General features: G+C 44.6%; 2 protein-coding genes and 2 pseudogenes across 2 annotated transcripts; 3 read left to right on the forward strand and 1 right to left on the reverse strand.

The window, feature by feature from the left end:
- Positions 1 to 157,989: 157,989 nt before the first annotated feature.
- On the forward strand, positions 157,990 to 460,235 carry LOC147706713 (solute carrier family 22 member 7-like). Its single transcript, XM_086925117.1, has 10 exons — positions 157,990 to 158,425; positions 249,059 to 249,162; positions 296,026 to 296,180; positions 299,853 to 300,021; positions 308,894 to 309,017; positions 350,490 to 350,599; positions 350,708 to 350,922; positions 434,108 to 434,216; positions 458,433 to 458,639; positions 459,910 to 460,235. The coding sequence occupies exons 1-10, from the start codon at positions 158,000 to 158,002 to the stop codon at positions 459,968 to 459,970; spliced, it is 1,680 nt and encodes a 559-aa protein (XP_086781243.1). The 5' UTR covers positions 157,990 to 157,999; the 3' UTR covers positions 459,971 to 460,235.
- A 101,279-nt stretch (positions 460,236 to 561,514) lies between these two features.
- On the reverse strand, positions 561,515 to 562,036 carry LOC147706714 (epidermal differentiation-specific protein-like). The gene has a single exon (XM_086925571.1). It carries the CDS (start codon positions 562,034 to 562,036, stop codon positions 561,515 to 561,517), a length of 522 nt encoding a protein of 173 aa, XP_086781697.1.
- A 9,989-nt stretch (positions 562,037 to 572,025) lies between these two features.
- On the forward strand, positions 572,026 to 572,718 carry LOC147706715 (18S ribosomal RNA; annotated as a pseudogene; the record flags this gene model as incomplete).
- Positions 572,719 to 574,566: 1,848 nt separating this feature from the next.
- Positions 574,567 to 574,719, forward strand: LOC147706716 (5.8S ribosomal RNA; annotated as a pseudogene).
- The last annotated feature ends 1,997 nt before the right edge of the window (positions 574,720 to 576,716 follow it).

Here is a 576,716-nt window from a genome sequence, read left to right on the forward strand (position 1 = left end):
GTTGTCAGGCAACTTGGATCCAGTTTTAAATCTGGCTGCTAATACAATATCCGCTACCACCTCACCACATGGCAAAAAAAGTCCACCACTAGTAGGTCAAAGAGGGGATGAATTGGTAAATGCCGCAGTGTTACAAGTTGACCCCAGATCTGCGGGTTCTGTGGACCCATTCAGCCCTATTCGTGATATGGACACCGAGACTGTGGAGGAGCTGCAGATGTCAGTCAAAGACATGCTAAATCTGATTTTAGATGAGGTGAGGGAGGTGAAAAGGTTCCAAAAAGCTGAACTGGCTTCAATACACCAGCGATTGGATAAAATTGAAGATTTAGTGTCCACTTTCCTTGCTCATCAGCAAGAGGCTGAGGGCAGAATTTCTAATTTGTGGGATCAAATGACATAGGTTAAGAAAGATGTCAAAGTTATGTTCAAGACCTCAAGGGCATTGGAAACAAAACTGGACGATCTGGAAAATTACAATTGAAGATCTAATCTCAGAATAGTGGGGGTTCCAGAAGGAATAGAGGGATCCAATATGGTTCACTCGGTCACCTCTTTTCTACAACAAAAAGTGATTCCAGAATTTAAGAGTGACTTAACGATTACTCGAGCTCATCGGATCCCGGCCCAGCCGTTCCCTAACTCCACACTCCCCCGCACAATTCTGTTAATCTTCTCAGATGTCTGGATAAAAGAAACAATTTTGTCCAAAGCTATTCAACAGAGAGTGTTCGCAGTAAATGAAACTATTAAATGCCGAATCTTCTCCGATATGTCCGCAACCGCGGCTCGTAAAAGGAAGGAGTTTGTTAAAATTCTCCATTTGTTTAAAGCCAAGGGAGCCCAAGCCATGATTACCCAGCTATCGAAATTGAAAGTTTTGGTTAAGGGCAAATTTTATATCTTGTCAGATGTCGATTAAGCGCAAGAGCTGCTTAGGGAGATTTTGCATGATCAGAAGGGCTAGATATTGTTAAGCTATCTAAATATTTTTTTTTTTTATTTTTTTTTTAATTTGAGATGCTTAAGATGTGTCCTTAGTAGGTCATGGAGCAGGAGGGGTGAGGGGCAAGGGGTCCGAGGGTTAAGGGGTGTAATAACACAACACCTCAATGTTAGGGGCTAAGTCTCTGTGGCTAGCGTGGGGTAGGGAAGTAGGAGTAGGAAAAGGGCCACAGGATGGGAGGGGCTGTGGGGGTTGGGGGTACGGGTGGGGAGGAGGAAAAAAGAACTAAAAAAAATGAAGTCCTTGGTGCTATTTTTGGCAGTTTTTTTTTTTTTTTGGCTAGGGGTTTTTTCGCCGGTTTGCAAGTGACAAAAGAAAAGGGTGGATAGACAGAGATTGTGTAATGTTTCCGTAATGTTTTCTCCAAAGATTATATGATTTTGAATGTCTACTAGAATGGGTCTGAAAATAATTTCCTTTAACGTTAAAGGTTTAAATAATAAGAGAAAAATGTGAGCTATAGAAATGTGGATCAAGACTGAAAACCTAGCTATAATATTGTTACAGGAGACTAATATTCCAGTTACAAAACTCGAATAGTTTTCTGTGTTTAAATCATGGGCTTCATATCGAGGCTTTTCCTAGTTTACTGAGTCTCAGCGGGAAGTTGCGCTTTTCCCAAATAAGAATATATACGCTGAAATTATACAGACAGAAGAAGAAGGTTCAGGTCGTTGGTGCTGGGCTACATGTAAAATTAAAAATAGACAAAGACCTATTACCTTTGTCAGTTTCTATGCTCCAGTAGATGATAACCTTGGGATTCATGAGGACCTGTTTCAATTTTTACTGATGGTGGGAGGGGATATTGCTATTGGAGGCGATTTCAATATTCTTTTGAATTCAAAGTTGGATTCTACTACTTATTTAAAAAAGCAGCTTAAACCTAAATCATTCGGATCTATTTCCAATAACATGACAGTACTTGATCTTTGTAACCCATGGCGTACGCAAAACCCATTACAAAAAGAGTATTCTTGCTGGTCAGGTAGCTTTAAGTCCTCCTCCCACATCAATTTTTTTCTTGTTTCTAGACAACTTAATTTCTGCTATCAGAAAACTTTGCATAATGGGTGTTCTGACCACGCAATACTATCCATTGAGTTTGCTTTGGGGGAAAACACGAAAGTCCCCAAACGATGGGTGTTCAATAAAACATATTTGTATGATGAAGCATAGGTTGCATCATTAAAATTAGAGATTACAGATTTCATTGCCTGTAACATTGAAACGGCTCCCCTTAATGTTGTCTGGGATTCCTTGAAGGCCTTTATTCGGGGTATAGTTATAGGGAAAGATGCAGCAAAACTGTCTGCTGCTCGGAATATAAAGAACTCGCTCCAACAAAAAATACAGGTTCTAATGGACCTAAGGCAGCAGAACCCCTCTGGAAGTGTTCAAAATCAATTAAATGAAGCTAAGCGGGAACTTAGAGCAAATTATTTTGCTGAGTGAAGAGATTTTTTGTAGGCAATCGCAAAACATTTACCAAGAAAGCAATTTTATAGGGAAATTTTCAGCTTGGCAGGCTAGAGAACAAGCCGCCGCAAATTTGATTTGTTCCTTAAAGTGCCCAGTTACTCATATTGAGACATCAGAGTCGGCTGAGATCGGGATGATAATGCTTTCCCATTACAATAAGATTTATAGTCGGCAACTTAATATAGACCATCAAAAGTTAACTGATTTTTTAGGTAAATATGCACTCCCTACTCTCTCCCAAACAGACCAATCGATAATGGCGACCCCATTTACTAGAGAGGAAATAGAGCTGGTGGTGAAAGACCTTCCAAAAGGTAAGGCTTGTGGCCCTGATGGGCTCCCTGCCGAGTTTTTAAAGGTTTTTTTCAGTTTCTTTTCCGATCTCTTTTTGCAATTATTAAATTCTATGTTGGATGGCGGTTCAATTCCAGACTTCTTTCGGGAAGGAACCGTGGTGAGCTTTTTGAAGAAGGGGAAAGAAGCTAAAGATCCTAATTCATATAGACCTATCACATTATTAAATTCTTATTACAAAATTTCCTCAAAACTATTATCAACACGTTTTAGTTTTATTTCAGCAGATTTGATCCATCCTGATCAACATGGTTTCATCGCAGGTCGACAATTGATACACATTTTTTGATTGAGGCCTTAGATTATTTTGAGACACGGGGGGTCCCTGCATTCATTCTGTTATTAGATGCGGAAAAAGCTTTTGATTTGGTGGTTTGGGGGACACTTTTCATTATTTTACAGCATTTTGAGATCCCGGAAATAATCACAAACTATTCAGTATCTTTACACGGGTGCCAAAGCCAACGTCATTATCAATACAGCCATGGTGTGCTCAGTGTTAGTTAAGCGGGGCACGAGGCAAGGATGCCCATTGTCACCTGTTCTTTTTGCATTTTTTATTGAACCACTTGCAGTTGCAATTCGGAATTGTGTAAATATTTCTCCCCCCGTTATCTCTATGGTCAAGATTAAATTATATGCCGACGACATTATGTTGTTAATAAAACCTGACATGCAATCTCAAGTACAGGCTCTGCAGATTTTTGAAGAATTCGAGGCTTTGGGGGGATATCGGATCAATAAAAAGAAAACGGAAATTCTGGTATGTGGTGGTATAGATCCAGAACTTCATCCTGACATAGGCAGCTGTATCAATAATAGGCCCAAAAGATATCTAGGAGTTTTTTTCTCTGCTTCAGTTAAAGATCTGTATACACTTAATTTTGATCCTCTTCTTCAAAAAGTTCGTAAAATGCTCGCACAGTGGAATTCATTGCCATTTTCTATTCTTGGCCGGGGCGCACTGATAAAAATGTCCGTCCTCCCCTTATTTAATTTTTTGTTCTCCACCATCTCCTGTTTTTTGCCCGTCGGATTTTTTTCTAAAGTGGAATTTTTGTTCTCAGCCTTTGTTTGGGCAAAAAAGACACCTCGAATCGCAATAGGAACTCTTTATGAGGATACGGATGAAGGAGGTCTTTCCCTACCAAATCTTAGGGATTATTACATTGCATATTTTGTACAGTATCTGGCAAGATTTAAAAACCAAACCCACGGTCAGAATTTATTTATAATTTTTTTTAAATTTAATTTGCCTTGAGATTCAGATACCCTCTCCCCTTCAGGTACTTAAATCACCCAAATTTGTACGCTATAAGACATTGACCTTTGTTTTTTAACCAGTTGGCTGCTAGTGGTTTTCCCCTCCTGTGCTGGAAAGTAAGATTTATCATTGTTCATGACAAGGTCAGCTCGTCATGAGCACAGCTCCACTGTGCCTCATGACGAGCTGAGCTCGTCATGAGCAGGGAAGGGGTTAAGAGACGATGTGCCATGCTTAAAAGATACTCTTTTCCCCTCTTTAATTTAACAACTCCCCTGATCAGTGTATTTTCATTCATAGGGATTAAAATAGGACCAGCGATAGTCCTCATCCTGGGATCCTCACCCTCCGCCTGGGACGACTCCTGGTGGCCCCCCGCCCTAGGCAGCGCACCCAAACCAACAGACCACGCACGCAACCTGGGCTTCATCCTGGACTCCTCCCTCTCCATGACCAGACAAGTCAACGCCGTCTCCTCGTCGTGCTTCAATATCCTGCGCATGCTACGTAAGATCTTCCGGTGGGTCCCCACCGAGACCAGGAAGACGGTCACCCAGGCCCTTGTCACCAGCCGTCTGGACTACGGCAACACCCCCTACGCCGGAACCACCGCCAAACTCCAGAAGAGACTCCAGCGGATCCAGAACGCCTCAGCACGACTCATCCTGGACATCCCCCGTCGCAGCCACATCTCCGGACACCTGAGAGATCTGCATTGGCTCCCGGTCAACAAGAGAATCACCTTCCGTCTCCTCACCCACGCACACAAAGCCCTACACAGCCAAGGCCCAGGATACCTCAACAGCCGCCTCAACTTCTACGCTCCCAAACGCCAGCTTCGTTCGACCAGCCACGCCCTCGCCGCCGTTCCCCGCATCTGCAGAGCGACCACAGGGGGACGGTCCTTCTCCTACCACGCCACCAAGACATGGAACTCCCTCCCCACCCACCTCCGCCTGACCCAGGACCACCTCGCCTTCAGGAAGCAACTCAAGACCTGGTTGTTCGAGCAGTAGCGGATCCCCCCCCCCCAGCGCCTTGAGACCCTCTGGGTAAGTAGTGCGCTATATAAATACGATGATTGATTGATAGTGAATCGTGGATAACCCTGACAGAGATGGCACGTTTAATCCATTGGAATTTTTTGATTATAGGTTCTTATAATTGGATTTATAAAATTTTGGGGCAAATGGACCCAACGCAGATTAGTCAACCTACCCAATTGACTAATGATCTTTTTGTGGATTCACGGGTAAGGAAACCCGGGGAATGGAAATGCTGTTTAGCGCAGAGTAGGGAGGGGGATTTAAGTTTAAACGCAATTAGAAAATGGCAGGAACAAAAAAATCATGGGCTATCTCTGAATATTTGGAAGACCATTAATAAATTCAACTTTAGCGTATTAGGGGGAGCCAACTGGTGCAGAATGTTATTTTTCAGTAAATGGCTTCTGTATCGTACACCGTCGGCCATTGCTAAAATGTATACCAATAATCCACCAAACTGCTTCACATGTTCAGAATATGCTCCGGCCAACTGGTCTCACATAATGGTCTATTGTTCTAAAATTAAGGCATTCTGGGATGGAATCTTTATTTTTCTTCAAACTTATTATAAGATCATGATTTTCTTGAATGTTAAATTAATTTTGTATGGTTTCAATCCCGATCTTAAGCTTCCAGACCAGTTGGCAAAAATTGTATATATTGCAATGGCGGTGGATAGATTGCTGCTATTGCAGAATTGGCTTTCAGACCAGATTCCCTCTGTGCAGGAATGGCTTCAGAAAATAAAAAGAGTTAGAAAAAGCGAACAAATCTATGCTCAAAGGAGTGGAGGGGTGAAAAAATTTGAAAAAATTTGGGGATCATATTTTGAATAATTATTTATAAGATTTTGTAGATCAAAATGAATGTCAATGGATGTTTGTATTCCACGGCTGACCATGTTTTCTGAATATGAAATTTGCTAAATTTGTTTTTGTGTAATGATTAATGGTGTCACTAAAGGACTTCAATTAAAAAAAAGGATGAGAGCAGAAGGGAGGGTTTCAAGTATACGGGTTTAATAGGCGCTCTCGCAAAGTAAACGTGAGTGTGTATAGCTCGATAATCATGGTGCAGGCAGGGAGAGGAGACCCTTACAAACCCCTCAATAGCAGTGCATAAAAAATTTACACTCTTACAACATGAATACAAAATCCTGCGCACTCAAAATAAATCACAACACAATGTTTTAAATAAATTCAAGTTAGCAAAAAAAGAAAGTCTTGTCCAGCGTCGTTGTCAGTACACGAAATCAGTCGCCACAAGTTATGTCAAAATTCATGCTACAGATTATCACTCTTCAATCCATGGGCTTCCAAAAAGAGAATCTCCATTTACCAACGTAACCACGGGTGCGTGTGTTACGGGGTCCTGCGGCTAAATCGCCCTCGCGCTACTGGCGTCTGAAACCCGTGGGTACGTTGGTTAATGGAGATTCTCTTTTTGGAAGCCCACGAATTCGAGTGATATGTATTGAACCTTGGATTGAAGAGTGATAATCTATAGCGTGAATTTCAACATAACTTGTGGCGACTGATTTCGTGTACTTACAATACAAGGTTACCCTTCCGGGTTGGAATTATCACCGGAACTGGGCCTAGGAATTTACATCTCAGCAATTAATCCCTGAAGAGTTGTGGTGTCTGTTTATGTACAGTCCCACAACGAAACACGTGTCGGCTGGCTGTTTATAAATCATCCTATCTGCTGATCTAAATAAAAGGAGTGATACAAGAACCTCCAAATTACAACGACGCTGGACAAGACTTTCTTTTTGTGCTAACTTGAATTTATTTAAAACATTGTGTTGTGATTTATTTTGAGTGCGCAGGATTTTGTATTAAAAAAAAAAAAGGATAATTACCTCGGGAGAGAAGCAAGACCTGTTAAGTACACAATCCATATATAATACAGATGCTCGCCCCACCTTCATTCTGTCAGAGTGAAGACATTTTCTCAGCAAATTCCTCTTGTGTCCCTCAATTTAACTGATTGTCTTAAAAAGTTTGTCACAGCAAATGAAGTCAGATGATCTTGGGCCATTTGTAAATATAAGGGAGCTTCTGTCGCATGTCTAAAATTGGCCTTTTTAAGCAGTGTTATTTAAAAACGACACCTGGGCATTGAATAAAATGGGCATAACAATACAAAATGAAGGGTGTCCTGTGGAGATCGTTGATCGCAGCCGCAGGGACCTTTTGACTCATCTAAATTTGTAAAACCAGGCGGCTCTGCTAGCTGGTGGTGTAAAAAGTTGAGCCTAAAACGTGTTAATAAAAATCTATCATGGGCATTGTGTATAAGGGCTAGATAAGGCTCCATTCCTACACAGGACCTTACGAGAGCATGTGCCTTCACTGATTGTTTGTTACTGTCCCTAACTTCTCGTGCAATGGCTTTATTTTTTTTGTTATGCAGGACGGTGTCAGAAACAGATCCTCACACCCGATGCTTTCCAAGCATTCCTTAACGTACTTGAGCCAAGGGATAGTCATTCCTTTCTCCCTTCCCATACAGTCCATAATTATCTGTTTCGTCAGACTGGCTTCTGGGGTGACCCAAATCTTTAGCAAGGCAATCAGTGGCCTACTCCCCACCCTATCTGCTAAAAAATCACTGCCAATTCATTGTGGATAATATGAGAAGAAACACACTGGGGGATTTTGAGGAGCCTTCTTAAATATTTGTTTTCCTCAATTTGGAGTTTAGACACATCCACCGTCCCCCACAGTTCTGCCCCATAAGCCACTTTTGAGTAACAAATGCAATTGCATAAAACCATCATCTTCTCTGGCGACCATCGCCCCAATCTGCGGCCAAAATTCATTATAGCTCCTGAGCTAGAAAGTAGTTTGTTACATCGTTCCTCAATCAGTGGTTTAAAATGTAAGCCCTTATCAAATAAAATTCCCAGGTAAGAGAAGGACTGAACCTTCGCTAAACTAAAAGTACCTATTTTATAGTTAAAAATTGTACTCCCACTTTTTGGGACCACTTCCATAACATACGATTTAGACAGGTTAGCAGTTAAGTATAAACCGTTCATGAAATCCACAAACCCATCAATGAGACGCTGCAGTCCAAGTGGTGTGCGTGCCAACCGGACCGCAACGTCTGCATAGAGCAGGACAGGGATCGCTCTGCTTCCTATTCTGGGTAAGTCCACGTTTAGTTTAGTTAGGGATTGTTCCAGACCATTAATGTACAAAGAAAACAAGAAAGGGGCCAGAATACACCCCTGCCTGACCCCACTAGTACAATCAAAAGGCTCAGTGTTATCTCCTTCCAAGTTGTACCTCACTTTAGCCGATGTATTCCTGTGTAGGGCTCTCAAGATGTTAATCAGGTCGGTGTCTACCCCTAGATTGAACATTATGGCCCACAACTTCACCCTATTCATACAATCGAAAGCAGCGGCCAGGTCCATAAATGCTAGATAAACCTTTTCCTTATGGGCCACCATGTGTTTTGATGAGTAGATAATGATGGCATCATTATCTAAAGAGTATGATTACAGGGAGAAATATATGGTAAAGGCTGCATGGAAAATCCTGGGAGGAAAAGGAAGGGGTGATAATAAATGTCTGGTGGACGAATTCCAAGGTTGGACTAAGACATATCTTCAACAAAAGGCTGAATGAATGTCATATGCCATTAGTGTGCACGTTTATTTGTATTGTTTATGTTGTTTAGTTATGTGTATTTTTTATGCTATAATTGTATTTGTTGCTAATTTTCATTTGCATTTTTTTGTTATTTTAGGAGTCAGCATATGTATTTTTTTTTAAATATATTAAAGAAGTAATTTGTTTATTATAATATTACAGTGATTAAATATATTTAAAATAGATTAGTTATGTGATATTTGTTTTTAAAAGAAATGTAATGTATTTATTTTGAAGTGTGGAACTCCAAATTATTTTTTTTAACTGTTCGTTATGGCATGTACAGGGGGTTTTCTTGGACAGTGTTTTAGAGGTATGCTACTGTATATACTGAATGCATGTGTCTGTGTATATATATATATATTCAAACCAAAGTCTGGTCCCTCCTACTCCAGCGAGAGGAAAACACAGCAGGTACGGACCAGCAAAGTACTCCAATGAAATAAGGAAGCACAGGTTCAAAGTTCCATTATTTACTCACATTCACCAAGATGAAACAGATGAGTGTCTGCCCCAGACGTGTTTCAATCGCCACAGCGATCTTGATCACCGGTCGCCAGTAGGTAGTTATAGTTAGGACCTAGTTTCCATAGGAAAAACGTTTTTTCTTTCCCAATAACTTTGGCGCCAGTTGAAGAATCTTCGTGAAAGTTTAAAAAAATGTGGCCAGCTCCGGTCAGCTTCTGCCTTGTAAGTTTCTGGGTGAATCGTCAAGCGGGGGCTGAGAAAAAACGCATTTTTCCATGTTAATTTCCGTAGGAAACTTTAGACAAAGCTACAGCCCAAACTGCTTAACGGAATTATACCAAATTTGGCAACAGAAAGAGCCCTTTTTGTTAAATGGTGTAAATCTGTTCAGTAATTGCTGAGAATTTAGAAAAAGAAAGTTTTGATATCTGAGCATCGAGGAGGGTTTGCGCAGCCTCCCTGGCACAAGCTACATTCTGATTGGCTGCCAACACTCCAAACCAGGAAATGTTGGCAGCCATTTTGTGACTTGCTTACCAAGTCAGAAGATAAGTGTGGAAAAAAGGATGAAAAAGAAGAATAGGGGGCAGGGCAGTAACATCGTGACCCCATAGGCCTGCAAAGGGGGTCCCACAAGGACCCCAGGCCTCCCATAATTTTTTTATTTTTATAAAATGAATTTGAAATTGCGCTGGGTGTGCAACTTCTGCCGTGAAGTTGCAAAAAAAACAAGCAGGGGTTTCCACACTTAATTTTTCAAAGCCCCCGGGTGAGCCAGGTCCTGGGGGCACTCAGCAAATAATTAAGGGGGCCAGTGCGGCCACCCACAGACCCAGGGCCTCGGGACTGCCACCTCCCCAGGGCAGAAACAAAAAAATTCATGGGGGGTCTCAAACTCCACAAGCTGACCTGGGGACACCACCTCCCCAGGGCTTTGATAATGAACTGCAGGGGGCACGCGGTGTCCCCCGCAGCAGATCATCTCCACGAGGCTCTGTTTTAAAATGAAAATTATGTGTGTGGGGGAAAGTGTATCCACCACACTCCCATGAGACCACCACCTCCCGGGGCACTTAAAATTGAAATTCGGGGGTTCGTAACAGACCCTCAAGCCATGGGGACCCCCACCTCCCCATGCCTGTGGAAATATTGGAAGGGGGCTATGCAGCCCTCATCCTGGAGCCCATAGTGGCCCTGAGCACCACTACCCACCACAGCCAGCTCCTGTAATGTCCCATCGGTGCCTGCACAGTTGCATCACTTGCACTCCTACGGCACACCATTGTCATGCTTTTTTGCGCATTTCCACAAGCCTGACAACGACAAACTGATGTTGGCTGTTGAAAGTGGGCGTCCACGTGAGTTTAGGCCTATGGTAAGGATAGGGTGGACACAGATGTACAGTTGATGCCTGGCTAAAGTCACGCTGTGAGTAGGGCTAGGCATGTGCTCATGCTGCGGCAATACAGATACACACAACACTTGGCATGTTTGGGCCAAGACCCCGAGTCGTCTTGCGCTCCTTCATTTCTCCATTCATGTGAGCCCGCCCCCCGGGTTACAGCTACATTGCAACATTGTCGATTGTGTGCCAGGTGGCACGACACTAAAACACAGACACACGCATTTGTTACTCCCTTGTCGAGCCCAGAACTGAACCATGGTCAGAGCCCTGGACGAATTGTGCACACCCCTACGCTGTACTGACATACACCAGCTCTGCCCACTCTGCTTATGCTCACAGGGGGGGGACAAAGCTACATATCCAAGGTCTTTCTAAGAGGTAACATGGTTGCATCTGCTGTCCACAGCACAATGTAATGTGGTAGGGCCCGGGGCCATCATGCATACATAATGAACAGACAGGCACAGTTATATAGATAGTGGAACTGGCTACGGGCATGTGCGCCCGGCCCCTCACAGGCATCATCGCAGGGTGCACACCCACTCAGCTCTGGTGGCACTAACTCAGTGCAGCTCAAGTCATCGCCAAGTGGCGGGAGGCTTGTGTCAGCCAAAATGCCTCGGCTGCCACTAAGTCTGTGTTCCTCAAGTCATCGCCACGTGGTGGGAGGCCCATGTCGGCCAAAGTGTCTCGGCTGCCACCAACTCTGTGTATTTCAAGTCATCGCCACGTGGCGGGAGGCGTGTGTTGACCAAAGTATCTCAGCTGCCACCAACTCTGTGCACCTCAAGTCATGGGCCTTATATGATTGAATATCGTGGTGCGGACGCCATCATGTCACCTCCGGCAGTGGGGATTTGTAATGTAGTAGGTCCCTAGGCCCTCCTGCATAAATAATAACCACAAAGACACACCCAGATAGAGAGTGAAAATGGCATTGAGCATGTGCGCCTAGCCCCCTTTTTTGGCAGGGTCACATGTCCTGTGATGCCTGTGCTGGATGGGTGCGGTGTGGGTGTAAACCAGCCCTGAGGGATAGGCTGTGGCATGCTGACAACTAGACCTGTGATCAGGAGATCACTACAGGGAAAACTTGGGACATGTAGCATTGTAGTTTCGTCCCTGTAAGCGTAAGCAGAGTGGGCTGGCCTAGTGTATGCCAATCCCGCATAGGGGTGTGAACAATGACCCCTGGGGCTCTGGGCTTGGTCCCGTCCTTGGCTGGACAAGGAAGTAACTAATGGATGTGTTGAAGTGTCGGCGCGACTTGGAGTGCAATTGATAATGTTGCACACTGTGACTCAAGTCCCAGGACATGAGCAATATGGACATAAGGGGGACTCACTGACCCTACATACATTCCATACTGCTACACTTGAATAATCATAGACATCTGTGTCAATTTTAATGTTTAATGCCCATTCAACGGAGTGTTGTCTTAAGGCATTTTCTTCTCTTGGTTTTGGTATAGCCAGTACTATGAAGTCATCCAATCACTCCACCAATTCCCAAGCACTTATAAATTCACCATGCACTCTCCTTGCAGTACTCTAATCATTCAGTCAGTACCCATATACTCATTTAATGACCCAGACACTAACACATGCACTGTTACAATCCTACGTACACTACCCATGCAGTCCTCTAACAAATTACACACTACTCATTCGCTCCTTCAATTACCCAGGTGGTACTCACGTAGTTCAGCAATCACCCTGTCACTCCCCATGTACTCCTCCAATCACCCAGCCAGTATTAGGTACTTATCCAGTCACTCCGCCAATTCCCAAGAACTTATAAATTCACCATGCACTCTCCTTGCAGTAATCGAATCATTAAGTCAGAACCCATGTACTCATGCTATAAAAGATGATCATATAAGGTGTTAATAATTAGCTTTCTTTTATTAGTTTGTACAAAGGTAACGTTAAATGATGCCACATATTTTAAGATTGAATGGTGAAATAAGATGCTGTAAATTAGGCTTCTATGTGTAGGCTGAACAAAGGTATAGTTGAATGATGCCATATAATTTTAGATACAAAGGTGAAGATGTAGAATAAATGTGTGGTTTTAAATGTGCTCTGTATAGGAGCGGCATACCGCCCCTCACCGGACGCACAGCTATGTTTTACTAGCATTACACAAATGCCAATGAACAGATGTATTTTTCTTCCAAGTTCGTTTATTTTATCAGCGTCATCAAAAATGAATCATTCCTTTCTGCTTTCTGCGCAGATCACAAGAGAGGCGCTTACGACTTCACCACCATTCTAAAAGGTACAGCATTGCTTATCATAGCTTTATCCTGCACCCCGAGGGCGTGCGTAAATTTGATCCACAATCATCAGTTTCATTTACCCAATGCATTTCGGGTCATTCTTCGACCCTTCGTCAGGGGTTTGATTATCTAAAATTAAAAACACATCATTTTAGAAGCTCGTTTTACCCAATATCTTTCATCATGTTATTTACACATCTGTGCTCCCCTTCCTCCCCAAATCAACGTTTTCCCGCTATTAAGCATAAACAATGCTACTCCTATGTGTAAGTGCCAGTGCCTTCCAAGCAATATTTCCCTTATGCATCTCCTCTAATGTTGTCCCTGGCATTCATGACGTGAACCTCTCCCCTAATTTCAGTACCTGACTACCTGGCCCACAATGCACCATTCCCTCATTCCTAAGTACCTATTATCTTACATGTTAACCGCACCGTTCGTTCTTCGCTGGTTTCCTACTTCAGTACCAACCATTATTGCTCCGCCCACCCTTAGATGTCACTTAAAACGTTGATTCAACATCCCACGATATTCAAAACCTATGCCCCACCGTAAGTGTACTAAAAGATTATTGTTTAACAACTAAAACATTCTCCAAGTATGTGTTCCTCATATTTTGAAAACATGATGTAAACCAATGTTATTCCATTGTCTCTCTTGTGACGTTTTTTTTCTCTTCAAGTATGCCGCTCCTATACAGAGCATTTCAAGTAAACAGTGTGGTTTGGGCTGTCCATGCATTCCGGGGAGCACGCAAATGGAAGTGAATACAGAGGAATAAATGAGAAACACATGCAAAGGAAAGGTGTGCACCATGTCATTCATACAGTGGTTTTAAAAGTGATCATAAAAGGTGTTGTTAATTACTCTTCTTTCTTAAGTTTGTTGAGAGTTATACTTTAATGATGTCACATATTTGTAGATAGAATGGTCAATATGTAGCTCAAAGGTAAATAGCCACATATTAGCCTTGCAGGCATGTTGTACTTATCTACTTAACTAGATAATATGTAATGACTGATCTATGTGTTCAGATTGTATTTATACAGTTAAATGTATGCTTAGTGAACTATTGAGAGGTGCCTGACCGATTAGAGGAGTGCAAAGGTAGTGAGTAGGTGATTTTAAAGCTACTTGAGTAATGATTGCCTTATTCCATATTGTGCAATCACCTAGTTAGTATCCAAGCACTCATGAGATCACTCCGCCACTACCTAAACAGTTATGATTTCACTCAGGCACTACCAATACACTCTCCCAGTCAGCCAAGCAATACCCATGTAGTCATGCAGTAAGCCAAGCACTTATAAATTCGCCATGCACTCTCCTTGCAGTAGTCTAATCATTTAGTCAATCGACCCTTCCACAGACAGCTCTTATCGAGGTTTCGTTTTAATTTGATACACCTAACTTTGGGTGAATTTCCAACCCGGGGCAAGCCGGAAAACTGTAACCCTTGTAAATGTGATAACTTTTCAGCCCAGAATACGATGCATTTCGTCATGTTTTGTGATTTTTATCAAGAAATGAGGGATAAATATCTGCTACCGTTGTTGAAAGAGGCTGGCTTTATACAAGTTAGACCAGCTCTCTTATATTTACAAATGTTAAGTTGTCCACAGGTCATGTTTTGTGTTGCTTGTTTTCTGGTGGCTGCGGTCCGGAAAAAGAATACATTAGATAGACTGGTAAATGCGATGTAGGGGAAAAATTCTTTTATTGACTTGTCTTCCTTTATTTACCTGGCACTTTGCACTTTGTATATATAGGATGAGATCGGTCTGCTAGATGCACTAAGTGATGAAATGTGTATTATGTCCATATGAACTACCTCTATTGTAAATTATATTTTTAGCCTGAATTTTAATGAAACTGTTAATCTTTCTATTTTACGCAACCAGACATCAGAATGTATTGTGATTACGTACATTTTTCTTTTTCTTATTACACTGTACATAAAATTCATGACTGATTTATGTAAATAACGATGTGTATATATATGTATATATGTTCATGACTGTCTTTTTATGATTTTAAATAATCGAAATAAAATGCTTGACTGACATTGTCAGTAACCATGTACTCATGTAATGACCCAAAGACTAAGACATGCACTGCTACAATCCCCTGTGCACTACCCTTGTAGTTCTCTAATCACCTACACACTACTCCTTCTGTCCTTCAATTTCAAAGGAAATACCCGCGCAGTCCAGCAATCACCCTGTCACTCCCCATGCACTCCTCCAATCACCCAGCCAGTACTATGTACTTATCCAATCACTCTGCTAATACCCAAGCAATTATAAATTCACCATGCACTCTCCTTGCAGTACTCTAATAATTGAGTCAGTACCCGTGTACTCATCCAATGACCCAGGCACTAACCATGCAGTGCTACAAACACATATGCACTACCCATTCAGTCCTCGAATCACCTAAACACTACTCATTCACTCCTTCAATTACCCAGGTACTACCCATACACTCCACCAATCACCCAACCATTATCCATACACTCATTCGATCATGCCGCCACTACCCAAACATTCATAAAATAACAATGCAGTACCCTTCAACGTTTCCAATCACCCACACAGTGTCCTTGCTCTCATGCAATCACTCAGGTAATTTTTTTTTTTAACCAATATATGAGGTTCCAAAGGAACCGTTTTTTTTTCTTTTTCTTTTTTGTGAATTTAAAAAAGAAATTGTATTTTTAAACCTTTTTTCTTTTTTTCTTTTTTGTGTGTTTTTTAAGAACATAACAAAATTAAAAAACAGCAATTAACCTGTTTCACAAAATGAAAAGCACATTATAAAAAAAATAACATTTATGAGCTTTTATGGCAGCTGTAACAACATCGATGCATTGATCTGCAAGCAGAGTTTGGTGTCACAGTTTTTACAGCTGATCGCCACTTCAAAAAGTTCAGGGATGATGCGGGCCTTGGCGCTGGAGGAAATTGCTGCGAGAGGTAGAAGGGGTGTTTGGGTCTTGTTTTGCCACCTAATTAAGTTCTCTTCTCCTCTCCTCTCTAGCCAGGTGAACGGGGTGCAGAGTTTCCAGGTGCTTTTTCATGCTGCTGGTTTCGAATGAGTATTCTTTCTGACCCTACAGATAAAATGCGTTAGCAGATTGTGCAAGTGAACTTACGGGTGTTCACTTTTTTCTCACCCTCTGGTACTGAGAAGAAAGCCCATACAATACTTTCCTTTGTCTTCTTCACTGGACTTTGCCCGCCCACCATCCTGTTGGTAAAAGGGACTGCCCGCCATAAGGGCAGGGGTCGCGTGGGCAGCATTAGGATGCGCCCTCCACAGTGGTGGGTGCATCCTGCATTCCTACCACAGTGGTGGGTGCATCCTGCATGGAATGGATGGAAAAATCTTGAAGAATGTACAAACTGAAAACCAGTTTTTGTCTGCATAGCATCAGCAGCAACGCTTGCTATCAGAGTGCATGTGTTTCATGCTCGATCGATTGAGCTAGCCGGATCAGGCAACAAAAAGTATAAAATAGTTATGTAAATAGTTATTTAATAAAATGTTTTACCCTGTTACTTTGCTGGTGTGTTGTATATATTTATAATATTTGCATAGAGTTTATCGTTATTTTGGGCGGGGTGGGTGGTGGAGCCGAGCTGTCTTGCAGCCTTCATGGTGTGGAGCTCAGTTCATCTCACTAGTTTCGTATTTCTCATGAAGGGTTGTTCCTAATGTTTCTATTTTAGCGAGGTCAAAAAGAGATCCCATTAGTGGCCTTCTGATTTTGCTCGATTACTTTTGTTTTTTTACACGATTTTTCACTATCTGCAAAGACTAAACAGAGTATTGCGACTCTGTGGTTGTTTGTAAATAGAGAATGAACCAAAGAGAATCAATTCTAAAACAGTAAATGCTTGGATAACAATCAATCAAATGGAGAGACAAGCAGGCACGACGGATTACAACGCTGGCAAAGGCCTGCGTTAACTACCCTTCACTATCTGCAAAGAGAGAGTACTACTAAGAGAAAAGAGGGGGGGGGCAGCGTTCAAAGCACATCAGCGTGCATAAACACGAAAATGTTTTTACCTATCACGTACTTGACATTTGACAGCTTTTGATATTTGCTATTAAAAAACCATTGAAATTCACAGAAAAAACCATAGGTTTTAGGCCATATATAGTTAGGGATTAGCATTTACAAAACCTTAATTTACTCGCACAAAACCATTGAAATTCGCATATATACTTAGATGCAATAACTATATATCGCGCACCCGCAATCCACTGCTGATGATGTCACATATTACATCATTCATGACATGATGCCCACAAGTAATGGCTTTCGTAAATGTGCAACTTGTAGGGTTTGCAACTTTGGAGCCAACACTGCCCCATATAGCACCCCATTTAAAACCAAAGAAATACCAATCAGGGGTAAATATGACTGCCGCACTGAGTACGCTATATATGTTCTCACCTGCACATGCGGCTTACGCTATGTAGGCAATACAAAAAATCCAGTGTACATGCGTATCCTGCAGCACATTCGTGCAATCATTAATAGTGACCCAGCTTACCCGGTCGCCAGACACTTTAAAATTAGTCACAAAAAAGATGTAAATTGTTTGACTTATTTTGTCATCGATCAGGCACCGACATCGAAGCGAGGTGGGGACAGGGATAAAGCTTTAAGGCAGTTAGAGACTAGATACATTCTGAATCTCAACAGTAAACATCCAAATGGCCTTAATGACAGGGAGGATATGCACACCTTCCTATAAAATTGAATAAATGCTATCTATCCTGTATCCCATCTCAGTATGTTGACATATGTGGTACTTGGGTCCATTCAACCACCAGTGAATGTCATTTATCAGAATACACGATCCAATAACTATTAAGAAGTATCCTCTATGCAAATAATATATAACCTGCAATTTTATCTCTCTCCATCTTTATCACTTTTTTTAAACCTTCATATTCCTTGGTTGCACTTCAATCACTCAGTACACTTACATTTGGGATTTATGCTTTCATTACATCTGGTTGTCTAACCTCGCTACAATCAGCATAGCACTAGCACTTTATTTAAAGTATGGTCACATACAGAACAACATGACATCAAGATGTGATATTTTAGACATCGCATGATGACAATATTATAGCTGGTCACACTAGTAATATAGTTATTTCTTTGAAAAATTGCCATTTGCACATTTATTTTTAGCATAATATTTATTTATTGATGCAATATAATTATGAATTGACCCTCTCTTTTTATACATGGTCTTTTATAAAAAATTTAACATATTTAAATGTTATTTATTCGTTGCAATGGAGTTATATATTGTAATACTATATTGATGTGTATATATATGTTTGTACTAGTTGTAGTGTCTTCCTTATCATGCTGCTAGTTCTAAATTTGCACAAGCTAAAAACGCATTTATGCAGTTATACTTGTTTGTTGTAAATAGAACCAAATTGAAAGTTCTACTTTATCGTGCAAAAGAAAATATGCTATCAACAGTTTAAAGACATCCTTAGAAAGCTACCAATTGTTTGTTTCTATCACCCTACACGATTAGTTTTTTCTCCATGTCTATTGTTAGAACACGTGGTGGTATCACGAAAGAGGGAAAAAAATCGAGTGTGTGCTCTATTTAAAGTGACCACAACTGCATTTCCGTTATGTGATTAAGGGCAGTCCCTGCCAGAAACGCGTCATGCCTGCTGAAACTGCTAAAATGGATAATAAACGCTCGTTTTAACACTCAGGAAGTCGTGTGGTGGTCCTTACCTTCTGTGGTCTCGACTGGCGAGCAGATATTGCTTTGTATATATATATATATATACATATATTGTTTCCAAGCATTCCTTAACCTCCAGAGACGGCAATAAAGAACAAGCGAACTCCTCTTTGTGGCAATAAAGAAACTCTTTATTTCTCTCTTCTGCCTGCCATGATGCTTTTCGGGTGATACAACACCTTGATCTCATGCGGCTGGCTTTCCAGAAAGACTATTTTTATATTTGCTGAACCCGTGTCAAGTGATAAAACAACATGGTAAATAGACTGCATTCTTATACAATGGAAGATAGTGCATTCGGTAAGTGTATACCATTGAGGATTGTACCTAAGTACTTTATAGTCACAATGTATCCGAATACCAGATGCACAGAATGATCATGAGTGTCATAAAAAGGTTATCTATATATAATCAAACCATTTTTATGTGTTCATACTCAACCACTTCCATGTATTGTTTTCAACAGATGAAACATTGTATTGAACTTACAATTATACATAGGAATAACCTGGAACTTCAGAAGGACACTAAAATGAATAAATATATGAATATATAAATATATATATGAATATAAGAAATAACTGTATATATACCAAGTTAAAATATACATCTGTACCCATCATGTCAGCTTAAGTGCAATTGGACTACTCATAAATACATCAAGTGTCGAGCTGATATATCTTCAGGTAAGGCATGTACAATACATAAGGGGTCCTAATTCTAGAAAACCCCCAATAAATCTATCCATGGGATCACTCTAGTAGATCTTTAAGATTTAAACATCCTGAGAATCTACGTAAGTTTGTATGTACTTCATGTCAAAAACTTTACAACACGCCCTAAAATGAATGGTGCTACCTAAAAGCAATACCTCAAAAATGTGCAAAAATTGCAGGAAATTGCAAAGTGCTGCTAATGTGCAAATACCCTAGAATCTAAAAGTCTTATAAAAGCAGGACCTATTTGAATTCATATAGATACTGAGGTTCTACAAAGATGTGTCATCTAATCTTATGAAACAATTTAATGTAATCGAATATCTTAATAGATAGGTAGTCACGAGGTAGGTGTTAAGACTTAAAGCAAATACATAAATACATAGATAAATACTAAGAATGGTCAGGAAAACTGAATTCAAGTTTACTTAATCTAATACATGGACAAAATCCACATCTGGATGTGCACGGTTACAGACAAGTGTACAGATCTTCTGTGGTATTTAAACCAAAAGGGGCCTTGCGGTCCAGTTTTATTATTGCCAGAAACCGGTCCCAGGATGCTTGTTTCCGGTCCAGGGAAGAAATGGTTTGGCAGTTCGGGCTGGACTGTTCCCATGAGGCACAGGGTCAGACTAATTTGCATATGGCCATGTCTGAACTGGGGTGGCAGAGTGGGCTAAAGAATGGTGATGGATTAAACCCAGATCAGTTGACTAGGGGTGAGTGTTTGATTTGCTCAAACACTCCGTCCATCATCCCCTTTTGTATCACTTTGTTCGCCCTAAGTTGGCAGGGTATGCTCAGACGTGAGTCCCTTGCTCACTTTTCCACTGGATTCAAGCTAGCCTGGCTGATGACGGCTGCAATGCCAGAAACCGGTCCCAGGATGCTTTTTTCCGGTTCCAGGGAAGACATGGCTTGGCAGTTCGGGCTGGACTGTTCCCTTGAGGCACAGGGTCAAACTGATTTGCAATTCAAAGAGGCTTTATTCGAGTGAATCTCATAAAAGCACAATACATACATAAATTTGAAACGTGATTAAATAGATGCCACATTCACATGAGAATCAATTACAATACATAGGAAACGTTCTATTATTAGGCAGGTCTGCAGTTGTCTCAGCATTCTTTCTCTATTGCCCCCCATCATGATGGCATTAATCACAAAGTAAGTTAGACATTGGAGATCATTTTTGTGTACAGCCTTAAAATGACGGGCCACCGGATAGGTGGTATCATTGTTCACAATGGCTCTTAAGTGTTGGAGAATTTGGGCATGTACTTGGAGCTTGGTGCTGCCCATATAGTTGAGGCCACACGTGCATCATAGACCGCATACTCTGTACGACGTGTATAATGCCCCCTTATCTGTACGTCTTCAGAACTGAATGGTGTTGTATAATGTGTTAGTTTAAAGCCAAATTTACAGGCTCTACAGAAAGTACATTTGTACAATCCCTATTCCCTTCTTGGGTTGGAGCCAAGTGCCACTAGATATTGTCTCTTTGTTACTTCTAACCAATTGCCTTCTCATGGACACCGCACGTCTGAAAGTAATGGATGGTTTGGTAGGTAAGCAAGGCGCAAATGTTGCATCTGTTCTTAGTATGGGCCAGTTTTTATTGATAATAGCCTTTAACTGCCTGTGTTGTCTATTGAACATAGTGATAAGAAGGGGAGCCTTGTCCTCATCCCCCTCTGTTCTGTCTCAGGGGGCCTGTTAACTACTCCCAACAGAGAAGATCTTGTTCTCAGTGCGGCCTTATCACTAGCTTCCTTAAGAACAGACTCACTTTATCCTCTAGCTTTAAATCTGGATAGAGCCTCTTGAGTACATGTAGTGGCCTCCTTATTAGTGCTAAAAATCCTTTTCAATCTTAGGAGTTCCCCGTAGGGGGTGCTCCTAATGAGGTGGCTGGGGTGTGAGTTAGACGCATGTAAGGTGGCGTTCCCCGCAGTAGGTTTTCTATATAATGTGGACTCCAACTTATCTCCTGATACATAGATAGCATTGTCCAGGAATCCTACCTGTGTGTGACTGATGTGCGGAGTGAATCTAAGTTTAATGTTGTTATTGTTCAATTCAGCTTTTAATGATTCTGCACTATCCAGGTCACCCATCTATATATATATATATATAAAAGAAGTTAATAAAAATAAAACATTGGATTAAGGCACATTATAGTTAGAAATTAGCATTGAAATAACCTTTGAAATTTACTGAAAAAAACCATAGGTTTCAGGGACGTTATAGCTAGAAATTAGCATTTAAAAAACCTTAGAAATTAACTGAAAAAACACAGGTTTCAGGGACGTTATAGTTAGTTGGTCATTTCACTCGTACAAAACCAGAGAAATTCGCCTATTATAGTTAGTTCAGCTAACTATAACTCGTGCCCCTACTATGCACTGCTGACGACGTCACATATTACAACATTCCTGACATGGTCAGTGACATCACTGCTGACATCTCACATGACATCACTGATGACATCATCCACATGATAATCTGATGTACTGCCTCACATCCTAATATAACCTTTGATACACCCACTCTAAAATACAGACTACCATTTTCGAAACCATAGACACACCAATACCAGTTACTCCATACCCACTCACTGATTCCTAGGTCTACACACATGTCCACTCATTCATCCATACAGTTACTCATACATGCAGTCACTCATCAATACAGCACTATCATATGCACTCATACACCTATACAGACATTCACACACCTCCACTCATCCATAGAGATACTCACTTACCTAGTTAGTCATGCAAATAATCAATCACACTCCCATGTACTCACCTAAACAGTTATACACACACCACAGCGGTCTATTGGAAGTCAGTGTCCATCACCAAGGGTAGCCTCTACTTGGCTTTCATAGACCTGAAAACAGCGTTCAATGATATTCCACGTGCCAAACTCTGGGGGGTCCTATTGGACATGGGTTTTTCTAGCTATTTGCTGCAATTCATCATCAAGCCCCGCGAGGAAAATTATGCAAGGATTCGGTGGGGGAACCAGGGTCAATTGACAGGGAGGGTACCAGTCAATAGAGGGGTGCGGCTGGGTTGTGTGATGGCTCCGACACTGTTCTCCCTCTTTATAAATGGGGTGGTGGACCATTTGAGGGAGGACCCTGCGGATGCCCCTGTACTTGCCGGGGAGAAAACCCCCACACTCCTCTTTGCGGATGATACCCTCCTGATGTCCAAGACCCCTAAGGGTCTCCAAAAATTGCTTGACCGCTTCAGCGTTTTTTGTAAAGACCGTGGGTTAACGGTTAACACCACGAAAACGAAGCTGATGGTATTATCTGCTAAAAGAAATTCTAGTAAAGTTTATCTCTCCTTAAATGGGTCATCTTTAGAGGTGGTGGATGAATTCGACTACCTTGGGGTCAGGCTATGTAACAACATGAGATGGGACTCCCATATATGAAAAATGGTCCTAAACCTTAAAAGGGTCTCTGGAGCCATATTGAAGAATCAGCGCCTCTCTATTAGTAGACCAGTAGCCCCTGCCCTGGCAGTTTACCAGGGAAAAGCTCTAGCCTCTGCAGTTTATGGCTCTGAACTGTGGGGTGCCGAGAACACTAAGGCATTGGTAACTGCAGAGAACAAGTTTATGAGAGATGTAGTTTCACTTCCTCCCTCGACCCCTTTGAAATCTTTATTCCTTGACATGGGTAAAAGATCAATTTCAGAAATAGTTCGACTCCGCCCTTTGCTATTCTGGGTGCGCCTTAGAAGGACCCCTGAATTAGCAAAATATGCTCTAGTGTTGGACGAGTTAATTATCTTGAATGCATCCAACAAAATAAAGTGGCTCAATATTCTAAAGAAGCTGGTAGAGTCTGTAGGTCTGGCTGAGTGCTGGGCCTCACAGTCCCCCCCCTGCTAAACAAATTGTTAATAAATCATACTGGGACTGGGTATAGGCCAAGGACCTCAATACTACAAGTTGGGGACCTTTGACAAAGAACTTTCTTGAACATAAACCCTCCAGAAAGCTAGAACCATTCCTGGACTTTATCCAGACCCCTGGAGATAGAACTTTGTTCCTGAAATTAAGATATGGTACCCACCCCCTCAAAAAATTTACGGAAGGGTGGAAGGGTAGGAGGGTGCATGACATAAATTGTCCAGGTTGTCCATGTCTGGAAGAATCCCTTGGCCACTTCTTGTTCGCATGTAAAGCCTATAATCAGGTTAGAGCAGCTCTGCGTATTATTTTAACTAATACTACCCCTTTGTATATTGTTCTGGGGTCGCTAAGTACCTTGCCAGTGCTTGGTTTATCCGGTCAAGGTTGTTATGTAATGTCTGATCAGATTTATACCAAGAATGTATTCCCTCTATTTTTAACCTGTTTGTAGTGATGATTTTTAATGGAATTGTAGTAATACTTGGTAAATTGTCTCATTTATTTTATGCCTGTACATTTATGATATATTTATCATGATGTATGTAATATGTGACATCATCACCAATGGATTGTGGGCGCGAGAGTTACAGTTAGTACAACTAACTATAACGGAGGAATTTCAATGGTTTTGTATGAGTGAAATGTCCAGCTAACTATAACACCCCTGAAACCTATGGTTTTTTCAGTGAATTTCTAAGGTTTTTTAAATGCTATTCCTAACTATAACATGTCTGAAACCTATGGTTTTTTCAGTGAATTTCTAAGGTTTTGTAAATGACAATTTCTAAATGTAATAATTTTTATTTTTTTATACTGATTTTCTACATTTTTTTAAACAATTTATTTTTAGATATTTTATTTTTTAAATTACATTATAATTACATTATACACTTCACGAACTGGCCAGGAACAGGGAAGGATTGCTGTTTGCTTTACAGCACATCACTAGGAGCCTGCTGCTTTTAACGTTGCTGCTAGCGGAACCCGCTCCGCGGGTCCCGCGTCGCCCTAGGACCTGGGCTAAGGATTACCTCGCTGTGGACCGGGACTGAGGGCTGCGAGCGTCGGGGTGTGGACTCCGTGTCCCAGGAGCCCAAGGAAACCCCGCGCCCGTGTCACCTGGGCTGCTCTCCCTCAGCGTCCCGCCCCCTGCCTCTGGGTAGAGATAAAGTGCCCCGCTTGCTTTTAGAACGCGGGACACTTCACGAACTGGCCAGGAACAGGGAAGGATTGCTGTTTGCTTTACAGCACATCACTAGGAGCCTGCTGCTTTTAACGTTGCTGCTAGCGGAACCCGCTCCGCGGGTCCCGCGTCGCCCTAGGACCTGGGCTAAGGATTACCTCGCTGTGGACCGGGACTGAGGGCTGCGAGCGTTGGGGTGTGGACTCCGTGTCCCAGGAGCCCAAGGAAACCCCGCGCCCGTGTCACCTGGGCTGCTCTCCCTCAGCGTCCCGCCCCTGCCTCTGGGTAGAGATAAAGTGCCCCGCTTGCTTTTAGAACGCGGGACACTTCACGAACTGGCCAGGAACAGGGAAGGATTGCTGTTTGCTTTACAGCACATCACTAGGAGCCTGCTGCTTTTAACGTTGCTGCTAGCGGAACCCGCTCCGCGGGTCCCGCGTCGCCCTAGGACCTGGGCTAAGGATTACCTCGCTGTGGACCGGGACTGAGGGCTGCGAGCGTCGGGGTGTGGACTCCGTGTCCCAGGAGCCCAAGGAAACCCCGCGCCCGTGTCACCTGGGCTGCTCTCCCTCAGCGTCCCGCCCCCTGCCTCTGGGTAGAGATAAAGTGCCCCGCTTGCTTTTAGAACGCGGGACACTTCACGAACTGGCCAGGAACAGGGAAGGATTGCTGTTTGCTTTACAGCACATCACTAGGAGCCTGCTGCTTTTAACGTTGCTGCTAGCGGAACCCGCTCCGCGGGTCCCGCGTCGCCCTAGGACCTGGGCTAAGGATTACCTCGCTGTGGACCGGGACTGAGGGCTGCGAGCGTCGGGGTGTGGACTCCGTGTCCCAGGAGCCCAAGGAAACCCCGCGCCCGTGTCACCTGGGCTGCTCTCCCTCAGCGTCCCGCCTCCACACCTGATTGGAGGAAGAGCCCTATAACGACTGTAGAGACCTGCTGCGCGGGAGCGCGCGGGAGCGCCCGGGGCTAAGCCCGGGCAAAGGGCGGGCCCTCTAAGGCCCTCGTAGGCCTGAGGAGGCTGGGCAGGGCCATCCCCCTAACAACCGCTGCAAGTGGACCCCGTCTTGCCACATCTGGGTCATGACTACTGAGGAGGATACCCCAGGGAGAAAGGTCAGTCTGCGAAATGGGTCTCTGGAGAACTACTTCCAAAAAAAGAGTGAGGGTGATGAGGATTCTACATTAGCAAAGCGTAGGGCAGAGCGTCGCCGTTCTGTCGAGAGTATGAAGCATAAACCTCTCTTGGATAGCTCCTCGCATGCCACAAATCAGGAAGTAGGTTCTATACACTTGAATGAGGCCAACGCTAGTTTAGAAGACGTCCCTCTACTGTTCCGCGATTTTGCATCCACACCTTCTTTACTTGAGGATAATATTACAATTGTTTCTCCTACCCCTGGTCCTAGCCGCACTAAGATAACACCTAAACCTAGGAAACAGAAACCTAAGCCTCCACCTGCGGTACAGATTCATCGCCCTCCACCAAGTAAAAAAAGGAGGAAACATAGGGAGGCCCTAGGCAAAACTAAAACCTCGCTTTTAGATTTTGGGAATAAGGCTCAAACCCCCCTTTTAAATGAGATTACCTTAGTAGATGCCCAGGACTCCACACCCTTAGTAGATCCAACACTGATTTGTAGCTTACCTGAAGCAGCCGCACAGGTTGGGACTCCAGACAGTATTACTAGAAATATTGTAAGGGACATCACACCTTCCCCCACACTGATGGGAAACTTGGAGTTTATGTTAAGATCTCTCCTTGTACCTATCAATGAGTCGATTAAAAAGGTGGAAATTAGACTCACCATATTGGAAGCTGCTATGACTAGTTTAGCTACTTTGGCAAAAACTCAAGGGAGTGGGGTGGTGCAACCTACATCTGTAATAAGGCCCCCCCACACGAATGTCCAAAAGACCCCACATGTGTTAGCCCAGTCGACCAAGGAAACAATACAAACTCTAGGCAGAGCTGTCCCTCCCCCTGAAAACCCAAAACCTCCTAAAAATGTCAGGTTACCTGATGTTGAACTAGGTGGTGCCCCAAACACATCAAACCCTAAGGCCCCGACAAGCATCAGTCAGGATGAACAAGGGGAAAATAGTAAAAATAGAGTAACACGCAAAAAGGTGCCGCCAGTGGAGATTCCCCCTGAAGCGGTGCCCTTTGTGGTGGTACTAACAGGGGTTCCCCAGTTAACTGATAACAAGAAAGAGGGATATGTAGACCTGAAGAATAAAATCATTCATTGGCTAAGAACGTACAGACCGATAGCGCCGAATATAGATGGAGATATAGTCCACGTTAGGCGCATTAACTGGTTGGGCTCTAGAACTAAAGACCTGGAGGGGGATTTAGTTGTGATTAACTTTAGAGACCCTCGGGCAGTCGACTACATTCTAAACTGGTCATCAGGAAATGGGGGAACTTGTATAATCCCTCGGGCCCTTACATATTTTTACCCCAGGCAAGAGGATGCTCCTTTTAAATATCCAAACAAGTCTTATTCCCTTAGACCTCCGCTTATACCGCTTATACTGCCCCATAACAACAATTATAATTATTTTGGGCAACATTTTCCCCTACCACCGGTTCAGTTCTCTGCCTGGTCTACTGTCCCCTACAGGCATACGACGAACCATGGTAATAGGATGAACCATCTGAGGCCTTTCACTCCACTGGACACTTACAATCGGTTTTCCCAGCTTTCTAGGCTGGAGGATTGTGATTGATGTTCAGCTCCTGGGGGGGTGGTCTGTGAACCTCTGGGTGGGGGGGCTTCGATAAGAGCTCATGGCAGTATAGATACAGGAGACGACTGCCCCCTTCTAGTCCAAACTGTTAGCACATGTGACATTATAGAGGCTCCTCCTCCCGTTGGGCCAATGTCTAGTGTGGTTGGTCGCCCCACAACATCTACTCTCCGGGTTCAGGAGGGGGGGGGACGTAAGAACAGGGCGGACAGGATAGGTGTAAATGGGGGGGAGTTAACCTTAGCACCCAATGGTCGGCAGGTAATAAATTTCCTTTCATGGAACATTGCGGGGCTAAAAAGGAAGCTCGATATCCCAGAATGGCACACGTTTATTGAGAGGTTTGATGTCTGCCTTTTTCAGGAGACTTGGTGCCTATTACCCTTACATAAATCAGGGTACACTACTTATTTCTTGCCAGCAGTAAGTAAGGGGAAGGGCAGACCGCGGGTGGCCTTATGGTATGGATTAAAGTGGAATTAAATTGGGAAGCCACATCTCATAACCTTGAGTGTAATGACATACTCCATCTTTCCCTTAAGGGGAAGTCAGTAGGTACCAGGTTTGACATCTTTAATGTCTATGCGAGAGGGACACCTGGGGATTCGGCTTCTTTGACATTAGCAGCCCTGGACTCCGCCCTAGACAATTGCCCTTCAGCAGCAAAAATTATTGTGGGGGGGGATTTTAACTGCACGTTTGAACCCCTCCTCGGGGATGATCCACTGGGTATCGAAGAGGAGGATTCAAAATGGTCCATCCCAAGTTTATCTCTGCCCCCCATCAGGAAGTGGTCGGCTAGGGCAATTCAAATTAATACACTGACCAGGGTCCATAAGCTCAGAGCCCTCAATGGTAGGACTAAATCCGATCAGGCTGGGGCACTGACCTTTAATAGGCTCACCGGGCCATCTCGTATTGACTACATCCTAATGGATATTAGTTTTTGGCCGGAGCTTATAGATATGGAAGTCCTCCCAACCCAGGATAGTGACCACAACCCCTTGTGCTGTAAGTTCTATTGGGGCACTCTTAAAGATAAGAGGCTGATTGGTTCCATAAAATCATCCAAAGAGATTATCCCCTATAGCAACAACCGTAGATTAAAATGGGATAAGGCAAAACTTAAGGAGGAAGATCTCGGGGCGATAAAGCAGTTGGTGGAGGGTTTGACCTCCGAGCTGGAAGACGGGTTGGACGAACATAAGACCAGCAGGGTATTATACCCCCCTCTCGCCTCAGTATATAAAGATACAATTGATCATGTTGGTAACTATTTTATCTCGAAAGGGAAAGATAATAGGGTGACTTTTAACCCCCCCGCTACTAGTAAACCCTGGTATACGCTTTTGTGTAAGGGCAAAAGGATTCAGCTAACAAAAGCCCTGATCTTGGGGGATCCTTCGATGGTTAGAGCGGCCAGGAAGGATTACCTCAAAGTTCAATTAATGGCCAAAAGTGAGTGGGAGGAACAGCATTGGCAGGACTTATCCAATGCCGTGAAAAGTAGGAACCCGAATCTCTTTTGGGACCTGATCAATGGTTCTAGATGTAGGAAAACGCAACCCTTGGCTGTCCATATAACCAGCCAGCAATGGTTTGACCATTTCTCATTATTGTATGGTGGTAATGAGGAAACGCCCAGCCGTGAGGTAGTTAGTCTGAGGGATGGCGATCTCATAGGGGCGGACGAGCCTCCTTTCACGACTATAGAAGTAGTGTTGGCGATTAGGCATCTAATCCCGAAGAAGGCAGCGGGACAAGACGGGATCCCCGGAGATTTGTTGATAGCAGAGCCACAGGCTTGGGCAAAATTAATTGCCACAATTATGAATTTGATCTCCAGGGGTCACCAGGTTCCTGACTCCTGGAAGGGGGCGGAGGTAGTAACTGTGTACAAGAAGGGGGCAAGAGAGGACCCTGCGAATTACAGGCCTATTAGTCTGATTGATATAATTCAGAAAGTAGTCGGCAGGGTCATCATTTCAAGAGTAGGAGATTGGATAGAGGGGGACAGTATCCTCTCGCACCTACAGGCGGGTTTTAGAAGAAAGGTAGGCACGATGGACCAGGTCTTTCGCTTTTTTGTTATCTACTGGAAGGAAGTCACCATCAAGAAAGGTAGTTTATATATGGCCTTCATAGATCTCAAGACTGCATTCGACCTGGTCCCCCGTGCAAAATTATGGGAGATTTTAGGTGAGATGGGATTCCCGAGTGGTCTCCTGACCCTTGTCATAAGGCTCCACGAGGGGAACTATGCAAGGGTTAGATGGGGATCCCAGGGGAATCTGACAGAGAAAATCCCTGTGCGAAGAGGAGTACGCCAGGGCTGTGTTATGGCTCCGACTCTCTTCTCCCTTTTTGTGAATGGAGTGGTGGACCACCTGAAGGGGGAGGAGTCGGATGCCCCATCCCTGGCGGGGGAAAGAATCCCCACTCTCCTCTTCGCCGACGACACCATATTAATCTCCAAATCCCCGGTGGGCTTACAAAAACTCTTGAATCAGTTCAGCTCCTTTTGCACCGCCCGAGGCTTAACCATCAATACCTCAAAAACTAAACTGATGGCATTTTCCCCCTCTAAAAGATTTAAAAATAACTTCCTGTTGAACGATGTCCCCTTGGAGTTGGTCGAGTCCTTTGACTACCTTGGAGTCAGGATAAACAGCCGTATGACATGGAAGGATCACTTGGCCAAAATGCTACTCAACCATCAAAGGGTATCGGGGATGGTCCTGAGGGAATTCCGTGAATCCAGCAGTAAACCTATCTCCCCGGCGATGGCCATTTATGAGGGCCAGATCCTCCCAGCTGCACTATACGGCGCTGAACTATGGGGGTTTGAAAACGTATCTGATCTAACGACTGCGGAAAATAAATTTTTAAGGAAGGTGGTGGCTCTCCCTGCTTCCACCCCATTAGTTCCCCTGAGACTAGATCTGGGCAGGAGAGCACTAAAGGACCTGGTAAGACTACGCCCGTTGCTCTACTGGACCCGCCTAAGAAGGACGGAAGAACTTGCTAAATATGCTGAGGGGCTGGATGATCTCCTCCTATTGGATACCGGAAAAAAAATTGGATGGCTGTACAAACTGAAGGACTTAGTGCTCAAGTTAGGCCTAAGAGACGCTTGGGAGACACAATCGCCGCCACCAAAGGATGCGATCAAAAAGCTATACTGGGACTGGGTTCAGAGCAACATGTGGAGGGACCTGGGAGGGGGCACTCTTACGGACCAATTTTTGCTATTTAAATGCACGAGGAAATTAGAGCCCTTCCTGGACTTGATAACCAAACCCCTTGATCGTGCTCTATATATAAAATTGCGTTATGGGACGCTCCCGGTGCATGACTTCACGTCGAGATGGACTAATTCTGGTACCCCCCTGCGTTCTTGCCCTGGATGTGCTGCACCAACTGAGTCTGTGGCCCACGTTTTTTTTGCCTGCCCTGCTTATAAAGGGGCGCGCAAATCTTGGCTGAAACCTGTGTGCAGAGAATTGGGTCTGAGGTGCCACAGATCAGCTCTTCGGGTCCTCTCTACAGACTCCCCATCTCCCTTTATGATTTGTGGGGTAGCAAAGTTCTTGGGAAGTGCATGGATGACACGATCCCGCCTATTGAAACTGCAGCCAGGGAGCTTAATGGACTGACGGTGTGTCCGCTAGTATTACATCGGCGTTGGAGTTGCAACTCTTTTTATTGTATCTTAAATATTTTATATCTGTTGGAAATGTATTGTATATGTTTCTTTTATGGTGACTAAGTCGCCGAATAAAGATATTCAGTGTGTGAAATCACATTATACATTACATTACAAAATATACTTTCTCAGAATAAATTACTTTAGTTTAAATACTTTACAAATAGGAAATAGTCTTTTAAGTACAGTAGTTACAGTTGTTGTAATGCGCTACACAATTTCAGACACAATGCAACATTGAGGTCAATGTGTATTTCTAGTAAAATGCCTTTAGTTACTTTTTGGATTACTTTTCTAACCACAGGACTGGATCCTAGATTCAGTCCTGGGACATCTCCTGTAAGCAGTCGAGTAAAAGTGTTTTGGTTACAGTAGTGATTTTTAAGGAATATTATTGTATTTTAAAAGTTGACAGAAACTTTTTCACATAGATTCACCAATGTTATCCTATGGGAGGAAATTCACTTAGCAGGTCAGTAGTGTTAACATTACTTTTTCTTACTCAGTGGAGGCTCCTGGATCCTGCACGGGTGCTCCTCCTGTAAACAGCTGATAGAATGCGTTTAAGTCATACAGGCAATTTTTGAGGAATATTTTTAGTTTGTGAAAATAGACAGACATTTTTCTGGTGAAAACCAGAAAATGGATTCCTATGGAAGGAAATATAAGTTACTGGTAAGTATGGTTAGAACTACTTTTCAGGATCAGTACTGGGCTCAAAGATGCAGCACTGATAACAGATGAGTAAATCGGAATTCATTGTTCGGCTGATTTTAGGTGAATATTTTAACGTTCCAAAACTCCACACTTAGAAGAATTTCCAAGTGAAACCAGTCAATGTTAGCCTATGGAAGGAAATTTGAATTACTGGTAAGTATGGTTAGAATTACTTTTCAGGATAAGTTCTGGGCTCAAAGATGCAGCACTGAGGTCTCTCCTGATAACAGTTGAGTAAATCGGAATTCGTTGTTCGACTGATTTTATGTGAATATTTTAAAGTTCCAAAACTCCACACTTAGAAGAATTTCGAAGTGAAACCACTCAATGTTACCCTATGGAAGGAAATTCACTTAGCAGGTAAGTAGTGTTATTGTTACTTTTTCTTAATCAGTGGTGTATCCTGGATCCAGCACTGGTGCATCTCCTGTAAACAGTTGAAAGAATGTGTTTAATCAATGGATTCCTATGGAAGGAAATACAAGTTACTGGTAAGTAACTCTGAGGTACTCTGAAACTTGGTTGAAGGAATTAGCTGTCTATTTTGTACAGAAAATTACCTCTATTCAATATTCCCTCCAGGCCACTTTCCAGCAGCATACGACAAGTCTGGCATGTCCCCTGCCAGATCACGGCCCCTTTCTGTCCAAATTTCCCCCATTAGATCTAGAGAGCTCTCTTGCTATTCTGACAAGTCTCAAATCTGGATCTCCACTGGATCCTTGCCCTGCAAAGTGTCTAGCAAACATGGCACCTGTTCTTAATGACTTGATAAACCCCATCTTGAATCTGTCACTCTCTTCTGGGATAGTTCCCAAAGCTTGGAAGAGTGCCATGATCTTACCACTTATAAAAAAAACGGCGCTCGACCCTGCAGTTCATGCAAACTACAGACCCATCTCCTTACTCCCTGCTCTGGCGAAAGTGACAGAAAGGTTTGCTCACAGATCTATTTCCGATTTTATCGAAGAAAGGGGTCTGTTGCATGGTACTCAATCCGGCTTCCGTGCAAATTTTAGCACGGAGACCGCGCTCCTTGAAGTCACAGATGCCATCAGGGAGGAGTTGGATGCTGGTAAAAAAGTGGTACTGATTATGCTGGATCTGTCGGCGGCGTTCGACACCGTTCCCCACGTACTTCTTCTTTCCAGACTTTGGGACTTTGGTCTGCGGGGAACGGTGTGGAACTGGCTCAAGTCCTTCCTAGCCGACCGCCGGCAGACAATCTGGGCGCCACCTTTCTCTGCTGAAATGTCACCGCTTGAAGTGGGGGTCCCGCAAGGTTCCATCTTAAGCCCCCTCCTGTTTAACATCTTTATGGCCCCCCTGGCGGTGACGGCGGAGTCTTTTGGCGCCCGGATTGTCAGCTATGCTGATGACACCCAGCTCCTCTTTGTAAGTAACAGGGATGGTCAGTTTGATGGTGTCCAGGTCAACGGATGTTTGAGTGCTATTTTTGAGTGGTTTGGATGCCATGGGCTGAAGTGCAACGCCGACAAGTCGGAGTTGCTCTTCTTTGGCTGTACATCTGAACCCGACTGGAAAACTTGGTGGCCGAAAGACATGTCTCCTCCCACTAGCTCGTCTGCGAAAGCCAAAAATCTGGGAGTGGTGATTGACAACAAGCTATCTTTCGGACCACATATCTCATCTCTCACTGGGAAATGTTTCGGCATCCTGCGGATGCTTCGCAAATTTCTCCCCCTAGTCTCTATCCAGCACAGACAAATTATTGTCCAGGCACTGATTTGTTCCAGGCTGGATTATGCAAACATTCTGTTTTTGGGACTTCCTAAATATCTGGTCAGGCGTTTGCAAATCGCCCAGAATTCTGCAGCCCGAGCCATTTTTGGCCTTCCAAGGAAAGCCAGAGCTACGGATCTTCTTGCCACATTGCATTGGCTACCAGTTGCAAAAAGGATTTTATTTAAAACACTGACCACGACTTTCAAGGCCCTGCATGGCATAGGCCCCAAATATATCTCCAAGCGACTGTCTTGGTATACCCCTCTCAGATCTCTTAGATCCTCGTCCTTATCAAAAATGAGTGTTCCCACTATCAAACGGGCAAGAGTAGGAGGACGGTCTTTTCGGCACTTAGCCCCTCATGCATGGAATGATCTTCCAATCTCTTTAAGACAGACTTCCAGTCTTCTGTCTTTCCGCAAGGCCCTTAAGACTTGGCTCTTCCCGTAATCTTTGAGGCTGTTTTTATGTCTCTATGCTCTTTTGGTGTTATGTTTTTTTTTTTTTTCCCCATCTTCGGTTGGGAGTCTTCGTCAAAGCGCCGGGATATTCCAGTGGAGTGGCCGTGCGCTATAGAAGTGTACAAATAACATAACATAACATAACAAGTATGGTTAGAATTACTTTTCAGGGTCAGTGCTGGGCTAAAAGAAGCAGCACCAAGGTCATTTCTGATAAAAGGTGAGTAAATCGGAATTCGTAGTTCGGCTGATTTAAAGGAATATTTGTATGTTTCTAAAATCAACACTTAGAAACTTTTCTGCTGAAAACCACACAATGGATTCCTATGTAAGGAAATACAAGTTACTGTAAGTATGCTTAGAATTTGTTTCAGGGTCAGTGCTGGGCTAAAAGATGCCACACTGGGTTCTGTCCTGATAACAGATGAGTAAATCGGAATTCGTAGTTCGGCTGATTTTAGAGGAATATTTGTAAAATGGTGAAGGAAGGGGGCGGGGCCTGACGTGACATGTGTGCAAACACGCCCTGTGGCACGTTTTAAGTTGCAGGATTAAGTGCCCCTGAATCCTGAGGTCCCCTGGGGGCCAACTAGCCCACCAGGTACCTCCAATATGCGCCAGGAGGCTGCGTTGCAGAGAGGTGTTCAGAGGCCATGCCCCTTTTTACAACACTCTGCAACGCAGCTCCGTGGCACTTATTGGAGGTAGCTTGTGGGCTAGTTTGCCCCAGGCACCCTCAGTATTGACAAGGAATTAATTCCCCAACCTAAACCACGTCACAGGGCGTGTTTGCACACATGTGAACTCAGGCTCCGCCCCCTCCCTTCACCATTGGCGCATTTTAAGTTGGGGGATTAACTCCCCTTGAATACTGAGGGTCCCTAGGGTGCAACTAGCCCACCAGCTACCTCCAGTAATTGCCAGAGAGCTGCTTTGCAGAGAGGTGTAAAAAGGGGCGTGGCCTCAGAACACCACTCTGCAACGCAGCTCCCTGGCGCATACTGGAGGTACCTGGTGGGCTAGTTGGCCCCCAGGGACCCCCAGTATTCAAGGGGAATTTGTTCCCCCTCTGCAAACGAGCCAGGGGGGCGTGTTTGCAGAGTGTTGCAATAAGGGGGTGTGGCCTCTGGCCTGATCCTGTTTTTTTATTTTTTTTTATTTTGTGAAGGGGGGCTGTGTAGCTTAATAAAGGTCGATGGTGGGCTAGTTGCACCCCAGGAACCCTCAGTATTCAAGGGGAGTTAAACCCAAAAATTAAAACGCGCCACAGGGCGCATTTGCACAGTGGTGAAGGGAGGGGCGGGGCCTGTGTTGACATGTGTGCAAACACACCCTGTGGCGCGGTTTAAGTTGGGGAATTAATGCCTCTTCAATCCTGTGGGTCCCTGGGGGCCAACTAGACCACCAGGTACCTCCAGTAAGCGCCACAGAGCTGCGTTGCAGAGGCAGAGTGTTGTAAAAAGGGGCGTGGCCTCTGATCACCTCTCTGCAACGCAGCTCTCTGGTGCATAATGGAGGTACCTGGTGGGCTAGTTGGCCCCAAGGGACTCTCAAGATTGAGGAGGAATTAATTCTCCAATTTAAAATGCGTCACCTGGCATGTTTACAGACATGTCACCTCAGGCCACGCCCCCTTCCTTCACCATTGTGCAAACGCGCCCTGTTGCGAGTTGTAAGTTGAGGAATAATTCTCTTTCAATACTGAGGGTCCCTGAGGGTCAACTAGCCCAACAGATATCTCCAGTATGCACCAAGGAGCTTTGTTGCAGACAGGTGTTCAGAGACCATGCCCCTTTTTACACCTGTTTGCAACGTAGCTCTGTGGCACTTATTGGAGGTACCTAATGTGCTAGTTGGACCCTAGGGACCCTCAGGATTCAAGGGGACTTGATCTCCCAACCTAAAACTACCACAGAGCGTGTTTACACAGTGGTGAAGTGAGGGAACGGGGCCTGAAGTGACGTGTGCAAACACGCCCTGTGGCGCATTTTAAGTTGGAGACATTTTTATTTTTTTTTTTATTTATTGAAGTTTTGTGTAGCGCTAGCTGGACCCAGGGGTATCAGAGCTCTGCACAGCAAATAGAGATAGGCAGCAAGGAAACTAAACTTAGAAAAACAGGAATCAGGAACAACAGGTATGAAAATAGAGTTTGTAAAACAGCAACTTGAGCGCAATATGGGACGGAGTTCAAGAGCGAATCAATCGGCTCTGGATTCAGAGAAATATCGGACTTCACCATCTGGCGTGGGGTTCTCCTTAAGCACCGGAGCGTTCAAGGAAGAGGGCTTTGAGTAGCGATTTGAATTGTGGGAAGGAGGCGGTCATTCTGATAGGGGGGAAGGCGTTCCAGATCCTGGGAGCATTCCCCGCAAAGGATTTATTTGAGGTATTGCGTTTCTGTGATTTCAGAGGGATGAGTAGTAGTGTGTTGGAGCTTCTGAGGTGCCTGGATTGACCCGCCCTTTTGAGTTTGGTGGCCAGGTATTCTGGTTTGCCTGTATGCAGGGCATTATGTGTGAGGCAGGCTGTGCGGAAGTTGGCTCGTTGGTCTATCGGGAGCCATTTCAGTTCTTTGAGTGCCGGAGAGATGTGGTCATATTTCTTTGTTCCTGTGACCATTCTTGCTGCTGCATTGAGGGTGGAGGTGAGAGGTCCGAGGTGCGACTTGGCTGTTCTGGTCAGTACAGCGATGCCATAGTCAATTCTGGAGAGCACAAGTGCCTGAGTCACCTGTTTCAGATCTTTGGGGGGGAGGAAGTTTTTAATTTTATAGAGAAGTTTCAGGTTCATGAATGCGCTTTTGGCGTTTTAGAGATGTGTTTATTTATGGCCAGTTTGGGGTCGAGAGTGATTCCTAGGGATTTTGCGGAGTCCGTTGGCGTTATAGAGACATTGAGGGCATTTAAGGCTTTGAGCCATTCCACTATTTGTGGGTTTTCATCTTTGTTCGAGATTAGGAGTCCGCCCGTTTTCTCTTCATTCAGTTTGAGGTGGTTGGCTGAGAGCCAGTGTTGGACCTCCATGAGTGTAGCATTTAATCTGTGAATGTCTGCGATCGAAGTGGTTTCCAAATAGAGTTGAGTGACTGAAAAAAACATAGGTTTCAGAGGCGTTATAGTTAGCTGGAGATTTCATTCATACAAAACCATTGAAATTCCCCTGTTATAGTTAGTTCAACTAACTTTAACTTGTGCGCCCGCAATGCACTGCTGATGACGTCACATATTACATCATTCATGACATGGTCAGTGACATCACTCATGACATCACTGATGACATCTCTCAAATAACATCACTGATGACATCATTAATGACATCATCCTTGTGATAGAGTGGCAGATTTCCTCTCACCCCAATATAATCTTTGATACACACATTCAAAAATAGAAAATAAAATTTTCAAAAAAATGGACATACCAATACCAGTTACAACAACCTATTCAGTAATGCCGAGATCTACATACACATCCACTCATTCACCAACAGTCCTATATAGTCACCAATAAATGTACTCACTCATCATATGTACTCATACACCTATACATCCTGTTACACACCACCACTCATTCATAGAGTTACTCACACACATAGTCACTCATGCTAATAAAGAATCAAACATCCATAAACTTGCATATACAGTTATACACACACCACTACACATACTTACTCTCTTAAAAAATCACTTATAGAAACACATACTTATTCATACAGCAACTCTTCCAATCTCTCACTCTCAGATATACTCACTTATATGCACCAATACTCACATATACTAGTTTAAAACATATGTAGTTACTCATAAAGACACTATTGTGACAGTCATTCACTCACTAACACACCCATACACACACTAATGCACCCACACAGTCCTGCACACATGTTGTCTTCAACACATACAAACAGTGAGTCACTCATTCATGCATCTATGCACTAAGTAACACCCCCCACCGAACCATTCAGACACTCATACTGATACACAAAAAATACAACTAATAGCACATATAGACACTCATGTAGCGACTCACCAACCCATGCAACCACTTATACATAAAGTGAGAGACTGATACAGATATTTACATATTTAACCATTACTCACTAACCCATGTATTCACTAAGATACACTTAATCAGTCAGTTATACAATACATTTTACAAAAAGAACATCCATTTAGACACCTATTTACCCATTTATTCTTCCATCGACCTTGAGATTTACATATATAAAAATATTTAATTTTCAGAAATACACACATTCACTGGATGATGTCATCAGTGATGTCATCAGTGATTTCATTTGAGATGTCATCAGTGATGTCATGAGTGATGTCACTGACCATGTCATGAGTGATGTAATATGTGACATCATCAGCAGTGCATTGAGGGCGCACGAGTTATAGATAGCTGAACTAACTATAAACGGGGAATTTCAATAGTTTTGTACGAGTGAAATGTCCAGCTAACTATAACACACCTGAAACCTATGGTTTTTTCAGTGACTATATATATATATATATATATATATATATATATATATATATATATATATATATATATATATATATATATATATATATATATTGTAGCTTCAAGGTTGTCCACCTTTGAGTAGCACACGAGCAGCAGCTTGATTTATGTGTAGGTGAGGACGGGGATCCACTTGTAGATGCCGCTCCGTAATGGATCTGCCCGACGCGTTTCGAAGCTCCATATGCTTCTCTTCAGGGGCTTTAACGGAAGCGGTGTACACAACGGCTAACCCACTTCTCCATTTTGCATATGACACACCCACCAATGGGAGGCTCAAATGAGACTGTGTATTATAGGAAGTGTGGTGCGGAAAGCACATAATCAAGTCCTGTATGGACCCCGCAAGTGGGCCCGTCCTCGATCCCGTGTACGGCTGCTGTTTCACTTCTGTGACCCCAAAGGATGACGGGGTGGTGCATACTCCGAGGCTAGACGCGGCCGCGGAGCAGGGCGTAAAATAAAAGACCCTCCTGCCTGATTCCTGTGGTCCGTCCCTTCATTTCTGACATTTGGTTGTTGAAGGATTGTTGCTGTCATATATATATATATATATATATATATATATATATATATATATATATATATATATATATATATATTCACTGAAAAAACCATAGGTTATAGACCATATATAGTTAGGAATTAGCATTTACAAAACCTTGAAAATTCACTGAAAAAACCATAGGTTATAGACCATATATAGTTAGGAATTAGCATTTACAAAACCTTATTTTACTCACACAAAACCATATGAAATTTCATATATAGTTAGTTGCACTAACTATATATCGCGCACTCGCAATCCACTGCTGATCATGTCACATATTACATCATTCATGACATGATCAGTGACATCACTGATGACATCACTGATGACATCACTGATGACATCTCAAATGACATCACTGATGACATCACTGTTGACATCTCATTTGCCATTACTGATCACATCTCTGATGACATCATTCATGTGATAATACGGTGAACCTCTTCAGACTCTAATATATTCTTAGATACACTCAGAGTAAATAGAAGCTCACAGACTGTCACTAATCCATGGAGTTACTCACACACCTAGTCAGTCATGTAAAGAATCAATCACACTTCCATTTCCTCAACTATACAGTTATACACACCTTACTTATTCAAACATATACTAACACATATTTACTCTGTTATACAATCCCTGATACAAGTTCACAATGATCCATACAGCCACTCACACATTCACTGGCTCTTATGCACAGTTTTTTATATATGTCAACTCTCACATGTACTGTGTTTTACATATGTACTTACTTTGACATGTAGCACTGAGATATCCATTCACTCAACCATCAATACAGCTGTTTCCACATACAGTTTTGAACCCATACATCTAGTGAATCAACTGCTCCCACATCTATGCACATAGTCACACACCTCACAGCCACCCACACACACACTCACTCTCTCATACAAATACTTGGGCAACCTATCATTAACCCATATACTTAATCATTATGCTACTGATCAACACATGCAGCAGTTTACAGAACAACAGATATAATGATGCACAAATTAAGACAGTTTAGTCACTAACCCATGCACTTAGTGACACACATTTAATCACTCACTCATACAGTCAGTCATGCACCTACTAAATCCTTCATCCAGACACTTATACATCCACTCATTCTTCAATATGTAAGACATATTTTGACTTTTCAGAAACATACAGTCACTGGATGTTGTCTTCAGTGATGTCATCAGTGATGTCATCAGTGATGTCATCAGTGATGTCACTGATCATGTCATGAATGATGTAATATGTGACATGATCAGCAGTGGATTGCGGGTGCGCGATATATAGTTAGTGCAACTAACTATATATGAAATTTCAATGGTTTTGTATGAGTAAAATAAGGTTTTGTAAATGCTAATTCCTAACTATATATGGTCTATAACCTATGGTTTTTTCAGTGAATTTTCAAGGTTTTGTAAATGCTAATTCCTAACTATATATGGTCTATAACCTATGTTTTTTTCAGTGAATTTCATTGTTTTTTTAAAAGCTAATATCTATAGCTGTAAAATGTATTTTTCTTTAAATCCAAAAATATATTTTATATGTTTATGATTAATTTTTTTTAAATATTTTTTTTTGTTCGCTCCCGGTTCACGAACCGGGAAGCTTTCCGTTAGCTCAATTTCATGCCGCGACCCGGTCCGCTAACCGGTAAACGTTCAGTTTGCGTAACTGCCGCGTCAGAAATCAACATCGTGACGCGTCGCGGAAGCGCGACATATCACGTTGCCGCAAAATGCGTCTTATGACGCGCCGCGTTAGCGCACCCGGAAGTGCTCCGGACCGCGAACGAGGTGCGAAACGCAGCTTTCCGGAAGCGAACCGGAGCGCGGCGCGCAGCGCGTAACGTTAGCGGAACAGGTCATGCGACTTGTTCATAAAACTTTTCATTGGTTCATTTCACTTTTGGTTTCCTAATGATGTAAGACTAGGTCATGTGACCTAAAAATAAGACTTTTCATTGGTTTAGAACTATTTTTTTTCCCAAATGATGAAAGCCCCCACCTTTTTTCTCACTCTGACTTTCAACTTTGAGAAAGGAAGATCTATTTTGGAAAATGGCTTCACTAGTTGCTTCAGCTGCTGGATCCCCACCACCACCACCACCACCTCCTCACAAGAGAGGACCACCTCCACAGTTCCTGGGAAACCCAGAGGAGGAAGAGGATGAAGAAGAAGAAGAAGAGGAAGATCAGGCACCACAATTTTTAAAAGAGTTGCCCTGGGTATCTTAAAAAAAAACTAGTTTTATTTGGCGGTTTTTTTCTATTCCAGCAGGAAAGAAAAAAGTGAATGCACGTTATGTGACGTGCCTAATTTGCAAGGATGAATTATCTAGAGGCACTGAAAAGAAATATAGTTATGGGAACCACACTATGCATCTTCATATGCAGAGGTGGCATCCTCTGAATTATAGCCGGGCAGAGATGCGTGACCTGCAAGATAATCCTCCACCTTCTGCGGCCAGGACATCATCAGAAATATCACTGTCGGTTGCAGAAGAACGAGATACAGTGCCAAATATTCAAAAAAAAATTGTACATATGAAAATTGTTTGCTTATATTGTGGCGCATTATTTTCATGTGCGAATATGAGTGTTAAATTAGTTAATTTAGCATATGAAAAACACCAATGCCCTAAACGCCAGAAGAAATAATTTTTTTTTTTGCTCTTGTTGAGACGTTTTCAATACCTGTTTTTTGTTCTTTCCCTTTCAAAAAAAACAAAAAAAACATAAAATTGTTCAAAAAATTCAAAAAAAACAAATAATGTTCAAAAAAGAAAAAAAAATATAAAACAACAAAAACATTAAAAAAAAGTTCTTTTCAGAACTACCTCCCCTTTATACAAAAATTGCTAGAAAGTGTAACACTCTGGCAAGCTGTTTTTTTTTAGTTCGCTTTCCGATTCGCTCGCCGGTACGCGAACCGGGAGCTAACCCCAAATTTTTTTTAAAAAAAATAAAGGAGTAAGTACAAGGGAAGTAAACAGAGAGTAATGTTAAAAGAAAGACAGCTATAGGGACTAAACCAGAGATGTTGTTTAATAGATTTATTTACCGAAGAAAAGATGGAAGAGGATATAATTGTGGAAAACAAAATAGATAAGGAAGTGAAAGAATCAAGCATTGAAAATGCAATAGGTCACACAATATAAGAGTTTGTCCTTTTGGTTTTGCAAATGGATGAGTGGCGTTGCGTGGATGAGTGGCATTGCGTGGATGATTGGCATTGCGTGGATGATTGGCGTTGCGTGGATGAGTGGCGTTGCGTGGATTAGTGGCGTTGCGTGGATGAGTTGCGTGTGTGAGTGGCGTTGCGTGTGTGAGTGGCGTTGCGTGTGTGAGTGGCGTTGCGTGTGTGAGTGGCGTTGCGTGTGTGAGTGGCGTTGTGTGTGTGAGTGGCGTTGCGTGTGTGAGTGGCGTTGCGTATGTGAGTGGCGTTAGTGTGGGGAGGGGGGGGACGAGAAATGCACACGGCGGACAGGGGAGGGGACGGAGCGGGGAGAACAGAATGAGGGTGTAAAGCAGCTGGGGCCTTTGAAGTGAAGCTAATCTTCACTTCAAAGGTGTGGGAGGAGTGCGGCTGAGGGAACAGACGGCGATTTGGTAATGTGCACACGCATTTTAGGTCAATGCAATTGCGCATTGACCTAAAAGCCACGGGCACAGCTCCAAATTTACACATTTAGTTAAACTTTGTTTAAAGCTCTATAGTCTGAAGCCCTATAGTAGGTGAATGTGATAGAAATGTAACGAAAAGAGTAGAAAACATTTACCTTATAATTCTTGCTAACTTATTCACTTTTTTTCATACTTTCAATCTGTGAAAGAGAGAACAAACATTTGAAAAATATTAAAACATGAATTTAAAAATTAGAAAAGACAAGGGAAAAGGTTGAAGGACAAACAGTTTTTCAACAACTTTGACATTTACAGAAGCCTCTGCTTCTCTAGGCCCCCTACACAGTCCTAAAGATATATATTTTAAACTAACAGTATCTTGATGCTGATGAAGTGAAGCCTATTTTGGAACATGGTGCATCTTTTGCACTGCTGATGTCTCACAACAGTGATGCAATGGCAGCGCAAAAGAGATGTAAAGCCATCATAAAATTGTCCCTAACATTTTAAATGATTGTTTCAGGATGCAAATAAGATGTGTCTTTTCCAGAGGTTTGTTTGAGGTGAGGCCTACTCAGGTTTCAAAATAAAACAGTACCCAGAAGTGCAGCACTGTATGCATTAACTTTGACACTTACAGAAGCCTCAGTTTCTCCATGTCTACCTCACATTTCTAAATGTATATCATAAGTACAAAAAGTAGAGAATTTATTATACATGTTAAATGGTTTATTTTTGCTGTTCTCAGAATGTATCAAATTTCACTAAAATCAGTGACTTGAAGGTATTCATCATGTAACAGCGGGGAAAAAAAACACAATCAAAATGATTGTGTTTAAAAAACCCCATACAACATAAGAAATCAGAATTCAAAACTCCTTAAAATTAACTTACTTTCCATGACGTCGAAGGATGTCCTATGAACAGCTTACACTCTGTTGTGCTGTTAATATTTTCAGCCCGCCACTTTCTGAAAGAAAACCTCCATCGTTTTGAAAAATATGTTACATACGATAAAAGACTTCTCACATTCTACCACATGTTTCCACATGGCCAAATCATGTTAGAGCGATTTACAACTCTTGGAATTCTTGTAAGCAAATCCCATCATTTTCTATTTTCGCAACTTTCAGAAAGAAAACGTTTAAGATTACTTTCACAATACTGGACTATTAATATCTTACCCTTGTTGCTCACTCATGTTCTACATTTCCTATGACACTGATACTGCTTACTATGAAGCAGAGTTATTTTTGAATTTTTAAAATGACATTATGATCAAAAGTTTGGATAAATAATCTAGACAGCATTGCAGACTTACATTCCCTCTACTCCATGAACCTCTTGAAATTGCTCAGAACAAATCCCGAGATTCTGTCCCTAAAATTTTGGTTTTAAAAACACCAGGTAAGAATTTTTAAGGTCAAAAGTCAATTTCTTTTTGAAAGTTAAAGCAGAATCGTTGCAGAATGACCAGCCGTTTCTGGACTTTAAATACGTTGTGTAATGTCCTGATGTTGTTGTAGGACCGTCATGAAATATAATTGCTGCAGTTACAAAAGTCTTTCCTGATATTGACAACTGCGAAGCAACAACATTTTTCATTAAAGTTGTCAATTTTGTTCCATCAGTCCTACATCATTGGAACATTAAAATGACATACAGGCCATATCTTCGTAAAAATAAGGTTGACATCATTTCAGATTTACATTGGCTACACTCCATGTTGTGATCAGCTGCTTTTACTAGCTTATGAAAGGACACTGATTTACAGTCTGGCAAAGTTAAATATATAAATCTTTCAGAATCTACACTAGTAGTACTTGATAGCCTACAATTCTCGCAGTCATGCTGCCATTGATAAGAAAGGCCAAATAGATAATCTACATCTACACCCTCATCTTGCAATACATCAAGCATATACATTAAAAACTCCTGACAATCCTGCTGAATATTTTCAGAGAATTCTGTTTGACCTGAACATTCGTCTAACAGAAAACGAATTTCAGACACACTTTCTACTCTCGTTTTATCAGCACTACATTTCTCTAACACAGAATTCAACAAACAGCATAAACTTTGTTCCGAATTGATCACAATCTGTTCTTTGAAAGTCTCTAGTGAAAAGAGAACATTAACCACTACATTAGCATAGCAGTTGACACCAGAACTATTTTCAAATTTAAAACCAACAACATCTTCAACAGAATCCATTTTCTTTCTGCTTATAATTTCAGGTTCATCAACTTTTCATCTTTTTGGTATAACCTCCCTACTATTGGTCACATTTCTTCGTTTCCGGCCTACCACACGTTTCTCAAACAAAGGATATTGAGGCAAATGTGGCGCATACTCTCTTCTTAACCTATTGTATTCCTTAACACAATCTAGATCTGCACAAATGTTTGTGACATCACAGTCAATCAAGTACAATCCCGATAAAGTTCTAACTCGTGACAATGCCACATATGCCATACCCTCCTTGAACACAGAACTGCCAATATTCACTAAAGCACTATCTACACTTAAACCTTGCGATTTATGGATTGTCACCGCATATGCCAAGCAAACAGGAAACTGCTTACGGCGCACATATAAGTCTTTTACAAGAAAAAATCTAGCAGAAGAATGACCAATTAGCTGTACTTCCTCAATGCCATCAAATTTAATTTTTAAAAATTCAATACCATCTCTATTTCTGTATTTTTCAAAATCAACAACATTACCCATTGATCCATTTACCAGACCTCTTTCAACATGTAAATTCCTTCTCAAAATGATACGACAATTTAAACACACATTCAGAGTCTTTTCAAAACCCGCAGTTTTAGATATAGTCTTCTCTAATGAATCCAATTTAGATTTCAAATTCTCAGACAAAATAATTGTTGCTCCCATATGCTCTATTTTGTCAATAGCTTCAAGTTTCACAATCTCTTGTTTTTCTAAATTCAACATTTTGTTGTTGAAGATGGCACATTCTGCAAGAGTTGGCATCAAACATATTCCAGATTTCTTCTCAGTAATTTTCTTAAAAATATTCTCAGGCACAATGTCTTGTTCTGGATATAAATTTGACAGTAATCGTGCATGTAAAGCTTCTTTCGCATACTCGGTCACTTTTCCAATTCTAACATCCTGTAAAATATTCTTGTAATCTTCATCCTTCGCCTGACGCATATTTTCATGCAGTTCAGCGTAATTGAAGTTTAACCATATATTGACATTGCCAATGCTCCCAAGGCACTTCCTGGTATCTTCATGCGTGAGTATTTTGAACACAGGTTGTCCTTTCACTGGAGTTAGCTGCAGAAGATCTCCGAAAACAATGATGTGTTTGCCACCAAATAACACATCATACTCTGTTTTAAGAACTTCTTGCATTCTCAAATGCACAAAGGCAAGCATGAGATTTGAAACCATGCTTACTTCGTCAATGATAAGAAGTTTCATTTTCCTCAAGACTCTTGAAACTTCACAACAAGCATCTCCAGATAACTTGTGGTATTGTAATTTGTTGTCATGCTCCACTGGCAACATCAGTAGACGATGCAAAGTAATACCTTTAATGTTATGTGCTGCCAGTCCAGTTGGAGCGGTGACAACACAAGACAGCGATGACTCAGTCCTTTCCTGCAAATAACAAGAAATTGCTTTAATGAGAAAACTTTTTCCAGTTCCCGCTTCTCCACTCACGTACAATCGGACAGGCTTCAACGACGTACATGAGCACTCTTTCTTCTCATGATTTAATCCATGCTCAATTTCCTTGGTAACTTCGTCATATATTTTCCTCTGCTCAACGTTGAATTGTCTTTCCAAGTCTTGTAAGTTAACCGCATCCTCCTGAGCATGTGCCATGGCTCTTTCTACTTCATTCATGGCAGTGGCGGCTTCATTTTCGATAACAGGTCCTCCTAGTGGATCCTGACTCAATGAAACAGTACTCTGACTGTCCTGAGAACTGTCTCTAGCAATCTCGGCTGCAATCGTTGATTCCTGCTCGATTTCCAAAGTCAACATTTCTAGATATTTGGGAAAAGCAGAACATTCTATGGTTTCCTTGGCGGCATTGAAAGAGTCTTCATAACAAAGAAAATCTCCAAGCAGTTCTTCTTTTGCACGCCAAGGCTTGAAAAGTTGCAAGAGTGCTAAATAGAAAAACTCTTTTTTTTCTGGAGATTCGCCACTCAATTTTCGATGGTTTACCAAGTGGCATTTTCTTTGCTTGACCAGACATCCCTCACTTCCAATTACAGCATACACTCCTTTCTCAATATCTTCTTTGATGTTCCTCTTGAATATGTAATTTTGAAGAAGCTCATATAGACAAACATTCTCGAGGTGACTTCTTCGATTTGGATAATATGTATCCAACATGTTGGTCTTCAAAATGTCGGTACTGTTTGGCTCCTTTTCTGCCAAATACTCAATTTCCCGAACAGGTTTTAGAACTCGATTTCGCGTTGCAGCAAGACCAAGACTCGCCCAAACGATACTCCTGGATTTGGCATAGAGACTTGCTGAAGACAAGCGGTCAGAACATTCGTAAGCTCCGATTTCTCGATGCGACAACATCTTCAAACTGAAACTGTACAACTTCTTGCTGAGGCTCTTTTCATGGGAAATATCCTCCCACATATCCTTCAATTCTGTCTTTTCTTTTTTGGTGATGTAAGATGTCACATACCGAGCCACAGCCATACAGTTGTCAGCCACAAACTGTATATCCATGTTAGCATTCCACATGGACAAAATCACAGGGTTGTAGTCGTTAATGTACTTGGACTCTTCGTTTCTTTTCAAATTGTATGTGTTTTTGGGTGTTTTCCTCATCACATTATGTCGCAGTGAAGACATCAAACTGTTTACTCTTCCTTTAGAAATCACCGGTCGTTGAAAGTTGAAACGACATTTGGTGTAGAACTTGTCCTTGTTTCTGAATTTACGACGACAGTACTTTCCACAACGATGGCTTTGGAAACGTAGAACTTGTTCTCTTAGGCTTTTCTTCTCCTTTGCGTTTGGAACAGCACACGTAGAATACTGTTCTATGAAACTCATCACTAAGTCATCCGGATCTGTTCCAAATTTAGGTGCATCCTTGATCCATAGCAGCATATGTATATGAGGAGCACCTCTTGCTTGGTACTCCTTTCTCCAGAAAAAATCCAACACCTCTCCAAGAGGTGGATTCTTCTTATTCATGATGAAAGACATCATAGCTTCAAATCTATGATTGAAGTACCTGCATACATTCACTGGATCCAAAGAGCACAGTTCTCCGGGTGTCTTGAATTCAATATTTTCAATGTTTCCATTTGCCTCTCATAGAAATTCAAGTAAGTCTTCCCAGCTATACTCGGCACAGCTGAGAGTGAGGAACCATGTCGGAGTTCCTAAGTTCCTCAGCATACATTTTAAATCACCATGACGACGGTACCAGTACTCATTAGTACCATGCTGACACGCCATGAGATTAATTAGGTGAGAATCCAAAATACTGTCTTGGACAATGACTTTATCCATGAAGTCCCTTGCCGAGATGTTTCGCATCTGTATACCACTTTTCAAGATGTGGTTCACTGCATATGACAGTCCTGACAGATCGCTTTCAAACAGGAGATGAAACAAATAGGGAATGCATTGTCGAAACCTAGCATCTTCTGCATACAATCGTAAAGTCCGGTATTCTGAAGCAGGAATTTGAACAGGTCGCTCATCATATCGTCCTCCTCGACCTGTGGGAAATAGCTGTGGGAAACACCGAGCTTCCAAACTTTCCTCCCAAACACTAATGGGACTCCCTTTGGCTTGTTTCATTTGAAACAACTCAATAGCATTCCCCATAGCTTCCTTGGAATGCAAAGGATGAACACTATAATGTTCATAAATTTCTTCCTTTTTAGAGGCTTCTACTTTTTCAATTTGACCAGGACACAAATCGCTATCCTCTTCCTCACTTACTTCCTCTTCTTCAACATATATATTCTTATAGTACTTATTTTTTTTTTTTAAATACAATGTTGCATTTTTGACTTTCCTAACATCCACTAAATCTTGCCATATTTTCTTACTCTTTGTCCGAACACCATTAACTATGATAACTAGAGGTTCCTCTTCCACTTTCTCTACTCCAATTGTGTTAATGTTTTTGTTCAAATCTAGAGGCAAATAAACAACTCTTCCCTTTAATCCTCTCTGTAAATCTGATGGAGGCAACTTCCCTGTCTTTGGCTCCATTCTTACAATAGCTTGAAAGGGATGCACACTTTGAATCAAAATAGATTCATAAGTATTTAAATCCTTCAATTCAGAAGGAATCTCTACCAAATCCAGATTATTATGAACCGCCCTAGCTGGCATCTGGTTTTGGTTTAATTTGTTACAACAATAAGTACACACACGTTGATCCGATCCCAAATCAAAACAATTTTCTACCATCAAGTATGTTGCGAAATCCGTCCATTCACTATTAATTTATTTCTGAAAATTATCTGTACTGGAAACCTGTACATTATCTTCAACATTACCCTCTTCTTCTGGGTCAATTTGAACATTCTCCTCTTTACTTCCAAAGTAACAAAACTCAATTTCTTCACAAATATTATTCACATCTATTTCAGAACCATGGAAAAGAGCAGCACATAATTGTTTAAGCATAATAGCTGGACTCTTAGCATACTACAACATTCTAATTAATTTCTTCACTTTATTATGATGCACTGCTAGCATCCTAAAATGATGAAAAACACTCTGGCATACTCTCCTGGAAAGACAAGCCAGTGAATGACCATGCAAACCTGTCACTTCTCTCACTCTGCAAGGATCTAATTCTTGCAACAACTTCATTTTCTGCTTCAAACTTTTCCTATTAAATGTCCGTACAAAATCACAAAGCAAATCGATTGAATCCTGTTGCACACTGCAAATACTACTACACTTCCAGGTGTACACAGGACCCTTAGGACGTCTTCCTAAAACCTCATTACCTAACACCTCTTCTGTCTCTGTTGTTACAAGTTTTTCTTTTTCAACTGGACATCCATCTTTCACTTCATAAGCTCGACCACTGGTGTCAACTGCATGCACCAAATCATTATCCTGGAAATAACTCTCCTCATTAAAAAACGCCTCAGAACTTGAACTATGCATCCAGTCTCCTGAGAAAACATCACAAAAATTACTATGATTAATTATTCTCTTCCATCTACTATTAGTTTTGAAATCATAAATTACCTTGTTTACCTTCCTAATTCTGTTGACTATCAAAATAAATAACTTTCGTTTAATTTCAAAAGCTTGATCAATAACTTTCTCAACTTTTTTTTTTCTCTTATAAAAAACCACTTTCTGTTGACCTTTGTTAATATTTTTTAACAAATTGCCAATTATCCTGTTGCGGAACATTCGTTTACGAATGTCCCTAAACTGTTCTTTCCTTCTGCTATCATGCACAGAGTTATCTCTTGCTCTAGCAGTAACATTTTTGATTGGCCCTTCCTTTCCGTTTAAATTGCTTCTCTTTTTCTGGACTGAAACATTTTCTGTAGAAATACTTTTTTACTACAAATTTTTCTTATGAATGTTTTCGTGGTCTTACCCGGTGCTTTCTTGGTGCCTTGACAAGTTTTTTTTGTAGAGGACTGCTGCAGTAATTGATGGACCTGCTGTCTTTGACGTCTTGTAGCCTTTCTAATTCGATTCTTAGTTGGCATTTTCAAATTTTGAAATAATCTGCAGTTGAATCTGTGCTAAAATATAATAAAAAATGTTATTAATCACTATTACCAAACAGTAAATCAATAACAGTCATCAAAAACTTAACACCCTGCTTGTTATTTTAACATAGAATAATTTTTAGTGCATTGGCAAATTTAGAAATCACAAATAGTAGCAATTGCTAATTGTTTTACCTGTGTTGTTTTATATGTGATTCTGAACTAATTTTACGAGCATATTTGATTATTTTCATAAAGACACTACACACATACTATTTGTGAACTATTGTTTAATTTTAAATGAAATGGTTTACATTTTTACTACATAGGCTCAAGCAGATCTGCTTCCCACCCTATATCATACAATTCTAACAAATCAGCATTCTCATCATATTCTTCATCATCCTCAGGATTTAAATGATCTAAAGGATCTACTTCCACTGACGTTTCAATGACAAGTTCAACGATAAGATGGAGATCAACTGATTGCTCATTATCACTCATGCTTGATGTTGTCGTTATCTTTAAAAAAAGAGAACAACAATGAGATGTTGGAGACTAAGACACAAATCTCAGAGGCTAGAATAGTAAAATTGTTTAACAAGAGAATCATATTGCAGCTATTATTTAGCCATGTCCAGCGATGCTGAAGAGGTGAGGCCTATGTCTAAGTCTTCAGTAAACAGGACTCATCTCTTCTTAACCTAGGATAAGCCTCACCGACTCTGTGTCCCCTACACATACTTAAATGTATAGGGACAGATTTATATTAACTGACACATCCCCAGGAATGCACCAGTTAATGTGCACCACTGCTCTGCTACCCATGGTGTGCCACATTTACATTGTGGAACACCATTGAATAAAAACAGCACTGATGCGTCACGCATCGGTGCCACAAAAGCAACACATTGCACAAGTCACGTCGTAAACACGACATGTCTACTGCAATGCACAAGAGGAAGCCACACATTGCATGGTGCTTCACTCCTTATGCCTGTTTCAAACAGCCATAAGGATTTGATTCAGGATTGCTATAAAGCTGACTCAGTGAAATCTTCTAAATTTCACTGTGTTACTTTTACAGGGCTTTCATGCAAATGAATGCACACCCTGCAACAAAACACCTATATGAAACCTGACGCAAGTTTCATGTGGCACAGGACTTTACAGCATGACACATCTGTCTAGATGCATCAAGTTGAAAATATGTCGGCACATAGCAAATCTTTTGCACCACCGCTGCAGAGTACAGAGGAGATAATACATGTGAAGGCCTACCAATGAAGTAAGTCATGTCCACTTCACTCTTGATCAAAGGCCAGACCTCTTTTGTGTCCGTGGACAGACCTAAACTTCAATTGCACAATGTTATTCATAAACTTACGAAACACAGGTGATGTAATTGAAAAATGTGGAGTTTCTTTTCCTCATTGCACAATCACATCACCTGTGTTTCCTAAGTGACTTAAAATGCCCTAAGACACATGAAAGTGTTTTTTTAAAGCCTTTGCACCATTTTTGGATCACTTTTAACATGGCTATGTAAGTCAAATAATCAAAATCTAAATTTGCCAAGCACAGGTGGGAGCATATTTACAAGGAACGTGGACCACGGGGAAAGGTCTTAAATTAAAATGGGAAAAATAACATCAGAGACACTTGAATGCCTTATAAATATGCCCCAAACAACCTATGAAGCTCTAGCAGTACATATCCAGAAATGTAATTGATTTAAAAAAAAATGTTTTTAAACACAACATATAAATCAATAGTATACCTACATTCAAGAGGAAATGACTTAAAATGTCCTTAAGACACATGAAAGGGGTTTTTGATTGACCTTGCACCATTTTTTGGGACACTTTTAACATGGCTATGTAACTCAGAGAATCAAAATCTAAAACAGCGTTCAATGATATTCCACGTGCCAAACTCTGGGGGGTCCTATTGGACATGGGTTTTCCTAGCTATTTGCTGCAATTCATCATCAAGCCCCACGAGGATAATTATGCAAGGATTCGGTGGGGGAACCAGGGTCAATTTGCAGGGAGGGTACCAGTCAATAGAGTGGTGCGGCTGGGTTGTGTGATGGCTCCGACACTGTTCTCCCTCTTTATAAATGGGGTGGTGGACCATTTGAGGGAGGACCCTGCGGATGCCCCTGTCCTTGCCGGGGAGAAAACCCCCACACTCCTCTTTGCGGATGATACCCTCCTGATGTCCAAGACCCCTAAGGGCCGGGAAACCCTTTGTGGGTATCTGTGCGCATTATAAGTGTAAGAAATAAATAAATAATAAATAAGGGTCTCCAAAAATTGCTTGACCGCTTCAGCGTTTTTTGTAAAGACCGTGGGTTAACGGTTAACACCACGAAAACGAAGCTGATGGTATTATCTGCTAAAAGAAATTCTAGTAAAGTTTATCTCTCCTTAAATGGGTCATCTTTAGAGGTGGTGGATGAATTCGACTACCTTGGGGTCAGGCTATGTAACAACATGAGATGGGACTCCCATATATGAAAAATGGTCCTAAACCTTAAAAGGGTCTCTGGAGCCATATTGAAGAATCAGCGCCTCTCTATTAGTAGACCAGTAGCCCCTGCCCTGGCAGTTTACCAGGGAAAAGCTCTAGCCTCTGCAGTTTATGGCTCTGAACTGTGGAGTGCCGAGAACACTAAGGCATTGGTAACTGCAGAGAACAAGTTTATGAGAGATGTAGTTTCACTTCCTCCCTCGACCCCTTTGAAACCTTTATTCCTTGACATGGGTAAAAGATCAATTTCAGAAATAGTTCGACTCCGCCCTTTGCTATTCTGGGTGCGCCTTAGAAGGACCCCTGAATTAGCAAAATATGCTCTAGTGTTGGACGAGTTAATTATCTTGAATGCATCCAACGAAATAAAGTGGCTCAATATTCTAAAGAAGCTGGTAGAGTCTGTAGGTCTGGCTGAGTGCTGGGCCTCACAGTCCCCCCCCTGCTAAACAAATTGTTAAAAAATCATACTGGGACTGGGTATAGGCCAAGGACCTCAATACTACAAGTTGGGGACCTTTGACAAAGAACTTTCTTGAACATAAACCCTCCAGAAAGCTAGAACCATTCCTGGACTTTATCCAGACCCCTGGAGATAGAACTTTGTTCCTGAAATTAAGATATGGTACCCACCCCCTCAAAAAATTTACGGAAGGGTGGAAGGGTAGGAGGGTGCATGACATAAATTGTCCAGGTTGTCCAAGTCTGGAAGAATCCCTTGGCCACTTCTTCTTCGCATGTAAAGCCTATAATCAGGTTACAGCAGCTCTGCGTATTATTTTAACTAATACTACCCCTTTGTATATTGTTCTGGGGTCGCTAAGTACCTTGCCAGTGCTTGGTTTATCCGGTCAAGGTTGTTATGTAATGTCTGATCAGATTTATACCAAGAATGTATTCCCTCTATTTTTAACCTGTTTGTAGTGATGATTTTTAATGGAATTGTAGTAATACTTGGTAAATTGTCTCATTTATTTTATGCCTGTACATTTATGATATATTTATCATGATGTATGTAATATGTGACATCATCACCAATGGATTGTGGGCGCGAGAGTTACAGTTAGTACAACTAACTATAACGGAGGAATTTCAATGGTTTTGTATGAGTGAAATGTTCAGCTAACTATAACACCCCTGAAACCTATGGTTTTTTCACTGAATTTCTAAGGTTTTTTAAATGCTATTCCTAACTATAACATGTCTGAAACCTATGGTTTTTTCAGTGAATTTCTAAGGTTTTGTAAATGACAATTTTTAAATGTAATAATTTTTATTTTTTTATACTGATTTTCTACATTTTTTTAAACAATTTATTTTTAGATATTTTATGTTTTAAATTACATTATAATTACATTATACATTACATTACAAAATATAATTTCTCAGAATAAATTACTTTAGTTTAAATACTTTACAAATAGGCAATAGTCTTCTAAGTACAGTAGTTACAGTTGTTGTAATGCGCTACACAATTTCAGACACAATGCAACATTGAGGCCAATGTGTATTTCTAGTAAAATGCCTTTAGTTACTTTTTGGATTACTTTTCTAACCACAGGACTGGATCCTAGATTCAGTCCTGGGACATCTCCTGTAAGCAGTCGAGTAAAAGTGTTTTGGTTACAGTAGTGATTTTTAAGGAATATTATTGTATTTTAAAAGTTGACAGAAACTTTTTCACATAGATTCACCAATGTTATCCTATGGGAGGAAATTCACTTAGCAGGTCAGTAATGTTAACATTACTTTTTCTTACTCAGTGGAGGCTCCTGGATCCTGCACGGGTGCTCCTCCTGTAAACAGCTGATAGAATGCGTTTAAGTCATACAGGCAATTTTTAAGGAATATTTTTAGTTTGTGAAAATAGACAGAAATTTTTCTGGTGAAAACCAGAAAATGGATTCCTATGGAAGGAAATATAAGTTACTGGTAAGTATGGTTAGAACTACTTTTCAGGATCAGTACTGGGCTCAAAGATGCAGCACTGATAACAGATGAGTAAATCGGAATTCGTTGTTCGGCTGATTTTAGGTGAATATTTTAACGTTCCAAAACTCCACACTTAGAAGAATTTCCAAGTGAAACCAGTCAATGTTAGCCTATGGAAGGAAATTTGAATTACTGGTAAGTATGGTTAGAATTACTTTTCGGGATAAGTTCTGGGCTCAAAGATGCAGCACTGAGGTCTCTCCTGATAACAGTTGAGTAAATCGGAATTCGTTGTTCGACTGATTTTATGTGAATATTTTAAAGTTCCAAAACTCCACACTTAGAAGAATTTCGAAGTGAAACCACTCAATGTTACCCTATGGAAGGAAATTCACTTAGCAGGTAAGTAGTGGTATCTTTTTCTTAATCAGTGGTGTATCCTGGATCCAGCACTGGTGCATCTCATGTAAACAGTTGAAAGAATGTGTTTAATCAATGGATTCCTATGGAAGGAAATACAAGTTACTGGTAAGTATGGTTAGAATTACTTTTCAGGGTCAGTGCTGGGCTAAAAGAAGCAGCACCAAGGTCATTTCTGATAACAGGTGAGTAAATCGGAATTCGTAGTTCGGCTGATTTTAAAGGAATATTTGTATGTTTCTAAAATCAACACTTAGAAACTTTTCTGCTGAAAACCACACAATGGATTCCTATGTAAGGAAATACAAGTTACTGTAAGTATGCTTAGAATTTGTTTCAGGGTCAGTGCTGGGCTAAAAGATGCCACACTGGGTTCTGTCCTGATAACAGATGAGTAAATCGGAATTCGTAGTTCGGCTGATTTTAGAGGAATATTTGTACAATGGTGAAGGAAGGGGGCGGGGCCTGACCTGACATGTGTGCAAACACGCCCTGTGGCACGTTTTAAGTTGCAGGATTAAGTGCCCCTGAATCCTGAGGTCCCCTGGGGGCCAACTAGCCCACCAGGTACCTCCAATATGCGCCAGGAGGCTGCGTTGCAGAGAGGTGTTCAGAGGCCATGCCCCTTTTTACAACACTCTGCAACGCAGCTCCGTGGCACTTATTGGAGGTAGCTTGTGGGCTAGTTTGCCCCAGGCACCCTCAGTATTGACAAGGAATTAATTCCCCAACTTAAACCACGTCACAGGGCGTGTTTGCACACATGTGAACTCAGGCTCCGCCCCCTCCCTTCACCATTGGCACGTTTTAAGTTGGGGGATTTACTCCCCTTGAATGCTGAGGGTCCCTAGGGTGCAACTAGCCCACCAGCTACCTCCAGTAATTGCCAGAGAGCTGCTTTGCAGAGAGGTGTAAAAAGGGGCGTGGCCTCAGAACACCACTCTGCAACGCAGCTCCCTGGCGCATACTGGAGGTACCTGGTGGGCTAGTTGGCCCCCAGGGACCCCCAGTATTCAAGGGGAATTTGGTCTCCCTCTGCAAACGAGCCAGGGGGGCGTGTTTGCAGAGTGTTGCAATAAGGGGGTGTGGCCTCTGGCCTGATCCTGTTTTTTTATTTTTTTTATTTTGTGAAGGGGGGCTGTGTAGCCTAATAAAGGTCGCTGGTGGGCTAGTTGCACCCCAGGAACCCTCAGTATTCAAGGGGAGTTAAACCCCAAAATTAAAACGCGCCACAGGGCGCATTTGCACAGTGGTGAAGGGAGGGGCGGGGCCTGTGTTGACATGCGTGCAAACACACCCTGTGGCGTGGTTTAAGTTGGGGAATTAATGCCTCTTCAATCCTTTGGGTCCCTGGGGGCCAACTAGACCACCAGGTACCTCCAGTAAGCGCCACGGAGCTGCGTTGCAGAGGCAGAGTGTTGTAAAAAGGGGCGTGGCCTCTGATCACCTCTCTGCAACGCAGCTCTCTGGTGCATAATGGAGGTACCTGGTGGGCTACTTGGCCCCAAGGGACTCTCAAGATTGAGGAGGAATTAATTCTCCAATTTAAAATGCGTCACCTGGCATGTTTACAGACATGTCACCTCAGGCCACGCCCCCTTCCTTCACCATTGTGCAAACGCGCCCTGTTGCGAGTTGTAAGTTGAGGAATAATTCTCTTTCAATACTGAGGGTCCCTGAGGGTCAACTAGCCCAACAGATATCTCCAGTATGCACCAAGGAGCTTTGTTGCAGACAGGTGTTCAGAGACCATGCCCCTTTTTACACCTGTTTGCAACGTAGCTCTGTGGCACTTATTGGAGGTACCTAGTGTGCTAGTTGGACCCTAGGGACCCTCAGGATTCAAGGGGACTTGATCTCCCAACCTAAAACGACCACAGAGCGTGTTTACACAGTGGTGAAGTGAGGGAACGGGGCCTGAAGTGACGTGTGCAAACACGCCCTGTGGAGCATTTTAAGTTGGAGACATTTTTTTTATTTTTTTATTTATTGAAGTTTTGTGTAGCGCTAGCTGGACCCAGGGGTATCAGAGCTCTGCACAGCAAATAGAGATAGGCAGCAAGGAAACTAAACTTAGAAAAACAGGAATCAGGAACAACAGGTAGGAAAATAGAGTCTGTAAAACAGCAACTTGAGCGCAATATGGGACGGAGTTCAAGAGCGAATCAATCGGCTCTGGATTCAGAGAAATATCGGACTTCACCATCTGGCGTGGGGTTCTCCTTAAGCACAGGAGCGTTCAAGGAAGAGGGCTTTGAGTAGCGATTTGAATTGTGGGAAGGAGGCGGTCATTCTGATAGGGGGGGAAGGCGTTCCAGATCCTGGGAGCATTCCCCGCAAAGGATTTATTTGAGGTATTGCGTTTCTGTGATTTCAGAGGGATGAGTAGTAGTGTGTTGGAGCTTCTGAGGTGCCTGGATTGACCCGCCCTTTTGAGTTTGGTGGCCAGGTATTCTGGTTTGCCTGTATGCAGGGCATTATGTGTGAGGCAGGCTGTGCGGAAATTGGCTCGTTGGTCTATCAGGAGCCATTTCAGTTCCTTGAGTGCCGGAGAGATGTGGTCATATTTCTTTGTTCCTGTGACCATTCTTGCTGCTGCATTGAGGGTGGAGGTGAGAGGTCCGAGGTGCGACTTGGCTGTTCTGGTCAGTACAGCGATGCCATAGTCAATTCTGGAGAGCACAAGTGCCTGAGTCACCTGTTTCAGATCTTTGGGGGGGAGGAAGTTTTTAATTTTATAGAGAAGTTTCAGGTTCATGAATGCGCTTTTGGCGTTTTAGAGATGTGTTTATTCATGGCCAGTTTGGGGTCGAGAGTGATTCCTAGGGATTTTGCGGAGTCCGTTGGCGTTATAGAGACATTGAGGGCATTTAAGGCTTTGAGCCATTCCACTATTTGTGGGTTTTCATCTTTGTTCGAGATTAGGAGTACGCCCGTTTTCTCTTCATTCAGTTTGAGGTGGTTGGCTGAGAGCCAGTGTTGGACCTCCATGAGTGTAGCATTTAATCTGTGAATGTCTGCGATCGAAGTGGTTTCCAAATAGAGTTGAGTGACTGAAAAAAACATAGGTTTCAGAGGCATTATAGTTAGCTGGAGATTTCATTCATACAAAACCATTGAAATTCCCCTGTTATAGTTAGTTCAACTAACTTTAACTTGTGCGCCCGCAATGCACTGCTGATGACGTCACATATTACATCATTCATGACATGGTCAGTGACATCACTCATGACATCACTGATGACATCTCTCAAATAACATCACTGATGACATCATTAATGACATCATCCTTGTGATAGAGTGGCAGATTTCCTCTCACCCCAATATAACCTTTGATACACACATTCAAAAATAGAAAATAAAATTTTCAAACAAATGGACATACCAATACCAGTTACAACAACCTATTCAGTAATTCCGAGATCTACATACACATCCACTCATTCACCAACAGTCCTATATAGTCACTAATACATGTACTCACTCATCATATGTACTCATACACCTATACATCCTGTTACACACCACCACGCATTCATAGAGTTACTCACACACATAGTCACTCATGCTAATAAAGAATCAAACATCCATACACTTGCATATACAGTTATACACACACCACTACACATACTTACTCTCTTAAATAATCACTTATAGAAACACATACTTATTCATACAGCAACTCTTCCAATCTCTCACTCTCAGATATACTCACTTATATGCACCAATACTCACATATACTAGTTTAAAACATATGTAGTTACTCATAAAGACACTATTGTGACAGTCATTCACTCACTAACACACCCATACACACACTAATGCACCCACACAGTCCTGCACACATGTTGTCTTCAACACATACAAACAGTGAGTCACTCATTCATGCATCTATGCACTAAGTAACACCCCCCACCGAACCATTCAGACACTCATACTGATACACAAAAAAACAACTAATAACACATATAGACACTCATGTAGCGACTCACCAACCCATGCAACCACTTATACATAAAGTGAGAGACTGATACAGATATTTACATATTTAACCATTACTCACTAACCCATGTATTCACTAAGATACACTTAATCAGTCAGTTATACAATAAATTTTACAAAAAGAACATCCATTTAGACACCTATTTACCCATTTATTCTTCCATCGACCTTGAGATTTACATATATAAAAATATTTAATTTTCAGAAATACACACATTCACTGGATGATGTCATCAGTGATGTCATCAGTGATTTCATTTGAGATGTCATCAGTGATGTCATGAGTGATGTCACTGACCATGTCATGAGTGATGTAATATGTGACATCATCAGCAGTGCATTGAGGGCGCACGAGTTATAGATAGCTGAACTAACTATAAACGGGGAATTTCAATAGTTTTGTACGAGTGAAATGTCCAGCTAACTATAACACACCTGAAACCTATGGTTTTTTCAGTGACTATATATATATATATATATATATATATATATATATATATATATATATATTTTCCATTGCCGGTTCCTTTTGCCACTCAAACAGCGCTCAAAACGGGTGCGGCGCCCTGCAGCTGAACCACGCTGCTAATACATTTCTCACAGCTCCCTCGACGAAGGAAACAATTGGGTCGCACTCCACGGGTTGTATTTTGCAATTTTTTTATTTTTTCATTACATTCCACAGGCAGTTGTTACGATCTACGCGTTTCGGTATTTCAAATACCTTGCTCTTGAAATACCGAAACGCGTAGATCGTAACAACTGCCTGTGGAATGTAATGAAAAAATAAAAAAATTGCAAAATACAACCCGTGGAGTGCGACCCAATTGTTTCCTTCGTCGAGGGAGCTGTGAGAAATATATTGTAGCTTCAAGGTTGTCCACCTTTGAGTAGCACACGAGCAGCAGCTTGATTTATGTGTAGGTGAGGACGGGGATCCACTTGTAGATGCCGCTCCGTAATGGATCTGCCCGACGCGTTTCGAAGCTCCATATGCTTCTCTTCAGGGGCTTTAACGGAAGCGGTGTACGCAACGGCTAACCCACTTCTCCATTTTGCATATGACACACCCACCAATGGGAGGCTCAAATGAGACTGTGTATTATAGGAAGTGTGGTGCGGAAAGCACATAATCAAGTCCTGTATGGACCCCGCAAGTGGGCCCGTCCTCGATCCCGTGTACGGCTGCTGTTTCACTTCTGTGACCCCAAAAGGATGACGGGGTGGTGCATACTCCGAGGCTGGACGCGGCCGCGGAGCAGGGCGTAAAATAAAAGACCCTCCTGCCTGATTCCTGTGGTCCGTCCCTTCATTTCTGACATTTGGTTGTTGAAGGATTGTTGCTGTCATATATATATATATATATATATATATATATATATATATATATATATATATATATTACCTACTGGCGGTCGCCAGTAGGTAGTTATAGTTAGGATTTTTTTCAATATTAAATCTCAAAATTCTATTTGGAATAACTTTGGCCCCGGTTGACGAATCTGCCTGAAAATTTCCTCAAATCGGCCTCGTCGAGCTCTGGTCCTTTGGGGGGGATGCGTCAAGCGGGGGCCGAGATAAAAGGGGGGTCCCAAAACGTGTTTTCCCCATGTTAATTTCTATAGGGCGGTCGACTTCACTTTTAGCCCGAACGGCTGAATGGATTTTCACCAAACTCCGCAAAATTGTAGGGACTGGTAGCCCGATGTGCCTTTGCTATGTCTCAAGATATGTGCTTCAGTGGATTTTGATTAATTTAGGTTCAAAGAAATATATATATCTATGGCAGCGCCCCGGTACGCGCTGCCGGGAGCGCTCGGGCGCGCTCGGGCGCGCCACGCGACTTGCGCGCAGAAAGCTGATTGGTTCTTGGGTGTCTGTAAACATTCGAAACAGTCCGGAGTGGCCGCCATCTTGTCTCTCGGTAAGATCGAGAGACAAGAGGTGGCAATAACGAAAGGGGAAATGAATAAAAGGGGGCAGGGTAGACACCCCCTGACCTCCTAGATTTGAAGTGGGTGGCTGAAAAGGCCCATATAAAGCAAAAAAAATAATAATAATAATAATTTTCGCGGGTTTCGCGCCCGGTACGCGAACCGGGCAGCGCTCTGGGAAGCGGAACAAAGAGTAAAAAAGAAAGACAGGGTGTAAAAATGTTAGCAATTTTGTTATAAATGGAAGGCAGTTCTGAAAAGAACTGTTTTTTTATTCTTTTTCTTCTTTTTTATATTTTTTTATTAATTTTCTGAACAATTTTTTGATTTTTTGAAAATTATTTTGAGTTTTTTTAGGGGAAATAACAAAAAAGCAGGGTTTGAACATGTCTCAACAGGAGCAAAAAAAAATAAAAAGGATTCATTGTTTTCTCTTCTTGTTGCATTTATGATTTTCTCCAGCTCGGTTAATCAAAGTAATACTCTTTTCTCCAAAAGAAATAGTTCCTCCACAATATATACAAACTATTTTGTAGTTTTCAAAAGGACTTTGAATATTGGGGACCATTTCTCGGCCTTCTGGCCGGCGAATGATGTTTGTCCACTGGAGGTGCTGGGGATGACATTTGGGGGGTTGGCAGCAAGATCCCTTACTTGTGCTTGGGAAAGTTTATTAGGATGCCACCGCTCCATGTGGCGAATCATTGTATGATTCCCAAAGCTGTCAAGAAATACAGCTTGGGGTTGCCACGAGAAAGTACATGTTTACATATCAAACAAGACACCTTGGGTGCATTGACCTTCTTTTGTCCAGGTGGAATTTTAAAAAATTGCCATATGTAGTGCTCTTTAATATGGCTCTGCCTTGTTGTTTCTGGCAGGAACTGCTGCCTTACTTGCTCTTCCTCCTCCTCTTCGTCCTCATTATCTTCCTCTCTACCAAAGTCCAGTGTTGGAGGTGGTCCTTTTGGTGGTGGTGGTGGTGGTGGTTGCTGAGAAGCACCAGCTGCAGCTATTACAGAAGCCATTGTCAAAAACAGGTCTTTCTCTCAGGAAGTAGAAAGTAAGAATGAGGTAAAAAGGTGGGGGCTTTCATCATTTCGAAAAAAAAAATGTTCTGAACCAGTGAAAAGTGTTATTTTCAGGTCACATGACCTGTTACGCTTACGTTATGCGCCCTGCGCTGCGCCCCGGAGCGCTTCCGGGGCGCTGCGTGTCGCGCTCGGTAGCGTTCCGGATCGCTTCCGGGTGCGCTAACGCAGCGCGTCATAAGACGCATCACGCGGCTACGCGATAGGTCACACTTATGCGACACGTCACGATGTTGTTTTCGATTGCGTCAGTTGCGCTAACGGAACGTTTCCTGGGGCGCGAACCGGGGCGCGATCAAAAGTTACGCTAACGGGGCGCACCCCGGGGCACGCACCGGAGGCGTACCGAAGCAAAAATTTAAAAAAAAAAAAAAAACTTTCATACATCCAAAAACAAATATTAAATACATAGAAAAAATAGTATTCACACAGTTTAGTTACTATCCAATATATTTAGTGACACACTACAAATTAGTCAAGTAAACAGTCAATCACACTGCTACTAAATCCTCCATCCAGACACTTATACATCCACTTATTCTTCAATGCGGATTGCTATATATATATATATATATATTCAATGACAAAACAATAGGTTTTAGACCATATATAGATAGGAATTAGCATGTAAAAAACCTTTAAAGTTGATATTTTACTCACACAAAACCATTGAAATATGCATAGAAAATATAGTATTCATTATAAAGAATATATTTTACAGCTATATATATTTGCTATTAAAAAACCATTGAAATTCACTAAAAAACCAAACCATAGGTTAGAGACCATATATAGTTAGGAATTTGCATTTACAAAACCTTGAAAATTCACTGAAAAAACCATAGGTTTCACACCAGTTATAGTTAGGAATTAGCATTTAAAAAACCTATTAAATTCACTGAAAAAACCATAGGTTTCACACCAGTTATGGTTAGCTGGAAATGTTACTGATATAAAACCATTGAAATTCCATGTTATAGTTAGTTGGACTCACTATAACATGCGCGTGTAATGCACTGCTGATGACGTCACATAACACATCACTCATGACATGGTCAGTGACATCACTCATGACATCACTGATGACACCATCCAGTGAATGTGTGTCTTTCTGATAAATAAATATGTTTTATATATGTATATGTAAAGGTCGATGGAAGAATAAATGTTTAAATAAGTATTTCAATGAATGTTTTTTAAAAAAAAAAATTGATTGGTTAACTGGCTTATTAAGTGTATCTTAGTAAATACATATATTAGCGAGTAATGTTTAAATATTTAAATATATGTATCAGTGTTTCACTTTGTGTATAATTGGCTGCATGGGTTGGTGAGTAGCTACATGTGTGTGTATATGGGTTATTAGATGTTTTTTTAGTATCAGTATGAGTGTCTGTATGGTTTGGTGGGGGTATTACTTAGCATATAGATGCATCAATGACTGACTCACTGTATGTGTTTTGAAGACAGCATATGTGCAGGACTGGTTTGGTGGATGAGTGTGTATAAGTGTGTTAGTGAGTGAATGACTGTCTCACTAGTGTCTTTATCAGTAACGACATATGTTTTAATCTAGTATATGTGAGTATTGATGTTTATAAGTGAGTATATGTGAGATTGTAAGAGTTCCTGTTTAAATAAGTATGTGTTTCTATAAGTAATTGTTTAAGAGAGTGAGTATGTGTAAGTTTCCTTAGAAGTAAGGTGGTAGTGTGTGTATAGCTGTATATGCAAATTAATGATGCTCAATAGTTTATTTGCATGTGTGATTATGTGTGTGAGTAACTTTTGGATGACTGTCGGTGTGTAATAGGATGTATAGGTGTTTCACTACATATGATGAGTGAATATATGTATGAGTGACTATGTAGAACTGTTGGTGAATGAGTGGATGTGTATCTAGATGGTGGAATTACTGAATTGGTTGTTGTAACTGGTATGGGTATCACCACTTTTTTGGAAAATGTTAGTTTCTATTTTTGAATATATTTTTCAAGGGTTACTTTACAGTGAAAGGAGGTCTGTCACTCTGTCATAAGGATGGTGTCATCAGTGATGTCATGAGTGATGTCACTGACCATGTCATGAGTGATGTAATATGTGACGTCATCAGCAGTGCATTACACGCGCAAGTTATAGTGAGTCCAACTAACTATAATGTGGAATTTCAATGGTTTTATGTCAGTAAAATTTCCAGCTAACTATAACTGGTGTGAAACCTATGGTTTTTTCAGTGAATATATATATAGTTATATTCAGATTTCACCTGTACAAAACCATCGAAATTTAGCAGTTGTAGTTAACTGAGCTAGCTATAATGTATGCCCCCGCAATGCGCTGCTTATGACCTCATATATTACATCACTCATGACATGGTCATTGATTATACTGATGACATCTCAAATTACATCACAGACATCATCATCATCCAGTGATTGTGAGGGTTTTCTGAACGTTTATGAGAGTTAATCATATATACTAATGTACTACAAAAGTTAAATTAGTATACTTTGTGTACTACTAATGAGTATTACTATTTCTAATACATATATAATGTGAGTATTTGTGTGACTGTGTGCATCTGTGTGTCAGTGGGTGTGTGAGTGGCTTCATGAGCATGCGAGTGGGTTTTCCAGTGACTGTATGGTTGAATAAGTGGGTGGGTGAGTAGCCGTATGGGTGAATAAGTGGGTATGTGAGTAGCTGCATGGGTGAGTGAGTAACTGTGTGAGTGGTTGTATGGGTGTATGAGTGGATACATGAGTGGATACATGAGTGGCTGTATCAGTGACTAAGTGACTGTGTGAGTGGCTGAGTGAGTGTCTGCATGGATGTATGAGTGATTGAATGGGTGAGTGGGAGCTGTTGAGACAATATGGGTGAGTGGGTGGGTATTTGAGTGGCTGCATAGGTGAGTGGGTGAGCCTGTGACTAGCTCTACGGATGAGTGAATGGGTATGGGAGTGGTTGTATAGGTGTTTGAGTGGGTATATGAGTGGTTGTGTGGGTATCTGAGTGGATGAAATCATCAGTGATGTAATTTGTGATGTCAATCAGTGATTTCATCAGTGATGTCACTGACCATGTCATGAGTGATGTAATATGTGAGGTCATAAGAAGTACATTGCTCGGACGTGAGCTATAGTTAGCTCAGTTAACTCTAACTGCTTAATTTCTATGTTTTTGGGCGAGTGAAACCTATGAATAAATATAACGCCCCTGTAACCTGTGTTTTTTTCAACAAAATTTGAAGATTTTTTGTATTCTATTTTCCAATTATTTCCTAACTATAACGTCCCTGCAACCTTTCTTTTTTTTCAGTAAATAGATTTTGTATTCAATTTCCTGACTGTAACCTGTAACCTTTGAGAGTGAGTGTGTGAGTGGCTTTATAGGAAAGTGCGATAGTGTGAGATAGTGTGAGTAGATGTATGGGTCAGTCACTGGGTGTGTGAGTGGTTGTATGGATTTGTGAGTGGTTGTCTGTAAGTGTGAGTATGAGAGTAGTTTTGAGGGTGTGTGAGTGGGTGTGTGAGTGTTTTGTGGGTTAGTGATCGGGTGTGTGAGTGACTATGGGTGTGTGAGTGGCTGTGTATGTCTGTGAGTGAATGTGCGAGTAGCAGAACCAGTATGTGAGGGAGTGTCTATATGGGGTCAGTAGCTGTGTGAGTGACTTGGCCAGAAGGGAATGTCAGCTGCCCCTTTATCCAACAAGAGTCCCAGTTTTGCACAAAATGTCTACCCAACTAGAGTTCTTTCTGCTGGGCAATTAGTAAGTACTACCTTGTTGTTTAAATGGCTAGTGGTTATTATACAATACAGCTGCATAATGGACCACAAGGGAGTGTCTCCAGTGACCTTGTGTGCATTTAGTATTGGCATTGTTACTGTTCACATGCCACTTCATGCAGTAATCTGTGATATCAGGAATCCTGGTATAGAGAAGACAATAACACTACAAAGAGGTGAATCTCCACCAAATAAAGGCACTTCCTCTTAAATATATAAAGTAAGTGCTTCTTTGTTTGGTGGAGATTTCCTCATATTCTTTGATATCAAGAACTCATCAGTAAAATCTGTCAGAAATGTGCTTGTGGGCCATTTTGTAAACTGCCGATTATCCTGGCAAAATGAGGGAAGACCTTTGTATACTACTAACGTGGAGGGGGTGTTGTCAAACAAGCAGATCTCCCAGACAATTTCTCACATTTGCCTACTTGTAGTCATTTAAAGGGATACCCATGGAGTTTGGTCACATCACGAGAGGACAAGAATGAGCCCACTCATCACTGTCACTACAGATTGTGCACTAATAGAGCAATGATGCATTCACCTCTATCTTTAAACAAATCTAATGTCTCTGTAGTGAGCTGTTTGGATTCTTCAGTCCTGTCATGGCACTTGCTGAACCATTGCCATTTATAAATTGTTATTGCTCATATTGCTTCATATTTGTAGAATTTGTTTTAAATCGCAAATCCAGTGCAACTTGTACTGATACGTACTTTACGGCAGTGCAAAACACATGTTTGAAGTACTGGATCCCCATCGACAAAGAGCCAATGCCAGACTCCAACTATCCCAGAAGCAAATACCCTTCGAGGGAATGTCAAGACCCCTGGAACACTTGCCCTGAGTGGCTCATCTGTTCTGAAATTGTCTCTCCAAGTTGCCTGCTCCTGACAGTGAGGACTTTGATGCACGACACCTGGCTGACCCATCTGCTCTGTACCCGGGCCCCACCAGCCCCGGCCACAATGAACCAGCTGTGCTCCCATGGTCCTGCATTCCTTGCAACATCCTCACTTCAGTGGGACCTACCGGACTTACTATAAGCCCTCCTGTGCAGTGTCTTTCCAGGTTGCTCCCTTCATTATAGCGCATCAGCTACCAATACCTTCAGCACCCTGTTCCCATCTGAATCCGGAATTCTCCCAATCTTCTGCTGCTGGAACTTTGGACCTGGTCCTGTTATTGATCTAAAACGAGATGGTGAACTTTGTGAAAGCATTGCCTGATTTTATATGCATTTTTCTGCTTTCCCCCATTGACTTCAAAGGTGCATAATTGCGCACAAAAGTGATATATATTCTGAACTCGTAAAAATCGCAACTCTGAATGTACTTACTTTTAAAAAGAAGTTCTTGGTCTTAAAAAATACATCAAAATGCATATTATTATTTATTAAATGGTCTCAGAACTATTCTTGAGTGTGTGTATCATTTATTGCCTCTTTGGGTAGAACAAATGCTTAGCACTACCCTCCGATAAGCGTAACTGCTCGCCAACACTACCACAAATAGAGCATTATTATTATCTACTGTTGCATCAATATGCAAATAAGGTACTCACTGGACCCCCTGCACAGTGTACTTCCTTTTAGTACACTATACAGAGAGCCAGGTTCCTACACTGACCCTCTTCTGGAATATATATGTTTAAACTACTGACGGTCTCCAGTAGGTAGTTATAGTTAGAACCTAGTGGAGCATTTTTTCATTTGCCAATACCTTTGGTGCATTTTGAGGAATCCTAAGGAAATTTTAAAAGTGAATATGATGCTCACTTCAGCTGCTGTCTTAAATGTTTCATGGTGATCCGTCAAGCAGGGACTGAGAAAGAAGACGGGGTCCCAAAGTGCATTTTTCCCATGTTATACCCCAATGGTACTTTAGACATAGCTACAACCCAAACTGCTGAACGTAATTACACTATATTTGGCAGGAAGGTAGATATTGGTCCAAGGAAGTGTCTTTTGTGATTTGGTGTAAATCTGTTCAGTAGTTTTAGCCATTTTAAACATAATCCAAATGTCTATACATAGGGACGCCAAGGCTTTGTGACCCCGGCCAATCTTGTGCTGAGATCTGATTCGCTGCTAACACTTTAAACCAGGAAGCGTTGTCAGCCATCTTGGTATTCGGCTAAAGATTTTAAAAAAATAGCAGGGGGCAGGGTAGGAATACCCTTACCTCCTAAGACTCATGCGGGGGCGGAACCCTGCAGGCCTAAAAAAGTAATTTTTTCAGTTTCATTTTTAACAATGGCCACATTAGATCTGCAGCTCACACCAAATTATTTATTTAAAAGAAGCGTGGTTTCCTGTGCTTCTTTCCTAATAGGCCCTTAGGTGGGACAGCTCCTCTTATGTAAAGGAGGGGGTGCACGGCCCCCTCCTATGGCTTATCATAAGCCTCGGGGACCGCCACCTCTCTGGGGCACCGTCATATATCTGTCCAGGAGGGGCCGGTAGGCCCGCTGAATGCCCTGGGAGCTTTCACCTCCCAAATGCAAGTGTAGTTAAGTTAATACAGAGGAGCCTATATGGCCCCTGTAATCCCGGGGACTGCCACCTTCCCGGTGGACCATAGGTAAGTCAATGCGGGGGTCATTGTGGCACCCCTGAAGCCCTAGGGACTGCACCTTACTGGGGCTGAAAAAAAGTGAAATGTGGGGACCACCACCCCACCCCCAGGGCAAATATTTAAGATGGAGGAGGGCAGGCTCTGCTTCCTCCCACAGTGCCCACCCTCGGGAAGTAAATGTTTTCTTTTGCTTAGTGGAAGCAAAAGGAAACAACTCCACTTTCTTACAGTAGGAGGATGGGCACACACTGCCTCACATCCCAGCACTCAGTTTGCCCCGATGCATCATAGTAAATGCAGTGCAGGATAAAACTTACTTCGGTGACAGGCTTTAGTTTTTCACCCTTGATGGTGTAACCAGGGCTGTGTATCTCTAGACCCCTGTTTCAGGATAGTGGCCCTTCCTCAGAAGGGTGCAACATATTCTTTTTGGAGGCTGTTGGAAATGCTCCCCAAAGTCTTCTCAGGTCTCTGTAACATTCTCTGCGCGCAGGTCATAAACTCAAGGGAGACATTTCTTTGTTCTACACTACTTTTGCTCTCTACTGATGAAGGGCTAAACCCAGAAACAAATTCTAGGGATAGCACCACTACCTGCACCAATTTTGGTGACGAACTACAGCAATTTTCAAAGTAAGCGTACTGCATTTACCAAGATGCAATGGGGAGAACTGTGCTGGGATGAGAATCAGTGTGCTCCCTCCCCCCTTGTGTTTGATAGGCTCCCTTGAGCCAATGAGCTGACGAGCTCTCCTGGGCTGCATTGTGTGCCTGTGGAGTGGTACTGTGACCTGTGAAGACTTGGGCACCATTTCAGCAACCCCTGATGACTTTTCTATGTTCTACACTACTTTTGCTCTCTACTGATGAAGGGCTAAACCCAAAAACACATGTCTAAAAATAGCAGCACCACCTACACCAATTTTGATGAAGAACTACAGCAACTTTGAAAGTAAGTGTACTGCATTTACCAAGTTGTAATGGGGAGAACTGTGCTGGGATGAGGAGTGTGCTTCCTCCTCTCCTGTATAACCTTCTTCAAGCCAGAGCTGTCAAACAGCTCCAGCTTGCAGAAAGCAGTGTTTTCATCTGTTTCTCTGCATGCAAATATGCGTGCAGAGAAACAGATGAAAACATTGCTGTGACAGACAAGGTGCACTCAGAATAAAGAGGCTGGTCCCAGGAATGGTGTCACCGGGGTCAAAAATGGTCCAGGGAGGGGGTCTGTGTGTGTCCCCTCCACATAATGTAATGGCCAAGGCCTGGGGGATGGGGCCCCGGGGCCAAACTCCCCACGCAAAATCAAGGGTAAAAAAATGTCCGCCCTGGAGGAAGTTCCCGGAGTCCCCTGCACCTTTCTTAACCACTGTGCAAAGGGGCCTCCTGTTGCACACCTTGTTGGGGGATGAAGTCCCCTTGGCTAGTAAGGGTCTTCGTGGGCCAATAACCCCTCCTGTTACCTCCAGTAAGTCCCACCCAGTAAGATTGCTGAGAGCTCGCAGGAGGCCCTGCCCCCTTTCTTTGGCACTCTGCAAATGCACCTCCTGGTGCAGTACTGGTTGGGTGATGAAGTCCACTGAGATTCTGATGGGCATTGGTGGCAAACTACCCCTTCTGTTACCTCCAGTACATCTCACACAGTGGGATTACTGAGAGCTCATAGGAGGACCCACCCTCTTTCTCCACCACTCTGTAAACATGTCTCCTGGTTTACTACTTACTGGGGGATGAAGTCCCTTTGGATGTTGAGGGTATTTGGGGGCCAAGCAGATCTCCCGTTACCAGCAGTAAGTCCCACACAGCAGGATTGTTGAAAGCTTGAGGGAGGCCCACCCCCTTTCTCCAACACTCTGCAAGGGCACCACCTGACACACTACAGGTTGAGGGATAAAGTCCCCTTGGCTGCTGAGGGTCTTTTAGGGCCAAGAGGCCTTCCTGTTACCAGCTGTATATCCCACACAGCGGGATTGAAGGAGATCTGTTCGTAGGTCCCATCCCCTTTCTCCACCATGCTGCAAAGGAGGCTAGTAGTTAAAAACTATATTCATTCAGGGACATTATAGTTAAACTCAGATTTCACTTGTACAAAACCATAGAAATTCAGCAGTTATAGTTACCAGAGCTAACTATAACTTAGAAACCCCACAATGCACTGCTTATGACCTCACATATTACATCAATCATGACATGGTCAGTGATATCAATGATGACATCACTGATGACATCTAAAATGACATCACAAACAGAACCAATCACACCCCATACAACCTCTTTTACTCACACTCACACCCCACACCACCACTTATATACCCACTCACAAACCCATGCAAGTACTCACACACCCACCTACTCCTCCATAGAGCTACTCACACTCCCACATACTCACTCATGCAGCCTCTAATACAACCAATCACTCACCCACACAGCCACTCCTTCAACCAGTCACTCAACCACACAGTCATAAACTCACCCATACAGCTACTCACACACAGACTTATTCACCTGTACAGCCACTCACACACCTATGCAGCCTCTCAACACAGCCACTCACTCACCCATAAAGCACTCACACAGTTACACACCCAGACAACCACGTACATACCCTTCACACATTCATACAAGCACTCACATATTTGCTCACTCACCCGTACTGTCATTCACACAGAAACTCAACATCCAATGCAACAATGTATACACAAACTCACCTAACCAAACACTCACTCAAACAGCCACTCACTCACCCATACAGCCACAAGTACACCCATACAGCCACTAGCATACCCATTCACTCACTCATGCAGACATTCAGATACCCACTCTGCCACCCATACAGCCACTCACACAGCCACTAACTCACCCATCCAGCCATTGACACACCCACTCACTCACCATCATAGTCACTCACACACCCACTCACCCACATAAATACTCACATAACTACTTATACACCCCTTACCCACCCATATAGCCACTCACACACCCTAAAAACCACTCACACACTCACTCACACATCCATACAACTACTCAGATGCCTACCCACTTACCCATACAACTGCTAACATAACCACTCACACACCAATACAACTTGTATCATAACCACTCACACACCTACAGACCTATTCAGAAATCCAGTCATTCGCCCATGCAGTCACTCGTGCATGAACTCATAGACCAATACAGCCACTCACATACCCACTCACACACTGATACAGTCACACGCCCACACAGAACACAAATGTTTGAGATAATATCACTCATAAGTAGTACAACTAGCATAGAAATGTAACTTTTGCAGTAGCTCAGTATACATGTTTAACAACCATCAGACAGTGATGTCACTGACCGTGTCATGAGTGATGTAATTTGTGACATCATAAGCAGTGCATTGCGGGGGTAAAACTTATAGTTAGCTAAGGTATATACATGCTTAATACTTAACGGTGAAATACTTTTAAATTGTAAAGGCATGCATGGCAATGTTTTTCATGGTATAGACATGCATGGTGAAAACTAAAGCTATGTTATAACTGCGTTGTTAATGCATGAGTGGTAATGGCATGTGTGTTGCCGTCATACAACCCCAGGTTGCTAGTTTGAGGGCCCCAGCTAGCTTCTTTACCTGTCTTGGCTGATGAGCTCAGGCAGAGGCTGTTTTGAGAGTGTTCCCTGCCTTTGACATGCTGGCACCTCTGCTGTGAGTCTGAGCCCACTGGACCCGGAGTCAGCACCCCACCCGCAGCGTGGTGGAGGATGAGTAGATACATGGGAGGAGGGCTGTCACTTCCTGTTTGCCATTTTGGGGGTCATTGTGAAATCTGCAGGAGATAGGGGAACTGCTTCAGCATACATCTCTGCATTCAATGTTTATAGTTCTCAAAACACAGCTGCCACATGTCCAGTTTCTTTTGATGACCAGATAGTGGTATCAGAGATCACTTAGTGAGGTCTCATAGCCTGAGAGGAAGGCTGCAGCAGGGGTCTTGTTCGGTTAATATTCTGTAATGAATTGTAGAAGTTAATGTATACACTAAGGGATACACAATGTGACATCATGTAAGACAGAGAGATTCTGCTTCTTAAAGGTTCAAGCTGGTGATTAACAGCTGTGAACTTGTGCACGCTCAACCAGCAACAACTTCAAATTGTATTTGTTTGACTGTTGCTGCACTTTATTCTGTGGTTTGTTTTCAAATAATTTAGACAAAGGTTGGGAAAGTGAACCAGCACTTGCGCCGAGCAGCGGTGAGAGCTCATACCTGTTTGAATTGATGGAAGGATTTCCACAATAATAAGCAATTCTACCAGTGCAGTTATCTGAAGGGTTCGTACCACACTTTGTACAGCTGGAGCTGGGTGGACAATACTGATGAGACAAGCAGGCTTGCAGTCCCAATACTTCCAATAAATTCCTCTTTGAAGTTTTGCAGGGATTCTGCACATACACAGAACTATGTGCAGTAAACCTGGACCTCAGTGTGTATTGGTGTACCACAAAACCCACCTTAGTACCCAGAACACTAATCCGACTAGCTACAGTGTTTCATTTGTTCTCCGTACTACAGCAAAGCTACCAATGTTAGACATCCTAGAACATGTCACTCCATCCCTCTCAGGAATCGCGGGAAGAAGAATACTCTTTTGTTCATACACTACATGAGTAATAGAGACACTGTATTGTTTAAAATGTTTATTTTAACTAACATGCTCTACAATGCAGTATACTAGCCAACACAAGCAGCGAAATTCAGAACAACAATATAAAGAGCATGGTTACTGTTAGAATTAAACACAGCAAACACTTGATGAAGAAGAGCTGGTTTATTCACATCTTGGTCGCTCGCACTCGCCAGCCTCACACCAACGTTCTAACACAGATGCCTCACCAACATTCCATGGGTCTGATAACACCGAAAGGGGAAGGGGTGATGGAATGTACCATTACCGCTATAATTGTTAAAGGAGATTACAACACATCTCCCTCTGTACAGGAAATAACAACAGTTAAGGAACAGTCCTCTGGGGGAGGAAAAGATACTTAAGCAGCCTTAAGTTACATAGTCTTTTTGCCAACTTGGTCGCTGGCGCACCCTGGTTTCTCTGGTCGCTTGAATGTCAGGCAGATTAACATCCTGGTTTTCCTCACCGTTGGCCATTGGAACACACACATCGGGGCAGGCACTTACACTGTCTATGCTCCATGTGCTTCCATCTTCCAGCACCAGCGAGTTATTGTTCACTCTCTGTACTCTTGCTGGTTTGGAGAAAGAGGACACGTTTGCACGTCCAATAACAGGTCTTCTGACTACTACCCATTGTCCAACATGGAACTTCCTGCTAGTGGTGCCCCATTTCTGGTTGTACCTGGTTTTGTAATCCACCTGATGTAATTCCACTTTGTCTTTCACAGACTTCCTGTCCACCCACACCGGGCTACCCCCATTCAACCAGTTGGGGTTGAGCTTAGACCCCGGATTCCTCCCTTTAAGGGATACGAACGGCGATACTCATGTCACAGCATTAGGGGAGGAATGATATGACCACAGTGTTTTTCTAACAGCTTCCTCTACCGGTTCATGCATTGAAACAGCCATTTGAATTGAGTTCTTCAACATCCTGTTTGCCCTTTCCACCATGCCATTAGCTTTGGGACAGTAAAAAGGTGTTCTTATATGTGAGATGGCTAACTCTGACAAGAACTTTTTCATTGTATCTGACGTAAATTGAACGCCATTATCTGTCACCAGGGTGCTCGGTATACCTTCTGTAGCAAACAGCTCCTTCAAAAATTCTATCAAGTCCTGTGTAGTTATTGAAGGGACACTTTTGGTACTGATCCAATGAGAGTGGTAATCTATAATTACAAACATAAATCTCTGGTTGGTATTAAGTAAGCTCATGGGACCTATTATATCAATCCCCAACTTGTCCCATGGTTTACTCGGTACTTCTACTGGAATGAATGGTGCCATGTGTATTAATTTAGATATGTCACATCTACCACACGCTTCACAGTCTTTTACCATGCTCTCCACCAACCCATTCATCCTAGGGAACCAATAATGTTGTCTGACCTTACTCTTCGTCATGCTTCTTCCAGGATGACCTTCATGTGCTAACGCTATGATCCTGTCTTTCATGCCACCCGCAGGAATAACTTTGTTCCCTCTCCATACCTAACCATTCATGTTGGATAACTCATTTCTCACTGTCCAATACGGTTTAAGGTTTTCAGCTAACTCAGTGTTATGTTCTGGCCACCCTTCCTCAATCAACTTCCTCAATTCCTTTAACACCTGGTCACTTTGGGATTCATTCTCCCACTCCTTCTTACTGATTGCCGGGTGTTCAACTGCAAGAATAGCTTCCTCTGGTGGACCACCCACGTTGTCTTCTCCCTGTATTGGCAACCTTGACATGCAGTCTGCTATGGTGTTTTTTTCACCGGCCACATAACACATGGTGAAATTGTAACCTTGCAATGCCAGAATCCATTTAGCAATGCGTGGAGTGGCCCTCTCAATGTTCTTAGTAGAGAATAAGGGAATTAACGGCTTATGGTCAGACCTCAGTGTAAAGGGGATTCCCCAAAGGAAGAATTTAAAGTGATTTATTGCCCAATAACACACTAGGGCTTCCCTTTCAATGGTAGAGTAATTAGACTCTGAATCCTTCAGTGCCCTGGAAGCGAAAGCAATTACTCTCTCGCATCCACCAATCCTTTGAGTAAAGGATGCCCCCAGGCCCTTGCTACTGGCATCTGTAGTCAGTGTGTTTTTTTCATTGGGATCAAACATGCCTAAGGTGGGTGCTTTGGCAATGGCTGACTTTACATACTTGAATTCCTTTTGGCACTCACCATTCCACACAAAGGTACTACCCTTTTTCAAAAGTTCCCTCATAGTGCTTGTGTGACTAGAAAAGTTTTCGATGAACTTAGTCATGTACTCCACTAATCCCAGGAAGGATCTGAGCTCCTCCTTGTTAGAGGGAGCGGGTGCTAACATTACTGCATCCACCAGGCTAGTTTTAGGCTTAATTCCTTCGCCTGATATGGTGTGCTCTAGGTAAGTTACAGACTTGACCCCTATCTTGCACTTGTCCTTTTGAGTAGTAAAACCATCTTTACTCAATTTGCACAAAACTTCTCTTAAGTTCAAGTTGTGCTCACCCTCTGAGTCTCCATAAATTAGTATATCGTCCTGGAAGCACAGGACTTTACCCAGGCCTTCAAGGATGTGCTGCATAACGCGTTGGAAAACCGCTGCCGCAGACGCCAACCCGAATGGCATACGGTTATATTGGAATGCCCCAAATGGCGTAATGAAGGAAGTTAGGCTTTTTGACTCTGGATGTAGGGCAACCTGATGGTATGCCGCCGAGAGGTACAAAACACTGAAGAATTTCGCCCCTTTCAACACACTGAGCATCTCATTTATTCTAGGGAGAGGATGCCTCTCTACCCAGATGTTAGCATTGAGATCCCTGAGATCCACACACAGACAAATCCATTTGCCACCTCCCTTTGAAGCTACCACAATGGGGGCGAGCCACTCAGAGCTCTCAATCTTTTCAATCACGCCAATGGATTCCAATTTCTCCAGTTCTTTTTTTAAAGAATCTCTCGCCACTAACGGCACGGATCTAGCTTTATGTACCGTAGGCTTGTAATGCTTCTTCAGTTTTATCTTAGGGAGGAACCCTTTCAATAATCCTAACTCACTTGAAAATACCTCAGGGTAATCCTCGCACACCTCACTACCTATGCTTGGTTGTTCTATCAAGTACACTGGCTCGGGAGCATTAGGGTCTAATTTGATGCCTAGGTCTTTTTGATGTTTCCATCCCAGTAAACACGAACCTTTCTCAGTTAAATACACTTTTCCCACAGTGACTCTATCCTTGAATCTGATGTGCATAATGACCATTCCTACCAAGGGTATGGTATCACGATTGTATCCTCCTGGGTTGATGTCTGGGGGCAACAGTTCATATTCTTTGTCAACAGACCTTGTTTTAAATGTAGTTTCATTTATAAGTGTGTAGGGTGAAAAGGAATCTGCATATACATTGTAGGACACATTGTCAAGCATGATCTCACATTCTGGGTAAATACAGTCTGAACTCTCAAGTAATTCGTTAACCTGGAATACAATGTCCCCTCTGGGCTCCTCGTCATCCAAAATAACTTGGGTCACCTCTTTTTTCATTTCATGACATACCTTGGTAAAATGTCCCCTTTTGTTGCACTTCCTACACATAACTCCCCTTGCTGGACACTTCACACTATTAGCTAGGTGATTAGGATTTCCACAATGGAAGCATTTCAACTTTTGGGTTTCATCCATCAGAAAGGAACTCCCTTTTTGTACATATTTGCCTTTGTCATGCTTATTGGACACTTTCAGTATTTCTTCTTCACACACATGTTTCACTTCAACAGCATCCTTCATCTCATTCATGCAGAATGCCGTGTGCTCGATGCTTTTTGCTATATCCAAAGCTTGTTTCAAATTTGGGGCATCTGCTAGTAACTTTTCTTGTATCTTTTTATCTGAAGTGCACCTAACCAATTGGTCTCTGATCAGAGAATCAGTGAGGTTACCAAAATCACAAGTGGAAGACAAACCTCTAAGGACCAATATGTAATTCACTAATCTCTCATACTTTCCTTGAGACCTTGAAAATAATTTGTGTTGTTCCAACACTACGTTAATTTTCTTCCCAAACTGTGCATTAGTTTCCTCAAAGCAACTTGGTATACATCTGGTGGAGCATCGCCATCCACACCTCCTCCACTGCTTTCATTTACAATTTCAGGTAAATTATCATAAATCTCTCTAGCTTCCCCCAGTTATGTAACAAAATGTGCAACTTCCTAACCGATGAGAACCTGTTGCCTCCTATAGCTATTAAATAGGACTCAAAAATCCTTTCCCAATTTTTCGTGGGAGTGAGAGGTTCACCGTCCTCATTTAGGAAGGGAGGTGGTTGTGACATTGACATTGCTGTAGCCATTTAATGAATAAGGTTTGGAATGTGTGCCAAAGTGTAAGTATATGAACAGGTGCGGTGGCTGAAACTTTTCCTTGGTACAACTCTTCACCCACGTATAATACCTTAAATCAAATACCTAACACATGGGTATGCATAATAACTCTGGGTATGTAGAAGGGTACACACAACCTGTATATCTCCACCTTCGCTGAATAAGACTGTTCCAGGTTGATAATTTAGCATCAAGATACATATAAATTCTTTCACACCCACAGTTTCCAATGTCAATAGCCACCTCGAACTTAAAAGTCTTAACAGTCTTACAATAGCTGTGCCCATCAGCGTGATTAGCAAGAAGGGGATCCTGACAGGCTTCCTAGATATAAGCTGTGCCTGTCAGCGTGGTAAAAATAAAATGTTCTTTTCTTCACTTAGACACCAATAGGCTTCTTATTTGCTGTGCCTATCAGCGTGTAGCCTTCTCAGCAATACTCAGGCTCCCTTCAGGAGAATGCTAAACTGACACCCAAACAGGTGCTTAATGTGTCACACCTGCGCCACGGCTCACACACTGGGCGCCCTCTCGTGACCTAAGAACCTACGCGCCCTCCTCGGCTTAACAGCACAGCTGACACACGCCGGAGCGCTAATACGGCTGGAATAGCTGACTGGCTTCAGTATTGTGTCACAGGCTGTTACCGGTACAGCTGACAGGCTTCCACTCAATACTTCTCAATCAAGTCTCCTCGCAAGACTTGTTCACGAAGAGAAGAAAAACGGCTGCACTGATACTTTGGCACCGTAAAACTTGAATAATCAGAATCCGTGATAACTTCGGCTAAATCGCCAATCTTACAGTAACGTGTCTCGCAGTAGCGGTCGTTACTCGTAAAGCGTCACCAACTGACAGTTCACGGAGCGGGGCCAGTCCGGTCACAACAATTAAATGCTGGCCTCAAATTACAATAGCACCTTCCGTGCTTGCAGTTAGGTTAGACACCTCAAGGAACAAAGCATCACTAAAAATGCGAAGCAGTCTATAAGCGCACACTGTTCGCCGGCGGTCTCTCACAATCGCTTAACGATGTTATCATTACGCTTTCATTTCCTTCTTGACTCACGGTTAACTTCTCGGATCGGTGTCATGGCTCACGGCAGTGCTGAATTAACGGGGAAAGACCAGGACCTGCCCCCCGCGCAGCCCCGTTGCCAAATTGTTAGAATTAAACACAGCAAACACTTGATGAAGAAGAGCTGGTTTATTAACGTCTTGGTCTCTCGCACTCGCCAGCCTCACACCAACGTTCTAACACAGACGCCTCACCAACATTCCATGGGTCTGATAACACCGAAAGGGGAAGGGGTGATGGAATGTACCATTACCGCTATAATTGTTAAAGGAGATTACAACAGTTACAATTCCATAAAGCACAAACGGGGGAATCATTTTATAATGATAGTGGAAACAGGGCTACAGCTCCTTACCACCCTCCCCATGCTACAAGCTAGTTTATTATAATTATAGAAGACCTCTAGGCTTTGTCAGGGGGACCCCATACCTCTAAGTTTAGATGCAAGGAATCACATCTATGGACACGCACAGCTCTTGTTCGTTAGAATGAATCTCTCCAAGTGCCTTTTCATGCATGCAATTCCATATTAAAAGCACTCGACTTTCAATAGTGCAGCTGTGCTCTATGTTGTGTCTATGGGCGCGGGACTGATCAAAGTGAATCAACAGCATACATTGTTTTTCGACCTTGAACACGCTGTGCAGACTAGGAGTATGGTGTACCTCTAAATGTGTGAAGGGCAGGCACTTCTCGTGCACAAACGCATTAGCAGTTTATCCACAAGAATATAGGCATGTAGTAACATGAGCAAAAGCGGCAAGATGTCTGCAAAGCATAATCAAACTTATGCTAACTCAGCAATGTATGCAGTTAATTCTATGACCTTCCTACAGAAGGTGTAGGTTCATGCAATTTAAGGTTGCTCATCCCCCCACACCCTGATGAAGACCCTCCCTGATGGTTCTAAGTATTCACAATTATAGGGTCGAAACGTTGATGCTCCTCAGTTGTCTGGACAAAAGCTAAATGTTCTCAATGTATCAATTGTTACTCGGGTCCTGTGGTTCACTGGTTTTCAGCAATTGATTGTAATAATGAACAAATCCAGCTAATTCCATTGAAAGGACATTAATACACAACACAAGATTCCAGATTTGTTAAAGCAAAGTCTAGGATTGGGAACACAGGGGCAGATTTACAAGCTCCTTGCGCCACTTTTGCGTCACTTTTCTCATGTTAAAAATGCCAGAAACGTGGTGCAAGGGGCTTGTAAATCTGCCCCACAGTGATCTGCTAACACAGAGCGACAGGGAAATCGCATATCAAAGATTGCAAAGCGCAGTGGAAGCTGCCGCCTTGCAGAGATCTTGAATAGTATGGCCCATGCTGAGCAGCAGAAGCACCATCATCAATTGCGCCTACTGCCCCTGAACCAGATTAGGTGCGTGTAAACGTTAAGTTGACATGGCACAGAACTCCACAGCTCAGATTTACTAACATTTTGCGTCGTGGTTGCACCATTTTTTGGCATTGCCACAACCCAAAATCCTAGTCCACATTTGCAAAGCCACCCAAGGGTCACTTTGTGTGTCCTTGTGTCGCTGGACTGTTCCCATCAGGAGCAGGCTCAAGGCTGATTTGCATATAGCTGGGTCCAAACTTGGGTGACATAGTGGAACAAAAACTATGGATTGGGATGCGGCCTGAGTGACAGCCAGTGGCTGAGATTCATTCAAACATTCTATCCATTACATTGTTGCGGATGTACGTCAGTACAACGCGGTCAAAATGATCGCGGTACTTAACCACGCAGCCATTACAACGCAAGTCGTTACAAAGACTTGCGTTGGAGGGTGCTGGATTGTGGATTAGTTTAATTTTCTATTCCAACTCCAGCCCACATAACAGTAGGGAAGGTGTTGGAATAGAAAATCAAACTATTCCTTTACCAAGAGCGCCCTCCAGCGCAAGTTGTAGTAACGACTTGCGTTGTAATGGCTGCGTAGTAAAGGACACGCTGTGTAAACACTGCGTCGTAAAGGATGTTTACCCATTGTTGCAGTTGTGGCTTCGTAGAAGACAGCACATCCCTCACTCCCCTTGCTCTTTCTCCTCAGGTCAGTGGTAAACTTGGCGATAGCTTTCTCTCCATCTTTTTAGTGGTTCTTGCAGTGCTACCCAGTGAACAAAATGACTCCTTTGAGACAGGTTCTCAACTAAGGGACTGCACGTGGAGCTCATAAAGAGGCAGCCATCTTGGCCATGTTCCAATTCTGCCTGCCCCTCATTCAGTTAGCCACCCACCCAGGCCGATTTTTAGTGACCACTGTCAGTTATACCCATAGTATGGCAAGTGTCCCCCTCAAAGAGCTCTGCCGGGTCTTCAGTGTTCTATCCACCTAAGAGTGGGCATGGAAATGAGTGAGACAGGGACTGACCAGTACTTAAACGCTGATTTTGGCCAACGATATATTTTGCAAGTGTACACAACACACTTGTTTAAGTAACTTGCACCAGCTCACAGGCGTGATTTTGCATCCAATTCATACTTCTTTGGCAAATAATAGGAAAAAATGTTATTCCAATGTAGAAGGGGACATGAGGTGGAATCTGGAGGTAAGTCACCCTTCTACTGCATAACATTCAATGCATCCCTCATCCAGTCCATCTTTATTTCCTGGTATTCTGGGATTTGTAGTTCTGTTTATCCAATAAGCATGATGGCTGTGCAGACAAGTTGGGAAAGCCAACAACTTGACATGGAGAGCTGAGTCAGAGCCGAGGCAAGGGTCTGGTTTGGCTCCAAGCCAAGCCCAGAAAATATTTGCTACTATGCAACAAACATCAATAAGTTGCTTCAAAATTAAAAAAAAGTATGGGCCAGATGTATCAAGGCTTTTGCGACTCGCAAAGGCCAAAATTCGCAGAATTTTGGCCTTTGCGACTCGCAAACGGCCTTTTAGCATTTTTTCATATGTATGAAAAAATCGCAATTTAAGGAATCGCAATAATTTGCGATTCCTCATTTTGCCATAGCATTTAAGGAATCGCAAATTTTGCGATTCCTTAAATGATATGTATGAAACATTTTTAAATTGCGATTTTGTGTTAAGAAATCGCAAATTACCACCAACTTGTAGTTGGTGGTAATTTGAGATTTCTCTTAAAAATGCCCTATTTGGCATTTGTGAGGGTGGCATGTGACACACATACATGCCCATAGGGCATGTATGTGTGCCACATGCACACACATGTAGATTTCAGAGGTGCAGTAGGGTGTCTTTGAGACACCCCTGCACCCTTGAAATAATTCTCAAATTGCGATTAGCAAAATGCGAATTCGCAAATAAAGAATAATAAGGAATCGCTAAAAAATAGCGATTTTGTACATACATTCCGATTTGCGATTTCTAAATAGCGATTCGCAAAAAATCGCTATTTAGAAATCGCAAATCGGAATCTTGATACATCTGGCCCTATATTCTTTAACATGCATATTTGTTTCTATTCTTGAGATTACACACCTGGATTGAGAAGTATATATTAAAAGTGACAGCTTTTAAACATTAACTGAAAAGCATTCCTGCCTCAGTCCTCTCAACAATGCCATTAGTGAACTAAGAGGCAAGTCAGCTGTCATGTGAACCCTGTGTATATGTGGTGTAGATTTGTATAGCCACAGCCTACTCGCATATTTAAAGGCTCTCTCAAATGTATTAATGAAGTAAAATAAGTGTTGGTAAAGTATAATATTTGCCTAGGATCACACAATTTTGTCTAGCTGCAAATCAGGATTTTTTGCTTTACTCTGTGCAATTCGGCCACTAGATGAGTATTTGTTTCTCTCTTGTCCATTTTACATTTTTATTTAGAGGTGCATGAGGTGACAGGCTGAGTGGCTGGACTGGTCACTTGAGAACCTGGCTCGATTTGGGCTTGAGAAGTCAAGGGGACCTCGAGCCAGAGCCCAGAGACCACATATTCCATGAGAGGGCTCTGGGGCAGCTCCTGCATAAATACATAGATCAAGCCAAGGTCAGTTGCAGTCACTTTCCTTTCAATCTGCTGTACCCCATGGACATCACACTAATAGTGGCTACTTTATCTGAGTGACCTTGTGTTTTGCCCTTGAATGCTTACTCTGAACTTAACTGGGTGGGAGGGTATTGACTCATCACACTTACAACCAGGGGATTCACACATATTTCTTCAGCATCACAGAGCACGAGTGGAAAAATGATTTACACGCAATTTTCAATACAAAAATATAAATGGAAAGAGGAAAAAGTTAGAGGTGCACTCCAAAAACTGCCTAGCATTCAGACAAAGGCCACCACAGCTTCAAATACAAACTATTTTGTTGCTTAATATTTTGAACACTAATCTTCCACCGAAATCCATTTATGCTTAAAAAATATGCATATATGAAAACGAGTGACACAGACATGAAATTACAGGTAAATACCAGAATTATATTGTGAACGTCTTTAATAAAGTCAAAATAAGGTTTTAAGAGATGAACTAGGAGCATTGAACAAGCTACAGGACAATATAGATCATTCCTTTAGTAGCAGAACTGAACAGGCCACCTAAGCAGCCCCTTCGTCTTGATACCATGTTCTGCTGCAGTGGTTTGTTGCAGTAAATGATTTTCAGGTTGTAGATTAGGGTGGGGATAGAATTGGAGGGATTGGATCTGCACCTAAACCCAGGACTCCCAGAGTGGCTCCAAGGGCTAGTCTTCTAGGCTCCTGTTCTGACCCACAGGGATATAACAGACTCAAAGCCATCTCAATCAGAACCCAGACCCAGATACTCAAAGCCATCTCAATCAGAACCCTGATCCAGCTGGAGAATGCCTCTGCACTCCAAGTGGTGCCCCTCAGGTGTTGGATGCTTGGTGTAGAGAGTTTTTGGGCTCTTTGTGACGTTGAATGGGCCTGATGGTTCCAAAGCCGTGTTGCTCACACAGGTCGCCAATTTGAAGTTCTGTTAATATAAATCTTTATGCTACACCATTGACTGCTAATAGGGAGCACCCCAGCGAAGCTCCGGCCCACCCGCCTGGGACGACAACAGGATCTTCATGCTACAGCACTGACTGTTCGTAGGGAGAACCACTGCAAAGCTCACCCGCTTGGGATGACAACAGGATCTTTATGCTACAGCATTGAGGACTCGTAGGGAGCACCACAGTGAAGCTCCGGCCCACCCGCCTGGGATAACAACAGCATCTTCATGCTACAGAGACGACCATCTCTGCTCCTTGTTAGCTCTACAAACATGAACGGGACTCTGTGCTGGATTGAGAAGGTAACTTTTCAGCGGGACTAACGTGGTTCCTATGTTATGTTATGTTATGTTAATAGCACTTATAAAGCACACGTACACCCTTAGGTTTCATGGCGCTGAGTACTGAAGGCCCTTGCGACCGGGTTGCTAGGCATAGGCGATGAGTTATTGGGTGTGAGCTTGCTCGAATAGCCATGTCTTCAGCGACTTTCTGAAGCTGAGGAGGTTGTCACAGCATCTGAGTGCCAGAGGGAGGGAGTTCCAAAATCTGAGGGCCAGATGGGAAAATGGCAGCCTCCCAAACGTTTTCGTCTGAAAGATGGAGTGGTGAGCAGAAAGTGGTGGGCTGACCGTAGGCTTCGGCGCGGGGTATATTTGGTAATCATACAGCTGATAAATCTGAGGCCTTTGCCGTGCAGAGCCTTAAAGGCTAAGCAGCCGGTCTTGAAGGATACACGGTGAGCTATCGGGAGCCAGTGAAGTTGTGCTAAGCATGGTCTAGCTGACACCCAATCTAGCCGTGAGAGTATTAATGCTATCACCACCTGAGTTAAAGCAGAGTGGGTCAGCAGGTGTGCAATTTTTCTGATTTTCTGTAGCTGGTGAACGCTGGAAGAGATCACAGCACCCACCTGCCCACGAAGCGAGAGGTTGGCATTAATGGTGACCCCTAGACTTTTCATGGAGGGGGAAGGGGTGGGAGGGGGCCAGAGTTCTGGCAGCCAAAATTGCGGGCCCCAGCTGTTCTTGTTGTTCCCAGGCAGCACCAACTCCGTCTTTCCCGGGTTAAGTTTCAGATGGTTAACGTCCATCCAACGCTGGATATGAAGCATGGTGGATTGAAACTCACTCACGGCGTTAGGAGAGCCGAGAGGGAAAATAATCTGAAGGTCATCAGCATCATTGAAGACAGTGATGTTTCTATTTTTTAGTGAACGTATCAGAGGTCTCATGTAGAGATTAAAGAGCATCAGGGACAAAGAGGAGCCTTGTAGGACCCCACAGGTGGAGGTGAGTTTAGGAGCAGTAAAGTTTCCAAGCCTGACTGCCTGAGTGCGATCAGCGAGGAAGGATTTGATCCACTCCAGTGCGGGGCCTCGCAGGCCTGCTTGCTCGACACAGTTGATTAAGATGGTGTGGTCAACCGTGTCGAACGCAGCCGACAAGTCCAGGAACACCAAAGCTTGATGGTCCCCCCTGTCTGCGTTAGCTCTGAGAGTGTCCAGGACTGCCAGGATCACAGCCTCCATGGAATGCGCCGGACGAAAGCCAGCTTGGTTAGGCTCTAAATAGTCAGAGCATTCGATAAAGTTAGACTCGCAACTAGCAACATGGGCATCCAAGATTTTTGCCAGGTAGGGGGGGAGGGAGATAGGACGGTAGTTGACAGGGTTGCTGGAATCTGCCCCTGGTTTCTTTAAAAGGGGAACTACCGTGGCATGCTTGAAGGTGCTAGGGACCTTGCCTTGGGCCAGTGACTCGTTGAGGAAAGGAAGCACGCTCTGAGGCAGGGCGGTGAATATCTCTTTAGAGACGTGCGTGGGACAACGATCGTCGGGAGAGCCAGATTTGACACGGGTCAGAAGTGCAGATAAGGTTTTGGTACATATGGGTTGAAGAGTGTCGAGAGTACTTTGGTTTTTTGAGATAACTTCCAGTGGTTCCCATTTGGTAGTATTGGGGAGGCTGGCTTTAATAGAGGTCATTTTATCAAGGAAGAAATGATTTAAGGAATTGCAAAGTTCTTGGGTGGGGTTTGCATCGGCGAGGTTCTTGTGTCGTTACATAAACCGTTTACGATTTTGAAAATTTCTTTGGATTTGTTGTGGGCGTTGAGTAATTTAGAGGAGAAGTATGCTTATTTAGTGGACGAGATAGCTATTTAGTAATCTCTACGGGGGATAATAAAAAAGTTCTCTGTCTTCAACTGAGTAACTTAATCTCCATTTCGTCTCGGTTTGGCGCAGTGCGAGTCTTTGTTGTTTAACGTCAGTGGAAAACCATTTATGCGCCTCGAATTGCGGGCACAAGAGAATTTAACAATGGGTGCGTGAATGTTAAATTCTCTTGTGCCCGCAATTCGAGGCGCATAAATGGTTATTCTGCGACTTTTCCCTCCATGGAGTTGAAGTTGTGGCAGAAAGTGGGTACCGAGTCCTCCAGTGTTTTCACAAAGCCGGATTTATCTAAAGAGTTCCACTTCCTAGTTTCACCCCCCGCCGAGGGTGTGAGCTTTTTGTGGGCGCTGGCTCAGATAGTGAATTGTATCAGATGGTGATCTGACCAAATATACGGGGAAATATGTGAGATGGAGATTGAGGTATTATGAGTCCATATGTGGTCCAGAATATGTCCCTTTTCGTGGGTGGGGTTGTTAACATGTTGGACGAGATTTAAATTAGATAGGAGTTCAGTTAATTCTGCAGCATGTGGACTCCCCGAGGTGTCGTTAAACCAATAGTTCATATCCCTGACCAGGAGCACCTTAGCGTGATTTATCACTAGTGTGGCCATTTGGTCACTTAAGGTCATAGGGAAGGTGGGCATTGCCTGGAGGGGGTGGTAGATAAGGACTATCACCAAGGAGCCTGTCTCAGAGTTTAATTTTATGACCAAATTCTCTGCTTCTGGGAGTACAAGTGGGGTCAGAGCAGTGAATTTGAGGTTTTTATTGATTATGGCAGCGACCCCTCCTCCCGCCTTCCCTGATTCACGGTTGGCCGACAAGATGTAGTAGTCGGATAGGAGAGCTGCTAAGATATCGGGCAAGGAGTCCAGGGTAAACCAGGTTTCAGTAAGAAGAGGACATCTGGTTTGTCCGACGTAAGCATCATAAAGATGTCTAGTTGATGTTTTGTCAGAGACCGTGTGTTGAGATAGTTAAAACGAAGAAGGGTTTGCTTAATATCCGTGATATTGGTAGCTACAGGGGGGTGTGGGGTAGGGGCAAAGGGGGTGCAACGAACTGTATGGGATGTTGCAATGCTGTTCGATATAATTCGGCCGAGGGTGGTAAGGGCTAGAGGAGGGCAGGATTCCCGTGGCGATCTGAGTGCTTTTAGCTTTTCAGAAGTGTAGCTAACAGTTTGGGCATAGTCCATGGCCCCTGGGTACGGCCGGGCGCGGGCGGGCGCAGACGTGTTTGCCTTTGGCGTGCCACCGGCGCTGCGCACGACCGCTGCGCGTTCTGGGTGTGAGCTGATATTTAATCCCCCGAGAGGAACAAGGGGGCGTTGAGGTTCCGTGACGATTTGAACCCGTGTTTTTAACATTGTCGTGAATTCATAATTTTGGTATTTTGACATGTTGTCGTGTTTTGGTTGCAACAGTGATTCCCGGTTGGAGGACTCATGTCTGGTTCCTCCGATTGGAACTCCTCTTTATGATCTGTACTGTAAGTTCGGTGTGGGTCCTATATCTTATAACGAGGTATGGATCCGATATACAGAGAAAGACGGTGTCCTTAGTTGGCCACTGCATGGTAGTTTTGAACCCGAAATTCTTGATAATTTAGAAAGAAAATTGTTTAAGAAGAAAGCCCGGCCGGCAATGTTTGATTCTTTCCGTTACTGGCGAAAAGAATCTAAACAGAGAGAAACTAAAAAGTTAATGAAAGAACAGAAAGAGCAAGAGTTGACTTTAGAACAGTCTGCCAAGCAACTGCAACTCAACGAATCTGAGAAAGCGATGGAGGTGGCCAATAGAGAGCGTAATCTAGCGATAGACAAGTGCTATCCTGCTTTGCCATCGAGTACAGCTAAGATAGTAGAGGACCCCGAAAATGATCCCCTGTTGTCTTACTTGTTGAGGTCACCCCCACCGTATGCACAGGGTGCTACGGCTCCACCTTTACCGAATGTTCAATTACCGGTTGCTGGACAGCTTGGTATTCCTGCTCCTGCTCCCCTGAATCAAGCTCCTGTACTTCCTGTGGTCAATATTAATGTTCCTCCGGCACCCCCTCTTCCAGGGTTGCCAGCTCCTTTGCCTGTGCCTGTACCGCCCATACCTGTTGTTTCACAAGCTGTTTTGCCTGCTACTCCTACTGTCGCTGTCTCTCCTGTTCCGACTACTACTCTCCTTCAAACTTCTGCAAGCTATATGACTCCGCTTTCTGTTCGTCGGAGAATCACTGATTCTGTTACTAATATTCTATTTCCCTTTTACAAAACCTTGATTAGGAGTCCTGTCTCTGACTCCGTTCAAAGACGTAGTCAACTTCCTAGTAGTGAAGAACGTGGAATATTAGACTCCACTGCCCTTAGATGGATTTCGAAAGTTGGAAGATATAGTGTGCGAGATGTATTAGATACATTTATGCAGTGGAAGGAACCGACACAACGTTATGTGTTTGATGTCATGTGTTCCCTTTTACGTGAAGAATGGGAAGAGCTCGAATCTGAACAGGTACCAGATGAATTAATCCAGGTTCAAAAAAAATTCGCTGCAGGTATGATAGTTGGTCAGGAGATAAAAGAAGCTATGGAATTAATTTTAGATTTTAGATTCGATCCTTCCCTTCGTTCACCAAGAGAGTTAGAAAAACGCAGTACGAAGCAGAATCGACAATATCCTATGAGGGAGGTTCCTCCAATTTGGCGTGAAGCTGTTCAAGCTGACGCAGTCCGTGGTATTGCAGCCGCTCCGGCGCAATTCCAGAGAGTGTGGATACACATTCCGTGGAAGCGAGCCGAAGTGTTAGCAGTGAAACAGGCCTTGCCAGATCCTCGTAAGAATCCAGCCGGATACTACAAAGAGTTAGCGCAGACAGTTGAAGCTTGTGTAATGAATTTGGCGGACATTGACATGTTATTTGGCAATGTAGAACCACAACCAATTTGGGCTAAAATTCGTAAAGAAAATCATCCAGTTGCCCTAGGTGGTGATTGGGCAGCTATAATAGCGGCAGATGGTCAACAAATAGGTGGTTCCAAACCCGAACCTCTAATTGCTGATTTGCCCGGTAGAATAATCGATTTAATGAAGACTCTGATGCCAGCATTGCGTGTTAACTGGGACAAGTTGTCCGCATGCCGGCAGAAGAAGGACGAAAGTGTCTCCGACTTTTTCACAAGGTTTGAAGAAACTTTCGTAGATCACAGTGGTCAGGATATGAGCACGGAAGGAGGACAGAGACTATTTGTTGATAAATTTGTGCACAATCTGTTACCAGAGCTCAGTAATGAATTGAAAGATTCTGAAAGTGCGTGGGCTGTCTCTACGACTGCGCAAATACTTGCAACTGCCCAGTATTATGAAAATAGGGATAAAGAAGAGAAGGAAAAGTCAGATAAGAAAACGAAAGATTTAAAAACAAAAGTTCTTTTGCAGCAAGCATATCCGCCCGCACGAATCAGACTAACACACAGCAAGGGTCATATCAAAGGACAGATTATGGTTCTCAGAGACCGCAATATCAATGGAATCAGTGTGCTTACTGCAAAAAGGAAGGTCATTATAAAAATGAGTGTCCAGTATTAGCACAAAATAATGCTGCAGCAGCTCAGAGAGGTCGTGGTGGTTCTACGCAAAATTCTAGAGGTCGAGGACGAGGTGCTATGCCTCCACAAACGAATGATCGCCCTTCTAATTATTTTGATCAGCGAAATGGACAGTCTGCCCAACAAAATAGATCTCAACAGTATCACGTTGAAGACTACTGTGAAGTTAGTGAGGAATTTCAGCAAAACGAGTACTAGGACAGCCATGGACAAAGAGAGGGAGTAGTATCAGTTCCAGTAGATCAGAGTGGGCCTTATGTTGCAGTAGCAACATCAGGTGTAGTCGAACCGTTTCTGTTGGATACTGGTGCAGCAAAAAGTTCTATCATTCATGCGAAACTCCCTGGCGCACCTTTGTCTGGCTTAACAAATGTTTCTGTAGGTTTTTCAGGCGCCCCCGTTTACAACCCCGTATCTGGTCCTTTGTCTATTTCTGTTGGACCCCGTCAATTGAAAGCACCCTTGATTCTGACGACTGGTTGTAATGAAAATCTGCTTGGTTTAGACTTGTTAAAACGCCTGTACGCGACATTGTACTGTTCTCCGGCAGGAGTACAGCTTACATTGGGCAAGAGTATCATCTCTCCGATGTACTTGTCGATGGATGCGCTCCCACCAGAGCTGCGTTCTCTCCCTGATACTCTTTGGGCGACTGGTCCTAACGATGTAGGTCTCTTAGAAATTCCACCATATGTAGTCACTTTGAAAGCGAATGTCAAATTTCCACGAATCCCACAATACAAAATCTCTAGTGAAGGTGAACGTGCGCTTTTATTGATCGTGCAAGATTTGATCAAGAAAGACGTAGTAGAAGGAACAAGAGGAAATGTCTGTAATAGTCCTGTATTGCCAATTCTGAAACGCACTGATCCTTCAAAGCCTCCAGTCTATAGATTTGTAATCGATCTTAGAGAGGTTAACAAAATTGTGATTCCGCAGTTTCCTGTGGTTCCAGACATTACTGCATTGTTAACGTTGATTCCTGCTACAGCCACATGGTTCTCAGTTATCGACTTGAAGAATGCCTTTTTCAGCATTCCGATAGCCGAGGAAAGCAGAGATATTTTCGGCTTCTCTCTAGGAGGTCGAAGCTTCAGGTTTAAACGTGCTCCACAAGGCTATTGTGAGAGCCCATCCATTTACAGCCAGGCATTAAAAAGTCAGTTAGATTCCTTTGTACTTCCTACTGGTTCTGCTTTAGTGCAATATGTCGATGATCTTCTAGTGGCTGCCGATGACAAGGAAACTTGCAAAGCAGCTACAATTTCCTTATTGCATCATTTGTCTAGTTTGAATCACAAGGTGTCACCTTCGAAAATGCAATACTGTTGTCAAGAAGTGACCTACCTAGGTCATCTCTTGTCAAAGGAGGGAAGAAAGTTGACCCCAGAGAGAATAAAAGCAATTACACAGATGAATGTTCCTAGCACACAGAGAGAAGTGCGTGCCTTTTTAGGTATTACCTCATACTGTAGGCAATGGATCCCAAATTTTTCTCTTTTGGCAAAACCATTGGTGGCCTTGACTGGAAAAGGTGTTCCGAGTCCGGTGCCATGGTCTGCCGAATGTCAGCAGAGTTTTTCTGAGTTACGAAATGCACTGTGTTCAGCTCCTGTGTTGGCTACACCTGACTACAGTAAACCATTTACGCTCTATGTGCACGAGAGAGAAGGTTGCGCATTGAGTGTTCTGACGCAAAGATTTGGTGACAAACAACGCCCTTGTGCGTATTTTTCATCAACACTAGATCCGGTAGCCAGAGCGTTACCTAGTTGTTTGAGAGCTACAGCAGCAGCTGCAGCTTCCATTCGACAATCTGCTGGTTTGGTGATGAACAACATGCTAGTAGTCATGGTTCCTCATGCTGTGGACACACTCATGAACCGAACCAAGACACAGCACCTTACCAGTGCTAGATTATCAGGCTACGAGCTGACACTGCTAGCAAGTCATATTCAGATCAAAAGATGCAATGTATTAAATCCAGCAACATTTTCGCCGACTAGTCAGGAGTTGAGTGATTCAGAACCACATGACTGTTGTTTCAGAACCGAGGAAGAGACAAAAGGACGAATTGATCTTAAAGACACTCCGTTATCAGATCCAGATGGCACGTTGTATGTTGATGGGTCTTGTTTTAAATTGGAGAACGGTGATGTGACAGCTGCTTACGCAGTAACGACTTTGAGTACGATTGTGGAGACTGCAAGAGTGAGTCAGAATTCTGCCCAAGCTGCAGAATTGATCGCGTTGACGAGAGCGTGTGTTTTAGCTAAGGGAAAGAGAGTGAATGTGTTCACAGATAGTCAGTACGCGTTCGGCGTGGCCCATAGTTTTGGCCGTTTGTGGAAAGAGAGAGGTTTCATTATGTCCCATGGGACTAAGATTCAACATGGTCAGCTAGTTAATGACTTGTTGGAATCTCTAACCTTGCCGACTGAAGTTGCGATTGTAAAGTGCAGTGCTCATCGAGCAATCAAGGATGATGTTGGTCGTGGAAATGCTTTTGCTGATGAGACCGCTAAACAGACAGCTAGAAATATGATGAGTAGAATGTATGTTGCAACGTCTGCAAGATGGATTACTGAGTCTGGAATGTGTGAGGATACAGTGGAAAGTGTGAAAGAAATTCAGAAAGAGGCAACTGAGGAGGAAAAGCTTGCATGGAAAGAGAATACGGGTAAATTGGACTCGAGTGGATGTTGGATTGATTTGTCAGAACAGCAGCGTTGGATGTTGCCTGATGCGTACGTGCTTGCAGTAGTAACGATGGCGCATGGAGCAGCGCACATCAGTTCTAAGGGGATTTGTAAGATGTTGGCTCCAGTCTGGAAGAATGATGGGATTAGTAAATGTGCAGAACGAGTGGTGAGAATTTGCATGATATGCCTGATGCATAATCCTGGCAAGGGAATCCCCACACCCGCTGGTCACTTCGCTCCTCCTTCCTGCCCATTTGAAGTGATTCAGTTAGATTTCATTCACATGGATCGTTGCAATAATCTAAAGTACGTCCTATTGGTAGTCTGTGCTTTTTCTAGATGGATCGAAGCCTACCCACTAAAGGACAATACTGCCTTGTCCACTGCCAAAATCCTTCTCAAGGAATATTTCCCCAGGTTCGGCATGCCACGGATTGTATGGTCAGATAACGGAAGTGAATTCGTAGGGAAAGTTCTGCAGAGTGTGTGTGCCGGTTTAGGGATAAAACAGAAATTCCACAGTGCGAATCACCCCCAGTCTGCTGGTTTAGCTGAGGGTTACAATGGCACCCTCAAACTAAAACTTGCTAAGATACAGGCCTCCACGGGTTTATCCTGGCCGGATGCACTACCTTTGGCTCTGTTGTCCACAAGAGCGACTGTACATTCTCGAGTAGGGCTTAGCCCTTATGAGATTGTATTTGGTCGACCTGCGAATATTTGGGGGGTACCTAGACCGAAGGAGTTTAAGCAGCTGGAATATCCAATGTTAATTGATTACCTTTTTGACTTGACTGCTAAATTGAGTCTTATTCACCAACAGGTTTTCGATGCATTGCCAAAGCCACCGGAGAGTCCAGGTCATCAGCTGAAACCCGGTGACCAAGTGGTCATAAGAAATTTTGGACGGACGAGAAACCTCCAACCCAAATTCGTCCGACCATTCCAGGTCTTGTTGGCAACAAGGACTGCTATACGTGTGGCTGGCAGAAGGAACTGGATCCATGCAACGCACGCTAAACGTGTACCCCTTCCACTTCCTTATGACAACTGGGTGAAAAGAGGAATCGGTGCTTCTGAAACTGAACAAGTCCCCAAATACATCCCTTTCAGCGATGCAGAACTGATCACTGATTCACCGAACTCTGACTCCCCTTCTGAAACTGCACCTTTGAACTCCGAACATTTGTCCTCTGCATCAAAAGAACATTTGCCATCTGCGAACTTGAACATTGCAACGCCTGCTGAAAATACACTGTTTCTGGATCAAACAGCTCCAGGAAAATTGAGATACAACTTACGATCTCACACAAAGGACAAATAAAGCAGGAAACTGCCTATTTTACATATTTGAATTTTGATACATTGCCTCCAGCCAGGAAGTTTGCTAATATTTTGTATTGTTATGTTGTTTTAAATTGCCTTGCCGTCTGGGTAGCCGTAGGGTCGTGGCTGTGTGCCTAATTGAATCTGCGGGGGTCAGACACAAGGTCGATCTTTCTATTAGTTCTGGGAACTCCCAGGGCTGATAGAGGCATTTTCAACTACGTACACATCATCAGTGGTCGCGAGCGGTTGTAGAAGATGGAGCTTCCTGAGCTGCACCGAGAGAATGTAATTTATGTTCGCAGAAATAGACTTTACAAGATTCTTCATAACAAATGTTTTCTGATGCAATGTGCAATTACGTTTTTGATTGTTTTAATAACGTTGGTGGGTGGAATCGTCTTTGGTGTCCATTTGATTTTGTCACCGATAACAGCTACAGTACCTCCCCTTGATCCCGTTTCTTCCACTGTTGCTTCTTACCATTCTTTTCACTTGTTTCCTGAACATGAGCAAGCTCGACGCTCAGAGTTCATAAATAACACTTTTGTACAACTCTTGCATCAACACCAACTGGTAGTTAACACAACAGACTGCTGGGTATGTGGTTTGATACTGCATACTATGGATAAAGGCATTCCCTATCTGGTTTTGCCTTTTAGCTATAATGGATCATTTCAAGCCTTTCAGACCATTTTTGTCTATGCCCTTGAGACCTATCCTCCGCGTCCACCACGTTCCACTAAATATAACTCTGCCAATAAAGCTTTAGTCAAGGGAATCATTGACATGATTAAAGACGTTAATAACACCCCATCTTACCCTAGAGATGAATTACGGGTATATTTGAGTTGGAATTCTACAGAGTATCGCATTAGTTTGGGTGAAAGCAAGCGTAAGAGCTCCGCTCCAGTCTGGGTCGTACCTCATCGAGGTCAAGTCTGTTTGCAAGGTAATGGGAGAAATCCAAGAGCTCAGCTAGGGAAGAGTGAGTGCGTTGAGACTTACGTGTATCCGTCAAACTCTTCCCCTGCCTTTCTGACTGCTAGGGGTACCTACTTCATTTGTCAGGATAGAGCGTATACATGGCTGCCTGCTGACTTTTCAGGTTCATGTTATATTGCTCGACTGTTGCCTCCAACGTACACTGCTTCCCCAGATTATCACAAGACCAGAGTAGCAAGAGGTGTTTTCAGCGAGGAAGATACCGCTGGTCAGGAAGCTGGAGACTTCTTCAAAGGTTTCCTTCCGTTCTGGGGGCCTATGGCCAATAGTAGAAATCTACGTCAGCTAACACGGGTAGTTGAATCTACTATTACAGAAACTGCTGGTGCCCTTAGTAACTTAACAGCTGAGCTCCAGGCGGATCGTCTCATGACGTTGCAGAACCGTATGGTTCTAGACGTAATACTTGCAGATCGAGGTGGGGTATGCAGAATGAATCAATCGAGCTGCTGTGTTTTTATTCCAAATAATGCTCCGACTGTATACGAAGCGATCTCTAAGCTACACAAGATTTCCGACTCTATTCACGTAGACAAGGGAAACTGGTCCTTAATGGAGTGGTTTTGGACTCTACTATCAGCGTGGGGATGGAAGGTTCTGATGGTTGTTGGTATCATCCTAGTATTCCTGTTCTCGTGCTGCCTTATTATCCAATGTGGTCCCGCTTTGTGTAGTCTCTCTGCTGCAACCTGTCTTAGAAAACCACCTGCGTTTGGAGACAAGGTACGAGAAAGGATGATGATGCAACAACATGTCACTGACCTGATGAACATCGAAATAGACTCTGACATAGACTGAGTAATTGCCTATGTAAGGGCAAAAGGAGGGTCTGAGGTTCCGTGACAATTTGAACCCGTGTTTTCAACATTGTCGTGAATTCATAATTTCGGTATCAGTGAACCGCAAATGATCCATTTAGCATACCCTGGTGTTTTCGCTATGCTACGAGCAAGAGCACTCCTGTTATGAACACATTTCTGATCTACCCATGGCATCCATCTTAGATTACGGCAGCCATTTTGTATTCTTGCCCTCACATAGTCAATGGACACGCAGTGACCTCTTTTCACTTAAGGACACGTAAGCTTTAGCGGGCGATTCACCTTGCAACTGACACGTGCACTTTAGGTCAGAAAACTCTGTGGCTGCATGACTCGGCAGAAGCTGCCTCCTCTGCCTGAGGCCAGTCCTGCTATACTGGTTCTCGTGTTCGTTGGCCTGATCATGATTAGGCGGCCAAAGCTGGTAGCCTTGCCCATTTACGACCCACAAACATCTCCTATCCTGCTTTTCTATCTTCTGCACCTGGCTCTGCTCCTTTCCTTCTGGGCCTTTATTAGGGGGAGGTAACGAAATTTACGATGAGGCGGTCCGGCTCTTGAATGAAAAGTTGACATGGGATTATGATGGAATAGTGGGAACCCCTCATTCGTAATGTTTTGACATCAGATATTGTTGACGATTCCTGTGTAACGCCAAATATTTATTGTTTAGGACACAAAGGTTTAGAAATGTACTAAGCATGTAAAGAATTTGCCCCAAGCCTAAAATTTAGTATTTAAGGAGCAACCCACTTTGTACAAATCGAACAGGCTCCTAGATTCTGCCTGTGTGTAGTTTCTGTGACTTCTGTGTCCCTGCAGTAATAAACCTTTGGTCTTTGACGCCACCATCGAGAAGCCCGTGTTTCTGTTTATTTGTGCACCGAGACAGGTAGAACTCCGGGGTCTTCGGGTGTTATCCCTGACACCTCTGGACGGAACTAAAAAGTCCAGAACTCCAGCGTGGTTGAGGGAAGCATTGCAGAGAGGGGCGTGTCTCGCTCTACCGGTCAGCCCTCCACACAAACAACAAGCAGCTGCGGTGGACCGGGGTCGGAGCAGGAGGCGTGCGACGAGAAAGGTAGGCTGAAACAGCTACTGTCCCAGGAGTGAGTTTAAAACAATTGTCCCAGGAAAAATAAAGATTTTAAAAGTGCACAGAGCATCCACAACACAAGGCGCAGCCAGCCGTAGCGGGACTCGCAGAGCTTCAATCGCGCGTCCCTAGGCTGAGTACCCTTTTGTATGTTTCTGGCAGGGGGGCGTGTCTCGCTCTACCGGTCCGTCCGCCACACAAACAGCAAGCAGCTGCGGTGGTCCGGGGTCGGAGCGGGAGGCGTGCGGCGAGAAAGGTAGGCTGAAACAGCTACTGTCCCAGGCGTGAGTTTAAAAGAATTGTCCCAGGAAAAATAAAGATTTTAAAAGTGCACAGAGCATCCACAACACAAGGCGCAGCCAGCAGTAGTGCAACTCGCGCTACCGCCTTTATATGATAAATTGGGTTATTAGTAGAGCGGGGTGAAAAACCTGTTCAATTAGCAACCAAAATCTCTTTTGGGTGAAACATAAGCAAACCCCAAATTAATCTGTGCTTCACCCTCTAGTAGCTTGGTACAAAGCACTAATTTAGAGGAAATGTGTAAAATATTTATTCAGCACTTCATACAGTAATAAAGTTAAAACGCAACACAGAAAAAATGCTTCACCAATTAAAAAAAAATAGAGTATCATATAATAGATTATTGGAGACCAAAACACCAAAAATCCAATCAGTAGAACCTGGGAGATGCAATTTCAAATTTTGAAATAAAAAATAGTGTTCTCACATGGAGAGAGCGAGAGATAAAGTACCCAGTTGCATTCCCCCAAATATTCACTTACTCACAAAAGGGCAACTGGGCGAGAGAAGGAAGGGCGTATTCCACTTTGGATCCTACCGGGGTATCCAAAGATATTGGAGTAGACACCTCATTCACTTCATCGTGACTTGCTTCATCATTGGTGTGAGAAGTTAGCCTGGCATATGATGTCCACTAGTTCTAGTGGGCACCTTGCACCAGTCTAATCGACCCTTATTGATGGTGGTTGTAAAGTCAACCTTATGGAAAGGTATCCTAGTGGTAGCATGAACCAGCAGTCTTCAGGCTAAGACTTCAGTAGGTGAGTTAAGCAAGTTGTTTTACCATATACTAGCAGCCCGTCCCGACCTTGTTTGGGAGCAATCAGGCTTTAGGGCCCCCCGCCCACCCCGACATTATCCGTGGGTCCCCTGGAGTAGCAGCCCGTCCCGACCTTGGCTTCAGCGCCCCTGCCAGCCCCGACATTGTCCGTGGGTCTCCTGGAGCCTTACCTCATCCGCCGCGCCTCCCCACGCTCCTGAGTTCACCGGTCCGCCGCTCCTCCCTGCCTGTCCGCCGCTCCGCCCAGCCTGTCCGCCGATCCTCACCCTCCTACCCGCCTGTCTGCCGCTCCTCCCCGCGCTGATGTGCGCCGCTCCTCCTCGCGCTCCTGGACGCCGCTCCTCCCCGCGCTCCTGATGTCAGCACGCACGTCGCGGCCGACGCTACTTCCATGGGACTACTTTTTTTTTCTCCTAAATTATTAAAATAATTTATATTTTTTACATTTATATAGCCTATGTCCATCTGCACACCCTGACAATTACAACAATGTATCGGGTGTGTGGATTGGCGCTGTGGTTCCCGAGTTTACCCGCCTCAAAGGTTCAAAGTTCTTCCTTTATAATAGTAGTATAGATAATCCCTTGAATACCAAATGAAAGGACACCACACAAGGTATATATCAAATATATCTGTATTTGATCTAAACACAACCACTCTGCGCTCTTTATGAGGTCAGAGGTAAAAATGCAATACAAGTCACACAGTTAATATATGATAAGTTGCACAAATCTATGTTATGCCCTAGGACCATCACAAACCATATACTAAGAAAGTGGCATAAGTACCACGTGCGAGTTAGAAAGCAGGACTAGGGCCTGTAGGATCGCTGGGGTTGCTTTAAACAACCAAAGGCTAAGGGAGTAGGAGACCCACGGGAGCCGCGTGCATTGTCTAAACACAGGTGCGGCTTCCCATTGACTTTCTATGGAGTTCGTAAAAGTTACAAAGTTTCAGTTTAAGGACACTTCCGGATGGACTAGGATGGAACCCTTTTGATCTAGGACACTTCGAGAGTCAAGACCCACGGGAGCACCGGAGTACTCATGTTACCTCACCCAGGGAAGCCGGGTGCATAGGTGTTTTTTCGTGTCGAGTTTGGTTGTCATTTTCTATGGAGAGCTGCAAAGAAGTGCTGCAGGCGACCAGAGGAAAAGTGTCCAGGTGGATCCAAGGGTGGATCAGAGATGTGAAGAACCTGAAAGCAGAGGGGACAGAGTCTGGGTCACTAGCCAGTGACCAGGAAGGAACCAGGAAGGAACCAGGCGATGTTGGGTGCCTTGCAGGTGAAGAAGGTGAGCTTGTCTCTTCAGCCACGAGGTCCAGGAGGCATCGACGATGACCAGGAGCTGGATCCCAGCTGTCCCACAATGGATCTAGATGACTGCGGCGTCGGTATCCGGATTGGACCCAACAAGCCTTGGCAACCGCAACCCACACAGGATGTCAAGATTGCCTCTGTTGCAGACCAGCAAGATCTGTGGCACTTCCCCTTTTCAGAGAAGCTGGAGCAAGCCGGGAGCAACCAGGGTAGTAAGTTAGATTCAAGATGGCATCTTCAGGGGGCTCACTAGCTAATGGGCAATTAACTCGGAAGACACATCAAGCACAAATGTAAAGGCGGGGCACACAGGACACTCGCGAAATGTGGGGGCCTGAGCTTCGGTGCAAATGGTGCTCAGGGCTGGGGCTTCCCGTACTCCTATGCACAACTTACTGAGGCTTCAAAAAAGGAGTGCAGGTAGAAAAATGCAGGATGTCCAAGATGTCTGGTCCCACGTCTCTCCTGTCCGTCACGTGTCTCAGCTTTGCTGTGGTTGTGGGTTGGGGTCAGAGAAGTCTGGGAGTCACATAGTCTTTGGGTTGTGACTGGAGCCTTGAAACTGCAGACTGGCGAAGTTGCTGTTGGTGCCTGTTAACACAGGGTGGTCACTCCTTGACCACAAGGGAGATGTCTTCCGTCTTCCAGTCAGAATTGAATGTCGAAGGTCCAAGATATGTCTTACAAAGATTCATCCAGGATAATCTAAAGTCCTGGGGACACAGATCCTATACTTATACTAAGAAAGGGGGCTGGATTACCTGACTAGGTCCCCTTTCCCTTTGTCCAGTTTCATGCCAGAGCTGGGGCTGGAGGGCCCCAGCACTGGTTTGAACTGGGCTATGCATGGAGCACCTTGTGTGCCCCCGGCAGTGTCTAGATGCATTCACTGAATGCAGCCCTCCCTGCCCCAATACACAAAACCCCTGTCTAGGGTGGTGCCAGTACCTACCTGGACAGGAAACCTATTGTCCAGGCCTCCCCTGCCTGAGTTTCATCCAGCAGCAGGAGGTCAGACTCGTGTCTGTGGCAGCAGCATCCATTATGTGATGCTGAGGCTCTGTTTAACTTTAACCGGGTAAAGCAGTAACTTACATGTCTTTCCCATCTAGAAGGGTGGAATACTACCCCCGCCCCCACAATTAGCGAGGGGTAGTATTCCAAAGTGTTTGACACCTTACACGACATGTTTTTATAAAGCCAAACCAAAGTTAGCATTAACCGTGAGGATTATAATGCACTTAAGAATACATGGTATGGCTATATCATAGAACAGCTATAAGGAGATGGTTCCGAAAGCTGCAGAGGGGCTCAGCTCATGCTAGGGCACCCTCTCACATAAAACCAAGCACTCTGCCTCCAGGATTGTCGAGGCCTACCATAGGAGTGGCTTATAGGTGTATATGTGACTATATGTAAAGGTAGATATAGGAAGACTATATCTAAGTAAGCGGTGATTACACCACCTTACCCAGGCTGTGTGAACAGACCTGTGGTGTCAGTTTGGAGGGCAAACCAGGGGTGGCACAATACATGCTGCAGCCCCTGGTAGGCCTAGGGGGCACCTATGCCCTAGGTACCTATGGTACAATATACAGGGGCTCACAAGGGTGACCCAGTAACCAATCTGGTAAAGTGCATAGTATCAATTTAGAGAGAGAAAATCTGGGCTGTGGGTCTGATTAGCAGGCCCACAGCCACATTAAAGTTGAAAAACCAGAGAATCACAGCAAAAAGGGGGGTGACCATAGGAAGCAGACCGTACTCTCTTACACAACCCTCCCAAACGCAGGGACATTAAACTAACCTTGACCAGTTGAGTCTTCATGTTCTAAGTGGAGATATCTGGAGAGTTCATCTGCATTGGCATGGTCAGTCCCAGGTCTATGTTCCACTGTAAAGTCCTTCCTCTGTAGGGAAATGGACCAACTAAGCAGTTTGGGATTTTCACCCTTCATCTGATTTAGCCACAAGAGGGGCTTATGATCTGTCTGAATCTTGAAGTGAGTACCAAACAAGTATGGACTCAGCTTCTTCATGGCCCAAACCACAGCAAAGGCCTCCCTCTCAATATCTGACCAACGTTTCTCTCTAGGGGTCAGCCTTCTGCTAATAAAAGCTACTGGCTGGTCTTGACCATCTTTATTCAGTTATGAAAGCACAACACCTACCCCCAACTCAGAAGCATCTGTTTGGGCAATAAATTCTTTGGAGTAGTCTGGACTTTGCATAATAGGAACAGTTCACATTGCCTGCTTCAGGTCATCAAATGCCTTTTGACAGCTTACTGTCCACCAAACTTTCTTTGGCATCTTCTTGGAAGTTAAGTCATTCAGGGGTGTCTCTATGGAACCATACCCCTTACCAATTTTCCTGTTAAACCCAGTCAGGCCCAAGAAAGCTCTGACCTGAGTCTGGGTGGTTGGAGCAGTCCAGTCCATTATGGTCTGGATTTTGTTCTGCAATGGTTGAACATGGCCTCCACCCACAAGGTGGCCCAAGTATACAGCCTGACTCCGCCCTATCTGGCATTCGGTAGCCTTGATAGTTAGGCCTGCGTTTTGCAGGGCCTCCAAAACATTCTTTAGGTGGATCAGGTGATCTTCCCAAGTGGAGCTAAAGACAGCAATATCACCTAGATAAGCTGCACAGTAGTCATCCAGACCTGGGAGGACTTGGTTCACCAACCTTTGGAATGTGGCAGGTACATTTTTCAAACCAAAGGGCATCACCACAAATTGATAATGCCCACCAGGGGTTGAAAATGCTGTCTTTGGCTTTGCATCATCAGCTAGTCTGATCTGCCAGTAGCCAGCTGCCAAGTCAAATGTACTCAATAACTTGGCAGATGCCAATCGGTCAATGAGTTCATCTGCCCTTGGTATTGGATGGGCATCTGTCCTAGTGACAGCATTGAGGCCTCTGTAATCCACGCAAAACCTTATCTCTCTCTTACCATCTTGGATGTGAGGTTTAGGCACCAGGACTACTGGACTTGCCCAAGGGCTCTCTGAGGGCTCAATGACTCCCAAATCCAACATCTTTTGGACCTCTGTCCTTACACAGTCCCTGTCATGATCAGATTGCCTGTAAATCTTACTTTTAATAGGCAGACTGTCCCCAGTGTCCACTTCATGAGTGCACCAGGTAGTCTGACTTGGAGTCAGAGAAAACATATGTCTATTGGACTGTAGAACTTGTCTGCAGTCCTGCTGCTGTTGGTCAGTGAGGCTGCCTGCCAAGGCTACACTATCAACTGAACCATCATCAGGGTTCTGAGAAATCCGGTCTGGTAGAGGGTCACTCTCTTCCTCCTGTCCCTCATCTTTAGCCATGAGCAAACCCATGTCTGCCCTGTCAACACATGGTTTCAATCTGTTGACATGAAGCACCCTGTGGGGGCTCCTTGTGAGTTCCAAGGTCAACCAAGTAGGTGACTTCTCCCTTCTGTTCAATAACAGTGAGGGATCCACTCCACTTGTCTCGGACAGCTGCTGGGGCCACAGGCTCCAACACCCACACTTTCTGTCCTGGCTGATAAACAGTCAGCACAGCCTTTTGGTCATGCCAGGCCTTTTGCAATTCCTGACTAGCCTCAAGGTTTTTAGATGCCTTTTTCATGTACTCGGCCAACCCTAAGCGGAGACCAAGTACATAATCCACAATGTTCTGTTTGAGAGGTTTGAGAGGTAACTCCAATCCCTCCTTCATCAGTCAAAGGGGTCCTCTTACAGGATGCCCAAACAGAAGTTCAAAAGGGCTGTACCCAACCCCCTTCTGTGGGAACGCTCTGTAAGCAAACAAAAGGCAGGGCAGCAGTATGTCCCATCTCCGCCTAAGCTTTTCAGGGAGACCCTTAATCATGCCCTTTAATGTCTTGTTGAATCTCTCAACCAGACCATTGCACTGTGGATGATAGGGTGTGGTGAACTTGTAGTTCACTCCACACTCTTTCCACATAGCAGTCAAATATCCAGACATAAAGTTTGCATCTCGGTCTGAGACAACCTCCTTCGGGAAAACCCACTCTTGAGAAAACTCCCAGGAGGGCTCTTGCTACAACAGGTGCTGTTGTGGTCCTTATGAGAATTGCTTCTGGGTATCTGGCGGCATGATCCACTACCACCAGAATAAACCTGTGCCCAGATGCTGTTTGGGGATCCATTGGTCCAACAATGTCAATCCCTGCAGGTTCAAAGGGAGCCCCCACCACAGGTAGTGCTATTAGGGGGGCTTTGTGGTGCCACCTGATTTGCCACTGGCTTGGCAGGTGACACAGGAGTGACAAAACTCCTTGGTATCTTCTGACATATGAGGCCAGTGAAAGTGAGGAACAATTCTGTCCCAAGTCTTGTTCTGGCCAAGATGTCCTGCAAGGGGAATATCATGGGCTAGTGTGAGAAGGAAGCCCCTGAATGCCAAAGGTATGACCAACCTCCCGGAAGCTCCAGGCTTGGGGTCTCTAGCCTCTGAATACAGGAGCCCATCATCCCAATAGCATTTGTGGGTCCCACTAGCATTCCCAGCAGCCTCAGCAGCAGCTTTCTGTCTGAGGGGTTCAAGAGAAGGGCAGTCTAACTGTGCCTGCCTCAGATCTGCCCTGGAGGGTCCCCCTGTCCCAAGTAACTCAACCCGATCAGGCTCAAGCTCTTCTAGGACAGTTTCCTCCTGGGTCAATCAGCTTCATGTGAATGCTGATCCTCTTCCTGAGGCAAGGTGGAAGGCACTGCCTTAACCCTACTGCTTCTCCTCCTGGTAGGCCACTGGTCCTTGTTCCAGAATCCAGTGCTTGTTCAGTGTTGCAATTTCTGACCTGTGACCTAGTCACAGCAAGGACATGTGATGAGATTCCTAACATTTCTGCATGGGTCCTATACTCCACTTCAGTCCAAGCTGAAGTCTCCAGGTCATTTCCAAGCAAGCATTCTACAAGGAGGTCTGAGCTAACCACAACTTTTTTGAGGACAGTTACCCCTTCCCAGGAGAAATTAACAATTGCCATACTGTGAGTGGTAGTGACATTGCTAGCATTGGTCACTAGGTAATATTTACCTAGTATGATCTGTCCAGGGTACACAAAGCCAGGTGTCACCATTGTGACACTAACACATGTGTCCCTGTAGGCCTGAGCCACTTTGTCATTAATTAAAGGAGTTTGTCTGTACTTGCCCAAGTTATTGGAACTCAGAGTAGAGGACATGGGTATGTCCCCGTCACAGATCAAAACAGCTTGAGTTGGTATTCTGACAAGGCCAGAATCCATCTCCGTTTTCAGGGTTAACCCTACTACACCCTTCTGTTGAGAACCACCACTTGGAGCTGAACTCGGGGGAACAGTTGCCTTAGGTGCAATGGTGGCTGGAGCTGTCTCCTTTTTGGCATAGTCACTGGTCCAGTGAGTATTGACTTTACAAATCTTGCACCAAGATTTCTTTGGGCCTTCTTTCTTCTTAGATTGTAGGGAACCCCCACCATTGGAAGCTTTTAGGGGACCTTGTGAAGTCTTCTGGTCTTTTGCTTTCTCCCCTCCCTTTTGGTCTTGCTCCTTCTGATCACCACCTTGGTTCTGTACCTTCTGCTTCACCCTGGTTCTGACCCATTTGTCTGCCTTCTTTCCCAATTCTTGGGGAGAGGTCAGATCAGAGTCAACCTGGTGCTGATGCAATAACTGGTTCTGACAGCTGTTAAGGATTTGTTCTCTCACTATCAATTCATACAATCCTGTATAGTCAGTAACTTTACTGCCCAGTGACCAGCCCTCCAGAGCCTTAGTTGCACAATCTACAAAATCAGTCAATTTCTGAGTCTGTGTCTTTTGGGTATCCCTGAACAGCAACCTGTACTGCTCAGTGGTTAGGCCATATCCATCTATCAGAGCACTCTTCAGGACATAGTAATTGTTGGCATCCTGTTCATTAACTGTCAGGAGCTTATCTCTACCTTTGTCTGCAAAGCAGAGCCACAAGATTGCTGCCCACTGACTTTTGGGAACCTGCTGTACTTTGCAAGCCTTCTCCAAAACAGTTATTCATTTGTGGATGTCATCCGCAATCTGATAGGGAGGGACAATCTTGTTCAGGTTTCTATGGTCATTAAACCGTTGCCTATCTCTAGGAATTATTCTGCCACCAGTGAGCTTACTTAACTTTTTCTCTCTTTCAAGAGCTAGGGTCTCTTTTGCAAGGGCAACTTCTTGCCTCTTGACCCTCAGCTTGACCTCTTTCATTCTAGCTTTTTGCTCTCTCCTCTGAGGGGAAGTCATCCTCCTCTGAGCAGAGGAATTGGACCCTACTGAGGAATCAGAATGCTCAGAGCCAATGGAAAGTGACCTGCACCTTCTGTTTCCTGGGTTAGGCCTACTGGGATGAGTGGAGGGGGGGCCTCACTTGGCCCTCTCCACCTCCAGATAGTCCTAAATTGCCCAGGTCAGTGTCATCCACTGCATCCTGGTCATCATCCTCATCAGAGTCAACTGGATCTTCCCCAGTTGTATTCTCGTCTGTTGAGAGGTGGCCCCCCTCTCTACCCCCTGTGATTACCTGGATCTGATGCATTCTCTACATCATGAGCCACTAAGATATCTACCAGGTGGTTAAAGGTTGTACTCTGTCCTTGTCTCAACTTTCTGACTACACACAAGCTTCTCAGTTCTTGAAAAGTGAATGAGTCATACTTAGAAGGCTCCCTCTGGGTGTCCTCTTGAGGAGGTCCACCAGGTCCTGCTTCCAAGGACATTTTCTTGTGAGGTGTGGTGTGTGCACCTACCTACACTAAATGGTTTCCTACTAGAACCTCTCTAGGAGTTGTAGTCAGGGTGTGCTAAGCCCTTACCATCTACAACAACTAAGTTCAGTAGAACTTATGTATATAAGACTTGATTTATATGTACCTACAGGTACCTTGATATGATCTTTCCGATGATATTACAAGAGTATTTGGTAAAACAAATTGCAAGCTTTTATCCCAACCGCTGCACACCAATGTGAGAAGTTGGCCTGGCATATGATGTCCACTAGTTCTAGTGGGCCGGCACCTTGCACCAGTCTAATCAACCCTTATTGATGGTGGTTGTAAAGTCAACCTTATAGAAAGCTATCCTATTGGTAGCATGAACCAGCATTCTTCAGGCTAAGACTTTAGTAGGCGAATTAAAGTTGTTTTACCATATATAATCCCTTCAATAGCAAATGAAAGGACACCACACAATGTATATATCAAATATGTATGTATTTGCCCCTCTGCGCTCTTTATGAGGTCAGAGGTAAAAATACAATACAAGTCACACAGTTAATATACAATAAGTTGCACAGTATACGTTATGCCCTAGTGGCCTCACAAACCATATACTAAGAAAGTGGTATAAGTACCACGTGAGACTTAGAAAGCAGGCCTAGGGCCTGTAGAATCGCTGGGGCTACACTAAACAACCAACGGTTTGGAAGTAGGAGACCCATGGGAGCCGCGTACAGTGTCTAAACACAGGTGCGGGTTCCCATTGACTTTCTATGGAGTTCGTAAAAGTTACAAAGTTACAGTTTAAGGACACTTCCGGATGGACTAGGATGGAACCCTTTTAAACTAGGACACTTCGAGAGTCAAGACCCACGGGAGCACCGGAGTATTCGTGTTACCTCACCCAGGGAAGCCGGGTGCATAGGTGTCTTTTCGTGTCGGGTTTCGTCGTCATTTTCTATGGAGAGCTGCAAAGAAGTGCTGCAGGCGACCAGAGGAAAAGTGTCCGGGTGGATCCAAGGGTGGATCAGAGATGTGAAGAACGTAAAAGCAGAGGAGACAGAGTCTGGGTCACTAGCCAGTGACCAGGAAGGAACCAGGCGATGTGGAGTGCTTTGCAGGTGAAGGAGGTGAGCTTGTCTCTTTAGCCACGAGGTCCAGGAGGCATCGATGATGACCAGGCACTGGATTCGTGCTGTCCCACAATGGATCTAGATGACCGCAGCGTTGGTATCCGAATTGGACCCACAAGCCTTGTCAACCGCAACCCACACAGGATGTCGAGATTGGCTCTGTTGCAGACCAGCAAGGTCTGTGGCACTTCTCCTTTTCAGAAAAGCTGGAGCAAGCATAAAGCAACCAGGATAGCAAGTTAGATTCAAGATGGCATCTTCAGGGGGCTCACTAGCCAATGGACACATGTAAAGGATTGCTAGTGTGTGTGGTGTGTGCAAACTGAGTGGTCCTGAGGCGGAAAGCCAGGGCAGTGAGTGAAAACTGCTAATTTGTCTTTTTTAAAAATTGCTAAGCTGACGTTTTTAACTTGCAATAGGAATTTTATTGAACATCACTTACCCTGTTTGTTATTAACTTTGGAGATTCTTTAGTCACCATTTCGCAATAGCGGGTTATTTTCCCTCATCTACGGGCACAAACCGGAGCTAAATCGGCCCACTTGACCTTCATTCCCGCCCCCACCGCAGCCGAGTAGATGCTGCCTGGGGTCCCGCCATCTTGAGTAAGGAGCAGGAGCAGGGCGAGCAGACTAGTGCTAGGCCCCTCCCCCCCTCACCAGTACAAAATGGTACCCCCTCCAAGGATGCGCAGCGGACGGGCACAGCGGGCGCGCCGGCGGCACGCCGAAGGCGCGGCAAAGGATAGCCCATCTTCACCCGTCTGCGCCCGTCCATGACGGGCCGGGACCAGGGGCCACAACCCCTGCCCCATCACCCAGCGATACATCTAATAGGCCAAGAATCTCAGTCACATATTCCAGCAGTGACCTAAAAAAACTCAACACTATAGCCGTAACAAATGCAGCGTCCTGTGCACAAGTAGGACCCTTAAACACTATGGGCCCCTTCTGCTGCCAGATTTGCAGATGGGATAGTAACACCTGGTACTGCCCCACGCCAATAAACACCTCAAATCTCAACATCAACTGTGTTTATTTTAATGCGAGATCCCTACCCAAACACGCGATCGAAATATGGGACACCTTGAATGAAAACAAACCTGATCTAGCCTTCATTACCGAGACCTGGCTGGACAGTCATAGTACCCCAGACATTTCGACAGCACTCCCCGAAGAGTACAAAATACTGAACCTGAATAGAGTAAATAAGAGAGGAGGGGGGTAGCCATACTAGTCAAAGAATCTCTCACCTGTAGGCAGGAGGCCATCACACAGGTCGGCAACCATGAAGCCATGGCGTTTTCAGTGTCCATAAACACGAATATATTATTCAGCGGTGTGGTCATTTACAATCCACCTGGGAGCACGTCAGAGTTTAGCACCCAGCTCCTCGCACAAATCATGCCGGTCTATCTCAAAAACAAAAACGTTTTGATCCTAGGAGATTTTAACATACATTATGACAATAGCAACAACCCACTAGTCAAACACTTAGCAGACGACATGGAATTATTACAATTGACACAGAAAATTGAACAACCGACACATTTCTAACATAGGATCCACCCTCGTTAACGATATAAAACCACTGACATGGACAGATCACTACATGATTGAGTTCACCATCAATCTGCCCGTCAAAAACACCAGACCACTGGCTCAGGCTGCGGCAAAAACCAGGAGCTGGAAGAAGTTCTCGGTAGAGAAATTCCAACAACATTTCGACCACACAAACACTGCAGGAACCTCTACCGACCATGAAATAGGCCAACTGCAGAACAACATTATGAATGCACTGGAACACTGCTCAGTGCTATGCTCCAACCACAAACCCAGACGAGCATTGTCAGAAAAATTGTACGGGCCTGAATTAAAGTTACAAAAGAGGAAATGCACAACACTCGAACACAAATGGAGACTAATGAAAATCCAAAATGCCAGAATTATGTATAAAAAGGAACTCAAGATTTACAATAAAGCCATCAGGAAAGCGAAAAAAGAATATTTTACACGTAGAATAACTGACAACAAAAACTCATCCAAAGAATTGCTTAAAATAGTTAAAGAACTTTGCAGCCCTACAAATCTCTTGTCTAACCTGACCCCATCACAAGAAGGATGTGATAAAATAAGCAACTTTTTTGCGAGAAAATAGACAAAATCTATACCTCTTTCTCCAACAATGACCTGGAACACGCCGAGCAATATTGGCTACCCACCCCGTAGGCAGGTTGTTCCAGTTTTGGCCCCTTCTCGGAGGAAGAAGTGAGTAAGGTCATGTTAGAAATTAAATCAGGCTCCCCGCTGGATCCTTGCCCGCATCACATTTTCTCGCAACTAACCCCGATAATTTGTCCGGCAGTGACACGTGTACTCAACCTCTCACTCAACATAGCTGAATTCCCAACAATTTGGAAAAACGCAGTAGTCACCCCGTGTGATAAAAAAAGCTAGTGCAGACATTAACAACCCCGCCAATTACCGGCCCATATCGCAACTACCCTATTTATCGAAAGTTTTAGAAAAACTGGTAAATAGACAGCTTTCTAACTTCCTTGAAATTAACAACTTATTGGATGTCTCCCAGACAGGTTTTAGGGCAAATAACAACACCGAGACAACACTCTTGGCTGTGCTGGACAATATCAGAACACAGGTGGATCGGGGGAAAACAATCGCCCTGATATTATTAGACCTTTCAGCGGCGTTTGATACCGTACCACACAACCTGCTACTAGGAACCCTTGCGCAAAAGGAATTCGGGTAAAAGCATTAAGCTGGCTCGAATCCTTTTTGTCAGACAGAACACAATCCGTGCGTCTGGGCAACTTTTCATCTCCCCTCTGGAACATCAAATATGGGGTCCCACAGGGGGCCTCACTAAGTTCAACATTATTCAACGTATATGTATCATCTCTGGCAGATATAGGGAGAAAGTGGGGTTTCGATATTTGCTCATATGCGGATGATACCCAACTAATGGTAACCCTAGACGGAGAAGAGGACCCGAAAAATAGGTTGCTAAACTGTCTCACTGAACTATCAAGCTAGATGTACAGTCATTGTCTAAAGCTTAATGCAGACAATTCAGAAGTCCTCCTGTTCGGTGGATCACAACAGCTATGGGACAACAGCTGGTGGCCCGTTGCCCTGGGTACCCCTCCCAACCCAACACTGACAGCAAGGAATCTAGGAGTCCTCATTGATAACGCCATGTCCATGAAAAACCACGTGTCAGCAATCTGTGGCAAGGGCTTTGCACTGTTAAAAATGCTCAGAAGAGTCTTTCCATGGATCCCCATTGAGTGCCGAAAGATTCTAGTCCAGTCACTGCTAATGAGCAGGCTGGACTATGGAAACTCCCTGTTTGTGGGCATGGCAGATTACCTGTTCACAAAATTACAATTAGTGCAGAATGCGGCAGCAAAGGCAATCTGCAACAGGAAAAAGTATGACCCAGCCAAGAGCTGCTTGAGAGACCTTCATTGGCTTCCAATGAGGCAAAGAGCCTCCTTCAAAATGCTATGCATAACACATAGGGTACTGTACAACACCGGCCCCCACATCCTAAAAAACAGGATTAAGTTTTATGCACCCACCAGGAATCTTCGCTCTCAATCAACAGCAAGAGCGACAACTACTCGAGTTAAAAGAGCCAGGATGGGAGGGCGGGCCTTCTCCCATCTGGCCGCAACCAGATGGAACGATCTGCCCATGGATCTTAGTCTCACGGACTGCCACGTGACCTTCAGAAAAAAATTAAAAAACATTCTTTTCCCTAAACCCGACTAACTCCGTATGACTTATGTTCTAGCCCATCACTTACTTCAGAAATCCTAGCACCGTGATATCCTATCTAGGATGAATGATTGCACTTTAGAAACAACAAAAAGAAAGAAAGAAGAAAGAAAGAAAGGCAGGGCCCACGGGACACTCGCGGAGTGTGGGGGCCTGAGCTTCAGTGCAAATGGTGCTCCAGGCTGGGGCTTCTTGTAGCCCAATGGGCAACTTACTGAGGCTTCAGAAAAGGAGTGCAGGTAGTAAAATGCAGGATTTCCAAGATGTCCGGTCGCACGTCTCTCATGGCTGACACGTGTTTCAGCTTTACTTTGGATGTGGGTCGGGTCAGATAAGTCTGAAAGTCTAGTTCTTGAGTCGCAGAGTCTTTGGGTTCTGACGGGAGCCTTGAAACTGCAGACCAGTGAAGTTGCTGTTGGTGCCTGTTTGCACAGGGTGGTCACTCCTTGACCATAAGGGAGATGTCTTCCATCTTCCAGTCAGAATGGAATGTTGAAGGTCCAAGATGTGTCTTACAAAGATTTGTCCAGGATAATCTAAGGTCCTGGGGACACAGCTCCTATACTTATACTAAGAAAGAGTGCTGGATTACCTGACTAGGTCCCTCCTATGGGTGGACCTGAGAAGGGGGAGGTTACACCCCTTTCCCTTTGTCCAGTTTCACGCCAGAGCTGGGGCTGGAGTGCCCCAGCACTGGTTTGAACCGGGCTATGCATGGTGCATCTTGTGTGCCCCAGGCAGTGTCTAGATGCATTCACTGAATGCAGCCCTCTCTGCCCCAATACACAAAACCCCTGTCTGGGGAAGTGCCAGCACCTCCCTGGACAGGAAACCTATTGTCCAGGCCTCCCCTGCTGGAGTTTCGTCCAGCAGCAGGAGGTCAGACTCGTTTCTGTGGCAGCAGCATCCATTTTGTGATTCTTAGGCTCTGTTTAACTTTAACCGGGTAAAGCAGTAACTTACATGTCTTTTCCCTCTAGAAGGGTGGAATGCTACCACCGCCGCCCGAATTGGCAGGGGGGTAGTATTCCTAAGTGTTTGACACCTTACACGACATACAAACTGCACAGGTTTCGGGAATCAAAGCATAGATGCCCTCACACGTCCTAATATCCCTTTTTATCAAAATCAAAGGTGCAAAGAGGGCTTGAGGCACAATCCCCTATAACTCCAATGAATGGGAAGCTGGTCGTGACACAACCGATTTGCCCAAAATACAACAAACAAAAAGTAGCCTAGCACACTTTACAAGCAAATAGTAACAATTATACAATCAAAACACAAAATTATTCCAAAGAAGAGTCAATGTTGTGATTATTTTCGATTTCATCCTTTTTTTAAAACCTTTTGAATCCACCAACGCGTTTCGTCCATACACAGACTTCTTCAGGGCTTGCAGTATGTATCTATGGCACTGTTATATAATTATTCCCCATGTATTTAGATCAAGTGGTTTTTAAAATCAATTTGTAAAGTCCCACATTGAGATCTGTTATGCTCCAAGTAACGTTTCCAGCTGAATGTGTATCCGAATATAGTGTTATTCCGGCAGTACGATCATCCACGATGTAGGGCAGGGCAATCCAGGCATATCTGTCAGTGAAATCTTGCAGGGGGCCGGAACCATATCTTGCTCTTGTATATAACCCACATGAGAGGTTTTTAATAACACATTTTAGACTCAACAGGATTCACCATGTGTTATCAAACCCCTCAGGGTTTACTGAGTCAGTTGATTCAAAGGGACCCTACGGCTGCGATCAATGATCTCCGCAGGATTCCCTTCATTTTGTATTATTATGCCTATTTTATTTAATGCCCAGGCGCCGTTTTTTAAGAGGAATTTTACAGAAAGGTAATTTTAGATCCGCAAGAGACACGCTGGTCTGTTTAAAAGTATCAAAAGATCCCCTGATTTTATTGTGTGTGACTACCTTTTTAAGAACTTCTGCCAGATTGAGGTCCAGTATTGAAATATGACGACTGTTATCGAATTGAGAGGAGGGAAAATTGTTTTGCTTCCAAGCTATCTTTATGAATTATGTGAATCATTGTGTCGCTAACTGTGATTTTTTTTTTATGGTATCACTGGATGAAAGGTCGGTACATTTTATGAATTGTATTTTTAATGTTGTACTTTTATGGTGTTATCTAAACGCCAAATAAAGTTATTGATGATGAACTAATCTGATATGCACCTAAAGTGACTTGTGTAAATTTAGTCAGTGAACAGCTGGCTGTGGATCTGATTAGCAGGCCCACAGCCACACTAAAGTTGAAAAACCAGAGAATCACAGCAAAAAGTGGGGGTGACCATAGGAAGCAGACCCCATTCTCCTACAATCGGTACCTATCCACAACCTGGTAGGGTGGTACCCTAAGGGAGGACTCAGTCAAAAAGAACCGGAGTTGGTAAAAATGTTCTCCTGATGTTCAGGGATCCAGACTGGAGGAGGACAATTAAAATTACCTTGCGGTATACCCAAAAGTATTACTCTTTTTTTGTAGGGTAACAGGGGTATAAAAAATGATCTACGGTTTTAATTGAGATTTAGTTTCTCAACTGACCCTGAGTTTCCAATGCTAACATGTTTTGGCCCATACCAAGAGCCAGTCCGGGTTGGGCCTTCGTCAGGGCTGAGTGTGTATCCCTGCCTAACTAAGCACTCATTCCATTCACATTCCTGAGGCATAAGGCTCTCAACTGAGTCTGGGCTCAATCAGTCAAAAAAACCTAAAATCAAAGAAAACAAGCAAATTATTATAAAGCAGGGGGTGGGAAGGAAAAGGTAATGTGACAGGTTTATGTTCCTGTCGTGAGGAAGTGTTTTTTTCTAAGTATCCCCTAACCTAATAATAATAATACAAGCATTTGTAAAGCGCACAGCTACCTCTGGAGAGGAGTCCCGGGGCTGGGGGCCATCGTGAAGATTAAGCAAGCTGTTGCCCAGAGTCACATGGTGCTGGGCTAACCTGCCCTCGGCACCAGGGATCGAACCATGGGCCCGTGTTCTGGAGTCAGCCACCTTGGCTTCTGCACCACAACTCTTCTAAGCTTAGAGGACCGACTAGTTATTTCCTGCCAGTTATGGATTCCCCACTGACTTGGTTGGGTGATGGCTTCCTATCCTGGTTGTCAACACCTCTGAAACCTGTGCGGTGCAAGAGCAGTGATCATAAGTGAGAGGAGTGTAACAATAGGGTTTCCTTAACGGTGATTAATTACATACACCACCTGGAAAATGGTGGGCTAGGTACTGTATAAAGGTCCCTAAACAATGGCATAAAACATTTCATTAAAAATTTGTAATCAGGGATGACGTGTATATGCATGCATTGTAATATGGTTGTCTAGTGCTTAGCTCACCCTTCTGGTTCAAGGGTCATGCATATCTGGCGCACTGTGCTATCCTACAGTCAACCTCTTGTACAAAGGAAGACATAAATGTGGTGCTATCAGAACACAAAAGAATGTCATAACCTTTCCTTATGATTCTGTTAAACTTTCTTTGATTTTGCAGACAGTCGCAATAACGTGGTCGTATCAATTATATGTATCGGTTAAATAGTCTATTGCACCTCATGCTTGGTTAGTTGAGCCGCATACAAATGGGATAAAGAGTGTGATTGGTTATACCTCATTACATCATATTTACATCTTTGTAGTTCCAACCCCTACTCAAGGTGCTTCGAGTCCATGAACCTCTCCCATTGTCAAAAGACGGTTATCCATTCAGGTTTTTTAGCTTTTGCACATCCACTACGACTCCAGCACTCTCCACGCACTCACCGCCGGACGATCTTGCACCTGCTGCCTGGCCGCCCCGAAATGTACCCAAGGACCCTTCTCCTGCTGGAACTGCAGCTTCACCAGCATCCGGCCCGCCAACCCACCCAACATGGAAACCAACTTCCTCAGATGTATCCTGCTCAACACCCGCTCTGCCCGCAAACACGCCGTTGAACTTTGGGATCTACTCAACACCAACGCCCCAGACTTTGCCTTCCTGACTGAGACCTGGCTGACCCCCTCCTCATCACCTGACATCGCCATAGCCATCCCGGAAGGCTATAAGATCACCCACAAGGACCGCAGCAATGGAATAGGAGGAGGAATTGCCATTGTCCAGAGAAATACTCTCAAAATCTTGACACACACCGACGACACCCTCAGCATTGCCGAACACCTGCACTTCCAGATCCACACCGACCCCAACACTACCCTCAGAGGCACCCTCATCTACAGACCCCCAGGACTCCGACCGCAGTTCTGCGACCCCATCACCGACCTCATCAGAACACACGCCCTCGCCTCCACGGACTACATCCTCCTCTTTGAGAACAACAACAACGCCAAATCCTCCACCCTGATCAAAAACCTCGGCAACCTCGGACTCAGACAACTCGTCACAGCATCCACACACTCCGCTGGCCACACTCTTGACCCCATCTTCTCAGCGAGCAGCTACGTCTTCTTCGAATTCACCACCCTACTCCACTGGACCAACCACCGCTGCATGCACTTCACCTTCTGGAAACCCACCGCACACCACCGCACCCAGTAGATGCCTCGCCACAGCTGGGGAAAGATCACCGAGGACCAGCTAACCGCCACCCTTGCCCAGAACCCACCCGCAGACCCAACCGACCAAGACGCTGCAGCGCACAGCCTCAGACAATGGATCAACGACTGCGCCAACACCCTTGCCCCGCTAAAGAAACCCCCATACACCCACACAAGCAAGAGAGCCAGCTGGTTCACCGAAGACCTCCAGGCCTCCAAGAGAACCTGCCGAAAACTCGAAAAAAACTGGACCTGCAAAAGAACACCAGAAAGCTACACAGCCCACAGGAACGAAACTCGCCAACACCACCAACTCATCAGATCTGCCAAAAGGACCGCCTTCAGAGACCGCCTAGACAACAACGCACACAACAGCAAAGAGCTCTTCAGAATCGTGAAGGAACTCTCCAACCCCAGCTCCAACACCAACGACATCCCACCGTCACAAGACCTGTGTGACTCGCTGGCCACCTTCTTCCATCGCAAGACATCCACAACACCTTCGACGCCGTCACTACCCCGGCAACAGCCCACACCCACGCTCCCACGACCACCACCCACACCAACCGCCTGCGTGCCTGGACCAACATCAACAACAGCGACACCATCAAGATCATGAACACCGTCCACTCCAGATCCCCCGAAGACCCCTGCCCACACCACATCTGGAACAAAGCCAGCAGCACCATTGCACCCCACCTCCGGAAAACCATCAACATCTCGTTCGAGACAGCGACCTTCCTGGAGAGCTGGAAGCATGTAGAGATCAATGCCCTACTAAAGAAACCCAAGGCGGACCCCAAAGCCCTCAGAACATTCGACCCATCTCCCTACTCCCGTTCCCAGCGAAGTAACGTTCCCTGCTGAATATGTATCCGAATATAGTGTGATTCCAGCAGTACGATCATCCACGATGTAGGGCAGCCCTACATCGTGGATGATCGTACTGCCGGAATCACACTATATTCGGATACATATTCGGCAGGGAACGTTACTTGGAGCATAACAGACCTCAATGTGGGACATTACAAACTGATTTTAAAAACCACTTCGTCTAAATACATGGGGAATAATTATATAACAGCGCCACAAATACATACTGCAAGCCCTGAAGAAGACCGTGTATGGACGAACGCGTTGGCGGATTCAAAAGGTTTTAAAAAAAGAAAAATAAAGAATGAAATCGAAAACAATCACAACATCATGGCGAAGGTCGTCGAAAAGGCTGTCAACATACTTCTAACCAGCTTTCTCGAAGAGAACAACATCCTGGACCCATCCCAGTCAGGGTTCCACAGCAACCACAGCTCCAAAACTGCCCTCACCACCGCCGCCGCCGATATCAGGAACATGCCCGACAACGGAGAAACCGCGGCCCTCATCCTCCTGGACCTGTCAGCCGCTTTTGACACAGTCTGCCACCGCACACTAAGATTCCGAAAAGGGGGTGGTGATGGACAGAGCATCTGAATTAAGCAGAATACTACTACCCAGTCAAAAGATCAGGGCTTGATCCATCACCGATTTTTAGCTCACTGCACCATCCCAGCTCAGAACCTGGCTACATGCAAATTAGTCTGACCCTGGCCCAGTGCATCATGGGAACAGGGCAGTCCAAACTACCAAGACAATTCTTTAACTGGAAAGGAAACAAGCTTCCGGGGACCGGTTTCTGGCATTACAGCCGTCTTCGGCCCGGTTTGCTTGAATCCTGATGGTGCAGTGAGCAAGGGACTCACATCTGAGCATACCCTTCCACGCTTGTGGTGGACAACACGATTCCGAAAAGGGGGTGGTGATGGACAGAGCATCTGAATTAAGCAGAATACTACTACCCAGTCAACAGATCAGGGCTTGATCCATCACCTTTTTTTAGCTCACTGCACCATCCCAGCTCAGAACCTGGCTACATGCAAATTAGTCGGTCCCTGGCCCAGTGCATCATGGGAACAGGGCAGACCAAACTACCAAGCCAATTCTTTAACTGGAAAGGAAACAAGCTTCCGGGGACCGGTTTCTGGCATTACAGCCGTCTTCGGTCCGGCTTGCTTGAATCCTGATGGTGCAGTGAGCAAGGGACTCACATCTGAGCATACCCTTCCACGCTTGTGGTGGACAAAACGATTCCGAAAAGGGGGTGGTGATGGACAGAGCATCTGAATTAAGCAGAATACTACTACCCAGTCAACAGATCAGGGCTTGATCCATCACCGTTTTTTAGCTCACTGCACCATCCCAGCTCAGAACCTGGCTACATGCAAATTAGTCTGTCCCTGGCCCAGTGCATCATGGGAACAGGGCAGACCAAACTACGAAGCCAATTCTTTAACTGGAAAGGAAACAAGCTTCCGGGGACCGGTTTCTGGCATTACAGCCGTCTTCGGCCCGGCTTGCTTGAATCCTGATGGTGCAGTGAGCAAGGGACTCACATCTGAGCATACCCTTCCACGCTTGTGGTGGACAAAACAATTCCGAAAAGGGGGTGGTGATGGACAGAGCATCTGAATTAAGCAGAATACTACTACCCAGTCAACAGATCAGGGCTTTATCCATCACCGTTTTTTAGCTCACTGCACCATCCCAGCTCAGAACCTGGCTGCATGCAAATTAGTCTGTCCCTGGCCCAGTGCATCATGGGAACAGGGCAGACCAAACTACCAAGCCAATTCTTTAACTGGAAAGGAAACAAGCTTCCGGGGACCGGTTTCTGTCATTACAGCCGTCTTCGGCCCGGCTTGCTTGAATCCTGATGGTGCAGTGAGCAAGAGACTCACATCTGAGCATACCCTTCCACGCTTGTGGTGGACAAAACGATTCCGAAAAGGGGGTGGTGATGGACAGAGCATCTGAACTAAGCAGAATACTACTACCCAGTCAACAGATCAGGGCTTGATCCATCACCGTTTTTTAGCTCACTGCACCATCCCAGCTCAGAACCTGGCTACATGCAAATTAGTCTGTCCCTGGCCCAGTGCATCATGGGAACAGGGCAGACCAAACTACCAAGCCAATTCTTTAACTGGAAAGGAAACAAGCTTCCGGGGACCGGTTTCTGGCATTACAGCCGTCTTCGGCTCGGCTTGCTTGAATCCTGATGGTGCAGTGAGCAAGAGACTCACATCTGCGCATACCCTTCCACGCTTGTGGTGGACAAAACGATTCCAAAAAGGGGGTGGTGATGGACAGAGCATCTGAATTAAGCAGAATACTACTACCCAGTCAACAGATCAGGGCTTGATCCATCACCGTTTTTTAGCTCACTGCACCATCCCAGCTCAGAACCTGGCTACATGCAAATTAGTCTGTCTCTGGCCCAGTACATCATGGGAACAGGGCAGACCAAACTACCAAGCCAATTCTTTAACTGGAAAGGAAACAAGCTTCCGGGGACCGGTTTCTGGCATTACAGCCGTCTTCGGCCCGGCTTGCTTGAATCCTGATGGTGCAGTGAGCAAGGGACTCACATCTGAGCATACCCTTCCACGCTTGTGGTGGACAAAACAATTCTGACACAATAAGAGCCCCTGTCTCGTGGCGGCCATATTGGGTGAGGGGGTCTCATCGCGCGCTCTAGTCCTCTTTCTACTCGCTAGGCGTGCATATAGGCAGGTAAATCTTGCAGCGCGTCCTATTCCAGCGTCAGCGCCATACCTGCAGCTGCCAAAGGGCAGCTCCTCGTTTTAATTACCCGTTTTGTCGTTTATTTTAAATTTTGTTTGGACACTTATCCCCTGTTTTTAGCAGCCTGGCCTTGCATACTCCCACTGCTGTCATTCTACTTGCACCATAATTGTGTGAAATCCACCGCACTTTGCGGGTCCTCTGCCCCTGTCTCGTGGCGGCCATATTGGGTGAGGGGGTCTCATCGCGCGCTCTAGTCCTCTTTCTACTCGCTAGGCGTGCATATAGGCAGCCATGCTGACGCGCAGCGGCCACGCGCAGCGGGGACGCCGGACTGGCGCCGGAGTTACGCCAGAGTTCAGCCCGTCTGTGCCCGTCCGGGCCCAGACGGGCACAGGGCTGGTCCCCCTGTCCGACTCACGGGTGTTATCTCCGGCTTGCATCAGGTACACGAGGGATGAACTCATGCTTTGGCGGTCGCCGAAACTCGCAGCATGTAGGTATGTTCACGAGGGAGGACAACCGTTCCTGCCCTGTGGGGTCAGTAATCCGGGTCAGGAAACGGCCAAAGACAGTTGCGTGTTATCAATGGCCCTGTTGAACTGTCGGTCCCTCCCCAGTCATGCGACATAAATTATTTCCCTCATTCTCGATCATAAGTTGGATGTGTTGTTCTTAACAGAAACCTGGATCTCTTCCTGCTCCGGCCCGGATATGGTCAGAGCACTTCCACCAGGCTTTCTCATATTTCACCTAGATAGACCAGTGGGGCGGGGAGGTGGAATTGCCGTCCTTTACATGGATAGGTTAACCTGTAGGGTTCAGGATGGAGGGATGAGCGACTGCGAGAGCTGTCAGTTCTCTCTACGGTTGTCGCCTACCGCTTCCTTGGCAGGCCTCCTTGTTTACCGCCCACCTGGGATCATGGGCAATTTCCTCAACTCCTTTCTAGAAACGGTTGCGCTTCTTGCCTCTTCCACAGTCAACTTTGTGGCACTGGGTGACTTTAACATCCATTTTGATGACCCCTCTGACTCGCTGGCAGTAGATCTTCAGTGTGATCTGAAAGCATTCGAGATTAACCTGGTCAATTCGGGTGCAACGCACGGGAAGGGACATTTGCTCGACCCTATTTTTTCGAACTCGGAACGCCTCAAACTACTGCCTGCGCTGGTTCTGCCCTGGACAGACCATTTTATGATTCCGGCCCTGTGGTAGTTTGATGTCCCAGCGGCACCAACACCTAGAGTATACACGGTGGAAAGAGCCTGGTCTAGGCTCCCAGTGGACACCTGGGCGGTACACTTGGAGGCGTCTCGTCCCCCCCCCCGGGCCTGACCCGTCAGTAGCTGATGCGAACGTAAACACCTGGCTGACCAACTCGCTCGATGCTATCCTCCCTAAGAAAAGACTACTCACCAGGGGTAAGAGAGTGGGCTCAGCTCCCTGGTACACGCCAGAGCTCAGAACATTGAGGAAGGGCTGCAAGAGGCGGGAGCGGATTTGGAAGAAGGACTGGGGCGAAGTGAGCCGGAGAGAATATCGGGCAGCTCTTAATACCTACAAATCCGCCATCCGGGTAGCGAAATCTAAGTTCTTTGAGGAGAGAATAGGTCTCTCTTCCAACTCCTCGAAAGAGTCGTTTAAGGTCATTAGAGAACTTTTGAAAACTCCCGAACCTCCGGTCATTCACGACAACCCGCATGAGAAATGCTCAGAACAAGCCTCGTTCTTTAAATCCAAGATAGAAAACATCTTGGCGTCCCTCCCTCGGTTAGCTCAGGAGCCATCCTCTGTATGTAACCCTGGGTCTCAGCCTGGGGTGAGGACAGCAGAGCTGTACTCCTTTGGACCATTCACGGTGGACGAAGCTCTTGGGGTCCTGGTGACCGTGAAGAGTGGGTCTCCGAGAGATCCGGTACCGATGAAATACCTGAAGCAGGTAGCTTCTACCATCGGCGGCCCAGTGACGGACCTTATAAATCTATCCTTCACCCAAGGAGTGGTGCCTCCCAGCTGGAAGGGAGCGGTAGTTAAGGCCCTCCTGAAGAAGCCCAGCCTGGATCCCGCCGACCTTGCTAATTGTAGGCCTATTTCCCTGCTCCCCGGCCTTAGCAAGGTGGCGGAGAAACTTGTGAATAGGCGCCTTTCGGGTTTTCTGGAATCCAACTCCCTTTTGGGTGACTCCCAAATGGGTTTTCGCCCTGGCCAGGGCACGGACACTGCCCTGCTGGCAGTCGTGGAAAATGCCAGGAGCATTTTGGATTCAGGGGGATCGGTGGCAGTGATCCTCCTGGACCTTAGTGCGGCATTTGACACCGTAGACCATCAGGTGTTACTCCAGCAGCTGTCGGGGTGGGGGTCTCCGGGCTGGCCCTGAAATGGCTCGCGTCCTTCCTAGAAGATCGGACGTTTGAGGTCTGGGAAGGCCACGAGAAGTCAACATCGGTTCCTCCCCAGTGTGGTGTGCCACAGGGCTCATCGCTGAGCCCCACATTGTTTAACATTTATATGGCCCCACTGGAGAGTGTGGTACTGCCACTGGGTATTAAGATCATCAGCTATGCGGATGATACCCAGTTGGTGGTAGGGCTCCCCCAGCCGGCAAACCAACCCGACCTGCTGCACACATGCTTAGCCAAGATCTTCACCTGGATGTGCAACTCAGCACTTAAACTCAACGGTTCAAAAACCGAACTGATGATGCTGGGGAACTCCCCTCCCTCCTTGTCCCCAAGTAGCTGGCCTAGCTGTCTGGGAGCGCCACCTACCCCAAAACAGGAGATTAAGAGCTTGGGGGTGTGGCTGGAGCAGGACCTCTCCTTTAAGACACACGCAAAAAAGTCCGCAGGCGTGTGTTTCGGCCTGCTCCGGTCAGCCCGGAAGATCCTACCCCTCCTCCCGATGGCCACTAGGAGGTTACTAATCCAGGGGCTCATCATTTCACGGCTGGATTACAGCAACGCGCTGTTTCTGGGGGCTCCAGAACCAACTCTAAACAAATTGCAACAAGTGCAAAACGCCGCCGCCAGGCTTTTGACGGACCTCCCCAGGTGGCAGTCAGCCCGACCCGCGCTGAAGGCGCTCCACTGGCTCCCTGTGAGAGAGAGGGTGAAGTTTAAAGCACTCTGCATGGCCCATAAAATCTTGCAGGGAAAAGGGCCACCTATCCTACGGAGTATGGTTCAATCTTACAAGGCCCCTCGCGCCCTCCGCTCAGACCACCAACATCTCTTGCAAGTCGCGAGAGTAAGAAAAGCCAGGACTGGCGGCAGAAGATTCTCCGTCAACGTGACAGCATTATGGAATTCCCTTCCGCTTGCCCTGCGCTCTGAAACTGGTACCTTGCGATTTCGCAAACTCCTAAAGACCCATCTGTTCCCTGCTTAACGCTTTCTCTGCTATGGTGTGTACTCTGGACGAGCGCTGGGATGCCCAAGGGTAACCACGCGCTATACAAGACTCAATAATAATAATAATAATAATAAGAGCATGCCTCCACAATGCCGGAATCCAAGAGAAGGCCCTGGATGGACCACCTCCTTCCTCTCCGGTAGAACCCAGAGCGTCCGTCTCCCCCCTTCCGCTCCGAAGCCACCGAGATCATCTGCGGCGTACCCCAAGGCTCATCTCTCAGCCCAATGTTGTTCAACGTCTACATGGCACCACTCGCCCACGTCGCCCGACAGCACGACCTAAACATCATCTCCTACACCGACGATACCCAGCTGATCCTCTCGCTCACCAAGGAGCCCCACACCGCCAAAACCAACCTCCATGAAGGAATGAAGGCCATCGCCGACTGGATGAGGAACAGCCGTCTGAAGCTGAACTCGGACAAAACAGAGGTCCTCATCCTCGGCTCCACCCCCTTGGCCTGGATCGACTCCTGGTGTCCGACGGCACTAGGAGCCCCCCCCTACACCCACCAACCACGCACGAAAACTAGGGATCATCCTCGACTCCACACTCACCATGACAAAGGAGGTCAACTCAGTCTCCTCCTCCTGCTTCAACACCCTCCGCATGCTTCGCAAGATCTTCAAGTGGATCCCCACCGAAACTAGAAGTACAGTCACCCAGGCCCTCGTCAGTAGCAGACTGGACTACGGCAACGCACTCTACGCAGGAGCCCCGGCCAAACTCCTGAAACGACTCCAACGCATCCAGAACGCCTCAGCATGCCTGATCCTCGTCATCTCCCGCTGCAGCCACATCACACCCCACCCGAAAGACCTGCACTGGCTCCCCATCAACAAGAGGATAAACTTCAAGCTCCTCACCCACGCACACAAGGCACTCCACAACACCGGACCAGCGTACCTCAACAGATGACTCAGCCTCTACACCCCGCCTGCCAGCTCTGCTCCGCAGACCACACCCTCACCACCGTCCCCCGCATCTGAAGAATGACCGCCGGCGGCAGATCATTCTCCCACCTTGCCGCCAAGACGTGGAACACCACCCCCATCTGCCTACGGCAGACCCAAGACCTTCTAACCTTCAGGAGACTCCTCAAGACCTGGCTCTTCGAACAGTAGCAGCACCCCCCCCCCCAGCGCCTTGAGACCCTCACGGGTATGTAGTGCGCTTTACAAATGCTATGATTGATTTATTTAATGTTCCCAACAAAAACTGAATTGTTTATGCTCGCTGGACCTCCTTCTCTTTGGAAAGCAATTTCCAGAGAGAGGCATCTGTGCGCAATGGGGCTTTGGAGAGGTCAAATTGCATATTTAAAGGCTCCCGCCAGCAGTAGCATTCATTATCAAGGGGGATATTCTCAAGAACGTGTGATAACCTTTGCAAAATTAGCTTAACACAACTTTTAACATCGCAGTCTATTGTGGGAAAATAACGCTGTGTTAACTAAGTATTCACAACACGGAGGCACCATGCAATAGGCCAATGACAACGCGTTAACTGTCCGCGATAAAGTCAACGACATGCTGCCAAAATGCGCAAAAAAAGTTGCGATGGGGCCAATCGCGATACAAAAAGCAGGGAAAACCAGTGACAGGCCTGCAAATCCCACACGCCATGCGAGAAAAAGCACTATAAAAGCAACAAAAGAACACACCAAAAACATTTCAAAGTGCGCAGCAACATGGATGCACCCAGACCAAGTGTCAGGGCGAACCCCACAAGCCCCACAGACCGCCAGCCAGCAAGGAACAACAGGGTCGGGGAAGGCCAAGGAGAAGAGGGAGAGGAAGACGGGGTGCAGTCCGCAGGAAAACCAGATCAGAATCACAGTGGCGACAGAATGCTACCATCAACTGACCCACAATAAGACAAACGTGAATGCATTTGGAGTGTTGAGGAGGTCAATGGCATGATGTGAAAAGCCAAGCACAAACCCGCTGCCAACAGGAAGGCAGCAACGGCGACGGGAGGTGAGAGTCCTGTGCCACAGAAGGAGCTGGAGGAAACGGAGGCTACAGTCAACAGTGTGGAGACGGTGCAAGGATTTGGGAGTCCGGACACAGCTCGATACGACCTGACACAATATCAACAGTGTGAGTAACCACCAGGGACTGGTGGGACAAGGGGAGATGGGCACAATGGCACACATGCACAATGATTCATAGCACACTGCACACCCACAATTACCCTGGATCATGTCCCTGATCCCCGTGGCACACTGCAGCACACACACATAGCAATAACTGCACATCCACATTGACGACAATGTGGTACAATGTGCAACCCGGACACTGCAGTTCAGAGGACACAACGGGGTCTGCTCATGCGCAGAACAGGCCAATTACATCTAACATATCAGGAAACTGTGACATGGAAATGTACGCGTACAACCTCACACCCGTCATGTAGTCAAATGTCCACTGTCACGCATCAAAATACAGCACCTCCCAAACAGTCACAATGTACATTGTCATACAGTCTGCATGTAAACTAGAACAATGCAGCAACATACATGTCAACACAATATCAATATGCTTCTCCCCTTCACATTGCAGAGGGACACACAACACCACCAGCAGAGCAGACCAGACCAGACCAGACAACTCATCAGTGATGCTGGAGCGGACCACCACACCTCCGACATCGACGCCCTACAACAGCTCATGGACATTCGGTGGAACCAACTCCCAGGAGCAGGGCAGCCAAGCTACATAGAAGAGTGCCCAGCCCCTACACAGACCACACAGCAGGAAGCACCAAGCCTACCTCACAACACTTTACCGAGGTACACATGGGATTCCAATGCCAGGTGTCAGATTGCCAAAAGGAGGTGGCCGAACAGGTACGAGTGGCGTCAGAGCTCATGGAAGCCGAACTAGATCACATACGTGGGCGTCTAATTCCCATCAGGGACCACCTACACCCCACAAAGGAGACCCACACAGCGACAGAGACACATGCATTTGCACATTTCTTTACTTAACCACACCCAGACCCCCGCAATTATCATACACACACGCCCACTCTGGACCTGCGTGCGACATCCCAGTCCACTCCTTCTACGTATTGAGTGGGTGACGACAAAGCTACATGTCCAAGATCTTACCCGCTGCCTGCGGCGACATGGTTGCGTCCGCTGTACATAGCACAATGTAATGTTGTAGGGCACGGGGCCATCAATCACACATCATGACCACACCGACACACACAGATAGTTTGTGGAACTGGCTACGGGTACATGCTCCCGACCCCTTTATTGACATGGCCACATGTACAGTGATGCCTGTTCTCTTTGAGGAGAATCAACGTCACCCTTCCCTTGTTGGCTGGTTTTATTGCAATGAACTCCATACTGTCAATCTCCTTTTCTGCTTGATGTTACAATTTGCCGAGATTGTTGAACATGTGCGTGTTCTTATCTTTGAATTTGTCTCTATCTAGAGAGACCACTTTTTCAAAGGCTAAAACAGCTAGGGGCATTGCACACCTGGGAAGATTAAACTGTTGTTTTTTTGTAGTCTAGTGATTAGGCAGTGTTTATGTCCTCGTTTGTGGGCAGTCTGGGTTTTTCTTTAAAGAAAACCACTAAGCCGATTTGGAGTAAGAATTCAGCCAGTTCTAGTCTCGGATTATAGAGGTCTGGTTGTGGGGTAGGAACAAAACCCACCCCCTTGCATAATACCTTCATTTGAAGGTCATAAATGGTATCTTTACTCAAATGTACTACTCCCTTGTAGTTCTGATGGTCCCTGGTTGGGGATTGTGATCTGACTCCTCCTGGGCTTGTGTCTGCCGCTCTGCCCTCACTCATTTCGCCCAGTGTCCCTATTGCGAGTAAGTTAAATAAAAATCGCGCTTAGAAGCACAAAGTGCCAACTGTGGTTATCTGGTCACGTCGGACAGGGCAAAGTTACAAGTTCAGACCAACCACGATGGAATGTGGGCCTGATACAGGAATCAAGTTAGGCCCACTGAACAAAGTGCCTTAAATCCTCATTGCAGATCATTGCGCAATCTCACGTCATGGCTATGATGCGAAGCTCTGCATCGTCATTGAGGAGGCTGTCAAAGAGGGGCTCATGATGCAAAGTCCTGTGTTGCAGCTGTGTCGTGCATCGGTAGCTCCAAAGAATCTGCGGGGCTACAATGCAGAGTCTGAAGTCATCATTGAGGATGCCGTCGACCAGGGCCTTGTGATGAGAAGGCCTGCGTCGAGGATGCATCGCGCAGTGGTGACTCTGAGGAGATTGTGGACTGCAATGCGAGATCCGGCATCTGGAATGCATCACGCTGTGGTGGTTCTGAAGTGGAGCTGCTCGGAGATGCGTTGACTGCATTAGTTCGGACCACAGCTGGGCTGGCAGAGCACTTTCAGGCCCCCTTCCAAGGAACCAGGACTGGGCGGCACCACTTGGGGGCAAGATTCACAGCAGACTGAGTCCAGGTGCTAGATTTGTGGTGGAAGAGACTTTTTTGTCTCTGAGGATCCGATCAGTAGGCCAGCCAACTAGCCCTTAGAGTCACTTGGTGGTCCTGGGTTCAAGATGAAGGTCCAGTCTTTTTACTGAGGCAGCAAGGTAGCAGGGCAGCAGGACAATCATGCAGCAGTCCTTCTTTCAGAATGGCTCAGTAGTTCTTGTATTTTTTTACAGGCCCAGAGGTGTGCTGAAGAGTTGGGTCAAAGAGTACATTAATTTTAGAAGGTGCCAATGTTGAAGTAGGAGAAGGTGCTGGAGGTTTTCACCACCAAAGGTGTTTGGGACTTCCTGCCTTTCTGCCCTGTTCCCAGATTGTCTGGGGTCACAAAAGACTGGTGTCAAACCCTTTGTGAGTGTGCTTTTGTGATGAACAGATCTGGTAGGTGATAGCTCCTTCCCCAGATCAAGTTAGAGATAGCCCATCCTGCAAACATTTAGTCTCTGTTGTCTCACAGTCTGGGAGCAATACACAAAGACAAACTGCTAGCTACACCTAGTTGTGTGACCCAGGATACAAGCTGCGGGCACCAAATTGCTGGGACTAAACAATGTCAACTTTCTAAGAGTGGAACTTTCAGAAGTATGACTTAAAACCTGCCTTTACCATTATAGAGGGTTTTAAATAACAATCCTTTAGACACCAAACTCGCCATTCCTACCTGCTGTCAATTGAGAGTTAGCCCTTAGTATCTGTAATTAGGTATCCCAATGTTATCCAATGAGAAAGATAAGCCTAACAGTAGTGAAAATGAATTTAAGGTATTTTCACTACCAGAACATGCAAAAATTAAAAGTACATGATTACCTATTTAAATTCAATGCACCCTGCCCTATGAACTATGTAGGGCCTACCCTACCCTAGGAGTGACTAGTAGGTATTAAAAAGGAAGGGTAAGGCCTGACAAAATGCTTGTCAGGACGAAAAGGCAGTTTAAAACTGCATACACAGGCAGCAATGGCAGGCCCGAAGCATGTTTAAAAGGCTACTTTAGAGGTTGGCAAAAAAGTGCTGCAGGCTCACTAGTAGCATTTAATTTACAGGTCCTAGGTACATCTAAGTCCAGTTTACTGGAGACTTAAATATACTTTGTGTGCCAATTGGGTTCAAACCACTTTTATTATAATTAAAGGAGAGAGCAAAAGCACTTTAGCACCAGTCAGCAATGGTAAATTGTGAAGAGTCCTAAAAGTCAACAAAAACGGATTAAGAAAACTGAAAAATGTAGTAAAAAATGTGGTAAGGAGACAGACTAGTGCTGTCTCTTCCCCAAAACAAAAGTTGTTAAAAAAACGATTTTCCTTTTCTGTCATTACTGTCTTTGCCGGTGGTTGTTACAGTTTAAAATTGTAGTTTTAACCTGCCTGTGATTGCATATTTTATCCCTTGTTTTGTGTTTTAAACTTGTGGTTTTCCCTGCCCATGATTGCTTCAATTTAACATGTTGAATTGTGGAATTTGCAGTCCAAACTCTGTATATTATCCCTCTCATTCCTGGTGATAATTTAGTTTTCCCTCCAAATTTCTCCTTTGCTCTGTGCTAAAACCTGTATGTTAAAACAGTGCACCCCGGTCACCATTTTGTGATCACAAGCCTGTGAAACCTGCCCCCCTGCCTCCCCCCACCCACAACAACAGGGATATTCTACATCAGAGGGTGCTTTTGTGAGCTGTTTAAACTGTGTTTACTAGGGACTGTACACTTTGTTTTTTGGCCAGGAGAGGGAGTAAAGTTTTATTCAAACAGTATTGTTACATTTCAAGTTAGTGTGGCCTATACCTGCAGAAGTCCAAAGTGTGGATTGAGCCTGTCTGTCTCCTAGGAGATTCTGAACAGGAGAAGCAGCTTCCAACTCCCTGACCAGCAAACCTTGTCTGAGGTCGCTGGGACCTTATATCGTCTGCTAGTGGTTGGTACATGTGTGCACTGATTGGTGGTTGTATCTGGTGTTTCTATTGGATTAGAGTTAGTGTCCCATTGGTTGGGTATTTGAGGGTTCTGATTGATTAGGGTTTCTAGTGTGATTGGTGGCTGGACTAGTTGTGGGACTAAGAGTAGGGTTAGGCTTTCTATTGGAAGTAGGGACTAGGGCTACCTGTGCCATTGGTTGTTTGGACTTGGGTTGGGACTACTGGTAGGGGTAGGGCCTCTATTGGATGTAGAGATCAGGGTTTTTTAACTGAATGGGTGCTTGGACTAGGGCTAAGATTGGCTGTAAAGTCCTGGTCTCCTATTGGTTCTAGATTTTAGGGCTAGTGTTGTGATTGGATAGTGTTAAGGCTAGGGTTCCCATTGGCTGAAGGGGTCACCTGATTACTAGGGCTACAAAAGGCCAGGCTTAGGGCGTCTCAGCCCGGGCGTCGAGACTAAGGGCAGAGAGGACAAGGGCAGTTGCTCGTGTGAGCCTTTTCGAGACGGACCAGGGCCAGAAATGCAGCCGATTTTCCCATTTAGCAATACCCAGTCCACACCGTCCACATCCACAAACTTATGGTACTTATGGACCGATATATTTATCACCTTCTTCTAGTTTAGCATTTCCAATGCACTACCCTATTTCTCAGCCTATACTTCGCTCAATATATCTTCTAGCCCAACCTTCTGACTCATCTCAAACTTCTTTCTACCACTCTTTCCAATACACTACCCTATCTCTCATCCTATACATCTATCAATATATCCTCTGAATCCACTCTCATTTATCCAAAACCCCATACCTCTTCTATGATCCCCAAAATAACCCTTTCTAGACTCTCTCCTACTGTACCCCTCCTTGCATCATCTGACACCTCTTTTACTATACCGATCCCATAAAACTCTTCCCTCTGACTCCTCCCTTCCAAAACTCCTTTTTACTTATCCAAAAGCCTCCTCCTACTGCTAAAAACAAAAATATATATATATATATCTTTCACTCTTTTATCCCTCCACTATCCTTCTCAATCAAAATTAACAAACTAAATTTGTTCACTTTAAAAATTCCATATTCAACTATACTAATTCACCACAAGTCCTTTATGGGTTCCGGAGTAGCGTGCTACTCGCCAGAAAAGTGCTTCAACACCAATCAGTGGTAACAAGCGCTATATGAATGCAAATCTTTCTTCCCCTTCGATCCCTCCTCTATCCTTCTCACTCCAAATAAATGACTAATATCCACCACTGAAATTACTCTATATTTCACCATACTAATTCACTACTAATCTCTCCTGAATAGCGTGTGTCAACACCCCAGCAGGGGTAACAAGCGCTATATAAATACAAACCTTTTTTCCCCCCTCTATCTTTCTGCTATCATTTAAAATACAAATAACTAACTAACCTATCCACCACTTAAAATGTACTTGCATGTTTCACTCTACTAATTTAGCACTAATCCTCTATGGGTCCCGGAGTAGCGTGCTACTCGCCGAAAAATCGATTCGACGCCTCGTCAGGGGTAGTAGGCGCTATATAAAAGCAATTACAATACAATACAATACAGACATGGAAAGTCCACAGCAGTGAGTCCCATGTAAGGGGATGGAAGTGTGTGTTTCAAGACAGGATGTGCAAGTATCCTTTTCAGTCCACAAGCTATGATCGTTACATTTATCCTCCTTCCAGGGACACCCCTAGATTGGGCGGGGGTGCAGGAGAACAGTTTTCTGCACCAGAGAAAATGTTTTCCTTAGCGAAAAAAAAAATTAAAAAATGCAGAGACAGGTCCCCGGGGAGGCCGGGGGGACTTTTGGAAACCTGCGCAGGTGCAGTGTATCTAGATACTACCGGGAGTGTTTGTTAATTATAAAAAACACAAAAACACCAGAAAAAGCAAAAACATTAAGGGGCAGATTTATGAGGCCCTTGCGCCACGTTTACGCCGCTGTTGCGTCACGCAAGGCGGCGTAAACGTGGCGCATCCCTACGAACGATTTACAACGTGACGCATCTAGGCAGATGTGTCACGTTGTAAAGCCCTGCGCCACTTGTGGGCGTTCCGGCACAGGGTGGGCGTTCCGGGGCAGATGCGCCTCGCAAAAGTGGCTGAGTGAAATCTATGAGATTTCACTCAGTCACTTTTAAGCCAATGCTGCGTCAAAAGCCTGCGCCTGCTTGAAGCAGGCGTAGGTCTTGACGCAGCATTGTTAAAATGGGGCACCCCCGAGCCTTGCTGGAGCTGCGTCAACTTGGCGCATTGCTGGAGCAACTCCAGCAATGCGCCACATTTCCGGCACAGATGCGTCACGCATCTGTGCCGTTTTTGCACCATGGTGCGCCGCATTATAAATGCGGCGCACCATGGCTGGCGGAGCTGTGGCGCACTGTGGCGCATGTTAACTGGCGCATCCCTGGGGATGCGCCAGTTAACATGAATCTGCCCCAATGTGTTCATTCAAGTAGAGCTGCACACCTCTTCAAGCACTTTCATGTTTTTGTCATGGATGCTGCCCACGGAGCATCAGAGGCACAAACTGCAGAATCCCGGCGCTCCTTGCATTAGACAAGCAGAGCCGAGTGATCTGCACCCTATCGCCCGGGGCAGAGTTCACGCCCCGGGGGCTGCGGCTGCACCTGCCTCGGGGTCCAGGTTGTACCCGGGCCTGAGACGTCCGAGAAAACGAAGAAGAAAAGAGAAATCTTGCTGATCAGGAGAAGGAAGGTTAAATATTATTTTCGACTGCTCCTGGCGGGTCCCAAAGTCCAGAGGGGGCTGTATAAAGCCCTGGAGCAAGGAAGATGAAACCAACATCCCCCCGAGGTGACAGACACTACCGGCCGCGGCCAAGCTGTAAGTAATCCATCTATCTAACTATTCATTCATGCGCCCCATAGTCACCCCCGCCGTCTATGTATCACTCGTCCGTCCATGCGTGCGTGTGCTGGGATTTCTGTAGCGCCACCGACACCTAAAAGGCGTCGGATCGCTGCACGGGGTCGAAGGCAGAGAGAAAGAGAGCGTCAGAGGGCTTTTAGGCGCGGACTGTAGGGCGTGGGGTGCACAGTTTGTGTGTCATCATTTAGTGTGTTTAAAGAGGCCGGTTCAGCTTTCTCCTAGATTCAAGGACGGGGCGCCATCCAAACACAAGCCACCCACCCACCCTTCATCTGTGCATACATGCACACACACACCCATCCACCCTTCATCTGTGCATACATGCACACACCCATCCATCAATCCTTCATCTGTGCATACATGGACACACACACCCATCCACCCTTCATCTGTGCATACATGCACACACCCATCCATCCACCCTTCATCTGTGCATACATGCACACACCCATCCATCCACCCTTCATCTGTGCACACATGCACACACCCACCCATCCACCCTTCATCCATGCATACATGCACACACCCACCCATCCACCCTTCATCCATACATACATGCATACACCCACCCATCCACCCTTCATCTGTGCATACATGCACACACCCATCCATCAACCCTTCATCTGTGCATACATGCACACACCCATCCATCCACCCTTCATCTGTGCATACATGCACACACCCACCCATCCACCCTTCAACCATGCATACATGCACACACCCACCCATCCACCCTTCATCCATACATACATGCACACACCCACCCATCCACCCTTCATCTGTGCATACATGGACACACACACCCATCCACCCTTCATCTGTGCATACATGCACACACCCACCCATCCACCCTTCATCCATGCATACATGCACACACCCACCCATCCACCCTTCATCCATACATACATGCATACACCCACCCATCCACCCTTCATCTGTGCATACATGCACACACCCATCCATCAACCCTTCATCTGTGCATACATGCACACACCCATCCATCCACCCTTCATCTGTGCACACATGCACACACCCACCCATCCACCCTTCATCCATGCATACATGCACACACCCATCTATCAATCCTTCATCTGTGCATACATGGACACACACACCCATCCACCCTTCATCTGTGCATACATGCACACACCCACCCATCCACCCTTCATCCATGCATACATGCACACACCCACCCATCCACCCTTCATCCATACATACATGCACACACCCACCCATCCACCCTTCATCTGTGCATACATGCACACACCCATCCATCAACCCTTCATCTGTGCATACATGCACACACCCATCCATCCACCCTTCATCTGTGCATACATGCACACACCCATCCATCCACCCTTCATCTGTGCACACATGCACACACCCACCCATCCACCCTTCATCCATGCATACATGCACACACCCATCCATCAATCCTTCATCTGTGCATACATGGACACACACACCCATCCACCCTTCATCTGTGCATACATGCACACACACACCCATCAATCCTTCATCTGTGCATACATGCACACACACACCCATCCACCCTTCATCTGTGCATACATGCACACACACAGCCATCCACCCTTCATCTGTGCATACATGCACACACCCATCCATCAATCCTTCATCTGTGCATACATGCACACACACACACACACACCCATCCACCCTTCATCTGTGCATACATGCACACACCCATCCATCAATCCTTCATCTGTGCTTACATGCACACACACACCCATCCACCCTTCATCTGTGCATACATGCACACACCCATCCATCAATCCTTCATCTGTGCATACATGCACACACACACCCATCCACCCTTCATCTGTGCATACAAGCACACACCCACCCATCCACCCTTCATCCATGCATAAATGCACACACCCACCCACCAACCCTTAATCCGTGCATACATGCACACACCCATCCATCAACCCTTCATCTGTGCATACATGCCCACACCCACCCGTCCACCCTTCATCTGTGCATGCATGCAGACACCCACCCACCCATCCACCCTTCTTCCATGCATACATGCACACACTCACCCATCCACCCTTCATCTGTGCATACATGCACACACCCACCCGTCCACCCTTCATCTGTGCATACAAGCACACACACACCCATCCACCCTTCATCAGTGCATACAAGCACACACCCACCCATCCACCCTTAATCTGTGCATACAAGCACACACCCACCCATCCACCCTTCTTCCATGCATACATGCACACACACATCCATCCACCCTTCATCAGTGCATACAAGCACACACCCACCCATCCACCCTTAATCTGTGCATACATGCTCACACACACCCATCCACCCTTCATCAGTGCATACAAGCACACACCCACCCATCCACCCTTAATCTGTGCATACATGCACACACCCATCCATCAACCCTTCATCTGTGCATACATGCGCACACACACCCATCCACCCTTCATCTGTGCATACATGCACACACCCATCCATCAACCCTTCATCTGTGCATACATGCACACACCCACCCATGCACCCTTCATCCATGCATAAATGCACACACCCACCCACCCACCCTTAATCCGTGCATACATGCACACACCCATCCATCAACCCTTCATCTGTGCATACATGCACACACCCACCCGTCCACCCTTCATCTGTGCATACATGCGCACACACACCCATCCACCCTTCATCTGTGCATACATGCACACACCCATCCATCAACCCTTCATCTGTGCATACATGCACACACCCAACCATCCACCCTTCATCCATGCATAAATTCACACACCCACCCATCCACCCTTCATCAGTGCATTCATGCACACACACACACCCATCCACCCTTCATCTGTGCATACATGCACACACCCATCCATCAATCCTTCATCTGTGCATACATGCACACACACACACCCATCCACCCTTCATCTGTGCATACATGCACACACCCACCCATCCACCCTTCATCTGTGCATACATGCACACACACACCCATCCACCCTTCATCTGTGCATACAAGCACACACCCACCCATCCACCCTTCATCAGTGCATACAAGCACACACCCACCCATCCACCCTTAATCTGTGCATACATGCTCACACACACCCATCCACCCTTCATCAGTGCATAAAAGCACACACCCACCCATCCACCCTTAATCTGTGCATACATGCACACACCCATCCATCAACCCTTCATCTGTGCATACATGCGCACACACACCCATCCACCCTTCATCTGTGCATACATGCACACACCCATCCATCAACCATTCATCTGTGCATACATGCACACACCCACCCATCCACCCTTCATCCATGCATAAATGCACACACCCACCCACCCACCCTTAATCCGTGCATACATGCACACACCCATCCATCAACCCTTCATCTGTGCATACATGCACACACCCACCCGTCCACCCTTCATCAGTGCATACATGCACACACACACCCATCCACCCTTCATCCATGCATAAATGCACACACCCACCCATCCATCCTTCATCTATGCATAAATGCACACACCCACCCATCCACCCTTTATCTGTGCATACATGCACACATCCACCCACCCAACCTTAATCTCTGCATACATGCACACACCCACCCATCCACCCTTCATCAGTGCATACATGCACACACCCACCCATCCACCCTTCATCCATGCATACATGCACACACCCACCCATCAACCCTTCATCTGTGCATACATGCACACACCCACCCAGCCACCCTTCATCCATGCATAAATGCACACACTCACCCATCAACCCTTCATCAGTGCATACATGCACACACCCACCCATCCACCCTTCATCCATGCATAAATGCACACACCCACCCATCCACCCTTCATCCATGCATACAATACATACATGCACACATGAACACACCCAGCCATCCACCCTTCAACCATGCATACATGAACACATCCACCCATCCATCCATCCATACCCATCCATCCACCCAATCCATCCATCCATGCATACATCCATACCCATCCATCCACCCAATCCATCCATACTAATCCATCCACCGAATCAATCCACCCAATCCATCCATCCATCCATCCATCCATATCCATCCATCCACCCAATCCATCCACTCCATCCATCCATCCATCCATCCATCCATACCCATCCATCCACCCAATCCTTCTATCCATACCCATCCATCCATCCATAGCCATCCATCCACCAAATCCATCCATCCATCCATCCATCCATCCATCCATCCATCCATCCATCCATCCATCCATACCCATCCATCCTCCCAATCCATCCACCCAATCCATCCATCCATCCAACCATCCATACCCATCCATCCACCCAATCCATCCATCCATACCCATTCATCCATCCATACCCATCCATCCATCCATACCCATCCATCCATACCCATCCATCCACCCAATTCATCCATCCATCCATCCATACCCATCCATCCACCCAATCCATCCATCCATTCATCCACCCATACCCATCCATCCACCCAATCCATCCATCCATTCATCCATACCCATCCATCCACCCAATCCATCCATCCATTCATCCAACCATACCCATCCATCTATCTGTCCATCCATCCACTCTCCCAATCACTTATCCATCTCTGCATCCATCCATCCATACATCATCGATCCATCCATCCACCAGTACCCACCCATCTGTCCATCCATTCAATACTCAATCATCCATTCCATATCCACTCATCCGTCCATCCAGGGGCCGATCCTTACACCCATGATCCATCCATCCACCAAACAACCGTACCCACTCACCCACCTATACATCAAGCCATCAGTCCATCTGTCTGGCCTTCCTACCCACATCCATCTGTCTATCCATCAATTATCCTCCAGCTCAAAGCAGGGCCCCCACTCCACCAAACACCCCTCTCGCACCGGCCACTAGTGGAAACCCACTGTCAGAAACCCTTCTTTCCATAACCAGTGGCACTCCTCTTTAATCCCCTCCACTACTAGAAGCCTTACTAGCCGCTCTACTAGTGCTACTAGCCCTACCCATCATTATCGGTACCACCGCCACCTACCCTAGTCTGCAGCTCACCTCTACTCTGCGTCTCACCATTGCACTGTTAGCAGCCCCCCCTCAGCTCCACCTTTCTGCTCACTCCCCACTGCCATGGGACATCACTTCCACTGCAAGGCTTCCCTTTCTACCTGCTGCTCCCTCTCTATGACCCCAAGAATAGGGTGCACACCCTACTCACAAGATCTTCTCACCACTGACAAGTGTCTCTCTCTCTATGGCCCCAAGAGTAGGGTGCACTCACCTCTCTCTACTGTCAGCTGCTTCCCTGTCCATGACCACAAGTTTTTTTTATAAAAACGGTACCAGCCCTCTCTGAACAATGGTCGCTCTCTCACCTGTACACTGTGACCATCTCTCCCTGTACCCTGTGCCCAGCTCTCCCTGTATTCTGTGACCATCTCTCCCTGACTCTGTAACCAGCTCTCCCTATACTTTGAAACCAGCTCTCCCTGTACACTGTAACCAGCTCTCCCTGTACACTGTGCCCAGCTCTCCCTGTACATTGTGACCAGCTCTCCCTGTACCCTGAGACTAGCTCTCCCTGACTCTGTAACCAGCTCTCCCTGTACTCTGTGACCAGCTCTCCCTGTGTCATTTGACCAGCTCTCCTGTACTCTGTGACCAGCTCTCCCTGTACCCTGAGACTAGCTCTCCCTGTACTCTGTGCCCAGCTCTCCCTGTACTCTGTGCCCAGCTCTCCTTGTACTCTGTGCCCAGCTCTCCCTGTACTCTGTGCCCAGCTCTCCTTGTACTCTGTGCCTAGCTCTGAAGGACTGGGTTCTTTAAGACCCAGCGGTGCCAGGGGACAACACCTGAAACCTTCGTGGGTAACCTGCTCCGGCGTACGAATGACAGAGACACGGGACACTTCCTTCGGCGTCAAAGATTCAAGGTTTATTTACTGCAGGGAAACACAGAAGTCACAGGAAGTACAACGAGTGTAGTTCGGGGAGACTGCTTCAAATTGTTTCTGTGGATCGCTCCTTTTATACAGAATTCTCCCATAGGTTTGCATAGCACACAAAGGTTTACAACCCGGTTCCCACAATTGTCCCCGAGAGGGGTCGCTTTTGTCACTTTGATACTCATAAGGTCCGGAACATAAGTGCGGAAACATTTGGCGGTTCCCAACTGTAAAAACCCATCTTCCCACCATTAGTACATTCCAATCAGCAGTAAAACAGATCGAAGAAGGAACAAGGACAGGTGCAGAGGAAGATGGAAACAGTGGGGAGATTGGAAAAGGGTGTAAAAGGGGAGGTATCGGGAAACACGAGCTACAGGCATCAAAGGGACATGTCTAATGAGATGCACGGCTGAGACAATAAACCGGCACAGCGAGATGAGCCTCGAGCAGGGCCATCTGCCTTACAGTATCATCCCCCTCATCATAAAGACACTTACAAAGGACATGTGTCTTCCGCAAATATCTTGGGAGCCCAAGGGTCGCGAAGCGGACAACGACCGTTCGCTGGCTACTTGAGGGCAAGAGACAAAATGGATGCCGTATCTAAGATGGAACCCGTGGGTACAGATGAAAAACCCACGTAACAAACGAACGGTTTAAGTTAGCACAGCGAAACTGCGCACACTTACTAAACTCGTCATTTGCGGTTCGTAGATACCAGACTCGACCATATTCGTGCGAGTCGAAAACACCACTTACAATTGTCACGGAACCTCAGACGCTCCTTTTGCCCTCATGTAGGCAAGCACTAGTCGGAATCATACTCGATATTCATCAGACCATCTAGATGTTGCTGTAGCATAGCTCTGTCCAACCGAGTTCCATTGGTAACAGGCGGCTGTCTCATACACGTTGTAGCACAGAGGCCACATAAGGCAGGACCACACTGCACACAAAGGCAACACGTGAACAGGAACGCCACAACGACTCCGATGATCATCAGAATCTTCCAACCCCAAGTCGACATCAGGCCCCAAAACCACCCAAGTAGCGTCCAATCCCCTACATCCACGTGTATGGATTCAGAGATTTTATGCAACTTTGAGATGGCTTGATAGACAGTCGGAGCATTATCAGGAATGAAAATACAGCAGCTCGAATGGATCACCTTACATACCCCACCACGATCTGCTAAGATCACGTCTAAAACCATACGGTTTTGTAACGTCATAAGTCTATCCGCCTGAAGTTCTGTGGTGATATTACCAAGGGCACTGGCAGTAATATTAGCTGTCGATTCTACCACTCGAGTCAACTGTCTCAGGTTCCTACTATTAACCATAGGTCCCCAAAACGGGAGGAAACCCTTGAAAAAGTCTCCTGCCTCTTGACCGGCAGTATCCTCTTCGCTAATTACGCCTCTCACAACTCTAGTCGTGTGATAATCTGCATCTACAGTGAACGTCGGAGGCAACAAGTTTGCGATAAAACATGAGCCCATGAAGTCAGAGGGCAACCATGCATACGCACGATCATGACAGACAAAGTAGGTACCCTTGGCAGCCAGAAACACAGGGGACGAGATCATCGGCAGCATGTAATTTTCAGTGCAAGCACTCTCTCCAAGTCGGGCTTTCGATCTTCGGCCACGACCCATTAGACAAAAATTACCAATGTGGGGTACGACCCATATCGGAGGCGAGCTTTTAAGCTGTTTATCACTCGTGAGCGCACTGTACTCGGCCTTACTCAGGACCCTATAGGCTTGTACCTCTTCCACTGGAATGAGCGATGGCTCATAGATATCTCTATCTAAGTCTTCTATCGCTATAGACAAAGGCTTATAGTACGAGCCAGGGCCAAGGTAGGGAGAACGTGGCTCTCGATTGGGGTGAGAATCTAGTGCGCTTCGAAACATTGTTTGAAATGCTCGAGCAGACCCTTGGGAACTATACGGTAACACCAGATATGGAATTCCCTTATCCGTAGTATGTGGCATCAACCCACACACCCAACAATTAGTAGTGTTAACCACTAACTGATGCTGGTGAAGGAGCTGAATAAAGGAATTGTTGCGGAATTCTGCACGTCTAGCCTGCTCGTGTTCGGGTAAGAAGTGAAAAGAATGGGGAGATGCAACAGTGGTAGGTTTAGGATCAGGGGTAGGAGTAGGTATGGCAGGAGATAAGAAACAAGACATCATGTAATACACCCCACCCGCCAATAATGCAGAAACAGTCAAAAGCAATACGAATATTTGGAACATAAAACATTTGGTACGACTAAGCTGTTGCAACTTGAACCTTTGCGCCTGAGCTTCTTCCAAGTCCATCAGCTTCGAAAATGCCATCCCCTACGACCGTCCGCAACGTTTCTTGACGCACTTCGTTCTGTGTAGCAGTAGTCAATCCCTAGGAGTTCCCAGGAACCGACTGTCTTTAACCTAGCGTCAAGACCTACTAACCAGAAGGAAGTACACGCGCGGCCCTACGGCCTTTATTCACAATTATGTGTATGCAAAGTGTCTCTCAGCTGTGGAAGCAAAAATATGAGGAACGAAACTCAATGTATATATACAAAAATAATTACAATGATACGAGTGTTCAAACTGATCGTGGAAAACGGGATAATGCAATTGGCAAGGGACAAGACAGGATCGTTTATTAGTCTTTAGTGCTGGATCGCAAAAAGTATCGGGTTTTCCCAGGACGTGTCTGCTCGTCAAACAAAGGATCCGTTGAAGAGACAGCGTCCTGTTGATCAGCTGAATGTTCTGGTCTTGAGTCTTTTGATGACAAATGTTCAACAATGTCTTTCTGCTGCACTGAGGATTCTCCGACAGGTTGTGCGTCGCTGAAAGGTACAAACGCCGGCAATCCTTTGGTTTCAGTTAATGCAATGCCTCTCCTCACCCACGAGTCTGCCGGCAACGGAATAGGGACTTTTTTGGTATGGGTGGCATGCACCCAGTTTTTCCGACCCTCTAGACGAACAGCAGTTCTCGTGGCAAGGAGGACCTGGAAGGGTCCAGTGAATCTGGGCTCCAAATTCTTCTTGCGCGAGAAATTTCGCGTCACCACCCAGTCTCCGGGCTGGAGCTGGTGGCCTGGACCCTCCGTCTGCGTCGGCAATGCTTCGTAAACCTGTTGGTGAATTAACCTCAGTTTAGCAGTCAAGTCATGAAGATAATCGATCAACATTGGATACTCAAGATCACAGAACACACCCGGCCTAGGGACCCCCCAAACATTTGCAGGACGACCGAACACTATTTCATAGGGACTGAGCCCTACTCAGGAGTGTACGGTTGCCCTTGTTGACAGTAGTGCTAAGGGTAAAGCGTCAGGCCACGAGAGACCAGTCGTGGCCTGAATCTTCGCTAGCTTTAGTTTAAGGGTGCCGTTATACCCTTCAACCAAACCAGCTGACTGGGGATGATTGGCGCTATGGAATTTTTGATTAATTCCAAGGCCCTTACACACACTCTTCATCACACTCCCCACAAACTCACTTCCGTTATCCGACCACACAACCCGAGGCATTCCGTACCGAGGAAAGTATTCCTTCAGTAGGATTTTCGCAGTTGACAAAGCAGTGTTGTCCTTAAGAGGGTAGGCTTCAATCCATCGGGAGAACGCGCAAACCACGACTAAAACGTATTTCAGGTTATTGCATCGCTCCATATGGATGAAGTCTAGTTGGATCACCTCAAAGGGACATGAAGGGGGAGCAAAACTACCAGGAGGAGTTGGGGTTCCCTTACCAGTATTGTACAACATACATACCATACAATTCTTGACCAAGCGTTCAGCACATTTCGTGATACCATCATTCTTCCACACAGGAGACAACAACTTACAGATACCTTTCGCGCTAATATGTGCTAACCCATGTGCCATTGTCACAACAGCCAGCACATACGCATCAGGCAACATCCATCTTTTCTGGTCCGACAAATCAATCCAACAACCATTTACATCCAACTTTCCCGTACTTTCTTTCCACTTCGTCTTTTCAGTCTCGGTGGCCTCATTCTGAATTGCTTTCACACTCTCGATAGTGTCCTCACACATACTCGATTCTGTAGGCCACCTAACCGAACTCGTCACATACATTCGAGTGCTAAGGTTCCGGGCAGACTCCTTAGCAATCTCATCCGCAAACGCATTACCACGACCAACATCATCCGTCACCTTACGATGCGCACTACATTTAACAATCGCTACTTGCTTAGGCAACGTAAGTGCATCCAAAAGATCATTCACAAGCTGACCATGCTGAATCTTCGTACCATGCGATGTCAGAAAACCTCTCTCTCTCCACAACCGTCCAAAGCTATGGGCGACGCCAAAAGCGTATTGGCTGTCGGTAAACACATTCACGCGTTTCCCTTTCGCTAACACACACGCTCTAGTGAGAGCGATCAGTTCTGCAGCTTGGGCCGAATTCTGATTTAATCTTGCAGTCTCAACAACAGTATTCAACGTTACAACAGCATATGCAGTAGTCACATCACCATTCGGCAGTTTAAAACATGAACCATCCACATACAGCGTTCCATCTGGGTCTTCCAAAGGAGTGTTTTTAAGGTCCACTCGACCTTTTGTTTCTTCCTCTGTTCTCAAATAACAGTTGTGTTCTGTTATTTCATCTGACTCTGAGCTAATTGGTAACAAGGTCGCCGGATTCAGAACATTGCAACGTTTTATCTGAATGTGGCTTGCCAGCAGCGTCAGCTCGTACCCAGACAATCTCGCACTCGTCAAGTGCTGGGTTTTCGTACGATTCAAAAGAGTATCGACTGCATGCGGAACCATCACCTTAAGCATATTATCCATGACCAATCCTGCTGATTGTCGGATGGACACCGCAGCTGCCGCTGTTGCTCTCAAACAACTCAGCAATGCTCTAGCTACCGGGTCCAAGGTCGAGGAAAAATATACACATGGACGTTGCTTACCACCAAAAGGTTGCGTTAAGACGCTCAACGCACAACCTTCCCTCTCGTGAACATATAATGTAAACGGCTTACTGTAGTCAGGAGTACCTAACACAGGAGCCGAACACAATGAATTACGTAATTCAGAAAAACTTTTCTGACATTCTTCCGTCCATGGCAAAGGAGTTGAAACATCCTTGCACGTGAGAGCTACCAATGGTTTCGCTAGCAATGAAAAATTTGGAATCCATTGCCTGCAGTACGACATGATACCTAGAAAGGCACGCACATCTCTTTGGGTTGTTGGCACAGCCATTCGCGCAATTGCTGCAATTCTCTCTGGGGTCAACCGCCTTCCCTCCTTTGACAATAAGTGACCTAGATAGGTTACTTCTTGACAACAATATTGGAGTTTAGAAGGTGACACCTTGTGATTTAACTCGCAGAGATGTTGCAGCAGCGACACCGTAGCAATTTTGCAAATGTCCTGAGTATCTGCAGCTACCAATAAGTCGTCGACGTATTGGATTAAGGCCGCACCAGCCGGCAATGTAAACGCATCCAGTTGACCCTTCAAGGCTTGACTGTAAATCGACGGACTTTCACAGTAGCCCTGAGGAGCGCGTTTGAACCGGAAGCTGCGTCCACCAAGAGAGAAACCGAAAAGGTCCCTGCTCTCTTCTGCAATGGGAATGCTGAAGAACGCATTCTTCAAATCAATCACCGAAAACCAAGATGCAGAAGCTGGAATCAGAGTCAGTAGTGCCGTGATGTCGGGCACAACGGGGAACTGAGGAATCACAATTTTATTTACCTCCCGTAAATCGATAACAAAACGATAAACAGGTGGTTTCGAAGGATCAGTACGTTTAAGAATGGGCAGTACAGGGCTGTTGCACACGTTCCCCCGTGTTTCTTCAATTACGTCTTTCTCGATCAAATCATAGATGATCGCTAACAATGCTCGTTCACCATCAAGAGAGATACGATACTGGGGAATACGTGGCAACCGCACATTAGATTTCAACTGAACAACATAAGGGGAGATGTCAAGCAGGCCCACGTCATTGGGACCTGTTGCCCACAAAGATGCAGGAAGAGAACTCAATTCCGGTGGAAGCTTATCGAGAGACAAGTACATGGAGAGACAACCCTCTCTCCCAACGTAAGCTTTACACCCGCAGGAGAACAATACAGAGTTGCATACAAGCGTTTTAGCAAATCCAGGCCCAAAAGATTTTCACCACAACCCGTAGTCAAAATCAACGGAGCTTCTAGCTCACGGGGCCCAATTGTAAGGGGCAAAGGGCGCGAAACTGGATTGCTAACGGGGGCGCCAGAGAATCCAACGGAAACATTTGTTAAGCCAGACAAAGGTGCGCCAGGGAGTTTCGAACGCTTTATGGAACTTTTCGCTGCACCAGTGTCCAACAGAAAAGGCTCAACGACGCCCGATGTAGCAACTGCGACGTAAGGCCCTCTCTGATCAACCGGAACTGATACCACTCCCTCTCCTTGTCTATGGCTGTCCTAGTAATTACTGTCGTCAGTTCCCTGATCGACGTAATAATCGTCTACATTGTACTGCGCAGATCGTCCTTGCGATGATCCACGTTGATCAAAACAATTATCGGAATTTGATGAGTTATCTGAACGGTCATTCTGAGCACCACGACCTCTACCGCGTGATGTCTGCTGCGAACCACCACGACCTCCTCTAGATGAATTACCGCTGTTACGATCGTTTAGAGCAGGACAATTGAATTTCAAATGACCCTCCTGTCTACAATAGGCACATTGATTGTACCCCAATGAAGATCTTTGGGAAGAGGAGTCATTTCGGGATTGTGATCGATTCGATTGTGGCTGCGATCTATTTTGCTGCGAAGCATTCTGATTCGAACGCGGAGGATAGGCCTGCTGTAACAATACTTTAGTTTTGAGTTCTTTCGTCTTTTTATCGGCGCGGTCGTTCTCTTCTTTTTCTCTGTTCTCATAATACTGTGCCGTAGCCAATATTTGAGCCGAGGTGGAAACGGCCCACACACTTTCCGAATTTTTCAATTTATTGCTCAAATCGGGCAATAAGTTAGAGACAAATTTATCTACGAACAACCGCTGACCACCCTCAGTGCTCATATCCTGACCACTATGATCGATGAATGCCTCCTCGAATCTCGTAAAGAAGTCGGAAACACTCTCGTCCTTCTTCTGTCTACATGCTGACAATTTGTCCCAATTCACTCTCATGGCTGGCATAAGAGTTTTCATTAACGTTATTATTCTTTGAGGAAGAGCAGCAATCAACTGTTCAGGCTTAGCCCCACCAACTTGTCGCGTATCGGCCGCAGTAAGAGCAGCCCAATCGCCACCTAATTCGTTTGCGTGATCTTCGTGCCGAATCTTAGCCCATACCGGTTGTGGTACAATATTTCCAAACAGCATGTCAATATCGGCAAGATTCATTACCGTAGCGTCTACGAGCTGCGATAATTCCTTGTAATACCCAGCAGGATTCTTGCGAGGGTCAGGCAAAGATTGCTTCACCTGCAACACTTCTGAGCGTTTCCATGGGAGATGTATCCAAACTCTCTGAAAGAACGGCAAGATCGGGGGGTTTGCCCCAGGATTACCTGGCATGCACACTGGTGGAACTTCTCGCATAGGAAACTGACCAGACTCATCTGGCTGTCTTTCAACATCTTCAACAAAGAGGGCTTGAGGTATAGGAGTGGGACGGAAAGATAGCAACCGTTCAACAGCACGTCGAACATTGGTATCCACTATCAGTCCAGTCGAGAACTGAAGCTGTAGGTCAGACAAAGCGGTCAGCACCTCGTCAGGTGCATCGGCCGATATCTGATCACGAAGAACCTTACACATTTCTTCGAACACGAATCTTTGAGTTGGTATATTAAATTGACAAAACGTATCGAGTACGACACGTGGCGGATTTCTAAGAGGATATGTCATCCAACCCATTGCCATATTATATAGCGAAGCGCGTTCCCTGTTACCAGGAAGCTGACTACGTCTCTGAGGACCATCTGAACCAGCAGACCCAAGAACAGGTCCGAGAGAATGAAAGAAGCTAGCCGCAAGAGGAGAAGTACGACTACGAGTAGAGGGAGAAGTATAGGACACAGGACTAACAAGCGAAGGAGTAGAGACAGAAGCAACAGCAGGAGTTAACAGAGCAGGAGCAGTAGCGGGAGCAGGAGTATGTGGAAGCGGAGGAGCAGTAGGGATAGCAACAGGCAAAGGAGCAGGAACAGTCGGAAGAACGGGTGCAGGTTGAGGAACAGGCGGAGGAAGAATAGGTGGAAGAATAGGTACAGGGGGAACCACAGGAGCTGCGGTACCCTGTACATACGGGGGTGGCGACTTCATAAGATAGGACATTAAAGGATCCTCAACTATTTCTTCCTTCTTTTCCGACTCCGTAGGCAAAGCAGGATAGCATTTATCTATAGTCATGCGCTGTAGTCTATCAAACACTTCCTTTTCCTTAACCTCCTTGTCACGCTGAAATTGCTCTGCTTTCTTTACAATGGTAGCAACACCATCTCTCTGATTTCGTTTAGTCTGTCTGATTTCTTTCTGTCGGGCTTCTTTACGCCACAACCGAAAGGCATCAAACATGGCCGGCCTTGACTTTTTCTCGAACAATTTAGCCTCTAAGTTATCTAAGATCGGGGTCTCAAAGCTACCATGAGGTGGCCAACTAAGGACACCGTCCTTCTTAGTATAGCGAATCCAATAATCATTAAAAGTAATCGGGCCTAGCCCATGTTTGCTGTATAGTTCATAAGTCGGAGTTCCAACCGGAGGTATCGGGCACGAGTCCTCCAGTCGGGAATCCGCACCGCAACGTCTGAAACAACTTAACAAAGTACTACGACCAGGCATCTTGCACACTAGCCGAGTTTCACAAACGTCAAGGGTTACGGGATTTACCACGTCCCAGCAAAAAGAGAAAACCCTCGGTTTTTGGCGGCTGCAGTCGTCAAACAACACAACAAAGTACCAAGAACCACAAATGCAATGGAACCATGCAACCACTAAGCAACCACAACCAAGAACTCTGGGAGCGACCCACAAATACTTAACTCAAAGATCGATGGCGTCACCAGGAAGGCCGTCAGTCGTCTCGCTCTACCAAGGTCTACGCCAGGTGCCAAAACAGGTCTACAGTCAGGGCAGCAGTCCGTCACAGCCGTCAGGAGGCGGGAATCTTCGCGGGAAAAGTCTTCGGGCCACTTGTTTCGACAACAGGATCGATGAAGCGGAGTGCACCTTCCCTCGGAGATTTCACACGAAGTTCCTCACGATCGTCGGGCTTGGACCGGTACCACTGATGCAGCCCCACGTTGGGCGCCAACTGAAGGACTGGGTTCTTTAAGACCCAGCGGTGCCAGGGGACAACACCTGAAACCTTCGTGGGTAACCTGCTCCGGCGTACGAATGACAGAGACACGGGACACTTCCTTCGGCGTCAAAGATTCAAGGTTTATTTACTGCAGGGAAACACAGAAGTCACAGGAAGTACAACGAGTGTAGTTCGGGGAGACTGCTTCAAATTGTTTCTGTGGATCGCTCCTTTTATACAGAATTCTCCCATAGGTTTGCATAGCACACAAAGGTTTACAACCCGGTTCCCACAATTGTCCCCGAGAGGGGTCGCTTTGGTCACTTTGATACTCATAAGGTCCGGAACATAAGTGCAGAAACATTTGGTGGTTCCCAACTGTAAAAACCCATCTTCCCACCATTAGTACATTCCAATCAGCAGTAAAACAGATCGAAGAAGGAACAAGGACAGGTGCAGAGGAAGATAGAAACAGTGGGGAGATTGGAAAAGGGTGTAAAAGGGGAGGTATCGGGAAACACGAGCTACAGGCATCAAAGGGACGTGTCTAATGAGATGCACGGCTGAGACAATAAACCGGCACAGCGAGATGAGCCTCGAGCAGGGCCATCTGCCTTACAGTATCATCCCCCTCATCATAAAGACACTTACAAAGGACATGTGTCTTCCACAAATATCTTGGGAGCCCCAGGGTCGCGAAGCGGACAACGACCGTTCGCTGGCTACTTGAGGGCAAGAGACAAAATGGATGCCGTATCTAAGATGGAACCCGTGGGTACAGATGAAAAACCCACGTAACAAACGAACGGTTTAAGTTAGCACAGCGAAACTGCGCACACTTACTAAACTCGTCATTTGCGGTTCGTAGATACCAGACTCGACCATATTCGTGCGAGTCGAAAACACCACTTACAATTGTCACGGAACCTCAGCTCTCCTTGTACTCTGTGCCCAGCTCTCCCTGTACTCTGTGCCCAGCTCTCCTTGTACTCTGTGCCCAGCTCTCCTTGTACAATGTGCCCAGCTCTCCTTGTACTCTGTGCCCAGCTCTCCTTGTACTCTGTGCCCAGCTCTCCCTGTACTCTGTGCCCAGCTCTCCTTGTACTCTGTGCCCAGCTCTCCTTGTACTCTGTGCCCAGCTCTCCCTGTACTCTGTGCCCAGCTCTCCCTGTACCCTATGACCGGCTCTCCCTGAACTTTGTGCCCAGCTCATTCTGTACTCTGTGCCCAGCTCTCCTTGTACTCTGTGCCCAGCTCTCCCTGTACCCTGTGACCAGCTCTCCCTGTATTCTGTGACCATATCTCCCTGACTCTGTAACCAGCTCTCCCTATACTTGTAACCAGCTCTCCCTGTACACTGTAACCAGCTCTCCCTGTACACTGTGCCCAGCTCTCCCTGTACATTGTGACCAGCTCTCTCTGTACCCTGAGACTAGCTCTCCCTGACTCTGTAATCAGCTCTCCCTGTACTCTGTGAACAGCTCTCCCTGTGTCATTTGACCAGCTCTCCCTTACTCTGTGACCAGCTCTCCCTGTACCCTGAGACTAGCTCTCCCTGACTCTGTAACCAGCTCTCCCTGACTCTGTAACCAGCTCTCCCTGATTCTGTGCCCAGCTCTCCTTGTACTCTGTGCCCAGCTCTCCTTGTACTCTGTGCCCAGCTCTCCTTGTACTCTGTGCCCAGCTCTCCCTGTACTCTGTGCCCAGCTCTCCCTGTACTCTGTGCCCAGCTCTCCCTGTACTCTGTGCCCAGCTCTCCTTGTACTCTGTGCCCATCTCTCCTTGTACTCTGTGCCCAGCTCTCCCTGTACTCTGTGCCCAGCTCTCCTTGTACTCTGTGCCCAGCTCTCCCTGTACTCTGTGCCCAGCTCTCCTTGTACTCTGTGCCCAGCTCTCCTTGTACTCTGTGCCCAGCTCTCCTTGTACTCTGTGCCCAGCTCTCCTTGTACTCTGTGCCCAGCTCTCCTTGTACTCTGTGCCCAGCTCTCCCTGTACTCTGTGCCCAGCTCTCCCTGTACTCTGTGCCCAGCTCTCCCTGTACTCTGTGCCCAGCTCTCCTTGTACTCTGTGCCCAGCTCTCCCTGTATTCTGTGCCCAGCTCTCCTTGTACTCTGTGCCCAGCTCTCCCTGAACTCTGTGCCCAGCTCTCCTTGTACTCTGTGCCCAGCTCTCCTTGTACTCTGTGCCCAGCTCTCCTTGTACTCTGTGCCCAGCTCTCCTTGTACTCTGTGCCCAGCTCTCCCTGTACTCTGTGCCCAGCTCTCCTTGTACTCTGTGCCCAGCTCTCCTTGTACTCTGTGCCCAGCTCTCCTTGTACTCTGTGCCCAGCTCTCCTTGTACTCTGTGACAGCTCTCCCTGTATCTTGGGACCAGCATTTCTTGGACACTGTGCCATCACTTATGGCAGTGAATCTATGAGGGGGAGGGACGCTTCCTTAGTAGATGGAACGGTAGCAAAGGCGCTACGTATGATCTTTGGCCTTCCTAGGTATACATTGCCCGCTCACATGAGACTAGAATTTGGGCTACCTAAAGAAGAGCTGGCACGTAAAGAAACCTACATAAAAAGCTGGCAGAAAGTAAGCAGGGGTGATCCGAAAACTCTTAAATGCTCCCCTGTGGAAGGAACTTCAAGATAAAGAAACATGCCCCGCAAGGCTGTACTTGGAGGCCGCCATCGACGACCTTGGCTTACGGCAATTATGGGATCTCCCAGGCTCCCCAGCAGGCTTCAAAATGGTGGTCAACAAGACAGTCCGAAAAGAATCATTGCTGCAGGACAAAGCCGTCCTATCAAAGCGAGCCCACGGCTGGCCGACAGTTCAATCGTACATGAAGCTCTAGCCCCAAGCTTATCTACAGACAGGCTTTACCAAAAAAATAAAAGAGAAGTTCCTGAAATTGCCGTCAGCGTCCCACAACTAGCAACAACATGCCGACTTTGCGGGAATGGTAAAGAAAACACAGTTCACCTGATCGCCATCTGCAGCAAACTCATTCAAGAACGTCGCTCCTTCTTGAGACCACTTTTCAACACCCGTAAGATACGGACCTGCAGGCAAGCGGTGCTCGCTTGTTTCAAAGGCGATGATATCCAACTGAGCTGCCGAATGGTAAAATTCCTAGAAACAGCGGAGGCCCGCTTGAAAATGTTGTAGGAAACCCACAAAACTTAGTAGCACCGTGAAGGACGAGAGGATCAATCTACTGGTTCCCCTGAACAGCAAGCTCTAGCAGGCCACTTTGACTTTGCCTATACTGAATAACACTGACCATATAACAGGGATACTCCGAACTGTTATTATAATGAATCACTTTTGCTTGTATTTTTTTTTTTTACGTCTTTTTTTTTAACGCAAACAGGTTTTTTATCGAAGGGGCACTCTCAAAAATGTTCTTATTGCATCTACACTTTACTACATTACCCCTAAGCTGGCAACTAGGACAAACTTACTGCACATCCTATCATGTTAAACAAGCTGTCCAAACCGCATTTATGCTTATTTTAACTTTGTTGCTGCTATCGCAGTATGTTTGTTATGGAAAGAATTATTGTCTTAATAATAATAATAATAATAATAATACTGGATTTTATACAGCGCAAACAGCTACCTCGCGAGGAGGTGTCCCGGCGCTAGTAGATCACTGATAACCTTAGGCATACAAAATATGGGAGCTATCGTGGCTGGGAGAAAAGCCAGGTCTTTAGTAATTTCCTAAAGCAGGGTTCGGAGGGGGCCTGTTGAATAACTTGTGGCAAGGAGTTCCACAGAGCGGCGACGTTGGCTGAAAAGGTCCGACCGCCTAGCCGGGCCTTCTTTGCCCGCGGGATGACCAGTTGGACACGGTCATTGGATCGTAGTGCACGGCTTTGAAAGTATCTAGGAAGGCGGTTTTTCAGGTATTGTGGGCAGGAGCCATACAGAGATCTGAACGCAAGTGTCAGAGCTTTGAATTTTATCCTGTTGGCTACTGGTAGCCAATGCAGGGTTCGAAGATGCGGAGAGACTGACTGCTTGAAAGGGATTCGCAGTACCAGTCTCGCAGCCGCATTTTGAACTACCTGAAGCCTATGAGTCAGGTATTTTGGTAGGCCCAGGTATAAACCATTGGCATAATCCAGCCGTGAGGTGACAGTCGCGTGAACAACCGTTTTTCTACAACTCTCCGGTAGGAGCCTTAGGATTTTTCGGAGGTTTCTCAGCTTGCTGAGACAGCATCCGGCCACTTGTTGGACATGGGATGAAAAGGACATGTTGTCATCCCATCTCACTCCAAGATTTTTTGCCGAGTGACTTGGTGAGGGGGGCGGGCCCATCTCCGTGGGCCACCAGAGCTCATGGGCGGGGAGGGGACCCTTGCTGAAGAAGATGACTTCGGTTTTATTGGCATTCAACTTTAATTTATTAGTGTTCATCCAGTGTGCTATATCCTGGAGACAACCTTTGAAATTTGAGAAAGAATCATGTGTCATCTCCGAGTACGGAAATACCAACTGGGTGTCATCGGCATAAGAAATTGCCTTGACACCCCAGTTGGCAATTAACGTAAAAAGAGGAGCCAGGTAGATGTTGAACAGAAGGGGGCTGAGGGCCGATCCCTGCGGGACTCCACAGCCAAGAATTTTGGGCGTGGAAGAGAACGTCCCAAGTGTTACCTTCTGCGTTCTAAGCGATAGGTAGGAGTTTATCCACCCTAGTGCTCTGTCCTGAATGCCTATCTCTGCGAGCCGACTGAGTAGGCTGGCGTGGTCCACCGTGTCGAAGGCGGCCGATAGATCCAGGAGTACCAGCATTGCAGAGTCTCCTGCATCCATCGACCACCTCACTGACTCGGCTACCTCTATGAGCGCTGTTTCCGTACTGAAACCGGGTCGGAAACCCGATTGAGTTTCATGTAGGATGTTGTTGGTTTCCACAAATTTACTCAATTGTCGCTGTATAATTTTTTCCAGCATTTTTCCCGGGGCAGCTAATAGGGATATTGGGCGGAGATTCGTCAGGTCGTCAGGGTCCCCATTGGGTTTCTTCTTTAGGGGTAGAAGAGTGGCATGTTTCCAGACGTCAGGGAAAATGCCCGAAGCAATTGAAGAATTCCAAATACATTGAAGTATCGGGGCTACCGTACAAATTAATACGTATGAATTTGACTCATGTTTTATTAATTGAACTTTTTTCTATATTGTAAAGGTTTTAAATAACCATGTACAATAAAGTTTTACCTCTCTTGTCTCTTTACAGTCACTGCGGGCAGGAGAGGGTGTCAACCGTCTGCCATTATCTTTCTGTACTCACTTAGCAGCCAGAGGCAGCACTCCCAGTCTAGTAATCTCTCTCCACACAGTTTTAGGTCAAAGGCAGTAAATATGTGTTTGCCCTTATCTCTCTTCACTCTCTGTGGTAACAGAGGCTGTTTCCAAAGGCTGTCCTCAACTAAAATTCAATCACTGAGGGGCAATAGGTATCGTCCATTACGTGCCCTCATCTCTTTGCACTCAGCGAGGGGCTAGAGGCAGTGCCCTCTTTCCACCATTTTTTCTTTCCAGTCGCTGTTGGATCAGTGGTGGTGCCCAGAAGATGCCCTTATATCTCTGCACTAAGTGTGGGATAGACTCAGTGAGGGCTGTGTGACCTCTTAGTGAGCTGACTGGTGGTGCCCACTGTCAGACCTTATCTCTCTGCACTCACTGTGGTCCAGATATGGTGGCCATTGTTTTGGCCTCATTTCAACGCTCTCACTGAGTGGGGGGTAATGGTGCCCATTCTCTGGTTCCATGTCTCTACCCTAACGTTGGTGTTAGAGGCAGTATATGCCTTCTAGCCTCATCTCTCTGTCCTCTGTACATGTATAGAAGCAACACCCATTGTCTGCCATCTTTTTTCAACAATCTTAAAGTCTTTTGAGGAATTTTCCACTGACTGGCCCTCTGTGAGTGCAAAGAGATGGAGGAACAGCGTTTACAATGCAACTTTTACAAAGAAGTACCTTTACGACGCAACCATTACAACGCAAGTCATTACCACGACTTGCGCTGGGGGCGCTCTAAGATAGGGAATAGTTATAATTTACTATCCAACACCTTCCCTACTATCCACGGGGACTGGAGTTGGAATAGTAAATTAAACTATTCACTATCCAGCGCCCCCCAAGGCAAGTCGTTGTAACGACTTGCGTTGTAAAATTTGCGTTGTAAAGGCATGCGTTGTAAAAGCATGCGTTGTAACAACGCATATCCAAAGAGATGTGTGCCACAGTGTGCACTGAAAACAACATCACTTGATTTCCCATCGTCCATCTGCACAGGGATGTGCCTCATCCCTTTCCCAGGACCAACTTGATGGCAGCCACCGCGCAGACGCACGCAACAGGCACACCACTGGAACATTGAAGGCAAGCCTCACTCACACAGTCCTGTAACCACCTACACAACTCTTACATGCAAACTCCTCAACACCGGCTCACTCACCAAGCATGCCACAGGGATCTGGGACCTGATGCACTACATCGTTCTGGACATATTTATTCTCATGGAACTCTGGCAGAACACCATATTGCACCTGCCCTTGCCGCAGTCATCTCCCTGGCTACAAAATCGCCAAGCAAGGCAGACTTCAGAAGCCCAGAGGCAGCCTCGCCCTCATCAATAAGAATACCATCAGCTGCACCACCTCCATGAACACATTATCTACAACATGGAACCCTATTGTTTAAGTTCTAAGACAGAGCCAACTTCACCCTAAGTTGCACTCTTACCTACAGACCACTGGGACCTCGCATTAACTTCACCAACACCATCATGGAATTTGTCTTCCTCAAGAGTAGCAATTATACTGTACTCATAGACCTGAACTTCCACATAGAAGGCTACACAAACCCCAACTCAAAAGCACTCACAGAAGCCCTTGGAAGCCAGAGCCTCACCCAAAGTTGTAAAGGGGCTTGCCCACGTCGTCGAGCACCTCCTGGACTTTATTTTCACCACCTTCATCAGCATTCCGGTCTCCTGGACAGACCATGCCCCCAGCAAGTTCAGCATCAATGTTCAGAGCCAATGCACACTTATCACCGCCAGACCAGTCAACAAAACTGGAACAGCTTCACTGACAAGGACCGGAACACCGTACTTAATACCCACTGAGCTAAACAAGGCAACAGCCTCCCCAAGGCCATCAACAATTCACGCTATTGAATCACCTCCTTTGCAGACTCCCTGGCTCCCCTCAAACACAGCAATACAACAGGATCTAGACCCTAGGCTAGTTGGTACATGGAGGAACGTAGCCCAATGAAACATCACTGCAAATAACTGGGGCTCAAATGGAGAATAAGTCAGGAACATGCAGACAGGGGCACATCCAAATTCACCCTGAGACTCTACCACCATATGATCCAGACCACCAACAGCTATGCTCTGGCAGACCGCAACACTGCCAGTACCAACAGAAGCTAAGAAATCTTAGCCAACTCGATCACCCCTCAACAATCTCTTTCAATTCTTCAGCACCAGATTCACTACCATTTATTGCAACTTGAACTCATGAAACAGAAATGTCAGACCATGCTAAATGCTCCTGGTCTCGTATAAAGAAACAATGCTAACCACATGGACCAAAATCAAACAGAGGAAATCGCTGCCACCATGAAGTCCACCCACTCAGTGGCACCATCAAAAGTTTGCCCCACCATACCTACTCCAGAGGACTGCAACCCAGCAACACCATGCTTGTACCCATTTTAAATGCCTCCACCTCTTCTGTAACTTTCCCAAACACTTGGAAAACCCAACTCTCCTCTCATTACTAAAGAAACCCTCTATGGACCCTTCAACACTCACCAATGAGAGACCAATCTCCCTGCTACCATTCCCAGCCAAGGTCTTGGAGAAAACCATCAACAGATCCCTCACCAAATACCTCAATGACCACCAACTTCTTAACACCACCCAGTCTGTTTTCAAGCCTAATCCCAGCACAGAAACTTCCCTTATTGCTGCTACGGATGACATGTAAGTGTCTCTGCCTGGTAGAGACACAGCAGCCCTCAACCTCTTGGACCTCCCTGCATTGTTTGACCAGGTCTCCCATCCCATCCTCATCAAACGCCTACACAATATTAGAATTCAAGGACACACACTCCAATGGATCAGCTCGGACGTTCCCAGTCCGTTAGCCTGGACCACACCCCCCGAACGCCAGTGACCTCATCTGCAAAGATCCTCCGTGAGTCTGACCCTCTTTAATTCTTACATGATCCCTCCGGCTAGCATCATTTGCTCTCACATCAACATCTTCTCCTATGTTGATGATACACAGCTCATTCTCTCCTTCATGGACAAGATGCCCAGTACCCGCATCAAGTTCAATGCCTGATTGAAGTTGCCCTCTGGAGAAGACTAGCATTCTAAAGCCGAACACAGACAAGACTGATATCATGATCTTCACGAAGAGCACTTCACTATGGAACTCCACCTGGTGTACAGCAGAGCTAGGACCAACAATGCCAAGAACCTCAGGATCGTCATCAAAAGCAAACTTAACATGACCACGCATCACCGGCTCATGCTTCCATACCCTTGGAGATGCTAAGAAAGGTTTCCCAATTCCTCCCAATCAGCCTCTGTAAAAGTATCTCACACACACTTGCCACAAGTAAACTGGACTACAGGAACTCCCTTTATAACAGGATCAACAAAAACTCACCAGAAGGCTGAGGCCATTCAGAACTTGGAGGGAAAAATCATTTGAAAACTCCCATGCCACACTCACACCACACCTGAAGGAACTCCACTGGAGCATCACATACAAATGAGCACCCTTCACCCACACTTTATATAACAATTGCCCAGCATACCTCAACAATCACAGCTGCTTTCATAAACCTTCCAGACACCTCCACTCATTTGTACTCCTATTTGCATGCATCCCAGGCATGGAAAACCAGATTCTGCAGTTAAGTCTTCTCCCACATCACTCCTTAAGCGTGGAATGACCTGCCACTACACAAAACAGCCTCCATCGCATTTCTTTAATTCTGCTATAAGCTGAAGGCAAGGTGTTTTGAATAGTCCCCCAAGGCTCAACGTTTTGCTAGACTAACACCACAGCACCATGATACACCCCAGGGTGATAATGCGCTTTAAATATCTGCATATAATTACTGTCCAATTTCTGCCCCTATTTCTCTGTTCCCATCATGGGGGCCCAAAGTGGCCAGTCACAAGCAGTCGCTTTAGTCTATCCTTTTTTTTCTGCCTCTCTGAAGACCAGAAGCTATACCCACTGTCTCGCTTTATCTCCCTACCCTCACTATTGGGCCAGGGAAGGTGACCAATGTCTGTCCTAATTTCTCTTCTCTTTCTGTTGGGCTAGAGGCTCCCCTTATCTTTGAGCCTTCACTGCAGGGTGAGCGGTGGCCGTCCCTCTCTCCTCACATCTTTCTGCACTGCCTAAAGGGCAGGACAGTACTGACTGTCTAACCTCATCTTGCCGCATTCACTGCATGGAAACAGGCAGAGCTTATTGTCTGTTTTCATCACTCTGTCCTCACTGCAAGCCAGTGCACACTGTGTGCCCTCATATCGGCCATTCCCTGGTCTTCACACTTTATGCACACAACATTAACTAGATGCAATGTGCTGGACCGTCACACACAGAGAAAGAGGAATGAGGAAATCACTTTTTTAGAGGTTTTGTGGCAAAGTTAAGATGTTTGAAAAACTGCCCTCACCCACAATAATGTGTGGCATGCTTCATCATTGCACTGCTAAACACACCCCTGTGCAGACCAGCACATGGGGCGGAGCAATAGGGAGGGGGAAACAATACAAACACATAGAAGAGTGGGGATCAAGCAAAGAATAAGTGCAGACAAACAAATATAAACTATAACTAACTCAGGGATATTCAAATGCCTAATCTAAAAAAACAATTTCCTCACTCCTACTTCTCTGTGTGTGACTAGTCAGTTATAGAGGAGGTCGAAGTAGGAGTTACCCTCCTCCCCCTTTTTTGTGCGGCACGCAATCTGCTGGGTGCCAGCCAGCCATTGCAGTGTTACTTGGGTCCTGGGATGTGGGAGTCTCTTTGCACCACAGTTATGGCAGATCAAGTTCCATGTAGGAGACCCATTTTCTCAGGAATTAAACACCCTTCCCAAGGGACAGGCCTAGAAGGGAGGAGTTTTGATACTGTCCAGGTAGGGGCTTCAGTCAGACCTCATAAGTGGGTGCAGTCCCTCTCTGGCCTAAAATCCCTGACTGTGACAACCAGACTTCAGACGGGAATGTCCTGTGACCCTGTGGAATATCTCTGACTTATTGGGGTGGTGATAAAGAAGGATGTCTCTGACATTTTACCTTTTCTTCCTCCCTTCACAGTGGGGTTTTGCTCTTAATAAAGTCCTCTGACCTTTCACCTCTAGCTTTCCCTCTTTGGAATACTGCTCTGGATAAAGTTCTCAATTATTTTCTTTACAACTCTGGGGCATATTACCAAGCCTGGCGATATTAGATTATCGCCGCTTTAGCGGCCGTTTTTGACCGCTAAGTGGCGATAATTACATCGCTCTATTAGCAAGCTGTCGCTAACTAATGTTAACGACAGCTTTGAGGCGATAGCGAGCGGTTTGGGGCCCGCTTTGCATGTCAGCGATATTTATCGTTAATGAAATGCAAAGTGGGCGTACCCAACCTGTTAGCGACTGAAAGCAGACACTAACATCGCTATCGCCTACTAGCAAGGCAGGCGTAGCGATGGAAATATATCTCCAAAACCTAACACCTGCTCAGACCAGTTCTTAGCTATTATATCCAATGGGAGGTGGATATAATGGCTAAGACCCTGTTAGCGTAAATGCGTGAATATCGCTGTATTCTCTGCGATATTCACGGATTTCGCCGCTATTGTGGGGAATTTTATTGCATTTGAGATAAACGTTGCTAATAGCATGTTATCTCAGCGATAAAATCCTGCAATGCTTGGCAATAGAACAATTGTCACTAAGCCTATTCAGCAATAAATATTGCTAGTTGTTGGTAATATGCCCCTCAGTCTCTTCCTCTGATCTCCACTGGATTCAGATCCCCTCCGTCTCTCTTCTCCTCCTCTGATGTCTACCTCTCTCTCTCTCTTCCTTAGGGTGCAGTATGGTTCTGGATAAGTTCTCTGATATTTCTCCTCTCCTTTATTTGCCCCGCAGTGGATTCTGCTCAGGATGAAGTTCGAGGACCTCCTCCAACACACTGGGGGCTTTGGAAAGTTCCAAATCTTGATTTTGTTATGCCTGGCAATTCCCAGGATCAACCTCCCTTTCCACTACCTGCTGAACAACTTTGTGGCCGTGGTGCCTCCTCACCGGTGTACTCTCTCTGATCAGGGTGAGATTGGGAACCTCACGGAGGCGGAGCTGCTCCTCATCAACATCCCCAGAGAGTCAGATGGGACCTTCAGCTCCTGCAAGATGTACAGAGAGCCCCAGTGGCACCTGCTGGAGAACTCCACCTGGAGAAGACCCAGGGACTACATAGGGGGACCACCCAGTGACTCCACCTGGAGACCACCCAAAGCATCCACCCTGCAGAGCTGCCAGCATGGCTGGGCCTATGACCACTCCCAGTTCACCTCTACGATAGCCACACAGGTAAGAGCTGATCTGATTAGTACAGGTCTTATACACACAGTGTCTATGGAAGCTTGGCAAGCATTGCATGGGAAACACCCATTACAACAACGGCCTTTTCACGCACTGCCATCGCAACGCGTCTTTAGCATCGCAGGAGGCTTTACATCGCATGCTTTTAGAACGCATGCAATGACAACGTGTGGGAAAGATGATGGATTATGACAGATGTAAGATGACGCGTTGAGGATTTTGATGCAACATGAGGCATGTTTTAAAACATATTGGCAAAGGCTGGCACTATAGTGGATCAATGGATGAAGAATGGATGTTTGGATGCAAGGATGAAAGGGTGGATGGATGAAGGATGGATGGATGAAGGATGGATGTATGGATGGAAGGATGAAAGGGTGGGTGGATGAAGGATGGATGTATGGATGAATTATGGGTGTATGGATGGATGTGTGAAAAGGTGAGTGGATGAATGATGGGTGGATGTATGGATGTATGGATGGAAGGGTGGATGGGTGGAGGGTGGATGTATGGATGGAAGGATAATAGGGCGGATGGAAGAAGGATGGATGTATGGATGGAAGGATGAAAGGGTGGGTGGATGAAGGATGGATGTATGGATGAATAAAAGGTTGCATGGATGAATGATGGCTGGATGGATTTATGTGTGAAAAGGTGAGCGGATGAATGATGGGTGGAAGGATGGATGAATGGATGGAAGGGTGGATGGGTGAAGGATGGATGTATGAATGAAAGGATGACAGGGCGGATGGATGAAGGATGGATGTATGGATGGAAGGATGAAAGGGTGAATGAATGAAGGATGGATGGATGAAGGATGGATGTATGGATGCAAGGATGAAAGGGTGGATGGATGAAGGATGGATGGATGAAGGATGGATGTATGGATGGAAGGATGAAAGGGTGGATAGATGAAGGATGGATGTATGAAGGATGGATGGATGGATGAAGGATGGATGTATGGATGGAAGGATGACAGGGCGGATGGAAGAAGGATGTATGTATGGATGGAAGGATGACAGGGTGGATGGATGAAGGATGGATGGTGGATGGATGGAAGGATGAAAGGGTCAATGAATGAAGGGTCGATGGATGGATGTGTGAAAGGGTGGGTGGAAGCCCAGTTGCAGGATAGAACCCCTGAATTGGTGGGCAAATTGTGCAAGACACATGCTACAGGCACTCTGAAAATTCTGGAAGGGGGTACCACTCCAAGTGGGAGGGTACGGAGCCCTGAGGAGGAGGCACAGGTGTGGGAAAGCCCAGCCCAGTCGCCAGTCCAGCCTCCGGGTATAGGTCCGGTGCTGGTGGGTCAGTGTCATTTACATTTACGTGTCGGACCTTGCTAAAACCATCAAAGCACACGGGATGAGCCTAACCTCCTATGCCGATGATACCCAACTTGTTTTGGCTATCAAAGGGGACGGAGAACTAGTGGCAGAAAAATTCAAGAAAGGACTTGTAGACATAGGAGAATGGATGGCCACCAACTGCCTTAAATTAAACTCAGAAAAAACCGAGGTGCTTATTTTCGGACCCCTTCGCCCAGCCTGGCCATCAAGCTGGTGGCCAGATGCCTTTGGCACCCCTCCCACCCCCACTGCCAAAGTCAGGAACCTCGGAATCATCTTCGATGAAGGTCTAAATTTCATGCATCATGCCAATAAAACAGTCTCCGCAGCACACCTAAAATTGAAGATGATAAGGAAAATACGTCCTTTCCTTCCGGAATCAGCCATTAAAACATTGGTCACCTCTCTTGTCCTCTCTGCTCTGGATCACTGTAACGGCCTTCTCCTCAATGCCCAATCCAGAGTAGTATCCAAACTACAGACTATCCAGAACGCAGCAGCACGTCTGCTCTCGGGTAAAACAAAATACGAATCAATATCCAAAAGTATAAAGGAGTACCACTGGCTCACCATTCGAAACAGAATCCATTTCAAATCCCTCTGTATCGTGTTCAAGGCGCTCAACAACCAAGGACCCCACTTTCTGAAAGAACAGCTACAACGATACAGACCTAGCAGAGTTCTACGCTCAACTACTCTGTCAACTGGTCGTTCCTCGCACAAAAACAGCATCCTGGGGCGATCGTCGCTTTTTGGTGGCTGCCCCAAAGCTCTGGAACACGCTACCCCTAAACATCAGGGAGAGCTCCTCCCTCCTCCAATTCCGCAAGCTCCTAAAAACTTGGCTCTTCGATCAATAACTGCTCCTTCCTCACGCTAATTATCACAAATAACTGGTTTTATTAGCGCCAAGACGCCTGAGGGTATATGATGCGCTTTACAAATACCAAAAATAAATAAATAAATAAATAAATAAGTCATACCTGACCTGACAGGAGGGAGAGTGGACAAAGGGTGCCAAGCCCCTGGGGCTACTGACCCCGCTCTCTGACACCACTGAGATGTGAGAGCCCTGAGAGGCATTAGGACTGGGTCTCATCACTGACTACTGTCAGTGGCTACTGTGGCTTTCTGTTTGCCTGTTGGGACACACCTGTGAGCAAGCTAAGGGTAGGTGCTGCACAGATGGTGTCCACAGGTGAGGAGAAGGGTTCCACATGGGTTAGCTTGGTGGACAGAGGGACTCAAAAAAAGGTTCAGATTGGCGTAGAACTGGAATATGCCCCTGCTGTTGTGGGCCAGGGTCCATGTTCTATCGCCCAAAGCAGGGAATCCCATCAAGGTAGTGATTGGTCTACCCTGCGTTTTGGCTGTAAGGGGTTGTGTTGGACTTGGCCCTTTTTGCAGGGTCATTCCTAAAACTTTTTGCCTTCTTCCTATATTTTTCCTGAGCTGATATTGGCTGTTTTATGACTCTGGGCACTTTAACACTGCTGATCAGTGCTAAAGTGCATATGCTCTCTATTGTAAATTGATGTATTGTTTGGTGACTCCATGATTGGGTTATTTGATTTTCTTGTCAGACCCTAGGACAATGCACCATGTGTGCCCAGAGATTGTAAATTAAATGCTGCTGGTGGGCTTGCAGCACTGGTTGTGTCACCCACAGAAGCGCCTTGTAAAGTGTGTCTCAGGCCTGCCATTGCAGAGCCTACATGCAACGTAGTACTGCCATTACGACTTGGTAAGTGCACCCACTTGCCTGTCCCTAAACATTCCCTTTTCTTCATATCAGACACCCCTAAGGCTTCCAGGTCAGGGGGGACACCCTGAACCTGGCCCTCCAACCTAGGGTCTAAACCCTCCAGTTGAACTGGGGTCAGAGGCGCGGACTCCCTCTCTCTGCAACCCCTTCCAGAGTGCTGCACCTTCCCCGGGGTGGTAGCCCCAGAAAACAAACCGGTCAGGACACTGTTTACAGTTGTCCCACACTCCAGGCCAGACAACACCTAAACCTGGCTTCCTAACCCAGGGACCAACCCCTGTGGTTGAACTCTTGCCCAGTGCACCAGTCCAGGACTTCATTGGGAGCACATATGCCCCCCAAGTGTGACACACAACTCATGTGTCAACCCCTATCCATCTGACAGTGCATGAAGTTCCCCAGGAAAGAAGTGGTGTCACCATGGTCATTTAGCGGTGACTCAGCCCTTCTGGCTGGCCCCTGATGTTAGAATTGGGGGTCTCTGGTTGGCGCAGGTATGTACTTGCGACAAGCAGGGACCCTCTCCTCTAAGTCAGGGCAAAGGATTACTCCCAGAAATAACCCCTGCTCACCCTCTAGGTAGTGTGGCGCAAGCAGTCTAGGCTAAACTCTGGAGTACATAGGGTTAAACATTTGCAGTATGTCACACAACAATCACCAACCCACCACACAATGACACCAGACTGTATTCTTGTAAAAAAATATATCTCCTTTATATATTTTCAAAGCAGGCTTGTAAATACAGTCTTTCAGAATTCAAATAGCGGTTCCAGTTTACTTTTGTTTAAGTTGCCACAGTTCTTTTTAGTAATGTTCAAGTCTTTACATGCACTTCTGAATGCTTTCTCACTTCCTTTCAGGTCTGTGCGCTCCGTAGCGCTCTTGGTACGTTGTGTACGGCTCTTGGGACAAGCCCTCCTAAACCTCACGCTTCTCGCGTGAGCTGGCGTACGCCGAGAGTACTGTGAAGGGCAGATACGAGACGTACCATCCACCGTGTTGACAGCGCACTGTTCCCAGCAAGATAGGAGCGTACTCAATGTACAATAGCAGCGTACGGTCTAAGTTCCAAATCGACGCGCACCACTGGCGTACAGTTCTGTTTTAAAACCAGACGCGGACAGTCAGAGCTGGCAGTGCGGAGCGTACTAGCAGGGTACGGTGCGCACAAGCTCTCAGAGAAATGCACACTCTCAGCGCACACTACGGGCTCAGTTCACTTAGGTATTAAGATACGCCCGGTGTTTTGTGCAACGTGGAAGCGGACAGTCAGGATGGGCATACAATTGGGGGCACACAGCGCGGGCTGAAATGCTGCTCGCTTAGCACACAATACCTTCGTGTCCTTGAAGCTTCGGTGCGGCTGATGCCAGGCAGACGTCCCTCGTTGCGGTGCCTTCCAGGAGGGTGACGCGGCACGGAGACCACAGGAGCACTAATCTCGAGGTTGGCGGTGTTCAGGGGACACAGGCTTACAGGCAGGGGCTGCATCTTGGGTTCGCCTGGAGAGGGGTGCAGCGGATGTCGAGGGTTTCTGCAGGGCTCTTTCCTCCCGATGGGCACACGTACTGAAGTCCGTCTTCTCTTTACTTTCCACGGCGCGGGGGCAGCAGAAGGTGGTGATCGGACCGGACAGGTCCTCTGCTTTGCGTTGTTTCTTCCGGTTGGGGAAGCAGTCACGGTGATGGGGTCAGACAGGGCTGACCTTTGCGGTGCGAGCTGCGACGGCAGGAATTTACGGTGCTTGGCAGGACAGGGGTTAGCACAGGTCCTTTAGGGCGGTGATGCAGAGTCGACAATACACAGCAGCTGTTCCTCTTCCAGACGGGGGTAGCGCCCACTGTTCCTGGGGCGCAGTTCAGGGGGCAAGTTCTCTTCCAAGCCCTTGGAGATAGGTTGAAAAGCACAAGTTCTTTGTAGATAAAAATGCAGCAAGTCTTTAAAAGTTCCTCTCTGCTCTCCTTTGGCAGAAAGGTCACCACTGCAGGCCAGTCCCCAGGAGAGGGACAGTCTTCCTCCTCACAGCTTTCCCGGTGCCTCCTCCTCAGGCAGAGCTTCTTCTTGGCTTCAAGCAGATCTAATTTACAAGGAGCAGGGCTCCTACTTTTATACCCCATTTCCTTTGTCTTCTCAGGCCAGGGGGGCCTCTGCATAATTCCTTTCAGTCTCTGAGCACTTGATGGGTGTACTCTGGCTGTTGCTTTCAGTGTGAGGGCAGGCACATCAGACGCTCCACTGGGAGGCGGAGCCAGCATTGTGGTGGCAGAGCACAGCCTGATTAGAAGTCCAGGGCCACTCCTACCTCCCACTAAGGTGTAATCCTTGCATTCACCACCTGTCATCCCCCAGCCCTGTCACTCACACATCCCAGACAGTCAGATACACATACTAGCAGAGGCGGGCTGAAATGGTTAGGCAAGCAAATGCTAACTTTCTAAAAGTAGCATTTGCAAACACAGGATATTAAAATAACCTTTACTAAAAGATGTATTTTATTATTCTGAGTTCAGGCATACTAAACATGACTCTCTACCATGTTCCCTGAGCCTGCTGGGATTATCGAGTGTAATAATTCCAGCAGCCCATTCTGGCCTAAAGGGAGCAGGTAGCCTTACAATAGTGAAAAACGAATTTGGCAGTAATTCACTATTAGGACATGCCACACACCTCAACGCATGTCCTACCTTACACTTACAATGCACCCTGCCCTAGGGCCTACCATAGGGGTGACTAATATGAAGTTAAGGGAAGATTTAGGGGCTGGCAAGTGTGTGCACTTGCCCAGCCAGCATGACAGTACCAGACTGCACGCAGGTTCTGCAATGGCAGACCCTAGACACATTTTACAAGGCTGCTTCTGTGGGTGGCGCAACCAGCGCTGCAGGCCCACTAGCAGTATTGGCATTCACAAGCCCTGGCACTCCTGGGGCACTTTACTGTGGACTGGCAGTAAATCCAATGAACCAATCAGGTATACCAATCACAGATACACGTTGTACAGGGAGAGCATATGCACTTTAGCACTGGTCAGCAGTGGTAAAGTGCCCAGAGTCATTAAACCAAACAAAATCAGGTCAGAGGAAATATAGGAGGAAAAAGGCAAAAAGTTTAGGGATGACCCAGCAGCAAGGGCCAAGTGCAACACAACCCCCTTCCAGCCAAAACGCAGGGTAGACCAATCACTACCTTGATGGTCTTCACTGCTTTGGGCGATAGAACAAGGACCTGGCCCGCAACTGCAGGGGCAGACTCCAGTTCTACTCCAAACTGAACCTTTTTCAATTCCTCTGGGTATGCTCTCAGGGTCCACACAGCCAACCCGTGTGGAACCCTTCTCTTCACCCGTGGACACCACCTGTGCAGCCTCTAACCTTAACTTGCTCACAGGTGTGTCCCAACAGACAGTCACCAAATCACAGTGGCCACTGACAGTAGTCAGGGCTGAGACCCAGGCCTCATGCCTCTCAGGGATCCCAAACCTCGGTGGCCTCAGAGAGTGGGGGGCAGTAGCCCCAGGTGCTTGGCACCCTTTGTCCACTCTCCCTCCTGTCAGGTCAGGTATGTCATCCTGGCACTGACCCACCAGCTCCAGGCCTGTACCTGGCGGCTGGACCAAAGACTGGGGTGGCCTCTCCCACACCCGGTCCTCCTCCTTGGGGCTCTGTACATTCCCACCTGGAGTGGTACCCCCTTCCAGAATTGTCAGGGCACCTGTGGCAGGTGACCTGCACAATTCGCCCACCAGTTCAGGGGTGCTATCCTGCAACTGGGGCACCAGGTCAGGGGGGACACCCTGCACCTGTCCCTTAAACCTAGGGTCTAGACGCTCTAGTTGAACCGGGGTCAGAGGCGAGGACTTCCTCCCTCTGCACCCCCTCCCAGAGTACTGCCCACTCCCAACTGGGGTGGTTCCCCTAGAAGCGACATGGGCCAGGACACTGATTACAGTGGTCCTGCCCTCCAGGCCAGACAACACCTGAACCTGGCTCTCCAACTCAGGGACCCAACCCTGCAGTTGAACACTTGCCTGGCGCACCAGGACTTCCCGGGGAGCACGCATGCCCCCCCTGAGGGTGGCACATAGCTCATGTGCCGTGCGACAGTCTGCCTGGCGCAGATCTCCCAACCCCTGTCCATCTGACAGTGCGGGAAGATCCCCCAGGACAGAAGTGGTGTCCCCATGGTCATTCACTGGGGACGCAGCCCTGCTGGCTGGCCCCTGACCCACTGGTTCTTTCACTGGGGACTCCTTCCCCCTCTCGCCCCTCCTTCTGGACTTCTGCACCCTCCCAACTGGAGTGGTACTGCCAGACACCAGAACTACTGGAGCTCTGTTTACAGAGCCTCCACGTTCTCTAGCCACTGGGGGATCCCCCTCAGCGGGTGACTCATCCAGACAGCCTAGGCTCCCCATCTGGTGTTCCCTTAAAGAACCATCCAGGCTCTGAGGCTGAGGTTGGGCACTACCGGGACAAAACCCATTCTCACTCCTTCCCCTTAAGGACAGGACGTGAGGCCCTACACCCCTCTCACTACTACAGGACCTAGCTGGGCTACTCTGCGCCACTTCCACCACTCTGGGCTGGAAGTTACCTGAGCCACTCCCCACAGGATCACACACCAATGCCTCTCCAGACCCTCTGGAATCCACCACAAGGTCTGCCTCCAATGTGAGCTCCCTGGGGTCAGAGAACTCACTCTCAAACAGGTGTTGGCGTAGCTCTGGAAAACTGGGACTTAAAGTATGCTCTCCCACAATTGGATTACACAGCCCCCTAGCAGGGTTAACCAAACTATCCTCCACCTCTCCATCCAGCGCTTCACACACATACTCCACACCATCTTTCTGAGACTGGCCAGACAGTAGCGGACTGTCTCTGTCACACAACCCACACTTTTCCGGGCGGTCTTTACACTCACCCACCAGGACCTCAACAATGGGGGAATCCCTCCCACCACTAGGACCATGAACTCCTACGCCAGCTACCCTATTCCCTTCAGGGACGCTGCGCACTACTGGAGCTACTTCATGCCCTTGAACCTCCTGATGTAAGTTAACCCCCTCCAAGTCAGGTGCCTTATCTCTAGGTGCGCGCACTATGCTGTCAGCACTAGATACCTTAATGTTGCTGCCACCATCTGAGCTGGACTCCACCTCCAACTCAGCAAAGCTCAATCTCTGAGCTACACATATTTCTTGTTGCTGGGCTGAAGCCCTCCTGGCCTCAAGCCCCTCGAGCTCCATGTCAAGTTTCCTCATTCTTAAGTCACGGGCAAGCTGCATTTTCATTTCTTCCAGGGCCAACTTCTTGGTTTCTAGCTCCAGTTGCCCATTTATTTCCAGCTCTGCCAACTTCAATTCATGATCTCGGGTTGCCTGTCTGTCCGCCAGCTCCTCTGGCGACAGACCTTGGCCAGAAAAACTGCTACCCAATGGGGAGGTTGCACCCCTCCACTCTGGAGTCAGGGGTCCCTCCAGCTGCTGTTCTGCATCCTCAAATTAAATATCCTTTCCAGGGGCATTCCTTGCCTTGACCCAGGCCCTCAGCGCCTTTTGGAACTGCTCTCTTCTGGAGAGTCCGGTCATGGAAATGTTCAAATATTTGCAGAAGCTCTTTAGCTGTTTTCCGGTATAGTTTTCTAGTTTCTCCCAATCACAGTCAATGGACGAAATGGATGCTGCCTTTTCCATTTTCACTGACACAGGCATGACTTCAAAAACACATGGAGATCTCTTCTAGCAAATCATAAATCAAAAAAAAGTCTGTGGCTTAAGTTACTGGACTGTCATGACTATGCAATGGTCAATAATCACTGTATGGACACTGCAAATGTAAATTCGTGATCTTCACCGCTGCCGCCAATGTTAGAATTGGGGGTCTCTGGTTGGCGCAGGTATGTACTTGCAACAAGCAGGGACCCTCTCCTCTAAGTCAGGGCAAAGGATTACTCCCAGAAATAACCCCTGCTCACCCTCTAGGTAGTGTGGCGCAAGCAGTCTAGGCTAAACTCTGGAGTACTTAGGGTAAAATATTTGCAGTATGTCACACAACAACCACCAACCCACCACACAATGACACCAGACTGTATTCTTGTAAAAAATATATCTCCTTTATATATTTTCAAAGCAGGCTTGTACATACAGTCTTTCAGAATTCAAATAGTGGTTCCAGTTTACTTTTGTTTAAGTTGCCACAGTTCTTTTTAGTAATGTTCAAGTCTTTACATGCACTTCTGAATACTTTCTCACTTCCTTTCAGGTCTGTGCGCTCCGTAGCACTCTTGGTACGTTGTGTACGGCTCTTGGGACAAGCCCTCTTAAACCTCACGCTTCTTGCGTGAGCTGGCGTACGTCAAGAGTACTGTGAAGGGCAGATACGAGACGTACCATCCACCGTGTTGACAGCGCACTGTTCCCAGCAAGATAGGAGCGTACTCAATGTACAATAGCAGCGTACGGTCTAAGTTCCAAATCGACGCGCACCACTGGCGTACAGTTCTGTTTTAAAACCAGACGTGGACAGTCAGAGCTGGCAGTGCGGAGCGTACTAGCAGGGTACGGTGCACACAAGCTCTCAGAGAAATGCACACTCTCAGCGCACACTACGGGCTCAGTTCACTTAGGTATTAGGATACGCCCGGTGTTCTGTGCAACGTGGAAGCGGACAGTCAGGATGGACATACAATTGGGGGCACACAGCGCGGGCTGAAATACCGCTCGCTTAGCACACAATACCTTCGTGTCCTTGATGCTTCGGTGCGGCTGATGCCAGGCAGACGTCCCTCGTTGTGGTGCCTTCCAGGAGGGTGACGCGGCACAGAGACCACAGGAGCACTAATCTCGTGGTTGGCGGTGTTCAGGGGACACAGGCTTACAGGCAGGGGCTGCGTCTTGGGTTCGCCTGGAGAGGGGTGCAGCGGATGTCGAGGGTTTCTGCAGGGCTCTTTCCTCCCGATGGGCACACGTACTGAAGTCCGTCTTCTCTTTACTTTCCACGGCGCGTGGCAGCAGAAGGTGGTGATCAGACCGGACAGGTCCTCTGCTTTGCGTTGTTTCTACCGGTCGGGGAAGCAGTCACGGTGCTGGGGTCAGACAGGGCTGACCTTTGCGGCGGCAGGAATTTACGGTGCTTGGCAGGACAGGGGTTAGCACAGGTCCTTTAGGGCGGTGATGCAGAGTCGACAATACACAGCAGCTGTTCCTCTTCCAGACGGGGATAGCGCCCACTGTTCCTGGGGCGCAGTTCAGGGGGCAAGTTCTCTTCCAAGCCCTTGGAGATAGGTTGAAAAGCACAAGTTCTTTGTAGATAAAAATGCAGCAAGTCTTTAAAAGTTCCTCTCTGCTCTCCTTTGGCAGCAAGGTCACCACTGCAGGCCAGTCCCCAGGAGAGGGACAGTCTTCCTCCTCACAGCTTTCCCGGTGCCTCCTCCTCAGGCAGAGCTTCTTCTTGGCTTCAAGCAGATCTAATTTACAAGGAGCAGGGCTCCTACTTTTATACCCCATTTCCTTTGTCTTCTCAGGCCAGGGGGGCCTCTGCATAATTCCTTTCAGTCTCTGAGCACTTGATGGGTGTACTCTGGCTGTTGCTTTCAGTGTGAGGGCAGGCACATCAGACGCTCCACAGGGAGGCGGAGCCAGCATTGTGGTGGCAGAGCACAGCCTGATTAGAAGTCCAGGGCCACTCCTACCTCCCACTAAGGTGTAATCCTTGCATTCACCACCTGTCATCCCCCAGCCCTGTCACTCACACATCCCAGACAGTCAGATACACATACTAGCAGAGGCGGGCTGAAATGGTTAGGCAAGCAAATGCTAACTTTCTAAAAGTAGCATTTGCAAACACAGGATATTAAAATAACCTTTACAAAAAGATGTATTTTATTATTCTGAGTTCAGGCATACTAAACATGACTCTCTACCATGTTCCCTGAGCCTGCTGGGATTATAGAGTGTAATAATTCCAGCAGTTCATTCTGGCCTAAAGGGAGCAGGTAGCCTTACAATAGTGAAAAACGAATTTGGCAGTAACTCACTATTAGGACATGCCACACACCTCAGAGCATGTCCTACCTTACACTTACAATGCACCCTGCCCTAGGGCCTACCATAGGGGTGACTAATATGAAGTTAAGGGAAGATTTAGGGGCTGGCAAGTGTGTGCACTTGCCCAGCCAGCATGACAGTACCAGACTGCACGCAGGTTCTGCAATGGCAGACCCTAGACACATTTTACAAGGCTGCTTCTGTGGGTGGCGCAACCAGCGCTGCAGGCCCACTAGCAGTATTGGCCTTCACAAGCCCTGGCACTCCTGGTGCACTTTACTGGGGACTGACAGTAAATCCAATGAACCAATCAGGTATACCAATCACAGATACACGTTGTACAGGGAGAGCATATGCACTTTAGCACTGGTCAGCAGTGGTAAAGTGCCCAGAGTCATTAAACCAAACAAAATCAGGTCAGAGGAAATATAGGAGGAAAAAGGCAAAAAGTTTAGGGATGACCCAGCAGGAAGGGCCAAGTCCAACACTGACTCACTGGTTCTCCCACTGGGGACTCTTTCCCCCTCTGACCCCTCAATCTAGACCTCTGTACCCTACACTTAGGAGTGGCACTGCAAGGCACCAGAACTGATGGAGGCCGGCATACAGCCATTCTCAGTTCACTAGACACTAGGGGATCCCCCTCAACGGATGGCCCATCAGGACAGACTAGGCTCTTCACCTGGTGTTCCTTTAAAGAACCATCCAGGCTCTGAGGCTGAGGTCCGGCTATATCTAGACGTAACCCATTCTCCTTCCTCACCCTTAAAGACAGGTCGTGAGGCCCTACACCCCTCCCACTACCATGGGACCTAGCTGGGCTACTCTGAACCACTTCCACCACTCTGGGTTGGAAGATACCTGAGCCATTCTCCTTAGGGTCACTCCCCAATACCTCTTCAGGCCCTCTGGAATTTACCAAAAGATCTGCCTCCTATGTGAGCTCCCTGGTGTCAGGAAACTCACTCTCCACCAGGTGTTGGCATAGCTCTGGAAAACAGGGGCTTAGAATCTGCTCTCCCACAATTGGATCACACAGCCCCCTACAAGGGTTAACCAAACTATCCTTCACTTCACTGTTCAGTGCCTTGCTCACATACTCGACACCACTCTCCTGAGATATGCAAGACAGTATCTGTCATTCAACCCACACTCTTCTAGGCAGTCTCCTCATTCACACACCAGTACTTCAACCATGGAGGAACCCCTCTCCCTACTGCTCTCATCTAGAGTCAGTGGAGTGTCCCTCCCAACACTAGGACCATGAAACTATGTGCCAGTGCCCCACTCTAGTTCCAGGACCTTGCATACCACTGTAGCTACCTGAGATCCTTGAACCTCCTGGTGTATGTTAACCCCCTCCTACACTAAAACACCCATGGCACAAAGTAGATGAGGATGTGGTACGTGGTGTGTGGCACAATATGTTCCTCTGTGGTTTGCTTCTTGTTAATGTGTTGCTTTAGTTTAATTGCGTTTCTGGGTGCCAGTGGGTAGCTCCCTCTGACCCTGGGGAGTTGGACTTGAAATAGCGGAGATGCAGGGTTAACTTAATAACACTGTTCCCGACTGGCACCCCTTAGGAGACGTAGTCTCACAATAGTTTTCAAATTTAATTCCACTTGTGAAAATAAGGATAATACAAAAACTCGTTTTATCTTCTTCTAATTCAAATGTTCATCTTTAATTGTATCAATTCCATTGTTGCTTCACAATGTTTATGATGTATTCATATCTTTTTTTCTTGGCACGAATTACATTTCCTTCATGTACATTGTTCTTATTCAGAAATATACGTCCCTATGAATTTCGGGACTGCGCCCTTCTTCAGGGAGAATATATTTGATCTGAAAATTAAAAAGGGGATACTGTACTGTAACCAGGTATGTCTGTTCTCCCACAAAATAGTACAAAACTAGGTAATCTCAAGCTTACTTGCCGGTAGTGACTCGTAGAAAAAATGCAAGCATACACCGCAGTGTATAAAATGAATAGTGAAAGTGAAGGTGAACTCAGTGCTACTAAAGATATGTACCAGTTTGTGCTCGTATTATGTCAAGTCAAAGAATGCCTGTTCAGACTATGGTCTAACTAGTGTTCACCAAGAAGTGGTGTAATAAAGTTATTCAACTGGTTTGGAACAATACTGGTACATACGCGGTGGTAAGGTGAAACAACGTACATTAAAGGGTACTGGTGAAACACGTGCTTATGTGTACGCAAGTAAGTTAGTAAATCGTCGAGAAACGGCCAAAGTGAACAACATTGGTTGAAAAGTGCTGATGAAAACACATGTTCGTGTGTGCATGAGTGGACCGGTAACGTATTGTAAAAAACGGCAAAAAGTGAAAAAACATGCTTGTGTAAGCGCAAATGGATATGTGAATCGTCATGAAACGGCGAAAGTGAACAACGTTTGTTTAAAAAGTGTTGGTGACAACGCATACTCGTATGTGTACGAGTGGATTGATGTCTTATCCTAAAACGGCGAAAAGTGACGGCATGCGCCGTGAGACGATATGAGACAATGATAGCGTTTCGCATAAGCATGCATCGATATCGTGGGTTCTGGGACCCATGATGCCGTAATCTTAGCACGTATAGACTTTTCTTGTATACTGTCCTGGGGCAGTGTTCGAAGTCGTCGGTGTGTGTTTACAGCGTAACGGCGAGTTAAGTGCTGGCTTCCTGGGTGATGAAAACCAAAAATGGACAAGGAAACGTCGGCCATCTTGAAGTGGTGGTTTTTCGAACTTCAAAACCATGAAATCTAGTATGCGAGAAAATTTATGTAGTGACTCTAGCTGGAGATCTGTGAAAGTTGAACAGGGTAGTACACCTATATGTGCTGGATATTCTTCATTTGTGTAAGTGAGACTTATAAAAAGATGATAATAAAATAATGAAAAGAAAAAAAATTAAAAGCATGGTGGAAAAAACATAAGTGAATAAAAACTCTCTCTAGGAGTCTGGATGAGGTGGAACAACAAAATCAGCATGCTGAGACATTCAAGAAAATAAACTTTTAGGAAACAACTGTCTTCCATCCAATCATTAAGTCCCTTTGGATGACCAGCATCCAGTTTCTTTATCCAGAACATTTCACGTTGTAATATTCTTTTTCTGTTGTCTGTACCCTGTTTGATAGGGACAACCTCCAAAATCAGGAATCTTAGTTGACTTATATTGTGTTTATGGGTTGTGAAATGTGCAGCCACTGGTGATTTCATGACTTTGTTCCTGATGGTACTCTTATGCTCTGTGGGGCGAACTTTTATTTTTCTTTCTGTCTTAACCACATATGGGAGGCCACACAGATATTTGAGTAAATAAACAAGGTTTTTAGTCTCACATGTTGCGTTAGTGAATAATTTAATTTGTTTACCAGATGTGGGATGGTTCAAATTGTTTCCTTGGATGACGTTGTTGCAGTGACTGCAGTTCAAACATGGTTTAGTTCCCATGTATGTAACACCTTTTCGTCGAGGCTTTGCCTCTAGTAGGTCTTTGATGTTCTTAGATCGTTGATATGCGAATAATGGCGTGTGATTGAAGATCCCATTGAAATCCGGTTAATTTTTTTAACATTTGCCAGTTTTTCAAAATGATTTTTTTTCACTTGCTGACTTTTAGTTGAGAATTTTGACACAAATACTGGTCTGTTTGTTGTCATTAGAGGATAGTAAGTTATTCCGGTTTGTGGCTTCCGCCCATTCTTTCGCTGTGTTCAACACTGAGTTTGGGTATTTGCTGTCCTTGAATCTCGCCCACATTCTGTCTTGATTCTTTGTGTATTCGCTTGATTTTGAGGAAATCCTTTTTATTCTAAGTAATTGCAAATATGGTAAATGTTTCTTCAAGGACATGGGATGACAGCTGTTAAAATGTAATGAATTGTTCCTGTCAGTAGTCTTGGTGTAAACATCTATTTCTATCCTGTTGTTATGACAGGTCACTAACACATCCAGAAATGGCAATCTCTCCATGCTAACAGAATGTATGAACTGGATTTGATTGTCTATGTTGTTGATAAAGGTGATAAATTCATTTATCTCCTCAGGTGGACCACTCCATATTAAAAAAATGTTGTCTATGTAAAGCCAACATGTCAATATACGAGTTTTTGTATTATCCTTATTTCCACAAGTGGAATTAACTTTGTAAACTATTGTGAGACTACGTCTCCTAAGGAGTGCCAGTCGGAAACAGTGTTATTAAGTTAACATTGCATCGCCGCTACAAACTAGATGAGGATCATTTCTATGACCTACTGCACGCACAAAAGCCCCAGTTGCCCCCTAACATGGATGCAGCATTAAACATTTTCCAGAACTGGCTTACTCATGCCTTGGACAGCTGTATTCCAGCCAAGCTCAGTCACAGGGAAAAAACTCAGTCCAACCTATGGTTTAAAGAGTCCCTGACCATTGCAAGAAAAAACTGCAAGTGGCCTGAACGAGCATGGAGATGCTCATATGACCCAAGAGCCAAAAGTCAGTATCGCATATTGATTAAGGTCTATCACAAGTTGATTTAGAAGTCCAGGGCGATTTATGTTGCCTCCAAAATAAAAGAAAGCAGCAATCCTTCAAAAACTATATATTCCCTTCTCAATGACATGAGGAACCCGAAGTCGGCAGCCAAACCTTCCATCAATTCAACTACTACTATCTATCTATATAAACTTCTCAACCTCAAGTGATAACATGCGAAGGACGGAAGGGAAAAGGGAAAATGTGAAAGGTGAAGGAAAGACACTTTCCGCATTTCCTTTAGTAAATCTCGCAGAGGTCGACTCCCTCTGTAATAAAACCAAATCAGGCTCTCTAGCTGACCCTATGAAACTGGACCAGTTCTGTAAATTGCAAAACTATCTATCGCTGGTCTGTCGTGAGCTGATTAACCTATCCCTGACCATGGCGTCAGTACCTCTTGCATGAAAGCATGCCAAAGTTGCCCTGTTATTAAAAAACCCTCTTTGAACGCACCCAAACCTTAAAACTACCACCCTATATCCCGGCCCCATTTTTGGCTAAAGCCACTGATTCCTATGTGAATTCCATCTTCACGAAGTTCATAGAATCCAATGAGATTTTAGACTCCTCACGAAATGGTTTCAGGCCGCGCCACAGCACCAAATCCGCCTTGCTGGTGGTGACGGAGCAATTATGCAACACTTTGGATGAAGGAAACTCCGCGGCTTTGATTCTCATCGTCCTAAGCGACGCATTTGATATGGCATCTCATGAGATCTTACTGCGTCGCTTGCAAGAGATAGGTATAGGTGGCATGGCCCTGGCCTGGCCAAGATCATTTCTTGATGACAGGACCTTTCAGGTTACTGCACCCCCTTACTGCTCTCGGGAATATGCAGTTCGTTAAGGAGTTCCACAGGGATCGATGCTGAGTCCTCCACTCTTTAATATTTACTTACAACTGCTGGCAGCAGTGGCAAAATACAGAGTGAAGTAGTGTGGCTCACTGGTTAGAGGCGGCAGACCCGAGAGCAGAGGACGGCCCGGGACCAGGGTTCGATTCCCGGCGCGGCAGGTTTCTGGACCAGGGTCAGCGGACTCGATAATTCTCTCGCCTCGGTGCCCACTCTGATCAGTGATCACACTCGGCAACTCTGGGCATTAGCTTGCCTCATCTTCACTAACGGCCCCACCAGACCGCCGGGGATGCCTGGTCTCACCCTGGAGATACCCATTAAGGGACCATCTCTCAGGGAAGCCAGGAAGGGTTTCGCAGCGGTCGAAGCGCCTTGGGACCCTACGGGTAAGTAGTGCGCTATATAAATGCCTATACATTTACATTAGTATCCTACACTGATGTCACCCAATTGGTTATATCTTTTTCCAAAAACCGCTAGCATAACCTCACCAAATTTCAGGAAGATATGATGGTGTAGCAGACTGGATGACAGTTAATTGCCTACAGCTGAATGCTAGCAAGTCTGAAATTCTGCTGCGAGGGAACAACAGCCATTTGTGGATAGAACAATGGTGGACAGGTGCGCTGGGGCCCACGCCCCTCCCCAAGGAGGCTGTGAAAAATGTGGGTGTTTGAGTGGATAGTCTTCTGTCCTTCTAAGCTCCTTCAAAAGCGGTTTCAGGGGAATGCTTTGGGCTTCTACGTGGACTCAAGCCCTTGTTAGGGTTTTTTGACCCGCAAACTTGTCAAATCATTATCCAATCGACGATTTTATCATGACTGGGTTACTGTAACTCCTTATTTACGCTCAAATAAAGTTGGGATTCAGTACTTACAGAGGGTACAAAAAACAGTAGCACAATCTCTTTGCACTCTTCCTAAATTTTACTCCATATCAAAGCACATTCCTAAGTTACATTGCTGGCAATTGATAAGAGAATTAATTTTAAGACCTTGTGCTTTGCTCACAAAATTCTTACCCTACAAGCGCCTCCTATTCTTTCTGATCTGCTAGTGCCATATTCACCCGACTCAAGCTGCACCTAGCACGCTTCCCCCGAGTCAAAAGAGCAAGAGCCGGGGTCGTTCTTTTAAGGCGTTGGCAAAAACACGCTGTAACTCTCTACCTGTGTCCATCAGAAGTATCCAGAAGTCTGGCTTTTCATGAAATAATTCACACTTCCCATGCTTTTCCAGCCATGCACTGTATAAATTGTTTAACGTAACATAACATAACATAACATAACAAAATATAACATAACATGTGTAATTGTGTACCTTGAAGTGAGACTTACATCTAATTTGTATAATTGTGCGTCAATGAGTGAGAGTTCCACCTAATTAATGTGATTGTGCCCTTGTGGGTGGGAGCCACACCTAAAGGGTTAGACTGTGCTCCAATCAGTGAAAGTGACATCAAACATGTGGCTTTTGATCCAAGGAGTAAAACTCATTGCTGATGAGTGTGGCTTGAGGTGTCTGAGAATGTGCAGTTATTGAAGGTGTTGCTAAAAGACACCGTGGTTTGGGATAGAAACTTAGGGGCTGATTACAATCTTATTCAAAAAGCATTCTGACTTAATTTGTTCCGGAATGCTTTCCTAATGTATCGGATTGGGGGAGTCCAACCGAGCGATTCGGATGCATCCGGATGCTTCCGGATACAAGTCGGTCGGACTCCCATTGACTTCAATGGGAGCCTGTGTTCCAAACGTGAACACAGGCTCCCATTGCAGTAAGGGGTCGGTGGGGGGGTGCCTGCCACACTGTGCATGGTTGTGAAGAGGGGACCCATGGGTAACCCCACAGGCCTGATTCAGAGTGCCCGTGTGAAGGGGGGCCTTCTAATGGCCCCCAAAGTCCGATTCTGCCAGCCGTTTCAATCCGGGAAACCTGAATTGGAATCGCTGTCCGAATCAGTCATCGGAATCGCTCGCTCGGAAACCGAGTCCATAGAGCTGTAAGATCCGGCTCTGGAAAGGCTCAACCTGTCTGAATGCCTTTCGGAACCAATTCTAACAGCCCTTATGGTTTCCGGCCATCGTAATCCATTGTTAGGAACTGGGTACAATTCGGTCGGAAACAAGGCTTCCGAATTAGATTTGGTAAGCCCTAATCCTATTCAGAGGCCTTCCAAAGGAGATTGTAATCGACCCCTTAGTCGTGCGTTTATCTGCTATCCTTAAATGTAAAGAAGCAGTGGTTAGTTCTGTGGAGAGTTGTGCTAGTGGTTGTTGCTTTAATACTTAATATACTGAAGGAGTGAAGCAGCACTCTATCATCTGAAGGCATGTGCTAGACGTTAATACTGTATAGGAGTACACACATAGGGCCCGATTCACAGAACTAACTTAAGACAAAATCCTAAACTTACTACTTTTGGTATTCACAGAAGTTAGGATTTTGTCTTAAGTTTGTATTAAGACTGACTTAAGACAGACTTAAGTTAGGATTTTGTCTTAAGTCTGTCTTAAGTTTGTCTTAAGACAAACTTAAGATAAAATCCTAACTTCTTTGAATACCAATAGTAGTAAGTTTAGGATTTTGTCTTAAGTTAGTTCTCTGAATCGGCCCCTAAGTTAATAATCTAGAGAGTTGTGTTAGTGGTTAATGCTCTAATACGTAATATACTGAAGCAGTGGAGCAGTACTCTATAATCTGAAGATATGTGTATAGGAGTACATAAATAGTTAATAATCTGGAGAGTTGTGTTCGTGGTTAATACTCTATATGTGTAGAGAAGTAGTTAATACTCTGGGGAGTTATGTTAGTGGTTAATTCCCTAATACTTAATATACTGAAGAATTGGAGCAGTACTATATAATCCAAAGGTTTATATCAGTAGTCAATTCTTTATAGGACTACTGAGGTAGTTAATACTCCAGAGAGTTGTGTTAGTGGTTAATCCTCAAATATGTAATATAGTAAAGTAGTGGAGCAGTACTCTGTAATCTGAAGGTATGTGCTAGTAGTTTTTACTCTATAAGAGGACATAAGTAGTTAATACTCTAGAGAGCTATGTTGTGGTTAATGTTCTAATGCTGAATTTACAGAAGGAGTGGAGCAGTACTCTATAATCTGAAGGTATGTGCTAGAAGTTAATACTCTATAGTAATACATAGGTAGTTAATACTCTAGAAAGATATGTTAATGGTCAATACTCCATAGGAGAACTTAAGTAGATAATACTTTGGAAGTTGTGTTAGTAGTTAATGCTCTAATACCTAAAATACTGAAGGAGGGAAGCAGTGCTCTATAGTCTGGAGGTATGTGCTAGTAGTTAATACTGTATTAATAATAATAATAATAATAGGCATTCTTGTAGAGCGCAATGGTGACGCACAACGGCGTGTCCCCGCGCTTAGATGCGAGCGTGTTCAGAGGAAGATCAGAGGGAAGGCCCGCTATCTGGCAAAGAGAAATGTTTTCAGCTCAGCCCTGAAGATAGACTCTGATGGTTCCAGGCGCAGCGTTACCGGGAGTTTATTCCAGCAGGATGCGGCAAGGTACCTAAAGGATCTGCCACCCATCCTCGCTCTGGACACCTTTGGAATAGTTAGGCGCCCTGAGCCAGAGGATCTTAGCGTACGGGATGGCTCGTATTGTGTCAAGAGATCCTGAAGTGGAGAGGGTGCCCTGCCGTTGATGATCCTATGGCAGGTGCAGAGGGCCTTGAATTCTATCCTGCTCCTGACAGGAAGCCAGTGCAAGGCTTGGAGCGCGGCTTTAGAGGCTGATCTTCTCGGTAGTCTGAGGACTAGCCGAGCAGCGGCGTTTTGCAAGACCTGAAGGCGGCTCAGGTTCTTCTCAGGGATTCCCAGGTAGAGAAGGTTGCCATAGTCCAACCTGGACGTGACTAGAGCATGCACCAGTGTTCTGCGGGCTTTGGTGGGAAGGAACTCCAGAACCTTCCTGAGGGTCTTGAGGATCCCAAAACAGGTGCCAACCACCCGGTTGACCTGGGTGCCAAAGGTTAGATCGGAGTCGAACCAGACCCCTAGATTCCTCGCCTCCAGGCAGGGGGTGGGTGCCATTCCCAAGCAAGGAGGCCACCACGCCGACGTCCACGCCGCTCGGTCTCCCCCTACCACCAGCACCTCGGTCTTGTTGCCGTTAAGTTTAAGGCAGTTGGCAGACATCCAGGCAGCAAGATCTTGCATGCATGCTCTGAAGATGTCTGCCGCAAGGCCGGGTGCACGCGATAGGGAGATGACCAGCTGCGTGTCGTCAGCGTATGACACCAAGCGCAGACCGTAGCTCTCCACTATGGAGGCGACTGGGGCCACATATAGATTAAAAAGCGTTGGGCTTAGGGACGAGCCCTGTGGTACCCCTTGGTCCAATGCCATTCGCCTGGAATAGCAGTCGCCCTGCCTGACTTGGAAGCCACGGCCCGATAAGAACGACTGGATCCATTTTAGCGCTGCATCACCCAGCCCTGCCTTGTTCAGACACTGTAGCAAGATGGAATGTGCCACAGTGTCGAACGCGGCGCTGAGGTCCAGCAGGATCAGGGCCATAGTGTGGCCCTCGTCGACCCCCTGCCTGATGGATTCGGAAGCCATGAGGAGTGCCGACTCCGTCGAATGTCGAGGTCTGAATCCGAATTGGGTGGGGTGAAGGAGACTAGACTCTTCCACAAACTGCATTAGCTGCCGATTCACCAACTTCTCAGCCACTTTCGAGAAGTAAGGAAGGAGGGAAATGGGGCGCAGGTTCTCCAGCTTCTCGAAGCTAATATTAGGCTTCTTGCGAAGGGGGAGCACAACTGCTTGTTTCCATTCCCAGGGCACAGTGCTGGACCTGAAGGAAATGTCCAGCATGTGCCTGATATATGGTTCTAATGTTGTCAGGCTGTCCCCCAGCCGTTTAGGAGATGCTGGGTCCCGTGGGGAACCTGATTTCACTGATCTACATATGTTGATCAGGTCTTCAGCTGGTGGGGTGAAGAAATTAAGCAGCAGATTGTGACCATCTACCTCTCTAACTGATGCCTCAACTTTTCCATCTATCGCTGGTTGGGCAGGGAAGGCGGAGTATATTTTGGACACTTTGTCGCTGAAGTAGTCGGCAATGCGATTACAAGCAGCCAGAGAGCAATCCTCTGGTCCTGCTGTGGATTCGGAGACAGCAAGAGATTTGTATACACAGAACAGCTCTTTTGCTGAGTTCTCTGCATCCAAAATTCTCTCTGCGTAGTGGGCAGTTTTTGTTATCCTGATAAGATTATGATATTCTCGTCGGTGAGTGAGATATTTCTCTCTCGCCTGACTGTCATAGGCTACCCTCCACTGCCTCTCCGCTCGCTTACACTCCCTCTTGGCACCACGCAATTCTTCGTTAAACCATGGTGCCGATCTCTGTTTACGACCACCCTTTTTAAGATGGTTTAAAGGGGCCGTTTGGTCCAGCGCAGCCGTGATTCTTTCATTAAGCAGTTTATTTACCGAATCCACATCATCGTCTACAGGGGGGCCATAGGCTGTAAGAGCCTCATTAAATTTGGGCAGGGAAAACCTAGCCCATTTGCGCCTGAGATAGTTAAGGGGAGTGGGAGCGGTGACCTTATTCTTAGGGAGAGAAATTTCAAAAGGCACCAAGAAATGGTCAGTCCACGGGAGAGGCACTGGAGGAGCCACCCTAACATCCTCCCAGTTAGCAAAGACTGGGTCAAGCAAATGACCATGTTGGTGTGTTGGAAGGTGGCCCTTCAGCTCTAATTGTAGTGCTTGGAGATCATGCCGGAACTCCATCACTCCCTTGTCTAGTGAATCTTCGAGGTGCATGTTAAGGTCTCCGAGCAGCAGAAACTTATCCCTCCGCAGCGCCATCTCAGTGGCACACTCTATGAGGGTGCCCTTAAACCTTGCCAAGGGGCCCGGGGGGCGGTAGACTAAATAACCTTTCACAGTTGTACCCCCATTGATTTTTATCGTAAACATCCCCACCTCACTTGCCGCCAGCTGAACTGACTCAATTTGACAGGCGAGGTTGTGTTTAAATGCAAGCGCTATGCCTCCTCCTCTGCCCTCAGGTCTATCTAGTCTTACCATCAGATAGTCATCCGGTAATGCCTGAATGATGTCAGGGTCAGAGTGTGTGTCCAGCCATGTTTCTGTTAGAAATAGCAGGTCCAATTGTCTGTCCACGAGGAGGTCGTGGATGTCGAACTTATGGCGGCGCAACGACCTCACATTGAGCAGGCCGCACAACAGGGTGGGGCTGTTCCGAGTATCTGCCATTACCGTGCGGAACCGATATTGGCAGAATATGCAGCCTGTGTCCCCCCCTGCATGCATAGTGTGGAGGCCGTGACTGCAAGTGACGGAGGCCAGATTCAGCAGTTCGTCCCTACTCCACTGGATCCGGTTGACAGGACCAGGGGGTGTGGCCCTTGGCCGTGTCCGGTCGCGGACGGGCGCAGACGGGCTTGGCTTAGGCGCGGCTTCGGCGCGCGCCCAGCGTGCCCGCTGCGCACGTCCGCTGCGCTTCCTAGGCCAGGGTACCATTTTGTATAGACAGGGGCGGGCGGGTCTGAGCACTAGAGTGCTCGCCCAGCTCGTCCCCCTCACCCAAGATGGCGGGACCGGTGAGGAGGGATCGGGGGTTCGCGCCCTGCTAGCTACAATATAAGTTTAAAACACAATGGGGCAGTATTATACACGCAGTCTGTATATACACAAGGCAACAATTTTAAAATATTTTTAAAAAGATAGCAGCAATTCCGAGCCTAAAACCGTCCCGGCTTTCCGCCTCAGGACATCACTCTTACCGCGCTCACAATCGAGTACATAAGTAGTTAATACTCTGTGGGCATGAGCTAGTTATTAGCACTCTTTAGTGCTCCGAGTTGTTAATACTCTGAAGGTATTGACTAGCCGGTTACAGTGTGAATGAGCGCGCTGGAAGTTTGCACTCAAGTGCAGTGCACTCAGAGGTAATACTACTGTTTACTGCTGTGAAGAACTGCACTGGAAATTAAACTAGTAATAAATACTCTGCAGGCTGCACTGACTAGTTACTTTAAAAAAAAGTATCTAATAAACATGTGGCAGGATCACATCACAAAAGAAATGTGAAACGTCCTTGAGGAAATAAATATCACACAGGATTGCAAAACTGGACTGATTATTGTCCCAAAATTCCACCTCCCGTTGTCAATATAGGAAACAAGGTTATGCTTTACAGGAATGTGCAAATAAACAATTTCTGGTAAAATTGCTGCTGTGCCTACTAGAACCTTGAAATGTAGCAAGCATATTTCAGGATAATTTTAATTACTAAGAACCAGCATCCATATTTCTTTATAAAATACATCACTAACATTCCTTTATGCTTATGTAAAATAATAATGCTATGATTCATGGGACTATGGGGCCAATTCCGACCTAAGTCCGTCCGACATCGGCCAGGAGCTGTAACTGACGGACCTGCTGTCGTCGGTTACAGCCCTGCTAGTACGATGCGTTCGTATGCTTAACAATACAGGCATGCATCCCGAGCGGAATGCATGTCTGCATTGTTAAAAGCAGGGGTACAGTTCATCCCTGCACCCTGTAGCCGGCAACCCAAGGTGCCTGCCATCGGGTGCAGGGATCAATGGAGGAGCACCATAGGTGCCCCTCCACCGTCATCCGGCAGCCTCACACCCATGGGGGCCCTGCTGGAGGCCCACAGAGACAGCTTCTGACTGCCTTTTCATGCCGGACACACCGGCATGAAAAGGCAGTGAAAAGCTGCCATCGTACTCCCTCGGTCGTAAAGAGGCAACCGGGGGAGTACTGAGGGATTTCCAGTCTGCAGACAGGCTATCGGAGCCTGTCGTCCGCAATCCGGAAATCCTAGTCAAATTCCTTTCCGACCGAGCCCATCGGAATGGGTCGTCGGAAAGGAATCCGGCCCACACATTTCGGTTTGGTCGGAAGGGCTCCGACCATCGTTCGGTGCCCTTCCGACCGAAATCGGAATCGGCCCCTAAGTGTTTACTTTTCACATAATTAATACTTTGGAAGAATGTACAAACAGTTAATACTCATTAAATGAGCACTGGTAGTTACAACTTAAGAGGTTTATGCCCCTATTTAATATGATTGAGCAATGCAAAAGTAGATCACACACTCCAGGTGTGCACTGATGATTGATACTTTGGAGTAGTATGTTAGCATTTAGAGTCATAGTGGTTATTACTTTGGAGTAGTGCATGAGTAGATGATATTATTCTGATGAGCGCTAGTGAATAATATGGTATTGGTGTGGTACTGTAATTAGTACTCTTGAGAGGTACACTTCTAGTTAATACTGTGAAGAGTGCGCTAGTTAACACACTGGCGATGTGTGCAAGTAGTTAATACTCTGGTGGTGAGGACTAGCACCTATGTCTTAAGGAATGCACTGTTAGTTAATGCCATATATGTGGTTGCAGATAAACAATAATGAGAAGAACCTGTTTATACTTAATGCTCTGTAGTAGTGTGCTAGATGTTGATACACTGGAGTGTACTAGAAATTAATTATTGGCCTTTGTGGAACTCCGCAAAGTGCTGGAAAAAGTCTGCCGTACTCCGCGGAGTTCCGCCAGCGGCGCAGTCTGTTAAGTCATGCTGCTCGCACTGATTTTTAGAACTAGGAGTTTGTTCCACACTGTAAAATCAGGAACTCCACGCTCCACGTGGAGCACAGAGTGGGGAAAACTCTGCAAACTCCACCAATGGAGCAGAATTCTTCACATATCGCTAGTTAATTCGCTATAGGAGTGTACTGTTAATTGACTCTCAGTAGATATGAGTCAATATTTTAAAGGCATGTACTAATAATTATTAACCTGCTATGTGTGCGTTGGATGCGTGTACTGGTGATTAATTCTCTGGAGGTAGGCAATACTAGTTATTATTCTTCATTTAGTAGCTGGTGATCAGTACTGTGGAGGAATGTGCTACTAGCTAATATTTGTGTGATTTACACTAATAGGTATTAGTCTGGAGATATATACAAGTAATTAGTTATCTGGTGTTGTGTGCTAGCACCTGATACCACAGAGGTATGGATTAGTAGTTAAAACTCAGCTGAATTCTCTGGTGATGAATACTTTGTAAGTATGTCCTTGTTGATAATACTTGAATGCATGCACTTGTAGAACAGGACAGAGTCAGTCACTCTTCCTCCTTCATTAACACTGCTTCCTTCAGGAGGAAAATGGATAGATTTAGATGAATAGACAGGGGTGAGCAAGGAACGGGGGATAAGACAGGGTGTTATAGTTTCTCGCTTTGCATTTACTTAGTGCAAGAAGAAGCAAGGAAAGAGAAAGATCAGGAATGTAATAGGAGGTTATAGTTTGTTACTCTGTATATCTCTTTTGCAAGAGAGTGAGAGGGAAGGGAGACAGCAGTGATGTTACAGTGAGTTACGTTGTATTTATACAATACAAGAGGACACAAAGAGAAGTTTGTGTGTGTGGTATCTTACCTTCTTCTCTACTCTGTCCTTTCTTTGTGTCCTTTACTTTGCTACTCAGCCAGTCTCTGGGATGTCATGGAATGTTGCCTCTGTGTATGTTTAAGTGTATCTGTCAGTTTATCTATGTAGGCTGAGCAGAAGGGTGCTGCTCCCGGTGGGGCTTCCAATGCTGTACTTGATTACATGGATTAATATGTTGTTTATCCTACTTCAACTCCTGTAACTTTCTTCCCAAGAATAAACCTAGAACTTGGATACAGCTATAACAGAGTCATTTTATTTTTATGGAATTTTTATGGCATTTCACACTGGCGACAAGCTGAAAAAAAGACCCATTTTGAAAGAAAGGGACTTCACTGAATTTAAAGAGGTCATCATTGCAACTAAAGACAAGAAAATTAACATTTAAAAATTACTTTCTTGCGTCTGGGTGCCCCACCGGTGTCTGAATTCAACTTACAGCCTCAACCCAGAGCATTTTCATAAACATTGCTGAAGCAATCTTACTTCTAATTTATCTGCAACACGCTCTGGCACATACCTAAAGGACTACCTGGTCTGCTGCTGGTAAGTCAGCTTACTTATGAATGACTGGTCTGCTGGTGACTATCCTCTGTGTGCCTGAGCACATCTGCAGTTCAAATGCTTTCTACTTATAAGAGCGCTACTTGGACTGCGTGGGAGTCTGTGTCTTAAGTAATGGATTACATGTTATTTTGCCTCACAAGGAAACAAGGCATTTATATTTTAATCAACCGTTTTCTGCTGACCTGCTTGGTCAAGCTACTTACGTCAGTGACTATGTCATGCAATGGACATTGTACTTTGTGAGAAGTGACAAGTTTAAGCTTCTGTTTATCCATATATCCCATGAATATGTTGCTTTGTACTCTAACAACATTTCCTGATGGGTATTTATTTGTTGGAGGAACTTTGCCCGATTCTTTATTAAGCGAGCGCAGCACTCTTCATAACTGTCACCGCATCTTTTAAACTTTTCACACACGCTCTTAAGGCTCCTTACCTCTCAAACTTGAGGAAGTTGGAAACCTGTTCATAGAAGGATCCTCGCGTTGTTCCTCAAGAGATCTTTTGTGACGTTTGTGTCACAAGCTGCTGGTGGGCGCTGCACTGCATAAATGTGCCGTGAGCCACTCAGAGCGACGTAAACGAAGTGCTGCCATGTTTTGGTTGGGTACAACAGCAGCGTCAAGGCAGTCGGATCTTCTTGATGCCAACCACGTCTGATGTGAGAAGTGCGAGAGGTGGAGACATCCTTCATTCTTGCGTTTTGTTTATTTCAACGGTTTTGTCTGCTACTGGCGAGGGTCATCCTTATCGAATGGCGTACCGACTAGACTGTTAAGGTTCAGCGGGACAGGTGAGGTGTTTGTTCCCAGAATCAAGAGAGCCCGGATGGGTGGGCGCTCGTTTCGTTACCTTGCTGCCAAGTTGTGGAACACGCTCCCTCAGACACTCCGGCTGGAGTGCTCTGAGTCGGTCTTCCGGGAAGGTCAGAAGATGCATCTATTTCCTGCTTTTTAAATTGTTTTGTTGGTTTGAGCTGTTGTTTCTTTCTGCTACCTTAGCACGGGGGACACACTGTCCTCAGTGTAACCAGGCGCTTTACAAATGTAACTATTATTATTATTATTAAGGGTTGCAGAGGTTGCTTTGCAGTCCGATGATGAGTGGCAGATTGTTTTTTATATGTTTTCCTTTTGGCCGACATCTTTATGTCAGAGTTGACTTTGACTGTGTTGCTATTCTTCAAGGAGTTCCTCTCACACTTGGATTGACTGCAACCTGCTGTTTAAACGAAAGTCCCACCTTCCTAAGGACTTTGCCTGGACTGGTGACTTTGCTTCCCCTAGTGCCTGGGAGCGCTTTTTTTTGCCTCCTGGGGAGGGGTTTATGTGCCTGAGAAGCGCTTCTCCTTCTCCTAGTAGCCCTGGGCTGGGCACCGAGTGCTGTATTTTGTTTGCTGGTTCTATATTTTAATCATCCCCCATGCGCAGGTGCCCACCCTGCATCTTTGTGTGCTGTTTCTACTATAATACAGGTGCCCACACTGTTTTAATATTTATTTTTCGGGAGCCTACCCCGGATTACTGCCGTCGGCTGCTTCCCCCCCCCTCCGGGTTGCTGCGCTGCCTACGACAACCAGGAAGTGCCTCCGCGCCGAAAGGAAGCGGACGGGAGCCCACCCAGCGCTCATGTCCCGAGGAGAAGAGGTCAGAAGTCCCGCCCCCGCAGGCGCGGCGCGAGGAGAAGAGGGCTGCTGAAGGTGCAGGCGGGACTCCGGTGTTGGAAGAGAGCCCCGGGCTGCCCAAAGAAGAAGCCAGCAGCCAGCGCATCCCACGGGGCTCCTAAGAGTGAGGGAGATCCCCATGGTGACCAGCAGAGAAGGAATCCCAACGAGAGCCCCGCCACCGTGTACCGGCCACCAGAGGAGCCCCATGAGGAGGGCTCCCCATGCAGCCCCCACCCAGGAGCAGACCAGTAAGGAGGGGTCTTGGGGTTGTTCCGGCTGGTTCTTTGAGCGGCTCCACTTTAATAGTGGGCCGCTCCGAAGTCCTGGGGATGTTTTGCTTTTTCGAATCCCCCGAGCGGGACTCCGACGATGGGGGCCTATTTGTTCAGAGAACCACGACTCCAACGTTGGTGGTAGCATTTCTTTAGAGCCCATGACGCTCCACATGATTTGGGGGCACTATTTTAGTTAGAGCCCGAGCGGCCCCTACAGCCACGGGGGCACTGTTGTTTTGAGCCTGAGAGGCTCCAACATTGCTTGGACACACTTTTTGTTGATCAGAGCCTGCGAGGCTCCCACGTCTTTGTGATATCAGTTGTTTCAGAGCCCACGATACTCCCACATTGTTCTTGAGCACAGTTGTTTATTGAGAGCCCCAGAAGAAGAGCCAGGAGGCACGCTGATGCCAGGTTCAGTTCCCCAGCTGCCCAGCACTTACTGGGCAGCTGCTACGTTTAGGCCCTGAGAACTGTTGCGCATTCTTCTTTGGCTGCCTGCGCAGCCAGTCCAGACATTCTGGACATTGGGCCTGTGAGCTCCTGAGAGGCCAAGTTGGCCTGGGGTCAGTTCTGTGATCTTTTGCGCTAATGGGATTTCTGCATAATATGTATTGCCTTTTTGCCTATACCCCTAAATGTATTTTTATGCTTAGGAGGTTGTGTTTCCTACTATAGGTTTTACTAGTGAGTTCATGTTTCCCTGCGTGATATATGCATAAGGTGGTTAAGATTGCGTAGTGTGTACTTACCTTTTACCAGTGGTTACTGGTTGTGTGCTACATTTGCTATTTGGTGCTACAGTTATTATTTGTTCTAAAAGTGCTTATTCCTGACAGTGGTCCATGTGGCCCTGTCCCTTGTATATAATCCCCAGTAAATTCTGCCCGTGCCAGTGGCACAGTGTAAATTGTGTGTTTATTATCTCATGTGTTTGGTATAATACAAAGGCTATTTTATATATAACCTTGTGTGGAGTTTCCTTTGTGGTGGGCCTTGGGTGTTGTTGCTGGGTGCACGCGCAAACACTTTACACATTGCCTCCGGGATAAGCCTGACTGCTCGTGCCAAGCTACCAAGGGGGTGAGCAGGGGTTATCTTGGCGGGACACTTCCTTGCCCTGACAAGAGTGGTGGTTTCTGCCTGGCTTTGGCGCAAGCCTTAGCCAACCAGAAATCCCCATTTCTAACATTGGTTGTCAGCGGTGGGAATTGGTCTTGCGTTTGCGCTATACCGCAGCGACAGCTGACTGCACCACAAAACTCTGCATTTTAGATCAACACATTTGGGGGATTATTGTTTTTTTTTTAAGTTCCATTATTTCTTCTCCTAAATGTGTCCTTTGTGAATTGTGTACTCCTGTTTTAGCTCAGACACCTAGGTTCTTTGTGTCCACCAAAATGGAGCCTGCTTTTGATTTCTGTGGTCTGTTTAGATACAGTAAGTTGGAGTTGGTAAGGTTCTGTGAAGAGAGAGACATAGAGATGGGTGAGTCAGACAACCAGTCCGAACTAAGGAACAGCCTGATCCTATGGCAAAAGGATCAATGAGATCTTGAGAGCAGAGAGGAGGAAGAAAAAGGCACTGCCTGGACGCCAGTAGATAGTGAAGACCCCACAGATAGGGAGTCCCTTGCTGGGTCCAGTGTCAGGAGCAGCACCCCATCCCTTTTCCTGTCCCCGGAGGAATGGGTAGATAGGAGGGAAGAAAGGGAGCACCAGCTGGCTTTGGAACAGCTCAGATTAGAGCATGCCAAGGAGATGGCGCAGCTGGGTGTTAAGGAGAAAAAGCTAGAGACTGAGAGGGTCTTAGCACAGGAGAGGATAGAGGAGGCTGAGAGGGTCTTCACTAGAGAGAAATTAGCTCTGGAGGGTAGACTATCCCCTGCGCGCAGTTATACATTTTTGGATTCCCCAGGGAGGGTTGAGTCCATTGGTGGCAGTGATATAGACTTCAGTGCAGGAAGTCCCATTCCCAGTTCCCAGAGTATGGTACCTATTTCTCCAGGAGAGGAGAATAGGTTGAAATTAAGGGACAGTAGGAAACTGTCTCACCAATCTTGGGAGGAGTTTGTGGATGAATGTGAGGATACACTGTTTGATTGAGTAAGAGTTCACACACAATCTGATTTTGACAAACTCTGTGATCTGGTTCTCCAAGAACAGCTGATCAGTTGTTGTTTGCCGGGGTTGCGCCAACACCTTTTGGGGTGTGGATTGTCTGAGGCATTTGAGCTTGCAGATGAAGCAGACCGCTGGGAAAGGGCCAGAGGTTCTGGAGAGTCATTAGTCAGTGATTCCAAAAGTAGTGTTTCAGGTATCTTTCAGCCCAGAGTGGTGGAAGAGGTTCAGAGTAGCCCAGCTAGGTCCCAGAGTAGTGAGAGAGGTGTAGGGGCTCACGACCTGTCTCAGTGGAGTAGGAGTGAGTGTGTGACCGAGAGTCCCCAGACGCCCGAAGCCCTGTCTCAGAGCCTGGATGGTTCCTTTAAGGGAACACCAGGTTGGGGACCTAAGCTGTCCTGTTAGTGCATTTGAGGAGGATCTCCTAGTGTATAGAGGACCTGGAGCATCTGTAAACAGAGCTCCAGTGGTTCTAGTGTCCGGCAGTGCCACTCCAGTTGGGAGGGCACAGACGCCCGATGTGAGGAGTGAATGGTGGATGTGTTCCCCAGTGAAAGAACCAGTGGAACAGGGACTAGCCAGTTGGGCTAGATTCCCTTGGGGGACCCGGGTGACACCACTTCTGTTCTGGAGGATCTTCGCGCACTGTCAGATGGCATGGGGACGGGAGAGCTGCACCAGACAGACGGTCACACAACATATGAGTCATGTGATAGCCTCAGGGGGATGGTGTGTAAGTCGCCAGAAGTCCTGGAATGCCAGGCAAGTATTCCACCAAAGGTTTTAGACAAAAGGTTGGGAGGCCAGGTTCAGGATCCGACTGACCTGGAGAGAAGGACGTCTGTAAACAGTGTCCTGACCGGTTCATCTTCCAGGGGTACCACTCTAGTTGGGAGGGTGCAGAACTCAGGAAGGGGGTGCAGAGGGTGGGAGTCCTTGCCTCAGACCCTGGTGCAACCTAAGGGGTTAAACCCTATGTTGGGTGAGTGGTGTTCTATGGGTACCCCTCAAAGGAGGAGAGGGCAGAACCCTAGAAGGAGGGGTAGGGTAGGAGAGCCTCACACAAGACTCCTGGTCCGCCTGAGGGTGTAGAGCCTAGGCTGGAGAACCAGTGGCAGTCTAGCCCTGTCCCGAGGAGAGGAAGAGTGGAGAATGTACCAGGGGTTACTACTACCCCCTCTGTGCATAGGCAAGGACCAGTAGACCTGGGTGGGCCAGGGCCTGGTCCTGGTTCCGGACAGCTTGGGAGTACCAGTGGGGTAGCCCAGTTGTTCCAGACAGTGTTTTTAGAAGGAGCCCCATGGGTTCACCGTGGCGTAGAACAGGAGGGTGTCCCTGCAGTTGCTGGCCTGCGTCCGTGTTCTATCGCCCAAAGCAGGGAAGCCCAGCAGAGTGGTGATTGGTCTACCCTGCGTTTTGGCTGGAAGGGGGTTGTGTTGGACTTGGCCCTTCTGGCAGGTTCACCCCTAAACTTTTTGCTTTTATATGCGACCTGGTGCTAGCTATTTTTGGCTTCTGCGCACTTTACCACTGTGTCCCAGGGTAAAGTGTGTGCGTGTGGTGAGGTTGGCCTGCCCTCCCATCGGAATGCATGGGGAATGTGAGTGTCCATGGTAGTTCCTGATGCGTGGGGAGTGCAGGGTCGAGTTTGGTATGTGCACACTCGTGAGATTGAATGCTGCGCGATGATGTGTGTGACATTAATGTGTTTAGTGTGGAAGTGCCAGGGGATACTAGACGTGTGTCAAAGTAGCCTTGTGCACAGCGTTTTCACTCAAAGGAGTGTACATCAAAAAGCTTGTTGAAATCTTGTTTAGTTCAATGATTTATACACAAAAAAAATGTCCATGGTGTAGCAATGAAAGAAATTGACCAAATGAAGCATAAGTTTTAGTTCATTGTTCGATTTGTGTTCAAATCATGATGAAAAGAGTTTATATCCAAGGACAATGTTGAAATTCACAAGATCCAGGACATGAGATAACACACTTCAAATTCCATGAAATTACAAGTCCCAATGCATTTCGGGCTTATAGACAAAGCCCTTCATCAGGGGATCTAGAAAAACGACATAAACCATGTTTTAGACCTATGTGTAAGGCAAAACAATAGGCATAGTACTTGCTCAAGCAAGGGGGTGGTAAAAGAAGCCATGCGCAAAAATACACCCAAAATAAGGCACTTGATTCAAGGAAAGCCAGGTAGTGCAAAGCGAAGTGATGAAAAAACGGACCTGCATACATGCCTGCAAGCACAAATCTAGCGTGTGTCACAAAATCCAAACGAAAAGTGAAATGTGGAATGTGGTCAAAATAGTAGAAATGGTGACTGACATGAGTTAAAACGAGTGCGCGGTGCAGCAATGAAAGCATTAGATCATCCAACAAAGTTGCCATAGTTATCGAAATGAGAAAACATGCAGGTGACCAAGAAGTAGAAGTGTAAACAACGAGCATGCTCGGTAGAGCTTACGAAGTGGGTGGATGGTAAAGCGTCATCGCCGGTAGCTGCAAAAAATGCAGAAACGAGGCTTAGGCAATGTCGGCAATCCGGTGATATCAAAGTAAAACCAAAACGAGCGCGTCTCTTACCGATAGAAGCAATGCAGACGTGAAGCGGGTGAACACGGTGCCTTGCGGAGAATGAATGTCAACGTTGGAGTGACGCCCAAGCTTATACGTGAAAAGAGAGGAAGTCCCGAGCCAAGAGAGTAGAAAGTGTAAAAGGACCCAAATATATGTGCCCGTGGTCGGCCATTTGTGAGTGGTGTAAAAAATAAAACTATGAGTGGAAAAAAGGTGGCCAAAAGGTCCAATAAAAGCAACTTATCAAACTGGAGGCAACATGGTTACACACAAGAAATTCATAAATATTGTCACTGTGACTGACATGCCAAGTTCCAAAAAAAATGAATGACCTGAATGTGTGCAAACGAACGAAATGAAAACATTGCAGAAATATCAAGAGACAATACAGAATGCACATATGATAGTCTGTTCAAAGAAAACAAGCAAGTTCAAATTTATCATTGAGACCCAAGGGGGTCAGAGTCTGCATAAACCAAATCCAATGCATCTCGCGTTGAGACAAGTGTTTGTTGCAATCCCTATCTGGACGTACATCTATAACTTCAAGTACCCCACATCTCAGTTGTGCAATATTATGTTTTAGGTTGCGCCAGTGTTCAGCAATAGGGGAACTCGTGGTCTGGGTCCTGATCCGACTCTTGTGTTCATTAATCCTTACCCTTAAAGGTCTCTCAGTTTTACCTATGTAGTAAAGACCACATGGACACTTGATGTAGTACACTAGATGGTGACTAGTGCAAGTAGCGTTGAATTTGAGATGAATAGGTTTACCAGATCTAGGATGGTGAATCATGTTGCCCTTGACCATGTTGCTACAGTTAGAACAGTTCATACAGATCATCAAACCTTTGTACGTGACCTGGGGAGTTGGTTGAGTGTTCAAAATCTCCTTGAGATTTTTAGCTCTTCTATAAGCAAACATAGGTGTATGTTGAAATAGATCTTTAAAATCCACTTCCGACTGTAGAAGAGACCATCTGTTGGTTATAATGCTTTTCAACTGTGGTGATTGTGTAGAATAAGTAGAAACAAATACTTCTCTCTTGGTTGTTGATGCCTTCATGGTTTTTGTTAAGAGCTGTTCACGTGTCACTGCTCGAATTCTAGTCTCAGCTTCTTGGATGACTGAAGGGGGGTAACCCCTTGCAATGTATTTCTCTTTGTGTTGTTCAATCGTGTGCATGCCTTTTTGCTCATCAGAGTGTATGCGCTTGATGCGCAAGAATTGACTGTATGGAAGGTGGCGTTTAAGTGACCATGGGTGAAAGCTCTGGTATGCCAGAGCGTTGTTTCTGTCTGTGGTTTTGGTGAACAGAGAGGTGATGATGTTAGAGTCTTGTATCGTGATTGACACATCAAGAAATGGAATACTCATTGCTGCAATTTGAGAGGTGAATTGAATCCTAGGATGTATGGTGTTAAGCTCTTTGATCTTAGTCTCGAGTATATGGCGTGGACCTCGCCAAATGATAAGGATGTCGTCGATGTACCTCTTGAAAAGAAGTAGATGATCAATCCAATCATTGTTAGATAGAATGTGCTCAGTTTCAAATTTCATCATAAAGATGTTGGCGTAGCTGGGAGCTCCCGGAAAACCCATACTGGTTCCATTGGATTGCAAAAAGAAAGTGCTCTTCCATTGGAAGTAACTGTGAAATAAGCAGAACTGTAAAATCTCCAATAGGAACACTCTATTTGCTCTCAGTTCATCAGTTTTTAGAAGTGCCCATTCAATGGCCTCGATGCCTTCAGAGTGAGGAATGGAGGTATACAAAGCTACCACATCAACAGTGCTTAGCCAGATTTCTTCGCCTGTTGGGATATCAATGGAAGAGAGGATGTTGAGCAAATGTGTGGTATCTTGCACATCAGTGTCGCTGGATTTGACAATGGGTTGCAGGAAAGTGTCCAGATATCTTCACCGAGAGTCATGAATGGAGTCACATCCAGAAACAATAGGTCTCAAGGGTGGATCCCTCAAAGATTTGTGTATCTTTGGAAGCATGTATAGACGTGGTCTACGTGGAAACTTGTTGAAGAGATAATCCTTAGTTTTGACCGTGATCCATTTCATTTCTAAGGCCTTGTTGAGAATTTTGTCAAGTACTCTCAAGAATTCGTTTGTGGGGTCTTCAGGCAATGGAAGGTATGTAGATGTGTCAGATAACATCAGTTCAATTTTTTGCTCGTAATGCTGTTTATCCATGATCACGAGAGCGCCACCTTTGTCAGCCTGCGTGAAATGGAGATCAGTATTGTCTTTGAGTGAACGTAAAGCATCTTTTTCTCTCTTAGACAAGTTGTGTTTGGATCGAGTGGTAGGCGATAGTTTGGCAATGTCTTGTTTGGCTAAAGACTCAAAAAGATCTATGGACTTATGTGAGATCGGTGATATAAAGGAACTCTTGGGTTTAAATTCAAGAAGTTCAGAAGTATCCTGGCTGGAACCAGAAGATTCAATGGTGGAAAAAAATTATCGCAACCTGAGTTTTCTCGTGAATCTAAATAATTCAACCTGAGAATCTAAATTTCTCGCCTGGTTGGTTGGTACAAAGGAACAACCTCGATTTATTACCGTCATTTGAGTATGAGTCAATTCTTTTGATGATATATTAACCACTAGTGTTTCTTCTTCCTGGATGGTTTTCCCGTGTCCGGACCCTCTGCGGGTTTTTGCGGGCCGGTTTTCGTAGGTGGTTCGTTTGCGGCTGGACTGGTGGATAAAAAATCCTTTGTAGAAGATGAGGTGCCTTGTGCCGGATCACTGATGGAAACTGTCGAGACAGGAGGTCTGGACATTTGGGTGTCGGTGACGGAAGCGACGCTCTCATCTGAAGACGCCATGTCGGATTTCTTCTGCCAAGTTCTTTTCTGTGCATAGACTTCAGCCCAGGAGTAGACCTCATCTAGTTTATAGTCGATGGTGTCTCGACGAAATTTTCTAATTTTTCTCTCATGAAGATCTTTAGCATAGGAGTCTAATTTGGTATTGATATTTTCAAGAGTGGAATTCCAAGACTCAGTCTCCATGCGTTGAGTCAGGGTGGTCTGTAGTTCTTTGATTTCAGTCTCTAAGCCAATAAGCACTTGTGAAAGTTCTTCCACTATTAGTAAAATGAGATCAAGCGAGCATTTATTTAGAACCGCATACCACTTTTCCATGAATTTTTTATTCATTTTAAACAGCATGGGCTTGATTGCGAGACGTAGTCCACGAGGGATTCTACTGAACCGATGGTACTGGATGAGCGTTGTGGCATGCAGACGTTGGTTAATTTCACGTCGCATGAGGTATTCTAATTGTTTGATTTGTTGTTGCACTGGACCTGAGGTCACATCAAATTTCCTCACCTCCTTGATGAGGTCATATATGCCTGAAGCTTCTTCAGAGGTGTAAGCTTTTGTCTGTGCCTTGTTCTCTGTAAGATGAGCTATGTCGTCAAATGACGCCATGTTTATCAGTAGGAAAAATTGTTAGAGAGGTGGTGCAAAACGGTTGCGATGCAGAAACTGGAACATCCAAAAGAAGAGCAACCTGTATGCCCTCAAGTACATAAAATGTTCAAAATTGAAACCAATGAAAATCCTCTATCTCTAAACAAGATTTCAACAAGCTTTTTGATGTACACTCCTTTGAGTGAAAACGCTGTGCACAAGGCTACTTTGACACACGTCTTGTATCCCCTGGCATTTATCGAGAAAGGGTTTTGCAGGACCCTTTTCCTTGTGGCACGCATTGGTCTAACCTTGATAGAGGATTTTCATTGGTTTCAATTTTGAACATTTTATGTACTTGAGGGCATACAGGTTGCTCTTCTTTTGGATGTTCCAGTTTCTGCATCGCAACCGTTTTGCACCACCTCTCTAACAATTTTTCCTACTGATAAACATGGCGTCATTCGACGACATAGCTCATCTTACAGAGAACAAGGCACAGACAAAAGCTTACACCTCTGAAGAAGCTTCAGGCATATATGACCTCATCAAGGAGGTGAGGAAATTTGATGTGACCTCAGGTCCAGTGCAACAACAAATCAAACAATTAGAATACCTCATGCGACGTGAAATTAACCAACGTCTGCATGCCACAACGCTCATCCAGTACCATCGGTTCAGTAGAATCCCTCGTGGACTACGTCTCGCAATCAAGCCCATGCTGTTTAAAATGAATAAAAAATTCATGGAAAAGTGGTATGCGGTTCTAAATAAATGCTCGCTTGATCTCATTTTACTAATAGTGGAAGAACTTTCACAAGTGCTTATTGGCTTAGAGACTGAAATCAAAGAACTACAGACCACCCTGACTCAACGCATGGAGACTGAGTCTTGGAATTCCACTCTTGAAAATATCAATACCAAATTAGACTCCTATGCTAAAGATCTTCATGAGAGAAAAATTAGAAAATTTCGTCGAGACACCATCGACTATAAACTAGATGAGGTCTACTCCTGGGCTGAAGTCTATGCACAGAAAAGAACTTGGCAGAAGAAATCCGACATGGCGTCTTCAGATGAGAGCGTCGCTTCCGTCACCGACACCCAAATGTCCAGACCTCCTGTCTCGACAGTTTCCATCAGTGATCCGGCACAAGGCACCTCATCTTCTACAAAGAATTTTTTATCCACCAGTCCAGCCGCAAACGAACCACCTACGAAAACCGGCCCGCAAAAACCCGCAGAGGGTCCGGACACGGGAAAACCATCCAGGAAGAAGAAACACTAGTGGTTAATATATCATCAAAAGAATTGACTCATACTCAAATGACAGTATTAAATCGAGGTTGTTCCTTTGTACCAACCAACCAGGCGAGAAATTTAGATTCTCAGGTTGAATTATTTAGATTCACGAGAAAACTCAGGTTGCGATACTTTTTTTCCACCATTGAATCTTCTGGTTCCAGCCAGGATACTTCTGAACTTCTTGAATTTAAACCCAAGAGTTCCTTTATATCACCGATCTCACATAAGTCCATAGATCTTTTTGAGTCTTTAGCCAAACAAGACATTGCCAAACTATCGCCTACCACTCGATCCAAACACAACTTGTCTAAGAGAGAAAAAGATGCTTTACGTTCACTCAAAGACAATACTGATCTCCATTTCACGCAGGCTGACAAAGGTGGCGCTCTCGTGATCATGGATAAACAGCATTACGAGCAAAAAATTGAACTGATGTTATCTGACACATCTACATACCTTCCATTGCCTGCGGATCCCACAAACGAATTCTTGAGAGTACTTGACAAAATTCTCAACAAGGCCTTAGAAATGAAATGGATCACGGTCAAAACTAAGGATTATCTCTTCAACAAGTTTCCACGTAGACCACGTCTATACATGCTTCCAAAGATACACAAATCTTTGAGGGATCCACCCTTGAGACCTATTGTTTCTGGATGTGACTCCATTCATGACTCTCTGGGAAGATATCTGGACACTTTCCTGCAACCCATTGTCAAATCCAGCGACACTTATGTGCAAGATACCACACATTTGCTCAACATCCTCTCTTCCATTGATATCCCAACAGGCGAAGAAATCTGGCTAAGCACTGTTGATGTGGTAGCTTTGTATACCTCCATTCCTCACTCTGAAGGCATCGAGGCCATTGAATGGGCACTTCTAAAAACTGATGAACTGAGAGCAAATAGAGTGTTCCTATTGGAGATTTTACAGTTCTGCTTATTTCACAGTTACTTCCAATGGAAGAGCACTTTCTTTTTGCAATCCAATGAAACCAGTATGGGTTTTCCGGGAGCTCCCAGCTACGCCAACATCTTTATGATGAAATTTGAAACTGAGCACATTCTATCTAACAATGATTGGATTGATCATCTACTTCTTTTCAAGAGGTACATCGACGACATCCTTATCATTTGGCGAGGTCCACGCCATATACTCGAGACTAAGATCAAAGAGCTTAACACCATACATCCTAGGATTCAATTCACCTCTCAAATTGCAGCAATGAGTATTCCATTTCTTGATGTGTCAATCACGATACAAGACTCTAACATCATCACCTCTCTGTTCACCAAAACCACAGACAGAAACAACGCTCTGGCATACCAGAGCTTTCACCCATGGTCACTTAAACGCCACCTTCCATACAGTCAATTCTTGCGCATCAAGCGCATACACTCTGATGAGCAAAAAGGCATGCACTCGATTGAACAACACAAAGAGAAATACATTGCAAGGGGTTACCCCCCTTCAGTCATCCAAGAAGCTGAGACTAGAATTCGAGCAGTGACACGTGAACAGCTCTTAACAAAAACCATGAAGGCATCAACAACCAAGAGAGAAGTATTTGTTTCTACTTATTCTACACAATCACCACAGTTGAAAAGCATTATAACCAACAGATGGTCTCTTCTACAGTCGGAAGTGGATTTTAAAGATCTATTTCAACATACACCTATGTTTGCTTATAGAAGAGCTAAAAATCTCAAGGAGATTTTGAACACTCAACCAACTCCCCAGGTCACGTACAAAGGTTTGATGATCTGTATGAACTGTTCTAACTGTAGCAACATGGTCAAGGGCAACATGATTCACCATCCTAGATCTGGTAAACCTATTCATCTCAAATTCAACGCTACTTGCACTAGTCACCATCTAGTGTACTACATCAAGTGTCCATGTGGTCTTTACTACATAGGTAAAACTGAGAGACCTTTAAGGGTAAGGATTAATGAACACAAGAGTCGGATCAGGACCCAGACCACGAGTTCCCCTATTGCTGAACACTGGCGCAACCTAAAACATAATATTGCACAACTGAGATGTGGGGTACTTGAAGTTATAGATGTACGTCCAGATAGGGATTGCAACAAACACTTGTCTCAACGCGAGATGCATTGGATTTGGTTTATGCAGACTCTGACCCCCTTGGGTCTCAATGATAAATTTGAACTTGCTTGTTTTCTTTGAACAGACTATCATATGTGAATTCTGTATTGTCTCTTGATATTTCTGCAATGTTTTCATTTCGTTCGTTTGCACACATTCAGGTCATTCACTTTTTTTGGAACTTGGCATGTCAGTCACAGTGACAATATTTATGAATTTCTTGTGTGTAACCATGTTGCCTCCAGTTTGATAAGTTGCTTTTATTGGACCTTTTGGCCACTTTTTTTCCACTCATAGTTTTATTTTTTACACCACTCACAAATGGCCGACCACGGGCACATATATTTGGGTCCTTTTACACTTTCTACTCTCTTGGCTCGGGACTTCCTCTCTTTTCACGTATAAGCTTGGGCGTCACTCCAACGTTGACATTCATTCTCCGCAAGGCACCGTGTTCACACGCTTCACGTCTGCATTGCTTCTATCGGTAAGAGACGCGCTCGTTTTGGTTTTACTTTGATATCACCGGATTGCCGACATTGCCTAAGCCTCGTTTCTGCATTTTTTGCAGCTACCGGCGATGACGCTTTACCATCCACCCACTTCGTAAGCTCTACCGAGCATGCTCGTTGTTTACACTTCTACTTCTTGGTCACCTGCATGTTTTCTCATTTCGATAACTATGGCAACTTTGTTGGGTGATCTAATGCTTTCCTTGCTGCACCGCGCACTCGTTTTAACTCATGTCAGTCACCATTTCTACTATTTTGACCACATTCCACATTTCACTTTTCGTTTGGATTTTGTGACTCACGCTAGATTTGTGCTTGCAGGCATGTATGCAGGTCCGTTTTTTCATCACTTCGCTTTGCACTACCTGGCTTTCCTTGAATCAAGTGCCTTATTTTGGGTGTATTTTTGCGCATGGCTTCTTTTACCACCCCCTTGCTTGAGCAAGTACTATGCCTATTGTTTTGCCTTACACATAGGTCTAAAACATGGTTTATGTCGTTTTTCTAGATCCCCTGATGAAGGGCTTTGTCTATAAGCCCGAAATGCATTGGGACTTGTAATTTCATGGAATTTGAAGTGTGTTATCTCATGTCCTGGATCTTGTGAATTTCAACATTGTCCTTGGATATAAACTCTTTTCATCATGATTTGAACACAAATCGAACAATGAACTAAAACTTATGCTTCATTTGGTCAATTTCTTTCATTGCTACACCATGGACATTTTTTTTTGTGTATAAATCATTGAACTAAACAAGATTTCAACAAGCTTTTTGATGTACACTCCTTTGAGTGAAAACGCTGTGCACAAGGCTACTTTGACACACGTCTAGTATCCCCTGGCATTTATCGAGAAAGGGTTTTGCAGGACCCTTTTCCTTGTGGCACGCATTGGTCTAACCTTGATAGAGGATTTTCATTGGTTTCAATTTTGAACATTTTATGTACTTGAGTGCATACAGGTTGCTCTTCTTTTAGTGTGGAAGTGCCACTTCCAGAAGTTGTCATGTGTGTGTAATAAAGGTGAAGTGACTGTCTGGCTTATGATTGGCTGGAGCTGGCTGGGGAGCCTGGCTCCAGGAGTCAGGATGGGTCTGCCCCGGTGGTGAATAGGGAGATTTACATCCAGATGGGTGGGAGGAGTGCACTTGGGACCTGAATAGGGCTGGGCCTTCCCTACACAATGCTGGCTCTGCCCCCTGTTGTGCGACTGATGTCCCTAGCCTGTCCAGTGAATGGGGATAGGGGCTGAGCACAACAGAGTGCTCCAGAACCAGCTGCGTCTGGTTTTCCCCCACCCTGCACCCTAAAACAAAGGGATTATGTGTATATAAGAGGGGCTGTGACCCCATGAAAATGTCCTTGCTGATCCTAACTTGAGGGGGGCCTTCTGCTGCTGCTGGGCACCAGGAGGACCGCCACAGGGGACTGCCTCCCTGCCTGGAAGGCCTTGTGAGCTGGCCCCTGGGCCCAGCCTTTGCCTGCCCCCCCGCCTTCCTTAGGACTTTGCCTGGACTGGTGACTTTGCTTCCACTTGCGCCTGGGAGTGCTTTATTGTGCCTGAGAAGCACTTCTCCGTCTCCTAGAAGCCCTGGGCTGGGCACCAAGTGCTGCATTTTGTTCGCTGGTTTTATATTTTAATTATTAATACGGGTGCCCACCCAGTTTTAATATTTATTTTTTGAAAGCCATAAAGCCATATTTGTTCAGAGCCCCGCGGCTCCAACGTTGGTGGTAGCATTTCTTTAGAGCCCACAAGGCTCCACCTGATTTGGGGGCACTGTTTTAGTTAGAGCCCGAGTGGCTCCTACATCCATGGTGGCACTGTTGTTTCGTGCCTGAGAGGCTCCAACATTGCTTGGAAAACATTTTTGTTAATCAGAGCCTGCGAGGCTCCCACGTGTTTGTGATATTGGTTGTTTCAGAGCCGACAAGGCTCCCACGTTGTTCTTGGGCACAGTTGTTTATTGAGAGCCCCAAATGAAGAGCCAGGAGGCACGCTGATGCCAGGCTCAGTCCCCAGCTGCCCAGCACTTAGTGGGCAGCTGCTACGTTTAGGCCCTGAGAACTGTTGCACATTCTTCTTTGGCTGCCTGCGCAGCCAGCCCAGACATTCTGGACATTGGGCCTGTGAGCTCCTGAGAGGCCAAGTTGGCCTGGGGTCAGTTCTGTGATCTTTTGCGCTAATTTGATTTCTGCATAATATTCAATGCCTTTTTGCCTTTACCCCTAAATGTATTTTTATGCTTAGGAGGTTGTGTTTCCTAGTATAGGTTGTACTAGTGAGTTCATGTTTCCCTGCATGATATATGCCTAAGGTGGTTAGGATTGCGTAGTGTGTACTTACCTTTCACCAGTAGTTACTGGTTGTGTGCTACATTTGCTATTTGGGGCTACAGTTATTATTTTTTTTTAAAAGTGCTATTTCTACCAAGTGCTAGTTCTAAAAGTGCTTATTCCTGGCAGTGGTCCATGTGGCCCTGTTCCGTGTATATAATCCCCTGTAAATTCTGCCCGTGTCAGTGGCACAGTGTTAATTTGTGTGTTTATTATCTAATGTGTTTGGTATAATACAAAGGCAATTTTTATATATAACCTTGTGTGGAGTTTCCTTTGTGGTGGGTCTTGGGTGTTGTTGTTGGGTGCGCACGCAAATGCTTTACACATTGCCTCCGGGGTAAGCCTGACTGCTCGTGCCAAGCTACCAAGGAGGTGAGCAGGGGTTATCTTGGCGGGTGACTTCCTTGCCCTGACAAGAGTGGTGGTTTCTGCCTGGCTTTGGCGCATGCCTTAGCCAACCAGAAATCCCCATTTCTAACAAACATGTCTCAGGCCTGCCATTGCAGCCTGTGTGTGAAGTTTTAAAATTTCATTGTGACCTGGCAAAATAAACCTTTCATCAGGTTTTCACCTGGCCCAAACCTTCCATTTTAATATCAGCCACCCCTAGGGTAGTCCTTCGACAGCTCTGAGTGCAGGGTGCAATGTATTAAAAAAGTAGGACATTACATTTTAAGTTTTACATGTCTCAGTAGTAAAATACTTTTACATTCGTTTTTACCACTGCAAGGCCCAGCTCTCCCATAAGATAACATGGGAGTTACCTTATTACATTAAATATGTTGTAATTTTCAAATGGGAACATTTAACAAGTTCATGCTTGGTGTCTTTTAAACTGTTATTATAATTCCTAACTTATGATGCATTCAAATTATACATAACAATTTAAAAAATGCCACTGTTAGAAAGTTTGTATTTTCCTGCCTAAGGCATTTAGTGCCTGCAGCCTGTCTCTGGTCACATGGCTGGGTGTAGGTGACAGTTAGGCTTTGTGAGGGTTGAACAAAAGCAGAAATACAGGAGGTGGGCGACCTACTTACAAGACAACTTCAGCAAGGCCCTTCCTCAGGGGGAACCTCCAGGTGGTCAGGAAATTGACGGCGTGGGAGGCCCTAGACAGGAGCATTTTAGAAGCACTTGACGTCTACTCACCCTGGGCAGCTAAGGCTTCCAAAAGACAAGCTAAATCCGCCCCCTGGTTCGGAGACGAACTGAGACGGCGGAAAGCCTCCTGTAAACACCTTGGGCCTCATTTATGAGGCCTTGCGTCAGTTTTCCGCTGCGGATGCGTCACTTTTTGTGACGCATCTGCGACGTAAAACATGCGCCTTGTTGCGCCATATTTAAAAAGTGACGCATCTAGGTAGATGCGTCACTTTTTAAACCCCTGCGCCACATTATACCTGCGTCAGGTATAATGTATGCAGAGGGGGCGTTCCCCCGCAAAAAGCCTCGTAATAGTGACGCAGTGAAATCTATGAGATTTCACTGCGTCACTTTTAGGATGCTGTTGCATCAAAATCTTGCGCCTGCCTCACAGCAGGCGTAAGACTGATGCAAGCCCTTTCACATGGGGCTTTCCCCATGTGAAAGGACGCATTGCTGGAGATGCGTCACTTTTGTGACACACTCCAGCAATGCGTCACTTTTGCGCTTACAGATGCGTCAGAAATACTGACGTATCTGTAAGTCCTTGCGACATGATGCGTCATACATTAAATATGACGCATCATTGGTGTCGCAAGGAGTGCGCAGTGAAAAGTGACGCATCGCTGTGTTCACGCAGCGATGCGTCACTTTTCATAAATGAGGCCCCTTGAGAGAAGGTGGAGAAGGGATTTTTTGGCCCAGATGAAGGCTGAATATAAAGTGAGCCTTAAACTCTACCACTCCCTCATTAGGAAGACCCGGGCTTCCTATTATAAGGAGAGAACTGAGGGAGCAGAAAACTCAGTCAAAGAGCTGTTTACTGTCTATAAGGAGATATCTTCCTTGGATAAGATCTTGGCCCCAACTGCAGGCTCGGTGGAATCCTGCAACCGGATTTCAGAGTTTTTTGCCCAGAAGGTGAAGAAAATCTACTCCACCTTCCCGGTCTCTGCAAGGGAGGGGTGTGCAAGGACTGATGCTTCCATTGATTTGAAGGGAGAAGAGATTCTGGATACTCTTAGCATCCCTAATTCTGAGATCCTAATGAGGATAGCCAGTAACATCAAGGCAGGTTCTCCCAGTGACCCTGCTAGGCCTAGGGTGCTAAAAGGTAGTATGGAACTTCTTGAACCCAGTATTAGGCATCTGTTAGAGCTCTCCTTTAGCTCAGGCATGGTACCTAAAAGATGGAAAGAAGCGGTGGTTCTCCCATTGAGGAAGAAGCTGAATGTCAACATGGACCAGTTAGATAACTTACGCCCCATCTCGCTACTCCTCTATTTTGCGAAGAAAATTGTAGAGCAGGTGGTGAACATCCAGCTAACATCTCATATTGGTAAACATGATTTTCTCCATCCCACTCAGTCTGGTTTTCGCGCACTGTATTTGACGGAATCTGCTTTGCTCCTCTCCACTGAGATAATTCGGAAGTATGTTGATGAGGGTCAGACGGCAGCCTTAATTTTACTAAATCTGAGTGCCGCTTTTGACACTGTTGCTCACTGTACGTTGCTCCAGTGTCTCCAGAAGAGAGGGGTGGGCGGGAAGGCATTGGCATGGATGGAATCCTTTCTGCAGGATCACAGCTTTCGGGTGGCACAGGGATTGTATCGGTCAAAGTGTATCATGCTTAATCAGGGGGTGCCACAGGGGTCCACCCTCAGCCTGACCCTGTTTAATCTTTATGTTGCCCCAGTGGCAGACATTACCAGAAGGTACGGGGTCAAAGCAGTGTCTTACGCTGATGACACGCAGCTAGCCTTAATGTCTTAACACTATCGGATGAAAAGGCGGCCTCCAACTTTAACTCCTGCATGCAAGAACTGGCAGTATGGATGGGGAGAACTGCCTTAAACTGAACGGGAGAAAGACAGAGGTTCTGCTTGTTGGTAAGGCACCCTCTGTATGGACATTGGCATGGTGGCCTCAGACCCTGGGTCCCGCCCCGGCTCATGGTGAGCAAGTCAAGAACTTAGGGGTGTGGGTGGACCCCAAGCTCTCGTTTGAGCTTCAGGCGAGGCGAGTGGCAGGGAATTGTTTTGGTATCTTGCGGAGCTTGCGTAAGACCTTGGACATCCTGCCTACTGGAGCTGGTCCATGCCTTAGTAACTTCAAGGCTGGACTACGGGAATGTGCTCTACCTGGGGGCCAATGTTAGCTGTTTACAAAGGCTTCAGCATATACAGAACGCAGCAGCTCGCCTGGTACTGACGCTGCTCAGGAAGAGACTCTCAAAGAAGGCGTTAGTTGCTCTCCATTGGCTCCCAATTAAGGAGCGAATCCAGTTCAAAGCTCTCTGTGTGTGCCATCAAATCCTACAAAGGAAGGGGCTCGCATATCTACATAATCTTCTGAGTTTGTATGTCCCCTCCCGCCAACTAAGATCTAGTGGGATGGGACAGGTTACTGTCCCTAGAGTCAGGACGGTAAGGATGGGCGGGCGCTCCTTCAGGTTTGTGGCAGCTCAGCAATGGAATAGACTCCTGTGGGGGCTTTGGATGGAGACATCGGAGGTGACCTTCCGTAAAAAGCTGAAAACTTTCCTTTTTCCAAATGAGTAGCTTCTGATGCTGCTCCCCGACGGGGAGGTGACCTGAGAATGATGTTTTTCTTTGCTTATGTGCCGCAGCGCGGGGACACACTAGTAACGTGTAACCAAGCGCTTTATAAATGTCATTATCATCATCATATTCCTACTAGACAGCCACATACAATCGGGAGCTTAGTTGTAGCTAGATGGGCCATCACTAGCAGGATGGGAGGGTGGAGCTGGGCATAGCCCTACTTACACTTGAACAGGCTGTGCCCTGCCACCACACAAAGGGGGTCATTATGATGGCATGCAAATCGCCACTGCCTAACCGGCGGTGGCGATCCAGCCGCCATAAAACCCCGCCCGACCACCAATTACCCCCGCCATATTACCATGGCGGGGGTACCGCGGAGGATGGAAAGTCCGTCCGCCACATTTCTGCCGGTCGGCAATCATCATGATTGCCGGCTGGGTGGAACTCAGGCATTATATGGTGGCGGTGTCTGGAAGACACCACCATTCATATTAAGATACCTGGAGGTGAAGGGCTTTCTATGGTGGCATTGAAATGCATGTAGGAACTGCTTTTCTGGCCCCCGGAGGGATGGTAGGAGGTGGGGGGGGGGGTGAATGGCTGCACTTGGGGGGTACCTATGATACCCCCACTCACTGCCATACACAATGTAGCAGGCACTGCGCGCTGCCTGTCACGTTGTGCATGGAAATGCACAACATGTATTTCTGGCATTGTGGCGGGTGCTGCTCACTCCAGCACCTGCGGCAATATTGACAATGCGGGATGTGACGCCAGGGTGGTGGTCGCATCCTAATTGGTGGTGTGGGACCGCCGCACGGCTGGCTACACCGCTAGGTTGGCGGGCAGATTAAAGTGCGCCCTCCATCATAATGCGACCCTTAGTCTCCGTAACCCCTGTCGTTAGTCTGAAGCAAGGACAGGGAAGGCAGGATGCCTGGGGACTTCAAAGGGAAACCCCAGGAAGCTTCTACCAATTCACAGGAAGAGCCTGCTATAAGTACTGGACTGGACCCAGACACCTACACTTCTGGACCTTTAAATACTCTTCAGGAAGAAGGGCTGAGGTACTCCTGAAAGGACTGCCTCTCTGCTGGACTGCTGCTCTGAAGGACTGCTACCCTGCTGTGCTGACCGGCTGCCTAATGCTCTCTTGCCTGAGTCATAAGGACTTGACATGTTGAACCCAAACTCCAAGGGCTGGGTGGCTGGCCTGTGGTATGAGCCTTAGATGACAGAAGGCTCCTACATCATCAACCCCATCAACCCAGTCTTGAATTTCTGAAATGGAAACAAAATATAGAGTTTAGAAGTAGTAGATATATGCACATCTCTGAAATTGTGTGTACACATATGAGCATGTGAATTATAGAACATTTTTCAGTCACTTCTTTTTTGCACATACAATGCATTGAAAGTCAATAGGTAATAACAGTTGTTCTACAATACAGTTCTGGAATCTGTGTAGATCCACAAACTTCCACCCACCCTGCATTTCCCTAAGTCTCCCAATAAAAATGGTACATCACTTGTGTGGGTAAGCCTAGTGCCCCCAACAGGAAACGGCCCAAAATTCAACGTGAATAAACCACATTTTTACAATGAAAACAGACACTTTTTTTGCAAATAGCCTAGCTGTGAATTGTTAACCCTAGCTCCACCTGCACCTAGGGGAACCTAACATACACATTTTCCTCATATTTCTGTGATCGAAAAATCAGGAATCTCTGTGGATCCAAAACATTCCACCCACCCTGCATATCCCAAAGTCTTCCAATGAAAATGGTACCTCACTTGTGGGAGTAGGCATAGTGCCCACAACAGGAAACGTGCCAAAACACAAGGTGGACACACCACATTTTACAGTGAAAACTGACCCTTTTTTTTGCAAAGTGCCTAGCTATAGATTTTGAACCTTAGCTCTGCCGGTACCTAGGGAAACCTAGCACACCTATACATTTTTGAAGACTAAACACCCAGGGTAATCCAGGATGGGTTGACTTTTGTGGCTTTCACCAGGTTCTCTTGCCCAGAATCCCTGGCACACCTCAAACGTTCTAAAAAAAAACCTAATTTTCTTCACATTTCTGTGAATGAAAGTTCTTGAATCTGTGCAGATCCACAAACTTACACCCACCCCACATTCCCGAATGTTTACAGATAATAATGGTACCTCACTTGTGTGGCTAGGCCTAGTGCCAGTGACAAGAAACAGTAAACAACGTAACGTGGACACATCCCATTTTTCCACTTATACTGACCTTTTTATTTGCAAATTGTCTAGCTGGAGATTTTGAACCCTAGCTCACCTGGCACCTAAGGAAACCTAGCAAACCTATACAATTTTGAAAACTAGACTCCCATGGGAATCCAGGAGGGGGTAAATTGTGTGGCTCTCACCATTGTCTGTGCCCCAGAATTCCTTGCAAATCTCAAACTTTGTAAAAAACACATTTTCCTCTGATTTCTGTGATGGGAAGTGCTGGAATCTGTATGGATTCACAGACTTCCATCCACCCCGCATTCCCCAAAGTTTTCAGATAAAAATGATACCTCACTTGTTAGGGTTGGCCTAGTGTCCGCCACAGGAAATGGGCCAAAACGCTACGTAGACACACCACATTTTTAAAGTAAAAACTTTTTTGCAAATTGCCTGGCTGGAGATTTTGATCCTTAGCTCTGCCAGCACTTAGGGAAACCTAGTAAATCTATACATTTGTTAAAACTAGACATCCAGGGGTATCCAGGGTGGGGTGATGTGTGTGGCTCTCACCAGCATCTGTTACCCAGAATCCCTTGCAAACCTCAAAATTTGTAAAAAGAAAACACATTTTCCTCACATTTCGTGATGGAAAGTTCTGGATTCCGCATGGATCCACAAAATTCCACCCACCCCACATTTCCCAAAGTCTTCCAGTAAACATGGTACCTCACTTGTGTGGGTAGGTCTGGTGCCCTAAAAAGGAAATGGGCCAAAAGGCAAAGTGGACTCACCATATTTTTATAGTGAAAACTGACCCTTTCTTTTACAAAGTGCCTAGCTGTGGATTTTGAACCCTAGCTCTGCCGGCACCTAGGGAAACCGACCAAACCGATACATTTCTGAAGACTAGACACCCAGGAGAATCCAGGATGGGGTGGGTTGTGTGGCTCTCACCAGGTTCTGTTGCCCAGAATGCCTTGCAAATCTCGAACATTGTAAAAAAGAAAACATTTTCCTCACATTTCTGTGATGGAAAGTTCTGGAATCTGTGTGCATACACAAACTTCCACCCACATCCCATTCTTCAAAGTCTCCCAATAAAAATGGTACCTCACTTGTGTGGGTGAGCAGGAAAGGGCCCAAAAAGTATTGTGGATACATCAAAATGACCTATCACAAAATTACCTGGTTTTACAATGGGGGTCACCTGGGTTTTTAACCCCGGGCTCGGTGGCCATCTAAGGAAACCTACCAAACCCACACGTTCATGAAAACTAGAAACCCGGGGTCACGGGAGGGGGTGCATGCTAGTAAAAAGCACCACTCCTGCTTTTGTCCTGGGGCCCGATATTGCAACACTGCAAACTGGCCCCCAGTGACAAACCTGCCCCCCACAGCCAGGAAACTGGCCTACTCCCGCCGGCCCACCGGGAAAGTACCCGCTATGGGCAGTCCAGCCCGGCAGCCAAGCACCATTCTTGAACACAGCCAGCCAAGCACCAGCCCACATACACCGCCAGCCAAACGCCACTCCATGCCCACCACAAGACAAGCACCAATCTACGCACACCGACATCTAGCGTGAGCCCACCCACACCCTTACCCAATTGCAGGTACACTCATACCGCCAGCAAAATACCAGCCTAAGTTCAGTACACGTAGACCGTCAGTAAAACTCCAGTTTACATACACACCAAATTTCCCTGGTTTCTAGTGGTTTTCTGCTCTCACTTGGGAGCAGATGAGAATAAAAATATCACTAAATCAATCAATCAATCAATCAGGGTTTTCTGAAGCGTGCTACTCACCCGTGAGGGATTCAAGGCACTGTGGGGGTATTGTGCAGCAACCGTCTTAGCCAAAAAGGCATGTCTTGAGGCTGTTCCTGAATGCTTGCAGAGTGGGGGATCGTCTGATGCTGAGCGGGAGTTCATTCCAGGTCTTTGCCACGATGTAGGAGTAGGCTCTTCCTCCCCTTCCGGCTCTGTGGATGCAAGGGATTTTGGCAAGGGTGAGGTCAGCAGAGTGGATGCTTATCTTGGGTGCGTAGAAGGAGCCTATCTCACTGAGGTATTTGGGTCCGGTGTTGTAGAGGGATTTGTAGGCACAAGTGAGTAGCTTGAAGGTCACTCTCTTCTCGATGGGGAGCCAGTGGAGGTCTCGTAGTTGCTGGGTTATGTGGTCTTGTTGTGGGATGCCGAGGACAAGCCTGGCCCTGGTGTTCTGGATGGTCTGGAGTTTGCGGAGTAGGTCTTTGTTGGTACCGGCGTAGAGGGCATTTCTTTAGTCTAATCTACTGGTTATAAGTGCGTGGATGAAGACCTTTCTGGATTTTGGGGGGATCCATTTAAAGTTCTTGTGGAGGTTGTTGAAGTATGTGGAGGATACAGCGTTGATCTGTAGGGCCATGATGAGGGAGGAGTTGAGTGTGATGCTGAGGTTGCTGGCGTGGTCCGTGGGTGTGGGGGATTGCCAAGGGCAGTCGGCCATCAGGTGTTGTCCCATGCGGTGGGGGTAGATCTGAGGACGAGGACTTTTGTCTTCTCCGAGTTGAGCTGAGTATGGTGAAGGAGTGTATGAGTTGGGTATCTTCACTGTAGGATACTAAGCTGAGTCCATGCTTTCTGACGATGGCAGCGAGGGGGGCCATGTAGATGTTGAAGAGCGTGGGGCTGAGTGATGATCCTTGGGGTACTCCGCAGTTGATCTCTGTGGGTTCAGAGAGGAAGGGTGGGAATCTGATTCTTGGGAGACTGAAACAGCCAAAATGTGGGCAAAAAAAGGGAGCAACCCTTGCCTATGGGGCTTCTCATTGGCAAGCCCAAAAACATATCCCTGGTGCCTAGTGGGCTTTCTGCCCCAATAGGGGGCAGAGAAATGGCTATTACCCTGGTCAGCATTTCCATGGGGCAGAAAGCCTTTTTTGACGGTGGGGGCATTAGCATGCCCATTCTGGGTAGTCCCTACATAAAAAAGCAATATTCCATGTGCCTAGTGGGCTTTCTGCCCCCCCGGGGGCAGATAAGGGACTATTGCCCCATCTGCCTTCCGTGGAGGCAAAAAGGCTGTGGAATTTTTTGGGTGGGGGTATGGAGGCATTGGCATGCCCAATTTGGGCAGCCCCCATCTCTAAGTATAAAAATCCCTGGTGCCTAGTGGGCTTTGATCAGGGGCTATTGCCCCCATCTACCTCCTGGGGGGAAAGAAAAACTGTGGGATGTTTGAGGAGGGTGGGGGCATTGGCATGCCCATTTTGGGCAGCCCACACCCCTATATGAATGTGTCCTTGTGTAACGATATTGGGGCTCATGTAAAGCTCTCTGATACTGGTAAGTTGGAGTATTACCAAGCTCTCACCTGAAAACCAGGATCGTCTGCAGGGGCGCTGCTAGATCTCTAACCCAGCCGGAACACCTCTCAATGCTGATGATGAAACAGACGCCTTGGCAGGTGTCCCTAAGGGGAAGGGGAATTGGACAGAGAAAGTAACAAGAAACTGAAGACTTGCACTGCGTGGTTTGTTCAGAACTCGTGAGAGGCATTTATCTTCAGTTACCTATGAATCAACCATAAAAGGAAATGTAGCACCTTTCACTCAAACCTATTCACAAGGCTTCTAGTAACTATTATAAATATGGGTACCTTCTATTCTTAGGGGGTCGAGGTCTGGTGACACCTAGTTGAATGCACGACCCTTTCTTATCAAACACTATGCTAAACATAATAGATAGAGATTAGTCTGAGAGTAATATAATAACATTGTTATGCATAATCTTCTAAACCACTTGAAGCCTACCTTTTACTGACTGTAAATATACTATGCATGGACCTCAAATGAAATCACATGGTATGTATGAAAACTTCTCAAGCACTTAATAAGTTATCCTCATTTGCACATTACACTCATGTACAATTGTTAACTTTCTCAGGACTAGTGCTTAGAAATTAAAAAAACAATTGCTCTTTGACTGGTAAGGGTTAATCCGTCTTGTACCTTAATTCAAGAAAAAAACGGTCTTCCAAGAAACAAGAAAACAGAGTTTCACTCTTAGCTGTCAAACGCTAAGTATGTTCCCAAAGAATGTCCTCGCTAGAGCAGTCCTTTCTTCTGAGCCGGCTCAAGACCTGCTTGAAGTTCACATCAATCTGCTTTGAGATAACAGTGCATAGTACATAATATGTGCATAAACCATACTTAAGCACAAGCCAAGACTGGAACAATGGGCTGTACAGAACAGTGTTACACAAGCATTGGCAAGTTCAAGTTCAGGAATTTGTATAGCGCACTACTCACCCAGAGGGTCTCAAGGCGCTTGAGGGAGGGTGGGTGCATTACTTATCGAATAGCCAGGTTTTTAGTTGCTTTCTGAAGGACAGCAATGAACACTACCAAATGTTGTCACACAAGCCATTGGTAAATACAAACCTAACAAGCTGCAACATGATTACCGGGTGACAAGAGGAGAATGCCAAGAGACATGATTAAGGGGAGCACCACACAAATGACGGCAAATCACGCAAGCTATGGCAGAGGCGAGGGGTTTCCTGACAGATAACGGACATCTTTGGGTTTGGTTCACGCTATGTAAAGTTTTTTTTTTAAAAGATACGATATAAAAAACAATCTTTGGCATCTAGTGGGCTTTTTGCCACCCAGTGGGGGCAGATTGGCGGCTACTGAACCCACCTGCCCCCTTGGGGGACAAAAAGACTGATTTTCCCAAAATTATTTTGGGTGGAGAAAAGGCCTTTGCCCAAGAGGCTGCTCCCTCATACCTGGTGTCCAGTGGGTGGATCTCTGCTTGAGGATATTCCTCCTTGTGCGATCCCCAAGGACTGAGATAGCCCCCTGAGTACATTGAAAGTGAAACTGAAATGAGCCTATCAGCTCATTTCAGTTTCGGTTTTGCTGGAATTATGTCAATGCGACGTGTGCACTGATCGTCATTTCAGGAAAACCATGGGAACAAAGTGTACAAAACCGGGAGTAGGGGGTCTAAGGGAAACTTTTTTAGACCTGCACGGATAAATTCCCCAACACAACTGTTACAAAACAACAAGTTATCCACGGTCCTGGCAAGCTTATAGAAGCTCTGAGAACATACAGCACAAGCAGAGACTCTCAGTCATACATATGGAGAATCCTTTAATAAGGACGGAATCCCAGCACCCTCCGAAGTGGCATGTTTCATCATCTGGGATCCCCTCTTGGTTTAAACACCTAGTACAGTCAAGGGCTACAACCCTCTGACTGTGATGAACGAGCTCAGGGATGTTTTTTAGATACTATTTAGTTGTAGGATCTACTAAAATCCTTCAGATGTACAGCGCTATAGTATTGGAGTGATGGATGAAGTGCAAAATGGGACGTGATATGTGATCTAAAATTGACTACCAAGTGAAAAAAGACCTTTATTAATTGACTCCTGGTGTCGAAGTTAAAAACAGTGATTTTGCAGTTGAGAAATAGTAACTGCATTTGTCCAGAAAACAGGTCTACATGTCCTCATACGTCGCTCCTGTAAGCATACAACAAATAACAACCAGGAAGCACTTCTGGAACCACCAACACCGTGTAGGTTGAATATGTACCATCACACTACTAAGAGTTCGTATAACAATTTTCTTCACTCGTTCACTGTTACCCAATAGCATAGAACATCTACGTCCTGACTAAGGCCACAATCCCATTGAGATTATAATGGCTGAAACATGTAGATCACATATCACTCCCCCCTTTTGTACTGCGTCCATATAAAGATATGATGATGATATTTTTGTCATTGATATTTTGGTTGCTATATTTTTGTATCGCAATATCTAGGGGGTAGATATTCTGTCAGTGAACCATTTTGTTCAGTGGGCCTAACTGGGTCCCTGTAGCTGGCCCATCCTCCATTGCGATTAGCCAGAACATGTGACTTTGTCCTGGTCCAGCACGACCAGATATCCACAGTTGGAGCTTATTGAGTTTTAGCAATATTTCTACTGAAATCTTTAAAACTGCTTCTCTCTGGATCTACTGATTAGATTTATGGCATGGTGGACTGTTTTTTTTGCTGAAAATAACTCTTTTTTTCTAATCTGGGGTGGAATTTCGTTTATGTGATCTGTTTACGTTAATATTGTTTGAAGTGTTGCACAAATACTTTACACTTTGCCTCTAAATTAAGCCTGACTGCTCTGTGACAAACTACAAGATGGTTAAGTAGAGGTTAATATCGGGTTAGCTTGTGCCTCACCCTGCCAAGGATTGTGGTTGCGCTTGACCATGGTTCACACCCCCCATCAACCAACAACCCAATTGCTCACATATCGCAATGATAGCAGAAGGTAGACTATTTAGAAACATATGACAGTCATCATAGATCTGTAATTTCAACCAGTTTTGAAGTTTGTGATCTGTGTTTAATCCTATTTGTAGAACTCATCATAATTAGTTTAAAGATGAAAGTCTTTGTGCTTTTTCTGAAGCCAATCAAATTACTGATTGATTTGTAATTTATATGTCATGAAGTTTTAAGAAGCACAATCAATCAAAAACACTTTCAGTGATTACTTAGTGATTGCTTAGTTCAGAAATTATTATGGGAATGTCACATATGTTGTGACTGTTTCCCTCCATAGTTCTATAATTTTTTTTATTCCAATCACTCGCATTTGGACATTTTTCTTTTAGTTTTAGGTTCTTAAACACATACAGAACAGGTTTCATTTTAGCTACAGTTTTCATTTTACTTGGTCTGTCCAGCTTAGTTACCTTTGGAGCGGATACTGTATGGTATTATGACAGAAAGACTATAAGGCCTGACTCAATTTTAAGAAGGCCAAGGCTCCATTTTGTATTCCTGCATAATCATCAACATGTCTGCCTTCCACACAGATGGTGTCTGTCGTTATCATTCTAGTGAACCTGTGACAGTGTCAAGTCATTCAGACATAGACATCAACTAGACACCTGATGCAACATCAGTCTGAAACAAGTGCCTTGCTATCTCTATTTCAAGGTCAAATAAGAACAATAGCCAACATAATGTAGCTGAAAGTTTCAAATGGTTACCTTATTTGTTTAAAAGAATGTATTTTGCAGAAGCATCTTGATGCTCATTAGCTATAACAGACATTCCTAAAGTACAGTTGGAAATGCCATCTTAGATAAGATATAGAGTCAATTACGATGCCGTTCGGAAAGGCTATGAATCAGATTTGGGTTTGCCGAATCCGACTTGGAACCCTTGTTTCCGACCAAATTGTACACAGTTCTGAACGAACATGTTCCAAAAGGCATTCGGACAAGTTGAGTCAGTCAGTCAGTCAGTCAAGAAACTTTATTCGGTTAATTAAAACCATAAAAGCAGTACATGTTACATAAAATCAATTTAAAAAGTACAATTAAACAGGTATAGAAAATTGATTGCTACTCCTTCATAAAACACAGAAAAAAGGCGTTCTTTTTCTAGGAAGAGTCGATAAATGTGGGGAACACCTATATCAGCATGTATGAAACATTCTCACCAGAGTTTATACAAAAGTCAGATTTGGAGATTAGTTAAGTTTGGAGATTAGTTAATGCGGCGGCTCTTAGTTTGTTTCTTCTGGCGGCTGCAACCAAAAAACAAGCTACGCCGTATGTAACCCGCACCGAGTTCAACATCTGAAGATATAATAAAGCTGGCCGTACCTGGACAAAATTCAAGTGTTTCAGAATAGGAACGAGAAATTTTTTCCGGGGCACCAGGTAATGCTCGCAGAACATGACTAGGTGCAAAGTGTCCTGTGTGGAAAAACAATCACAGGTACAGGGGGGGGAATTTTCAGGGGTGCCCCATTCTGTATACGAGCCAAGGACAAGATGGATCAGGTTGAACCTGAACCTTATGAGCAGGAAGCGATGATAAGGCTTAGTGACATATTTTAAATAAGGTTCCATAGCTGTGGATGTGGAAAGTTGAAAAAGTAATCTCACCGTAGGCTTACAAAGTTCAACCGTTTCCCTTTCTGATTCCATCAAAATTCGAAAGTGCTGCTTCACCCACTTTACATCCTCTTTTTTAAGATTTTGTGGAAGAGAGTACATCTCCGGGCGCCCTAGCCTTGCGCATGCCGCTCTAACGTACGCCAGCCACGGTATATTGTGAGCTTTGTCCAGAGACATACAATCTTTAAGGATGCAATGATTCAAACTGATTTCCTCATTGGTCCAGGTTTTAATCCAGCATAACACTGGGGACATTTTTAAGAGATCAGAGACATATCCCATGCCTATTTCATTGTGAATTGAATGTGTGGGAGAAGATTTCGGCAGTGACAACAGAGCTCGTATAAAATTGTTTTCAGCAATTTGTATGCCTGGGGTTGAAACGTAGCCCCATATGTCTGCCCCATAGGATGCGATTGCCACGCATTTGGCTCTGTAGATCCTGGTCATGGCTTCCATGGGTCTCGAGCCCAGTCTTTTGGAAAAACTCAGAAGTGCTGTAGTGGATCTGATGACTCCATTCTCCTTAAGTTTCATTTGGGCCTTCCAGGTTCCTCTCTCGTCAAAGGTGACGCCCAAATAACAAAAGGAAGGGACCCTCTGTATTAGCGAGTTATTATAGCTAAAGGATCTAATCTTCGTGTGCTTCTTTCGTGAGCCTACGTCCATGACATGGGATTTAGCAGTATTAATTTTTAGGTCGAGGGCTTCCATGAAAAGGCCAAAGTGGTCCAAGAGTCTTTGCAGGCCTGTGCCAGTCCGAGCTATAAGGACAGCGTCGTCCGCGTATAGGAGGACCGGAATAGGTACCCCCCCCATACGCGGCATGTCCATGGTGGCTGAGTTCAAAGATTTCCCCAAGGAATTGATATACAGTGTAAAAAGGAGAGGGGCCAGGATGCAGCCTTGTCTGACCCCTCTCCCTGATCTGAACTTTGCTGTACACCTTCCATCCCTCGTTGCCCTAACGGACGCAAACAAATTTAAATGGAGGTCGTGCAGAAAATTAACCAAAGTAGTGTCCAAGCCCAGGTTACGCAAAATAATCCACAGTTTAGAGCGATTGACCGAATCAAAAGCGGAAGATAAATCCATAAACCCCAAATAAAGAAGCCCCCCCTTCACCACGGTATATTTGCTAATGATAAGATGAAGGTTTAAACATTGGTCCATCGTTCCTCTATGTGCTCTAAAGCCATACTGCAAGTCTGAAAGGATCCTGCTCTCCTCCAACCAATCCCCCAGTCTTTGCAGGATGACTCTGCCTAGGATCTTAACGGCAGAGTCCAACAGGGAGATTGGTCTGTAGCATGCCGGGTCACCCCTGTTCCCTTTCTTAAATATAGGCACAATTATAGAGGTGGACCAGGAAGATGGGAAGCCAGCTACGGGTATCGCATTAAAAACGTTGGTTAAAATCTTTGACCAGAATTGTGGGTACTGGATGTAGAGATCTGCAGGGACCCCGTCGGGTCCCACGGCCTTGTGTTTGCTTGTGTCTCTTATCGCCCTTTCAACCTCCATGGTGTTAAACTCCATAACCAAGTTGGATGAATCATGGACATTGGCAGGTGAAGCAGGAACTGTAAATTCATAGATTTTTTCAAAATGGGCTAGCCATCTATTGTCCTCTATGACACAGTCTAAATCCGATTTCTCGTTTTCAGAAAAAAAGGGCTGATTTACAATGGCCCAAAACTTTTTGCTGTCTCTCAACACATCCGTGGATAAGAGGCTCTCCCAAGCTTCCTCCTTAATTCGGGTTTTACGATTAAGAACTGCAGATTTATATTCCTTCCTTGAATTGGCCACTAATAGTCTATCTCTGGGTTTTTGTTTTATGGCTTTCATCAGGGCACTATGTTTTTGCGAGCATTCATTGTTAAACCATTTGTGGGTCTTCGTGTTCCTTTGCCCGACTGACCCTCGCACCAGGTTCTTGCCGATCCTTGCACAGATCTCCTCATATGCGGCCAGGACATCGGGGCCCCCGGCGGTTGAGTCTAAACACACTGCCATATTAGCCTCAGACTCTTGGGCAAGGGAATGAAAGAATTGATCAGGGACAATTGTCTCCCATTTTAGGCGCCTTCCCTGATCTTTAGACTTCAGGTCCTTTGGAGCTGCCACGCCTTTCGGTCTCCCAGACCGAAAACAGTCTATGTCCAAAGTCAGGAGGACAGGATAATGATCACTGGAAATAACAGTGACCACCCTGTACTCACGTGCCCTTGCCAGTGCCCCGTTTGAGACAAAAATTTAGTCTATGACGGTGTTAGCGTCTCTCCCTACGAAGGTTGGGGCTCTAGGATCATTGATATTTTGGTCAAGTTCATAGAGGTTTAAGTTGGCTAAAAGGGTCTCAAGATACTCGCCCTCGTTTGTGTGCTCAAAGTGGGGAATGGCTTCAGTCGGTATGCCCCCAAATTTATCGTTGTAGCAACCACCCTCACAGGGGTGGATGTTAAAATCCCCCAGGATTACCAGCTCTGGAGCGGTAGCGCAATCAAGTCTATAGACTGACAGAAAATTTAGCAAAGAAATCAAATGTTCGTTCACGGTGGAGGACTCCTTGGAATTATAGAAATTAATCAGTAAAAAGGTCTTTGAATCAGGTAGGGTCCACTCCACCGCTAGCGTGTTAGTTGGTGCTGTATCTAATGTTTTTAAAAACCCCTGCCAGTTCCAGGGAGCACAGTGTGAGTAGACCGCCCTTTGCTCTCCCTCTAGCTCCTGGTGCTGCAGGTATGGAAAAGCTGCAGAAACCATCCAAAGAAAAACTAGATGTGGTATCCCATGTTTCTTGGATTCCAAGGATATGATATTGTTTAATAAATCCTTGTCATATAGGGTCTGAAGCCTTTGCATTTAGTCCCGCCACATTCCAGGTAAGGAATTTGCATAGTACTAAGTCTATGTTAGGGGCAATGGGTATAACCACGCCCCGACTCTCACTCTCCACCAAGCTGTTTCCGGGTGTAAAAGATGAATTGTCTATGGTCGAGTCCACCGTTGTAACATCCTTACGCGAAGAGATTGAACTAGTCCGGGTGCTCCGTCCCCCTGGGGAGCCCTGTACTCGTCAATCCACCCAATCTGTGGTTGACAGACAATCAAAGCGATTCGCTATAGGGAAGTGCAAGGGGTTAGGTGGACCATTTAACGGCTGGTAGTATGGATAGGGTTGGATGAGATGGGGACCGTAAGAGGGGCCACCTTGCCGTGGTCTACTTCCTCTACTTCTCACCAAGTTCCAACCCCCGTCCCAACCCTCCTCCCTGACAGGGGGTTGTGTATCCCAGGGAAAATTAGATCTCTGTCTGGGTATGCGGTCATATGGACCTTTAAGCCAGCTCCAGCGTTTGTCCGCTTGGTTGTGGGGGAGATAAAAATACGAGAGAGGTCTAGCAGTCACCGTACTCGCCTGATACCTGGGGGCCCCGCTACTGCAGATAAAGTCTACAACCTCCGGGTTCTCGAAAGTGACCACCACACAATCCCCTGGCAGATTTTTTCTGTTGCCACCTACCCAAGGAGCCCTCTCTATCATTAGGATGTTGCTTGGTATGTTTGGCGGAAGGGGATAATTATTAGCTAGCCAGTGACATACTTTATTTTTGAGAGCCTGGTATGATTCTTGTTCTAATGAGGAAATTTCAGTGACTCCAGTAAGGATGACCACGAAGGGCGCGGCATCCGGGGGGAGGTGAATATTTCTACGAGCCATACCCTTGGCTTTATCGTGTGTGTCAAGTTTTGGGGCCTGAGATAAACCATCACTGGATGTAGCCTGGGGGGTTGAATTGTTTTTGGATGGAATCTGTGCTGAGTCTGTTTTCTTAGTTTGGTCTGCTACAGGGGGTTTAGATTCAGAGCCAGCCTGATTTGGAGTATTGCTGAGATTCTTGGCCGTCATTTTATTGGTCTCCAACACTTTGTTGGCAACCGCCGGGGTCTTTACGGATTTGGTTAGATTAGTGACCTGGGTGGGTTTATTATTTAAAGTGAAGCTGGGGGCACTTATGTCCTTATGTATATTTTTTAAAACCGTTTCCAGGCAGCGTAATCTAACCTCTATGGGTTCTAGCAATGTTTTTAGCATATTAAAGATTGCGGTGTTATTTATGCTTATACCAGACTCCTCCTGAGGTGGTGTTATTAATGAATTACCTATGGCTCCACTAACTTCCAAAATTTCTTCCAGACTTTGATCGATTATGGTATCATCTGGGAGGCTCAGTAGTAAACCAGGCTTATTAGGAAGTGAACCCTCTGTGGGGCTAGGTGGAGCGACTAGCGGTTTTTCCGTATTAGGGAGGTTAGGAAGAGTAATGGCCTTCTTTCCTTTCGGGATAGATGATTTGATGGCTTTACGTTTTTGCTTGGGGATTGCCCCTTCTAACCGGCCCCTTTCTTTTGTGGTGACTATAGGGTTACCGATATTTGACTCGCTGAGTTGCGTTCCACTCTCAGTCAAGATGTTAAGGTTAGGTGAGGCCTCCAAATCCTGAACAATATTTGAGGCATCCAAATCCCCGTCACCTCCTGGATTATGTACTAGGACCTGAATATCTGTCCGCGGGTCATTTTTTGGTGTCTGAGCCTGAGCAATAAGGCCAAGGGAGGAACGCTTGGCCATGGCCAGGTCTTGGGAGACTCTCCTGTCCATAAGTATTATCCCTTCATCAATTAATGCGTGTGTACGGGTGATGAACTCATCCAGGGTCCCTGTAAGCTTTTTTTACACCTGCAGCGGCCATGCTTCTGGTTTCACGGCAGGACATAACCCGTATGTTCTAAATAGAATGAGGATTGAGAGCTATATGTACCCAGCCAAGATTTGTAGCCCAGCCCGGCCTCCTCGGGCCTCTGAGGGCGACAGAGGGCCCGCCCTTTGCCCGGGCTTAGCCCCGGGCGCTCCCGCGCTCCCGCGCAGCGTGGGTCGCCGCTTCTTATAGGCGTCAATAGATGTAATTATGCGGGGCGGGGCGGTCAGGGAGAGCGGGCCAGGTGACTTGGCCTCGGGATTGCCGGGACTCCTGGGAGAGCGAGTCCCGGTCCCAGCGCTCGCAGCCCTGTCACTCACACACTCACCCAGCAGGGGCCAACACTTGAATGGGCAGCGTCGGCGAAGCGGGACCCGCAAAGCGGGTTCCGCGAGTTGCAGTCAAATCCTTCCCTTGAGCAGCAGCAAATCCTTCCTTTGGCAGCAGGGCAAAAGTCTGTGTGGCGTCCCGTTTGGAAGCTCGGGCGGAGTCCTTTTCAGCAATTATGCGGGGCGGGGCGGTCAGGGAGAGCGGGCCAGGTGACTTGGCCTCGGGATTGCCGGGACTCCTGGGAGAGCGAGTCCCAGCGCTCGCAGCCCTGTCACTCACACACTCACCCAGCAGAGGCCAACACTTGAATGGGCAGCGTCGGCGAAGCGGGACCCGCGAAGCGGGTTCCGCGAGTTGCAGGCAAATCCTTCCCTTGAGCAGCAGCAAATCCTTCCTTTGGCAGCAGGGCAAAAGTCTGTGTGGCGTCCCGTTTGGAAGCTCGGGCGGAGTCCTTTTCAGCAATTATGCGGGGCGGGGCGGTCAGGGAGAGCGGGCCAGGTGACTTGGCCTCGGGATTGCCGGGACTCCTGGGAGAGCGAGTCCCGGTCCCAGCGCTCGCAGCCCTGTCACTCACACACTCACCCAGCAGGGGCCAACACTTGAATGGGCAGCGTCGGCGAAGCGGGACCCGCGAAGCGGGTTCCGCGAGTTGCAGGCAAATCCTTCCCTTGAGCAGCAGCAAATCCTTCCTTTGGCAGCAGGGCAAAGTCTGTGTGGCGTCCCGTTTGGAAGCTCGGGCGGAGTCCTTTTCAGCAATTATGCGGGGGGGGGGCGGTCAGGGAGAGCGGGCCAGGTGACTTGGCCTCGGGATTGCCGGGACTCCTGGGAGAGCGAGTCCCGGTCCCAGCGCTCGCAGCCCTGTCACTCACACACTCACCCAGCAGGGGCCAACACTTGAATGGGCAGCGTCGGCGAAGCGGGACCCGCAAAGCGGGTTCCGCGAGTTGCAGTCAAATCCTTCCCTTGAGCAGCAGCAAATCCTTCCTTTGGCAGCACGGCAAAAAAAAGCTCAGCTCGTCATCAGCCACGGGGGGCGTGTGTGGATGACGAGCTGAGCTCGTCATCTAACGCAGCTTTTTGAAAAAAGCTGCGTAGCGCGAAAATTACCGCAGCAGCGATGAGGTAAAATACCCACATTAGGGGCGTTTACAGGAGTATATGTTAGTAACTAATGGACTATACCCCATACATGACCACTTCCTGTAGGGAGGTCGGAAATCCTGACCCCATAGTCCCTATTTCACAAAAAATCAAGATGTTGGAAACTCCCTTGGCTGTTCACTTCAGGTAGCCTTCTTAGGGGTGTGACTAGCCTGTGAGTGAAACACCTCCTGAATATATAATTTCCCACCTGCTCTGGTACCAAATAGGCCCCAGGAGAGGGAGCGGCATTCTCTAGGTCTGGGGGTAAGCCAAGCTCATACATAAAAGACGATAGAGGCTTTGAAGCCTCTGTCCTTGATATCCTTAATCGTTAGCCATATTGCTGGAGAATGTGAGAACACCTTCTGCTAAGCAAACATTGCTCCTGACCTCTGAGAGTGCAGGCTCTCCCTTGTAGGGGTCAGAAACTTGTCTGTGATGGCAGGTTAGAAGGTACCAGTCAGCCAACACATTAAGGGGGTAATTACAATGACTTCTGCCCATCTGCCATCGTATTGTATTTGGTAACGCCTGCCGACAAGGTGGCTGATCCACAGGGCAAATTACGATGCTGCTACCACTATGGCGGTCACATTGCCCATGTTTTGTATTGTGGTGGGTGCTGTGCTCTGCAGTACCCACCGCAAGACAAAACTGACACCCCACACATATACCTGCACTATGTGGCAAGCACCATGCAGTGCCTCCCACATAGTTAAGGGATATGTTGGGGGGCAACATAGGTTCCCCCAGTGCCTATGTCCCTGGCAGTTAAGGGGGCCTGCTATGGGCCCCTAAATCTGCTTCCACCTGCCCTTTTGCAGCAGAATGACCAGCAGAAAAGGATATTGTAATCCCTATGGCGGTTCATGACAGGCACCACCACCATTATGGGACTACAGGGAGGTCTGACAGGCGGTTAGAAATAGACCGCCTGTCGGGACCGTGGAGGCGGAGTTTCTGACCATCACCCATCCAGAAGCCATTATAATATGGCAGATGGAGATCCCTGTACCAATGGCGATGAGACCACCACTGACAGCCTGCTGGTGGTGGTCTCCACACCATTGCAATCAGGCCCTTTGTGACTAGTACTGTTACAGGGGGCACCTCTAAGGTGGTCTCTAGGGGCATGTCTACATAAATCCGATACTGGAAACATTATGGATTTATTAAGACAAGGTGTTTGACACCAAACATCATTATTTTCAATGAAATCATTATGTAGGTCTGTTACTTGTAATGACCAGTGCCCAGTAGATGCTTTAAAATGGCTTCCTGCTCACTTACAATGACTAGCAATGAATGTAGTCTCATTTTTTTTCTTTTTTTTTCCTCATATATCCTTAAATATGCATTAGATTCAAGGATCACAGATAGCCTTTTCCAAGGGGGCTTCCGGTCACTCCTTACGGAGAGATGAAATGTTTCAGGACTCCGGGAAAGCTGCCCATCGGCTTTGTTGTGAAAAGACCAACCCTGACCTTGATTCTTGGGAGGTTCTTGCACCACTAGTATTCCCAATCTTTGGGGTTTATTTATAGCATATTTTTGTAATCATTGGACTGAGCAACACAAAAAAAAAAGTCTCAACCCGTGCCCTCCCCCAACCCAAACATTGTGTGTGAGAGACCTGTGTACCTACAATTCAATGTACTGATTTACCTTAACTGGTGTTAGAACTCTGACTCTGAAAATCCGACCTAAATCCCAGAACTCCTCCCCACCCAGTTAACCCAAATTTCCCAAATGGCAGTTTTCTTACGCTTAGTACCAGTTCGCTCCAATTTTGCTACCCTTTGGATGGAATTTATCCATTCGTCTTCCGTTGGAGGGCAAACTAAAATCCATTTAATGCACAATTCTCTTCGTGCCAAGAGTATCAGAGTAAAAAACAATGCTCTATATTTTTTTGTTAGAAACCCCCGATTAAAACCTTTGGTAAGATCCCAAATATTATAGCCACCGTTGTTAACCTTATTTCAAAACCCATAATATTTTAAATAGTCTTACCTATTTTCTGCCAAAACTGGAAAACTACCGGGCAGCTCCAGAACATATGTACCTCGTTTGGTTTTCCTTCTCCACATTTTGGACACTTCTTGGTTTCTTGCCTCCCCAGTTTCTGAGGTGTCTAGTAGGCTTTATGTACTGTGAAGAGGGGATTTCTTTTTTAACGGTACAACATTTAAATATGACCATAAAAACGACATAGATACTTGCCCAATTATGTCGAGGTCTTCGCCCAGCACGTCCTTTTTCCAAATCTCGTAACATTCAACCTGTGTATCCTCTCCATTTTGGGCTAATAGCCAGTACCACTCTGCTACTTCTTTTGCTTTTGTTTTATAGCTGCACATTTTTGAAGTCAGTCCCGAATTACCTTGTAGCTCTTTGCCCATTGCTCTTGTCCATCTGCTCATCTGATAGTATCTGAATTTTGATACAGAGTCCTCACATGCCGCCGAGAAATGGGGCCAGGAAATCAGTTTTTTGCTTCTGAAATCAGTTGACCCCAGGTTGTGATACCGTTTAAGCGGAGAGGGGTTGCAAGAACATCTTTCAAGCATAAAGGTGTTCCAGGGGAATCCCAGACGGGGGCTGCCTCGTTATAGTACGGAATTTTTAACAAACATCTAACATGGTACCATAGCTTTGTAGCAGAGACAAGAATCTTTAGTTTGACCTATTTGAAATATTTTGGGTGCCCAAATTTTAGTAAGAAACACCCTGCTTGTTGGGAAAATTCTGCTGTGAGGGCCATATAAAGAGGAGAGAAGAATTTGCTTTCCAATAATAGTTGTCTAAAAAATTTTAAGTGGAAAGCACAAAAATAATGAAATAGGTCAGGGGTTGCTATACCACCGTAAGCTTTTTTTTTCCTACGTTTTTTAAGGCGATTCTAGGGGGCTCATTAGGATGACGGGCGGACTTTGCCCGCCCATCATCCAGTCGTGTGTATGGACCGCCCGCCATAAGGGCGGGGTCCCGTCGGGGGTATTAGGATGCGCCCGCCACAGTGGCAGGCGCATCCTGTATCTTTAGCATTACGGCGGGCGGTGCTGAAAGCACCACCTCCGCAATGCTAAAGATACTTGTTGTGCATTACAAAGCACAACGTGACAGGCACTGCACAGTGCCTGCCACGTTGTACTTTGCAATGCTGGGGGGTACCATAGGTACCCCCCATGTGCACCCCCCACCCCAACGGAGTCCCGCAACGAGCCCCCGCAGGGTGTCTCCGCATGCCTTTCCTTGGCGGCAATGCATTGGAAAATGCCCATGCTAATATGGCTGGCGGTGTCTGATAGACACCGCCACCATATTAAACCTTTTCCGCCCCGGCCGCAAGGCGACTGACGGAACCGCGGTCCCCCCCGCCATAATACTGGTCATTCCAGGTAGGATGGTGGGCGGATCGTTCCCGCCAGGCCAGCGGTGGCTACCGCCAGCCTGGCGGGGGCGATCCGCCCGCCATCCTAATGGGCCCCTAGGTTTTTTGTTTCCCCAAATAAAACTTGAAAAAAGGCCCTGCACCTTTTTGAACCATGCTTTTGGAAAGTCCAGGGGAATAGAGTTAAATAGGAAGGTATACTTTGGCAAAATCAACATTTTCAACAAATTTGATTTGCCTAGTAGAGAAAGTTTGAGTCCACCCAAAGATTGTAACTGTGATCTTACTTTTTTTGTAACTTTTTCGAATGTAACCGCTGGAATTTTTTTCAATATTGTGAACTATTTGGATACCCAGATATCTTATTTCTTTTTTTGTGAACATACTCCTGTGATTAATATTCCACTTCATTAATTCCGTTTTTTGTTGATTAATGCTGTACCCAGAAACCTTGCCAAAGTTTTCTAAATTGGACCATATCTCTGGAAGTGACCTTTCTAGATCGCCGGTTAAAAATTATAAGGTCGTCTGCCCAAAGTCCGATTTTTTTAACCCAGCCATTACAACTGAAATGGATGATGTTTTGGCACTCTCTCAGAATATAAGCTAGAGGCTCGAAATAGATATTGAAAACTAAAGGTGACAGGGGACACCCCTCTCTTGTACCCCTACCTATTTGAATTGACCTAGTTAATTTCCCATTGATGAGAATTTTAGCCATAGGGTACTTATACATGGCTTTAATTGCCGACAAAAGATTATCGCCTAAGTCAAAATGTTGAATTACTTTAAATAGGAAAACCCAATTGACCCTGTCAAAAGCCTTGGCAGCATCGAATGTCATTGCTGCCAAAGGAAGGTTATAGGTCTGTGCCATGTTTATCTCTGCAATTAGGTCATGCGTCAATTCACTAAGTTGTCTCCCTTTAATAAATCCTTTTTGGTCTGGGTGTATTAGGCTACTCATTATTCTATTCAACCGTTTAGTGATTATCTGGGAGAAGGTCTTAAGATCACAATTTAAAAGTGGGATGGGTCACAAAGTCTAAGTCTAGTTTTTTTTCTGGTTTTAATAAAATTGTTATTGTGGTCTCATCCCAAGAAGCAGGGGGCCTCAGGCCTTCAATGATTCAAGAATTGAAAAGCTGAAGGAGGAAGGGGGCCAATTTGTCCTTTAGGCTAATGTATACTTCATTGGGGATTGAATCGGGACGGCTGCTTTTCCCCTTGTTAGAGAGTTGATTGACTGAAATAACTCTTCTTTTGATACGGGGAGGTAATTGTTTTTTTTCATCTTTGTGTAGGGAGGGAAGAAACCTGACAGAAATTCCTCAATCCTGGCTTCTTCCAGCAGGGACTCATCTGTGTATAAACTCTAAAAGAATTGGACGAAGGCCTCTTCTATTTCGGAATCATCTGAGATGATGTTACCAGTACTCAGGCATCGGAGGTCCTTAATCCAATTTCTTGTTTGGTCTATTTTGGTTTTCCACGCTAAGAGTTTACTACAATGCTCGCCATACTTATGGTGTGACAATTGGCTGGCGTCCCACTTTTTTTAATTTGAATTTCTAAGTAATCTGCGAGTTTATGTTTCACACTGTCTAATTCTCTGAGAAGAATGGTATTCCCTTGATCTTGTTCTAGTTGTTCCTGCAATAGATGAACTTCCACTTCCAATTCATGGGATTTCTCTTTCACCTTTTTAGCCTGGAGGAACGATATAGCTGTTAAGGATCCTCTTAAGAAAGCTTTGTAAGTGTCCCAAATAATTTGGGGAGATGCTGAATTTACATTGTTTTCAAAAAATTCCTTTGTCTCCCCCTTCAGCTTCTCAATTACTTCCCCATCTTGTAATAATACTCAATTGATTGTCCTTCACCTCGGGGGAGAGCTTACTCCCACTTCCTGTTCGAAAATAACTGCCGAGTGGTCGGAGAGGTGTTCCGGGACATGTCTGACTAAAATGATATTTCTGCTTAAAGAGATATAAGTCAAGAAGAAATCGATTCTGGAGCGGTGTCCAGTGTCCACACTTTTTTATTAAAAATGGTAAAACTTGCCCCCAGATGTCTTATAAACCTTAAACTTCTCTCTCCATATATCCACTAGCCCGATGTATGACATTATTTGTCGCAGGGCCGTTCTCATTTTTTGAGTGATGGAGCCTGCTCTAAATGATGTGGAATCTTGCTTTGGGTCGAGGACCATGTTGACAACTCCCCCCATTATAATCTGATCCTTCACATTTACCAGATGGTGAAGTATTGTATATCGGGTAGTTGTGTCATCTATATTTAGCCCGTAGTAACTTACAAAGGTTGTCCACATGTCCTCTATCTTTACTCTGGCGATGACCCACCTCCACCGAGGGTCAACCCAGCATTCCCCTAACATAGCCTGGGCTGATTTTTTAAGTAAGATGGCCACTCCTTTTACTGTGCAAGATTGTGTTGTACAAACACGGTGTTCAATCCACTTTTGCTGTTTCACAACCCCCTCCCATTCCTCTTTAAGTAAGTGTGATTCTTGGACCAGGATGACATTACACTCTGACAACTTTAAGTATTCTAATATTCTGTTCCTTCTAGAAAGAACCCTTAACCCGTTGACATTCCAAGACATGGTTCGTATTTTGTTTATTTTCCCCTTATTCATAGGGGCAGACCTCGGACATACTGAAAACCCTGCCATCAACTATAGTTTATCCACAGGCCTTCAAGCCTACAAACCACCTTTGACTAAAAAAGAATGAATGAGGACAATTCTGTTACATTTTTTCCCACTTGCTCCCCCACCCTGTGCATAGTATTTCTGCTTTTTCCATTATATCTGAATGGACACCCACCCACCCCTGGGGAGCCCTCCTTTATTTTTAGTAGAGGTAAGATTGTGAACCTCTAGTTTTCTTTTGTTTAGGCTCTCTCTTGGTCTGGTACGACACATTTACACCTTAAACTATTCACTTGGTTGTGCTCTTAATTTTATCAATTAGAGTGTTTGCCTCTTCAGGGTCCCTAAAATTGTACATTTTATTGTTGCACATGACTTTGAGTGAAGCAGGGAACCGTAGGTTTGCTGTGGAGTTCCTGCATCGATTTCCCTAACCCCCAATGTTTATCCAGAGTTATGTTGGAGATATCTGACCTTATGCGGAATGACCAGTCGGCTCTCTTGTACACACCTGCTTTTAGACCTGCAGCCAGGATTTTTTCTTTAAGAACATATGTTTTAAAATTCACTAATATCCTTCTTGGATTTTTTTCCCAGGTTTTTTAAAGTATGGGTCACGATGAATTCTTTGTATATCATCATCCAAGATTTGTTTCTCTACATCTGGGTGTAATTCTGCAAGCAGATTAAGTACAAAGAATCTGATATCCCCGCACTCCATATCCTCAGGAATATTCAGGAGCCTGAAGTTATTTCTCTGTGCGTTATTTTCCAAGCTTATTTTTATTTCCAGCAGTATTTTATCACCTTTCTTTATTATTTGAATATCCCATGTATTTTCATCAACTTGCTTTTTAAGTTCTTCTACGGCTGATTCCACTGCCACTACTCTTTCAGATATCTCATTCATTTTAGCCTCAAGAGTGTCACAAACCATTTGTATTTTCATTTGGTTACTCTCTGAAATAGCGAATTTATCCCTTAATTATTTTAAGAGTATCGTTAGCAAATCCTCAGTAGCGGAATTTGCACCCATACCGCTCATTGATATTGTTTTCTCCTATTGTTCCGAGTCAGCTACGACCTTTAAGTTTCCTTGTAAGGAATTTGGTTGTGCACTTTCCGCGCTGATGACTGGCATCGATATTTCATTAGATTGAGACTCCATATTATCATTTTCTCCAGGAGGGGAAGGTATAATACCACTAGCTCCAACGTCAAATAAAGGAGCCAGGGGGTCGTACCTATTCTTTAGGCCTATAGGCTCTGTGATGTCAGAATTTTGGATGGACTGCAAAGTCAGTTAACCCAATCCGCGGAGGATAATAGGGCATTGAGAGATTAAATAAAAAGGTCCCAACAAGAGAATCATATGATTGAAACTAAAATGGAGGAGCTGCTGGCCGGAGGTTATTCGGAATCAAGTCGGGGCTCCGCTTCAGAGGTTGTGACGCAAGTGATTCACTCAGTTGCGCCGGTTGTTCCATTGGCTAACCCTGAAAGGTTTGGGGGGATCCACACAAGGCACAGATATTCCTGACCCAGTGTTCGTTGCATTTTTTGTGTAGACCTGTGGTGTTTAAGGATGACAGGGTGAAGGTTGTGTTCATGCTGTCCTACATGAGCGGTGATGCGGCTGCCTGGTCGATGCCTCTGATTTCCAGAGACGACCCAGCATTGTACAACTTTGATGTGTTTAAGAAGGAATTTTTACACATTTTTGATCGAAGAACGGCAGAACAAGCTACAGATAATGAACTCTTGGATCTGAAACAGGGAAACCGGGAATTGATAGCATATATTGCTCAATTTAACAAGCATTGTGTGTAAACGGAGTGGCCAGAAAGTAACCGTTCCGCTATCTTTTACCGTGGATTACAAGATGAATTAAAAGACGCTCTGGCGCAGATTCCTAAAAGGCCACGGGAGTTATCGGAACTGATTGACCTGGTTTTGCAGCTGGAACATAGACTGTCTGAAAGGAAGTCAGAAAAGAGGAAAGATTTTCGGCCCTACTTTCCCCGGCTAGACCGAGCAAAGGGTGAGATTTCAAAAACTGAAAACGTCATTGGGGAAGAACCCATGCAGATTGGCTCAATTAGAGGACCTTTGTCCAAGGAGGAAAAAGAAAAAAGATGAGCTAATAATTTGTGCCTTTATTGTGGCGTATCAGGTCATTTTGTGAAAGACTGTCCCAAAAAATCCCAAATTCAGTGTGGGTTTAAAAGCCAGATCCCACCAGTAGAGGGAGTTGCTCTGGTGGAAAAAACAAGAGAAACCGACTCCTGAAATACAACAGTTGATAAACTCTCTTCAATCGGCAGCGCCCCATTTAACAGTATCATTTGTCATGAGGTTTGGAACCAGAGAGGTTGAGGAGGTATCGGTAATGATCGACTCTGGGGCCACCGGAAATTTTTGTGACCTGACTTATGCAAAGGAAATGGGCATTCATGCATTAAAGAAAAAGCAAAGTGAGGTAGTTAAGGCTGTGGACGGCACCAACCTCACGTCCGGACTAATCACTGAAGAAACGGAAACCTTGGAGTTGGTGGGACTTTAGGGCCATCATGAATTCCTGCGTTTCAATTTAATCGATGCGCCGCAGTTCCAATTAATATTGGGATTGCCTTGGCTTACGGAGCATAACCCCAAAATTGACTGGGAAAGCAGATCGGTGGAGATGACTTTAGAACACTGTCGCAGAAATTGTTACTCGACAAATACACAGAAAATGGTGAGCTCCCCTGCTCGTTAATTGGCTCCACTTACACGCCAAGTGTGTGTTTTGGAAACAAAAGAAATTCCTGTTGAGTATCAGGACTTGGCCAGTGTTTTTGATAAGGCTAATGCGGAGAAACTTCCACTACGCCGGGAGTACGATTGCAAAATTGAATTAGAACCAGGTGCCAAGTTGCCGTGCAGTCGAATTAATGCACTTACTGATGCGGAGAATCAGTTCCTGAAAAAATACTTGGAGGATTATCTAAAAATTGGATTCATACGACCATCGCAATCGCCTGTTTCCTCGCCACTTTTTTTTCGCCCGAAAAAGGACGGCTAGTTACGCCCCTATATTGACTACCGAGCATTGAATTTTGTGACCATCAAAAACCGCTATCCACTACCTCTTATCTCTCAGTTGTTGGATCAGGTGAAGGGGGCGAGGGTTTATACGAAGCTGGATCTTTGCGGCGCCTATCATCTGGTGAGAGTTGCTGAGGGTGAGGAGTGGAAAATGGCGTTTCGCACAAAGTATGGTCTCTACGAATACCAGGTGATGCCTTTTGGGTTGAGCAATGCTCCGGCAGCTTTCCAACACTTTGTGAATGATGTATTAAGAGAATTCTTGGATCGAGTGGCGATCGTCTATATTGATGACAACCTGATTTTCTCAGATTGCATTGAGAATCACATCCCCCATGTGAGAGCCATCTTCCAGAAGCTGTTAGAGAATCATCTATACGTCAAGCTGGAGAAGTGTTCATTCCATGTGAGTCAAGTGGAATTCTTGGGGTTCATCTTGTCCGCAGAGAGGGTGGCTATGGACCCATCCAAGGTGCTGGCAATTCAGGATAGGTTATCTCCCAGGAATGTGAAGGACATTCAGAGTTTCCTTGGCTTTGCCAATTTCTACAGGAGGTTTATTCCAGACTTCTCTACCAAGGTCCAACCTATCACGCAACTTCTAAGAAAAGGGAAGGTGTTTATCTGGTCAGATGAAGCGGAGGAAGCTTTTCAGTTTTTGAAAAGAGCGTTTGTCTCAGCGCCAATTTTGATGCATCCAATTCCGGAGGAGGAGTTTTTTGTGGAAACCGATGCTTCCGAATTCGCCACTGGTGGAATTTTGTCGCAAAGAAATAAGCTGACCGGGCAACTCCATCCTGTGGCTTTTCGTTCAAGGAAGTTATCAGAGACCGAGTTTAATTACTCCATCGCGGATAGGGAACTGTTGGCAGTCAAGGAGGCTTTTCAAGACTGGCGTCATTATTTACTGGGGGCTAAGCAAAAGGTGACAGTGTATACTGACCATCGAAACCTGCAATTTCTGAAGTCAGCTAAAACTCTTACCCCGCGCCAACTGAGGTGGTCTCTGTATTTCTCTGAGTTCGACTTCGTCATCACATACAAACCGGGAGTAAAGTATGGGAAGGCAGACGCTTTATCCCGAATGAACTGTTCGGAGGACAAGAGAATTCCAGTGGAGGAACCAATGATTCCATTAGAGAAAATTGTGGGAATAATCAATTTGGAAGATTTCACTAAGGAAATTCAGCAGCATTGTCCTCTTCAGGATCTGGAAAAATGGGCAGCAGATGATAAGAGAAAATCCATAAAAAATTCTCTGCCGTACTATGATGACGCTTTGTATTTACCCACCTGTGAGTTGCAACAAAAGGCTTTAGAGGGCTGTCATGATGATCTGATGCCGGGTCACAAGGGGACTAAGAAGACCTTGCAGTTGATAAAAAGACATTTTTGGTGGCCTGGTATGGCAGCTCAAGTGGGGCAGTATGTCGCAACCTGTGAATTATGTATAAAGAGTAAACCAACTAGAAAATCCCCGCAGGGACTTCTACAACCACTTCCTAATGCTCCAGGTCCCTGGCACACAGTGTCATTAGATTTGATAGTAGATTTGCCACGCAGCCAGGGGTAGACAGCTATTCTAGTACTGGTAGACACATTCTCTAAAATGAGTCACTTTGTCCCCTTAGAAAAGATTCCTACCGCTCCTCAGTTGGTAAGCTTATTCAATCAGCATGTGGTTCGTGCTCACAGTATTCCGCAAATCATAGTTTCTGATAGAGGAGCTCAGTTTGTGTGTAAGTTCTGGAAAAAGTATATGCATACTTTAAGTGTGGACACGCGTCTCTCCACCAGTTTCCATCCTGAGACTTATGGCCAGACTGAACGTGTAAATCAGGAGCTGGAACAATATCTAAGACTGTAATTGATGGAGCAGGAAGGGAATTGGTTGGACCTGCTGTGGTCGGCTGAGTTCGCTTATAATAATGTGTGAGGAGGAACTTACTGATGTATCCCCGTGGGCGTTTAAACCCAGTTGTTCATCGATGGATCAAACATGTCGGTCGGACACCGAGAGTCCCGATCCCAACTCTGAAACTCCATGCCGTCTTTCCGTGTTCCTACAGGGAGCCAACGGTAGTCAGGACCCGGAAGGGGTTGGACATGACCCGGGAGGTACACCTAGAGAACCAATGAAAAGCAGAGATTTAGTGGAAGAAGGGGCGTCGGGTTGGAAGGTGGAATCAACGGAGAAGACGCCAGCGGAGGAGACGGAAACCATTCGACGGATCCAGACCAGCGTGCCAGGGCTCCGGAACGAAGACGGCGCCGAAGAGGAATCGGACGAACCGTGGTGTGAGGACTGGTGGAGTCCCCCGGAGGATGCTGGAGAGCGGCCGTGACTCTGGAGAGTTACGGCAGGGCCGGTGAGTGGGGTGTTACAAGGGACTGAGGGTAGAATACGGAACGGTGGTGTTAGAAAACCGGTATTCTGATTTAATGAATGTACAACTCAGTTATCCTGACATATTGTTTTTTCTGCATCTAGAAGTTTGATGTAACTGGTGAACCTTTGTATTTCAAGACAGTCGAACAACCTCTTAAAGCGGATATTGGTTTCTTCATATAAACGTTGATTACGCATCCAAATAGGATGTGGTGATCATGTTTCTTTATTTTTGTACCTATTACCGACTGGATTAGTTTATGACTATTGTAGGTCGTGACAGCCCACATTTGTTTCAATCATTTTTAAGTTCCCGTAAATTTTGGTTAAATCACACGGATCTCCCAAGAAACAAACACTGTGGTGTGGTGATGGTAAAATCCTGTACCTTTACGTAGAATCAGTGATCTGACGGCCCCTTTCCTTTCCGCTTCTTTTATGAGCCTCCGGGGAAATCCTGAGGACGAGGAGCCGGGAAACACACCTGCAACAGCCCTCCTTGGAGAAGAAGAAACGCCGGAAGATATTTATACTGATTCACGAACCTTTGTTCCTCAATCTGTTATTATTAAACAACCTATTCGAAACTATCTTCAGCCTCCACGCCTGTTTATCCGACCTGCGCTCCCACAAGTGGTGTCAGAAGTGGGATCTGAAGGCGCAATAGAGGCCGCACTTACCAAAATGGCGGAGAATCAAAAACACCTGGGAAAGGTGATGGAGCGGTTCCTGACTGTGGTAGAGGAGGACCGAGCGAAAATACAACAAGTTCTAACAGGACAAGGACAAACTCAGGAGACAGCGCTGGGTAAATTAACGGAGGTATTGGGACAACAGAGAGGTCCTACTACTTTGCCCTCAGTAGTATTGCAGAGATACGTAAGTGGAGAAGACCCCGATTTTTTCTTTACTAACTTTGAGAGAATGGCAGCCGCAGCGTCATGGCCTGTGGACAAGTGGGGCCAGTATCTAGGACCCTTACTATCGGGCGACTTACAAGCGGCTTATCAAGCAGCAACGATACAAGGAGGTGTCGCCTATGCGGATATAAAAAAATGTATCATGGAACGATTAGGAATTGACGATGAATCATATAGACAAAAATTTCGTCAAATGAAGGAAGGTCCCCAAGAGACACCCGAGCCTTATATTTCAGGGTAAAAGATATGGCCGATAGATGGTTAAAACCTGCAACCACCGACAAAGACGGCATCATGGCAAAAATTTATCTGGAACAGTACTTGACATTTCTTCACCCTCCTATACAGAAATGGGTTCGACAGCAAGCTAATCTCACCCTTGAGACGGCCGTGGACATTGCTAGTGCATATAGTAGGGCCCAAGAGCTTCAAAAAAACAATGACTATACGGGGAAAAACAGTGGACCCGTACTTCATCGACCCCCTCGCCCACCTCCACAAAAGAAACCTGAACCTATAGCCATTGTACCTGGGTCACCCATAATTCGAGCTCCTATGGGACCACAGTGCTTCCAATGTGGAGGGATGGGCCATATTGCAAGATTTTGTCCTCAAAAAGAGAAAGAAGAACCCATGGAAATTGGTGTGGTTCGTAATTATTATTGTTCTTCCTCAGAGAGAAAACAACCTCCATATCATTGCACTATATCTGTAAACGGACAAAGAGTAACAGCCTTAGCAGATACTGGATGCCTACACAGTGTGGTTCGACCGCAAGACTTGGGTTCACACATTGGTCCTGTTGATAGAGCAGTGGCAATAAGATGTGTACATGGTGATACGAAGCCTCATCCAACTGCACAAGTAAGAATACGGCATCCGAAAGATGAGGGTACTACTTTGACTGTTGGATTAATTCCTCAGTTACCCGAACAAGCTATCCTTGGGACTGATTATCCAAAGCTAGATCAGCTATTACAAGATAAGCCACACCAGGAGGAGGAGTGGTTATCGACTGCTCCATTTTCACAAGAGGAAGGGAAAGAATGGCCAGAAGCAAAAGTGCGGAAAAGTAAACGACAGAGACGAGCGGAGAAAAATAAAAACCATATTGCATTGCCGATAACTGTAGACGAAAATCCATGGGAAACAGACAGAAGTTTCCATGCAGCACAACAGGAAGATCCAGCGCTACAGGGAGCCTGGAATCAAGCACTGAACGAAGAGGACCCCGAACATGTATGTCCATATTTCTTTAAGAAACAGGGTTTGCTATACAGAAAGGGAAGTCCAACACAAAAAGCCCAATTACTAGTTCCTGGACCATTTAGGGAAAAGGTCTTATATCTGGCTCATAGTCATTTGCTTGGGGGACATTTCGGAGCCGAAAAAACAGAAAAACAAATTTTAGATCTTTTCTACTGGCCAGGAATATATCAACAGGTAAAGCGGTATTGTAGAGAGTGTCCTATATGTCAACGTAACAGTAGATATCACCCACCCAGGGCCCCCTTGCAACCCCTCCCAATAATAAGTGAGCCCTTTAGCAGAGTAGGCATGGACATCATAGGCCCCTTGTTACCCTCACGTTGTGAATGTAGGTATGTCCTTGTTATCGTGGATTATGCCACTCGTTTTCCAGAAGCTCTACCCCTGAGGAAACCAGATACCACCAACGTGGCGAAGGCCATGATTACTGTCTTTACTAGAGTAGGGTTTCCGAAGGAGGTCATAACCGATCAGGGGACCCCTTTTGTATCTCGACTGATGAAACAGGTGTGTTCCCAGTTAGGAATTAAACAAATACGCACATCGGCCTATCATCCTCAAACGGATGGCCTAGTCGAGAGGTACAACTCCACTATCAAAACTACTTTAAAAAAACTTTTAGCTTTGGAAACAAGGAGATGGGAAGATATGCTACCTTTGGCTTTGTTTGCCATTAGATGCAAAGAACAAAAAAGTACGGGGTACTCACCCTTTGAGTTATTCTATGGTCACAAACCCCGGACTCTACTAGAGATGGCACAAGAACGGTGGGAAACAGAACCGCACAATTCAAAACCTATCACTGAGTATGTGTCAAATCTCCGAACCCATTTGAGTCAGATAAGGACAATTGTTAGAAACAATTTGGAAGAAGCTCAAACAGCTCAAAAGAGGCAGTATGATAAAGGAGCTAAAGCGAGGTCATTTCAAGTAGGAGATCCTGTATTATTGGTGATGCCCTCCTCTGACCATAAGTTGTTAGGACAATGGCAAGGACCATATATTGTACTAGAGAAAGTGACTCCAGTGACTTACCACATTGAGTTAGACTCAATTCGACATGTGACCCAAGTGTATCATGTCAATTTACTAAAAAGATGGGAAGGGCCTATCCCAAACGATGTGAACCTGGCAGGGTTAGAAGCCGCTTCCTTTGATCAGTGTATAGACCCAGATTTGTCTGTATCCTTCCGAGAACGATTGACACAGGTGTTACAACCGTTACAAGATACATTCTCCACTACTCCAGGCAGGACTACCTTTATAGAACATGCAATAAGAACGACACCAGGGAAATGTGTTCGGTTACGACCTTATCGAATCCCTGAAGCACGTAGACAGACTATAAGGGAAGAAATACAGAAAATGCTACAAATGGACATTATCGAACCTTCCATGAGTGAATGGAATTCCCCAATCGTTCTCGTTCCAAAACCTGACGGGTCAGTACGATTTTGTATTGACTTCAGGGAAGTAAACAAAATATCTGAGTTTGATACTTATCCCCTACCACGAGTCGATGAGATGGTAGAAAGAATCGATCAAGCCAAATATATCAGTACTCTTGATCTATGCAAAGGGTACTGGCAAATTCCCCTTCGCGAAGAAGACCAAGAGAAAACAGACTTTTCTACACCTGATGGGTTCTACACCTGATGGGTTATATCAGTTTAAGTTGGGTTACATGGAGCGCCAGCCACTTTTCAGAGGGCTATGAACGTGATCTTGCGGCCACATGAACAATATGCGGGTGCTTACATTGATGATATAATCATTTACAGTGAGACATGGGAACAACACTTGAGTCATCTTTATAATGTAGTCCAGGCTTTAGGGAAATACGGTTTGCGGATTAATCCTGCCAAAAGCCATCTTGCATCACAAACTGTGAGGTATTTAGGATACTTGTTAGGTGAAGGAGTGATTAGGCCACAAGCCTCCAAACTCACAGCAATCACACAAGTTCCCTTACCACAGACCAAAAAAGATTTGAGAGCCTTTTTAGGGCTGTTGGGATATTATCGAAGATTTATTCCACAGTTTTCACAGAAGGCAGCCCCTTTGACCAATTTGTTGCAGAAAAATTGCAAGACTGAAGAAATCCTCAAACATCCTCCCCCCGAAGTCAGACAAGCTTTCGAATCCCTTAAAAAAACTTTGACATCAGAATCCGTTTTAATCAGCCCAAACTATTCTCTTTCCTTCATCCTACAAACAGACGCCTCAGACTTGGGTATTGGGGCAGTCCTATCACAAGAGACGGCACAGGGAGAAAAACCCATCTATACATAAGTCGCAAATTGTTCCCAAGAGAACAAAATTATGCTACCATAGAGAAGGAAGCTTTGGCCATCAAATGGGCTATAGAATCTCTGAGATACTATCTAGAAGGTAGGGAGTTCACTCTATACACCGACCACGCTCCCTTGGAATGGTTGGCTAGGAATATGGGACATAATGAGAGAGTGCTCAGATGGTTTCTTGCTCTTCAGCCTTATCGTTTTTGTACCAAGCACAGGAAGGGTAAAGACCAAGGCAATGCTGACTTTTTGTCTCGTTTCCCTCAAGAATCAACCCTAAGTAGTAAGACAGCAAGGGAAAGGGGATGTGAGGAGGAACTTACCGATGTATCCCGTGGGCGTTTAAACCAAGTTGTTCATCGATGGATCAAACATGTCGGTCGGACACCGAGAGTCCCGATCCCAACTCTGAAACTCCATGCCGTCTTTCCGTGTTCCTACAGGGAGCCAACGGTAGTCAGGACCCGGAAGGGGTTGGACATGACCCGGGAGGTACACCTAGAGAACCAATGAAAAGCCGAGATTTCGTGGAAGAAGGGGCGTCGGGTTGGAAGGTGGAATCAACGGAGAAGACGCCAGCGGAGGAGACGGAAACCATTCGACGGATCCAGACCAGCGTGCCAGGGCTCCGGAACGAAGACGGCGCCGAAGAGGAATCGGACGAACCGTGGTGTGAGGACTGGTGGAGTGTCCCGGAGGATGCTGGAGAGCGGCCGTGACTCTGGAGAGTTACGGCAGGGCGGGTGAGTGGGGTGTTACAAGGGACTGAGGGTAGAATACGGAACGGTGGTGTTAGAAAACCGGTATTCTGATTTAATGAATGTACAACTCAGTTATCCTGACATATTGTTTTTTCTGCATCTAGAATTTTGATGTAACTGGTGAACCTTTGTATTTCAAGACAGTCGAACAACCTCTTAAAGCGGATATTGGTTTCTTCATATAAACGTCGATTACGCATCCAAACAGGATGTGGTGATCATGTTTCTTTATTTTTGTACCTATTACCGACTGTATTAGTTTATGACTATTGTAGGTCGTGACAGCCCACATTTGTTTCAATCATTTTTAAGTTCCCGTAAATTTGGGTTAAATCACACGGATCTCCCAAGAAACAAACACTGTGGTGTGGTGATGGTAAAATCCTGTACCTTTACGTAGAATCAGTGATCTGACGGCCCCTTTATTTTCCGCTTCTTTTATGAGCCTCCGGGGAAATCCTGAGGACTCCGAAGACGAGGAGCCGGGAAACACACCTGCAACAGCCCTCCTTTGAGAAGAAGAAACGCCGGAAGATATTCATACTGATTCACGAACCTTTGTTCCTCAATCTGTTATTATTAAACAACCTATTCGAAACTATCTTCAGCCTCCACGCCTGTTTATCCGACCTGCGCTCCCACATATTGCTATACACGCATCCACAAGGTTCACTCCATGTTACTTGAATTATGGTTGGCACCCAACTTTGATGTTAGGAAAACTGACTGAAGAAAGCCCAGCTGTGGTGGAGTGGATAGCGGGCATAAAAAGGTCTTATCAGCAAGCACAGGCGAACCTTACCAAGGCAAAGCTATCATATAAACAGCAGGCAGACAAAAAGAGACGAGTGGGTGTGGAGTTTGCAGTTGGGGATCAGGCCTGGTTATCCACCAAACATTTAAAACTGAAGGGTAATCGGAAGTTTCAGCCAAGGTTTATTGGGCCATTTAAGGTTCAAAAGATAATAAATCCAGTGACAGTGAAATTACAACTTCCAAGTAGTTTAAAAATTCACCCAACTTTTTCACATTTCCCTGTTAAAAAGAAATCCACCCCCACGTCCGGTATAAAGGGAAACCAGCTTCAATCAGAATAGAGTTTGAGGAGGAATTTGAGGTCAGCAGAATCTTAGACTCAAAGATTGCTAGGAAAAACCTGTACTACTTGGTAGAATGGAAGGGTTTTGGTCCGGAAGAAAGGTCTTGGGAACCCTCAGATAATGTTCATGCTCCAAGATTAGTGAGGCTTTTCCATAAAACTTACCCTACTAAACCAAAACTGGGAGGGGGCCCTTTGGAGGGAGGTAATGTCAGGAACCTAATTGCAGTTACGGGATCAGAGGGTGAGGCACAGAGGAAGCGTCATAGACCTGAAAGGGTAAAGGTATTGCCACGCTGGAAGAAGAGTTTCATTGTGTCCAAATTAATGTTTAGACAGTGTTTGCGGTCACTAGTGATTACCACCAGCATGGCCGCCAAATGTTCCGAACTCGCTGTTCAGAAATCGCAGTCTAGCGGTAGTGGTCGTGTGACTGCCGAGACGCTTAAGAACTGTGAAGAAATTTACAACTGCGCACTTCATCTGAATTATGCACTGGGAGCATGCGTTTCATGAAGCCTGCAGTTCGTCGTGAGCAAGTTAGTTTTGAATCTGTTCGTGAAAAGTTATTTCTCTGAAGACACTTCCAGCACCAACTGTCAATTATCGCATGCGCAACGAGGGAGCAGAAAACAACCTAGCAGCGGATTTGTCACTGGCTTATCCTCGAGTTGAGCAGCAACTTGGGGAACCGTGAGTTAACCGACAAGCTAGTATTTAGCTTAGTGCACCTCCTGCCGGAGTTATATGACTTTTGCACTTTGTGAAAGCTTCACTCTGCAAATTTCGTTTTTGAAGACTTGTGCAAGTATCCAAGTATTTTGGTGTGTTTTCATTAGTGACTGCAGCATTAGTTGTTTCTTTACAAACATTTTACAGTAGTTGAAGAAGTATTCAACAGGACCCCTTTATTCCGCAACAGTTTAGACATTATTGGTAAGTCTAGGTACAGGTCTGGGTTCGGGAGTGTAGAGGGTCAGCTCACCATTGGTAAAACTTATGTGTGTTTGCAGACGCAGTATACCTAACCACAGAGTAGAGACGTCAGTCTAAACTGCAAGGGAGAGAAGCTACAAGCCAGGCTTTGCAGGTAAAACAAGTCTCTAGTGGGTTTTGATATTCAGTATACATTGTATGCAGGTGTTAAGTGTTGTCTTTATACAGGTGCAGTATACAACTTCACCCGCGAAGACAGAAGACCTGAGAAGCAAGTTCTCTATCTGGCAGTCTCCCTCTCTGTCCCCTTCCCCTTTCCCCGCTGCTTCAGCAGTGGCCTAGAATTTATTTTCGGGCGACTTCTGAGGTGGTTGGGCATTGGGAGCATCGTCGGCTTCAATGGATTTCGAGTGCGGTATCTGACAGTGGACTCCATTGAAGTGTAGGGTGTAGGCAATATATCTTGGACTTTGAAATATGATCTGAGTGAAGGGGTGACACGGGAACTTCCTGAACTCGCCTTCAACTGTTTCTTCTGTCTTTTGCTTGTAGGAGTCTTTCCTGGAGGAGCCTTTTTATTCTGCAATGTGGTCGATGTGGCTGAATTTTGAGTAGGTTTTAAAGTCTTGGTTCGGAATGTTCTTATTTCTTTAGGTGTTAACACAAAGTCTCTGTTGCCCGGCTCGGGAGGTGATTGGGATAGGGGGAAAATTCCAGACACATGGAAGGGAGCAGAAATTATTACTATTTTTAAAAAGGGTGATAGAAGCGATCCAGCTAACTATCGCCCTATAAGTCTTATCAATATAACACAAAAAATCTTCGCTTGGCATATTTTAAATCGTATTAATATATGGTTGGAAGATGAGTTAGTTCTCACTAAATATCAATCTGGGTTCAGAACGAAAACAGGAACCATTGGTCAAGTACTAAGGTTTTGCTGTTTGTACTGGAAATACATCACTCTCCGCAAGGGCCATTTGTATTTGGCATTTGTCGAACTGCGGGCGGCGTTTGATTTAATCCCACGTAAACATTTGTGGGAATCTCTCAAACGCCATGGACTTCAGGTAGACCTACTTAACCTAGTTATTAGATTGCACACGGATACCTATGCAAGAGTCAGATGGGGCCCAACTGGGGAGTTAAGAAAACCAATTCCAATACAGAGGGGTGTACGTCAGGGGTGTGTATTGGCCCCAACCTTATTCTCCTTATTTGTAAACGACATCCTGTCCTATATGGAAGAGTGCGACAATGATTCCCAAAGATTGAGGGGTGAACGGGTTTCATCGCTCCTGTTTGCGGACGACACTATGCTTATCTCCCGAACACCCCGGGGTCTCCAGAACTTGCTGCACAGGTTCCAGTCCTACTGTAATTCCAAAGGCCTTGAAATTAATGTTAAAAAAACAAAATATATGGCGTTGAACCCGCATAAAAAGTTTAGGAAGAATTTAACATTAAATGAATAGAAGCTTGATTATGTGAAGAATTGTACCTACTTAGGCGTATCACTCGATTCTAATCAATCATGGAGATCACAGCTAGAAAAGAGTAAGATAGTTTTTAAACAAAACTGTCTTCCAATCCTTAAAAGACATACTAAATGCTTGAGCAAAGCAGTAACCCCATCCCTTGAGATTTTTAAATATAAGGTTCAATCAGCAGCACTATACGGGGCAGAATTGTGGGGCCCCTCGTGTAGAAGTGCATTTGAAACAGCAGAGAACAAGTTTTTCAGGGGGTTGTTAAAACTGCCTGTAAATACCCCTTTAACCCTGCTCATTCTGGACCTTAACATGAAGCGTATTGATCATCATGCAATACTGAGACCCTTAATGTTGTGGGTTAGACTGTGGACAACTCCCGAATTATCCAGCTATAAGGAAAATTTGAAAGCAGTAATGGATCTTGACCGCTGCAACAAAGTCTACTGGCTTAAACACATCAGAATTTGGATGCAAAGATTGGTTTATCCCATTATTGGAAGGACCCATTGGCCCTGAACTCTAATGCAAAGAAAATTGTTAAACTTTCCTTTTGGACATATGTGAGCTATGAGTCTGTCTATGTAAAAGCCCATGGCCCCATAACAACAAATTTCATAATGTTCAAAGATACTGCATTATTTGAATTGTTCTTAGATGAGATCAGTCCGCCAATGGCAAAAACCTTGTATATGAAATTCCGATATGGCGCACTTAGGACCAATGTGAATGAAAAGAGCTGGTCAAAATCGAGATGTAATCTTTGCACTGTATGTACTCATCAGGCGAGGGAAGATGATTTGCATGTATTACTGTTTTGCCCAAGTTGCGTGTCACCACGGAAAAAGTGGATATTGCCTCTTTGTCATAGGATTGGTTCAAGATCACACAAAGAGGCAGGAAGAATTCTGAAGTCTGACATGAGCCAGGTTGTAGTCTTTGGTGTCAGTAGATTCCTCCTTGCTGTTAACTTTATTAGGATCAAATTGGGTCTCCATTTTTAATGAAAAACTCTTATATTGAATACAAGGTGGACTCGTTAAAATTAACAGTTAAATTAAGTTGCAGGGTATTTATTGACATTGCATGTTAACTCGCCCAGCCATATGAAATAACTAATTGATACCAAATTGTTTTTAAATAAAAAAAATTTCAATCATGTACTAGCAGTTACTTGTTTAATCAAATCTTTTTAATTTTGTTGTTTTAACCTGTATTTATTATCTTAACTTGTGCGTATAATTTACGCTCTTAGAAGATTGCTTGACATGAAAGTGTACGTAAACAACATCCATGAATTTTGTGATAATGAGCTTCGTAACCTGCAGTGAAACTTGTTCTTCGGCTTATGTTTCTTTTTAAATTCCTCTCTTGTGCATGTACAGAAGTTGTAATGTAATGATTTTTATGTATCTTTTATGATGCTTAATGCGTCGTAATAAAGATTGAATTGATTGATTGATTGATTGATTGATTGATTGATTGGGATAGGCCTCAGATATCCTTATTTCTGAGGGTATATCTATTCGGCTTGTTAAGCCCTGCTCCTAACCCCTCCTGACTTTCTTGGGAGGTGCCTGGCTCAGTCAGCGGTGTTATTTACGAGGTCTGAGAGTTCGACAAGTTCCTGCTAATTAAGGTTCTCTAGATAGTGTATTTAGCCCAGCTCACAGTTACCAAGAAGGTGGCGAGAAATATTTCCTAACCAGGCTACCTGTTTAGCGTCCCCCCCCCGAGAGCAGTCTTAATAGGCAATCGACAAAAAGGCTCCAACAAAAAAAGAGAACCTTCCCGACTCTCTTCTAGCAGTCTGTCAGACCTGCCCTGTTGCTCCGGTTCACCAATGTAGCAAGCAGGCTTCTCTGGAGGGTGTAGAGCGATCCCTCCCGTTGCGTCCGACCGCCAGCAGGATGCAACCTCGCCGAGTCCGCTGGCAGGCTGCCCCGCCTCCCAGCTCCAAACGCCGAGCACCTAGTGTCAGGTGCAGGATGCCTCCGGCACCGCAAAGCTCCTTCTGCAGCCCTCACTAAGGCACTACAAACGGTACGGGGGTGCACACAGCTTGCAGAAAATCATCAGAGGCTCGAAATCATCAAAAAAGGTGAGTACAACCCACTGAATTTGCATTATGTGTACCTCGCCGAGAGAGAGCCTCCGACCGCCGCTATCCAACAGCCGACATTTTCCCAGTAATGTCAATTCCTCAATGAATGAAAGTAGTATCATGCAGATGTGACCTCACATGTAATATAATGAACCTTGATATAGGGCTCTGAAGCCCTACTGTAGGGGTGACTTACATATAGTGCATGTAGTGTACTTTGGCGTTGCACACAGGGAATGGGCAATGTCGTATTTTCAGAATGGTTTGCACAATTTCATGCATCCTGTAATGGCAGTCAGCATGCAGTTTGTGTGTGTCCCTTAGGGTGGCATAATACATGCTAAAGCCCTTAGGGCCCCTTCCCTAGTACCCATGCCTTGCATATCAGTGGTACTATTTACCAGCGACTTACAGGTAGGCTTGGGCATGAAATATCCCTCCCCTTGTGGAGTTTGCAGAGAATTTCCCCCTCTGGGCTCCACGCAGAGCTTTGAGTTCCAAAAAACTCTGCATAGTGGGAAGAGCAGAGTTTTTCCTCTTCCATGGCTCGCCAACATTCAGTTGGCGAGCACGAGTGAGAAAAATCTTACTCCAGACCACCTCCTGGCAACATTTCTCCATGCAGACTGTCCCAGCTGGTCTCTATCACTCATGTTGAGGTACCTCCTACTTGCGTTGAGAAAGCTGCGGATCAAGTAGAATTTCTACTCCAGTGGCAGAAAGACGGAGCACCCTTTTGTGCTGTACATGGTGCCATCTGGGCTGATTTTGCAGTGCTGGATAAACACCTGGGGTTAAAAGTCTGCACATATCGCACTCCACCCTGTGTAGCGCGGCAGAGTTTTTTAGTCACTTTGTGGAGTTCTGCGTGAACTCCACCCAGGCCTACTTACAGGGGTGCTAAAATCCTTGCCAATTGGGTTCTAATTTACAGTTGTTTTGTTTTAAGGAAAGAACTCTGGCACTGGCACAGGGTTAGCAGGGATCCAGTGCACTTCAAGTCAATAGGGAAAGAAGGTTTGGGTGACCATGTCAAAAAGAGGAACTTTCATAGACCAGATCACTGATGCAGATCAAAGATCAAGATGTGCACAGCACCAGACTCCATCTTAACTGAAGAAGCCTCCAGCAAGGCGCTTTGAAGCTCTGCAAAGTATTCCATTCTGTTATGTTTCCTACAGGTACCCTGATATAGTCACAGGGAGTGAATACACCTTTCACCTACATTTCCCCTGCCATTATACTACATAACAGTTCTTAGTACTGACTTTTTACCTAGTTACTGTAAAGCCTAAATGACTTTGTATTTTCTCCGAAAACCAGCCTCATTCATTATGCATGAGGATTCTTGGAATCTCAGCGGGACTACCATCTCCTCTATAATAACTATGTGTAAGGGTTATTCCTTCTGTCATCCTAGTTTGACATGACACAGCCAGGTATATCTCCTGAGGGTACCACTTTGAGTATATAAACACTATGGGGTCCATTTGGATGGCGGGTGGACTTAGTCCGCCCGCCATCCCATCGGTAATCGGGACCGCCCGCCAAAAGATCGGGGGAACCGCCAGGGTATTAGGATGCGCCCGCCACTGTGGCGGGCTCATCCTGTATTTTTAGCATTGTGGCGGGCGGTGCTCTCAGCACCGCCCGTCACAATGCTAAAAATGCACTTTTACATTATAAACAAAGTGGCAGGCACCGCGCGGTACCTGCTGCTTTGTTTATGCAAATGGAGGGGGGTACCCCCCACGTGTGCACACCCCACCTCTCCTTCACTCTGGGGGCCCACAGGGGGCCCCCCAGAGTGAAGACTGCATGCCTTTCCGTGGTAGCATCGCGGGGGGAATTCGAATGCGGATGTCGGGCGGATTGTCCCAGCCAGGCTGGCGGTAGCCACCGCCAGCCTGGCGGGGGCAGTCCGCCTGACATCCTAATGGGCCCCTATATCTTTGCTGAGACAGGGAGAGGAGAAAAGGACTTCCATGCTGACACACTGATGCAAGACGCTGTGGTTCCTGCACGCAGACACTCCAGCTCGCAGAGGTCTGACATCCCTCGTGGGGAGTCCTTCTCGAGACCAAGATGCGGTCCCACAGTCTCTTAATTCAGGTAATGGGGTTGGCTTTATCCTAGGGGGATTCTTAACTCAAAACCTTTATACATGCAAGGTACATCTAGTTAGGGTTGCATCGTAGGAGGATGCATTATTACTGTCATGTACCTTTATACTTGCCTGTATTCCTTGTTTTAGCACGATGGTAGGAATCTACCATCTTTTTACTCTGTTGGTGCTTCAGTGTTTATTCTCTGTTTTTCTCTGAGACGAAATGAGAACCAGTAACTGAGCGAAAAGTACCGTACGGTTTTCACGATCCCTAATGGGACAAAGTTGTCATGTTGGATAGTTGCCAAGAACTATTCTCTCCTTGGTAAGAGGGGTTCATAGTGGCACTGTGAGCTAGTTTGGTATACAGGCTATTATACTCGGTGGGGGTGTCTGAAACCTGTCTGGACACCAATCCCGCAGTGTATGTTGTCTAAATGCGCAGATCCTGTATAGGTTTAAAGGAACTACACAACAATTCTTCCTTCACTAACTGGAGCCAGCATTGTACTCACACAGATGCAATCTCCTAGCTCTTATACTCAAAATAAGGTACAAACTACTTCAAACAGACAACAAATCCTGCTGTCCAGGTATGTGCACTACATCCGAAACACAGGCTAATTATTTCTTCCTCTTCTAGAACTACAATTGAGCTTATAGATACCACAATCCGGGTGTTAAGGGCTATAAATTGTGATGTTACAATTTTCCCTGTTTTCACTTTTATTGAAAAGCTCAGCTGCTTTTAATTCTTATATTTTGTGATGTTACCAATATTGTGTGCACTAGATACTAACAATTTTAAATACATATTTAGAAATTCAGATTCTCTTCCTAGTGGTTTTGACAGTGTAAACCATTAAGGAATGATTGTTTTGATTACCATGGTTCCCTGTTAGTAACGAAAAAGCATTGATACTACTTCACCTATATTTTGGATGTGGTTCCGCCAGACTACAAAAACCTTTTTATCACATTCAAGCATAGGTGCATTGAACTGCGTTCACTTTTTGTCACCTGTGGGCGTCAAAACAAACCTTATAGAGCTGAGTCAAAGACTCACTATACGCAGCACTGTGATCTATGCACCTCACCACTTTCTAACCCAGAAGGAAAATGCAGTAAGTTCTGCATATCAGATTGGAAGACCTTTTGCGCCTATGTAGGCAGAAGCAGGAAAGATGTAGATGGAGAAATATTTAAAAATGAAGCAATGAATAACCTTACCAGGGCCTGGGTATATTGTTGGGTATCGCCAAAGGCCTATAGACAGCCATGTTATAAATAAAGCACAATGGTCCCTAAACAGATGATTAAACAAACAATGAATACAGACTCAATCAGTTCTATATTTCAAGCTATCCAGCTGGACAGATACTATACTATTTAATTTGTTTCCAAAGAATGAACCTCAATGAGAATCAATTTTGGGGGATGCGGGCAGGAAGCATGCCCATGCAGCAGTGTTCTCACTACCAGGCCGATTGAGACCTAACCCTTCTAATTCATATAGTGAATACCAACCTCTTGCAGGTTTGACCGCACCAGGTCCGGACGCTTAATCTGCCCGAGCCCCGGCCGCTTCCACCCTTGTGGCATATCCATGCTGCTCTTCTGGACATTAGGCAAATGTACCCAGGCAGGCTAATGTAAATGTCCTGATGATGATCCTAATATGTTTTGTTAGGATCCAAATGACGTCGACTTAATGCGCACCACATATATATCGCTCCTGTGTAATGGTGTCCCACTGCATTTTATTTGTAACATCAGTGTGTGCCACATACAATTAACTTAATCTGCCTGAGCCTTTTCTGTTACACGTTATTCATCCTATTTTGCTGAGTTGGATGCAGGCTTGTGTCCCTCTCCAAATGTCTTTAGTTAATTTTTTGGAAACTAATTGCATATTAAAGTATCTGTCCAGCTGGACAGCTTCAAATATAGTACTGATTGAGTCTATATTTATTTTTTGTTTAATCTTCTGTTTAGGGACCATTGTGTTTGAAACTAGTAAACTACCCAAGATCCCTGACCAATAGTAAGTGGTCCCCCTTGTTTTTCAAAGCATGTTATAAATAAAAGCGCACCAAATTGGAAAGCCCACAACACTATTCAGCATTTAATCTATAAACAGCATGCAGCACAGCAAATATTCAAGACAAATGTAATTTCAATGGAACTCACGGTAGATGATGGTCGGATGGAGCCTAATGTTAAAACACATACAATATAGATGAATGTAACAATGTTTTCTATCAATAAATGTCTAAAGAAGATAATTATATAGCAAAATCATATCTAAAGAACAGGTGACAGGAAAGTGAGAGACAACCCTGAGGAGAAGTTATCAATCACAAGTGGAAGTACTGATTACTCTCCCAAAACCCACTTCTTGTTGCCTATACTGGAAACAAGATTGTGCTTTGTAAATGTACTACTCTAAATAAAAGTTTGCAAGCATAATAAAGGCTAAAGGACACTCACACCCATATTTAATTATAAAATATATAGTTAGACCATGTGGCAATAAATCGAATAATAATGCTGCAGTACATTGGAATATAGGATCATGCTTTCACATTCGTACCTGTAGGGTGTAAAATAGTCAAGTATTCTATTTTAAAATTAGGGTCAAGATGTTCTGTTGTTTCATGGGAATAGATGTAACCTGGGGTTCTCATGGGCCCTAGACACTGTACAAAGACAATGGGCAGATATGATGGCCAACGTCAGGTGTGTTTACCACTAAATTTGTCTGAAACTGTGGACCAATACTGTGGCTCTTATCTCATCTGCATGCATGTGTGGGACGTGGGCCAATGGGTACATGAATGGCCCATCATAAAATGAGTTAGAGCCCTATCAAAGCATTGAGGAACTCTTGGAACAAACCAACTGGAGAAGATAAATTTTCTGTGATCAGTGACTCTTGCATCTATCTCTTCCTCTCTCTTTCAGTGGGACCTCGTGTGCGAGCAGAAGTGGCTCAATAAGGCCTCATCCAGCTTCTTCTTCATCGGGGTCATGGTGGGAGCCATTCTGAATGGTTACCTGTCTGATAGGTATAGTATGTATATATTGGTTCTATAATTCATATGTGTTAGCTCCGCCTTGAGGTTGAAATCTTGCAACCCTGCATATACTATGGTTATTGTGTGATAAGTATTGACCATGGTGTCTGCTGAGCAAGGCACTCATGTTGTCTCTCACATTTCAAAGAATCTCCTTTGATGAATCCTGAGTGAAATAGTTTGAGAGATGCTGTTGTAGTGACCAATGCAACCTGAGCTGGGGCTTGTTTAGTAATCCTAAACAAATACATAGTTCCAATAATAGTGGCTGTTGTGTTGTAGTGTGGTGGCCAGGTGGCCTCTGCACTTGTGAGGCTTTTAGCTAGAGGATCCCCAGGGCCTCGAAATAAGTTACTCTGGATATAGTAGTAAAGTCATGGACCACCAGGTTCGGGTATTACCTCCATTAGTACTCATGCTCAAGTGAATGCTGCACCTATCAACGGTCAGTGCTAAGGGAAACATATGAACACCCTCTCCCTCCTAAACATGTTGAGATTACCCAAATCCCAAAATAACATTCCTTGTTAACCTGAATGAAACAAAACATTTAACACAAACATAGAACACAAAACACAGACAACACACACAAAGCAGAGCAGCAGGACACTTTTTCATGCTTACAGGATGCTTTGGACTCTCCTAGAGTGTGATGTGCTTCAGGGATGACATGCTGCCAAACTACCAGGATCAGTACAGCAAAAAAGTCCTGAAACGTTTCGGGAACACTTGGCTTTGGTCGAAGATGGGATGTCACATCACGACGAACTACAGGACTATCCTCCACCACTTCTTGATAACGCAGAGGGGTACCTCCAGATGCACCCTTTCTTTGGTCAGTCTCAGGCACATTCTCATTAGGTGACCTGTGGTCTGAAATCCAAACATTGACCTTAGATTACTGCTCCTCTTATATACCATTTAAAAACACTACATTCCTGATTATAGTATTGTCACCTCTCTTAGATGTTATCATCATCCCTAAAGTGACACTGACCTTCCAACCTCAATGGGAAGGCGGAATTTGCTTCCTGGATGTCGATCCTCAATAAGCTCAAGATCCCCCACCTGCAGGAGTTTCGTTCAGGGTAGATATTTTGTCATTCTGTACCATACGCTGGCGCAACGCCTTTGCAACATTGTCACTAGATGCTGATGACTCTGAACGGTGAGGAATTGTATCATCTACAGGCCTAATGATGCAGAGTTGTGATATATCGTTATTTACATTCACTACTTATTATCAACACTGACATGTCAAGATGTCTTGTTTATTAAAAATTCATTTCTAATATATAATGTTATTACTATAATTCTTATCATAAGGCAAATGCATTAAAATCAATATGTACAGACATCATGAATCAACTTCATCAAGCAATAAAATGATATACATCATAAAAAAAATTAAAAACATAGAATTCTCTCATCTATTACAAAACACAAGTAATCATCTTTTGCAAAATACAAATTGTCGACGCAGGGGTTCAGTGGCTTTAAACTTGATGCTCACCACCTTCTTAAGGACAAGATATTTACAACCAAATTTAATCTAAAAATATTAAATACACACAATTACTTTCCAATAGGCATATTTACATAAACAAGTTCAATGTTGACTAGAGTAACTAGTCAATTTCCTCAAAGTTCGCTGCACAGACACGGGACGCGGTTATGGGTAGAATGCCCACTAAATTTGAGCCAATGCAATTCAGGATAGTACAGAATATAAAACAGTAAGAAGCAGTGTTTCTTCACATAGGCTCACAAGAAAAACACAGAATACTGACAATTGGCTTGCCAATGGGGATAGCTTCCCTGATAGAGGATTATACCTCATGGGGTACAGTTTTCCAGTTTCCGTTGCCATGTGTACCAGAAACCATGGTATCTATTCAATAGCTGTGATACCTGAAGTATTAAGACAAATACAGAATGAGTATGGAGCACTGAGCATAACCTTCTCGAAATCGGGGAAAAACATTTCCTGGGTATTAACACTCATGTTAGCCAACTTAAATGGGGAGGCAGCAGCGGTGGCTATACACCAATGTGTGAGGGAATGCACTCCAGCACAAGAGGAGCAAGAATTACCTAAAATTATCGAAGAAACATACACCGAATTAGGTATAAATAATTTGAGAGCTAGAGCTACAAAACCACAAGTAATGGGAAGTCCTGAAATGGATAATACCAAGTAAGCACCGATTGTTTAAAAAAGAAATGGGATAATAAACAACAGAAAATTGAATAAATTGCTCACAATCTAGTGGAGGGTCTCTGAAAGCCCTCTGAAAGGAGGTATAACCTTAGAAAGCGTGATAACATTAAAAAATTTGACAGGTATCAGGATACTGATACGCGTTCCTCTCGTTCCTTTCAGGGTTCATCAAAAAACTCTGAGAGGGAAGGACGGTCAGAACACAGATCAGAAAAGCAAACAAAGTCCTGAGATACACATCATACTTCGGACTGTAATATCAAAAAAGAAGATAAACCAAAATCCAAAACTCAATTTAAAAAGAAGAAAGTAGCTGGCCTTAAAATAAGAAATGCCCATGCTGTTGAGGACTCAACTTCCGAACGGGGAATGGGCTCTGTTGATGCTAGACAGACCCAGCAGAAGTAACAATAGCTTGACAGAATCTGATTGAATTTCTGGTGACAGCGCCGTTGAATGAACATATGAAGATAGAAAAACCTGATACTAGGGTAAGTGTCCCTCACTCATTATATGAAATAACAGTACAAATGAGGGGGAAATAACTAGGAAGGTTAAATATCTCTTTGTGGAAAACCTGACTTTTGGATACAACATCCTTTTGGGTGAAACAATTGCCCACCTGAGTTTGTTATGCCCAAAAGTAGAAACAGTCATTTTACCTGCGTTCTTTGACCTCGTTCCAGAATCTTTAAAATATTCACATGCGCAGGAGTGGGCGGTAGCACTTGCTCCTGCATTATACTGCAATCATGTAGGGTGGGATGCTGAGTCTCCTCAACATGTAATCCCAGTAAAAGCTACTCAACTCCACAGAGAAAATACCCAATAAAACAAGATGCAAAAAAAAGTCAGGGAGATCCTAGATCAACTTAAATACATCTTCAATGAATAATCCTTTGTTTTCTGTAATGAAACCCGACAATTCATACAGGCTAGTTTTATACTATACGCATTTAAACACATGCACAAAGACATTTGCAGTACACAATGCACAGTGTCGCATTAAAGAAGAACATTGTGCTGGAGAAATACAAAACAACACTAGATATCTCAAATGCATTCTTCTGCCAAAATATAGCAGCTGAGAGTATATATTTGACAGCATTCTCAGCACTAGGCTCACAGCATCAATTTTGTAGACTTTCCCAAGGGTATAAGAATAGCCCATGGTTGTTATCAGCAAGGGTAACAGATTTGCTTCAAACTTTTGATGGAGAGGCATTGCCCTATATAGATGATACTTATCTGATGGATGATGCATTATTGGATCACTTGACCAGGGTGAACAACATCCTTTTAGGATTCGCCTCTGACGGCTACAAATTCAACCAAAAAAATACAGAGGCTGTTACAAAAGCTAGCATTACAAATGCAAAAGCACTGCATCCACGATAGATACAAATGGCAAATTCTCTCACTACAACTGATGTGGACTATAAATTTGATTCTATACAAAAAACACAATCATTTTTGCAATATGAACAAGAATCTCCTTTCCCGAATGAAATAATACCTCTAGATCAGAATGAATACATAATTTACACTGACGGATCTGCTCCGCCTGCCGTAGGAAGTAAACAGCAATACTGCGCAGCTTGTGCAATTGTAAAGGGACATATGGGGACAGCAAGTTTAGTCCTAGCAATACGCAAATGCAGTCTCTAGGAGATTACACGGCTCAGCTGGCAGAACTTAAAGTCCTAATAACGGCACTAAAAATATGGATTGAGAATTCCCCACACTAATTGTGTGCGATTAATTTCATTGTATCCAGTAATACAATGAATATCTACACTACTGGGGTCAAAATGGTTATAAGGACTCAAATGGTTGTACAATGAAGCATGTTGCTTTGGGAACAAGTGGCAGAGTTGAAAAAAGGCTTGCTGCAGGCTCACGTGATTCATACGCTGAGTCATCAATGTGTTAGCGTGTATGTTGAAGGGAATTCATTGGCTGATGAAGCTTTCAAGGCAACAGTGGGTATTGCTGCTGTAGTTGCAATCACTCGTTCCCGCACGAGAGTAGACAAGGACATAATGGTAGCTGTCATTGATTTACGCAAAGACAGCTCAGCCGTGCCAAAAGGTGCCACTCAAGTACTCCTACAAGTCAGATCTGCAAAATATTCCATATGCTCAAATTCCTGGACTAGGGGATAGAGTAATAGCAAACATGGATTGCAGATTAGGTTTAATGCTAGCTGCACATGAGGGTATGGGTTCAGGAGGAATTACTTTGACAATTTTACTACTGAAACAACATTACGGGTGGCCTGGTTTAACTAAACAGACAAAAGTATTTGTCCTGAATTGCGATATCTGTCAGCAGATGAAGGGTACCACTGTGGGTATGGCCTCACTGCTTGGCTGATCCCTGAACTATTATAAAGGATTTGAGAATCTTTTTAGGGACATATGCAATTGGAACATTAAATTCTGACCCTGGCCACGCGTTTGATTCTCTGGCTTATAAGGAAGCCATAGGAAGTTTGGGTGTTGCATTGCGGTACTCATCTCTGTATCATCCCAAGGGAAATACGATTGCAGAGAGGAAAAAAAATCGGACTTAAAGCAATCCTTAACATCAATAGAATTAGGCTTTGGAGGGAGTTGACTTAATCATCTATATATGGGGTTTGAGCGCACTTAATAGCATGACAAGAAGTTATCTAGAAGGCCACACTCCACATGAGGTTCTATTTTAGATGAGAAGTAGGGTACCAGAGGAGGGTACCCGACCTCAATTGTGACAGATCAGTGGTGGATGAAAAAATATTTAACATCCATAACCGTTTGGCTGTTTTACAGGAACTCAATGAATTCCGGGCACTACAAAGCAACTTCCATGTAAAAAACACTGCCACTGTTGGAAGTAAAATCAGTTACGGCAAGACCTGCCTTGGTCCCAAAAGTCAGAGATCTGATCAGAGAAAAGATTGTGGGCAAGAAAGAATTTAGGCCATCTTACAGAATGCCTGTACCCTGGCTGTCAAAAGAACGAGAACAGTGCTTCGTCCGCCTCTTGCCGGTAACAACTACAAAGATATTTGTCTCCATTGATCTGATAAAACAACATTATGTGGCCAATACTGAATAGCAGGACGCGTGGGCTCCAGTGTAGGCGGCGATCACCACTGGCTACCATACTGGTGGTTCAGACGGAAAGACTAATAACATTTGAAGAGTCTTCTATACGTACTAATAAAGTTACCAACAATGATATGTAACTCACTCCTGTTTAAAATTAACAGCAAAAAACAAAAATTAAACACCGACATCTACATCAATATGCCTCTACAAGTTCAACAAACCCTGCTGAGCTACTAAAGATAGATCAAACTGCATATGGCTGTTTCATCAATTTCAACGCTTTTTCTCTAGATCTAAGTGAACCTGAGTCACCACCAGCTCCAGTTTTTGCAAAGAACAAATTCATGATGTCTACCTTGGGCTGAAAAAGACCTAACTTGTCTCCCCATGTTGACAGCTCTGGATAGCAACTGGCATACTACTCCTAGTCTTCTGGATAGGGTTAGTGACAGTCTTTTTCTAGCTTGTGAATTGATTTTTTCTCCTCGAACACTCTGCAGTATCACACATGAAGTTAGTCCTTAATCCACATACATCATCTCATTGTGGACAAAGAGACTTGTCTTTTGTAAACATTACAGCAGTTCCCGTTCCTGAAGGAATAGTTTGGGCTAGGGTTTCATATCATATATTTGGTCCCACTTAACCCTTGAAAATACTGTATGTATTTAACATTTCTTTGAATGATATCATCACCTCCAGTACATTCACTGAAGATTTGGACTTTGAATCTGTAAATAGTATGCTGTCTGATTTAGAACAATCTGCTGCATTCTCAAAAAACAAAATGTATGATTATACGTCTGATTTTGATACCAGTGTTGTTACCATCATTATCATCATCATTGTTTGCATAAAGCAAGTACCCCACCTAATGTTTTCACATACCACCAATTGGAACATTGCCCAACACAACCAAAAGGTAGTTCTTAAACATTTGCACAGAAGCTTGTTTATATTTCTGGGTTTCATGTATCAGATCCACACTCATATTATTATAAGCTGGCACCTATATCAGCAAAGAAAAATATACTTACTAATATGAAACAGATATACTCTGCATCCTTTATTTCCCAGCTGTCTGAACAGGATTTCGACTTGTGGAAGGACACTATAGACTTTAAATCATTGTGGGGGACTAAGGAACGGCAAATTCAAGGAACTGAGGCTCTATTTAGAGCATGCCTCACAGCACAGCAAATTATCTCCCTGAACGACATTGTGCAACAGAGTTACTCTCTTGGGTTAGCCAAGACCAGCGACTTGAACACACTAGTATTCCCTCACTTTCACACTTTGAGAGATGGCAAATCTATAAAGAACGTTCAGAGAGTACGCTAGATGACATCATGCATGAGGTTTAATACAAATCTTCGGACCCCTATTGGAAGGGATAGTTAATTTGGCCTATCCACACAAATAGGTGTTGGTCAATATTCAATGGTACAACTGAAGGGTTTAGTATCCATAAGCCTGCCCTACGCGAGGTACAACGAGAACATCCAGGGTCCCCGGAAGCCACGTAATGAACACTTCTTATATGCTATTTACAACAAAGTTTGAAAAATCTCTCTACAGGAAGCTGCGGAGAGATTGCGTTAAAATGACAGGGTTAACTTGAAAAAGGCTTTGGCTGTGGTTGACAATATTATGAGCACACCTACATACAGGATTTATTCCCTGTGCAACATTTTGTCTTCTGCTAGAGATATGATGGAACAGGAGATGTCTATCCTACAACATGGGCAATCGCAGTTACGATCCATTCTATTATTAAGCTGGACGCTACAGTCATTGCCCTCTGGTTACATGTCCTGGCAATATATTAACAGTACATCTCTATTCTGTTCTGTTATGTTATATGTTATATTTCATTTGTACAGCGCACAGCTACTAAAAGTGTCCCGGTGCTAACTCACAAATGTCCAATTAATCACACTCCGAATCAATGTTAAAAGAGCAGCGTTTTTAGTTGTTTTTTAAAAAACAGTGGGTCAGAGACACTCCTCAGAGCCAGCGGTAACTGATTCCAAACCAAACCAGTGTTACGGGCGAAAGAATTTCCGACTAGTCTCTGGCGATTGAACCGGGGGATCTGCATAAGCAACTGATCCGAGGACCGCAGGTGCCGCAATGGTTTATAAAAGGCCCTCTACATATAATCTATCAGAAAGGCAGATGAGAATGGCACAAAGAGATGCAAAATTACCTTTTACTGTGGCAGAGTCACCATCCATAGAATGGTTAATTCATGGCCACATAACATTACTGGTAACAACTTTCCAATCTCAATATTGCCTAGAATACCACCAAGCAGGCATGTATGAAGCAATGGGGAAGGACTTCATTCATGAATCTTGGGAGTTACCGTATAGAATTTGATGAGGGAAAGGGGACACTGAAGTGTTTCTCAGCGGTACAGAATGCAAGACTTCATTAAGTGGATCTCTACTTTGTAAGGGTATAATGCTTCACAGAGCCTGTAACTTTCAGTTGCAAACCTATCATGTCACTTAAAGGGTTCCCAAGCTGCAGTGATTAATCCAGTGTTCAGGCTTCTCTCGAATGGGAGTTACTTAATTCTGAATGATCAAGGTTGTTGTAGGATGCTTCAAGGCATCGCATATCTTGTTACATTAAGTTCTTAAGTTACTTGAATGCAATTATTGTCTCCACCAACCTACTTAGTCAGGGATGCACCATTATGACCTTCGTTGAATGTTTCCTTTATACGGTTTGATTCCCTGAACCGACTGAAAGCCATGCTTTTATAGAAGGATGTGCCTTAACCTCAGCCCGAAAGACCTTTGATATTCAAGTTGCAAGGTCCTCAGCTGAGATGCAGGCAATAGTAGAAACTAACTGCCCATTCCATTTCAGAGAAATGGCACAGCTTATCTTTAATGTGTGGCACTAGGACCCAGACTGTGGAAATCACTTCCTTTGGCCATACGGATGGAAAACTGTCACATGCGATTTCGCAGAGCGGTGAAGACCTGGCTCTTCGATCTCTAAATCTTCTGCCTTATGTTGTTGATCTGTCTCTTAGCGCCGGGAAACCCTCATGGGTAGCTGTCGCGCTCAATAAATTCAATTAATAAATAATAAATAAATAAATAAAAATTAAAATACAAAGGGGATTGTACACCTATTTATGACCATAGGTTCTGGACTTTTACGCTCCTTTTGGACAGTCTTCGGAGTGATTCCAGCTTTCATACACTCCGTATTAGGAAGCGTTTTTGGAGGAGTTTGGTTAATCCTGATACTGGTAGTGGGTATACTGATTTTAATTTTTCTACTACACAATGGATGCACCACATCCTAAGGGGATGGAAAAAGTGCTCTTGGAGCGATGGTGCTGTGAACTCATGGTACTCCATCTGGACACACCTCGTCTGTGGGAGCTAAGCGAGTGTTGATTTCTATCATTCCGACCAGTCTGAATTGACTGTGTTTTGCCTGTTCTCCACTTCTTATACTGTGGACAAGAATGCTTGTTGGACTCCTACCTAACACTTCCTTTGGTTGTGCCTCCGGACTTGGATGTACTGCTGTACCCGTTAAAGGCCCACATAGTGCAATGTCCTCAGCGTATTCCCATGTCGATGTCGGCATTCTTAGAGCAACCACTGGATGCTTCACCTCCTGTTAGATTAGACACTGGCTCTACTGCAGACACACAGGCTTTGGGTGTTTTAAATGTTTCCTCAGCATCGGCTGTGGGAACTGAAGATCACCTTTGCTCGATTGACCTGATCTGTGAGGGTTTACAGCGATCGTCGTCTGCGAAGGCAAGCAGCAGTGATGTTATGTCTCCCACACAGGACGCATAAACATTTGGCTCTTTGTGTGCTGGGAAGAATTCAACCTCTTTTTACAAAACAACTGAAATTGGAATTTCAAAAAAATTATTTCTGTTCTTACTCTTACTGACCACAATGGCTTTCAGACGTACTCAGTTGCTCAAACTATATATGAACATATTTAAACATTTTTAAGCATTTTTTAATAACTTTTAAAAAAATGTTACTTTAACATTTACAATATTTTTATGCTTGATTATAAAGACATTTTCATTTTTTTAGTTTATCGTCCAGTCGGATGAGGAGTGGGTGTTATAATTTGCAATGTACCCCAGTACAGGCCTGGATAGTCACCTAACCTTTCACCTACATTTACTCTGCCATTGTACTACATAACACGTTTTGTGCTAACCATGTACCTAGTTAAGTGCTGCATAAGTTGTGTGGTTTTCTCCAAACACTAGCCTAATTTATTATGCACTAGCTTACCCGTCGCGCGTTGCTGCGATCTCAGAAGAAAGGAAATTCAAGGAGACTCGTGATGATAACATTACATTTACATTGTGTCATTGTTATTGAAACTTATTCATTTTATTTTTGAAAACATTTCTAAGTTTGGCTTGAGCAGTGCGTCCTCGATTGGCTTCCAATCTTGATTCTCGTTGCTCTCCTGTTTCATTCAAGCGGGCTTGAGCAGTGCGTAATCGATCTATTTCCAATCTTGATTCTCGTTGCTTGTTAGTTTGAGAAGAACGGGCTTGAGGAGTGCGTACTCGATCAGCTTCCAATCTTGATTCTCTTTGCTCGTTCGTTTGAGAATTACGGGCTTGAGCAGTTTGTATTCAAACAGCATTACGGGCTTGGGCAGTTTGTATTCGAACAGCTTCTAATCTTGCTTCCCGTTGATCGTCTGTTTCTGAAGCTCGTAATGACTTTTTCTTTTGTGCTTCTGATGTAGATTGACCAATCGATTTCCGTTTGGGGGTCATAACTGTCGACGATGCTCACAAATTCGCTGTCTATGTCAAAAGACTATGAGGGCCCTGGAGGGCCGATTTAAAAAAAAAAATTACAGAATCCTTTACCGGAGTGTACTCAACAAATTCCCAACAGTTCATGGCGATCGGATGAATGGTGTAGTAATGCATAAAGGACAAACAGACAGACAGACATACTTTCGTTTTTATATATATATAGATCAGGATTCTCAGAATCACAGCAGGACTACCATCTTCTGCATCTTCTGCATAATAACTATGCATACGTGCCATACAGCTTGTCATCCTTGGCAGACATGACAGAGCAAGGTAGAATCTGTGAGGGTACCTTTTGGGTATATAAGTACCACATCTTTACTGGGGCAGGCAGAGGAGAAAGACCTCATGCTAACACAATGACATGTGACCCAGAGGTCCCTGCAAGCAGATACTATAGCATGCAATGGTCTGACATCCCTCATGGGTTTCCAATTCGAGACCAAGATGGGGTCCTTCATTTTCTCACTTCAGGTAATGGGGTTGGCTCTATCCTAGGGGGACTATTGGCTACACACCTACGTACATGCTAGGCCCTTTTAGGTACATCTAGTTAGGGTTAGCATCGTAGGAGTACCCATCACTGCTGTCATGTATCTATATACCTGCATATATCCATTGTTTTAGCACTATGGTGAAATTCTACCATCTATTTACTCTGTTGGTGCTTATAAAGGTTTATATCTGTTTCTGTCTTATGGTGTTGCAGCACACATATTTTATACTAGAATGACGCTAGTTCAATAAATGCTTAATGAAAATGTGCCAGAGATTTTAAAGTATCCCTCTGCGATGCTTTGATATGTGTCTTCTGTAGGCAGACAATGTCCACCCGCAGGATTTTGAGCCCTTGGGCAGTTCTAGCTCTTTTTTAGGGTAATTTAAACTGCATATGTTAGTAGACGCGATTCGCATCGTCGGATTGTTATTAATTGCTTTATTACACCCTGCATCCTTGGCACTATCCTTTCAAAGTCATAATAGCAACGTAGCACCCCTCAAGTAACCACCACCTAGTCTCTCAGCTTCTCTTGCTTATTACCCTGATTGTGTAGGGTTGCAAAACCCATCCCCTCCCTCCCTACACTCAGCAAACATGCTGCCCCCCCCCACCTTCTCCCCACCCATACCACTCCACTGAGCAACCAGGTCGAGCCTGAATGATATCATCTGACATGATAAAACCTGCTCCCCGGACACCCTTAAAGAATACCCTGTTCCATTAATTAGCTATTAATGTTAATGTTTCATCTCTCATTTTTCACTTTTCTTACCCCTGTTTCTTACCATTTTTGTTTTTCCCATTCCGTTACACTGTTGCCTTCATTCTTTTGCCTCGTTCCCCCGCCCTTACTTAGTGTCCCTTATAATTCTTCAGTGTTTTTCCCCCCAAAATTGAGGCATTTCTAGCAATTTTGGGCCATGTTTAGTTCCACATAACATTCCTTACCTTGCACTCTTCCTAAGGATCCAACCCCTCTTTGCAACTCTGCTAGATATTCTTGTACCTGAATCTCAGACAAAAAGGTACGGGTGCAGCCCTTGAATAACCTTTCTGGGATATAGATTAGTAGCCGGTACTTCAAAAGGGGTTCGTACTGGGGGTATGGCAGTTTTGGCCTGAGGTAGTCAGCTGAAATGATCTCTAATCGGGTCTGATACTAAAGGGAGATGGGTAGCAGCAGTCTGTCAGTCTCCATTTGGTGGTAAGTTCATGTTGTGTTCAGTTTATGGCAGCATGCTGGACGATCCCTCCATGTTAAATCAGATATCTAAAGAGTTAATGCACCGCCCTCTACCAATAGTTTTATGTGTGGACTTTAATATCAATCTCCCAGGAAATCTCAAAATGGGAGAACAGTCATTGTACACCGGGATGAAGCCTAAGGTGTTTGAGACCCTTAATGGGATTTGTAAAGATCATGGACCGGTAGTTGTGTGGCATAAGAAGAACCCAACGGTGGATGGGTGTACTTTTTTCTGCTCTGTATAATACACAATATTTTTTTGTGCCCAATAAGTTTATCATGTTCTGCCAAATTGACCGAACCCCCCAGTACCTCTCGGATCATAATCCCCTGATATTACACCTACAAGGAATAGGGGGGCAAACACTAAGCTCATGGAGCTTCAAACGTGTGCTCCTTACTAATGAGGATTATTGAAAACACATCAGTAGGTGGATCACAATATTCGTTGAGGAGAATAATGGCAGCGCCTCCTTGTGTACAGTCTGGGATACGTATAAGGCCTGCCTAAGGGGAAAGACCTTAAAGTTTTCATTAAATAAGGGGAGGCAGGACAGATAGCTGATACAAGCTAAATAAGATAACCTAGCAGTAGCTGAAGAGAACTCAGTAAAAGCAATATAACAAGCAGGGGAGATGTTGGATGCACAAACAAAGGTAACACTCGCAAGGCCAGAATTAAAGGGAATATTTACAACCAGGACAGCAGAAAAATACATCACCTGGAAAGAAAGAACGCATGAATGTAGTTAGATGGTTGGACTCCATCTGTCAGTAAGAGCAAGGCAGAGGTGCACAAATTCAGTGATCCTGCACTTGGGGTTGTTACTGAGGCAAAAGAAAATCAGGGAGGCTTTTTCAAGTGTTCTATCAAGTCTTACTTAATGAAGAAAATAGGCAATCTGAACAGTTCCTCGCAGTAGCCTCCGCAAGTAACTTTTCAATAGATGAATGAAAAACCTTAGAAGAGGACTTATCCTAGGAAGAGATCTTACATGCAATCTCTAGTCTCCCTCCGGGTAAAGCTGCGGGTTTGGATACAATTCTCTCAGAATTTTATAAAACGTTTGCCCCCCCAGGTGAAAGATCAGATATTTGCATTTTTTAACCATATATTTAAAGGAACCACACCACCAAATTCCTAGTCGATGGCTAAAATAGCTGTTTTTCTGAAGAAAGATAAGCTACCGGTCGAACTTGGGTCACATTTACCAATTACGCTGATAAATGGAGATTCAAAAAGCTATTCCAAGGTGTTAGCGGTAAGTTTAGTCCACGTCATCAAAAAACTTGTTATACACCAACAGCATGGTTTTATTGCAGGAAGGGACACTTCCAACCATATTCAACATGTGATCTCACTTTTCGATGCTGTGGAAGTGTCAGGAGACTCTATGGCTTTGATTTTGTCAGATGCGGAAAAACGTTTGATAGGGTCCCCTGGCAGTTCCTATGGCACATAATGTACTCAAGCGATTTTGGCCCAAGATTCGCTCAGGGAATAACAGACTTGTATTGGAAGCCTAGGGCTAAGGTCAGCATTTCTGGAAGGATGACAAGGCCAGTGACGATCACTCGTGGAACCCGACAGGGCCGGTCCTGCTCCTTACTCCTGTTAGCAGTATATATTGACCCGTTCCTAAGGAAAATAGCGCAAAGCACAGCTGTCCCTCCAATATTAACAGAAGGGTATGAAACCAAAATACTGGCATATGCCGATGATGTTGCAGTCTTGACATCTGTTAGACCTGGCACCTTGGCGTGAGTCTCCCTTCCACTTTTTGCTGATGTGCCTCCGATGTTTTGCTGGTTTTCCGATACTCAGGGCACTGTGCCACGGCTGACCCGTGCCACAGTGCAAGTGCTCCCCACTGTAAATTGTACATGCGATTGGTATCCCTGATTGGTTCATTGGATTTACTGTTAGTCCCTAGTAAAGTGCACTAGAGGGTGCCGGGGCTTGTAGATGCCAATACTGCTGGTGTGCCTGCAGCGCTGGTTGCGCCATCCACCGAAGCAGCCGTAAAGATGTGTCTGGGAACTGCGACCGCAGAACCCGCGTGCGGTCTCGTACTGCCACGCTAGCTGGGCAAGTGCACCCACTTGCCAGCCCCTGAACCTTCCCTTGACTACATATTAGTCACCCCTATGGTAGGCCTGCGGGCAGGGTGCGTTGTAGGTGTAAGGTTGGACAAGCCCTGATGTGGGTGGCATGTCCTAGTAGTGACTTACAACCAAAACCGTACCTCACTATTGAAGGCTACCTGCTCCATTAGGCCAGACTGAGCTGCCGGAATTATTACACCCTATAATCCCAGCAGGCTCAAGGAGCATGGTAGCAAGTCGTGTTTAGTATGCCTGAACTCAGGATGATAAAATATTTCTTGTAGTCAAGTTTATTTTAGTATCCTGGGTTTGCAAATGCTACTTTTAGAAAGTTAGCCTTTGCTTGCTTAACCATTTCAGCCGCCTCTGCTGGTATGTGTATCCGACTGTCTGGGACGTGTGAGTGACAGGGCTGGGGGGATGACAGGTGGTGAAATGCGCAGATTACACCTTAGTGGGAGGTAGGAGTGCCTCTTGACTCGAACTGTAGCTGTGCTCGGCCACCACAATGCTGGCTCCACCCTCCTGGGGAGCGGCGGATGACTCGGCCGGCACCTGGCCCAGGAAGCGCGAAGCCCCCATCAACAAGGTACTCTGGCCGCCCCTGTCCGCACAATGCTGGCTCCACCTCCTGTGGGGCGTCTGATGCGCCTGCCCCTCACACTGAAAGCAGAAGCCGGAGTACACCCACCGGGGTACTCAAGGACTGAAAGTGGCTATGCAAAGGCCCCCCTGGCCTACGAGAACAAAAGAATTGGCCTATAAAAGAAGGAGCCCTGCTCCTTGAGAATTAGATCCTGTTTGGGCTACAGAAGGACTCTGCCCGACGAGAAGGACCGTGAGAGACAAGGAAGGGTGTTGACTCTTGCCGGTGTCTGGTGCCTTGCTGCCGAAGGAGAGGAAGAAGAAAAGACTACGAGAAGACTTTTGCTTTACTTTGTGCCGAACTCTGCTAAAGAGATATCCAAGGGCTTGCAACTGAACTTGCCCCCTGACCAGCGTCCCAGGACCAGTGGACGCTACCCCCTGAAAGAAAGCGACTGCGGGTGCTGACCATCGCCGCAGTACCGACGGAGGAATCTCCTCCAAGGCAACGACCTCCCCCTGACCACCGTGACCGGGGCCCAAAGCAACAGCGAAAGCAAAGTAAGGACCAGCCGCCGCTGGCCCGAACACCGTGACCGCAACTGCACCGGGAGCCCGAGAGCAAAGCAAAGGAGGACCCGTCCGGTCCGAGCTCTCGAGGTGACTGTGCAACGAGCAGCCACCCACCTGCAAAGACGGACAGTTGCCCTGTGAGAATCCGCAAGGTCGGTAGCCTGCCCGACAGCCCAGCTGTGAGCGCACAGCTCCACCGGCACTTGGCTGGGTACGTCCTGCACTTGGGGACCGTACTGCCACTTGCCGCCACCGCACAGCCGCCGCCTACAGGGTCGGAGCGGACGACGAGGAGAGGACCCTGCCGCCACAGAACACCGCTGCCCCGGATGACCCGTGACCTGCTCGGCTGAGAGCCGCAACGAACAGCGACCCCGGGAAAGCAACGCGACTTGGGACAGATCCCCTGGAAGCCGCCGGCTCCACAAGAACTTTTGTTGACATCGGCCTGAGGGCCCTAAGAGAACGCTTAAACTGCTAGAAAGAACTGTGGTAACCTGAACTGAGTAACTTGCAACCGTTATCGTAAAGTACGTTGACTGTATTCACAAGCCTGCTTAAAATTTATATAAAGATATATATTTTTACGGAATACAGTCTGGTCTCGTTGTGTGGTGGGTTGGTTGTAAAGGTGTACTACTGCAAGTGTTTAACCTATATGCCCCAAAGATTAGCCTACGACTGCTTAAGCCACACTACCTAGAGGGTAAGCAGAGGTTGTCTGGAAGGTAACCCTCAGCCCTGACGAGGAAGAGGAGAGTCCCTGCTTGTCGCTAGTGTTGCACTGCGCCAACTAGAGACTCCCCCTTCCTACATTGGACGCAGCGGTGAGGATTTCGAATTTACACTTGCGATATCTATACCTGAGCTTCTGACCACTACACAAGGATTACGGTCCAGTTACTTAGCCACAGACTTTGCTTTTGAATTTTGCCGAAAAGATTCCGAGTGTGAAAGCCATGCCGGGCACGAAGAGCCTGGATGGAGCGGAGTCCACGACCTCCGAGGTGTTGGAGGTGGAGTGGGACCCCGCAAAACTGGATAAATATTCCAGGGAGGAACTGAAGTTCTTTTGCAAGAAACTCAAGTTTCCGCACGCTGGTTGCAAAAACAAGACCCAGCTCTCCAAGGCCCTGAAAGCCTGGGTAGAGTCCAGAAAGACCCCGGAGGATCAAGACGCCCTCGCCGAGCAGAATGCAACGGAGGAGCAGAATGCACTTGGGGATCTGATTGACCTCGAAAGGCAAGACAGCGTGCACAGCTTTGGTAAAGGCCTGTCGCCAGAGGAGCTGGCGGACAGGAAGGAAACGAGGAATCACGAAAGAAAGCTGGCAGAATTGAAAATCCAACTGGAGCTTGAAACGAAAAGAATGGCGCTGGAAGAGCGAAAGCACCAAATGGATTATGAAGTAAAAATGAGGGAGATAAGTCTCAAGGAGAGAGACTTGGATCGTCCTCCCTCTGGTGGCAGCACATCGCCAGTGCAGGTAGAGTCAAGAGTGCACATCCCGAAGGACGTAGTTAAGGAGTTCTTTAAGGGGGATGACATAGGACAGTGGTTTAGGGCATACGAGGTAGCCATGTCCTCCCACCGGGTCCCTGACAAGGATTGGGGAGCGGGGTTGTGGGGAAGGTTCCTTAGCGAAGGGAGAGATACCTTGCTAGATTTGCCCGTTGAAAATCAGAGGTCCTATTCCCACATGAAAGAAGCTTTAATGAACAGGTACGGGCTTACCCCTGAAATGTATAGACAGAAGTTTAGGGGATGTACTAAGCGGCCTGGGAATACGTATGTGGAGTATGTGACTTACTTTTGCAGAGCACTGGATGGTTGGGTGAAGGGTAGCCAAGTTAATGATTTTCAAGGTCTCTTTGATTTGATTGCATGGGAGCACTTGTCTGATCACTGTTTTCCTGAGTTACGCCAACACCTGATCGATAGCAAGCTGTCCAACCGAGGAAGCTTGCTGAGGAGGCGGACCGCTGGCTCAGCACCAGGGTCCACAAGGGTCCCGTGGGAGACTCCGCCAAGAGTGGGCAGGGTCCCCAGCAGAAGAGTGGGGGGGACAAGGGGGTAAAACAGAAAGGGTTCCAAAAAGGCCCCCAAAGTAGTTCCCCGGGGAGCCCGCAGCAGGGTTCTCAGCCTCCCCCACCCCCGAAGCAGAATGGAGCCCCGACAGGTAAACCTGTTCCAAAGGGGCCCTTCAATTGTTACAAATGTGACGAGCCTGGGCACATATCCAGTGACCCCAAGTGTCACCTGTTTGGAAAACCCGCACCCACTGGTGCTCCGCCCTGACAAGTGACTAGCGTTCACCTGGGAGAAGAAATGATGGTCCCGGGGGGTGGAGATCCCGTTCACATGACCCTAGTCTCGCTAGGAGACAGTGAGATGATCCCTACGAACTACCTACCCTCTAACACTAAGAAATATGGGCAGGTGGTGATCATCAATGGTAAGGAAGCTGAGGCTCTTAGAGATACAGGAGCCAGTGTGACTGCAGTGAGGCAGCACCTGGTGTCTCAAGAGCAGGTTGTACCCCATGCCTACTGTAGGGTTATCAACGCTGATAATTCTGAGAGTCAGTGTCCGATAGCTCAAGTTCCCTTCGAGTGGGGGGGGGTCTCTGGTACTCTGCAGGTCTGTGTGAGAAAAACCATGCCTATTGACTGTTTGCTAGGGAACGACTTGGAGCACTCCCCTTGGGAAAAGGTGGAGAAGACGACTCACCTGCGGATGGTGGGTCTGCCTGACTGGGCGTGCGTGACCACCCGGTCGATGGCAGCCAGTAGGGGTGATCGAGAGGTCCTGGGGCCTGAAGGAGAGGCCCAGGAACCGGCCTTAGGGAGAAGGCGCAGGGGACGCGGGAAACCGGTCCCTGAGGTTCCCACGGTCCAGGAGGAAGCAGACCTTGAGGGGGATGCCCTGGAGCCTACAGGGGAACAGATCGCCGAACTGGGGGACCTGCCTGAGCTGACCCATTGGCAGCAAGAAGGAGGACCCTCCAGGGAGGAATTCTGCAAGGAGCAGAAAGAATGCCCTTCTCTCGTGGGTATGCGGCAGCAGGCTGCAGACCAGGCCAATGGTGTACAGGCCAAAACACATTACGTGTACTGGGAGAACGACCTCCTGTATTCGGAGCCTAAGGCTGCTGAACCTGGGTCAGCCCGTGTGCTGGTGGTACCCCAGAAGTTCAGAGCCTTCCTACTGGGTCTGGCTCATGATGTACCTTTAGCAGGACATTTGGGGATGGACAAGACCTATGACAGGCTTGTCACCCACTTTTACTGGCCCCAAATGCATAAGAGTTCAGATGCTCATTGCAGAACCTGTCCGACTTGCCAGGCAAGTGGGAAGACGGGAGGGAAGAACAAGGCTCCCCTCCAACCCTTCCCTGTGGTCGGTACGCCATTCCAGCGAGTGGGTATTGACATCGTTGGGCCTCTGGACCCCAAGACAGCCATGGGCAACAGGTTCATCCTGGTCTTGGTGGATCATGCCACCCGGTACCCTGAAGCCATCCCTCTGAGGACAGTGACGGCCCCCGTGGTGGGACGGGCACTGATGGGAATTTTCTCACGAGTGGGATTCCCTCTAGAGGTGGTGAGCGACAGGGGGACCAATTTCATATCCAAGTATATGAAGTCCCTTTGGCAAGAGTGTGGCGTAACGTATTAGTTCACCACGCCTTACCATCCCCAAGGTAACGGGTTGGTTGAGAGATTCAACCGAACCCTGAAAGGCATGATCATGGGCCTCGAAGGTCCGATGAGGCGTAAGTGGGACGTCCTCTTACCATGCCTGCTCTTTGCATATCACGAGGTGCCACAGAAGTCCCTAGGGTTCAGCCCCTTTGAACTCCTGTACGGTCACCCCGTGAGAGGACCGCTGAGTTTGGTAAAGGAAGGCTGGGAGCAATCTCCCAGGAAACCTCCCCAGAATGTATATAGCTACATGCTGGCCTTCAGAAACCAAACCAGACGCTTCAGACAACTTGCCGAGGCAAATCTGGAAGCAAGCCAGGAGGAAATGAAGCAATGGTACGATCAGAATGCCACTCTGGTCGAGCTTCAACCTGGACAAGAGGTGTATGTCCTGGCCCCAGTGGAGCCCTGTGCCCTTCAAGATAAGTGGACAGGCCCATTTGAGGTTGTGGAGCGCAAGAGCCCCGTGACATACTTGGTGGACATGAAGACGCCCAGGAACCCGTTACGGGTCCTACATGTCAACCGCCTCAAGCCCCACTTGCGAAGGTCCGAAGTGGGCATGTTGTTGGCAACTGATGACGGAATGGAGGAGGAGTCGGAACCTCTTCCTGACCTCTTGGTGGCCTGTGAGAAAGATGGGTCAGTGGATGGATTTAACCTCTCACCCACCCTGACCGCAGAACAACAGGAGGACTGCCGCCAGCTGCTGGGGCAGTTTCCAGACCTGTTCTCCCTGGTTCCGAGTGTCACAGATTGGTGCGTCCATGATGTGGACACTGGAGACAGCTTACCTGTGAAGCATAAGGCTTACAGGGTGACTGACAGGGTCCGGGCCTGCATCAAGGAGGAGGTCTCCAAGATGCTTGCCCTGGGGGTGATTGAGTCTTCCAGCAGTCCTTGGTCCAGCCCCGTGGTCTTGGTTCCGAAGGCTGCTGCGCCGGGAGCCACACCCGAACTCCGGTTCTGTGTGGACTACAGAGGACTCAATTCAGTCACGAAGACTGACGCGCACCCCATCCCCAGAGCTGACGAGCTCATTGATCGGCTAGGGGCTGCCCGGTTCCTCAGCACGTTTGATTTAACGTCTGGGTACTGGCAGATCGCCTTGACCGATGGGGCAAAGGAGAGGTCGGCATTCTCTACACCAGATGGGCATTTCCAGTTCCGGGTTATGCCATTTGGAATGAAGAATGCCCCTGCCACCTTTCAAAGATTGGTCAACCAGGTGTTGGCTGGACTGGACGAGTTCAGTGCCGCCTACCTGGATGACATCGCGGTGTTCAGTGGCACCTGGCCAGAACACCTGCGACACCTCTGGGAAGTGTTGATGGCCCTGCGCAGAGCAGGCCTCACAATCAAGGCAAGCAAGTGCCAGAATGGGCAGGGTTCAGTGGTGTACTTGGGACACCAAGTTGGGAGTGGCAAGGTAGCACCCTTGCAGCCCAAAATCGAGACCATCCTGGCTTGGGAGCCCCCCAAGACCCAGACTGCAGTGAGAGCCTTCCTGGGGCTCACTGGGTATTACAGGAGGTTTGTCAAGGGTTATGGCACGATCGTGACCCCCCTGACAGAGCTGACTTCGAAGAAGCAGCCCAGGAATGTGATTTGGACTGACACCTGTCAGAAGGCTTTTGACACCCTGAAGACTGCCATGTGCACGGCGCCCGTGCTCCTGGCCCCTGATTTCTCCAAGGAGTTCATAGTGCAAACAGACGCTTCAGAGCATGGTGTAGGGGCGGTTCTTTCACAGATGACTGAGGAGGGCTTTGACCAACCCGTAGCCTTCATAAGTAGGAGGTTACTTCCACGGGAAAGTAGGTGGAGTGCAATAGAGCGTGAAGCATTTGCTGTGGTCTGGGCGCTGAAGAAGCTAAGACCCTACTTGTTTGGGTCTCACTTCCGAGTTCAGACGGACCACAGGCCCCTCAGATGGTTGATGCAAATGAGGGGTGAGAACCCGAAACTGTTGAGGTGGTCCATTTCTCTACAGAGTATGGACTTTACGGTGGAACACTGCCCTGGCACTGATCACGCCAACGCTGACGGTCTGTCCAGATTTTTCCACCTTAGTGATGTGGAACTCCCTGGGGAAGGGTAGTTCCCCCCACATTTCAGCTGGTGGGGACACATGTTAGACCTGGCACCTTGGCGTGAGTCTCCCTTCCACTTTTTGCTGATGTGCCTCCGATGTTTTGCTGGTTTTCCGATACTCAGGGCACTGTGCCACGGCTGACCCGTGCCACAGTGCAAGTGCTCCCTACTGTAAATTGTACATGCGATTGGTATCCCTGATTGGTTCATTGGATTTACTGTTAGTCCCTAGTAAAGTGCACTAGAGGGTGCCGGGGCTTGTAGATGCCAATACTGCTGGTGTGCCTGCAGCGCTGGTTGCGCCACCCACCGAAGCAGCCGTAAAGATGTGTCTGGGAACTGCGACCGCAGAACCCGCGTGCGGTCTCGTACTGCCACGCTAGCTGGGCAAGTGCACCCACTTGCCAGCCCGAACCTTCCCTTGACTACATATTAGTCACCCCTATGGTAGGCCTGCGGGCAGGGTGCGTTGTAGGTGTAAGGTAGGACAAGCCCTGATGTGGGTGGCATGTCCTAGTAGTGACTTACAACCAAAACCGTACCTCACTATTGAAGGCTACCTGCTCCATTAGGCCAGACTGAGCTGCCGGAATTATTACACCCTATAATCCCAGCAGGCTCAAGGAGCATGGTAGCAAGTCGTGTTTAGTATGCCTGAACTCAGGATGATAAAATATTTCTTGTAGTCAAGTTTATTTTAGTATCCTGGGTTTGCAAATGCTACTTTTAGAAAGTTAGCCTTTGCTTGCTTAACCATTTCAGCCGCCTCTGCTGGTATATGTATCCGACTGTCTGGGACGTGTGAGTGACAGGGCTGGGGGGATGACAGGTGGTGAAATGCGCAGATTAAGACTTAGTGGGAGGTAGGAGTGCCTCTTGACTCGAACTGTAGCTGTGCTCGGCCACCACAATGCTGGCTCCACCCTCCTGGGGAGCGGCGGATGACTCGGCCGGCACCTGGCCCAGGAAGGGCGAAGCCCCCATCAACAAGGTACTCTGGCTGCCCCTGTCCGTACAATGCTGGCTCCACCTCCTGTGGGGCGTCTGATGCGCCTGCCCCTCACACTGAAAGCAGAAGCCTGAGTACACCCACCGGCGTACTCAAGGACTGAAAGTGGCTATGCAAAGGCCCCCCTGGCCTGCGAGAACAAAAGAATTGGCCTATAAAAGAAGGAGCCCTGCTCCTTGAGAATTAGATCCTGTTTGGGCTACAGAAGGACTCTGCCCGACGAGAAGGACCGTGAGAGACAAGGAAGGGTGCTGACTCTTGCCGGTGTCTGGTGCCTTGCTGCCGAAGGAGAGGAAGAAGAAAAGACTACGAGAAGACTTTTGCTTTACTTTGTGCCGAACTCTGCTAAAGAGATCTCCAAGGGCTTGCAACTGAACTTGCCCCCTGACCAGCGTCCCAGGACCAGTGGACGCTACCCCCTGAAAGAAAGCGACTGCGGGTGCTGACCATCGCCGCAGTACCGACGGAGGAATCTCCTCCAAGGCAACGACCTCCCCCTGACCACCGTGACCGGGGCCCAAAGCAACAGCGAAAGCAAAGTAAGGACCAGCCGCCGCTGGCCCGAACACCGTGACCGCAACTGCACCGGGAGCCCGAGAGCAAAGCAAAGGAGGACCCGTCCGGTCCGAGCTCTCGAGGTGACTGCGCAACGAGCAGCCACCCACCTGCAAAGACGGACAGTTGCCCTGTGAGAATCCGCAAGGTCGGTAGCCTGCCCGACAGCCCAGCTGTGAGCGCACAGCTGCACCGGCACTTGGCTGGGTACGTCCTGCACTTGGGGACCGTACTGCCACTTGCCGCCACCGCACAGCCGCCACCTCCAGGGTCGGAGCGGACGACGAGGAGAGGACCCTGCCGCCACAGAACACCGCTGCCCCGGATGACCCGTGACCTGCTCGGCTGAGAGCCGCAACGAACAGCGACCTCGGGAAAGCAACGCGACGTGGGACAGATCCCCTGGAAGCCGCCGGCTCCACAAGAACTTTTGTTGACATCGGCCTGAGGGCCCTAAAAGAACGCTTAAACTGCTAGAAAGAACTGTGGTAACCTGAACTGAGTAACTTGCAACCGTTATCGTAAAGTACGTTGACTGTATTCACAAGCCTGCTTAAAATCTATATAAAGATATATATTTTTACGGAATACAGTCTGGTCTCGTTGTGTGGTGGGTTGGTTGTAAAGGTGTACTACTGCAAGTGTTTAACCTATATGCCCCAAAGATTAGCCTACGACTGCTTAAGCCACACTACCTAGAGGGTGAGCAGAGGTTGTCTGGAAGGTAACCCTCAGCCCTGACGAGGAAGAGGAGAGTCCCTGCTTGTCGCTAGTGTTGCACTGCGCCAACTAGAGACTCCCCCTTCCTACAACATCTAAACCAGCAGCTGCTATTATGGCAATAGAGTCAGCAGCGTCTGTATTCAAAGATATTTCCGGCTTCTCGCTTAACATGGAAAAGACACAAATTATCATCAATGATAAGATTACCCTGGTTGATAACAGAGTTGTGGAAAAAGCTTTGTACTTAGGTGTTTTTATTTCGTCAAACGTGGAATCTATTGTTAATTAAAATCTAAATCCTTTATTAGATAAAACCAAGAAAGGGTTAGCTAGGTTAAATAATCTGCACCTTACAATGATAGGCCACTGTGACCGTATTAAATTATCTATTTCCCAAAAATATTATACTATTTTAGAGCAATCCCTGTAGAATTCCCTAATGAATGTTTCTACATTTTTTGAGGCAGTATTCACCAGATTTTTATCGGCCTATTCTAAACCAAGGAGAGCGCTGAGGTATCTCTTGTTTTCGAAAGAAAGAGGAGGGTGGGCTCTCCCAAATCTTAAATTGTATTATTGACCTTCATTGTTGCAATGTAGTCGGATTTTACTAACTGAACCATCACAATTGGTTACCCCCATATTCTACACCTTCTATATTTGAATTGTTGCTAAGGAAAGTGGATTGGGGTGTCTGCTGAGGCAAGTCTAAAATAGCTTTTACAAAGGGGTACATTTTAAGTGTCTTGCAGTGCGTGCAAGGCTTGGTTTGCTGTACAAAAATTGCTGGGTATGGGGATATTGAATTTTTATACTCCAATTTTAAATAATCCAAACTTCCTTGGAAGATTTAATGGCTACTTTATGCAAGGTATAGAGAAACTGGGTACTTTTTTTCCTCATCCGGCCTATAGTATAGTATTAGAAAAGGGGGTGGTGATGAACAGAGTGTCTGAGTTAAACAGACCACTCTTACCCAGTCCAAAGATCAGGGCTTGATCCATCACCGTTATTTATCTCACTGCCCCATCCCAGCTCAGAACCTGGCTATATGCAAATCAGTCAGTCCCTGGCCCAGTGCATCATGGGAACAGGGCAGACTAAACTACCAAGCCAATTCTTCACCAGAAAGGAGACAAGCTACCGGGGACCGGTTTCTGGCATTTCAGCCTTCTTCGGCCCGGCTTGCTTGAATCCTGATGGAGCAGTGAGAAAGGGACTCATGTCTGAGTATACCCTGCCACACCTATAGTGGCCAAAAACAATTTAGAAAAGGGGGTGGTGATGAACAGAGTGTCTGAGTTAAACAGACCACTCTTACCCAGTCCAAAGATCAGGGCTTGATCCATCACCGTTATTTATCTCACTGCCCCATCCCAGCTCAGAACCTGGCTATATGCAAATCAGTCAGTCCCTGGCCCAGTGCATCATGGGAACAGGGCAGACTAAACTACCAAGCCAATTCTTCACCAGAAAGGAGACAAGCTACCGGGGACCGGTTTCTGGCATTTCAGCCTTCTTCGGCCCGGCTTGCTTGAATCCTGATGGAGCAGTGAGAAAGGGACTCATGTCTGAGTATACCCTGCCACACCTATAGTGGCCAAAAACAATTTAGAAAAGGGGGTGGTGATGAACAGAGTGTCTGAGTTAAACAGACCACTCTTACCCAGTCCAAAGATCAGGGCTTGATCCATCACCGTTATTTATCTCACTGCCCCATCCCAGCTCAGAACCTGGCTATATGCAAATCAGTCAGTCCCTGGCCCAGTGCATCATGGGAACAGGGCAGACTAAACTACCAAGCCAATTCTTCACCAGAAAGGAGACAAGCTACCGGGGACCGGTTTCTGGCATTTCAGCCTTCTTCGGCCCGGCTTGCTTGAATCCTGATGGAGCAGTGAGAAAGGGACTCATGTCTGAGTATACCCTGCCACACCTATAGTGGCCAAAAACAATTTAGAAAAGGGGGTGGTGATGAACAGAGTGTCTGAGTTAAACAGACCACTCTTACCCAGTCCAAAGATCAGGGCTTGATCCATCACCGTTATTTATCTCACTGCCCCATCCCAGCTCAGAACCTGGCTATATGCAAATCAGTCAGTCCCTGGCCCAGTGCATCATGGGAACAGGGCAGACTAAACTACCAAGCCAATTCTTCACCAGAAAGGAGACAAGCTACCGGGGACCGGTTTCTGGCATTTCAGCCTTCTTCGGCCCGGCTTGCTTGAATCCTGATGGAGCAGTGAGAAAGGGACTCATGTCTGAGTATACCCTGCCACACCTATAGTGGCCAAAAACAATTTAGAAAAGGGGGTGGTGATGAACAGAGTGTCTGAGTTAAACAGACCACTCTTACCCAGTCCAAAGATCAGGGCTTGATCCATCACCGTTATTTATCTCACTGCCCCATCCCAGCTCAGAACCTGGCTATATGCAAATCAGTCAGTCCCTGGCCCAGTGCATCATGGGAACAGGGCAGACTAAACTACCAAGCCAATTCTTCACCAGAAAGGAGACAAGCTACCGGCAACAGTGCAAGAGGTCGGAACGATCCTGGAGGAAAACCAGATCGGAAACAAATAAAGAGATCTATTCTGCTTCTCTCCTGAATTACAAAACTACCATCCGGAAAGCCAAAATCATGTTCTTCCAGGCGAGAATAGAGAAAGCAGTATGTTCCAGCAAGGAATCTTACGCTATCCTAAAAGACCTTACGAAAACCCCTGCACCCCGTCCCAACCACCCCTCTGACCCTACAGCTGACCAAATTAAATGTCAACAACTGGCGGATTTCTTCCACGGGAAAATCCAAAAAATTCTCGAGTCAATCCCCGCCGTAACTCTGAACAAGGAACCCGATCCCCCCCAACCCTCTACTCTGTGTCGCCTCTCTTCATGGGGTCAAGTCACGACCGAAGAAGTGGAAAATACTCTGACTTCCATAAAAAGCGGCTCCCCTAGGGATCCAGCTCCACTCCGAATTCTTAAAAAGGTAGCCCCCACGATCATCCCCACGGTGACCCACCTTATCAACACCTCACTCCAACAGGGAGAGGTCCCCCCAAGTTGGAAGGCAGCGGTCGTGAAAGCTCTGTTAAAAAAACCCTCCCTTGACCCCGAAAACCTGTCGAATTATAGGCCCATCTCCCTACTCCCAGGTATCAGCAAAATCACCGAAAAACTGGTTAATAGAAAACTTTCCCAGTTCCTGGAAGAAAATAATATACTAAAAAGCTCCCAGACGGGCTTCCGCCCAGGGCAGGGCACAGACATCGCCCTCCTAGCCGCGGTTGAGGAGGCCAGAACGCTTTTGGACGGAGGAGGATCAGTGGCAGTGATCCTCCTCGACCTGAGCGCGGCCTTCGATACCGTGAACCACCAACTTCTTATCAAAAGACTCAAGGGAGTCGGTGTAGAAGGCACCGCCTTAGCCTGGCTGACATCCTTCCTGGGTCAACGGACCTATCAAATTTGGGAGAATAACGCACGCTCCTCCGAAATTCCCCTCCAATGTGGTGTGCCTCAGGGCTCCTCCCTGAGCCCCACACTATTCAATGTCTATATGTCCACATTGGAGGAGGTTATCATCCCTTTCGGAGTGAGCGTCGTCAGCTACGCCGACGACACACAATTGGTCGTGTCACTGTCCCACCCCAAACAGCAACCAGCTGACCTGTTCAATTGCCTCGTACAGGTCCATCATTGGATGAACTCTTCCGCCCTAAAACTCAATGGGTCTAAAACGGAGGTTCTGCTCCTAGGCCCAAAAGGACTCACACTGTCCCCGAATATCTGGCCAGCTTGTCTGGGCCCCCTCCCTGAACCCAGAGAGGAAGTAAAGAGCCTGGGAGTGTGGCTCGACTCCGACCTCTCGTTCACGGTGCAGGCAAAGAAAGTGGCCGGGAACTGTTTTGGACTGCTAAAATCACTGAGGAAAGTTCTGCCCCTCCTGCCCACTGATTCCCAAAAGTTGCTAATCCAGGGTCTAATAATCTCGAGGCTAGACTATAGCAATGTGATATACTTGGGCGCCCCAGAGGTTACTCTGAATAAACTTCAGAGAATTCAGAACACGGCGGCCCGGATTCTCACTAATACCCCCGCCAGAGTATCGGCCAAACCGGCCCTAAAACTCCTTCACTGGCTGCCTATCAGAGAGCGGGTCAAATTCAAGGCCTTGTGCCTGGCCCACAAACTTCGACAAAATCAAGGCCCCCCTGCCCTCAGAAAATTTGTCACACCCTACAAACCCTCAAGATCCCTCCGTTCTAACACAGAAAACCTGATTGTGGCTCCCAAATTCAAGAGAGCCCGATCCGGTGGTAGGCGTTTCTCAGTCCAGGCTGCACGACTCTGGAACTCACTCCCCCGAGCACTGCGCCTCGAACCTCAATACCTCCGCTTCAGGAAACAACTCAAAACTCATCTTTTCCCACAATGATTCACTCTTGCCCCTTACTCTGCCCCGCTGTTCCCTTTTCTCCTGCCCTCCTTTCCCTGTCCATGTCCCACTGTACCTAGTAGATAGGTTTTATTCAGCGCTGGGATACCTCAGGGTGACTACGCGCTTTAGAAAAATAAATAATAATAATAAATAATAATAATACCGGGGACCAGTTTCTGGCATTTCAGCCTTCTTCGGCCCGGCTTGCTTGAATCCTGATGGAGCAGTGAGAAAGGGACTCATGTCTGAGTATACCCTGCCACACCTATAGTGGCCAAAAACAATTTAGAAAAGGGGGTGGTGATGAACAGAGTGTCTGAGTTAAACAGACCACTCTTACCCAGTCCAAAGATCAGGGCTTGATCCATCACCGTTATTTATCTCACTGCCCCATCCCAGCTCAGAACCTGGCTATATGCAAATCAGTCAGTCCCTGGCCCAGTGCATCATGGGAACAGGGCAGACTAAACTACCAAGCCAATTCTTCACCAGAAAGGAGACAAGCTACCGGGGACCGGTTTCTGGCATTTCAGCCTTCTTCGGCCCGGCTTGCTTGAATCCTGATGGAGCAGTGAGAAAGGGACTCATGTCTGAGTATACCCTGCCACACCTATAGTGGCCAAAAACAATTTAGAAAAGGGGGTGGTGATGAACAGAGTGTCTGAGTTAAACAGACCACTCTTACCCAGTCCAAAGATCAGGGCTTGATCCATCACCGTTATTTATCTCACTGCCCCATCCCAGCTCAGAACCTGGCTATATGCAAATCAGTCAGTCCCTGGCCCAGTGCATCATGGGAACAGGGCAGACTAAACTACCAAGCCAATTCTTCACCAGAAAGGAGACAAGCTACCGGGGACCGGTTTCTGGCATTTCAGCCTTCTTCGGCCCGGCTTGCTTGAATCCTGATGGAGCAGTGAGAAAGGGACTCATGTCTGAGTATACCCTGCCACACCTATAGTGGCCAAAAACAATTTAGAAAAGGGGGTGGTGATGAACAGAGTGTCTGAGTTAAACAGACCACTCTTACCCAGTCCAAAGATCAGGGCTTGATCCATCACCGTTATTTATCTCACTGCCCCATCCCAGCTCAGAACCTGGCTATATGCAAATCAGTCAGTCCCTGGCCCAGTGCATCATGGGAACAGGGCAGACTAAACTACCAAGCCAATTCTTCACCGTGTTGGATCTAGCCCTGATCTCTTGACTGGGTGAGAGTATTCTGTTTAATTCAGAGACTCTGTCCCTCACCACCCCTTGTTGTAAATATTTTTGTCCACCCTAAGCGTGGAAGGGTATACTCAGATGTGAGTCCCTTGCTCATTGCACCATCAGGATTCAAGCAAGCCGGGCCGAAGAGGCTGAAATGCCAGAAACCGGTCCCTGGTAGCTTGTTTCCTTCCCAGTGAAAGAATTGGCTTTTGTAGTTTGGTTTGCCCTGTTCCCATCATGCACTGGGACAGGAACAGACTAATTTGCATACAGCCAGGTTCTGAAACTGGGATGGTGCAGTGAGCTAAAAAACGGTGTTGGATCTAGCCCTGATCTCTTGACTGGGTGAGAGTATTCTGTTTAATTCAGAGACTCTGTCCCTCACCACCCCTTGTTGTAAATATTTTTGTCCACCCTAAGCGTGGAAGGGTATACTCAGATGTGAGTCCCTTGCTCATTGCACCATCAGGATTCAAGCAAGCCGGGCCGAAGAGGCTGAAATGCCAGAAACCGGTCCCTGGTAGCTTGTTTCCTTCCCAGTGAAAGAATTGGCTTTTGTAGTTTGGTTTGCCCTGTTCCCATCATGCACTGGGACAGGAACAGACTAATTTGCATACAGCCAGGTTCTGAAACTGGGATGGTGCAGTGAGCTAAAAAACGGTGTTGGATCTAGCCCTGATCTCTTGACTGGGTGAGAGTATTCTGTTTAATTCAGAGACTCTGTCCCTCACCACCCCTTGTTGTAAATATTTTTGTCCACCCTAAGCGTGGAAGGGTATACTCAGATGTCAGTCCCTTGCTCATTGCACCATCAGGATTCAAGCAAGCCGGGCCGAAGAGGCTGAAATGCCAGAAACCGGTCCCTGGTAGCTTGTTTCCTTCCCAGTGAAAGAATTGGCTTTTGCAGTTTGGTTTGCCCTGTTCCCATCATGCACTGGGACAGGAACAGACTAATTTGCATACAGCCAGGTTCTGAAACTGGGATGGTGCAGTGAGCTAAAAAACGGTGTTGGATCTAGCCCTGATCTCTTGACTGGGTGAGAGTATTCTGTTTAATTCAGAGACTCTGTCCCTCACCACCCCTTGTTGTAAATATTTTTGTCCACCCTAAGCGTGGAAGGGTATACTCAGATGTGAGTCCCTTGCTCATTGCACCATCAGGATTCAAGCAAGCCGGGCCGAAGAGGCTGAAATGCCAGAAACCGGTCCCTGGTAGCTTGTTTCCTTCCCAGTGAAAGAATTGGCTTTTGTAGTTTGGTTTGCCCTGTTCCCATCATGCACTGGGACAGGAACAGACTAATTTGCATACAGCCAGGTTCTGAAACTGGGATGGTGCAGTGAGCTAAAAAACGGTGTTGGATCTAGCCCTGATCTCTTGACTGGGTGAGAGTATTCTGTTTAATTCAGAGACTCTGTCCCTCACCACCCCTTGTTGTAAATATAGTATAGTATTAGCAATATGGAATGTTTTAAGTACCAGCAAGTCAGAGACTACCTTTAGTGGAAAGTGGGAGGCTGCAGTGGCTTTGACAAGATTGTTTTGGTTGATAGTTTAGTAACGCAGAATTACATCCGCATTGGGACTATTTATCAGATGCTGAACAACAAAATGAAAGATGATATTTCTAAACATTGTTTTAAGTGGCGGAATAAGTTGACAATTACGGAAATTGAATTGGCAAAGTCTCTCAGCTTATTTACAAGTGCAGTTTTTTAAACGTATTTTTTTTCTTTATTATACACCTGCAAGAATTGCAAGTGGAGCTCAGGGCTGTTCCACCGATTGTGCTGACATTGTTCATATGTTTGCACAATGCCCATCTTTAAATTCCAACAAGAATGACATACAAATTATTTGCACACATTATTGTCGCCTTTGTTTTTTCTTAATGTTTGCTTTTGTACATTGTGTATTGCTTGGAAAGTTCCAATAAAATTTGTGAAATCAAAAACAAAGAATTAAATACAAAAATGTTGTCTTAGCAAATTAGATATGAACGTTTTAATGAGCCCAAACGTAATCCTATTGGGGTTTTTTGATGAGAATTCGACTCCGGATATGGATTACTTTCTTGCTGTTGCAATGAGGGTTTTCTGACTTTTAATTGCTACTGCATGGCTTGACCCACAGCCTTCTCAATTTTAACACTGGCTACTACTAGCCATCTCCAATGTGGAGAAAGCAATTTATCACAGAAAAGGTGTTAAAGCACGGAAAAAAGGACAGCACATATGGGCACCGTTATGTAGATTGGTAAAGTGATGGTATCAGTAAAGACAGAATAGTTTGCTAATATTTATTTATCTTAAATGTCGTCCTTTATTATTTCTGTACTTCGCACTCTAAATATTGGTCTGATGATTACAGCTGTGTTTTTAACTTGATCAATTCAGTGTTAAAAATTATTTCTTATAAGAAGTCTATTGCTGATGGTTTTTAGCACTGTCCCCTAAAATCCATATTACTACCTTGTGATTGTACATGTAAAGATAGGAAGCGTTGCCAACGTTGCACTCTTTGCTTCATCTTTTTCCTTTCCCTGCACGATGCACTTTAAATAACAGTCTGATGTGTATATGTGCCTCTTGTTACTGATGGATTTTATCCCAGTATCTTGTTTATATTGTGATGATAATATTATTTATGGATTCTCTAATGCTATGTATTTCCTGATCGTAGGTGAGGGCAGAGGGGGTGTCTATGGGATTTTGTAAATGGTGGAAAATGCTCAAAAAGATTTTAAAAAAAGAAAATGCCCACATTGTGTATTCTGTGTATCTCTCTGAGACAACGTGAGCACGAGTGACTGAGCCAAAAGTACTGTACTGTTTCCACGACCCCTGAGAAGTCAGAGTTGTCATGTTCGATAGTTGCCAGAAACTATTTTCTCCTTAGCTTCTTCGATGCGTCGGATGGCCCCCGGCCATCCGACAACACAGTGCTCGTGTGCATCGGACAGCTGGGGGCCGTCCAAACTGCAAATGCGTCACATTTCGCCGCATCGAAGAGGTTAGTAAGAGGGGTTCCGAGTGGCACTGCGAGCTAGCTGGTATACAGGCTAACATATCCGGGGGGTGTCTAGAATACGTCTGGACACCAATCGCTTAGTTTATGTTGTCTAAACAAATAGATCATATAAAGATTTATCGGAACTACACAACAGTAATAGATGGGAGAATTCTATGTTTTTTAACTTTTTTTATGATGTATATGATTTTATTGCTTGATGAAATTGATTCATGATGTCTATATATATAGATTAATACATTTGCCTTATGATAAGAACTATAGTAATAATATTCTATATTAGAAATACATTTTTATTAAATAGGACATCTTTACTTTGTTGGGTGTTGAGAATAAGTATTGACTGAAAATAATGATAAATCAGGAGTGTGTGTAGTTAGAGTGACTGACACAAAGAGGGACTCATTTTTGTTTGTATGTTACATTGACCCTGTCCCTTTTTGGGTGTAAGGGTACCTCTCCTACATTGTGGACTATTGATACAGAAAACACTGTGACTCACTTTAGTCATGGCATGCAGTGTGAGTCAGCATGCTCATAGGAATTATTAGAGGGCACATTCCATGTTCTGGTTCTCAGCTAGCACTATCCATTTTACCTTATTGAGAGTACTCATGCTCGGCTTCTCCATTAGCTTGTGGTCATCAAGGAGTGATACGCTGATGAGTGATACCCCTGGACTACAGGTACTCTGCAAACTCCCGGTTTGAGAGTGGGGCCCATTGTCCATAAAGACTCTTTCAGTAACCCGTGGGGTGTCAAAACCTTCTCAAAATGGACCACTTGCTGTCATACTTTCTACCTAAGGATACTTAGGAAAGTAATTGATCAAATTTGGACCATCAATCTTACAGTGTCCAATCGTACTGTATCCACTTGCACCTGGTTCGATCATTCTCTTTTGAACTTCTCCCTTAACAATCTGATTATAACCATACCCTCTGTTGAAATTAGTTTGATGACACAGTCCTGGAACCATATTAATATCAGTGCCTTCTTTAGCTTGTTGAAATCCACTGCACCCATACATCAGCCATCTATTAATCTCCCAGTGAAGAAAACATTAGATCCTGGCTGAAAGGTACCAGTAACACATTTGCCCCCCTGAGGAAAGTTAAAATGGTCAAATGCCATGATGGCCAGAGGTGGTTCTCTGATGACCTGAGAGCCCAAAAGCGTGCTCTACATCAGTCTGAATGCACTTGGAGACAGAATTACAGTCCAGATAAAAAAGAAATCTTTCAAATTCAAATCAAGCAATATAAAATAATCTTTTCTACAAACTAAAGCAGCCTATTTCTCGAACAAGATTCTGAATCCTACAAATAAATCTGAAAATATATTTGCGATTGTGAATGAGATGTCCAATCCAAACAGAATCACTGCTAAATTAGTCCCCACCCAGGCACTGTGTTATTCTCTGAATACTTTTTTCATAGATAAAATCAGTTCTATCAAAGCTAGTATTCCGGATAAACCACGCTTTGATAAAAAGGATGTGACATCCAGGAATCCTTACTCATTACATCAGTTTCCAGCCATTAGCAAGGAATCCCTCTCGACCTGTTAACTAAAGAAAAATCAGGCTCCCTGGCTGACAGTTGCCCCCCACATATTTTGAGAGAATTCTTTCTAGCATGTCCGAGCCGGCCATATCCCTCCTAAATTGCTCACTTAACCATGGCTTGAGGAGCCCCAGATTCCTTAAGGAAGCTGTGATAGTCCCATTAATTATGATGCATCTGTCCCCTCGAACTACCACCCCTTTTAACTACTTCCATACCTGGCTAAAGTGCTAGAAGCCCACGTAGCCAACTGTATTTGCTCCTTCATAGAACAATCCCACTTTTTACATCCCTGCCAAGAAGGCTTTTGTCCCTCCCAGTCTACTAAGATGGTAATCTTGAGTGTACTGGATGAAATAAAGAAGGAGGCTGATAAAGGCATCACTCAGGCGTTAGTGATCCTCGACCTCTCGGCGGCCTTTGACACGGTCGACCATAACATTTTAGTGGATCGTGTCAGGGACGCAAGGGTCCAGGGAGCCGCCCTTCAATGACTGACATTCTTTTCAGACGATCGCTCTCAATCTGTCCGTTTTTCCCAACATTTAAACTAACTTGTGGGGTCCCGCAGGATTCCTCCCTGTCTCCACACCTGTTTATTTGTATCTCCTTCCCCTTATTCAGTCCTTGGGCGAAGGCAAGGTTCAAATCTTCAACTGATTTTTACCATTGATAATATCCCAGTCTTTACCCTGAATTTTCAGACCACTATGTTATACTCCAGCAAGTGGATGAATAACAACCATTTAAAGTTAAATCCAGATAAACAGAGCAGATCCTAACCGGCTGCTCTCGAAACCCCTGGACCTTGAATTTCTGGCCAACAGAGTTGGGAGTGCCCCCACTTCCTTCTTCCTCAGCCAAGAGCCTCAGTGTTACAATTGATAGGGACCTCTCAATGAAAACCCAGATTGGAACAGTGGTCTCTACCTGCTTTTTCCAACTTCGTAAGATGAGGAAATCAGTAGATTCCTTACAAAGGAAGCAGTGATCCAAGTTATTCTAGCCCTGGTATTATCACACCTCAATTACTCCATTTCCATTTACTTTGTTACTTTGGCCTTCCACGATACTCAATGAGAAGACTGTAAGTTGTGCAAAATCAGACAGCAAGACTTATTTACCACCAGCCAAGATGGCACCACATCACTCCCTTTATAAGGAAACTACACTGGCTTCCAGTAACCTAGTGCTGTTTATTTAAGTTCGGATGACTGATATTTAAATCACTCCATGGCACATGCCCAGAATTTATTTCCAATCTCATCCAGAGGTATGTCCCTGCCAGGCCCTTAGGTCCTCCCATCACTCCCACTTTACCATTCCCACCTTCAAGTGGATAAGACCTGGTGGATCCCGTTTCGGAGTATTGGCCCCCTACTTTTGGAATGCACTCCCTTCCAACATTTAAACACCTGGCCTACGAATGATTGATCTTATGAGCAGCTGATCACCTCTCTTCTATAAGCGCCAAGAAACTGTATGGTGTACGTGCTTTCACAAAATATTTTAACATAACATAACATAACATCAATAACTACCAACATGTTTCTGCTATCCGGCAGACTCACAAAATTCAGCACTGGCTCGGTGCCAAGGCCGTGGAGTAATTCCATCCGTGATGATAGGTGCTGATAGGCTTGGAGGTCGGTAGCCTGACACAGCGGACAAGATTGCTCTGTGAGATCAACGAGTTCATCCAGCCTGTGACCCAGTGCTTACGTATGAGCCTGGTCTTTGTTTTTTCAGAATTCCTTGCTGGGCTGCATGGACCAGGTCAACAACGCAGAGTGTCAAATGTCCGGGTATGACCAGCCGGGGCCCTCTCAGTAGACAGCCTTCAGGAGTGGCAGCTAGCTCATGCAGTACGTGGTAGAGTGAGAGTAGTATGTGGCTTTCCTCAGTAGTTCGATGGAACAACAATTGTGTCATTTCTTTCCAGTTCCCCGTGTTTATTGCAGAGAAATCGAGCTGAAAACCCTCATCCAGTTTAGTGGCTTCCGCAATGTTCTTTAGCAAGATAGGTAAAGGTTGTGACCTTTCAACCAATAATCTTATGTACTCCACTACTTTCTTCACTTCAACACTATTTGGATTTTGCAGGCCATGCATGTCGAGAGAGATAATCTGCCGCATTCTTAGTCCTGGGCCAGTATTTCACAGAAAACCCGTGCCCCTGCAATTAAAGAAGCCACTTCTCAATTTACAGAGGTGGCATTGAGGAGGATCCTGTTAAGAGAGAAAGAAGTGTTTGTGGTCAGTGTGCACCACTACCAGCTGCCCATAGAGATATATGTGGAAATGTCTGCAGCCCAAATGGATTGCCATGGTCTCCCTCTCACTGTCTGGGTAAGGTTGCTCCATGTCCGTTAACTTGCATAAGCTATAGGAACACTGTTGGACATGGCCCTTTTTAGGGGATATCCCCAAACTTGTTTTGTTTCTCTTGGGTTTGGTGAATCTTTTTTCATGGCCTTACTGCTCTGGGCGCTTTCCCACTGTACTGCAGTGTGAAAGCGCATGCACCCTTCCTACACATGCTAGAACTGGGTGCCTACTTGATTGGTTTAGGTCTTATACTTGTGAGTGTCCTGTAAAAAGGTACGCCACATATCCGGGGCAGGTACTGGACTGGCTAATAGTGGGGCACTGCACTGATTGTGCCACCCACTTGAATAGCCTTTCAAACATGATCAAGTCTGCCATTGCAGTGCGGTAGGTGCACACTTGCGCTTCTGCTCAGGTTGGCATTTCTAATTAATTAGCCAACACTGAATGGGCCTTCCACTACCACTAGAGCACCCCTGGGGTAATCCTTAAGGGGCAGAGCAAGTGGTAGGCGAAAGGCAGGGCAGGTACACATGAGTGTTCCATGTCCAGGTAATGAAGAAATCTCATGTAGGTTTTCCCTACCTAGGAGGTCGGCTTTTCCCTTGGGAAAACACCAGGGGCCTCATTTATGAGGCTGTGCGTCACTTTTTACGCCGCCAGTGCGTCACTTTTTGTGATGCACCAGCAGCATAAAAATGTGCCTTGTTGCACCATATTTACAAAGTGGCGCATCTAGGTAGATGTGTCACTTTGTAGACCCCTGCGCCACATTATACCTACGCCAGTTATAATGTATGCAGGGGGGGGGGGGCGTTCTGACACAAGAAAGGGTCATAGAATTGACGCAGTGAAATCTATAAGATTTTACTGTGCCACTTCTAGGACACAATCGCGTCAATTTCTTACGCCTGCCTCACAGCAGGCTTAAGACTGACGCAGGCCCTTTCACATGGGGCTTGCTCCATGTGAAAGGACACATTGCTGGAGTTGCGTTACTTTTGTGACATACTCCAGCGATGCGTCACTTTTGCACCATACTGATACGTCAGAAATACTGATGTATCTGTAGCTCCTTATGCCATGATGCGTCGTACTATAAATATGATGCATCATTGGTGTCGCAAGGAGGGCGCAGTGAAAAGTGACGCATTGCTGTTTTCACGCAGCGATGCGTCACTTTTCATAAATGAGGCCCCAGGGTTTGCTGAATCTCTTTTAGTGGCCTTAGGGATCTGGGCACTTTCTCGCTGTAACTGCAGTTTGAACGTAAGCTCACCCTTCCTATACATGTTAGGAAGTGGTGCTTTCCTGACATTTTAAACATGCCAGAATCTGGACATTGCATGCCTATTTTTGTGCATGTGCACTTATTATATTTTTAAACAAGTCTCCTGCCTGCCATTGCAGACCTATGCCCAGGATGACCTTTCTAATCCTCTGGCCACTCCTGAGGGGACCTTGCACTATCACTAGAGCACCCCTAGGGTAAGTCTTAAGGGGTGAAGCAGGTGGTAGGTGAAAGGCAGGGCAGGTACACATGTGTGTTCCCAGCCCAGGTATAGAAGAATATGAGGTTTGTTCTTCCCATATGTTAACATGGGGGAATGCCTGAGATGACTTTAAGCTGCAGTGGTGGCTTACAGTGGAGCAACCTTATGATGTATCTTATCTTTTGATTTACAATGACAAACCCTGTCCTGTAGTAAAGGTGGATTTTTCATTAAAAGCTTAGAAATGCCAGTTCTAGAAAGTGGGCATTTCTCTGCTCTAAAAATCTTTGTGCACCTTTTATCTCAACTCCATTGCACACTGGAGGCTAGGGGAACATATCTGTGCATTCTCTAGTGACAGCCGTAAACATTGGGCATGCAACTGGAATTTATTTATTTATTTTTTGGCTTATATAGCACAGGAATTCGACCCCCGAAAGGGTATCCCCGCGCTTGTGTTCTTACTAAGCCATAAATAAATAGGAGACGTTCGAGTCAGGATCAATTCAGAGATTATATTGTCAGAAACAGATGAGTCTTTAGAGATTTCCTAAAGGCTCCAAGATTGGAATTTTGCCTGAGAGAAAGGGGTAAAGTATTCCAGATAGTGGGGCCCCTAAAGGAGAGAGCTCGACCGCCCTGTCTTTCCCTTTTGATCCGCGGCACCTGAAGCAGTGATTGATTCTTGGATCGTAGAGAGCGACATGGCTCATAAGGTTTGAATTTTTCTGACAGATATTTTGGACCAATGCCAAACAGGCATTTATGGATGACGGAGCATACTTTGAACCTAACCCGCTGGCGGATGGGCAGCCAGTGGAGTTTGTTCAAGAGAGGGTGGGAAGGGGATCTGGCTGGAACATTCAGGATCAGTCTGGCTGCCGTATTCTGGGCTACCTGTAACCTGTTGAGTTGCTCTTCATTGGCAGAAAGGAGCAACCCATTACAGTAATCTAGTCTGATGATTACAAGCACCTGGACCAGGGGTTTTCTATAACTGTCCCCTAGATACGGGAATACCCGCCTCAGGAGCCCAATGACCCTAAGACAGATTCCTGCTACCTGGCTTACATGATCTTTTAGTAGCAGGGACTGATCTAGCCTACCTGTTTGGGATGTGGAACAGGTCCTAGATCAGAAGGCCACCACTCAGGAGACCAAAGGAGCGGGCTTCTCGGAAGAGCATGACCTCCGTCATGGAGTTGAATGGAATGACAGACCTCTGCCATTTGAGGAACTGGCTGGATAAAATGGAGTGAGAGGTTTTGACACTTGGCCTCTGAGGAGCCAGGTCATGGCCCCACTAAACATGAAGATATACATTCCACAGCCCTATGGCAGGCAGGACTGAAATGTAGGGGAGACATCAGTGGTTCATAGGGACACCCTCTGAACCAGCCTAACTTCAAAGGCATACGATAGTATTAACTACTGGTGCCATACTTCAGCAGGTTAGATATACCCATGTGGGGATGCAGGACCAGACATCCTGGACTGCGAGGTGCACCTGGCCAGTTGAATCTGCTGTACACAAGGAGGACTTCTGCCATTGGAAAGGCCTGTGCACCCTTCCTGAAGAGTGGATGGCCTAGGCTGATTCTTCTGAGAAGCTCCCCGCTTCATCCCCCAATTATTGATTGTTCCTTTTGTGTCCTCCGTGCGGCAGATTGACTGCTCTCTCCTCTCTCAGCCCGACAACTTTGTGTTGCCAGAACTTTATTGTCTGGATTGGGCCTGGGTGGTGAAAGTACTTGTCTTGATGGAGGAAAGCTTCAGAGAGAGATGGGAAGCGGGTCAAGAGGCTGCATGACTCTCTCCTTGTGCTTCGCAGAACTGGGCTGGTGCCGGAAATCACATGTGAAACCCTTTGATTGAAGTACTATCTCTTTCAGCGTGATTCTTCTTTGCATACCTTGGTTGAACTTCCCGAGTGGTGACCAAAATCCCCATTTGCTAACTGCCACCTAATGAGCCCTGCTACCTACCCCCACCTTCTTCCCTGGGACCCTGAGTAAGTGTTTCTCCGGCTGCAATCAACTTAGTACCAGGTGGAGAATATTTATCTTCCACCCATGGGCTTAGGGTAGTCGGGGTTCGCCAAAAGGTAGAGGAGGGCTTGGACCACAGGGTTTGCATGCGAATTATCAACTGACTTGCTGGATGTCAGTTGTACTGCATTCCAGTGCTCTGTGCCTGTGTGTGCACTTCATACAGACCTGCTTGATATCCGTGGCACAGCGTATTGGTGCTGAGTGAGTGTGTGGGAGTGACTGCATGAGGACTGCCTCTAATTAATTACACTACTCAGGAGTGTTGCTTTACACTTTGATTCCTTGCTTGAAGAATACTACATTTGTGATTGTTTTTTACCCATGCGGCCTTTGCCCACGGTGCTGTTGTAATTAACTGTGTGTACACATTTCTGATATCGATGTGATCTGGTGTGCACCCTATAACTGTGTGGTATGGAATTGTATCAATCGCCAGGATGGGCCTTGTTCTGACAACGTTGTGCACTGCAAAACGGTGCTGGAGGGTAAAGTAGGCTCTTTCACAATTGTGCATACTACTGATGTAATTTTAACACAGTTGGGCATAGTACTGCTAGTAACATAAACAAATGTGATTTATTCCCAGAAATACATGATGTTTATGTTTTGTTAATTAATGTGTGTGTTGATTACAAACTTTATTTACATATGTCATGTGTGAAGTCTCTTTTGTGATGCTCAGTGTATTTATTCTCAAAACATTGTCTATGTGATAAGCCTGACTGCTCAGTGCCAAGGTACCCAGTTAGTGTAATCACCCACCCCTGATGGGAGTGGTAGGTTCTCCCTGGCTAGGGCACCGCAACAGCCAATCAGAAAGTGCCCATTCCAACATGTCCACTCACAATTTTGCTGTTTCTGCAACAAGACAGCCCCAAGGCCAGATAGTTTAGATTCTTTCCAAGACCTAAAATAGGCCAATGTAGTGTTTCCTGAGAGGGCCCTCTTGATAACCTGGAGCACATCCTCTTGGTGATGGGCCCCACGCCCATACTGCAATTCTTTGAGCGGGCTAGTGAGGGCAGTTAGATTTTAAATGAAACACCTGCAAAATGTTACCATCGTCAGAAAGCTATTCATTCCACTGACATTGGTGGGAGCCTGGGCCAACTGGATGTCTAGTGGCGAGAACCTTTTTATTGAAAAACGGTAACCATAGGCCCTGATTTCTATTTGGAGGAATGCACAATCCTTACACTTGAGAGTGAGCCCATTTTCCAGCAGCCAGTAAAAAGTCATCATGAGCCTATCTACATGTTTTTTGTGAGTGGGAGCATGAAACATGATATCATAGCTGATGTTGATGACTCCCGAAAGTCCCACCACACACACCGAATTGCCATCCTGGAACACTTCCACAATGCTAGATATCCCAATGCTGAGGCTCTTGTACCTTCTGAGACCTATCTATGTAGAAAATGTGGTGATTGCTCTGGATTCAGGCACCAACATAAGTTGATCATAACCAGCCAATAGGTCCATTGTCAAGAACCATTTTGATCCCATTACCTATGCCACGATATAATTCACTGTGGTGCAAAATTGTCTTTCAAGCCTGACTGCCATGTTGGGTAGGATTATATCTACGCAAATTCTCTCGTCACCGGGTTGCTTGGGTTACCTAGCCACTACTATAGGGACACACACAGTGTGGGCCTCGCCACTTTCTCAATGATATCTGCCTGTTCAAGTTTCAGTAGTTCTTCCACTTTGGGTCGTAGGGGAAAGAACACCCGCCAATGACGCAGGGCAACGGGTTGGATTGGCTCATAATTGTGAAGGTCTAATAATTGATCCTTGAAGGATCCAATGCTATCAAACAGAGGTTCAAACTTAGCCAGTCATGCTTCTACATTGGTGGAGTGCACACTGTATGCAAATGATACTTGCAGGTGGTATTCTGCGGTCTGGCATATGAGTAACATCCCAGTGCTTCATGACTCTCAGATGGGAGCTTCATCCGATGGTGAAGATGGGCAGAGATGAAGCACAGTGCAGGTGAGCCCCACAAGTGCCAGGAAGCCAGTCAGGCGTGGCCACAGCTAACCCTGGGCAATGAACTCCACTCCAAGATTTGTTAACTACGCATTCCATTAAAAACACGGAATTCAGGCAAAAACTCTGTTCTTCCACGTAGCGGAGTCAGCTACTAAACTGCACCCTCAAATGCTTTGATACAGCAACTTCACATGCTAGAAAGCTCACAAAAGTGAACTTTAAAAATGAAAAATATCAGGCAATGAGAGAGGTGATGATTTTGGGGTCCACCTAACCTAGGGGGAGGACCAAGCAGATTCCTTGAACACAAAAAGCAAATTATGCTGAACAATTCAGTGCTGGTCCCATCCTCTTAGGACCACCCCAAGCACAGCTATGGGCAAAAATACAATCCCAATCAAAGGCCCTGCAAAGCATTATGGGATGAGATTAGCAGTGGGCAGTGAATATTATAGTATCCAAAATAATTCTGTAAAGAGCTGCAGTTCAACTAGTCGTTACCAAGTGTCCCTCACGAGTCAAATGCCAAAGCATTGAAATTATTACATCAAGCTGCAGTTCAACTAGTCGTACCCATCCCTCCCCACTACTCAAACTGCCTAATGGGGGACAGACACAGGAAGCTACATTTTTCCCAAAAGATAGTTTGGTTCTGTTCAAGTGGAGGGGATTTCGGCCCTTTCCTATCCCAAAGAAGTCTCAGCGTAGTGTGCTTTCAAAGCCACAAGTACTGCCTATTTATACTGTGAAAGACCCTACTAAATTAATGTTGTGGACCCAATTAAAGACCACCTTCAAACAATACTTTTTTGAGCAAGACACAGTCATAATTCCTTCTTTTTTATGTATGTTTCGAAAACGCACCAATAACTCTTTCTCCTTTGATCCACATATCTCAAGACGATCTTGAATTCATGCCTTTGTTCCAAACAGACTGTAAGCCTCCCTCTCTGGTGATAATTTCCTACACCTTTGACTCCCTTCCTGCTTCCTTATCTGTTTCGCACCAAGGAGCCTTCTTTCCACTCATGAGGTCATCGTATAAGACACCTGAAGAGGGGAGAAAAGCACTCCATCCAAGAAAACATTCACATTGAAAGTTAGACTTTGCAAGACCCCAATGCTCAAGTGATCAAATTAAAGACTTCAATATAAGTTATAACTAAATAAATGCTGATACATCAACAGGCAGGTTATAAAAGTATATGTATGTCTAATGTATTCATATTCCAATATATAGCAAAAAACAAAACATCTTCTTATAAATAGATAAATTATAACTCGTTATTACTGGAAACCAATCATTAGCAAACACTTACGTGCATACATTTTGTGATTACAAAGCACATGCACTTCCTATGTGGCTTTAAATACACCTTTCTCTTAATACATAAGGTCATGAAATACATATGTGGTTTATCAATAATAATGAGTCTAGACAATTGTATGCTGCTCCACTTCTTTTACACTCTGGTGCAAACAGGACAGAAAAACAATTACAACAATTTCAACATAGTGTGCACTTGCAAATTGATTATCTGGACTATTCGGGCAATGCTCAATTTAATCTTCACCTCCATTACTCTTAAAAAAAATGAATTCCTCATTTTAAGTTTACGGTCGAAACGTGTTGTCCTATCTTCCTGTAAAGGATATCAACAAGAGAAAAGATTGATGAAAAAAGTATAATTTCGCTAAAATGTTTCCCGCTCGACATACTTATTAGGAAACAGCATCGAGACATGCAGTATGTCTATTTCCACAAGACTAATCAACAACAGAAGAGTGAAACAACTGAAAAATAGGAAACCTCGCAAAAGTCATGTGAGGGACAGACAAAAACGGAGAGAGAGAGGGTGGTGAAGCAAACACACAGAATGGTAGTTAGAAAGAACCCTCACTCACCAACCTAGTGGTGACATGCTTCATCATTGGGTTCCCACTGGAAGGACCTAGCGTCCCCCCAGTGTGCTACAACGCCTGATTACAGCGGAGCTGGTTCTTGTGTGTGTTGGAGTGATAAGTATAACCCAATTGTGCTAGGTGAGTGCAAAAAAGGGGGGGAAAAAGAATAAAAAATGCTAGGTTGTGACTGTCAACTATTTTATTAATAGTCCAACCAGCACTAGTTAAAAACAAGTGATGAGTGGAATCATAGGTAAAGTCTCATTAAAGGGTGAGCCCTAGTCCTCAATAGATTTTAAACAAATTTGGTCAACATGTTTCTGCTAAGAGAACCCGAGTCGCTCAGCATTCTTCAGGACCAGTGGTGTGATCCCCCGGCGGTCGGCACGCGCTAAGGTGGATGCGACCGTGAGGATATTAGTGTGAAAAAAAGGTTAAAATTATTACTTTTCTTATGTATACTCACGGCAAATGCCGTTTGAGGCACACTCAGCTAATTGCTGGGGCCAAATACCTGTAAAACAAAATTATGTTAGGCATATTAAAAACACTTAATTGATAATGTTTAAATCTTTCGTGGAGTACTTTATTATATCACTCCCTTCACCAAATTCCACAATTCCCAGTGATTTCCAATGAGGAACAGGTGTGAAAATTGAATATGCGAAGCACACTCTGCTATGTTATTAAAGCAGCGAATCACAGTGTCTGTCTCGAGTGCCTGCTAACATGTGGCAGGCAGGGTATTCAAGGTCCACCAAAATAGTTTATATGGTGAATGAAATGTGGTTCATTCTAATTCATTTGTCCCCAATAAATAAAAGATTTCTTTTACAATGAAGAGAAATAAAGAAAAATGCACTTGTATAAATCGAGCCAGTAGTCCACTCGATTACGCTTTTTTTTCAAACAAGGAAAGGGAAAAAGGCTTCTCAATGAACTCACAGGAGGCGTTTTTTTATCGCGTTGCATGGGCCGACATGGTAGGGGGTTATCTTCACGCCGCGTTCTCTGTATGCAATCAAAACATAATATTTTTTATGAAACAGAGACCAAGATATAAAGAGATTTCTGGTATCGCGGACTGGCGATAGAAACAAAGGACCCAAAACTAAGTAAAATGTAACTATCCACTTAGTAGTACGCAGGCGACTCCCCGTAGAATACCTAACCTTTCTCCACCGCGACCTGAATGACGATCGAATCTGGGCGCCGCGGTTAGAGGTAGTGTAGTTTCCGCGTCATGTGACCGCGGCATGTGACGCTGGGATAGTTGTGTCTACCGCTAATTCTTAAAGTGGCCATGTACTATTTCCAAAAAGATGCGCCCAACTTTATTGATAAAATGTACAAAACATTCAATGCTTTGTGTTTGATATTATCTCTATCGGCCAAAGTTAATTAAACAGAATATTTGTATTATTGTACTCTGATTATAGATGAAACTGAGTGCCGTAGTTGAAGATAGCGTCATTGACATCCATAAGAGTTTTTTTGATTTTACCACTATTAGTTGAAAACGGGAAAGGAATATTCTGATCTCGTCAAGATTGGTACGCCCAAATATGTTTGCAAAGGACAGCATAGTATTAAATAATATAGTGTTACCGGTATGCATCAAAAAACATTTTAGGTTAAACGGAATAGCATGGCATTGTACTTCCTTTGTTAGACTAGCAGGAGACTAGGCTGTTTGATAAAAATAGTGGTTAGAGTAAACCGGTGTCGTGGATAGTAGGGTTTTTTGGGGAACCAATGTTTGCAGAATATTTCAGTGACAGTATGTGAACAGACAGAAGAGCATGAACTATTATTAACCCCTATTATCGGGTGAGCACAATCTCAATATATTGTCAAACAGTCAGAAGTGGGCAAATATACAATAGCCCATTTTCATAATGTTCTACTAGGCAGAAAAAGAAATGTTGTAAATGTTCTATGGCAGTGTATGTATAAGAAGATAGTTTGCTTCTAGCAGAATGATAGTTTGGAAATTTTAGCGTTTCAATACAGAGCCCCACGGGATTTCCTCGTTCAGTCCTATGCGATGACTTGACTTAATCAGGCGTTGTAGCACACTGGGGGGACGCTGGGTCCTTCCAGTGGGAACCCAATGATGAAGCATGTCACCACTAGGTTGGTGAGTGAGGGTTCTTTCTAACTACCATTCTGTGTGTTTGCTTCACCACCCTCTCTCTCTCCGTTTTTGTCTGTCCCTCACATGACTTTTGCGAGGTTTCCTATTTTTCAGTTGTTTCACTCTTCTGTTGTTGATCAATATTACGACTAGGGGTAAGAGAGTGAATACTTATGCCCTTACTCTCTTGTTGTTTGATTGTATTTCCACAAGACATCATACATCCAACAGCAAGGCTTGCAATATCATAAAAATGAATTCATTATTTAAAGTGGCTTGTTTGAGCATTGTTTTTTAAAAACACTTTGACAATGGGAGAGTGAATTGAAGAGCGCATTTCTTACCAGTATGGCATGTCACGATTACCTTAGTGGATAGTTACACCTTGTTCTGTGCCAGGAGTTCAGCAGGGGTGGGTGGGGTGAAGCAGGGGGAGGGGTGCCTTGAGCTCTAAAGTACCAGAGAGAAGTTTGTTCTTAGAAACGGTTGTTTTTCACCAGGATAGGGACTTCAACATTTGCAGTCTGGAAGCAAGAGTCTCAAACTGGATAAAACTACTGTTGGACAACACTGCTGGGCTCTAATTCTGGCCTCAGTGCTGCTGGTACTCAATGCTCATGTCTCATAGGTACTAGGCAGGCAGAAACACTCTGGGGGTGGGGGGGGTTAGTGCACATTTACTGCTAGGCCCTCCACTGTCCTCTGGCAGAGCGGGATCAGGCTGTGGTGTCTTCCTGGGGCTGATGATGTTGGCCGGACTGGAAGCACATTGTAAAACTCTCCTGCCTTGATGTCAGTGAGCGCGACCTTCTCCATAGGGGTATGTGGACACGGTGAACGTGGAAAAACAGTTGCCTCTGGAGGCCAATCACACACTGCATGGTCACAGTGGTGCCAGAAAACAATAAATAAAGTGCTGTCCCCAGATCTATGTGAGGGCTCTGTCTGATTGTTATTGGTTATCATGACAAGTTGTTACAAGTTGTTGATAGAGACCACTCACATAGCTCGGCTGATTGGAGGTGAGTCCCAGGCCCCTGTGCTGCCTAACTGGAGAGTTTATGATGTGTGAAGTGATTAATAATAATAAAAGTAAAGGAGACAGTGAGATGCCAGTGTATTGTGAAACAGAGCACTCTCTCTAAGCAGTGCAGCACACTCCCTGCCAGCGCACTCACTGCTTAAAGTAAGGTCTTTCAACAGCGTGTCTTGTGGGATGGTTCCTGGTTGATAAGGACAACAGTACTAAAATGTGTGTGTCTAACCCCTGATGAGTGGTATTTGGCAGGGCTGCATCCTCCCTACAAAAAGTTGGAAAACTGCTTATATATAGGGATTGTTCATTGTAGGACTTTCTCTGATCTTAGAGGTCGCCTGTGTAGTATCAAGTACTCATCAGAGTCAGAGGGTAAGCTGTGTTTTCATGTGTTTTCACTCAGGTACGGCCGGCGCACGACTCTCCTGGTGTGCTCTGTGCTCACACTGGTGTTTGCGATGGTCGCCGCAGCATCTGTCAATTATCCCATGTTCGCCGTCTTCCGGGCTCTTTCTGGGATGTCGATTTCTGCAGTTCCCATCGTCTCAACGGCAATGTGTAAGTAAGGCTTTGACTGGCAAGAGAGTCTTTTCATCATGTACATGTAATTGCATTACTCAGACTCAGCCCACCTTGACCCAAGGTTGTAAATCAAAATATCAAGTAGAAAATATCGTGGGGCCAAATGTTTTAGATCTAAATATCAAAGACCAATATATCAAAAAGGTAAGTGCACATACTTAAGTATAGATTCACCATGGGCAACTCCATTTCTACATTCCTGGCAGATATGTATATATCATGAAGTTACACACGTGGGAGTAAGTAAAGTCAACCTATACTTACATGAACATAGTTAAGATGAGTCCACCCACCTTGATATAACCACCCGCTGCCCATTCCCATGGTTTTCTAGCTTAAATGTATTCTATGCTCTCAAAAGTATCAGTGGCCAACAGCAGGGCTGCAACAACTGAACAACAAATTTAAAGTCAGAACTAAAGATAAGTAATTTGATCATTCAAGAGCAAACAGAGAAACAAATCTTCAACAGGTGGTCAAAAACCTAGGAAGAAGGGTTGATTCTACCCTTAATTTCCAGGCCAAAACTAAAAAAGTAGCAGGGACCTGTTTTGGTTTCCTGCGAGGGCTCAAACCACTGCTGGGCTTCTTTGACCCCACAGTTCGCCAAGTCACCATCCTGGCCTCTATTCTATCTAGGCTGGACTATGCCAGTTCACTTTACCTGGGGGCCAATGAGGCTGAAATCCTACATCTGCAAAGTGCTCAAAATGCGTCTGCCAGAACCCTACTTGGCCTACCAAGAACCTGCCCCATGACCAATGCCATCCACAGACTTCATTGGCTGCTGGTGGCGAAACGCATTGAGTTTAAGTCTCTCTGCTTTGCCCACAAAATCATGAAATTCTATTCCCCCGTTATTCTGGCAATACTGCTCTCACCCTACACACTTGTTTGCCAACTACAATCCTCGGGCCAGCATCTGCCTGTTGTTCTTTGGGTGAGGAAAGAGTGAGCAGGAGGACGCTCCATTTGCGTCCTGACTGCAAAACTCTGGAACTCTCTCCCAATTCTTATTCGTAGCATCAACAACCACACCTAATTTCGTAAAGCTATCAAAACTCATTTCTTCCCTATGCTAGGCCCTGCTCTTCTCTTTCAGTCTCCTCCTAATAATCTGCTACTCTCAGCACAGGGACGCCCCTTTGCTGGGGCAGCTGTGCGCTCTACAAAACTTATAACATAATAGCAGCACCAGAAGGACAAGATAATAACTGAAACCATGAGATAGATGTGATTGAAGAGGGCTCCTACCTATAACACATCAAGAACGGTGCAAACATCATTGTCGCTTTAACGGCAGGAAACTGCTGCTAAAGCGACGATAGGGGGCTTGTTAATATGTCCTAGAGAATTCCAATAGAAGCCCGGGTTCTGGTGTCAAGGACATCAAACCTGGGCTTCTATTGGAATTCTCTATGGCATATTATCAAGCTCCTTATTGCCACTTTAGCGGCAGTTTCCTGCTGGGAAAGCAGCGATAATGTTTCCGCCGGTCTTCATAATATGGTCCATTTAATTATAGATGAGTGTGAGTGAACTGTCATATATAGAATACTAAGTACCCAGAAGTAAAAAAAAGAGAGGGGAGAGGACCAACTCCCAAATTCATTTTTCAAAACTATGAAGCCTACCCTTCCAATAGGTTAACATTAGGGATTTCTTTTTACATCTAATGAGCTGTAATTCCCAATTTGAAGGAGGAGCTGTAATTCCCAATTTGAAGGAGGTACAGATATCTTGTTTAGTACCATTGGATTTGTAATGATAAATCTACTTAACTAATAAACTTTAATTTATCAATGTAATTCTAAAAATGCCACTTTTATGAATATAAAGGCAAAACAACAATAGGTGGCTCCAAGATCTAAACATGTTTTAACTTTTTGTAAAGCTCATTTTACTTAATAAACCTGACCTGTGATTCTTTTTTAAACATGACTACATCACTTTTCAAGCTTCAATATAATTTCAAAGAAGAGAGTGATATCAACAATCAATTTTGAGATGCTCAAATTCATAAAAACATTGTGCTCAATCTAAAGATAACATACAAATATGAATGTATAATTAGAGTGACAAGGAAAAACATGTGATATTCAATTTTCAACCAGTGATAAGATTAGAGAGCCAGAGCGTGGCATTAACAACAGACACTCTTGGTACACAGTATGTGGGTCCAGACTCATTTAATATGGACTTGAAGAGCATATTTTTGTCAAGAACTTAATTATAGTCCTCCATATTGATGTGTGTTGGGCACTGATACCCCATTATTCAAGGGTTCTCCTCAGGACAAGGGCTGGGTGATTTCTATAACAACCAAAAAGAATTTGTATTTGACTCAGACAGTTTTTGAAAAGAAAGCGTCAATTTTCATGCAAATGAAATCGAGAGTTTCTGAAGGCGAGACTTTATTCAATGCAGATTTATTCACACAGCGGTGCGTCAACAGCTTTGTAGCAATTCAATCCTCTTTTTATGCTGAAGTAGGAAGGAGTCCTTTCAGATAGACATGCTGTCTGCAAGTATCGGCAACATTTGAATAAACCTGCAAAAAAGGAATTATTTTCTTCAAGTCCATATTAAATGAGTCTGGACCCCCCATACGTTGTTCAACACTGAATATCACATGTTTTTCCTTGTCACTCTTATTATTCTTTAATATTTGTATGTTAACTTTAGATTGAGCACAATGTTTTAAAGAATTTTGGCATCTCAGAAGGGATAATTGGTATCACTCTCTTTTTTTTTAAATGGTAATGAAGCTTAAAAGGTGATGTAGCCATGTGTAAAAAAGAATCAAAGGTCATGTTTATTGAGTAAAATGATCTGTACAAAAAAGTCACCTGTGATGGCTGTGGTTCCTAATGGGTCACAAAGTGTTAACTACCTCATTAATATTCATGAGATAATTCGATTTGTGACCTATTTGGGAATGCTAAATTACATTTAACACTTCAATATGTTAGGAATTGCAATTTCCAAATTGCGACTTAGGAAGAATCGCGGAAGAATCGCAATTTGGAGATCACAATGCCTAATGTTAGTACATTCGGCCCCTGGTTCTTTTGTGGGAACCCGAGATAGGCTAAAATTCATGACCAGGGCTCATTTGTCAATGTAGCTTGTGGTAAACCAAGTTCCTTGGGCCAGATGGTTGTAGCATGATAGTTCTAGTCACTGCATGTTAGGATCTCTGTTTTGGGTGAGTTAAGTTTAAGGTGAATGTTCAGCCGCCATTGGTTGACTACTTGGAGGCAGTGGTGTTGTCCTACGGTGTCTAGCTCATACAGGATTTTCAGATTTGAGTTGACCTGAGGTGAAGGGTGGACCTCAAAGCAGATCCATCGCCTCTTCAAGACTAAAATACCCTTTGTAAAAGAATGATATTTAAGCTGTTACTGGAGTTTGCATTGTGTTGTGTGCTGTGTGACATAATAGGTTAGTAGATTATGGTCTAAACGAAGTACAAAAGGACTAAAGTGGCAACAAAACAGATAAATGCTGGAAAATGACAATAAATTAATGCCCCTTTGGGATCAAAAGGTCTTGGGAATAGTATTATCCCTTGATACAGATGTGAGTTCTTATGAATGAAGATGATCAACAGCAAACCAGATCTAATCAGTTTGTCTTGTCTTGCAGCTGTGGAGTGGGTGGAGGTGATACACCGCTCCAAGTCCTGGTGTGTGTGCAGCCTTTTTTGGCCTATTGGAGTTATGCTCCTGTCCCTAGTGGCGTACCTGATCCGGGACTGGCGGTGGCTTCTCATTGCTGCCACGTCCCCTTACATTTTCATCATTATCAGCATATGGTGAGTGGAGTGGAATACTGATCTGTGTTTGGCAGTCTTCTTTTATTCTTTACTAGCAGCCCGTCCCGACGCTGTCCGAGTATGAATTGTTGCCGGCCAGTAGAATATTGTTTTGTAGGATTTCGTTTAGATAGCATTTCTTATCTGTGACAGGCCTGTGAAACGCTCCGATTCACAGTGCACTGCTGATGCACTTAAAAGTGCGCGTTCAGTAGTGTGTGAACTCGAGTTTACCTACTTTATTTTTCCTTGCAATATTATATAGCGCGAACATGGCATGAGCACAATTTACATTACAGAAGAACACATTCATTTGTGGTAGGCACGGGGAGACAAAGCGATTTGCCTGGAATCACAGGATGTTGAGCTGATGCTGAGATTCGAACGTAGCTCCCCAGCTCTAACGTTCGCAATTCAAGAACTTGTGGCGGGAGGTGTGTCTAAAAGTGTATGTCGGTGCTGGCCATCAATGAGAGAGACCTGTGCATTTTTCAAATGGGTGGTGAAAAAATATGAGTATGTTGCTGGAGATGTGGGCCGCCGTGCCACCAATATACTTACCGAGGAGGGTAAACACCCATTAGTCCGCAACTTTCTTACCGCATTCCATCACTCCGCATACTTTCATTACAAAAGTACCCTCACTCCGCAATGCCATTATAACGCATGGCATTACATTTTATATGCTTTTACCACACATACATTTCATGAATGGTAAAAGCATGTTTTTTAAAAAATGTTTGGATAAGGTAAGTATGGGTAGAGGGGTATATGTTTTAGGGTACTGAGGTATATGTTTTGGGGTGTTTGGGTATTTTAAGGGTTCAGATATAGTTTTGGGTTATGGGGTACAGGGGTAGTTTTAGGGTTTAGGGATAGGTATGGGTTTTGGGGTACAGGGGTATTTTTAGGGTTCAGGGCTTGGTTTGGGTTTTGCGTTATAGGGGTATTTTTAGGGTTCAGGGGTAGGTTTGGGTTTTGGGGTACTGGGGTATTTTAAGGGTTCAGGGCTAGGTTTGGGTTTTGGGGTACAGGGTTATTTTAGGGTTCAGGGCTAGGTTTGGGTTTTGGGGTACAGGGGTATTTTTAGGGTTCAGGGGTAGGTTTGGGTTTTGGGGTACAGGGGTATTTTAAGGGTTCAGGGCTAGGTTTGGGTTTTGGGGTACAGGGGTATTTAAGGGTTCAGGGGTAGGTTTGGGTTTTGAGGTACAGTGGTATTTTTAGGGTTCAGGGCTAGGTTTGGGATTTGGGGTACAGGGGTATTTTTAGGGTTCAGGGGTAGGTTTGGGTTTTGAGATACAGGGGTATTTATGGGGTTCAGGGCTAGGGTTGGGTTTTGGGGTACAGGGTTATTTTTAGGGTTTAGGGATAGGTTTGGGTTTTGGGGTACTGGGATATTTATAGGGTTAAGATAGGTTAGTGTTTAATGGTGTTGGGGTATTTTAAGGAGTAAGGGTGGGTTATGATTATGGGGTACAGGGGTATTTAAAGGGAGAAGGGTGGGATTAGCACACGATATGAGACATGGCATGAAGGGCGGAACGTACCACACGCCCCCAGCGTTTGTCACGCCCCGAGCACACGCCCACAGCACAACGCAGACACGCCCAAAAGGGACTACTTTGCTGGCACGGTTCTTTTACCTTTGAAATGTATATGGTGGGCGTCTGCATAGCCTATGTCCTTTTGCTGCAACTGCCCTTTCCAACGCTGTATTGGGTGTTCTGATTGGTGCTGTGGTTCCTGAGATTACCCGCCTCAAATGTTTAGGCTCTCTCTTTATTATATTAGTATGGATGGATTCGGCATTTTATTAACACCATAAAAGTACACTATTAAAAATATACAAACATTCCTAAAAATGACATCCACTATGATACATCTCACTTAGTTCATCAATCATATATAAAAGCAATATTTTAAATTTAGGTGTTACAGTATCATTTCTCCCGTTCCGATAGTAGCCCTTAATCTAACAAAGGTTCTTAAAAAATTTGTCACACAAAATAGAGTCAGGGGATCTCTGGACACTTTTAAAAATACAAGAACATCTTTCACTAATCTAAGGTTGGCCTTTTTAAATAGATCTACTAAAAAGCGACGACTGGGCATTTGATAAAATGGGCATAATAATACAAAATGAAGGGTATCCTGCAGAGATCGGTGATTGCAGCCGCAGGGACCCTTTGACTAAACTGAATTAGTAAAACCCGCAGGCTCAGCTAATAAATGATGGAAGAGGTTGAGCCTAAAACGTGTTAATAAAAACGTATCCTGGGGATTATATACAAGGGCAAGGTAGGGCTCCAACCCACTGCAGGACCTCACTACAGCGTGTGCCTGAACTGACTGCTTATTTCCCACATACGCTTCCCTTGCTGTAGCTTTATGTTTATGGAGCATCTCATTTATTCTGACTTGGTTCTGTTTAGGGATGCGCAGTGGGTTTAAAAAAAGATTTGCACAGCCAATACTCTCAAGCCCCACCTTCACATATTTCAGCCAAGGAATGAACATTCCTTTCTCCCTACCCATACAGTCTGTAATTATCTGCTGAGTCAGGTTTGCTTCCTGATTTACCCATATCTTTAACCAGGCCACAAGGGGCCTGGTCCTCACCCTGTCCTCCAGATACTTACAGCCTAGTTCCTCATGTACTATGTATGATGATACGCATTGGGAAACTTTAAGGATCCTCCTCAGGTATTTGTTTTCCTCTATCTGTAATTTGGTAACATCCGCCATCCCCCACAGTTCTGCCCCATATAAAACTTTGGTGGAAGTGATCGAGTTATACATAGTCAGCATTTGCTCAGGGGACCATTGTCCCAATCTGTGGCCAAAATTCATTACAGCTCCTGAGCTAGCTGCTAACTTATTACAGTGTTCCTCGATCAATGGTTTAAAACTCAAATTCCTATCAAATAAAATGCCCAAATAAAAAAAGGTCTGTACCTTTGCCAAGCTTGCAGAGCCTATTATATAATTAAACTTTTTCCCAGAATTTTTTGGACCCACCTCCATGACATATGATTTCGTCAGATTAGCAGATAATTCTAAATTGTTTATAAACTCTATGAACCCATCTATCAGACACTGCAGTCCCAATGGCGTGTGTGCCAACAGGACCGCATCGTCCGCATAGAGCAAGACGGGGACTGGTCTGCTCTCAATTCTTGGCAAGTCCACTTTTAAATTGGTTAAAAAACTTTCCAAACCTTTAATATAAATTGAGAACAGGAAGGGTGCCAATATGCATTCTCGCCTGACCCCACTCGTACATTTAAAAGACTCAGTTTGACCTCCCTCCAAGTTGTACCTCACTTTTGCTGTTGTATTTTAGTGAAGGGCTCTCAAGATATTAATGAGACCAACATCGACCCCAAGACCAGACATTATGGCCCACAGCTTTGTTCTGTTTACACAATCGAATGCTGCTGCCAGGTCCATGAAAGCTAGATATACTTTTTCATTACTAGCTACTGTATACTTCGTGACCAATAAATATAAATTTAAGCACTGGTCTGTCGTGGATCTACCAGCCCAGAAACCATAGTGAACATCTGTAAGGATATGGTTTTCCTCTTCCCAGCTCATGAGACGGTTCAGGATGGCCCTACCCATTACTTTAGCTGTTACATCTATTAGAGAAATGGGCCTATAACATTGGGGGCTATCTCTACTGCCCTTCTTAAATGTTGGTACTATTGTGGCCATCGGCCATGAGCGGGGTAGGCCCGAGACTGTGGCCACATTTATTACTCTAGTCAATACCGGACCCCATAATTCTACGTTACTTAAAAAGAGGTCTAGCGGGATCCCGTCTGGACCAGGGGCTTTGTTTCGGGTGAGGCCCTTAATACACCCCTCAATCTCCTTTAGTGTGAATACATTCGCCTCTGAGCCAATCTCCCTTCTTTCATCCTGTTCCCCATCCATCGGGGTCCCTCTATTATATAGACCAACGAAATGCTCCACCCACTGTTCTGGGAGTACATTTGATGCAATATTTCAGTCTTGGAAGCAGGGTCTATTGATTATTGATGATATTGATTGATGATTGATTATTGACCAAAAAGTGGAAAGATCCCTTCTTTCTGCTGCCTCACGTAAGTCTTCCCACGTTTGAATTTGGAGGGCTTTCTTCCGGCGTCTTACTTCTTGTTTGTACTGTAATCTACAGTGAATGACCCTTAGACCATCTCTGGGTTCATGTTTAGGGCTGCTCTAAGATTTCTTTGGTCTAGGGAGCATCCTTCATCAAACCATTTGGGATTAGTTATTTTCTTTCCTTTCCCTGCCGTGTGCATTAGGCTATCTACTAGCCGTCCTATTTCTTCAAATGCCTCGACCAGCGGGGACCCATTTATCTCTACGTTTAGGCACACCTCTAGGTGCTGTTTGCCCTCTAGTATTAGTGATTTGTAAAAGCTATCTCCATCCAATTTTGCCCATTTTAGACGTCGGCCCTGGTCCGTGATCATCTCCCTAACATCTGATGTTTTCATCCTTATTTCACTGATCACCCGTGACACTGCCACTGTCACTGTTAGGGGATTATGGTCACTGAAACCACTACAGTCAATACTGGATCCCAGAATACGTTGCAGGTGCAAAACAATTACAAACTCAATGTAGGAACAGTACCCTCTTCCTCTAAAGGTAGGGTTGACCTCTCTATTTGAGTTAAAAGACAACAGGTCCATAGAATGTTCCAAATCAAAATTTTTCATCATCATGCTGAGTTTGACCCCTTGTACTGTATGGTCAAAATGGGCTCCCTCCTCTATATTAAAAGAAGACCAATTTTCTGTGAAAGGTATCAACTGAGGGCACAAGTGACAATTAAAATCCCCTGCAATTAAAATCAGTGGAGCTGAAACATCCTTCCCCCGCTCTCTGTGTCCCTAGTCTTTCCTCCAGCTACCCCACTCTACAACCACCAGCGTTGTAAAAATTAACTATAGTCAGATTTAGATCCTTAGTTTTATACTGTACCGCTAACATACAGTCTGACTTCCAGTTAAGATACTTCCAGGTCCCTTCCAGAGTCGGACGGACCCACAAAAGGAGGCCTCCTTTAGCTCTGGGATTCCGAACATTTAATACCTGACCAGATTAAAATTAGTCGTTTCGACAAATTACATTATATTTATTTACATATTCCAGCCACTCAGTATTTTGAAATTTGGCTGAAAGCCCCGCCACGTTCCGGGACAGTAATTCTAACGTGTTCCATTTGCTCATCGATATAGAACCAGTAGCACAAGTGGGTCCGTTAACTATATTAGTGTCACTTACTTTCCCTCCTGGTATATTGCTGTGTGCCACCTGTGTCATATTTGGGAGCACTCCATTTATTATCTCATTATCATTTTTCCTTAACTGTGGGTCACTTTCCTTAGCTGTTGTAGTCTTGGATAGTCACTCCACTTAGCTCAGGTGTGGACCCCAGCTCAGTGGAGCATATTTGTTATATAGTGATATGGCAAACCCTTCCCTTTTTTGGGCTTCCCAACTCTCAAGTGTCTGTAACCCCTTGGTTTGATAAACCGGGTTCTCATTCCTAACTCTATGAATCCAGCCCCTCCCTCTATTAGATTGCTGTGTCCACCCCTCGCAATCTCCCTGTTGCCCTCCGGTGGTCCCAAGTTGATAAGGCTTATAAACGTAACTTAGGTCTTGCACTTCTATGCTAGTACGCATATCTTTCTGTTGGGCGGTAGTGACATGCTGGAGTACCCTGGGATCATTAAAGTTTACCACAATACAGTCACCAGCTTTATTTTTCTTGTTATTTCCCACCCAGCCCACTCTCCTTACGTGCAAGATCTTACATTTTGCTTCTTGGGGCAGAGGCCTATTACAGTTTAACCAATGTATTGTTTTGTTTTTTAATTGGTTATAGGATTCCTCCACTTCTGCATTCAGTTCCGGGACCCCCATTAAGACCGCGACATATGGGGCACAATCTGGGGGTAAATTTAAGTTAGGGTGCAATTTCTTTACACTGATCTTTCCTAACCCTTCCTTACCGGGTCCTTCTGTGAGCCATTACCATCACTGTCCAGTCTCTTGCCTTCCACCACCCTCCCTGTTTTTTCCTTCAGTGGAGTTTTTACTGCAATGGGGGGGTCTAGGTGCTTCATTAAGAGTTAGGTCTATTTCTCCCTCTCTTACATTCCCTCTCCCTATATTTTTCAGAAGGTCACCTCTCATTAGCTTATCGTTTAGACTTCCTAAGGTGTCCTTTATCACCTCCTCTGACTTCAATCAATCCATCAATCAATCAATCACTGCATTTGTAAAGTGCGCTACTCACCCGGGAGGGTCTCTAGGCGCTGGGGAAGGGGGGTAAGTTACTGCTCGAACAGCCAGGTCTTGAGCTGCTTCCTGAAGGAGAGATGGTCTTGGGTTCGCCGAAGGTCGGTGGGGAGGGAGTTCCAAGTCTTGGCTGCCAGGTAGGAGAAGGATCTTCCTCCGGCGGTGGCTCTGCGGATGCGTGGTATGATGGCGAGGGCGTGGCTGGTCGATCGTAGCTGGCGGGTGGGCGTTTAGAAGGTCATGCGGTCGTTGAGGTACTTGGGGCCCAGGTCGTAGAGAGCCTTGTGTGCGTGGGTGAGGAGTCTGAATGTGATTCTCTTGCTGATGGGGAGCCAGTGCAGGTCTCTCAGGTGTCCGGTGATGTGGCTGTGTCGGGGGATGTCCAGGATGAGGCGTGCGGAGGCGTTCTGGATGCATTGGAGTCTTTTTTGAAATTTGGCTGTGGTTCTGGCGTAGAGGGTGTTCCCGAGTCTATATTCAATCGCTTTAAGTCTGTCCCCCAGCGGTTCTAAGTGAGCTAAAAGAACAGCCTCCAGCTTTCTCCAGAATGAGTCCTCCTTTCCCGCAGAGGTCACCACTGTCTCTAAAGCAGTTCCTCCATCTTGTATAGCCTGCAGATTGTCCCCAGGTCCATTGTCCTTAAAAACAGTTTCTTTCTGAGGACTTTTCCGGCCTTTTTTCGCCTTTTTTCCTTTCTGGTCGGGACTTTCTCGGGAAGCTCCACGCTTTCTTTTACTTGTTGCCCCCCCCGCAAAGGCTCAACTAATAGTTTTGGTTCCTCAAGGGTTTCATCCTCCTGCAATGATGAATTTGCCTCCCAACTCTAAGGGGTTTCAGGGTCCCGAGCGGTCTGGGTGACTATATTCTCCTCTTGCGAGCGATTATTGTGTCACTTTGTCCTTGTTTGACCGGTGTACAGGCACGCTCAATGGCCCCCAAATAAGATCTTTTTATAAAAACTGGGTCCATTGAGAGACGATGCTCTGTCAGCTCAAACTTGTGCACAAGGACTGAGGAAGATCTTATAATAAACTGATCAAGGATCCCTGCAACACTTCCCGTTGTTATGCCCTGCCTCCCAATACCAGTTCTCAGCGGCATATTACCCAGCGGTTTTCTCAGTACCACAACAACAGTAATAGTAAAGCCAACAGTCAAATGTACCTACCCGATACCAAGGGTTTGGGGAGGGGTGCCAGCCCTGCCTCATCCTGGCTCGAACAGGCTAAAACGGGCCAGCCCTTGGCCCGGGCTTCACCCGGCGCCCGCCCGCACGCATCCCGCGGGACGGAAATGGGAGGCTAGTTAAATCCAATTGGACGGGGGCGTGGCGGTAGAGTATCTCTCCGTTTGCTGGGGAGCCTGGCTCTCCCCGTTCGTAGTCCCCTGAGCTGCCTGCTGCCCGCTGCCGGTAAGAGTGTCCTCAGGTTTTGCCAGCGTTTCCCGCGGAGCGGGAAACGCGAGAGGTAGTTATCCCCCTGAGGCTGGGGGCGTGGCAGTAGGGCGTCTCTCTGTTGGCTAGGGGGGGCGTGGCTCTCCACGTTCGTAGTCCCCCGAGCTGCCTGCTGCCTGCTGCCGGTAAGAGTGTCCTCAGGTTTTGCAAGCGTTTCTCAGTCACTATGCTATCTAAGAGTTTGACCCCATGCATAGCTCTACTAGTGCATCTCGGTTTATGCTCGCCATTGCTCTACCATGGCTTTCTCTATCTCATTTTAATAGAGGGGTCCCAGACAAAGCTCTGCCAAGGTATCCTGATTGTGGTCTGAATCTGTTCTCATGTATGGCTATGTGCTGTTATCTAATACTTAGTGTTATTTGCTCCTAGTGTAATCCTGAGAAATCAAGCCACATCTTCAAACCCTAAAATAGTCATTAATATAGCCTTAAAGCCCGCCGTAGAGGGCTATACCGGCTATTAAAGGCCCTCTCCAGCGTTAAAGGCCCCGAGCCGAAGGCGAGGGCCTTTAACAAGGGAGAGGGACTTTAATAGCGGTATAGCCCATCTACGAAGGGCTATAAGGCTATTAGAACATTCTGTCACTAGAGGACAGAATGTTCTAACAAAAAAAACAAAGCCTTTTGGGAGTGTGAGGGGATTGGAATCCCCTCAGGTTCTCTGAAGCCTTTGTTCACAGCCAGAGCTGTGAACAAAGAAACATTGGATTGTTGGAGCTCCAGGCTTATACCAGCCATTATAAGCCCGGAGCACTCCATTGTTTTCAATGGGGCTCCCAACCTTCCAATGTTCTAATACATTTTCTGACAGTTTAGAATTAGTCCTTAAAACCAGCCTCTCTTTGAAAGATGGCTCAATGTGTTCTCTGATTCATTCTCGTCAGTGCCAGTATCGTCTCCCCATGATGATGGTCCCTGTCCATCACTACTACCTTTCCTTGAAGTTTCTGATGAATGTGTTCTGTGTCCTCTTAAACTAAACACTTGACAATGTCCTTCTCCTCATCTTCCATTTATTCCCTAGTACCTAGATCTTAAATCAAACAAATATTTACAAACATAATTTCTGACACAGTATTCTCTCTTGCCACAGGTGGCTTCCTGAGTCTGCGAGGTGGCTGTTGACCAAAGGAAAGGTGAAGGAAGTTCACACCCTCTTAGTTCAATGCTCTTCAATGAACAGCCAGAGACACTTGTCCTCCAATATCAACACTGAGGTGAGAGGAGTGTAGTAACACACCAGAACTATCATGCACACAGAGCTACAGACTGAACTCAAAACCAATCATGCACCCCATCATTGGAGCATTACCTCTTTCATCCTTCCCCTTACACTCAATTTATGTTCTCACTCTCTGCTGCTTTTTGTCTCCCCACATCCCTTTTCTTTCTATTTAATACCTCACGTCTTTTCTTCTAACCGCACCCCCACTCTCTCCCTCTCTTCCACCTATTTCTTATTTTTCTTCCACCTATTTCTTATTTCTGCCTCTTCCCCTTCTCTCACTGCCCCACCTCCCTTTTCACCTCCTCAGCCTCACTCTGTCCTCCCTCTTGTCTCAACCTCCTTGCTGTTTTCTCTCCAATTCCTATTTATGCTCTTCTGATTAACTATTCTCTTTCCTCTCATCCAGCCTTACACTCAGCCATGCTCTCCATACCTAGCTCCCTTATTCCTCCTTCTCAGTCACTCTCACTCTCTATGTATGTCACCTAACGCATCTTTCAATCCCCCATTTACTCTCCTTTGATACTTTCTCTCTCATACTCTTAATTTTCCTTCTTCCAAATGACTCACCACCCTCTCTCTTCCTCTACCCCAACCTAAGTTCTTTCTCAGTACTTAATTGTCCATGTGTTCTCCTCCCCCTTGCTTTCATATCACATTCTTTGACTGTCTATTTTTTTCTCATCTCTAACCCCACCTTACCACCACACCGTCCTTCAATAATGTTCTACACCCAATTTCCTGCCTTCAACCTGCTAGCACACTCTCCCTTCTTACACTCATAGTCACCTCTTATACTACATCACATTTTGTCCACAACCACCCTTCCCCTTGATGACATATCTTCACCTCTTCCACCCTCCCCTCCATGCCCTGTCTGTCTCCCTGGCTTTCTGTGGTATCTGTGTAATATTTTGTGCATTACTGTCCTATTTATTTGCACTCTATGTTCATCTAGTTTGTATTTGAATTGCTCCTGTGTCTACTGCCTGCTGGTTGGAATGTAGAATGTTGGACGTGGTTGCAGGCTGGAGACCGGAGTGGATGGAGTTTCCCATTCCCATGGAATAATACTTGGAATTAGCCATCTCTACTAAATTCAAACGGTGTTTTATCTACCCTAGTTCAAGGATACCAGGATGGGTGTGACTTTTGAGAGCACTTCTCTTTTTTTCCTGGATTTGCAATCTACAATGATGAACAGGAAACTTCCACACAGTTGGTGGTAACTCTTTGATGGAGCAATGATAGCTGGATGTCACCTGCAAACTAACCAGGTCTGCTTCATTGTGTTTCCCTATTTTTCGACAACTGGAATTTTGGTGAAAGACTCTTACTTGACGTCTCTGTGCAGTTATCCCTACCCACGAGTCTTCATATGAGGTGCCGCTCTACGGTGGGTGTGTTGGAGCCCGAGCCCCCAATTGAGCATGGTTGAGCTGGTAATGTTTAGATGCAAGGTTGCCTGGGAGCATACTGGCAGAGCGTCATTGTGTGTTTGTTCAGTGGGGAATGCAAGTGCTGTTACTGTGGCAACCTACACATTATTGTGATGCGCTGTGTGGAGGCTATAGGCTGTAACCATAGTACACACAATGTGCATGTTCCTTTGCTGGACCAACTTCCACATCATAGTAACACGCTGAGTGAGGCGATCGGCTGTTGCCATAGCGCGCAGTGTCTGCATGCTTCACTCAATGTTCCTTGTTGCCTGGGAACTTTTGCATTCCTTTGAAGCGCTATGTGCTGGCCTGCATCATGAGACCTAACAGTCTTATATTGCACATCACGGCAAGGCACATCAAGTTCTTCAGGCACGTTTACAGGAAAGCCGACTTACATGTGCTTCTTGCCACGGAGTATGAACGCTCTGCTGAGGTATCTCCATGCCGCAGTGTGATCTCCAATCCTCCGCACTGGGTACAAGTTATTATTGTGCTTCTGTACTTCCAGATGTATGCTTCCTGAGTGTTGTTTACTTGGGGAAGTTGCTTTCTAGGTTGTTACTCTTTCTAGAGTGTTAGTGCTTTCAGGACCTACAACCTCTGTGGGCTAATAATGGGACCAATTGTGTGAAACAATTTTAAGGTTTCTCATGGATGACCCCTGTTGGACTCCACAAGGCAGAAAAAGTGGTTTGAAGCAAAATTCACCTAATGAGACAATTTGCAATCTGTACGAGAGGAAGGACTTCAAGAGTTTCTATGCTTTACCAGAGGGGAACAGCACTCTAGAGGAAAGGCTGGAAGTGGGTAGGACCAAGGAGCTAAGTACTTGTAACAGGAAGAAGTTGAACTTTGATAATCACAAAGCGCTAAAATATATCGAGTTTTTAGTTGGTGATGTAGTGAGAGTTAAATTACCTTTAAAAACTCAGGGGGTGAGCATTTAAGCAATCCACTAAGGGTGGTAAAGATGTTCAAGGGAGCTTCAAAACTAAAAGATAGAGAGTATGGCATTTCCAAAGATTGTCTGTAAATAGGTAGTTTATTTTTCTTTTAGGTGAAGGTGGTGTGGTATCTGTGTATTGTTTTTTGTATTACTGTGTTAAACATTATTGGAACTTTATGTTCACCTTGTTTGTATGTCTCTCCTGCCTTTCGGTTGGAAAACAGAATGTTGTCTTTAAAAGTAGCTATGGACTTGGAAGCAGGCTAGAGACCTGAGTGGTTGGATTTAACCATCTCTACTGAATTCAGATTGTATTTTTTCTAACCTACTTCCACACTTTCCAAGTGTGACAGCCCCTTCTCTATACTTCCTCCCAAATAAGCATGGGCGGAAAATCCGTTACGCTCGCGGATTTTGCGGATTTTCGGTATATTCGCAATCCGCGAGATTCGCGAATTTCCCGCAAAATCCGCAAATCCGCGAGCAGCGGATTTTATGGCTTGCTCGCACTGTTCGCGTGAGTTCGCGGCTTCCCAGTTCAACTTCGCGCCCCGCGAATAAGCGCTAAATTGCAGAAATACGATCTTAGCAAAACTGAAACTACTTACCAGGTTCAAAAGTTCAAGCTCATCATTAGTAGCCATTTCTTGTAGTGCTTCCTGAGGGGCCCCTCCAGAGTTCAGTTGCCTAATTGCAACTATTATGTGACCCTGCTCTGACCCTCAGAATAGTTACACAAAGGTCCTGAATTACAGCTAAGGCAGACAAGCAGGAGCCAGGCTGGAAGTTCAAATCCAGTGACACATTAATTAGCCCCTAATTCATTATTGTCAGTTGGGGCAGGGCAGGTGTTGTAACTAATTTTGCAACAATGAAAGCACTTAGCAAGTGCAAAAGATCACTAATCAGGAAGCACTAAGGAAGCAGGTGCCAGCTAAAAAAATATTCTGTGACACATTAATCATCCCCAAATTAATTCAGGTCACTTGAGGCAGGGAAGGTGTGCTTTGCTTTGCCGAAAATAATGTACACTGGACAACCAGAGGGTGCGGTGATGAAACAGAGGGTGGCATGGGTGGGCCAGAGGGTGGCATGAGTAGTCAGAGAGTGGCAGTGGTGACAGAGAGTGGCAGTGATGAAGAAGAGTGTCCCAAACAGGCTGGACACGTAGAAACAACAAGTTCGCAAAACTTGCGACCCGACAGGTAAGTTCGCGTTTGTGAAATTGTACAAAACCCTCGCGAACTGGCAGAAACCCGCGCGAACACAAAAAAAAAATCCGCAAATTCGCGAGAATTCGCGGATTTTGCGGATTGCGAGTTCGCAAATCCGCAAAATTCGCGAACGCGAGATTCGCAAAATTCGCCCATGCTTACTCCCAAACTGTGTTGCTCACACTAAAACCCACATCAGCAATCCACCACCCCATCCGTTCTTTGCCTCAGTCTTTGCACTCCTTTTAGACTGCCCTCAACCAATCTTCCTCAATACCGTCATATAGAACCATAAATCCTTTCACCACATTACAACCTGCAACTTTCCATAAATGATCTAACCACTGTGTCCCTGCCAATATGTGTGTCCCCATGATACATTCTTGCCGTTTGAGAGAGTAAGCAGTCTAGCATGACTGGTCTGCCATTGGTGTATACCCATACATCATCTTCTGGGCTTCTTTCACAACCTGACTTTAGCCAGTTTTCTTTCTAATTTCTTTCCACTTCATCCTGCAACTGTATAACCTCATCCTATGTTTCTAGAGCTGAGAAAAACATAAGTTGGTATCTGATTTCACTTATTTCAACTTTTCGGTTAAGTGCCATGTTATATCTTGTGCAATATTGATCAATTTGGTCAGCATATCTGTTACCTGCCACCACATACTCATTTGGCCACTTGGCCACTGCTATTTCCTTTGGCAATTGTATTGCTTTCAACAATTCTTTTACATTTTTTGACATTTCTTATAGGAGATCCTGAAGAAGTCAGAAATCCCCTCTGGGCCCAGAGCTGGCAAAAATCATGCCCAACCCCGAAACCATATTGACTGTCCGTGAATATGGTCATGCTCCAATTTTTCCCAATTTTGCATGCCTTTCTTATGACCTCCAATTCCGCTACTTGTGCAGATTTGACACCCTGTAAACAGGATGCTTCAATGACACCATATATTTTACATACAGCGTAAGCTGCACTGAGTCCTCCTCTCTCTGTTCTCATGCAGGACCCATCTACAAATAGTTGATGATCTGGTTCTTTCTAGGGCAATTCTTTTATCAGGACGAAGCTTGGTACATATTTCAGTTACATCCAATCATGATCCACTTCATCATTTACTTCTTCACAACATGGGTCTGGCAATAATGTGGCAGGATTCATTATTGGCCATCTTATTGCTGTCATATTTTCTGCTCCAAGAATCACTCTTTCATATTTAGTCATCCGACTAGGGGTAAGGTGCTGCATTCGAGTTCTTGTCAAAAGAATTTCAACTGAATGTGGGACATAAACTTTGACTGGATGTCTCATCGCAATCGATTCACTTTGTTCCAGACTCATACAAGTAGCATCTACTGCTTTTAAGCAATCAGTAATTGCTAAAGTCTCAGGATCCAGAGTAGCAGAGAAATATGCTACTGGATGTCGGCTTAATCTATGCCTTTGAGTCAAATTCTCACAACAGAAAAATGCAAACTTTTTTGTACATTCAGGCATGCCTAAGGCAGGAGACTCACATAGAAAATTTTGCAATTTCACACATGCTCTACCCACTCTTCATTCCAGACAATCGGATATTTTGCTCTTTTCTGAGTCAACTGAATCAATGGTTTTGCCAGCAGGGAAAACCCAACTATCCACTTCCTACAGTGCCCATCTACTCCAAGGAACATTCTCATCTCCTTTTGTGTCTGAGGTAGTTGCATTTGCTTGATTATATTTATTCTCTCTGGGGTCACTTTTCTAACTTCTCTTTCAATTTTGTAGCCTAAATATTTAACTTCTTGTTGACAAAACTGCAATTTTTCTGGAGACACTTTGTGTCCTCCTTTGGCCAAATAGTTCAGTAATACAATTGTGTCCGCGAAAAAAATCTTATCCTGATTTTGATGCTACCAGTAGGTCATCAATGTACTGAACCAGGACTGAATTTCTGGGCATGACCAATTTTCGTAGACACTTTTTCAGGATTTGAATAAAAATCGAGGGGTTTCTGTATACCCTTGAGGAACTCTGCACCATGCCACGGCATGGTCTTTGAACCTAAAGACGAACAAATATTGGCTGTCTGGGTGCAAAGGAATTGAGAAAAAGGCTTGGCATGAATCAATTACTGTAAAACAGCTTGCATTCCACTGTATCTGAAAAAGAATCACTGCTGGATTTGGCACTACTGGGCAACAAGGCACTACAATTTTGTTGATATTTCTCAAATCCTGCACTATCCTGTACTTTCCGCTAGGCTTTTTCAGTCCCATTGTTGGTGAATTACAAGGACTACCAATTATTTCCTTTAAAATGCGTTGTTTAAACATTCAGCCAATTTATGGAGCATCTCCTGCTTTCACTTCTGGACTCATTTTGTACAGTCGTGTGTTTGGGTAGACAGCACCTTCTTTCACTGTCACTTTTATTAGATCTACATTTGATATTACCCCAATGTCTTTTACTGTAAAATCCCACACTTCTGGATTTACTGTGGTTCTCAACTCTTCTGGAAATTAATTTTCAGTCATCAATGAAAACATCCCATCTACCTCAGTATCTTGTTTAGCAAGAATCATTTTGTATACCACATCTTCATCAAAGGTTTGTAAAGCAACACCATCTGGTGTACAGTAGATCGTGCAATTAATTTTGCACAATAGATATCTTCCTAACAGATTTACTGGACTGGAATCGCAAACTACAAACTAATGCGTATCTTTAAAATTTCCGATATGTACCTCCATTGGTTTTGTGATCGTGGTTCTAATCTGTTGATTTGACACTCATCCAACTTGGATAGATTCTCCCGGGAGGGGTAGGTTTGGGTTTTCTGCTGTTCTCACAGAAGACCGGGTAGCATCAGTATCCAATAGAAAAGTGATATTATTACCTTTCACTTTCCCATCAATAAATGGACCTGAACGATCTACTGGCAAGGATGCGCCAAGCACACACTCCTCTTCTTCCCCCCTCAGACACAGTTATTGCGCAAAGTCCTTCCTGTCATCATCATCCTGTAAAATATATTGTGTAACCACACAATTCCGGTGTTCACACTGTATTTTTGAGTGTTCACAAGGTTTGGCAAAGGAGCTGGTGGCACCTGATACTGTGGAGTAACTACCTGCTGCTGCAGATTCATAATCACTTCATTCCTGATGTTCTGCCAAATTTACTAGTGCCCACATCATTTTTGCTTTTATCTTTCTACACCTTACCTCAATATCATCTCCGCAATAGTTGGCATACTTCAAAATTTCGTCAATCGTTTTACTCTCCCAGCATAACATGTGTTGATGAATCATTTGACTAATCTCCAGTTTCAAACCATACACAAACCGATACACAAAATTTCCCATATCCTTTTCACCTATGTTCTAAAATCCACTATACTGCTTAAACACTTTCAGTAACCGCTCATAATATGCATGTACAGACTCATTTGGCTTTTGAATTGTTCTATCTATCTTTACCCAATCTGTCTCTTTGAGAGGGATTTTCCCTTTCGCAAAAGTAATTACTTGGTGATATTTCTCCAACACCTCCTCTTTTCGAGTCTGTAACATACTCCTCACTTGGTCAATCAACTGTAATTATATACACTGTCCATAAGTCAGCAGGTACCAAAATATCAAACAACCCACCCAGATCCTTCTACAGAACCTTCAAAACTTTTACAAATCTTTCAAACGGTTTGTACCATTCAACAGACTTTTCTCTCAACCTAAGGAAATCATTTGTAAATGACAAAATATCCTGTCTGCTCCACGGGACATGAACATATCCCCCACCAGGTACTTCTCTCATGGAACACAATTTCACGTTTTCTGATTCTTTTAGCAAGAATGCAGATGATGCTTCCTTTGCTTGTGCTTCCTCCTTTTTTCTTGTCCCCCTAGTCCTCCACATGTCAATGTCTCCCCATTTCTGCAAAATGTTCATTAACTCTTTTATCTGTAGTTTTTTACCACACATACTCATATTCTCCAAATCCTTGTCCGTAGATTTCACTTGATATGGTTTCTGTAATAATTTTGATCTTCCTATATCTACTCCATTCTCTAATGCAACCTCTGTCAATCTTTCATGAAACTATTTTGCATTTCTGGTTATACTTCCACATATAAACTACAGCTCTTCATCATTGTAAAGTTTTAATCTTTCTATTCCTATATTTCCAGCTATCATCTCTTCCAATTCCACTTTCAATCAGTAAATATCTAAGATCTTTGGCTTTGGGCTTTGCTTTTCTATTCCCTGTGCCCATCTTTCTAAATCTTCTGGAGTGACCGCTGTTGAGCCTCTAGTTCCTAAAGGTAACATAGGCCCATTTTCTTTTGAATTTCCGGGTGTAACTCTTTTCGGAGTCCCAGTTAAAGATTCGCTTATTGGAAGGTCCATTAATGAAATGAATGAACCGCACTCACTGGCCTGATCATCAGATATTATTACCTCTTTTCTGGGATTACTCGAAGGAGTTGTTACAGTTTGGTGTTTTGGGCAACTCGTCTTATCTCCATATAATGGGATAACAGGATCTATAGTCACTGGTACTGCTAAAGCTTCAGTATTTACATTTAATTGACTTATTTTCTGTACTACTTCCTCCCTAGTTCAATTCAAGGTTTATCTTTCTTTATCTTGAAGCACCCTATTAACTGTTGTATCAGGTAAAATTTGAGGGATCAAGGGTGTTCCCATTACTGGTGCACTTGGGGTGACTTTACTGGGTCCTTCTTGGTACGGTGGAGGATTTTTAGTGAAAATATCCTCCAATAATTCGTCATCTGATTCACCATATCCTGTCACATCCATGTGATTTATTTTCTACGTACACTTGCTTCTGGACTGTTCTTCAGCCATTAATACTGGATATAAACCTTCTGATACTACAGCTCTTCTCCAACGCTTCATTTGATCTCCACCTGACCGATACAGATGTCCAGGCAAAATTCCTTTAAATCTCCGACCATTTCTGATTTTTCACGATCAAATGCGTCAATCTCCCATGCTTCCAAAGCTTCATAATGTGTTATTCTAGGACTTGGTTCTAACATATTCATTTTATCTCTCAAAATCTTAATTATCTTTAAATTAAAAGTACCATGTTCTGGAAAAGCCAAAACACCATCAACTTTCGTATACTCCACCCAATTCTCCAACCATACACACGTGTGATATCATTTCTCCATCATCATAAATGAAGCAGGCGTTTTGGGTGGGGGAATAGGAATAGGAAATACTTGACCTGAGCGCCGCATTTGATACTGTCACCTACAACATTCTCTTTGACAGACTCAAAGCGGTGGGTGTGTCAGGCAAAGCCCTCTCCTGGGACAATTCCTTCCTAACAGACAGATCATACCAGGTATTCGAAGGCAATTACACCTCAAGAAGCGTTCCGCTATCATTTGGAGTCCCACAATGGTCCTCATTGAGCCCCACCCTTTTCAATGTGTCATTAAGACACCTTGCTGAGATAGTCATCCCTTATGGGGTTCAGATTGTGACCTATGCGGACGACACACAGCTAGTGGTAGCTCTAAACCACCCTAAGAAGGTGTCAGTCAAATTAGAAGCCTGCTTGTCAACGGTGGCCACTTGAATGGACCAGTCGTATCTCATCAGAGATAATGATCCTTGGCAGTCACACTATCAATTTAAGAATGTGAAAGGCTTCTGGAAGTTGGTACAAGAAAGCTCCGGTAAAGCCCAGGGCTCTTTGCAGTGTTCAGCTCCCAAGGATAAATGGGTGAATTACCTGGAGGAAATCTATGGGAAGTGGCCAATTGGTGATAGAGTAAGTACGATAGTATGGCCAGATGTGAGAGAAGAGCTAAGAGAGCATTTTGCCCAAAGCCACATTAGGATGATAATCTCAAGCTTAAACCTAACCCGCGCAGCTGGGCCAGATAATTTTACGGCCATAAAATTGAAAACTAACCCAGAATGGTGGGCTGAGTTCTCTGCATATGCGTTTCAGGGGATCCTCAACACAGGGGTTGTGCCAGAAAACTGGAAAGGAGCAATCGTTAAATCTATCAACAAAAAAGGCGATGTAAATGCCACTAAAAACAATAGATGAATAAACCTTTTGGATATAGGAGAAAAGGTATTTACCAAAGTAATCTTGGGATGACTAAAAGAGTTGGTAGAAGAAAATCAGATTGTACCCCCAGAACAGGGAGGGTTTAAGGGGGGTCCTCAACGGTGGACCACTGCTATCCTCTATGGGCAATAGCATGGAAGTCAATCGCGCAGAGAGGCAGCCTTTTTTGCTGCTTCGTTGACTTCCACGCAGCATTTGACCTGGTGGACAGGAGGCAGCTGTGGTCAACCCTGATAGGTTAAAATATCCCTGATGACATACTGAGCATGATTCGAGCCCTGCATTCAGAAAATTGGTCCCAGATAATCTTAGACGTAGAGGGAAGTTTATCCTGGAAAATCAAAATTGGCAATGGGCTGAGACAGGGGTGCATTTTGGCCCCCCTGCTCTTTTCCCTGTTTAAAGCAGATCTGCCTCAAACTCTATGTAATACAAGAGGGGTAAGCCCGAAACAAGATGAAAAACATATCTCATGTCTACTCTATGCGGATGACCTGGTAATTATGGACCAGACAGAGATTGGTCTACAACGAAAATTACATAGGTTCAAAGAATATTGCCAAATCAAAAAACTTATAGTTAATATTGGAAATTTTTTATGTTTCAGTAGATGGAAAGCAGGGTTCTCCTGGTATCTGGGCACTGAAAAATTGGAAAAAGTACCTGAATATAGATATCTGGGGATGTGGTTTCAAAGAAATTTGCATTGGCACACTCGCCTGGATGCATTAAAACTGATGACTTCAGCCTCGTTGAAGGGATTAAAAAGATTCAATGGAGTGTATGGGGCAATGTTGAACAGACCAGTTTTAAAATCTTATTCAGCCATGGTGCCACCTCAATATTTGTATGGTGCAGAGATATTATATCTGAGTGGAAAAGTAGGTGGGATGTTGAGGAGGGAAACAGTTTGAAAAATCTCTTTTTTCTGCCTAAATCATCAATGGTACAGGCAGTGAGACTTGAACTGTGAACTACCACATGGGATATTACAACATGCATGACCCTACTACGATTCTGGCAATGTGTGAGCTTGGGTCAAGATCTTAAAATCACACAATGGTGTCAGAAGGAAACTATAAAAAGTGATTTAACCTGGGCAAAAGAAACTAGAGCCATAGTTCACAAAGCGTGTTGTCAGTTGAAGATTGAAATGCGTCTCCAGTCCCTTCAACCTGAGATTGATAAGAGAGAGCTTAAGATGCTGGAATATGAAGTCTCTCGAGCACAGGATCAAGACTATCTTTCTAGGAAAAGCTCAGTTCTCCATAAGGTCACAGTGTGGCAAAAAGATCAACATTTTCCTTATATTGACAGGCTACCCAGTTGCCAGTTAAGGCGTTGTAGTATAGTTCCTATATTCCCAATAGGCTCTGCACATTGGAATAACATATACTATAGTTTAGACGTAGGACTGGAGTCGACTAGGTCTCTATCGTATATATTAGATTTAATTTTGAGTGTCAGCTAGCTTAGCTCAGAGGTCACTAGAAACTTACTCGAATAAACAAAAAGGGATTAGTCTCTGACAACCATATAACATGACAACTTTGTTTCCCCAGAATGAAACGTATCTCTAGTGTCGCGGAAACAATAGACGTCTATTTCACTCAGTCATTCGTGCATGCTTCGTTTCACCAGAGTTGCTTAGAAATAGAGAGACGGGTGTATTTAATAAAAGTATTTATTGAACACTCTTATTTCTTCAGCTTAAGAAATGCACTGCTACAATTGAAATGCTAGTTAAGATGTATGAGGCATATAATACGAATAGTATTATAAAATAGTACTGTAAAAGCATGATATGGTTTCTAAGCCATAAACATAGAATACATAAAATGCATAAAATACATACAGTGACAAAATAATGGCCAAAAGTACTCAACTGGTGCTTATATAATACGCCTACCCCGGTGTACCTAACCTAAGTCTAGTACGAGTGTGGTGTAGCTTAAGTCTAGTAATTTTTTGCCAAGAATCTGTTCCAAGAATTCTCTAAGGGTCTAATCAGCTCCGTACCTTGGTTTTAGAATGATAGAGGTCTTGTATCTCTCTCTCAGGACTCGATCTCCCAGCAACCCGCAAGAGTAGCCTGGAAACACCAGAGCTGGATTTCTCGGCAAGAGAAAAGACTGCGTCTTATCAGTGCCTCAGTTGGAGGGTCGGCTTCGTTCGGCACTTGCAGCAGCAGGGCGTCAGGCAAGTAGTTAGTCGATCTGCTCCTAAACCACTGTGTGTTTGACTGGGCAAATGTAGGCATATTTACACTTTGAAGGTGCCGAGTTTGACTTAAGATTGGACATAATATTGTCACTAGTGTCTCAGTTCCTTGAAAACTTCAGGAGTTCTTGGATAAATTAGTATTCAAACAGGGAGAGGTACTTGACTGCTGAAGGCTGGCTTTTCCAAGAAATGGTTGTGGATTCTCGGAGTTTAGTGGAAGTAGCCATGCCGTATTTGGGCTGCACAGGCTAAGACTAAATAAGGAAATGATTCCTTATGCCTATATAAGGATTGGGTGAATTATACCTATATATGGGCATGAATCGGGAAAATTTCACTAGGATCCTAGATTCCCACATAACAGCGTGAAGTACTAAGACTAAGAATTGGGGTAAATCCATGTTATGCGAGTAAAGGGGTAAAAAGCTTTATTCTAAATAATGAAGGAGAATGCACTTGCACTTTAGGAACAACATGTAATATCATACATATTGTACTGGATTGCCAGAAGATGTAAGAAATGCGAAGACAATTTTTATGCCCGATTTTGAAAAAGTATGATATTAAAAATAAGTTGCAAGCAGAAAAACATTTACTGGAAATGGTCAATCTAGACATAGCCTGTGCCATGGGGAAATATATCGAAAAAGTTAAGGAGTTCCTAAAATGTAATGACTATCGTGAGGTTTAGGTTGAGCATGTAAGGCGAATGAGAAACATAGGAATAAAAATCATGTGGTAACAAAAAATGTTATACCTCATGATTTTAAATTGAAATTGTGTGTTTTAGAAAATTTTAAAAAATGATAATTTTAATGTCTCCCTTCTGAGGATGTGAGGATTGTTGGTTTTAAGAGGTGTATGGATGATTTTTAGAAGCTGTACATCCTAGATTGTATTATGTGGTTTGTTGTCTATTTGTGTACTTTGATGGTTGTAATAAACCAAATAAAGTTTTACTGAACTAGTCATTACAGGTTTATCTTTTTTTAAAGACATTTTTAATTTTCTTCATTAACCTCATTTTCTTTGGTCTTTTGAACATTTCACATAAGAAAAAGTCTTCCGCATATCTTCTAGCTCTATTGCGTACGTCTTGTCCTATGTCAGCACGACTCACACCTGCAGTCAAATCAGGACTCAACATACAATTCTTTTTCAACCAATCCTAACTTCGTTCATCTAAACCAATCAGACTCAGGCTCATGCTTGTGGTCTGACAAATGCCAGTACGGCCTTTTGTGACGTCAGACCCCTCCTTTTAGAAGTTTCAAGTTTCAAGTTTATTTTATTTTTTATTTGCTTTGGTACTCAACTGAGGACCACAAATATTTTAACATAAAATACAGGTTATTTTCGACAGTAAACATTTCTTATGCTAATACAATGTTAAAAAAGATTTTAAAAATGTATAAAAATTATAACAAACAAATTCATTTGGCGGGAATTTACATAGAGTGATCAGTTCCTTTGCTGAGTTAATCCTACATTTAATGTATATGGCTTGCAAATACCGCTTTCTTGCTGTTACCACCTTTGGATTTACACAGGCAAACATTAGATGCTCAACATCTTGCTCTCCTCCATTACACAGATTACGTTTAGAGTTTTCCTTTAAGTGCCATTTGGCTGTTATAGTTTTAACTGGTAAAATTCCGAACCGGAACAGAACAATCGCTCTCCTGACAGAATGATTTAGGTTGAAAGCAATGAGTTTTCTTGTATGTTATAGTTTCAGTGAAATTCTTATATGTAGATAGTTTAGAACAATGCAGAAGGTCTAGATCAAAACTCAGCCTTGAGGTGAAATGTTTCAAAAAGAGTTTAAGTTGGGATGGTGTCCAAGCTAGCAGCAAATCGATATTAATCTCCGCTAGCTTAAAGGCAACTGACATGTTTTTCTTAAAAACATGTTTAGATGAGTCACGATCAATTGTTTCTGTTTTGAGCAGAGATCGAAGAGCTCCTTCCTCAGCGTGCAGGAGATTATATGCCCACCTGATGACATTAGCAATTCCTCGAGAATAGGAGCTGGTTAATGAGAATTCGAGGCGAAGAGCTTGTACTGGAACGGCCTGTGACACCTTCGTTAGTCTCCGTAATATCTTTCCTTCTTTTAGGTCTAGGAAGTTCCACTGGTTTATGGGGATATATTCCAAGGCATATGATAGTACAGGCGGTATCTTAACACTATATACCTTGAGCAGAGAAGAGAAATGCCTGTGTCCTGACGCTGCGTAAAGTCTTGCGAGAGCTCCCGCATGGACATCAGCTTTCTTGGTCAGGTTCACAGTATGTGGCCGATTTTGTAGAGACTTGGTGAAGATCCTGCGTAGATAGGTGTATTCATTTACTTCTTCCACCTTGTCTCTCCCAAGGGTCCAGTTATATTTAGAACTCTTTTTCTTTCCTGAAAAAGAAACTATTTTTGTTTTGGTAATGTTAGGGATTAAGTAATTTTCCTCTGTGTATTTGTTCAGTGCCTGGAGATTGTTTTGTAGTCCAAATGGTGTTAAATCTAATATGACGATATCGTCTGCGTATAACAGTGTATGTATGTTATGGGAGGCAACTTTTGGTGGAAAATTGCAAGCTTGCTGGAGACATTGAGGCATATCACTGAGATAGAGTGAAAAGAGTAGGGGAGCAAGGAGACATCCCTGTTTGAGGCCATTGGGGGTTTGGATAGGGCTGGTTAAGCCCTTTTCTCTCCCCATTTGTACCTGGCACCAGGTGTCTGTATGCAGTGATATTAATATTCGTAGTAACTGGTCAGGGATACCCATTTTACTAAGTTTTTCCCAGAGTATTCTCCTGTCCACCCTATCGAACGCAGTCGAAAAGTCAATGAAAGCTGCGTAAACAGCCTGAGATTTGATGGACACATATTTATCTATGATAGTTTGAAGGATGGCAATATTGTCCGTGACTGAATGCTTTGGTCTAAAGCCAGCTTGATATCGAGGGATCAATCCAGATGAAAAGGCCCAGTTTTTAAGTTGATCCAGGACTTCTGCCGTGAAGATCTTTCCAGTGGCATCCAACAAAGCGATTTGTCTGTAGTTACCGGGTTGCAGTCTTGATCCCTTTTTATGTACAGGTATGATGATACTCCCCTTCCACGACTTCGGGATTACACCAGTGCTGAGAATGTAGTTGAAGAGGGGGGAAAGCGTCCTGCTCCACCCTTTAGGGTCGATCTGGAGGACTTTGATTGGGATTTGATCTGGGCCAGTTGCTCCTGTTGATCTTGCCCTTCTTATGTGTATCTCAATAGAAAGGGGAGTGGATGTTCCAGTATTTAAGACTTCAGTTTCTGGATTACTAGAGGACGTTGTTATGGCTGTCTTTTTGCTAGCTCTTTGGAAGAAGGAGAATGATGGAGAGTGACTCCAGCCTATCACCCCCATAGCATAGGGATTAGGCCGATAGACAGGGACCCTGTCTTACATATATAAGGGCATTTTCGTATTATTTTCCTTAGAGTAAGGCTTATGAATTTAAGTTAGGGGATAGATATATAAATATTAGTCATGATTCGCTCATTCGCTAACATGCTGAGCTGTTTTTCATGGAGCTATGCATATTATGGGCTCCGTAGGCCTTAAACGAGACAGACTCCATTTTGCTTTCTGCCCGGTAGCTCGAGAAGGCCTTCTAGGTCAAGTGTAATGTTTTAGTTTCAAGCTGTTGTTCGCTTGGAGAGAACCGGTTCAGGCTGACCCTTATCGAAGGAATGTATTTTTCTCCACTCCGAAGACACAACTTCAGGCCGGCCGGCTGGGAAAGTGTCCTTGGTACGGGGAGGTACAAGAATTTGGTGGGCGGCAGGTTACTGGCCGTGAATTTCCATGAAGGAACGGGCTTTGATATTAGCGAAGGTGTTAGTCAGTTTTGTCAGTTAGTCCGTAGGCGGCATCTAGCCGTTAGCATCTCCGCTATTATTCATCTTATGGTGGACAGTCGCCATCTTTGAAGTCCGAGAAAGATTTAAGACCGAAACTCTCTGAGAAAAACTGAACGAGAAGTAGCGCGGAGCGCACTGATACAGAGAGAGAGAGAGACGGTAGTTAATAATCAGCAAGGTTCCGGTGCCCTGGAGGGAAGCAGACGAGGTTGAGGCTAGCGGTGCAGACGTGTACTTGTGACGGCTGGGGTGTGACTGCAAGGCGAGCCAGGACACAGAGACAAGAAGGGAACCTAGATGACTGCCGAGTCCAGATTTCATATTAACCAGGTGATGTCCGTCCATTGCTCATAGAACGTGCACTCTAATCTTTACCTTTTTCTTTGCAAAAGTTATGCCGCATAGTAATGTGATTTGTGTTTATTGTTAATAAATACCCTAATTCATATAGAATTATCGTGTACCTGGTGCTTATGTTCAATCTTGGTAAACCGCACTTCTAGTCAGGAACTGTTTGGGTGAACGGATGAGAAATCCCGATCAGGTAAATGGTGATTGAATAAGGAGGGAGTGGGTGGACCTTCGATGTCAAGAGCAGGGAGTACACTATACAATCTGGAACCCTATTCAAAGTTATTATTGTAGTTCTATTCCAAGTAGACCACTGAGATAATACCCCAAATAATGGTTCATAGGAATGTGGTCGTCGTTGATATGCGGCGTTAGTGACAGCACTGGGTGGGAGACCAGTGTTAATACCCACTGGATTGTGGCTTGAGTAAGTGAGAGCGTTAGGAGGTCGAACTAACGTGTAGTTTCGCAGGATTGCGAACAGTTTGGAAAAGGGAGCATTGGGTTCTGCAGGCCCATGTGTAGACACACCGGATTGTGTGTCAGATCTGCCCTAGGGTAGAACGGTCTGGGTCGGGGTGGCCGCGAGACCAACTGATGTGAATAAGATATTGTAGAAAATCTGTATATACATATATTGCCATTCCCCATCCTTAGGTGCGACCTATATATATATATATATATCTATATCATTGTGAATACGATCTGAGGAGGGAAGGTGAGTACGTTTTGGCTGGGTCACTGGGGCCCCTGGGGCTGATCCCATCTAAACAGAAAATCCAGCCATTACAGACGTATAGGCCATTTCTGAATTATTGTTTAATTTGTATAGATTAGTGAGATAGGTTTCCCATTTGTTTGGGGGCACAGGAATACTTTGTAATGTTTTTTTCGTGCCCGTTTCTTTGGCGATTATGGTCCAGTAGGCACGTTGGTTGTTCTGTTTTGCTGCTATCTGCAGATCCACCCAATTTTGATCTTGGGTTATTCTCTTATGTTTTTCTTTTTCTCTCCTCCGTTGGTTCTTTAGTTTGTTAATTTCTGCTAGCCTAGATGGTGAAGCTTCTAAGAACTGTGCTCTTATCAGTTTATTTAGCAGCTTTGTTCCAGTATCTAATTTTGAATTTTTGTTTTCAGTCTTTGTAAATCTTGGTTGCCTCAACTTTTTCTGCAATTTTTGCGTTAGTTCTTTTATGATCAGTTCAAAATTCATTATTGGGTTTACAGAGTGTGTTGTTTGAAGAAGCTGGTTAGTGGCTATTGTATTAGTTATCTTATTAATTGCCGCTGAGTTCCAATAAATCCGCCTTTGGTTTTGATTTACCATAACTGTACTGTGCTTGTACATAATTTGAGTAGGTGAACATGGATGTATTTTCCACTCTGTAGATAACTGTAGGTTAGCGTGATCGCTTCCATGAACAAAATGTATTTTTAGTTGAAGGGCGGATCCGAACAAGTCGAGACTGGATATCATATAGTCTAAAAGTGTGTTGCTGTGATCTTCATATGTTTTGTGAGTGTCCGAACATTGCCATCTTTTGGCACGAAGTCAGAACAACACTTGAATCTATTCTTGGAGTATCTATCCCATGCTCATGGTCTTTAATCATTTTCGGACTAAATGACAACATCAAGGGATTAAAGAGAGATTTTCTGTTTTATGCCATCTTATTGGCTAGAAGAGAAATCTGCAAAAATTGGGTTAACATTAACCCCTCAACACATGCAGAGTGGCTGTCTTCTTTATATGCAACATCAAAGCTGGATCTATGGAGATCATGTAGCCCTCGATCTCTTGGATTCTGGGACCTCTTGATCGATTGGAGAAGGGATAGTTAGCCAACCCGGGTTTTTTTTTTGTTTTTTCCCCGGGTCCGATGATTAGGCCTAAAATCTCTCTGTCCAAAAGGGAGGTACCGTACAGCTACTGGACAACTGGCTGAACTGGTCCGAAGGGAGTACGTCCATCCAAGCTCTGCTGGCGACATTGGGACTGACTCTCTGGGCACCTGGAGCTTAGTATTGGGCTTCTAGGTGCTACGGGGGGGTCGGTCCTTGTGTCTGTGCGGATAGGAGCACAGTTGGATCGACTTTATGGCTAATGAGGAAAAAAAAAAAGTGTGTTGCTGTTATTCCCCTGTCTCGAATTTGAAGCGGGAATGTCGCCATCCACATTCCCGTTTAATATTATTCCATTTAGCATTGGGAGCGATGCTAGTAGAATTTTTCCCCTTTGATCTGCCTTGTTCCCTTTGGGGAATAATGGTGTGGAAATTTCCAACGCCTCTTCTTTATACCAATTAGACCATTTTGATATTTCTTTGTTGGAAACTTTTGCATTTAGGTCCCCCATAATGAGGAACAGTGGATAATCATGCCTTTCGATTATCTGATCTATATCATCCAGGATCTCTGTCATCATTCCATCCATTTTTGCTCCAGGCGGGACTTATACATTAAAGATTAGTACGTTATTTTGGGAGTCTGAGAGGTTTATCCTGCACCTGACCTTAATACATTGGTAATTATAAGAATTCGTGGAAATTATTTCTTGGGCCGAGTCATGCTCTTCACTTAGTAAAATTGCAATCCCACCCTTTGCATGCCCCCACTTGGCCCGCAGGGCAGGGATGTCATATATGAAGTATCCCTCCAGATTGAAATTTTGTGTACTCCAGGTTTCTTGTAGGGCCACGATAGCGGGAGAGTTTTTTACTAATTCTGCCATTTTTTCTTTAGTTTTTCCCGCTATATTCCAAGAAGATATTACTAAGCTTGTGCTAAACAGAAGTGCTAGTCTCCTTCGTTTGTTTGTTACTATTCTGGGTCTCAGAGATCCAGTCCCATGACTGGTCCCTCTGTGTTGTTTCCTTACTGCGAGTGCTTTTGCTCCAAATTTCCCTTTCGCCATTCTTTACTGAAACAAATAGATTTGCTGCTGATTGATCTAAGGGATAGGTTTTTTTATTTATGGTATGGTACGTTTTTTGAGAGGCTTCGAGCGAATACATCATATTGTAGACTTCATTTTTTAATACTGGAATCAAGTCATAGCCACATTTGTGGAGGGTCTCGCTCTCCTTAAGGATAATTTCTGGTAAGGCTGGGGACCAGAATTCTACAATTGCAATTTTTGTTTTCGCTTTATCCGGAAACATTACTAGTTTGATCTCATTTTGCGCTAGAAATTTTAGCGACTGGATCTGTTGCAGTAGGTTAATGATTCGGCCGCGATTGAGTGGAGCTTCATCAATAGGGAAAAACTCTGTGATTTGTAAGTAGTTGGATCTTATCTTCTCTGCTTGGGGTTCTTTTCTCTGTAATTCTGGATGTCCTACGAGTGTTCCTCTAAAAGTTGCACTTTCCGAGTTGTGTATGAAATCAGTAGCCTTTGGATTTAATGTGGAGTATTGGTAAAGGTTTTTGCTGTTGGTTTTCACGTGTATCTTCTGGTGCTTCATACTCGGTGTTGGGGGCAGTGTTGGTCTTCCTTCATAATCTGGTGAATCGTTAAGTAAGGGAGTAGTAATCTGAAATTTGATTTTTGTGGCCTTCTTCTTTTTAAATCTTCTTAGCGCCTTTCTCTTTTTTATCTTTCCTTGTCGTTGTTCCTTCTTTGTTTTTTCCAAGTCTTGTACATCTTCACTAGTTAACCCAGTGTTTGTTTCGGGATCAGATATTACAGGATTGGTCATATTTATTTTGGATTTGCTTTTTGTAAATATTGGGTAGTACGTCACAGATTGTTGATGTGGTTCTAAGTTAGTTTGCTCTTTAAAGAGTTTTCTGAGGGAATATACGGTGATGTCTCCCTGCTTTGCCACACTTTCGTCAGATGATTTCTTCTCTGTTTGTGTTGAAATTTCTTTTTTCGATGGAGGCGGCATAGTGTCCTTTTTTATTTTGAAAGCATCACCAGTTATCTCTCGGCATTTGCCTGTTATTTTTGTTGTTTTTGGTGACCGAATTTGTTCTTTCTTCTTTTTTTCCTCAACCAGAAATTTTAGAATTCCAATTTGTACGTCGAGTGTTTGATCGGAATTTTCCAATATGTTACCTAAATGGTTGAGGACTGATTCCAGGATATTTTGTAAAACAAACATTGATTTAGAGACTGGAGTGTAATGATTAATCAGGCCGGTGGTTTTAAAGATAGAAAGATCTGGTGAATTTTCAAGATGGCCCTCTATATCTATTGATTTTTGTGGAGTACTGATATGTATGTTGTCGGTCCTCCTTTGATGTTTCATTTGAGATATTCCATCCTTGGTGCTGGTATCTGGGGAGATGATGTTGCAGTCGAAAGACTGTTGTAATTTGGAAAGATCCGGTGTTATTTATTTATTTATTTATTTATTTACGCAACTTTTATAGTGCGACAAATACCCGAAGGTATTGTATTGATCCGGTTGCCATTAAATCTGAGGTTAAGTGCACTTGTTCCATAAAGGTATTTTTTTCCCCTGCTTCTGGGATTATTTGGGTGCCATTTCCAACCTCCGTGACACCTACTGTTTCCGAGTTTGCCTGTTCTTTTACTATATGATCCTGGTCATCTGGGTTTGTTTTTGCGAAATACTTTCTGATTCCACGGGTTGCTATTGTCTTTCCATTTCTTACTGCCTTATTGGTGCTCTTCCTGATTGTGTCGTCCGTTCCCATTCTTTTCATGAAGATGGTTCTGGTTCTGAGCTTCTTGTAAGCCATTGCACAGTATTAAGTCAGTAGGAGGTGACGCGTTGTTGTCCAGAGGTCCGGGCAGGGTGGTAACTATATATATATATATATATGTTTTCCCCTTCTATTCCCTGCTTTTGACCCACGATAGAAGTGCCTGCTTCCAATAAGCACAGTCGGGTAGTTAGACTTCGGGGGCCAATGCCCGGCGCGCCGCTCATGCAATGCCAGCACCAGCACCCAGATCCAATTCCCCAAGTTCGTTCCTATAGGATTCTGCAGTTTTTAGGGGCCTGCTCTGGATTCCTCACCACTACCGCTTAAAGCAAGGGGACTGACTTAAAGGAATGCTTTGCGTCTTGTAACTCCTGGCTGTGTCGGCGTGAGGACCTGAGCTCCGTACTGGCTTCTGCCTGTGGGGACGTGAGGACCCCGTCTCTCAGCAGTCCCCGCGCTGTGATCGCCACCAGTCTCAGTGTAAACGGGCGCCGACTTACCAGTAGTAGTAGGTAAATATAGGATGCGAAGTATTAACTTGAATTGAGTGGTGAGTTTTATCCACGTTCCCAAAGAGGGTGGGTTTCGCTGCCGTGGAGGGGTTGCTGCTTCTGGTGAGTTATTACTATGTCTAAAGAGTGGCCAGGCGAAGAGGTAATACAACAGGCTGGCTCACCTTAGTTCCCTTGCTGTGCTCGACTGGAGCATCCCACTCGATGCAATGACACCGCAGCTCTTGCCTCCTTGCCCAAGACAATACTGTAGTGCTGGTCTATTCAATGTGGTCCTTCATATTGCAGGCTCCAAATACCGTAAAACCAGGGCACCCTGCTTGCACACCTCCTATGTCCGGATGTAGAAAAACTGGGCGGCGTAACCACTAACCCACTGACCCAGACAGGACCCGGGATCCGCAGTCACAGCCACAACAGCCACTGCAACCCCCACAGCCTCCACTCCAGTCCCACGCTTCTCTCCTTACTTGCTCCTTTCACTGTTCCTTTTTCCTCTGCTCCAGGGGGGGGGGGCACCAGAGGAACAGCGTTTCTCGGCCAGCTCACCGGCTCGTGGGCAGGGCAGGGAGCATCTGCGGGTTCTCCTACGGGCCCTTCTATGGCCCGTCTCAGTCTCTATCCTTTGCCCGCTTTACGCCCCCCTGCCGAGGGCTGCCGAGGGCTGCCGAAGACTACCGCTCCACTTCCGCCTCAGCTCCGCCGTAGCTCCGTGCTTCACTGCAGTGCAGGACAGGGCAGACCCGGACCAGCCGGACCCACCGGAGCACGAGCAAGGCACAGCACAGTCGGACGGCGAGGGGGGCCAGGCGGTAGCAGCGGCTTGCTAGCTGCAGAACGGCCGCGGCGGTTGATGTAAAATTGAAGCTGGAGGCTGAAGGCAGGCTGAGAGCAGCCCAGCTCTGTCACTGTAGCAGCAGCAGCCCTTACAGCAGACCACTCGAAACGGCGCTCTGGCGTTCTGGCGTCCCAAAGAACAGGTCGCTGCTGCACTCTAGTGGACAAACGTCTGTCTGCAAACCCTCTCCTTTTACAATCTGCTTCTGTCTCACGCCCGCTGTTTCAACCAATCCCAGAGCGGCTCTCTGTGACGTCAGCACAACTCCAGCAACTTTCTCCCCTCACAAGGTAATACGAAAGCGTATTTCTTTACTTTTCTTGAAATAAAATCCGTTAGTAACAACATAAAAACATTCCCTACTCTGTCTGTTCCACTAATACAAAGGATAGGTTTCAATTTCGCTCCTTTTCACTATGAGTAAAACCCATGTTTACTCTTCATTCAAGCTCAGGAGAACCTGTTACTTCTTTAGTGTTACCCCTACTGCGAAATAAGACCAAAGTTTTACCAGCGAACCCTTTGCTATCATTCGCACTTTACTTTTATACGAAATAGTCCCTAGTTTAATACTGCCAGCCCTACGTCGCTTCTTAGTATTATTCCAACAGACGAGTAACCTCACTGCAGTATGGCTTCTGTTACCATCCGCTAATCATTTTTGCGGGATTTCAACACAACATAAAACAAGACGCTAACTCTTTTGTTAAAACATAAATCAATTGTCAATAATCAATAATCAATATTTATCACCAAACTAGTCAATAATAACCATGACTCTGCTACCAGAATACTGAACCAGCAGCGTACCAACATCACATACTCCACTACCATATACTCACCTGGGCCCATAAACACACACAATTTAGTAAAGCACTGGAGTCAAAGTTTATATATATATATTTTCTATAATTTCCACAATAAATCAGGATTAGTTATTTGGTACCTCTATTCATCTCAAAACTAACCCTTTCACTCAGAAAGCTCTTTACTCTGGTCTATAGACCATTAGTTGAACTAGTTGATGGTGACAATGTAAATACCTCTAACTTTTCTATTTTTAAGTAAAATAATCACACACTCAGGAAGGTTTAAAATTGTTATCTAAATTTCAAACGCATGTGAACCATCTCAAATACACAATGCAATCACTATCATTCTTAGGAGAGAAATTTCAATTAAATCATCAAACAAATATAACACAGACATCTCAAAGAAATGTCTAAGGAAAGAAGAGGATAGAGAGAACATCTGCAAATAACATGAAAATATAGTTACCAAGAATGGTGTGAAGACCAACCCCCAGGCCAAAGGGCTGGTAAGGGTCCACCGGGATAGGGCAGGAGACAAAGACTTCAGGACAGGAATCACGACAGGATAGAAGACCTCTCTAGAAAACTGACAATTATGTCGCACCCCTCTCTGACACTCTCTTCCTCCTCGAGATTCTTCTGAGAACTTCTTATCTAACCTAATTAAATTAGGATACAAGGTTCTGCATTTGGCTCTTCTTCAGCATCTCACAGCATCAATCCCAACAGCATCTCAGTCTGAGTCTGCATTCATCAATTCTTCATCACGACCCTCAGCATCTCTGCATTAATAACTCACAGCATCTGAACTCTCCTCTTCTCTTCATCTAACTAACTAACTAAAACTATCTCAATTATACCTTTCATTCTTCATGTTCCACCCACTAAAGTTTCAATATCGTAAAAATACGAGATCTAATTGATCAGGCAAGGGGAAAGATCATCACACCATGCTTACATGTCACTTAAAATCAGTTCAACTATTGTTCACAAACCCATCCCCTTAATTTTTATTCATAATTTTAGTTCAAACACGCATTCACATTTTATTTGCAACATTTTCGTAACAGTCTGAGTGCATGTCCACATCGTAGAACTTTTCACCATCCGTTCCCAGGGTATAACACTTGCGACCTTGGCTCCCGTTCATCATCTAAGTCATCATTCCGGGTTAACTTTCAGTGGACATGTGCAGTATTCTCTTTATTCAGCTTACTTCAGTTATACATGAGAGGCCCAAATGCACACTAGTGATAAAGTCAGAAAGTCAAATATTAATTTCACAGACAAAATGGTTTCACTGTAAACCACCCATTTCCACTCTATTCCCATTTACTTATTAAGAAGAAGAAGAAATTCTTTATTACATGATTAGTAACAATCTTTGCAATTGAGCTAGGAATACATCATTAAGCACCCTTGCAAAGCACATAAAAACAACTAATTTCATTACAATGACATTAGTTAGAAAGCCATTTAAAAATTGCAATATGATTATTTTTTTGGGGTGTTAATACCATTAGCTACAAGAGAAAGTTATTAAACATATTTAAATTGCCCTAAATTAACAAAGTTAAAAGCCAGGAGTTTCCATATGGCAGACATCAATTTGTACTTTTTCTGCTTACAATATCCTAAAGGTTCACTAACAAATCTGACGAGAAGACAGATTAACAGATGAAAGTTATGAATCCGGCATATCATTTTCACATGTTTGCATTTTTAATTAGTTCATGTACTGGCAGGAGGGTTTAGCACAATGTTTGCTGATTTCTCAGGCTAATTGAATATCTCCCCCTGCAAAACATGCCAATAATGCTTGTCGGCGAGTTCACAGGCGACTTTGGTTCCAGAGATTTGTTAGTAGTAGCCTTCGTTCATTCTCTAGACCTTTACAGCTACACAGTAAATGCAAAACATCCCCTTTTAGGTTGCTGCAAAGTCTACAGTTTGTAGTAGATTCCAAACGTGTCCATAGGGGGAGATGTTCTTTTACCGGCATAACTCCCATCCTCAACTGCAAGAAGGATTCTTTTTTGTTTATGAACTGCATGAAGCATTTGTTAGTCCCATTCGCTTCCCAGAGTTCTTTTAGCGCAAGAGTGTTTATTTGCTGCCTGGAGATAGACCATTGCTGGGCAGTCCTTGTTCCTTTCCAGCTCTTTCCATAGGTGTGAGATCAAGGTGCCTATTTCAGCTCCCTTTATTTTATGCCAGCATTTGGGTAGGCCCCCTTGCGTGCTATTTGTTGTTTATGGAGGCCGGACTCGAGTCTAAGTTGCGCAGGCGAAGTGTACTGTGGGAGGTTGAAAAGTATTCCCATTGCTTTGGACACCACTTTATCTAAGGTGGTCTCGTCTCTCCCTCTCATGCATTCACTGCCGTAAGTTATAGATGAAAATTACAAAAAACAATTTGATGGACAGAATGTAGATCAATGTCTTACATTCACCCCAGTACAAGGATCTGGGCCTAAATCCATCGTTTTTTGCACTCCACACCACCCTGGGTTAGATAATGGCTTTATGCAAATCAGCTCTGACCCTGTGCCCCATGGGAACAGTCCAGTCCGAACTACACAGCCATATCTTTCCCAGACCGGAATCAAGCATCCGAGGACCGGACCGGTTTCGAGGTAACACCTCTCATCAGCCCGGCTAGCTTGACTCCAGTGGTGTGGAGGCTCTGGGACCCACGTCTGAGCTACCCCAGTACACTCAGGGAGAAAATTACAAAAAACAATTTGATGGACAGAATGTAGATCAATGTCTTACATTCACCCCAGTACAAGGATCTGGGCCTAAATCCATCGTTTTTTGCACTCCACACCACCCTGGGTTAGATAATGGCTTTATGCAAATCAGCTCTGACCCTGTGCCCCATGGGAACAGTCCAGTCCGAACTACACAGCCATATCTTTCCCAGACCGGAATCAAGCATCCGAGGACCGGACCAGTTTCGAGGTAACACCTCTCATCAGCCCGGCTAGCTTGACTCCAGTGGTGTGGAGGCTCTGGGACCCACGTCTGAGCTACCCCAGTACACTCAGGGAGAAAATTACAAAAAACAATTTGATGGACAGAATGTAGATCAATGTCTTACATTCACCCCAGTACAAGGATCTGGGCCTAAATCCATCGTTTTTTGCACTCCACACCACCCTGGGTTAGATAATGGCTTTATGCAAATCAGCTCTGACCTTGTGCCCCATGGGCACAGTCCAGTCCGAACTACACAGCCATATCTTTCCCAGACCGGAATCAAGCATCCGAGGACCGGACCGGTTTCGAGGTAACACCTCTCATCAGCCCGGCTAGCTTGACTCCAGTGGTGTGGAGGCTCTGGGACCCACGTCTGAGCTACCCCAGTACACTCAGGGAGAAAATTACAAAAAACAATTTGATGGACAGAATGTAGATCAATGTCTTACATTCACCCCAGTACAAGGATCTGGGCCTAAATCCATCGTTTTTTGCACTCCACACCACCCTGGGTTAGATAATGGCTTTATGCAAATCAGCTCTGACCTTGTGCCCCATGGGCACAGTCCAGTCCGAACTACACAGCCATATCTTTCCCAGACCGGAATCAAGCATCCGAGGACCGGACCGGTTTCGAGGTAACACCTCTCATCAGCCCGGCTAGCTTGACTCCAGTGGTGTGGAGGCTCTGGGACCCACGTCTGAGCTACCCCAGTACACTCAGGGAGAAAATTACAAAAAACAATTTGATGGACAGAATGTAGATCAATGTCTTACATTCACCCCAGTACAAGGATCTGTGCCTAAATCCATCGTTTTTTGCACTCCACACCACCCTGGGTTAGATAATGGCTTTATGCAAATCAGCTCTGACCCTGTGCCCCATGGGAACAGTCCAGTCCGAACTACACAGCCATATCTTTCCCAGACCGGAATCAAGCATCCGAGGACCGCACCGGTTTCGAGGTAACACCTCTCATCAGCCCGGCTAGCTTGACTCCAGTGGTGTGGAGGCTCTGGGACCCACGTCTGAGCTACCCCAGTACACTCAGGGAGGAAATTACATAAAACAATTTGATGGACAGAATGTAGATCAATGTCTTACATTAACCCCAGTACAAGGATCTGGGCCTAAATCCATCGTGTTTTGCACTCCACACCACCCTGGGTTAGATAATGGCTTTATGCAAATCAGCTCTGACCCTGTGCCCCATGGGAACAGTCCAGTCCGAACTACACAGCCATATCTTTCCCAGACCGGAATCAAGCATCCGAGGACCGGACCGGTTTCGAGGTAACACCTCTCATCAGCCCGGCTAGCTTGACTCCAGTGGTGTGGAGGCTCTGGGACCCACGTCTGAGCTACCCCAGTACACTCAGGGAGAAAATTACAAAAAACAATTTGATGGACAGAATGTAGATCAATGTCTTACATTCACCCCAGTACAAGGATCTGGGCCTAAATCCATCGTTTTTTGCACTCCACACCACCCTGGGTTAGATAATGGCTTTATGCAAATCAGCTCTGACCCTGTGCCCCATGGGAACAGTCCAGTCCGAACTACACAGCCATATCTTTCCCAGACCGGAATCAAGCATCCAAGGACCGGACCGGTTTCGAGGTAACACCTCTCATCAGCCCGGCTAGCTTGACTCCAGTGGTGTGGAGGCTCTGGGACCCACGTCTGAGCTACCCCAGTACACTCAGGGAGAAAATTACAAAAAACAATTTGATGGACAGAATGTAGATCAATGTCTTATATTCACCCCAGTACAAGGATCTGGGCCTAAATCCATCGTTTTTTGCACTCCACACCACCCTGGGTTAGATAACGGCTTTATGCAAATCAGCTCTGACCCTGTGCCCCATGGGAACAGTCCAGTCCGAACTACACAGCCATATCTTTCCCAGACCGGAATCAAGCATCCGAGGACCGGACCGGTTTCGAGGTAACACCTCTCATCAGCCCGGCTAGCTTGACTCCAGTGGTGTGGAGGCTCTGGGACCCACGTCTGAGCTACCCCAGTACACTCAGGGAGAAAATTACAAAAAACAATTTGATGGACAGAATGTAGATCAATGTCTTACATTCACCCCAGTACAAGGATCTGGGCCTAAATCCATCGTTTTTTGCACTCCACACCACCCTGGGTTAGATAATGGCTTTATGCAAATCAGCTCTGACCCTGTGCCCCATGGGAACAGTCCAGTCCGAACTACACAGCCATATCTTTCCCAGACCGGAATCAAGCATCCGAGGACCGGACCGGTTTCGAGGTAACACCTCTCATCAGCCCGGCTAGCTTGACTCCAGTGGTGTGGAGGCTCTGGGACCCACGTCTGAGCTACCCCAGTACACTCAGGGAGAAAATTACAAAAAAAAATTTGATGGACAGAATGTAGATCAATGTCTTACATTCACCCCAGTACAAGGATCTGGGCCTAAATCCATCGTTTTTTGCACTCCACACCACCCTGGGTTAGATAATGGCTTTATGCAAAAAAAACGATGGATTTGGGCCCAGATCTTTTGACTGGGGGAATGTGTGACATTGATCCACATTCGGTCCATCACTTGTTGTTTTTGCAATTGCCGCCCTAAGTGCGCTGGGGATGCCCAGACGTGGGTCCCAGGCACTCCAGACCACTTGGAGTCAAGCTAGCCGGGCTGATGAGAGGTGTTACCTCGAAACCGGCCCGGTCCTCGGATGCTTGATTCCGTTCTGGGAAGGACATGGCTTTTGTAGTTCGGACTGGACTGTTCCCATGGGGCAACAGGGTCAGAGCTGATTTGCATATCGCCATTGTCTAACCCAGGGTGGTGTGGAGTGCAAAAAAACTATGGATTTTGGCCCAGATCTTTTGACTGGGGGAATGTGTGACATTGATCCACATTCGGTCCATCACTTGTTGTTTTTGCAATTGCTGCCCTAAGTGCGCTGGGGATGCCCAGACGTGGGTCCCAGGCACTCCACATCACTTGGAGTCAAGCTAGCCGGGCTGATGAGAGGTGTTACCTCGAAACCGGCCCGGTCCTCGGATGCTTGATTCCGTTCTGGGAAGGACATGGCTTTTGTAGTTCGGACTGGACTGTTCCCATGGGGCAACAGGGTCAGAGCTGATTTGCATATCGCCATTGTCTAACCCAGGGTGGTGTGGAGTGCAAAAAAACGATGGATTTGGGCCCAGATCTTTTGACTGGGGGAATGTGTGACATTGATCCACATTCGGTCCATCACTTGTTGTTTTTGTAAGTTATAGATGGTGATAATCTTGTTTGTAATACTTCTAGCAAAGGGATTAGGTTTGGGCCAGTTATTTTATGCTTAATGCCCTTTAACGCGACGGTCAGGGATATCCCTCTATTTCAGATTGCCGTTTTTTGTTGCTCAAACATTCCTTTCATATCAAAGATTATACCCAAGTATTTGTATTCTTTGACGATCTCCATCTTCTGGTCACGTAGAGACCACTGTAGTTGTTTTTTTTTTGAATTTTTGATTAATTATGATCACCTTTGATTTTTTTAGGTTTATGCTTAGCCCTCTCGGAAAAGTTACTAGTTGTGTTTATAAGATGTTGAAGGCCTACAGGGGCTCGGCTGATTAGTAATATGTTGTCCGCGTACAGAAGATTAGACAGTGTAAGGCCCCCTAGGTTTGGAGCGTGATGGTTGCAATTATCAAGTTCGGCTGAGAGGTCTGACATGAAGAGATTGAACAGGGTCGGGGCAAGGACGCAACCCTGCTTCAGCCCCTTTGTAGTTGGTATTTCCCTTGATAGACAGTTGCCTGTCCCCAGCTTTATTTGAATCCAGGTCTCTGTGTGGAGTAAAATTAATAGATTCAAGAGTTTAGGGTCTACATCCCAACCTGATAGTTTAGCCCAGAGTTTTCCGCTATACTGTCAAATGCGGACGAATAATCAATAAAACAGACTAATAGTGTCTTTTTTTGTTTTATAGTGTTGTCTATTAAAAGAGAGAGAGCAAGAATGTTTGTTGTTGTCCCTGTGCTTTTTTGACAGCCAGTCTGGTTAATGGGGATTAAGCTTTTCATTGATGCCCATTCCGTTAGTTCTTCTAATAAAAGGCCTGCAAAATATTTGGCGTCTATGTCTATGAGAGCGATGAGCCTATAGTTCTTTGCTTCGCTCCTGTTGCCTTTTTTGTAAATCGGGGCGACAATTGATCCCTTCCCAGGTCGGGATTCGTACTGCCACCCAGATATTCATGAAGAGGGGGTGCAGTTGCTCAGCCCAGTAATTTGGTTCCTGCTTATAAAGAATGGGGGGGAATTCCATTTGGCCCAGAAGCCCCCTCTTTCCTGCCTTTCGCGATCCTTGTCTTAATCTGTTTTATTGTGCCTGGGAAGTTAGTCTCCTCGACTAAAGGCTTTAGGGCCTCCGGACATAGCTGCCGGACCACAGAGTCTTGTTTTTTTCCGTCAGCATCTTTATTGAAGTGGTGCACTAAGCGTTTTACGCAGGCCTCCTCAGTTTTGCGGGAGTTTATTCCAGGGGCCTTAGGATTCACTATTTTGTTTACTGTATACCAGAATCTCATGCCATTGTTAGTTTTTGCGTTGTAAAGCAATTAACCTATGTTTTTTCTGTGGTTTCCTATTTTATTCGCCACAGAATATTATTCTTGCTGCTTTTTAGCTTCCTAAGCTCTGTCTGTAAGCTGCTGTCGGGCCCCTTTTTCCGCAGTCTGCAGAGTGTTCTGTTGATGCCACTTTAAATTTGCCTTAATTTGCTGGTTTGGGTTGTCGGGGGTGGATTTTTTGATTGTTTGTGGGCCTGGTAAATAATTCCTTTTCGTTCTTTGATCCATGAATTTCTTTTGATGATTTTGATTAGGAATTAGCTGGTCCAAAGTTTTTTTAAATATTTCCCAGGCGCTTATATTATTGTCATTCTGTGATTTAAATTCTTTCCAGCAGATTTTGGCCTCTTTCACAAGATTTTCTGGGTCGTTCGCTTTACATTTGATTCTTTTGCAATTTGAAGTGACCATTAAGTTTTGAGCTTTACTTATTAATATTTTCCCTGTATTAATGTTAGTAAAATAGCTCGTTTTCGTTTCAGCTAATCAGATGCCAGGCATGCGAGTCTTCAAAACTCAATTTTAGTGTCTTCTGCTCATACGCAACAATTCCCTCCAAGCAATAGCTCGTCATACTGCGCGGATACAGTTGATGCAAGTGCAGTACGGATTTCCTGTTTAAAACACTTTTAGTCCTTTGTTCATGTTATCCAAGTTAGAAAACACATAAGCAAGCTTCACTAACCCACGTATTCATGTGGTGTGCATTATTTTTACCCAAACATTTCTAGTAACTTGTTAGTGAGTTAAAGGAGCGGATTGCTTCCAAGCAAGTCTCTTTCTACAAGTCCATCACTCTCATAAAAGGGTGACTGCGATGCAGATATGTGCAGTCAATGCACTTCAGGCACAGCAAAGGGAAGCCTACCTCTGCCTCTCAGCCTCCAAACGTAGTACACAGCACACCACTATGCTCATCTCACCCCCCCTCAATGAAAAGATAATTCCGGTCAGTAAAATTTTACTTCCAGAAAATGGCATTCCAACAGACTAGGTTAGAGTAATGTTTAATCTTTATGCAACCAATTATGTGCTAACCTGAGAAGTAAAAAATATGCTCATGCAGGAGAAGTTATATGTCCTGCTTATCCTTTCTAATTCCCCCTGGAGATCGTTTGACCAAAACAAAGCAAAAAAAAAAAACTAAAGATGGGCTATGTTTGAGCTGCATTTAAAAAATATAGTCCCAAAAAACTGTTTAACCATGAATTTAAATGTATGTTTAATAAGAGGATTGTGGTCACATCCCTAAAGTCCTATTACATCTTATTGTCCGTCTTCAAAGTAATTCACAAACAAAATGGTTCTGTTGGGTAGAGAAAACAATTCCTTTGGAGGAAACTGAAAACAGCTCCTAAATGTATAACAAGCAAAACACTCTCTGATATGCAAAGTTTTTATATGTATTAAAAACATGAAAACAGAAACAGTATATAGGAATTACTTCATTCCACTATATTACTGGTAAACACTTTCAATTCGTGAATGGTGACAGAAGTGATTAGGGTGACAAGTGCAATATATAGTGACACTTATATACACAACGAATTATTTACAATAAAAACACAAGGGAAAAGGACCGGGGGAGGGTGGGAAACGAGGTATTTTCCATCGTTTTTTAAGGCCAGTCTTTTATAAGTAAATATTCCAAGGAAAACCAATTGGTTAATGTCCAGGTTCCTGGAGTTTAGCTTGGCCAAGGTAAGTGCGTCGACGTTTCGACCCTGGTTGCGCCCCAGTTGGTGGTCGCGACGGGTCTTTATCAAGACAAAGGGGAAGGGAAAGGTCAGGAGGAGAGTTATTCCAGGCGGTCGCCAGTTGGTCGACCCTTGAACTGATGTCAGGCGCGGTATTAATCCGCGATATTATTCAGCCTTCTGCACAACCAAGCCGTTCGTAGGAGAAATCCGAGATTTCTCCTACGAACGGCTTGGTTGTGCAGAAATCCGAGATTTCTCCTACGAACGGCTTGGTTGTGCAGAAGGCTGAATAATATCGCGGATTAATACCGCGCCTGACATCAGTTCAAGGGTCGACCAACTGGCGACCGCCTGGAATAACTCTCCTCCTGACCTTTCCCTTCCCCTTTGTCTTGATAAAGACCCGTCGCGACCACCAACTGGGGCGCAACCAGGGTCGAAACGTCGACGCACTTACCTTGGCCAAGCTAAACTCCAGGAACCTGGACATTAACCAATTGGTTTTCCTTGGAATATTTACTTATAAAAGACTGGCCTTAAAAAACGATGGAAAATACCTCGTTTCCCACCCTCCCCCGGTCCTTTTCCCTTGTGTTTTTATTGTAAATAATTCGTTGTGTATATAAGTGTCACTATATATTGCACTTGTCACCCTAATCACTTCTGTCACCATTCACGAATTGAAAGTGTTTACCAGTAATATAGTGGAATGAAGTAATTCCTATATACTGTTTCTGTTTTCATGTTTTTAATACATATAAAAACTTTGCATATCAGAGAGTGTTTTGCTTGTTATACATTTAGGAGCTGTTTTCAGTTTCCTCCAAAGGAATTGTTTTCTCTACCCAACAGAACCATTTTGTTTGTGAATCGCATATACCCAGGTTCTGAGGGACACAGGGTCACCCCTTTTTGCTAAAATTCGTCTTCAAAGTAAAGCAAATGTTTTGCCTTGCTTGAAAGACTAATTATTCAATTTAGTACCTTTTTTTAAAGGTTAATATTCTCTATACATTTATAAAATGTCTTAATTGTAAGACCTGTCAGCCTCAGAGAGGTCTTCCCTCAAAAGCTTTATCTACTTACTTCAAATTTTTGGTAAAAGTAGGAATGTCCACTGTTCCACTGCTATACTGTTCATGCTCACTCCCCAAAACATAGTTTGATTGGCATACTCCTGATTGGCATATTTAATTTACTTGAAAGTCCCTTTTGCATTGGTACACCATATACCCAGGGCCTATAAATTAGCTGCTACCAGTGGACCTGCAACACTTCTTGTGCCACCCACTTAAACATCACCTTAAAACATGTCCCAGGCCTTCCACTGCAGCCTGAATGCAGTTTAAATTGCCTTGCCAACTTGGCAATAAACCCATTTGCCAGGCCTTAAACTCCCCTTTTAGTACATGTAACTAACGCTCAATGTAGGCCCTAGGCAGCCCATAGGGGAGGGTGCTGTGTAAATAAAAGCTTGGACACATACTTTTATGTTTTGCATGTCCTAGTTGTGAAAATCTCCTGAATTAATTTTTTACTACTGTGAGGCATACCCCTTCCATAGGATAACATTGGGTATTCTCTATTACATTTACAATGCTATAATGTTTAGTTGAGAGTAGGACATTATATCATGTTTGGTATCTATGAAATTATAATGATACATTCTCTTTAATGGTAAAATCGTATTTTTCATTACAGTTTTGAAAACACCACTTTTAGAAAGTTTGCATTTTTCATGCCCATAACCTTTTGTGCCTGTAGCTTGTCATGGGTCACATAACTGCGTGTAGCTAGCAGTTAGGCCATGTGAATTGCTCACAAACATTCACACAATAGAGAGATTAGGTGTGCCAGAATGGGAAATGAATTGGCATGGTGGTGGCAGTGATGAGCATGGCGCCACTTACACCTTAATAGCTTGTACTTTGCCACAAAGCTCTTAGTCACCCAGTATTCTCACTGCAGACACCTTGGAGTCAGAACAATGGCGTCAGGAAATTCCATGCACTTCAAAGAACCTATCCAAAAGTGTCTCCCACCTTCCAGAAGAAGGACACCAGCGTATGCAATTAAGATATTCAAACTAACTCCTTAGTTCACTACTGGACCTGCAGAAGGACTCTCAGAGTACTGCCTGCTGCTGTGATCTACTGTGCACTCCGACAGACTACTGTTGTATCTGAATGGACTGCTTTGCTGCCTGGAGCATGTCTTGAACACTGGGAGGCCAGCCCTGCCGTTAAGCCTTGCATCTACACCTGCACCAAGGATTGCTAGATGTGACTCCAAGGGCTAGTTTCCTGGCTGCCTGTTCTGAGTCACAGGGGCATAAAAATCTCCCACCATCTTGAACCTGAACCCAGCCTGAGTGAGTCCTGAACCCCCAGGAAATTTCCCACAAGTCCTGGAACCCAGGCTGTGGTGCTAAAGGTGTCCAGATGACCAATTCCCAAGCATTTGGTCAAAAACTGCTCTGAGAACCAGGAGGAGATGGGGACTAACCTGCTGGCCTATTTTCCCAGAGTGCGTTGCTGGTCGGATTGAATTTACGTTTTTCTCACTAAATTCTTCTTCAATACAGAAATTTTTTTCAGCTGTCCTTCGCCAACGGGGTATCCGGCTTGGTGGAATTGTTTTCAGCTCCAGACCTCTGTTTCGTCCTGCTGTAATGTAAATGTAAATGTTCGACTCCCATTTCAGAGACTAAGTCTCATTACTGTAGCTTTGACTCTAGGCTATCCGATGATGACGCTACCTCCTCAGACACCTCCTGCAGTACCGTTGATCTTTATTTTATCAAACACTTTTTCTCAGAATGTAAGAGCAGGCCGGGCCCAATCCATTTTGTGTATCCAAACTGCTCTCCATCTCGGTCAGCCGCATTTTTTACTTTGGCCTGGTCTTGTGCCATTAAATTGGTTCTTTGATATGCAGTTGGTGCTTTTATCTTTTAGCCGCAGGGTTTTTCTAACAACTTTAAAAAGTCATGACTCCGGTTCTGCTGATTGGTGTTTATTAAAATTTGTTTCCATTTTTCTAAATTGGTTTAAAATTATTTTTTAATTGTGTTTTCACTTTACTACAGTTTGTGTGCTGCATAAATACATTACGCATTGCCTCTAAGTTGAGCCTGATTGCTTTTTGTGGCAAGCTACCCAGGGTTAAACACTGGTTGATTTACTGATTTCTGGTGGCTCACCCTACAAGGGATTGTGGCCAATTTCTCACAGTAATTAGAGTAACCTAAAACTAACATAATAAAATGGTACAGCACATTACCACCTCAAACAAAATATATATTAAATTATACAATCACATATACATTCATGTACATATATTCCTCTTCGAACGTGAGAGGTGGGCCTTAACCTGAACCTCAGGTTGCAGGATGTAGCTTTTGCTGCTGGTCAATTCTTGTGAAAAATTGTAACTTGCTATGCCATGCTCTCTCTTGACAATTGATTCAGATCGGGGGTAGGATTTGTGCACCCTGGTTTGGAAGAGACATATTTTTACTTGATAGGCATATTTCAAATATGTTAGAAGGTTGATCGAATGGCAGGCCAGGGGTTGTGCTAGTTGTCCTGCACAATGTACATTAGAATGTGGGTTGGCAAAATGAGATCCAATCAATTAGCAATTGCCCCCTTTTGTAAATGGTAATAACAGGTATGTGATACTGGGGTTGGTTTGTATGATGCACTTTATTTTGCTCTAGTTGGTTAAGCGAGCTGCTTGCCTTGGGTAATATATTTCCCTTTCCAATTGCTCTTTATAGGTATGGTAATGGACTGTACCTTCTACAGACTTTTTTTCTTTCTAAATAGGTGGGTGTCAATTATGTAAGAAAGTAAACAGAATGGGGCCCGGGGTTCACTGTAGTTTGTCTTTGTACTTTGTACGTTAATGCTCCACCCGACAAAACAAGTTGTATGCCTTGGAAACTCAGTATCCCTCTGAAAGTTATTAATACACGTGATAATGAGTTGTAACCTAACTAAGTTTTGTTCACCTTAGATAGGCTGTTTTTGATCATGTAAGGAACTAGGTAAAGCAAGACTTTAGTATTTGAGAAAGCATGGCCCTGCACAATTCACTTTGAAATGTTTTACGTGCCAAATGAACTGTCTGCCTTGGGTAATCAATTATATATCAAATGTTCTTAATAGGTATATGATAATGTTATGACCTTTGTTTTGGGTTTTTTCCACTGAGTTTTATATAGCGCAAACTTGACCCGGTATTGGATATCAGAGCGCTTTGCAAAGCACCAGTTGCGTTACAGGAGGACACATTCATTTTTGTTAGCCACGGGGAGATTAAGTGATTTGCCCAGAATCACAGGATGTTCAGAGTAATTGCTGAGACTCAAACCCAGTTCCGCAGATTTGAGGTCGACCGCTCTAGCCGTTAGGCTAACTCCTCTCCCCTTGATTGTGTTTTAATGTAAAAAATCCTAAATTGTATACTGTTTTTTTTTATTCAGCCTGATGATAAGTGTTGGTGGATTAATTAAAATTAAGTGTAATATCTGGATGTTATGATGCTTGTAATTGTGTATGTTAAATTATATCTATGTAATATTTCTTTGAGAATATATTTCTTAGAAATAAAGGATGTTGATTGACTGAAATCAATGTGAAAATATAAGCTATGGATTATGATTTTTAAAATTAATTTAATTTGTTTTACCCACCCTCACTAATGCTTTTATTCAATATTTAGTAACTGTTCTCAAAAGTTATGTGTTTAATTTATATAAATAAATTTAAGTTTTAAATAGGGTTCCTATTAAATTTGAAGATGATAAGAGATTAAAAAAACAGTTCATCTACCTCATCTCGTTCATGGAATGTTGCATGGAGATCCATCAAGCGGGGGCAGAGAAAAAGTGTGTGGGGGGTGTCACAACATGCTTTCCCATGCAATACAGAAAACATGGCTGAACACAATTGCACCAAATTTAGCAGAAAGCTTGATTTATACTCATGAAGCTTGCTTTTAAAGATTTGGTGTACATCTGTTTAGCCATTAACAGACAAAATGGAGTGATGGTTGGTCTTTCACGCAGTAGAACAAATTCAAGAAATAGGATGGTCTGATTGGCCAAGTGAGTTTTTTCCCATCAGCCCCTTAAGTCGAGCAGGTCTGAAATATCTGGTTGGCTGCCACAACTCAAACGGAGATGTTGTGGCCACCATTACAGGACAGCAGGACTCTGTCCCCAGTCCTGAAGGGATAATTAAATGAAGTTATAAGGGGCAGGGTAGTGGTATTCCGACCCCCTTCCAGTTATGGGGGAATGCTAGAGTAACTCCGTAGACCCTAATGAGAATCATTGTGGACCCCTTATGGTCCTGCCGGCCTGCCACAGGAGCTGGGTCATGTGAAAGTACCCTAAAGACCACTGAAAAATGTAAACAAAAAATACCCACCTGTGGCCCCAAACCTTTTTCAAGACAAACAATCGATTGAACTGCAATACTTGACACTGACAAACAGCCCTACTTTAACTACTCTCATGTCCCCAAAGATGTTGAAACCCTTACTAAACTCATCCTGTATCCTCTGTCGTACCCTTTAAAGACAATTAAGCCCTGTTAGTAGCCAACCGCACCCGCATAGGCAATGCTCTGTCCACACAGTCTTCACCCTGTAGAAACCTCCGCATAGAGACCCCACTTTTCAAGACACTCCAGCCCTCTTAGGTGGCTAAATGCCTGCTGTGCGTGACTTTTACCCTGTGCTGAACAATTTGTGGACATCCATTTGCCTGTGAGCAACTAACTGCATATGGTTGGGCACTCCCCCACCCTGTACAATCTTTAAGCTGTGTACAAATTCTCATAGAGAGTCCACTTACCCTGAATTTTACTATACATGGTTTTTTACCCAGTTCCAAAGACTTCCAGACACTCAACTCCTTATGGACATCTTACCAGATATGGATGGGCAAGCCCTTGCTGCACACAGCCTTTGCCCTGTGGATCACTAATGGATAGTTCACTACCTCTAGAAGCCCAAGTCTGCTTGGTGGACCAACCTCCTGCAAAGCACAGCTTTTGCCCTGGTTAGAACCTTTTACGGGCAGCCAATCAACCATGGTCAACAAACCCTGCACTGGTGTGCAAGCGTTGCTGCATGCAGTCTTTGTCCTATTCACAACCCTTCACAGAGAGCCTACTCCCTCTAGAGACTCAAGCCACCTTGAATGGCCAAACCGCTACTATGCACAGCTTTTACCCTGTTCCAAACTTTAAGTCGACACTGAAAACTTGTTGGCAATTTAACAACTTTTTATTTTATGTGCATGTGAAAAGTGCACTATCACACATAACCGAATCCTGGCCTGAGGGTGGGCAAGCCCGTACCATGCATGATATTTGACCTGTGAACAACTTCTTATGGATATTCCCCTTGGCAAGACATCCAAGGCTCCTTTGCTGATCAAACCCCTTCTAAGCAAAGCTTTCACACTGTGCCGAACCATCAGGGACAGCCAACCCATGTGAGGAACTAACAGTACATGGGTAGGCAAGCCACAGCTGTGCATGGTCTTTGCTGTTTATCTAAGATGTTATGGATAGGCCAGTTTCTCCAGACATCGAGGCTCCCTTATGTGGTCGAACCACCACTATTCCTGATCCTTTGTCCCATGTTCACCTAAATTCATGTATGGCCTCTTTTCTCTGCTGAAATATTTGTGAAGAAGCTACACCTTTGTTAGCAACCAACCACACACAGGTGGGCAACCTCCTGCTGCATATATTGTTCAATCTGTATACAACCCCTGACAGACAGGCCACTCATTTCAAACAGTGAAGCACACTTAGGTTGCCAAACACATATAGTGCATGGCCTAGTCCCTGTTCAAAGCCTTTATGGATGGCCAGCCCTGCCCTCCCCATTGAAAATCAATAGAAAACATGTGGAAATTGCTTCCTGAAGACTGTCTTTGCCCTGTTCACAACTCTTCAAGGACATCACACTCCCTCCAGACACCTAAGCCCCCTTAGGTCATCTCTTGGTTTGCAGGACAGTAGATATTCAAAGAAGGAACTATGAGGGGCTATGAACACATGCCTCTCAGGTGTGCTTGAGGAGGAATAGAATTTTGATGTAAATATATATTTCACAATAACAGTAGATAGTAGTTGATATCAGAATGCAAAGGTGGGTCTTTGTAAAAGGCCATGCATCCCCCTGTGCAATGCAAATGTCACACAAAATAACACAAAACAGCAAATAGTATTACTTTCTGTTTTGGACACTGTAATGTACAAAGCATTGCATTAGTTATTAATTCCAACAATGACATTTTACATTAGGTTTGTATTACAAAAGTAACACAAACCTTACACAAAGAATTCATAAATCTGGACCTAATTATCCACAATACCATGTATACTGACCACTAAAGGCCTGCTTACTTGTTATACGTGTGCCTTTGATCCACTCCACATATGCTGTAGTTGACCTTTAACAATCAGTACAACCTCCTACAGTGCTAATAACACTATATTATAATATCCTGTCCTTATATGAATACATAATACTTTTATAAAACACTGAAATGGGTTTGTAAATGTATTTAACTGCCACCCCCCTGTTATATTCTTTACTTTTATATTGGGCTTTTTAAATTATTTAGATTTTTTTATTGTTGTTGATTCAACTTAAAAAACATACAAGGGCATTTGAGCTTAGAGTAAAAACAGATCAAAAATATTTCTTGTACTATAAGTAATGGTTAGACACCAACTTGTCTCGAATAGAGGCCCTTTGGTTCCCAACTACAACAATTTTAGAGCACATCATACATTAAATTGCCATGTTGGCGTATGGAGGATTTACATTCCTACGGCTTTTCAGGACCTGGGATGGCACCGTGTCTCCCGATTGAACAGTAGGCCCAACGGTTGTAGTAGAAGACTCCACCTTTGCTCTGCATGAGCTAGCTGTCTGCTATGCCAACCTTGGAGGATTTTCTTCATGCTAAATGCTCCAAATACCCCTGCTAAACTTGGTCTGATACAGGTTGTTTTTTTTATCATCTTGTCAGACATATTCTGTTTCCTATCGGAATGGAAAAAATGGATGAAAAGCTGGGATTGTCCTGAAAATGTAGCAAGACATATATTAGACCAATCAGATATCTTTTCTTTTTGTCAAACATGCCACAGCACCTGTTTCAGTGGTACTTCTGTACCCTAAAATACAGAAACCTCACAAAAACGTGTTTAATTGTGCCAAGGAGAAAACCTCTGGGCTCAAAGTAAATTTAAACTCACTATTACATACCAAACACAAACCTGTAAGTTTTGGATATCCTGTCTGTCTTGTTACAAGTGCAGTACATCCTATGGCACTAGGGCAGATATATGTTTGTAATAGAGTAACCAATCCACTAAAATTTGAATCAGGCCCCAAGTCTCACTGATTGGATCAGAGATGTCAGATGGTTGCATTCAATGTAGCACATTATGTGGTATATATTGCTTTTACTGTCAAGGGTAAATGGCTCCAAGTGCACACCGGCTTCCCCAGAGCAAGGGACATCTCCCCAGTCCTTAAGGGAGGTATCAACTATCATGGTCTTACCTCAGACAAACAACACTCAGCACTGGTGGGAGGGCTTCCTCCTGCCAGTCTAAGTTTGAAATCCTGGCCCAGTGACATTCTGCTTTGGATGCAGAGACCATTAGTTTATGCAATCAAAATGTTGACATTTTCAAAATAAAATATGGTCTTCCCCTCTGGAGGAAGGGTACCTTGTCCCTTTATTCAGGTTTTTGTTGTTGCTAAGTAAAGGTAACTCACCGGTCATAAAGTCAGAACAGGTCAGGTTCAGGATGTGTTAGTAAATGGCCAAGCTCCTTGAAAACTGATGCAAAGTTGCCAAAAACATGTAATGTTAAATATTATTGGGGGATACATATGTAAGTAGAAACAGCTGTGATATGTAGGACCTGACTCAATTCTCTATGATGAGTAAAACATGTTTGTAACATGCTGTAGTCAGCCTCTTCTTCAACGTGTAATCAGTGAAGACAACGCTGCAGAGCTGCAGATTCAACCCTGTAGACAAAAGTAAATTCAATAAAAAAACTAAAGTATTTACTTATTGTGTATCTTTATTCTCAGGTACTCAGTAAGATCGCAGAAGAAGAGAACACTAAAACAAATTACTCATTCGTGAACTTGTTTAGAACTCCAGAAATGAGAAAAATCTCTCTATACACAGGGCTGGTCTGGTAAGGGACTAATGTGTATATGATAAATAATTGTGACTTTACATTTTTATTATTCTTGGATAGTGGAGTCAGATATCTACCATTGTATTCTTGCCTCCTCTCATATAGGTTTGGTGTGGCACTCTCCTATTATGGAATCAGCCTCAACATCACAGGTTTTGGGATGGACATGTACATGACCAACTTTATTTATGGAGCCATCGAAATACCATCCAGGCTGACCCTGTACTTTTTAATGAAGAAGAGAAGTCGACGTCAAATACAAGCCTGGAGCATCCTTGTTTCCGGCTTCTTCATAGGCATCAATACCGTCATTCCAGTCTGTGAGTTTCTTCTTGAAGCATGCTTTCTCAATAAGTTTTTAATACAAAAAAATTGTATAGTGTCCACTATATAACAAATAAGAAAACAACAACTTAATACAATGTATGACTTACAGCATTACGCCACACTAGTATGAAGAAAATATATAAGAATCTGAAAGGAAGGAGAAAACAATCTCATAGATAAGTATAATCCTAGTCATTTGGCCCTAAATCACCTACATTTTCCAATAAAATGCTTGAATGTAAGAACAAATTCTCCATTGAGGTTAAGATGAACATTTTGACATCCCAGCACTGGTCAACTATCTTTCATTTGCATCTCTAATTGTGTAGAATTATCATCTGATATATGATGGAAGTCTTCACAATCCATAATCTCTTATTCCAGTTCATTGGTATTAGAGACACGGTTAATTATACATGCCAACTTGAAGATCACAGTCATAAAACAAATAGCTTATAGTAAAGAGATCCTCCTGGAAAGACTCCCATAAAGAAATACAACAGAAAATGTTGGAAATTTACCTTACTCCCTGAAAATCACTAGTAGTTATCTGAATCTATAAATCCATACATTTTGATATTCCTGATCTTCCAAGGTATCTAGAAGACCTGCACTGTAAGTTTTTTTGTGTGTGTTAATCTCACCATGTTATCATGTCCTAATGAATGTACGTTGAATCAATATTTAGTAGAGCGTTCAGTGATACCCCCCCCCCACACTAAAGTGTTGGTTCAATCAAACCTATTCTATTTCAACAATGCCTCTGTGACTTCAACTGCCGAGCTGAATGAATTTGACAGCTGTTGGTTAACATTCTTTGTGTGTGTGTGCCACAGATGCCATCCAGTTAAGCATGAATCTTCTATTCTAATTTCTGGAAAACATGCATGCTGCAATTAAACATGTTTAGAACCCCCAAGTTTTCCAGTTAAACATTTTAGCTAGCATTAGATATATGTGAACTGCTCTGTTTGTTCCTAAAGACTGTATAACCTGAAATGTACAAGAAACAGAAGGAGATAGAACAGAATTGGGATTGATACATTTTGTCTTAATCAGTGAAGAACCTGCTGTCGTCCTATATTGATATCTTGTATTCTAAATCCACTACATTTTCTCTGTTAATATTCTTCATAGGTTTGACCACAGTCACAAGGCTGAGCGATAATGGTGATGGCAAACAACCTTAGTCACCCTCATAACCTTGGAAAGATCTCTGGGGCATAACAGCAACAGACGGCGATAAATATCTAAAAGCACGCTTACCGCTTCTATATTTATTGCCGTCTATCGCTTGAATATATCGCCCGGTTAACTCGTTATCAACAATGTGTTACTCCAGGAAGATAACATTCCAGTGATATTCTGGGAAATGGGCCAACATTGCTGGAAAACCAGCGATGTTGCACTCAAAACGGCGATAGCCTTGTTGATATGGCCCTGTGGTCGTATCACTATAATCCACCTCCCATGTTAGGTATGCCTTAGTCACGAATTTAACAGATGTTAAATTCCTGCGTTAAAGCATAGTTAATGCAATGAATATTATCGCTGAAGCTCTTTGCTGATATTGCGAAGCTGCCTTCATGATAATTTTCCATGTGTTTACCCAGCCACGCCTACTTTGCGGTACACAGACAAAATATCGAGATTTAAATTTCGAAATACAATTATATCGAAGTTTAAATATCGATGGGACATAATATAGAAGGTAAGTAATATCGACAGTCTTAATATCGATATTAGTATGATATCAGTAATTTCGAAGTTTGAAATATCGATTTCAATAATATCGAAATCAATAATTTCGATGTTACTAATATCGATTTTTAAATACATTTTGTGTATATTATAATGTATTTATTATGTTTTATTATGTAATTTTTAATGTAATTTAATTAAATATTGTCTTTTAGTACTGTAGCGGGTTGTGGGTTTATAGGGGAATAGGGTGGGAAGTAATTTAATAATAATCAATTAATTAATATATGTTTGTAAATATTTTTAATTAATATTTAATTGGTAATTAATTAATATTAATTAGTTAATTCATTATTATATTTTTGGTACATATTTTTAATTAATATTTAATTGGTAATTAATTCATATTAATTAGTTAATTACATTAATTAAAGTAATTTTTTTATATATTTAATTTTTTGTTATTGTTAATTAATTGGGAAAAAATAATATTAATTATTAAATTTAATTAATCGCAACTAATGTGCTAGTATATTTACTTTATTGTTAATTAATAATTAATTGGTAATTAATTAATATTAATTAGGTAATTCATTAATATAATTTTGGTACATATTTTTAATTAATAATTAATTGGTAATTAATTAATATTAATTAGTTAATTACATGAATTAAAATTTTTTTTTATATATATATAATTTTTTGTTATTGTTAAATAATTAATTGGGAACAAATAATATTAATTATTAAATTTAATGAATTACAACTAATGTGCTAATATATTTACTTTATTGTTAATTAATAATTAATTGGTAATTAAATAATATAAAATTAATTTTGGGTAAAGGAGTATTTTTAGGGTTCAGGGTCAGTTTTGGGTTTTTGGGTAAAGGGGTATTTTTAGGGTTCAGGGTCAGTTTTGGGTTTTTGGGTAAAGGGGTATTTTTAGGGTTCAGGGTCAGTTTTCAGTTCTTGGGTGAAGGGGTATTTTTAGGGTTCAGGGTCAGTTTTCAGTTCTTGGGTAAAGGGGTATTTTTAGGGTTCAGGGTCAGTTTTCAGTTTTTGGGTAAAGGGGTATTTTTAGGGTTCAGGGTCAGTTTTCAGTTTTTGGGTAAAGGGGTATTTTTGGGGTTCAGGGTCAGTTTTCAGTTTTTGGGTAAAGGGGTATTTTTAGGGTTCAGGGTCAGTTTTCAGTTTTTGGGTAAATGGGGTATTTTTAGGGTTCAGGGTCAGTTTTGGGTTTTTGGGTAAAGGGGTATTTTTAGGGTTCAGGGTCAGTTTTGGGTTTTTGGGGTACAGTCATACAGGGTAAAAATAAAATAAATTTAAATTAAATCAATTAAATGAAATTAAAAAATATAAAATTACATTAAATTATTAAGTTTTTAATTTATTTAAAATGTATATGTATTAGTTTTAATTTTTTATTTATGTTTTAATATTTTTATTTAATATTTGTAACATTATATGTATTTTATAATTATTTTTACATTATTATTAATACATTTAAAAAAACAATATTTTTAATTTCGATATTTTTGTACTACGATATTAATTTTTCGATATTTTTGTACTTACCTTGTTAGGGATAGGATTCCTATATTTTTGACTTCGATATTTTTGTTCCGATATTTTTGTATTTCGATATTTTTGATTTCGATATTTTGTCAGACATTCCTACTTTGCATCTCATTAGCGATGTTTACCGCTGAGATGCCAGGTGTTGGGAAATCGGCAGTTAACATGCGCTAATGCATGTTAGTGCCGCCTTTTAGATAGGGCAATAGGAATATAGCCGCTTTAGCGGCAAAAAGTGCAGCTAATGCGGCGATAATGCCCTTGTTGATATGTCCCCCCATTATTACAGATCTTTGCAAAACTCTTTTGATGGGATAACCACAGCCCCCCATAAAGCTGTACTGAAATCTCTTGTGCTCCAATGCACAACCTCAAAATGTTGTCAAATCTGTGCTTAACAACATATGATGCGAATCCTTACCCTTGGAAACAGTGAAAATGGCCAAACATTGAGCAATATTATTTCTGTCACATATTTTTGGAATGAAATTGATTTGTTCTTTGTGAATCAGGCTCTTTCTGTATTATGCCATCTGCAGACACAGACTTTTTTTCATCCACAATTCAAATGTATTAAAGAGATAGGAGTATCACTCTTGCATTCAGTGACACCTTTAGCTTGCTTTTCCACTTTTAGTGAGTTAATACATGAGCTGAGGCCCACTTCAGAAACTGACACATTAGTTTGATTATTTTCTTTCACTGAAAGTTTGGTTCCGATGAACTAATTTAAAAACTTCTGTGCTTTTAGGTCCCTTTGCTTCTATGGGGCCTATTCCAATGTCGGACGAACCTGAGTCCGTCTGACATCGGCCAGGAGCTGTAACTGACTGACCTGCTGTTGTCGGTTACAACCCTGCTAGTACGATGCGACCAAACAGGGTTCCGTCGCATTCGTATACTTTGCAATACAAGCATGTATTCTGAGTGGACTGCATGCCTGCATTGCTGAAAGCAGGGATGCAGTTCATCCCTGCACCGATTGGCCGGCACCCCAAGGTGCCTGCCACCAGGTACAGGGATCAACGGAGGAGCACCATAGGTGCCCCCAGGCCGCCATTCGCCGGCCTCACGCCCATGGGGGCACTACTGGGGGCCCCCATAGACAGCTTCCGACTGCCTTTTCGTGCCGGACAGACCGGCATGGAAAGGCAGTGAAAAGCTGCCATCGTACTCAGGGGGAGTACTGAGGGATTCCCGGACTGCGGACAGACTCCGAGCCTGTCGTTCGCAATCTAGAAATCTGAGTCGGATTCCTTTCCGACCGAGCCCATCGGAATGGCTCAGTTGGAAAGGAATTTGGCCGGCCCTGACAGATTCGGTCGGAAGGACTTCGAACCTGGTTCGGAGCCCTTCTGGCCGAAATTTTAGTGTGTAAATCTAGAAAGAATTTGGGAAAAGTCTGGTTAATCATTGCTTATTTCCTAAAATGTGCATGTCATCAGCATCTCTCTCATAACAGACATCACAAGGGAAGTATCACAATGACCTCCGCCCTTGGTCCTTTCAGAAATGTTTTTAATATTTACCTCCCATTGTGGGCCTTATAATCTAGTATAACCAACATTCAAATGCATCCCAAAAACATGATACCTGTGACTCACATCATCTGACTAATGACTATATGTTTCATTGGATCCAATATACTGAAATAAGGTTTGGTGGCAACACAGTAAACAACATCAATGGGTTTCTTCTGCAGGTTACAAAATAGTTTACCAAAATAGAGAACACAAGAGGGAAGGTGGTAGCACTGTTGTTAAACCAAGAACAATTCTGTACAGAAATACATGGCACCCACTACTCACTATACTATTACATCTGTAAGGCAAGATTCCCTTAAGGAAAATTATAATTTCCTTTTTTTTAAGATAGGCCAATAGTTCTTGTTTTCTTTTACATTACCCCCTTGCATCTCCACTTTTATTGGGTCAATGACCAAAGCAAGTTTCACAAGCGTAACTGACTCCATTTTTGGACTTGTTTCTGCCACTGAAAGTTTGGAAATTATTTATATATGCCTGCTTTTTTCCAGTCACTTGATTTCCTAGGATTTAGATCCAATAGTTTTTTGAAAATTCTTGTTAGTTGTTGCTGTAGTCTTAGAAAGTTCACAAGATTGGCTATTTTACCTATAGATGCACATTTGCCTATTTATCTCATCCAGCTTCTAAGCATTTTCCCATTCTGCCCAGAATGACTGCCTAGTTTTAAAGGGGCCTTCAAGAGTAAAAACAAACAAAAAAACACAGGTTTTTCCCCAAGTTGTGCATCTCAAGGCATCAATACTGACAAGTGTTGTAGAATGTTAATTATTTGATGATGTCATCTTGGGGCTTGGGACATACTGTAATGTGATTCACTTCATGGTCCTGTGGTATTTATTTATTGCATCCCTGGATTCCTCCCTCTTTCACAAGGAATATCTGCTGTCTCTTTACTTGAAGATTCTTTTGGTTATAGTTGGAGAGTTGGTGGATGAGATTTATTCAACCCAACTTACGTTCGCACGGCTCTTTCTTGTGTGTCTACCTTGGACTTCACACTGGCGACAAGTATGGTAAAGATTTGAGGTAACTTCAACATGATATTTGGTGGTGTTCGCTGTAGGAGATAAAGCTGGATGACAAGATTACCTCCTGACACTTCTTCAATTAGGCGTTGATTATTCATTTCAGCTTCTGAGACAGAGGTTTTGTCTCCTTTTCTTTTCTTTTCTTGTTGGTGAGTTCTGACCAGGTCTGCACCAGATAATACAAGGCATTGGTTCTTGTTTGGAGATCTTCCATTTTGAGATTACATGGTGCACTGAAATGCATGATTTGCATTCCGGCCAGGGTTGCCACCATTTTATTGTGTAATTGATGGAAGGAGGCCGCTTGACGTACTACGTACTAATTGGAATTAGTTCTTCCTTGATGATGCTCGTGTACTGCGATGGTGAACCCACAGTCCATGATTTTATTTCTGGATCATTGTTTTACTCTGAGGGCACCTGCATTCACATTTAGGTGCCCATGTCTGTTGCACTGCTTTATGGAACTGGATTACACTAGAGCATGAATGCTTTTGCCTGCAGTAACTTTGGGAGGAGCATGTGGTTTTGTTTTAGTGTATTTGTGGAACGAATTAATACTGGTCTGCTTTGCTGCCCAAGCCACAGAGGTTGGCTAACCGGTCACTGCTTTTCTACCCTGTTTTCTGTAAGTGGATAAGTGTTATTGTGTTGATGGTGTACTCTTTTACTTTACTTCTATTTTCGCAGATGTGCATCATTTTGAAGGTGATTCTAATGTTTACTGTTGTGAAATATATTTGAGGATACATATAACTTTTTAAACTTTGAGGTGTTTTTGCATGATTCTGTGTTTATTGTTGATTTTTGTGTCATTTTGATTTCTGTGAACGTGCTTTATTTACTGGTGCTTGACTTGAAAAAATATATTATAACTCCAAAATATTTTCCTAATACAAAATGTTACTCCCTCACTGTTTTATCGCTTTTTTACTCTGGAACAAATGGAAAACACATTTTTGAACTACTCATGGGCAAATGGTATTAATTTAGAAACCAAAAGAAAAGCAGTGATCTTATTACATTATTTGGAGCTTGAGTACGAGAGGTAATGGAAGATCTTCCAGGTTTGAGCCAAAAGGGTGCAAATGGGTTAAATCCATTTTAAAAATTGCAAAAAAACTTGACTTGATCTACTTACCTAGATTAGGTACTATTCTAGAGAGATACAGTTATGGGTAAAGATGATGAGGGAGGATGACTCTGAATTAATATATATTATGGTATAACAAACTTATCAGCTTTGTGTAAGTTGTGCACTTATTTAGAAGAGGAATAAGAGATCAGTTTATGTTACACTGAGTCTGACAAATCTGTGAAGAGCTGTGGTTCAAAGTTGAGCAACCAGTTGCCAATGTCTTTGCTAGGGAAGTGGGTTGAACACATGTTTATTTGTGTGAAAGTGTAAACTACGGACAATAATGGAAAACCGGATGGAAAATCAAGGATGGAATAAGTTAAAGTTGTTGAAGCTATATCTAAAAACAAAGGGGAAATCATATTCAAAGAGAAGTGTTTTTGTTCTGGGGTGACAGCTAATTTAGTTCATTCCGTCGGCTGCCCTACTCTAAAGGTTGTGTGAAAAACACGTGGTTAAAAGTGACACTTCATTGAGTACTGCAGAAGTGTTATAAATGGAAGATAAGCAGTGAGGATGTTTTGTTGCAGTATGCTAGTATATGCAATGGTGATGCTGTAGCTGTGGGCAAGGTGAACAGTAAATGAAATGAGTTTATGTTTGATTTCTATTCTAGACTGACTACAATTTCCCAGAATATATTAAAAAAGAAATTTGAAATTCAGTAACTTAATAAGAATGGTAATCGATCCAGCAGGTTACGGGGCACATTCTATTAAAATGGCTGGCTATTTTCCTACACTGATTGAATTCAGAAGTAAATGCACTGATGGTAAAGCGTATTTGTCTCGCAAAGGGGGCAACATTTTAAGTTTGCCTCACCGGAAAGACTTATGTATGAATCTGGATCCCAATTCAGTACCCCAAGTATGCATGAGAGAAGTTCTAGAAAAAGGTGTTGGTTCACAGGAGGAGGGGTGTGGTGATTGTTCGGAAAAGTTTCCTAATCTGTTTACATTAGAAGTATGTTGGCTTAAAGGCTACACCCCAAAAACTCAAATTGAGGATAAATGCCATGCCATCTGTTTCTGAGGTGAGATAATTACCACTTAATGTACTAAAGCAGGTAAAAAGGTATTACATCAATTACAAAAAGAGGGCATAAGTTCTCCAGTTCAAGACATTAAAATTGCAAACATTTCTCCAGTTGAATATAAAGATCGGTTAGCTCAATTTGTGAAAGTCCATAAATACAATGGTGATGTACGGTTATGCATAGATTTTAGGAATTTGAACAAAGGTACCAGTGGATACATTTCCTTTTCCCAAATTCCAGGAAATGCTATCTACTTCCTCAGATGGCAAGTTTTTTACAACACTGGACTTGGTGTCTGCGTACCATCAGATAACATTGCATTAGTGTTCACTTGATCTTACATCACAAATAACATTTAGAGGTTCTTTCAAATTCCTCAGGATGCCATTTGGACTTATTTCTGGGATGACAAGTCCTTAATGCCTACAGCTAATGAGTTACAGACCCTCCTTCACAGATTTTATGAGGGAACTAAATAAGCAGATTAAACCGAAAAATATTTTATTTTGACTTGGGGTTGTTATGGCTGTCTTTTTGCTAGCTCTTTGGAGAAGGAGAATGATGGAGAGTGACTCCAGCCTATCACCCCCATAGCATAGGGATTAGGCCGATAGACAGGGACCCTGTCTTATATATATTAGGGCATTTTCGTACCATTTTCCTTAGAGTAAGGCTTATGAATTTAAGTTAGGGGATAGATATATAAGTATTAGTCATGATTTGCTCATTTGCTAACATGTTGAGCTGTTTTTCATGGAACTATGCATATTATGGGCTCCGTAGGCCTTAAACGAGACAGACTCCATTTTGCTTTCTGCCCGGTAGCTCGAGAAGGCTTTCTAGGTGAAGAGTAATGTTTTAGTTTCAAGCTGTTGTTCGCTTGGAGAGAACCGGTTCAGGCTGACCCTTATCGAAGGAATGTATTTTTCTCCACTCCGAAGACACAACTTCAGGCCGGCCGGCTGGGAAAGTGTCCTTGGTACGGGGAGGTACAAGAATTTGGTGGGCGGCAGGTTACTGGCCGTAACTTTCCATGAAGGAACGGGCTTTGATATTAGCAAAGGTGTTAGTCAGTTTGTCAGTTAGTCCGTAGGCGGCATCTAGCCGTTAGCATCTCTGCCATTATTCATTTTCATGGTGGACAAGTCGCCATCTTTGAAGTCGGAGAAAGATTTAAGACCGAAACTCTCTGAGATAGACTGAACGAGAAGTAGCGCGGAGCGCACTGATACAGAGAGAGAGAGAGACGGTAGCTAATAATCAGCAAGGTTCCAGTGCCCTGGAGGGAAGCAGACGAGGTTGAGCCTAGCGGTGCAGACGTGTACTTGTGACGGCTGGGGTGTGACTGCAAGGCGAGCCAGGACACAGAGACGAGAAGGGAACCTAGATGACTGCCGAGCCCAAACTTCATATTAATCAGGTGACGTCCGACCAGCTCTAATCTTTACCTTTTCTTTGCAGAAGTTATGTTGCATAGTAATGTGATTGGTGTCTATTGTTAATAAATACCCTAATTCTTATGGAATTATCGTGTGCCTTGTGTTCCTGTTCAATCTCGGTGAATGCATCTCCTAGTCGAAAGTTGTTTATGTGAACGGATGTGTAATCCCGATCAGGTAAATGGTGATCGAACAAAGAGGGAGTGAGTGGACCTTTGATGCCAAGAACAGAAAGTACACCATATAATTTGGAACCGTGTTTAAAGTCATTATTATAGTTTTATTCCGAGTAGGTAACTGAGATATTATCCTGATAACTGTTCATAGGAATGTGGTCGTCGTTGATATGCGGCGTTAATGAGAGCACTGGGGGGGATTACCAGTGTGGATACCCACAGGATTGTGGCTTGAATAAGTGAGAACGCCAGGGAGGATACTGGCGCGTAGTTTCGCCGGATTGCGAACAATTTGGAGAAGAGAGCATTGGGTTCTGCAGGCCCGTGTGTAGACGCACCGGATTGTGTGTCAGATCTGCCCTAGGGTAGAACGGTCTGGGTCGGGGTGGCCGCGAGACCAACTGATGTGAATAAGATATTGTAGAAAGTCTATGTATATTCCCCATCCTTAGGTGCGACCTATATATACATATATATATATATATCAGTATATCTATCCAGTGTGAATACGATCTGAGGAGGGAAGGTGAGTACGTTTTGGCTGGGTCATAGGGGCCCCTGGGGGCTGATCCCATCTAAACAGAAAATCCAGCCATTACATCTGGCGTCACGAACTGTTTACGAAGCCTGTGTGCATTGTGTTGATTTTATCTTGTTGGTTTGCGCTCGGCTTGTACGTATAAAATTTTGTTTATAGTTGTGTATATAATTTTTGCGTGTAATTATGTTTGCGAAAAAATCATCGTCGGTTTTTAAACTGCCGATTCAGATTCCAGGCTGGGAGTCTACGCCTTACGAGGCATTGGCTCGTGAGTGGGCTGATTCTACTGGTTTGAGTGAAAATTGGTCTTCATGCTTGGAGCAGGCGGAGCCTGCCGATGTGGTGTCATGCTTGCAGAAAGCGCCAGTAGTGAAGGGTGATGAGCTTCCTATTTTAGGACGCAGAGGTTGGATTGTTCCTAATGCATACAGGATGTTGCATGAGAGGTTTGTTCAGCTACAAAAGCAGTTTAAGGACATGGAAGGACAGTGTGTTGAGTTGCAAAATGCGCATACTCTTTTGCGTTGTCAAAATAAATTGCTTGCCGACAAACTTGAAACATATCAGACCATTGCTGAAAGAGCTGCGGTCCGTATTGCACGATATAAATATAAACATCGTCGTGGACGTGTGTCTTCACGCAAAGTGCGTATGGTTGTAGCTAAAGCTGGAATGGATTGGAACCCCGATGAATGGGATGGTAATATCTGGGATTCTCATACTTCTGACTCCTCGGCAGAGGAGGGTGACAAACGCGAGTCTTCTCGCTCCGGACGTGATTGTAAATCTACTTCATGTATCGATTCAAGTCCTGATTGTGACCGTGCTCGTTCTTCCCGTGTGGATGACGTAGCTTGCCCTGATTGTGCTGCTAAATCTAAGATGCGGGCTTCCTCGGAAGCTCTTCCTGCAGTTTCCGCTCACCCGATTTTTCGACGAAAATTACAACAGGCCCCTGGTAATCCGGGTGGTATAGCTCTCGATTGTATTGAAGACTTTACTCAGCAGGAGGTCAGTGACATTCTGCAACGATTTAGACAACGGCCTGGTGAGGCCTTGCTTACCTGGATGGTGCGTCTTTATGAACTTGGCGCTGCCGGTATTATGCTTGATGCTGTTGATTGCTTACGATTTTGCTCTTTGAGTTCTGATTCTACTATTCAAGATCATTTTCGAAACTATAATGGTGCTGGTCAAATTACTTTGCTCCAGCTTGCGTCTGACGGCTGTAATCATAAATATCCAACCGAATCTGATTGGCCCACTGACGAGAAACCGTGGTACACTTTGCGCGATGCGTCGCAACGTTTAAAAGAGGAAGTCATGAAAACGTGTATCTTCCTTAGTACTGCTGACAAGTTATTGGATGGTCTTTTAACATCTTCTGTGCGTAATCGCATAATCCGTGCTTCTCCTGTTGCTTACAAGCAGGTCATGATGACATTATTGATTAACCAAACTGGCAATCCTTTGTCTGTTGTGCTTGAGTCTGTTCGTCAGCTTGGTGAGCTGGGTGAATGGTTTAAACCTGAAAGACAATCTCGACCTGAGGGTCGTACTGGTGGGGACTATAAGTTCTCTAGACGTGACATGTTTCTTGCTCTCATTGCTGATGGTGTCAAAAGAGAAGACATTGATGGCGAGCCTAATAATATCCTATGGGATATGTTTCGTAAGCGTGGTTTGGATCGGAAGGAGGGTGCCCGTCGTGTGCGAAAGAATGAGTATGATCGTGGTTCGGATGACAGTGGTGATGAGAGACGACGTGTGAATTCTGATCGCCGCGATGATCGGCGCTATGAACGTGACGGATCCCCTCGTCGTAATGATGGGAGGGGGAGAGAGGATGATCGTGAGAGGGGAAGAGATGATCGAGTTTCCAACAAACGAAGAGATGAAAGGTGTTACTCCCCTGACACGAGAAAGAGAGAGGATCGTAACAGACTCTCTGACCGTAACTCACAACTTTTTGAACCTGACACTAATCCGTTTCGTACTGGAGACGGATATGAACAAGACATTCTAATACCAAAGAAAACTGAGAACATTTACCCTGATTTGTCTTGGTTGACGGAACGCAGGAAAAATGACTAGGAAATAGGTCAAGCTCCGGTACGCAAGTGGGCCCACAGAGATTATAGACCCTATGTAGATATTGAGATTTTTTGGAAACATCGTAATATCCAAAGGGCCCGAGCGTTGGTTGATACTGGGGCGGAGGCCACTTTAATTCATGGTAAATCGAGAAAGTTTCATGGACAGTCTTTTACAATTACCGGTCTGGGTGGTAAGGAGACACCCGCAGTTCAAACTGCACTCGAAATTAAAATTGGTAGAATTCCTCGTAGAGAATACTCTGTGTTGGTTGTGCCACTTTTGGAATACATTATTGGAATTGACATTCTGAAAGGTATGACTTTGCATCTGGATGATGGTTGCTATCAATTTGGTACACGACACTATATTTCGACCAGACCCGTACGGGTTGGCCGTTTACGCATGCCACCTATTAAAATACCTTTAGCAACGAAAGTGATTTCACAAAAGCAATATCGCATCCCAGGTGGTCATGAAGAAATTACCGCTACGATTCAGGATTTGGTTGACGCAGGAGTCATTACTCCGGTCACATCTGCTTGGAATAATCCCGTTTGGCCCGTGCGCAAAAGTGATAATTCTTGGCGCATGACTGTTGATTATCGAGAATTGAACAAAAATACACCTAAATTGACTGTTGCAGTGCCTGACATTGTTACATTGATTCAGAGAATTCAAAAGCATCCAGGTACGTGGTATGCTTCCATTGATATTGCTAATGCGTTCTTTTCGATTCCGATTGCCCCCGAATGTCAGGAACAATTCAGTTTCACATGGAATGGACGTCAAATGACGTTCCGGAGTCTTCCTCAAGGCTATGTACATAGTCCTACGATCTGTCACCGGCTGGTGGCGGAACATTTGTCTGAAGTGCCCACGAATCCACAAGTTCAGGTTTGTCATTATATTGACGACATTTTGATTCAAGGTGAAACGCAAGACCAGGTGCAGTCCCATTTAGATCAAATTATTGACTGTTTGCGAGCGAAAGGCTGGGAAATTAATCCTGACAAATTACAAACTCCATCCCAAGCTGTAAAATTTTTGGGAATTAATTGGCATGAGGGTCACAGAGAGGTGATTCCACAGGTTAAACGAAAAATACTTGATTTTGCTGTTCCCAGAAACAGGAAAGAAGCTCAATGCTTTATTGGTTTATTTGGATTTTGGCGTCAGCATATTCCCCATTTGAGTCAAATCTTGGCTCCACTGTATCGAGTCACTCGTAAAAAGAATGCGTTTGAATGGGGTGAACCTCAACAGACTGCTTTTATTTTGGCTAAAGAAGCTATTCAGTATGCTTTGGATTTGTGGCCCGTGAATGAAGGTGATGTGGATTTGAATGTGTCCGTGGAAGGCTTGTATGCTAATTGGAGTTTGTGGCAAAAGCAGGGCAGACAAAAAGTGCCATTGGGTTTTTGGACCAAAAAGTTACCAGAGGCTGGTGAGCGTTACTCACCTTTTGAAAAACAGTTGCTTGCTTGTTATTGGGCTCTGGTGGATACCGAGCAATTGACCCTAGGCCATGCTGTGATTTTGAGGCCTGAAATTCCTATCATGCAGTGGGTTTTGAGTTCACTGAAGTCCCATCGAATTGGACATGCTCAGGAGGCGAGTGTCATTAAATGGAAATGGTACATTCAGGACAGGGCACGTGTGGGTCCGAAAGGTGTGGCGGTTTTACATGAACGAGTGGCGCAGGCGCCCTCCAATGAGATTGAAAGTGAGTGTTCGGTTCCCGTAGTGCAGGAGTCTCCTGTGAAGTGGGGTAAATCATTTGATGATCTGTCCGCGGAGGATAGAAAACATGTGTGGTTTACGGATGGTTCTGCGAAGTTCATTGGTGACAAAAGACATTGGAAAGCTGTTTCTTACAATCCAATTACAAAGAAATTGCTAAGCACAACTGGAGACGGTAAGAGTAGTCAATATGCTGAACTCTATGCAGTTTACCAAGTTTTGAAACAGGAACTACCAGGCACATGTCATATTTTCACTGATTCTTGGTCCACTGCAAATGGACTAGCGGTGTGGTTACCAACATGGCATTCTCATAATTGGGAATTGCATTCCAAAGAATTATGGGGCAAAGAACTGTGGCAAGAAATTTGGGAATTGCTCCCGCAGAGTACTGTAACAATCTTTCACGTGGATGCTCATACTCCAATTGACTCCCTTGACAAATTTTTTCATAATATTGCAGATGAACATTCTAAAATTTCTGAGGCAGTGGTTGACATGCAGGATTCTGATTTGGCGGGATTGGCGAAGTGGGCCCACCAGAAAGCAGGACATTTTGGAGAAAAAGCCACTAGCAGGTGGGCTGCCGATAGAGGAATTCATATTCCTTTTTCTTTAATTAAAGATGTCATTCTACATTGTCCCATTTGTCAGCATTCTAGGAAAAAAGAGGTGCCTCAGATTGTTCGAGGTCACTTACATCGAGGTAAATTGCCCGCCCAAATTTGGCAGATTGATTACATTGGTCCGCTCCCTATGAGCAGAAATTGTCAATATATTTGCACAGTGGTTGATACTTATAGTGGCCTTTTGGTCGCTTTCCCTTGCAAGAATGCTACTCAAGTGAATACGATTAAAACCCTGGAGCTGATTGTTCTGTACTATGGTGTCCCATTCCAAATTCAATCAGATAACGCATCCCACTTTCGTGGAAGATTGGTGCAGGAATTCTGTACGGAAAATAACATTGATTGGGTGTTTCATATTCCATATTACCCACAAGCTTCAGGATTGATTGAGAGAATGAATGGCTTGTTGAAAGAACAGTTGCGCAAGTTGACTGATGACCGTTACAGCCAGTGGAGAGATGTTCTACTTCAAGCTTTGTTAATTTTAAATAATCGTCCTTTGTTACATGCTGAATCTCCGTTGATGCGTTTGTTTCCTCCACATGTTGATGCAAAACCAAATTCTGTTTCCAACACTGTTACTTATTGGGAAATTACCCCCGGTGCTTTGGCTCCATGTAGAGCAACCCCAGGTTCTGCAGGCCTCGACCTGCATGCATTAAATGATGCACAATTTCCAGGAAAGGATCGAATCATTGTTGAAACTGGCATTGGTGTTTCTATACCTGCCGGTAGTTTTGGATTAATTGCCCCTAGATCTGGCCTGGCCCTGAAAGGTGTACAAGTACTCGGAGGAGTAATTGACAGTGATTATCAGGGAGAGATTAAGGTTCTCCTGCTTAATAGCAGTGAGACGGATTTGTTCATTAAAAAGTCTGACCGTGTTGCTCAGTTATTGATTATGCCTGTCTTCAGTGGTGAGATCAAAAAAGGCTCTGCCCCAACGTTGCTAACTGTGCGAGGACAAAAAGGCTTCGGATCGTCTGATCTTCCTGGAGCTAAAATATGGGTGCAATCGCCTAAAAATCCTCCTGAACAGGCTGATATTATTGCGACCGGTCATGACAACACCGTTTTGGTGATGAAGCCAGGGAAAGATGGCTGGGAAGCTGTCCCAGCTGATAAATGTTACTTACGAGAATGATTAAGGCCTGTGTTTGTATTCTTTCAGATCATTCTTTGGATTGCTGCTGCAGGATGTGTCGGCGCTGGACTCCTTTTGGCCTGCTACGCCGGGAGGGGAGAGGATCTACCGACGCCGGTTGATGGGATAATAAGAGCCCCGCGGTCTGCGTGGGCTGCTTCAACGAATTTTTGGATCACACTCGCGAAGCGGGTGACGAACTCTCCGCATTTCTGCCTTACTCCAATGAAAAGTGTTACTGACATTCTAGCGACCTGTTTGGTTGCTGTCCCTGCATCCACTGAGACACTCCACCACATTTTTAATTTTTCTAATGCCCGACCTAATGTTATTCTGGGGGACTTTGCAGCACATGATTTTTGTCCCTCATGTACTCTTATTCCAGACCTTGATGTTTCTGTTAATTCCAGAATTACTACTTTTAATATTACCCCTGGAGATCTTTGTTTTATTATGACCTGTAATCCTAAAGCCATTACCGAGTGTCTGCGGCTGAAGCTCCAAGCCGCTACTACCTTTTCATTTCATCAACGTTTGTTATGTTTAAAGAGACTTCCGAATTCATGTCTTTCAGTTAAGAATAATATGACTTGTAAACGTTTAGTAGTAGCCACCAGTCACTATCGTCCAATGTTATTGCCAGCTGGATGGCTCTTTTCCTGTGGGAATTCATCTTGGTCCTATATTCCAGCGAATATTTTTGGTGGCCCATGTGCCATCACTAGATTAAGTTTGCTAATGTTTTCCTCACATCCTACTCCACATTCCCGTATTGTACGTGATTCAATGTCATTGCATGAAGATTGTGATTCCTCTGTTCATCTTTATTCTAGATCAGAGTACCTTGGTTTAGCTTTTTCTATTATTGGTGTTCCAGCATTGGCCGTCTACAATGCCAAAACAATCGGCAAAATGGCCTGCTGGATGGTAAAGTCCATTAACCAAACTTCTACTGTTTTATCAGATTTATTATTAGATTCCCAAGGTGAACGTAGAGCTATTTTGCAAAACCGTGCTGCTATTGATTACTTATTGTTGAAACACGGTCATGACTGTTCCGATTTTGAAGGTCTATGCTGTTTTAATTTGTCTGACCATTCTAAAGCTATCCAATCCCATATTAACAAACTCCACGACTTGACCGCAGAAATTAGACAACATATAGATCAGGGTTTCTTTGACTGGCTCTTTAATTGGCTCCCTGACATGCATTTCATACGACAAATTTTAGGGGGGGTTATTCTTACTATTTGTATCCTAATAGCTATTTGTTGCTTTATTCAGTGTATCCCTTCCTTGCTGCAATTTTTTAGACTTAGTAAGGGTCGTAGATCAGTTAATTTTGTTTCATATTATTCGTCTACTGACGTTAGCTCCATTTAGTTTGTGGTTAATAGACTGGAGTCAAGGGGTGTAATGTTATGGCTGTCTTTTTGCTAGCTCTTTGGAGAAGGAGAATGATGGAGAGTGACTCCAGCCTATCACCCCCATAGCATAGGGATTAGGCCGATAGACAGGGACCCTGTCTTATATATATTAGGGCATTTTCGTACCATTTTCCTTAGAGTAAGGCTTATGAATTTAAGTTAGGGGATAGATATATAAGTATTAGTCATGATTTTCTCATTTGCTAACATGTTGAGCTGTTTTTCATGGAACTATGCATATTATGGGCTCCGTAGGCCTTAAACGAGACAGACTCCATTTTGCTTTCTGCCCGGTAGCTCGAGAAGGCTTTCTAGGTGAAGAGTAATGTTTTAGTTTCAAGCTGTTGTTCGCTTGGAGAGAACCGGTTCAGGCTGACCCTTATCGAAGGAATGTATTTTTCTCCACTCCAAAGACACAACTTCAGGCCGGCCGGCTGGGAAAGTGTCCTTGGTACGGGGAGGTACAAGAATTTGGTGGGCGGCAGGTTACTGGCCGTAACTTTCCATGAAGGAACGGGCTTTGATATTAGCAAAGGTGTTAGTCAGTTTGTCAGTTAGTCCGTAGGCGGCATCTAGCCGTTAGCATCTCTGCCATTATTCATTTTCATGGTGGACAAGTCGCCATCTTTGAAGTCGGAGAAAGATTTAAGACCGAAACTCTCTGAGATAGACTGAACGAGAAGTAGCGCGGAGCGCACTGATACAGAGAGAGAGAGAGACGGTAGCTAATAATCAGCAAGGTTCCAGTGCCCTGGAGGGAAGCAGACGAGGTTGAGCCTAGCGGTGCAGACGTGTACTTGTGACGGCTGGGGTGTGACTGCAAGGCGAGCCAGGACACAGAGACGAGAAGGGAACCTAGATGACTGCCGAGCCCAAACTTCATATTAATCAGGTGACGTCCGACCAGCTCTAATCTTTACCTTTTCTTTGCAGAAGTTATGTTGCATAGTAATGTGATTGGTGTCTATTGTTAATAAATACCCTAATTCTTATGGAATTATCGTGTGCCTTGTGTTCCTGTTCAATCTCGGTGAATGCATCTCCTAGTCGAAAGTTGTTTATGTGAACGGATGTGTAATCCCGATCAGGTAAATGGTGATCGAACAAAGAGGGAGTGAGTGGACCTTTGATGCCAAGAACAGAAAGTACACCATATAATTTGGAACCGTGTTTAAAGTCATTATTATAGTTTTATTCCGAGTAGGTAACTGAGATATTATCCTGATAACTGTTCATAGGAATGTGGTCGTCGTTGATATGCGGCGTTAATGGGAGCACTGGGGGGGATTACCAGTGTGGATACCCACAGGATTGTGGCTTGAATAAGTGAGAACGCCAGGGAGGATACTGGCGCGTAGTTTCGCCGGATTGCAAACAATTTGGAGAAGAGAGCATTGGGTTCTGCAGGCCCGTGTGTAGATGCACCGGATTGTGTGTCAGATCTGCCCTAGGGTAGAACGGTCTGGGTCGGGGTGGCCGCGAGACCAACTGATGTGAATAAGATATTGTAGAAAGTCTATGTATATTCCCCATCCTTAGGTGCGACCTATATATACATATATATATATATATCAGTATATCTATCCAGTGTGAATACGATCTGAGGAGGGAAGGTGAGTACGTTTTGGCTGGGTCATAGGGGCCCCTGGGGGCTGATCCCATCTAAACAGAAAATCCAGCCATTACAGGGGTCCAAACAATACCTGTACTAAAAGTTTTTATTTGGGAGGACCTCAATCACCCACATTTGTAATTTCAATTACTTAGGTATTTTGTTTCACTCCAACTTGACTTGGGAATGATTAGTTACCCAAAGGTCACAAAAGTTGGTGGCTTCTCGTAAAGCGGTTTTCAGCTTTGCAATAAAGCTAGCTCATAAACCACTTAAAGCAATGTCTTTGCTATAGAAGTGTAAATGCCTCTCCGCAGGCACACACAGGGCAGGGGTTTGGGGAAACAAACGTTTGAATGCTCTGCTGGCAGCTGAACACAAATTTCTGTGTAGACTTTTGGCAATCCCCTAAAACCAACCAGTTTCATCTGACACTATGAGATGGGTTTAGGCTACTTAGAGGATGGTGTAACCTGTCTCCCACCTTACTATGGCTAAAAGTATGGTCTACTCCCAAGATGGGTTTCTGACTCAAGGTTGTAGAGGACTGTCTTAACTCAAGGAAAATATGAGCTATTTCTTGGCTGACATATGTTAAAAATTCCCTTTTCCACTTGGCTTAAGCCAACTCTTTGATGTCCCATGTAATATTGACAGGAGTTGGAAAAAACAGGTTCCTGGCACAGAGGGAGAAAGAGAAAATCACAAAATCCCTTGATATGGTGTCCATTCTCCAATATGTGCCTCTCTCAACTACTCTAGGTATGGAACCATACCTATTTTGGATACAGAGTCATGAATTAAGATTTTATCTACACATTTACAAGTAAGCATATTTCATTATTTAGATGTTTTTCCACATACAGGCACACAATTTTCCTCTCTTCCACCGTGCCCATGTGACAGAGTCTCCATTCAATCTACAAAGCACTTTAGAATCCTTTTTTATGCCCTATTTTACATGAAATACATTTAATAACACACTAGGAAGTGTTGCATTATTTGCAACCCTTAACCTCACCTTTATTATCTTTTTCAGTCAAAAATTATATATTTCTTCGGCCTTATCCATAGGAAATTTTAGACATGGCTACAGCCCGAACTTCTGAATGGAATTACCCAAATTTGGCAAAAAGGTAGCCGTTGGTTCAGAAAGAACCCTTTTTGTTAAATGGTGTAAATCCGTTCAGTAGTTTTTAAAATATTAATGGCAAAATAAATATATATATCTGGGAGGAGCCTAACCACACATCTCATTGTGAGATCTGATTTGCTGTCAGTACTTCATCTAAGAAGTGTTGTCAGCTATCTTGGGACCAGTATACATGATAGCACCTCATTAAAAAGCATTGCAGTTAATAGAAGGTTTTAAGACTTGTTGATGGCACCATACTCATTTTAGGAATGGTGGTGTGTTCTAAGGTGATTTTACCATGCGAAAAAGCCTTCTACTGGGATATCATGAATCATGTTTGAGAGAAAATATTTCCTCATGCTTTTCCCACAGAGGTTTGGAAGGTGATCTGTAAGCTAAACAGAGTGCATATTTTCTGTAAATTTACATTATCTTTCTCAGTCATGTGAGAACAAAGTCTCACATTCTCAGTAAAACATGAACATTCAACAAGTTGTTCTACTGCAGCTTTCCTTAGTGTTCTAAAGAACAACTAGAGCGCTAACAGTCCTACTTATGACAAACGTATTGCACACCTGAAGCCATCTTGATTGGAATAAAGTGTAACTCTTAAAACATTTAATTTAAAAAGGAACAAAATGAGGGGGCTCATTTTGCCATAGAAAGTATGATTAGTGCTGCAGAAATAAAATCCTCTTCTATTTCATAAAATAATTTTGACATACAGACTGAAACATGCACTTTCAATACCAGCAGCAGACTTCCCTGGTGAGCAGTAGCTTTACTACAGTGATCTAATAAGCAACTAGAGTGATTACATTCTGAATTTATGCCAAATGTGTGACACATCTGAATGCCTTCTTGATGGAATCAAAGTAAAAAACATAAAGTTGTATTTCCTACTGAGGAGACTATAGTAAATGAGGAAATTCGTAAACTTCATAACAAATAAGTCTCCCAAGATGGCCACCAGAGACAAAAGAGCCCAAATGTAGCACAAATATCACCCAGATGTAGCCCAAGTATAGCCCAATGACAGAATGTCCAAGAGTGGTCTAAAGAACAACTAGAGCGCTAACAGTCCTACTTATGACAAACGTATTGCACACCTGAAGCCATCTTGATTGGAATAAAGTGTAACTCTTAAAACATTTAATTTAAAAAGGAACAAAATGAGGGGGCTCATTTTGCCATAGAAAGTATGATTAGTGCTGCAGAAATAAAATCCTCTTCTATTTCATAAAATAATTTTGACATACAGACTGAAACATGCACTTTCAATACCAGCAGCAGACTTCCCTGGTGAGCAGTAGCTTTACTACAGTGATCTAATAAGCAACTAGAGTGATTACATTCTGAATTTATGCCAAATGTGTGACACATCTGAATGCCTTCTTGATGGAATCAAAGTAAAAAACATAAAGTTGTATTTCCTACTGAGGAGACTATAGTAAATGAGGAAATTCGTAAACTTCATAACAAATAAGTCTCCCAAGATGGCCACCAGAGACAAAAGAGCCCAAATGTAGCACAAATATCACCCAGATGTAGCTCAGGTATAGCCCAATGACAGAATGTCCAAGAGTGGTCTAAAGAACAACTAGAGCGCTAACAGTCCTACTTATGACAAACGTATTGCACACCTGAAGCCATCTTGATTGGAATAAAGTGGTAACTCCTAAAACATTTAATTTAAAAAGGAACAACATGAGGGGGTTCATTTTGCCATAGAAAGTATGATTAGTGCTGCAGAAATAAAATCCTCTTCCATTTCATAAAATAATTTTGACATACAGACTGAAACATGCACTTTCAATACCAGCAGCAGACTTCCCTGGTGAGCAGTAGCTTTACTACAGTGATCTAATAAGCAACTAGAGTGCTAACATTCTGAATTTATAGCAAATGTGTGACACATCTGAATGCCTTCTTGATGGAATCGAAGTAAAACACTGAAAGTATTTCCTATTGAGGAGACTGTAGTAAATGAGGAAATTAGGAAACTTCCTAACAAATAAGTCTCCCAAGATGGCCACCAGAGACAAAAGAGCTCAAATGTAGCGAAAATATCACCCAGATGTAGCCCAAGTATAGCCCAATGACAGAATGTCCCATAGTGTTCTAAAGAACAACTAGAGCACTAACAGTCTTATTTATGACAAAAGTATGGTGATGCAGCACTCACCCAGAAATATCACCAACCCAGGGTCCAGGTCACTCCGGTGGGGCCCATAATACCGAAGTACAACCCACCGATTCTCACACACACACACACACACTTTACCCCTGACCCTTGCAAATATATATACATAAAATGGGTTGAGTGTATTCTTTCCTATGACAGGATACCTCTAAGCACAGATTTGTAACACCAACATTTGTTTGCCTTAATATTCCTACTAAACTAATCTATGCATCAATGTAGCCCACCAATTAGGTTGATGGACCAATTAGTTGAGCAAGTTGATGGTGATTATCAAGACCAGCTTAACCTCACTACAACAATACATTGATTTGCATAAATAATTGACTCTAAAGAATCACAAACAAATGGAATCATTTAAAAGATTATATGTAATTAATTTTCATAAAAGAAAATTAGCATGTATTCTATCATTGTTAATTCACACTAAACATTGATATTTATTCAGGCAATAAATAAAGTAAAACTGTTTAATAGAAATCATGAAGAGAAAATAAAATTCAGGTTCACATTAATTGCATTATTCTCTAAATAAAACATTAAACCTTGGTCAAGTAATTGAAAGAGAAATTCTTCATGAAAAAGATCAGATAAACCATAGTTAAAACATGCATTTAATTCTAAAGATTTCTACACTAAAAACCTGCCTACCCACCACTAAACCTCAAAGCTATACTTACTAACCCAAGTCTCCTCGGACGCAGTCTCTCACCCAGGCTTAGTATCCCGCAACAAATCTCCAACCTACAAGGGTTATCAGCGAGCAGTCTGGCATAGTTTCAGGCTCCCAGCATCTCTGCAAACAGCTGCAGTGCAAAGAGCATCGCCCTCTGCAATCAGCTCCAGTGACATTACACCCCAATTTTGCTCTGATATTTATACTGTATTCGCTGGCTCTCTACCCTCAAATGTTTCAACACTTTCCGGTTTCCTTTCTCTGATTGGTCATGACATTGCAATTATTAGCTCTCAGGATGTTCGTTAATCAACAATGTATTGCTTAACTTTCAGGATGTTCATTAATAACTTTCTGATTAAAACTCTGATGCAAATTCGACTGTCCATGCATTTCTCAACTTCCAGGATATCCGTGAATAACTTTGTTTGACAAACTGATAAATACACGTTTGACAGTTCCTGTTCCTCATCAGGCCTTTTTAAATGTTCATTTTCAGTGATTCAGCTGTTTCCACGTGGTCCTTTTTTGAAAGGCACTCTGCTTTTGTCCTTGGCAGATATTCAGCTGTTCTTGTGTTTATCATTTTGGCGCACATCCACTTCACCAGCATTCATATAAAGTGGGCTTGAATCATAGTTAGCTGAGGTTGCAAAGTGTTCTCAGTGAAGACAGAGCATGGACGAGTTTCATTCTGCAAAATGTTTTAAGCTTGCTCAATTGCGCTGAACCGGGAAAAACAAAGCCATTTTGGAATTGGCAACCCACCAAAACTATGATAAAAAGAAAAAGAAAATGTAAATACACAGAATATATGTGTTTTCTGTCCCCCCAACCACCAGTGCTAATATTTACCCTTTAAAACGGTTACCTAGCAGAAAAGCATCACACTGCAAGCCATTAAAAATAAAGCAGAAAAGCAACATGCAAATGCACAATGCACATTACGACACAAACATGGATTAATACACCACTTAAATGCACAAAATAGATTAAACATGTGTTTTACATCACCAATTAATATGTTATTTAAACCTGTTAGTGCAAAGCATTTCCCACATGTAATGTGTGTGTTTTGGTTAATACACAGCAATCAAAATTAATATATTACTTTGTTATGGGGGTGATTGATCTGAATGGGGTACACACAACATCTTCTGTACCTCACACCTTCAATGGCACACCTGAAGCCATCTTGATTGGAATAACGTGGTAACACTTAAAACATTTAATTTGCAAAGGGACAAAACGAGGGGTTCATGTTGCCATAGAAATTATGATTAGTGCTGCAGAAAGAAAAGTTAGGGCACATTTTAACTTCTAAAATCCTCTACTATTTCATTTAAAAAATCTGACAAGCAGACTGAAACATGCACTTTGAATACCAGCAGCAGACGTCCCTGGTGAGCAGTAGCTTTACTACATTGATCTAATGAGCAACTAGAGCGCTAACATTCAGAATTTATGACAAATGTGTGACACATCTGAATGCCTTCTTGATGGAACCAAAGTAAAAAACTGAAAGTATTTCCTACTGAGGTGACTGTAGTAAATGAGGAAATTTCATAACAAATAAGTCTCCCAAGATGGCCACCAGAGACAAAAGAGCCCAAATGTAGCATAAATATCTCCCAGATGTAGCCCACATGTAGCCTAATGGCAGAAGTGTGCAAAACACTTTTTATTTTTTGTGTTTTTGCAGTTTTATATTGTGCAGACTTGTCAGGTGTTGGAGTGCCTTACATGAGCATTGGTTATATCACACAAGAACAAATTCATTTTGGTTTTAGACATGGGGAGATTTGACCAGAATCACAGAATGTCGAGCTGAAGCAGAAGCTCCAACCTGGTTCCCCAGTTGCAAAGTCTGCAGCTCTGAAAGTAACACTACATCCTCTCCCCTAAGTGCAACATTTAAACAAGTGGTCAACTGGATAAAAAAACAAAGATAACAAATAATTTAAAAGTGCTTTGTCACTATTTGAAAACTCTGAAAATATGTCCTCAGTTTAGTTTTTTAAAGCACTAACCATAATTTTGATGCAAATAACACCCTCTCAAATATGTAATTTCTAAAGGAAATGCTCTAGGTATTACAGTTTTGATTACATCAAGATGTCAGGCGTTCCACACTTTTGTAATAAATTTGGAATGTTAGCAATCTAGTTGTTCATTAGGATACTGTTAAGAAGCAGAGCCAAGGGCACGTACTGTGAAAATTGAAGGCAGGTAGGAGGGTGCAGAGGCAATAATTTGACCATACTGGGCAGGCAGGAAGGGCAGTGGCAGCACAACAGACTATGGAGGGCAGTAGAAAGGGGGGAAGGGGCAACAAACCAACAATACAAGACTGACAAGAGAGGCTGTGGCAATATCATAGACCAATGAGGGCAGAGGAAGAGGCAGTGGTAGTACAACCATACATGCCAACAGACCCAACTCAGATAGGAAATGTCCAATGTTTTTAAACCCTAATGGGCCTTATTTGATCTGTCTCCTGTCTAAAATCTCCTCTTTTTCAATGTAAGTCAAAGGGGAAAATCAATACCCCAGTTTTTCTTCAAAATCTCCCTCTTACCAAGTTCAAATTGTTAGCAAGTATGGTACATTGGATCATGGAAGGCAGGAGGAATTGGCGTAGGGACATAGACTCGGATAACAGAGGACAGGAGGGACATGGAGAGGTGCACCAAACTGACCCTACAGGGCAGGCATAAGGGTTTGCAGCAGCACAATACACCAGACAGAGCATGCAGGACGGGAGTGCAGCACAACATTCCATTGAAAGCAATAGGGAGGGGACAGGACCATGCACATGGACAACAGAGAACAGAGGGGAGGAGGCAATGGTAGCTAGCTGACCATAATGGACAGACATGAGAGAAAGCTGCAGCATAACGGACCATAAAGGGCAGGAGTGACGGATCAGGGGTCATTACAATGGAACAGGCAAGCCAGGAGGGAGGGAATAGGGGTAAGTACATGGAAACAGGGCTGGGGGCAAGGGGCAGGGCAGGAGCAGCAAGATGACCATGGAGGTCAGGCAGGATGGACACTCGAAGCAAGACACACCATGGGGAGCAACAGTGAGACTATAATGTCATACACACAGACCATGGAGGGAAGGTGGGAGGGGGTATGGGGCAGCTAGCTGACACACAGGGAATGTGGGAGGGGCCGTGGCAGCACAGAAGACCATGCATGGCAAGCGGGAGGGTTAGTGGCAGCACAATGGCTATGATGGGCAAGAAGGAGGGTGCAGAGGCATGCAAAAAGGACCATGGAGGATAGAAGGGAGGATCAGGACCTGGGAACAGACAAGAGAGTTCAGGGGAAGGGGTCTCACAACAGACCACGTGGGGTAGGCAGAAGGAGCAGTTGCAGCACAACAGAGCAGGGAGGGCAGAAGAGAGTGGCAGTAAAATTGTAATTGTAATTTATATTTATATAGCGCATTATCACCAACGGTCTCTAAGCGCTTGCTTTGGGAACCCGTCCTGGTTTTTCCCTGTCAGATAACCTGTACTGGGCACCCCCAAGGTGAAAGCCAGGCATCCCGCCGCGGGGGGCCATAGTGGAGATTAAGCAAGCTATTGCCTGGAGTTGCAGAGTGTGAACCCGTGATTCGAGCAGGCACCAAAGCGAGAATTACCGAGTCCGTGGACATTTTGGGCTCAAGACCCTGCCGCGTCGGGAATTGAACCCTAGTTCAGGGTCTGACCTCTGCTTCATGGTCTGCCTCTTCTAACCATTGAGCCACATTTCTCCAATGGACCATGGAGGACAGGAGGAAGGGGATAGGGGTATGGAATGTGGACAGGCAGGGTGGAGGTGGCAGGGACAGGTTACAGTCATCTGACAATTCTAGGCAGGTGGGAGGGGAGTGGCAGCTCAACAGAACACTCACAGTAGATAGAAGGGGCAGGTCCAAGGAACATGGTGGGCAAAAAAGATGGAGCAGGGACATGCAGACAGACATCGGAGGGCAGGGCAAGGAGAATAGGGGCAGCAAGCTAAGCACAGAGGTTAAGCAGGAGGTCAATGATGGGGCATAAAATTGGTCAAAGGATGGCAGGAGGAGTGGACTGGTACATCATGCTAAATGGAGGGCAGTGGCAGCACATCAGACCATGCATGGCAGCAGGAGGGAGGAGGCTAGTCCATGGATTCAGACAACAGAGGATAGGGAGGGGGTGGATGGTGGAGCAAGCTAAATGTTCAGAGAAGGTGGGAAGGCCAGTGGTAGAACAACAACCACACAGGGCTGTAATAAGGGAGCAGGGAAATGGACTTGGACAATGGATGGCTAAGAGGAGGGAAGGCAAGAGCAGCAAGCTTGGGTGGCGGCAGCACAATGCCAGCCCCTGCTTCCAACCTCCCACCATCCATTGTGATATGCATCTTACTTAACGTTAAAAAAAACTAGAAATTTGATGAAAAAAACAAAGATTACAGGTACGGTATAGTTAGACTCAGATTTCACGTATACATAACCAGTGAAATTCAGCAGTTATAGTTACCTCAGCTAACTATAACTTACGCCCCCGCAATGTACTACTAATAACTTCAAACATTACATCATTCATGACATGGTCAGTTACATCACTCATAACATCACTCATGACATCTCAAAGAAGCTGTGAATGGAAGGGAACTATAATTGATAGAACTTTATTTAGGGATAGTGAGTGTATATTAATGTTATGTTATGTTAAAAATGCTCTTTTATAGTGCACGGCTGCTCCTGGGAGTGTCCCTGCGCTTTGGCAAAGAGCTCTAGGAAGAAAAGAAACATAACACGGCGTAATGGAAGAAAGGAGGAGAGCAGTTACTGAGCAAAGTCCTTTTCTAAAGGAGAGCAGGTCATCAGCTTTCCTAAGCAGGACAGGCAAATCATTCCAGCCTTGAGGCGCTGGAAAACGAAAGGAGCGTCCTCCGATTCTAGCGAGGTGAATGGAGGGAATCAAAGCTTTAGACAAAGAAGCGGTACGTAGCGTCCTGCGGGGCACATAAAAAGCCAGGCGCTTCTGAAGATATTTAGGGCCTATCTGATGAAGGGCCTTGAAGGCAAAAGTAATCGTCTTAAAAGTGATCCTTTTGGCGACTGGGAGCCAGTGCAATTTTTTCAGCAACTCTGTGGCTCCAGCTCTGCGCTGGAGACCAAAGATGGCTCTAGCCACAGAATTTTGCACAATCTGCAGTCGAGCCAAACGATATTTCGGCAGGCCAAGATAGAGGACATTCGTATAGTCCAGACGCAAACCTATCAAGGCCTGCACGATGATCTTTCTATGCTTCAGCGACAGCAGCGGAAGAAATTTCCGCAGCATCTTCAGGAGGCCGAAGCATTTACCAGTCAGCCCAATGATCTGGGGACCAAAGGCGAGGCCTTCATCTATCACAAAGCCCAGGTTTTTAGCTTTGGGAGAGGCGGCATCTGGTGGAAACATATCTGAAGGCCACCAGGCCTTCGAACCAGGATCAGGAGGGCATCCGAAAAAAAGCAATTCCGATTTATCGGAATTGCATTTTAGGCTGTGTCGCTGGAACCAAGCAAAGACAGCTCCCAAGCAGTCTCTAATCCGAGGACCGTTGAAATCCTTGCCCTTATCAAATGTAAAGAGCAACTGGGTGTCATCAGCATAGGTTATGATCTGGGCACCAAAAGATTCCGCAACCGCCGCCAGAGGGGCCATATAGATGTTAAATATCGTAGGGCTTAAGATGGAACCCTGCGGCACCCCCACCTCCAGCGGCGGCATTTCAGCAGAAAACGGAGGTGCCTAGACCACTTGCCGGCGGCCGGTCAGAAATGACTTGAACCAATTCAACACCGTCCCTCGAAAACCGATCTCCTGGAGTCTTAAAAGGAGACCTTCATGGGGGACGGTGTCGAAAGCCGCCGACCAATCCAGCATAACCAAAATGGCCTTCCCTCCAGTATCCAAAACCTCCCTGATGGCATCGGTGACCTCGAGAAGAGCGGTCTCTGTACTAAGATTCGTGCAAAAGCCCGATTGAGAGTCATGAAGAATGTTATTACTCTCAATGAAGTTGGAAATGGAGCCTTGCACGTGCTTCTCGGTCATCTTAGCCAGAGCAGGGAGGAGAGAGATAGGCCTGTAGTTAGCATGGATAAGAGGATCAAGGTTAGTCTTCTTGATCAGTGGAAGAATCAATGCATGCTTCCACGCTTGAGGGACAACACCCGTGGTCAGCGAAGCATTAATCAGAGGATTAAGCAACGCATTTAAAGCCGGCGCTACTTTCCCCAAACATTTCGCCGGGCAAAGGTCAAGCGGAGAGCCGGACTTGAGCCGAGACAGAAGGTCAAGAGAGACCGCGGGAGACATCACCGGAAATTCCGAAAGGAGTGGGCCTTCCTCAGTTGTAGATGTGGACAAGCTAGATGTAAAGCCAGGCACTGGCGTAGGGCATAAATGACGAAAGGAGTTGTGAATAGCTTTGATTTTGTTCACGAAAAAGTCTGCTAACTGGCTAATCCAGACTTCAGTGTGCGCATGGGAGGGAGCACCGAGGGGGGGGGGGAGTAAACTCCTTAACTATCCTGAATATCTCTTTGCTGGTGCTCTCTGAGTCATCTATTCTACGCTAAAGGTAGACTTTTTTCCCGTTAGGATGTGCCTGTGATATAGCTTAATGGCTTCCCTATAACTAGCCTTAAGATCAGGGTCATACAGGCGTCTCCAGGCCCTTTCAGCTTTCTTACATTCCTGCTGCATCGCACCCAAGGATGAAGTACACCAAGGGGCCGAAGCACGCTTATCGGCAGACTTAGCCGGCTTCCCTGGGGCTAACTCCTCAAAACTAGCAGTCATCCACTTATGCACCGACTCAAGGTTTTCCTCCAGACTGCCAGAAAATAAGCAGGGATGACGACAAAGCGCATCAGACACCATTTCGGCGGAAACCTCCTCTCTGGTCTTTAAGTGCTCTCGGAGCAGTCACAGAGATGAGAGGTATGGTAAACTTTATTAAAAAATTATCAGACCACAAAATGGGTAGTGGCATGGATGCACTAATCGTTTTCGTGGAGAAAACTTGGTCAATGGTGTGGCTCTGGTTATGAGTTGGCCCCATAATATATGGAGCCAGCCCTAAAGGCGAGGTAATGTCCCGCAACTTAAGAACATCAGGGTTGGTGTTATTATCCATATGGATGTTCAGATCACCCAATAAAATACAGTGAACTGATTTAAGACAAAGCACAGAGAGTGCCGCCTGCAATTCGTCAAAGAAGGGGCCCAAAGGTCCAGGTGCTCTGTAAAGTAAAATCCCGACGACCGTTTGATGAGGTGACAGCGTAAGAGTGAAACCAAGGGCCTCACAGTTAGGGATATTGTCAATCGGGAAAGTAGTACAGGAGAAGAACTTATTAACAACCAAGGCGACCCCTCCTCCTGTACCTCTCACTCTATCCTTCCTAAATATGATATGGTCAGGAGGGATGGCGTTAGCTAGATTGGGACCTGAGCCTTCTCCAAGCCATGTCTCCTTAAGAAACAGACAAGGTGGTTTAGACTCCGTCAGTAGGTTCCAAATATCGAGGGAGTGTCAGCCAAGAGATCTCGTGTTGAGGAGAAGGCACTCATTTAGAGCAGGTGAAACGACCGGCCGATTAATGCCGGTGCTCGAAAGACGCCAGCCACAACCCACGCAACCTCTCTTAAGAGCACGCCCTCCCGGAAATATATGATGACAAAACGAGGGGTCCCTACACAGAGCCAGGAGCTCAGAAGAAGAGTAGGAAAGCATTCCAACAAACAGGCAGCACCTACCTAGGAAATACTAAAATGAGCCTGAGCCAGAGTCCGCCCCCGTACGCCTCCAAGACGCTGACGAGCGCAGACGGGCAGGACTCTGGCACGACTCAGGCGCAGCGATGGCGCTCCCGCTGTGCTTCACAGCTGCGCGCTGTGAAGAGCGTTTTAAGTAGGCTGCTCGAATGCCCCCGAGCGCTAGACCGCTCAAAGATGGCCGCCAAAGTCCCTCCTGACCCAAGATGGTGGAGGTAGCACCCAGGCCTCCCCAGGAACCAGACCCGCAAAGCAGCGGTGGAGAAACAGATGAATTATGGTGCAAGTGAGGGCCAAAACACAGCGCCAGTGAGGTAATAGAAATTTTCAGGTAGCTAATGTGTCCCCCACTCGCACCCTATCCATGCACCCATGTTCCTTGTATGTTGTGTAACTTCTGTTCCGTACATGCTAGAAAGACGCATATGCTTTTGCGTCCATCCTTAACATGTCAGCTATCCAGTCATGCAAGAAAATCCTGTTAATTAGGCTTCTAGGCCTATGGTGCCAACGTCTTTACATGGTGCACTTCTGAATCTCGCACACGTTTTTCTCCATGTTTCCTGGCCCAGTCGAGCTAGGCCCTTAAACGAGGCCCCAAGCCTCATCTCTCCTGTCTCCGAAAGCTGTATGCATCCCTGACCCCTGCCTTACTTCCTGCCAGCGAAGCGGTGCCCGGCTCGGCCTGCTTGCCTGCCAAAATCGTATTTTGCCTACAGTTATCTGCTCAGCCTCCTCGAAAACACATTCCAGTCTAGTGAAATAGGTAAACATATTCCCGGCTGCAGAGCAAAGGGCCCGGCCTTCCTGTCCTCCTTGCAAGTGATTTACTGAACCCGTTACCATGGTAGGCCCATGGCTCCGCACATTACTCCAAGACACGTATGCACGCACTAGCATTCAGTATTGAACGGCCTCTGCCCGAGAGACCTTTTACTTCAGACACTACATCCTCCAAACATGAGATACCAGATATGCTATAGGTACAGGTTGCTCTGACATCCCAGACACCAGTCTCCTCCACTAGTGCTAAAGTCAAAGCCCCCAGTTCTCCCCAGTTACACGTCATGCTCAGTTGCGCGCGCATCCAGGTCATAGGTTTCTGCTGATCCTGCAAACTTTCTCTATGCATCCACCCACATGTGACGTTTCTTGTGACGTTTCTCTGACATGTACAGTGCACGCCCATGTGTACGCCTTTTTACACGCCTCCTGTTACGCACACGTGTTCTTATCTCTCTCTTTTCACCTGTTACGCCTACTGTATTGGTTTCAATTGTACCATTTTACTATATATAATGTGTAATGCTAATAAAACGTTGAATGTCCCTTCCTGAACCTTAGTGGTGATGGAACATGATATCCGATCCTCGAGGATCTTTCATTAAAGCCCGTATGACTCAGATCCCACGGACTCTGCCTCTCATTTGATGAGCTTCCTTATTGATATTTAATTGTATGGAAAAATGATACGGTAAAATTATTTACCACACCAGGTAAGATCAGGGGAAATTAAATAAAAACAAAAGCAAATACAAAATGGGTTATTTAAAATATGCCAAGCAGCGCTCTAAGTGCGCGAAGTCGCGTTCAGACATGCTACGCAGCTCCCAAACCGATGGTCACCTTTACCAGGCTGACCACGGAGTACTGACGCCTTAAGTAGGCAGCTCCGAATGCCCCTTTTTCTTCTTTTGTTTCGTGTAAGAACCATTATAATACGCAACATGCCCAGATTAATATGGACAATAGCCTTTCACTATAAAGCAATGTGTAGTCCATTGTTTACGTTGATGTTTGCAATCCTAAGTATGTTTATTATGAATAAGTCACGTTGACGAACATACAGGTATGGTGGTCACAGGGTAAGATATGCTGAAATGACATTGTGTGCATATTAAAACTTGTTTTCTTTTCTTTATTGAATCAATTACTGAATTTTCACATCGTGACCAGGCCAATATGGCCGCCAGCTTTTTGGATTAAAGTAATATGTAGTCCTTTGCTAATGTTGGCAACTTTAGGCCTTTGTACATTTACATAAGCATGCTACAATGACGTCTTGTATCATTATCAAGGTTCAGATGAGCCGAAACGCGTGGATCATGTCCTTTGCAGATTAAATACTTCCAAAGTACAACCTGAGTGCTGATTCCTTCCTTGTAAGAGTGAGAGGAGATTAAATACATATATATAAAATTCACTTAAAAAACACAAGTTTCAGGGACATTATAGTTAGAAATTAGCATTTAAAAAGCTTCAGAAATTCACTGAAAAAAACACAGGTTTCATGGACGTCATAGTTAGTTGGACATTTCACTCGTACAAAACAAGAGAAATTCGGCCCTTATAGTTAGTTGTGCTAACTATAACTTGTGTCCCCGCAATGCACTGCTGATGACGTCACATATTATATCACTCATGACATGGTCAGTGACATCACTGATGACATCACAGATGACATCTCAAATGACATCACTGATGACATCATCAAGGTGATCATCTAATGTACCTCCGCACACCCTAAAATACAGTCTACCATTTCTAGAAACCATAAACACACCAATACTAGTACAGCTACAATATTCTGTGCACTATGCCTGCAGACCTCTAACCAGCTACAAACTATTAATACGCTCTTCTAAATACCCAGTTAGTACTAATGCAGTCTAGGAATCCTTCTGTCTGTCCATGCACTTCTCCATTCACCCATCCAGTACTATCTACGTATCCTATCACTCCACCAATACCTAAGCACTTATAAATTCAGCACACACTTTCTGTGCAACACTGAAATTACTCCAGTTATTAGTAGTATACTTAAGGAATGACGTAGTCACTAACACAAGTGCAGGTACAATATTTTGTACACTATGCATGCACACCTCTAACCAGCTACAGACTAGTGATACGCTCTTCTAAATACCCAGTTAGCACCTATACAGTGTAGGAATCCTCCTTTTTGTCCCATGCATTTCTCCAATCACCCATCCAGCATTATCTACTTATCCTATTACTCCACCAATAACTAAGCACTTATAAATTCACTATACACTCTGTTTGTAATACTGTAAGTATTCTAGTTACTAGTCATGAACTTATGGAAGGGCCTAGCTACTAACACAAGTACAGCTATAATTTTTTGTGCACTTTCCAAGCAGAGCTCCAACTAGCTACATACTATTTATACACTCTTCAAAATACCCAGTTAGTACTCATGCAGTCTAGGAATCATCCAGTTTGTCCCATGCACTTCTTTAATCACTTATCTACCACTATCTACTTATCCTATCACTCCACCAATACATAAACACATATAAATTAAGTGCTCACTCTGTTTGTAGCACTGTCATCATTCCAGTTACTAGTAGTATTCTTATAAAATGACCTAGGCACCAACATAAGTAGGCATAAAATATTCTGTGCAGAATCCCTGCAACATATTCATGTACATATGTCACATCCCTGTGCTTTGAAGTGCCACAGGGCAGTGCAGCTAAAGAGCTTGCAGTGTCACGCAGCAGTACTTCCTCATAAATCTTCACCTATAAATTCACCATACACTACTAATGCATTCTTTCAGTCAATCATGGTATACATATATTCAACCAAACTTTCACACATTACCTTGTAATTATAGTTATTTCTTTAACCAGATAAGGTAATTCTGATAAGAACTTTTTTTTCAGTAATGCCATTTGAAATGTCATCAGTGATATCAGTGATGTCACTGACCATGTCATGAATGATGTAATATGTGACATCATCAGAAGTGCTTTGCGGGTGCGCGAGTTATAGTTAGCAGAAGTAACTATAACAGAGGAATTTCAATGGTTTGGTACGAGTGAAAAGTCCAGCTAACTATAACACCCCTGAAACCTATGTTTTTTTCTGTGTATATATATATATATATTCACTGAAAAAACCATAGGTTATAGACCATATATAGTTAGGAATTAGCATTTACAAAACCTTAATTTACTCGCACAAAACCATAGAAATTCACATATATAGTTAGTTGGAATAACTATATATCACGCACCCGCAATCCACTGATGATGATGTCACATATTACATCATTCATGACATGGTCAGTGACCTCACTGATGACATCACTGATGACATCATCCAGTGTTTGTATGATTCTTTAAAGTTAAAATATGTCTTACATATTGAAGAATGAGTGGATGTAGAAGTGTCTGGATGAAGGATTTAGTAGGTGCATGACTGACTGTATGAGAGAGTGATTAAATGTGTCTCACTGAGTGCATGGGTTAGTGACTAAACTGTCTTAATTTGTGCATCATTATGTCTGTTGTTCTGTAAACTGCTGCATGTGTTAATCAGTAGCTATATGAGTAACTATATGGGTTATTGATTGGTTGCCCAAGTATTTGTATGGGAGACTGAGTATGTGTGTGGGTGGCTAGGAGATGTATGACTCTGTGCATAGATGTGTGAGCAGTTGATTCACTAGATGTATGGGTTCAAACGTGCATGTGGAAACAGCTGTATGGGCAGTTGACTGTGTGCATGAGTGTATTGGTGAGTGAATGGATATCTCAGTGCTACATGTCAAAGTAAGTACATATGTAAAACACAGTACATGTGAGAGTTGACATATATAAATAACTGAGCATAAGAGCCAGTGAACGTGAGAGTGGCTGTATGAATCATTGTGAACTTGTATCAGGGATTGTATAAGAGAGTAAATATGTGTTAGAATATGTTTGAATTAGTAAGGTGTGGATAACTGTATAGTTGAGGAAATGGAGGAGTGATTGATTCTTTTCATGACTAAATAGATGTGTGAGTAACTCCATGGATGAGTGACAATCTGTGAGTGTCTGTTTACACTGATTGTATCTAAGGTTATATTAGAGTCTGAAGAGGTTCATCGTATTATCACATGAATGATATTATCAGTGATGTGATCAGTAATGTCAAATGAGATGTCATCAGTGATGTCATCAGTGATGTCATCAGTGATGTCACTGACCATGTCATGAATGATGTAATATGTGACATCATCAGCAGTGGATTGCGGGTGCGCGATATATAGTTATTGCAACTAACTATATATGCAAATTTCTATGGTTTTGTGCGAGTAAATTAAGGTTTTGTAAATGCTAATTCCTAACTATATATGGTCTATAACCTATGGTTTTTTCAGTGAATTTCAATGGTTTTTTAATAGCAAATATGAAAAGCTGTAAAATGTCAAGTACGTGGTAGGTAAAAACATTTTCGTATTTATGCACGCTGATGTGCTTTGAACGCTGCCCCCCCCTCCTCTTTTCTTTTAGGAGTATTCTCTCTTTGCAGATAGTGAAGGGTAGGTAACGTAAGCCTTTGCCCCCGTTGTAACCCGTCGTGCCTGCTTCCCTCTACATTTGATTGATTGTTATCCAAGCATTTACTGTTTTAGAATTGGGTGCTCTCATGCTGACGCCAGATTCAATCTGAAACATCCAGAAACACTGTAGACTACCAATTCAATCAGATCCGGTGGAGCCCCAACGTGACCCGGTAGAGAAGAACTTGCCCTCCCCTCTTTGACCGATTGTTCTTGTTGCCTGTCCCTTCTCTTGTCATTTAACAGAACTTTTTGGACTGCTGAAAGGGGTTGTATTCCGACCGCTGGTTGCTGGAGACATTTTGACTATATTCTGGACCTGCGTTGTCGGGTAATGCGTCATATGACGCGCCGCGTTAGCGCACCCGGAAGTGCTCCAGTGCGCAAGGCGCAGCTTCCCGGAAACCATCCAGAGCGCGGCGCGCAGCGCGAAACGTAAGCATAACAGGTCATGTGACTTGTTAATAAAACTTTTCATTGGTTCATTTTACTTTTGTTATTCTAATGATGAAAGGCTTCGTTATATGACCTAAAAATAACGCTTTTCATTGCTTTCGAACTTTTTTTTTCCCCAAATGATGAAAGCCCCACCTTTTTTTTCTCACTCTGACTTGTAAAGCAAAGGACCCAGATGCATTTACAGTTTATCACTAACAATGTTCCAGGCTAATGTATTTTCCCGGGAAATTTACAACTGTCCTGCAAGTAAAATATTCCTTTTTCGAGAAAAAGGGCGTTTCTTCATCCCATGAGGGAGCCGTTGAGCAAAAGAGGCTCGGCCTGCTGTCTTAGTCGCTGATAGGCATGAATATCAGATTCTTATCGATCACTTTATGTTGCAGGAATAGAAAACACAACAACCCTTGACCATTTTTCTTTACTGCGTTCCTGCGTATTATACCTTTTAACAGTCATGTAATTGGACTGCTTTATTTCACTTGCCTTTTACTGATTCGAAAACAGTGGCTATTATTCAAAACTTTACCAATGTAGGTACTACTACCATGTTTTTAAAAAAAAACCTTTATTGTGAAAATGTCAGTATACAAATACGGGCCTATAACCACGTGGGCCGGCCACGGACCAAACTGGAATCGTATATAATGAGGGCACATTTACACTGTAGAAGAACGTAACGGGCGACCCATTAGATCGCAAGAACTAAGGTGTCTACCATTTGCGGAATCGGTGGACGTACATTTTATAATTAAAGTACGACAGGGCCAGTTACAATAAAATTATCTAGATATACATTTGCGGGCAAGTACCATGGGTGACGTTAATTCGAACTTTCAATAGTACAGTAATCAATAACACATCAGAACTTAATATCAATAGGGATGTCAAAATGTTCAATCAATTCTCGTCCCTGCTCGCCATGTGCTTCAAAACTGCATACCTATCTCATGATATCAAGGTTGTGCAACCAGTACACAACAAGGAGTTACGAGTCCCATTTATACCGGCGCCATTTTGGGCGCGGCCGGGCAGGTCCAGGATATAGTCAAGCATAACAAATGAGGCTGACGTCTCTGAAGCAGTTGACGCACAGCAGGACATAGCAAATAAACATGAAGTCTCTGAAGCTGTTAACTCACTGCAGGACAAAACAAGTGAACCTGAAACCTCTGGAATAATTGTCGCTCAGAAGAACAACACACAAAACTCTGTAGTGTCTGAGGAAAGTAAAACAGAGAAGGGCACTGTAGTTTCAGACACACTTAACACTAATGACTTAACAAAGATATCGTCTGTCTATGAAGCAGCTGTCATGTTCACAGAATTGACAAAGAAGTGTGCAGGCACCAATGCTATTAAGAAACACAAGGAAATCCCTAACGCATCTGCATTCTCGGAAGAGGTTGACACAGATGACATCTTAAGGAACAAAGAAAGACAAATTAAGGATGAGGAAGTTGTCACTTTAGTTTTTTCATCAGCTAGCGACAGCAACAAACACATTGTAATGGAGATTAGAGAGGCTACGGATGGGTGAATAAATTATCAAAAGAAATGGCGACTCCCCCCTTTAGCAGATTAGCTAAATCTTTGCGTAATTTGGGCATAAAAGTTATATTATTGGAACTAGATGGTTATATTTCTGGTTAATTTCCATTCAGAGTGTCCTACACAGCACCACTCTAGGTAAACACTACTTTATGTAAAACCTGGGACATAGCACTCATTGGAATGTTTGTGATCTTTCCTGTTAAGTTGCATCATAAGTTATTTTAACCATTCCATATAAAGTCATGCATAAAAATGAATACACAGACACAAATAACATGTGTATCCAAAAACAAAATACAGATTTCGGCCTTATTTATTGCCTCTAGTTTTCAAAGGCAAATTTCTGTGGAAAACATGCACATTAAGAGTTGCCTTTCCTTAAACCTTTGTTTTTAAAAAAAAATTGGAAGAAACAAAAAGTCTTCCCTTCCATAAATAACCCAAGACTTTTATTTTGTTATGGCAAGGGAACGAAATAGAGAATAAACTATAGTTGGTCACCATGGGGTTTAAAGAAGGGATGGTTCTTCACCAGATTAGATATTTACCCAGACCCTCATTCTCCAATGTGATGAACTAGGCTAAAATTCTTCTGGTGCCTGCACCCTGTCACAGAATATCACCCCAAAACACGGAAGCGCCCAAACGCCAGATTGAGTTGAACCCCACAGTAAGCCTTATTTCTTCAGGGCCTCAGAATTTCTTTTGCTTTGCTCATGGAAATTGTGGGATATAGGAGAGATAAGGTGTCACCATTAAGAAAGGGTAGTATTTAAATTTGCATATCAATTATGTTTAACCTTTTAGACATATGACATGCTAGCTTGAACTTATGCTTTACATTTGAAGCCGAATTCAACAGCTTAAGTAAGTAGGTTTTCGTAGTTGTAACTTTAAAGTGTGATCTAGCAAGCTGTAAAGATTTTCTAAAACAGTGGAGCGTATTTAGTTTTTTAATGTACATGTTTATGAAACGATTACACAAATGAAACATTTGTGAGTTTTAAATTTCCGGAGAAGTATAATTCACCAATAGTTTTCTCTGTAGATGTTTTTCCATTAACAATCCCAGTTCCATCACCCGCCCAGGATATCACTACTGTTCCCCATGTCATAAAACCTTAGGATGAAACAGCTAATATGGGTTTACTTACAGGGGACATCTTTTGTTCTGTTTTGTAAAGTAAAACTATTGTGAACGCAAGTATTATACACAGTAAGTGTTTAATATAGCATTTGTCAGTCATTGGTTAAGCAGCTACGACCTGTTCACTCTTGACACCCCAGGTGCTGTGTATGTTGCACTATAGTGCTGCATCAGGTGCATTGTTCTATTTTTTTCTACAGCACCCTCAGTGCATGAACAACTATAGCAAGAGTAGAAAATATGATCATTGCCTTTTAGTCTAGACTTCATTTTATGTGTTTTGATTGCAAAATAGAGACAGTTTGCATTGATATGCTTTGGCACCAATGTTCTACTTTTTTATTAAAGTTTTTTTGCTGAGAAATAAAAAAAAAATGTCACCACCAACCAGCGATCGGACCAGAACCATTTTCGGCAGTCCAAAAATGTTCCGTTAAATGACAATAGAAGAAATAGGCAACAAGAACAATCAGTCAAAAGAGGGGACGCTTTCGTGAATGGGGCCCATGCCCCAGCAGGCAAGCGTTCGAGTTCCAAGGTGTCCCAGGGCCATTTTAGTGGACCAGGCCCAAATCCAAAGAGCTGGCCACCATTTTGAGAGTCCTGTTGCAGCCGGCTATCGCTGCACCACAAGAGTAACCGCAATTCAGCTAGATGGCGGGTGAGTCACTGTACCGCAAGAGCGGGCGGAACTCAGCTGGAAGGCGAGTCAAACGCTAAGAGGCACCCCACTGCAGATGAGGTGCCTCCACCTGGGGAAGAGGGAGCGGCCCGTTTGCGCTGCCTCCCCCCCCCCCCGGGCACCCCACGCAGTCTTTCGGCGCAGCATTGTAGGATGGCCACACCAGTGAAACTTGCTGGACACCACCTCGGTGCCATCCGGATCTCAGCGCGTTCGAGTCACTGTACCGCAAGAGTTGGAGAAACTCAGCTGGACACGCCGTCTTTCGGCGCAGCATTGTAGGATGGCCACACCAGTGCGACAACTTGCTGGACACCACCTCTGTGCCATCCGGATCTCGTCGCGTTGTGCTGCCTTCGGCGTACTGTAGCAGCAAGAGTGACCGCAACTCAGCTGGACACGCCGTCTTTCGGCGCAGCATTGTAGGATGGCCTCACCAGTGTGGCAACTTGCTGGACACCACCTCAGTGCCATCCGGATCTCGGCGCGTTGTGCTGCCTTCGGCCCACTGTAGCAGCAAGTGCGGGCGCAACTCGGCTGGAAGGCGAGTGAAACGCTAAGGGGCGCCGCACTGCACATGAGGTGCCTCCACCTGGGGAGGCAGAAGAAGGCCGTTCGCGCCGCCTCCTCCTGGGCACCCCACGCCGTCTTTCGACGCAGCATTGTAGGATGGCCACACCAGTGCAACTTGCTGGACACCACCTCGGTGCCATCCGGATCTCGGCGCGTTGTGCTGCCTTCGGCCTATTCGCACATCGGTCCGCTACTGACGCCACCTCATGGGCGTACGGGTTTTGTATGCTTTTTATAACCCAAAGCCACATAACAGGTCATGTGACTTGTTTATAAAACTTTTCATTGGTTCATTTTACTTTTGGTTTCCTAATGATGGAAGGCTTGATCATATGACCTAAAAATAACACTTTTCATTGGATTAAAACATTTTTTTTTCCCAAACGATGAAAGACCCACCTTTTTTTTCTCACTCGGCAATCAAATAAGGTTCCGTTAGATGACAACAGAGGGGACAGGCAACAAGAACCATCACTCAAAAAAGGGGAGGGCAAGTTCTTCCCTACCGGGTCACGTTGGGGCTCCACCGGAACTCATCGAATTGATAGTCTACAGTGTTTCTGGATGTTTCAGACTGAAGCTGGCGTCAGCATGAGAGCACCACCATCTCATAGCTCCGTCGTGGCCATTCCGCAAGCAATCATGGCAGCCGCTCCCCACCGGAAGCCTGCGGGAGTCGGGGGCCCACAAGACTTTTGTAGAATCTTCAAGGCTGAGGGGACGCTTTCGAGAATGGAGCCCAAGCCCTAGCAGACAAGCGTCCGAATTCCAAGGTGTCCCAGGGCCATTTTAGTGGACCAGGCCCAAATCCGAAGAGCCGGCCGCCATTTTAAGAGTCCTGTGGCAGCCGCCTATCGCTGCACCGCAAGAGTGGGAGCAACTCAACTACATGGTGAGCGAGACGCTGTAGCCGCAAGAGCGGGCGGTAAACAGCTGAATGGCGGAAGAGGCACAGTGTAGCAAAAGCGGGCGGAATGGCAACTGAAACGGTAAAGGGGCGCCCCACTACAGCAGACGAGCCTCCACCTGGGGAGGCCCATTCACGCCGCCTCCCCCCCCCCCCCCCGGGGCACCCCACGCCGTTTTTCGGAGCAGCATTGTAGGATACCAAAACCAGTGCGGCAACTTACTGGACATCACCTGGGTGCCGTCCAGATCTCAGCGCGTCCTGCTGCCTTGGGACTATTCGCACAACAGACCACTACTGACGAGGCACAGTGCAGCAAAAGCGGGCGGAAAACCGCTGAATGGCAAGTGAAACGCTAAAGGGGCGCCCCACTACAACAGACGAGCCTCCACCTGGGGAGGCCCGTTCACGCCGCCTCCCCCCCTACCTCCCCGGGCGCCCCATGCTGTTTTTCGGAGCAGCATTGTAGGATACCAAAACCAGAGCGGCACCCAGGTGACATCACCTGGGTGCCGTCCAGAACTCAGCACGTTGTGCTGCCTTGGGACTATTCGCACAACAGACCGCTACTGAGCATTGTTGCTTCTGTTTTAATAAAAAAAATTAAGGTGTTTACTGTTTTTGTTGCGATGTATATATTTATAAGTTATTAAAGTGTTATAATCCTACTACTTTGTTGGAGTGCTATATATTTTTAATGTGACACATAATTGTGAAGACTTTAATGTACAAAAAGGCATCCCTGGAATCTTCCGCTTCAGGCTCGGTCCCACACACCCTCACAGTGAGAATCCCCTCCCCAATCACAATACAGGATGGTTATCAGATAGTAGGAACGCGTGTGGTGTGACGGATCTCATCGGGTGGGGGCCTTGATCTACTGTAATTCCTTTGAAGAGGGGTGATTCTTTACAGTTGAGGCCATAAACTACACCCGCAGGGCTACGTGATAGCCTGGGACCGGCCTGGACAATCAGACACAAAGGAAGAGGAATGTCAGAGGGTGCGGTAGTGAATAGGGTGAAAGGGTGGTGTCGGGCGGGCACAGGTTGTGATTCTCAGGGAAGAGCAGTGCAGATGGGGGGAGGTTTATGGCCCATGCATAAGACAGAGAGCGGGGGTGACCAGTGCGTGGGGGAGATGCTTGCGAGGGTGGGGAGCCATGCTGAGGATCGGCACGTACAGAGAGTGGGTCTGGTCAAGGCATCTAAAATGGCTGCCGTGCACGACAAAAGTGTGACATTGGAAAAAAAGCAAGATGGCGCAGACAATGTTTATCAATACAAATTAATTTATAACAATTATTTTTAACAATATATTTACTCGCAGTGACAAAATGGCGGTCAACACTTCCTGATTTCCTTCGAATCGAACGTTAACAGACGTCACGATCGGCGGCGTGCAGAGAGTGGGTCTGGTCAAGGCATCTAAAATGGCTGCCGTGCACGACAAAAGTGTGGCATTAGAAAAAAGCAAGATGGCGCAGACAATGTTTATCAATACGGATTAATTTATAACAATTATTTTTAACAATATATTTACTCGCAGTGTCAAAATGGCGGTCAACACTTCCTGATTTCCTTCGAATCGAACGTTAACAGACGTCACGCAGCAAAAAAAAAAAAACGCTCACGCGCAGCCGCTGGAAGACAAGTATCAACATATATGAGCCTCCTCAGCCACCCTCAGAAAACATAGGGGGTCAGGATACGTCTCCCGTACCCCCTTATACCCATTTCTCACATTGTTTTTCCTCCATCTTGTAATTTAATTAAATCGAAACACAAAATGGCGAATTCCCGTTTCGCGTCCCAGTTCACTACCCGGTTCGCGAACCGGAAAGCGCTTCTACTGCAAAAAAATCAATATTTTATTATTTGCCCCACGGGACCCTTTAATAACCCCAACATCATTCCTAGGGGGTCAAGAAGGGTCTACCTTGCCCCCTTTCATTAAATTCCCCCTTCGTTTTTCTCCTCCTCTTGTCTCTTGATCCTACCGAGAGACAAGATGGCGGCCACTCCGGACTGTTTAGAATGTTGACAGACACCGGAGAGCCAATCAGCTTCACTTCGCAAAGCTCCGTTACGCGAAAAGTACGCGAACTGGAGCGCTATCCGGGACGCTGTCACAGATATATCTGTTTTTTTAAACGTTAATTTCTCAAAATCCACTGGAGCACATATATTGAGACCCAGCAAAGGCACATCGGGCTAACAGTCCCTACAATTTTGCCAAGTTTCGTGTAAATCCATTCAGCCGTTCGAGCTAAAAGTGAGGCCAAACGCCCTATGGAAAAATGAATGGAAAAGACGCGTTTTGGGACCCCCCTTTTTTCTCGGCCCCCCCTTGACGAAACCCCCCTAAATTTTCAGGGGCTGATCGGAAACAAAATGTGACATTTTCCTGAAAATATCAGCCAATTCCGTCCACAAACGCCAAAGTTATTAGACATAGAATTTTCAAAAGTTCCATAGAGAAAAAATCCTAACTACATATTCCTACTGGCAACCGCCAGTAGGTAATATATATATATATATATATATATATATATATATATATATATATATATATATATATATATATATATATATATATATTCACTGAAAAAAACATAGGTTATAGACCATATATAGTTAGGAATTCGCATTTACAAAACCTTATTTTACTCACACAAAACCATTGAAATTCCATATATAGTTAGTTGCACTAACTATATATCGCGCACCCGCAATCCACTGCTGATGATGTCACATATTACATCATTCATGACATGGTCAGTGACATCACTGATGACATCACTGATGACATCTCAAATGACATCACTGATGACATCACTGATGACAACATCCAGTGACTGTATGTTTCTGTAAAGTTAAACTATGTCTTACATATTGAAGAATGAGTGGATGTATAAGTGTCTGGATGAAGGATTTAGTAGGTGCATGACTGACTGTATGAGTGAGTGATTAAATGTGTCTCACTGAGTGCATGGGTTAGTGACTAAACTGTCTTAATTTGTGCATCATTATGTCTGTTGTTCTGTAAACTGTTGCATGTGTTGATAAGTAGCTATATGAGTAACTATATGGGTTATTGATTGGTTGCCCAAGTATTTGTATGGGAGACTGAGTGTGTGTGTGGGTGGCTGGGAGGTGTATGACTCTGTGCATAGATGTGTGAGCAGTTGATTCACTAGATGTATGGTTTCAAAAGTGCATGTGGAAACAGCTGTATGGGCGGTTGACTGTGTGCATGAGTGTATTGGTGAGTGAATGGATATCTCAGTGCTACATGTCAAAGTAAGTACATATGTAAAACACAGTACATGTGAGAGTTGACGTATATAAATAACTGTGCATAAGAGCCAGTGAATGTGTGAGTGGCTGTATGGATCATTGTGAACTTGTATCAGGGATTGTATAAGAGAGTAAATATGTGTTAGTATTTGTTTGAATAAGTAAAGTTTGTATAACTGTATAGTTGAGGAAATGGAGGTGTGATTGATTCTTTGCATGACTGACTAGGTGTGTGAGTAACTCCATGGATGAGTGACAGTCTGTGAGTGTCTGTTTACACTGATTGTATCTAAGGTTATATTAGAGTCTGAAGAGGTTCATCGTATTATCACATGAATGATATCAACAGTGATGTGATCAGTAATGTCAAATGAGATGTCATCAGTGATGTCATCAGTGATGTCATTTGAGATGTCATCAGTGATGTCATTTGAGATGTCATCAGTGATGTCATCAGTGATGTCACTGACCATGTCATGAATGATGTAATATGTGACATCATCAGCAGTGGATTGCGGGTGCGCGATATATAGTTAGTGCAACTAACTATATATGGAATTTCAATGGTTTTGTGTGAGTAAAATAAGGTTTTGTAAATGCGAATTCCTAACTATATATGGTCTATAACCTATGGTTTTTTCAGTGAATTTTCAAGGTTTTGTAAATGCTAATTTCTAACTATATATGGTCTATAACCTATGGTTTTTTCAGTGAATTTTCAAGGTTTTGTAAATGCTAATTCCTAACTATATATGGTCTATAGCCTATGGTTTTTTCAGTGAAGATATATATATACATACATATATAAACATATATCATCTGTATATCTATATAAATACAAAAATAAATGCATGCATACATATACTTATATGCATACAGATGCATGTTATTTACATGAAAGTTGAAAAAACACTAATAAAAGCAAAGCTAAAAAGCCACCTCATTACAAACAGAATGGCTTTAACTTAAACGAGGGCGAGATCTATTGCATTTTCAATGCTTGTTTACTTTGGTTCCATCAAGAAGGCATTCAGATGTGTCACACATTTGCCATAAATTCTGAATGTTAGCACTCTAGTTGCACATTAGATCACTGTAGTAAAGCTACTGCTCACCAGGGACGTCTGCTGCTGGTATTCAAAGTGCACGTTTCAGTCTGCATGTCAGATTTTTTTTAATGAAATAGAAGAGGATTTGAGAAGTCACTCAAAATGATCCCTAATTTTTCTTTCTGAAGCACAAATCATACTTTCTATGGCAAAATTAACCCCCTCATTTTGTTCCTTTTTAAATTAAATGTTTTAAGAGTTACCACTTTATTCCCATCACGATGGCTCCAGGTGTGCTATACCTTTGTAATAAGTAGGACTGTTAGCGCTCTAGTTGTTCTTTAGAACACTCTGGGACATTCTGTCATTGGGCTATACTTGGGCTACATCTGGGTGATATTTGGGCTACATTTGGGCTCTTTTGTCTCTGGTGGCCATTTTGGGAGACTGCATGTCAGAATGTTTTAATGAAATAGAAAAGGATTTGAGAAGTCACTCAAAATGTGCCCTAATTTTTCATTCTGCAGCACTAATCATACTTTCTATGGCAAAATATACCCCCTCATGTTGTTTCTTTTTAAATTAAATGTTTTAAGAGTTACCACTTTATTCCAATCAAGATGGCTTCAGGTGTGCCATACCTTTGTAATAAGTAAGACTGTTAGCGCTCTAGTTGTTCTTTAGAACACTCTGGGACATTCTGTCATTGGGCTATACGTGGGCTACATCTGGGTGATATTTGGGCTACATTTGGGCTCTTTTGTCTCTGGTGGCCATTTTGGGAGACTGCATGTCAGAATGTTTTAATGAAATAGAAAAGGATTTGAGAAGTCACTCAAAATGTGCCCTAATTTTTCATTCTGCAGCACTAATCATACTTTCTATGGCAAAATATACCCCCTCATGTTGTTTCTTTTTAAATTAAATGTTTTAAGAGTTACCACTTTATTCCAATCAAGATGGCTTCAGGTGTGCCATACCTTTGTAATAAGTAGGACTGTTAGCGCTCTAGTTGTTCTTTAGAACACTCTAGGAGGCTGCAGTAGAACACAAAGGAATCAACTGACAGTCTCTGTCCTTGTTGGATGTACATGTTTTACTGAGAATGTCAGACTTCATTTTCACATGACTGAGAAAGATAATGTAAATTTACAGAAAATATGCTTTCAGTCTAGCTTATAATTCCCCTTCCAAACCACTGTGGGAAAATCATGAGATATTAGTTTTCTTTCAAACAATATTCATGATATCACAGCAGAAGGTTTTTTCACATGGTAAAATCACCTTAGAACCCACCACAATTCCTAAAACGAGTATGGTACCATCAACAAATGATTTATAATGTAACTAAAGTCCTAAAACCCTCTATTAACTACAATGCTTTTTAATGAGGTGCTATCATGTATATTGGTCCCAAGATGGCTGCCAACACTTCTTGGATGAAGTGCTGACAGCCAATCAGATCAGATGTGTGGTTAGGCTCCGCCCAGATATATATCTTTTTTTGAACCTAAATTACTCAAAATCCACTGGAGCACATATATTGAGACCTAGCAAAGGCACATCGGGCTAACAGTCCCTACAATTTTGCCAAGTTTCGTGCAAATCCATTCAGCCGTTCGAGCTAAAAGTGAGGCCAACCGCCCATGGAAATTAACATGGGAAAAACGCGTTTTGGTACTCCCCTTTTTTCTCGGCCCCCCCTTGATGAAACCCCCCCAAATTGTCAGGGGCTGCTCAGAAACAAAATGTTCCATTTTCCTGAAAATTTCAGCCGATTCGGTCCACAAACGCCAAAGTTATTAGACATAGAATTTTCAAAAATCCCATAGAGAAAAAATCCTAACTATATATACCTACTGGCGACCGCCAGTAGGTAATATATATATATATATATATATATATATATATATATATATATATATATATATATATATATATATATATATATATATATATATATATATATTTAATATTTGTTTAAACATTGCCTGCAAAGAAGTATTTTTGTATATGATTTGAAACACCCAGTCTTAAATTTCTTTAGCACAGTACCCTCTTTCTACAGCTATATGTGCATGGTTTTCTAAAATGTTTGTATTTCTGTATTATTACTGGTGCATCTTTTCAATGTTTTTAACAATAGCTCCTTATATCTTTGGAATTTAGTTATGTATTTTTAAATGTGATTTTAGGGTCATATTCTGACCGAATATAAAATTATAAATGACTGACTTGTTTCTGTGGCCTCTGTATTTCAGAGAGTTATGCGTAAGTGTGAGCGTAAAATCCATTCCACTCGCGGATTTTGGGCAAATTCGCAATCTGCGAACTCCCGCAAATTTGCCAAAAATCCGCAAATCCACGAGCGAACGGTTCTGGGGGCAAAAATTCAAGCTTCAAGCTTGTAACTATTTTAGGATGGCGCCGGCAAGCTGCCAGCGCCATCCTAAAACAGTTACTAAGTTAGCTTCATCAGGAAGCACTAATAAATAAAATAAAGCAGGTGCTCGAGCACCTGCTTCATTTTATCTATTAGTGCTTCCTGTTGAAGCTAACCTTCTGCCCTCTGCCCTTCTGCCCTCTGCCCCACTCCTGTTTTATTTTAGGATGGCGCCGGCAAGCTGCCAGCACCATCCTAAAACAGTTACTAAGTTATCAGGAAGCACTAATAGATAAAATAAAGCAGGTGCACCTGCTTTATTTTACAAAGTATACGTTCAAGTTTTGTATGAGGAGAGTGGATTATTTAGGTTGCACTATTTCTGGAAAGTTAAGCCCTAGACAGATCTTGTTGAGAAAATGATCAGATGAGCAACTCCAACTACCAAAGATAAGCACTGTGTTCTTTGATTATGGTGAAGTTTTGCAGCTGGTGTATACCCAATCTTGCTAACAAATCTCTATCAATGAGGAGTGTGTGCAAAAAAGAAACAACGTTTGTGTGGGAGGAGATTTGTTAAGTACTTAAAAGATTACCTTAAAAACGCATCAGCACTTCAGGCTTTTGTTCCAGGTGAAAAAATGATTGCCTTTATCAATGCTTATAAAAGAGTTTTAGGTCAATTTTTTATATAAGATATTCATGAAGGGGAAAGAATAATATCTCTTGCTTCTCGTATGTTGAAAGGTGCTAAGCTTAATTACTTGGTTACAGAAAAGGAGGCATTAGAGGTAAGCTGGGCAGGAGATTTTCAGGAGTTTTCCTAGCTCTTTTGTCATCAGATCTGGACACAAACCCCTTAAAGACATTTTTACAAAGAAATGCCTAGACACTGTCTCTGCATGTGTTAGAAAATGTGTGGTGAAGTTAAAGGAGGTCACCTTTACCATAAAGTGCATCCCTAGAAAAACTAACTGTTGCATATTCTTTATTTAGACGAGTGCACAACATTTGTACTGAGGAAGAGACCCTGGAAGGAGAGATTTGGTTGGGAGTAAGTGTTTGCCTGATATCACATGGTGCTATTCTTAAAGTGGAAACAGAAAGTGAGATGGGGCAAGATCGCATGTTGATTAAATGTAGAAAATATCTATGTGCGGGGTCCACTAAAAAGTCATGTGGGCAAAGAGAAAATTACATGATTTCTAAATGAATTTATTTTTTGATATGACTATAATAACTAAGCTTGTTCAGATTTGGGTTGGTAACTTGATAAAAATGTGTACAACTGTTGGAGCCTTTGGAGGATCCAAATTCACAGAGCCTAGAGAAGTTGTAAAATTATTTAGCAATGCCATTAAAACAAATGATTGGAGAATTTAGAATTTGAATAGGGTGGATTTCTTTAAAAAGGTGAATGGAGAGACAAGGAGTGTTAGAAAGGGGTGAGATAACTGTGTGTTCTGGTCACCATGCTCTTTGCATTTTATATAAGCAGTGTTACTGATCATCGTAAAAGGTTGTGTCAGTGATTCACCCAAGTTAGATGGGCTAACCTTTCTGGCACTATTACCCAATTATATTACTTTGATTTCCTGAACCCCTAAGGGCCTGGAAATCCAATGAGTCCCTTTTCAATCATATTGCACATTAAAGGGTTTGGAAATAAACACCTTTTAGTCAAAGATAATGTGTTTTAACCCATATAAATGATATAAGGGGAAAACCATACTGGGTGACATGGTGCTAGATAGTGTTGAGAGATCCAAGTATCTGGGAATTAAGCCCAATTACATACTTTGTTGGTGGCCACACCTAGAGACTAGCAAGGCCACTCTTACCCATAACAAAGCTGCTACTTTGAAATTCTTCAAGGCGGTCTGAAATAGTTCAAGTTCAAGTTCAAGTTCTAGAATTTGTATAGCGCACTACTCACCCTGAGGGTCTCAAGGCGCTTGAGGTATGGTGGGCGCATTATTTATTGAATAGCCAGGTTTTTAGCTGCTTTCTGAAGGTGGTGGTTCTGAGTAAGGCAAAGGTGAGTGGGGAGAGAATTCCAGGTTTTGGCCGCTAAGTAGGAGAAGGATCTTCCTCCCATGGTGGATCTTTGGATGCGCGGGATTGCATCGAGGGCTTGACTGAAAGATCGTAATTGGCGGGTGGGTTTATAGAAGGACAGTCGTGTGTTGAGGCATTCGGATCCTAGGTCGTAGAGGGCCTTGTGTGCGTGGGTGAGGAGACGGAACGTTATTCTCTTGTTGATGGGGAGCCAGTGGAGTTCCTTCAGGTGACCGGAAATGTGAGCTTGACGGGGGATGTCCAGTATGAGTCTGGCTGAGGCGTTTTGGATGCGTTGGAGTTTTTCTGAAGTTTGGCTGTGGTTCCGGCGTAAAGGGTATTCCCATAATCCAGTCGGCTGGTGACCAGTGCGTGGATGACTGTCTTTCTTGTTTCGGTGGGGATCCTACGGAAGATTTTTTTTGAGCATGCGTAGGATGTTGAAGCATGAAGATGAGACTGCATTGACTTGTCTGGTCATCGAGAGGGAGGAGTCTAGGATGAAGCCCAGGTTACGTGCGTGATCTGTAGGAATGGGAGCTGTACCCAGGGCCGGTGGCCACCATGAGTCGTTCCAGGCAGAGGAGGAAGGTCCTAAGATGTGGACTTCCGTTTTGTGGAGTTTAGTTTTAAACGGCTGTTCTTCATCCATTCGGCTACTTCTTTCATTTCTTCGTGTAGATTGGTTTTGGCGGTGTTTGGGTCTTTGGTGAGGGAGAGAATCAGCTGGGTGTCGTCTGCGTAGGAGATGATGTTGAGGTTGTGTTGTCGCGCGATGGATGCGATGGGACTCATGTAAATGTTGAAGAGGGTGGGACTGGATGATCCTTGTGGTACGCCGCAGATGACTTCAGTGGCCTCTGATTTGAATGGGGGGAGGCGGACTCTCTGGGTTCTTCCGGCGAGGAATGAGATGATCCAGTCCAAAGCTTTTCCTTGTATTCCGATGTTGCTGAGGCGTTGTATGAGGGTGCTATGACAGACTGTGTCGAAGGCGGCGGAGAGGTCAAGTAGGATGAGGGCAACTGTTTCTCCGTTGTCCGTTAGCGTTCGGATGTCGTCTGTAGCTGCGATGTGGGCGGTTTCGGTGCTGTGTTTGGCTCGGAAGCCAGACTGTGAGGGGTCAAGGGAATTGTTGGATTCGAGGAATGCGGCGAGCTGATTATTGACGGCTTTCTCAATGACTTTGATGGTGAATGGGAGGAGTGAGATGGGGCGGTAGTTCATAAGTTCAGAGGGGTCTGCTGTGGGTTTTTTCAGAAGGGCGCTGAGTTTGGCATGTTTCCAGCTTTCCGGGAAGGTAGCGGAGTTGAAGGAATAGTTGATGACATTGCGGAGATGGGGTGCGATGGAGTCTGCTTTGTTGAAGATGTGGTGGGGACATGGGTCGGTTGGAGAGCCTGAGTGGATGGAGTTCATCAGGCGGATGGTGTCTTCAGTAGTGAAAGGGTTCCAGGTGCAAAGGTTGTGAGAGTGATGTTTTGGTTCGGATGTGGGTGGAGTGGACTGTTCTTCGGACTGGTTTTTTTTGTAAAATTTTTATTTGTAGTATGCAAGGTGAAAATAGAAAAGGGGAGGGGAAACAGAGCAAAGGGATCAAGAAAGAGAAAGGAAAGAAAAAACAGGCGACATTCCGCCACATAACCCCACACAGGGGGTGCCAAAAAACATGATTGCAAAGGGAGGGGCAATGGGGCATCAAAGTCCGCATCAAAGAGGGCGGTAGCCAGGTAGAGCAGCAGATGTGCGGACAAGAAGGCCCGTCCGCCACAGTGTCCAAATTGTGCCTGGAAATTCCAACAGTTGATGCATTGCCCCGAGCCGGGAAGAGCAACCCAAGCCCCATCTGAGTCATAGTGTCCATTCCGAAGGCACAGCAAGTCGCAACAGGAGAGAGAAAAAAAGAAACAACTTCCCCAACAACCCCCCCTACCCTCCTACCCTCCCCACCTCCCATCTCCTACCCAGTGATGGCGACCAACATTCACACAATCCACAACAGACACATCTGTAATCAAATTTGGAAAAGATGAAGTGCCCGCAGCGCTGACGGACAAACTGCCGAAGGCAGGCCTCGGGACAAAAACCTCACCAAGGGGCCCCAATTAAACATAAAGTTTTTAAAATTCTCCAGGAAAATGTCTGAGAGTCGCTCCAAACTCAACAAACGCCACAGCCGGGCGTGCCACAAAGAGACGGCAGGGGCAGACGGGCTTTTCCAAGCGGCTGCCAAGGTCAACTTAGCTGCTCCCAAACATAACCACATAATGCGCTTATCCGCCCTAGTCTGGTGTTCAAGCAATGGGTCCCTAAGGCCCAGTAAAACAAAGTCCATGGAGTTGGGGAGTGGGTAGCCCAGCATATCTTTAATGTGGGAGAGAACCTCGGCCCAGAACAGCCGGATGGTGGGACAGTCCCACCATATATGTCTGAAGTCCCCCAACATCCCGCAGCCCCGCCAACACCTATCTGAGGTCGTTGGAAATATGCGGTGTAGTTTAGATGGGTATAAGTACCAGTCGAAGAGGAGCTTCATGTGGGCCTCCCTGAGGTCGGTCGAGTGGTTATGTGTCGTCACGTCCCGCCATAAGCTCCTCCACTCGCTGTCGGAAATGTCCCTCCCCAGTGTGGTCTCCCAGTGATCCTGATATCGAGGCCGTGGAGACATAGTAGTGTCTAACAGCAGCCCATATAGAAAAGAGATCGCCCCTTTCATGGTGGATGTGCGAAGGAGAAAAGTTTCGAATTTCGTCAAGGGTCTGGTAGCGGCATCCACCACACCAGGCGACGTCGCCCAGTGCAAGAGCTGAAGATGTCTAAAGCACTCCGTCGGCAGAACACCATAATCCCTCATACAGTTGTGGAAAGTGAGGGGTTCGGTGCCATGGAACAGGTGGGTGAGGGCTCTACAGCCACCCTCCCTCCAAGTCTCAAAGGGACCCTCCGTCAATGCCGGGGGGAAGGCCGGATTGAAATGGATCGGGGTGAACGGGGACGGGAATGTGGTCCACCGGTCATCGCTACTCACCGTGTCCCAGATCTTTAACACCGTGCTGGTGGGAGTGCTAATGTACGCGTTTCTGGGCCGGTCCATCTTAGGCTTCCAGGCCAGGTCCCAGATGGAACGACCCGCAACACTCCGATCCATGTGGAGCCAGTGCTTCTCCGAGAGCTGTTGGGACCACTCCACGAGGACTCTCAATTGGGCAGCCTTGTAATACAAATGCATGTCCGGAAAGCCCACTCCTCCCTCCAACCGCGGGCGTCGGAGAACCGTAAACGGAAGCCGCGCCCGGCCGCCTTGCCAGACATACTTCAGCATCACGGTCTTCAGCCGACGAAAGTAGTCCAGCCCTATCGGGATAGGCAAGGCCTGAAAAAGGTAAAGGAGCTTGGGCAGAAGAACCATTTTGAGTGCATGAACCCTACCCAGCCAAGAGATAAATTTGGGCTTCCATCAGTCCAGGTCCGCCAGAATCGATGCCAACATCGGGGGGAAGTTAGCCTGGAACAAGGCACCTATGGTAGAGGTCAGCCGCACGCCCAGGTAGAGCAAGGATGATGACGTCCACGAGAGCGGAGTAAGCAGCCGGATCTGTTGCACCTCCCCCGGCGGCAAGGTCAAGTTTAAGATGTAGGACTTGTCAAAGTTAACATTAAACCCCGCTACCGCTTCATATTCAGAAAGCACCGTGTGGACATGGGGTAGTGACACCGCCGGGTCTCGAAGGGACAACAGGACATCATCGGCAAAGAGCGAGATCTTATGCTGCTCGCCCGTAAAGGGGAGCCCTAGAATCCGCTCATTCTCCCGTATCGCCAGAGCCAATGGTTCTATGCTAAGGGCAAAAAGAAGGGGCGAGAGGGGACAGCCCTGGCGCGTCCCTCGGGTATGACGAAAACTCCCGGATCTATGGCCGTTAACCAACACTCGGGAGGTAGGGCTATTGTAGTTGGCCTCAATCATCCTTATAAAATGGGGCGAGAACCCGAAGGCCACCAGCGTTCGGTGCAGGAACCCCCAATCAACGCGGTCAAAGGCCTTCTCCGCATCAAGCCCTACCAACACTGCTGGTATGCGGAACCGTTCCGCTTTTTCAATTAAATGGACGACGCGCCGCAGATTGTCATGAGTCTGCCTACCCTTAATGAAGCCAGACTGATCAGGATGGATCAAAGCAGGCATCAGGTCTTGCAGCCTGCCCGCCAGGATGGAGGAGTACAGTTTAGCGTCCAGGTTAAGGAGCGCTATCGGACGGTAAGAAGCACAGGAGGTAAGGTCCTTGCCTGGTTTGGGGATAATAGTAATCAACGCTTCGGCCATAGAGTCCGTGGTTCTACCATCAGTTGCCATCGCGTTGAAGAGGGAGACTAAGTAGTCGCAGATGTTGGGCGCGAACGTCTTATAGAATAGGGCCGTATAGCCGTCAGGCCCAGGGGCCTTATGCAGCTTCAAGGCCTTGATGGCATCCAAAACCTCCTCTCGAGAGATGGGGGAGGCCAACAGGTCATTCCATTCTCTGGAAACTCTCGGGATAGGCAGACCTTCCAGAAACTTGGATTGAGCTTCCGGGTCGAGAGCGTCGCTCGAGTAGAGCACTTCATAGAAGCGACCAAATATGGTCGCCTTGTCCGCGTCTTTATGCTGAACAGAGCCCGCGTGGTCACGCACGCCCCCTATATAATCCCTTTCGCGTTTGTCACGAAGCTGCCGAGCAAGGTGGCGCCCAACCTTATTGCCTTGAGAGTAGGAGGTACGCCGAAGGCGCAGAAGAGTGAATTCCGCCCTGTTATAATGGGCCTTCAGTTTCCCTCGCACCGCCGTCAGGGGGCGCAGGGTCACCCTGGAGGGGTTCGCCTTGTGGGCCTGTTCTAAGGTGGCAAGCTTCGTCTCCAGAGCTTCCCTCTCTTCCCGCCGCAGTTTATTAAGGGTCGCGTTGAGAGCGAGGCACGTGCCCCGCAGGGAGGCCTTGCACGCGTCCCACGTGTTATACACCGACGTGTAAGAAGGAGGATTGAGGATAAAAAAGTCACCAATAGCCTTCCGCAATGCCTTACAGGACACCTCATCCCTCACTAGAGCCGCCGGGAAGTACCATTTCCGCCAACCGTCTCCCCCCGCGGCCCAATGCAGTCCCAGGACCACCAAGCTATGATCCGACAGCGAGAGCGGAAAGATATCAGTCAGTCGTATGTCCCCCCTGAGAGCCTGGCTAACCAAAATATTGTCTATGCAGGAGTATGAGCGATGGGCGTGAGAGAAGAAAGTATAGTCCCTGGCCTGTGCGTGGACAAAGCGCCAGCTGTCTACCAGCCCCATTTCACCCACCTGACGCTGTGTTTCCTCCGAGAAGACGCCAGTGTCTGCCCTGCGCGCCCCAGAACTATCCAAGTCCCTGTCCCACACCATGTTGAAGTCTCCCAGCATGATTAGGTGCCCGTCCACAAAGTCCCCCATCTTATCTAACAAGCACTGCAGAAAGCCATTCTGACCTGTATTTGGAGCATACACCACGACAAAAGTACACAGGCGACCATACGACGTCCCCTTCACCATCAGCCAGCGACCCTCCCTATCAACACTCACCCCCAGGGGCTGAAAGTGAAGGGAAGCCCGGAAGAGAAGGGCCACCCCTCTATGCTTCGTGGGCGCGGACGCCCTGTAGATAAGGGGGAACTGCCTATGGCGAAGTCTCATTTCGTCCCTCCTAGCCAGGTGGGTTTCCTGGAGAGCAACCACATCTAGGTGATGGTCCGAAATGTACTTCCAAAGCTTCTGCCGCTTCTGTGGGGAATTAAGGCTCTTCACGTTCCAGGTGCCTATGCTAACAGGCATAATGGGGAACTAAAACTCCATGCTATGTATACATCCAGACATCCACGCTCCACACCTAGACCCCTGGCACACACCGGATCCCAATCCCATCGGGAACAGCCACTCACAGGGAACCAAGGAAGAGACCCCAGCCACAACCGCACAGGGGGGACCACACGCACTCTACCCCAGCCTCCCAGGACGGCCCCTCTACCACAGAGCGCAAGAGCCGAAGAAGCACCATCATAGAGCGAAGGAAAAAACGCAAAGGCAAATAGCATCGAAGCCACCAACATCATGCATCCATCACACATGGTCGCCACCTCACCACCCCTTACCCCCAACCCCAACCTCCCTGCCACCGTACCCACACTCAGAGCACGAACTGTCCCACCCCCCAGCAACAACCCGAAAACCAAAAAAACAGAGCACAAGGCCCATAACCTGAATCGAACATTCAGTAGTTCCAATGGGCCACAGGTCACAAGGTCCACATCAGACTGGAATCGGGGTGGGGGCACCGGTTCGGGGGCCCCCAGGGCCAAGGCCCGGGGTGTCTTCTCCAAAAGTACCATAGTACCCCAGGGCCGTAGGGAGAGAGACCCTCCGGCGCCCGACCATCAAAGAAGTCAGGGATCATGCCGCTCCAGAGCTCTGCTGAGTGTCTGCAAGCGTGGCCGAGGCCACCGACGCCACCGCTGACCCCCTCTCTTGCAAGCTGACAGTGTGGTCCGGACGCAGTCGGTCCGGGGAAGAGCCAACCCGGTGCCATGATGAAGAGCGACGCCGTCGCCGTGATGGTGAGGACTGTGCCGTTTGAGATGAAGGGTCCTCCTCCAGCCCCAGCAGCTCCCTCGCGGCCTTCAGGGAGCGAATCTGCGCCAGTCTGTTCTGCCATCGAAATATAATCCGGAAGGGGTGACCCCAGGAGTAGGAGACGCCACGCTCTCTCAGAAAAGCAGTCACTGGCCTGAATTCTCTCAGTTTTTGAAGCGTGGACGCCGCCAGGTCCTGGAACAGCTGCGGCCGATGGTCACGAAATTGCAGGGTGGTGATGGCCCTAGCCTTCCGGAGGATACATTCTTTCGTTTGGAAGTCATGGACACACGCGAGGATGTCCGGGGGGGGGCCACCTCGCCTAGGCAGGCCAACTCTGTGCACCCTATCCAGCTTGATCTCCTGAACCTCCTCCTCATCCAACACTTGTAGGAAGAGGGCCTGCACATATTCTCTCAAGTCTCCAGCCTCCCCGTCCCAAGGGACCGCTCTGATACGGATGTTGTTTCTCCTGGAGCGGTTCTCCAGGTCCTCGGCGTAGGCTTGCAGGTTCAGGTTCTGGTCGGTAAGGCGAAGAACATCTTGTTGCAATTGATGAACGTCATTCGCCATACTTAAGTCATGATCTTCCAAGGTGGCCACCCGCTCACCAATGCCGTCCACATCTCTCCGGACCTCCCGTAGGTCCGACGCTAGCTGAGCACGAAGCTCGGAGATATCCTCCTTGATAGAGGCAAAGAGTTCCGACATGAACGCCTTGGTGGTGGGCGCCTCCTCGTCCATCTGTCTAGTTGAACCACTGGCTCCGGGAGAAGATGGCGGTTGCGATGCTTTAGAGGCTCCGTCTTTCATCGTCCTCCCCTTGCGCGGCAAGTTCGACATTGCGGCGGAGCTGTGGAATCAAGGCTGCCGAAGATGTAGGCCGCTCAGAAGCACCTGCGTCACGAGCAGCAGCCGCCCGAGTAAGATGGCGGCGTGGGAGCCTTCCGCCAAGGATCCAGAAGGACGGCAGCAGGTCCGGAGTCCCCGTCCCACACAGCCGGGCCAAAAACTCAACCACTCGATACCGCCAATGCACAACGTAGTCCACTATCACCGGACAATGTGGGCAAAGCAGGCCTCTGAAATCAATCAATGTTCAGGCCCGGGCGCTCCGTGTAGGGCCAACAACCCCGAGTCGCAGGCAGTGCAGGGCACGAGGCCACCCCAGGCGGCACAGTACTCACAGGGACGGGGAGGACCCTTCGACCCAGCAGAGATCGTCGAGGGCGCCGACGTGTTGTTCAGAAGTAGCCGCGATCAGATCGCTCGGCCTCGCCAGAGATCCGAGGCTCACCCTCCGCGTGGTCGGCCTTCTGCCGAGCCTCTCAGCCCTTCACAGCAAGGAGCTCACCATCAAACCAGTGTCCTGGTGTAGAGGAGGGACCTCGATGGCGAGGGGAGGCAGAGGACGTCCGCCACTCCGCGAGCCACGCCCAGCCCAGCCGGCGCCGAGTCACTGCACTCCAAGGCGGCGTCTCTCCCACGCAAGGCCAGTGCTCAACAGGCCCGATGATGAAGTGCACCTGGTGGCGTTGCACGGCCACTCCGGGACTCGTCGGGGACACCGGGCCACTCCGCTCGATGCCGCTGGCCTCTGCCACCGTGTCAGAGCCGATTGGCGCCCTGAAGGCGATGCTGTACAATGCTTAGCAGGTCGGGCGCCGGAGCGACTTGAAAGCACGTCCTACTCCGACGCCATCTTGGCCACGCCCCCCTTCGGACTGGTTTTTAAAGCTGTTATGTATGTCGGCGATTTTGTTGTGGAAGAAAGAGGATAAAGAGTCACATAGGTCTTGGGAGGGAGTGATGTCGTTGGTGCCGGCTGTGGGGTTGGTAAATTCTTTGACGATGTTGAATAGTTCCTTGCTGTTATGGGCGTTGTTGTCGATTTGATCCTTGAATGCTGATTTCTTGGTGGATCGGATCAATTGGTGGTGTTTGCGGGTGGCGCCCTTGAAGGTGGTCACGTTGTCGGTGGTTGGGTTTTTTCTCCAGGATTTCTCGAGGGTGCGACATAACTTCTTGGATTTTTTGAGGTCATTGTTGAACCAGGAGGTCTTTTTGTTACCTTTTGATCTGGTGGTTTTTCGAGGATGCTCATTAGTCAGCGCTGTGGGTGATCCATTGTGTGAGTTTTGTGGCGGCTTGGTTTGGGTCCGATGAAATGGCAGGAGGGTTTTGGTTAAGTGATGTGGTGAGTTGGTCAGCGGTGATTTTTTTCCAGTTTCTTCGAGGAATAGGTTGTGGGGGGTTGTGAGTCGTGGTCTTTTTGTAGCTGAAGTGGACGCAGCTGTGGTCCGTCCAATAAAGAGTTGAGGTGTGACCGAAGGAGATGTGTTTGCTGGAGGTGAAGATAGGGTCGAGCGTGTGTCCGGCTAAGTGGGTGGCGGTGTCAACAAGTTGTTTGAGTCTGAGATTGGCCAGGTTGTCCAGGAGGGTGGTGGTGTTACTGTCATTTTTCTTTTCCAGGTGGAAGTTGAGGTCTCCCAGTAGGATGTAGTTCTCGGAAGTGAGGGCATGTGGGCTGATGAAGTCAGTGATGTCTTCGTTGAATTATGTGCGCGTTCCTGGTGGTCTGTAGATGAGGGTGCCTCTCAGTGTGGTCCTGGGGTCGGTGTGGATCTGGAAGTGAAGGTGTTCGGCGGCCGCGAGGTTGTCGTCAGAGCTGGTCGTGATTCGGATGGTGTTCTTATGGACGATGGCGATGCCTCCTCCTGTTTGGACAGTGTGGTCTTTTTGAATGATCTTGTAATTGTCCGGGATGGCTATGGCGATGTCAGGTGCTGATGAGGCGTTCATCCATGTTTCAGTAAGGAAGGCGACGTCCGGCGATGTAGTGCTGAGTAGATCCCAGAGTTCAGTGGCATGTCTGTGCACCGAGCGGGTGTTCAGCAGGATGCATTTCAGGTAGTTAGAGTCGGAGCTGTGTATGGGGGAAGAGGATTTGGTGTGGGTTCTGATGCAGGTGAACTTGCAGGAGTGGCAGGCGAATGGTCCATGGGTGTAACCTGGGGTAGCTGTGCAGCCTTGTGGTGAGCGTCCGGGGTTGAGGGCAAGGAGGGAAGCGGCGTCGTACGTTATGCGGGTGGAGAGTGTTTTGCGACGACCAGGGGGTCTGGCGCTGGGCGCGTTCCAGGCGCGGACGGGCGTAGACGGGCTTACCTTTGGTGCACCTTCGGTGCGCATGGGGCGTGACCGCTGCGCGTGAACGCTGCACGCAAGAGCATCTGTCATATGTGGATGGTGGAGGGGCAGGGGGAGGGGCGAGGGAGGGTCAGCTGGGAGGCGGGGTGGAGATCAGGGCAGGGAGGCACAAACAACAACAAACAAAATGGCAGCAAGCCAATAACGTAACAGGACTGGGGCAGGATCGGCAGTAGCGAGAAGCAAATGGCAGTGGCGTCGGCACAATCAGGCAAAATAACTCTGCAGGCAGCACAGCAGCAAAAGTAAAAAAGTTACAATCAACCGCTACGATCAAATGTGCCTCCGCAATTAATTAATTATTAATAGGCAGGCGGGGCAATCTCTCGCTTTCAATTTCAGTGAAATAAATATGCAGGCAATCAATATGAATGAAGTAGTTATGCAGGCAGAAGCAGAGCAGGGGGAGAATCGCTACGATACCAGGTGAGGGCGAGGAGCAGCGTGTGGAGCGACCGCTTCCGCTGGGAGCAGGATGGTCTCACCAGCTGTTGAGTTCCACCAGGCCAAAGAGCAGCACTTTAAGGGGCTTAAATCTGGGGGTACTATCCCGTAATTCATTTAAAGCATTTGGCTGTCCAAGTGAATAATTTAAAAAGATTGTCAAGTAAACTCCTCAAAGACCCCTTTAATTATTTTTTCTATGGACATCACCCTTCAATGAATTGAGATCTCTGCTGCCCTGCGACATCTTTTATTTTGAATTAGACTGTGAACAACTGAGGAAATGTATGTTTACGATGAAGCCTTAAAAGGGATACTGTCTTTGACTAACCCTGGCCAAAGCACTATGCTACGCTCGCGTAGTTTGCGAAGTTTGTGCTACTTTGCACTACGCAATCTGCACATAGCACAGTGCAAACACACGTAGCGTAGTACAGCAGTCACTTTTCACTTGCTCGCGGTGCTCAACGTCAAGTTGGCGACCGCAAGCAAGCAAAATGACATCCCGGCGAGACTTTTTCCTTGTTAGCGATCAGCAACATCAAGTTGCTGATCGCGAGCGAGGATAATAAACCTCCCGGCGAGATTCTCGATGCAGGAAGGTCAGATTTCTCATTGCGAGTGGTCGTGTATGCTCGCGACCACTCGCAATGAAAAACTACCAGTCCGCATTGAGAAAGCTGCCGCTCGAGTAAAAATCTACTTGAGCAGCAGTAAAAGACAGCTTTTACTGTGAAAGATACTGTTTTCAACGATTGCACAGTGAGGACAAGCATCCAGCACTGTGCAACCATCGCAAACAGGGTACTACGCAGTTCGCATGGTGCTACGCGTAGCTCGCGTAGTGCGAAGTGCACTTCGAATAGCTACGCATAGCGCTACTTCACAAACTACGCCCAGGGTTATCTTTGACTAGTACCACTAACCTTTCATGGTTCCAGCAGATGCTTTTCCATGAATGTTGAGCACTCCACTGAAGTCAATGGAGTACTCCAGCTTCTAATCAACATTCCAATGTTTTCCTTTCACAGCCGTTGCTGTGAATATATGCCTCATGAAGCCCGAGAGTATTACAACATCGTCAGGCTCCGTGAGGCCTTTGTTTTACTAATTAGAACATTCTGGCATGTAGGGGCGTTTAATGGCCGTTATAGTCTGCTACGTTAGGCCATAAGGCTGTGGTAGAAAGACATAAGATTAAGAGTTCTAATTGTTTTTAGCACATTTTGGGGCCCTTAAATCAACATTTTATCAAAAGTATTTGTATTAGTTTTTTTATTGACATGTACATATCAGTTTATACTATGAATGCACTTTCTGATATTTTTTATTGTATGTTATTTGTGCTGTATACAGCTTGTTGTATCAGCACTCATCCTCCTAGATTGCTCCGCCGCCTTTGACACCGTCTGCCACCGCACACTACGCGCACGCCTCCATGCCGCAGGGATCCGAGACAAGGCTCTGGATTGGACCACCTCCTTCCTCTCCGGCAGAACCCTGAGCGTCTGCCTCCCCCCCATTCCGTTTCAAACCCTCCGAGATCAACTGCAGCGTACCCTAGGGATCCTCCCTCAGCCCGAGTACTGTTCAACATTTACATGGCCCCGCTTGCAGAAATAGCCCAACAGCACAACCTCAACATAATCTCCTACGCCAACAACACTTAGCTGATCCTCTCCCTCACCAAGGACCCCATCACCGCTAAAGCCTACCTCCACGCATGAAGGCCGTCGCTGACTGGATGAAGACCAGCCGTCTGAAGCTGAACTCGGACAAGACGGAGGTCCTCATCCTCGGCTCCAACCCTTCAGCCTGGGATGAATCCTGGTGGCCGACGGCACTGGGGGCAGCACCGACACCCACCGACCACGCACACAACCTAGGAATCATCCTCGACTCAACGCTCTCAATGACCAAGCAAGACAACAACAACTTGATGAAATGTAATCATTATGCAGAAAACCATTCTTTTTTTAACGTGATTAAGTGATGCTTTTAAATACTGTATTGTGATTGCTTTATGCCTTTTATGATTTTAACAAAAATCGAATAAAGAGTATTTTGACTGACTGACTGACCAAGCAAGTCAGCGCCGTCTCCTCCTCCTGCTTTAACACCCTCCGCAGGATCTACAGACGGATCACGACAGATACAAGAAAGACAGTCACCCAGGCCCTCCTCAGCAGCAGACTTGACTATGGAAATGCCCTCTACGTGGGAGCCCCGACCAACCTCATCAAATGACTACAACCCATACAAAATGCCTCAGCACGACTGATCCTTGACATACCACGCCACGGCCACATCACCCCCCACCTGAGAAACCTGCACTGGCTCACCGACAGCAAGAGCATATCCTTCAAGCTCCTCACCCACGGACACAAGGCACTCCACAAGACCGGCCCAGCCTACCTGAACAGACGGCTCTCCTTCTACACAACCAACCGCCAGCTACGCTTTGCCGACCTCTCACTCGCCACCGTCCTGTGCATCCGAAGAACAACCACCAGTGGAAGATCCTTCTCCCACCTCGCTGCCTAGACATGGAACATTCTCCCACTGAGTATACGACAGACCCAAGACCTGCTGACCTTCAGGAGCTTACTCAACACCTGGCTATTCGATCAGTAGCACCCCCCCATCACCTTGGGACCCTCGCGGGTATTTTAGGGTTTTTAACTGAAATAAATTACCTTCGAGTGAGTGAGAATGGAAAAACACATTTGTTTTCTAACATTTATTATATTAGGGCCCCCACCCGTTGTTGCATGACTTGGTGCATGATAACAGTGTCTGCAGAACAGTGCAGGCACTGCAGTGCCGCTGCATTGATTTCAGGCTCACTCTGTGAGCGAAAGCATGCCACGGCCACAAGCCCATCCCGTGCACACCACCAGCCCAGCGGGCAACTCAGGATGCAGCGGTTAGGATGCCACTGGCTGGTCCCTTTCTTCAGACTGTGGCCTTCCGGTGGAACCAAACAGGTCAGAATCAGGCCCTTAGTGTTGATTTTTAGAGGTAACACTAATTATAAATAGCATTAGTTTGCACGCCTGTCTATTTACTGTTCACATTTTCCAGAGAGGTTGAATGATGTATTCAACACTTAGGCTGCATAAATAGTAAATATGGATTTGGTAATTCATCAGGCAATCTAGGTTTGAATTCCAAGTGGACATTATTGCAATGTGTCCATCCTTTTTTACACTTTAAATACACAATATACTGTTCAGATGTTGTAGTAGGTCCATCATGGAAAATAATAGCTACTGCTATAAACGTTCTTCATGAAATAGAAATTTGACTTGCAATAAAAAAATTAATTTTGGTTTCCAATTTTCTTCCATTAGCTCTACAACGTAGCATTAAAATGAGATATTTTCCAAATCTTTCTATATGGAATGTAGACAACATCTGTAATCTACATTGCAAACATTTCATATCCTGATTGGCTGTTTCTTATCAATTTGTTAAGAGGTACTGATTTGCAGTCTGGTATTGTCAAATATATTATTCGTTCTGTTTGTATTTCAGTGGTGGTAGTAAATTAATACTCTTGACATTAATGATCCCATCTGTAAATTAGTCCAAATAAGTTTTCAATTTGTATTCCTTCATGTTCTAATACTCCAAGCATAAGGATTAGAAATTCTTGTGCAAAACAGTACAAATATCCAAAAGATGCCGAATTCCAGAAGCAGTATGGATTTTATTTCTGTCAGTTACCAACTGTTCAAATACATGATGTAGTAAAGGACAGAATATATTTTCATGAGTTTCGATGATTTCATGATGAAGATCAAAATGATAAAACACTACATTCAGAATCACATTAGCATAACAGTTGATACCTGAACTATTTTCAAACTGGTATCCTACAATGTCATCCACAGTTTCCATTTTATTTTTCTTTACACGTTCAAATTTCTTTTCAGTTGTTTTCTTTTTTTGAACCTCAGGTGACTGCTTGACATATTTCCATTTTGGACAGATTACACATTTCTCATACATGGGATATTCACCTAAATCAGGTTTATAAAGTCTTCTTAAACAATTATACTCTATTACACAATTTGCATCTGAACTAACCATTTTCTCATTGAAATCTATAAAATACAAACCAGACAATGTTTTTACTCGAGACAATGCAATGTAAGCCATTCGATCTTTGAACACTGTACTTCCAAAATTTACAGAAGAACTGTCTATACTTAAAGCTTGAGATTTATGAATAGTTACTGCATATGCTAAAGGCAGAGGAAACTGTCTTCTTTGAACATACAAATCTTTTGCAAGCTAAAAATGTACATAACCCATTCTGTCTTATATCTTTGATCTGATGAAATTTTATAATCAAAAATTCTATTCCATCTCTGTTCTGAATTTTACAAAATCAACTACTTTTCCTATTGCTCCATTTACTAAACCTTCTTCTTCATTCAATTATGCCATAAAATTAACTGACATTTAATACAAACATGTAAAGTCTTTTCTAAGCCTGCAGTTTTAGGTAGAGATTTTTCAAAAGAATGCAATTTAGCCTGTAGTTTCTCTATGAGAAGAATAGTCAATACCTGGTGTTCAATTTTATCAATAGCTTCAATTCCCACTATGTGTTGTTTTTCTAGTTTCAAAAGTTCTTGATTAAATGTAGAACACTCTTGCAGTGTAGCATTAGGCAAACTACAGACTTATTTTCTCTAAGCTGATTGTGCATTACATAAACTGCTGTGTTACCAGTTGTAAACAAGTTCCTTGGCAATCGACTTTCTAAAGCTTGTTTGCCAGGTTTCAGCAAGTCATCAATTCTTATATCTTGAAGAATATGTCCATAATCTTCATCACTTGCTTGTCACATATTCTTAACTAGTTCTTTATATTCAAAATGTAACCAAATGTTCACATTTCCAATGCTTCCCAATGATTTCTTAGTGTCTTCATACACAAGTGTTTTAAAAGCAGGTTGTCCTTTTACAGGAACTAGTTGTAGTAGATCTTAAATTATATATTTTCCTCCAAACAAAACATAATAATCTGTTTTTAAAATCGGATGCATTCTCAAGTATAAAAAGGTAAGCATTAAGTTTGAGGCCATGATCACCTCATTAATAATTAAAAGTTTCATTTTTTTCAGTACTCTTGACACTTCATAACAAGCGTTTCCAGATAGCTTCTGATATTCAAATTTCTTATCATGTTCAACTGGTAGCATAAGTCATCTATGTAAAGTAATCCCTTTAATGTTGTGTGCTGCTAATCCAGTTGGAGCTGTTACAACACAAGATAAATGTGATTCTGTAGTTTTGTGTAGATAACTGGTCAAAACTTTAAGTAAGAAATGTTTTCCTGTTCCAGCTTGACCACTGATGTACATTAGAACAGGTTTAAATGATGAACATTGGCATTATTTATTTCATGCAGCAAACCATATTGTATTTGTTGTGTCGCTTATAGAAAATATTTATTTTTGTTCCAAATTTAGTGGTTCTTCTAACTTTTCCAATTTAATAATTTCTTGTTGTACTTGTTGCATTGCAGTTTCTACCTTATTCATGGCTATTGCGGTTTCATTTTCAATAATTGGTTGTCCCAGTGGATCATGACTCAGTGGACCTGAACTTTAACTATCTTAAGAAATTTCTCTAGCTATTTCAGCTGCAATAGTAGTTTCTTGTTCTATCTCATCATTTAACATTTGTAGATATGTAGGGAAAATTGTGCACTGAATACTATCTTAACTTGCAATAAAAGAATCTTCATAGCATTGGAAATCTCCAAGTAATTCAGTTTCATTACTCCAAGGCTTGAACAGTTGCAGAGGTGCTAAATAGAAATAATTCCTTCTTATCTGGACATTTGCAACTCAGTTTTCTGTGGTTAATAAGATTTCCTTTGGTATGTTTTACTAAACATCAATCACATCCAATTACTGCATATTTTTCTTGTTTGATATTTTCTGTAACTTTTCTTTCAAAGCTGTAATGTCGAAGTATTTCATACAGAGATAGGTTTTTGGGTTGTGGACTCCTTTTGGGATAGTATGTATTCAAAATAGTAATTTTAACAATATCTGTACTCTCTGGTTCATTCTGCGGTAAGTATTCAATTTCTTGTAAAGATTTCAATACTCTATTTCGTGTGGAGGCAAGACCTAAACTTACCGAAATTATTCCTCTTGACTTTGAATATAAACTGGTAGAGCTTAAGTGATCTGTACGGTCATAGGATCCAATTTCTCGATGGGAAAGCGTTTTCAAAGTAAAGCTGTGCAATTTCTTGCTAAGACTTTTCTCTTGTGAACTTTCTTCCCATATATATTTCGTCTCTGTCTTTTCAAATTTAGTTGTATATGATGTAACAGCAATTGAATTATCTGCAACATATGACATATCCATGTTTGCATTCCACATTTTCAAAATAACTGGATTGTAGTCATCAATATACTTTGAATCTTCAGTTCTATTTAAGTTATATGTATTTTTGGGAGAATCCCGAATTACTGTATGCCATACTGCTGTCCAAAAACTATTTACTCTTCCTTTAGAAATTATTGGATGTGGGAATCCAAAATAACATTTTATATAAAAATGTCCCATTACACTTGTCTTTTCGTTGTATTTCCCACCTCGATGACTTTGAACCCAAAAAGCTTGCTGTCTCAAGCTCTCTTCTCCTCCTTGTTTTGGAGTGGTACATGTAACATACTGTTCGGTGAAAGACAAAACAGTTTCATCAGTATCAGTTCCAAATTTTGGAGCTTTCTTTATTCATAGTAGCATGTGTATATGAAGAGCACCTCTGGTTTGGTACTCTTTTTGCCAAAAGAAATCAGTAACTTCCCCAAGAGGAGGAATATTTTTATTGCAGATAAATGACATCATACTTTGAAACCTATGGTTAAAATACCTCAGACATTTACAGGATCCAAGGAGCAGAGTTCCCCAGGTGTCTTCAATTCAATAATTTTAATATTTGAATTTTCTTCACGTAGAAATTCAAGTAAATCGTCCTATGCATATTCAGCACAGCTAAATGTAACAAACCATGTAGGGGTACCTATGTTTCTTAACATACGTTTAAGTTCACTGTGACGTCAAAACCAGTATTCATTGGTACCAGGTTGACATGCCATCAAATCAATTAACTGAGATTCTAAATTTTTATCTCTTTGTTGAACTTTGTCCATGAATATATTTGATGCCACTAGCAAAAGGCACAGACAAATGCATGCAAGTTTTCAGGAATATGGTGAGACTTACAACAGTGACATGCGAAGGGTTGCTGCTTTATATTTGGCTAGGCCCAACACTCTGAGTAGTCGCTGAATACTGAAGCTGGAAGAGAAAAGTGAGGTTTAAGATATGCTTGCAGTGGGATTAGTGATTAGGCTCCTTTGTATGATTCTATGGAAAGGTGCACTTGAAGTATGCTGTATACATTTAGGTGCCTGCTCGAAATGGAAAGTGCAGTCTTTTAAGTTGAAATTTCTGCATGATTTTGTGACTAAGGTATGTCTCTAATTGTACATGTATTTTCACATGTGTTATGCAGCGGAAAATGCTAGACCTATAAAAAGCAGGTATACATCTATTTGTATATTTCTTTTATGTATGATGCCACTAGCAAAAGGCACAGACACATGCCTGCATGCTTTCAGGAACATGGTGCGACTCACAACAGAGACATGCTAAGGGTTGCTGATTTATATTTGGCTAGGCCCAACACTCTGAATAGTCACTGAATAGTAAAGCTGCAAGATAAATGTGAGGTTTAAGACATGCTGGCAGAGGGATTAGTGGTTTGGCGACTTTTTTATACGAGTCTGGGGAAAGGTACACGTGAAGTACGCTGTAATAAAATGATGGTGTCTGCTTGAAATGAGAAGTGCAGTCTTTCAAGTTGAAAGTACTGCCTGCTGTTGTGATCGAGGTATGTCTCTACTTGTACATGTATTTTCACATGTGTTATGCATCTTAAAATGTTAGACCTATAAAACACAAGTACAGATGTATTTGTATGTTTTACTTATGTATGATGGCACTAGCAAAATGTACTGACTCTTGCCTGCATGCTTTCAGGAGTATGGTGAGACTTACAACAGAGAGATATGAAGGATTGCTGTATTGTATTTGGCTAGGCCCAGTACTCTGAGTTGTCGCTGAATAGTGAAGCTGCAAGAAAAAAGTAAGGTCTAAGACATGCTGGCAGAGGGATTAGTAATTAGGGTACTTCGGATGAGTCTGTGAATGGTACACTTGAACTATGTCTTATAAATGTTGGTGTCTGATTGAAATGAGAAGTGCAGTTTGTGTAGTTGAAAAGACAGCATGGACTTGTGACTGATTTATGTCTCTACTTGTGATTGTATTTTCACACTTGTTATGCACCTGAAGATGCTAGACCTATAAAACACAGATATATATATATATATATATATATATATATATACATATATATATATATATATATATATATATATATATTTGTATGTTTCTTTTAAATATGATGCAACTAGCAAGAGACACAGACACATCCATGTATGCTTTCAGAAATATGGTGACACTTACAACAGAGATATGCGATGTAGTGTAGTTCCTATTTCCCTTATAGGCTATGAGTATTGGAATATTATAGACTCTAGTTTTGACAGAGGACTAAGGTCAGTAGGCCTCTATCGAGTACATTAAACATAATTACTTTGTGTGCCAGCTAACTCAAAGGTCACTAGAAACTTCTCGAATAAACAAGAAGGGTGTTGTTTCTGACAACCGCATAAACATGACAACTTTGTTTCCCTTAGAATTGGAACGGTTCTCAGAATCGTGCAAACAATAGATAACAGTTTCGCTCAGTCAATCGTGCATGCTTCGTTTCTGCAGAGTTACACAGAAAGAATAGATGGGCATTTCAATAAAAGGATTTATTGAACAGTCTTATTTCTGGTGCAAGAGATATGAGCTGTTACGATCGTAAGACTGTATGCAAGATATAAAATGTACAGCGTGAGCAGTAAGAAGAAATAATACTGTAATAGCATTGTCTTTTAGCTATGACCTAATTTCATATACATACACAGAAGTAACACAGGCTAAAATGTGAATACTCATCTGGTGCTTCTGAATAGTTCTACCCCAGTGTACCTAACATAAGTGTAGTACGAGGTAAGAAGTAGGTGCTGTTTTCTATAGTATGGTAAGCTATAGTTTGTATGCCAAGAGTCCCTCTGGGTTCGAGCAGAGAGGAAAGCGTCTGGTAAGTGCGTCAGGCGGGGACTCAAATTCCTTCTGAACTTGCCGTGGCAAGCCATGCCATGCAAGTATGCAGCCGTGCTAAGCCACGCAAGTATGTAGCCGTGCCGAGCCGTGCAAGTATGCAGCCATGACTTGCCATGGCAAGTGAAGGTATATTTATACCTGGAAGGTACTTAGGTATGCTAGCATTTACATAAAGTTGGGCAGAGGAAGACGTCATTTATGAACCCTCAGGATATAGCGGTTCATGCATAATAAATGAGTTCTTGGAGAAATCAATAATCCAAGCAGGGATTGCCCCAATGGCTTAATGGCCTGGTTTCAAAGAACTCATTGTGACGTAGGATGGATGGATGTAGGTGAAATGGGAAGACTGCACTTCCCATTTCAAGCAGACACCTACATTTATACAGCGTACTTCAATTGTACCTTTACACAGACTCACTCAAAGTCGCCTAACCACTAATCCCTCTACAAGCATGTCTTAAACCTCACTTTTCCTTTGCAGCTTCACTATTCAGCAACTACGCAGAGTGTTGGGCTTAGTGAAATATAAAGCAGCAACCCTTTGCATGTCACTTTTGTAAGTCTCACCATATTCCTGAAAGCATGCACACATGTGTCTGTTGCTAGTGCCATCATACATAAGTGAAACATACAAATAGATCTACACTTGTGTTGTATAGGTCTAACATCTTCAGATGCATAACACGTCTGAAAATACATCTACAAGTAGAGACATACCTGAGTCCCAAGACCATGAAGTCCTTTAAACTTGACAGAGTACACTTCCCATATGAAGGAGACACTAAAAGATATATGGCTTACTTCCAGTATACCTTTCCATATATGAAGTACCCAAATCACTAAACCTTCTGCCAGCATGTCTTAAACCTCACTTTTCCTCTACACCTTCACTGTTCAATGACTACTCGATTGTCGAGTGACAACGATTTGCATGTCTCTGTTGTAAGTCTCATCATATTGCTGAAATCATGCAGGCATGTGTCTGTGCCTTTTGCTAGTGCCATCATACATTAATAAAACATACAAAAAGATCTATACTTGTGTTCTATAGGTCTAGCATCGTGAGATGCATAACATGTGAAAATACGTATACAAGTACAGACATACCTCAGACAGAAGACCATGCAGTGCTTTTAACTTGGAAGACTGAACTTCCCATTTCAAGCAGACACCCAAATTTATATGATGTACTTCAAGTGTACCTTTCCAAAGACTCATAGGATGTCGCCTAATCACTAATCCATCTACCAGCATGTCTTAAACTTCACTGTTCTCCTGCAGCTTCACTATTCAGCCACTACTCAGAGTGTTGATCCTAGCCAAAAATAAACAAGCAACACTTCTCGTATCTCTGTTATAAGTTCTGCCCCCCCTATCTGTACCATTGTGGGCCCCTTGGGCCCCATCCCCCATGCTTTGCCTCCTAGAGGGGACCGCGGGGGATCCCCAATGCCCCCACTGTCCCTGACAGCTTCCCACCTGTGAAAGCCCATATTGTTTTTGGACAAAGGGAGGTGCTGACATGCAGCTCCCTTTGCCCAAAAGCAATTCTGCTTTTGGGCAAAGTAGTTTTTCTGCTCTCGCTTCCATGAAGCTAAGCATAAGTTTGCTATAGCAGGGCAGGAGCAGTGCTGTGGGTGGTGCATGCCCCCTGGGTAATAGTAACAAAGCCCGGGGAGATGGCAGTCCCCAGGGCCGCGGGGGCCGCGGCATCCTATTTTGGCATTGCCCCCGGGACCTGGCCCACCCAGGGACTTAATTAAATGAAGCAAAGGAGTCTGCCCTTCATTTTTTAAAAAGAAATTCAGCAGAATTCACGCACTCTTTGCAACTCTCGCAAAAAAATATGTAAAACATTTTTGGAGGGGTCCTTGGGGTCCATATGGGACCCCTGAGCAGGCCTAGAGGTCAGGGTTTTTATACCCTGACCCATTTACTTGTTGTTGTATGTTTTTCCAAATGTTTTCTTGTGCCTCGGTTGAACCGAGTTACAAGATGGCTGCCAACATTCCCTGGTTTGAAGTGTTGCCAGCCAATCAGACTCAAGCTCGAGCTCAGGAAAGTTTGCGGACTCGCCGCGGTAACTAGCTATCAATATTTTTTAAAATATGAATTTCTCAGGAACTACTGAACGGATTCACATCATTTAATGAAAAGAGTGCTTTCTGGACCAAAATATACCTTTTTGGCAAATATGGTGTAATTCCGTTCAGCAGTTCGGGCTGTACCCTTGTCTAAAGTTTCCTATGGAATTACCATGCAGAAAACACGTTTTGGGCCCCCCCTTTTTTGTAGGCCCCCTCTTGACGAATCACCCCAAAACCTTTACCACAGGAGCTTACTCGTGTGCCCCATCAGTATTGAGAATGTCGCGAAGATTCGCCAAACGGTGCGAAAGATATTGGCAAAAGAAAAAACGCTTTTTGGACAGAAACAAGGTCCTAACTATAACTACCTACTGGCGACTATTCAAAATGATTGACACACCAGATACCGTTAGCAAGCTTATGCTGGCCTCAGACAGACATAGGTCCAATGGAAGATCCAAAGTGGTGGTAGGCATAAGCTGCACCTATAGGGATTACAATAGCAGCCCAATTCGGAATAATTAATTCCAAATACCTGCACAAGGATGCTATACCAGAGCAAAATGTTTGCACATCAAATGTGACTCCTCACCTATGTGTTTCTGATGTCAAACTCTGGAGGGAAATTTGTTGTACACATTTTGGAGTTGTAATTACCTAAAGGTGTTCTGGAGGATTGACGGAGGGCATATGCAATGAGGTCATGGACACATGAATTGCACTTGATCCCCGCACTTTACTATTAAATATCCTGGATTATCTTGGTCTCACAAGGTGCCAGAAGTTATTACTCAGCCTGGGCCTGAAAGTGGTCCAACAAGACATTGCCCATAATTGATTCTCTTCATTCCGCCAAGTATCATCAATTATTTTTCCCCCTCCTCCCAGCGCCTTGAGACCCTTGCGGGTGAGTAGCACGCTCTACAAATGTAATTGATTGATTGAAATGGAAACATGGTTGTGTTGATTGCAGTCAGTTGGAAGAGCCTGGAAATAAAGCAAGCGGATGCCTTTGCAAACATGTAAAAGTTAGGGGACTTTGGCCCAACATTGAGGTTTTGATAACCTTTCCTTCTCAAAGAATCTATGCAGAAGGCAACTCTGCGCGAAGCAGATCCTGTTATACATGACGGATCCTCAAGGTATATATTGTGCAGACACTGGAGACCTTTATTTGTCGACTTTATTGATTAGATTGATATTAATTATGATTGCTTTTAATGTACTATCCTAGGCGGCAATTATAGAAAACCTCCTTTTCTGTTCTGTATTCTTTTGCTATGTTCTTAAAATGATGAAAAATACATTTCTTAAAAACATCCAATCGTAGCATCCAGACATATGAATTTCTAAAGTTTTTAAGTGAAAAAGCTCCAAGAAAAGCACAGCATCTAAGGGTGTGATTTACAGCGAACAAGGCTCAAGTTGAGGGAGACCATGACATACAAAACACCAGGTAACAGTATTGGAATGATTCTAAAAGACTTTGCCTTTGTACTTACAGCCTGATAACAAGTTGTATTGTATGGACTAACAGTAAAATCTCATGTAATTGTATCATTATGTGTGGTGAATTTGTACCATAACTGTGCAGTTATGAGTAAAACCCCATGGAATGTTCAATTACCATACAGAACCAATTTTTATAGTTGTAACCCCAATAAGCATTTCTAAAATCATTTACCAACTGCTCTGAGTACTGGGGGTAGGAGAAGCAGGAGAGAGAAGGTTTTGTCCTGTAGGTAGCAGGACTCCAGGGTTCCTTGTCAAAAAGAAATGGGGAATAAAGCGTGTCTGCTGCTGCAGCCAAAGCCATATTTGATTACTCCAGCCTGTAGTTTCAAGCATGATTCTTTCTTTTTTTTTGGGGTGGGGAAGGGTGAGCCTTAGAGTTTATAGAGCGCATAGTAACCCGAAAGCATCCCAGCGCTAAAACCAAGACAGCAGCGTAAGTAGAGGGACCAGGGAGAAAAGGGAGGGATGGATCAGGGAAAGAGGTGCATTTTCAGCAGTTTTCTGAAGCGGGAGTGATTGGATTTCATCCTGAGTTTGAGAGGTAGGGCGTTCCATAGTTTAGCCGTGTTCACCGAGAATCTCTGGCCTCCTGTGCGAGCCTTTTTTACTCTGTGGACTGCAATAAGGTGTTTGTGATCCGAACGGAGGACCTTGTGACTTTGTAGGGCGTGATAAAGTTTTTGAGAATGGGGGGCCCTTGTTCTGTAGAAGTTTATGGGCCAGAGAGAGGGCCTTGAATTTAACCCTTTCTCTTATTGGGAGCCAGTGTAGGAGTTTGAGAGCTGGTTTGGCCGAGGATCTGGCCGGGGTGTTGGTGAGAAGCCGGGCAGCAGCGTTCTGAATTCTTTGTAGTTTGTTCAGGGTGGCTTCAGGTGCTCCCAGGTAGATGGCGTTGGAAAGAATCAGGCCTTGGATGAGCAGTTTCTGGGAGGTTTGTGGGAGGGGCAGAATTTTCCTGACTGATCTGAGAAGACCGAAGCAGATTCCAGCGTTTTTTTTAGCTTGGGTTTTGAAGGACAAGTCCCTCTCTATCCAGATTCCTAGGCTCTTGATCTCCTCTTTGGGAGCGGGGGGTTCTCCCAGGCAGGTGGGCCAGATGTTTGGGGGAAGGGCGAGCCCCTTCTGTCCGAGAAGCATGATTTCCGTTTTGGACACATTGAGTTTCAGAGCAGATTTATTCATCCACATAAAGATTTCAGAGAGACAGGTGTGGAGATTGGACGGTTCTTGGTTGGGATGGGATAGTGACACCACCAGTTGGGTATCGTCGGCGTAGCTAATGATCTTGACTCCAAACGGGGTGACCACTTCCTCCAGTGGGGACATGTAGACATTAAATAATGTAGGGCTAAGGGAAGAGCCATGCGGTACTCCGTACTGGAGGGGGATCGCTGAGGAGCGGGTGTTATTCTCCCAGACCTGGAAGGAGTGGTGATTTACGAATGACGAGAGCCATGCCAGAGCAGTACCTTCCACTCGGATATCTCTTAGTCATTGGATTAGTACCTGGTGGTTGACAGTGTCGAAGGCTGCACTGAGGTCCAGGAGGATCACTGCCACTGATCCTCCTGCATCCAGAATGCATCTGGTCTCCTCCACCACTGCCAAGAGGGCGGTATCCGTGCCTTGACCAGGACGGAATCCAGTCTGGGAGTTCCTGAGGAGATTGTTAGACTCCAGGAAATGTGAGAGTTTTTTATTCACTATTTTTTCAGTGATTTTACTGATTCCGGGGAAGAGGGAGATTGGCCTGTAGTTGGCCAGGTCCGACTGGTCTAGCAGAGGTTTTTTGAGAAGGGCCTTGACGACGGCGGCCTTCCAGCTGGGAGGGACAATTCCCTGGCACAGTGAGGAGTTGATGAGGTAAGCTATGGGGGGGCGACTATGGATGCCAATTTTTTGAGGATGCGCTTAGGCACCGGGTCGCTGGGAGAGCCGCTTTTGATTGTGGCGAGCGTATTCAGGACCTCTTCTACTGATACCGGACCGAAAGTGTCTAGGTAGATGTCAGGGTTTCCCGGCTGCGGGTTGGAGTCTAAAGCAGAATTGAGAAGACCGTTATCGTCTGCTCTGGGGTTGACTTAGGGTAGGGTGGCGAGAATCTTTTAGATTTTTTCGTCAAAGAATTTTGCCAATTTGTGGCATTTGTCCTCGGAGGTGTTAGGAGCTGGGGCGGGGGGGGGGGGTCAGGGACTTTGAGCAGTTCTTTCATGATGATAAAAGTTTCTCTGGCAGAGCAAGAGGACTTTTTTATTCTTTTGTCAAAGAATTGGCTTTTGATAATGCGTAGGGTGGATTTATAATTTTTCATGGAGGAGCAGAAGGCGTCTTTTCTGGATATGGATCCGTCCTTCCGCCAGGCGCGCTCTGCCCTTTTACACTCTTTACGTAGCAGTTTAAGCTCGGGGTGTACCAAGTGGCAGGGTTGACTCTTTTGGCTCGTTTCAGGATGCTTATTTTGGGGAGAAAAGAATTGAGTGATTGGGTGAGCCAGGAGTTGAATTGCGCATCTGCGGTGAATAGGTCTAGGGCTGGGGGGGATTCCGTGAGTCTGGAGGCCCATTCTACGGACGAGAGTTTGGACCAGCGTCTATCGGTGACCCGGATTTTGGGAAGTTGAGGTGTCTGGACATTGAGGTGCCAGTCAATGGGGACCAAGAAGTGGTCTGTCCACGGCAGTGGGAGGGGGGTAGTGGTTTTGAGGTCGTTGAGGTTAGTAAAGATGGGGTCAAGTAGATGGCCTTTGTCATGAGTGGCCTCTCTTGGAAACACTGGGTGTGGAATAATCTACCTGCTCTGAATCAGGTAGAGAAAATTCAGTGACTCAGATTCAGAATCATAGTGTTTTTCTGGAAGTAGATCTCCTGCTACTGGGCAAGGTTGAACACTGTAACCAAAAAAGTCCTCTTGAAGTTGGATGCACATTTGGCCAGGCCCCACTGAGGCTGATGGTTTTAGAGGGAAAGGTTCTTAGCGGGAAGATTCAAATTTTGTAGCTGCTGACATCGGCTCAGCAGTCAGATACTTCAAGCACCTTTTACCAGTCAAAGTTTCTACACTGGGATTTAGTCTCTGTTCTCAGAGCTCAAAATCCTCCAGTCAGACAAGTCAGAAAGTTGTATCCTGGCATGATACCCCAAAGCCAGATACGTTAGCTACAAGGGTCTGCTGCATCCTTTTGTGTGGCAAAAGTTTCTGAGGCCCTAAGACTTGGCTTTTTAATAAATAGGTATGGCTATACATACATATTAAAACATATGTTTATTACCCTTCTTGTTAGGTTTCTATTAGGTCTTGCTCTACTCTTGTGCCAGAAGTTCTCAGCGCCTAGACACATTCAGGTAATCGAGCGCTCTATAAATTGCAATTTCAATTAATTTAATTTCGTTTAGAAGGACCAACCTGATTGTGTTCCTCTAAATGAGTTTGGCTTGTCAGATTGCCTTGGTTGCTAGTGACTGCTGGTTAGTGGTTGGTGGCTACTGGTGATCACTTGTACCACTCTTCCTGAGGTTGAAACATTTCCATGTTTCTGGTTTATTCCTCTTGGTCACTTCTAAGGGTCCCAGGAACTCATAGACAACACTTAGAGGCTAGGGATCATTCAAGCAGAGGCCACCAGCAAAGCCAGTTGGGGTCCACCTGCCATTGCTCTACAGGTCCCTTCCAGGAAAGGCCTCTTGCAGCTTGTTTTATGCCAATCGGAAGGTGAACCAGCTGACCCTTGAAGTCCACTTCTCAATCCTTGGTAAAAGCAGAATCAGGTCATGCCCCTCAAGACTCCTTACTCGTTACAGACAGCAGACATGTTGCTCTTCAGATCTTCCACAGGTCCAGAGGTGGTCAGAAGTGCAAGTAGTGAGGTGACACATTTGTGCAGTCCACTAGCTAGTGGTTTGGGAGGACTCCTTGACAATTGAAAGAAAGATTCTTAGGACAAACTTTGCCCCTTTTAAAACAAATTATATTTGCCTCATAGTAAACTATCCAATAGTATACCCTTTCAAGAGAAAATCAAGATATAAGGAACCCTTCTCGCCGTGGAGAAGAATTGTGACCCACCAACTGTGGAAAGCATGAAAATAAGCTGCCTCCACCCAACTAACTACAGTTGATTGGTTCCGGTACCACCCTCCTTCCTGCTGTGAATTGAGTCAGGGGAGATTAGAGTATATTGTGGGATCATTCAAAAGGACCCACTTCTCCAGGTCTCACCTTACAAAAAACAATCAATGAACAAGACTCTTCCTGGTCCCTTTCAAGTTAATGTAGTTCTTGGGATCTACCTATTGGCTTTACCTGAGATAAGCTGATCACACTTCGGGAACAGTTTCACATCTACTCAAGGGAGGCAAAATTGGCAGGGGGGAATCCAGAGGAAGCTAATTTTAATTTGCCTCCTAAAACTTTAGGCACAAAAGTGCAACTTTTAAAAAGTCTTGTTTCCTGAATATTTGTCAAAAATCCAATTCAATACTTGAATTGGACATTTTGTATAAATATCAAAACAGTGATTGAATGAACTCTGGAATTTTTTCTAGGGCAATTATACAAAGTTAGAAATTTAATTGCACTTTAGCTTTACATATAGACAAGACCATAATACCTATATAGTGAAAACAGATGTTGGAGGCTAGACACTGCAGGGATATGTTAACCTTTAATTACTATGTGTTCCACTCTTAACTACTATGCAGCGTTCCTGGTGACCTGCGAGGCTTACTAAGGAGTGACTTATTAAGTACTTAAAAGTAAGGTTTTCTCCTGTCAAAATAGATTTATTTTGATACATTCAGCTGCAGGTTTCTAAGCTAGCTATGCCTGTCAGCCTGAAACAATGTTTTTCTGGTCAGCCAAGTGTATGGCAAAACACATGCTACAATTCACTGGTGACTATTCTGTCATGTAATAAGTCACCAGGAAGATGCACTGGGCACTGGATAGCAGTGCCCCAGAGTGCAGAATTCAAATACTAGCAGCATCAGTTAAAAATAGGGGTGACCACACTAAAAGAGACACTTTCCCATAAGCAAGTTACTGATTTTATTTTATTATTTATGCATAGTGAATAAAATTACACTTGACACCAACCTCTGGTTCAAAAAAGTATGGTCTAACTCTGAGAAGTTAAAAATCAAAAAAGATACACAAAATTGTAGTATGGATGTACAAAATGTTTTGTATATCAACAATGGAGGAGATTTAATTGAAGACAAGAAGAAAAAAATATTGCTTTAAGGATATGATGACAAATTTCCGTGAGCTATATTGTGAATAATATATGACTCTAAAGTTTTATTATGGCCTTCCTAGCGGACTCTACCGGCTATTAAAGGCCTGCTCCAGCATTAAGGGAGTAGGCCTTTGATGGCTGGTAGAGCCCACTAGGAGGGCTCTAAGGCTATTGGAACATTCCAATCCTAGAGGTCAGAATGCTCTATATAGTAAAAACAAAAGCCTCACTGTGCCACAGGGGGTTTAAATCCCATTGGGCTCAGAGAGGCCTTTGCTCACAGCACCAGCTGGAATGTTGCTCTCCTGGTTTTGACCAGCCAATAGAAGCCCGGAGCAGTCCATTGTCCTTACTGGAGCAATCAACATTCCAATGTTGTATTAGTATATATTTGTCTAATGTTCTTTTACCTTGCCTGTATAATAATTGGTCTATTCCTCCCACTGTGGGTTGCACCACCATATGTCAATAACACATATATTAATTGAATCAATGAAAAGTGTCCATCAGTAGTTGTTTGCTTTTTTAATCTTCTTTATTCAATTGTCATCGGGCAGCCAACGCGTTTCGTTCATAAGAACTTCGTCAGGGCTGTAAAAACATTTATATAGTAACATATACAAACATTAATCCTCCAATCCTTATATTCACAATAGTAAGACAGAGGCAGTTTACTTTGCACACAATTCTCTAATCCTCTAAAACACTGTTGCATATTTACAAACTATACAATAAATACATCAAAATATACTCACTGTCTGTACAGTGAGACTCTACTTTCTTGTGTATGTTCGATATTTGTCCACTTTAAGGCCATACTAGCATCCATATTCATTTGTCCTCATAATCACAGTTTCAGTTGCTGTTACAACTTTAAGCAATGCCACAAAATTTGGGGCATTGCTATTTGAAGGAACATTTTGTTGTATAGACCAATACAATCCAGATTATTCAGTTGGATCTCATCTTTCTTTGTCTATCCAAAACAACGAGTATCTTCTCATTAAATTGCTCAGAATAGTCCTTTTGAAAAAGAACCTCTGGTTAACTCCAGATTCCAGATTCTACAATATTTGCTTCTATTATTCCAAGTTATAGTTTGCATCTCTTACAAATATATTAGGCCTATTTCCAACAACATTTCATCCGATCATGTCTCTATTACCACATTTTCTATTATCAGTCCGACATTTATTGACATGTATGAATCAACTCTTGGTACTAAACTACTTATCAAAGTTTACATTTTTATATGTCGAATTTCATCCCCAACAGAATCAAGAGGGAACCAATGCTATCAGTTCTATTAGTTAAAAAAGCCATGTTACTGTTCCAGGGCAAATAATTTTTCATGTCTTCGAGCTATGTCAATTGTATGTATCTAGGAGCCACTACCCTAAAAAGAGTCCAAAGTACATGGTCTAAAATAGTGTAATTTCTGCAAGGCAGCATCTTGCCATGCTGACTGTGTCCAATAAGCACAGACTTCACATCTTGTCCATCTTTGTTCGATATCCAATTGTACGTAAACGGCTACTGTGCCTGTATAGTAAAAACAATAATATTTGTCTCCTGATCTGTAGAAACTACCAGATTCTGCAAGCAGTTGCCCCATGGGGGAGATGTACCCACCACCTGCCCATCATCAAAATCATACTTTAGGTCTTATCCAGATGTGATTTTTAAAGCGCCACCTTATTCCGGTATATTATATTCCTTGTCCATTGTAGCACACTAGCGCCTCCATTGTTAACAGTTATCTAAGCTTTCCCTTTCATTTACTAGCTCTGTGCCATACAAAATGGTCAGGGCCACATCGAAACTAAAGAGTGGGTCATTATCCCCATCCGTTATATATAAAAATTCTAGTCCCTTTACTTGAATTGTCAAATATAAAATCAAACTATTCTTTACTGCGTTTTGTTTGAGCCTATTACTTGTTCGTCAAGAAACTTTTCTCCACACAGAAGTAACTGGAACTAGCCCTCCTCCTAATCCAAAAACAACATGCTGCCACATTGACAACAGGTTAAACATTATTAACCAGAAAAAACAAACCTACGTTTGTTACTCGGCATCATGCGTTTTTACACGACCTTATTATTCAATATTAGAGTTTCAAATAGCGGTTTTCAGGCCTCATAAAAATCTAGAACCTGTTACGATAATACACCCAATTTGCACGCAAACTATAAAAAATACCCTCTCTCCACCGCTACAGATCGCAATTCAGGTCCGTCTCCAAGGCCCCCCATACTGAGATCATAAGTGCAACCCCGTACTCACCGGAAAGAGCAGCGTGCTGCTTCGGAAATGAAAAAATCTGTTCGAAAGTTCACGAGGGACGCCCAAAATGCGCCGCTTTTTATTTCCGCATGTAACATGCACCGTGTTTTCACGTAACGTGTGTCCCAAGGGAATGTCTCCAAATCACGGACCTGGCAGTAGCCTTATTGTGACCAGTAACAGAAAAGCAATAAAGCACTCGTCTTTTTGAAAGCTGGTTGTACTTTGGTCCTCTCAAGATTGCTATTAATATTAGCACCGGCGTTAAAATCAAAACCTATTTTAACCATGTAATAAATAGGATTTTCCTAAGTTCCTTGTTTGAATACGTATAGGTTTATTCTCCAAGTAATTCACCCACAAATATCGTGTGCTCTCAGCCCGAAGTCCTCCCAGCAACTGCAGTCACTGAGAGACCCACGAGCCCAGAACACACTCATGCATTCAAAGAAATACAATAACACGAGCCAGTAATAAACACGAGCTCACAAACTCCCATGAGATCAACTAACCAATACATCTACTACACTGGTTCCGATATCCAAAGAAAGCAATTTGCAAAATGCAAAAAATGTTAAATGTTACACGGGGACCCATATTTGAAAGTCCAAATCAATAAGAAATGTATATCTCTACTGGAAGGGTACACTTATTTTAATTAGTCATCTGTTCCTGCTTAATCCTGTCTGAAGTGGATTCCATTTACCATGCAGGGTTCATTATAACATGATAGACCCATATGTACAGTTTGATCTCAAAATCACAATTTAATAATACCTATTGTAATGTGCACGTTGTTCTTCTCATATTAACACAAACCATCCAGGTATACGTAACTCATTTTAAACCATTTTGAACTCCTCTCATGTGTTATGTACTATCAACAGAGGAAAAGATGTTCCTTTTAGCACAACGAGCACATCATTTCATAATGTTGCAGTATCCACGATTTCTTATACATTGGGAGCCACATCTTATTACACAGATAGTGCCCTAGGACAGCAAACATGATAGCACTCTATGCGTTATAACATGATTTGTTCCGTATTTGAAATAATCATACCATAATCATACCATAGTTTGTTGTACTATCTCTCTAGTGTTATACCAAATCCTCAATGGACTGAAAGTGGGGTACTACATATGTTATGGCATTTTGTTGTTGTTGGAAATAGGCCTAATATATTTGTAAGAGATGCAAACTATTACTTGGAATAATAGAAGCAAATATTGTAGAATCTGGAATCTGGAGTTAACCAGTGATTCTTTTTCAAAAGGACTATTGTGAGCAATTTAATGGGAAGATACTTGTTGTTTTGGATAGACAAAGAAAGATGAGATCCAACTGAATAATCTGGATTGTATTGGTCTATACAACAAAATGTTCTTTCAAATAACAATGATGGTAGGAATTTAGCTCCTTCCACAAATTTTGTGGCATTGCTAAATGTTGTAACTGCAACTGAAACTGTGATTATGAGGGAGGACAAATGAGAGTGGATGCTAGTATGGCCTTAAAGTGGACAAATATCGAACATACACAAGAAAGTAGAGCCTCACTGTACAGACAGTGAGTATATTTTGATGTATTTATTGTATAGTTTTTCAATATGCAACAGAGTGTTTTAGAGGATTAGAGAGTTGTGTGCAAAGTAAACTTGCCTCTGTCTTACTATTGTGAACATTAGGATTGGAGGATTAATGTTTGTATATAGTATTATATAAATGTTTTTAATTGTTTTTACAGCCCTGACAAAGTTCTTTTGAATGAAACGCGTTGGCTGCCCGATGAAAATTGAATAAAGAAGATTGAAAACGCAAACAACTACTAATGGACACTTTTCATCGATTCCATTAATATTTGTGTTATTGACATATGGTGGTGCAACCCACAGTGGGTGGATTTTTTTTTGTTTATTACTAAACGATTGCCTCTTGGGAACAACAGCGGCAGTGGCAGTGCACACCATAAGAGCTAACAGCTCACTATCCGATATATAATTGGGACGGGTTGGCCCATGGCCAATTGAGAGGTGCAGCACACACACTCCTTGGTGTGAAGAGTTGAGCTGTTCTAGTTTTGGGTTCTATAATAATTGGTCTATGTACACTATACTGCCTATGAAATACACTATATTCTATAAACTTAACTGAGACAGAAAATTATATCCTATAATTCAAGTTGTTAATCCATTAGACAAACTAGGAGTAGTTGGTGTCAATGGGCTGATCTATACTATTGTTTATTTCCTGAAATGAATAATAATTCTATTTATTGATACTGTGTGTAGGTTTGAATAAAATGAATAACAACATTTTATTACCTTTTCCTTCTCTTCTTTCTTACGTAACCCACCAATGTCCAGCTCTGGGCCCTCTGCGAACAACAATTGCGACTTTAGGGAAAGGTTTCTCCGGATGTGCCTTCATGGTCCTTTACCTGTACACCGCTGAGCTCTACCCCACCGTCCTCAGGTATGCCTAGGCAATGCATTCTGACATTTATGATTTATAATTTGGGGAACACCAACACCAAAACAATCTAATCGGTCTAAAAAGAAAACAAAAAGATTAACGTTATCCTCAATCTCCAGTAGTATTTTTATCTGGGTTGCATTGAGAATATGCATGTTGTGCTGGGTCTAGTTCATGATTTCCTCCATGAGTGAAGTTGACAAGGTTTCTGCTAATTACCCATATTATCATGCCATAATTCTTGCAAAGTAAGGGCAATATTTACAATATTCTGATGCATGGCAGAGCTGCAAGCCTTACTGCTATGCTTACGTGCATCAAAAGATACAAGTTACAGAGCATTCCGGTCCTTATCCTCCGGTGCTGGCACACAATGGGCTGTCATGCCCCAACGCAGGTGCCCTTGCGCCATGAAGCAAGGGAGTCTGCATTGTAGGGTTGATTGTTTAGAATGCAACACACATAGAAAAAGGAAAACAGTGGAGAAATAGAGGTATTACTCCTTGTTGTGCCTCCCTTACATCTCCCCTGGGGACGAATAGGAATCTGCTGCATTCCCAGTTTTACAAAACCTTGCAAATCTGGGAATTCACCAGGTTCCATGGATGTTGAATGGGAAAACCCATAGCAACACCCATGAAACGCCCCTTTCACGCAAAGTAATGCCTGAAAGGCGGCCATATTTACAAGGCTAATGGAAAGCCACGCAGGCCGCTAGTACATTAAAAAAAATGCACCGGCCGTGCACAGGGCTTGCAAGTAAGGCAATAAGTTCTAAATGAATATTCTACTCAGTTTCATTGTTGTGAACAAATTCAATAGTTGATTGGTTTGTCTTTCTTTTCTGAGTATGTTTTGAGTAAACTTACTTAAAAACTATTGAAATCAAACATTTCTGCAAAACATATTCTTTCTTCGCACTATAACATCAAAATCAAACCTAATGTGGCAATATACTGACTACCGAAATAAACAACATATGTAGAGATCCCATACTTAGGTTAAAACTATTTCCTTCTCCTAAATCCTTGAATTTGCCTCCTTCAACTGCTAAAATATGTCTTCTTTTATTTGTCTCCGAGTTTTATATAGCACAAACTTGACCCGAAGGTATCGGGAATCAGAGAGCTTTACACAAGCACCAGTTGCCCATAGGAATGAATGGGAAGGCCTTCCTTAATAGCAAAAAGCAATTTGCGATTCGCTATTAAGGAATATGTAGGAATCACACTTTTTTTGGCGAAACCTACATGCATAGGTAATTGCGACTGCCTAATAGTGATTCTTTAATAATTCCTATTAAGGATTCACAATTCCCTACTTTGAAGCATGTGCCCCATTGCCTCTTTCTCCTGCAAATGTACTATTGGTGATTATAAGATTTTAATATGTACATGATATTTGTCATAACATGGCCAGGTTTATTGAAATATTGTTATGGTTTTAATTAACTTAAACAATAAAGATTTATTCTTCTTCTAAGTACTGGGAATGGGATTATTAGAAAGAATCTTGTCATTTGATATTTTTATACTAAATACAGAAGACTGTGCACTAGATACTAAGATATGTGTGTGTCCTAGTTTTGCTAGAAATGATGAGCTCTATGTAAAACTTTCACCACAATATGAAGGATACAGGTAGTATGTACTTTAGCACCTTCAGATTGTGATATTTTTGAGCAAATATTGTTTTTGGACAACTGTTGCACAGAGTGTACACTGTTCTCAGTAGATATTTTGGATACTCTGTGGTAAGGTTTTCATTAAAGTTTCTCTGCCTGCAACAGTTTGACACAAACTCTTGCCACAGCGAGAAAAATAATGTTTACAGTGCCCACTTTTCAGCTGATATCAACAGAATTTCTTAATATACACTCAGTGAGTGCCACAGGTATAATCCAGGGTAAAGCTGTATGTACAGGCTACATTTTTTTAACTGCCATTCAGTATTTTGTTTTTCTCTCAATAATTGTATAGAGATTTAAGATTGCAGGAATTAAGGTTTCCCATATATGTGTGGTTGATTCTTAATGTGATCTATCCTAATTGTAAAGTGTATGCTATAGGCTTAGTGTTACATATAATGCTTGCTTTTAACACCTAAGAGAGTTGTATCTGTGGTTGCAGTAGATATGACTGATATTTAGGAGTTACTGTCAGGCCCCTAATATCATAGTAATTTAAAGAGCAGTATGCAGAAAAAATAAGTTTGAATGATGTCATCAGTGATTTCATCAATGATGTCATTTGAGATGTCATCATTGATGGTATAAAGGATGTCATAGAACATGCCATGAGTGATGTCATATGTGATGTCATACGTATTGCATGGTCGGGGGAGCAAGTTATAGTTAGCAATGCTAACTATAACTGCTGAATTTATGTTTTTTTAGTTCAAAATGCTAATGATGTAACTGACGAATTCACCTAATTATAATGTTACTTGATGCTTTTTTTCAGTGAATTTCTAATTCTTTTTAAAACAATAAAATTATTTTTACCACACCTAATTATAGCGTTACTTTAACCTTTGTTTCTTTTAATGAATTTCTAGTTTTAAAAAAAAGTTTTTTAAAAGACACAAAAGTGTATATAAGGTAGAATAACTGAATAATGCATCATGTGCGGACATTATTCTGAAAGGCAATTGCTTTCGTATTGCAGCTTAGCAGGAAAGAGTGCAAACTTTGCAAAATGTTTCTAAAAAAATATGTTTGAGTATAAAACAGAGTAATGCAACATTTGTGTTGAGATTGTCTGTCTCTTCAGTCCACCTGACTCTCATATTGAGACATTTTCTTGTTGTGACTTGTACATGTAATACACTCTGCTGTGGCCCTAATAACCTAATAGGCATCAAGTCCGAGCTGGGTCTGACTATGCCGCAGGGTGGTATGTGCTCCTTGAATGTATGCGGGTGCGCTGAACGCTTCCTGCTGTGACCTTTTCTCTGGACCTGGTGGCCTGCCTTGCAGCTACCCCTCTCCCCACTGGCCTGATCGGGAGAAGCCCTGGAGGGCCTGGTGTTCACATGAATTATCTGCCTATGTCTCACCCCGCAAGATTCGAGGGTGAGTGACTCTCCATTTGGCACTGCAGCTTGACCCTCTGCTAAGCGGATCGGGCCAAATTGACAGTGTGGACTCCGTGCTTCTAGGGACGCCGTGATTTCAAGGGTCCTAACTGCTCATGTGTCCTCCGTGTGGGACCCCAGGCCACCTTGGAGAATTCTGAGTGACCCAGAGGTAGGGTGCCTTTTCCCAGGGCTGCTGCTTAAAGTTTCACTCCGGGTTATCTTTGGTTGTGGAAGAATGCACTCACCTCATTCCTCAAGACCTGGTTTACATATCCAGAGGTGCCTCGCTCGCATCCTGCAATTAGGAGGGGGTTTGTTGGAGGTGTCAGTGGACCAAGAAGAAGGTAAGTGGAATTACCAAAGCCTTCCAGAAGAGCCTCTCTCATGTTGATCAACGTTGTCTCTCAACTTACTTGTGGCCTGATCCCTGACTGACAATTGTGTAGCAGATGAAGAGATGTTTCAAACCTTTGGTGTTTCCTTTATGACTGTAATCTTTTTCAGCTGCTCAACTGCAACCTCTGTTGAGCATACTGGACACATGGCTGCTGAGCTGGTTAGCTCTACCTCTAACGTAAGGTATGCTGAGCAGGGCGTCCTGCCAACAGACTGGCACCCGGTATTTATCCTGTTCTTTGTTGCATGTTAGATTATCATTTTTCCCCCACTCCATGCTCCATTAGGGTAAACTTAGGCAATACTGGTTAGAAGTCCCTCATTCTGCTGCCCTGCCCGGTCCACTCTGTTTAGACATGCATCATCTGCAGCTTTGACTCTGGGCTTCATGGGGAAATGCAAAACAGTGGTGGCAGCTCCGGTGGCCCCTGCAAAAACCACAATGGATTCCTTCTTATAGCGTGCTGTGGGTGTCATAGACAAGGAGATAGAGCTTGCGGTATGTCAGCTTTCATGCTCCCTGGCAAAACACCAGCTCCCCCTTTTATCCATTCCCCCATGTGATTCAGTTTCAGCTTCGCGCAGCCTGGAGTTGGTGAAAGTGGCCGAGCCAGTCAGGGGTCTCTCCACCTGGCCCATCTGTGTCCAGGAAGAATAAGTAGGTTCTTCTGATGCAATTACGGATGACGTAAGTCGGGGCAAAAAAGCACCAGTGTTCGTGCCCGGTTGTAGTAAGATCACTGTCCCTGCCCTCTCGTTTCAACAGGGGCGCAGGGTACTGGTGAGGTTTTGGGATCAGGACTAATAGAAAGTGTTCTTTGACAGGGGGTAAGGCAAAGCGTCCCAGGGCCGATGACCAGATGTCCAATACACACCGTGCTCAGACCCTGCCTAAGGAGGACATGGCTATGATGGAAACATTTGTGGGTACCTTATTGGAAGGACTGGACGCCAAATTGGAACCAAACAAGCTATGACTTTCCTAATCTGACCCAGTATAACTACATGGGTAGCAACATAGTTAAACATGACAATGTGGATACATGGGACGCTCTGGTATTGAGGGTTTTAGTTAGCCTGGGCCTCATTCAGCAATTTAGCAGTATATACCACCCCCTTCTAATTGCAGGAGAGTATTCTCCAGTGCACAGACAGAATATTGAGTTTTTAATATCGATACACAAAAATATTGAGTTGTAAATATCGTGATGCAGGAATATCGACGGCAAGAATATTGTGGTCCAGAATATCGACTTTAAGGTAAGAAATATTGTTTTTTTAAATATCGAAGTCAGTAATATCGGTTCCGAAAATATTGTTGTTTAAAATATTGATTTAGATATATTAGTGTTATGTATTTTAGTATAAATTTTAAAAGTATGTGATAATATTTTTTTAACTAAGAATTGCTTTTGTTTTTAATTATAATGTTACATTTTTAATAGTTGATAATTGTATGTTAATTAAATGTTATGTTTTTTAGTTCTGTAGCGGTTTATGGGTTATTAGGGGAGTAGGGTGGGAAGTAATTTAATGATAATAAATAAATTATTATTTTGTATTTATCAGTATTTATTTAATTTAGATTTTATCATGCTAATTGTGGTAATTAATTTGGTATTAATTAATTATTGATTGGCTGTTAATTGAAACTAATTAATTAATTGATAATTATATTGATTGTTACGGGGACATGAACTCACCGGATCCAGCCATGAGGGGGCCATAACGCAAGCCAGAAGCGCTCCGCCATGCCAGCCCCTATTTCTGCCACCATTGCTTGCTGCTAGAGGGGGAGCCGACTTCCTAGGCTTTACGAGAGGCCCAGGACAACAACTCCCTGTACTGTTGATCGAGTTGTTTATTAAATAACTGGCATTGTTTTCCCCCTGTATAAGGCCGGTGCATTGAGACCCTTTCATTGTCATAGTTTAGAGACTTAAAAGATCTGTATGAGTACAAGTTTTTTAGCCCTGGATAGATTTCTTTTTTTTTTTAGTTTGTTTATATTATTTGACATCTATGTGAATTGAACAGATCTTCCAACCTGATTGTGTGCACAATAGCCTAAAACTCTCCCTGTTTTAAATCCAATTGTACATCTCAGGTGAGCTCAACTAAAAGAGCTGCGCACAATGGGGAAACGGGCATGTGTGGAAAAAAAACAGATGTTAGCCCTACTAAAACCAATGCCCAGCAAACCGACTTCCATAGATAGAATGCTGGAAAAAGCCCTGGGAGAAGTAGCTACTGAAATTGAGAGGACAGAGAGGCGTCTATCTTTGACTCCAAACCTAGATTCAGTATCTCTTGAACCCAGCCCCCCCCCCAATCAACAGGGTCCCCAGTATTGGAGTCCTTTAGCGATCAACCCGTGTGTATTGAATCAATTAGTCCAGAACAACTTAAGACCACTTCGCTAACCCAACAGGGAAGGAAATGTGAATCTAAACCCAACCCCACGGCGAAAGTTACAAGAAGAAGTAAAAAACCGAATCCCAGAATCACTGACAATGAAATCTCTGTGGGGGCGACCCTAGATAAGAGTCTAGATCCCTCTAGTGACCAGCCTCTGTGGGTTGCAAAGCTATTGGTAGATCTACAAATTCAAATGAGGGTTATCGTAAAGAATGAATTAAGACCCCTCCAAGACAGAATTAATGGGTTGACCACTATTTTCAATGACTGGGTTAGAACAAGGGAAGCAACTGATATTATTACTGGCTCTGATGCTAGGATTATTCCCCCGCCCTCCATTAGCAATATCTTGGCTACTCCACTCCCAATCACTACCGAGCAAGCCCCGCTTCTAAAAACCAATGACGGATGTCAGGCATTGGAGGTAAACATAGGCAGTGGGGTATGCCCATCCCAGGGGAACGCTTTCTCAGAAACTCTCTTGCCTTTTTGAAGGGGAAAACAGGAGAACTAAAATCAAAAAATAGACAGGCTGGGGGCGACATGCTTACAAATTCAGAAGAGACCAACCACTTTTCTCCCCCCACAGTCATTAACATCAATCTACCCCATATGTTCTCATCCTAGCAGGAACTCCCGAACTTAGAAGGGCTACTCCGATTCCCATCAAGAGTTAAAAAACAAATGCGTTCATTGACTTGTAAACCACACCCCTTTTAGCTATAAATACGTGGACGAGATCTTAACTACCCGCAGGGTAGGTTGGATTGGCAGACGGAGCAAGGACATACTTGGCAACTGCATAATAATTCATTTTAGAAATACACAAGTGACCCAAAGAGTTTTAGCTGGAGAGGACGGGAGGGAGAAGGGGGGAATTTCACTACTTCCATTAGGTTATTTTTATCCCCCTACTTGGCCCCCCCCATGTCCGAAGGCACCAAGAGCTGCAATGGAGATCTGACTAGCCAAATGGTGCGCCCCCTCGCCTAATTCACCACTGGCAAAAGCAATTTAGTTTTAATATTCCCACTGGAAATAGGATTAGCTGCCTTGATGGAGTGGATTGACTAAATAAAAACTACCCTGTAATCAAGACACCAATTAGCATTTTACAGCTAGAAAGCCAGACAAAGACTGCCCCCAAGGTGATTAGTATCCCAATGGGTGTAGATTCAATTGGTGGGAGCATGAGCGGCTCCCCCGGTTGCTCCCACCCATGTGGTGACGCGCCCCGGACTGACATTGCTAGGGATGTTAGTGGATCACCCAAAACTTTTTTCCAACCTCCAACTTTGCCCCTGCAGAAACAGAACTCCCCCACTTGTCATACATAAAGGGTCTTAGTATGGAACATTGCGGGTCTGATGAACAAGATAGATGACCCCGACTGGGATTTATTTACTAGTAAATTTGAGATATACATGTTCCAGGAAACATGGGCAAGAGAGGAGGTCTTAAAGCCGGGTTTCGCCACTTTTAATATACCTGCATTGTCGGGGGTAAAGGGAGACCATTTGGAGGCTTAAGTACATGGGTAGGAGTTCACTTAGGTTGTATGGCTAACCAGTCAGACACAGGCTCTAAAGACATACTGTGTGTCATACTTCAGTTCCCTTCCAAGACTCCTGTAGCTCTTATTAATGTCTTTTTCCAGGCCCTCACCTCTGGGTAAAGAGTCAGCTACTTTGGAAGTATTAACTGTATTCTTAGGCTCCATTGCTGCCAGTTAATAAATATTAATTATGGAAATTGTGTCATTAATTTGAAATGTGAGTTGTGGCATTTATAGATGTAAAGGGTGGGAAGTAAATTATTTTCAATGAATTAATACATTGTTAATTGAGTTATAGAAATTGTGTAATTATTTTTATGTGTGTGTTGTGGTGTTTGTTGGGGTAGAGGGTGGAAAGTATTTTAAGTTGTATTAATTAACAATGATTTACTCATTATTATTCATTTATTAACTGATTCATTTTATGGTAATTGGTTACTTTTATTCTGTTTGTGTATTTTAGTTTTATAGGGGTGATGGTGATTAGATACATTTTTATATGTTTTAATTTGATTTTTAATTAATAAGATTTGTTTATCTGATAATTTATTATATTAATTATCGAGGTACAGTTTTTTATAAATTTAGATGTGTGTTGTGAAATCTGTGGTGTTATAGGGAAGGAAGTAAAAAATATTGATTTTGTGTAATAATTAATGTTTTAGATTATAATTAATTTATATTAAATATAGTTCTTTGTTCATAAATTGTTTACATTTTAATAAAATGTTTGTAGAAAATGTTTAGATTTTTGTAGCATTATAATGTGTTTCTATCTTTTGTAATTTTTAATATTTTTATATAATTTTTATTTTTGTATTGTTAACAATTTTTGTATTGAAGTTGATATTTAGTTTCCTTTTTATTTTGAATAGACTTTGTTGAGTATATTAATTTTAACCCTCTGCTATCCAACACTTTCCCTACTGTTGCACTCACTGGAGTGGGAATTGTAATTTTTATCCCTCCGCTATCCAACACTTTCCCCTTTGTTATACTTACTGTTATGGGAATAGTAATTTTTACCCTCTGCTACCCAAAACTTTCCCTACTGTTGCACTCACTGGAGTGGGAATAGTAATTTCAACTCCTCTGATCGACTAGACCCTACACTTTTAAGGTTGGGTCCTCGCCGGTCCCTAGCACGTGTTTCTTTTCCTATCTGGGGGTTCTGTTGGATGCCAAGATGAATTGGGGGCCCATAAAAACTTGTAAGTAAAGTGATCTTATCATGACAAATGCAGCTATTATTAGCTTTACCTCTAGATTAGGTATTGGGGTAATATTGCAGCCTATAGGGCCAAGTGCATCACAAAAGTATTTTATGGAGGTAAAATGTGGTGCTACATTGCCCTAGATGATCTTCAAATCGACAAAAATATATTTTTTAAGCTGCTTTTAGCTGTACCTCAGGGCTCCTCCAATTTAATCGTTTGTGAAGAGCTGGTTAGGGGCTATCACTCATTTGTTGGCTTTTTGCCCCCTTTTCATTATGGTTAAAAATCAATCTTAAAGGACTGTATGGACCTTGAACATGCCTCCCATATACCATGGCTCAAATTCATCAGGGAGTGTTTAGTGAACCTGGGGAGAGCAGACCTTTTTTTAACCCAGAATCGTATGAAAAGAAGGACCTGGTTTGTATCAAGGAAGCCTTTTTTAGACCGAAGTCAGTAGACAGGGAACCTAGGAAGCTCTTGAAGCCTAGTGTACATCATTTCATTTTGTTATGAACTACGCAGATAATTGAACATATTTACTGGGGTTTGTGAACTCCTACCATCATTTTCTGTTGACCAGACTCCGGCTTGACCTTTTTCATCTTCTTGTCACCACCCAAGAGGGCTGTGGAAGGGACAGAGGCTGCTACCCTGTGCTTGCAACAGTAAGTCTCCACAGGACATGCTTCCTTTTTTTATGTCTTGCTGTTTTTATGACTTACCTATGAAGTCTTTTATTATCCTGATCTAGAAAAAAGCTAACTTTAGGCATGTGTGTCCCGCCTATATCTTTTCATTAATGCTTTTGGGTAGTACAGCTTTCCACATGCCTAGCTTTTTAAAATCTGCAGTACAACGCAGACCTGGCTGTGAGCTTTGGCATGCTGCACTTTGTAATGTTTGGTACATTCTGATTGCTTATTAACTGCCCATATTGTCTTTATATACATTTTCAGACACTATTCCAGGAGGCAAGCTTTTATTTGAGGGAGTTTTTATTTGTATTTAATGTGTGTTTTTATGATTTTTGAACAAGAAGCCAAATAAAGTTGATTTGATTTCAGACATTTTCCCAGCAAGTTCATAATTATTGTAATAGCATACTTTTCCTACCCTTTGTATGTGATGTGTTTATTTGTATTTGAATGTTGTAACTATAAATCAAAATGAGAATAATCAGTTTTTTAATATTGTATAGTTTTAACATTTAAATATGTACATCGGTTTTTTAAGTGACTAATTGCTGACTAGAGTTCTATATTTTGTTTTACTCTAATGTTCAGAGTTCTTTTTTATAGGCTTACTTAGTATTTATTGTTAATCTGTAATACGAGAGTCCTTAAAATATGGTTGTATACTCATTTTTTTTTTTTTAAGTGGTGACTCTTGTGAGATGCTCCCAGGAGTCAAATACACAATCCCCTGGATGGACCCCAAAGGGGACGTATTCTCTCATTGACACTTGTGACCCTCTCGTGAGATCGTACATTTTGGATTATGTTAAGAACATTGTTTTCCTGTATTTGTGAACAAAGTAACAAATTAGAGATGTTGATTATATTAGTATAATTGAATATGGTTTGTTCCATTGACTATATAAACCAACATTATTTTTACAATCACAAGAATTGCTCGTGGGAGTTGAACACACAATCTCCTGTGTGGACTCCAAGTGCGCTATGCTTCATTTCCAGCTCTCGTAAGCACAAGATCATGAATTTGGAACTAGGTTGATGTTATGGCTGGATTTTCTGAGTAGGTGGGATCAGCCCCCAGGGGCCCCTCCAACCCAGCCAGAACGTACTCACCTTCCCTCCTCAGGACTCCTCTATCCAGGCACCTGGTACCTACCTGAGGATGGGGAACTCGCAATATACAAGCTCATATTATTAAGAACACCACTAAATCTATAGGGATACTAAGAATACTCACTGATTACTAGGGATATCCATACCCTACACCACACTTATTCACATCAGTTGGTCTCGCGGCCACCCTGACCCAGACCGTTCTACCCTAGGGCAGATATGACACACAATCCGGTGCGTCTACACACGGGCCTGCAGAACCCAATGCTCCCTTTTCCAAACTGTTCACAATCCTGCGAAACTACACGCCAGTATCCTCCCTGGCGTTCTCACTTATTCAAGCCACAATCCAGTGGGTATAAGCGTTGGTCTCCCACCCAACGTTCTCACTAACACCGCATATCAACGACGACCACATTCCTATGAACACCTATACATATATATATATATATTGGGAAGTCTCTTCACTAAGGGTCTGCTACTACAATAATATTATGGGATGGTGTACTAACTTAGTTCCTTGGTTGCAAGTCTCCTCTCTCCCTCACTATTACTTACCTGATCAGGGGTAGCATCTGTTCAAACAGTAATACTTACCAGGAAAGATTATCCTTACTGTATGAGGACAAAGATATACACACTATGTGATTGAGTTATTTCTTGATTTAAGCGCTCCTACCCCCTTTTTGATCCATCAGTGGCTCAACAGCAACTGGCTTGAAGCCAGGATAACTTTATCATAAAAGAACTCATGCACACTAATTCACTAATTAATGGGGTCATTTATTATTAGTACAATATAAACCTTTATACAGATCTGACAAAGACTATAGGTAGAACACACCGCTTGAAAGAGAAAAGAATAAACATAACAGGAACACTCCGCTGAAAGGGAAAAGATTGGACATAAAGTGTAAGTGTAACTAATTCAGACTACCTCACCTATTAGAAGGAAGATTTCTCTCTCTGCCTCTGGTGTGATTAGGGCTCTCTCTCTGCCTCTGGTGGGATTAGGGCTCTCTCTGTCTCTCCCTCCTTCACCACATCACCACGCCTCTGGTTCAGTTGCTCCAGCTGACAGCCTTCTTTGATGCTCTCTGCACTGCTTTCTCTCTCCTCATCTTCAGCAATCGTCTGCCTTCTTTCTCCATTCAAGAACTGCACTCTATTCTGCAGCTTCAGCAGACATCCTCTCTCTCTCTGCAAGCTGTTCTGAGCTCCAAGCTGTTCTGAGCTCCCAGCAGTTCTGTGCTCCAAGCTGTTCTGAGCACCACGCTGAACTGCACACCACGCTGGACTGACCTCCAAAACTGAACTGAACTGAGCTGAACTGAACTGAACTCTCCTCCTTTCCTGTAGCTCGCTAATATGGAAGCTTGTCCTTTCATGGAAAGCTACGGCCAGTAACCTGCCGCCCACCAAATTCTTGTACCTCCCCGTACCAAGGACACGTTCCCAGCTGGCCAGCCTGAAGTTGTGTCTTCGGAGTGGAGAAAAATACATTCCTTCGATAAGGGCCAGCCTGAACCGGTTCTCTCCAAGCGAACAACAGCCTTAACTATAAACTTTGCCTTTGCCCTGAAAAGCCTCTCAGCTTCATCAAGATGGAGTCCCTCTAGCTCTAGGCCTGTAGGCCTGAAAAGGGGTGAAATGCTCCTTAGCTCTGTCAGAATACCTACATAAACCATACCAATGTGTCTAATATGTCAAAGCCAATAGGCAATAGACAGGTGAAAGTCAAGAATAAAGGCATATTAAGCAGCTATCCTCTTCTAGATCTGGAAAAAAGGGCTTAAAAGGGCCAACACAGGCTATGAATACCTATACTAGATGCGAGCAAGATTAATGATCTATATCACTGCTAAATAAAGCCAAAAACTCTGCCATAACAGTTAACAACAGTGCTTTCTTGTAATTCTGAACAAATTAAGTAATTTGAGATATTGATTAGCTAGGAAAAATTGCTTATGGATTGTCCCATTTTATAATATATATATTTTGTGATATTTTGCAATGCTCATGGGAGAAGAACCACTCCTCAAGAAAGAATTGTGATTGGTTCATATGGATGTCTTTATTTAGAAAAAAAGATTTCATATATTTTGCTTTATTTCCCTATTGGATTTTGATGAGGGTAGACAATTTGGCTTGCTCTCCTTTCATGTTTATCTACCAACACAAAGATGTCCTCATCAGAGGCTGATGAGGAACCAGTGGCAGCTGCACCAGCTCAGCCACCCTAGACTCCCAAAGAATCCTTGGTGTAGCAGTTCTTTGAAATGTGGACAGGTGACAAGACAATATTTTCAAAGTATGTCATCTCTAAATTTTTGCAAGAAGGAGTTCAGCCCAGTGAACAGAAAGAAGCAGTATAGTATGAGTACAACCGGCATGTGGAGGCACCCCAGATCTGTGCATCCATGAAGTCTTGCTCAGGCAGATGTGGCTCATTCTGTGGAGCTAGACATCTCTTCAGGGGCTTCCACATCATTTGCTCCAGGAGACTCTGTGCCTGCACAGGTAGTAGATGCAGGAGCAGACAATAGCCCTGCTTATCTTAATAGAGCACTTTTTTGTTGCTTATGTAAGCAGATCATTTTTTTCATGAGAGACAAGCAGGTTCACCGAGGAGACCAGTAGTTTCCAACATTTGTTTCAAATATTTCTCCTTTCTGGTTTTTAAAGATGTTGTTGTTTGTATCACATTTCAAGTTGCATGATTTTCGTCCTACCCTATTAAAAACGTTTTAAAGTACAAAAACAATTGAACACTGTTAACAAAATAAGCTCTTTTCGGTGCAACCCTATAGTTTCATGATCTATGTTGTTTGTACTGTTTCCCTTTTCTTTTCCTTTCACAAAATCTTTTGAGTGAGCCAGACAAGCCCACCATCATCAGCTGCTCTCCAGAGCCAGCCAAGCTTGTTAATGACTCTCCCAAGGCTCTCACTTGATCATAGATCAATTTGAAAATCACCCAATGGAAAACATCCCCCTGTTTAACAAGTAACTGTGCATCATACAAACAGGAGTTGGTCATAACCTAACCTACTTTTCTAACTGTCAAACATTTACCAATTACATTTATGTTTTAGCCTCCCTCCTAATTTTGTCTTTACTTTTGTATGTCCATATTCTTTCTGAAGCGTATTATTTCTCTTAAGCACTGCCCTTGAGACTGACAGCTTCATACTGCACCTTGGTTCGCCTTTGGATTTTGGGACATAGCTTCATCCACTGGGCTGGAGAATATGCCATTAATTGTGGTATTGAAAAGAATTGTGGATTTCCAAACTTGGACATAACAAAAATTGGAAGATTGCCCATAGAGGTATCCATCTGTTATATTCCATATAGGTACCCCAATATAGGCTCAGGTAACATCACCTATATTCTCCCCTAAATTGCACACATAACGGTTCTTGGGGACCGACCTTTTAACTAGGTACAACACTGCACACCGAATGTGGGATTTCCATAGAAGCAGCCTCATACATAATGCATGAGGATTCTTGGAAACTCAGCATGGCTCATCTCCTGCATAATAATTGTGTATAAAGTTAATTCCCGTCGTCATCCTAAGTCCGACACCGGCACAGCAAGGTAGAATCCCCGGGGAGACCTTTGGGTATAAAAACATCACATCTTGCCGAGACAGGGAGAGGAGATCATACCCGGTAGGGATGCTCAGAGTAAGTCTTGAACCAATCCTACAATGTAAGTTGTCTAAACGCGCAGATTCTGTACAGGTTTTATAGGAACTACACAACACATTGTTACCAAGGTTTGATAGCATTTTGAATTGTGAACACCCAGACCTGATGAATCTGCACTGTGATGGCAATGAACTAGGCACAATCACAGGGGTTGTGCTTGAAATACAAATGAAGGAGACATTTACACAATTGATGTCTCTCTTTCCTCACACTGCCTTTGAATATTCTAATATATGTCAAAGGCAAAAATGGCAATGGTCGAAAGACTTTTGCCTTAAGATTGACAGGTCTAGGAGACATGTTAATAATTCAATTTCTTCATCTCTTCATGACCATATATCGTAAGAACATCCGGTTTGACATGCCAGGTGTCTACAGAGAAGATGAAGTGAACTTCACTACAGAAGGGAACAGGATCATCCTTAATAACATCAAGGAATGCATCCAGTTCTGTGTAACTGAACATTGCACACTATTAACACAAAGGCTCTTTGCAGATTTGATTTGATTTGATTTGATTCAGTACTTATATAGCGCATACTGTTACCCTGCGAGTATCCTGGCGCTTCCGACTGACAAGAAGACCAGAGTGGAAGAGAAGATCGGGCCGAGTGTAAAGGAGGCAGAAAATGTAAGCTTTTGGGAAAAGCCAGCTTTTTAGGCTCTTTTGGAATTCAATCAGAGTGTCCATTTGTCTAAGATTCCATGGGAGTTTATTCTAAAGGCTGGCACCCACCACATTAAATGCCCTCCCTCCTGACCTGGCACGACAAAAGGCCGGTACTGGAGGAGCAGAGATGCCTCTTGGGTTTGTACCACATGAACCTTTCCTGCAGGGGGATAGGACCCAGCTCATGCACTGCTCTGAAAATCAAACATAGGGATTTAAACTGAACCCTTTCCTTAATAGGCAGCCAGTGCAGCTCTCTCAAAGCTGTGGTGGAGGATGAACTTCGCGGTTTATTAAGTGCTAACTTCGCTGCTGCAGACTGTACTTTCTCCACTTCCTGGATGATGTTTTGTGGGGCACCAAAATACAGAGAATTGCAGTAATCAAGCCTGCTTAGCACAGTGCTTCTTACCACCAGTGAGCGTGACTCTGTTGTTAATATCGGAAGTATTTTTCGTAGTAAACGTATTAAGGAGAAACATACATTAGCGGTCTTATTTGCATGAGACTCCATCTGGAGGTTATCATCAATCAAAACCCCCAGGTTGCGTACCTTCTTAACCAGCGCTATTGGTTCCTCCTCAGGAGTGAATTTAACTTCACAGGGTAGGGGTTTAGGTATCCTCACATAGGAGCAATACAGCACCACAGTCTTTCCGCTATTAAATTGAAAGGAATTTGTCCTGAGCCAGTCAGCTGTGCATTGCATGCACTGCTGGATAGTGTCCAGGGAGATCGCATGTTCACCTTCTAAGGAGAATGCCAACTGAGTATCATCAGTATGGTTAACTAAGCTGACTCCAAAGGATTTAATATTAGGAAGCAGGGCCTGCAGGTATACATTAAAGAGGATAGGACTGATCGCAGAACCCTGCGGCACTCCGTACTCTACTGGAGATTTGGTAGAGGAAAATGGTGCTAGCAACACAACCTGCTGTCTCCCCATCAAATAAGACTGGAGCTATTGCAATGCTTGTCCCTTTACCCCAGCCTCCTAAGTCTCTCCACTAAGATGGAATGGTTTATCGTGTCGACTGCTGCTGACATATCGAGAAGCACTAAAACAGTAGCATTCCCGTTGTCGGCTCACATGCGCAGGTTGTCCATCATGGTGACAAGCGCCGTCTCAGTCCCGTGGGCTGGTCGAAACCCGAATTGGTCTCTATCAAGCAGAAGGTTATCCTCCAGGAAGCACGACAGTGTCCTACTGACTGCTTTCTCCAGAATAGGGCAGGAGAGAGATAGGCCTAAAGCTGGCCGGGATTGATGGATCAAGGGTTGGTTTTTTGATCAGCAGGATCACCAGTGCCTGTTTTCAGCTCCCCAGGACAGTTCCTTCCACCAGTGATTGATTGCAGATCGGTCTCAGCCATGGGAAGGTTTCTTTGCCAAAAGTCTTCCAGACTTTATGAAGGAGGGGATCGAATGGGGACCCTGACGTAACACTGTGAGCCAAGCTGTTAAAAACATCATCAGTAAGGTCCGGAAAATTATCCAGGACCATTGACTGTGAAAAGTCTTCATCCACCGGTTGTTCTAGATCATCTTGGCATTCATTATTGGGATTATGAGCTAGATGTAGGTAAATTAGATTTACCGATTCATAAATACCGAATTTTACCGATTCGGTATTCACGAATCGGTAAATCTAATGTAGGTAATCATTCGGTATCAAATACCGAATCGGTAGGATTCGGTATTTACTGATTCGGTAATTACCGAATCAGTATTTGCCATTGATTCCTATGGGCCTTGAAGCCCATAGGAATCAATGGCAAATACTGATTCGGTAATTACCGAATCAGTAAAAAGACCGAATTGCCAAGGGGGACAGGGTGTCACTTTGACACCCTGTAGCACCCCTGTTTCTGGCTTGTGTACCATGTGACACTGCCACATGGCACAGGTGTACATGCAAAGATGTGCATGTACACAGGAATTCGTTGTTTACCACCCAATAGTATTGGGTTGTAAATCACAAATTCTTAAGGGCCTGTGGCACTGTTTACTGTGCCACCTACATCTGGATTTACAGAATCGGTAAATTTACTGATTCAGTATTTTACCGATTCGGTAAATTTACCGAATCGGTAAATTTACCGATTCTGTAAATCTCAAGCACCCTACATGTCAAACACTAAATATCGGTCGGTAACGACCGGTATTTGGTCTCATATGTCTGGCCCTAAGTGTGTTAACAATTTTAGTGATTTTGTCCTGAAAATAGTGAAAGATGTCATCGCATAATTTTTGTGATGCTGCTACCTTATTGCTTAAGCAGATAGGGGAAGACAGGTCCTTAATGATTTTAAAAGAGCTTTGGCTCCATTCGGCGCTTGTATAATAGAGGTAGCATAAAATTTGGCCTTTGTTTTAAGAATAAGTTCTTTATATTTCAATTGTATTGATCTCAGTACTTTTTTGTCTTCCTCAGTATATCCCCTTCTCCATTTCCTTTCCATCTTCTTGCAGAGTATGCGCAGCTGTTTCAGATCTTCATTATAACAGGGGGCCATGGTTTTGTTTCTATTTTTTAACTTCTTCATTGGAATTATCTGATGTAGTGTGTCAGTAATATAGCTAGTATAGATCTTATAGTTCTCTTCGGCTGTCACCATAGATGAAAAATAATTATCCTCCTTAGCAAGTAAGAGGGAGCCAGTCTTATCTAATTTTGCCCAGTCCCTACCGCTCCTGTAGGAATTCTGCTGGCTGGTTTTGACCTTTGAGCAGGGCTGTCTGATCTCAAACTGAATTAAATAGTGGTCGGTCCAAGGCTGGGCTAGTATATTTAATATCTTGGAGGTGACCTGATTGGAGAACAGTAAGTCAAGAATGTGGCCCCCTTGATGGGTGGGCTGTTCCACTAGCCTTTGGAGATTCAGGTTGGCACACATATGTTTCAAATCTCTCAGGTGGCTGCTGAGATTCCCATCCTCCCTAAGGTTGAAATCTCCCAATACCATCATTCTAGTATGTGTCAGGGTTAAGTTGGTGATAATATCTAGAAAGTTTTGATATTGCCTGTTGCTGCCAGGGGGTCTGTAGCACAGCTGTCCTGTTAGTAGGCTACCCTTGAGTGTCTGCAATGTGAAGGCCATAATTTCTATCCCCTCTGCTTCATCTATCGGTAGGGACGTAAAGTTCAACTCCTCCTTGAAAATTATTCCCACTCCTCCCCCTCTGCCTACAATTCTTGGCTTCTGAAGGATTCTGTATCCGTTAGGACAAGGGAGCCCTATTTCCACCCTCAACTCAGCAGTAGTCCAGGTCTGTGTCAGGAACAGAGCGTCTAAACCCATGTCTTCAATTAAACGTAGAACATCTACATGATGCTTGACAAGTGACCGACTATTAATCAGTCCACAAATGAGTGTCTTTCCCGCAGTTGGCTCATGAACTATACAGTGTGTGGCCTTGCTATTTGACTTATCAAGATTTATGAGTTGATCCCTGTCATAGACCAGGCGCATCTGAGCTACATCCAGACGGGCAGTTTTCTTTGCGTAACGCAAAGGAACTGACATATCTATGCTAATAAGCAGAGATGCGTCAGTTCTTGTAAATCTGCCCGTACGAGTCTGAGATGTCATCAACACCGCAAATGTTTAGCTATACTATTATTAGCCTTCCCTTACATAGACAGCACTTGAGTGTTGTGCACCAATCCAACTAAGGAAATGGTGTGGAGTGCATAACAAAACCAGTGTGATCACAGGTTTTGATGCTAGAGGCACAGTGTGATCTCCTGGTGCAGGAAGCCCTCAAGGTACTTTGTATGTCAATTCTTTCTGCCGTAGCCCATTCAGGGCCCACACGGTGCCTGTTGTTGGTGTTTGTGCTGTTTTTTTGTTCCATGTGAAGTCACCAGAGCATAGGTGATCTGAAATCAGACAGAAAGACGTGTATAAGGTGCTACCCCTGCTTGCAACTGCACATGAGTCAGAAATGGACCTCATCTGTAGCAGGCCAGTTGCCTATGCTATAAAAATAGGCCCATTAACAAAGAAGGAACATTTCTAATGAGCTTTACTTCTTTCTTTATTAGACAAAGCACAACTGGTACAATCTGCAACCAACTGTCACGGATGGAATAGTAGCATATACAATTAAGACATCCAAACAAAATATTCAGCCTCACCTCAATATAGGAAGCAGATCAACAGGAATTGCCTCCACCAAAACTACCAATCTGGCTTCAGGCTATGCTGGAGCGCATAGCCACCCTCCCAGTAGATGATACCCTTCTCCATGTCAGCAACAAAAACAGTTGTACACTACTAACAGTAGTTTGAAGTTTGAAGTTTATTTTATTATGCTTGATTATTTAAAACCATTTCATACAAAGGATAACATTTCTTGTGTTAAAAAATTGTTATATAAAAAAAAGGTTTTACTTCGTATTAAAATAACACAAATTGTTAAGACATTCTGTACATTAGCCTTGCGCATTACTAATATTATTTTGAATATGGCTATTCTTGTTGCAATCCAGTCAGTTCATGTAAAGATTAGTCTTTTTGCGGCTCTTTCCCATGTTTTATTCTTTTTGCGGTTATATAGAGGAATTTAATTAGCCGGTAATTTAGCTGAACCAGATCGGGGTTGAAGCACAGCATTAGCGCTTGTCTGCATGTTCTGGCTCCGTACTGTATGAATGCTGGCTTTAGTAGAGTAACCCTTACATCTTTTAACGTGTTGCAGATGCAAATAACATGAATTGCGTCCTCAACACCGCTGCCGCATAAACGACACTGCTGAGCTCCTTCCTTTCTCTCCCAAGGGGGCAGGAATTGTTTAAAAGGGCCGAGCGCCAGTCGGAGTTTTAGGAATTTTTCCTTGATATTAATTTTTAATCCCAAGTTCAGGTAAAACTGGGGTTTTAATTTGTTGTATGTATGCAGGACCATCCAGCCGTGTGATCGTTTTGCTAATGTGTTCTTATCCTCAATTGCTGATAATAAACAGGTTACCTTTGTCACCGTTTTTTTGAATGTTGGATGGTTTACCTGATCGTCCCATAGCTCTCTTATACCTAGATGTTTAATAGATTCCTCCAGGTAAGCGCTTGCTGGTGATTTTTCTGGGCGGGAAAGCTCCGTCCAAAGTTGGTCGTTCAGGGTTCCCTTTTTATCGTTAACAGTAGACAATCAAGCTTTAAAGGACCACCTTGGAGCACACATAAGCTTCTGTGAATCTGTCACCTCTTAACTAACAAACTGGTACAAGTTTTTCCATATGAGAACCTCAAGATCCTGTATGTGGAACCTCGCCAATCGATACTTTTCAACATAGTCATCCAGATACATCAGTACTCTCGATCCACAACTTCATCTCAACATTTAATCTCACAACTTTGAGTACCTCAAATAATTCCTCGACCCAATACAGAACTGGCTGTGCAGCACCTAATTTTAACCTCACAAAGGTACCCTGTTTTCTAACAGTACCAAACACTCACCCATTCAATTTGGCCTTAAGCAATGAATTTAGATGGCGTTGTGTCTGAGCTAAAGGGTTATTTCCAAAATCACTATTCACCTATCCACATAGACTACTCCTTAAACTAACACAACTCCACATCTAACATATTGGCAGTAAACATATGGATACTAGACACTGTATAAAACATTCCCATTGCAACGCCAATAGCTCTAACTCTAAAAAAATGCGAGACCTATTGCATTGTAAATGCTTGTTGCAGATGTCTCTGCCAAATATGTTGAATGTAAAATACAGTTCTGAAAGTACTAGTAGTGTGGTTGCTGTACGGTGGCATTTGATGTTTTTTGCAGACTGTGCACTGTGAACTGAATGGGTAGAAACATGTAAGTCCACACTTCTTAGTAACTTTACACTTGGAAATGATGAGTAGCCAAAAGTAGTAAAATTATTACAAAGCGCAACAGCAAATGTACCATTGCAGATTTACGTTCATGTAAATTGATCTATGTCAATCGTCCTCTCAGAGTGCAAACACTAAGGTAAGCAAATTTGGCAACTTAGTGTGCACTCCTTGCGACATACTGGATGCTTCATATTTAATGTATGACGCATCATGTTGCAAGGAGTTACAGATACGTCAGTATTGCTGACGTATCTGTAAGCCCAGAAGTGACGCATTGCTGGAGTGTGTCACAAAAGTGACGCAACTCCAGCAATGTGTCCTTTCACATGGGGCAAGCCCCATGTGAAAGGACTTGCGTCAGTCTTACGCCTGCTGTGAGGCAGGCGCAAGATATTGACGCAACGGTGTCCTAGAAGTAATGCAGTGAAATCTCATGGATTTCACTGTGTCACTTCTACGAGGATTTTTGCAGGGGAACGCCCCCTGCATACATTATACCTGACGCAGGTATAATGAGGCGCAGGGGTTTACAAAGTGACGCATCTACCTAGATGCGTCACTTTGTAAATAGTGCGCAACAGGAGGCATGTTTTACGCCACCGATGCGTCACAAAAAGTGACGCATCGGAAGCGCAAAACTGTCGCAAGGTCTCATAAATGAGGCCCTCACTGTTTTTGACGAACAAAACCACAGAAATAAACCATCTATCAAGGTGTGCAGTACTGATGGGAAAGACACATTTACTATGGCATGATCTATGACATGCATCCATTCGTAGAATCAAAACATGACAGATGTTGTGAGTGTGCAGGTCCCCAAGTAACTTCTGCTTCTTATTATAGAGCAATTACATGGAAAGATCACAATAATGGCATCATCTTGTAAACAAAATCTCATTATTCTCGTCTAATGCTCAGATGGGTCATGTGAACTTTATTTTAATGATAATAATCAGGAGCCCAAGTTCATCTGCTAATGTCCAGAGGTTTCCTGGTGGATTAGGTGGTGCTAGTCAAGCTCACGAGGTCCGCTTAAAATGCAATACATCATAAAGTGGTGGGAAAGAGCTAACTAGATTTAAAAGGCCAGATCATGACTCATGAAGAGGGATTGTGAAAGCTGGGCATCAATGGTAAAACTAGAGCCTACACAGGCATCCATTGCAATACAAAAATGGGCTCCTTTGCAGGTCATGCTGTTGTCTTTTTTCCCAGTCACTTCATCACAATCAGCACTGTACCTGAGAAAAAAAATAATAATGCCCCAAAACAGTGTGGGAACCTCCATTATTTAGCATTTATGACTGTGCTACAAAACTAACATCTGTTAAGAATGAGGGAATGGGCAAATGGCTGCATGATCTTGAATTATAATTTTGATGTGTTTACCTATTCTTATGAACTTACTTTGAATTGGGTGAGGTGCCACATTGTAGGAGTAAATTGCCAATGGGTAGTGGTGACTCCTGGACACTCCCTCGCCAATGAGGAAAAGGTTCCCAAGGGCAAACCTCCCCACTTTTTCAGCATTTCCATATTTGCCTTCTTGCAAACTATTACACTGTACATCATTCTGCGAGCAATCCAAGATGGCAGCACGTTTCTGCACTTGGACACTGCTCCCTTGCCAGCTAGAGGTGTGTTTAAGGAAGTAAACAGCCCCCTTCTCCTCAGCCATGCTACTCCTCAGCCATGCTAAACAGGTTCAAGGACCAACTCCCCCTCCTACTGGCTAGTGCCAAGCTATCTATAGGGATACTGGGAAACAAAAGGCTTCTGTTACTCAGGACTCCCTTTACGCCGAACTGTGAATAGGCAGGCTTCACCCTAGTCCTGTTTAAGTTAATTAAGTTCATGAATCCTCTCCAACTGCACTTCCTGAGCTATATGTGTCAAAAACATCACACCCAGGACTTCTTGCAAAAAAAGCCTAAGTCACTAGCTCTACTCTAGGAACATATTTCATACATTACTAAGGGGTCGCACTGGCAGGGCCAACTGCTAGCGGCAGCATGCAGGGTACCATTGATAGATGACAGTATGGAGTCTAGAGTAGGGCATTACCATCATCCAGATGCAAGAGTGCAAGGGCTTGAACAGCAGTTCTGAGCTTACTTGCTGGAAGAAATGTTTATACTTTTATTAACAGAGAGCACCGATACAAGGCCATCTTTGTAGTTTTGGCTATGTGTTCCTCCAGGCGTCTCCAACCAGTAGCTTGTGAGCTTCTGTAGCTCTTGAGCTAACTTTGAGTAGCTCACCTGTGTGCAGCCCAGCTTATTAAATTAGAAAGATTTTGCTTGGTTGAATTAATATACATATAAAGAAATTGAAATTATACTGCACTAATAATATGAGTAGCTGTTATTGTGTTTTGTTGAACATAAGTAGCTCTCAATACAGAAAAGGTTGGAGACCCCTTTCCTAGAGGGTGAGTTTGGTCCCCAGGGAGAATTAAAGTGATGTGACATTCAGTGAAAGTTCTAAGCCATCAAGGTTCATTGCACCAGGTTTGCACAATATATTGATTAATGTTCTAGGTAATTAACAGGAATTATGTCATTATTGGGTTGAGCTTCAGGTAAGTGCAGGACATCCAGGTTTGAGTCATATGCAAGCAGTGTTTGAGTTATTGAATGTCTCAAGCAGAGGAGAATGTAAAGTAGATTTCTTTATTATCAGTATATTGGTACTGGATGTACATGCAAATGAAGTCGAATTTTCTAAAAGTAATTTTTCCGCAATATTTAATAGAAGTTCAACTTCACCACAGACTTTTAAATATTAAAAATGATGTTTGATTTATTCTGATAGGTTGCGCTAAACTATGGCTAGCAAAGTTAAGATTTTCTTCTGAACCTTGTTTTGTTCTCATAGGACAGATGCAACCATAATAAAAATAGTTTTTGGTGCTAAAACTGCCAAAAAGGACTTTGCATAATCTGGAGGCAAATGGGCATAAAAGAAGATCCTTACTGGACTTTATTACATGTGCGATAATGAAAGCCAATATATGTTATCAAAAAAACAGGATTGTTATTTTTCTAATACAAATATATTGTGTGATATATACACTTTATTTGCCAAGAGTCAAACCAAAAAAGAATAAGATGTATTAAACTAAAAAGGAGCAATAAGATAAGTAAAATTGATAGTGCAGAAAAATGTGCATGTTAAAGTAGATTAAATGAGTAATGGGGTAAAAAGGCAGGAATGGTAGGACGAACTTTGTTTATTTGCATTTATCACTATAATTCACTACTACAAAGTCAATGTATGCGATTCAACCTGGATGGAAGCAAAACACATATAATTCTTCCTTTTTTTAGCACAAGGTTTGGTTAGTGGTTCTGTAGCAAAAACCAATCATAATTCATATAGAAATGAGGAAGAGAGAATGTATTAAGTGCATTCACAGTGCTAATGCACACAAGTATGATGTGAACTGTCCCAGCCTGTACATGTTTCTCTAAGGCTTCAAGTCTTTTTTTCACATTGTACTTCCAGGCAAAATGGCATCGGGTACAACGTATTTCTTTCCCGCATCGGGGTGGCCCTGGCTCCGCTGATCCTGTTGATGGATGAAGTATGGAAGGTTCTGCCACAAGTGATCTACTGCTCGGTAGCCATTGTCTGTGGCTTGGTCGCTTTTTTACTTCCTGAGACTCTCAACATGGGGCTGCCTGATACAATAAAGGATATTGAAGAGACACGGTAAGCTAGGTCTGGATAAAGATCAGTAGGGAAACCATGCTCATACATCAATTCATATCAAATAGGATTTGCAAAGCACTGCTTATCACCCCTGGGGGTATCAAGGTGCCGGGGGTGCTGCTACTGAGATAGTTAGTCGAAGAGCCGGGTCTTCAGGTCATTTTTGATCTCCTGTAGGGTGGGGACATACAGAGGCTGTTTTAGGACTTGGCCACTAGGTGTGAAAAGGCACAGCCAACCCCCTGCTTCCGTGAATGTTGGGGTGTATGGGCCAAGAAGAGGGATGAGGAGTGAAGTTTGCCAGTAGGTTTGTGGAAGTTCACCTCATGGTTGAGGTAGGCTGGACTCTTGTTGTGAAGGGCTTTGTATTCATGGGTGAGTAGTTTGAACTGGCATCATTTGCTGCCGGGGGGGGGGGCAGAGTAGGGCTTTGAGGTGGGGAGAGATGTGGGTCCACCTCTACAGAAAGGATATAGACATATTAATCTTCATAATAACCAACACTTGATTTCTGCTCACCTTGAATAACCACATTCACTTCTCTTCTTTCTGCTTTCTTTCATCAGACTCTTGTTTGATGTGTAACCTGGGGATTGTTCATCTATTATTTATTTTTTCTTCTAGTAATTGTACTTTTATTTCTTCACCTTAATTATAAACTATGTTGCTTTCTCTTCACTGCTGGCTGTTTGAGGTCATGTCATATCAAAGCGTTAATGTTCAATGGAATAGCAGTCAATAATGCTCCCAGGGAACTTGCCTCACACATTCCACCCTCCTAATTTTATAAATAGGTTGTAGTTACAGCAATAAGATACACAAGTGGTAGGAAAGAGTAGAGGGGCATACTTGTAGCTTGTGGCAGGTATGCTGCATGCCCCATTACTTCTCCGTGGTCCCATATAGACCGTCCTCTCCTTCATAACAAGAACGTACTGGGTTTGCACTGTATGAGTGATTTAAATTTGTCTGCATGCAATGCTGACACAGATTGTAATGTAAATTGGGAACTTCCTCCATTCAGAGTAAAGATAAAAGGAACATGTGTTTGGCCAGGTAGGATCATAACTCTTCTTTGCAGAAGTAGTTTTATCACTACAAAAAGTGAGGAACCCCCCCCAGAGTTAAGACATGGTTTGTTAGATGTTAATTTGAAAGGGTTACTAGGCAGTGACTTATCGACAAGCCAATGACTGTTCAATGGTGATGAGAGAAACTTTTCTTGTGAGTTTTAAATATAACCTATACAGCATATTTGTATTTTCACCAGGTCTGAAACCATATGTCCCACCGTGGATCCCAAAGAAGATGTTCGTTCGCACAAATTCTAACAGCGCTGATGGTGCACTGCAGGAGTGCGGTTGTAGCTGAGATGGACACAAAGGACTCACACAGACCTCAGGACAGAATACTTTAAGGAGCACAGATTGCAAACTCTCCAACCTCTTTGAGATGTAACATTTTAGTAAACCTCTAAGTGACGCCTTCTATTGAGATGCTATATTGATTCCTTGTTATTGTCCTTACAGATTTTGTGAGGCACCATTCTCCACTTCACTGTCCCTTTGAATTGCTTAGTATAACAGAGACTAAATTACATTCTTGAAGGATCAGTTTTCATTTGGATAGAACTTTATTTAGGTGGGGAGTGGTTGAGTGGACGCCTATAATCTTTCTTCTGTTACTAAGCTGCAAACTCCGGCCCTCAGCACTGGGTGTGGTCTGGCCAGGCACCTGAGGCAAAGATGGTGATTTCAAGTCACAGGAATGCAGCATTTCAACAGGTCCCAGTCAAACTGTAATCAGAGAGTCTAATATTGGTGGGCTTTTGAGTAGAAGATTCTGTGCTGCTGTGCTCCTTATTTCTTCTTTCTGGACAACGTTATTGTATTTTATGCACTGGGAAACTCATTTGCCAAGACTCCTTAAACATTACTTACTTTTTGAGTGTCCTTCCACACTAAGGGCTATGGTAAAGACAAAGAACACAATGCAGATAAAAGTACTCTGCCTGGTTTCTTATATGATAAAACTTCTGTTTGCATGTGATAACATTTGTTACATCCAGTATTCATGGAACTCCTCTCTGCCCCCACCAAAGTGCTTTTGCATTTGCGAGTGGACTTGAGGAGATGGGTACCTTTAGAAGGGATGCTGATTTGTTCTTAGAGATACCAAAGGGGATGATGGATGGAGCGTTTATGCAAATCAAACACTCACCCCTAGTCAACTGATCTGGGTTTAATCCATCATCATTCTTTAGCTCACTCCGCCACCCCAGTTCAGATATGGCCATATGCAAATCAGTCTGACCCTGTGCCACATGGGAACAGTCCAGCCTGAACTGCCATGCTATGTCTTCCCTGGATCGGAAAAAAGCATCCTGGGACCGGTTTCTGGCTAATCAGCCGTCATCAGCCACTTGCTTGAATCCAGTGGCAAAGTGAGCAAGGGACCCACGTCTGGGCATACCCTGCCAACTTAGGGCGAACAAACCGATACCAAAGAGGATGATGGACGGAGCGTTTGAGCAAATCAAACACTCACCCCCAGTCAACTGAACTGGGTTTAAACCATCATCATTCCATAGCTCACTCCACCACCCCAGTTCATCAGCTGTCCTTGCTGATGATGTCTGATACCCAGAAACCGGTCCTAGGATGCTTGATTCCGGTCCAGGGAAGACATGGCTTGGCAGTTCGGGCTGGACTATTCCCATGAGGCACAGGGTCAAGACTGATTTGCATATGGCCATGTAAGAACTGGGGGGGGGGGTGGTGAGCAAAATAACGATAGGTTAAACCCATATCTGTGACTGGGGGTGAATGTTTTGCCAATGTGCAATATTCCGTCCATCATCTTGTGTATTTTGCTGTTCACCCTATGTGGGAAGGGTATGCCCAGATGTGGGTCCCATGCTCACTACGCCACTGGAGTCAAGCTATCCTGGATGATGGCAGCTGATAGCCAGAAACCGGTCCTAGGATGCTTGATTCCGGTCCAGGGAAGACATGACTTGGCAGTTCGGGCTGGACTATTCCCATGAGGCACAGGGTAAAGACTGATTTGCATATGGCCATTTCTGAACTGGGGTGGTGTGGTGAGCAAAATAACAATGGATTAAACCCAGATCTGTGACTGGGGGTGAATGTTTTGCCAAGGTGCAACATTCTGTCCATCATCTTTTGTGTTTTGCTGATTTGTTCTTGGGGACAGTTCTTGACCTATCAGCTACCTATTCTCTCTCTCTTTCCCTTCCTCTATGTCAGATGCTGTCTTTTCTCCTCTCCTCATTGTGAAAGTCATTGTAGCTCAGTTGTTGTTAGATCTGGGTTAGGTTGACAAAGTTACAATGGATCTGAAATGTAACCGTTGTTCAAAAATAGTAGTCTACGCTAGTTTCATTAGGTCAACTTGATGGCACTTGTATTTGTGAAACTTCATTTTCCCCTTCCTCTGTGCTAAGATGGATAGGGTAGGTCAAGGAGAGTATAGCAGCTTTTTTAGAAATAAACCAAGGATGTGCACTTAGCCCATCCAGCACTTCCTGTGCCCATCTCAGGCCAAGAGAAATGGGCCCAGCAGCAGCCTCGCGCATGATGAAGAATACTTGCCATCAATATTATGGAAGGGTTCCCATGTTCATGGCTTCTGAGACATCAGAAGCCATGTTCATACTATTGACGCCTCATCATCTGGGGAGTGTCTTTCTTATTATCACCAGGTACCACCTCTCTTTGACACGAGTTCACCTACCAGGACTTGAATCTGGCTTCTCCTGAACTGAGGAGGTCTTGGGTTAGGAAGAGAACTCCATGTCGCTATACTGCTAGAATATAGGGAAGTCATTTTTGGAATTTTGTAAAACCTGTTAATACTGCAGATACATGAAGCAGGCCGTGTTCCCATAAGTGCAAGGACCATCTGAACTCAGTTACCAGGACTTAGATACTCAGATGATGAGTGCCTCCAACGAAGACCTGCTGCCCTAGTGACAGACTAGAGTGCAGCTGCGCAGAGTGGTGCAGAGTAGATTGCAGTGGAGTAGAGCGCAGTGGCACAGAGTAGATTGTTTCAGAGTAGAGTGAAGTGATGGAGTAGAGTGGTTCGAAGTGGAATGGGGCTGGGTAGAGTGTGGAGGTGTAGAGTTCAGTGGTCTAGTGTAGAGTGATGACGAGTGCAGAGGTGTGCAGGGCAGTGGTTACTACAGATACAAAGACATGGACTGCCCCCCAAGAGGTGCAAGGACCAGCCAAACTTAGGGAGTAGGGCTTAGAGGGTCAGATGATGAGCTCCTCTCACGATAACCTGCTTCTCCCAGTGACAGAGCAGGGTGCAGTTGCATTGAGTAGAGAAATACTGGACGGGTGCTGGGTAGAGTGCAGAGGCGTAGAGTTGAGTGGTATAGTATAGTGGAGAGCGATTTAGAGAGTGGTGTGGAGTGTGGTGATTGCTGCAAATAAAAAGAAGTAAACCAACTCCCCAGAAGTGCAAGGAACAGCCAGACTCAGGGACTTTTTTGACGTAATGCTGCTTTGCAAATATTATTCCCGTGCAATGGGTGTTGCTGGGGGCGTTCCCAGCAACATCCACAGCTTTTTGACACTGGCCCAGATTTACGAGAAATCATAAATCTGAGGCAGCGCTGAAAATGTATGCCTCCCCAGGGGAGTCATAAAGAAGGCGCAACAAGGAGAAGTATCTTTATTTCTCTTTGTTTTTCATTTTTCTATGTGTGCTGCATTCTGCATCTTACATTGTTTTTGTGCCTGAAGGTTTCCAGGCACCCTTGCCCCATGGTGTAAATGTGTCTGCATTAGTGCAGGGCAGCCCAATGTGGTCTGGCGCAGATGAAAAGGGCAGGAATGCACCGTGTCTGATGGATATGGTGCATTTCTGACCTTTTCTTTTGCCTCAGGAAAGCGCAGCCTGAAGGCTTGCAGCACTGCCCTACGGCAAACACTCATAAATGAGGCCCATAGTCTCTAGGACTCCGTGTGACCAGGTCTTCGAGGCTCAGAGGGGGAGTGCCTCTCATAAAGACACTGCTGCCACCAATGACAGAAGCCCCCACTGAGCAGCTCCTTCTCTTAATGGACTGGAAGGACATTGGAGCTCCCATCCACACCACTCCACGTGATTGAGACCCCAATAAAAGAGGCCAATTTTAAGCTACTGTACATGTTGGGGCCTGAAATTGTAAGGAGAAGTGTGCACAAAGTATCAGGGGAGAACCACTGCTTTTAATCCAGATTGCCTGAGATGGTCTCTCCTCTCAGAGCACAAAATAAGATTTAAATGTTCCCTCCTTCCCTGTGAGTGTCCCCTGTGACCTCAATGAAACTCCCCTGAGACCTCCTCCATGTATGATCCCATAACTGCTGTCAACCACAGAATACTGGATCTGATTCCCAGTCCCTGGCACCTTCAGACCACAGATGCCTGACAGGGTGAAGAAACAAACATCTTACAAGTTCACTCAACTGAAGTTGAAAGACACTGTAGAAGTGAACTGTTTTATTTGGAAATAGTGGCTAATATAGGTTTGGTTTGGTTCATTTAGCATAACTAAGCGCAAACAAGAGTACTTTGCACATTGCAGAAAATATCATGTTTGTTGTACACGCACTGCACTTGTTCATGTGGAATGTACTTCAATTGAAAGACTGCAAGGCTGAGAGATAAACCTTTGTCATTGTGAGTGTGCAGTAGCAGCTCTTTTATTTACTGTGTTTTTCCAGTAATAAAATGTTTGATTTCTTCTGCGTAATGAATTATGTATTTAACAGCCAGAATCTGGTTTTATTTCTACTCTGGTAGATGCTTGTGGTCTTTTCTGTTTTTTATTTACTATTAGTAACTTGATTGGATGCCAACCCTCCACATGTGGACAACTGCTGCACCCAACCCACCACATCTGGCAAACCCCTGCTCCCAACCCTCCACATTTGGCAAACCCCACCACTTGTGAACAACCCCTGCTCCTAATGCACCACATGTGGCCAACCTGTGATCCCATCCCACCACATGTGGCCAACCCCACCACATGTGGCCAAACCCTGCTCTCAACCCTCCACATGTGGCCAACCCTACCACATGTGGCCAACCATCACTCCCAACCCACCACATGTGACCAACCCCACCACATGTGGCCAACCCCACCACATGTGACCAACCCCTGCTCCCAACCCACCAGAGGTGGCCAACCTGTGCTCTCAACCAACCACATGTGGCCAACCCCACCACATGTGTCCAACCCCTGCTCCAAACCCACCACATCTGGCCAACCCCACCACATGTGGCCAACCCCTGCTCCCAACCCCACCACATGTGGCCAACCATTGCTCCCAACCCACCACATGTGGCCAACCACTGCTCCCAACCCACCACATGTGGCCAACCCCTGCTCCCAACCAACCACATGTGGCCAACCCCTGCTCCCAACCCACCACATCTGGCCAACCCCTGCTCCCTGACCCACCACATGTTACCAACCCCTGAGCCTTACCCCTCCACATGTGGCCAACCCCACCACATGTGTGCAAACCACTGCTCCGGACCCACCACATGTGGCCAACCATTTCTCCCACCCCACAACATGTAGCCAACCAATGCTCCCAACTCACCACATGTGGCCAACCACTGCTCCCAACCCACCACAAGTGGCCAACCCCTGCTCCCAACCCACCACATATGGCCAACCCCACCACATGTGACCAACCACTGCTCCCTACCCTACCCCACCACATGTGGCCAGCCCCACCACATGTGACCAACCCCTGCTCCCAACCCACCACATGTGGCTAACCTGTCCTCCTAACCCACCACATGTGGCCAACCCTACCACATGTGGCCAACCCCTGATCCCTACCCCACCACATGTGGCCAACACCACCAAAAGGGACCAACCCATGCTCCCAACCCACCACATGTGACCAACCCCTGCTCCCAACTCACCACATGTGGCCAACCCATGCTCCCAACCCATAACATCTGGCCAAACCCTGCTCCCAAACCACCACATCTGGCCAACCCCTTCTCCCAACCCTCCACATGTGGCCAACCATTGCACCCAACCCACCACATGTGGCCAACCTGAGCTACCAACCCACCACATCTGGCCAACCCCTGCTCCCTGACCCACCACATGTTACCAACCCCTGCGCCCTACCCCACCACATGTGGCCAACCCCACCACATGTGTACAAACCACTGCTCCGAACCCACCACATGTGGCCAACCACTTCTCCCACCCCACAACTTGTGGCCAACTAATGCTCCCAACTCACCACATGTGGCCAACCACTGCTCCCAACCCACCACATGTGGCCAACCCCTGCTCCCAACCCACCACATATGGCCAACCCCACCACATGTGACCAACCACTGCTCCCTACCCCACCACATGTGGCCAGCCCCACCACATGTGACCAACCCCTGCTCCCAACCCACCACATGTGGTTAACCTGTGCTCCTAACCCACCACATGTGGCCAACCCTACCACATGTGGCCAACCCCTGATCCCTACCCCACCACATGTGGCCAACACCACCAAAAGGGACCAATCCACCACATGTGACCAACCCCTGCTCCCAACTCACCACATGTGGCCAACCCATGCTCCCAACCCATAACATCTGGCCAAACCCTGCTCCCAACCCACCACATCTGGCCAACCCCTTCTCCCAACCCTCCACATGTGGCCAACCATTGCACCCAACCCACCACATGTGGCCAACCTGAGCTACCAACCCACCACATGTGTCAAACCCCTGCTCCCAACCCCACCAAATGTGACAAACCCCACCACGTGTGACCAACCCCTGCTCCCAACACACCCCATGTCGCCAACCTGTGCTCCCAACCCACCACATATGGCCAACCCCGCCACACCCCGCCACATGGGGCTAACCCCTGCTCCCAACCCTCTACATGTGGCCAACCCCACCACATAAGGCCAACCCCTGTGCCCAACCCACCACATGTGGCCAACCCCACCACATGTGGCCAACCCCTGCTCCCACCCCTCCACATGTGCCCAACCCCTGCTCCCACCCCACCACATGTGGCCAGCACCTGCTCCCAACCCCACTACATGTGTAACCCCTGCTCCCAACCCTCCACATGTGTCCAACCCCTGCTCCCAACCCTCCACATGTGTCCAGCCCCTGCTCCCAACCCTACCACATGTTGCCAACCCATGCTCTCAACCCACCACATGTGGCCAACCCCTGCTCTCAACCTACCACGTGTGGCCACCCTCCACATGTAGCTGTTGATCAAGTGCAACAGCCTCACTCTGCATACTTTTTCAAGTTTTGGGGGGTTTTGGAAATCCTATTCCAAGAACCCTGAAGTCCAGGAGGGTCCAGGATTCACCAACCAAACATGGTTCACAAACCTTGTGATAAAATAATATATATCTGATAATAATTGTGTTGGCAGAAGGGCCCCTTTGCCCCCTGCACACAAGCATGAGCCTTGGGGTCAGGGTGGGTTCACCCAGCCCCCTTACGCCATTTTTATTTTTATATTTCTCAACACTGTCCTTTATGCATCGGGCTTGATAATGGTGGCTACAGCAGAAACCTTTCTGTGACAAAAGGACAATCAAAGTATGTCACTTACTGAATCTGCATCTGGATTTGCAAATCCACTTTGCACAACAGGAAAAAAAATCTCTTCTCTAATGATGTGCTTTTATTGTTTGAATTAGAATGGATTCCCAAAGGAACAGTTGATTCACAAATTAACAGTCTTGATTAAAATGTAAACTCTTCATGCCCAGATTGAAAAAAATGTAATTCTAATTTCTCATAACCTACTGAATGGATCTACACCAAACCAAGCAAATGCACTTAAATGAGTCATGTTCTTACATGCCAAGTTTGATGCAAATCCATACAGATGTATTTTCTGTATCGAGGAGCAAAGAAGCTTATGGGTATTAAAGTGGAAAATATTAGTTTTTGAGCCACTCCCCCAATTTTAAGGCTTCAGCTTGATAGATCTACATGACACTTGGTATGAAGAACCTGAAAGACATACTTTTATTTGGAAAGATTCCTAAAGATACGCCGAACAACACCAAAGTTATGATGAAAACAAAAAATTTATTTTCAATGGAAACTCTGACCTATGCATAACTAAAGTTTATTTTTATTTATGTTATTTTAGTCGTTTTATATAGCGCTAGCCTGACCCAAGTGTATCCGAGCGCTTTACAGAAGATACATTGCGAAGAAAACAAACTATACAAAAAAGTGACAAAATGCATGTTGATGTTGAGGGATCTGCTTTGTAGTCGAGGGAACATCTGTTTCGTATTCTCACTGAGGTGGTGATGGAGCGGAAAATAAGAGTCTGTACCCCCACTCTGAGAGCTCCTATCGACTACCTGGGGCACAGTTGAGGAACAGGATTTTGAGTAGGCTTTTGAATTTTACAAATGAAGGGATGTTTCTGATGTGGTGGGGTATGAAGTTCCAGATCTTAGGCGCACTTCCGGCGAAGAAACGAGTCACAGTTTTTATTTTTCGAGTATTCGGCAGGATGAGGAGGGAGTTAGAGCTTCTGAGGTTTCTGGCCTGACCGGCTTTTTTGAGTTTGGCCGCCAGGTATTCTGTTTTGCCGGTATGACCGGCTTTAGGAGTGAGGCACGCTATTCTAAAGCTGATCCTCATTTCAACTGGGAGCCACTTAAGTTCACTGAGAGCAGGAGAGATGTGGTCAAATTCCTTGATTCCGGTGACCATTCTGGCTGCCGCATTCAGAGTTGTTTTGATGGAAGCTAGGTGTGACTTTGCAACTCCTGAGAGGACTGCGTTCCCGTAGTCCAGCCTTGATAGTACCAGGGTTTTGGTGGCCTGTTTAAGACCACCAGGCGGGATGAAGTGTTTTATTTTGTTCAAAAGTTTGAGGTCATGTTTAGTTTCCGCTCTAGTGTGATACCAAGTGATTTGACAGAGTCAGCTAAGGTGAGATTCCTGTTCAGCGCAACCTAGGCTTTGAGCCATTCCACAATTTGAGGGTTCTCCTCCTTGTTCGAGATGAGAAGAATCTTGGTATTGTTGGAGTTTAGTTTAAGATGATTCGAAGACAGCCAGTGTTGGACATCATTCAGTACGTCATTGAGTAATTGAATGTCACTGAGGGAGGAGGTTTCCAGATATATCTGAGTATCATCTGCGTAGAAATGGAAGCGGATGTTGGCTGCTCTTAGTAGTTTGGTGAGGGGCTCCATGTAGATGTTAAAAAGTTACGGGGAGAGCACTGAGCCTTGAGGGACTCCTTTGTTGATAGGGTGAGAGTCAGAAGCAAAGTTTTTTATTTTTGTTTTTTGAGTGCGATTGTGTAGGAATGAGGAAAACCATTGGAGGACTGCTTCACCAAGACCGGCTCTTTCTTGGAGACCCTTGATGGGGAGTTTATGGTCTACTGTGTCAAATGATGCCGATGAGGAGACAGCATTGATCAGAGTCTAGTGAGTGGTGGATATTGTCTTTCTTTGTTTTTTTTACATCACTTACAACTTTTTATTTTTTATATTTATTTTTTATTTTCTTACACAGTTGGAACAGGTTGACAACAAACATACAGAAACAAAAGAGAAAGAGAAAAAAAAGACAATTAGAAAGTCAAATGCTTACATATTAACAACATTAATCATATAACCCCAAGCTAATCACATCTCTAAATGTGCATTAATTACCCCCCAGATCAACATGCCTAGTTGTCGTTTTTTCACCCCCTTTAAAGCATAAAGGCTCCATTCTAATTTATATAGATTATATAATTTAGCACGCCAAAATTCAAAAGCTGGGGCTTCCGGTTGTAACCAATCTGATGCTATACATAAGCGAGCAGCAGTCATAGCTACAAATAAGAAATGCTTATATTTATACAAAGCAGTGCCTTTTCCAACATTCTGTCCTACCCCTAATAACGTAAGAGCTGGGGAAATCTTAACAGTAGTTTGAATGATCATAGTGAGAAACTTTTCTAAGCCAGTCAAAAATTGATGCAGTTTACTGCAGCTGAAAAATATATGTAAACTGTCAGCATTATCACTTCCACACCGGAAACATTTACCATCATATTGTGTACTCCATTTTGCCATTCGATCTGGAGTGTAATACAATCTGAATAAAGTCTTGTAAAATTGAGCTTTAAGATTAGCAGACATAAAAGCTTCTTTAGACATCATGATCGCATCACTTATTGACAAATCCGGTTCCCCCAGCTGAGCCTGCCAATAAATATTGTGTTTCTGTAAGTCATCTGGTCTATACTCCATCAATATTTTATACAAGATACCAATTTTTTTCAGAGCTCGAATAGCCTCAATTAGATCATTAGCGACTGGTTGAATGTGCTTTTGAGTACAAAAACCACGCATGATATTTTTAAAAAAAGTGTGTGATAAATTATATCTTAATACCAAATCTTCATATGTACATATTAGTCCAGTAGATGCAAACAAGTCACCAATTCGCAATATACCATTATCTGACCAGTTAGCAACCCGATTCCAGAACACCGACGGTAATATTTTATCTGCATTAAAAGGTGTGTAATGTGTAATTTTCCCTAATTTCATCAATGTAGATACCTTTCTCCAGATTTTAAAGGCAGCTTCCAGTACTTTAAATCAAGTTCTCTTATAGTAATTACCTTCCAGTTCCTTCATTAAGCAGCCGCTAGCTTGATCCCCCAATAATAAATAAAAAATAGACGGTGCTTCAGCAGGTTCCTCTAGCGGCTCCCCAGTTAAAAGAAATCACAATCTTTGCACAAAACATACATAATAGAAAAGCAAAAATCCGGAACCCCTCGCCCTCCTCTTTCAATCGGAAGTGTCATAAATGTCATCGCAAGGAGTGGGGAATATTGTCTATGATGTTGAGGATCGCGGTTTCAGTGCTGCAGCCTTTTCTGAAGCCAGATTGGTGGGAGTCCAAGAAAATGATGTTATCCAGGTGTTGGGTAAGCTGTTGGAGAACGCATTTCTCTAGGATTTTGGATAGAAGGGGAGAGTTAGATACAGGTCTAAAGTTATTCAAATCTGTCGTGTCAAGTCCAGGTATTTTCAGAAGAGGTTTTACTTGACCTACTTTAAGGCAGTCTGGAACAACTCCATTTTCCATGGCATGGCATCATTTTTTTTTCTACCCTTAAAAACAAAAAAATAAAATAAAACAAAAAATTTAGGCAAACCTAAATTGCCTCACTATTTCATATTTTTCCAAGGAACGGCCATAAATTGGCATGCTGGGGTGGGTTGGCGCACCAAAGGCAAGCCCACCTGCGCCCGTCTACGCCTGCACTGCACTGTGCACCAGGGACTCTGGTTCTGACAATAGGGAAAAGACAAACATAGTTACCTATTCCAGAGAACAGCTTTTTAACATATGGGAACAGGGGAGTGTTGTGGCCTGTGTACTCCCCTTCATTGTGGGAGGGTTCTTGACTAAGCACATCACAGGGTGCCTGGCCTGCAACTTACAGCCCTACTCCTTGATGCTGGGCACGATTTTAGCTCAGAATGTCCCTCTTCCCTTCTGCTCAGGGATGAATACCCTCTCTGGATTTCTTATTAATGCGGGATCACTTATTAAAAATAAAATAGAATTCTCCGACTTCATTTCACATCATGAGCTAAGTACTCTTGGGCTCCAATCTGGTTGATGCTATTCCTCCAGGATATACCATCTCCCGGCTTGATAGAACTGGTAAAATTGGGGGGGGGGCTTAGCCATCATATATAAGGCTTCTTATACATGTCTAACAGAACCACTATCTACTCCTGCTTCTCCCTGTGCAGGATTATTTTTCTGTCTAAAAGTGGTCCCTACTGAATCCTTTACCGTAATCCTGGTTTATCGGCTGCCGTGACCTGGGTCCTCTTTGACCATGGAGTTCGCTAACCATCTGCTGGATTTTTCCAGGTATGGATTTAGGAGTAACTATGGGACCAAGACTGCACTACTATCTGCAGTCAACAACATCTGTACCCTGGTTGATGTCGGGCAGACTTCCATGCTGGTCTGATTGGACCTATCAGCAGCTTTTAATACCATCTCTCTGTTATCAGGAGGATTAACCATCTACAGGAAATTGGGGTTACAGTTCTAGCTCTGAAGCTTCTACCATCATCCTTCCTGACAGATAGATCGCAGACAGTGGTGGTGGACCACTTCCACTCTAACCCCACACCTACTTTGTGTGGAGTTTCACAGGGCTCATTTATTAGCCCCACCCTGTTCAATATATATGTCTCTCCGCTGGCTAAGTTGATTAGATCTTTTGGGTTACAGGCACTATCCTATGCTGATGACACACAAATGATTGTGTCTATCACTAAGGATAATGAGGCCTCCGTCGCAAACATTAACTAATGCATGCAGGCTGTGGCCAATTGGATGGTAACTTATTACCTCAGATTGAATGGGGAAAAAAATTAAGGATTTGATCTCTGGTAGTCAACCAGATATATGGGCCCATTCTTGGTAGCCAGCAATGCTTGGGCAATGTCCCAGCCCTGTCAACTCAGCAAAAAATCTTGGGGCCTCATAATGATTGCGTTTTTTCCGCATCCTCCAAACCGGCGGAAGACCCACCGCCGCATTAGGAGGGCTGGTGTGTACTGGTTTCCGTCCGCAGCTTTTCCGCCGCAGTTGGCAGCAGAAAAGCTCTAATATGGTGGCGGTGTCTCTCAGACACTGCCAGCCATATTAGGATGGGCTTTGAAACATGCTTTTTCGCGGCGGGTTTTCCCCCTTGGAAAAGCATGTGGAACTCCAGGGGCACGTTGCGGGCCCCCTGGGTGAAGGGGAGGTGGGGGGTGCACATGGGGGGTACCCATGGTACCCCCCTGCATTTGTATGCAAAAATCGGCAGGCACCGCACGGTGCCTGCCGCTTTCTGCATACAAATGCAATGTATGCATTTTTACCATTGCGGCGGGTGCAGCTTGAAGCCGCACCCGCCGCAATGTTAAAAATAGAGGATGTGACCATCAGGGTGGTGGTCACATTGGAGGGACCGCCGCTGCCCCTGCGGATGGTCCATCCTACTCTGGGGTGGCGGACGGACGCAGGTCCGTCTGCCATCCTAATTAGGGCCTTAGTGTCTTAGTTGACAACAATCTGTCTTTTAAACTTCAGGTCAATAAAACAGTGTCATCCTGTTTTTGGGTTATTAAGACACGTTGGAAGGTATTTTTCTTTCTCTCCCTCTCTGCACGTAAATACGTGGTCTTGGCATTGATTATGTCAATAATACAGCCATTGACAAGTTGCAGCTTGTCCAGAATGTTGCAACAAGACTTGTTTTGGACCTTCCCAAATATCACTCAGTCTCTGATGCTATTAGGAAACTTAATTGGCTCCTGTTATCCTAGGGAATTGTGTTTAAGGCCTCATGTATTGCTCCTCAGGCTCTTCACAACTCAGGTTGGGCCGGAATTAAACATCTTTTCCAGTGGTATGTTCCCACTAGAAAGTTGCGTTCTGCTGGAAAAAACCTGGTAGTTATTCTTAGGTTTTGCAAGACTAGATGGGGAGGGAGAGCCATTGCTGTGGCGGCATCTAAGCTTTGCAATACTCTCCTTCAATCCATCTCCTGTCTGGAAGTTCACCTCTCTAAAGACCTGGCTTTTTGTCTCGCAAGGTCTTCTTTTCCTTTATAGGGATGATGTTCTATCTCTTTGGCTCAACTCAATTATGAAGAGCATGCAGTTAGTATGACACGGAATTAAATAATTCCATTTAAGGATTAGTCCTTTTTTGGTATTATAGATTCTCTTTAAGGAGGCATTCTTGTATATTTTTATACTTTTGTATACCTTTTTCTTTGACATTATAATTTATTTGATAATGAAATGAGGACTATACTTCAGTCCGTCGCGATCACGTGATCGCAAGCTGAGCCAATTAGAGCGCATGGAGCTTTAAATAGCTTTGCATTGTAAGTTAGGAAGTAGCAGATTGGCTGACATCGCGTAAACGAGGGACGTTCACATTTCCCAGTAAGTGAAGCGCTGTAGAGGAGCAGGGCGTTTGTTAGGTTGAACTTCTTTCTGTTTAGGGATATTTTTGTTAAACGGGGTTAAGGTAGTCTTGCATGGAGCGTTTAGTATGATTTCTTTGTTAGTTACATTTTTAGCGCTAAATTAAAAACGGACATTTTTGTGCATACATTTTTGTGAATAGTGAGAACATTGCAAGGTAGGCTATTTAGGGATCGTTATAAAAGGACATGCCATGATTTTGAGATGTTTGTTTGCACTAAATAACAGAGTGGGTATAAATGAATTTAAATGTAAATGTATACACTTATATAGGTTAAGAGGCTGATTGCATTTTTCTTGATTTTTCTAATAGAGACCCCCGAGGAAGGGTCACCATAGACCCGAAATGCATTGGGTAAATGGGAGATGTTAATTTGAATTGTCTTGGAAACTAAAGAATTCACATGAATTAAAAGGATGAAATAAACAGAAATTTTGAAAGAAGGATCATTTCATGGAATGGATGATTATTATTATTGTCTATGAGTATACCTGAAGAGAACCAAGCGGTTCAAGTAAAAGTGTGCAGAACATTACCATTCAGATAACGGGATTTCCCGGTGTCTCACTTTTTGCCATATATTTACAAAGTGTTTTCAGACTGAAACACTAGGTAATGTTGCACAACAACGAAAGGATTAAATTGAAAAGAAAATAAAAAAAAACCAGAGTGCTGGACGGACTCTATCATAATTTTTTCACAGTCATAGTCTACCCTCCATCCAAGCACCGCAGAGATGAATTTAGAAGAAATAGCACAGATTACAACGAATAAGGCTGAAACCCTAGCATACACTACAGAAGAAGCAGAAGGAATTTATAGTCTGATCAAGGAAACTAGAGCCTTCAGCCCACAACCAAGTACAGTTAATCAATTGTTAAAACAACTTGAAAATGCAAGCAAACGTGAAATAAATCAAAGACTGCATGCGACAACTTTAATACACTACCACAGGAACCAACGAATCCCCAGGGGTTTAAGAATAGCGCTTAAACCTATGTTATGCAGGAATAACAAGGCTTTCCTAATAAAATGGTATCAAATCTTGAACAAATGTAGTTTGGATCTCATTTTGCTGATTGTGGAAGAGTTGTCAAAAGAACTAAGAATAATTGAAGAAGAACTGGCCAATGTAAAAACGGAATTGAACCAATTTGAAGATCTTGATGCTACACTGGAAGAGGTTAACAAAAAGCTAGAAAGATATGCTAAAGAGATCGAGGAGAGGAAGGTTAAAAAATACCGGAGAGACACAATAGATTATAAACTTGAAGAAGTATACAGTTGGGCAGAGGTTTATAATCAGAGGAAGTGGCAACAACCGCAAACCAACGTTAGTTCATCACAAGAAAGTGTGGTATCTGATTCTGACACAGCACAAAACAGGAGACCCATATCCAAAGATAGACGTAAAGATCAACAAAATAAAGCTCCTTTTTTAGACATCAGCCCGGCAGCAAACAATGCCCCTTCAACAAGCATAACAACAACAGAGCCCTCAAAACAAGGAGGGGAAAAGGAAAAAGAAAAAACACAAGTGAAAGAAACAGTAGCAGAGAGAGAATTGAGATAAAAAAAAACGAAACCGACTTAGTCATCAACATATCAGATAAACAACTAACGGAAGCTCAAACAAAAGTATTGAACAAAGGTCTCACGTTTGTTCCAAGATATAAATCGAATGCCCAAGAAACGGAAATATCAATTTACAAATTCCTACGGAATCTGAGACTAAAGAACTTCTTCAACAATCTATCACCGAGTGAAAGACCAGACATGGAGTTGAAGGAATTTAAACCTAAAAGCACATTCTGTGCTCCCACCTCACATAAAACCATTGATGCATATGAACGGATTATAACATCTGAAATCCAAAAAATCAACTACTCCAGTGGCACTACCAGCAACTTCTCTAGAAAAGAATGGCAAGTCTTACAAACTTTGAGAGACGCCAACGACATCACTATAACTAAGGCAGATAAAGGGGGAGCGATAGTGGTAATGAACACTACCTACTACAAAGAGAGTGTACAGGCCCATCTTCAAGATGAAAATATTTACCATAAGTTGGAACAAGATCCGACGGAGACTTTTGGAATGACACTTAAGACAATTCTAGATAAAGCCTTGGAGATGAAGTGGATTACTTTGAAAACATACCAATTTTTGCAGACTAAACATCCTAGGAGACCTCAATTTTACATGCTCCCGAAGATACATAAGGATCCCAAGAGACCTCCTTTCAGACCCATAGTTTCAGCTTGTGGATCATTATCAGAACCACTGGGTCAATACCTGGACTGGTTCCTACAGCCTTTAGTTCAAAAATGGAGCACACACATAAAGGACACCACCGCATTTCTCAACATGTTATCCACAATAAACATTCCAACTGATGAAGAAATATGGTTATGTTCTATTGACGTGACAGCGCTGTACACTTCAATCCCGCACAGTGAGGGAATTGAAGCCATGGAATGGTGTTTACTCAACAATGAAGTGCGTGGAGGAGAAAAAACTCTGATGCTTGAATTATTACAGTTTGCTCTATTACACAGTTACTTTAACTGGGAAGGCGACTTCTATGAACAGTGCAGTGGGACCTCTATGGGTTTTGCGGGGGCACCGTCCTACGCAAATACCTTTATGGCTAAATTCGAGCATGATCATATAATTCAAGACACAAATTGGACAACAGGATTAATGGTATTTAAAAGATACATCGACGACATCTTCCTCATATGGAAGGGTGAAAAGGAAGAACTAACCAACAACATACAGAGACTGAACAGAGTTCATGATCGGATCAAATTCACTCACCAAATGGATCAGAGAGAATTGGCTTTTTTGGATGTAAAAATTCATCTTGAACAGAACAAAATAAGAACCAGTGTGCACACTAAAGAAACGGACAGAAACAGTGGCCTACACTATGAAAGCTTCCATCATTTTTCTTTAAAGAAACACCTTCCAACATCCCAATTTATTCGCCAAAAAAGGATTACGTCTGATCCACAAGATTTGCTCTCCACCATCGACAAACAGATCCAAAAGTACCAACTACGAGGTTATCCTATACCTTTATTGGAAGAATCCAAAATCAAAGTCTTGAATATGAAGAGAGAGTCTTTACTTGTCACGAAAGAGAGAGGGGAAACAAAAAAGACAGTATGTGTCCTAAAACATTCTCTACAATCAGTAAAAATAGCCAACATTATGAGAAAGCATTGGGTACTTATAGCAAGAGAACCGGATCTAGAACCACTTTTTGCTGATCGGATAACGTTTGCCTACAACAGGTCTAAGAACTTGAAAGAACTGTTAAAAAAGAAAAACAAACCAAATGATATCAACTATAAAGGTATGCAGAGATGCGAAAATTGCATCCATTGCAACAATGTGATGACAGGACAAATGTTTACACACCCAATGACAGGCAAGAAGGTGACCTTGTTACACTCAGGAACCTGTGACACTAAGAATGTTATCTATGGAATCAAGTGTCCATGTGGAAAATTGTATATAGGTCAAACTGAAAGAAAAATAAAAGTAAGAATAACAGAGCACAAGAGCAACATCCGCTTGAAAAACTTGAAATCTACATTGGCAGCACACTGGTCAGAAGCAGGACACAATGTAGCACAACTACGTTTCACAATACTGGAAGTCATCAAACATCACCCCGAGAAAGACTCACATAAACTAAGACTGAGATCTGAATACTTTTGGATAAAGAAGATGGGCAGCTTACAACCGAATGGACTGAATGACAGGATAGAATTATCCTGCTTTTTGTAAATAGACTGTGGAAAGCTAACATTATTTTCTTGCATGACATTAACAGTGAGAATTCCCCTACCCAAAATGGCCGACACCATGTTTCTTCAGAAACTGTTTATTATTTAGTATTTGTTATGAATATACGTTTTTGTATTCGTGTTTCACATGAGGCAGCCTTTCAGAACAACAAACATTGTGTAAACTCAATTATGAAGAGCATGCAGTTAGTATGACACGGAATTAAATAATTCCATTTAAGGATTAGTCCTTTTTTGGTATTATAGATTCTCTTTAAGGAGGCATTCTTGTATATTTTTATACTTTTGTATACCTTTTTCTTTGACATTATAATTTATTTGATAATGAAATGAGGACTATACTTCAGTCCGTCGCGATCACGTGATCGCAAGCTGAGCCAATTAGAGCGCATGGAGCTTTAAATAGCTTTGCATTGTAAGTTAGGAAGTAGCGGATTGGCTGACATCGCGTAAACGAGGGACGTTCACATTTCCCAGTAAGTGAAGCGCTGTAGAGGAGCAGGGCGTTTGTTAGGTTGAACTTCTTTCTGTTTAGGGATATTTTTGTTAAACGGGGTTAAGTTAGTCTTGCATGGAGCGTTTAGTATGATTTCTTTGTTAGTTACATTTTTAGCGCTAAATTAAAAACGGACATTTTTGTGCATACATTTTTGTGAATAGTGAGAACATTGCAAGGTAGGCTATTTAGGGATCGTTATAAAAGGACATGCCATGATTTTGAGATGTTTGTTTGCACTAAATAACAGAGTGGGTATAAATGAATTTAAATGTAAATGTATACACTTATATAGGTTAAGAGGCTGATTGCATTTTTCTTGATTTTTCTGATAGAGACCCCCGAGGAAGGATCACCATAGACCCGAAATGCATTGGGTAAATGGGAGATGTTAATTTGAATTGTCCTGGAAACTAAAGGATTCACATGAATTAAAAGGATGAAATAAACAGAAATTTTGAAAGAAGGATCATTTCATGGAATGGATGATTATTATTATTGTCTATGAGTATACCTGAAGAGAACCAAGCGGTTCAAGTAAAAGTGTGCAGAACATTACCATTCAGATAACGGGATTTCCCGGTGTCTCACTTTTTGCCATATATTTACAAAGTGTTTTCAGACTGAAACACTAGGTAATGTTGCACAACAACGAAAGGATTAAATTGAAAAGAAAATAAAAAAAAAACAGAGTGCTGGACGGACTCTATCATAATTGCATCTAAGCTTTGCAATACTCTCCTTCAATCCATCTCCTGTCTGGAAGTTCACCTCTCTAAAGACCTGGCTTTTTGTCTCGCAAGGTCTTCTTTTCCTTTATAGGGATGATGTTCTATCTCTTTGGCGTACTAACCTCTTCAGCGCCTTGATTCTCTTGAGCATTTGTTCATGCTGTATAAGTTGCCCAAACAATCAAGTTCCACAACATATGTGTAGTAAGCTATAAAAAGAGACTGACTCTTCACTGAAACTGAGAATGTGAGATATTCATAGTCCAGTGTGGAGAAGGACTAATCCCTCCACTGACATCTCTCTCTTGTGTGACAGGTGTCCTATGTTGCGCGTTGAAAACGATTAGAATCTCCGCTAACACTTATGTCTGGGATAATGGGTTTGCATCATAGGGTATTGGGAGAAGCTCACATCTCTATTCACAGCTGGCGGTCAGGGTGATACATGTACATACTAGGTGTAAGAAATTGGGTTGTTGGTTGACTGGGGTGTGAGTCCTGGTCAAGCATCAGCCACAATCCACTGCACTGTAAATCACCAAAAGTCACTAAATTAACCTGTGCTTAACCCTGGGTAGCTTGGCTTAAACAGTAGTGAGGCTTAAGTTAGAGGAAATGTGTGAAGTATTTAGGCAGAGAACAAGAAAGTTAGTATGCAGTTCCCATATTTGAAAGATTTACTTATACACACCAGACCAAGGTCAAAGACTGCTCAAACCTAAAGAAATCTATGCCATTTACCACCTGTTATGGGCCACTACCCTTGTTGTTCTTCTTCTGTCTGTCCCCAGACTAAACAAACCAAAGAAATAACCTTGAATAATAACTTCACATGGCACATGAGGAAACACACAAACTGCAATACTGTCAATTGCATTTATATATTATTTTATTATCAAGCCCACTCCATCCCTTGCATCCCCAAATGAATGTAAGCTAGCCTTAGGTTTGATACTATGTTAACCTCATCAATTATAAGGTACTTCAATTTTATCAGAACCATGGAGACTTCCTGAAAAGCTTCACCAGCAAACATCTTGTAGTCTTGTTTGTGGCCCTCTTTCACAGGCAACATAAGTAGTTGTATTTCTTCAGTGTTGTGAGCAGCTAGTCACAACACATGAGAGATCACAACCAGTCTTCCTCTGAACAAATGCATATGGCTGAGATACCCGCCACCCCCTCTCAACACAATCCCCAAATGAGGGAAACCGGAAACAGTTCTTGAAGTTTTTTGGAAGTGGGAGGGAGTGACCCTCCCGGCCGTATTTATTAAAACAAAAAATTAAAACATTTAAACATTAATGTACAATTTCATACCACACTGCGATGTTTGGCTAACCGTAACAGATTCTCTAATACATAGGTTCTCCTAGCCGATCTAACATCCTACAAAACATTTACTTGAAATATTGAAATTGTACATCCTAACGTTTAAGGGCCAACGGCAAGGTCGTAACCGGTGTCAAGATCCCTAACCAGACATACCCCCCCCACTTGGGAGGGGCGACAGCACTGAGGCGTACTCACGTGCAACTACTACAATTTCCCTTGTCTTGACGGGGGCACTTATCAACTCGACGCCAGTTAAAGGTCGTTCGAAGACTCGTGTGAGGTATCTAGAAGGTATCGTAGACCTCCCCCCAACCCCACACAACTTACCGCATCTGCCGTCGCAGATGTCACTGGCCCCGGGAAATTCCCCAGGAGGGGGCTGTAACCCCTCCTACACAGGAAGGGGCCTTGACCGCCTTTCCTCTTCTTCCGGCGACCCATCCTTAGAAGGGACCGCCTCCCCGTTGAGGGGCCAAAGGCCACCTCCCCCGAGCGCTCCCATCCGTGTTGGGTGACGCCCACTCATAGGGATCTTCCAATTAGTGCTCACCGATCATGACCTTACCGCCTACCGCCTGACCGAAATAAATACGACAAGTGCTAACTAAACGAAACTACATTGGCCACTATGACCGAAAAACCTGTGTCTAAATGGACCTTAAATCCGACATTCTTTAATCACCAACTTGTAACATTGTACCAATCTTTATTACACATTAAATATCAACATAACACCAAACAACCTGAAAATGAAATAAAATAACTGATCAACTTTATTAAAACAATTAGCTGTCCTCAGGGGCTGGTGGGTGGGTCAAAATTGGCTCTTCGTTCCGTCTCGAGCTCACGTGCAGCGGGGAGGTGCAGCTTCAGAGCACAGGAACAAGAGGATGTCTTCTGGTCTTGCGTCTCTTTTTATCCATCTTCAGGGCGGGCGTAAACCCGCCCCTGCCTGCCCCGAGGGCGTGGCCGGCGGCGTCCGTGTCTAGGCCAGCCCACTCAAGGGCGGGAAAAAGCGCGCCCCGGCTACGCCGCTTCGGGCATACCAGCCGAGACGCGCCTCCCGCCCAAAAATGTCTTCCCGGGGGGATCAAGGCACTCTGCCATACGTTCGGGGGGACCGAGTGGTCGCCCCTTTCCATATGGCTGAGATACCCGCCACCCCCTCTCAACACAATCCCCAAATGAGGGAAACCGGAAACAGTTCTTGAAGTTTTTTGGAAGTGGGAGGGAGTGACCCTCCCGGCCGTATTTATTAAAACAAAAAATTAAAACATTTAAACATTAATGTACAATTTCATACCACACTGCGATGTTTGGCTAACCTTAACAGATTCTCTAATACATAGGTTCTCCTAGCCGATCTAACATCCTACAAAACATTTACTTGAAATATTGAAATTGTACATCCTAACGTTTAAGGGCCAACGGCAAGGTCGTAACCGGTGTCAAGATCCCTAACCAGACATACCCCCCCCACTTGGGAGGGGCGACAGCACTGAGGCGTACTCACGTGCAACTACTACAATTTCCCTTGTCTTGACGGGGGCACTTATCAACTCGACGCCAGTTAAAGGTCGTTCGAAGACTCGTGTGAGGTATCTAGAAGGTATCGTAGACCTCCCCCCAACCCCACACAACTTACCGCATCTGCCGTCGCAGATGTCACTGGCCCCGGGAAATTCCCCAGGAGGGGGCTGTAACCCCTCCTACACAGGAAGGGGCCTTGACCGCCTTTCCTCTTCTTCCGGCGACCCATCCTTAGAAGGGACCGCCTCCCCGTTGAGGGGCCAAAGGCCACCTCCCCCGAGCGCTCCCATCCGTGTTGGGTGACGCCCACTCATAGGGATCTTCCAATTAGTGCTCACCGATCATGACCTTACCGCCACAGGCCGGATAGTTGACCGGCTATCCGGACCCCCCACAAAACTCCTACCTAAAGGTCATGTTTCAAAGATTTCAACCATGCTAAGAGGTCTCCTAAGAACAACTCATTCCCTACCCAAGACAAATGCACACCATCCCCCAAATACATCCTGTCATCATTAATACAGCTATGAGAAATAGAATGCAATGTCCTGGAACGGAAATACCTACTCACTTTATTGTTAAGCTTTCTAACAGAGTGATTCAAAGCAGGTATAGAGATAGCCCCCCGCCACACTTTTCGTGGAATCAAATGGGACCATGCAATCGTGCACCCCGGAACTCTCCTCGCCAACCAACTTACAGTGGAAAGCATTGCCTCCAGGAGTAGTCGTCTACCGATGGTGACCAAATCATTGCCCCCAACATGCACTATAACTATAGACAGCGGTGACCTTGTCCGCCCTAACAAACCCTCAAAAAATGTTTGAAACTGGTCAATACAGAGACCGCCCCTTCCGTAGAAGGAAATCCTGTACCCGTATTCCCCAGCTACGTGAATCATGTCACCTGCTTTGAATACGTCTGCGGCACGCCTCACGTATGAGTGGCCCACGACCCACACCTCCTGTTTCACAGCCGGTGATGTCTGACCGCTGGCCCGGTGTAGGGTCCACTGCATAGTCCGCCCCGCCTCGTAGGCTTGCGTAACTGAAACCAAACACAAAACAAGAAGCGTGAGTACAGAGTACATAATTACAGCTTCACAACATGTGCAAACGCACATATCTTTTATAACAATTGGAGGACCAACGCCCCATTCGTTTCACTTGCTCAACATTAAGACCCCTGGCTGTAGCTTCTGTAGCAGCCCCTATCCGAAAGGAATGGGTCCCAAATTCGCCCGGGTTCAAGCCCGCAGCGGCAACTGACATCGCAAGCACCCGCTGAAACTGAAATTTCGTCAGTGGGGTGGCGTCCGCGTGTCTTAACAAAGTCCCCCCCCATGATGCCACCCTTCGTGCTAGGTAATCCTCTAAACACTTTACCGGACATATGGAGGACCCAGGAATCCTGCGTATGATGACGCAGTCACCCATCCCATCTTGGTCAGTCTTAGACCGTACAAAGGAGATAGTCATTGTTTCTCCCCGGATCTGAACGTTTTCCCGGCACAAACCCCCCGCCACATCCAGTTTGTTCCTTGCAACTAGTTCGCTTACCCGCATTGCTCCGTGAAATGCTAGCGTAAACGCGGCTCGGAACAGCACTGCCTCAAACTGAGAGGAACATGTGGCAGGAAGTGTAGCCAACAACTGGGACAATCTATCCAAACCTATCGGGCGCCTTTCATCTACTCTGCGACCCTCAAGGCGTTGCCACCCACGCAGCGCTTTCTGTACAACGAAAGACGCTGTTGGGTCCTGGATAGCGTGTGCTCTGGCAACAAAGGAAATGGCAGCACGATGCCTCTGGGCCGTAGCCACCGATTTCCCAGCCCTACGTAAGGACATCAGGAAATTCACCACCCATTCCTCATGACCCCAAAGTCGCTCTCTATCACTCCCCAAAAAGGCTAAATAGGCCCGAAACGCCCCTTCATATGCCTTCCTCGTCCTTGGTGCTAGACTCTCTCCCACGAGGTGACGAAGTTCGGGGCACCGAGAGACCAGAGAGCTTCGGTAAAGGGTGCCGGCTCCGGGTCCGCTGAGGGAAGGAAACCCGAAAAAGCCTGCATTTGAAAACGAGACAGTGCGTCAGCTGCCTGATTCATCACCCCTGGCACGTGTTTTGCTCTGAATAGCACGTTCAATTGCATACATAGTAAAACAATTTCTTTAAGCAGTCTTAAGATCAGTTTACAACGTGCTGCCTGACTATTGATGCACTCGACCACAGTCATATTGTCCGACCAAAATATGACCGAGTGATTTTTGAACCCATCGGGCCATGTTTTCAAGGCCACCAAGATGGGAAACAGTTCGAGGAAAGCAATATTACTCGTCAGACCCTTCTCATGCCACCAAGTCGGCCATCTTTGTGCCGACCATTTTGTGCCGAAGATGGCGCCAAAACCTATGCTTCCCGCCGAATCTGTCCATAGCCCCAGCTCCTCAGAAGACACGGCTGGTTTATTCCAGACGATTCTACCATTGAAATCCGCCAAGAATGCTAACCAAATACGCATGTCCTGGCGGATCTCGGCCGATAGTCTCGTGCGATGATGGCTTTCTTTAAGGCCGACCATCGCTTGGGCAATTGAACGGGAAAAGGGGCGGGCCATTGGTATTACCCTCAGGGCAAAATTAAACTGTCCCACCACCTGCTGTAATTGTTGCAGCGTAACTTTTGATGCATTTATACACAGTTGCAGCGCAGCCCTGAACTTCAACACTTTCTCGGCTGGCAAACGGAAACACCCCTCAATGGAGTCCAACTCGATCCCCAGAAACTCGAGGCAAGTCGTAGGACCCACTGTTTTACCCGGCGCCAATGGCACGCCTAACTGTTTCATCAACACACAAAATTCGGCCAAGGCCCGGCCACATTCAAGACCCCCGGCTGCCCCAAGAAATAAGAAATCATCAAGGTAGTGCATTACATCTTGAAAACCCGTATGCTTTGTGAAGACCCATTGTAGAAAACAACTGAATTTCTCGAAATAAGCACAGGATATAGAACACCCCATTGGCATACACCTATCCATGTAATAACAACCCTGAAACATGAAACCTAGGAGACGCTGGTCGTCTGGGTGTACCGGGAGCAATCGGAACGCTGACTCGATATCTGACTTCGCCATCAGCGCCCCGGGCCCCAGGCGATTCAAAATGGCTACGGCCTCATCGAAGGATGCGTACCGCACCGAACACACTTCTGGATCGATTGCCTCATTTACGGAAAGACCCCGTGGAGCTGATAAGTTATGAATTAGTCGGAACTCTCCAGGGTCTTTCTTGGGGACTACCCCTAAGGGAGAACAAACAAAATTCTGGACTGGGGGTACAGTAAACGGGCCAGCGACCCGACCTCGAGTCACCTCTTTTCGGATCTTATCCTGTACTACGGTTGTATGCTGCAGGACGGAAAGTTGGTTTTTACACTTATCCACACCCTGAAAGTCCCCTACCGGGATGCGGAAACCATACGAAAAACCGTTTCGCAGCACCCCAGCAGAAGTACGATCCGGGTAATCACTGAGCCAAGGGATCATTGCCAGGGTATCAATGGGAGTGGGTAAAGGTGCCCCTCGGACTATATTAGACCTGTTTGGCACCTCCTCTCCCCCCGTTATCACCCGTTCTGGCTCTGCACGAGGCCTCAGGATGGGACGACCCACAACCACTACATTCATGTTTGAATTTACACGATCCCTGCGGTCTCGTACATTTTCCTCTGTTGTAATTAAAACAGAAACCCTTTCTTCCGGTATTGCCGGTAGGTTTCGAGTGATCATCGGCCCCCGAACCTGATCGAAAGGGCGTCCCCGCATATTGTCGGGAGGATTCACCCACATTACTTCCCACCAACGGCATTTTTAACATCCCTGACTCCTTCATTTTATCCCAGGTCAAGGCATCATAACAATCCCAGGTTAAACTTTTATTATGCTCCTTTTCCTTTCTGAACATATTATCGTAACAAAACCAATGATTCCCCTGGTGCGATGTCGAGTATCCCATGATTCGTGATTGGTAGATTGGGAACTCGGAAAGCAACTCAGGCCTACGTTCCCCCAGGATTGATGTAAAGATTACCCAGGCATTGCCCCAATTGGCGATATTCTCATTTACTTTAAAGGCGGCCATTTTTGCGCGCCAAACACTCGGATGCATTAGGTCCTTCTGACTCTTTACATGCTCCACCTCATAATGATCAACAAGTAACGAAAAAATGTTCACATACTCCCCCGCCCAAATCTTTTCCTTAATTGCCAAAAGAACATGTTGCCCCAACTTTTCTCTCCGAGAGGGTGTTGACTCATCCCTCGCGATCGGCAATGGCCGCTTACCTGCACCTGACGCTGCCTCTGTGGTCGCAACCGTCCCTGGTGTCTTGTCCCCCACTGCAGCCGGCACGGGCACCTTGGCTGCTTCCCGTTTCTCACGCAATTGCTTAATCAGCTCCTGCGCTTCGACAGCCGTGGCGCCCTCGTTACCTTTTCCCAACCACGCTGCCAATTGTGCTGCCAACTCGGGCGGCATATCATCCTCGGACACGGGGGTGATCGGATTCCCCTCCTCCGGCACGGGAGTTGGAGCCTCGAGCGGAGCACTGGGACCGGGGATCTCCTCTTCCGCTGCCCCCCTCCTGGGCCTCTTGTTTTTCCCTCCCGGGGCTGCTCCCGCCAAAGGACGTTTTGGACCCCTTTCCTCATTCTTGTCCACCCGCTTCCTTAGCTCGGACATCTCCTTCATGAGAACACGCAGCATCTGGTCGGTATTCATGGGCTTTCCAACCTTCTTCGGCATTCTCGAACAAAGTAACTGAAAAACAAACAAGAACGATTAAAACGCTCAAAATTGGCTCTTCGTTCCGTCTCGAGCTCACGTGCAGCGGGGAGGTGCAGCTTCAGAGCACAGGAACAAGAGGATGTCTTCTGGTCTTGCGTCTCTTTTTATCCATCTTCAGGGCGGGCGTAAACCCGCCCCTGCCTGCCCCGAGGGCGTGGCCGGCGGCGTCCGTGTCTAGGCCAGCCCACTCAAGGGCGGGAAAAAGCGCGCCCCGGCTACGCCGCTTCGGGCATACCAGCCGAGACGCGCCTCCCGCCCAAAAATGTCTTCCCGGGGGGATCAAGGCACTCTGCCATACGTTCGGGGGGACCGAGTGGTCGCCCCTTTCCAGTCACCTCTTTAATCAGAAAACATGTGACTGTACCTGCATGACCACTAAGATAAAGAAGTATGTGCTTGAATGCTGTACATGAATATTCAGACTTATCTTGTGAAAGTACATGTTCTACTGATATAGTTATATTTTCAAAACTTAGGGCCAGATGTATCAAGGCTTTTGCGACTCGCAAACGGCCTTTTAGCATTTTTTTATATGTAAGAAAAATTTGCAATTTAAGGAATCGCAATAATTTGCGATTCCTTATTTTGCCATAGCATTTAAGGAATCACATATTTTGCGATTCCTTAAATGATTTATATGTAACTTTTTGAAACGGCGATTTTGTGTTAAGAAATCGCAAATTACCACCAACTTGTAGTTGGTGGTAATTTGCGATTTCTTTTAAAAATGCCCTATTTGGCATTTGTACAGGTGGCATGTGAGGCACATACATGCCCTATGGGCATGTATGTGCGCCACATGCACACACATGTACATTTCAGGGGTGCAGCAGGGTGTCTTTGAGACACCCCTGCACCCTTGAAATAATTCTCAAATTGCGATTAGCAAATTGCAAATTCGCAATTTGAGAATTATTGCACTATCATTCCTATGGGCCTCCTGGCCCATAGGAATGCATTGGAAATTATTCCTTATTTGCAAATAAAGAATATTAAGGAATCGCTAAAAAATAGCGATTTTGTACATACATTCCATTTTGCGAATTCTAAATAGTGATTTGCAAAAAATTGCTTTTTAGAATTCGCAAATCGGAATCTTGATACATCTGCCCCTTAGTCTCAGTTCTTCATTCAGTTGGGATATCACGTTTTCTAAATCAATGCTCTCTCTTCTCACTTGACTAATAGCCTTTTCCAATGTATTCATAGCTATGGATGCCTCATTCTCAATGATTGACTGGCCAAGGGGATCTTGGTTTTTGGAGCCTGAGCTCTGGCTGTCTTGTGAACTCTTCTTTACAGCCTCTATAGCAATTGCTTCTTCTATTTAAATTTCATGATTGACATTTTTATATACATAGGAAATACTGCACATTGAATATTATCATTAACTGCATTGAAAGACTTTTCATAGCAGTCATGGTCACCTAGCAATTTGTGTTTAGAATGCCATGGTTTAAAAAGTTGCAGAAGAGTCACGTAAAATAATTCTCTTTTCTCAACTGTTTGACATCTCTGTTTACAATGATTAATGCCTTGCCTTTGAGTGTCTCACTAAACATCCTTTACAGCCATTTACTTCAAACTTTCATTGTTCAATATTTTTTTCTTTCTGTATATATAGTACTAGAGGACTTCATACAGATAAAGAGTTTTTAAGTAGACACTCTGAGAGGTGATTGATTTATCCCATTTTAAGAGGGTATAGATTCTGCATTGTAGAGTTTAATAAAAGAGTGGATCCTCTTCTTACAACTGTATATGTGGTAAATGCTTTGTTTTTATGACAGTATGGACTCTCTTCTGAGTGTGTGTGTAGAAGGTTTCAGAGAAAAACTAGTCCCTTTACTACCACATTTTAACAGACTACATATTAAGTATAATAATGTTTGATTTATATGTACACCTTTCTAATACAATTGTACAAAGAGTCATTGACTCACTTTTATAACAACATACCCTCTATACACAACCTCTATGCAGGTTAAAGGCTGTGTGTAAAAAGCTTTTATGAGTAACGCATACCTCTACAAAGACCTTTTCTCTGTTTGAACATGATGTATGAAAGGGTTAACATAAAGCAAGCTCTCTTTTAAAAGATCAGTGTAGAAGGTTTTAGTTCAACACTAGTCCTTATGTTGCCACATTGAAGTAGAATGCAGATTGCGTTTGGGGAAGTTTGATATAAAAGTGAACCTTTCTGATACAATTCTATACAGAGAGATTGGTTTAGTTGTATGACAACATACCCTCTCTGGTGACACCTCCGTACAGAGTAAAGGCTTGGTGTAAAAGGTTTTAGTAAGTAACTCACCACTCTTCAAAGACCTTTTCCATGAGAAAACACGGTGTATGGCTAACTCTCTACTGATTGCCTTTTTTGTGTTGCTAATATGTTTGGCAACTTTTAATGAATCGTCCCAAATCTTTCCAAAGAATGTTGCTTTTTAACTAGTTTGTGCATAGAAAGTTGTGGGGTGATCCGTCAAGTGGGGAACGATATAAAAAGAGGGGTCACGTCATGCAAAATCCCCAGGTATTTTCTATAGACGTTTGTCTGCATCATTTTCACAAAATCTGCTGAACAGAATTATACCAAATTAGGCTGGAAGCTAGATCTTGGGCCACAGACTGTGCTGTTTGTTATTTGGTGTAAACCTGTTCAGTAGTTTTTGAGCAATTAAGTTAGAATTTTTTTATAGATCTGGATGGTTGGGTTGGTGTGCCCCAGTTATTGAGAGGAGGTCTGAAACGGATGAGTACTGTGATGAAACAAAATGTAAATAATTATTCTTTTTTTTAAAAAATGTGCAATTCTGAGACACTCTCACAAGATCCTAAAAAAAGGAGTAAGTTGTAGACAATCTCTCTTCCAACTCTAATATGAGCATCTGTCACCCTAGGGAGGAGTCTCACTGTAGAGGTTGTCCATTAGCACATTCTGCTATGCTCATCTGTCACCCTGTAGAATAGTTACATTGGAGATGCCAGTCCCTCCCTGCCCCCTTCTATGCATACCTTTCAACCAATAAAGAAGTCTTAGTGGATAGGCTAGTTCCTCCCCACACTCAAGTATGTATATCCATCATCCAAGAGAGAGAGGTCTTAGCGTAAAAGAGAGTCCCTTACCCCATCCTACTATGCATACCTATTACCTTGCACAGTAGTCTCAGGGGAGACTCCAGTTTCTTCCAAAACCGTACTATGCACATGTTTAAGGTACTGGATAAGGTATGTGTGTAGAACGCTGGACATCTAGACACCACGCTTTGGGCAATATAATTGACGACTGCGAGTGCGTTTTTTAAATTCCCTGTTTTGTCTAATCTTTCTTCATATTCTTTATTATACCCTGTTTTTAATTAGATTCATAGCGCATACCTGCACTATAATCGTCACACTCACCGCTGCTTTAGTGGGTCTTTCGGCAGGTATCCACCCCTCGTGGCCATCTTGGGGGTAGGTAGGGATGTGTTGTGGCGCCATTTTGGTGAGCGCTCTAGTGCTCATGTGTGCAGGCGAGTCCCCTACTTAAGAAGAACTTTTCTGGCAGTTCGGCCTTGGATAAGGTATGTGTGTAGAACGCTGGACATCTAGACACCACGCTTTGGGCAATATAATTGACGACTGCGAGTGCGTTTTTTAAATTCCCTGTTTTGTCTAATCTTTATTTATATTCTTTATTATACCCTGTTTTTAATTAGATTCATAGCGCATACCTGCACTATAATCGTCACACTCACCGCTGCTTTAGTGGGTCTTTCGGCAGGTATCCACCCCTCTTGGCCATCTTGGGGGTAGGTAGGGACGTGTTGTGGCACCATTTTGGTGAGCGCTCTAGTGCTCATATGTGCAGGCGAGTCCCCTACTTAAACCTGCCATGGAGACGCGCAGCGGGAGCGCCGTACTCGCGCCGGAGTCGTGCCAGAGTCCTGCCCGTCGGCGCCCGTCAGCGCTAAGGAAGCGCTTAGCGCCAGGAACTCTGCATTGTCTAGGATCAATGGAGGTAGGTACTCGAGAGAGGAGCTTCTGAGTACTTGGCATTGGTCCCCACGTTGTACTTTGGGACTGGTCGACCCGCTGTGTGGCCCCTTCCAATGTGCCTGTGGTAATTTCTCTCTGAAGAAATCTGCCCCTACTTCAGCGGTAGCTAGTCTCTCCTCTGAGGTATCTCTGTCTACAGAAGCGAAGGCTCCCCATGATCTTATAGTCTGGAGTCTAAATGTCAGATCCTTGGCTAAACATCATTCCAGTATCTACAATCTTATTACCGAGGGGGCCCCGGACATTTTTTCCATGACCGAAACATGGTTACAGGATGAAGCATCGGCTATTGTGAATCTTGCTATTTCTCCGGAATACTCCATTTACACCCATAATAGCAACTCTAGGGGCGGGGGTATTGCCGCAATAGTAAAGTCCTGCTTTCCCTGTACCTGGAAGATTTTGAAGGTGGATGGCTGTGAGTGTGCTCATTTTAGCATAACGGTTAACCATCATTTTTCTTTTTCGGGACTCTTGATTTATCGACCTCCCGGAAATTATATTGCTTTCAGGAAGGCTCTTCCAGAGTTGGCGAGCTCTCTTGCATTAAGCTCTGCTAATTTTAGTGTCTTTGGAGACCTCAATCTCCATTTCGACCTTCGTCACACTCCAGCCATCAGCAGTATTCTTGCAGACCTGGAGGCACTACAGCTCAGCCAGATGGTGACCTACCCTACACATGAGGGCGGGCATATTTTGGACCCCATATTTAAAAATTTAATAGGAGCCAGGGTGTCGCGACCCAGCCCAATAGCCTGGTCTGACCACTTTCTTGTGAAACTTGATCTTATGCTCAAGGACCCCCTTTTTAAACCCTCAGAGAAAGCTATCTTGAAAAGTCCCTGGAAAAAATTAAAGCTTGTAGATTTTCACAGATTACTTGATCAAAATCCGCCTGGTCATTTTACTGATGTAGATCATGGCTATGATCTATTTTGTGACTGGATCACTTGGGCTCTTGATCTTCTGATTCCTGCTACTTGGAGTAAATGCCGTTCCCGAGAGCCCAGCCCTTGGTACGATAGTACCTTGCTGCCTTTGAAAAAAGCTTGTAAACAAGCGGAAAGGTGCTGGCGTAAAACCTTTGAGGCTGAGAAGAAAGTACTGTATCTTTCTAAAGTTAAAATCTATCACAGGGCCATCTGTAGAGCCCGTGCGGCCTACTATGCTCTAGAGTTTAAAACCTGCTCCAATCCCTCGACGCTGATTTTTAAAGTTCTTAAAGATCTTACTATCAAGAGAGCCCCAGTAGCTGAAATCTGCTTGGTGGCTCATTGTGAAGACTTAGCAACCTTCTTTCTTGAAAAGATACAGACCATCTACCGATCCTTCCCAGGCTCCACCAGATTGAGTGAGACCGTGAGGCCTAGCTGTACTACCGATGTAGTTCTTTCGACCCTCCCTGACAAGTCCAGGGAGGTATTCGACAGCTTGGCAAATAAGGTAAAATCAGGGTCCCCTGCTGACCCACTTAGACCGGCACAGCAGAGAGAATTCTCTACCCGATGCTTGCCCCAAGTGCGCCACCTCATGAACCTATCTTTTTCATCTGGCATAGTCCCAATAAAATGGAAACAGGCCTATGTCACTCCCATCTTGAAGAAATCCACATTGGATCCTCTCAAATTAGAGAATTATCGACCTATTTCTCTTCTTCCATGGGCCGCGAAGGTCGCTGAGGCCCATGTAAATAACATCTTATCTGAACATCTGCAGAGAGTCAATATTTTGGACTCTTCCCAGAATGGTTTTTGTGCTGGCCACAGCACCGAGACAGGCCTACTCTCAATGACGGAGTATTTGCGGACTGTGGTGGATTCTGGTCAAACCGCGGCACTGATGTTACTTGACCTCAGTGCCGCATTTGACACATTCTCCCACACGATACTACTGCAACGGTTGGGAGATGCAGGTGTCTCTGGCATAGCACTTGAGTGGTTCCTGTCTTTTCTGGCAGACCGCTCATTTAGGGTTGCCACTTTGCCCTATGAGTCTAAACCTTATCCTATGGAATTGGGAGTGCTCCAGGGATCGGCACTGAGTCCCACAATATTTAATCTGTATGTGCAGCCGCTGTCTGCGGTCGCTAAGCAGTGGGATATGATTGTTGTCTCCTATGCTGACGACAGGCAGCTGGCGGTTACTCTGAGTGGGAACTCTGACCTCGATGCCCTTAGGTTTCGAAAGGGTCTCCTGGCAGTGGCTGGCTGGATGACAGATAACTGTCTTCAGCTCAATGCCAAGAAAACTGAGGTTCTGATCGTGGGCAAGCAAAGCAATCTCTGGGGTGATAATTGGTGGCCCCCAGAGTTAGGGACTACTCCTACCCCGGTTTCGGAGGTCAAAAACCTAGGTGTTTGGCTAGACCCAGCCTTTACTCTTTGTGGCCATACAAAAAAAATAGCAGCGACCTGCTTTGGATTTTACGTGGCTTGAGGCCCGTATTAAAATTTTCTGATGCCCCTACTAGGCAGTTGATTATTCAGGCAAGCATCTTATCCCATCTTGATTACGCCAGTTCACTCCTGTTAGGGGCTAATCAGGCGGAAATTGTCCGGCCTCAGCGTGCACAGAATGCTGCGGCAAGGGCCGTGGTAGGTCTACCGAGGTTCTGCTCTGCAAAAGGAACTATTCGTGCACTCCACTGGCTTCCGATGGCGCAAAGGATTGACTTTAAGACCTTATGTCTCTCCTTTAAGATTCTCAGGTTATCTTCCCCTCAGATTCTTGAGAACCTTCTTAATCCCTATGTCATCTCTTGCTCTCTGAGGTCTCTTGGCCAAAATCTGGTTGTTGTCCCACGATTTAGGCTCTGTAGAGTCGGAGGACGTTCCTTCCGTGTTTTAGCTGCCAAGCTTTGGAATTCACTTCCAGGTCATATTCGTGCTCTCAATGACCTGCTTGAGTTCTGGAGGGCTATCAAAACCTTTCTGCTTCCTCCTGCACCTTAGTATTCTGTACCTCTGGTCTCTCTGTTGTTCTTTGTAGTGTTGTGCTTCTTCTGCCTATCCTAAGCACCGGGACGCCCCTTTCCTGGGGCAGCTGTGCGCTATAGAAGCATTCTTAACATAACATAACATAACATGTGTCATCCAAGAGAGGGTCTGAGTGGAGATGTCAGTCCTTCCGCACACCTTATTACGCACATCCTTCCTCCCAGAGAGTCATCTCCGCAGAGGCCAGTCTTCCCCAACACCCTACTGCGTACACCCATCACCCTAGGGAGGGGTCTCAGAGAGGGAAGTTGTTGAATACACACTAGTACTCCCACCTGTCATCCCAGGATGAAGTCTCTTCGGAGACTTAACACAGATAAGGGAGGGGAGGGTCCTAGGTATATTTTAAAGACCTACAAAGATTACATCCCCAATCAATAGATTTAACAACAAGGAAATCCTTGGCTCTGAAGTGCCTATACCATCACAAGGAAACACTAGAGGTAGTCTCAAGTGGCTTGTGGGGAGATCCCTTTCAGGATAAAATCCCTCACCCACCGCATGCGTCATCGTTGGGATTCTCCTCTTGGCGAGAAGGCCTAGTCGCGCCAAGGGCTACAACTCCCTCACTGAGAGGAAGGAGCTCTGGGATATTTTTGTTCCTACGCTTGATAGGATATACTAAATCCTACAGATGAGTAAGACCACAACTAGTGTGATGAGGGCGCAGTGCTAAAAAAAGAAGAACTTTAAAATGTAGGTTGTGAAGCTAAAACTAACTAACAAGAGTGATAGAGTTGCATTTATTCATTCGTTCTTGCTGCCAGGATTAAAAACAGCACACCTGCAGTATGGATGTAGAACTGCATGTGTCAGATGAAAAAAGTGTAGGTCTACATATTTCAGCGGATCACTGACATAATTTCGAGGGACATATTATCGACTACCAAAAATATCGGCAAAAAAATATCGACAGACAGAATATCGACTTTGTATCTACAAACAGGTAAGTACAAAAATATCGAGTAAAAAATATCGTTTACAAAAATATAGTTTGTAAAAATATTGACTTTATTAAAAATAATGGTAAATTAAATTAATATGAAAAATTATTTACTAAAAATACTTAAAATACCTTATAATATTCAAATAATTAATTAAAGTTATAAAAAAAATTACAATCATATTTGTTAAAACATATATATATAGTAACATAATATAATAAAAAATATCCAATATTATTACCGTAGGATAGCGGATGTGTAAAATTACTATTCCCACTCCAGAGAGTGCAACATTAGATAAGGCGTTGGATAGCGTAGAGGTAAAAATTACTATTCCCATTCCAGAGAGTGCAATAGTAGGGAAAGCTTTGGATAGCTTAGGGGTAAAAATTACTTTTCCCACTCCAGAGAGTGCAACAGTAGGGAAAGCGTTGGATAGCATAGGGGTAAAAATTACTATTCGCACTCCAGAGAGTGCAACAGTAGGGAAAGCATTGGATAGCGTAGGGGTAAAAATTACTATTCCCACTCCAGATAGTGCAACAGTAGGGAAAGGGTTGGATAGCGTAGGGGTAAAACTTACTATTCCCACGCCAGAGAATGCAACAGTAGGAAAAGCGCTGGATAGCGTAGGGGTAAATATTACTATTCCCACTCCAAAGAGTGCTACGTTGAAAGCGTTGGATAGTGTAGGGGTTAAAATTACTATTCCCACTCCAGAAGGTCCCAGAAAAAATAAATCCAATTTGGTTCATGGGAGAACAGACAACTATTTTCGAGCAGACTGGAGTAATCGCTACCATCGATCTCTGCCCTTCACCATAATCTGGTGTCTTTTGACATATATCCTGTTTTGAAATCGTTCAACTGGTAGGAAAAGAGTTTCAAAGGAACAGGAACCTCCCTGCTTCCCACTGTCCCCTGATATCTGTGAGTCAAAAAAGAAAAAAGGTCCTGAGGAAGGTGGTTTACCCACCGAAACGCGCGTCGACCGACCTAGTGCAGGGGTCTCGAATTCCCTTCTGAGACCCTAGTATCAACTACTACTCAGTTTCCCCCTTTTTCCTTTTTATTAGTGCGGGTTGATTGTAGTATGCATGTGTGTATGTCAGTGATTTGAATTGGGTTCTCGATATCAGGTGGTCTTCTTAATATTAATTACATATTATAATTGTGTATATATTTTCAATCATTGGTGTGTTAATAATGGTACTTGTTCTTAAAAAACAAAAAAAATATTCACTTTAAAAATGTATTTATGATGAACTGTTTTTTACTTATAAAAAAGAAATATGAGAAATTACATTAAATGAAAATAAAAATAATGATAAAGTAAATATCGTCATATTATTCTGTCACCTTATTCAAATTAGTTTATGCATATTGTTAAGTGAAGCCCATGACCACTGAAGGAACATTTTCTCTAGAATGAACTTTCTCTTTCCCCTCTGTTCCTTGGTCATAATTTATTCCTTGAGGGGGTCCCATCTTTCATGCTGTGGCAATCTCTCATTGACCATCCTGGAGTATAAACACGTCACTGCCTTGACCGTCCCCGCTGCCATCATGACATTCTGACATGCCATAGACGTCTGTGGTTCTTCAAGACCGCTCTGCCAGTGTGCCTGAAGTGCCCTCATGATCGCCGCGTGTAACAGGAAATCACCCATGGGTACGTCGAAGCGGTCCAAGATCGCCTGAAAGGGCAACAGCGCTCCGTCTTCATGTAGGTCGCCAATGACCTGTATGCCCGCGTCCTCACAAGTTTGTAATTGCGACCAATCCCCACCATGTGGTAATGCTGTAAGCATTCCCAATGGGATTTCGGGGGCATAGGGGTGGTTCATTCCTGTCTTGCGCTGCATGCGGTTCCAGCACGATCTGATAGTGCGTTCCTCCTGCGTGAGGTCCCTTATGGCTAGCCTCTGCTGCAGTGCTATATAAGAGAGAACGTGTCTGGGTATTCCCAGCCCCCGCTTCTCCTCTGGACCCCGAAACTCCTGCGCCACTTCCTGAGTATAAATCTGCAGCTGAGCTGCCAAGTAGTATGTTTCAAAATCAGGGACGGCTAGCCCACCCTCCGCTTTAGGTCTCATCAAGGTCTTAAGCGCCACTCTGAGGCAGCCCGGTCCCCAGAGGAAAGCTACAATTAGCGATCTCAAGTTCCGGAATACGGCAGGTGGGATCCAGATCGGGAGCGTCCTGAAGTAATAGAGTAGCCGGGGAAGCGCCACCATCTTTAACAGCGCTATCCGTCCTGCCACTGACAACGGCAGGGTGGCCCAAAAGGACATGCTACCCTTTAGCGCCCTAATGCAACGGGATATATTGCCCTCCAGAACGTTGGCAGGGCTGTGGTAAATGTAAACTCCCAAGTATTTCAGGCAGCTGGGCGCCCATCTGATTGCCCTGGGCGTGTTGGGTTGAGGTTCTCCTTTACGAACTGGGAATAAACAAGTTTTCGACCAGTTTACCCTTAGGCCTGATATTTCACCAAAGGAAGTGAGTACGGCGTCGGCACCATCCAAGGCCCCGTCAACATCCTCCAGGAAAAGCAACAGGTCATCAGCGTAAAGGGAAATAAACTGTTGCCCGACAAGGTCCTCAGTCCTCCGTAGTGGGCCCCGGTGTGGATCGACAGCGCCAGGGCTCCACCGCCAGTGCAAAGAGCAGCGGGGATAGCAAGCAGCCCTGCCTCGTACCCCGCTCCACCGGATATTGCTGGGAGATCAGCGGTCCTGATCGTACTCTCACCATCGCAGAGGCATAGAGCACCGTTGTCCACCGCAAGAATCCCTCTCTTACCCCATAACAACTAAGCACTCTACGGAGGTACTCCCACTCTAGGCTATCGAAAGCCTTCTCCAGGGCAATCGAAAGTATCATGGGTTGGGAAGCCTCTTCGTGGCTCTCTTCCAATAGGCGGAGCAGGTGGCATATGTTCACTGTTGTGTTTTGCTTGGGAATGAACCCCGCTTGGTCCTTGTGCACCAGGGAGCCCATGTTTCCCAGTAGTCTCGACGCTAAGATGCTGCTTAATATTTTGTAATCTACCGGGAGCATTGAGAGCGGTCGATAAGACGCTGGGTCGCCACTCTTCCTGTCGGGCTTAAGTAGGGGGACTACCTGGGCCTCTCGCATCGAGCCCGGGAGTCGCCCCAGGCGCTTCGCCTCCTTATATACTATCAACAGCCGCGGGGCTAGCATATCGACATAGGTGGCATAGAACTCTACTGGAAGCCCGTCTAATCCCGGAGTTTTGTTGCGTGCCATACATTTTATGGCACTGCGGATCTCCCCTATTTCTATGTCTCTCCCCAAGGCCTTTGCCTGGTCAGGTTCTAGAGTAGGAATGGGCAAGTCCCGTAAGAAGTTATCAATGGGGGCAGTGTCCGCTCTCATCCTGCTTTGATACAGGTCTACATAGTAGTGCATAAAAAAGCTGAGGATTTCGGGCTGGGTATAGACCTCCACTCCCTCAGCGTCCCGCATAGAAACCGTGGGAGAGGTGCACCTCGTGGGATTAGCTTGCCAAGCCAAGAGCGCCCCCGATTTGTCACCTTCTACTAGCGATCTGGTCAGGTAAGTTTTATAATCAAAACTGCGAAGTCTTTCAACTTCAACAGCTACAGCTTCTTTCGCCACTGCGTTCTGCTGTTGAAGCTTGGGGCAGCCGGGTCGTAAAAGCTCCAACTCCCGAAGTTTCCGATCTGCCTTTCCGAGGTCCTCTAAAAGGACTCGTCACATCCCCACTTTCTTAGTTATGCAATAGCCTCTCACTAGTACCTTGAAGGCGTCCCACTCCGTGGCCCTTGCCCCAGTCGTGCTCTCATTCTCTGCGAAGTAGGTGATGATCCTGTCTTCCAGTTCGCTCCGAAACAGTAAATCCTCCAGCATTTCGGGGCGTAACCTCCAAGTTGGGACACAGGGGGTACCCGGGAACCACCTGAAGTTGGCCAGGAGAGGGTTGTGGTCGGAAATAGTCCTCGCTAGGTACTCGGATCTCGCAGCCGAGGATACCAATTCCGCCGATCCCAAGAACCCTTCCAGCCTCACATGCAATTCATGCATACCGGAGAAATGAGAGTAGTCCCGGGTAGACGGGTGTTGGGCTCGCCAAATATCTGTCAGTCCCCATTTAGTCTGCCATTCCTGTCTACCCTTGGCCACCCGGCATGTCGGTGAGTCCGCCAGGGGAGGGTGTGATCTATCAAGGTCTACGTCCACCACCGAGTTGAAGTCCCCTCGGATCAAGAGTGACCCCGCCAGATAGTGGGCCAGGGAACCCGATAGCGCCACGAAGAAGGCTAGTTGGTCCACGTTAGGCGCATAAATGCTGCAAATATTTATGTCTTTCCCCCCTAATTTGACCGCTATGGCCACAAACCTCCCTTCCGGATCCACAGTATGTTTCGTCACCTGTAGGGGGACTCCAGCTCTTATCCAAATTAGCGCGCCTCTAGCATAGGCCGAATATGTGGTGTTATATACCTGTCCCCTCCACCTGCGCTGTAAGGCCAGTCCCTCTGCTTTCGTAAGGTTCATTTCCTGCAGTAGCACAATCTGTACTCCCCTACGCACTAGATAAGCGTGTGTCTTGTGGCGCCTGGACATGTTATGCAGCCTGCGCATGTTCCAGGTAATGCAATTCAAAGTGTATAATTCAGCCATTGTCCCATTACGTCCCAGAATTTCTCCCCCACTCATGCTCCAGAAAGGTCAAACATAGTGGTTGCTTTGCACCGATGGCATACCCACTCCCCAACAACAGCAGTTCAACCCCAAACCATACCTCCACCCCATCCTCCCCAGAACAGGTCCCAAAGATTGCAATCTAGTTCCCATCCAAACTGTTCCCAGAAAAACGAAGACTATCCTGACGGTAGCCACCGCAGGCATGCCTTAAGGGCAATATGGGGGTCGAGCACCAACAGGGGGCCTCCCCACGTCCGAGCTACCTAGTAGCGATCGAGCAATAATTATTTAGGACAAGCATAGGTCTTATCCCCAACTCATCCATCATCAAATTAACAAATGTGGAGTGGAGAAGTGTGGCTCACTGGTTAGAGCAGGCAGATCCTGAAGCAGAGGTCAGACCCGGGACCAGGGTTCAATTCCCGACGCGGCAGGGTCTTGAGCTCAAATGTCCACGGACTCGATAATTCTCGCTTCGGTGCCTGACCTTATCATGGGTTCACACTCTGCAACTCTGGGCATTAAGCTTGCTTAATCTCCACAACGGCCCCCCGCGGCGGGATGCCTGGCTTTCACCTTGGGGATTCCCTGTAGGGGCTATCTCACAGGGAAAAGCCAGGATGGGTTCCCAAGGCAAGCGCTTAGAGACCCCTGGGTGATAAGCGCTATATAAATCCAATATACAATACAATGCAATACTAACCTTCCCCGCGAGGGCTCGCCCCCCTTCACGCCACCCACTCCTTTGTTGGAATCGGCTCACCCGAGTTCACCCTTGTCCATCAAGTAGCCCCTGCGCTGTCTCTGGGGTGATCACAGGAAGGGGCACACTGTCAGTTTCGGAGTCCTCCGTGTCTGTACGGTCTTCACCACCGCCAGGTTCCGTGTCTTCAATAATGGGCCCACCTTGAGATCCCGACATACTGGACACCGTCTCCAACACACCTCACTGTTCCGCCGTTGTCTCCACAGTCGAGGGTCGACCAAGCCTGCCCCGGCCATTTCGGATCCTTTTAGACCTCCGCCGCAGTCCGACCTCCGAGGTGGTCGAGAAAGAAGCCCCAGGGCCATCCTTGCCAGCTATATACAGTTCCAGCCAGCTGCATGTGTCATCCGGGGTATCAAAAAATTTAGTCGTGCCATCCAGTATGATTCGGAGCCTCGCTGGAAATAACAATGAATATTGAATACTCTCACTTCTCAGTTCACGCTTAACTGCTGAAAAGGAGGCTCTCTTGCGCTGGGTCTCATAGGTGTAGTCCGGGAAGATATTTACTTTACTGTTCTCCACCTGGAAGGGTCCATTCACTCTGGCATTAGTAAGGAGCAGGTCCCTGTCTCGGAAGTACAGCAACCGCGCCACCACCGGACGCAGAGGTCGGCCTTGTTGCGGCGGCCTGGATGGAACCCTGTGCGCCCGCTCCAGGGTGTAAAAAGAGGAGAGCCCCTCGGACGCCACCACAGTTCTGAGCCAGTCCTCCAGATAGGCCACCATGTCCCCACCTTCGATTTTTTTCCGGTAGTTCTACTATACCGATATTGTTCCTTCTATTGCGCCCTTCCGTGTCCTCTGCCCTCCTCTCCAGTGCATCGATCCGAATCAGGGTGTCCTTCATGGTGGCAGCTAACGTTTTTTGCGCCAGCTCCAGGGTTCTAACTGAGCTCTCCACCTCCTTGACTCTGTCCGAGAGCTTGCCATGGTCAGCTCTGAGCAATCCCAGGCTCGTCGCGACCTGGGCAATGTCCTGTTGGAGTGCCGATCTCGATTTGGTTATCGCCATCAGGATCTTGTCCAGTTGGTGCTGGAGGTGCGGGTCCCTCGACATCTCCGGGTCTAGCTGGTCTCCTTTGTCTGGCGCCTCTGCATCCGAGGTGGCCTACGTGCCCCCTTTAGTGCCCTTCGGCTTCACCATGGTGGCCGTGTTCCCCGGCGGTGGATCGGGCTATCGCCCAGATTAGGAGTGGCAACCAAGCCGCGGCCAGCGCCCGTCTCAGCTCATGTATCAGCACGGCCCAACGGCCAACCCCCGGTGTGGTTACCGAGAGGGTCTCAACCGCCCGTGGCCCAGGAGCGTGGAGCCAGGAGCTCGCCCACTCGGTTCGCTCTGCTCGTAGAGAATACCAGAGTCCACTGATACTCGTTGGCGGGCCTGTAGTAGATTCGCCGAGGTTGCTAGAAACAGGCAGCAATGGTGCCCACTGCAGTTGACACGTGGTGCGGGCTTTCCCGGATTGTCTCTTTGTCAGGGTACGGTATCAGGGGGCCAAGCGGGGGACGGCAGCACATTCCCTCAGAGAAAAGGAGGGGGGCGGAGGACCACCCTCAGTTCGCAGTGTACGGCTGCAGGCAGCGATCCTCTCAAGCCTCCTCCACCACTGTCTCAAAGTGCAGGCCTCCACCGCTATCGTCGTTAGACCGCGTCGGCCCCAGGGCTAGGCCAATCACTCTCTATCCACACTCGACCTCCAACTCCCTGTAATGGGCTCGGTTTCCTCTCAGCGTGGTCCGGATAGGCACGCGATTCAGCGTGCTCGAGATCCGAAGCCGCGGAGGCTGATGGCGCTCCGAGTCCGAGGAGGTTCTGGTCAGCTCCCTCCTCTCTCCTCAGTTCCGCGCCACGCTGCGTACCAAGGGCCCAATCGAGCAGCGTTCTCGGCGGTCACCGCTCGAAGAGTTCATAAGCGCCGTCGTCCGCTCAGGCAGCTGGCATCTGCGTTGCTCCCCCATAAAGGGGAAAGAGAAGGAAGGATTCGCCGGTTTGACGGTCGGGAAACAGGATTAATGGCGGCTCGATCGCGGAGCCAAGCGCTCATGCGACCTCCACCATTGGCGCCCTAGCCACGCCCCTTTGCGCGCCTTTCTTTGTTAAGGTCTAAGGTGAACCATGATTTAGAGGGAACATTTTTTTGCGTTTTAAGTTTCAGAGGGGCAAGTTGATAAAATACCTTAGTGACAGTTTTATGAAAGTGCTCAGTGAGTTCATTAGCATTTGTAGAGGGGGGGTGACGGAGTTGAGTTTGGAGTTCATGTTCCAGTGCGCCGGGGGGAATTTGCTTGCGATTTTTTGTCATAATCTTGGTTTTATTGTTTTTTACTTGGACGGGTGGAGCTGGAGGGGAGATCGTAAACAGTATGAGATGGTGGTCAGACCAGTCAATCGGGATGATGTTGGATAAGGACGCCAAATCAGAGTTAGAGATGATGTTGTCGAGGATAGCTCCTTTAGAGTGAGTAGGGGAGTGACAGAGTTGTTTGAGGTGGCTAATCTCAAGATGGTTATTGAGAAGGTTGATTGTAGGGTCATCAGGTTCATTCCAGTGAAGGTTAAGATCTGCTAGGAAGAGATTTTTGGAGTCGAAATGTAAGGATTTAGTTAGAAGGTCAGATAATTCTTCAGCAAAGGGAAGGGGCTCGCCATGTGGGTGGTAGATGTTATGTAGTCGTAATGGGGGAGAGCTTTTTTTTATGCTTGGATCCTAGGTAGGGATGAGCGGATTTTGCGGATTGGCAATCCGCGGATTTGCGGATTTGCGGATTTGCGGATTGCCAAAATCCGCAAAATCCGCGAATCCGCGCGGATTTTTTTTTTTTATGTTCGCACAGGTTTCTGCAAGTTCGCGAGGGTTTTGTACAATTTCGCAAATTGCGAAATTGTACAAAACGAGTGCAAACTTGCAGCAACCCGTGCGAACACAATTATATGAAGAGAAAGAAGCTCCTGGTCACAGGAACAGCACGGGGATTGCGCTCATGAAAGTCAAGGATGCAAAGGCCTCTACCCAGCATCACAGCTGATTTTCCACGGTAGATTTGGGAAGAGGCACACCTGTCCAGCCTCGAAGACGCTCATGATTGTTTTTGGGCTAATGAATGAGTCACTGATTTTGAGCATCAACTAGTTCGAGCGACCATGCAAAGGCCGCCCTCTACCCAGCATCACAGCTGATTTTCCACGGTAGATTTGGGAAGAGGCACACCTGTCCAGCCTCGAAGACGCTCATGATTGTTTTTGGGCTAATGAATGAGTCACTGATTTTGAGCATCAACTAGTTCGAGCGACCATGCAAAGGCCGCCCTCTACCCAGCATCACAGCTGATTTTCCACGGTAGATTTGGGAAGAGGCACACCTGTCCAGCCTCGAAGACGCTCATGATTGTTTTTGGGCTAATGAATGAGTCACTGAATTTGAGCATCAACTAGTTCGAGTGACCATGTGTGTGTTACTATGCAATCGCCCTGAAGGGCGCAGGGGTCCCTTGAGTGACCTGTGTAAGGCTGTGCCTGTAACTATTTTACAATGGCGCCAGCAAGCTGCCAGCGCCGTTGTAAAATAGTTACAAAGTTAGCTTGCACAGGAAGCACTTAGATAAAATAAAGCAGCACCTGCTTCGTTTTATCTAGTGGTTCCTGTGCAAGCTAACTTTGTAACTATTTTACAACGGCGCTGGCAGCTTGCTGGCGCCATTGTAAAGTAGTTACATGAGTGTGGGTTCAACTTTTGAACCCGTTACGTCCGCGGATTTTTTTTTTGCGGATTTTGCGGGAAATCCGCAAAATTCGCGGATTGCAGATTTCCCCAAAATCTGCAAAATCCGCGGGCGTAACGGATTTCACGCTCATGCCTAATCCTAGGTATTCGAAGGTTGTGTAGTCAGTGTTGGTGATTAGTGAGAGTTGAAGTTCCATTTTAAAAATAATTGCTAGTCCACCCCCAATTTTTTCAGGTCTGTCTTTTCTGAGAATCGAATAGCCAGGGGGGCAAGAAGGTCAAGGATTTGTTTTGAGTGGTCTTTGAGCTAGGTTTCCATGAGGAAGGCGATGTCAATATCTTCGTTAAGGATGGTTTCTGATATTTCGGTCGCATGGCGGACTGCCGAGCTGTTCACGAGCATGCAGGTAAAAGGTTTAGGGTTGGTGTTGGGGGCGGGGCATGGTTGGATGGCGTTGAGTTGAGGGGAGGTCTGGGGTAGCTAGGAGAACAGTGGGTTCTGCTAAGCCCCATGTTTACAGGAATGTTGGAGTGAGGGGAGGAAAGATCTTTATGTGGAGGTTTGTTGAGGTAGGAGTTGCAGAGTTCAGAGAGGTCAGGGGCGGAGTATATACACAAGGTGCGAACGGGTCTGTGTGAACGGGTGTGTAGAGGTGTTGTTAACCAGAGCTTGAGATAAGGGCTTTTCGGGGGTTGGCACATGGAGCAGCGGACCTAGAGGGGCAGGTTCTGGGGTTGTGGGATTTTAACTGATTAAATTCTTCTCTGAGTCTGGTAAGTTCAGTAACCAGGGTGGAGATATTACAGTCCAAGTTGTGAAGTGTCTGGTTAAGGAGAGTAAGGAGGTAGGTGGTTGGGGCTGAAATGGAGGGGGAGCGTGTGTAATTTAGGGGAGTTGAGGGGGGAGGGCCCAGGTGTAAGTATGGGCGAAATGTGTGAATTTGCGGTACGTGAATTCGCATGAAAGCGAATTTGCAGTACGCATAATCTGCAAATTTGTGTGAATTTGCAGATTTTTTTTGCATGTTCACAGGGCGCTTTGCGTGTTTGTGGGCCTCTTGCAGTGCACCGACCACGAAGTTACCCATGCGGTCGTACATGGGCCATCTTGTTCACGTTGCGTATTTCCCTTTCCGGGCGCTAGTTCACATGCTTGCAGGGGAAATCTCACGCAAACTTACCTACGCCGTCCTCACTGGGTGCGGCCATCTGCAACTCTGGGCAATAGCTTGCTTAATCTCTACAACGGCCCGAAAGCGCTGGGATGCCTGGCTTCACCTTGGGGGTGCCCAGTAGGGGGCATCTCACAGGGAAAGCCAGGAAGGGTTCCACAGTGATATACAGTGCCAGGATGCATGTAAGGTGATAGTGCGCTTTACATGTATACATACATCTTGTTTTTCATTCATTGCTATGGTTCTGGCCATGCTTTTTCAATCCTCCCCTAATCTTTGCAATCCTTTGTTTCTTTGAACTTTTTTTGGATCTTTTTTACTCATTATCTATCCCTCTCTTTTTCTACATCTATATTTTGTGTTTTTTTCTACTTTTGGTTCCTTTAAACTACTTTTTTAACTATTTTCTTTTATTTACTTTTTCCCTATTATTTCCTATTTTTTATTTAAATTTCCTGTCCAGGACCATGACAAAGGGAGCCGGCAAGAGCAAGGGGAAGGGTCCCGCACCCAGTAGTCAGTTCCCTTGCGGGAGATTAAGGGGGGAGTATGTAGTGGCCAGGGAGATTTTCAGCGAGATGGAGGTGGCCGCACTTATATTTTATGTTCAGCGCCACCTCCCGAAGACCGTGGTAGCAGGGGCAGGCCCAGTCAAGGGTATGGCCTCCAGGAGCATCACCAGCTGTGGGATAAGGTGTGCCGGGCCATGCAACGGGAGTCGGGGGTCCGGCGCACCTATGACCAAGCGACGCACCGGTGGGCAGACGTCCTTGACCAGGAGCAGGACCTGCTCCACCTGCTAGGCGTGGAAATCCCTGGCCTTGGTGAGTAGCTATTTAATAACTACTTTGTTTTCTTCTGCTCTGTGTTATATTGCTAATATATGTTTTTCCCGAAGAGCAAGAAGGCTGCCGATTCAATTACATTGCAGGTAAATTCATGTTTAAATAGCTTCTTTGATTGCAGGTGCTTGCCTGCTCAGTGGCGTTGCTACTATGCTTACTTTGCAACTTTTTGCTCATTTGGCCTGAATATGTATGAGTGTAGTACTTTACAGGCCTGCGTAATGCTAGAGAGACTAAAGACTCAAGTCTAGTCCTTCCTTTTTACTCCTGCTGCCACTAAGAAGAAGAGATAGTGGTGGATTGATAGGTTGAGTATATTATGACTTGTTATTAGTAGTAGGACATTTTTTAGTGGTCTGAAATCATGATGACGAACTGTGTCTGTCACGTCGCGTGCTACTGAGTGCTGGTAGTCGTAGTTGAACCTTTTTGTTGTTGGTTTAGTTAGTGATTTACATAACTTTCCAAGTAGACGGTCTGTGAATCCAGCTATACTGTACTATCCTCCTAGTTGACCAGATCAGATAGGTCAATACATGTAGTGCAATTGTTGCTAATTTGTTTCCCCGAGATAATTTTAGATTGTGGTCAAAGAAATCATATCTTTAAAAAAAACAATCATCCATGTTTGTGTTTATTTCATGACCATCAGCATCACTCCGGCGGAACAGAGTGGGCAGGAATGGTAATCTACAGGCTCTTCTGCTGGCCCCAGTAAATTGTTCTGTTGTTAATATAATTATACTTCCCTAACTTTTACAGATCCTATTCATTCCAAACTGTTTCCTAATTCTATTTTTTACAAAATAGTATTTGATCTTCTTGTAGACTGTTTTTACATTCTTATCCTGCCTCTCTACCATCACTCTCTGTGCTACTACTATTTACTATTATTATGAGTCGGTCTGTGTAGGCAGCTAAGCTTGCCCAGTTGGCAAACGGTGTTAAAAAAAACTCTGATCCGGCAATAGCTCTAGAGGCACTGAGTGCAGTCCTATGGGTTTCCCTTGCTGTCTATTCCAGTCTTCTTAATGTTAGTGCTTTGACAATTTCCAACAACAAAATGTCAATGTCCACCAAGAGTAAGCTAGTAGTTGGCTTTTTGATTTGATAGTAGAACATACCATACCGCTAGTGTTTCAGGGACTATTCTGCACATACAGAAGTATGGACAAGAGAAATAGGACATTGTTGATGTTAGGTGCAGTTCGACTTTCCACATACCTGAGTCAGATGTAAGCGTACAGGACTCAGGAGCCCTCGCCTTGTTGGAACTTCAAGTCCTCCTGGTGGTGATGAGGAGTAGGTGGTTCTGTCTGTAATGAAAAAAATGTTACATGTTAAAAAAGCAAGCATTCATCAGTTGTGCCAAAAAGTGTTGCATGTTATGGCTAAGCATGTAAGTTAACACCCTCCCCAAAACCGTGACTTTTCTTCAGTCCCAATAGTTAAAAAAAATTTATATTAACAAATGTTAATTCACTTCCAGCACAGAGCTGGCAGTTTATTTTAAAATGTATGTAGAACAAGCCCCCTAACCCTCCCCCAAGGTGACACATTTTCTATTTTATAGGCACAAAAATTGACTCCAACAAGAAGGGATTAATACGTCGCCTTCTCACCTTCACACCCCGGTCCTGAAGAAAGCCCAATGATCATTGTGACAAACAAGGGCTGAAACATGTCGACCTTTTAGACCACGAAAATAGGTAGCGTAGAGAACCCTAGTAACTCTCTGAACGCCTACCAAGAATATTTTCACCATTATTAACTCGAATCCGGAACAATAAATTCACTTTCTGGCTGTCCGAGTTATTTTAAACTTCACCACTTCCACTAATCACTGGACACTACTGCACATAACCTTGGATGACTACCTCCTGGTGGAGGCTGCATACAAAATAACCCTGTGATTATGCAGACACTCGAGTACCATAGCGGAGAATCAAGATATACCGCTATTTACGACTCCATCTCGAGTGCATGAGGGTTTTTTACCAAGGGACGTACCGAACACTTGAGGAATCCAGATTGGCAGGACAAGTGATCCACCCCCCTACTGATTGAAAGATTTGAACCAAAGGAAACTGGAAGGATCAGAAATGTCCTTCTCCCCACCCCCATTGATTGAAGAAGTAAAGTAACAGCACAGCATATATTGTGTATGTTTTGCATAGTGGACAATTATATCAAGTCAAGTCCCTTCCTCCGGCAATTATGGTTACCATACTCACTCCCTATGTTAATAATTTTCTTTCTGCTGTGTCAATCATGGGTGGGCTATCGCTGTTGTTCACTCAATCTATCACAACAAAGCACCTAAAGTCATCCATCATATAAGCAAAGATCATGTGATCGCCTGATCGGCTGCATTCATGATCAGAAATGAATAATCTTCATTTTCCTTTTGTAGTACTGAAGGCCGGGGGGGGGAGGGCAGTGCGAAATATGAATTACATTGAGCAGTAGCTCTTGATATAACCGAGTATGGCCAGTGCCACCCCTATAGAAAAGTAAGAGCTTCCCTATCCCCACCTGCATGTACTGCTTAAAGTAATGCGAGTCTGCGTCATCATGGCTTGTGTCTGTTTTTCTTGGGTGCAAGCTGAGTGACCAGGCATTATGCCGGCTACCACAAGTTGACATACAAGTAATTTCTTTCGCAAAACTAGAGAAAAAAAGAAGAATACTGGTGTACTCCCTGACTATGTAGTGAGTCCATAGAGCTGCTAGTAGAATTCCTGAAACTCCCACTAATGTTACAGGCCTACAAAGACGGCGAAAAGATACATGCCAAAATGTGATCCTGTGCTTGCAAATTGCTAGTGTTACTGTGAGACAACTTTCTGTTGAATTATTTTGTGTTATTGTTAAAGAGTATTGGTTACAGTATTTTTCGTTCTTTCTTCAGATAGATGCTCCAAAAAATCTCACCCGGCAGGGGATAGCTGTCCGGGCCAGGGACCGGAAGCAGGAGGCCATTTGTAAAGAATATCGCTGGCTGTGGGCTCGGGAACAGGAGGAGGAGGCGGCAAAAGCTGCTTCCTCCTCCAGTAAATTGGCGAATCCATGGAGTGGTCGAGACGAAGGATTGGAATCTCGCTTTGGACGCGATCGCTGCCGGAGGAGACCTGAGTCTTGGCAACCATAGCGTTTTTCCTTTCTTTCTGATCTGACCATCCAGGTGGCGCCGGTCCTCGACTGAGATCTCTTCTGTTGATTCGCCGTGCAGTGACCATTTTGTCGATTTGAGAACTTGGCAGTTGGAACCTGGGCACCGTTTGATTGGTAAGAGCCGTTCTGCGGCACTTGCTGTTGGTTTTTGATGCCTTTCATTGGTAAGGTAGTTTATTAACACTTACTGCGGGTTTTGTTTGAAAGACTAGTCAATATTATTATTTGTATGAAATGTATATATTAATTGCAATTCATATAGGCAGGTAATGAGGAGATTTTTCTCTATTTAAATTTGTTTGAACGGCGCAACGTACAAAGAGTACCTTAAGCTCTACTTTGATTATAATACTGCATATTCTGCACTATTTTTGGCATGCCTGTTTCGTAGGATGTGTTGCTTTTGTAGTGGTACCAGTTTGAAACTCGACCAAGCACAACCGTAACCCCCCCCTCCCCCCCCGGAGTGGACGCCTAATAGGGACATGTATATGAAGTATGGTATTTCTTCCATAATGCACAGGACGTTATGGAACAAATACACTCGTAAAGATCCTGAGTTGCGTTGGCCTATGCATGGGTCATTTGATTTGCGAAAGATTCAGTATGTGGAGCAAAGAATGTTTAAGCGAAAAGCTAGGCAAGATATGTTTGACTGTGTGCGAATTATGGAGAAAGAAGTGCGTGAGCGAATGAAGTGTGTGCAAGCGTTGATTGAAAAAGAACAACGTAAGAGCATTCCTGCAAAAGCATTGGAAATGAAAAATAGAGAAATTAAAGAAATTAAGGAGAGGGAAGATAGGGAGCGTCATTTACAGGTAAATGGCCAGTACGCCGTTCGTAGACCTCTTTATCCTATTCTTATTAAACCCCAAGATGATTCTCTCTTATTAGATCGTTGTCCACCTCGATATACTCTTCCTTCTGCTCCTCATGAATCAGATGAGGACTCCTCTACAGATCAGGACAAAGCTCGAGAAACTCGCTCAATGTTATCTGCTGAACGTCCGTCTGAGATTAGATCCGCTGCGCGTAAAGCCGTTCTTAGTACTAAAGCTGCTTCTGATCTTTTAGATAGTATAAAGATTGGCAGGAAAGGGAGCAAATATATTTTACCGATACATTTGCCTCAGAGGTTATTGAACGGTGTAGAAAATATTCTGTAGAAATGGAACCCGATGATGTAGCATCTGATTGTAAAGAACTACTGCCCACATGCACCAAGCATTTTTGGAATCGCAAACGGTGCGATTCCTTAAAATCGGCCGTTTGCGATTCCAAAAATGCTTTTTGGGATGCATCATTGCTTTTTCTTTGAAATCGCTATGTTTGCAAAAGGGTATTTTATTTATAATTGGGTTTACACTCCTTGGAATAGAGCAGATGTTATGGCCCTTAAAAATGCATTGCTTGATCCGCGAAAGAATCCAGCAGCCTTTTATGAGGAAGTTGAGGGTGCCATTAGCTCTTGTACTATCACTTTGCCTGATATTGATTTGTTTTTTGGACTAATATTATCGCCTGACATGTGGAGAGCTGTGTGTAAAGTTGATGATCGTGCGACATTTGGAGCATTGTGGAAAGATTTAGAGAAGTTAGATGAAGATAGAGAACCTGCACAGAAACCGTGTCAATTAATTTTAAATCTTCTGGCAGCTATATTAGTTAAGTTAAAGACAATCATTCCCCCTAAAAAGATAGATTGGACAGTGTTAGTGTCTTGCAAGCAAAAGGTAGATGAATCAGTTTCTGACTTCTTCACACTCTTTGAAGAAGCATTCCACGATTTTAGTGGCCAGTCATTGACAGATGACATGGGTAGGCATCTGTTTGTCGATAAATATGTCGCAAACCTTTTGCCAGGAATAGCTAGTCGCCTAAAGGTGAGTGAAAGTTCATGGCCTACCTCTTCTCCGGTTTCTCTCCTAACAATGGCTCAGTATTATGAGCGACAAGAATTAGAAGCTAAAAGTCCAAAGAGTTGAAAACAAAGGTTATGTTGGCTGAAGTTTATGGCCCGCCTTCTAGAGGGAATAATAGAGGTGGACGTGGATATTATGGTTCGTCCTTTCCTTCCTATACTCGTTTGAATTTGTCTGTTAATCAGTGTGTGTACTGCAAGAAATTTGGGCATTGGCTTTCTGATTGTCCAGTACTGCGTGCTCCGCAGTGTCCACGTGGTCGGGGACAAATGAGAAATCGTTCAGGATATCCAGGGCCTAGAGGAAGCAAAAATGATTGTGCTAAGTTTGATGTTATTGTACGTGGACAGGATGGGTTTAACACTTTTGATAGGCGGAACCAATGAAGTTGAAGTTGGGGTGTTTTATAAAGCGCTCGTACATCAACAAGGTTTCATGACGCTAATCAGACCGGCATCAGAACAGGGCGACAATTTAGACCTCAAAAGCTTTAGTAAAAAGCCAGGTCTTCAGATCTTTATGAAACTCCTTGTAAGAATGGGAAGACCGGAGATAGTCAGGAAGGGAGTTCCAAAATCTAGGGGCCCGTTAAAGAAAAGCTCAGCCCCCATGATTTTTCCTGACAAACCGAGGAAAAACCAAAAGGTTCTTGGAGGAGGAACGTACATTTCTGGAAGGGATGTAGGCTCTAAGCCTAGATGCTACAAAAAGAGGAGCTAAACCCACTAGTGATTTAAAACTAAGACACCCTAAAAAGATCCAAGGCAAATTTAAAGTAGAAATTCATGAAGGATTTATTGCATGAATAGGAGTTGAAGCACAGCACATCATAACAGGTTCAGGTACAGGTCTTGTAATACAGTTGGTCTGGAATCTGGAACCCAGGATGTAAGATGCAGGCACGCATCATACATTCCAGGCAGCAGATCCAGACAGGGAAAGGCACGGGGACAGAGCAACACATCTTACCCCTAAAAAAAAACATTAATCCAGATATCTGCTGGGAACACTCTTTTGCCTATTGGAAACTTTAACTCTAGAGGCAACTGAGGAATCCAGATGAGCAGAACTGGGAGAAGGCAAAACGGGAAAAGCATCAGGTCTCCTCTGGCAAAAACCCTGAGTAGAGGAAGGAGAGCAACGTACATTTTCAGGATTGCAATATTTAGCCACTCTGCGGACATTCCATACTCTACCATCTTGTGTGGCAACGCTATTTTTAAAGACTTTAACAATTTTGATAGGAGGGTAAAACTTAGAAAGACCCTTGACCAGAAAGCCAGGTTTTCTAATTCGTACCCAATCCCCCACCACAAAGTCATTATCTTTGGTTTTCATTTTGGAATCAAACAGGGTTTTCATTTGTAGTTGTTTGTTTTCAACCCGTTTGGCCACAGCAGCAAGGTCACAAACAGAATTATTTACATCAAGTTTTACATCAAGTTTTTTAATCCACCAGGGACATATATCAGAAGGAGGCTCCCTACCCTTAAGGAGTCTGAAGGGACTAACACCAGTAACAGAGTGAGGGGTGATACGATATGTCCACAATCTTTTCCTCACAACATCCACCCAACTATCATCCGAAGTCTGCACAACATTCAAACAATCCTTAAGAACACGGTTAAAGCGTTCAACTTGGCCGTTTTCCCTAGGCTCATAGAGAGAGGTGGTGTAATGCTTGATTCCACATGCACTGAGGAATTTCTCAAAATCATCTGACACAAGTTGAACACCATTATCAGTGACACAGGTTTCAGGAAATCCCTGCCTAGCAAAGACTTCCTTAAGGAAAAGAATGACCGATTGAGAAGAAACAGAGCTGACAAACTTTACTTCGGGCCACTTGGAGTGGTAGTCCACCAGAACTAAGGCATACCGAGCATTATAGGGCAACTGTTTAAATGGACCAGATATATCAAAACCCACTTTCTGCCAGGGAAAGGTGGGCCAAGACACAGGCTTGAGGGGAGCTGAGGTCACATGAAGCATTTTATCACTGTTAACACAATGCGAACAATCTCTCACCAGCCTATCCACCATTTTGTCCACTCCCGGCCACCAAAAGCTCTCTCTAATTAGACGTTTCATCGACGACATGCCAATGTGACTCTGGTGAGCGAGAAGAAGAATCTTCTCTTGTAAGGATTGAGGTGGAATTAATTTACCAGCCTTGAAGAGTAAACCAGAAAACACTTCAATTTCCGATGAAACCTGGCAAAAGGGAGCTATATCCGGAGAAACACCCCTATGGGGTGGCCCACCATTCCTAACAAAATCAAACAGATGTTGGCAAACCACATCCTTGCCAAGTTCAAGAAACCATTCATCTTCCGACAATGAAATGAACTCCTTGGAAACACAATCTCCAACAGAGGCAACAACATCGACGTCATTATCCATCTTTGGAGACTCCTCACAAGGAAACCTTGAAAGAAAATCAGCAGTCACGTTACATTTACCAGGAACATACACAATTTCGAAATCATACTCTTGAAGACGTGAGGACAAACGAGCTATACGCGCAGTGGAGTTCCATCCACCTCCAGGAGATAAAATCCCAACTAAGGGTTTATGGTCGGTACGTAGTACAAAACGATTGCCCCAAACATAATTCCTGAAGTGCTCAACAGCCCAAATGCAGGCCAGAAGTTCCTTTTCAATTACGGAGTACCTTCTCTCCGTGGGAGACAAAGTCCTTGAGGAGAAGGCAACACACCATTCATCCTTACCTGATGACTGACTTAACACACAACCAATGCCATAAAGGCTGGCGTCAACAGTAATGATGCACTTCTTGTTGACACAAAAGGACTTCAAAGTAGGAGCATTAACGATTTCCTCTTTGATTTGTTTAAAAGCTTGTTCCTGCTTCTCCGACCAAATGAACTTAGCTGAACTCCTAGTAAGTTCTCTGAGAGGCTCCATTTTGTTTGCAAAATTTTTGATAAATTTGCTATAATATTCGCAAAGCCCTGCAAAAGAAAGCAACTTTTCCTTGTTGTCTGGGGAAGGAGCCTTGACAATAGCATCCACAAGATTTTTTTTTGGTACAACTCCATCCCCTGAAAGTGAATGGCCCAAATAGTCTACAGTCGTACAAAAAAACTTGCACTTACTAGCTTTGATGGTCAAGCCAAACTTCTCCAACCTGGAACAAACCTCCCTAAGGTGACCATCATGCTCAGAGATATTTTTAGAAAAAACAAGAATATCATCTTGAAAGCATTTGACGTAGACATTCAGATCCCTGAATATGTGATACATTGCCCTCTGGAAAACAGAAGCGGCTGACGCTAGGCCGAAAGGCATTCTTTTAAATTGGAACAAACCATGGGGAGTGATGAAGGCGGTGAAGTGTTTTGAGTCTTCCGTGAGCTCTATCTGGTGGTATGCAGACCTAAGGTCTAATGTGGAGAACACACAGGCACCGTCAAGCATACACAACATTTCATTTATGTTAGGTAACGGGTGACAATCTGTAACCAAACATTTATTTAACGCTCTCAGGTCTACACACAACCTAATTGTTTTGTCGGGTTTAATCGCCAAAACAATAGGCGAAACCCATTCGGAGGATTCTACCTCCTCAATGACACCATCTTTAACCATGTTGTCAAGCATGACTCTGAGTTCCTCTCTGACACTGATGGGAACACCTCTCAACTTCTGCTTTAGAGGCACAGTATTTGGTTTGACTTTGATTTTATGCGTAAAACCAATCAATCTCCCAAGTTTCTCGGAAAAAACATTGGGAAAGGAGATAGATATCTCTTTAGACATGGATGCCAGGTCAAAGTCCCCATCTGTTATAGCAAGGACACACACAGGATCCTTCAACCTAGGATTTAACGAGATCCCCAACTTAGCTTGGTCCCGCCAACCTAGAACATTCACACCTTTAGATGCTATATACATCTTGATAATAGCTGAATTTTTTTTTACAATAATAGGGACTTCTTTAAAACCTATAAAATTGATCTTGGAAGTATCAAAATTGTAGGCATCGATATCAGGTTCACACAAAGAATTCATATCAATTAGGTTACCAAATGACTCTACACAGTAATCACGAGTGATTATGGTCCACGGTGAACAGGAGTCCACCATGAGTTCAAGAGTTTTACCTAGTATGTCCACTGAACTCTTAGGAGGAGGCAAAGTATCTGCTAGTGTCATGTCGAACGAAGATTGTATAGAAATTACAATACCAGACTCTCTAACTAGCGGATCATTACTCTCTCTCTCCGCAACATAAGATACATTACTATTAGTACGTCTGGGAGTACTATAAGAAGGTTTCTTGTAATCATTAACTGGCTTAACCGAAGTTTTACAATATTTAGAAAAATGTCCAGTGCGGTTACACTTATTACATTGTCTATTCAGAGCAGGACACTGTGGAAAGGAAGCTATATGATCCGGACTTCCACATCTAAAACAATAAAATTGTTTACCTTTGCCCTCGTATTTGTTAGAACTTTGAGTTTTAACATTCACAGTGCTAACCTCACCAGTGGATGAGGACGGAGTAGATTGAACAGAGGCTTTGTCTAAAGATTTGATCCATTTGTCGGACTGTTCTAATGCTTTAGCTGTACTAATGGCAGTCTCCAAACTAGGATCCCCTAAAATCCATAACTGCTCTTGTACTTTTTTGCTTTTCACATGCACAACAATTTGATCTCTAATCATTTCGTCGGTCATTAGACCAAAATTGCAATGGAGAGAAAGCGCACGTAAAGCAGTTAAAAAATCATCAAAGCACTCATTCTCATCTTGTACCCTGGTATAAAACTTAAACCTGTTTAAGGCTACACTGGTTACTGGTTTAAACCTTCCCTCTATTCTGTGTACAGCCTCATCATAAACATTTGAATCACCACCAGATCTCACAGGAGGTAAAGTTCTAAAGACAAGTTGTCCTTCTGAGCCAAGACAATGTAAGAAAATGTTCTTTTTTCTTTCCGCTGACATCCTTTCACCATCCATAGCCTTAAGGTAAGTAAAAAATTCTTCCTTCCATCTAGTCCAAGGGATGGGCGGGTCTCCTTTGGTTTGCAAAAATTTTGAAGGTGGGTCAAACTGCATAATGGCTGTAGCAAGATAGAGGTACTCTCTCTCTTTTTTTTTTTTTTTAAAAAACGAACAGTTTCTCAAAAGTAATAATATACACCAAAGAAAATAAACGAAGTAAAGTAGGATACAACGTTTTCCTATTTTAGTAGTCAAGAGTTTAAAAAGGAGAGAAAGATCTCTTAATTTCTTTTCCTTTAAAATGAGCGTAATTTCGGCAAAAGTACTTGAAGAACAGTGAAAATACTTGAAGAACAGTGAAAATATAGTCAATTCTGTCTTCCGGCGTGTAAATACAGTTTGTTTTACCTTCCGGCGTGTAAAATCTGCTCGACATCGGCTTCTCAGCGTCTCCGGTGATCGTGTATCATGTTGCTATGGATACACAAGATGGCGCTGGGGCGTGTAGCGTGATGACGGCAGGAACGTGTAGCGTGGTGACGCAGCGCGTAAGAGAGACGCAGCGCGTGTGTAACACGTCGGGAGAAGTCTCGAGCACGCTGAAAGCCTCCCTCGCGCACTGCAGAGAAATATCAAAAAAGTCTTAAAATTGGATGAAAAGGGTTTTATACATCACCCAATCGCCGGAGAAGGAGCGCTGGAAACGCCAGGACATGCACCAAAAACAAAGGTAGAAGCGGTAATGTACAGTACTGCTTGTCGTTTTCTTTTCAGTTGATAAAGACGAAAAGCTTTAAAAATGTGCAGAAAAACGCCGGTGGGTCGTAATTCTTCACAATTACGACGTAAGAGGATAGTTCATAGTTGTCATGAGGATGAAAGCGTATTTTCAGGTTAATCCTTTTTTTTTAACCTGATATAAAAATAAAATTTCTGCTCCTGTGCTTCAGGGATGGTGGCAGAAATAGCAGGGTTTACCTCGTCGCCAGTAAAAAGATCCAAGGCAAATTTAAAGTAGAAATTCATGAAGGATTTATTGCATGAATAGGAGTTGAAGCACAGCACATCATAACAGGTTCAGGTACAGGTCTTGTAATACAGTTGGTCTGGAATCTGGAACCCAGGATGTAAGATGCAGGCACGCATCATACATTCCAGGCAGCAGATCCAGACAGGGAAAGGCACGGGGACAGAACAAGGCAGAAAGAAAAGTACAACAGAATGCAACACACCCTAATTTAAATAAGCATCGATGGGTGACCGATAACCAGTGCAGTTGCTTCAAAAGTGGAAGAGCATGATGGTATCTAGACCGACTATAAATCTGTCTAGCTGCCTGATTCTGAATGACCTGTAATCCCCGTAGTTCATAGGCAGGGATACCGATATAGAGGGAATTAGCATAATCAACCCAAGAGATTACAAGAGCAAGGAGAATGAATTTAGGAGCATCAATGGTGAAGAACCGGGCAACCTTTCGAATGGTACAGAGACACAGAAAACAGGATGAGACGACCATGCTAATCTGAGTGTGCATAGAAAGGTCGTCACTGATTTTTATGCCCAGAGTCTTCATAGATTTTATGGGAGAGGGAGCAGGGCCAAGAGAGGGGGAGGCAAAAATTAGAAGGCCAGGGATTGGATGAGCCTCCGAGTAGGACCAATTCCGTCTTATCGGGATTTAGGGCCTCATTAGGATGGTGGACATACCTGCGTCCGTCCGCCACCCCAGAGCTCCTCCGCAGGGGCAGCGGCGGTCCCTCCGTGCAAATTAGGATGTGACCGCCACCCTGGCGGTCACATTCCGTATCTGTAACCTTGCGCCGGGTGCTGCTTGATGCAGCGCCCGCCGCAAGGTTAAAATTGCATGCGTTGCATATGCATGCACAAAACGGAAGGCACCGCGCAGTGCCTGATGCTTTGTGCATGCATATGCAGGGGGGGTACCATAGGTACTCCGCATGTGCACCCCCCACAGCAGAAACGTAAAATTAAGTTGAAGATCATCAGTGTAATTAAACACTGTGACCTTCCGTTGACGTAAAGCAAACATAAGAGGAAAAATATAAAGATTAAAGAGAAGGGGAGAAAGGGCAGAACCTTGAGGAACACCACAAGTTAGCGCCCGAGGGGTAGAAGAAAAGGAGGAAAGTTGAACCGCCTGGTGACAGTTTTGCAAAAAAGAAGAAATCCAACACAAAGCCACCTCTGAGATGCCAGCAAGCTGGACACGGTCGAACAAAAGAAGATGGTCGACCGTGTAAAAGGCGGCCGACAATTCAAGAAGTAGAGGGGCCTGAGTAGATCCATGATCGGCACTAACTCTAAGCTCATCCAAAACTGAAAGGATGACTGATTCTGTCGAGTGAGTAGGACGGAAACCAGCTTGGTAAGGATCAAAGTAATCAGAGGCCTCAATAAAAGAGCTAAGGCAATGAGTGACATATCTCTCTAGAACTTTGCCTAAGAAGGAGAGCAGGGAGATGGGTCGAAAATTAGATGGAATAGTCGGATCGACGTCTACCTTTTTCAAAACAGGAACAATCTTTGCTGATTTAAAAAGCAGTGACTCGATCAAGTTTAGAGAGGCTAGTCAAGGTGGAAAAGATTTCCTTTGGCTTATTAGAGGAAGATAAAATCATGGCTGAAAAATATTGAGTTTTAGCAGTAAGAATATCATGTTTATATTCCCTCAAAGTTGTAGAATAAACAATTTTATCCAGAGGATCATAGCGCCGACGCCACTTACGTTCTGCCTGTCTGAGCTGAAGTTTCTTAGCTCGTAAAGAGGAGGAAAACCATCTTTGAGTGTCATGAGAGCGTTTAAGCCGAATTGACTTCCAGGGGACCAAGTCATCGCAAGATGAGGTAAGCCAGGAATTAATGGCTAAGGCATGGTCGTGCAGGGAGGAGTCTGAATAGTCGACGTTAGATGGACTAGTGGGGAAAGCAATGAGCAGAGAGAATTGATGTTTACTCGACCCCAATTTCTAACCTTAATATCAAATGTCCCACTATGTGCCATCTGATTTTCAAGATTCTGCTTATGCATAGGATTGCCTAGGATGGGGTAAGGAATCAGTTGAAGTTCCAGTAGATCAGAGGGGTCCCTATGTTACAGCACATGTTTTGGGTTCTACTGATCAGTTTCTGGTTGATACAGGAGCTACCCGTAGTGCCATGTCTAAACACTTGGTTCCTAGGGCTCCCCTGTCTGGCTTAACTATTACATCAATAGGTTTCGATGGAACACCTTCCCTTAGCCCACTGTCCCAACCACTTGCATTCCATGTTGATAAGTTTACTGCTCCATGTCCGTTTTTGCTCTCTCCAAACACACCAGAAAATATTGTGGGTCTTGATATGCTCAAATATTTCAGGGCTACGATACGATGTTCTCAGGAAGTAGTACGGGTTATTATTACAACTATCCTGTGAATGAGAGATCCTGTATTATTAAAGAGGACATTACATTAGCTTCACTCCCTAGTACTTTGTGTGCTACTTTAGACACTGATGTGGGACACATGGTTATTCTGCCAGTGCATATTAGTGTCAAGGAGGGTGCTTCATTGCCAAGGCTGTCTCAGTATAAAATTTCTCGAGAAGGAGAAAAAGTACTCACACGCATTGTACATGATTTGATTAAAGTGGGGGTTGTGGAAGAAGTTTCTTACAATGTTTGCAATAGTCCTATTCGTCCCATTTTGAAAAAAGATACTGACACTAGGATTTACATATTTATCAATGATTTGAGAGAAGTCAACAAGATTGTAGTACCGCAGTACCCTGTGGTTTCTGACACAACGACATTACTTACCCTGGTCCCTCCAAACGCAACTAAAGTTTCTGTAATCGATTTGAAGAATGCTTTCTTCTCTATTTCTATTCACCCTGATAGCCGATATTTGTTCGGTTTCACTTAATTGATCATACAGATTTTGTAGAGTTCCTCAAGGGTACACTGAGAGTCCGAGTATTTATAGTCAAGCATTAAAAAGACAACTTGATTCCTTTACCTTGTCTGAAGGAGTGGCTCTCATAAAATATGTCGATGACATCTAGTTGGCACCTGATACACCTGAGCAGTGTGAGAAATGTACTTTGTCATTGCTTTCTTTTCTTGCTACACACCACCATAACGTATCACGAAAGAAATTGTAATATTGTAGACCGAAGGTAACCTACTTAGGTCACCTTCTGTCTAAGGAGGGCCGTGCACTGGCACCAGATCGTATTCAAGCAATATTAGACACACCAGTACCTTCCACACAGAAAGATGTCCGTGCATTCATTGGTTTGACTTCCTTTTGTAGGCAATGGATATTAGGTTTTTCACACATTGTTAAACCCCTGCTAGCGCTTTTGACTAAAAACACTCCAATCCCCCTTCCATGGACAGATGATTGCCACAATGCTTTTCGCCAGTTAAGGCAAGCTCTTTGCTCTGCACCAGTGTTAGGCACACCAGATTACATGAAGGCTTTTACACTCTAGGTATACGAGAAATATGGGTGTGCATTGTCAGTTTTAGTACAGACACACGGTGACAAGCAGCGTCCCTGTGCATATTTTTCTGCAGTTCTCGATCCTGTTGCTCGTGCGTTGCCTGGGTGCTTCCGTTCAGTTGCAGCGACAGCTGTGTCCATACGTCAGAGTGAAGGGATAGTTTTGTCACACAAACTGTTGGTGCTAGTACCTCATGCAGTAGATGCCCTTTTGAATCAGACTAAGACACAACACTTAACTATTGCTTGCCTGACAGGATATGAATTGACACTGTTAGCACCTCATATTACCTTGAAGAGGTGCGCGACACTGAACCCAGCCACTTTGTTGCCATATCCTGCGACTCAGTCTCAGTCAAATGAGCCTCTCAATTGTATATTCCTTACTGAGGAACAGACAAAGGGTTGCATCGATTTGCAAGATACGCCCCTGCCAGAAGTAGATAGGGAACTGTGGGTTGATGGGTCCTGTTTGAAGTTACCAGATGGCACGACGTCAGCTGCTTATACAGTTACTACACTTGGGACAGTAGTGGAAACAGCGCGAATACCACAAAAGTCGGCTCAAGCAGCTGAATTAATAGGTTTGACACAAGCGTGTGAACTTAGCACTGACTTGTGTGTGAACAACTACACGGATATGCGCTATGCTTTTGGAGTGGTCCATGATTTTGGCCTACTCTGGAAGGAAAGAGGCTTTCTTACATCCCACGGGATGCAGATAATGCACGGAGAATTTGTGCATATTCTCTTGACTGCACTTACATACCCAAAGAGAGTTGCTATTATGAAGTGTAGCACGCACAAGAAAATCATTGCAAAATAGGACAAGGCAATGCCCTTGCAGATCGCGTAGCCCGTGAGACTGCGATGCAGCGAAGCACTACCTCCATGTACCAAGAGAAATCACAAGCTGAGTGTTGGTATGATGCTAGAGAGGAAGTATTGGATATACAGAGACCTGCCTCTGTGGAAGAACTTGAGCAATGGTCTAAAGAAGGAATGTTAGATGATGAGGGCTGTTGGCGTAACAAAGAAATGAATAAGTGGAAATTGCCTGCAGCCTATTTACAACCTATGGTTCAAATGGCACATGGGCTAGCCATGTTGGAGCTCTTGCATGGCGTGGAGAAGTGTGGCTCACTGGTTAGAGGAGGCAGACCTGGAAGCAGAGGTCAGCCCGGGACCAGGGTTCAATTCCCGGCTCGGTGGGGTCTTGAGTCCTAAAATGTTCATGGACTCGACAATTCTTGCTCCGGTGCCTACTCGATTCACGGGTTCAGAATCTGCGACTCTGGGCAATAGCTTGCTTAATCTCTACAACGGCCCCTCGCGGCGGGATGCCTGGCTTTCACCTTGCGGATACCCTGCCGAGGTTATCTCACAGGGGAATACCAGGACGGGTTCCCTAAGCAAGCGCTTAGAAACCGCTCGGTGATTTGCGCTATATAAATTCCTGTACATTTACATTTACATTTGCAATAACTAAATTGCTTACACAAGCTTGGGAGCATCCTGAAATTGCCAGCACAGCTAAAAGAGTAGTACAGTCCTGTTTGATCTGTTGGCAGTATAATCCTGGAAAAGGGAAACAGACTCCTACAGGAGGGTTCGCTACACCAACCGCACCTTTTGAACTTTTGCAGATGGATTACATCCAACTCGAACGCTGCAATAGTCTGAAATATGTCCTAGTGGTGGTATGCGCCTTCAGCAAATGGATATAGGCATACCCTACAAAGGATAATACTGCTCTCACCTCAGCAAAGGTGCTTCTAAAGGAGTTTTTCCCTAGCTATGGTGTTTGTAAGCTTTTGTGGTGTGACAACGGACATCATTTAATTGGGCAAGTTGTTGAGCATGTCCTGAAAGGATTAGGAATCAAGCAGAAATTCCATGCAGTCCTCCACCCGCAATCAGCAGGATTAGTGGAGAGGTACAACGCTACTTTGAAATTGAAGTTGGCGAAAATACTGGCTTCCATGTCTTAGAAGTGGCCGGATGCACTACCCTTGGCATTGTTGTGTCAGTGCCACATTCACGATCCGGCTTTACCCCATATGAAGTGGTCTTTGGGAGACCAATGAACATTTGGGGAGTTCCTAAGCCACGCCCCATACTTGATGTTCCATTTGTTCTGATGAATGATTTTTTGTCACAGTTAACCGACAGTTTGATCTCTATTCATCAACAGGTTCGAGAAGCCCTTCCTGACAGATCTTCAGGTGAGGCCCATGAACTCCATCCTGGCGACCACGTGATGGTCAAGGTCTTTGACAGATCTAACAGTTTGGAACCAAGGTGGTGAGGACCAGAGCAGATGCTCCGAGCAACAAGGACAGCAGTTCGAGTGACGAACAAGAAGAACTGGGTCCATAGCACACACTGCAAATGTGTGTCGCCTGCCTTGGTGGAACCTGCTGTGTTGACCGACCATCGAGAGATTCTGGAGACGAAGAAAGGTCAAGCTATCTCACCTGACGAATCTGCGGAAGTCTTCCCGGACCACACGATCACTGGAGAATCCCGATATCAGCTGAGACAAAGGAAAGAATCTGCTTTGCCGAAAAAGACTGGATGAGCTACCGCCCTGGGTCAGTGAAACGGAACGCCGGTGTGGCAAGGGGGGGGGTCGGTCCTGCGTAGTGTAGTTACACCCGTCTTGGCCCGTGGTGAAGAAATCAAAGGCTGCCCAGGGATAAGAGCTCCAACAATTGTTTCAACAAGTTTGTAGAAAGATAAAATATCGCTGTTGCTAAAATGCATAACAAAAGAATCATTTGTGCTGTAGGGTTTGTTGTTGCTCTGGTGGTTATGGCAATAATCACCTGGTTTGTTGAGAAAATGGCTCCTGTTCGACAGCTTTTCGTTGCCACTACTCCAGTGCCAGTGGAGCATCATTACTTCACGATTCCCTACCATGAGCAGAAGCACCGACAGTCCTACCTAAAGAATCCCTTCATCCAGATGTTGCATCATACACATAATGCCACGAATACCACCAACTGTTGGGTGTGTGGGATGCTACCTGCCCACCAGAAAAAGGGAGGAACACCTTTCATTCCTCTTCCCTTATCTCACAATGGTTCTTGTCAAGCTTGGTCTGCACTTTTGCTTGCTTTGGGAAAGCCTTCCGTAGGTGGGATTAACTTTCATCTGAATAAAGTATGCTATCAAGATACAGATGGTTATCCTCAAGCTAAAATGACTAAATTTGTTCGGTTTCACTTTGAATAATCGATCATACAGATTTTGTAGAGTTCCTCAAGGGTACACTGAGAGTCCGAGTATTTATAGTCAAGCATTAAAAAGACAACTTGATTCCTTTACCTTGTCTGAAGGAGTGGCTCTCATAAAATATGTCGATGACATCTAGTTGGCACCTGATACACCTGAGCAGTGTGAGAAATGTACTTTGTCTTTGCTTTCTTTTCTTGCTACACACCACCATAAAGTATCACGAAAGAAATTGTAATATTGTAGACCGAAGGTAACCTACTTAGGTCACCTTCTGTCTAAGGAGGGCCGTGCACTGGCACCAGATCGTATTCAAGCAATATTAGACACACCAGTACCTTCCACACAGAAAGATGTCCGTGCATTCATTGGTTTGACTTCCTTTTGTAGGCAATGGATATTGGGTTTTTCACACATTGTTAAACCCCTGCTAGCGCTTTTGACTAAAAACACTCCAATCCCCCTTCCATGGACAGATGAATGCCACAATGCTTTTCGCCAGTTAAGGCAAGCTCTTTGCTCTGCACCAGTGTTAGGCACACCAGATTACACGAAGGCTTTTACACTCTAGGTACACGAGAAAGATGGGTGTGCATTGTCAGTTTTAGTACAGACACACGGTGACAAGCAGCGTCCCTGTGCATATGTTTCTGCAGTTCTCGATCCTGTTGCTCGTGCGTTGCCTGGGTGCTTCCGTTCAGTTGCAGCGACAGCTGTGTCCATACGTCAGAGTGAAGGGATAGTTTTGTCACACAAACTGTTGGTGCTAGTACCTCATGCAGTAGATGCCCTTTTGAATCAGACTAAGACACAACACTTAACTATTGCTTGCCTGACAGGATATGAATTGACACTGTTAGCACCTCATATTACCTTGAAGAGGTGCGCGACACTGAACCCAGCCACTTTGTTGCCATATCCTGCGACTCAGTCTCAGTCAAATGAGCCTCTCAATTGTATATTCCTTACTGAGGAACAGACAAAGGGTCGCATCGATTTGCAAGATACGCCCCTTCCAGAAGTAGATAGGGAACTGTGGGTTGATGGGTCCTGTTTGAAGTTACCAGATGGCACGACGTCAGCTGCTTATACAGTTACTACACTTGGGACAGTAGTGGAAACAGCGCGAATACCACAAAATTCGGCTCAAGCAGCTGAATTAATAGGTTTGACACAAGCGTGTGAACTTAGCACTGACTTGTGTGTGAACAACTATACTAATATGCGCTATGCTTTTGGAGTGGTCCATGATTTTGGCCTACTCTGGAAGGAAAGAGGCTTTCTTACATCCCACGGGATGCAGATAATGCACGGAGAATTTGTGCATATTCTCTTGACTGCACTTACATACCCAAAGAGAGTTGCTATTATGAAGTGTAGCACGCACAAGAAAATCATTGCAAAATAGGACAAGGCAATGCCCTTGCAGATCGCGTAGCCCGTGAGACTGCGATGCAGCGAAGCACTACCTCCATGTACCAAGAGAAATCACAAGCTGAGTGTTGGTATGATGCTAGAGAGGAAGTATTGGATATACAGAGACCTGCCTCTGTGGAAGAACTTGAGCAATGGTCTAAAGAAGGAATGTTAGACGATGAGGGCTGTTGGCGTAACAAAGAAATGAATAAGTGGAAATTGCCTGCAGCCTATTTACAACCTATGGTTCAAATGGCACATGGGCTAGCCATGTTGGAGCTCTTGCATGGAGTGGAGAAGTGTGGCTCGCTGGTTAGAGGAGGCAGACCTGGAAGCAGAGGTCAGCCCGGGACCAGGGTTCAATTCCCGGCTCGGTGGGGTCTTGAGTCCTAAAATGTTCATGGACTCGACAATTCTTGCTCCGGTGCCTACTCGATTCACGGGTTCAGACTCTGCGACTCTGGGCAATAGCTTGCTTAATCTCCACAACGGCCCCTCGCGGCGGGATGCCTGGCTTTCACCTTGCGGATACCCTGCCGGGGTTATCTCACAGGGGAATACCAGGACGGGTTCCCTAAGCAAGCGCTTAGAAACCGCTCGGTGATTTGCGCTATATAAATTCCTGTACATTTACATTTACATTTGCAATAACTAAATTGCTTACACAAGCTTGGGAGCATCCTGAAATTGCCAGCACAGCTAAAAGAGTAGTACAGTCCTGTTTGATCTGTTGGCAGTATAATCCTGGAAAAGGGAAACAGACTCCTACAGGAGGGTTCGCTACACCAACCGCACCTTTTGAACTTTTGCAGATGGATTACATCCAACTCGAACGCTGCAATAGTCTGAAATATGTCCTAGTGGTGGTATGCGCCTTCAGCAAATGGATATAGGCATACCCTACAAAGGATAATACTGCTCTCACCTCAGCAAAGGTGCTTCTAAAGGAGTTTTTCCCTAGCTATGGTGTTTGTAAGCTTTTGTGGTGTGACAACGGACATCATTTAATTGGGCAAGTTGTTGAGCATGTCCTGAAAGGATTAGGAATCAAGCAGAAATTCCATGCAGTCCTCCACCCGCAATCAGCAGGATTAGTGGAGAGGTACAACGCTACTTTGAAATTGAAGTTGGCGAAAATACTGGCTTCCATGTCTTAGAAGTGGCCGGATGCACTACCCTTGGCATTGTTGTGTCAGTGCCACATTCACGATCTGGCTTTACCCCATATGAAGTGGTCTTTGGGAGACCAATGAACATTTGGGGAGTTCCTAAGCCACGCCCCATACTTGATGTTCCATTTGTTCTGATGAATGATTTTTTGTCACAGTTAACCGACAGTTTGATCTCTATTCATCAACAGGTTCGAGAAGCCCTTCCTGACAGATCTTCAGGTGAGGCCCATGAACTCCATCCTGGCGACCACGTGATGGTCAAGGTCTTTGACAGATCTAACAGTTTGGAACCAAGGTGGTGAGGACCAGAGCAGATGCTCCGAGCAACAAGGACAGCAGTTCGAGTGACGAACAAGAAGAACTGGGTCCATAGCACACACTGCAAATGTGTGTCGCCTGCCTTGGTGGAACCTGCTGTGTTGACCGACCATCGAGAGATTCTGGAGACGAAGAAAGGTCAAGCTATCTCACCTGACGAATCTGCGGAAGTCTTCCCGGACCACACGATCACTGGAGAATCCCGATATCAGCTGAGACAAAGGAAAGAATCTGCTTTGCTGAAAAAGACTGGATGAGCTACCGCCCTGGGTCAGTGAAACGGAACGCCGGTGTGGCAAGGGGGGGGGTCGGTCCTGCGTAGTGTAGTTACACCCGTCTTGGCCCGTGGTGAAGAAATCAAAGGCTGCCCAGGGATAAGAGCTCCAACAATTGTTTCAACAAGTTTGTAGAAAGATAAAATATCGCTGTTGCTAAAATGCATAACAAAAGAATCATTTGTGCTGTAGGGTTTGTTGTTGCTCTGGTGGTTATGGCAATAATCACCTGGTTTGTTGAGAAAATGGCTCCTGTTCGACAGCTTTTCGTTGCCACTACTCCAGTGCCAGTGGAGCATCATTACTTCACGATTCCCTACCATGAGCAGAAGCACCGACAGTCCTACCTAAAGAATCCCTTCATCCAGATGTTGCATCATACACATAATGCCACGAATACCACCAACTGTTGGGTGTGTGGGATGCTACCTGCCCACCAGAAAAAGGGAGGAACACCTTTCATTCCTCTTCCCTTATCTCACAATGGTTCTTGTCAAGCTTGGTCTGCACTTTTGTTTGCTTTGGGAAAGCCTTCCGTAGGTGGGATTAACTTTCATCTGAATAAAGTATGCTATCAAGATACAGATGGTTATCCTCAAGCTAAAATGACTAAATTTGTTCGGTTTCACTTTGAATAATCGATCATACAGATTTTGTAGAGTTCCTCAAGGGTACACTGAGAGTCCGAGTATTTATAGTCAAGCATTAAAAAGACAACTTGATTCCTTTACCTTGTCTGAAGGAGTGGCTCTCATAAAATATGTCGATGACATCTAGTTGGCACCTGATACACCTGAGCAGTGTGAGAAATGTACTTTGTCTTTGCTTTCTTTTCTTGCTACACACCACCATAAAGTATCACGAAAGAAATTGTAATATTGTAGACCGAAGGTAACCTACTTAGGTCACCTTCTGTCTAAGGAGGGCCGTGCACTGGCACCAGATCGTATTCAAGCAATATTAGACACACCAGTACCTTCCACACAGAAAGATGTCCGTGCATTCATTGGTTTGACTTCCTTTTGTAGGCAATGGATATTGGGTTTTTCACACATTGTTAAACCCCTGCTAGCGCTTTTGACTAAAAACACTCCAATCCCCCTTCCATGGACAGATGAATGCCACAATGCTTTTCGCCAGTTAAGGCAAGCTCTTTGCTCTGCACCAGTGTTAGGCACACCAGATTACACGAAGGCTTTTACACTCTAGGTACACGAGAAAGATGGGTGTGCATTGTCAGTTTTAGTACAGACACACGGTGACAAGCAGCGTCCCTGTGCATATGTTTCTGCAGTTCTCGATCCTGTTGCTCGTGCGTTGCCTGGGTGCTTCCGTTCAGTTGCAGCGACAGCTGTGTCCATACGTCAGAGTGAAGGGATAGTTTTGTCACACAAACTGTTGGTGCTAGTACCTCATGCAGTAGATGCCCTTTTGAATCAGACTAAGACACAACACTTAACTATTGCTTGCCTGACAGGATATGAATTGACACTGTTAGCACCTCATATTACCTTGAAGAGGTGCGCGACACTGAACCCAGCCACTTTGTTGCCATATCCTGCGACTCAGTCTCAGTCAAATGAGCCTCTCAATTGTATATTCCTTACTGAGGAACAGACAAAGGGTCGCATCGATTTGCAAGATACGCCCCTTCCAGAAGTAGATAGGGAACTGTGGGTTGATGGGTCCTGTTTGAAGTTACCAGATGGCACGACGTCAGCTGCTTATATAGTTACTACACTTGGGACAGTAGTGGAAACAGCGCGAATACCACAAAAGTCGGCTCAAGCAGCTGAATTAATAGGTTTGACACAAGCGTGTGAACTTAGCACTGACTTGTGTGTGAACAACTACACGGATATGCGCTATGCTTTTGGAGTGGTCCATGATTTTGGCCTACTCTGGAAGGAAAGAGGCTTTCTTACATCCCACGGGATGCAGATAATGCACGGAGAATTTGTGCATATTCTCTTGACTGCACTTACATACCCAAAGAGAGTTGCTATTATGAAGTGTAGCACGCACAAGAAAATCATTGCAAAATAGGACAAGGCAATGCCCTTGCAGATCGCGTAGCCCGTGAGACTGCGATGCAGCGAAGCACTACCTCCATGTACCAAGAGAAATCACAAGCTGAGTGTTGGTATGATGCTAGAGAGGAAGTATTGGATATACAGAGACCTGCCTCTGTGGAAGAACTTGAGCAATGGTCTAAAGAAGGAATGTTAGACGATGAGGGCTGTTGGCGTAACAAAGAAATGAATAAGTGGAAATTGCCTGCAGCCTATTTACAACCTATGGTTCAAATGGCACATGGGCTAGCCATGTTGGAGCTCTTGCATGGAGTGGAGAAGTGTGGCTCGCTGGTTAGAGGAGGCAGACCTGGAAGCAGAGGTCAGCCCGGGACCAGGGTTCAATTCCCGGCTCGGTGGGGTCTTGAGTCCTAAAATGTTCATGGACTCGACAATTCTTGCTCCGGTGCCTACTCGATTCACGGGTTCAGACTCTGCGACTCTGGGCAATAGCTTGCTTAATCTCCACAACGGCCCCTCGCGGCGGGATGCCTGGCTTTCACCTTGCGGATACCCTGCCGGGGTTATCTCACAGGGGAATACCAGGACGGGTTCCCTAAGCAAGCGCTTAGAAACCGCTCGGTGATTTGCGCTATATAAATTCCTGTACATTTACATTTGCAATAACTAAATTGCTTACACAAGCTTGGGAGCATCCTGAAATTGCCAGCACAGCTAAAAGAGTAGTACAGTCCTGTTTGATCTGTTGGCAGTATAATCCTGGAAAAGGGAAACAGACTCCTACAGGAGGGTTCGCTACACCAACCGCACCTTTTGAACTTTTGCAGATGGATTACATCCAACTCGAACGCTGCAATAGTCTGAAATATGTCCTAGTGGTGGTATGCGCCTTCAGCAAATGGATATAGGCATACCCTACAAAGGATAATACTGCTCTCACCTCAGCAAAGGTGCTTCTAAAGGAGTTTTTCCCTAGCTATGGTGTTTGTAAGCTTTTGTGGTGTGACAACGGACATCATTTAATTGGGCAAGTTGTTGAGCATGTCCTGAAAGGATTAGGAATCAAGCAGAAATTCCATGCAGTCCTCCACCCGCAATCAGCAGGATTAGTGGAGAGGTACAACGCTACTTTGAGATTGAAGTTGGCGAAAATACTGGCTTCCATGTCTTAGAAGTGGCCGGATGCACTACCCTTGGCATTGTTGTGTCAGTGCCACATTCACGATCTGGCTTTACCCCATATGAAGTGGTCTTTGGGAGACCAATGAACATTTGGGGAGTTCCTAAGCCACGCCCCATACTTGATGTTCCATTTGTTCTGATGAATGATTTTTTGTCACAGTTAACCGACAGTTTGATCTCTATTCATCAACAGGTTCGAGAAGCCCTTCCTGACAGATCTTCAGGTGAGGCCCATGAACTCCATCCTGGCGACCACGTGATGGTCAAGGTCTTTGACAGATCTAACAGTTTGGAACCAAGGTGGTGAGGACCAGAGCAGATGCTCCGAGCAACAAGGACAGCAGTTCGAGTGACGAACAAGAAGAACTGGGTCCATAGCACACACTGCAAATGTGTGTCGCCTGCCTTGGTGGAACCTGCTGTGTTGACCGACCATCGAGAGATTCTGGAGACGAAGAAAGGTCAAGCTAGCTCACCTGACGAATCTGCGGAAGTCTTCCCGGACCACACGATCACTGGAGAATCCCGATATCAGCTGAGACAAAGGAAAGAATCTGCTTTGCCGAAAAAGACTGGATGAGCTACCGCCCTGGGTCAGTGAAACGGAACGCCGGTGTGGCAAGGGGGGGGGGGGTCGGTCCTGCGTAGTGTAGTTACACCCGTCTTGGCCCGTGGTGAAGAAATCAAAGGCTGCCCAGGGATAAGAGCTCCAACAATTGTTTCAACAAGTTTGTAGAAAGATAAAATATCGCTGTTGCTAAAATGCATAACAAAAGAATCATTTGTGCTGTAGGGTTTGTTGTTGCTCTGGTGGTTATTGCAATAATCACCTGGTTTGTTGAGAAAATGGCTCCTGTTCGACAGCTTTTCGTTACCACTACTCCAGTGCCAGTGGAGCATCATTACTTCACGATTCCCTACCATGAGCAGAAGCACCGACAGTCCTACCTAAAGAATCCCTTCATCCAGATGTTGCATCATACACATAATGCCACGAATACCACCAACTGTTGGGTGTGTGGGATGCTACCTGCCCACCAGAAAAAGGGAGTGTAGGAAGGGGGAGGCTCTAGTTGGCGCAGTGATACACTAGCGACAAGCAGGGACTCTCTCTTCCTCGTCAGGGCTGAGGGTTACCTTCCAGACAACCTCTGCTTACCCTCTAGGTAGTGTGGCTTAAGCAGTCGTAGGCTAATCTTTGGGGCACATAGGGTTAAACACTTGCAATATTACACCGTCACAACCAACCCACCACACAATGAGACCAAACTGTATTCTGTAAAAATATATATCTTTATATAAGTTTCAAGCAGGCTTAAGAATACAGTTATCGACTTTCAAATAGCGGTTCCAAGTTTACTTAGTTCAAGTTTCCACAGTTCTTTCGAGCAATAAGAGTTCTTTAGGGCCTTCTGCCCAGTTCAACAAAGTTCTTGTGGAGCAGGCGGCTCCCAGGGGATCTGTCCCACGTCGCGTTGCCTTCCCGGGGTCGCTGTTCGTTGCGGCTCTCAGCCGAGCAGTTCACGGGTCATCCGGGGCAGCGGTGTTCTGTGGCGGCAGGGTCCTCTCCTTGTCGTCCGCTCCGACCCTGGAGGCGGCGGTTGCGTGGTGGCGGCAAGTGGCAGTACGGTCCTCAAGTGCAGGACATACCCAGCCAAGTGCCGGTGCAGCTGTGCGCTCACAGCTGAGCTGTCGGGCAAGGTACCGACCTAGGGGACTCTCACAGGGCGGCTGTCCGTCTTTGCAAGTGGATTGGCTGCTCGTTGCGCAGTCAACTCGAGAGCTCGGACCGGACGGGTCCTCCTTCGCTTTGCTCTCGGGCTCCCGGTGCAGTTGCGGTCACGGTGTTCGGGCCAGCGGCGGCTGGTCCTCACTTTGCTTTCGCTGTTGCTCTGGGCCCCGGTCACGGTGGTCAGGTGGATGTCGTTGCCTTGGAGGAGATTCCTCCGTCGGTACTGCCACAAGGAGCAGCACACGCAGTTGCTTTCTTCAGGGTGTAGCGCCCACTGGTCCTGGGGCGCTGGTCAGGGGGCAAGTTCAGTTTCAAGCCCTTGGAGATCTTTTAGCAGAGTTTCGGCACAAAGTCTTGTAAAGCAAAAGTCTTTTCGTAGTCTTTCCTTTTTCCTCTCCTTCGGCAGCAAGGCACCAGACACAGGCAAGAGACAGCACTCTTCCTTGTCCTTCCCGGTCCTTCTCGTCGGGCAGAGTTCCTTCTGTAGCCCAAACAGGATCTAATTTTCAAGGAGCAGGGCTCCTTCTTTTATATGGCATTTCTTTTGTTCTCGCAGGCCAGGGGGGCCTTTGCATAGCCACTCTCAGTCCTCGAGTACCCTGGCGGGTGTACTCCGGCTTCTGCTTTCAGTGTGAGGGGCAGGCGCATCAGACGCCCCACAGGAGGTGGAGCCAGCATTGTGCGGACAGGGGCAGCCAGAGTACCTTGTTGATGGGGCTTCGCCCTTCCTGGGCCAGGTGTCGGCTGAATCATCCGACGCTCCCCAGGAGGGTGGAGCCAGCATTGTGGTGGCAGAGCACAGCAAGATCCAGAGTCAAGAGCCACTCCTACCTCCCACTAAGGTGTAATCTGCGCATTCACCACGTGTCATCCTCCCAGCCCTGTCACTCACACGTCCCAGACAGTCAGATACACATACCAGCAGAGGCGGACTGAAATGGTTAGGCAAGCAAAGGCTAACTTTCTAAAAGTAGCATTTGCAAACCCAGGATACTAAAATAAACTTTACTAAAAGAAATATTTTATCATCCTGAGTTCAGGCATACTAAACACGACGCGCTACCATGCTCCTTGAGCCTGCTGGGGTTATAGGGTGTAATAACTCCAGCAGCTCAGTCTGGCCTAATGGAGCAGGTAGCCTTCAATAGTGAAATACGGTCTTGGTTGTAAGTCACTACTAGGACGGGCCACACACATCAGGGCTTGTCCTACCTTACACCTACAACGCACCCTGCCCGCAGGCCTACCATAGGGGTGACTAATATGTAGTCAAGGGAAGGTTCGGGGGCTGGCAAGTGGGTGCACTTGCCCAGCTAGCGTGACAGTACGAGACCGCACGCGGGTTCTGCGGTCGCAGTTCCCAGACACATCTTTACGGCTGCTTCGGTGGGTGGCGCAACCAGCGCTGCAGGCCCACCAGCAGTATTGGCATCTACAAGCCCCGGCACTCTCTAGTGCACTTTACTAGGGACTAACAGTAAATCCAATGAACCAATCATGGATACCAATCGCATGTACAATTTACAGTAGGGAGCACTTGCACTGCGGCACGGGTCAGCCGTGGCGCAGTGCCCTGAGTATCGGAAAACCAGCAAAACATCGGAGGCACATCAGCAAAAAGTGGAAGGGAGACTCACGCCAAGGTGCCAGGTCTAACAGGGAGGAACACCTTTAATTCCTCTTCCCTTATCTCACAATGGTTCTTGTCAAGCTTGGTCTGCACTTTTGTTTGCTTCGGGAAAGCCTTCTGTAGGTGGGATTAACTTTCATCTGAATAAAGTATGCTATCAAGATACAGATGGTTATCCTCAAGCTAAAATGACTAAATGGGAATGGGAAGAGTATCAACCTGACAATATTTCGACACCATATGTCTTCACAAATATGAGAACAATTAAGAACACTGGACTATTTTTGATTTCCGTGACAAGAGCTAAAGCAGATTCATGTATTAGTAGTGTTGGAAGAATTTCAGTAGGCAGGAGTGAATGTACTGTAGTTCTGACCATTGAAGGTGCCAATAACAGCACTTTCACATTCTTGCAAAATACTTACTTTGTGTGCAGAAATAAGGGATACTATCAACTACCGGTTGGGTGGTCAGCGATTTGCAATGTATCCTTTCTATTACCCCCTGTATTTTGGCACCTGCATCTTATCACCGAGACTATAAACTTTATAATTACATTCCCAAGAACCGAAATAGGAGGACAATAAGTATGGACGAAGTCGATCAAACTGACACTTCTCTACAACAATATGTTGATTTTAACTTAGGGTTGTTCTTCTTTGTGGGTGCTGCATTGAATAGTAGAAAGATACGGCTATTGACTCATTTTGTGGAAGCCGTTACCAATCAGACAGCAATGGCACTTGGGAACATTACAGAAGAACTGCAAATTGCAAGGATTGTAGCACTCCAAAACAAAATGGTGCTTGATTGATTTTGGCTGATCGAGGTGGTGCATGTCGCATCATCGGTAGCAGCTGTTGCGTGTTCATACCAGACCACTCACCTTCAGTATACGACGCAATATCAAAACTGCATAGGATTGCTGCAGAGATTCACCCGGAGACTGGTACATGGACTTTTTCGACCTGGTTCTGGACACTATTTGCTACTTGGGGCTGGATATTACTGACTATTTGATGTATACTGTTGGCGATAATATTTACATGATGTGCTTGTATACAATGTGGTCCTATGCTTTGCTCCATGTGCATCACTGCTTGTACACCTACATAAGAGAAATGTTACAGAAATAAAAGCCCAACAAATGCTGAATAATGATACCACAGAACTAATGAACATCAATGTACAGGATGCATATCTAGATTACCCTAGACAAATGAATGTCTTCAGCTAATGCTGAAAGGGTCGTCTTTGTAATTTTGCAGCAATTGGGTTAAGCATTAGCAGAAGACATCCTGTATTTAGAGACCATTTTGCCCATTTTGTGGAATTCATTTTGTATTTCTGTCAGCCATTTTGTTTACCATGTGCTACCATGTGCTCGCCATGTGCTCTGTCCTACCTTTCTGTTAACTGCTCTTGAAATCTGCCTAGAGATTAGATATATTTAGCCTTTTCCGCTTCGCACATGCTCAGTTGAGCTTGCAGCTGTCTTTGCAGCTGCCACTAGAACGTAATTGTCAGGATGTGCTTGCCAAAATCAGCCACTGTTAGCTCCTCATACTTGTTGACCGTGCATTTTCTGTACGACCATATATGTACCTAAAACCAGCATTTTGTACTTGTACCGCCTTCATTTGAGCCCCTGTTTGGGTATAAAAGGACCAAGCTCCTTCCATTCAGTGTGCTACTTCATACATTACTGAAGGGTTTTAGGAAGAGGAGAGTATGTTTTCCATTATTGTATACATATTATTTTGAGGTTGAATCCTGTAGTCATGAATTCAAGATGCCACTCAAATGATAATCTCGCTCCAGTTTTGGAAAAGACAATTTTTATTGGTGCAAATTCGAGCATTGACAGCCGACACGCGTTTCGCCCTCTATGGCGATTGGCGCCAGGGCTTTCTCAAGGCTGTAAAAATAAAGAAAGATGTATGTTTCAATAGAAAGTGCTAATTGAGATACTTGACCCCAAGAAAAAGTGTTATTAAGTGCAGGCGAGTAACCGAAAAGTGCAGGATGAGTGATTAGTGGGGGGTGACAAGAAAGCAGAATATTTTATGTTTGAGTGATGTTATTAGTTTACCAAAATCTCAAACAGGTGCAGGTATTAGGATGGGAAGAAAGTGCAAGCAATCATGAATGTAAACATGCATTCATTGGTAAACAGATATTCTAAGTCAGATGTTTTGTAGTGTTTCCAAGGTAGAGTATTCATTGGTCTTAGGAAGTTATTTGATAGAGAAAAGAAAGAGAGTGGGGAGTGAAAAAGAAAAAAAGAGAAGGAATATATGGGACACCCAAGGCCATCAGTGTGCAGAAGATTTCATGTGTGTTCTCCAGAAACGGTAAACAAACAGTACCTATTTCAATTTCGTTTGTACATTCTGTTGGGGTCTCTAATTTACATCGTAATGTGTATGCAACAACACAGGTTACTAGAGTTATTCAATCTGTAAGGAAATACATCATTTTTACAATTCATTGTTTTTTTTAAAAAGATTCAACATTTCATATTATAAAAACCGTCATATAACAATATGTTGTGTGTATACGCGATATCGAAGAGTACTCAGTTTTCAGTTTAAACAGAACTTTTCAATTCATTCATTATTTACCAAAAATTCAATATTCCATTTTATAAAAATCCTTCACATAACAATATATTAAAGATCCATTGCATTTGTACTACTGGTCTTATTCTTGGTTTCAAAAGTAGAGGTCGCCAGTCATGTTTGTATTAATAGACCAGCCAAAAGTATTGTATTTTTACATTCAAGGTGACAAGTACTCTGTTTTATTTTATTTTAGATTTGATTTACAAATTTTTCATGCTTATATTTAGCCAAGTATTTGGGCTTGGGTGTATAGAATAATTTTCATTTTTTACATACAAGTCTAGTCTGCATTTCTAGATAACCTATTTTTAGGCAATGATACGGGCTGTCCATATTTAGAACTGCAGCGGGAAGTGCATTACACGTCTTAGATGTTACTATTGTTCAGGCAGATTTAAGAAAGGCACTAGTTTGGAATGGCAATTATATTGGAGCGCTGCGGTAGGCTAGATATCCAGGCAAACCTAGGGATTCCTCATTTCTTACAAAAGGAGATGTTAAATAAACAAACATGACAATATACCAGAAAAGATATAACGTAATGAAATGTGTACAGCTCATTTTTACTGAGACATCCATGCATCGAACCGATTGTGTAGGCATTTTACCTAAAATGTGGAGTATGCCTAAGGATGTTCCGTTTTAATCGGCAAGATGTCCAATTTTTGTGAAGTATGGCACAAAGTGGCGTTTATTTGCCATAGGTGATTTTACGCGGTACACAAAATGCGCTATAGTCACATACATCCGGTTAAGCTCAATTATATTCCACATAGCATCTACATTACCGAAAAAAAGGAGAGAAAGACGTGAAGGTGTAACTACATTCTGGGTGCACTTACTTGGAGGTAAATCTCCTGAGGTTTAAGGCATCTTCACGAAGGTGCCGTATGTGGCAAAAAGGTCCTGTTGCGAGAGTGCTATGGCGAACACTCGTTTATTTAAATCGAGTGATCCGGAAGTAAAACCGGAAGAGCATTGAGCATGGTAATTGCGAATAGTTTCGCGTTTTAGTAAGGGTATTTGAAAAACAATATGTTTGGTATATAATCATGGAAAGAAAAATAGAAAGGCAAAAAAATGCCTCCGAAATGTTTACATTTTAGGGATAAGAACAACCCTTCATATCGGAAGGACCTCATATGGATAAGTAATGGAAATAAAAGGCGGACATACTTTTGTTGTTGTTCATACTGGAAAAAGATCGGCATTTTGGAATGTTTTTTTAGTCCGAGTTTATATGTGCTGGTATAGCACGAAGATCATATGGAAAGTGATAAGAACACGGGTCTACTTTAAAAGGAAGTTTATTCAGTTTAGCCACGTTTCCAATCTGGGCCATTACCTTAGGGAGCGCTGATTGATGATTAAAGAATGCCTCATCCTCATGATACTGGGCCTGTGCAATCTTCATGCAGAGATGGTTTTGCCAGGTCATCATCACGTTTAAGTATAGGTGGTGGCAATGTATTTTACAAAACCATTACTTTGCATTTTCCCCTTGTCGCCTGCCCATAAGCCCGCCGTGCACAATACTTACGAGGTCTGTACTTCGAGTTTGTGCTGGCGACGCTGGCTTGGCACAGGATGTTTTCCCTACAGCACCTGCCCCCTTCAGCCCAACTGGACTTAATTGGCTGGCAGGGGCGGAGGGATTTGAATTTCACCCTTACCAGTGTATCCCTCTAGTCACATCCTTTGTCCCTCTCTGGAGAAGAGGTGGGCTGTGACTGCATCCCTAACCTGAGTTGGGAGAGAGACAACACAGCAAAGAGAATGCCTGTCATGGTGCCAGTCGCCCTGAAAGAACCTCAGAGAGCACAGCTGGCCTGAGAGGGGCCGAGAGCTGTAGTGTGAGTGTTACTACTCAGCTGTAAGGCGATCCCTGCAGTGCCAGTGTGCATCGGTCGGAGGTATGCAACTGTGGTAAACTTCCTCTCAAGCTCTTTTTCTTCAATATTATCACTATGAGGCCCTTCTGCGAAGTTACCGTCCTTCTATTTCTGGTACTTTTCAGCAGTTTTAAGGTCTTCTTAGAGTTTCTTATTGCTTAAATAGGAGTAATTTGTGATATTTATATGTTTCCCTTGTCTTCATTGCTTGATTTTGCTTGTGCGAAAGTGTGACTCATAATCGTTGAATGTCACTCATAATTACACTAAAATTATGAAAATGTCACACATAGCAATCTAAAACATTGACAGCTATGACAGTGACATGGATAAGAGTGGGTTAGCTTAATATTTAGTTAAGTGAATTAGAACTACAACCCCCAAAATGCACTTCAACTATAATTAGGAGCTAAAAAAATGCAAACTAACTTGTGAAACTTAGTCACCTTTTGACATTACTACTGTAAATGGTTTGATCTTTAAAAGTAGTTTCTGCGTGTTTTCAGATAATTTAATTTAAATATTTTACATTCATATTTTTATTTTCTTGCTGCAATACGTTATTAATTGAACTACATATAAAGCTGTTTGCTTTACAATGGATAATAAATGTTTCTCCTCGATGTGCTCGTTCACTTTTGTAACATATTTTCATAATTATGTAGAACTCCAGTTCTTTCAGGCTTTCGTCTTTCTTCTTTTGGTCTTCTGTTGATGGGCGTTGGGCTTGTTCTGTCGAGCAGAGTTGAATTGGGCTCTTTTTGGCCTTCATTTGGTCCAAATTGGGCTGCAAAGTTTCCTTTGCTCTGTTGCGCCTGCGCAGTGTTTTGAATTGAAAATGAGGAGCGGTAAACTTGGTGGAGGGTGAGCATGTAACTTGCTGTGTGCATCACCACAAATGCCCCTTTAAGACTACTCCCCCTGATCCATTGGCACCAGTCGAAGGTAGGGACGACCGTTCACGCAGGAGGGTTGGGGTGGTTAGCTTGTTGGCCTAAGTGTGGTGCACATTACCGACTAAGCTACGGTACAGACTAGTAACTTCACTCTAAATCCCTTTCAGTGCTTCTTTGGCGCATACAGCACTATAGGCCCCAGTATTTATAGAGAAAATCTGCACATCTTTGGAATATGGAAGGCACGCTCTTTTACAGCGTTTCAGCTGTAACAGAACTGCCTTCACAGCACTATTCTACGCTTCCGCATACAGGCATGCTCTCGCCACTTCCCAGTGGTTTACGTATCCTTTCAAATAATGGAAGGCACACATCACGTTCTCAAACAGACGCGGCCTCTGACAATCACTATTTAATAGGAAACGGCTGGGGGTACAGTCAACTTCGTTGGCTTAATTTCCACCATAAAAAGAAACAGGAAAGAGACCTGCTCCCGAGGCTTGGAGGGGAAAGGCAGTCCTGTATACCCGCACTTACACACATTATTTTTTATACAAGTAAAAGTGGCACATCTTGGAGCCCAAGGCAAGTGTGTATTTTCAAATATGTACTTATGTGCAAAGTGCATTTCTGTGGCAAAAAATGCCTGCGCACACCAAGCGCCCTGTTTACAGCTGCAACGTTGCGTGAAAGACAATTCCTCCGACTGCATTTCTCTCTTTCATCTTGGTTGCCCCGACAATCCCGCCCAGTAATTTTCAGACAGTAGGGAGAAGTTTGGAGATCACGGTAATTGACAGGAGCAGATAAATCGCAGATGGCGTGTGTTTATGAGGGCGTGTCTTCTTTAAACACAAGAATGCAACCTGACATTTTTTCTCAGTGAGACTGTGATTAAAGCTACATTGGAGAAGAAGTGTACCAGATCCTGCCCTGTTTTTTTAGGTCGAGGACTCCGTCGCACTACTGTAAGCAGTGTGGGCGGAGCCCGAAGATTTCATGTTTCTTAGAGTGGGCTTGGAACCCGCCCCTCTTCTCCATTGGCTGGCCTAGTAAATGCTGGCCAGCCATTGGAGGAGAGGGGCGTCACTCGGTCCAAGCCCCGTCTTTTTCAGATTCGGGGCGTTTTGTTTTACTTTTTTTTGGTTTTCTTTCTCTCCTCTTCCCATTGGCTGGGATTTTACCTTCCAGCCAATGGGAAGAGGAGAGAACGAAAACCACGCCCCGAATCTGAAAAAGACGCTGGTTTCTTCGAGGCATTCCTGCCTCGCCTCGGAGAAACATGGTTGGGTCTCTGCTCACCCTGCTAGAGACAAGCTTGTTTTACTTCTGGTATGTATTCCCCTGTGCTGGCCCAATCCCTTCTCCATGTGTACGTCACATTTCCCACTTTGTCCTGCTGCGCCTTCTCCCTTTAACTTGCTTTATTTTTCCTCCATGCTGTGTCACCCCCTCATCTGGTGCATCATCCCTGTGCTGAATCTAGAATGCATTGAGTTGTTTCCGACTCGTGCTGCGCCTCTTCTCCTTCCTCTGTAGCAGCATGTATCCCTTCTCCTTCCCTTTGACCTCCTTGGCTTGCCTTTAGCCCAACTGGGGACCGCTGCACTTCATTCTTCTTCCTCTGGGTTTCCTCACAGAGTATTGTGTCAGGCAGAGTTCAAACAAGGGGAGCCAGCTGTACGTGCTGCGCGGGACCGGGCTTGTTTTGCTTTTACAGTCCCAGTACCCGGCACCCAGCGCTGAAGCAAGCAGGTGTTTTCGTCAGTTGTAGCTGGAACTGGACATCCAGTAGTGCCGTAGGCCGGTGGTTTCCCTTTACCGTTCCACAGCGCTCCCCTCCCCGGTGCCGGTGGCATGGGGCTGCCCACCTCTCCAGCCAGGGGTAGCCGGGTGTTCGGGCAGTGCTGGCTGGTCCTTGGCCTCTTTTCGATGATGGCATTCATGCAAGGCCTGGTATGGAACACCTGGGGCCCCATTCAAGGCTCAGCCAAGAAGGCGTACGGCTTCTCTAGTCTGGACATTGCCCTGTTGGTGCTGTGGGGGCCCATCGGCTTCCTGCCTCGCTTCATCTTCATGTGGCTTATGGACAAAAAGGGTGAGTGCTGACCTATAGGCCTCTGTTGATCTCCTCCCCTCCTCAAATATCATTGTTCCCTTGCTGATCTCCGGCCTGCTGTTCTCTGAGACCCTGCCTGCTGACCCCCGGGTCCCAGTCCCCTCCCCTGACTACTACACCCCCATCCGCCATCTATTCTACAGTCCTCATGACGACTTATCTTCCTATGCCCAGTGGGCCCAATGACTTACAACTCGACTTTTGAGCTTCCGACTGCCCCATGTTTACGTTAAACCTACTAAAGCGCTTTTGTGGTAAGTGATGACGACATCTCTAATTTGTAACAATGAATTTGCCATCTCATTTTGTTTGCTTATGGGTATCTTCACTATGAGGTTACAGGCCAGTGAGGAGATGTGTTTCAAGTTATAATCTTTACTTTAACAAATTGACATACTGGATTCTTTTAGTTCCATAGGACAATGAAAGCTAACCATATCTACAAGACTCAGCAAGCATTGATTTGTTAAATAAACATTCAGTAGACAGCGTTGTTTACAGCATCTTGGAGACATATGGCCACATATCATATGGGATCCCATAATGTTTCTTAGTTAAACTTTCTAGGATTTACCCATCTGTTGTCTTTCACAACGTACAACTCATACTGTGAAATGTCAAAGGTTATTTAATTTTGTTAGTTAAACATATATGGTGCGTCCACATGTAAGCTTCTGTGGGAAAAGTGCTCTCAAAAAAATTCCCTATGCTCAGATGAGTATATTTCAACATTGGGGTTCGATGTTTGGATGAAACACAACTACGACCACTTTAGTGGTGCTACAACAGAGATCATAGTAGGGCTAAGTTAACCCAGTTCTTGTTTCACAACTCTTTGGAGATATCAAGCTATCAAACACATAAAATAAAAAACCTCCGCATAGTCTCTGACCTAGTACTAAACATCCCATCCAAATAAATGAAGTATTAAAGGGCCCTAATTCCTAATTGTCCTTGTCCTGAAATCTCCTACTTATCCCACAACTCTTCTAACGAGTTTAGTTGATAAGAACACTGATAATATAGTGCCTGAGCTACTGTAGTGTAATCTACACAGTCCTTTCCCATTCCTTCACAGGTTGCAGAGTCTTCTCAGGGAATCTTTCTTTTGCTTGGCCACTGGTTTATTCTTGGGTCACACTGGGCTCATGGTGTTTGCCACACTTTCTAGTTCTACCAGGTCTTTACATCAATTCCTGTTAAAGTTGTAGTTCCATTCTTATGTAGACAACACTAGAATCATCTTCAATCTCCCAAGCAAGATATGGATTTCATATAGACTGGACCTGTTACCATATTGAATGACTGAACAGTGATTAGTGGTGTCTTAATGGGGCCAAAACCGAATTCTTGCAGTCTGCCGCACGGGGAAAACCAGATCAAATTAAATGCAGACTGGGCCAGACGGTCCTTAATGGCACCCTATCATTTATCTTGGAGGCTGCAGTCTATGGGCGTGCTATCCAAGCAGGATGGGCTTCCATGACTCCATCATGCCCTCATAGCTTCACTCTAATCACTTCTTCCTGCAGTGTTGAGCTGAGTTGAACATTTTGCCAGAGCTGGTTTTGGTTTCCTTCAGCCTTGAACACTGACATGTCTTCCTGATACCATAGTTGCTCCTATGGAGAAAGCTAAGGCATTTGATGTTGTTTTATTTATTCCATCCTGTTTATGAAAAGACATACAGGTACAGTAGTATTATTCTTCAAGGTAATATCTTCAACTATCAAGCAATCACAGTTCCATTTCAAGATGAGAAGCACAGATCCAGGGTTGCGAAATCCATAATTTATTATTTGCAGATCCTTTTTTATTTGTGTGCAAAGAGATCTATTCAAACATTGTTAAATACTACAGAACTGTGCCACAAGAGAAATAGTTTATGCTCCTAGGAGATATCAGAACGTAATCTAATTGAAAAACACTCTAAAAAACTCTTCACATCTACGATTAAATCAAGTAATCATTTCTCTGGGCAATGGTTCCTGGAGTAATGGCCCGAGTCATCTTCAGAGTCTGGTCTCTCTGTTAGCTGACCACCACGAACCTTTGATTGGCCACCATGCTCAACATTGACCAACCAAGAGATGTCCTTTGCCACCGCTATGCAGAATAGTTTTGAAGGCAAACTGTTCAAATTAGCTTTAATCTCAGTATTAAAATTGAAGGATGTAAATCCCGACGTCTGTGGAATTGGTGTGTTCCCATCCATTGACTGGACGCTTAAGTTTGACCAACCACTAATTTTCCCAAACTTTATTTAAATTACTATTTTGATCCCAAACACATAAAATGCAAAGAGGAATCCAGTGATGAGAGAAAAAAGCTTGAGGATCACCTTTATGTTTTGGCACAACTTGGCGCATATTGTATGTAGAATATAGTGATAAAAAGAAAACGAGCAGAGGTATGACTTCACAGCCTGACCTGCTTGTAGTCCATCTCCCTCTGTCCCAATACAAACCCCTCGTGTCCTTCTTCAGTACAATTAGGCTGAAATCAAGTTGAAACTGTAAATTGGTAATTATATCAGGCCTATGTTTAATTATCCAAATAACTTTATTCAACAAAAGTATAAACAGGTAGGACCAACCAAATGGTTAAGAGCATCTGTTTAGCTTACCAACAGGGACGTGGCAGCATGAAAGTACTATAAACCACCAGAAATTAATATCTACGCCACCCATCGATACATAACTTTTTAAGACCACTTAATAACCCTTCATCACGTAACATAATTTTATAATTATCTTGATATGGTTTTTTGATTCTGAACTTTTGTTGTGTTTTGTTTTGTTTATTTTACTCTAATTAGTTCGATAAAATGCAAGACCTTTTACGGAAGAATCTATGTCCCCCCTCGATCGACCCTTGTGAATCGATTTACATGTCAGTTGAGGTAAACCTAGCATCGTCCTCTATAAAAGCAAATATTTATTTTATTAAGTTAGTAAAAAGTGCAGATTTTTTAATAGAGCTGTCCTAAAATTACTCTTCGCTATAGTTAAATGAAACAAGCGTTCTGCGTTAGAGAAAGGGTACACCATGGATAAGCGGGACAGAGTAGTGAGTCCTCCCAAATCATTTTGGAAAGAGTGAATCTGCATTTTAGGCAGTTTTTGCATACATAGTAAATGTTTTACTTGAAAGCAGCACAGTCTTTAGCCCTTACTAAGTGCCCTGAATTTTCTAAGACCTGTGTGAACTTGCACTTGTCTTTACCACGGGTTCTGACATCTGACTTGTAGTAAATCCCGATATCGCTAGTCTGGTTCCTCATTCCAAGAGTATTTCGTAATCTGTTTCACGTTCGATGTTTTTCCTATGTGCCAGATTCACGTGATAGTTTCAAACACTGTTTAGGAATGTGTGACGCGCTTCTTTGAATATAAATCAGAAAGTGGTGTTAGTCCTGTACCCTCCAACTCCACCCTCCAAATCAAAATCCTACAAAAGAAAAAACACACTTTGTATATGTAAGAGTGTGGCTGTGCATGTAAATGTGTGTAACTCTAAGACTCTTTAACCCTCACTCTTTCACTCCTTAATACTAAATATTACACTCTAGACTACTCACTCTCTACTACTCACTCTAATACTGTACTACTTACTCTACAACTTTCTAATACTGCCTAATAGATTCAGGAATGAGAAAAAATGCTATGAGGTACTGACTGTAATACTCTACAAAAAATTGTCTACTACACACAACTTACTACACACTACTACTCACTCTTTACTACTCACTCTCTAATATTCTCACTACTCACTCTACTAGTTACACAACATATATCTAATACTCTATACTCACTGTACTACTCAATATCAACTACTCACTACTACTCACTCTACTACTAAAGTACATATTCAACAACTCTAATACTACCTACTCACTTTAGTACACAAATAAATACTCTACAGTACTTACTATAACGCTCTATTACACACTCTACTACACACCCTTTACTACACTCTCTACTACTCACAAATACTCACTCAAATAGTCACTCTATACTACTCAGTATCAAATATTATCAATACTCACTGGAATACTTACTATACAACTCCATAACACTCTCTACTCACTGTAATACTCAATATCAACTTCTCGCTACTACTCACTCTACTAAATAGCATCTAATGTATAGTACTTACTGTAATACAGTACTACACAAACTGCTACACTCTCTACTACTCAACATTTCTCACTCATAATTAGTCACTCTATGCTACTCACTCTTTACTACTGAAACTAAAAATACACTTTGTATATGTAAGGGTGTGGCTGTGCATGTAAATGTGTGTGGCTCTAGGACTCTTTACTACTCACTCTCTCACTATTTAATACTCACTCTTTCACTTTTTACTACTCGCTCTTTAATATTCTCTTTACTAATAACTCTCTCCTACTCACTATCAACTACTCACTCTACTACTCTAATACTTACTCTATGTGCGGGTGCTAATGCAATAGGTCTCGCATATGCAAGTGATTAAGCTATTGGCAATGTAAATGACAATGCCATTTATTTATGGTTTTAAAAAAAAAGAAATGTTATGAGCAATGCCAATAGCTCTACCTTTAACCCCTTCCACGCTGATGACGAGCTGGGCTCGTCATGGCGTAGCCTCCTCGCACGCTGATGACGAGCCTAGCTCGTCACGTAACATGCGTTTTAAAAAATCTCAGCGCAGGAGCGGAATTCCGCTAGCGCGCATGAGGTTAATAATGCCGAGACCATTGCATTGTAAATGCTTGTTGTAGCCTTTGCATTTTTCTCCCTGCAGGTTCGTTTTTCCTTACCATAAATACAAGGCTTTCACGAGGGCCACCTTCACCCGGTCATGGACGGTGGCCAACTGCATGAGGTAAAATAGTTGTACAAGTGCCGTTTTATTGTTATAAATAGTGTAATCTTCACATTTGATTTTCTTTTTTTACATTTCACCCAAGCCTATGCTTTCTGCATACCGAACCGGATACTCTTTTGTTAGCTGTTTATTTGGGAATGCATGTGGCTCAACACAGCACAGGCCCCCGGCCAGCATGCTGTGTTTCAAGTCACAATTGACAAGTCACAGTGTGAGGCGTGCACCAGTGTGAGGCACTGAAAGGTAAAGCAAAAGGGCAGCGCCGGTGTAAGAAATGTACTCCAGATGGCTGGAAAAGGCCACATTTACCACATAAACAAAAAGGTTAAGGGGCCTATAGACACAAAAAATGTTTGGCATACGTAAAGCAGTAGTCCTACAATACTCTTATGTCTTCTTACATGCCCCCAAAACATCAAAAATGGGAAAAAATAGAAACGTACAGGGAAATATTTTGAAAAAAATTAGCATACAAATCGAAAGGACTGTGCCCTCTTTGCATTCTTACTAATAGGGAGTTGGATTATTCAGGGTCGATTCTGAGATGGTGTCATGGTAGGTAATGAGCTCTCCTGTAGTATTACTTCTTGTACTCATAAATGCCTTAATGAACTGGGCCTAATATCTTTGCATTAGTCCACTTTTCACATCACCACTTCCATACCTGAGAGCGGCCCTTTCCGGGGCAAAGAGGCCAGCATATTTCAAACTCTGTTTGCACTTGCATTAGTGGAGAACGCAGCTGCTCACAACTAGGGATTTAATTGGCCGGAGGCATCAAAAGAGTGAGTCTTGGATGTGGATGAACAGTCCTTTTATGTAGAAGTGCCAGTTTTTATGCATGGAGTCATATCTCACCAGGCTCTTCAATAGCAGACTGGGCGCCTTTTTCGGGCAACCATGATTTCGGTTTCCTCACCCCGCCTCTAAACATTGTCGTGCCAAAATATACTTTAAACATGTTGAGCACCTTCCGCTGGGCTAATGACAGACTAGACTGTCTAGTCACAAAAGCCTGTCAAAATGCGTTTGTGAAAGAGAGAGACAGACACGGATAGACATGAGAGAGAGAGATAAGTGTGTGAAAGAGAAGCAGACAAAGAGGCAGGCCCAGTTCTAGAGGGTGGGCCAGGCCCACCCAAACATGAGCCTTGGCCCTCGCAGTGAGGACATGAGAACCAATAGGAAATTGGCACTTTAATTTAAAACGTTCCTCCGAGCTTTGTCTTTCTTCCTATTCTGAGAGGGATGTATGTCATTACAACGCATGCTTTTACAACGCATGCCATTACGACGCAACTTTTACAACGCAAGTCGTTACAACGGCTTGCGTTGGGGGGCTTGATAGTGAATACTTTAATTTACTATTCCAACTCCTGTCCCCGTGGATAGTAGGGAAGGTGCTGGATAGTAATTAAACTATTCCCTATCCTAGAGCGCCCTCCAGCACAATTCGTGGTAATGACTTGCGTTGTAAAAGTTGAGTCGTAATGGTAGTGCGTTGTAAAAGTTGCGTTGTAAAGGATGTTTCCCTCTGAGAGTTGCGTCATTGGTATTCACAAAACAAGACCTAGACCACAAAGGCATCCATGAATGAATCACTTAATGGTGTACCATCACATGCAAAGCTTTTGCAAATAACTTGTCTCTTTTAATTGATGAGGTAGGAGGTACACCTATGTTATGCCATGTTTAAAAACATATGCCCAATCCCTTGGAAAAAGTGAAGACAGTTGTGAGACAACAAATAACACACACCTATGTGCCAAATTCAGGTAGATAGAAAAAAGTGTGTGTGAGCGAGATGGCACCTCACGGGCGCACCACCAACGGGAACCTGGCAGATACTCACCAGGATTGCCCTGATCTCATCATTGGCACCATCAAGCTCAAAAGAAAGACAGGTGTCCAAAAACAAACAAAACAGTGTTTGTGAGGGAATGCAGTGTATAGAAACCACGAACAACATAAATTGTGTCAAACAACAAACATATAAAAACCACAAACAACACGGAACTTAGCTTTATTCTGTCAATTTCGTGTTGGTTGCGGGATGGTAAAAAAGTGAGAATGGCTAATACCTATCTAGCCACACTCCACTTGCCGACATGTTTCATTGCCAATTCAAATTTAGTCAATTTCTTCAGGGCGTCACAAATTTTTAAGCCACTGCATTGGACATGCATTGTCTTCACAACTGAAATAAACATATAAAACAAACACACACACATGGTTGTCATCCTTCCATTTAAAAAAGCCAAAAGAGAAAGGCTTAAAGTATGACTTAATCCCAAACCACATGTATTAACCCACTGTTTACCCTCAGTCAACCACCATGGCGCATACCAGTCGAGAGGTCCAGACCCTGATGGGTTTCTGGGTGACTCCAAGTGTGAGTCACTTTTCCTTTGATAATTTTAATTGTGAAGAATAGAACAGATATAATGTATATGTGTCTAGTTTAATAAATCACCTTAGATTATTGTAAGTCCTTCCAACACCCTTTTACCTATAGTCTGCCACTGTGACTATATCGATGTTTAAAAAAAGGGAAACCTTTACATGTCGCCATTAATTCCAACTACAATGTCATAAGCCCTTGCAGTAAAAGTAAGTTAGGAGGTAAAAGACAACCTCAATTAATAACTTGACCTATTGAGGGGATATCGATCAGCCTACAGATAATGAACAGCATTTGAAATTCATCGCAGCAATTATAAACGGAACTTCCTAAAAGTTGCAGCGTCTATTTACATTTAAATGTGATTCCTAACGACACTTCGTTAAGGAGCATGGTGAAACCAGGACGCAGTGGAAGTAACACTGGACCAATACCCCGGGGTTTCTATTGCCACTCTTTAAATTCCAGAGTTCTCAAACCCCTAATTCGGACATTGTACGCCTTACCGGTAAGGAATTTCGAAGCCGGCATTCACTCGGCCGACGCGAAGACCAGGCACGAAAACTTCTGTTTAAAACTCGTTCCTGGACTTCACGGAAGACTCGCGTAGTATCGCGAGATGACGGGTCCTCCATCTTATATCGGGCAGAAGCTAAGGGGATATACTAGAGGGCAAGGGATCTCACGAGGTCTTGCGGATTGCTCATAACACTTAAGGATATGTTGTTTATACAAGGCCGGGACAGACTATTGCAGCAAAGGTGCATTTATGAACCATAACATTTTTTTGATTCATTGTGAAAAGAATTCTATTTACAATAAAGACATATTTTAAAAAAACGTATTAAACCAACAAAAAATATGATGTTGGACAACAACTTCTTTTACAGCACCTAAATACAATGAAGTTGTTCAATCCAAACATTTTGACATGATAAAGGGAAAAATTGCATTAACAGGTTGGATTTTAAGAAGCCTGTATAATGGTAGAAAAGGAATGAAGGGTGCCCCACAAATACATAGTCCATTAAAGAGAAGGAGACGCTCCATTAGATCAAAGGCTACCAATTCCACGCTTGAGTGGAGTCAAAAGGTGGGATAACTATATCTCAATGTGTATGTACACAAGAACCCCACATAGCCTGATTTCCGCATGCGTGGGACTTTTTGCACTTTGTTCCATTCAAGGAGTTTATTGAGCACTACCCTTTCACATTTTTCTTGATAGATCCATCTGGCCTCCTTGGTGGTGAGCAGCCGCTCCACCGTACCGGTTCCTCCTGTTACTTTTTCCAACACCACCCACTTAAAAGAGTGTTTATTGGTGTGGCAGTGTTGAACCAATTTGGTGGTGAGTTTACCTGATCTTATAGTACTGAGATGTTCTTGTATCCGCGTTTTTATCTTGCGGGTGGTAAGTCCAATGTATTGTAAACCGCATTCACACTCAAGCCTGTATACCACATTTGTGGTATTGAAATTGCTGAACTGGGTTAAAAACCATTCTTTGCCTGATTGCAGAGTAACACTTGTCACCTTAGATGTCAATGGACAAACAGAACAACCCCCGCAGGGAAAATGTCCATTAGGGACTGTACTGTTTTTGATAGCTTTGCTGACTTGTGTCCTAGTGTGAACTAGCTTGTCTTTTAGATTGCTTGAACGCTTGAAGGCAAACCTCGGCGGTGGCATTTTAAAATCCCCGCTAGACAATAAGGACCAATGCTTATGTATGGATTGCCTTATTTTCGTGGCCAACGGATCAAAAGTCATAACCACTGGGAGACAGTCACTTTTCTCTTTTTGGTTAACCTCAAGTAGAACACTCCTAGGATATTGAGTGCTCTTTTTTTGGCTTGTTTTATAATCTTCACAGGGTAATTCCTTTTTTCAAATTTCTCACATAAAACTTGTGCCTGCTCATTGTACATGTCGAACAGTTTCTACGGTATCTAAGAAACTGACCCACTGGCAGGTTATCTCTTAGGGCCCTCGGATGCTATGAATTGTATGCCAGTAAAGAGTTCCTGTCGGTGGGTTTGTGATGGACACTAGTAAGGAGACCACCGTCCTTGGCTATGATGTCAAAGTCTAGGTACACTGCTGATTCCCGACTGTGAGACCACGTGAAACGAAGACTTTGATCTTGCACGTTCAGCCAGCTCAGAAATTCAAGGAGTCTGGATTCATTCCCAGTCCAGATGCAGAGCACGTCGTCTATATATCTCCTCCAGAGACGCGCATGGTCTCTGAAGGGATTGGTGGAGGGATAGACGACGTGCTATTCAAACTGGCCTACATATATACAGGCCAGACTGGGCGCCATGGTAGCCCCCATGGAAGTCCCTGTAATCTGCAGAAACATCTTGTCCTTGTAACTAAAAAAATTTCTAGTTAGGGCTAATTGAATGCACTGTAAAACGAAAGTTTGGGTTGCATCATAAAACCATTCCTGCGACCTCAGGGCGCGCGCTGCTGCCACTAGGGTGGCGTCCTGAGGAATGCAGGAATACAGGGACTCAATGTCTATGGTTACCAGTATCTCTGTAGATGGATCAAAGGACATATCCTTGATGACATTTAAGATATCCATGGAATCCTTAACAAAGGATTTCTGTGTAACCACAGATTCGCGCAGGAAATAGTCCGCAAATTGCGATAGCGGTTCCAGGACAGACTGTATCCCAGACACAATGGGCCTGCCCGGTGGGGGCCGGGCAGGCTTATGAATTTTTGGAAGGATGTAGAACGCAGGAGTTCTGGGGCTGGTATTTACCAGAAAATCTGCTTCCTTTCCAGAAATCCAATTCTTTTCTTTAGCCTCTCCTACCATCCCTTTTATGATGGTGAGTAATTCAGGGGTAGGATCTTTATTTAATGGCTGGTAATTTGCGTGGATATTGAGTAGACGGTAGACTTCTGTCTCGTAATCACAAGTGTTAAGCACCACTACCGCTCCCCCTTTATCCTCACTTTTTATAGTCAGATCGCAATTATTCTGCAAGCTCTTGACAGCTTCCCAATCTGACCTGGACATGTTTTTATGGTTGATGTTCCTTTCTTTAGTTTCTAGCAGTTCAATGTCTTGAAGCACTTTGGACTCAAATACCGCAATTTCAGGACCCAATGACCCACCAGGTGGCACAAATGTGGAAGGTTTTCTTAAGTTGGTATTAAACCCTCTTTGATTATCCTGTGGTTTATTAGCAAAGAATGTTTTTAATTTAATCTTTCGAACTGTTTCGAAGAATTCTACTCTGCATTTAAAAGAATCATGGGTGGGGGTCGGGACGAAGCCTAGTCCCTTGTTTAGCACTCTTAGTTCACTTTCTGACAGGGTGTGGTTTGACAAGTTTACCACTATGTTGTTTATAGGGGTTGTCTGCCCCTGCTCTGGGTTTTTCGTGGGGAGAATGCCTGACATTGAGGAGGAGGTTGATTGCCACGTCCTCTTCCTTTTCCTGCTTGTCCTGCCCCCCTGTTGGCCCCTTGGCCCTGGCCTAAAAAAGAGCGTAGTAATACCCCTAGGTCAGCGTTGTTTTGTTCCTGGGGGTTGAACCTTACTCTGTTGGTTTGAGGCCTATCTTGTTCGTCCTCACTGGATGTGTTGTCAAATGTCCAGTTTGCAGGGGTGCGTCTTTGTTGTTGTCTGCCACCCCACCCTCTACGTGGCCCACTTTGGTTGACTTGTTCTGGCCCTGACTGATAGTGTGTGTCAGTGACGTAGGGGAATGTCCATTCATGTGACTATTTTTTAAGATTTCTTTGGAGTCCCTTGATTTTTTGGTTGATATTGTAATTCTTGTACTCGTTCAGGTCGTCCTGTATTTTGCTTAGGTGTTCTTTCGCATTAGTAAAGGTGTTATCACGACTGATGCTTTCCTCTAGTTCTAAGATTTCTTTCAAAAGTTCCTCGCTCAGTCGTTGAGCTGTGCTAATGATAAGAATTAGCCAATCCCTGGTGCATTTGTTGGCTATATAGCTACAGTCTAGCCTGAACTTTTCATCATCCAAAAAAATCCTAGGTTCTATTCTCACCAGAAGACTCGCTGGTGAGGATCCTGATGTGTAATATTCGGACATTAAAGCCCCATGGAGGGCAATCCTTACTTGTTTCTTTTTAAGATTACTGAGTTTTTCCCATTCCTCTCTGACTGTTGTATTCCCTAATAATGGGAACTCAGAGAGGAGTGAAGGTCCTGCTAAAATTGCGGCTATCTGTTCATCTGTGAATGCTAGACAAATTTTGTCCATAGTCTAGATTAATTGTCAAATGGGTATTAAATGTGGAGGGACACTCAAACAAAAGAAGTGATGACGTGTTAAAACCAAGGGAGAAAAGCTATTGGGCAAGAAAGAGCTCTCACGGCTGAGCCGCCGTCCACGCTATAGCTAACAACAAGGAGCTTAGAGGGAACAGTGGTCATAGGTCGCCCTCCACTCACTTATGTATTCACAAAACAAGACCTAGACCACAAAGGCATCCATGAATTAATCACTTAATGGTGTACCATCACATGCAAAGCTTTTGCAAATAACTCCTCTCTTTTAATTGATGAGGTAGGAGGTACACCTATGTTATGCCATGTTTAAAAACATATGCCCAATCCTTTGGAAAAAGTGAAGACAGTTGTGAGACAACAAATAACACACACCTATGATCTCATAGCCATCCCAGTCACTCGACTCCTTTTAGAAAGGTGGGCTGTGTCGTGCAAGTACAATAGGGGCATGGCGAAGGGAAAAAATTCTTTATTTGACACCGAGCAACTTTTGCCTACCGTCCTGTGCTGTGTGGATATTTCCATTTCTGTTCTGCAGTGGAGAAAATAAGTTTGTTTAATCTGATTCACCTTTCCTGACTCCTGCAGCTGCTTATCAGATCAGGCTGTGACACAAGAAGTAGGTAAGAAAATGTGTTACTATTTGTTTTTATTTTTAAAATCTGCACAGGCCCAGCAAGGCACATTCTTTGTGTATGCTTCATTTAAATATGTTTTTATCACTATCATGGCCGATGCAGGACAATACAAATGTCCAGAATGGGAAGGAGTTGTACGAGTGTCTATTATGCACAGGAAAGCACTGGCAACAATTCCATGATGGCGCTGGTACCATGTGAGGCTACTATCCTCTCTATTTTCCATCTCCCGAGGTGCTTGCAGGAGGCAGAGCTCACTAATATAATTAGAAGCACCTTAAAGACCAGACACCCCACCTTGGAGCACCAGTGACTATTCATTTATTCACTCTCAAGTTATTCTCTCATTTTGTCACATGAATAGTCAGAACTGCATATAAGCAGGGCCACTGGAATTATGCGGTTCAGCAGCTTCAACAATTTACCCTTAGTTATGGATGTCTCATATTTGCCATATAATCCATCATCATTGCATAATTTGCCGATTTTCACAAAAAGCTATTTTAAATGTACCAACTTTGACTAAAATAGCACTGACATATTCCTGCACAGTGGAAGGCCCTTCACAAAGGTTTATTCATCACCTTTCAGCTGTTAATCCAGATACTTGCGTTTTAACCTAGTACTAATCATTCTCGACAATGTTAACATGTGAAAAAGTGACAAAAAAATACAGTAATAGGAACACATATTAGCCTGCATAATTTTGTCAACCATACTGCATAATTTGGTCCTTCTGTGTTGCATAATTCCAGTGACCCTGATTATAGTACTGCTGATAATCTTTAAATCCTAAACTGGTAAGAGAGAGAAGGGAAAGGTGGAAAGAGGATGGGAGAGTGATACGGTGGAGACTGAGGTATGTGGGAGGATAGTGAGAACAAGCATTTGCTATCCAATAGGTCTCGCATTAGGAAATTGTGAGCTATTGGTACTGTAAATGACAATTTTTTAAAATATGTGTTGGCTTTGAAAATATATAAATTAATAGCATTGTTATTCACAAAGCCAATAGCTTACACTTTCCTAATGCGAGTCCTATTGGCTATGGCAATGCTTGTTGGTAGCAAGCAAGGACAGTGCTGTTGTGGTGCTGAGTGAATCTGTTGTGGTGCTGAGTGATGCTGTTGTGGTTGGGCTGAGTGATGTGGCGGTGTCCCAGAGTGATGTGGTGGTGTTCCAGAGTGATGTGGTTGTGTCCGAGAGTGATGTGGTTGTGTCCGAGAGTGATGTGGTGGTGTCCCAGAGTGATGTGGTGGTGTCCCAGAGTGATGTGGTGGTGTCCCTGAGTTATGTGGTGGTGTCCCAGAGTGATGTGGTGGTGCCCCTGAGTGATGCCCCAGAGTGATGTGGTTGTGTTCCATGAGTGATGTGGTGGTGTTCCGTGAGTGATGTGGTGGTGCCCCTGAGTGATGCCCCAGAGTGATGTGGTAGTGTTCCGTGAGTGATGTGGTGGTGTTCCGTGAGTGATGTGGTGGTGTTCCGTGAGTGATGTGGTGGTGTCTGTGAGTGATGTGGTGGTATCCCTGAGTGATGTGGTGGTGCCCGTGAGTTCTGTGGTGGTGCCCCTGAGTGATGCCCCTGAGTGATGTGGTGGTGTTCCATGAGTCATGTGGTGGTGTTCCGTGAGTGATGTGGTGGTGTTCCGTGAGTGATGTGGTGGTGCCCCTGAGTGATGCCCCAGAGTGATGTGGTGGTGTTCCGTGAGTGATGTGGTGGTGTTCCGTGAGTGATGTGGTGGTGTTCCGTGAGTGATGTGGTGGTATCCCTTAGTTCTGTCAGTGGAGGATGTGGGCCTTTGTTCTGTCAGTGGTAGGATGTGGTCCTTAGTTCTGTGAGTGTTAGGACATGGGCCTTAGTTCTGTGAGTGGTAGGGTGTGGGTCTTAGTTCTGTCGGTGTTAGGACGTGGGCCTTAGTTCTGTGAGTGGTAGGATGTGGGCCTTAGTACTGAGAGTGGCAGGATGTGGGTGTTGGACTTGGCCTATTTTTACTGAAAGTTTTCGCTTTTTGCTTCCCCTAATTCCAGATGTCCCCCCTTGTAATGTAAGTGTATAGGCCCTGCGAGGTTGTAATGGCCTGTGTATTATTAAAATCAATGCCAGGGTGCAGGTGCTCTCTTCCCCCAAGATGGCTGCCACTGACCACTGCTACTGCAGCGTGGTCTGATTAGGCGCACTCTAGTAGCCAGGGGCTGGCTGGAACCCTTAAACAATGTTGCCATACCAGCCTGCCAGCCTGCCCATAGCTAGAATGAAGGAAGCTCCTGGAACCTTCCAGAATAGGGGAGGCACCAACTGCCACTGCCAACTGCCAATTGACACTATATAAGGAAAAGGAGGGAAACTTTCTAGTCAGTTGGGGCATCACTGACCTGGGGAACCCATACAGGAGTTTAGGCGGGAGGGCCTAGTGAGGAACCTATGCTACTGGGAGTGACAGGATTTAGGTGCTACCTCTTAAGCTGGGTGAGGTGTCCTAAGCTAGCCCCCTGATCTGGCCCAGTGGTAGGGAGCCCCAGGGTCCATCTGCAGTGACTGAGGAAAATCCCCTCAAGCCTTCAACTCATCACCCCCCCTCAGTAACTTCAAGTAACCAGCAACCAAGGGCGCAGAGTCATCCAAGCGCCAAGAAGACTGCTTTCTGGGATCAGGTACTGGACTGTGCTGCCCTGCGCATCCCCTGCCTACAATTGGGCTGGCCTATATTCCCCTGACTGAATTGTGGGCGAAGCGCTGTGAAGTAATTGCCCCTGTCAAGCGCTGTGAAGTAATTGCCCCTGTCAAGCGCTGTGAAGTAATTGACTCTGCCAAGCGCTGTGAAGTAATTGACACTGCGAAGCGCTGTGAAGTAATTGCTCCCACCCTGCTTGCCCTGAGCTAACTGTGGCCTCAAGACTCTAGCGATGAAGTCCTACTGTGAGGCTCTGGCATTTTAAAGCGCTTCTCCCCCTCAGGAATCATCCGGTCAGCGAGGCGCTGCATCTGCCCTAAGCGCTCACCTGCTGTCTGAGAGCGCTGCGATCGCCTGACGCTGTCTGCCCCTGGAGGCGCTGTTGCCCCCTCCTTCTGCCCCGGCGCTGTCGCGCACCGCACCAGATCACCCCTGCAGCCGCGGGAGCGCTGTGACATCCTGCGGCGGCCCCTGGAGCTTGAGGAGGGCCGCCGCGTAATCCAGTCAGGCCTCGTTAGGCCTGAAGCCAGCTTGTTGTCTCCGTCACGTGACGAGGGCGATCGGCCTCGTCATCGGCCGCGCCCCCGTCTCCCGGTGCCGCGAGTGGTCCCGCGGCCCAGCCCGCACTGCTCCTGCCTTGCCCGACACCACGGGCCATTGATACGGCCCGGCGGCTGGAGAGAGCTGCATTTCCCTACGGAGGGGGCCGCTGAGCCTGAGAGCCCCCTCCGCATGCCGCCCCAAACGCAGACCCCGCTCGCCAGCTTCGCCCCGGCGCCAGGGCTTCAGAACTGCCCCCGCGTCGCACAGGGCCGGAGCTCATTGCCCCTCAAAAGCGGATACTTCGCAAGGGCCCCTGAGGGCCGAAGAACACAAGGTAACCCCCCTGGGGAGGAGGGCGGTATTCCGAGGGAGGCCCGAGGTCGCCACTCGTCCGGGGTTAACTGAGACTGGGCCCTGTTGGCCCCCCTTCGATTGTGCCTCAAGAATATGGAGGTTGAAGCCTGAAATGTTTATAGTACACTGTATTTACAAGCCTGTACTGTTCAGAGAGCACGTATTTACAAGCCTGAAATGTTTATAGTGCACCGTATTTACAAGCCTGTACTGTTCAGAGAGCACGTATTTACAAGCCTGAAATGTTTATAGTGCACCGTATTTACAAGCCTGTAATGTTCAGAGAGCACGTATTTACAAGCCTGAAATGTTCATAGTGAACCATATTTACAAGCCTGAAAAGAGAGGGAGTGTTAAATTCAGTAAAATAAAGATGAAGGGTCCTTGTTGTAATGTACATGTAGTATATTTATTCTTGAGATTAGATAGAAGGTACAGCATTCAGGTAGGAATGTAATATGGTAAGAAACCCCACTGGGAGCAGATAACTTCCTGCTCAGCCTCCAGGTAACTGATAAAATCCCTTGAACAGCAACAGGTAGAATCCTGGATGACATCACAGAGACATGACATAGACAAGCAGACACTAACACTAAGGAGGGACAAAGAGAGAGGAAGAGCAGGATATAACACACCGCCCTCCTTCAATTGAAAAAAAGGATAAGATGAAACAGATGGCAGAAGCAGAAAGGCAGAAGAAAGAACATATATGCACCGGAAATAAACACCCTCTTCAACAGATGGAAAGAAGAGGTAATATCAAAGGGGCACAGGTACAAAGGTTGTACAAGCACCGTAAGCTAACGAAAGAATGTAAGCTTAAATGAAATGAAAACTGACCATCTCAATACAAATGAGCAAAGGTACAGTATGGCTCAGTACCGTAGATAGAAAATGAAATATCAACTCAATATTTTCGATTCCTCTAAAATAAAGCACAATAAAATGAGCCCAACTCCTCAAAGTAAATACATGAACTCCTCTAAACATAGAGCACAGTAAAAGTGGTTCATGACAAAACGGCTCTTCACAGAAAATGCGCAACTTCTCTATCAATAGAATAAAACTGAGACCATGCAGCTCCTCACAGTAAGTAACAGAAAATCAGCAATAAAACTGAGCCCATGCAGCTCCTCACAGTAAGTAACAGAAAATCAGCAATAAAACTGAGCCCTGACAGTAAATAGATGAACTTTTCTAACCATAGAGCACTATAAGTGGTTCATCTGAAATGACAATACAATTGAGCCCCTATGGCTTCTAATAGCAAGCACATGAACACCTCTAACAATAGAGCACTATAAAGTGGTTCATAACAGAAATAAACATCAAACTTGAGCATCACTCTAGCTCATCATCACTAAAAATGAAAACAAACTGGAGCACCTCAACATAGTTGAGCACATAAATGACCCCAATAAGCATAACACCAAAAAAATCATCACCAAAATGAAAGCAAATGAGCACCTCAACAAAGGTTGAGCACAAACGTGGCTCCAGTAAAGCAGGCAATAATAGAATAAATTATTTCAAAATGCATCACTTGCAAATCCACACAGAAAAGAACATGTAACAGCATACATACATAACCTAGAAACAGAATTCTAAGCATTGAGCATACAAATCGATATTTAGCACACCACAGTACTTAGAAGAAATGCACCCAAGGGTAAAGTACAGCGCAAACTACACATTGCATAAATTAGGAAATATGCAAAATTGTTCACAACATCTTAAACATAACAAATCAAAATAATAAAAGTAGTCACCGTTGTCATTTGAATGAAGGGAGACACAAACAGCTCTGTAGAAATCTCCATGGGAAAATGTAAAGAAAATCAAACAGTACCTTGTTGGAGAACACCCTTTTTTTCAAGGAAAATAAATAAATAAGTAAATAAATCATGAAGCAGCAAACACCGGTGAGCGATTTCTCACCCAGATTGTAGATCCAAAAACATAGTGTAATGTCAGAAGTTAATGGTGTGCAGATCAAGTTCCAATTCTCGAAGTCAGGAATGTAGACAGACTCCCAAATGGTGTAGAGCCAAGCACTGGCATGTGAATTCCAGCACAGTTTGCAGAGTATGCTCAGGACGTGGTTGGCAGAAATAGGCATCAGGTCTCAGCGTAGGCCACACCGCAAGCCAAATAACAAAGTAGAATAGCCGTCTCTTCACTCAAACTGCTAGTGCACAACCTTCAAGGTACCGAAACATGGAGTTCACACAGATTGATGCAGGCAGAATTAATTTTGATTGCAGGTTGTAACGGTCCCAGTTAGTAGCGCTTTTGTAAACAGGAGACCTTTAAACAGCAGGTTGGCACAAGTTGCGCAGGCAATAAACTGAAGTCACAAAGTGAACTGACAATCTTTTAAACAGCAGATTCCAGAAACAGTACAAGCACACTTTCATTTAAACAGGAGGTTGCAGAAGTAGCACAGGCACACCTAGGACAGACAGCAGCAGCAACGGTACTCACGTAAAACGCTGATTTACTAGATGAAAACAGGGAGTCCTTTAAGTTTGCTCTAGTGCCAGATGATTTAGTAGTAGTATTACTTCAGCAAAGGTTATTCCAATGGAGGGGTTGAGACTGTCCGTTGGAACCAGACACCGGTGGGGCACCCAGACGCAGGAAAGTAATTTTAAGCGTTTCTCTTCTTGTCTTTGGTTGCAATGATGATCTCTTTAAATTCACTGAAGTTCCTTTTCTTTTAAATGGGTCCTTTTTTACCTCGTCGCCAGTGTTAAATTCAGTAAAATAAAGATGAAGGGTCCTTGTTGTAATGTACATGTAGTATATTTATTCTTGAGATTAGATAGAAGGTACAGCATTCAGGTAGGAATGTAATATGGTAAGAAACCCCACTGGGAGCAGATAACTTCCTGCTCAGCCTCCAGGTAACTGATAAAATCCCTTGAACAGCAACAGGTAGAATCCTGGATGACATCACAGAGACATGACATAGACAAGCAGACACTAACACTAAGGAGGGACAAAGAGAGAGGAAGAGCAGGATATAACAGGGAGATTCACTTCACTGTACTGAGTTTTCTTGCAGAGGTGGGCTTCCATTGAATTCTGATGATCTAATCTAGGTCGCAAGCCGACCCACAGTTACAAGAAGAAAGGCTTGTCACAAATAACTAAAGGTTGTGTTCTTTGGAGTTCCTTGTTGGACTGATAAGTACTTGCCGAAATGTTTTATTACCTTGAAGGAAAAGCATCCATGAGAGGTTTGATGTGATATTTAAACACATTACTATAGTCGCTTCTTGCAGGATCCTCCAGGTTAATACAGTCACCCCGTTGCCTGTCAGAAAGGTTGATACGACAGGTGGGAACAACTAGTGTTTCACTGCTAGATGAGCTGGTTAAGATTGTAATGTAATGTTTACCCATTTATGGGAAATGTAACCTGAATGCGATTCATGAAATGTCTCAATGTAATGTTGACGAATTAATAATGCAACGCTCTATTTGAAAGTATATATAAAAGATCTTGATTCTTTCGAATACAACTAATGGTGTGGTCTCCATTATTGCTCCACTGTGTCTTACATTGGATGTGTGCGTTAAGTAGCTGCTTTACACACAAGCCCCTGGCTGCCTTCCTGCTCGCGCCATGCTACCTCCTTGAGGGCTGGTAACCCCAGGTCTCACAGTGGGCCTTAGTTCTGTCAGTGATAGGACATGGGCCTTGGTTCTGTGAGTGGTAGGACGTGGGCTTTAGTTCTGTCTGTGGTAGGATGTGGGTCTTAGTTCTGTGAGTGGTAGGACGTGGGCCTTAGTTCTGTCTGTGGTAGGATGTGGGTCTTAGTTCTGTGAGTGTTAGGACGTGGGCTTTAGTTCTTTGAGTGTTAGGATGTGGGCCTTAGTTCCGTGAGTGGTAGGACGTGGGGCTTAGTTCCGTGAGTGGTAGGACGTGGGCCTTAGTTCTGTGAGTGTTAGGACGTGGGGCTTAGTTCTGTCCATGGTAGGACGAGGGCCTTAGTTCTGTGTGTGGTAGGATGTGGACCTATTTTCTACACCAAAAGGGAGAGTTTGATTTGAGTAAATAAAGGTGCCTGTGAGTAGACTGTGTGCCCTGATCAGGAGCTATTTGCAGTGAGTACATTTAAAGGCGTTGTCCTTAAGATGTGTGAAGGGGTTGTGTGAGTTTGGCATCCAGGTAATATATGTATTAGCTTCATATGGACTAGTTCTTTGTGTGTTGATGTTCTTTGGATGTAATGAAAGCACATTCAGTGGGTCTGCTAGGGAGATTGGACAAGATGTATAGGGCAAGGAGCAGGAGGGAGGAAGCAGGGGGCATGCAGCCATGTAGTTCCCTAGTATATATGCGTTGAGAGTTACCCATAAAGTGTGTGCATTTGTGTTAATCGTGGGTGTGTGGGTGTATTCTACCTCCAGCCCTCATTAGTCCACAGACCTCTCTCATACAACACAGAAGTGAATAAGACCTACATTAGACTTTTGGGATCAGTGGATTTTTTCAGGGAACTTCTTAATGGCCAAGGTAAGCAAACATAATCTGTTTTTATCTAAGATTTGATACCATCCCCATTTCACCCCCCGGTCAAGTAGCTGGTGGCACCATATGGAGACAGCACAGTTTCAGTGTGTACTGTAAAACACACATCTTTCTACAGTGGGCTGCAGTCCAAGACACAGGACTAAAGAGAGACCACACAGACAACAGCAGCAGTAGATTTTTGCGAGTGCTACTTTATTTCATGCAGAGAGAAATGAGACAGGTGAAGCAGAAGCTACACACCTTGTACACCTGTTCAGGTAAATAGAGAGAGGAAGAGAGAGATTGTGAAAACAAATCAGCTGGAAGTGTTGAATCAATGTAGAAGATATGCTCATGATTAAAGTCTCTCTGGAACGTGCGAAGTAGAGTGAATGGTAGACACAAGGGAGCTGACCAATCAGGCCATGCCTTCGAAACTCTTATGTTGAGGAAGCTTCTTCAACCTTCATAAGGCTTCAAGGAGCTGGCTTTTTTGCCAAAGTTGATGGCGTTATAATCACCCAGGCTGTCTCCGGCCAGGGCCACGATTCTGGCACCCTCATAATTTTCTTGCTCATAGACACACCAGGCTCCTTTGGCTACTTTGTGGGAAGAGATCATGTTATTCATTTTATAAGAATCCAGGTTTTGGGTAGCTGATGTTATGGTGGCTGATTTGCCGCTGTAATTTTCCTTCTCGTAGATGTTGATTTGTGGATCCTTCAGACCGCCCTTCACAACTCGCACTGACGAGATAGCTTCGGAAAATTCTTTCAGATCCTTGTAGTCCCCTTCCACAAATAACTCAAACTCCCCTTTGAATGATATGTCTTTAAAGACAACGTAGGAGTTCCCTACCACTTTCATTGACTTGGCCCGCTTCAGGAACCCAAGTGTTGCCAGATTTGAAAGGTCCTTTGTGACAGGCTCACAAGCTTCACCCTGGAAGTTGGCTTCACTGTAGAAGTAGATGGTCCTCATCTTCGATTCTCCTGTGAGCGCTTAAAGTCAGCAGACTGTTGCTTAGGTGCTGAGAGTGTCTCTCGGGTGAAGCACAAGCTGATGTCTCTTAGACGGGGTGACCTGGTCGCCCTGAGGAGAAGCAGCAGCTGGACTTGCAGGTCGTTCTGTAATGGTGAAAAATGAGCAACTAGTTAATATTATTTATTGAAAGCATCCTGTCTCCTTCTGCAGGATCATGTTAATCTGCACAGCATACACTTGAAGCACTGGCGCGGCTGAAATAATGGAGAGGAGTCTCATTTCAGTGATTGAATTTTTAAAAGTAATGGGTGAAAATGGGCCGTATTTACAAGGCCAATGCACAGCGGCTTTGTGTATCCTTGTAAATATGGACCAGCACGCTGCTTGGCAATGCGTCAAAAAAGTGAGGCTCCGGTGGCAGGAGAGCCTTGTAAATAAGCCCTTGAGTGTGTGCCTCTCCAGATCAAGCACTCTTAAACTATACTGCCTACCAGTATGGATGACGTGTGACTCCTACACTTGTAGTTCTCAGTCTTATGTAACATTTCCTGTGGACTTATTCACACACGTATGAATCAGTGTCTATGTGTAATGTGTTTGTGATGTAAAGTGATGCATTTTGAGACCAAGACCTGCTGCACACTTATGTAAAAGTTCAAGCAAAATAGATGTCACAATGGACATAAAGTTCAAATTCCATGGGCGAAGATGTGGGACACCAGTATTTCGGTTCCTCTTTTATTGTTCATTAAAAGCCAGCCGACACGTGTTTTGTCGCAAGAAAACACTGTTTCCGCGACTCCTCAGGGCTGGGGAGGATACAAAATAATGGATGGAGTGCATGGTAACAATAAGAAGACTTCAAATGGTGACTATACATGGTGAAAAACTGTGTACGGTGAGTGTATTGTGAGTAAGTAAAATGTAATACAGTAGTGGAAGCACACAACACCAACCTGGTACCTGTGAATGTTGTCCTGACAAGTGCAAGGAGGGAAGTGGGTCGACGGTGACTATATAATTGTGGTATTTACAACACTTAATAAATTCACATATTAATGCAACATTTCTTCGAGTGATGCAAAAGGGCGTAGTGAAATGTAAGGGTAAGGGGATCCTAGATCATGGTGGAGATTGTAATGTGGATGGGGGAGTAAGGGAGTGGAAAGGAAAAACAGGGCTTTGGGATATAACCGGGGGGGTGCATCCTACCTGTAGGTAATGGCTATGAAACCACAGGTCTGTAATGCCACAAAGGGGAAAGGGGAGAGACAAAGGGAAGCATAAGAAGGAGTACTACCAATGGTAGTTAGGATTTGCATTCAATGAGATAAGGCCCCTAGTGGGGGGCGCATTAATTATCGCGTTATGGAAGGAAAAGAATCTCACTGCCGTGCCGGTGATAATTCCGACCCGGCTCCGCTCGAGACCGGGTTAAAGTAACTGTCAGGATACAAGTTGATTTGTCCAGAAGGGAAGTTCTCCAGTGGGTATGTGGAGATTCTGTGAATATAAGTCGAGCATATCAGGTGCTAGTTCCTTGAATTCAAGGTTAGCATTGTTTATTCTTAGAAATTCATAGGACTAAAAAGGCTTATTGTGTGACTCACCTTTTGTTAAAGTAAAATGATCTCTCTTTTAGATCGAGTCGTAGACCATAGTTAATAATGTGCAAGAATTAGGAAAATTGAAAAAAATCTGGCAATTCTAGCGATTAGAACACAGGGATTAAACACCAAGATCTTGGCATATGCAGATGACCCGGCCATTACTACTCCAGACCCTGAAAGTGCAATACTAGCACTAGAGTCAGAAGCACAGTTGTTCAGAAAAATCTCAGGATATGCATTAAATAGCTCTAAAACTCAGATAATAACCAATAGCAAAGTCCATTGGAATAACAGCAGGGTGGTTCCAAAAGCTAAGCATCTGGGGGTGACAATAATGACAAATCTTGATAACATAGTAACAGAGAACTTTGTCTCTTTGGCCTCTGAAACAAAAAAATCCCTTAAAGCAATTGACAACTTGCATCTGACACTTGTGGGAAGATGTAATGTGATCAAGATGACGTATTTCCCAAAACTGCTCTATTACATTCGCTCTATTCCACTTGAATTTAACAAAGCGCAGTTATTAAAATTTCAGCAAATTCTTACGCAGTTCATCTGGGCCTTCGCGCAGCCTAGACGGGCCCTAAGACAACTGACACTCCCTAAAGAGCGGGGGGAAGGGCTCTGCCAAATATAGTACTTTATTACTGGGCATCAGTTTTGCAATATAGCACAGACTTAATTACGGTACGCCCTTATACCTCTCCAACCGATTTGCCGTCTCCATTGCTGTTACTATTGGGAGAAGAGGCTCGCGGCTGTCTCTTCAGACAGGTATCCTACGGATACTATAAGCACGTCCGGTTTAAGACGCTGATGAACTCCTTTAAGGTGTTTTGTAATATACGTAGGATATATGGTCTTCGAAGGCTTAATCATCGCACCCTCCTCAGCCTAAACTGGGACCTGCCTAGCTTTTTTGATCGAAGTTATTTAGCAGAGTGGTACAAACCTGGCATCTCAAAACTATGGGATTTAATCGCAAATGGGAGAGTAAACACTTTTGCAAACTTACAAAGCATATATGGCGTAAAACAACAAGACACCTTTAAGTACTTAGCGATTTATAACTTTCTTTCAGGTGGGGGGCTTGGCCGGATTCTCAGAGGTCAAATTTATCAACATGCTGAAAACCCCAAAAGGACATCCTGTAGCACCCCTTAAATGCAAATTTAAACAGGTGTTGCGCACACACATGTCCAAAGGACATGTGTGTGTGTAACATGCAAAAGAAAAAAATGCACTAAAGTGCTTTTTACTCTTTTTTTGCAATTTACCACGAAGTCAGACTTCGTGGTAAATTGTGACCAAATATTGCGAATTTGCATTTTCAAATTGGTTGATGAATTGGATTTAAGGAATCTCTATTAGAGATTCCTTAAATCCAATTCCTCGCAAATATGCAATTTCTCTAATAGCAATTTTTGCATTTGGGATGATGAATCCCAAATACAAAAATTGCACTCGCAAAGGGCAAGATTCTCAGAATCTGGCCCTTTGCGAGCGCAATTTCGCTTGATGAATCGGGCTGCATATGCCCAAAAAGGTCGCAAAGGCAAGAAAAAGGGTCTGGACATATGGGGACCTTTCCCACGTGGCTTGAGCGCTCTGAGTAAATCTTTTATCTAATTCCTTTCTCCCTCATCTATCTTTTTATCTCTCCCTATCTCTTTCTTTGCTCCTTTCTTTCGTTTTTTCTTTTGCTCTACTTGTCTCTTTCTCCTCATATCCTTATACTTTCTTAGATGCTTCTTTGTAAATATTTTTGATGTCCCTGATTATTATTGTAAACTTGTCTTCGTTTTGTACAAGAAGGGGTGGGAGGTCACACACCACAATGTTAAACGCTGTATGTTCTGTAATTTAGAAAAATAAACAAATAAATAAATAAATAAAACCTCAACATGAGGGGGAAAAAAAGGGAATTTGTCTATTTTTTTTCTTAGTCTTGTGTCTGTCCTCTACACTCCAAAATCCAGCATGAAAACTGACATTTAATTAAAATTTCTGATTGTCACCTCTCCTTTTTTCTTTCAAATGACCCATCCTCTGCATGCGTCTTGTCTGTACGCACAAACTTCTCAAAGTCACATGCATGTTCGCTGTCATCTCTATGATTGTAACTGCGAGCATAGTCCACCACCCATCGCAAAGATCACTTTCAATGTCACACAGCTGCGACCTGAAAATGACCAATCACACCAGACGCTCATGTGCTGACCAGACCAACCGTCTGCATGAACTCATATAGCCCCACTAATGTACCATTAAAGAATCCAATATAAAGAAACTGAAATGAATTCTTGGAGTTACTTGATGAATGAATCCCACTAACTAATACTAGCCAATAACACTCGGTTAACTACTAAGCTTCGGCTCTGTAGCAGCATGCTGCCCAGGGTAAAGCAATTTAGCACCTGGTCAGGGGTAGTAGGCGCTATATATAATGCAGTCTCCTGGCTGCCTTTGCTCACCGTAGCTTGGGTCCGTATGAGGGGGTGTCTCAAGCAGAGAGCACACTGACAGTCTTGCTCACTCAGGGAGAAGAGGCGGATGTCCCTTTCTCGATCCCTGGGTCTTTTATACTCTCTCAGGGAGGGATGTGGGAGGAGGAGGAGTGGCCACCCACAAACCCTGGGTCCTTACTGAGAAAATCGGATCATTTCTTTAGAAAATGACGGTGCAGTTTTATTCAAAGGAAATGTTCACACCCGCTGTCTTTTTCTTGTACTTTATAGCACAGTTTTGTTGATTAAAAATAGAGCCTAAGGCACTTTTAGGAAATTCCAGCAGACAAACATTTGCATTTCAAATGGGTTTGCTCCAGTTGTTGCAAGAGCTTTATAATCAAAAGTTCTTGAGGGAGAGAGCTAGCACGCCATCAAGGCGGCGAAGGGGCGAGCGAGGTAACAAACGAGAAAGTGGGTGAGTAGAGCTATACCTGGACGGCAGCTTCATTCGGGATATCTTATCTTTAGAGCGACTTCACTTACTTTGAAAAACTAAAAAACACAAGGTCAGTATTAGCGAGCAACGGAGAATCAGTTATGCCTAGATGCATCAAGGGTTTTTGCATTCGCAAACGGTGCGAATCGCAAAATTCGTCCATTTGCGAATGCAAATCCCGTTTTTGGGATGCATCAAGCATTTTGGTATTTTCGCAATTTTAGAAATCGCAATTTTGTTGCGATTTCTAAAATTGCGATTGCATTTAAGAAACCGCAATTTTGCGATTTCTTAAATGCAATGCATGATTACTTTAGAATTGCGAATTCGCAATTTGGAAGGGGTAAATTAGCATGAAGTTGAACTTCATGCTAATTTATAGAACACTTTCAAACATGCAGTAGTTGCATATTTGAAAGTTTTAATTTACACACACACATGTCCTTGGGTCATGTGTGTGTAAATTGCACTTACAGTTCAATTTCAGGGGTGCTGGGAGGGGTTCTTTGAACCCCCCCTGCACCCTTGAAATTGCATTCACATTTTGCGAATCGCAATTTGAAATTCGCAAAATGTGAATGCCTTCCCATTGATTCCTAGGGGCCTTTTGGCCCCTAGGAATCAATGGGAAGGGTTTTCCTTAATTGCGATTTGCAAATTGTGAATCGCAATTAAGGAAAATTACCGAATCGCAAAATAATTTGCTATCTTTTGATGCATAGCATTTTGCGATTTCTTAATTGCGATTCCTTAATTTTCGCAATTAAGAAATCGCAAAATGTTACAATGATGCATCTAGGGGTTAGTGCCCTTGATATCATCTTAGTACAGTGGCCTTCAAACGTTTTGTTTTTAAATATTGAGGTTCCTTATGTATTTTTTTTTGTAAACAAATGTTATTTCCCTTCTCTAGAAAACTAATCAGGTGTCGGACGCTGCTCAGCTCCTGACTCTTTTTACTTTTAAACTGATTGATAATTAAAACGCTTGGCGCCATAATGAGCAATACACAATATCACTGATGATGAAAATTCAGCTTTATAGGCAGGGACATTTGGTTTGAGTGGCACTGCTTTAGTTCCAACCTCGTATTTTACCCTTAAAAACAGTACTTTTCGGGGTCAATTCAGGGCAGCATAAAGCATTCCTTCTACTATGCGTTTCATTGAGTGAACTTGTGCCTCTTTGCAGCTGTCCCAGGTACACACTCTGCCACTGGCATAACCCTTACCAGACTCCGAGCCACAAACCTGGCAACATATTCCTGCTCTATCTACCCACTGTTCCTCTGGAATGCCATTTTGAATCCCATCTTTCAGCCCTATGCACCTTTTAATGTAGTGTAGTTCCTATATTCCCAATAGGCTCTGCGCATTAGAATAATATATCCTATAGATTAGACGTAAGGCTGAGGTCAACTGAGTGTCTGTCAAATACATTAGACTTAATAGTGAGTGCCAGCTAGCTCAGAGGTCACTAGAAACGTTCGTGAATTCACAAGAAGGGATTTGTTTCTGACAACCACAATAAACATGACAACTTTGTTTCCCCTAGATAAAACTGATCATCAGAATCGTGGAAACAAAAGATAGATATTTCACCTAGTCAATAGATAGATATTTCACTCAGTCAACTGCTACAATCGTAAAACTGGTTGTGAAATATAATGCATACAGTATAAAGAGTGGAATAAAATAATACTATAGGAGCATTGTATGGTTCCTAAACCATAGATAAATACATACATAAATAACAGAGGCTAAAAGTACTCAACTGGTGCTTCTACAATACGCCTACCCCGATGTACCTAACCTAAGCTTAGTAGGAGGGAAGAAGTAAGTGAGGTGTAGCATAAATATAGTTTTCTTTTACCAAAAATCAGTCCAAGATTTCTCTGAGGGTCTAATCAGCTCCGTACCTTAGTTTGGAATGAAGAAGGTCAGGCTCAGGAATCTATTTCCCAGCAACCCGCAAGGGTAGCTTGGAAACACTGGAGCTGGATTTCTCGGCAGGAGAAAAGATAGCGTCTCTCTCAGTGCATCAAATGGGAGGGTCGGCTTCCTTCAGCACTTGCAGTAGCAGGATGCTTCGGGCAAGTAGATAGTCGAACTGCTTCAAACCACTGTGTGTTTGCTAAGGCAAGTGTGGGCATATTTATACCTAGAAGTTGCCGAGTTTGACGTAAAGGTGGACATAATAATGTCATTAAAGACTCTTAGTTCTTTGAAAATTCCATGAGTTCTTGGACAAGTCAATTCTTGAGCAAGGGAAAGTCCCTAGCTGCTAAAGCCGAGTTTTCCAAGAAATCGTTGAAGATTTTTGGAATTAGTGGAAGTAGCCCTGCCGTATTTGGACTGCATGAGCTATGACTAAATATGGTTAGGATTCTTATGCCTATATAAGGACATAGTGATTTATACCTTTATAAGGGATGAATCGGGAAATTTACAATTGTGTCATAAAAGGGTTTACAACATTAATAGGGCTTGAATCTCATCTTCCATCCCTATGCACCTTCCATAGAGTATGAAACAAATATTTCAGCTCTATGCGCCTTCCACAGCTATTGAATGTCAGCTTCCAGCCCTATGTGCCTACCACAGAGCTTGAATCCCATCTCCCAGCCCTATGCACATTTTAATAGGGCTTGAATCTCATCTTCCAGTTGTATGCGCCTTCCACAGAGCTTGAATCCCATCTTCCAGCCCTATGCTTCTTTCAATAGGGCTTTAATCTCATCTTCCAGCGCTATGTGCCTACCAGATAACTTGAATCTCATCTTCCAGCCCTATGCGCCTTTCACAGAGCTTGAACTGAATATTCTAGCCCTATGCGCCTTCCACAGAGGTTCAATCAAATATTGCAGCCCTATGCATCCACAGAGCTTGAATCACATATTGCAGCCAAATGCACCTTCCACAAAGCTTGAATCACATATTGCAGCCCTATGTGCCTTCAACAGAGCTTGATTCCCATCTTCCAGCCCTATGCACCTTCCACAGAGCTTGAATCACATCTTCCAGCCCTATGCGCCTTCCACAGAGCTTGAATAAAATATTGCAGACCTCTGCGCCTTCCCCAGAACTTGAATCTCATCTTCAAACCCTATGCGCCTTCCACAGAGCTTGAATCCCATCTTCCAGCCCCATGTACCTTTTAATAGGGCTTGAATTTCGTCTTCCAGCCCTATGACCCTTCCACAGAGCTTGAATCTCAACTTCCAGCCCTATGCTCCTTCCCTAGAACTTGAATCTCATCTTCCAGCCCTATATGTGCCTTCCACAGAGCTTGAATCCCATCTTCCAGCACTATGCACCCATTAATAGTGCTTGAATCTCATCTTCAAGCCCTATGCGCATTCCACAGAGCTTGAATCCCATCTTCTAGCCCTATGCACATTTTAATGGGGCTTGAATCTCATCTTCCAGCCCTATACACCTTCCACAGAGCTTGAACTGAATATTCTAGCCTTATGAGCCTTCCACAGTGCTTTAATCTCATGTTCCAGCCCTATGCGCCTTCCATAGAGCTTGAATCTCATCTTCCAGCCGTATGCGCCTTCCCCAGAACTTGAATCTGATCTTGTAGCCCTATGCACCTTCCCCAGGACTTGAATCTCATCTTCCAGCCCTATGCACCTTCCACAGAGCTTGAATCTCATCTTCCAGAGATATTCGTCTTCCCCAGAACTTAAATCTCATCTTCCAGCTCTATGCACCTTCCACAGAGCTTGAATTCCATCTTCCAACCCTTTGCACCTTTTAATAGGGATGAATCTCATCTTCCAGCCTTAAGCGCCTTCCACAGAGCTTAAATTCCATTGTCCAGACCTATGCACCATTTAATAGAGCTTAATACATGCCGATGAGTGCTGACCTCCCAGAATGCATGCATTTATCAGACCAAGACCAATCTGGGCTCGCCCAGTCACTTTGGTGACTCTAGATAACCTCGGGTCGATCGCATGACCCTGTGACTGCGACAATACATTCGGATGTCTGCCCTATCAACTTTGGATGGTACTTTCTGTGCCTACCATGGTGACCACAGGTAACGTTTCAGAAAAGGGGGTGGTGATGGACAGAGTATCTGAATTAAACAGAACACTCATACCCAGTCAACAGATCAGGGCTTGATCCATCACCGTTTTTTAGCTCACTGCACCATCCCAGCTCAGAACCTGGCTACATGCAAATTAGTCTGTCCCTGGCCCAGTGCATCATGGGAACAGGGCAGACCAAACTACCAAGCCAATTCTTATACTGGGAAGGAAACAAGCTTCCGGGGACTGGTTTCTGGCATTACAGCCGTCTTCGGCCCGGCTTGCTTGAATCCTGATGGTGCAATGAGCAAGGGACTCACATCTGAGTATACCCTTCCACGCTTATGGTGGACAAAACGATTCAGAAAAGGGGGTGGTGATGGACAGAGTATCTGAATTAAAAAGAACACTCATACCCCGTCAACAGATCAGGGCTTGATCCATCACCGTTTTTTAGCTCACTGCACCATCCCAGCTCAGAACCTGGCTACATGCAAATTAGTCTGTCCCTGGCCCAGTGCATCATGGGAACAGGGCAGACCAAACTACCAAGCCAATGCTTATACTGGGAAGGAAACAAGCTTCCGGGGACCAGTTTCTGGCATCACCACCCCTTTTTCTGAATCACAGGTAACGGGGCATCAGGGTTCAATTCCGGAGAGGGAGCCTGAGAAACGGCAACCACATCCAAGGAAGGAAGTAGGCGCTCAACTTATCCACTCCCGACTCGGGGAGGTAGTGATGAAAAATAACAATACAGCACTCTTTCGAGGCCCTGTAATTGGAATGAGTACACTTTAAATCCTTTAACGAAGATCCATTGGATGGCAAGTCTAGTGCCAGCAGCCGCAGTAATTCCAGCTCCAATAGCGTATATTAAAGTTGATGCAAATAAAAGCTCGTAGTTGGATCTTGGGATAGAGCAGGCGGTCCGCCGCAAGGGGAGCTACCGCCTGTCCCAGCCCCTGCCTCTCAGCACACCCTTGATGCTCTTGACTGAGTGTCCTGGGGGTCGGAAGCATTTACTTTGAAAAAATTAGAGTGTTCAAAGCAGACCAGTCGCCTGCATACTTTAGTTAGGAATAACGGAATAGGGCTTTGGTTCTATTTTGTTGGTTTTCGGAACTGGGGTCATGATTAAGAAGAATGGCCGGGGGCATTCGTATTGTGCCGCTAGAGGTGAAATTCTTGGACTGGCGCAAGACGAACCAAAGCAAAAGCATTTGCCAAGCATGTTTTCATTAATCAGTAACGAAAATCGGAGGTCCGGAGACAATCAGATACCGTTGTAGTTCCGACCATAAATGATGCCCACTAGCGATCCGGCGGTGTTATTCCCATGACCCGCCAAGCAGCTTCCAGGAAACCAAAGTCTTTGGGTTCTGGGGGGATTATATTTGCAAATCTGAAATTTAAAGGAATTGACAGAAGGGCACCACCAGTAGTAGAGCCTGATGCTTAATTTTACTCAACACGGGAACCCTCACCCAACCTGGACACGGGAAGGATTGACAGATTGATAGCTGTTTCTCGATTCTGTGGGTGATGGTGCATGGTGGTTCTTAGTTGGTGGAGCGATTTGTCTAGTTAATTCTGATAACAAACAAGACATCTCCATGCTAAAGAGTTACGCATCCCCCAGCAGTCGGCGTGCAACTTCTTAGAGGGACAAGTTGCGTTCAGCCACAACAGATCGAACAATAACATTTCTGTGAAGCCCTTAGATGTCCGGGGCTGCACGCTCGCTACACTGAACAGATCAGCGTGTGTCTACCCTTCCCCAACAGGTGCGGGTAACCTGCTGAACCCCATTCATGATAAGGATTGGGGATTGCAATTATTAACCATAAACGAGGAATTCCCAGTAAGTGCGGGACATGAGCTCGCATTGATTAAGTCCCTGCCCTTTGAACACACTGCCTATCGCTACTTCCGATTGTATTTTTTAGTGAGGTCCTCGGATCGGCCCCGCTGGGGTCGGCAATTGCCCTGGCGGAGAGCCTAGAAGACGATCAAACTTGACTATCTAGAGGAAGTAAAAGTCGAAACAACGTTTTCCGTAGGTGAACCTGCAGAAGAATCATTAACGGCGGAGCGGCCCGAGCGACTGATGGCATAAGCCCAAAGCCCTCAGCTGCCTCCTGCAAGCTCGCACCCAAGACACAGGGCCCAGCCCTGCCCTGGCGGGCCCTGTCTGTTGGAGCAGTCTGCAAGCACATGGAGTACCTGGGTGAGGACTGGGACTTCGGAGGCCTCTTCCCCCTGGGGAGGGCCCAACCGACACATGAGTAACCGGGCATGAGGGGTGGCCCCCGTCCCTCTCCAAGACGGAACCCAAGTTCACCCATCACGACCCCCACGGTGGTGGGGGTAAACCGAATGGCAGTGCATACCTGGGCTGGTATCTAGTCCTAGCAACTATTGAATGTGGTTTTGCAAGTCCCTAGGTTCCCCTATGAATGCTTGTGTATGACTGTATTATTTCTATAGTGAGTGAGACTGAGAAGCGTATGTATGTTTAGCGAATGACTGTGGGAGTGAGTGGGACGTGAATAAACACTTTTCTCAGTATGAATTTTTAATCATGACACATATTAATCCCTATATTTTTTCTATGTTTGTATATATGCTCTAAAGTTTTTCTATGGATTCCATTTATGAATTGTTATTTAATCAATACATTTTTCTATTTTCACAACAAGATGTTCTGAATTTATATGGTGTATCATTGGCTCTGAAGCGTTGAATTGTGTCACCTTACCCCTTGGATCCTTTTGATAGGACCACTTAATTAACCATTGCAAGGTAGTTCTTGCTTTCTCTTCCCCTGCCCTTTAAACACACTGCCCATCGCTACTTCCGATTGTATTGTTTAGTGAGGTCCTCGGATCGGCCCCGCTGGGGTCGGCAATGGCCCTGGCGGAGAGCCTAGAAGACGATCAAACTTGACTATCTAGAGGAAGTAAAAGTCGAAACAACGTTTTCCGTAGGTAAACCTGTAGAAGGATCATTACCGGCGGAGCAGCTCGAGCGACTGATGGCATCAGCCCAAAGCCCTCGGCTGCCTCCTGCAAGCACGCACCCTAGACACAGGGCCCAGCCCTGCTCCGGCGTGCCCTGTCTTGTGGAGCGGTCCGCAACCACATGGAGTACCTGGGTGAGGACTGGGACTTCGGGGGGCCTCTTCCCCCTGGGGAGGGCCCAACCGACACGTGAGTAACCGGGCATGAGGGATGGGCCCCTGTCCCTCTCCAAGACGGAACCCAAGTTCACCCATCACGACCCCCACGGTAGTGGGGGTAAACCGAATGGCAGTGCATACCTGGGCTGGTATCACTTCTCCCTCAAAAGGCCCTGGCACCAGCTGGGCCCAACAGCAGCCAAGTCCCTACTCAACCAGGGTCCGGGTGAACGAGGAGCGGCCCTACTTGCGTGACAGGGCAGCCTGGAAGAAAAAGGGCCGAGGGGCTGTGAGGGGACCCCGGCTCCTCTCGGTGGGAGCTGTGCGGGATGGGGAGCTGCCTGGCTCTTCCCTTTTGGCACCTCTAACCTGGGCAAAGGGTGAGGCGGGCTGATTGCCAGCCCGCCAGCATGGCTCGGCCACCCATTGACAGACGGCTGATGTGCAGGTGGAGCGATCGTCCCTCGTTGCCAAGTATCTGGTTTGACCTAGTCCCGTGCGGCCCGGCCGAGGGGTTTGAAAACTCATGCGGTCCGTTCCCTCGCATTGGGAGCCCCCTTCCTTGCCAGTGGGTGGTTGGGGGAGAATTCTCAGGCCGAGCACCTGTCAATGTTTTTTCTCCCAACGGTGCAGTCTGACTCCCGGAGGGGAAGCCTTAAATGGGCACCCAGGCCGTCTTGCTGCGTGGGCGGTGGACGGATGGCGTCGCCTTGTTCCCGCCAAACATTTTCAAAAAGTTGCCTGTGACTCTAGGCGGTGGATCCCTCGGCTTGAGCGTCGATGAAGAATGCAGCTAGCTTGAGAATTCGTGTGAATTGCAAGAAACATTGATCATTGACATTTCGACCGCACCTCGCGTCCCCGGGTTCCTCCAGGCACTATGCTTGTCTGAGGGTTGCTCGATCGTCAATCGCCCGAGGGTTTCCCCGGAATGCAGCTGGGGCTGTCACAGGGTTAGCTCCGCTTCTCCTTCATCCCCCCACAAGGTCTGACCCCCCAATTGCCCGTGGCAGAGTCTCTCGCCAGGTCCTGCCGCGGAGGTTCGACGCCCTCGTGCCTGGCCCCCGAGTAGGGGGTCTGGTGACCGGGCCACCCCAGGCCTGTCCCAGTGTGCCTGGCTGTGTGCTGTGAGGGGCTGTCTGTGGTGTCCCACCGCTTCCTGTGCACATGCGCCTCGGGTGCCCACCTCCACAGCCGGCTTCCCGGGGAGGGCAAAACCACTCCAGATCCAATCCGGAGAAAGAGGGCACGCACGGCTGGGATACCAAGCCCCTGCTTCGGCAGGGGCCTGGCCTTCTCCGGCAACCCCCTTTGACGCTCCAGCAACATTCTTCCGACTACAACCTGAGATCAGACATGGCAAAACATACAACTTGGGTATCCTGGAAGGAGCAGAGTTACCACCCAATTGCATTTACCCCAGACTACTGAGGTCTCCCCCTGCTTCGTAGTGAAAAAGGTACATAGGGCACTTCATGCTAAACCTCATATGGGTTCACCACCTTGTCCATTTATTGCCTCCATCCTCAACTATTCAGATCCAGATGCCATCCTCCGGGTGGCTCGTTCCTGGGGATATCTGAAATTCCAGTCACTTGTGGTGATTATCTTCCTGGAGTATATCCACAAGCCCCAGCACAGGCTGCCATCCTTCTTGGGGGTGAAGCAGAATCTGAGAGCCCTGAATGTTCATTATATGCTCATCCTCCTGGAACGACTGAAAGTCATTTATGAGGACAATTTCTTCTTCCTTGGCACACCTGAAGCCGCGTGGGACTTAATGGAAGAACACCTCAACTTGAGCAGCCGGGGGCATATGGGATGCGTAGGGTGGGGTGAGGCTGAGGGTGGTGGGAGCAGAAGCCCCCAGGACATAGGAACCGCTGGTGAGAATGTAGGGCACGCTCCCATGAACCGTACAGTACCCCACGGGACAATTGCATTCACAGCCTGTGGTGCAGATCATTCACGATGTGGCAGCTCTCTACATAATGTTGGCTACCTAAGACCCTCTGCCTTACCCCATCTTAATGAACATTGAGAGGCCTAACCACGCTGACATTGAGACTAAGTGGTGGTGATAAGGAATGATTGGCATCCATGCATTGATTTGTACTCAGTTTAGTTGTTTTTATTTGTGTTCATGGGTGTTTCGAGGGGGATTTTGGGTAAATGGGGATTTCTGGGAGAGGTGTCACACAGTGGGGAAGCACACACCTAAGGTTAGCACGCTTCCGTCCCTAGTTGTATCACAACAGGTACTTCGTGTTAAAGAAATGTAGCAGAGAGAAAAGTGGGGAAGGGGATGGAGCTAGCATAGATTGTTTTTCTTGTTTTTTTATGATATTGGTTTAGCCATGCCCTTCTCCTGCCTGCCATTTTTTTGATGTATTGCAAAAACACATCTGCATCCGTGACATGACAGTCAATGAGACCAGCCCCCTGGCTGTTTGACTAATACACAGCCTCACAACTCCTTGGGAAAACTCACTGCACTTTCATGGAATATTAATGATATGCTGGATAAGAGCAAGAGAGGGCGGTCTTTTATACTAAAAGGACGAACCCTTAGTCTTCACTATACAATCCTATTTGTTTTGTGCATACAATCTGTTTCTGCACTCTGAGGGTTCGTCCTTTTAGTATAAAAAATGAATGTTTAGAACCAAAAGCGAATATAATAGCTTCTGTAATAAGTGTTTTAAATTTTGTTTTATCTAGACTGTTTTTAATGATGAAAAAAGTGTCCTGAAGAAGGTGACAATTTCATTCACCGAAACGCCGCGTCAACATATATTTTTCTACTTGGTAAATTGTTTTATGATGCAATTGTTTTTACGAATAAAATTATGTTTTTATTAACACAATCAAAAAACTTAATAAACAAGATATATA

This window comes from Lissotriton vulgaris, chromosome 6, assembly GCF_964263255.1.
Source record: "Lissotriton vulgaris chromosome 6, aLisVul1.2, whole genome shotgun sequence".
NCBI classification, from domain to species: domain Eukaryota; kingdom Metazoa; phylum Chordata; class Amphibia; order Caudata; family Salamandridae; genus Lissotriton; species Lissotriton vulgaris.

What these genes read in the sequence shown, in the direction of transcription:
- LOC147706713 (XM_086925117.1), top strand. Translation starts at nt 158,000, where the DNA reads ATGAAGTTCGAGGACCTCCTCCAACACACTGGGGGCTTTGGAAAGTTC. An exon ending in CATCGTCTCAACGGCAATGT is followed by an intron (nt 296,181 to 299,852) that starts GTAAGTAAGGCT and finishes CTTGTCTTGCAG; the next exon opens with CTGTGGAGTGGGTGGAGGTG. An exon ending in TTCATCATTATCAGCATATG is followed by an intron (nt 300,022 to 308,893) that starts GTGAGTGGAGTG and finishes CTCTTGCCACAG; the next exon opens with GTGGCTTCCTGAGTCTGCGA.
- LOC147706714 (XM_086925571.1), bottom strand. Translation starts at nt 562,036, where the DNA reads ATGAGGACCATCTACTTCTACAGTGAAGCCAACTTCCAGGGTGAAGCT.